At 34.9% G+C, this 576,716-nt stretch overlaps 1 long non-coding RNA gene across 2 annotated transcripts; it reads left to right on the forward strand.

Annotated features, from left to right (window-relative positions):
- The first annotated feature begins 129,268 nt into the window (after positions 1-129,268).
- LOC143693850 (uncharacterized) lies at positions 129,269-384,080 on the forward strand. Of its 2 annotated transcripts, XR_013181833.1 has the most exons (6): positions 129,269-129,839; positions 252,274-252,354; positions 331,927-332,000; positions 346,091-346,231; positions 382,924-382,986; positions 383,347-384,080. It is a non-coding gene; the product is annotated as an uncharacterized LOC143693850 (long non-coding RNA). The 2 variants fall into 2 exon arrangements; XR_013181834.1 differs by lacking the exon at positions 346,091-346,231.
- The last annotated feature ends 192,636 nt before the right edge of the window (positions 384,081-576,716 follow it).

Raw genomic sequence — 576,716 nt, forward strand, 5'->3', positions numbered from 1 at the left:
ATAATTGTGAAATCAGATCCAAGTGGGTAGAAGGTGATTTCTGCTAGGGCGATCTGTGACCACCCTTTACCTCAGCACTGACTGTCAGCTTTCTAACCTAACCAACTGGTTGGAGAGTTTATTTCCTGGTTTTTGGTGGCACGAGGCAGGGGCATGCTCCAGCTTTGGAATTCTTAAAAGCCAGGCTGGATAAGAGCAACCTGGTTGAATGGAAGGTGTCCCTGCCTGTGGCAGGGGGCTTGGGATTGGATGATCTTTAAGGTCCATTCCAACCCCTTAACATTCTGTGATTCTATGACCCAATTGCGGTTTTTGTTATGTGCTCTGCACAAAACATTGTGACCTTTTCTGCTTATAAATTTAAGATGCAACTAAATCCCCTAAATTAAATCCTCAGCATTAAAGAAATGCACAGATGTTCATTTTTGCTGTATCTGTAGTCTTAGTGAACATCCATGATTTTGTTCACTAAATGTCTGTGTCATTTTCTTGTGGAAGTGGAAACTGGAAGCTCAAAAAGACTAAGAACACGTTAGGTAGGCAACTTTCACTGGGACTTAATAGTATTTGGAAAAAAATACTGAACCTGAAAAGCCTGAAAGTGATACATCCAAGAGTGCATGTGAGAGGAAATGACAGACATGGAAAGTACTGGTTTAGAAATTATATTTGGCCTCTCAAACATACTCCCAGTAGGTCTAGGAACTGGTACCAGTATCTTAAATACACCATTCTCTAAAACTGATTTAAAATTTGACACAGACTGAGAAAAGCCTTGTATTTCAGTGTAGATTCAGTTGAAGAAAAGAAATGTGTATTCCTTTATGCTGGGATGAAAGATTGCTTATCTCATGTGACATTTTCAGGTTTGTAATTGCAAACATCTGTGCTTGCATCAAATGGAGTAAAAAAAAAAAAAATACAACCAGTGGTATTCTTTCATCCATTCTGTAGCACCACAGCAGTGTGAAGGATCAGCGTGAGATCTGTGATTATTTCTCACAGATACATGATCTGCCTGTAGAGTTGTGAAGGCTGTAACTCAACAGTGGTGTTTTTCCAGGTTTAGAGAGCCTTTAAAGGCTCTGTGGTTACCTCTGTGAAGATGGCACCTTCTATGAAACTGTGTGATTCTTCCAGCACTCAGCTTAACTGGCCACAGCCTGATTTTGAACAAACAAATTAGAAATACTTGGGATAAATAAAGCAAGCAGCCATAACTCAAATACATGCTGTGGGTACAGAGCTGAAGGTCTCTCAAGGAATGTGTAATAGGCTGTACATGATGGGAGCACATAGGATTGTGAACAGGAGAACAGGATGCTGAGGGTGGGACAGAAAGCAGAAAATCCTTCTGGTGAAGGATTTCATAATAATATGGCCTGATCTGACTGCAGCATTTGGCATGGCTGTTCTAGGAACTCTAGTTCAGTCCACATCAGCAAATCCATTATCACATCTGGCATCTCAGTAAAGAACATCAAAAAAGAAATTATGATGTCATATTTTCCTTCTTGATACATAAAGCGAGAGCCTTTTGGTTTAAATGCAGGGCATGAAAGAGGGAAGCTTGTATTAATCTGAGAATTTCAGTACCTAAAAAAAAAGAGGTTCTTACTCATTTGTGCTTGTCCTAAGGCATTATCAGGCAAGATTTTTTTTTTTTTTTTTGAGGGTGGGACACAAACTTGATGTTTGTAACTCATGTGCTTTTATAGAATAGAAAGTAGAAAGCAATTTGGCTAATAATATCAGAGTGCAAAAAGCCCCCAACTCCAACCCCTAAAAACCAAAAACCAGAATCAAACAAAAAACAAACAAAAACCCAGCCAATCACAACCAACAACAACACAAGCAAAAAAAACCCCAAAAACCCAAAACCTCACAAACAAAAGCAAAAAACAACAACCTCCCTGCCCCCCTGAAAAAAAGCCCCAAAACCAGAATAGTCTGTAGTGCAAAGGGTATATCAATTGTTAGGAATCCATTGGGTTTTTTAATGCCTAAGCCTCTGTTGGGATGGAAATAGGAGTTTACATTTATTTTACAGTGTAGGATAGGTTACTGGCTGAGATGAGAGCCAGGAACCTGAATGATACAGTTTTGGCTCTGAGTTCAGATACAGGATGACCTTGTGCCTATTACTTTGTCTCTCTGTCTTTATGACTCATAGTTTGAAAAGAAATGTCTTTTTTAACTTAACATTTTAGTGTAGAGGGTGCACTAATGTGTGCCCAGTTGCTACAGTCATTAGAGACAGATGAGTTTAGAGGCTTAAAGAGCAACATTTTCAAAAAGCCTCAGTGTCTGTTCTTTACTTTTTTAAAAGAAGATTTAGTAAAGCTCTAGGCTTTAGAAGTTCATTCATTTTTTAAAATGGAATTTGGGTTCCTAACTTCCAAAGGCATTTCTGAACCTTGAAGAAGATTTCTGAAGGGATAAGTTTTGTAATGGTATTTCTTTCCTGCCGAGTGCTTCTAGATCTGCATAAATCTTTGGCATCAGCAGAAGGATTTGGTCCCAAAGAGAAGAGCCTTCTACCAAAAATCTTCTCTTAGCTTGATAAAATAATATCTAGTTGAATAAGGAGTGACTTGAAAATCTTACTTAAGTCTGGAGATGAAAGTAATATTTTTGCTATTATAATAAGCATCAGGATCATTAGACTGATGAGGATTTTAATTTTATGGAAAACTGGGAAGTTACACAGAACTGAGGTGATTGAATATAGACAGCTGACAAATTCTCAGTTGGACAGAGCAGAGTTTGAGGAGTGCTCAGTGTTTCATTATAATGAACGATTAGTAAAGGAAAAAAAGTCCTTCTGGTTAAACCTTAAAAGATATAAATTTTAAAGTACCATCTCATAAGCCTTTTGATTTGATAGGTTTTATACAAATTAATTCAGTCCTCATGAACTAAGGTGATCTGAGTTCAGAGTTGTGTTTTTTCATCAATCAAAGCAACACTGAGGATGAGGTGCAAAAGGGAGACTTCACTCACTGTGCATGAATCCACTTATATTTGAGATGGAGGTTAGCCTTCAGCTGTGGTGTATTCTTGTGTCAGCTGGATGGCCTGTTGTCTGAGGTGATTCAACAGTTTTTCTAAAGTTACAGCAGTGTCTGAATTCATGTTCTTACTGGTGTAGATGATATCTGCCTTTGGTAACTCTGATAATATTTATCTCAGAAAGGGAAAAAAAACAAAACAAAACAGAAGAATTATCATTTCTACCACCTAGATAATCTCCTGGATATTTCCCTGCTGTCAGTTGCTGGGATGAGGCCAAAACTGTCATTCACTCTTCTGCAGAATACTTCAGAAATTTGAAGGTGAACATTGAAAAGCTAATTTCAAACTGGAAATTACCTAAATTTGTTATTAAGAGTAGAGATACCTGTACTCTGAGATCAAGAATGGTTCTTTGTCTGTGCAATGTCCTACATACAGCTATTACGTTTTATGGACTCCAGAGCAGAGGGCAAGAAGGGTGAGTAGATGTGGAGCTTTGGATATTTTTAAATGGTGTCAGGGAGAGTAAAGAGACACAGCATTGCTCTTCTCCTTAGCTCTAGTCTCAAGTAGGTGTCTTTTAATGGCCAAGGTTATTATAACCAGTGCTTTTCACCAAGATACCCATCTCTGAACTCTCAAGGCTTCATTACTTCTAGAATCCCCTCAGCTGGGGAATCTATATCTCCTAGCAGTCCTTCCTTCTAAAATTCAGTTCAGCATTGAATGATTTAGAAGATGTGTAGGGCACAGTGTCCATCACGGTGGAGTATTAGAGCATGGAAAAGGAAATAACTTATGTTTCACCAGAATTTGAGGAAGGTTTGGTTTCTAATGCTTAATAAAAAGTAGTATGGAAGGTGTAGCAACACTTCTAATTTCCATGCTCTGTCAAACAAAACCCCCCCATGCCAGTAAGTCTAGTCTTTGGAAAAACCCCTCAGCACATGAAAAAAGCTTTTTGCATGTGTTAGATCAATGTGCAAAATCTACCTTTCTGTTTTTAACCATGTAAGCAGAAAGCCAGGCAAAGATTACTTTCTAATACAGGTAAAAAAGAACCATGTGTGAAAGGACTGTGATGTTTCTATCAGCTCTATTGTTAATTGTTAAAAAAAGATTATTTCCTCATATATTTTCTGATTGCTTATGTCTTTTTTGTACTTCAATTTACAGCTACCACTTCCCTGTGTACATTTTAATGATTTGCTCTTCCAAATGATACTTATCAAATTAGCTTATTCCAGAAAAAGAATCTATCAGGTAGTCTTCCTCTATCAGCCTTATTCCTCGACTGACTTCCTTATGTATGAAAAGGCAAAAATTATCACTTTTGATTACTCTTAATAATTGATGACGAAAGTGCTTAATTACGAAATTAGGTGGCTTTTGCTCCTAGTGCCTTTTGATGTATTATTTTATTTCATTAACTCAGCTTTTGCTTCAAAAATTGAAATACCCATTTTTTAATTTTTGTATTGTCCCTTAGATAGAAAAATGGTATAAAAATTTTAGATTACTAGAGGAGATTTTGCTATCTGCAGTTTCAACTTTTTAAATCTGTATTCACATAAATATACTTGATATTAAAACCGAATTTTCAGTAAAAGGAATCTAATAGTCTTTTTTTTTTCATTATATTACTGGGAGAAGGTGTGAGCTGAGATTGCCCTCTTCATGAGGTGCTTGCAAGCTCCCTGTGAGAAAGGACTACTGGAATCTGATGTCCCTGGCACTGAAGTAGGGTGTCAAAGGCTGCTCCCTGCCAACTCTCTATTGCTTGGCAGGTCCTTGCCTTCCTCTCCCTGCTCATGGCTCTTGCAACTGAATACAAACTGGAAAGTCACAGGTTCTTTCTTTACAGATAGAATATTGCTGATAAACTTGCTGGTTTTCATATGTCCACCTAAATTTCCTAGTATGGTCTTAGTGTTAGAATATTATTGCAGTCTTTTTATTAAAGCTTAGTCTTACATCATTTGAAGGAGTGAATGCAAACACAACATTGAGCCTCTTTATTATAGTTTAGGTTTTGGAAAAGAAGTAAAAAGGAGTGAAATAACTATGTGGGAAAAATAGAGAATAAAATTGTGACTCCAGTAAGAAGTGAGAAGGTAATTTTAAAATGCTACAAAAGAAGATAAAGGAAAGAGAAGTAATTAGATTGAATTCTCCCCAATATAGATTTTTCTTCTCACTAGCATTAATGGAAATCTACTACAATTGGAATGGATGTTCTTATTTACAAGTGATTTTGAATGGCTATGTGATTAACAGACATTCTTTGCATCAGATTTGAGATGTGTGGGCCTCAGTAGAGGAAAAGCTGGTAATGCTATTTGTCCTTCCCATGTGAATAAATCAGGTACATAAAGCAAGGAAAGGGAGTACTAACTACCATTTTTATAAAGGAGAAATAAGTTCATGTTTTCTGTCTAATTTGTTTTAAATTACCTCTGAGCAGTCCACTGGGAAATAGAAAACAATGATGTTACTTAATGGCTGAATATTTATTAGTGAAGACAGTGTATGCTTATACAAATGTATTGCTGGAGATTACAAGCTTTGATTGAAGTCTGTGGAGATGCCATACTGTGAAACTAATATACTGATGATGAGGCCCAAAGGATCTCATCTCAGTTTGAATTTTGTTACAGGGATTTCTGTCAAACTTGAGCTTTTTAAAACAAAACCACATTAACTCTTTGTACTGTGAGCCTTTTATGGTGATTGTGTTATTTTCCTGGAATTCTTCTCTTTTGCATCTGTCTAGTTTTTCAGAAACTACCCTGTATGAACATGTTTAGCATTTGCTAGCCTCTTCTTAACCTTCTCTCACATTTATCATGATAGCCTGCCTGACTTTTCCAATTGAAGCAATTGCTGTGACTGATACAGTGACTTATGACATTTTTACTTGCACTGTTTTCTTTATTTTTTTCTTTCCTTGAATAGACACAGAAGGTTTAAGTTTCTGATGCTTGTGAAAAATTCTCTCTATTCCAATAACTAGTTGAACCCCAAAATCAGAACATCAAGGTTTATTAATCAAAACTTGGACAAATCTTAAATAGTTTGCTTAATAACAAAAAAATCCATTAAGAATAGATTTTTAAAGTGTGTGAGTGCAATGGATATGACTACAGATAGCTAACTAGAGTGTAGACATGCCTTGCTTTAATTTTTCTACATCTAAGCTATCCAGATGCTAAGCAGTGGTGTTTCTATTGTAGCATAGAGATAACAAGGCCTCCTAAATTATTACTAGCAGGTAATCTGAATTTTACAAATCTAGTTCAGAAATTTCTGATCTGTCCTATTGTCAAGCTAATAAAGAATCACTTGAACCTGAAGGTATGGAATTTCATAAGGAAAAATGCGACTGGGTAATGAGAGCTATGCATAGGACAAGAAAAATTAAAGATGTGTAGGTTTTTGTAGTTATGATGTTTGCCTTTTTTTGAGTACAAGTTTTTATGTTACTTTACAGATGTATCTTAACTAAATGTTAAGAGTGTGTGTTAGCTACCTATACTGCCAGGAGAAAGTATTGCCTTAATATTAACAGTATATGTAAGATCTGGTCATCTTTAAACTCATATTCAAGAAGTAAGTACTACTCTGCAGCAATATAGATCCAATTTGGCTGTCAGATGGTTCATAAGTGAAAGTATGTCTCCAAATTATAACATAATTTCCAATAGTTTTCTCTGAAATTGCTTTAGGTTTGATAGAGTTACTGCCAGAACAAAGTATATTTTCTCTGCATTAGTCTTTTGAAATAAGATTATATTTTTAATTTATTTCTAATAAGTAATACATACCGTGAATAATTGTTCTTTTTTATAGATGACTGCAAGAGCAGCTTGGATTTTATAATAATTCATGAGAAATTAATAATCACTCCTAATGAATAAACTTAGGGACAGTTTAATGACTATTCATCAGCAGTTCATGCACAACAAATCCAAATGTTTATCAAAGATGTTCATAAACATAGTGCACAAACAGCTTTAATGAACTGATAAAGAACATTAATGAACATTCATTATGAATTTCCCTTTCCTGGGAATGACATCCTCAGAGGAGATCTTAGCTTTTCAAATTACTTTCCTTTTAAATAAATGTGGATATTTAAAAAAATGCTAATACTTGAGATAGGAGTGAAAACAAAATACAGATTAATTTTTTTTTATTGAGACCAGGTATAAACTGTGTTTGCATCTAAAACCACCTGCTCTTGTCATGCTTCATATGAGACATCTTCAGAGACCTTTTTGCCAAATGTCTGCTGGATTTATAAAGAATTGTCATATCCTAGTTTGTGGATTGATGTCTTTGGTGTGGATTTCATGACTGACTGTTTTCCACAGAACTTTTAGCTGTTCCTAGAAAATTCTATGCATTAAATTCTGTCTTAAATGTTAGTGGAAAAAGATGTGTTTCTTCTTGCCTATCACAGAAGCAATGTTAAGTAGAACTTCAGTGCAGCAAATTAAGTCATAAGTTCAGGCGACTGTAAACTTCCTCAGTTAATGGTTCAGTTATGAGTATATCTTAAAAAAAAGGAAAGAAATATTTGAACTTAGGAGCTATATATTATTCCTCTTGATTATCATTTCACTGTTGAAAAATGACTACATGCGTGTTATATTTTATTCAAATCACATTCATAATCCAAAACAAAAAGCTTCTAAAGTATTTGTTACTTATCATGGTTCATTTTCATTGATGACACCATTAATCATATGTAGACTAATATTTTTTCACAATCATAAAATACAGTGATGGGTTCCATGGTATTTCTGGTAACTGACTGAATTCTCCCTAGTACAGTGATGAAGAGCTGGATGATTGACAGTGTAGCTATATGCTGGCTCCTTTTCACAGCAAGTTAAAATGCCATGTGCATCATAGCAACCACAATCCCATTGCAGAAACATTGGAGGTCAGCTGCATAAAATCACAGTTATCTGCAGAGGAGTTGGAAAACAAAACTATTCCTTCAAGTGGGATATGTTCTTTTATCTCTGATTCAGAGGTATTGGAATAAATTGCACTGAATTAGCTTTGCATACAGAGTAACTTAGCTCCTTCTGGTTTTGCTGCTACTAAGAACTCTACAGATACTCATACAACACATTGTGTTCAAAATCATGTTGGGGCAAAATGGAAACTTACATACATTATACCTAGAATTTATTATGTGTACAATCAAACTACTGAAGTGACTATTACTAGTCCACATATAATTATTGCAAAACTTAAAGTGGTGGAATGGAAAAGTCTAAGTAATGGCAATCCAGTTAAGTTGCATATAGACTTGTTGAGTCCTGGTGTTATGCTCATGGTGCTGCTGCCTTTCTGGGTCTGAAGGGCACAGATTTCAGTCTGGTATGTGTGACCATCTTGGTGGGAGTACTGTGTGCTTCAGGTCCTTTGATGGCCAGAATGTGGTGTTGGCTTTTTTGTTATTCCACTCCATTTGTGGTCACTTTTTTTGTTTAATAACTTATGCTTTGTTCTCTTTATTACACCTAGCACTTTGTCTAGCCATTTGAAATACTCTCAATTTTTCTTTGTTTTTTTATCACTTACTACTTTTCCACTTGATTCTTACACATCTTTGTAATTTTCTTTATAGATAAGGACTTTTCAAGCATTACAACTATTTTAAAAGTGGTTTGCATTTGTGTTAGAAAATATAAGCAACGAGGTATCTTTACCTAGTTCTTTACCAGATCCTTAAATAACTCTGACTTAGAGTGCAGTCGCCAGATTCTGGCTTGTTTGCCTCTTGATGAGATTTGATTTGTCCAGTAGTGCTTCTGCCAGGGTCTTGCACAAGAACTCTGTTAGGGAGCATAGCAGTGAGAAAAGCCTCTGGTACTGACATTCAATTAGGTATTTGATCCTAACTGGTATACTTTTGTGAATGAGGTTGACAGTGTGAAGATAAATCATATCCTTGAAAAATATTTTGCTTTTCAGGGGCCACAAAGGATTCTCAACTGAAATGTGATTTCTTGTGCATTTCAATCGATCGTGAGTTTTTAATGAAAACAGGATCGCTGAGAATGTGCAAATAGTCTATGATCAATTTGATGCCATAGTCTAGAATTCTTCAAAGACAGTGACTGTGTCCAAAAACTTCATAGGATTACAGGACAACTCAAAATGGAAGTCTTCTTAGGAGGGCTGATGCATGAGCAGGGCTGCCTATGAAGTCAGACTAGGTCATTTAGGGTTTAATCCATTTGGGTCATGGAAACCTCCAGTGCTGATTTTCTGGGCAGCCTTTTCCACTACTCAGTTTTGCATTGTAACCAGTCTCCAGTTAACAAAGTTTTTCCTTCTATCCAATCATGCTCTCTCTTGCTTAATTTTCCATGATCTCTCATCCTCTCAGCATGCATTTCTGTAAGGAGTCTGCTCTGTGTCCCTGTTAACCTCCTCCTAACTATTTAAATGTTCTTAATAAATTGATTTAAAGAGCTTTTACACCCATATTGATAGAGGATAAAATATTAAGTGAATTTCAGTGTAGAAATTAACAGTATAAGGATGTATATGGTGATGCTTTTTTTTAACTTCTCTTTTCTAGTTTCTATTTTTTTAACTTTTTTTACCAAACTGCATATAAATCTTTGGTCTTAGGTAGGTTTTCTATTTTTCTGCATGGAAAAAAAAGTTCTCCCCTGACAAGATCATTCTTACTTTTTTGTCAAGCTAAATTTAACATCTGTGGTTCCGGTTTTTTATCTGATGGACACACACTAGACAGACTGGCTTCTCAACAATACCATTATTTAAGAGAATGAAGTCTTTTATGTAGTGCATATTTTGAATTTGGACAGGTCAGATCAATAATATAGGAACTGTTCCCTCTTAATTTCACCTAGAAGGTCCTGACTGTCTACCACAAAGTGTCGCCGGCCATACATATTATTTTTTGTCTTTGGCACCGTGCCTGCAATCTTGCAATACAACATGTCAAGAAGAACTTTGCCCTGAATTGTGGAACAAATTAGAGGTAGACAGGCATTTAAAAATAGATTTGATTTGCTGTATTTTGCAAGCTTTCTGAGACAAAGTGATAAACCATAGCAGCTTGAAGTAATGTGATGAGAGCACTCTTATCACTCTGCATATGCTTAACAATGTTTCACTGTCATGCTGCCTTTAAAGAGTGTTTACAAAACAGAAAGAAACCCATAAGTTTGATACAGATTTGTAATACCAGAAATACTGAATCATGGATCTAAATAATCTCTGTGTATAAAAGCATTACATGTTGAATGAATTAATTGTATATTACCTGGAAATTTCCACAGGTTGCTCTTTTCCCCACTATTGCCTGTATAAAAAGTTTAAAAGATATGTATTAGACTGGGGTTTGTTGAACATTAAGGGGTTTTTTTACCTTTTTTTTCAGAAATAAACTAATTTAAAAAATAATTCTTTATTTAAACAGTGTTTATTGAACTTTCCATTTTCCATCTTGTAGTGTAAAATTTAAGTTTTGATGGAAAGTTTTGATAGCAAAACCCATTAGAAGGAAAATAGGATGTAATTTGATGAGAGAAAGGAAAACAACATTTAAAGCAGTCTTTTTATTCTCCAAGACCAAAGTGCTTAACATTGGACTTGTTTTAGGAACACTAACTATGTATGAGGCAGAGATAAAAAGACACAGTAAAATTACATAGAAAGAAATCTTGAGATGAATTAATTCAACAGACAAAACTTCATAGACACAATTCATACTTCAGCATAACCAATGCTAATAATTTATATTAAAAAGAAATCCCACCCAAAGTGGGTTCAAGTCTTCATTTTTGGATGGGGATTAGATATGAATAACACATCATAATTGAGTCTTTTCAAAAGAGCAACTCCATAAATTGAATAATTTATATTATTCAGAGCTGAAAAATATGCAATATAATATAATTGAAATTGTAGAAGTCCTTTACATTTCTCAGCATAGGAGTAAAGTTATTAATAGTGAGCTGGTAGCCACAGAAAGCTTTCTTTGAGATATGATGAAACAAAACCTTCAGGCAAAAATACAATAAAACACAATAAGCTCTTATCTGATCAAAACAGGATTGGCAGCCTTTATTTTTGGGGTGGGAAAAATATATGATAAGCACCGCTTAAGAATGAATCCACATGCAGCCTCCACAGAGCAGGACTGTGGGCTTTTGGATAATCTCACAGGGGGATTATTGTAAATCCCAGTAGGCTGAAAAAATTAGGCCTCCTCAAAAGTGTTGTGAGAAAAGAAAGAAAAGGTAAAGTAGTTCATCCCAAGGAGAAAGAAAGGAAAAATGGTTTCAACAAAAGCCTGCTGTTAGAGGATGTGTTTTAAAAATACCTTCTTTCAAAGTCTAAAAATATTAAAATTAAAATAGAAAAAAATAAAAATCAGATATATGCCTCTCTGGTTCAAAACAGCACATCCTAATGTTTTCAATTTATAGTTATTAATGAAAAAATAAATGTTGAAACAGTATCAATTATGTATAAATGTCCTAAGTTTCAAACATATTTGCATTTTGTGAGATTTTCTTCAGTTATTTTTCAGTTCAACTCAAATATACTTTGTCTTTATGAAATGTTTTTTGCAGTTAACTTGCCTTCATTATTTCTTAGACTGCTGATTATTTTTTTCCCCTTTTATCACACATTGAAAGCTCGAGTAAAGCACAGTACATGGGAATCTGGGTAAGCAGAAATAAACAGTGGTGGCAAAGGAAACTTTATTTCTTTCACGTTTTTCTTCCCAAATAAAACAGAGAAGTTCTAAGTGAATCTGTACTTAGGGAATACCATTGCACAGTTAATATTCTTCCCAACTTGGTGCTCTAGAGAGAAAATCTCAAGTGAGCCTGTAATGATGGCTGGATCTTTTATTCTATGGATTGCCTCACCCCATGAGTTCATTTTCTCTGTCAGAAATGTCCCTATAGCTACTATTGCAAAAGTCAGGGAGTGTCCTTTTGCTTTCTCTTAGAATTCAGACTGCCAGAATTTCTAGTTTAGAGCATGTTGTAACCTCTGATACATACAGAAATTCTCAGTTCATTTGGCTTGTTGACTGTTTCTTTGCCATATGCTGAAGCTTTAGCAGCAGTTGAAGAAAATTGGAATGTTCTTTGAGGAGATAGGAGAAGCTGGAATGAATGCCCTCAGAGTGATGACTGAGCAGTGCACTGGTTGTTGATCAGTTTCTAAAATAATTTAGCCCCTTGTTCTGTAACATCTTGTGTAAGCCTTTACCTTCATAGGACAGTTCAGAGATAGAAATCAATAGATTCCTTCCCTGATCACATCACTATATCTGTATGTTTTTAATCCTTCTTAATATATTTAAAGTATGCAAGATACAAGTTTAGAGCTGAAAATGGATGAGTACTAATAACTGTGAGGGATTACTATGTTGTGGTAAACTGAAAGGAGCACAGGCTGTGCTGGTAAGTCTGTTTGAAAGAAGGCTTTGTCTTGCATAGATAACACTCTAAGAATGGATCTTCAAATGTTTCTAATTAAGTTCTTTCTAAACTTGATAAAAATATCAAATTTTTTAATCACTGTTAGGTGTTTCTTTTTCATTGTGTGTTGCATAAATATAATCTCAGATTTCTTCAAATGCTTTTCACAGTACAATTTTGCTGTTTCCTACAAATAACTTGTGGCTAAAACTGCAAATGCCCCTTGTTTCATCTCAAGGTTATGTATTATCAGGTTGCTAGGGAAAAACAAAATGGAAAACAACAAAAGCACAATGGTATTGCTCTCAGAAAGCTGTCATTGATTCTCCTGGAACAAGCAATACCAATATACTTTTAAAATCAATGGTTTGGAATTTTTTTCCTTTTTAAAATCATTGAGAGGGGTTTTCTATGAGTTTGTAAGCTGGTTGGAGGAACTATTCACATATTCATCACATTCTTATCTGGTAATAATAGGCCCTGGAGAAGCAGTAAGCAAATCTAGGAATGCTTGATGTCAGTGCTCTTGAAATGAATCAGAACTTTGATCTAAACCCTGAGCCTTTAATATTGAATTAATATTAAAATGACATGCTGAAGGAAAGTTGTAGGATTTCTTCAGCCATCATACAATATGGCCAGTATTTAAAGATATGTATTAATGACACTATAAGCATTTAATATATCATTGAAGTCAAATTATAGGTGTGGACTTTCCTAAGACTTGTGCTTACCCTGCAGTACAGAATGCTTCCTGATCCTGAGGACTGGCTTCTGACTTCTCTTACCTGCAGTTCCTGATGTTGCTTGACTGGCTGGGAGCTTTCAGCAGTCAAGATGTTCTTTAGATCAAATCATCAAGCAATATTTCCTAATATAGTCTGTCTGCTTTTCATTCTGTTCACTAAGGAGGTGTGAACGTAATCCATTCTGTAATGATGTTTTTGAAGTCCTTCTTCTAGAGCTAGCTGTTTGGTCTGTATGAGATACACAAACATTAGCCAATATTGTTTTGATTTAGTAGTTCCCATGAGTTCACCACGTTGGTATGGATAAAATTTTTGTTTTGCGGTCTGTGGATGATATCCCCTTCCTCTTCCTCACAATTTTTTTCATCAGCCATGAAAAGCTTTGACTTACTAACCCCTGAAGAATTAGCCCCTGAAGAACATAGCCAGCCTGGCCCTTTCAGTCAGGAACAGGAGAAAACTGGGATGTTTCCATCCCCCCTACACTGGAGGAGAGCTCCAGTGGGATCAATTGCAGCGTGTGAGGAAGGGGGTTGTTCCACTTTAGATTCTGAAAAGTAGATCTCAATGTGAAAGTAATTTAGTTCTCTAAATCATTAGATGTCTTAAATAGAAGTAGCAATGTTTTCCAACATTTCTATTCAAATATCCCTTGATTCCTTTGCTCGGAAACCAGTTATAGGAATCAGTGTTTCCCTTTTTATAAATTGTATAATTTAATTTTTCTTCTCATAACTGACCCTAGTGACAAAGAGGTTAATTAATGTTAATTCTGATGAGGTTTCTTAGGTATAGATTCCAAAATGAAAGGAGTTGATGCCACCACATTATCTCATGTGGATCCCAGAAGAACTTATGAGATGAAGTCTGAGTTGCTACTGACCTCTGAGGTAAATACAAGGGTAGTAAAAATATTCACACAAAAATTGCAGCACTTTTACCAGTCGTCCTCTGCCTTCTTTTCTACTCTTTGTGGTATATGGGTTTAAATGAGGTGTTTCACCATCCTACTTTTCCTGCAGTTTCATGTCACTTTTGTGTTTTTGCTACTCAAGAAAGGGGCAAAAGTTTCTTTCTCACAAGTGAGCATATCAACCTACTTAGTTGAAGTTTTTTCTACAACAGCAGAAGGCTGTGGAATTTATGCACAGGACTTAGCAACAGCCCTGTTTCCTTAAGTTATTTTTACTACAACTGTACTTATTATTGCCTGGGTTTTTTACAGTGTATATAAAATAACTTACTTTTTGTCAAGTCATTGTCACTTCTAAAGTACCCAATGTAGTAAAATGTAAGTGCTGTATTTCTTGTGGATTTACAGAGTTTCAGCCTTTCTACCTTTGGTACAAGTCAACAAGGACTTCTTTCCTGGGATGTGGTTTTAAAAGAGTGGATTATTCTTTTGAAAAGCTTTGATCACTGCAGTCATATTGTTGAATCTTTTATCTTGCTGGTACATTGATTTTAGCCAAAGATTGCCTTTCATGAAACTCTGAACTTTAAAAACAGCCCAGTTTCAAGGAAAAATATTCTGCGAAACATCTGAAAGCTCAGGTTTGATCTTTTTATGTGCATATTACTTCTGACTTATTTTCTGTGGCACGGTTGTATAATGCTTGTGCTTCTAAAATGTGAATTATTCACTACCAGTATGGAAAAAATTGTGAGAATTTAAAAGTGCGTGTAAATAATAACAGAATTCTGACTTTGAGTTGTGAAAGCTTTTTTTTTGTTAATTATTTACCTGGGCAAACCCTCTATGTCTTGATGTTATAGATATTGAAACACATAATTCAAGGGGTGAATATGTCATATGTAATCTTAAATTGTTTTTCTTAATGTCTATTATTCTTTGGTATTCTCTAGAAGTTTCTCAACTGGACTACATAAAACACATTACATATTTTTAAAATGTGTTGAAAGAAACTCAAGGAAATATATGTTTGCCTGGAAAGTAGGACAAAGAAAGATTTGGAGTGTGTATTACAAGCATTATTACTATACTGCATAATTTCTAGTATAAGTGAGATATTAACTAAATAGACATAAGATGAGAAAACATATTTGAATTCTGTGGCTCCACTCTACTCTTGTGTGTGTTTCTGAGTTTGAAGTACTAAATTTCATGCCACTGCTACTGTCTAACTATTAGCTTTATTATGTAAATTTTAGCAGAGCATCAAATGGCAGGAGAAAACCTTCACATTAATTTTTCTCTCCAAACAAAATAAATCTGAACCAAGTTGTTCTGCAAAGGCACTGCAAGATTGCAACTGCAAGATGAGGTCTGAAAACCTGATCTGAACAGCCAGCCAGGAAAAAAAAAATCTGTGTTTAAGTAAGCAATGCTCTAAGTCAAGGTCAGTCTGTTCTCCCAGAGCACTCCAGTATTGACATTTATGTTCTCTCTAAAAGCTGTATCTCAGAAGTCTTCATTTTAGGAGATATTCCCAAATGGTAGCTGAATGTGATAAATATATAGAGCTTTCAGAAGCACTGGAGCTTTACAGCCTATACCAAAGCATGTACAAGTTAATGTCTAGATTTAATATTAATGTATAAATTCATATTCTTGACATTTTTCTTTTCTAAGAGTGTCTTAAATCTTTCATATTTACTAATTTCTAGAATTAAGGGAAAAGGATTCAATATTGCATTACATTTCAATTGTCTAAGGCTCCCTTAATAATGCTGGACATTAACCATTTGACCAGAGGGAGAAATAAAACTTTATGCCATATGTTAAGCTGTATCAGTTTCTTCATTAGAATTAATATATAGGAATTAAGATAAATTTTCCTTATCTTAATTAGATAAGAATCTGTGAAAAAATGCATGATTCCAAATATAGTTGAAAAATCAATTTCTTTCATTATCTTTCAGTAGTCTGTGGGACTAAAATTTGTGTAGAATTGAAAGGAGGATCATCTATCTTGTAATTGTAAAAAAAAAAAAACCCAAAAAAAACCCTAAATGCAGCCTAGGATTTTTTAGAAAATTGCAGCCAATTGTGTCCTTTTTTGGTAGAACTGTAAAAATCAGTTTTAATTCATTTATGAAGCCAGGAGTAGCCTTATTGTAGTGTTCCCACTCAAACAGCTCTTTAAAAAGTGGCTCTCACAATTACAAGATGCTCCTCACAGACAGAAGTATTGGTTGTTTTGTATGCTTGTTTTGTTATAATTTGGTCTTGCAGTCTCACACCCTGTGCAGTTAGTTTCAAAAGCCAGTGTATTGCTAAGCAGTACATGCTTCTCTAACACCTTCTTTATCTTTGAGCACATTTGTTTGCTTTCTGCATTTAGTGTCAGGCTCAATAAGCCTGTTTTTGTCAGGAGGTGTTCCGGTGTTTACTTATGTTTTTCTGAGACTTTTTGGTTTGTCTGTGTTCTTCACTCATTTTACATGCATATCTGCAGGTTTATTTTCTGTTAATTCTACTTGTAACAAATTCATTCATTTCTGCAAATATGAGGCAAATAGGTTAGTTTGTCAGATTATTTTTTTAGGCTGTCTAACAAAATAAAGCCATGAAAGTCTCTCTGTGAAAGCCCATGAAATCTCTGGCAAACTCACGTTCAATTATTTTCACGTCACAGGATTTTGCCTGTTTACTGTGCCAGCATTTAATTCCTTCTTAATTACAGAATCACAGAATACTCTGTGTTGGTATCATCCAGTCCCACTGTAAAGTGAATGGGCCATGCTGGGATCAAACCCTCCAGGTTGGTGCTACGAGCCCCATTCACTCACCAGCCGAGCGAAATATTGTTTAGCCCTACAGATAGCCACGTTTAGCTGAGGTGCACTAAATCTAGGAATCAAGCATACATTTCAAGCCAGTCTTGTGAGCACACTCAATGATATAAACAGTAAAGATATGAAAGATTTTCTATAGAAATTATTCTCACTTCTGTAGAACCATATCTTCAGATGGATGGGATAGCATTCCTGGAGATGCTATCATAGGTGCATGTTGTGTGATAGGAGCAGCAGCCATTCTGTATTGGGTTGTGTGCCCTAATCCACATTCAGTTTGCAGAGCCAAATTCCTGATTCCAGAGCTATATGATAGGTGACTCCTACAGAACTTATTTTTCTCTGCTTAGCCTGGGAAAATAGTGTATTCAGTAACCATCAGCCTAACTTGTCACACAATTAATCTTTCCCTACAATAATTCATTGTCAGTATGCAGATAAGCAAGAATGTTAAAAAAGAGTTTATAAGTGTTACAAAAATGTTGAAAGTAAAAAAAAAAAATCTTTACTGCAGATACTATTGAACTGTACTCAGATTCAAAATGCTGATGCCAGACTTGGAGAAAGATGTGAAGCAGCCAGGTGTAATGAAGTGGAGACAATGTTTAGCTGCTTTTTTGATGCCTATATTGGTTAGTAGTGAAACACAAGGATTCATTCTAGTCAGAATTTCTCACTCTAACTCTCTTAGCAGTGATTTCAAATATGTTAGATTTTGTTGTTTGACAACTCCTGAATGCTCAGTATTTCCATTGTTACTGCACAGAAATTTATGGGGCAGGGACAACATAAAAAGGCTATAGAACATTTTTATTATTGCTCAGCACAGTGCATGTGACTAAGAAAAGGCATGAGTGCTCTGCATTCTCACTACCCTCAGCCTAATTCATCCACACTGTGGCCTTTTCACCTTCATAAAATATTTGTAAGTCTTTTTATTGTGCACTCAAGATTTCTAGGCCATGTATTTTCAGGAAATCATATTTTAAGTCAGAATCCAGAAAGCACTGTCAGAACATAAACTTCCTATCCCCTAAAGCCACCCATTAGATTCTGCTGCTGCTAGGAGTCTGAAGCAGTTGGAAAGTGGACCCCTATGGACAAATGGGTGAGGCTAATATCCCCAGCTGCTAAGAAGCCAGCTCCTGAAGCAATGCTGCACTGATCTCCTGGTGATCATGGTGAATAGGGCACCCCCCTTTTACATCTGATTTGGGAATGCACCTGGCCTCTGTGGTGGTTCCCAAACAGTTGGATGGGGTGGAGGAGACCAGAGCCATGAGGTATGGAAGCTCATCCACATCTGTCCTGTTTCCACTCATCTATTTAACACTAATTGCAAACATGTTATTTTTCTTTCGACCTTAAGAACAGGGAGAGTTCTTCAAAGAACTCCTTTTCAAGGAGATATGTGGGAATTTTAGGTGTGAGTTCTTAAAAGGTTTTTGTAATTTTACTGACAACACACTCCTGGAACATCTTTGAAAATACAGATGTATTCACTTCATGCATAACTAGAAAATCAGTTTTTGAAAAAAAAAGGATGTTTTCGAGGAAAAATCTGGGCTCAAAAAGCTTTTCTCCTTAATTTTCTAAAATTGTTAAAGATTTTATGTTCAAAAAATAATTCTACAACAGCCAGTGGTGACCATACTGTTTATATTTAGGTTTTCTTGAAAGTTTTAAAACTCTTTGATGTGAAGGTTATCTTGTAATTGAATGTGTGTGCACACAAGTACTTGAAAGAAATTCTAACTCTGCCTACAAAAGAATTGCATTTTTAAGCATTTCTTGCATGAATGAGCTAGGACTGTGATGTTATTCAGAGTCACACTATTTAAACTCAGATACCAAATCAATGAAATCTCCATCACAATTCTAAGCAAATCTTGAATCCAGACAAGTAAAAAGACTGAAGTCTGGTAAGAAAATACCTGAGGTGGAAAATACCCCAAGTGCTGTTGAAATGTTAACAGTAAGGAAGATTTACAGATCATGAATTTGTTTGTCTTGACAAGCAACTGCTGCCAGTAAAAACAAGACAGAGAAGCAGTGCTTTGACTGACTGAAGCTGACCTCTGTCAGTTACTTTGTCAGAGAAAAAAAATCACAGGATGTCACTGTGATCATGAATAGGCTCATAAATACTCAAATCTCAGCCTCGTATTTTGAAATACTCAGATTTCAAACACATATGAATTAGTTTGGTAAAATTGAGTTGTGCTGATTTCTTGGCAAAGGAGTTGATTACTATATTATGCATAACCACTAGAGCAAATGTATGTGAATGTTTCTGGAGTTCCAGAAGGTTAAACGTTAAACTGTGATGGCAGCAGCTGGGGAGACAAGCCTGAATTTGTGCACAGTGTACAGTCCCAACTCTGTTCACAAATTTATGCCACTGTAGGGTGCAAGGCATCAGGTCTGCATACAGCTACGCTGTTGTCTGGCTGTGGGAGCACTTCCCCAGTCATCTGGTGCTTCAGCAGAGTTCATCAAAGCTGCTATTTCTATGTATGAGGAAAGGAGGAAAAGCAAGGCTGAAACCAGTGGGACGCCTGTCACTGAGTTTGTCTGCATCACATCATCCGTGTGAGCTCAGCGTGCCAAGAGTCCCAGGGAAGTGAGCCAGGAGGAGGCAGAGTCTTTTTACCTCTCCACAGAGGGTGCTGCTGCCTGCAGGTGTGGTTGAGCTGCTGAGGAGGGGATTAACCCTCACAGTGTGAGGATATATGGATCAGAATGGCAGCAGGTTGGGCTGTTGGATCAGGCATGCGGGGAGTGAATGCTTCTCTTTGCCAGACTACAAAAGAAAATATTGTTTGGAAGGTTACAATAATTTTACGGTGCTAAAAGCCTAAAAATGTAACTATTATTCACCACTAAAGAAACTCTGTTCAGAGTAAAGGTTGTCTTATTTTGAGAGAATTTTGTAACACACCAGTGAGGTGATTAATGTGTAGTTTTTGGCAGGATATGAAGGGCTTTGAGTTTTTACAATTTGCAAAGAAAATCTATGTGCTAAACCAGTTATGAAATACAAATCAACATTGATCGTCTTTAACATCACAGTATAACTTTTAGACTTTTTTTAAATATCACTGCAATACAAGTGATTCTTAATGGAATTTTTATTCTGAGAACTGCCTACTGACTTATATATATGTAGACATACATGTTCACAAAATCTCCCAACAGACTAAGGAACTACCTCCTTGCACTATGGGAAAAAGAAGATAGGTATAAGAAAATGCTGGTAGTAAAGAAGAGAGGTTTAAGAGGTGCAATTGTTAGGATCTTTACTGAATTTTTAACCATATGGCATAAGACTTTCCAAATAAATTTTAGTTTTCTATCAAGACTCCTAGAAAATTAGTATGGTGTCTGAAATAGAGGTCTAATTTGATTCCACAGTCAATTTTGCAGAGCTAAAAGTACAAACAAAAATCAAAGAAACAAAAGATCCCCAAGCTTGTTGTTTCTTTTGCTGCAAGTACCAAATAGAATAGCAAAAAAATTGCCTAATGGAAATGTTGAAATAGATTGTGACATTTCTGAAAATCAGAGCCAAACATTTAGATGTACATTTGCTATGTACATTTGTACATGTACAAACATGTACATTTGCTAGCTGTATGTGAACCATATACCTGCTAAACACTTACTAGATAAACATAGATAAATAGATACATTACTGTAAATGATAGAATGCACCATGGCATCTTTCTTTTCTGAAACAGGTTTCAACCCTTCCATTAGGAATCAATGCACACAAAACAAGGAGTTTTGTTAAACAGGTGTCACCTTTGAAAAGTAAGGATTAAGTTTTACAGAGATAAATTGCTATTTCTTCATCAGTTTCTGTGTTAATTCAGAAAGACTACTGTGGAGATCATAAGAAGCATGCTCAGGTGATGTATATTCTGGTTTCTGCCTTGATGAATGCAGTGTTGATTGCTTCCTAAAGATGCAGCAATTCATGTGTTACCACTTTCCAATATACAAAGGCACATAAACAGGAGCCAAGAAAAGTCTGGAGAAACCTTGAACCCTTTGATAAGGGCCATCTTTGCATTGAAATTACTTTTCATAAAAAACTGTTCATATCTATCTGCCTAGCTGTTATAAGCAATAAATCTCTTAAGAGCAAAGGTTGTTATAATTTTAATTTTATCAAATTAATAATATTTATTGTATTACATAATCTTATATGGTAAAGAACAACATAGAATAGCACATATCTGAGAGGTTACCCATCTATTCACATAAAAATATCACCAGCATATTTTTGCATGAGGGATAATGTCAGTGGAAGAAGTTGTTCCCTGGCAAGTCATCAGTAGACAAAGGATATCTTAATTGAATAATTGTAAATGGAAGAAATGTATATGGGAAAGACTGAGAGCAAATGCAGAAAGGGTGATAGGGGGAGCAGAGTTATCTCTGAGGATGAGAGGAACAGATGTATGGGTATATAGCTGCTCAAAATTCTAAAAAAATTACACACATATTCATAAGGAGAAACAAAATATGCACTTTCAGTCTGTATTTTTCTGCAGAATTTTCTTTTGTGTTTTTTTCCCCAGTCATAAAAGCTAAGAAAATGAAGAAGGTAAAAAAAAAATTGATATTTTAGATGTAAGCATTTCATTTCCATGAAAAATGCAGTAGATGTATCAATAAACATGCTGAAAGTTGTAAGGATTATAAAGAAAATTGTATAAGTAATCTGATTTTGAATGAAGTTTAAGATGTAGAGATCAATGTACCCTTGTATCATCAAAAATAATCAAAATAAGCTTACTGGAACTTGTAATATTTGACCTGTAAGGCTGATTTTCAGAAATAATAAGTTGAGTTTTTCCAGCTTCCATTGAATTTACCTGGCACTCGTTACAGAACTAAATTTGATAGAAGAATACGGATAGAAAGAGAGAAAAGACAGACAGAAAAACCATAAAAATTCTAGAATGGATCCCAAAGCTGAATAAACATGCGCTTTTTTAAAAACTTAAATATTATTATCTCACTTGATGTACCAGGTGAAGTTATTTTGCTCCTTCACATATCTCTTGGTAGCCTGTGATTCTAGTAGGAGGGAGAAGTAATGTAACAGATGAGAAGATGGGGAAGAAGTTTTTGTCAGAGACAGCTGGTTTCATAAAATAGAATCTGTGTGTCTGAACAGAAGATTAATTTTATGACTGACACGGACCTGAGGCTGTCTTGTCTGACATGACAGAAACTGTAGAAGGAGATGTGTGAAAAGCTAGGACTGAAATATCAGGCCATGTAAATGTCATAGTGGTTATGCATTACACATTCCATCATGGGAAATTAAAAGGTTAATGACGATCCATGTTTTCCAAAACAATACACTTTGCAATTTTTAAATGTTTTGTCAGCAAAAGGAAAACAATGTCTAGGGGAACATGGGAGAAAACAATAAACCCTTCTAACATCTGTTCTGGTTTTTACTCATGAAATAAGCTCAGGAAGATGCAACGGGTTTGAGAATGTTTGCTGGGTGTGCTCTGCTATGGCTCAACCTCAAGGGCACAATAAACTTATAACAAGTGCTTAGAAACAGATCAAAGATCCAATGAATTATTTTGAATTTTTAACCTCTGACCAAAACACCATATCCTGAATACTGTTGCTGCTAATTGGAGAGCTTAAAAGATAAGTAGCATACAGGGACAACCATTGCCATAGGAAAGTAAAACTGTATGATTAATTATGGCATATTCCCTTGTCTATTCAATATGTTTATGTAAAATATTTTTTAATTCTTTCAGCAATAATGTTAGAACTTTTCCCCTATTGAGTAATATTTGAATTCATGAATATGCAAATTTTAAAGGTGAGAATGTGCATAAATATCTATTGAGCTTATTGCTACCTACGTATAAAAATCAAGCACAAACTTCAATGAAAATTGTTCACTTACATTTTTCACAGTTTAGTAGCAAAAGTTAAATTTATTTTGAAATCTGGGTTCATTTTGAAGAGGTGAATACTTAAGCAACTCCATTTTCAATTTACACAATGGTCTATAACCCAATGATAATTCTTTAAAGTTCATTGAAAAGTCAATGTGTTCTTTTCAGTGTCTTGAATAATAAGATGGCTCTGGATCAAGTTGGCTGTCTGTTAATTGTTGATGATAAAATGATTTGTATAAATTGATACAAAATTGAATTATATGTATTCAATTTGATGACATTTTTTGTTATTTTCTCAGGTTTTGGTGACTAGTTACCAAAAGATGTGAAATACTTTCTAATGCTATAACAAACTTAAAAAACAGGGAAAAAAGTGCTACTGAATTTTAATTTCATGAACTGAAATTGAAATTCATATTGGTTCAGCACATTTCAACAACCAAATACAACTGAATAGTGAATAAATGCTTTCATTTGCATGTATAATGGTTTCCTTAAACAATAACAGAAGTGCTTCTTTATACATATGAAAATCCTAGGATATGAATTTGATTGAAGTAAATAAGGTTTTGTTATTTAAATTAATAGTCTTAAATCTTTTATCTTGTATACTGACAAGTCTGTGTCTCTGACCAGATTGCTCTTCTTTCTCTTGATTCAAGCATGTACTGTGTGAAGTGGAAACAGGAACTTGAAATTCACTCAAAATTTCAGGATGCGTTTATAAGCATTTACCTGGTAGTAAGAAAGTGTTATGATCTACAAAAATCTACTTTTTATGCTATTACTGGATTTAAAGAGAAAAATATAAAAGTAGAAGATGATTCCTTTTAAAGCTAATTGTAGTCTTTGTTGGTTTTTATTAAAAGAAAAGCCTCTTGATTGTCATACCTGGGTATATTATCTATAGCTTTAGATTCAGAAGAAATTTTGGTCATAAATTCTTTAGCATCAAAATATGACTTCAATGTCTAGATTTTTCTTTTCCTAATCTTTTGATCTTGCTTTTTTATAATAAATAGTGATGGACATTTATTCCTGTTGGTTTGGTCTTTCATAGCAAATATAAAAACTCCAGAATTTACAGTCCCATTGTGTAACAAAAAAGACTAATACTCAGAGAATGACCTTTATTAATTACCTATAATTTGTCAGTTGGCAGATTAAGGTTTGCTTTGTTGCTTTGTAATTTTTTTCTAAATGAAAAACTCCTGCTTAAGTAGCAATTAAAAGAATTACATATGGCATTTTCCTTTTTTTAGCATAAGGTCAAGAAAAAAAAAGTGATGCCATTTCATTAAAATGTAAATGTGTCAAGTGAAATTTAGCTAACTGAGTATTAATGATTTAATTAACAGGATGAAACCTTCCTAAAAGCAAAGAGAAGATTTATTAATACCAGTCTGAGCACAGGTAATAACTGATTTCAATGGAGAAATACTGTCTTCAGTAAGAAAGTCTTTTCATAAAATCACAAGCTTGAATATATAATGGCTTATCTTTAGTGAATATATTCATGAGAAAATAAAAGCTGAATAAAATTGAAAGAAAACTATCAGCTGTATCACAATTTCAGGTTAGGCAATTTAGATTTACTTCAATAGTTTTTCTAAATAAAGCTTTGATATGTTTCATGAAAGAAAAGTGCAATTTGCTATTAAATTGGTCTATTTACATAAGTTTTGAGAGGAAGAACCATTCTCAGTAAAAAAAGTAACTACTTGTACTCTATATAGCTCTGAACATTAATGATTATGTGCCAAATACATCTAGCAAATACATTTCTCTTCTGTAATTCCAATAGAGTTGCTGTTGCTGAATTCAGAGATTAATTTAGTTCTGTGTGCTTCAAGATCAATGACTAAAACTACATGAGATGCTAGTCCTCAAACACCAGTAATAAGCATATCAATTTAATATGCAGGCCCTCAAAATATTTGTCTTTTAATTCTGAAGTTACCCATGGCAGACCAGCAAAGATTTTAAACTTTGTTGGTAAAGTTTACTTGTGTGTTTCAAGACATCTCTATGACTGCTTAAGCATTCACAGTGCTTAATGGTCAGATTGTACAACAGCAGTTACCAATAGTTGTTGTTCAAATGTGTAAACATTGTTACTCCATTTCAGTTTTAGACATGTGCAATGGCTTTTAACAAAGTTTGGATCATTTTCTTAATTTCATCGCTTGAACCCGTTGACCAAGTGATGTCAGGATGGCTATGAAGGGGGTTGTGTGCAGACTGACTCAGTTGTATCCACTGCAGCCTTCCAGGTATCTGAATGAAAGCATAAAGCTGTAGTTAAAGCTTTTTGTAAAGCTTGTTTGCAGCCAGGAAGCTGCATGTCTAAAGCAACATTAGTGCAAAATATTAGAAGCAAACAGGGCATTTCTTGAGCATTTAAGTACAACTTGTCACTCATTTAGGCTTCAAAATCATGAGAGCTGTCTCTGTCATTAACACATCAGTTGTCTACTGGAATCTCTGGGTACTTTGGTACATCTTTCCTAGTATTGTGACACTGACTTCTGCTACTTTGTTCTATGCCACTATTTTCTTTCACTTGTTCTGGTCCACAGTTGAGTCCCTCTCATTTGCAGGTTTGATTTATTAGAATAGCAGACTTCACATAACATCCTAGAAAAAATAGAGTTGTGTTGATCTGGCATTGGACAGGAAGATGGATTACAAATGTCCTATTGAAGTTTGTTTAATGTCTACTCTAAAGGCATTCTTCTGAGAAACTAGCTTCCCGTGGCTTGGACAGGTACACTTGTAGCTGGGTTAAAAATTGACTGGATGGCAAGCCCCAGAAAGGGTGGTGGATGTAGTTACATCCAGAAGGGAACCAGTCACTAGTGGTATGCCCCAGGGCAGAGTGTTAGGGACAGTCCTGTCAAATATCTTCACTATCTGATTGTGAGCACCCTCATTGATTTCAGATGACAACATCTTGGGTGGTGGGAGTGTTAATCTACTGCAAGGCTCTGCAGAGAGACCTGGACAGGCTTGATTGATGCCAGGACAATTGCATGGGGTTCAAAATGACAAAGTTCTGAGTCCTGCACTTGGGTCACAACAACCCCAGGCAGTGCTACAGGCTGGAGAAGAGTGGTTGGAAAGCTGCCTGGTGGAAAAGGACCTGGAGGTGCTGGTAGACAGACGGCTGAACATGAGCCCGCTTATGCCCAGATGGACAAGAAGACCAATGGCATCCTGGCCTGTGTCAGAAATACTGTGGCCAGCAGGAGCAGGGCAGTGATTGTCCCCCTGAACCCGGCGCTGGTGAGGCCACACCTCAAATCCTGTGTCCAGTTCTCGGCCCCTCATTTCAGGAAGGACATTGAGGGGCTGGGGCGTGTCCAGAGAAGGGCAACGGAGCTGTGGAAGGGTCTGGAGTAAAAGTCTTTTGGGGAGCAGCTGAGGGAGCTGGGGGTGTTCAGGCTGAGAAAGGAAAGATGGGGGGAGCCTTATTGCTCTCTGCCATTGCTTGAAAGGAGGTTTTGGAGAACCAGGGGTTGGTCTTTTCTGTCACTTAACAGGTAACAGAATGAGAGGGAGCACTCCATTGTGCCGTGGGAGGTTTACATCAGAGACAGGGTTTTGTGGTGACAATGGCAGTGCTAGGCTAGGGGCTGGAGTCAATGATTTTAGAGGTCTTTTTGCAACCTTAATGATTCTGTGGTACTCTGTATATATTCTATGTAATTAGAACTGCCATGCTGGATTAGACCTCAGGAAAGATGTAGGTGAAGTAGTACCATGGGACTTGCATCAACAAGAGAGGGTATGGGAGTTAAAATTATTGCTTGCTTGAAAAACCTGAGTATTTCCTCTTACAATATAGAACATCATGTTAAACATTATCTATAATGCATTCTGGGCATTTAATTTATCTTGTTGAATAGTAAAGGCTGTTTAAAATTGAGGAGTCATATTATGCAATTTTGGAGTCCATTAATAAAATAAAATGGAAATAAACAGTTGCAGGACCAGTGGATTAGCAAGGTGCCAAGTAAAGCTATGGATGAAGAATTTTCATTGGAAATACGGAGATATGTGTGGCCTATGGTGGTTTGAGGTTAGGCAGCCACTGAGTGGCAATTCAAAGGACATTGAGCAGTGAGGTGTGAGAGAAGACTGACAGGGAGCCTTCTGAAGTACTTCTTGAGTTACTTCAGCAATATTAATATCTTGAAAGCTGCTCTATTTAGATGAATCAAAAATTCTGCGGTATAGGAAAAAACACATTTTGTGCACTAGATCTCTGTTTCTCTTTCATAATTTTGAAGGATGATCATTGCTAGAGCATTAGTAAAAAAGTAAATTATTTACAGTGACAGTGAAGAAGTCTGTTCCTAGTCAGTTCTGTGAAAATAAAATTAAGCCAGACCAGTGTTCAAACACAGAATATTTTCTTGACTCTTGAGAGTTATATTCAGACACAAAACCACTCAGAAAACACTTTAAAAAAAATAATCTTCCAATGGTACACATGTCCATAAACAAATTATTCTGTCATATTAACTGCTGCACACCTACATTAGTCTAAAATAAGAGTATGTTTTCAGGTATTGTATGGCTAATCCTTATGAAGTAGCAGGATTGTTGGCTCATGGCTATTGCTAGATTCTAGTAATATATGTTGATAAATGTTGGTTTTCTTCCAGTGATGATGTTTTAATAGTAGCCACTGAAGTTATGTAAACTTCTGAGTCTTCTTTAATCAGCACTGAATAGAAAGATAATTTTTAAATTAACGTTAAAGCTTCATTGCATTTATGCTAGGTCACCAAAAATTGCCCTAGTCACGGAGTTTCTAAAGACTGCTCATTTCTAACATTACTGTATTTTAGAAGAGTATTATTCTAATTGTTCATCTCTCAATATGCAGAGATTATTATTTAATACATTTCAGTCAAATTGCGGAAAGAGCAAAACTCATTGACACTTCTGAGACTGCTATTCACCAATGTCTTTATTATAACAGTTTCTCAAATGTAATTGCTTTGAAATTCATTTTCTAATCCTACAGTTTCAATTGTTGGCCAAAGATTGAATTAGGAACAAGAGCCTAGATACTCAGAGGATTCTCTAAGGACTTGGACTTAGGTATTGCTGTTGTGTTAGCAACTACACAGTAATTGTGCCTTTGACCTTAGTTTAATTGCAAAAGATGGTCTGTAATAAGAATTTGTATGAAATGTAAATAAATGTCAGTTGGTGTACTAACAGGCTAATTTATTCATTAGAATAACAATAGCAAAACAAAAGTAGTATTCATAAATAAAAGCCAAGCATATGTTGAGGGTGAGAAAGCACTGTAGCTGTGTGGTTCCTCCAGTAAATATTTTGGCATGCAAAGTTACAACTCTGTCTGAGGAAATGCAAATGAATAAGGGGAAAAACAAACTGGAATGCTGCTACTGGGCTGTTGGTATCAAAGTTTCTCAGTGATCAGGCTGGGGACCAATTTAAATCAAATTTTTTTAAACTGGCGCAGAAGTGAAGTTCTGAAAATTTCAGTGAGCAAAACTGGAGGACACAGAAGATAAAAGAGTCAAAATAGCCATATAGTCAGAAGTGAATACTTTTGAGGATGATGATTTGCTCTTTTATAAGAAGACCTCCTTAAGGATTTTCTTTATAATAATATTTCACTGTTCCCTTCTACTGAGTTGAAGGGAAAGTGAAAGTAGTTTTAACTTTTGAATGAGTAAACCAATTTTCCATCACTTTCCATCACTTTCCATCATTGTAACTTCTGTTACGATGTGAATATAACTTCCCAGTTTTCTCTAGTTTTATCTCCAGCCATCTTTCCTCAACCTCACCACATAGTATCATAACTGAGAAATCCACTGAGAGGTTCTAAAGTGGGAAGATTTGCTGAGGGGTCTCCTTTATGCTCAGGTGTGTCCCTGGGTAAGTCAGCCTAAGTGCTCTCTGCTCCAGCAGGACCCCTCAGTGAAGGTTCCCCCAACAGGATGCTGACAGAGTGTCAGATACAAGGGTCTCAGCTTTCCTGGGGTGCTGACAGACAAATTAGAAAGTAAGGGTTGAGGAAATCTCCCTTTCCGTGTGACAGAGGACTTTGTAGATACTTGCTATGCTGTTCAAGAACATAGAAAACTAGAGGATGATACCGTCCTATGCTTTTCAGAAACTTATGAATATAAGAAGTATGGGTCCGATGTGATTAAGTTATTACTGATAAAGAAATCCAGACCAAAAAAATCTGCTATTAAAACTAAAGAAGGAATAAAAAAGGGAATTCTGTGGAATGGGAATAGCCCATAATTCATAAAAGAGAGTGAATTTGGTCTTAGTGTGTTTAGAGCTATGAAAAGAGCAAATGAATAGCTAGAAATTTAGGGGACTTAACACTAAACATAATTTTCTGGTGTGTAATTTGTGCATACTTTGTTTTCGAGCAAACTAAATTGAAATCAAGACAGCTAATCTCAATTGCCATAAATTCTGCTGCTATTTTCTGCTATGCAAAATTAATGAACAAAATAACTAAATAAGGAGGCACTCTAAATGAACTAAGCAGCACAATTATACCAAGACACTTAAAGTGAAATCATGCAAATCCATCCTGGAAATATTTGCAAAGTGTGTAAAATATGTGTGAAAATGAAGGCATATGGCTATTTCTCACCAAGTACTCCTGCTCACAATATGTAAACAGTCATGAAAATGTGTAGCAGCCAACATGATATGTTGTAACAGATTTTGTTCAAAAATGCATAGAAAGGAAGCAGGAACTAAATTTTCAATAAGGCAGAGCTGAGAAATCAAGGTACGTGGATTAAATATCTGAGCAGGTAAATATTCACGACATTGGTACATTCATATAGTCCAATAGATCTCTTGAAAAATTTCATCAAGACCTGTTCCTAGACATCTACATGCATGAACACTCTTGGGTTTTTCCAAATGTACTGTTCACTCACTGCAGAAAGACTCTTCAAATTTTAAGAAGCACAAAAGTTATACAGAATGAATAATAAGGTTAAGATTTTTTTTTTCCTAATCTGCTCTGCATACATGCTCACTGAAACACAATATCAGATATTTAGGGTTTAATTTTTTGTAGTAAAACACACACCAAAATTACTCAGCTTTACTTGGTTGGTGTGTGGGTGGTTTTGTTTGGGGTGGTATTTTGTGTTTTTTGAGTTTTGGCTATTTTTTCTGCTTCTATGGGAAAAAACTAATCTTTTTTTTTTTTTTTCAGATTGTCCTAACAAAAATAAAGCAGAATCCAGAAATGAAAATAGTAACTTCATTGAACATAGATGTGAGGGAGGAAAATGAATGAATTTTTTGTTTGTAAAAAAAAGTATTGTTTCGGTGTGAGAGAAACTGTGAGACGAGAGGCTAAATGCCTAGGGGAGAGTATTCTGGGGGCTTGTGGTCGATGGCAAGTTGAATCAGCAGTGCCCTGGCAGCCAGGAGGGACAACCCTGTCCTGAGGGGCATCAGGCACAGCATGGCCAGCCAGGCAAGGGAGGGGATTGTCCAGCTCTGCTCTGGGTGGGAGCAGCCTCACCTCCAGTGCTGGGGGCAGTTTTGGGTGCCACAGTATAAGAAGGATTTAAAGCAATTGGAGAGCATCCAAAAGAGGTCATGAGGATAAGTGAAGGATCTAGAGGGGAAGCTGTATGAGGAATGACTGAGTTCATTTTCAGCCTGGAGAAAGGAAGACTGAGGGGAGAAATAGCAGTCTACAACTTCCTCACAAAGGCAAGAGGAGGGGCAGGTACTGATCTCCTGTTTCTAGTGACCAGTGACAGGACCCAAGGGACCAGCACAAATCATGGAACTGATTAAACCTAAATGAGCATCTGGGAAAATTCCTAATCACCTTTACTTTGCCTCAGTTTGCCCCTCTGTTATTGTCTCATTTAAAAGAATTGCAGGTAAGGCTTTGTTGAATTCCAAGCTTCATCATCTGACTTTATCAAGCCTTATATGAATATTACTCAAAAGAAAATATAGTTACTAAAAAAAAGGAAAATTAGAAACATATAATTTATCTGCTTAAGCTGGTTAATATTCTCACAAATTGGCTGGACAAATATTGAATCAGTAAACAGGAACCAACACAGGTTTCGGTGAAATAGCATTATTCCTTATTGTCTATAGAAATAACTAAGACATGTAGATATCCAAAATCTAGCAGTCACAAAGAAGAATGAAAAGTGGCAAATACAGGCCCCTGTTTAACTGTTTCTGTCACACATAATGAATGCTATATAAAAATCCATTTAACAACAATGTCACTGAGCCCTGTTGTACAGATCCTTCCATGACTGATAATGTTTCACAACTGCATAAAGATCCAGAGACGAAAGCAAATTTGGAGCAGTCTAATCACATAAAGAGTTTTGCAGTCTATTCTGATTCATTTCCCAGAGTGTTGCTTCTTATGCTGTCTATTTCTGTTTAAAACGCTTATATCCTTAATACATATTTGCAATACCTAAGAAGTTATCTTGTCCATTCAAACTCCACACATACTAATTTCCTCAAGACTCTTGAACACTTTATAGTGCTAATTATGTCTATTACTGCCATTTACTTTGAAATTATATGAGGGCTCCCTTCTGAAACAGAAATCCCCAATTTTGCTTAGTAATGAAGAAAGTTCTATTTCAGTAAGGCTTTCTGATCTAATAGCTCTGATTTCATTTAGAAATAATAGATTTACTTGTACAAAGAATGGTGACACATATGTTTAATGCAGATAACTGCTTATCAAATTTGTTCTAATTAGACATTTTTGTATTATAGGATTAATGTAGACACTTTGGGGACACTGCACAAGAAGCATGTGTAATTCACAAGTAAGATGATTTTTTAAAAGCAATTTTGCTTTTTTTTTCATGCTGTTTCTCCAATGTATGCAGGGTCAAATATAGTGCTAAAAATCATCAATGTCACTAGAATAAAGCTGGGAAACCTTTGATTCTAATGAAGTTTGAACCAGATACATTGCATATGTCTGTGTCTTTGTGCATCTATGGATTTGTTCATCTTTTTATGAATCCAAATTCAATCACCTTTTTTTTACAAAGAGCTAATTTACGTAATTGTGCACCATAGTTTCTATTGTGAAGCAGCTTGAAAAAAAAATGAATTACTAGAAAAACAAGCCTCTTATTCTATCAGTCTGAGAACTAGACAGAATGGCTTTTTTTACTTGATGAAGATATAGCACACTTTATTTACAGTTGTGTCCTCATACCAAAGGCATGGCTAAAGATGAAAGTTCCAGTCTACTGATCAGGTTGAAACATTTAAATCCTGAGGACAATCTGCACATAAACCATTATAAGTATATTTTAGTTTTGTTTTGAGTTTATTTTTGTCAGAGAAAGCTAATTCCTTTTGGTGAGATAAACATGAGACAAGCAGTCTTGTGTTATATGATGCCATGAAGCTGGTATATTTAAGATCTTTCTTTGCTCTACAATGAACTATAAAGATATGAACCCCATATAAGGCCTAATAATAATCTACATCAGGATCACTGTAAAGAAGAAAAGGTGGAGGGCAGACTTGATCTTTCAAGACTGCTAAAATTACAAGAACGAGGAAGGGTCACTGGTTTTTCAAGCACATTTTGGATAAAACTGGAAAGCTTTATGAAGAATTGAGGAATTTTATGAGAAAAAAAATCATTAACTGCTTGCTTCTAAGGAGATGAAAAGAACAGGAATTGAGTGGAAGGAATCCAATTCTAAAAGTCACATCACTGTAAAACAGAGATTTAGGAAAGATGGACAGATGAGTTCAGAATGTATTATATGCCTTCTATTTGTTTTAGGTCAGGGGCTAGAGTTCAAGATAAAAAGCTATGACATTATTTTATATGTACATACACCAATTTGAAAGCAAATCTAAAGAAGAAGATAATAAGCCGGAAGAATAATATTGAGAAATTTTTTGTGGGAAACCCAAAACATCATGGTGTTACACTGATAAGAAAGGGAGAAAAACATGAGAAATCTGATCAGTTAGTTTTTCTGAGGATATCAGAAACACTTATTTTCTTGAAGAATAAAAATTATAGTGGAAGGTAAATTTTAAGGGAAATCAAAGAAAGCAATTAGTGATTTTTGCAAGTTACCTAAGCTCCATAGCTCTTGGAGATATGGCAGGATATTTGATATACTAAAGAAGTCTTCCTGACCTATGTTGCATGTTAGCATTCACAGCCTGAGCCATTTGCTCAGACACTGTTAGGTACATTGATATCTCAAATCAGTCCAGTCCCCAGCTGAGGGCTGTTCTGGTCCCACCCCAGCCAGCCACTGAGTACCACACAGATGCTCACTCACTTTGCAGGGAAGGAAAGCAGCTGCTGGTTTGGCTCCAGGATGGAATGTCAAATCCAGTATGACTGCCGGATTGTGAGGCATTTTAACATGCTTGGTTTATACCATGTGAAGTCTTAGGGAAGTCAAGGTGACTCTTTGTGAGATAAGTGCTGCTAGTGATGAATAAGGTCATCGCAGTAAACTGATTATCTACATGTCACTTTAAAAATAATTCACTTATTAGTAGAAAATAACAAAATCACACCAGCCTCAACAAATCTGACATTCGTGTTGAAGAAAATGACAGTAATTGGATACCAGCTTTTGCTGCAAAGAAGGCATTACTTTAATATTAATTCTATTTTTGCAGATATTAAAAATTGAAACAGTTGATTTTACTGACAGCAGCTAAATCAGAAATGGAAAAATACATTAGCATAACAGGAATATTCTTCAGTCTAATAAAAATCTAAAATAATATGACGTGGAGAAAAAATACAAAAGTTCCTAAATAAAGTGATAAATGAACCATATACAAGAAAATAACTACATCTAAGAAAATAACTTGATGACAGAGAAGTATTAATGATATTAATTAAAAAGTACTGGAGGTATTATGTCAAACAGCTTAGATCTTACCTAGCAATTGGAAACCTGACAGGACTTATGAAGTGCATTTTTCTATTAATAGCAGTCTGTAGAAGTATAGGGAAAAAATGCAGAGAATGCACATTTCAGATCCACTTAATGACATCCATCACATCCCTGTAGGGGTACTAGAAAAAGGTGTTTAAGTTGTGTACCAATCTCATTTTGCTGATAACACTTTTCATCAGAAAAGATGAAACAAATGTGACTTTCAGAATTTAATCGTGAAGGACAAGGACATTGGATAACAGTAACCACTTTAAATGTCTCAGGAACTTGCACTGTAAATGTGCATGTTATCAACTTGAAGGCAGAGCAACATACTTCAAGGCAAACTACCCAGATTATTTTAGTTCTTGAAGGAGGAAGGACACAGAGTACTTTAAATGCATTATTCAGGTTACAAAAGAAAGGTGTATTCTCAGCATCACATAAATATGAAACAGTCTGAGGTAAAAAGAATCTTGTAACCAGAGGCCATTAGATCACTTTAGATGGATAAATAACTCCCAATAGCAAAGCAAATATGCAAAATTTCATCAAAGCTACAGCATTGCATTGGTAGTAGGCATGAAAGAAACATTTTCTATACAGAATGATGATTTATTGACAACTAATACTGAACAAAAGAAATTATTTTAAAAATACATTTGAAATTACTGAATATTGTTTTGCAGTTGAAAGATACAAGTGGATTTGCAAGAATGCTGACTAACGTGAGAGAATAATTACAAAGATCTTACTAAGAAAATCAAAAATTAGTCAGAGTCAGAAAACCTGATTGTAAAAATTATACTGATACACAGAATAACAATAATGTCTTAATACTGCTGGAGCACATTTTGTAATGTGACAATACATGAGAAGGGTCAAAAAACACATTTGCCTTTCTAGTCTTGCAGCTAAGTGGAAAAAGAAAAAAGACTGATAGCTTTACTCTATTGGGGAAAAAAAATCCTTGAATACATAATTATATTGAAGGTTATTTCAATTATTTCAAGTATTTCCTTATTAGGCACACACTTTTTCCTATACAGCTATGAAGTCTGGGATGGCTATGAAAGGAGTCATAGGCAAAGTGTTTATACATATTAAATTCACATACAGCCATGTCACTATCAGCATGATTCTTGCACATGTTTCCTTTACTCAGGCATGTTTTTGCAGACATGTATTCACCTCCTTGGTCAACAAAGAAGGAGAGGGACTTTTTTACAAGAGCATGCAGTGACAGGAATTGGGGGAATGAATTCAAACTAAAAGAGAGAGATATTAGCAGGAACTGACTTGCTGTGGAGTGGTGAGGCACTGGAACAGGTTGCCCAAAGTTGTGGATGCCCCATCCCAAAAAGTGCTCAAGACTGGGCTACAGAAAGGTGTCCCTGTTCATGGCAGGGGGGGTTGGAACTAGATGGTATTTCAGGTTCCTCCTAAGCCAAGTCACTCTATGATTCTATGATCCTATTATCTTCTCCCGACATTGAGACTGTAAAGCAAACAATTAGCTCTAGATTGCAGAACAAATTTACATATTCATTTCATTCTCCATCTGATCTTTTAGAGAAAGAGTTTTGATGTTTTGTTTATAGTTAATTCATTTGTAGCCATTGTTATTTCTTTCCATTTCATGACACCATTATACTGGTGTCATGAAATGGAAAGAAATAACAATGGCTACAAATGTTAGCCATTAAACTATTAAAACAATGGCTACAAATGTTAGCCATTAAACATTAAACTATGTTAGCCATTAAACATTAAACTCTATGTTTCTCAAAAGAGACATGTATCTTTGCCACTTTGGGGCTAATGCAAACTTGACTAGTTCACACAAAACTTTCTGACATCTTTCCTCAAGCTTGAACATTTTTGTCTTCATTGCCACCGCTACTGAAGATATTGAATACACTAAAAAAAACCATCATACTATTCAAAATTAAATGTTGAAATGACAGAATGAATGTGTAAAAAACATTAAATTACTTAGATAAATATGTCTCATTGATTTTCAATATGAAAGTATTAATTCCAGTATATACCTTTAATTCCCTTAGAATATCAGACCACACTCATTCTTTCTATGAAGACAGAAAACTTGGTCTCTCAAATGCACGACTAGAGAGCAATATTTTAGTTCAGAGGATTGAGCTTTTATCTATAACATTGCAGTATTTTTATTTCCCAGAGTAGCTTACATATAGATTTATAAAAGAATTTCCATTGAATAGTAGTTCTCATTCTTCCATCTGTAATAGAGGCCAGAACTGACAGGTATTTAGGAAAAGAACAGAAAGAGAAGTACAAAAGTATTTTTACCTAGCGTGTTCTCTCAACTTCTAGCACTTTATCTGGACAATCATTATGCAATTTGCAAAGAATACCTGATAGAAAGAGTAAAGAATATGAAGCCAGGCTCTTCTCAGTGCTACCTGATGACATGACATGAAGCTCTGGGTACAAATTTGAAGAGTGGAAATTCTGGCAGGAAATACAGCGAGGGTAGTTGAACACTGGAATTAACTGCAAAGAGATGTGGATTCTCTGTCCTTAGAGTTGCTGAAAATCTAAACCCTAAAACCTAACTGGACACATTCCTGAGCAAGCTGTTCTAGCTAATCCTGTTTTAAGCAGGGTGTTTTTCCAGATGACCTCCAGGGGTGCCTTCCAATCTCAGCAAATCTCTGATTCTGTGATTCACTTAGACAGGGGTGAGAATATTTATGATATCCGTGAAAAATGCCACACTTCAGAACTGCATATGGTTTTAAGTGCACTTGGAAAGCAAAGCCTGTGCTACTTCTTGGATTTAAGCCCAGGAGTAATAGAAGTCTAACCTACACCTCTAAATAGGCTCCTCAGGCAGAAATGTACTTGCTAGTGTATCAGTGACATTAGCAAAGAGAATACAGTTTATAAAATAAAAAAAATAGCAGTTGGAAATTGATATATAATAGTGCCTCACTGAAATCATTATTTTTGTTCTCTCACTTGAGTTTAAATGTAAAAACCCCCAGTGCTCTGCTAAAATTACAACTGATTTCCTTTACACTCACCTGTAGAAAAATAGTATCAAGGTAAAACTGCCTTTCTGTGAAAATCTGGTAAAGGAAATCTGTTCAAAATAAAAAAACCAACAAGTTATAAGTAGATACAATGGACTTGTAAGATAAAAATTTCAAAGTATATGGAAATCTAAATAGCTGAAGAAAGGCTAATGATGCATAAACTCCTTATTAGACACTTCAGGTGGCCGATCTGAGTCAGAGTTTTCCTACTTCTGTTGTTTTTTCCTGGTCTTTACTGACTGTAATAGTAATGGGGAAATTTAATTAAGAACTGTTATATCATGTATATCTTTCATGTAGAAACTACTGGAGTTTAAAATTCTCCTTTTAACAAGGGAGGGATCTACAGAACAGAAGGGCTGGTAACTGGGGGTGAACCCGAGGTTTCAACTCTCCCTCCTGTTGAAGATCTTCCATATAGCACTCAAATGCTCAAACTATTTACTGAAGTTGCCTTCCTTTGATTTCCTTTGGCAGGAACCCTAAAATAGCTCTTGCCTTGAGGCCACTCCAAAAAAGTAATAGATGCATAAATAGGCTATTAGTTGTCCCTTAAAAAGAAAAAAAAAAAAAAAAAAATCAGTGTTTAAATATCAACATATTATGGAAATCTTGAAAAAAAGTAGAAATCAGAAGGCACATGAAAATGCCATTCAGGAACAACCGTATCTGATTTTTCTTATTATTTTCTTGTTATTTACTGTAAAGATTGTCAAAATAATGTCTTATTTTATAGAATATTTCAAACCTAGGATTTGATTTTTATATACAGGATGAGAGATGGACTTTTTGTCCTAGGCTTCACAGAGAGAGAAGAGAGGTTTTGTTTCTCTTTTAAAGAGCAATTAAGTGATTTGCTGTTGGATTACTTTTTTGATCATGTACAAATAGGATTCAGATTATTTGACTTTTTGTTCTGTTCTTAATACACTCTTATTTCCTTCTGAACTTTTTCTCAGGATGCCTAGAGGCATATTTACAGGTAAGTAAGTGAAAAGCAAAAAATATTTCAGGTTTTTAAACACAACTTTATGACACTCTTCAAGAATCATAACAACATTAGTGATTCTAATTTAGAAAGCATTTCAGAAAACTATAAGTATTAAGAAACTGTTCTTAATTAATAAGTGCATTTTTAACACAATAGGCACCATAATTACCTGTCAGTAGAAAATCAAGAAACTTTTATAATAGTGTAGATAAAAAGGTGAAATTGTGCATTTAGTCTTATTCATGGACCAACAATTAAAAGAAATGTCATAAACAAAATTTTTAAAAAGATTTTGACTTAAACACCTTGGCAACTCCAAGCAGAATAATGATCAATTATATCTCTAGGATTTACGTAGTGCAATTAAAAGATTCTCAGAATTATCTTTAAATGATATATTTGTTTGGTGTACCTTGTGTGAAAAAATAGAAAACGAATTGCATTGAGCTAACAGAATTATTCCATATTGAATTATTTTTTTTCTTAAAAGACAATTGAAAATGAGGCTAGTCATCCCTCTGAGCAGTTTTAAAACACTGTGGCATCTGAAATAAGTTAGTGAACTTCACTAGAGAAATGGTAAGAAATAAAAGGTGCTGAGTTTTGGTAAGAAAATGACATGCTGGTTGCTATCAAAATCAAATATCAAAGAAATAGTCTTGTCAGAATTATCACAAGAACAGGACAAGGACTACTGAAGATAACAGCACACAGGGATTAAAGGCGAAAAATGCAGATCTTGAAGGACTTGCAATCAGTTTAAAACAATTCAGTTATAGAAGTATTACACTAAAGGGTACTAAAAGTAACATTTATCCTCTTTATCCTTGAAAACAAGAAAATTGTTTGAATAGGACAGTTATCATATGTAGGCATGTAGAAAACATTGTAATTAGTAATGGAAGTTTGTTGTATTATCAATTTACCTAGTTTTTGTGTATTAGCTAGTACATTTGATGGTACAGGATAAAGGAAAGAAAACAGAACGCAGTAACCAGACCCAGAATTTTGCTTTATCAGGACATTTAACAAGAGATTTGATTCAACAGGGTATTTTCTTTCTTAGGAAAGCAACAATTTTCAGGCTCAAATTCCAGAATCAAAAAATTTTGATTGTAATCATGGTAAATTAGAAGAAATTTCAGCAGATAATGGCCATTTCCTTTAATATCCTTTTTATCTGGAGAAAGAATGTATATATACACATTCTTACTCAATCCAGAAATTATCAATTTGTAATCAACCAAAACTCAGGTTTATCTAAAAGATGGAAAACAGTCAAACTTTCCTAAGGGAAAGTTTTTCTCAACATCTCTTCAGAAGTGTTTGAGGGCATTCTAATTATTGGTTCATGTCACTTGCTCATTACAAACGAGACTGTGAACTTTATGGATATTAGGAAGATTGAAGCATAATTCTTACTTCCCTCTTCAATAGGGCTGAAAATAGAACTACCCTAGACCCAGAGAACAGCAGAGCAACTTTATGGTGGCTTGTGGGAATAACACATCTTAGGATGCCTTTTAAATTTTTTAAATACTTTTTAAATTATGAAAAGCTTTACACCTTCAATATATAAGAGCAAGTTTTTGAAATCTGGCCTGGAGACAAGTTTGAGATAATAAAAAAATAAAATGCATAAGTTTTTCTTCTGAGATTCTCTTTAGGTTTGGGTGACATGTAGTGTGAATCTAATGTCAGTTATCCTTTTGGTAAAATTCTGATTGCATGTTAAGATAATGCATCAGGAAACATATCTGTCAAGGCATAGTCTACAAATCATTTGACAATAATTCCAGCTAGTGGCACTGGCTAGTTTTTCTCAAATCCATTTTAATTTTGTTAGCAAAATCAAATTTTTGAAAGCTGAAATGTTGCATTTAAAGATCTTAAAGACCAATGACCTTTTACGCCAAAAGTCTTTTCAGGTGGTCTGTGTGAGAGCCAGGTCTGTGTGCTGGAGCAAGGATGGGAAAAGAATACATTTAAAATAATTGCCAAATAAACATGTATCAACTAATTTTTAATTTTTTTATTTTTTTAGAAAAGTGGTGTCCTTTCCAAGGAAAACAATGACAAGGGAATAAAACATCTGGTGGGAAGGAAAGTTCCTCCTTTACAAGTTAAAATCTGAAACGTCATGGCTCTTTTCATTAACAGTAGAGGAAATGTCCTATACATCAGAGAAATCTGTGTTGCACTAGTATAAAGAAGTTAGCTAACAATTTTTTTATTAGTGTATGTGAAAAAAAAATCCATATATTATTTGACCTTAAATACTTGATCTGTCAGGGAGAAAAAAAAAACTTTCATATAGAATTAAATAAATAATGACTTAACCAAATAGTGAGTGTGGGAAAAAATGTTGTTTGGTGTTGTGATGCAAATAATTATATCCCATACAATGTCACAAATCCATTTGTGGTTATAATCTAATTTTATATATCCAGTTGTTTTTCTTCTTTCTATCACCTTTATCACCAAATTAGAACCAAGATATTCTTGATGACAACCAGGCAACCAAGGACTGTGATTTGGAGAGACTTCTTTATAATGCAGAGGCCACTGAAGACATCCTGGGTAACATGTGATGTTCCCGTGCATTATTTCTTTTTCTCCCTTCTTGTGACCTGCAGCAAGAAGGAAGGATGAAAGAGTAAGGAAAAAAAAATTAACCAAACACCTCCCACCTGGAAGATGAAATACAGGAAGAAATTATGTCATATGCAATGTTAAAAAAGCTCCACAGATTTAAAATCAGCTTTTATGTCCCTGCAGATTTTCTTAAACATCTCTACTCAGCTGCATTCCCAGATGATAGAATCATAGAGTATCCTGAATTGGAAAGGGCCCATGAGAATCATTGAGTCCGACTTCTGGCCCTGGTGAGGTGGGCATCATATACCAACTACATCAGGAAGCAAAAATCCTTCTAGAGTTTGTATTTCACAAAGTTGTTTTTCAAATTAAAATTTAGTATTGATTGCATAATGGAGAATTCGTACATTACACTGACTACTATTTGAGAGTTACAAAGATAGTAGCAGTGTAATTCCACTTGCAAGAATCCTTTCTTCAGGGATTGCTGAAACTCTACTGAATTCAGGCTTTTCAAGAGAGAATGTGGCTTTTCAACAGAGCATGTCATATGTCCTACATTTCAGTTAGATTGTTTTCTACCAGAAGAGCAACCTTTAAAGTTGCACAGTGCTAACCAAAAAAGGATATATACTCTTGACAGAAGCTTGTCATAAAATGCACTAGAATCCCAAAACAAAAAACCAGCTTGTGTTCCACTTGACATCTGCAGTTTAATGCAAAGATGAAATCGGATATTTCTGGTGATTGCCAGTATGGTGTATACAATTGTATACAACACTTACCTCCCTAATTGAGGTCAAGTGGTGTCTGCTTTGCAGGAGAAATGTTTTGTAAGAACCCATGGAGTGTAAGTACTACATGTTGTTTCTAATTTTACTAGAATTATTCTCGGTTTTGTATCCGTCACTTTCTAGCCCTGTTAGCCTGTCTTCATCAGGTACATTTTTGCACAGTATTCTGCCCTTTGTGCTCTGAGGTTGCAAAAGTTTTGACTAAGGCTGTGTCACCTCATTACCTATTTCAGATTTTTTTAAGTTTCAAACTGTTTGCAAGACAACTCATTCTACTGTATCTCTGAAACTGTTTCATACAACACCGGATTTTGCACCAAGTCTGACATTATTCTGTATGCATCAGACCTGCAGAATATGTGCAGATCCATTGGGAATAGGCATCACCTAAAGCAACCTCTTCTCACAGAGATAAATGAGTGCTTTACATTTGGAAAATCTTGGACTTGGAAAACCCTTTGCATTGAATTCACCTCTTACACAAAATATAACTCTGATAAAATCCTAAAGATCTGGATTCTACTTTTTTTTTTTTTTACACTAGAACAATCAAGCTGCAGCACATCTGTATTCTTGACAGACAGTTACTGTCAAATCACCTGCAAAACTAAGAGAGTTCATTAAAGAAAACACATTTTTCACAAAGATGTTTTTGGCTCCAGTGAAAATACAAAACAAAGACTGCAGAATAAAGTGACATAGGAAAATAAATTCTTGAGGAATAGGCTCAGACAAGTGAGAAACACAGAGCTGGAGGAAAAAAAAAAAGAGTTCCTCCAGTAAACATTCTAAAGCAGTGAAATTAGTCAAGAGAGTTCGTCAAGCACAAATCATATGGCAGAGCTAATAAGAGGAAAAGCTAAAAAACCCCAGCTCCAAAACCAGCTCTCAGGTACTTTGCATATGTGGCAATAATACAGAAATTACTAGAAAATTGTTCTTAGTATCCATTTGCTTTGAGAATGTAAACCAGATTTTACTTCAAAAGCAATTTCATAATAATGACTTTTCACATGGAAGAGATAAAGCAAAATTAGAGATGAAATTCAACACTGAAAATATTTCTTTGGTTTTATTCCAGCTGACATCTTTGTTTCCTGGATATCTACTTTTCTTTTATTTATTTATTTTTTTCACTCTAGCAGACCTTTACACTATTTGGCTTACATTTTAAGACCAAAGCTACTGTACCTTTCATTCCCTGATTGATATTTGCAAGCCAGCAGGTGCTAATGGTGCAGAAAACTACATACAAACTTGAGAGAACATTGTTGAATCACAGCATGAAGCCCAAGATAATATGGATATATACACTCTAGTTTTTCTGACACAGACTTTGAACTGTCATAGGTTTGGATAACAGTTGGTCAAATATTTCATTTCAAGGAAATTATTTTTTTGTGTGTGTGTGCCAAAAGAAAATATGATGTTAATCCAGTGAGACTTGGGCCCCACGCTGCTTCAAATAAGATTAAAGGGATTGCCCACCAGGGTGAAGTTCTATTAAGTTTATAAATATTCATTGCTATATTGAAAAGTTTAAAGCAGACTGAATTTCAGTTAATTGCTCACAGAAAGTAATCTTCTTATTTAAAAGAATACTGTTAATTAGATTTTCAAGGAAAAAAGACTGGGAACCCAAGATTTTTGTACAAAGAGAGGGCTTTAGGCAGCTGAGTTTTACGAAACACAGAAGTGATCAGATCTGTTGCAAGGGTAAAATTAGTTACTAGTTTGGTATGAAGATATTTAGGTATTTTCCAGTTACAAGATAGTATCAATATTTTTTAAAAGGATTCTTTGCAAATGAATTTACTCAGCCAATCAGAAGTTCCCGGGTGTTAGTTCAAAAGATATTGAATCCCTGGCCATATCACACAAAAGTAAATTAGTTAAAAGACTTGAGCTATGCCATGCAAAAACACAGACTAGAGGTGTCAGAGTAGAAAAATTATCTGTATCAGAGGGCCTACAATAAAAAAAAAGCAAACTAAAACAAAAGAAAGCACACCTCTGCCCTCCAAAAAAACCACATCTCCAGTATCAGTAGACAGCACAGCTCATACCAGTACTGTAATGAAGATGGTGGCCACAAAATGTTGTCAGTACTGAAAGAATTACTTGGTGAGTGTGTGAACAATGTTAACAAAACAGCATTTTCCTTATAATGTCTTGCAATGTGCACTACTTTATCTGTATTTCCAGGAACAGCATTAACAAGGCATGTTGCAATTCAGCAAAACACAGGAAAACACCAGTGGTAAGAAAAAGTACTCACATAGTTTCTTTGCCAAGAATTGTGTATGTTCATGGAGCTCAAGGTTAGAAGCTACAATTTGTCTCCTAGTCAGTTTGTCACAGGCTGCAATAATTGAACAGTTGTCTATACAGAAAAAAGAAAAAGAAAAAGAAAGGCTGAATTTGACTAGAGGCTCTACATGGGGAAATAAGTGGGAAATTAACTAAGAGAGGCCATAAGTTGTCTCAGTAACTCTCCAGAAGAGCACTCTTTTGCTGCTGTGAAATGGATTTTATTATGGTTTGGAAACATATTAAGATACAATACATTAAAGTTTTCTTTAGTACAACATTTTCTTTGCCAAACAGGCACTGTAAGAATGGCAACAATGAAGTAAATAAATTCCTTCTTCTCATTAATTTCCACTTGTAGACAGTTTCAAAATAACACCTAGTGAAAATTTGTCACACAGGCTATGCTAGTAGAGAGAATCCACTTTGATGATTTACACCAGAGGTTAATCATCCTTTTAAAAAGGATGTTTCTTTTCACACTTAGGATATATACAACCTTGGCTTTCAGTCCTTAGTTCTTTTTTTTTCTCTTCTTTTTAACTATTTAAATAAGGGGGCTTTTTGTAGTCTATTATGAATATAATGAATGAAAAGAATTTTTAAAGTCAGTGGAAAAAGCTCTCATTAAGTTGAGAGGATTTGAAACTGCTCCAGAAAATCTGAGAAAGTTTTCTTACTTTTTTTCATTCCTTCATGAAGTTTGTTTTCCAGTCTGCTGAATAATGAGTATTTCGTTCAACATTGAGGGAAAAGGCACAAAATAAAACTGATTTGTTCTGAGGGGTAATGCATAACTACTTCTAGGTTGTTGTTAAAGTAGGAGTGAGCCCAGGAGATGAATCTGTAATTACGTGGATCCAGTTGTTTTGATATTTCTCACAGCTAACACAGTTCTAGATCTTAAGTAGGACAGATGATTGCCTCAATATGAAGCTGTGGTTTAACCCCAAGCAGCTGCCAAGCCCCACACAGCTGCTCACTCACTCCTCCACTAGCACAATCAGCAAGAGAATCAAAAGGGTAAAAGCAAGAAAACTCATGGGTTGAGACAAAGACAGTTTAACAGAGAGAGTAAAAGTCATAAAAGCAAAGCAAAACAAGGAATGGAATGGAGATCTACTAAGTTTTGCATAGTTCTGAAAGTGTTGTTTCCTAAATTAAGTTCCCTGAGAGTCTGACTTTAGAAGAGCAAACAAGTCAATTCTCCAGAAAAACAATATGAAAACATTATATAATCCCAGTAACTGATTTTTCCCTAACAATTATGTAAGTATCTAAATTGCAATGAGATATGTCCTTGTTCTTTGAACTTTGGTTTAGATGAGTAGTTATAAAACAATAATTTTAAAGTTTCTTAGCCAGAAAAACAAACCCTAAATCAGAAAGGTGGAAGAAAAAAAAAACCCTTCAATACTTTGTTGAGATAGCTGCTCTTGTAAAACCAAAGACTGTATATGCATATTTCTAAGTTTTTCTTTTAAAATGCAAAAAAAGCCTTCTCCTTTCCAGCATCATGGATTATACATAAAAAAACACCCTTAATAGGCTGCCATCTTGGTCCTTTTTCAGTCTCGCCTGTATCTAGAAAATAATTGTGCTGATTCTGCGGTCATAAAATAATTATAAATTATGACTCAAAAAGACAGCTTTAAACTTTGATCTATGGCACATAGGATGTTTTCTAAAAATGCAATTGTTGACCTTAAGTTGTAGTAAAATGCCTATCTAACAATTTTTAGCTGTGTATAGGTAACAGGAAATCATGGTATAAATCTGACATTAATATGTCTCATGGAATTTTCTGTGGAAATCTATATATGGTTCTATAGAGCACAAGAAAAATATTTCTATGTGTATTTCCATTAGCTTTTTGTGCTGTTAGATAATCTCACAGGCTTCAATGCCTGTTCATGAAGATATCTGTGAATGCTTGTGATATTTGCAAACAAACATTGATAACAATTAAAAATAATTTTTAAAAATGATACATTTTAAAATTAAAGTTTCATTTTAGAATATTTTTCTTTTTCCACAGCTGTTTCTTTTTTTTTTTCATAAATATTGGAGTTTTTTCAAATGAGGCCCTTTCTGCTTTTTTTTTTTTTGTAGATACACTTTCCTAGCAAATAGAATTGATCAGAAAAACTTCAGACACCTACACTTTAAAGAAGTATTTCAAACTGTTTTGATTTCTTACTTCTCAATTTATTTTGCATGCTAGTTTGGGATCACACTGATAATGTTCTTGAAGTCAATGCTGAATAATTAAAATTTCTTTTTCAAATAAATAATTGTTTTTTTCCAGCTTAATGTGGGATTTCAAACCTATTGCAACTGAAGCTTGATTGATGCACATGTAATCACAAGTCTTTTTGCCATAACCTTCTTACATCTGAAATCAACTTTTACAAAAATCATCTATTTATATGGTAATATTATCCTGTGGCACACAAACCCCAACCCCTTTTATTTAATCTTCATAATTATGTATCATTTAAAGGAAAAGCTCGCAGTTGGCTTGAAGGTTGAGAGACAGGCTTATGAGTCTGAAATATAACCTTTTTCCCCCTCTGATACATAACTGGGTTGATAATATTTCTCATTCATAACAAAGCTTTGAAAAAATATAAATAGTTGCTAATACAATAGCACAAATCTTTTCAAATGGAATCAAAAGAGATGGATTGGGATGTTCTTTCCAACTAGCGCTGCTGGTATAAATGTCTGTGAAGGAATGACCATGCTAACCCCTGGGTACAGATGTGTTAAACAACCATTAACTGCAGAGATACATTAAATCTTTAATAAACAATAAAAATTGCACATTAACAGTTTTAGGTTGTGGGAAATTTAAAATTAATTATTTAGGAACATTAGCATATTTTTTTAGGTATATATAGCAGTCTTACCTTAAGAAAGAGAAGCTCTTCATGACCTTTCAGCAAATTTTAGACAAACTAACCAACTGTGTCCTTTAAACAGTTTTTTTTTTTCTGATTAAATACTGCAGAATTGTCTCAAACACATTAGTATTAGAGTACTTACTCCTGCCTTACTAAGTTTAGGTTGTGTAATATTTCTGTCTTATATATAAAGTGGAAAAAAATGGTAAACTGATCTTGAAGTTGTATGTGCGCCAATCACTTATCTTAGAGTTGGAAGCAAAAAAGCAGTGTTTTTCTGCCTCTTTTGAATTGACACAGTAACTTTGACTTAAAGTGGATTACTATTCACTTGTCAGAAAGAAAAAACACATACCTGGATACTGACAAAACAACAGACTATTTTTGGGCCAAATTTCTGACATTAATTTCTTTCAAATGTTAACAATGAGAAATAAGTGGCACATCACAATGAAGCTAAATGTACTGCCAATTTATTTTTAATTAAAGGTTATAGAAACGGAATATAATTTTCTCTGCAAGGAGAAATTGAGTGGAATTACTACAGGCTTTGAAGAGAAGTGGTGTCTGAAGTAAGACTTAACTGCAGTACATTCTGTGTCTTTCAGGTAAGGACATTATGTAAGAGGAAAAGAACACCGTCTGTTAGCAGCCAGAAACAATTTCTGACTGTAGATGTCACAAAAACTGGAAAAGTAAGTGAACATGTCCTGAAGGAGTATCATGTCTCTCAAACAAATAACAAAATGAGACATTTGCACTTTGCTGAAGTACTAAGTGTTGAGAACTTCTTTTGGAGTCATTGAGAGATATAGCTCTCAGAATTCCTGAAAATAAGACTGACTAAAGATTTAATTAAAATTATGCTAGATTATCATATACAAATCACAATTTTATTTAATCCTGAATCTTTTGTGTATTACTTGGCACATCTTGTTCTTGAATTGTTATTTAAATTTTTTATTATACAATGACAAGGGACCATATCAATAATCTATAAAATTCAATAAAAAAAAGTCTGAAATAGGAGGTAAACATTGAAACAGCATTTATTAAACATAGTGAGGAACTCACCTAAATCCTCAGTTTAAAAGGCAAGGAATAGTCTGCTTCAAAAAAAAAAAAAAGAAAATAGTCTATGTTTCCAATACATACTTACTTTCTTTTTTTTTTAATTTCTTTTATTTTTTAAGTTGTACACAACTGCGTTGAACAGGGTCATCTAAATGTGGAACATTTGTCATTAAAAAATATTTAAAATTAAATAAAGTATGAAACAAAGTCTTTTGACATCTGATGTATTAAAAATAAATTCAACTTTTACTTCTCCACATGTATAATCAAAAAATTCAGGGAAGGATATTTAAGTTTAATAACCTAAAACCACTTTCATTCAGCAAGGTTTAGAACTTGACATGAAAATACTTAGAAAAGTGGGAAATGACACAATTTGGTTATATTTTGGATAAAATAATAAAATTACATAGAACACCTTTTTCCCACCTGCAACAGAGAGGAAAAGAAAATGTGTAGTTGCAGCTCCAGATAGTTCAACATACTGAACAGGAAACAGCAGCAATATTGTGAAACTAAAATTGGTGAAGTTTATAAAACATCCAGTACAGGCTGACCACCATCTTTTTGATTAGTTCTACTTTAAGGTATCTTGAGACCTTTATTTCTGCCTATTTCTACATGCGTAAAAAATGCAAAATCCCAAGGTCAGAATATAATATTGCATCAATATATCAAATTAAAATATGATAGAATTTTAGCAGTGCTGCCCAAAGAATATACAATGAATACGATTTTTATGGTGTTTTCCATGAATTAGGAAGGAAAAATTTCCCTCTTTAAAATGTCCAGTGCTCATTAACATTTTACCTGGATTATAAAAGTGCTGCATGATATTCAGATGTTAAAACGTTTAACATATTCCTCCATGATCTTATATTCAGTATGATAAAATGATGGAGGGAGAAAAGAGCATCTATTGAGCAGCATTTATAATTGAACATGGTTTCTTATAAATTATGGTCAACAGTAAAAAGAAACCTTATTATAAATGTTCAAGAAAATATGAGGGAAATGCATTATATATGTAAAGGAATGTAAAGACATGTAGAGAACAACAGATTTAGATTTTTCTGGAGATCTGCAGGTGAACTTAGGTTTTTTAATTTGGAAATTCATCATTTCAACAGATAGGTCCTAAGTTTTTTAGGACATGAGAAAAGAAATATTCTGGTGTTTTGAAAACTTTTTTTTCCTTTGTTTGACCTGAGAATAAAATCTTAGGGGCCTTACACAGTAAGAGGAAAGAAAAAACACACAACTTAAGATATCAAAGCAAAACCTATTTTGGTGGACCAAAACCATGCTCATCCATTCATTCATGTCATTGCATTTCGATGACTTCACATTTTCACACCATTTTTTAGGCCATGATTATGGATTTTTCAAAACTTCTTTAACAATATTTTAGTTTTATTTCACAGGAATGTAAGAACCACCACATGGACTGATGTCTTGAAAGAAAAGATTATTCTTTTACTTGTGATGGCATTATAGAAAGTGGATTGATGTTTAAAAAATTAAACAAAACATGGTGGGTATATTCCTTTAACCTGAAGCCAAATTATACACTCAGTGTTGATGTCATATCAGTGATTCATGTTTTATACGACTCATGATTCAAAAGTGAAATTGTGCTTTTACATTCTTATTTTGAACTGTGCAATTCATGAATTAGTAATTTTTTTCTTTAGGGTGAGGAGAATACGAGACAATAACTCTGGATTTTCTAGCAGAAAATAATGAAAAATATTCCTATGACTGGGAGTCATAAAAGCAAAGAAGACATTTCTGAACTCTTTTCAGTAACATTATTCATGCAGAGTAAAAGACATTATGCTGCGGTATAAAGTTCTGCTTTACAGCCAGGACAGGTTTCTAAAATATAATTTTGCTTCTTCATTTAGAAGAAATAAAACTTACCAAAGATCAATCTAAGTCTATTTTATCAAACTCAAATGCTCAAATCATTATGATTTCTAGCTTAGTGACAAAAACATTTTATTCCAGCTGCCAGAATGGATTTTCAATCCCTACCAATCCTCTTCAGTACAGTGAGGCAAAGAAAGATGATTTTATTTAGCTGAAATCCTTGGGCTCCCTTTAAAGTACTAGAAAAGTATTAGCTGTAGTATTCACCAATAAAAAGTTAGAGAGGAGAAATTAGAAAGAAGATTCTGCTCATGCAGGTAAAGAAATTAGGGGAAAAAATAATTAAAAAAAAAAGAAAAAAGGCAAGCTTAAATCACCTCTATCAAGATAAAAATAGATTGCTTATGAAAGAAACAGTCAAAAAAATCTTTTGTGTAGGCTTTTCAGAACAACAACACCTCCCTCATTGCTCAAGATTATGTTTGGTAAATCTGATAGTGAAAAATTGAATTCTTCTATAATAAAAAGGCCGGGTATTTTTATCAAATGATCATAAAAACTGGTATCAACTTCTGTCTCTCTACCAGTCTTGCTATAATTTGCAGAAAGACAGTAGCTTTTGACAGTAGATTACAGCATTCACCCTTGCTTAACACATCCCAGCAAGGGTGGTATGAAAGCCATCATGCTCAGGATGAATAGCTGCAGAGAATGCCGGCCAAGAAAAACCTGCTCCATGTTCTTAATGTACCAAAATGACAAGAAATTCTGAGGTAACTCGACATATTCTATTAGTGTCATGTTGGGATACTATTGATAGATATACAGAGAGATACTTTCTTTAGGCTTTTTGTACTGCAGTAAATTCTCTGAAGCTTTTCCAATTTTATCTCCACTAATGTAATGTATGCCATTAAAACTAAAAAAAAACAACCAACCAAAAATAAAAAACAAAACAAGGGAAAAAAGGTGATGGATGGTTCTGCTTTAATTGCCAAAATTCCTGGAACAGACTAATTTTCAATGTCAAGTCTTTAAAATGGGGCTCAGGGAGACTGATTTTACCTACTTTCCAAGTATTTTAATAATTTCATTAATATTTTAATGACATTTTATGAGCAAATGTATACGTATGTGTCAATAATACATTTTAAATGATAAACCAGGACTTTATGGTAAATTTTGCTAATTTTGAAAAATACTGAAGGAGGTCACAATGTTTCAAGTTAACTATATGTGTGATTCCAGAGCTGTGAACTCTGCCATGTAATATAAATATTCAACCAATCACTCCAAAATATGTAATGTTAAATTTATTAAGTGAACACACACTTGCAAGGTTTTAGCTATCAGTCTAATTATTTAATATTTCTGATAGCAGCTGACAGCTATAAATATTAATTCTCAATTATCTTGTTTACATGATGTGAGGATCTGGGCTCAAGTAAGCAAAATGTTTTAGATGGTTTTTTTTTTTTAGATGTGGTTTTCAGGTACAATGTTTTTTCTAATGGACTTCTGGTATTTAAAACTCTTTGGAGTATTCCTCTGCTAAGTGCAACACTGGCCTTAGAAGGTCAGAAAGTGGGTGAATTTGTAAAATTGTATGACTTCCCTCAAGCTGGTATTTTGTAGATATACAAAATAAGTGACAGTGGGCAAGGAAGAAAAGGAATATATTAAGCAATGTTTTCAAAAAATAATGTTAAGCAGGTTTTTCCCACCTTATCTTTCCTTTGTTCTCTGTTAGCTATTTCGATTTCATATGGTTTAAATAGCTTCTAAGTATTGGTTTGTTAAAAGTTATATTAAATAATCTTTTACCATAACCACCATATATAGAGTTAATGTGATCAATTTTGCATTACTGCAAATGTTTCCCCATTGATATGATATATGATATTACCTTACATTATGTCAATTTCAAATATTTATTATATTTTACTACACATCACCACCCACTGTTAGAATTCTAGTAGCACTTAGAGTAAAACTCCCTAAAAAAGGACAATCACACAAAACTACTACCCTACTTTACCCTACTTTATTTTACCAGAAATTGTAACACCACCTGTTGCTTTCAGACAAAGTTTGAGCCTCTCCCAGTAACCATGTGCACTGATGAATGAACAGTATTTTAAATTGATGTGACACTGCTAAACTAGCAGGCATTTCTGTGGCCAAAGACCCCCAGCCCTTGGGGAGAGTCCAACATCTTTACGAGAATACTTAACCAGTGAGCCAAGAACTTGGTGTTCTAGACAAACAACACTTCAGATAGATTATATGTTAATATGTTAATTACATTAGCCAGATGGGAAAAAAACCACAGATCTCTATCTCTGTGGCTGTTGCACAATAAGAGTGTTATAGCAATGTGCCCATCCACAGAGGATGGAAAATCATTTTGTGGAAATAGTCATTGTACTTCTTTTCAGTTATAGCTGCAGTGAGAAAGTTTAGTGGAGGTGCTGTTTGTGATTCCTTTTTGCAATTTTGTGCAAATGTAAATTTTGTTCAGTGCAAACTGTGACATAGCAGTGATGTTTTCTGTATTTGATATTTGATTTATTTATTTGATATTGGTTTTAGAAAACCTGAAATCTTAGCTAGATTTCTCTGAAAATTTCCTTAATCCTTGAGCTTGTTCTTTTGGTGCCATGAAATGTAGCATTCAGTCAAATGGAAATTGTGTGATACTTAGTCTACCTCACTAGAAAATAAATATTCCAAATTTAGGGGCATTTTCATTCTTTCTAAAAATGATAGAAAATGCAGAACATATGCAACATTTGCCCAAATTCAAGAATCACTATACAAATAGATATGAGGACTTCATTTTGGTTTGTGTCAGATGAGGCTTTTGTTTAGATAGAATCAAAGTCCATATATACAACTAGACTTTACATTGAATAAAAATATGTAGATATAAGAACTGAACAAACTTGAAGTAACATTTCTAAAATAATGCAGTAGACAAGAATAATTTCAATTTGTTTATCAGTAGGAATTACTTTAGATTGTGTGGTCTGATTTTAAAAAATTGACTCACAGAGAAGTATCAGGTATTGACGAGGAAAATGTAAAAATGCATATGAAAAATGATTTATTCAACAAAAAAATTTTAAAAAATGAAAAGGCAAACTAATTTAGGAATTCAAAAAATATGAAACAATATTTATGCAAAGAACTCTTTTTGAGTGTTCATCAAAAATCTACCATAGAAAAAAAATATTAAAACATTTGGGCCTACAGGATGAGAAAGACTGAAAGAAATAATCTAAAACTTAGGCACCATGTAAATATCAAATCTTCAATTAAAAAACCAAACAAACTCTTGGTCTGTGGCAACTCTGCAATATCAACAATTAAATTTAAAAAACACATTAAATTAAAAGACACGCATAAATTCCATTGCCTTGAACTAGGTGCAGGAATAAAACTCCACATGAAGAAGGAAGGAAAACAAGGAACTGAATGAAAACAAAACAGATTGTGCTGTTGATTCTGTGAAACATTTGATGTTAATATTGTGCACCAGAGCATGTTCTAGAATAATAGACATATTTATTTTACCTTAGTCACAGGGGCAAATACCCAATTTTATGGAGTAAAGTTTACTTAAAATCTACAAGTATTCATAACATGGAAGACTTTTGTGACCTTTTTTTTGGACATGGCTAACAGAGATTTTCACTATTTAAAAACAATTTTTTATTCCAGTTTGAGAATATGAAAATAATCTTTTATGCATAAGTATGGATGATTTTTTTAGTAGTCTAGAATATTCTATGAAGATATTACCCAAATATCACCTGTCTGGTAATAGGAGTAAATATTCTTCTTAACATATTATGCAAATTTTCCATTTCATTGATTTTATAATTTTCAAAAATGCACACTGTTCAGTGTTGGAGATAAGATGCTAAAGCACTTCACTCTAATGACTACCTTTCTTTTGTAACTTGACATGTAAAAAAAAAAGTTGGCTTTAAAAATGTAATCTCTCTTAGCATTCTTGCTTTTAATTAAAAAAAAAAAACAAACAACAACTCCAACAAAATCTGTCATTGAATGGATTGGTTGTTTAGGGACATTTATTTTTCCTGGTATCTGGTTTTCTTCTGGTAGGGAAGGAAATAAGAGATCTGACTCAATAACTTGATGGATGTAATGAAAACACAACATCTACAAGTGATTAAATGAAATCTTATTTCATGTAAGTAACAAAGGATTAGAAAGCCGATTTCTCTTTTATAAAAGGTTATGTTAAAGGTTATTCTATTTCTTCAAAAGTCATTCTGAATTCTGCTTGATTTACTCTTAGGACTCTGTGCTGCACATGATCTTAACCTTAAGATTTCCATTACTTTCCACATTCTTGTGTAGCAAGTTCTCCATAAACAAAGGTAAGATTCCCCTCATTTATTGTGGTATAATTCTGGGAAAAAATGTTGAAATCAGTGTAATTGCTTTGTAAACCAAGCTTTTACACAGAATATGAGAATAATTAAAATTAATTTGCATCTAGACAATGTTTCGTAATACTTCATATGTTTGTATCTGCTTTGTTGTCTAAATCAATTTTGCTGGCATTTCATCTCAGGCATCTAATTATTTATTTTTAGACCATGGTCTTCATTGTAGAATGTGACATGAGCATGTGCCTTCCCCAAAGATGACAATTTAAAGAATATTCTATCCTTTTTTATGTCCCAAACTTGAAGAAGCTGCAGTTTCCTGTAACTGATCTAATTGGATTGTACTTATTGGATCAATAAGGCTTGAAGGGTTCACATATTAAACTTGTGCTTTTATGGTAAATCTTCTGTTTGTCTTCAGTTAAGGGCAACTACTGCTCTTAAAGCTCACAACACCACGATCTTGTGGAAAAACAACATTTGTAAACAGGGATACTAAACAATGGTAGTACTACAGCAGCAACTGCTACAGCAGCAACTGCAAAATGTCTGAATTTTGTGCACCCCTTTTGATCTAATAGTATCATGTAATTAATGTATAGAGCTGTACATACAGCTCTACATATTAAATGCCACATATGCAGGGAACCTGTGATATGCTGATCTCAGAGGAAAACCATTATGTGACAAAAAGGTGTGTGTAAATAAATATAGATGACACAGAGTATGCTGGGTAAATACATAGTTTGAAAACTGATACTTCAGGGACTGAAGCAATCTATTAAAGAGTTTAATCAACAAAGGGATTATTTCATTAATTTCATTGTCTCTTACTCTTTTTCTAATTCCTTCCCTCCAATTTTTCTTCACTCTTTTGCTCTTTCTTATGTATAAGCATTAACTTGGTCTTAAAAAGATACTTTGAGAAACTGAATTTATTTTCATTTAATTTAACCAAAGAAAGCTAGTTTTGTTGTTTTGAAATCAATATGTAATGCCTTTAGAGAGATATTTGCATTCCAGGTTGAAAATAAAGTGGTGGACTTTTTTGCATTATCAGTCCTTTTTTTCTCATGGTGCTGAAGACTGACTCCAGAGAACCTGCTAATTTTTATTGTTTAGCTCTTTCACCACACTCAAAGATCTCCAATGATACTTATTGCTTCAAATGTGCACAACACCTTTGCACAGATGAAATAAGTTTGCAGGCAATAAGAACAAATTTACTGTAGCAGTGAAATTTCCCTGAAATTACTCTGAAACTATATTGTCATTTTTTTAAATAGACAGTATCTTTCTTATGAGAAAGGCCAATAGACAAAAAAAAACCTGTTGGTAAACATATTGACAGTTTCTTAATTTATTTTTGAAGAAAATAAAATTATAGGGAAAAGGTATAACAAAATGCTACAAACAATGTATACAGAATATGTGAGGATGAAAATATAACTTAGGTTACTATAAATAACCTATTACAAAATTTATGTATTGAAAAGAATTCATTGTGTCAGAAATTTTGTCAGGAAACTTGCATATTTAAGGACAATAATCCTGTTTGCTGATTTGTTTATTTATTTATAAGCCATTTCAATGTGAAATGCACTGCTGGACAAAGAATCTTAATGCACAGTGGATATAACACCAGGCTTTTACACAGCATTATTTGCATACTTTATTTCCATTCTTTTTATGAACAGCATGCTGTTGCATTTGTATGGAAGTGTAAGTTCATACATATTTAAACCAAATTCTCTTGGCAGGATAATATAGAAGTGTCATTAATCTTATAAATTTCAGCAAGCAAATGACTTGTTTCTTACCTAACAATAACCATTAACATGGCATCAGCACGAAATGTGTTTTACCTTGAATACTGCTGTAAAGTTATCATCTCAATCTTCTGAACTGGTACAGAACCATGAAGATTGATGGAGAGAAATACTAGAAAAAAATTAAGAGGACAGTACAAGTAGCATTCTGAGTGAACACTGCTCCTGTTCTGCTCAAATAATGTGTTTGAACTCATGAATTCACTTAAATACTGACTCTCCTAGGCAGGCATTTTGTAAGTGGCCAGAAGACAAATGACCAAGGTATTGTTTGAGCAACGTCTTTTGAAAACCCTTATTTCAATCTAGATAATAAGCACAAATTTAAGATAGCTCAATTAAAAAGAAAATGCTCTCGACTTAAGACTTCAATGCCTCCATTGTTACTTACCCCCATCATCACTTAGGTGTGGTGGATCATACAGTCCAGTACTTCTCTGTCTGACTAGACAACACGTTAGCACGTGAAATTGGGTGAGTGACTTATCAGCAGTGAACACATCTACTAATCTGGACTGATTCCAGTGCATCTCATCTTTGTGGGTCGCTTTCTCTTGGTGGTACTGGAAAGGGTTTAGAAAACAGTCACTCTGTCCTGCAGAAGTATTCAGAGGAAGTCTTCTCTGTAAGGCAGAAATTCTTCAGGAGCTGTTTTTGTGAATAGGCTGTTAATGAGATACTGCTAGAAAATAGTTTTTTGTATACAATCTTCTTTGCTAGGTAAACAAGAGTTCTATTTCAGCTACCTCAAGGGAGCAGCACCATCAGCTGTGAATGAATTATACAAAAGTATAAAACTAAATTTTTAAGATTTAACACTCAAGAGCAGATTTTTAGAAGAATCTCAAAGTAAGTATAACCACTTGTGTAGCTAAGGCTTCTAAATTCCAGGATCACGTTTATTCTCAGCATCCTGTTACAGTGTGGATTTTCCTGCTCCTAGTTTATGTGTTGTGCATCAGTTTTGCCACATAGCTAAATTTGCCTGTGGCTTCCAGAAAGCCTTAGACAGCTTCAGGTTTGTGAATGCAACATCATGCCTAGATGCTAATTCCAGCATCCACAAAATAATGCTTTGGAGGCTCTCAATACCATTACTGGATATAGCTACTTGTATGTGAGGCCAGAGACCAGTGCTGGCTTTTTTGGACTTGTAGTTCAGTATGTCTTCATTTTCCTTATGACATTAATAATTCCTTTCTTTTTTCCCTAATGGCAACTTAAATCTGAACAAACTTATTGAAGACAGGTTGTGTTCCACTATCTCCCTCTAAACTAATTTTTTTTTCATGACCTTTTATCTTTCTTCCCTTACTCTTTAAAAGTCTTTAGTTAATCTGAAACGTTAGAACTGAATTGGATAGCTTCCATTCCTTTTAACAGGATGTTCAATGTAAGCACACAGAGACACACTTCTGTCCACTTATGACTGCTTTGTAAATTTATAAGGATGTTTATAAGTGTTTTGGAAACATTCTACTCCAATGCTCTCGAAGATACTGTAGTTCTATGTGGTACTATGGGCACAGGTTAAATGAACTAAGAATCTCTTTTCTCTCATCTCTGACTCATAAGATTGAAAGAAAGAAATGGAAACTGTAAAGCTTCTGAAAGATTAGGCGGGGGGGAAAGAAAAGAATCAATATACTTCATAAAGTTCCACACTGCCTTGTGGAAATCACTGTTGACATTGCTGGAGATCTTCCTCTGTCCCTGGCCTGCTATATCACTCGCACAATTTGTCCTTTTCAGTGTTTTACCAAATCTAAAGGTATACCAGGTTTTGGTTAAAATGCAGAGTTCTTCTACTCTTGCTATTTATATATCCTCTTTATATAGTAAACTTATCCTATTTACATAAATATACTGGTTTTGATGTTACCTCAAAAGTTTAGATGTATTGAAGGGCATTTCTGTCTTAAAGCCACATCTTGGAACTTCTTAAATTACTTCTAGTGATTTAACTGTGAGTTGATGCCTAACATTCCAATGAATCTTATAAATCTGGTTGGTTATGGCCAGCCAGCGTTAATTTGGAACTACTGTACTGTTACAAAAGGTATTAGAATCTGCTAAAACAGTAAGCTCAGGAGAGTTACTTGTTCTCATAAAATAGTACTTTACTTTTGCATACAAATTGAATTGTGTTTTGTTTTAAAAGTAGAGACAACTTACTTACCCTGAGGATATGTTTTATTATCATGTGAAATATGGAATGCTATTCTGCTTCTGGACATAAAAGCAATTTTCCTCTGAATCCCTCTAGAAACTACAGCATCAGCTTACCTAGTTATCTAACATCTGTGAGAACTGTCTTTCAATAAGTGTTCTTCAGTGTTATTAATTTGTACAAGACTGTACAAATGAAATATTTAATAAAAAAGATGATTTTTTTATTTCTTCTAAAGTTAAATAAGACTAAATTTTAGTTTTTATGAGCAGATCTTACCACACCGTATTTACATTTATAAATCTTGTGGTGGGTTTGCCCTGGGCAAAACTACAGGGGAGAGATAGGAAGAACAGGAAACAAGCTTATGGGTCAAAGTAAGAGAGGGAAATTGCTTATCAATTACCATTATCAGCAAGACAGCCTTTACTAGGGAAAAATTAACTGATTGCCAGTCAAAATAAAAATGTAATTATTAGCTCAGGTAGAGGGAAATAAAAGAGGAAACACTAAAGCAACACCATTAGTGCCCTTTTTTCCCAGGCTTAACCTCACTCCCAGCTCCTCTGCCTGCATGCTCCATCCTCATCCTGTCCCTGCAGCATCACTGGGAGAGGGAGCTGCAGCCAGTCCCTCTTAGCTCATCTCCAGCACTACTTTTTCCTCACACATTTTCCTTGATCCAATATGAATGCTTCAGAGGCTTCAGGGAACACTTTCTCTGGTGCCATGGACCTCCTCCTCCTTCTCCTTGTAATGTTGGTTTCCCCTCTGTTTCTGCTCTTTCTTAAACACACTTTCCTAGAGGCAGCACCACCTTGGTTGAGGGGCTCAGCCATGCCCTGTTGTCCCCCCAGTATCTGGATGGAGCTGGCCATGTGCAGCATGGGGCAGCCCTGGCTTCTCCTCACAGAGGCTGCCCCACTGCCCCCACTCTAAGGACTGGGGCACCTGCACTCTAATTTAAAAATAAAATTGTTAACAGTAGAAGCTGTACTGAAATACAAATGTCTTTCACCATAATGCTTTCCAGCCTTTAAGCTTCTTTTTTCCTAAATGTTTGCTGTCTTCTGTGAAAAGTCCTTCAGACACTTGAAAGGATCCCCAAAAAATCTTTTCTGATCTCCCAAGTTTCTATCAGTTTCAAAGTCCATGCGGACTGTAACCAATCGTCAGAGCTCATTGCCTAATGGTGTTAATGGTAATTCATTTCTTCTTTTAATTAAACACAGATGTAGATCTAAAATTTAAGAAAAATAGGAAAAGCTGTATTCCCATGCCAAGCTCATAATTTCCTTTTTCTTCCACACTGCAGGGTCATTGACAGTACCCCAGAGTCTTCCACAGATGCACATTAATTACCCGTTCTCTAATTACTAGGGTATCGGGATAACTGTTCAACCGTTCATTAAACTTTCTTCTTTCAAAGCTCCAGAGACATGTGCAAGAAGCTCACGACTTGGCAATTTTAATTGAACCCTATTAACTCATAAAATGGTACAAAACCCTCTAGTTATCAATAAAGAATCCTTTTTCATTTTGTCCACTAAGCCCACAACATACAAATGTTCATTTTTGGTGCAATCTATTTGGACATCTAGCAATACAGCTGTTCACAGTGTTAATTATTGGGAATACATCAACAGGATTAGGGAAGAGTCCAGGCTGTTAAATTACCAGTAGAATTCCCCATTGAAGACATGCATGGAGGCAGTTAGCTAAATAAGCAAATCTAAATAGGATGATTATCTAAAAAGTTAGAATATTAAGAAGAGGAGGCCTGTGCAAATTAATAGAGATGCTAACAAGTAAAAAACACATTAAACTGTTCTGTGATATGTATAATTCCAGGATATAAAGTGAAATTTGACTATCTTAGGACATTTTTCTCCATCATTCATTATTTGACTGAAGGAAGGGTTAGGACATGAATGAATCAGTCACAAAAAATGATATCTTGCTTTTGAATGTCAGTATTTTCCTTGTGTTTGATTTTTAAGGTTTATTTGTTTTAAAAATGTCACAGGAACCAGCTTGTGGTTTTAAGACACCTGTGAGATGTCATGATGACTCTCATTTGCTCTGACTTTGATTTCACATTGCAGCTTCAAAGTGTATCTTTTCTTCTACTGCATTGGTATAGGAACAATTTCTATACCTTAATACAGTTAGCATTACTTGATAAATATGAGATCATTTTCTGTGGTTTTCCAGGAGTCAGAATCCACTGGTGGATTCTTGGTATTCCTTAGCAAATTCCATCTTTAAGTAATCATGTCTTTTCAAAGCCCTTCTCAATATATTCAGCAGGATTAATTATCTACCTAAGCAACTTTTCAGAACAGTAGCAATTAAGATGTGGTGTTATTATTACAGATATATCTAACAGCCCACAAAAATTTCCAGTTACTCCTATTTGCAGTGTTATCTATACTGGAATAGTCAATGAATATTTTCTTGTACTTGGCTGACCTATTAGTATATTTTTAAAGTTCTATACAATTCTGCACAAAGAAAATTTAGGATAAGTACTCTTGATTCACACAATAAAGGTAAATATTTTGAAATACATGTATGTCTTTGAAGTAAAATAAACTGTTGAATACTTGTCATTAAGATAGTTACCATATCTTTGTCAGATTAGTGTAAGTGGTTGGCTAGAACTTACTTTTGTAATAAGTGTAATGCTGAGCCATATATAAACTACTCTTTACAACAGGTATAAGGCCAGTTTGTCATAAATGAAGAGTTTTTGCAGAGCTTTAAAAATGAGCTCTATATAGAAATCCTTATCAAATATGTGAATTACCATTTTAAACATATGTAGAAAATATAAAGGGAGGTTCTTCTCCTCGCAGTGTATTTCTGGATACTGGACCACCATGTTGTATCAAATGAGGTCCAGCTGAATGGTTGCTTTGTGCTAATCAATAAACAGATTAACTCCATACAGATGATTCTGCTTAAATAAGCATGTGATGCTTACTGCAATTAATCAGAAAAAAAGAGAAGACAACATTTGTTGATTGATCCTGTCTAAATTCATCCAGAAGAACCTCAGCTATCTTTTGCACTTTGAAGCAGTAAAAGAAATATGCCAGGAAATTGCTCAATCTTCTCTCTAGTGTGTAACATTGACTGTTTCTTGATTCAGTTTTTTTTAATTCCTTTTTCCCTGATCAGTTAAATGAGGATTACACTTGATTACAGATTACACTTATGTGTAATCATGCTGCCTTTATTAAACATTTCCCTGATTTGGTTATTTGAGTACTAAGATAACTACAAATCTTTCCAATCAGAATGAATTTCTGTCACCCCTCATGGTAAGCAAGAGTAAAAAATCAGGAAATTAATTACACATAATTAATGCCTTAAGTGGGATGTTGGATCACTGAGAGAACAAAACCAGGGGAAAAAATCTTATAAACAGTCTCAGTGTGCTGAGATAACAAAAAATAGCAAATAAAATTACATGTATTGCCAGGAACAGATACAAAAATGGTGAATAAATCCATTAGAGCATGGTGCTCATAACACCAAGGTTTTAGGTTGATCCCCATATGGGCTATTCACTTAAGAGCTGGATCTGATGATCCTTTTGGGTCCCTTCCAACTCAGAATATTCTGTGATTTACTCTCCAGACTCCAGGCACTATTCAAGAGTCTCCGTGGAAGATTACTGCATAGCCAGCAGAGGTGTAGGACAGATTTGTGTTCTGTGCTGTCTTTTGGGCAAGGCTTAATCCACCCAAGGCCTTGACAGTGCCAGCTGCTTGCTCACCCCACGTCCCTGCAGCACCTCCGGAGCAGGGCTGGTCCTGTCCACGTCTCCCCACAGGTTCTGCTTGCCAGGGTGGCCCTGAGGCACAGTTCTCATCAAAGAATGCATCCCCTGCAGGGGAAATATGGAATCTATGTTCCATGAGAGACAATGTAAAATAAATGTTAAGTTTCTCCACTGGTAATTTGAAGTAAAAAAATAAAATAAGTTTTATAACCTGCTGTCCAGAACCTCATTTCTTTGTTTAGTCTACCTATGTTATAGGCAGTGCCTTAATTTTGTTTTAATAGGGGTGCCACTGAGCACAGCAAATTTGAAAGATGTTTTATCCTAAAATTAGGAGGGAATCGAGAGAATGCAAGGAGAAAGCAAAGAACTTATTTAATATCTTATATTTCCAATTAATGATGCAGAGGACTATGTCATACCATGATACTTTTTTTGATGTTAAAATAATTTTAATGGGATATTTAGATGAGCTATTCTTTATTATTCTTATTCAATTATATCTGTATATATCACTACATATTAACATCCTGGTCAAGGACTTCATTTACATTTAATTAGTTTCTCTGTAAAATGATTTCTGCTTTTGAAATTATGCATTTGTACATTACAGAACAATCAAATTATCAGCCTCACTGCCAAAGATCAGTTTGGAACTCTGAGAAGTGTGATGAAGTATGTTTTCCATCATTAAAATTACCTGCAAATTCTTCAGCATTGTCAAAATGCCTATGGCTGTTATTTAATTTGTTTATCACTGACAGGAGTAAATGGAATTGTGCAATAAAATGGAATTTTCAGAAAGTTTATCTTTCCATGAATGGAGTGCTCACTGGAAATCAAAGAAATCATCAGAATAAATGGGTCTATATTTTATAGGTCCTTGCTTCCTTAAAATGTGTAGTCTTAAGATAGGCATGAAAATTTTACATGGTCTCTAATTAAACCTGAAGGATTCAAACATCAGTGGAATTTACAATTAGTGCACTGGCACGTGAAACAGAATATTATGACAAATGAAGATCTAAGCTTAATTCTGTTTCCTGATTCTTTATTCTCATGAAAACAGTCTTGAAGATGGCAATCTGAGAATGACACAGTAAAATAAGCAAGTGGTTCCCTCACATGAGGGAACACAAATACCTAAGCAAAGCTCAGTGAAATTCCACAATTACTATTTTCACACACCTAATTCTATCCAAAGTGCTAAGAAGTAGTTTTTAACTGTTAAAAATATTACCATAGTGTCCTCTTCTGTCTGTGGGACAATTCTAGAAGTTCTCTGTTCTACACACTTCTGTGATTTTTTTAGAGAGCTAGAATGCAAAAAGGTGATATTCAAAATCTGTTGTCAATACAGCTGTATAAGGTTAAGTACATCTTCCTACCCAAGGGAACAATTAATGTTGCTTTTAATAGGCATATTCTGAGTTTCTGCAATCCAAGTGCAAAACATGAACAGTTAATAACTAGCAAGTTTATACTGATTGTAGAATGAAGTAAACGCAAATCTCACATTTCCTTGGGAAAGAAAAATGTTAAAAGAGAAAAACACTTGCCACTGTTGTTTCTTGGAATATTAGCATTAATAGGGCAAACCACTATATTAAGCCTGAGATATTACTATGACAGCAACTTATATCATTTATAGTTACTCATGTTTGTGGCCTAGAAATGTGTTATGTTTGTGTTCCTATTTGATTAAAAAAAAAAACAGAAAAAAGAAAGAAAATCACTAAGCTTTAGTCCTGTTTTGCGCTTGTATAGTAGGAGAGTGGGAGAGTGTGAATGTTGTGAATTGACCCTGAGCAGCAGTTAAGTCACTTGCTGAGTCCCCACTTTACTCCCACTAGAAGCAAAGAGAACAGGAAAAACAAAAATGTCAAATCTGTGGGTTCAGGTAAATACAACTTAATAGGTGGGGGAGAGAGGAGAAACACAAGTAATGCAAAGACAGTCACATGCCGCCTCCTGCAATCAGACCAATGCTCAGCTCATCTCCAGACAGCAGTGACCTTGAAAGCCAAAAAGTCCTCACCTTTTTCCCCTGCCCCCAGTTTTTAATGTTGAGCATGATGTTACATGGAATATCCTTTTAACTAGCTGGAGTCATCTGTGCCAGCTGTGTTGCCTCCCAGTTTCTTGTTCTCGCTCAGTATTCTAGCTGCAAGTCAGGGAGGGTGGGGAAAAGAGAAAGCATGATGCTGGTGCAGCCACTGTTCAGCCACAGTGTTATCAGCTGTGGGTTAACCACAAATCCAAAATACAACACCTTTTGGACAGCTATGAAGTGGTACCCACCCAAATCCCTTATAATGATTTCGGTGTTTTAAATCAGCTGCTGCTGTCAACAAATGTGAAGTCTGAAAAATAAACCTTAATAAACACAAGCTACTCTTCTGAAGATTTTTCTTGGGCTGGTCCAACTGTTTTACAAACAATAATAAAGTAATACAGGCTGAGGATCTTTACAATGCATGTTCCAACTTCCAGAGAAGAATTCCAATTTTAACAGAAAGAATTCCAGAAAGAATTCCAATTTTAACAGAAAATTGTCATTTTACCAAAACAAAAACAAAACCCAAAAAAAACACCACAAAAAATCCAAAGCAACCAACCAACCAAACAAAATTATCCAGTCTGTCCTGGCATTAGGACCTCTTGAAAGTAACACCTCAGTGGAAATACCTGGCCTTCCTTCCACTGTTCTTTGGTTATTCCAGTAGAGAATGATATATAACTGTGCAAGCTCAGTCAAAAAGAAGTATCAAGCTTGTAAAATTCAGTGTATTTTTGGAAAGAAGGTACATTTCAGGATCTTTTTCTAATAGTCAGTTATGTACTAAATAGAATTTCCTATTAGCAGAAATAAAATGAGTGGTTTTGTTTTCAAGTCAGTATTTTAATTGTTTGCATTAAATCAGGCTAGAAGGTGTTTAAACAGCCTCTGTCAAAAGTTCTTTTAAGCAATAGTTTTGAGCCAGGTGGCTGTCGACCACAGTAAAATAAAAATGCCAAATATAAGAACAAAGTTTATTTTGAAATAAATGTCACAGTTTGGTGAAGAGAGTTTACACTTGTGTGAACTTCATGAGAGTTGAATTAGTTGCTAGCAGTTTGTAGGTGGGGGAAGGAAATGTGCAAAATTTTGTTTTTCTGCATTTCTGTATTTCTGCTAAACTGACACCTCAGTGGGGACCGAATGTCTTTGTCTCATTTAAAAACAAAAGCTTAACTCTGAAGACAGCTCCTGGCTCCATTGAGATCAGAGGTTTGGGAGTCAGGAGATCAGTAAATGCCCACAAACCTTAGACTGCTGATAGGAGAACGTGCCTCAGATTATTTTATCTTCTGTGAAGAAATTATTTATTCTTAGGATATCTGTACCAATAACCAAGCACTAACAAATAAAGGGATGCTGGAATTCTTCTCTTGTATTTAGGATTTCTATCAGAGTAGCTGAACTGAATGGAAGGTATGAGGAAGAAAATAACTGATTTTACAAGATTTTTCTTTCATTTGATGGACACTGTTGGTCATACATATAGGTCATTTATGTCTTGGGACAGGTAGCATGGCCCTATTTTTTTATTTTCTTTGCCTTGTTGGTGGTTGGCCAGATATTTGGAATAGGATTAATTTTCTGTAACATTTTGCTCCTCAATGTCAATTTTGCCATCAAAATGGAAGAAAAATACTTATTTTGTTTAAAATTTATAGATTTTAATGCAAGAAGGTAATCTATTTAATGCCCTGAATTTCTGGGGAAATAACAAAACCAAACCAAACCAAACCAAACCAAAAAACCCAATAAAAACAAAATAGAACAGGATTTTGTCCATAATCTCGGGTAGCAAGTTTCAAACTTCTGTTTGAGTTTTATATGTCTTTCAGAAATATATTTGGACTTAATTTGAAGGCTTTTGAGTGATGGAAAATAGACATATCACTTACTAGAAGGTTTCTCATGGATAATTATCTTTACTATAAAAAATCATGCCTTATTTATGCTGAAAATTTATCCAATTTCAGCTGCAGTCACTGGATATTGTTATGCCTTTGTTTAGTAGATTAAAAACCCTTGCCTTTGAAAAGTTAAGTAAATAGAGCTTTTTGAATCTCAAACTGCAGACTTCGAAACAGCCTTATGAGGTTTGTCTGAACATTTTCCAATTCTTTTTAAAACTTTTTGGAGTGTTAGGCAGTCTAATAATCTTTCCAGTGTTGCATTCAGAAGAAATATTATCTTCATGTTTCTCATATACATGCATACTGCAAAATATGTCTTCTGATGGGATTTGTTTGGATCTCTGTTAATTTTCATGTGCTTATGTTTAGAGTGTGGGTTTGAGTGTTAAGATGCAGTTTTTCAACAACAGTTTGAATTTGAATTACAATAAACCGAGGCACTAATAAGAAAGTCAAAGTTAACTTGGGCAACCTAAGCAAATTCTGGTTAATTAAATATCTGCAAACCTCTTAGCTCTAGTTTTCTTCTCATCTAGGTCAGGGTCATCATAGTTTCTAAGAGCAGAGAGCTGTGGATTTTTCCACATGAAATGCATATTTTTTCTTCTAGTGGAGACAGATCTTCTAGAATTTATTTCAATCAGTAATGGCACAGTAATTATGTACATTTCCATATATACATTAGCTGCACTAGTCTGCAGGGTGAAGGGGTGGGCAGAAGGTGGAAAATAGTCTTCCAATAGTTCATTTGGTCCCTCAAATAAAGGTAGAACAACCTATTTGCAGAGGGAAAATAACATTTTCCCTGCCCTGAATGTTAACAACATAGGAAAATCTCTCTCCTTTGTAATATAACATTGAGTTTAACAGATGGTTGTCTCTGCCTGCTTCCTGTTTCTCATTTGAATCCTCAACAGCCAGCAGATGAGGCAGCTTGCTGGGCCAGTGGCTGTATCTTCTAGGTCAGCCAAATGAGGTGTGTTCTCATTCTTAGCTATTTTCTGGTTTGGTTTTTGTTTGTTTGATTGTTTGGTTTTGGTGGGTTTTTGTTTTGTTTTCGATTTGTTGTTTTGTTTTCGGTTTTGGTTTTTTAATTATTATTTGCTTGCAATCAAGTAATTTTCTTCACCTACTTTCAATGATTTATATTTCTTTAATATGATGCCTCCATACCAGCCAAATAACTTATAAACATGGTACAGCCAAGTGCAAAGAGAAGTGAATTGAAGCTGCAGTGCATACTTTTGGGAACTGGGAAATAGCATAGAAAAGACAGATGTAGGCAGATGGCCAGCCAGTTTGCTGTCCAGGAGAGTGCTGCACAATTCCAGCTGGGAGTTTCTGCTTCGAGCAGATAGGACCCAGCACATGGAGTATGAATGTTCATTTTCATTTTAAAGAATATCCTTCAGCTGAGGGTTGCATGGGATTGAATAGCCTTTTTACAATTTCTTTGCTGGGTGGAGAAGGGTTAGCAATTACAAAATCAAATGTGACTTCTTGAATGTGATATTTTGTCAATGGAATTTTAGCAAAGCTATTGCTGCTTTTACTTTTGAGAAAGAAAATGAGAAAAAAATGATGTGCTGTATTTTCTGCAAGTAATCTGATGTTGATCAACGCATTTCTCCTGATTGTGTTTTCTCCTTTTTAATTTAATGTAGAAATGCATCGGCAGAGGGGGTTGCATTTAAAAAAAAAAAATGTTTATGGCTTTTAACAAAAATTGCAGCCAAATCACAAGTTTTTTTAAGAGAGTTACTGAATTTACCAGGTCTGTGGTTTAAACTGTCTTTATAGATGAGACATTTTTAAATAATAAAGCGTTTGTTTTTTAAAACACTCCCTTTTCACTTGCCATTATGAATATTTTTTCCATGAATTCATAGGGTTTCTTACCAATTCATAAGAAAATCTATAACATTGTCCCTCAAATGGTTCTTGTTCCACCTCTCTATTGCTTTTAATGTAAACAAAGACTGGTTGACCAAATACAGCTAAGACAGGATAACTTCACTGGAGTATGGCCACAGATTGCCATATATTTGGCCACTCCAGCCTGCCACATATTTGGTGAAAAGATGCAACTAAATACGGAGAGGCAAGTGAAAACTGTATTTGCATTTCTTAAAGATTCTCTAACTGTAACAAATCACTGGCAAAAATGGTCATTGCCTCTTTGGAGGTAATCCATCAGCCAAACCATGGGTAGCACACACCAGCTGCAATCCGGAGTGTCAGACTGCAGTCAGTGCTCCTGCTCCTTGGAGACTGGACTTTTCTAACAGGGGTAAGCAGGATGGCTTGTTTACACCTGTGGCAGAAGAGTGTCCAGAGCACAGTGACTCACCTACAGCACATTTAGCAAGCCAGCCTTTCAGCTGCTCTGAGGACTGGAAGCAGTCCTCAGATGATATTCGTTCCCTTGCTGGAGGACCTAACATAAAGCAGATTGTTATAGAGAACCCAGCCTGCTTCATTCAGTGAAGTACATAACTAATCAGTGATTAAAGAGCTATATAGCATACCTCTTTCCTTGTTTTGAAGTGTGATGTGATGCAGCTATGAGCCATTTTACTGGTAGAAATCTGAAACTGGTTGAATGATAAACAAAAAATAATGTACAAAGTGACCATACAGAAAGTTGCTCATTTTTTTCAATAAATTCAAAAAATAGGAATCATTCTATTTTTATTCAGAATCTAAGAGATGGCAGGTGGCTTTCAGGTAATTTACTGCCTGTTGTTTCTCCAGGAACATCTGTTAAAATTATAGCCACATTCAGTGCAATACTTAGCCTGAAAGCAATTAGAATTTCTGGCTTTAATGTGTGGCTTGCTAAACTCTATTTTGTCATTCAGGCTCATGCTGCAGTTCTCTATGGTTTTAAGTTCTGGAAGCAGTATTTCTTTGTGCTAGGCAGTGCATTTATTATGCTGGACTTCTGTTTACTCAACACTTCTACAGTTTTAGAGACCAAAGCATAAGAGAAAAAATCAGCTCACTGCTGAAATTGGAATGTTACGTGAGAAATCAGGATTCCTTGGGTGGCTCATCCTCTGTTGTTTTAGAAAGAATTTGAATGGAGGAAAGCATTAATCTTTTAGCTACACAGTCAAGGTGGCAATGTGGGTATTGCAAAAAGAGAGAAAGAAAAACTTTTTGTGGGAACTAAAGTGTGATGCTTTCCAGCAGCCTGAGAGACAGTCACAGACTGGTCTGTGTAAACCTCCATTGTAAATGACAATGGAGGTTCTGGGGCACATGCTGGTGGGGCTGTGTAAGATGCTGGAGCAGCACTATGGGAGCATTAAAGTAGACTGTCTATGACCTGGGGAATATGTAAGGGTTTGACATTCCCTCCTCACACCACAGAATATGATTTCCTTATGACAGCTGGAGATCAATAGAAGCAGGAATCAAAGGCACACTTAGACTCATCAGTTCCCTTTGGGGAACATTTGGGCTCAGAGGTGTGTGCAAGCATGAATTATGAGGACCATAACTCTTCCTTTTCTGATATCAGTGATGATATATCAGAAGTCAGCTTACAGCTGAATTAATTTCTGTCTATGTGACTATCAGTTTGTGGCCCACATGATTACAAAGCAGATGGCAAATGTCCAATGAGCCCTGGGGTTGATATGGGCTTTTCTGCTTTATTTTTTCATGATTCAGTATGGTATTTTGGGTAGAATGCATATTGGGACTGGATAATGGCAAAGCAGCTGTGTTTTTGTACTTTGAATTTGAGAGAGAGCCATGATCATCAAGAGGTAATGCTCATTTTGTTGGAAAAAAGTCAGAACAAATATATACACCTGGATTTCAGAAAGATTGTTGACCCTTCAGTAGGTGAAGGACCTCCTGGACCTTGTTAGAATAGGCTTGGCAGCATTCACTATAAAATGTTGCCCAGTTTTGTCATGAACTATGGGTCTACTTGGTATGAGAGTACTAGTGGGAAAAACCTCTGAAAGATTGAGCCTAAGATGGTGGGCACTGGCTTGCTGTTACATGTCTTCACATTTAGAAGTTCAGAGTAGTGTTGGTATTTGTTGTTTCACAAAGAAGGAAGTCCATTCACAGATATTCTTACAGCATTTTTGGGGTTATTAGGAGGTAAGCTGGCTCAGCTTTCAGTAGAAGATATATCAGAACCAAAAGGGTAGATATCCCTTTGCTATCAGTTTACAGAGAGCTGTCTCGGTCAACTAAAATTAATGACATATATAAAAACTAATGATTGAAGTAACCTAAACTCTAGGCAGGTCCAAGCACTTCTTAAGTACTAATGTCTCAGGACAAAGGATCTAATATTTTTTTAATGTTCAACATATTTCTATTAATGCAATTATTAATTTTTACTTGTGAGAAATTAATCCGTCAGTGTTTCTTGGCACAGTTGTTCCAAAGAGATTAGGTTTCTTTGCTGGATCAAGAAGTACCAATGGGTTGATGAAGATTGAAGTTTTGTGAGTGCTTCCCGAGTGAGAAAATTTTAATAATTGTTAAAACATCCTGCACTGACTGTTTTTTGTAGTAGTGACTCAGTCTGAAGGTGACAAGCTTGATCTGAAACCATGCAGCTGCATGGTAGGAAAATGCATTATCTTTTAATGTCTCTGGAAAAACACAGATTAGCCCCCAGAGGAAATGCACATGTGAAACAGTGGGATGGTACTGGCATGGTGCTGTGCAAATCCATGCTCAAGAACCAGACATTGTGGACCGGCCATTTAAGTAGAGGAGCTGAAGATCCATTAATCTGTACTACTTGTTCTGAAAGGAATGTAAGGTGTAAAAATGTTAATATGCTTATTGTTGAGATCAGTGACAAAATTTTTCTGTTAATTTGATATTCTACACATGTCAAACACATACATAAAATTTTGTGGTACACATTATTCAGAGAATAAGACCTTCCCTCCCTTTTAGTAGAACATAAAAGGAGGCCCTATTTTTCTTGTTAGAAATATTTTCCTTATGATAGATTAATCTGAACACAACAAAGATGGACATCAATTTTAAAGCATGCTTATAGATTTGTTGTGTTAGGATCTGCATAAATAAATAATAGGAATCCTCTATCTCTGAACTACAAATTTCAAATGACTGCAGAAAATCACATTTGTTTCTGATAATGTGTAAGTTTATAAATTAGTTAATATATAAATAAACCAGTTATTATGTCTAATAAAATATATAAAATACATTGCCAATACTGCTTTTGCATACTTTGACAAGAAATGATGTTGTGACTTTAGCCATTCAGCTGAAGAAATGAGCAAGTCCTTGGTGTTTTTGCTCTAATTCTCATTCAAGGAAGACCATTAATGATTTTCTTTTATCTTTTTTTTTTCTTTCCTTACTCTCCCCCTCCCAAAGATTTGATTAATCATTTAAGTTACATGTTTCTACTTGGCAACCTCTGAATTCAAAGGTTCTAACTCAGCAATATGTCAAAAGGAGTGACACTGCAAAAGCTGGACTAAGCTTTGACATGACACTAAATGAGGAACTTTATCTCTTGAGACATCGGGGTGGATTAGATTAAATGAACTTTCAGACGAACTTTAGAGCTATGAGCATAACCCACACAATCCATAAATATTGAATATATCTGCAAATGTACACTGTCTAGCACTACTGTGTGGTTTCAATTTTATATTAATTCTCTTTAAGAACTGCCCCATGTCCTTATAAACATGCACAAATTAAATGAAACAGCAAAGAAGTAAAACAGAAGGGCTTTCACAAAATGTGGGGAAATTCTAAAGGTAGCTTCAAGTTATGTATTCTGCAAAGTCCACTAGGGATTTTGAAAATTAGTCCTACCAAAAAATACCAGTGTTTTCTCTTTTCTAAAACAGTGTATTACAATACACCATAGAAGGTAAAGTACCACACAGAACCACTGTAGGATGTATCATAAAGACTTCTGACATCAATAACTATTAATGACTTTTGCTTTCAGATTGCTGATGAATTTTTGATCTTTCGCATATCTTGGACATTTTGCTAATCTTATACAAAATCATTATCGATGATAAACATTATTTTGGCAGGAGGTATATTGCACTGTATTTTGTGAAGCTAAAAGCAAGTAATTGCATTGTTGTGAAAGCAGACTATTTCCAGGGTCCAGGTTATATGCAAATAATTTTTAAAGTTAAATTTGCAGGTAAAATTGTCAAATGATTTTTAGAATAATCGATTTAGTACTATCCCAGAGAGGCTATTTTTGTAGAATCCCATATGTTATTTCCAGTTGATAGATCTGATATCTATGTTGTGATTTTAACAGCAAAAGCTGTCCCTGAGTTTTGTTAAATTAAAATATTTGAAAGGCAAAGAAAAAAGAAACAGTCTTTCAGCAAATTATTTTTTTATGACTAAGAACATTTTAGAGACAGATGAATATTGTCACTAACAGAACATTTTTTTATGATCTTAATTTCATTGGATATTTATATAGATGAGAACTTGATGACTGACAAATGGAATTGTAAGCTTCTTCCTGAGACACATAGTCCGTTGAACTTTCTTTGGGAAGAAGAGATGCATGTTTCCTTTCAAATAAAATAATAAATCTGTGTTTATTTTGGAGTTGTAAACTGCATTATACACCTTTTTAGGGGTAGGTGATAGTCTCAGTGGGATTGCTTAATGAAAAGGATATTTTTTTAATATGTGTAAGAGTCATGTATTCCAATATTCACCATTTTGTTCGTTTTCTGATTGAGCAAAGTAATTCTTGTGAGATTCCAAAATGTTTTGAAAGTCTGCTTGACTTATGAGTGTAAATTGTGATATTTTGGAGGATCCAATTCTCTTGCCATTTTTACCCAATTACTTCTGTTTGCATAGCCACCTCTTCCTTTCTTTAATGAAAAAAACCACCATGCAATTGTTCTTTCCTAAGTAATTGAAAGGTCAGCAATCAATATTTTATTACAAATATGATAAACTGTCAGTAACTCATGCCAGCTCAGGCATCTGCCAGGAAGAGCAGCAGTTTCTGCCATACAGCAGGAGCAGTATCTGCTTAGCTCTGTTGGTTTCATTCTGTACCAGCCTTTGAGGCATCTTTCTTATGGCCATAAAGGTTTTAAAATTTGTTTTTATATAGCCTAGTCTTTCTCTTGGGGGAGTCTAAAGCAGCCTTCAATGACATCCAATTATAGACAGATCATATAAAGGAAGTATTCATCTAAATATAACCTGATCTTGCTCTTGGGTAGTCTAAGGCAATCCTCAACCACATCCAATTATAGATGTATCATATGAAGAAAGTACTTATTTAAATATAGCTGACAGGTCCATAGATGACTAGGAAATGGTCATCTAATCTTACTCCTGAGATAGCATAGGCCATAGGATTTCATCATTGACCCTCCAGTCTGCAGAAAAAATGCCTTCTAGGAAGCACTCCAGACTTGATTTATAGGAATCAAAAATCTGTTACTCCCTTCAGGCATGTTGGAAAACAGTTTAATTTTCTCTGTAATTTGCCTGTACGATATTTTAATTTGCTCACATTTATCAACTTTATATGAAACATATGCCTTCTGGGATAATATTTCTGGTGGATTTTTTTTATAAGTAAGACATTACAATTGAAACAAAATTATTGTATGCTGTGATGGTTTCTTAAAATAAGCTGCAATATGCCCTGCATGGTAAACAGCAGAATGTTTTCTTTGTATCCTAGCTTCCTAGATATGCAAAGCACATACAATTTAATAGTCTAATTAACTCATAAGGTGCTGTCATATATTCACTGATGGAGGAATATTAGCAGTGGTATTTTAAGTTTTCAGGGTTTTCTTTACAACATGCTAGTAACAGCCTCTTTTTCAAGTTCTCTAATATTTATATTTTCTTTGTAGAAAATCTCTGATCTGTTGTAAGTTTGTGGAAAATAAATTATCATTGTTTGCTAGAAGTTCCAAAGACTGAGAGAAGCCATGTGTTAGAGAGCAGGACAGCATAGGTCATTACAGAAATTTTGGTTCTGGCCATACAATACTGATGACAGTCCTCTACATTTTTCATAATTCAGATTTATTGCCTTAACTTTATTTTTCTGTTTAAGACTGTAATTGCAGACTTAGGCTACAGAGTGATTGCATGTATTTGTTAAGATGGCAGTGAACATGAGAAATGCTAATTTTTTAGAGGGTGTGCTTTGCTCAACTGTGGAGGGATAGAATGTAAGAAAATTAAGATAGTGCAGGAGGTAATCTCACACCTGAGGAGCTGCAGCTGTACTAATCACCAAAGATTAGGAACAGGCCTGCCCTTAATAGGCCACAGCTGTGTCCAATAAGAAGAGGAGTGCTACAAAAGAGTGGGTTAGCTGGGTAAGAAAGGAGTTGGGAGTTGCCTGTGCTCTGAAGAAGGAGTGAGTGCTATGGAGAGCTGCCTATGAGAAATCACCGAGAAGGTGTGGGACTTTTGCAATAAGGTGACAACACTCAACTTAATATTTGGCCAAGATTAAGGGTTTTTTGGTTCATTTGTTTTTGTTTCTGTCATAGAAATGGAAAAGAAAACATTTTGGACACTGTAGGAAAACTTAGGGAAGTTGGTTTTGATTTTTCTCCATATAAAATTTCAGTATATAATTTAGAATTATCAAGGTGTTTTCAATTTGCTTCTTAAAACAGTGAAAACCTGATATGGGAAAGGATAGGACAGGTCTCATGAGTTTCAAACTATTATGAAACTGAATTGGGAGCAATTTTAAACTCCCTTGGTAATCTTTCATACAGCCATAAGTATATCTTAAAGGATGCTTTCTATAATAAATCTCATAATATAGGTCTTATGCCTGTCTTAATATTATAACATCTGTGAGCAAAATATATGTGAGCTTGTAAAGGGATTCACATAAGAGACTGTCTTCAGAAATGAAGTCTGTAGTATGCAAATGTAATGCTTATAGCTGCAGTATTTGATACAAAGATTATGGGAACTCAAGACTGAACAAACCAAATAATTGTCCTGATGCTCATACCACTGGTTGGCATAGGACTCAAGGGATGTTTAATGGATGACATTAGAAGCTATTAAAAAAAAACAAATAATTTTTATTCTTATTAAATCTTTAATTCACTAGTCATGAACTTGTTTTACCTCAGGTTTACTTTCTCCAACTATAGAACTTCTAGTTTGAGGATTAGGTGGGCAATTTTTTTTTTTTTTAAAGTAACATTTTGAAAGTATAAAGAGGAAAATACAAAGATATCTTGAAAAAAATTAAGCATATTAGAATCACCAGTCAATTTTATTACATAGCTTTACATATAGGTATTGTAGATAATGTAAGTACTGCTGCTTCAAACCCATTCTTTCAGCTCAAGAATATAGCTTCATAAATTATGAAGTTGCTGCTTTGGATTTATGCTACTTTAAAAAAATGCTAAAATTTGGACACATGTGAAATGAAGCCATTTTTGTTAAACAGCAATCAATCCTTGCCCCATCATCATTTGTTTTCCTAGGTGTTTAGAACCACTCAGACACTGCCATAATGCAGTGTGCCACCCTAGAAACAGCTGCCTAGTTAGAACAGTGTCTGAAGAGCACAGCTTTATAGCATATTTTGATTTTTTCCCTTCACAATTTTAGTTGAGTAACTTTTCCACCCCTTCAGTATATAGCTAGATGATAAATTATATTGAACTATTTAACCAGACATCATTGCATCTGAAACTTGTATTACCTGGAAAAGAGTAGCTATTAGTGGTTGTTTTTAAATGCTAGAGTTAAGATAGCATGTTTCAAATAAATTCCAGCATATTCTTAGAGCTATATGCTCCAAGACAATGAAGGGCATAAGTTTAAAACTAAAAGCTCGAGATTTAGTGAAAGTTATTAGGATGCACAGAACTGAGCAGCTGTGTTCTTACACTGCCTGATTTATGGTGGCAGTGAGCATGGATAATAAAGTAGGGTACTTTTACATTAAAATTGGAATAGCAAGTAATGATACACAATACTTTTCACAAACAAAAATGAAAATCAACAAGCAGCAAAAGCTTATCATGTCATCAGCCAGCAAGTGAGAAGCTGTGAGTTTGGACAGGCTTATCAGGTATTTGGGTGGGGAAGCCAGAGGGTGCAGTACCTGTGAGATGAGCACATACAGAATCCATCTCTTTGCTTGTGAGCCTCAAGCTAGACCAGCCAGTGAGGATTAAAGGGCCTGGGAACTGTTCAGGAGTGCTGGACAGAGAGCAGGGTCATGCTGGTATTCGAGGGATCCACTGAAGTGCACGTGAGTGTGAGCGTCAGTGGATTCCTCAAATACCAGCATGACTGGGATTTGAGTGTGCTGGTGTGTGCTGCCAGCTCTGAGCAGCAGACTCTGCTGGTGAGGAGGGAGGGCACTTAGTGCCTGTGCTCATCTCCTGCTTGAAGGTGATGCTCAAGGCAGCCCCTGGTGTGTAGCAGCCTGTGTGGCTGTGCTGGTCTCCTCTGAATGTCTGAGCTTGGGATACACACTCAGCATCACTACTGTTGGACTTGCAAAGGAGAAAGGAGCAGCTGCATCTGTTGACCAGGGTGAAGGACTGTGGCTTTCTGGGCTGGACTCCAGAGGCTGGTGGAACAAGTGTCTTATATAAATAACAACTCAAAGCTTCTGGAGGCAATGGCCATTTCTCAAATCCCTTAACAAAATGTAATCAGAATACTTATCACCAGCTTCCAAGTTTCCCTCAAACTTTTTTTCCTTCACAAAAAGCAATTAAATTGATGAAAAAGCACATTAATCCCTAAAGATGTTAATCATTATATTTTTATACTATCATACAGACATAAATATAATCTCTAAAAAGCTGTTAAAAAGGAAGCGGTTTTGATAAAAACAAAAATAGTAACTACAGAACACACCAGAAGGATCCCAGAATAATTAGTATTGTGGTGAATAAAAATCAAGGTCAAGTTTATCTGAAGCAATCAGAATTAATATTAATTAAAGATAAAATTTAATTCTATCTATCAGGGCTTTAGCTTTCCTAACACAATCCCTGGCTGCTTAGACAATTTCTTGGTATTCCATAGAGGTGGGGTTGGAATTAGATGATCTCTGAGATCCCTTCCAAACCATTCTGTTTTTCTGTGACTCCTTCCTATCCTACCTCTCCTTGCTTCCATACTCTCTGGGCTTCCTCTCTGTGTTTCATTTGGTGTAGGGGCTGCTTGTTTAATAGCTGAAATAATCTTGTGATGCTTTTCTCTTATAAAGACACCATAATCTACTAAATAATTGCCAGTTCCTACTGTACATATAAAGTAAAAAGATGGGGTGCTTTATCCAAATGTAAAATTGCACAACTGGTGTACTAGCTATGCAATGCTCAAGGTTCACATCATGTTCCATTGAAGATTGGAAGACTGCAGGTATTCTATTTTTCCTTCTTGGAAAAAGAAAATTATATCATAGGCAAAGAAATTATATCATGGGAATCTACTTTAGTAAACAATCAGTAATAATTTTCAAGCATTCTTTTATTTATGCTGCATAGATTGAATGCTTATTTTGCTATTCAGTCTACTTGGCTCTGTGCTAAATAAAAAGCAAAATTCTTTGGTAAGAGAAGATAATTCACATTGTATTAGCTATTAGTCATGATTTTAGGAAGCTACTATGAAGGATGCAAGAAAATTTATATTACAGAAATTTGTAATATTTATTTTCACTAGCTTTCATGTTTGACATACCATGCTCTAGCTTTCATAATTGTCAGTAGCATTCTTTTCATATAATAAAAATCACAGAATTGCCTTTCTTTGGTGCACTTACTACTTTATGTGATTGTGTAGTCAGGTATTTATTGTGGATATCACTGTTCCTCTATGCCTTGAATAAGTGAATCTCAGAATGGCTGATGTTGGAAGGAATCTCTGGATCCTCTGCTGAATCTGGGCCACCCTGAGCTGGTTGTCCAGGATCACGTCCATCCTCTGTCACTTGCTCTGGGTGACCCCACCTTGGCAGGAACTTTGGACTGTATGATCTCCAGAGGCTCCTTCCAACCCTAACTATTCTGTTATTCCGTGATTTATAAATCTTAAATTTGGTAACTAATAGCTTGCTAGCCATTACCTTCATAATGGCCACTGTGTTATAAATTTTAGCAGGTACACCTCTGATCAAAACCTGCTCAGAGAATGTAATTATTGTCATGGAGAGAGAAGATGTGGCAAAAATTAATATTGAAGTTCTTTTTTCTAAACCATTCTAAGCTGATTTAGATACCCTGGTGTGAAGAAGTCAAGTAGTCTCTAAAGTCCAATATTCCAGCTATGAACTGACTGATGTGAAAAGCTTGATGGTTGCATGTAAGAATATCTGAAGTATTTATTTAGCAATGCAAATATCTAGGGTAAAATAGCCCTATTAAGGCCCTCTCCTGAGCCATAGGAGCTAAAAGCTATTGTGTGTCCTCTTATTCTTTTCTCTTCCAAGATTAAAAAAGGAAAAGTTCCTGGTCTCCATCTGAGATTTTTTTCATCTCCTTAATCATCATAGTTATCTTGCTGCACCCTATATCTGGTATATATATGTATATATTATATATCTGTGGTATATTTTTCCACAGACTGACAATTTTCTATCAGCTACTGCAAGGAAGCAGATTTTTAGTTGCATCTACATACCTCAGCAAAAAGGAAAAAACAATAATTATGGAAGCTATCTACCATACAAGGTCAATTTTTACTGATGCTTCTATTTAGAATAATCAACTCTGACTCTATATAATAAAATGGGGGTTAGTGAGCATCCAGAAATGAAGCACAACTATCATGTAAATTGTTTAGGACCTCATCCTGCATAAGTGTCATAAAAATTTATTGTTCATTGAAGTTAATAGGTACTGAGGTCATTCAGTGACACTTTGAAGCATGAGGGCCTTATTTCAAATTAATCTTTATTTTTGTTTTAACTTCAATATTACAGCACTTCAAAAAAAGCCCTAGTAACCATAACAACTACAATTTGCCACATATCAACAATTTTATTTCTGTAAGCATTTTAACAGCCTTGGCTTTTCAGTGGTTGAGCACATCTGATTTAATGCTCACTTCACATTCACCTGTGTAGCAAGAATAAGAACTAGTTTTCAACTGATATCCTAGATATACAACTCTCAAATTCTTTGCTGGAATTTCAGTAGTGACAATTATTGCTAAAATGTTCAAAAGACACTTAGAAGGAGAATTTAAGAAAGTCAAGCAAAAAGAACAAAATCTGGTAACACTATCAGTAATGATATAGGTTGATTTCATTAAAATCCAAGTTTTCATTAATATACAAGAGTAACTTAAAACTCTAGCTAGATGGAATACTCTTTCAGTAATGAAAATGTGTTTGAAACAACTTTATTTTTCTTAAATTTAAAAGAAGCTAATTTTAAAAAGTCAAAGTACATACAGAGGGGAAAAACCAAACATGCGCATTAAAATTAAGGACTAAAAACAATTAAGGGACAAGGACAAAATATTTGCAAATGCTACAGAAGCTGTTTACAGACATGTTGTAAAATAGCTTTGAATAAATTATAGATAGAAATGTAATCAATGATTAAAGTAGTTTTTTATGTATATGTGGATGTTTACAGCATAGTGTATTTAGTACACATAAACATAATCTAGATTTAGTAAATATTTTATTGCATAAATAGCATAGATATTATGCATCTACTCTGAATTATGATGAAAGTAAAAATAAATGAGTGAACAAATATTAGTATTATAGAGCATAGTGAAAAACTATTAGCTATAAGAATGTAACTTAAAAATCAAGTGATGTTTGAATCCTGCTATTTATTACACACAAGGCTATAATAAAGAAGGGAGAAAAGTTAATTCAACTTTTGAAAATGCACCAAAACCAGAAATTATTGCAGAGATTTTAAGAAGCTAGATACTAATTTAGTTTGAAAAAGCCATTTAAAATCTAGAAGTATATCATGAGTATATGTCCTTAGAGGTGCTCAAAAAATAGGATTCAGTTTCACCTTATCCTTCAGCTCTATGACTAATAAAAACAAATTATACCTATGTTGCACTTATTTTTTTCAAAACTAGGAAAATTTTTAAAATTTGCAGATTTTGACATTATAGCTTATAATGGTAAGAACTATTGAGGTGGGGAGAGAATGGAAATAAAATAATAGATAGAAAATAGAAAGAATACCTGAGCAAAAAATTGAAGTCTTCCTAAACTGATTACTTACCTTTGTGAGAATCAACTTCATAGTTCATAAATAAATTCTGTAAAAAAGAAAAATGGAAAATATTTTTCTCTTTTTAAGATATGTTTTTATCTTCTAGTATTGACCAAAGGACTTCAGTACAAGAGATAATTTGTAAACCAGAATAACAGCTTTTTAAGTACTTAAATGAAAAGTGACCTTAGAGTCATGATATACTTGACTTCCCTGAAAAGGAAGACAGAATACAGTGCCAATTGTCTTCTGGTTTAATGTATTTAATGGCTGATAGAATAAAGAGAATTTAAATGGATAGCAGCATTTGATTTTTTTTTACCAATTAATTGACTAGAATAATTACCACTCAGCTTTCTTATGTGGTATCTTCTTTATATATTCTTTAATCACACGGTTATATTCAGCTGACTATGATTTCCTAAAAAGCAGCTCATAATATTAAAGTTCAGTTAATTAGAGAGAGAAGGTAATCAATCTTTCTAAGCTCAGCCTAAGGATATTCTTTGATTTTAAAGGATTGACTTCTTATCTGAATTTGACAATTGGATTATTGAAATTTATATTGACTTTTGTCAAACTGTTTAAATGTGTAGCTTATAATTTAACTTCTAGTTTCACCACCTTGTTAAAGCCAATTTTCTAAGATGATAAAATAAACCCATTGCACGTTCTAACAATAATGAGCCCTGGCTTAGTGACAGGAAAGATGAAAGAATACTTAACTTCCTTCTGTGCTCAACTGAGTGTGTAATTCCTGAAGCCTCCTGCCTCAGAAGTTTTGCCTCTTCTTTGGTGTTCCTACCTTCTACCTCATTAGTGAAAACTTGACCTCTTATAATCTCTCACCATGGTTGTTTCCACCATCTCCTATTGCTGAATCAATTTGCAGATCTTAAAGCTCTAAGAAAATAAGAATGATTGTGGCACAGGAGGACCCCTAGGTAGGGTAGAGGCTAGAAAATAAGAGATCAGTGATATGTAATTTGAAACTGATTAGCTGCAAAGGACAGATATAGCAGTGGATTGGGAATTCTTTTCCTAAGCCTCCCACGGCACTTTCACAGCAGTCTCATGCTGATCGTGTCCCCAGCCCCTCTGGACCAGTGTTGACCAGCACCGTGGACTCCTAAACAGGACATTTACTCCAACTGCTCAGTATGCCTAAATCCTGGCTAGTGGCCTGGACTGCTACACAGAGTTCTTTCACCCCTGGCCCAGCTTTCTGCAGCATCTTGGACACGGCCAGAGGGCAGGTTTTTTAGCCATATATTATTTTCTAAAGTTGACAGCTGGCAGAAGCTAGCAATGTCTTGGCTGCTTGCATGACACCAGGCTAGTAGCACTGGCATTCTTTGTATTGGAGATCAGTGAGTGATTTTTTTTAATGATTTCTAACATGTTGTTTTCCCATTCCAAATGTGACACACAAGTGAGTTGTTAGCAAAAGTTACATAGCAAAATTAATCTGTAATTTATTTTCTAGCTCATACTGGATTAGTTTAATGAGTCAGAACTGGTCAAATATATTGGAGGTCACACATACCTGGCTGGGGCTTTACTTTGTAATGTGCAACTGCACCACCTGATGATGACAAATAATTAAAAATCTGGAGTTTTCCTGTTGTACCATCCTATATGGATTCTATATCATGCATCTGAGCTGCTTATATGCCAGCAGCTCTGGGAAAACCATCTCTGGGGTAGAGATTTAGTGACATGAATGGAAGTAGTCTTATGGGTTTCGAATATCATCTGCTATTTCAAGTTTGTGATGCAAATGTTGAGAGTCTCATTATTGAAGGGCAAAGACATGACTACACATGTGGGAGGCTAAAATGATGCTTCTGTCCTCCACTGAGAGCACTGTACTCTTATCTATCATTCATTTCTGTGAACCTCACCACTGCTCACAGGCATGTGCATTCGTATTCTACAGAGTGCAGAGTCCATAAAAATAGAAGAAAAAGATCTTGTAGTGAATAAGTGATATCTTTTTTGAAAACCAGAATTTTCTTGTTTGCTGAGGAATTTACATATTCCTGCATATTTTCCATAAATTTGGTGGGGATTTTTTCCTGCAGATGTATTTAGCTCTGGTTAAGTAAACTGCCACAGTATTTAATCAGAGAACTTTGCTAGAAATGAAAAAAAAAATACCAATTTATCTAAAGAAAAGTAAGCTGATGAGGGTACTATACTATGATATGATTAAATAGAATTTTAGTTCAGTTGTTTGACTGTCATACCAGTTGAGCTTTCCTGCCTTTGCTTTTCACATATCTTAGGATTCTAGTGTTTGTTGCATCTGTCAGTCAGCCAATTAGATTCACATTGAGAGAAAACATTGTGAGGGAAGAAAGTGTCATTCTAATGAGCTCCTATTATTGTTTACATTCTTGTGCAATAACTGAAATTTCAGTTATCAGAACCTGACAGCAGAAGGAAAGAATTCTTGCCAGGAAAAACTTAAGGTGAGACATTCTTTCTGAGATCCTGGGATTTATATTAATAGACTGGATTTAAAATGTCCTTTATGTTCATCCATAATTGCCAAATTTCTGTTATTTGTATAGACATTTTAAATTAATGTAGTCAAATCAGTATGTCTCCATCAAGGTGGATCTTTAAAAGTAAATTATGTGAACATTTTAAGAATGAGAATTATTGTTTTAGTCTGGATCTGTTGCCATCTCATTGTGAAGCTCCCATACCTACTCATGGGCAGCTCCCTGCAGCACTGACTCCTCCTTCTCAGCACAGCCAACAAACTCCACCTCTCTCCTCACCCAGCTAACCCACTCTTTTGTAGCACTCACCTTCTTACTGGACCCAGCTGTGGCCTATTAAGGGCAGGCCTGTTCCTAATCTTTGGTTAATTAGTACAGCTGCAACTCCTCAGGTGTGAGACTACCTTCTGCACTACATTCTTACATTCCATCCCTCCACATAGATCCACTATTTTTTTGGGTTTATGTGGCCATATGTTCTTAGCAGGGATGGCTTCTGTAAGAAGCTGCCAGAAGCTTCCTCCATATTTGTTAGAGCCAATCCCTGACAGCTCCAAAGAGGGATGTGCCACTGGCCAAGGATGGGCCAATTAGAAATTGTGGTAATGATGTGATAACATATTTAGGAAGAAGTAAAAGGGTATTGTGCAGATATTATTGTGGCCAGGGAAGAAAGGAGTTAGAACATGTGAGGGGAACAACTGTGCAAACACCCTGGTCAGTGCAGAAGGAAGGGCAGGAGGTGTTCCAGGCACTGGAGCTGAGATTCCCCTGCAGCCCCTGGTGCAGACCATGGTGAGGAAGTTCTGCCCCTGCAACCTGTAGGGGACCACAGGAATGCTGAGATCCACCTGCAGCCCTTGGAGGAGCACCCCACTGGAGCAGGGGGATGCCTGAGAGGAGGCTGTGACCCTGTGGGAGGCCTGTCTGGAGCAGGGTCCTGGCAGGGATCTGCAGACCCATGGAGAGAGGAGCCCATGCTGGAGCAGGTTTGCTGGTAGGACTTGTGAGCCCTTGGGGGCCCATGCAACAAAAGCCTGTTCTTGAAAGGCTGCACCCACGGCAAAGTGACCAACATTGCAGCAGTTAGTGGAGAACTGTTACCCATGGGATGGTCTCACACTGGAGAAGTCCATGGAGGACTGTCACTTGTGGGAGGGAGCAAGTGAAGGACTCCTCTCCCTGAGCAGAGGGAGAAACATGGAATGAACTGACCATAATTCCCATTCTCTGTCTCCCTGTGCTGCTGAGAGGAAGGAGCCAGAGCTGGGAAGGAGGGAGGTTAAGGGAATGTGGTTTTAAGGTCTTATTTTACTTCTCATTATCCTGCTCTGATTTTATTATCAATAAATTTGAATAATATCTCTAAATCTAGCCTGTTTTAATTTAAATATTTATTACTTTAAATAAATATCTTTAAATATTTAAACAAAGTAATAAATATTTTTTAAATGAAAAAGAAAAATTATTGACTTTTAAAAATCATTGTTGTGGGTACAAATTAGAAATCAATTCTTGTATATGAAGAACAGTGTGGCCAGCAAGACCACACTTGTGGAAAAGTGATTCTTTCTGTGTAGTGTGACACTGGTGAGGCCACACCTCACAATCTGTCCAGTTCTGGGCCCCTCAGTTCAGGAAGAGCATAGAGGGGATGGGGCAAGTCCAGAGAAGGGCAGGAGAAGAGGTGAAGCATCTGGATCACAAGTTCTGTCCGAAGCAGCTGAGGGAGCTGGGGGTGTTTAGCCTGGAGGAAAGGAGGCTTGGGGGTGACCCTGTCACTCTCTACACCCCCTGAAGGGAGGGTGTAGCCAGGTGGATGTGGCACTCAGGGCCATGGTCTGGTTGATAAGGTGGTGTTCCTTAATAAACCCAGCTAAGGTCACAGGCTGGGCTCAATGATCTCAGAGGTGCTTTCCAACCTAATTGTTTCTGTGATTCTGTTATATTCTAAAAACTATGCTGTTGGCTGACAAGCTGGACATTAGACCAGCTTTAGACAGAAGAAACTGCTAGTGCTTTTATTAAAAACCATGTTTCTATGACGAGAACTTCAGCAATTCATGTCTCTTCTGAAAATCAGTCTCTGACAGAGCCCTGGGCAGAAATATTTTCTTGACCTGTTTAAACTTTGAAGATTTCAATTTTTTTTTTTGCTTTTGCACTGAAGCAAACCCAAACATATTCAAAGTATAAAGTAATAAGGTTTTGAAAAGGAGGAAGATAAAAAAAAAATCTAATGCCATCTGATGGAAGCATGCCTTACCTGATGTTCTTGTTCTTTGAACTGTCACAAATAATGTGAAAATGCTCTTAGCAACAGCAGAAGGCTCTTCCTGGATAGGTGTCTCTATTGGAGAGACATTCATGTAAACACTTTGATTTTTATGTGGTAGCCTCAGAATCTCTTTTCCAAATTCACAGTGAAATGTCATGAACAGAAGACAGCTGGCTGTTGGAAAATGGTCTCCTGTAACAGAAAAGCTGCACTGTTCAAATGAGCAGTCTTTTTCTACATTTTGGTGCTTGCTAACAGAAAGCTCTATAGCCTACACTTGTGTTTGCATATATTTATCAATCAAACCATTTGTACATTTCCTATTAAAAAAAGTTATTCCATAAAGCAGGAAAAAAAGTATTGTCCATACAAGCTTATTGTTACAAGCAGCTTTCTTTCCATTAAAAATGGCATTTTTTTTCCTTTTTAAAGCAGTCTAAACTTTAAAACAAAGGAATATAGTGTTCACAAATGCAAATGTTTTCGTGTTACAAGAATATTTATTTTCATAACAATTCATAGAGTTTCAAACTTCTGTGCATAACTTTATCTCAAATAATTTAAGAGTAATACTCACCTCATTGCAATTACACAGATTCCAAGAAGACTACAGTTCTAGACAGTGAAAGGAATTATATGGTGATGGTGATGTACTCTAACTAATCCATATATATGCAGCCTCAATCAGAAAAAAAAAATAGTTTTTGTAAAGTATATAAAATTAGGGGATTTTTTTTTTTTTTAATCTAGAACAGAGATCCACCTGTAGCCTCTGGGGAGGACCGCATGGTGGAAGAGGTAGATGTCCAAAGGAGGCTGTGACCTTGTGGAAAGCCCTCACTGGAATAGACTCCTGGCAGGAGCTGTGTCCCCATGGTGGACCCACAGCAGAGCAGCCTGTTCCTGAAGGACTGCACCTCCTGGAGAGACCCACACTGGAGCAGCTCATGGGCAGCTGCAGCCTGTGGCAAGGACTCATGTTAGGGGAGTTCATGGAGGATGGTCTCCTGTAGAAGCTACTCCATGATGCAGCAGAGGAAGAGTGTGAAGAGTCCTCCCTCTGAGGAGCAAGGAGCAGAAGAAACAGCAGGTGATGAACTGAATGCAACTATTTGATCCCCTGCACCACTGATGGGAGAAGGTAGAGAAAATCAGGAGTGAAGTTAAACCCAGGAGAAAGGGAGGAGCAAGGGGAATTTTAAGGATGAGTTTTTATTTCTCATTATCCTAATCTGATATGATTGGTTATAAATTAATTTTCCTCAAGCCAAGTCAGCTTTGCCTGTGATGCTAACTGATGAGTGCCTTTTCCTTTTCTCAACCCATGAGCCTTTTGTAATATTTCCTCTCCCAGCTGAGGAGGGCAGTGATAGAATGGCTTTGGTGGGCACCTGGCATCCAGCCAGGGTGGACCCACCCCAACAGACCATAAATGACAGTTTGTTTGCCACATGACCTTGATAAATGCAGCATGACAGCAGATTAGCCTTCCAGACACATAAAGTATTGTTTAAAATAACTTACAGTATCAGTGAGGAAAATCTCCATGAAGAGTTTCCCTAAATGTCAACATTTAAATTTAATATCTAGTTTAACAGCAATTCTATGTTTAAATGAGCCAGTTATCACATCACAAAGTATTTCAATTAACTTATCCATAAGAAAGTGCTGAAAGGGATGCATTTTTTTAAATAAATGAAGATTTATATGAGTCTATGAATTTATATTTTCCCCCTGACTATTACAACAGCAATAAAATCCTCAAGTTTACTGAATGTTTGTGAAATACACAATACTTGTATCAGATATGCTGTTCTTTGCTTTGTTGGGTTTATTAATAATATTTTCATCTATATAAAGGCACAGAGTAAAAATGTTACACATCTGAAAACAGGCAAAAGCTTTTTAAATGCATCTGTGAAGAAGTATGTGTGAGCAATATAAAGAATTCAATCAATAGAGAACAGAAGAGAAGCAGGAAAAGAAAATTAAAATTAGCGATGAAGAAGCTAGCCTGGGAGCAGGGAGCACAGTTCAAGTTGGCTTCACTGCACTTTAGAAGCAGAGAAAGCAGAGAATCAATAAGGCCATTGCTTAAAACCGAAGATGAAATTACTTGTGTAAATGTGCTTTATTATTCTGAATCTCTGTTATGTGGTTCCAAGACTTTTCTGCTGTTCACTTCTGCATTGCTTATTTTTTTTCTTCTAGAACTCATCAGTCTTGTTTTGTTGTCTTTTTTCTTTTTTTTTTTTTTTCCCTTTCTGGAAAGGGAATGTCTTCTAGAGTGTAAGTCTACTTGTCTACACATGTATTTATATGATTTTACAAAAATATAAAATACAATAGCAAAGCATGGAAAAAAATAATAGTCTGTGTTATAGTTCCATGTATAAGGATCAAAAAACCAAAGATAACTTTAAGACAGGATACAATCCAGGTGTTGACATGAGTTAAATTGGAGGCATCCATAATTCATGTAGTCTCAAGAGTATGATTTGAACTTTCACACTCTGTAAGAGACTTCCTGAACTTAGAGGGCAGCAGTATGGGCTGATGTTCTCTGTTCTTGGTAATGTTTCATATTAGATGGATTGTGCCTCTTACAGGTGTGTAAACTGACAAAAGTCAGCAGCAGCCCCCAGTTCAGTCTATCTCACCCAAGAAGCTGTGAAACCTTGAACTGAATGCTAACTCACAGAAAAAGCCATCAAGTGCCAATCATACCATCATCATGGCACTGAAGAGAATGAGAGCACCTCTGTAAGATGTATTTTGACTGAAGAGAATCTGCTAAGAGGTCAAGAAAGCTACTTTTGAGGTGCTGGGACACTTGAATTATGTATTGTATTTTTTTTTTTCTTGGACTGGAACAAAATATAAAATTTTGTGTTTGATAATGGCTTGTTCTAAGAGCACAGAAAAGAGAACTGAAGGAATCATAGAAAAGCCACATCTTTCTATGGTTCTAAATCTTATTTTTATTTAGAGAAAGGTCTTTGGATTTCCTTATAGACTCAAGGATATAGGAAAGGGTGGCAAGGTGGTAATGAAACAAATCCTACAGATCAAAATGAGAAAAAGTCTACTGTTCAGAGCAAAGTCCCAACAGTCTAGAAAATCATAAGGTCATCTTTGTTTTAAAGGCAATTGAAGTTAATTGAAAGATTGTGTCCCACTAACAGCAAATGTGGTCAATTGATGTGGTTCTCTGAGAGACAGCAGGAATTTAAAAAGGAACATCTTCTATACCAGAAGCTCTTTCCACATTTTCAGGTAAGAGGCTCTCTTTAATTTGTTGCTGACTGGGTGATTGTTCATGTTAATGATGTGTTGTCTGGAAACTCCATTTCAAGTTACTACATCAAGAAGGTTGATTTGAATTATGTCTGATAGTAAAAAATTACTAGCACAGGCTAATGCTAGACATTAATATTTTCAAATTATCCTCTAAGGAAATACCTTTTAAAAGATTGGAGACCAGGCCAAACTTAGTGAACTCAGTGCTGTAATATGCTGTTGCCATTAGTGAACAAATCTGTAGAAGCACTGGAAGGGAAGGGGGCCTTTTACAGCCATAGAAACATTCAGAATTAATATGATTATTCTGCTTTTTTTGCTTACACATGCATATTATCTTTCCCTAGAGTGAATGAGCCAGATTCATTTGTTATATTACTGCTTTCTAAAGTGATTGACAATACTTTTCAAATTCTGTCTCAGGCTTCAAGGACAGACTTTATTCAGACTGATGATAGAGAGAAAGAAGAGAGAGGTCTCCTTTTTCTCTGGATCCATTTTTTAATGTATCAGTCAACCTGCCTTGTCTATCAACAAGTTACATAGTGGAACAGATTTAATCTTTAGTAGATAACTAAGAGTTGATAATCTTGGAAGAATATTAGTATTTTGAATTTAGGAATGACAGATCTTTGAGGATTACATTCACCTAGTGATACTGGACAGAAACTACATGTGCTTTTCCAAGTCCGGTTTTAGTTTTCCTTCAAATATTATTTTTTCCCTTAAAACCATATTATAGTTGCTTTAACTTACATACATGAGGAAATAAGAGAATAAGGAAAACATGAGGGAGTTAAATTCAGTTCATTGTAGTAGACTGAACTTTCCTAGATTTTATGGTTAAAATTAGAATGGTATTTTGTGGTTATTATGTTTCTATTATACAAAAGCTGATTTTCAAAATGGGATTTTTGTGTAATAAATGAGTGTTTGAATTAAAAGATTGCTAAAAATTCTTGTACATTAGATTTAGTGACTCAACTGTGGAAGCAGAATGTCTGAGGTACTAAAGCTCAAGAGCAAATGTAAATAAGAGGACCCTTAACCTAACTAGTCAACTTGTCAGAAAAGTGGCTGCAGTGCAGAGTCTTTTAACAGTGGATTGTTGCCCTTGAAAGTGTTTCTGAAGTATTAAAGCATGTATATGAGCAACCACGGGAATTACTGAAGCAGAGGATGAAAAACAGTAAACAGTGGAGGCTTTTTTTTAAAGTTTTATTCTTTTCCCTGTAAGTCCATGGGGTAAATTTGAAGTTCTTTTTCAACAAGAAGAATTCCTTGCAAAAACAGAGAGAAAAGTATTTTCTCTGCTTCAAAAGGTTTTGTAATGTTTTCCCAAGTTAACACTCAAAAGTGCTTCTTCTGAGGCTTGAGTGAAATTTTAAAACTGGGAAGCCTGAGCATCTGCCCCTTGTTCAAGAATTTGGAATTTAACCCAATTGACTAAAGGCACTGTAACTCACTTCTTTGGTATAAATAGATCCCAACAGCTCAAGAGTTGACTAATCAACTTAATGATTAGTCTAGTTACTCCAGAAATTCCACTAGCTTTTAATCAAAGGTGATATTCAAACTGTGTTTAATGTCCTAATATGCATATTAAAATTAGTAAATCACTTTTAAATACATAGTTCATACATATAACACAGCAGAAAGCAAATAGAAATTAAACTGTTACAGTAAAGCAAATTTGCCAAGTGTCAGCTGTCATAAAATTTGTGAAACAGACATCACAGGATATATTATACTTTATGCATCAGAAATATAAAACAGAGCATGAGTACTTTGTTTTACATCGTTAAGAACAATTTTACCAGGCAGTGATCAGGATGTTCATTTGTCTGGAAATGTTTATTAACTGAATCCAAAAATTACAGTTCTATTTTACCAGTGATAAAATTATGATTCTGCTCTCATTCGTTCCATCTTAAAAGCAGTACTGGTAAGAAATCAGGTCTCAGAGCAGTTTTGTTCTCTTTTTTGATCTTTGTTATAACAAGGAAAAGGTTTATGACACTGCCCAGTCTGCAGGAAATTACTTTATGTGCTGATTAGACCTTTGTAAAAGACATTGTCATGCATAGGGAAACTCACCTGAAATAGGTGGGCATCTCCAATGATCAACCAAGACAAAATTTTAAAAAGCTGAAAAATATCCTGGACAAGGGAAGTGTATTAGGATAACAACTACAGAATTGAAGCCAAAATTAAAGAGATCTATGGAATCAGTACAATTTATTTCAGAAATATTTTAAATGTGTTAAATGTAATAAAAGTGAGCAAGCATACAAATCAGAAAAAGGCTTCTTGAGTTACCACATATTTTTGAGGCACATATAAACTAAATTATCATAACTGAAATTTAGGAAAATTTGAATCTCACATCAGTTGTCAATTTGTCTGATGAATGCGTTTCATCAAACTCGGGGAAAGTTTCAGCTGCTGTGTGTGGTTATGTAAAATGACAATATTAAGATAAAAAAAAATATGAACTGTCTTGCAGGACACTGAGACTGTAGGAATAGGAAAATATATTACCAAAAATATTAACTGATGATTAAAGCCAACAATAAAATGCAGCTAAACATGGACCACCTAAAATTAGGAATTGCCACATGAGGAAAAGAGAATTTTTAAGAAAAGTTTAAATGTAAAATGTGGAAAATACAAAGAACTGAAACAGTGTGACTTATTTTCAAAAAAAAAAAAAAAAAAAGAAAAACAATGCTGATTTAAGAAAAATAATCCCATTCAACACAGGTGTCAAGAACACTTTTTTTTCATTCAGAGAATGATAAATGTGTGAAACAGGCTGTCAGACATAGTTGCTCAGGCAAAAAACACAGGGGTCACATGAGAAAAATGAGATGCCTTCCACAGGGGCTGGAAGTACTAAGAAAGGATGAACTTTAACAGGCTGGAGAACCTCTTTCATTCTCTGATGAGATGTTATCCTCTCAGTTGTTTCTTTTGAAATCATTTAATTGAAAATGTTGTTCTGGTTGCAGCTTGGTAATATTGTCCCAAATCTGCATTCTGACAATATATTTTGAAGACTGAATGTCAGGGTATTGTTAAGCAATGTGATCTTTTTGGCTTTATTCCTTGAATTATTCAGGTGAATTAAGTGTAATGTGTGAGGATGTCAGGACAGTCCATGTAATGGTTTAGTGTCATTTAAATGGTACAGTCTGTGATCTCTTCTGTCTTTTTGGTGCAGAATAGTGAGGGTTTTAGCTGAACTATGTGATGTTAAGCTCTGGTGATATTTTACAAAATGTTATCCTTTAGACAGTGTTTTTTTTAACTGCAAGGACTTAATGACCTTACAATCACTACTAATTCCAGGGTGGTTTTAAAACTTTACAGGGGGAAAAAAATCTAGATTATAATCATCTTCATATGTTTTAATAGCATTTAATATTTTTCATGTGACACCAAAGTAGGGCAGAGTTGTACCAGTGTATACTCTTGAGGACAGGGCTGTCACTTAGTGACCTAGATGGTATTTAGGAGTGGATCACCATTAACCTTCTGAAATTCACCTAAAACACATGCAAAGTTTTTCTTATGTTCCCCTGCAACAACATAAGATGGAGTCTGGCTGGCAGGGAAGAGTAGCTCTGCTGGGACCTGGGGAGGGCAGCAGCTGGGAAGCCAAACAGGAGGCAGCAGTGTGTCCTGGCAACAGGGCAGCCTGAGAAAAACCAGGTGTGTACTAACCCATACTCCTGTTGTCAGCTCTGTGAGAGCACATTTAGTATCCTGCATCCATTTGGTTTAGTATCCCGATCCAGTTTGGGCTCTCCAATAAAGGGAAGACACATATTATCCAGAGTAAATTTGACACAACCCCAAAGCTGATCAGGGACAAGATGCTGTGAGAGGGGCTGAAGGGCCTGGGCTTGTTAGGCTTGAAGAAGAGAAGGATTTTAGGAGGTATAACAGGCTCTGTACCTACCAGCAGGTCACCAAGAAGGCAGAGTCATGCCCACCATGGAGGGAGGGTAAGAGTCAACAGCCACAAACAGACACAAGAGGGTCAACCCCATGGACTCCAGCTTAGGATATTGTTAATACCTCTGCTTTAGAACCTCTGTGAAAAACACTCTGCCTTCAGAAACCTATTGTCTTTCACATTACCTCTCAGACTTGTATCTAAATAATATTGATTGTAATTTTACCCAAGTCACTTCCACAAGGAGGCCCTTTATATCTTAGGAGGCCCAGATATCTTAGTATCTGAAATTCTTTGTATATTGGTTTCTCCTTCATTTCTTGCTTCTTCAGGTCTTTGGTTAAAATTCTAGCATCTCTGGAATGGGACCTCCTATAGGGAATATTTTGATTTAATTCATAATTTCACTAGCAATATTTAAGTCAAGATTTATTTCTTTAAGCAATAAAAAAGTGTCACATAACAGTAAATAACAAGAAGGGATTTAATGCCAATTAAGAAATGTTTTTGTAGTGCTGTGTTGAAACTCCAGCTACTTACAGAGGGCATACAGTCTCCCTCATACACCTGTGATAAGCTGTTGAACTTTTATACATTTTTATATATTTCTTTCAATCGAGTGTCTTTTACTACAGCCCTGATACAGTATTTTTTGAGAAATAACATTTTATTTTCTTCTCTCCTTTTTTCATAAATACCATGCAGTTTCTCAGCTGAGCAGTTAAAGGTCACATTTTCATCTTCTGTAATAAAAACATAAGAGAAAAACAAGCTAGAAATCCCTGCATAAAACCTTCAGTTCATTTGAAGTATTTAGAAGAATGTTCTTTCAAATCTGGGAGTTAAATTTACAGTTTGTAATCCTAAAATTCAAATAACACTATTTAAAATCCTAAACAATTTCTGTGTAAGATAGATCTGGGTCTGAAGGGAGAACTGAATATATTCCAAAAAAATTAAACTGCCTCTTTATGAGCTAGGACTTGTACTAAGAAACAGATTGCTGCATCATGAATAACAGCTTATAAGCTTGAAAAATATTTCTGTATGTGTGCAGAAATAACAGTTTAGAGATCATTGCTCCATAGTCCATATGCTAATTCAGATATGTTCATTGCAAGTGAAATTCCTTACATGTAAAAATTATGTTTAACCTCACTGTACCACAGAAACACAGTTCCTTTGATGTATTAAATGGTCAGACAGAGTTATAAAATGGAAGTGCTGATAGAATTCTGGCTATATATATACACTATTATGTGAAAGACAGGAGAGAACTGAAAGTTTCACTAAAACTTCAATAACAAATTAATTTTCATCTGTACTAAGCCTAGAATTATTCAATTAGTGGATGTACTGATATTTTCACTAGGCCTTCAAAATAAAGGCAGTCCTTTGAAGCTGCATAATGCAAATTAAATATGAACGCAAAATGATACGGGATTATCTACAAAGTTTCTTCTCACTGTTGTCATATATCACTAATGTTGTCAACTGCCGTGCTGGGGCAGTGAGCCAAGCCGCAGGTGATCTGAGTCAGTTTTATGACTTTTCAGGATCTCATTCCTAAAAAAGCTATCATTTCAATCTAAGCATAAATCAGTAATAGTAGAGTAAAACCACAAAGATACAAAATACATGGAGGAGAAAAAGCCACAAACCATCTGAAACAGGCCCACACTGAAGAAAATACGTGTAGCTCTTAAGATGAAGTGAACCTTTTGAGCTGAGCTCCAGGTGGTAGCATGGAATTGACCTTAGTGATCTTGCCTCCCAGTAAACTGAAATATTTCTTGATTAAATTACAGGTCATGATAGCTGGTAGTAGTTATCCTGAGGTAAGAAGAAGAGCTTTCTTAACAGAAGGAAAGAGAAGGGTGAAAGTGCAGGAAACATTGCTATGCCTGAAAAAATTAATATTATTAAGGAAGGACTTAAGAGCAGCTTGTACAACAGTCAGATGCTGAAAATAACTGTAATTTGCATTGAGCTATTCATAGAATCATGGAATGATCTGGATGGGAAGGGACCTTAAATATTACCTTGTTCCAGCCCTTCCACCATGTCAATGACATTTTTCACTATATTAGGTTGCTCGGGGCCCAGTCCAATTTGTCGTTGAACACTTCCAGGGGTATGGCATCCATAACTTCTCTGGGCACTGTTATAGAGTCCTGACACAAAAAGACAGTGTATAGTAGTATTTCTGAGTTTCAGCACAAGGAGTGGAGTTTGGGCAGTGATCAAAAGAAAATAAAATACATAGCACAATATGATACATAAGCCTCAGGCCTGGACGTGGCTTATTAATGGAGAATTTGATCCTATTTCATCAGTCACATCATAATAAACTTCAGAATGAATTAGAAAAAAAGGGTCACTATTTAATGTGAAGTGCATTAACTTGACCTTTTCCCTCTCTTGGCTTTAAAAACTTAATTTTAAAGAAAGTATTCATAATTTCACTTCACTCATATCTTAGAGGTTAATTAAATAGTTTGAAATTCAGCATATTGTTGTGCTTTTCCTTAAGTATGTCTGAATGTCACCATTAACATAATGCATGGTTGTGAGCATGTGAATTTGAGCAGTGAATTTTTGCGCTCCTACTCCATCAGGCAAAACCATGTAAATATTTTGGTACTGATGAGCAAAAGTAATTAGCTCTAAAGATGCAAAGGGTAGACAATGAGACAGTTTTTTCTTGACTCTGCAGACACAGATTAAATGGCATCAAATCAGCAGTGGCAGTTACTATTAGCCTGCAGCTATAGCAACACCTTTTCCCCCAGCAGGAACAGTTGTAGAGCAAGGAGTGTTAGCAGTAGCCACAGGGGTATACCTGGAGAGAATATTAAAAATGTCTGTATGCAGCACTGTCATATCATGGAGAGTGCTGAAATGTAGAATCATTTCTCCAGCACAAAAAAAAAAAAAAAAAAAAATCTATTAAAATTAATTCTGAAATACCTCTGGGATAAATTTGGTGTTGAAGAATTCTGCAAGATGTGCAAATACTTTCAGCTTTGATAAGGGAATTTATTAAAAGCCAGGAAAAGGGGGTAGCTAGAAAATTGAAACTGCCACAAATTTCTACAGTAGTCCAGGACAGTGTGAAAAGATATTTACATTATCCTTTTTGTAAACATGCTCTAATTTTAATTAGGAAACCTCATAGCAATTACCAGATTTCAGGTGCAGTTTTATGGACATCTAACTGTTTAACAGCTAATTGACTATCCAGTGCAATCTTCTAGTAATCTAAATTTAGGGTTGTGTACATTCTCAGTCCTCTAAAATCCAGCTCAAGCCTTCTCTGTGCATTCAAGAGAAATCTTAATTTTAAGAAAACACAATTTTTTTCACTGGCATGTACATCAGAGAAACGACTATACATACTGTAGAGTTATTTACAGAACCAGCAAGGTCCATTCAACTACTTGGGTTTGCAGGCCATTTGGAGAGAAGAATACAAAGTAGGAAGTACATTATATTTGTCATGGTCTGTGCAATGCTTAGTCTCAGAGGCCTAATGTGCAACTGAAAAAGACTGAATTTAGATAATTATCTTCAGTTTCTTTATTAGCCCAAGTCATGCTATGCAAATTCAGATATTTCCACATAGTAAATATTTTTGGGTTAGGATAATCTCTTTCTCATATCTCAGTTATAAAAATAGCTACAGCATTTTGTTCTACTGATGTGTCCCTTTTTAAGTACTTACTGTGATATTTATTTTCAAAGTATCTTCATGTTAAAACTTCTGATAGTTGGGTGCTACGATAAAAATACTGTTACATTTGAAAACATGATCTGTCATAGAAACATTCAGGTTGAAAAATATCTTTTAGATAATCGAGTCCAACACAGCATTACCTAGCTCGCCACTAAACAATGTCCCCAAGCACCATATCTACATGTCTTTAAATATCTCCAGAGTGGTGACTCATCCCCCTTCTCCAAGGCAGCCTGTTCTAATGCCTAAGAACCCTTGTGTTGAAGAAATTTTTCCTAATGTCCAATTTAAACTTCCTCTGGTGCAACTTGATGCCATTTCCTCTTGTTCTCTTGCTTATTACTTGGGAGAAGAGGCTGAGCCCCACCTCACTACCAGCTCCTTCCAGGCAGCTGTAGGCAGCAAACACCCTCATGCTTTCACATCTTACCAGTGACAGTACAGTGTTTACAGAGAGTGATGAGGTCCTCCCTTGGGCCTCCTTTCCTTGAGAATAACCAGATCCAGTTCACTCAGACACTGCTCGTGAGACTTGCAAATATACAGGTATACAGCAAATCATTGTTTTTCATTGACCTAAATAATAAAAACTTCAATATGGACTAAAAAGTCCCTCAAATATTTTAATTGTAAACACAAGTAGAAGTGTTATTCATTTATGTGAATATAACTACTATGCAGTTTAAAAATATTTTTAAGTTTTTACAGATATAAAAATTTTCCATGTTTTTATATGAAGAATTACAATACACCTCTGTGAAATTACTCTAAGTAAAGATTGGATCACGTCCTTTCATTAATGAAACAGGGCTAAAAGTGACATGGGAGAAGTTCAAGTAACTGATTATTTTTTAAAATGTGACGAAGTATTTAAGTTTAGGTGTCAGAAAAAGAGATTGTTTTTCCAAAACACAGATTGTACTTGCTCTAAAAACAGATTCAATAACACGTTTAATGTTAGCCATACAGAATAGAGATACCCAAATTCATTAGTCATATTTGCAATCCATGGCTGTTATTCATAGATTTGTTAAGCCACAAACAACAATTTCACTTTAATTATTCTTTTTATCTAATCCGTTACATTCTCAAGTCCTCAATCTCTTTTTATTTGCAGTGTTTATGAAGTGCTTTGAAGTAATTTAAAGTTATTCCTTTGGATGAAAGGGACCGCATTATTAAAATCTTTCTAAAGTTACTGAGACATCAAACATCCCATTTCAGTTATCCCCATCTCCTTGTCTGGCTATGCATACAGAGAAGTAACATAATTTGCTACATGTAGTTATCTCAGCCTTTTCCAAATCACTGCCAAATCTGAGATTTCAGACCACTATTTAGAACTGTGGACTCTGAACTGTTCTGATTTGAAATCAACCCTGTATCCTCTTATAGTAGATACAGTTATTGTAATTTTAGGAATATGATTAAAGGTGTCTCACCAAACCCTCTGTAGTTCTATAATCCATACTGAAATTCACTGAACTTCATCAGAGCACTGTGGAAGAAAAGCTTAATGACATGTGAACACCTTTAAAAAGGATTATTTTTTTTTATCACCAAGTAGGTGATAAACCTTTATTTATTTCAGTTCTCAGCTCCACAAATAAATTCTCCTGAATGAAGCTGTGATTATGAGAACTCTTCACTGAGGACATATTTTAAATACTGCTTTCCCTTTCCAATGAGGATCATACTACTTTGTAACTTCACATAAAAACTGTTTGTAAACCTTGCCTGAAGAATAAACTAAGAAGGTATTCGATACAGGGAAAAGACAGTTGCTAAGAAGGTGAAATTAGTCTAATTCAGTTCATCATTTCCTGCATGTAAACATGGTAAGTAGAGGTACAGAATTGCAGCCTTAAAGCTTGACCTCTTCAGGTTTACATGCATTGTATAGGAGAGAGATATGAAAATCTGTTTCTGCTTCTAAGAAAAGCATAACTGCTATAGAACCCAGAAGACTACTGTTCACACTGATCATATTATTTAGACTGAGTCACTAAAGCCTTGCTTAATTGTTAAACAAGTAAGGATTAAGGATTAAAAGTTGATCAGAGTTTCAAATATTTAGATTTCCTCTAATGCAACAAATTGTTTTCAGTTATAACAACTAAAAAAAGAGCACCAGAGGTTTGCTCATGTGCAGTCAACAGCAACAAGACTATTTGATTGTAATTCTGAGATCAAGTTATACTGACATAATCATTTTGATTCAAATCAGAGCAAGTCTTTTACTGATCCCCTAGAAGTACTTGGGAGCAAAAAAACCCCAATATATTTCACATATTAGGGAATTATGGCCCTTCTCAAACATTTTGAACCAATGAGAACTGTACTCCAGTATCTTCCTCTTATTAGCTATTAACAGTTTGATAGACTATCATAGTTATTGAATTCATTTATGGATTGTAATAAAAAGAGGTAAACAGATGTGCAACATATTCCCCATTTAAATACCTTTCTGATTCAGCAGATGAAATCTTATAGAACAGGTAAGTATTTTGGTGTGTAAACTAGTACCTTCCTACTGAAAGACCCAGAGTGATTCAAAGCAACACAAACACACATCAACTAATAGTTTCTCTCTTAATATCAGGGCGTTCGAATGTTTCTGTTGGCTTTTCCTGAAGGTTCCTTTATGTTGATTTTAATGAGTAGAAAATAGAAAAATACATTGGAAATTTGCTTGAAATAAATTACAGTCAAAGTTCCTCAAAAACAGAAATGAGTGTGATAATCACAGACAAACTTATAAACCTGAACTGTCAACTCATTATCCTTCTGTTCCAAGGGAACCACAGAGGAGACTGTTTGTCACTGTGCTCGTGTCTTGCCAATGATTTAGTGACTGCAATAATTTAGGAATGAGAACACAGAAGTCTTTCATAATAAGCTAAACAATTTGTTTCAGTCTTGAAGTACTGTCAGGAAATAATATTAAACTAACACAAATGAACTTGCAAAAAATCTTACTGGATAGATTATTCCAACCGTGTCTGTCCTTCTTAGGATCTTCATAGCAGAATCATGAAAATATGGGGAACAAGAAAGCGCTAATGAATTGAGGGGCCAGCAGGGAATATAATTGGGATAGTAGAAGATTGCATATTTTAGTTAAGATTTTAAAATTAGTTAGAAGCTAAGCTAAGCTAGTGATACAGCTAGCAAGAATCACATACCTTAGTTAAAGACTAATAAAGATATTAGGAAAAGTACCGCTAGGAGTGAAAGGGATAGATGTAGCAAATGTGAAGGAGCAGAGACCATAGAAATACCCTGCCTTAAGAATAATCAAACAGTTAGGAGAGGTTTGGACCATGACCAGCAGGTCAAAAAGTCCTGCCAACTGGCCATGGGTGAAGAGTTCACTGTGAGGAAGACAGCTTTCTTCCTCCCATATGCCCACTTCCTTATTTCAAAATCCCACTGACCCAATTAAGGGAGTACAGTTGCTCAGCTGTAATGGATAATCAGCTTATTATAATACAAAGTGGGTAGGTAATGATTATGTATTATGTGTCCTTAGAAACTGCTTGGATATGTAAAACCTTTGCTGCATAAATAGAGAGCGAGTCTGCGAGTCCTTGCACATGTATTTGGAAATGATTCCACATGTGTCCAGTGCTGCAATAAATACCCTTCTTTTGAACTTTAATAGTTGAAAAGTTGTCCGTGCTTCACTAGAAGTTGGTATAGTTTCTCTAGGTAAGTTTTCAACATTACAAACAGTGCATGACTGATTGTACAATACTGTTGTGATACTTGATTTTGGAGGCTAAAACCCCACTTGAATTTTTCTTTTCAAATTGTGTAAATGTGAAACATATACACATATAATTATGCATAAGGTTTTTAATGTGTTTGCAAAATTCAGGCAGGGGTGCTTGAGACTGCTATTGAAGAATGGCAAAGATACTTATTTCCTGGTGAACATACTTCTTTACATAAAGGGTAGCAGAGCACTGGAACAGGCTACTCAGGGAGGTCATGATGTTTCCCTCTCTGGCAACATTCAAAACACACATTCCTGCATAACTGGCTCTGGGTGACCCTTCCTTGGCAGGATGATCTTTGAACTTGATGATCTCCAGAGGTCCATCCCAAACCGAAGGATGCTGTTATTCTGTGATAGATAGCATCTGAGAGGAAGACAACAGCTGACTTTCCATATGAATTTTTTAGTAGAGTGAAAGATCAGTTTTCACTATGGTTCGCGTGTGTAAGAACCCTGAGCAGATCCCTTAGGAGGTTTGGCCAGTGGGGCTGAGGATCAGTGTGGCCTTAAGCAGTCCCACAGAACTGGTGGCTGTGGGGAGAGGCTCCTGGGAGTGCTGTGGAGAGGCAAGGCCAGGGCTGACCCCTGCTCATGAGAGCTGTTTTCTGCCACAGCACCTGGTCCTTGGTGAAGCCACGGTCCCTCTGCACAGCCACTGCTCCTGGTCTAAGCCCAGACCTGCAGGGGCTGATGTCCTGGCCTGGTCTCAGCCTGGCTCCATGCACGGCAGCCTTGCTCAACTGTCCCCAAGGATGTGTTGAGCCTGTTTCCTGTCAACTTTCCTCACCTGCAGGCTGGTGCTCTGGCACAGCTTTGGCCCACCCCCAGGGAAGTGTCATATGCTCGGGACTGGCACTGCCTGCAGTTTTATCCTGGTAATGGATATATCTGTCAGTCTAATTTATGACCATGAAGTGATAATTATATGACATTTATGACAACTGTACACTTTCAACAAGTGATTATAGATAGAGAGTAATGAAGTTTAAGAAATGTCATACATCCGAAAGAGCTACTTATGCCGTTTTCCTCCATAAAACTTGAAATGCAATACACTCCTTCTGATGTCTATACCTTCTCATCAGTGTTCCTGCTCCTTTGCCAATCACTGAAATTGCTTACAAAGAGTACCTATTTGTTATTAAAGATAATTTTATTATCACTTACATGCATGCATATCCACACTCCTGCTTTGATTAGTGGGACAGATGCTGTTGTCTGAAGGTGAATATTTGGCTTGTATGACCTGTACTATGAGTTTAATTTGAAAGTGGAATTAGGTTGAAATGACCAGATGTCCTGGTTTAGCTGACACAGCTGGGAAAATCAGGGAGTGAGTCCTCCTGGAACACTTTTTTGGGCACATGAAGGAGAAGAAAATGATTTAGAAGAGTCAGCATGGATTTACCAAGGGCAAATCATGCCTGACCAGCATGATTGCTTTCTGTAATTAAATGATGGATTTGTGGATGACAGAAGAGCAGTGGATATCATTTGTATCGACTCTAACAAGGCTTTCAACAGCATGTCCCACAGTATATTTTCATAAAAGCCACACATTATGTTGCAAGTGGGTATGCAGCATTAAAAATTTGTCTGAACAGTCATCCTCGGAGGGCAGTGGCTAATAGGTTATAATCAATCTGGAGGCATGTAAAAAGATGAGTACTGCAGGGGCTATCCTGGGACTTGTCCTGGTTGCCATCTTCACAAGTAACACCTCCTGGAGGAGGTGAATGGTGTGTGTTATGCTCAAGATTGCAGATTACATAAAAGTGCATGTGTGTGGCTGGTGTCGGGGGGACATGAGCTGGTTGAGCTGTTGACATGCTTGAGAGCAAAATTGTCATTCAGAGAGACCTAGGCATTGGATACAGTCTGTGTCCTGGGAGGTTTTAAAGATTGGACTCTATCAAGCCATGAGAAATCTGGTCTGATTTCATGCTCCTGCTCTGAGCAGGAGGCTTGTCTTTAGAAGTCCTGGGGTCCCTTCTATCTGGATTATTTTGTGATGCTTTGATCCAGCATAAATATCATTCCCTATATTCTAGCAAAAATCTTTTGGTCACTCATCCCTTGTTTTTACCTAGCACTGAAGTCTTTTCCCTCATATATGCAAAAAGCAGGCTCTTTGGAAGTTAGCCATTCATGGCACAGCACAGAGAAACTCAGCTTCTGAACGCTGTAGGGACCTCTTTTCCATGCTACACAATTTTGGGAAATTGCCTTTAGCATTGATAACTGCATTGGATCAAGTAATCTAAAGCAGTGGGAATGTCTTAATGTCATCTACCACTAAAGCAGGCTCCCTGAGTCACCATAAACTAGGGCTGCTTTTGACAGTGAATTCAGTATTTGGAAGGAAACACAAAAACTATGTATGAAACATGGAAAAGGCAAAATATAGAGATATAGAAGGAAAGGTGTTTACAGTAGTGAGTGATGAGAAGCTGTTGTTTGTAAAAATATAAAACAGTATAAAATACCCAACTAGGTCAGACCAGTTATCCATGTAGCTTGTCATTCTGACTCAAAGAGTTCCTAGAAGACATACTGTTTTGGATGAGCACGAGAGCCTGGATAATTTCTGTAGCCTACTTGCCTATTCATGTCTTGTCCTTTTAGTATACATTTATGGATTTTGGTGCAGAAATTTCCTTCTATCTGAACTTGCTGATATTCTCTCTCTCTATAATCTCCTGTAGCAGAACTGTCCAGAACTTTGCTGTTGATGGTGCTGTGTCAAATATCCTGTTATTTTTTAAGAGCTATTCTAGTAACCTTCAGTGCCTCGGCCTATTGTAATGAGGGATATGAAAAGAGCAACTCAGAATTCAGGTTAACAATATATTCATGTTGTAATATTAGTGTCTTTAAAATACTTAAGTTAATGATAATTTTTAACAGTAAGACTGGAATATTTTCAGGTGGGAAAAGCTGAATAAGGATACTTTGGTAAAGAGAAAAACTGAAAAAAGAAAAGTCTGCATCCTCTGAATACTAAAAGATTCTTAAATTCCTATCTTAATACTTCTCCATTATCACCCACAAGCTTATGTATTAAAACACAAGAGGGAAAAATTAGAAAATATATTTTTGTCATAGCAGAAGAGTGCACAAGTGGCAATTTTCTAGTAACTTCAGAAACTAGATATATTTTATCCCTTTATTTTTTGCAAAAAAAAAAAAAAGAAACCCCTCTTTGCATTATTCTAACAAATCAGATCCTATTACAAGGAAGTTATTTTTTTTATGGCCATCAAGAAGAAGCAGTAGGAATTTTTCTTTAAAGTTAGAACTCTTGAAAAGTAGAAAAAATGTGAATGGGGTTTAGTATTATGTCTCAATTAGAACTAAAGTCTTGGGATTTTCAACAAAACACAAACCTCTATTGAAATAAAACAAATTTACCTACAAAAATACTAACAAGAGTGACAGTGAAAGAAAATTATGTAGCTTTGTTGCATTTCACTATTAAAAAAAACCCCTTGCTTATATAGTCCACAATGCTGTAGGCTTTTATAGTTATCTCAGATAATGACTCAAGAGTGCAGTAAGCCTTTTTGTCTCACCAAAATATCTACAATATCTGAGGATGTGCATATAGTAATTTTTAACAGATATTTTTAACAGATAGTGTGTAGCAAAGGTCATAGGTGAACAGGTGGTGAACCAAAGGTCTGGCTTGATTCTTAAATTCATACTGTATCTAGAAAATTGATCTGTCAGGGTCTGATTCTGTAAGACTACAGGCAGCTTTATAAGAATATTATGCACTCTATTTCCCATCAAATTCAGGATTAAGCTACTAAATCAAGAATTCTTTACTACACTTTTAATGTTACGTCCTATTTTTTTTTCCCTTCCATACTTATCACTGAATAAACTTTGGGGAAAATATGATCCACATGGATTGTATTCCACTGCTGATGGACCTTCTATCTGTTTCAGTTTTGTAGTGCACTTTTTTTCTCCCATGTCTTTCCCTTCTGTTGACATCTTTCTAACAAGCTAATAAACTCTATAATAATGTGCAAGACTTTGTGTCAGAAATATGGAAAATACATATGTTTATGTAACTCTTATTCTGTGTTTAACTGCTGTCCCATATGGAAAGTACAAAAAGGCTTTTGGGGTTAAAAAAAGATATTAGAATTCTAATTTGCCAGCAAGTCCATGGGCATTAAAAAGAATAATATTCTCAAAACATTATAATGGATCCATTGTCTTCCTAGAAATTTCCTGAATCTCAGCATATTCTCTAACATCTTGTGCATGAGAGACAAATGCTTTTGGAGATCTAGAATGCAACTGTGGGTAGAATCGGAAAGACACACTTCAGGGTGCCGCCACTCTTGGCTTGAAATGGAGAATTACATAAACATAACCTTCCCTAGAAGTTAATTTTATGTTAAACAATGACTTTCAAAATGAAAGAAAATCTCTTTCAGGAGAATTAGACGACATGCTGTTCTTCAGCAAAACAATGAGCCCAAGAAACTCTCCATTGTGTAATGCCTCCTTATTCAAAGGATGACACCCTATGTTTTGCTTAAAATTTCAGAATAAGGAGGTAAGAATTCATGTTTTCTACTTGTCTCCTGGATAGTCCTGATTACACCTTAAGGACATGTGACTCTATGACATATATGACATTGTGTCAGTAAATACACTATGTTAATGGATCCTTCTGAAAGTTGTGACAAAATCTTTCATTTCACTAAAATTAATTTTCAAAAGTGTAAAGATCTGTCACTGTCCCTGGGGTTCTTGTATTGCCTTCTCCTCTGTAAGCTTAGTGGATCTCCTAAGTACAGCAGTGCTGTACAGTATGTGATGGATGCTAGATAATTAAAACCTTATCTGTCTGGAAGCCAAGTGTGGTAAGCTGTAGTATTTATTGATACTGATTCAGGGACCTAGCAGTGTATGAGTTTGAATCTGTCTGCAGCAGCAGTAGTGCAAGAGTTATTGATAGAATGGTTTTATTCATCTTACAGCTATTCTGGGCCTGGGAGTCATTTATTGACATAATTTCTCCTGGTATTACAATGTCAAATAAAAAGAGATAAGAAGCATTCTTATCATTACAGGTTTATATAAGAATATCTTATATATTCTTTTTAACGGTGAGTAAAACTTAGTGCCTGCTGCTGCCTCTGACAAAGTAAGTCCAATGGTACATGTTACAAAAGAATTGAACACCTTATACAAAGGTGCTTGTCATTTAGAGACTTGATTGTATTGGAATTCCTAAGCTTCCAAAAGCAGCAAGAAGGAAAATCAGTAGTTGCTTTGTAGAGGAGCATAAAACACTGTGAATTTTGTTTGAAACTGAGAAATGTCCTATCGATTGATACAGGGCAGAAATGTTTGTTAACTTGCTACAATCCTAGATGAAAAAGCTCTAGAAATGTCATGAGGTAGACAGGCAATATATATATTCATGCATATACAGTCACATACCCAAAAACCAGATAAAAGAAGTAATGGGAATAACATTCCCCATTTATTTTGCCAGTTATTTTCCCAACACTATATTCTTTTAAATAATTCCTCCTCTTCCTGCTGTTTTTCTAGACATACTTTTATTTTCTGATCTTCTGAGTTAGATGTAAGATTATATGGATTGCAAACTAACATTTTGGGGCAAAATCTTAAAAAAATAAAAGAAGAATCTAATTTTTATCTCAGAATAACTGCTTGCCAGTTAACGTTTTGACATATCTATCTATTTTTTAAGATGAAAAATATATATATGTGTATAAAAGTCTGGCGTTAGCACACTGCTGAAATGTATTTAGGCTTCACAGGGTATCTCCATCTTTTTTCTCATTTTTATTGGTCACATTTTTAAAATTTCATTTATAGCTATTATTATTACAGACCTGAACAAGGAATTGCATATATTTCTGGTCTTTTATTAGAGGTACATTTTTGTGTTTGCATACTTGTTTTTTTCATTTCATGCCCTTGCTTACTTTTAAATTGCATATATTTGGTCCAGCCTATAGTAGTGAAAGTTAGGTGCATTTCACTAACATTTATATTTGCTGCATCAACTTAACCTTCATATTAGTACGTGATCCTTGTAACTAAATGTATCATAAAGCTTTAAGCATGTGATCATGTTTCAGCATTTGTCTTTGAAGACAGTAATAGGGTTATTGAGCAACAAAATGATAATCAGGAGTTTTAGAGGTCGCTTATTATAAACTGTATAAATATTTCATAAATTCCCCACTGTTTACAGATAGCAAGAGTTTAAAAATAAATTGCAAATGTTCAGTATATAATGCAGCTGATCTAGTTGTTAATGCTTGTTGGGTTTTGCTTTTTTTTTAAAGCTATCTATATGTTTATGTAACTTCTAACCTCTAGGTGTATATAGCTTCATAACCTGGTCCATCAGAATAAGTCATGATAAAATTTCCAAGGATTATTGCGCGCAAGTTCATCTACACTGTCAAAATGAGTTATTTTTAAAATAAAAAACATGCCACATCCTAAATATCCTTAAATCAGTAAGAAAATCTTCTTGCAGTTTTTTTCTGGGTTTTAGGTATGCATATTTAGATATATAATGGATGTAGAGTTATATAATTTTCAAAAAGAATGCCTGTTTTGGAATTTAGCAGTCTCAACATTGGCATGAGGCCTGAGTTTTTGGTACAGTAACTGGATATATACTGAATAGCTCATACATTTTCTAGGACCTTTTACAACCTCATATCCAGATGTTGGCCTCATCCCAACTGCATATAAGAGTAGAACATTGATGTCCACAATTCTCCCCCTTAATTTAAAGATAACTTTTGTTGCATAAAGAGTTGTGTTGTTTCATAATCAAGCTGTACTAAAACACCAGAGACTACAGCTGCTGTTGAGTACAAATTTAACTTGTGCCACCTCAGATGCACAGTTGTAGTGCAATGGGATAAATCAACACAAAGAAATCCTTCCTAAATTAGATGATCACTCCATTAATTAGGAGTTCTGTAGGGTCTTTATTGCCTGCTTTGAAGCCATATAGTAAAGTAAGAGCTAAATCGCTATTTCCCTGGTTCCTTGAATTTGCCATCCGGATTTGCACTGCAGAGAGACTGAAAGCAAATTGTTTCAGTACATTAGTGACTGCAATAATTTAGGAATGAGAGCACAGAAGTCTTTCATAATAAGCTAAACAATTTGTTTCAGTCTTGAAGTACTGGCAGGAAATAATATTAAACTAACACAAATGAACTTGCAAAAATCTTACTAGATAGCTTATTCCAACCTTGTCTTCCCTTCTTAGCAAAAGTTGAAGTCTGAAAGTAAAAGGGCAAAAAACCATAATAACAACAGAAATCCAAACCATACTATCTACATTTTCAATTCAATGGTATTGTGGAGCACACTGGGACCTGACTGCAAGATGTTCTTCCTAATTTCAGAATAATATAAAGTTCACTCTTCTGAGAAGGAAGAAACATTAATTAAATATTGTATATAAGGAAGAAATTCTATACTATGAAAGTGTTAAGGCACTGGATCAATTGCCCAGAGAAGCCCATCCCTGGAAGTGTTCAAAGGCCAGGTTGGACAGGGCTTTGAGCAACCTGTTCTAGGGAAGATGTTCCTGCCCACGGCAGGGCATTAGAACTAGATAAGGTTTAAGGTCACTTCCAACCCAAACATCTATTATTCTGTGATAATGCTGTCCAAGTAATTCTAATTTTAACAGTTTTCTAAGCAACTGCTGTTTTGCTATGATAAATCTCTTCTTCAGCTCCTAATGAAAATTACACAGCTATGTGTGGCAGAAGAGATACTACTAGTCAGTCCAGTGCCCATGTGCTCAGAGAAGTTGTTTATTTCACTAAGACATATGCTATTATTAAATACTGTCATAGAAATAACTATAGTCTCATCAACAGATATCAGTTTTTATGTTAATTATTTTTCTTTATCCCAAGCCCTTGAAAAACATTGTAGCTTCTAGTCCTGAAATGAAAACAGAGTATTTCCAATTTGTAGAATTGCAATGCACAATTAGATTACAATTCTTTTCAGTGGGCAGTTTTGTAAAAGAATTATTACATTCACTGATATGTCTTAAGGAGCAAAAATATTCCTAGTTATATAGAGATTGTAATGACAAGTTATTATTTCTTTCTGTATATATTGCTAGATATTTAGGAAAATTAGCAGTAAAGGTCAACAGACTAGAGATGCATTGTAGATTTTTTATTTGAGTTATTTGCCTGAGTCTGTTCAGCTGCACATTGTTCAGTAACTGGCCATTTTGAGTCAAATTACCTACCTAAATGAGCTGAGCAAATGCTGGCTCAATTTAGTTACATACTATGAAATTTGTACTTTGAGTTATTCATTTTAGTGAATAGTTTGCTGAAGACTAACATTCAAATAGCATTTACCATTATCTTGTTAATAGGCCTTACTGCTCTAAATCTACTAAGAATGCAAATAAATGATAATTCTGCACTCATTAAGGAAATCTCCTGTGACTTACTTTGGTTAAATGCTCCAACAGGCATGTTTAGCACTTCTTTGGGGTTGGTAAAGTTCCAAAAATCTGTAAATTAAAGTTCTGTGGAGTGCTATAAAATATGCATAATGAAACCCTGGATGTAAATTAAGAAGATTTATATTTTGGGATTCTGCTTACGTTATTCAGTCTGAATGCTTCACAGGTTTTTATGAAGCAAATAAACTGTTCTTTTTCTTGAAATTCATTTTGAATGGTCACCATGGATTCATTGTTACAATACTAAATTCAGACATTAAAGACTGAATTGCTCTTTTTAATCTATATATCATACTGAAGTGTTATTGCACAATACTTTTGAAGTCTAGGTGCTCCATCTATGGTAGCAGTGCATTGAATTTTCATGTAGACATAAGTAGTTAAAATAGAGATGGAAACAATGTTTGTGAATGTTCTTTTACTTTAGGCTTATGTGCTCATTTGAGTCACACTTACGAATCCCATTATTCATAGCCAATGAACATTAACTGAAGAAAAGTTTATTTCCAAAGATCTTTAAATATTATTTATGAAAATAAGTACAAATTTTAATATAAACTAAAATGCCATGTGGGTTTTCTGTGTGGTTTTCAGCAGGAATGAAGCTAAAGTGTTGAGGTTTTGTGCAACTGCCACCCAGAACTGTACATCTGTCAAAGAAATCACATCAGGGCTTTGGGTAATCTTTAGCCTGAAAAAGAGAAAAAGCGTGAAGAAAGAGACCCTGAGGTACAGCTATTTTCTAGACAGCTTGCTGCTGTGGAATTATTTTGTTCAGGAAAAAACTGTCTTCCAATGTAGAGGATCATATTTTGTATTTTAACAAATTGCTTCATTGATGGTTCTGTTCTAGATGAGTTAAACTAAGTGGTGGTGAGGGTATTTCAGATTTGCTCTGAAACAGAATTGTTTTGATACAACAAAATCAACCACAGAATTTGAGAAAACATATGTATTAAATTATATGTATATATAACCCTGCATGATAAGGCAGCCAAGATATTTTATGATAACATAACTAAATGTTTAGCTTGACATCTTATTCCAGATAAAAATTACTATTGTATTAGAATGCTAAATATATTGCTTAGCTAGAAATATTTCCCCATTGTTCTTTTAAATTCTTTAACAGATGTCAATGTTGGCATTTTACTGAAACCAAAAAATCGTGACAGTATTTATGATTCATAATTGGAGAATCATCTATCCCCTGTAAAAGACTGCCTCATTCTCTCATAGGCATTCTGGACATAAGATGGAGTTTTCTTTCATTATCCATTTATTTTAATTTCTGGTTATGTTTTGTGGTTTTGACCACCACTAGTATAAATCTGCCAACCAATGGAGTCCCACAAACTCCCCTTCCTCTGGGTACTTTCCTGCTGCTAGCTAATATTTTGAATATTTTTTAGTAAGCACTAGCTAATTACCATGGACTGTTCTTTGGTTCATCATTTGGCAAGCAAAGGACATTTACATCACCTGTGTTGTTTTGTTTGATATTTTCTATCTTTACTGTCTTTCTTTTTTGGTGACCTTACACTGCTTGAGAGCCTGAGGTAGCTTCTTGACTCAAGAGATACACATACAACAAAACAGAAGATATTTAGCAATTAATTGATTATGAAGGGCTCCTAAATTACCTGGTTGCCTAAGGGAATACTGTATTCCCCCAGAACAGTCACAAGCTGCTGTGCTTTGAAGATTTGCAGGAAGAGAATGATATGGGAGATTTTGATTAAGGGACCAAGGGTAGATATTGCTTGAGTAATGGGATTTGTGCCACTCTATTATGTTCAAAATTCAAAACTCAAGATTACATATGACTTTTGTCATTATCCTTTTAATGAAAACTACAGTATGTGGCTGTGAACACAAATCCTGCTAAGTAAACTCAGGAGAATTAGTTCACTCTACACTGGGATTCCAATTACTGTGGAAAAAATCTGAACAAGAAGGAACTGAGCCACCAAAACACCACAGAATTTTACTGTAAGGACATAATCAGGTACTTTTTTATTTCATTGGTGGATTCCTTCATTCTTCTGTCTACATTATGTGAGAATAAGAATGAGCAATACAAATTTCTGTAGCAACACTGCCTTTCACCCAAGTATCTCAATGGATTTTGAAAGCAATGATTGATGTCTCACAATTACTAAGGTACTGGAACAAAGCACAGGTGCCCTGCCTGCCTTAGAAATTAATTACAGCCAATACAAAATTTAAGAATAGTGATAAGAAGTAAGACTTGGTTTCAAGAATATATGTTTAGTAGGGAGGTAGCTAGTAATTGTACTTTAAATTTGAGTACTATTCTAAGGTTAATCAGCTCCCTGAGAACTGCTTCACTGTTTTTGCAATGACTGGTGACCCTGGTTTCCCAGCTGCTGGACAAAGATAATTAAGAACATTTAAGAGACACTTGGAGTGAAATTTAAAAATACTTTTTTTTCCTCCTCTTTTAACCAGCTACCTCACCAAAGCAAACTATTATTCATGAAATTAATTCATAAGAATATAGAACTTTGTTGTTTTGAAATGTATTGGATTTTTAGAAGTGGTGTAAATGATGACATGTAGACCATTAATAGTATTATTAATTACTGCATAATATTAAGTACTGAATAATATCTTAGCATCTTGTAAAATCTATTTCTTTATAGTATAGATGATTGCATTATTCCCATTAAGAAGGATTTGTATTCAACATCGAATATCCAATAGGACTATTTTACTGGCATAGTATAAGAGTTGAAGTATTTTGGGGGCTGAGCAGTGCAAGAGAAAATATTTTATGCTGTATCTTAAAGATTTTAAAACCCTTAGTTTTTTTGGATTTTTTTTTTTTTGCAGTGGCATGAGTTTCTGGATGTGCTTTCCCATACTGAATCAGAAAGAAAATATTCTGGTCATGCCATATATGCCATGAAATGATATGAATTTTTTACTTCGTTTTAATTATTTATAACTTAATATTTATGTTGGTTCATTATTCACAGGTGCTTATCCTTCTAACAAAAGCAAAAGATAGTTCTTACTGACTTAACAGTGATAGTAATTGCAGAGATTCCCATGCTCACCATTGCTATGACTGAAATTCTCTGTGCAACTTATTCACGTGCTTCACTGCCCTCTGACTAAGGAATTTCTTCCTCACATCTAACCTAAAGCTCTCCTCTTTTAGTTAAAATCTGTTCCTGCTTTATCCCAACACTGTCTGTCAGTTTAAAAAGCACTATTATTATAAGTCCCCTTTAAGTACTGAAAGGGTGATGGCTGTCATCAAAATGGTAATGACAGTCGTAATAATCTCAATAAACTTTTCTGCACACAGATCAAACTCAGAGCACTTCCAAAATAAATAGCTGATTAGGGTGACAGCCTTTAGAGAAGAGCAAGATCTACTTTTAAAGTGCTTGTCATGATGGGATTAGTCTATAAAGCTTGAAAGACCTCCGTTTTTACAGAAAGTGATACGACTTCAGCAGTAATAATCTCAATTCTTCTCCACAATCCTGCTCAACCACTTTCCATTTATGCAAGTGTGAGGGGGAATCTTCCAGAGAAATAGGGTAAATAAGATTATAATTCAAGATTTTCCCTCACGCTGAATTTTTCCAATCATTCTGTCTTACTAGTGGAAGGCAAGGAACCAGAACCAGAGATTCATTCCAGCTGCTTTCATGGCTCCACATTTCCTTATTTTCTGATGTTTCTATACTTTTTGCTCTAAGATAAATATCAAACTTTTCCAATTAAGCACGAACTTGACAAGTATATTGAAGAATGTGTTAGTTTTTAAAGCATATCAAATTGCATTTGTGGGAAAGGAAAATCCAACCCAGGATGTACTGTCCAAGTCTGAAATTAGGTTACAAGCATGCACAACTCTTCTAATGACTTCAAAAATAGGTGCTGTTCTGATATGATTGCTGCATTATATCAGCTGCTTGCTTTTGATCAGCATGAGCTGATAAAAAAAACCAGTGCTACAGTATGGCAGGGGCAAAGGCTACTCTCCAATGGCTTTTAAGAACATAGCTTGCAAATCTGCTAGTAAAATGCTATTGATTGATAGAGTCAGCATTATGTCATCTGGCAGGCACACTATTTAAAGAATGAAGTCATTAGCAGTCTGCTGAAGGATATATATCCTTCACATTTGTTATTAACAGCCGCAAAAAGTGTAATTCTTACACTGTCAATAAAAGAGTAACACATACAGCATTTGCACACACATATATGCCAGCTGTTGTGTACAACCCATTCACAAATGTTCTTGACAGTACAAGCCTGTACTTCATGACTTTTCTTTAATCAATACATAAATACACAAATATAATCCCAGTTGGCATCATGATAATTTTTTTATTTTACTATGTTCCTTTGCTATTAATGAAATAATAAAAGTGGAATTTTGAAGCATTAAAAAAGCCATATACAGTAACTGCTTCAAAATTATGAGATAGATTCTTGTATAGGAGATCAGGGCATTTAAATCACAAAGTAATTCAGGCATTTTTATCAAAAAATAAAACCTACGATAGCATCCAGGATTACGTACTGATCTGTCAGTAGGTAAATTTGAAACTTTATTCTGTGAAATCAGGAGAGGTTAAATGTTTCAGGCTGGAGTGAAGGAGAAAATAGAGGGATAAATTTCATTCTTCATGTTATGCTTAAAACGTTGTTTGTATCCTGAATACCCAGAGACTGAATAAAAAAGTTAATAGATCTTTTCATGCAACTCCTCAGGTTGTTACCATGTCTGCCTAGTGAAGCAGGACTTGGCATTGTAAGCAAGCAAGCACGGTCTCCAGGGGAACCTGAGAGCTGTAAAAATTTTGACAATAGATGAAACTAGTTCTTTTAATGTCAAGAAACACTATTGCTTTGTTTTGTTTCTCTTTTAAATGAACAACATAGTGGTCCTGATCTAATAATCTGATACCATTTTTTAGACTCAGTTTAGATACTTTTTTTTTTCTCCTGTCTGGACATACAGACAGGAAAATTCCAGCACTCCTAGAATTCAATAATTCATTATTTGGAAACTACACCTGTCACTAAAAAAGGAAGTTCACTCCATGAGTACATATATGAATCATATTCAGATACTTCCACTATCATTAGAGAGAACTCAATCAATAGACATTGTGTGGCTGTTTTCTGGTTGTTCTTCATTAGTTTGTGCTGAGTTAAACATGGATTTACATTTTTAACTATATCAAGTTATCTCACTCTGCATTTTACACAAATAACAGTGAAAACAGGCTGACAGACATAAATGGACCAAAACATGTAGTTTGCACAGGGAGTAACTTTATTTTCTGGCTGACTTGTATCAGAAGAATGTTTTGTACATGTTCTATGGCTTGTATAAAATGCACAAAGTAATGAGGCTCATAATTACCATGCTATTGTCATTTCAAAGCATTGAAATGCAAAAATTAGCATTATCATTAGTTCCACAAGTTTTTTCCACATAATGAAAACAATTAATCAGTATAAACTGAATGTTTCAACTGACTAGCAAGGAATGAATTCATAGACTCCTTGGAAGTAGTATTTGCACGTTTTTTTTTACCTTCTCCATTATGCATGTATGAAGTTATTAGATGTCTGTTCTGGTGTCCAGGCATAGAAAATGAAGGGAAAATAGAGCTTATTCAAACTATTTGCTTACCTAAGGCAGGATCAAATATATCTTCATCAGTCCAGATTAGAAAAAAAATTATAAGTTTTTTTAGGATTGATTTACATAGCTCTGGAAAATCATAGCTTCTCTGAGATTATGTGTTTTTATTTTGCTTTTGTTAAACCTATTTGACTCTCCATGGGCTTGGAAGCAGTTTATTCACTTATTCTTGAAAGTTCATCATGTTATTTCCTCATTCTTCAGCCTAAGCTTAGCAGGCATCAATCTTTTATCAATGCTGATGTCTTTCTAAGCCTCCCATCACTGATGTTTCTGTCCCCTGATTACCTCCAGTTTATACACAAAATTCAATGCAGCTCTCTACATAAGGTTTATTAATGTGAGAGAAAAAAATTACTTCTTATGTTGCAAACAGCATGAGTTGTCCCTCCTGTGCAATGTGACATTTAAACTTCTGCTCAGTTTGTATGTATGAAATTCCCAGGTTGCCTCTGAACTATTGCTGCCTGCCTGGTTACTCCCGACTCTATGTCACATTTATTTTTCTGAGGCATGGTGTGTCATACAGGAGTTCTGCAGTGTTTCCTTACTTGCCACTCCACTGTCTTGTCTGTCTTGGACTCTTTATTCTAGTCCTTTTTTCTAGTGGTCCCCAGGGCTTCATTTCATGTGCCACTTTCATAAATGTTCCCTTTTTTCTATCATGCACAAAAGTAATAGTAAAAAAAAATCATTCTCTTGCAAAACAACTCTTGATAGAGCCCTTCATTCTGACAGGGAACCACTTATAACAACTTTCCAAGTACAATTTTTCTGCTGGTTTACACCCCTTTTATCTGCATCGTGCTTTTCTAGCTTGTTTATCAGAATGTCACATCAAAAGACCTGGGAAAGGGAAGTTATGACATCTGCTGCTTTTCCTCTCTTTTTAGGGTCTCCTAACATGTCAGACAGGGTGATTAAAATGGTTGACAGTATGTATTCATGATAGATCCATGATGGCTTCTCATCTCTTTCTGTTTCTCCATGTAGTTAGAGGAGTTTATTCTAGTTTTATTATTGCAGTCAAGAAGTCTACAAATATAAACACTTGGTTCTTACATTTTAAAGAAGAGAAGTATGTTTCCACATTTGTTTTCTGAAATTTCAAATATCATTAAAATTTCTCCAAATGCTAAAGGCCCCCACTTTATACTAGCTGTAAGACTGAGTACCTTACCTACTTAACTGCCCCCTAAACTACTGCTGTCTTCTTCTTGCCTATTCTTACTGCTTGGTGTAGGGGAATAGAATATAAGTAAATAAAGGTAGTATAGAATGTAATTTTATCCCCTAAAGAGTTGCAGCTGGGTTAATTATTAAGGATTAGGAGCAGGCCTGTTTTTAACAGGCCACACCTGTAGCCAATAAGAAGAGTGTTATAAAAGAGTGGATTGGTTGGTTACTGCCAGGACAAAGAAGAGTCAGTGCCTAGAGGAGCTGCCTACAAGAAACATCAAGGAGGTACAAAACTCTAGCAATATGGATTCTTTGCAATGTAAAGATAATAGAGCTCTTGCACTACAATGACAACAGCTTGGTATTATTTTTTTTTTAATTTATGGGTGACATATTTACAAATAAAAGTATAGCTGTAGTATGCACAGACAGTTGTATCAAAGTTGTTTTTTCTCAGCTTTCATGTACTTTATTTCAGCTTTTCTATTGTTACAAACCAGTTTAACATAGAAGACCAAAGGAAGCTATACCTCTGTGAATAAAATGGATCAGAATCCAGAAAAGTTCTGAAAATACACCCAAAAAACATGATTGAAACCAAATGAAGTTGGATGTTGGTGCCAAAAGATTGTTATATTTCATTTAATAGTTTAAGAGGCAAAGAGAAAGAAAGAGGAAAATAAGCGTGTGTGGGGGTAGGGGGACAGAGAGAGAGTGCCAGGATTAGGTAGAAGCAGATCACCCATCTGAGGGTCCTAATGCCATCTGGTTCCTCCCCTCCATCTGGCCTGTTGGTGAGGGTCCCCCTGCCACTGCCCCACATCAGAAAGTACAGACTGCAGTGGCTTAATACACATTTTGGGCCAGGTGGGAAAGTCCAGGTGCTTCCTGATGGGGGCAGGTTTGACACTGTCCCTTGCAACACTGTGAATCTGTTGCATTGTGGTCTGGTGCAGGGTCTGGGGACCCCTTTGGGGGGCCTTTGATGGGCCGTGTCACCCCCTCTGCTGTGGATGAGCTGCTCTAGGGTGAAGGGACCCTCAGCTGGGCTCTGCACAGCAGAGGATGGGAGCTCACCAGAGGCATTTTCACCACACACCCAAAACCTCTCCCCCCACCCTGTGGTGAGGGTCTGTCTGAGCCTGGCAGCTGAAAGCCCTGGGGCTGTGGTCTCCATCCTGAAGGTGCTGAGCTTGATCCCTCTGTGAGTGAATTTTGTCCCCTAGCCCAGACCTGAGGCACTATCTCATCTCCATCGAGGACACTTCAGAACCTCAGTCAGAAGGACTATTCAGGGCATGGTGGTCTTCTCTGCAGCTTTTGTAATAGTTTTGCTATAATAGGCAAAGGTCCTTCATGAAGATGTTTAAGCCTTACATTATAACATTTCAGTCTCTAACACCTATTTATAGTCTCTTCTTCAAATCAGTGTGATTTACAAAGAGTAATAAACTATTTGTGTTTATAGAATAAGGTTATGAAAGCATTTAGTCAAGTAAAAATTGCATGGAATATTACAATTTTCTTGAACTGTAGTGATTGTTTGCTCAAGAGTTAGGACTGGTTTAAGATTTATGTCATCCACCTATTCATTGGGTGACTGATGCATTTGTCTCAAGCTATAAATTTTCTATTAGATATGAGCTGTTTATTGTTTGCCAGGTAGTTTGATTTCTTTTTGAACAAGTTATAGTCTCTAGAGAAAAAGCAGTTATGAATTGAAGGTGAGACATTCTCTAATCCAGTCTTTTCATATGCAACAAACAAATATTGAATTCAATTCACAATTTTAAATAAGTAAAAATGTTTTCTGAGAGACTCATATAAAAACAGAAACCACATAGTCATATTACTAGATCACATTATCAAACTGTATCCTGAATTTATATTAAGTAAAGTCTTTAAAGACTACAGTATTATAGGGACGTAGTCTGGTGTCATGTTAGGGGCAACGTGATTTTAAAAATTGCTTTGAGGTAAAATTTTGCTATTGTGTGTGAGTCTGAGAAGGTGAGAGCTATGAGTTCTTTATATATTTAGAAGTATGGGAAATTAATTGCTGTCTTGGAGCTGTAAGAATAAATGATATTTCATCTAAAAATATAAAATAAGGAATCATTTCATCAGAAGTTAAAATACTCATCTGAGTATTGACCAAAAGAGATTCAAGAGGTCTTTTAATCCCTGATTGTGGGAGAATTGTTTGAACCCTGGTTACAGAGGCAAATGTTGATGTTTATTGAATGCTAACCTAAGATTTATCTATTTTAGAAATATCTATCACTTACAAATGCATTTTTAAACACTTCAGCAGCAGCAGTCTCTCTGGGATATTTCAGTACTAAGGCTTAATCTCAAGTATGGTATGTTCATCTAAGGTATGATCTGAGTGAAGTGGAGAGACCTATGTTCACATTCACAGATTCAAATGGTAAATTACACCTCAAGAATAATAAACAAGGATTTCCTCTCCCCCCCTCACTCTAATTCATGACTTTATTTTCCTTCAGAGCAGCTACTATGCCATACACACAGGCTTCACTGGAGTGCTGTCAGGTGGGTTAGATGTACCTGAAACTGCTGATTTAAAGCATGAAACAGGTTCAGGATCATATGGAGTTCCAGAGTTTTTCAGTCAATGCAGTTTATTAGCAGCTCATGCTGCAATAATACTTGAATTTATTGTACATTTCAGGCAGGAGTTAATTTAATCCCATGCACATTGCTGACCAGATCTGACAGTCTATTCAGAAGTGTGAATCAGTCCATAGCACTGAAAGATGACAAAGAGATTCACAGAAATACATCACTTCTAAGTCTTCTACTAATGTGTTCTATTTTCCTGTGAATTCATATCTAAGTAAAGGTAACAAAAGATTTTTTTTCTCCCTAAACTGTTCTAGAGTGCTGTTTAGCTAAGGCCTGCCAACTTTCTTACTCTAGTGATTTTGCACTGCACCTTTATTTAGTTAGTCAATACAAATGTATCCTTTAGACCTTAATCCTAGAGACATTAATTCAGCTGCATTTGGTAGTGACAAGCAGTGATAATGAAACCACATATAATGGCTGTAAATTAGGTATATGGAGAATATAAGTGCTATGAAAAGAAATTTAATAATAATGTAATTGACAGCACAAGGGATGTCTAATTCTTTAAAAACTGTTTTATTAAACCTGCAAACAACAAGAAATATTCAAATTGCCATATGATTGTCTGTAAACTATATATTTCTGTCCTATCTAAATATATATTTAGAATTACAGTGTCTTATATGTTGGAAATGGTCTTCACAGTTCATGTGAAGTAGTCCAAAGGGGTTGGACTGCAAAGCAGTTAGAGAAGGCTCATGGCTTTGAATTTATTTTACCTATCAAGTTAACCCACTGGCAGTTTACTTATTCCTCTTGTTTTGCACCTAGCTTAGACCTTGTGGGTAGGTTTGAAAGGAAAAGGAAGTATGAGAATTTCAATGGAGAAAATTTCTGGAAACTAGGCATTTTTTTTTTACATTTTGTGTCTTAAGAGGTGTTTTCTCTAATTTTGTAGTTGGGATACCTGCACACTCCCCCCTTGTCTTTCCCTGACCTGTTCCTGAATGTCTCATTAACTGATTGCTTGTCATGAAATCTAAAATAAACTGCTTCAGCCCTGGTTTGATTAAAAACACAGGGTTAAGCATCTTTTCCTGTGACAGGTGGCAATCAGTGCTTTTTTGTGTGCTTGTGCAGATACCTGTGTACAATTGCTGCAAAGGCAGAGGGGGTGTCAGGAGCATGTGGTGGTGATGGTGGCCACAAGGTGTGTGACTTTTGTTGGGGGATGCTCTGGTAAAGTTTTAGTTTAATGACATCCAGTGGAATATGCCTCACCCCAAAGTGGCAGGCCCCTGAATACGATTGCTATTATCAGTTTCATTGCTCTTTGGCACTGTAGACAGTGCCAGCAAACAAACAAGTATGCAGTTTGCATGGCAGATGAAAACTGTGGAATTTAAGGTCCTGAGAGGAGTGAGCAAGAGAATACCAGAATTACGTCTCTGGAATTCAGAAGAGCACATTTCAGCCTGTTCTGGGACCTATGTGGCATCTCCCGTGGGAAACTGTCCTGGACTTGAAAGGGGTCCAGGGGAACTGGCTCATCTTCAAGCATACCTCTTCAGGGCATGAGAATTGTCCCTTCCTGACAAAGAGGCAAGGCAGAAAGCAAGTGTGGATGAACATGGAGTTCCTGATTGAGCTCAGGCATGAAAAGGAGATATACAGATAGTGGCAGCAGAAACAGTCTTCATGGAATGGATACACAGACATTGGCAACTCATGGCAAAATGAAATAACTAAGGTCAAAGCTCAGCTGGATTTGATCATCCTGGGGGCCTTTTCCAACCTAAATGATACTATGCTCTTTCTATGATTCTATATTCTTTCTGGGCCTGGAGGTGAGACTGACTGGCTTGTAGTTCCCCAGGTCTTCTCTGCTTCTATTTTTAAAAATGGGCATTATAGTGCCCCTTTTCCACTCAGTGGGTACCTCACTGGACTCTTCAAGTATGATGAGTGGCTTAGCCACTTCATCTGCCTGTTCCATCAGGACCTGTGGCTGCACGTCTCATCAGGTCCCAGGTACGTATTCACCTTCAGGTTGCTTAAATTGTCTCAAGCCTGTACTGCTCCTATGGTGGGAGGTTCTTCATTTTCCTTGTCCCTGCCTTTTTCTTCTGAGACTTGGGAAGTGTGGCTGGAACACCGTGCTGAGAAGATTGACGTGAAAATGCTCTTGAGTACTTCAGCCTTTTCCATGTCCTAGCAACCAGGTCTCCCATTTTCTTTTGGAGAGGTCCCACATTTTCCCTAGTCTTCCTTTTTATCACTGAGGTATCAATAGAAGCTTTTTCTTATTGTCTTTGACATCCCTAGTCAGATTTAATTCTACCAGGGCTTTAGCTTTCCTGATCCTGGCTGCTCAGACAAGTTGTATGTGTGTTGGGAGTGTGCTCTTGCAGCCAAAGAGACCAAATTCATCCTGGGCTGTATTGGCAAGAGTGTAGTCAGCAGGACCAAGGACATGCTTGCTCTCATACTTGCAAGACCTTATCTGGAGTACTGCATTGTTTTTGGGCTCCCTGATGCAAGAAGAATATTTACGTTTTGGACTAAATCCAGGAACAGTCACCAAGATGGCTGAGGGCTGGAGCACAGGGTGTATGGTGCAAGTTGGGGAACTGGAGTTGTTCAGTATTGATGAAAGAAGGCTCATAGTAGACTTTGTTGCTGTCTATTGATATTTCACTGGAGGATCTAGAGGAGCTGGAGCCAGATTCTTCCCAGAGGCGTACAGTGATAGGACAAAAGCAATGGATTTAAGTGGGAATGTAGGAATTTCTAATTAACTTCTAGGATATAGTTGGTTGGAGAATGGTGTAAACAACACCAAGGTCACAGGTTTGATATTCATATGGGCCAGTCACTGCAGTGCTGAGATTGATGAATCTTGTGGGTGCCTTCCAACTCAGAATATTCTGTGATATTTATCTTTTTTATTATAGTGATGATCAGATGCTGTAAAATTTGTATGATGTGTCCAGATTTGCCTGGCAATGTCTGTGAGTAACCTGGTCTGCTGCAGACTTGCTTTGATCAGAGAATTGGCACAGTTAACTTCTGGATCAGATTTCAGTCTTAAATTGTTCTATCATTCTCTGAAACCTGTACACTGGGTTCGAGAGGGAAGACTTAGGAATGGCAATACAAACAAATAAGCAAAGAAACACTAGATGAAGGCATAGAGTGATGAATTCTTTTTCTTTCAGCTGCAATTTTTTCAAAATATTTATTGCAGAAATTTTTGAAACAAAAATCTGAAGTCTGAGGTCTTATCTGGGGTAAATGGGACAAATTTCAATTTTTTAACTTTTCAAATTTTTCAACTTTTGCAAATTTCTTTGTTTTTTCTTAGCTCTATTTGAATGAATAATCTTAGTATTCTCCAGTTCTCTTTTCTTGCCTTTGTTTGTTCTTTCTTTAAAAATCCTTGTTATTTTAATACATAAAAATTTAGAACATCTGCAGAAAAAAATCAAGAATGGTTACAATGCTATTGATTATCTATGGTTAACACTGTACTTTATTTAGCAAAGAATAAAATTACTCAATAATGGGTCATTCATAAGTTCCAGGCTAATTGATCTTTCATCTGGTGAGATTGCCTTAAACAATAATTAGTTCTAGCTGTACTTTGGATATCTGAGTGGAAACATTGAACCATATATCTTACATTATCACAGACCCTGGTAATGTTGAAAAAACCAAACAACAAAACCAAACATCAAAATGAAACAAACTTTAGCTATTCTATGGCACAAAAAAAAAATAACAAGAAAGAAATGAGAATTCTTAATGCTACATGGTACTAGAAGAGACCAGTGAAGCCAAAAAGTTTATTTTAAAACATAAAAGTTTCTATCCTGAAAACCAAGGCAGTTTCACAAGTATAAATTCACTCTCCATTGATGAGCATTAGAGTCACACTTTATTTGAGATTCTAAATCCATGTCACTATTCTAAAATGCATTTGTGAAGAAAATTTCATTTTCATGTAGTGAAGGAGCTTTACGGTTTGCTTTTAAGTGGCTTTGATTAACCTCAACAAGAGCTTAAAATACTTCAGAGTTAGAACTTTTCAAGAAGATGTAAGATTTCCATAAATGAATCAAAGGAGAAAAGAATCAGGAAACCATAGCAGCTATGAGATGATTGTATAAATTAACTACAATAATTAATAGAATTGTCTGTTACAAAATTCTAACAAAATTACAATCATAAACTTTAAAAATTTTCTAAATAAAAATGGTCCATTATAAAAACATGTTTACATATAACTATATAAGTACATACATATGTGTGTGTATGTGTATAAATGCTTTTTAGTGTATATAATTTCTGAACTTTTGATGTGACTTCAAAAAGTTAAAATCTAGTAAAGGAATTAATGAAGGCGCACTGATGAACATTAAGTTCATTGAATGTCAAATTGTGTTATTTCCCAAATGTTAAAATAGTACTTAATAGCCTTTGATGCAGCAAAATAAAATAGATGTTTTCTTTGATATGCATGTGCAGAACAAAGATGGCTTTGAAGTCTGTTTTTGTGTACGCCTTTAGCAGCAAAAAACTGACATATGATTGTAAACTTCGGTTATTTGAAAGTATGAAAGCACATGAGACTTAAAAGGAAAAGTAGGACAATTTTCTTGACAGAAAAGTAACGCTACCTTTAGTGTCAGTGATGCTAATTGACTGCACTTGAACTTTCCCAAGGCATTAGGTGATCAGTTTGTTTAAACTAAAGGGATAGTATTGTGGATAGACTTTATAAACCATAAATGATGTAGAGAAATCATAAAATGCAGTTGGAAAAGTGAATGATTTAAAGTGACTTTTCATTCATTTTGTGTACAGCTACTGTTTGACGGTAGATTTTTGAGAACACAAGCCTCCACCAGATAATAAAATGTAGGTATGTCCCTCTGCACATTCTGAAGAGGGATGCAGAATCTGATATGTTGCCTTGTCTTGATTAGATTCTTATGAAGTCTGTAAACAGCTATTTGAAAGGATATTTGTCCTGCACAAAGACTAAACTAAACCAAATCTCCGTACCGCTTTGTAATATTCAGATACAACCCAAAACCTTTCTGTTCTTTACTTCTGCACCTGTACTTCAGATTTGGTAATAAAATACATTTTTGTTTCAAATGCCCTTGGCAAGAGTTCCTGTCTGCCAGCCAAATAGCTCTTCAGATTCTGTGCCTCTCTAAATTTGCTGTAAATCAACAATTTCACAACTGCTTCATATCTACCTTTTGATGACTGACAAATATATGAAATTTTTCATTTTTCTTATGTCTCTATATCCAGTCTAAAATTAGGTTTCTTTGCAGGACATTTGCCATTCTTGTTCTCCTGTTCAGAGGCATTAATGATATGCTTATCTTCTTGTTCTCAACCAAGTCACTCTATGGTAGAACTAAATGAATAGAATATCTAAAATGCAGGCTGCACTAACCTGAAGATTTTATCTTATTTCCTCCAAGTATTAGAAAAATCTGATTACTTTTTCTGTCTCCTAGAATCTTCCCCAGTACTTTAAGGTCTGCTAGGGAGCTGGTGGTTCACAGATATCCTCAGTCTGTAGTAGTGTCTCAGGCTGCTTCTGAGATGTCTTTGGCAGGAGAGCTGGTGAACACCTGACAAAGGTTTCAGACTCACTCCCTTCTGCCATTGTTCTTTTTTCTCTCTGCCCTTTCCTCACTTTCCATAACCTCCCGCCACTCCTGCTGTCTCTGCCCTATAAACAAAGCCCTTTCCCATAGGCTCAAAGTAGCCTCATCCAATCTAACAGATGTGGAAATTCTTCTCAGTTGTAGTTTCCAATGATGTCATCCAGGGTCTGGGACTTGAGTATTCAGTAACTGTCTTGAAAGAGGTTTCCTACAGCAGTTCCAGTTTAGAATCAATGGAGAAAGAAAAATATTCTAGGTCTCTTCACAAGTATCTGCTTCAGGAATACTTTCCTAGGCTTCTGAGTAATCTGTCAGGACCAAAATACACATTAGCATGTGGAATGCCTAGAGTATATCTGTTGGTTTTGAATGCTGAAGCAGGAAGGGAATGCAGAAAATAAAGGGGAAAAAAAAAAAAAAAAGATGCCATAGACATATTCTGTAGTCATTAATATTTAATAGCTTTCATTTCTTATAAAAGGATGATGTCAATGTAAAGCTAGCTCCTGTAACAAATGGAAATGGGGAATAAATGAAAGAAGCATTATCAGCTAGATGTCCTGACCTGTGTAGTGTATGTGGAGGTAGTAGTAGATTGTTGTTTTTAGGTATCTAGGTCTACCCAGGACTCCCTAAGGTACCCTAGACATTTGTACATATTACTTTGAAAGTATTTGATTATTTACATCTGGAAGACTCAGAAAGACATTAATTACTCTTCCAGCCGTGGTGTAACCCCTTTCTGAAACTGTTTTTAATTAGTCTGGATTACTGAGGATTTGAATTTTCCTGTTGGAGGAAAGAAGGATACAATTACACTTAAATGAAAGAGTAGAAGGCTGAATCAAGTCCAGAAAATGTTCATGATGTGACATTTGAAGTATATTTGCCATTGAATGAGAACTTGTCCAAGAAAATGAAATTTACATATGCTACAAGGAAGGAAACAAATCAAGGTTTCTGGTCATAGTTCCTATCCTAGTAAAAATATCTCTGTAATAAAAACATGTTGGCAGGAGACCCAGGTTTACATTTCATTTCAAACTCCTAGAAAATTACTTTGACTTAAAGTAAAAGACCTGAATGAGATGAAAAGTTAAATAAGAAGATTATGTTCTTGAATTCTCAATGGAAGCTATTGTCCTACATAATTTATAACAAGTTTTTCTTTGATCTTTTATGTTTACAGAGAGTATTACTAGTGAATAAAAATTTTGAAGCGAAAATATCCCCATTAATTCTACAATTTATACTTAAAGTAATTATTTGAATTTAGTTTATTATGAGTGAGTGCATGTTGTAGTGACAAACCAGTCATTAAAAACTAAATCTACATGTACTTACAAAATCTGCCTACAGGGTTTCCATCTCAGTATCTGGATCATATTCTCTAGTTATGACAAACTTGCAGCTAACTGAAGACTAGTCACTATTATAAGCTAACAAATTACCTGATTCTTTCTCTGTCTGCTGTTTAGGTTTCCATTTATCTTGCATTCTTGGGAACTCTGACCTAATGGACTTACACATTTGTTGACTTTTTTTAAAATTCCCAGAGCAGTATTCCAGAAGAATGATGAAGCTAGCAGTTGAAAATATTTAGATGTATAATATAACTGAAAGAAAAAATATCTTGAAATAACTAAATACTTACACAGAGACTTGGTATATTGTCAAGAAAATTAATAAAGTCATTTCACTCCATCACTAAGAAGCACAGACTGGTAAATTTTACAAAGTAGTTTTTCTTACAGGCACATCTGGAATTTCTCATTTCTCATAGATCAGAGAAAAATCACTGTATCAGATTACTTAATTTACATCAGAATGATAACATAAAGCTAAAAGAAAACTTCGCATGTATAAAAGAGTAGAATCTTTAAAAAATGGGGTGTGGTTTATCTGTGCCTTTATTTCAAAGAAAAAAGCAACCAATATGAATGACCCTGTGTGTTTTCTATTTAGTACAGACTTTTGGTGATTCCTTTAGATATCTGGCATGGATTTTGTCACGCAGGAGGTGTTTAATTTTAGAGGTGCCATTAAATGAACTGGAACTAAAGGAAAACTTGAGATAATTTCCCTTTTCTTCCTGGGTACAGCAGAGTGCTCCAAGCCTAGCTGTGCTTAGAGGATTATATATTTATTGACATCTCCATCAGTTACAGACTCAATCTAGCTCATGACACTGGAGGCCATAGAGAGTTCAGCTTCCTTTGTTACTGAAGCATATGGTTGGTCACATTGTTCTTTGGAAATTTATGAAGCCAAAAATTCTTACAAAGCATAAATATTTAATTTGAAAATTAGTTTCTGCCCCTAATCTTTCAACCTTTTATGCATGAGAACACAGTCCTTCTGAATGGATTTTAGAGATTAAACCATTGGAGATCAGAGTTTGTAGTTGCACAATTATTTGCACAACCTTGCAGAAGATGGAAAATGCAACAAAATGGGAAATTAGGAAAATATTTCAGACTCCGCCTGAAAAGCTGCTTTAATTTCTATTTAAAATTTCAACATGGCATTCAATTTTTCAAAAAGCATTGGATTTCCCTTTCTAGCAAAAACAATATGCTAGTAAAACTGGAGAGAAGAATATTGGTATTGTCTGTGAAGTATTTTCTCCATATCAATAACTATTTAGTGTCTCTTGTTCTATGCTGCATATATATTTTTCTGTGTGACTTGATGGAAAGGGCTGACAATCAGGTTGTAATTTGGAATTTGCGTCCTACAAAATCCCACAATGTTCAAAAAAGATGGTTTCTAATTGGTTCAGATGTTGCTGTTATTTTGTTGATCAAAACCATTGGGATCTGATGATTTCTATCTTGCTGTTTTATTCTTAAAAACCGAATTTCTTGTTCAGGTCCCTTGAGCTTACTTTATTTTATGGCAAAACTGGCTTTCAGAAGAATTGGGTCTATTTTCTTCCCTTTCTCAAAAATTTCTGGTGTATTGTCACATACAATGATATCATCAATATATCTTCACACTGTTCCAGCGCAGCCTGGATCAGTCCATTGTTGCTGGTAGGGCTGTGTTTCCACCCCTGGACAGTCAGTTCCAGGTCTTGTGGATTTTCTTCCAAATGGAAGCAAACAGTGTCCTGCTGCTGCCCAAGGAACAGAGAAAACTGCGTTAGGGATATCATTTGTGGCTTGCTGCTTGGCTTCCTGTGACTGCAGCTTGTATTTCAGTTCCAGCATGTCCAAAACAGCAGTGCTTGGGGGTGGTGTGACTTAATCCAGACCACAGTAGTCTACCATTAGTCTCCACTCTCTGCTGGGCTTTTGCACTGCTCATATGGGACTGATAAAAGGTGAGCGAGTCTTGCTGATGGCTCCTTAGATCTCCAGTTCAGGAGTCATCACATGGATGAGAATCAGGGAATCTTGGCATGCTATTGCTGTCAGAGCACGATTGTGGCAGTGATTGGCAATCATTCTTCAACCTCCAGCATGCCCACAACAGAAGGGTCCTTTGGGAGGGCTGATACTGGCATGGATTGGTCCTTTGGTTCAGCTGCAGTGCCTCTCACTGGGGTTTGCATAGCCACAATGCCTATCACTGAGGTTGGAATAAGCTGCTTCCTGTCACCAGGGCTGCAATAGCCACATGTTGTTTTGTCATTGTGTTCAGAGACCTTCCCTTCCCCTTGAGGTTACTTAACAGAACAGGACTCAGTAGTCCTGGGCCAGGCCTCAGCACATTGCAGTGATTTGTGTCTCTGGATTTGCAAGCAGACAGTATATATTTTTCCAATATATATATTTAAGTAGTTTTTCAGATTCTGCACTTATTCAAGGGAAATTCCAAAAGGCTGGAACTGACCACTGCTCTTGTCCATGCTACCTCATACACCCTGCCACTCATAGCTGTCCAGGCTCAGGGTAGATCTCTGGATGTTATTCTTATAAAGTTGTTTACACCTTAAACAATATCAGCAGCACATTCAAGAGCCATAGAAATAGGAACACCCATCAATATTCAAAATCCCATCAATATTCAAAATTCTCAGTAACTATTTTAATTTTGGAGAAGGAAAAGATGGACAAGTTATCTCCCCGGTAGATCAGCTCTCTGAGGAGAAAAGGTAAAAGGTGTAATTATTAATAGTTCCCAATAGATGGCTCCTGAAGTACAGAGTTGATGGCTGTACTGACTACAAATACCAGATTAGTGTCACGACCAACAGTTTTATCATATCATAAGTCAGTGTTACAAAGTACAACAACATGATAACCTAAACCCAGCTCCCCCCAGAGATGATAAACAATACAACAGGGAACACATACTACAAATGTGTTACATGACACAACTAAGACCACGTGCAAAAGCTCTGAGAGCAAATAAATCAACATTGTTACCAGAGACTATGAAGCTAATATAATGAATGCATAGAAGAACTTTGTTTTAATACACTCTAGTCAGCTCTGTTGTTATCTCAAACCTTCAAACCCGATGCTGGGTTGCAAAAAGGACATAATTTAATGTGACAGACAGTTAACACCACACAGAGACTTGCTCACTACTCTCTGCCTCATATAGATAGGAGAGAGAGTTGTGGGAAAAAAATGGAAAATTCATGGTTTGACATGCAGACAAATTAATAAGACAAAAACTGAAGAGAAAATAATAATAATAATGTAGAATTCAAGTACACAAAAAAGATTATGCACAATGGAATTTCTCCCCACCCACCAACAGATGCCCAGCCATTTCTGGAGCAGCAGCTCCCAGCCAGTTTCCCTCCTTGTTTAAATACTGAGTGTGACACCATATGGTTAAGAATGCCCCTTTAGCCACTTTGGTGCAGCTGTCCCAACTGTGTCTGCTCCCTGCTTCTTGTGCCCTCCAGCCAACTTACTGGTAAGATGGTGGGAGACACTGAGAAGTCTTTGACTTAGTGTACACAGTGCTTAGCAAAAATTGAAACATTACTGTGTTATCAGCATTATTCTCAAGCTAAATCCAAATATATTACTGTAGCAGCTAGTAGGAAGAAAATCAACTTTATTCCAGCTGAAACCCAGACACAGTACAACAGAGCTAAACTCAGTAAACAGTACCAAAATAGAACTGTTTAACTCCAGCAGATTTAGATCACACCAACACGGTGATGTGTGACTTCTCCATATCTCCTGAAAGTATGTGAGATGAGGTCCAATTCAGCACAGTCAGATTCCCAGTTCTGCAGTCCCATCACAAGCTGGAGTCCATGCAGAGATTCCCTGGAGACTGCTCTGTTTTGAGCTGACACAGTAGAGTCCCAAAGGTGTCTATTAAATGACAAGATTTGTGCTTCAGGCTACAGACCCTGGAAATACTTTTAACGTATCAAAATTTGAGTTAATTATGTCAGCATTCATTAAACTTGCTTAAAAAGTATTCTAGCATAATTTGAATATTTTCTAACACGGCTGGCTACACAGATTTGTTTTATTTATTCAGCTGAATATACTTTAACTCAAGCATTTTTTTTTGTTTTTACTAAAAGTGTTTTATTATCCAATTCACAGCTGTAACATGGTGCTCAGTATCTAATGTCTCTTTTGTTTGTAGAGTCATAAATGTAATGAGTGCTTACCTACGCTGTGACAGTAATGCAAAAATGAAGTATTTTTGTGGTTTTGCTCTAGAAACTCCAGAAAGGGAAAGAAGCAATAATAACAGAATAGGAACAGGGCTGCCTATTTTAAATGCCTGGCAGTTGTCTAGCAATAGTCCCCACAGTATGTGTGAGAGATTTAGCATTATGCAGCTGACAGAACTTTGGTCCTGTTTTCACTCTGGTAATGTGTTCAGGGAGAAGAAATTACTCAATTAAGTAGTTATTTCAGATTTACGTTAGATACAAAGTACACGGGATAAAAATTAGGAAGCAGAAACATTTATTTTAAATATATATATAAATGTCATGTAAATTTAAGGAATTAGCAGACATCCAAGCTTACCTCCCACTCTGTTCACTGCAGCAGCTTATATATGAGTCAACTACATATAATTTCAGAAGTCCTTTATCTCAGTATTTCTTTAAGGATCTCTGAGATTGCAAGCTAAAAGAAGACCATAGATTGATTGAATCTTTATCTCTCAGCATAAGTATCTTAGCAGGAACCAAAAAAACAAGACCAGAAGTGAGATGTGTAAGAACTGAAAGATCAAAATTTACTGAGGTAAAAGGAGCTAGCACTTGCAAAGTCAGATTGTGTAAGTAATCATTTTCACAGAGTGAATCAGATTTGGAGACAGTCTGACCTCTCATAGTTAGGGATCCTGAGACATTTGCAAGACTCCATCTCTGCTAAACTTTACTTCCAGGAAGGTTGAACATTTCAGACTTTGCCTGAAGAACAGCTCAGGACAGCAGAGTGTTTGGGTGGGTAGAACTTCATTGACACCACAGCATCACGAAGAGTAGCTTAAAGAAAGCACAAATGTGACCTCTCTGAGAACACTAGATTTAAAAAGGACTTTTATTACCTTTCTTCTCCAAAAGAAGAATCAGCCAATCAATGAACCAGAAACTGTGCATCTGATTGAAATTCTGTGTTGAGTCTCTTCAATAATTCCTTCGAACAATGAAAAGCAGCTTAGAGCTGGTGAGTGGAAAAACAATCCTTTGATGTCAGTTGTTTCTCCTGGATAGATAAGCTTGACTTTTCTAAGGGAAAGGAGAGTAAAGGTAAATTCAGGTTTAAAAGTAAGTGGAGACTGGGGCACATTGCTAGCTTTTCTAATGATCTGTGATGTAAATAAAATCAGTATTTCAACATAGTTATGGTATTGCTCTATTAATAGATAACTCTCTTCCTAGATAGTTTGAAATCCAGATATTTATTTGATTAAAATTACACCTTTAATTTTAATCAATCTGCTCTGAAATACTGTAAATAGTACATTTATTGTTAATTTATTGTTATAATTATGTTTTTTGAAAGTATTCTATTTTTTCTGTCACAAAGTTACCCTTGCAGATAATTTTGCTTGAACTGTCAGAGAGTGTAGCTAATAACAGCCAGTCCAGGTTCCAGAATTACATTTGGGTATTATGATAATTCATTAACAAAATTTATAAATATGCAGAAGTAGAAACCTACAGGAAATAATTAAAAAAATTTCCATCACTTTCAATTTATTTTAAAAGCAGCTTTTTATTTTTGCTCTTATTAGGATGCTTATCCTAAAAGAACTTAGTGGCTTTGAAAACGTGTATATTAATTTTGAACATTTTAATTTTCCATTACTGTGTTTGAAGTTTTTGTTTAGATTACTAATTACTGTAGAATTAAAACAAACTATCATTTCTGAGTGAAATAAAATAATTAGGGCTGACTCAGCCTGTTCTTCCTTTGCCATTATACCACAAACCAAAGTAACATCTCAAAATTATTTTTCAAATAATTCAGCTAGCCCACAAAATAATATGTCATCTTACTTTCATTTCAGTATTATAGGTTGATTTTTTTCCTTGAAATAATGCCAGATAATAATTATACAGTAACATAATATCCTGTGTCTAGCCCCATTAAAAGGAAGGAAAAAATTACTGTGTATACTTTTTAAAACAATACTCTCTAAATAACAAATTTTAAGCCTTGTAATAGAAGATGTAGAAAACTGGGTTAGTTTCTTAATGTATTTTCAACAATTTATTGATAGGATGATGGAGGCTCTTCTAGATATGCACGTGTTCTACCCTCCCTTTACTCCTACTCATCAGATATCCAAAGCCTCATAAAATGGGTGAGAGGTCTAGCTGTATGCAGTGATTGCATGTGTCTTGATCTGGGTTTTTGTGTTGGTTTTTTGTAATGTGTGACTTTCTCTGTCCCATTTGCCATTCAGTAGTGATTAACTCTGATTTTATATTTCAGTTGGTCATACAATAGCACTATATGAATCATATAATAATGTAATAGTGAACTTTTTTCAAATTTCTTCAAATAAAAGAAAAGAAGCGGGATGTTTTTTGTCCAGTGGTATGATTTCTCCTTGAAAAACAAACTAATAGTGATGAACCTAAGAGAGTATTTTGCATATCCAAATTTATGGTTCAGCATTCATTTTCAGCAGTGACAGCTTCAAAATATGTTTCAGTTCTGAACTCTTCATAGCAAAAATTAAAGCAAAATCCTCATTTTTAATTGCAGCAATTAACAGTTAAAATGTGAACAAAGTCCAAACTTTCTTAACATTAGCATTTCTAATTATCTTATGTCCCATTTTTACTGAGAGTATGTAGCAATTTAATTGCTTCATAATAACTTGTGATCTATATTTGCAGAATGATTTTTCTTTACATCTTTGCTTTACTTACATAATTTTGCATAATGAAGGTTAGGGTTCATGTTCTTCTGTAGTTTTTTTCTTTTTTTTTTTCCTTATAATATGAAGGGCTGAGTTAGGTAATTTCAGCTGATTCATGCATTATTCTTTTTAGTCATGTATTATGATTTTGTATTAGACCTGGCTGAGGTGGAGTTAATTGTCCCCCAGAGAAGGCCCCATAGCACTGTGCTCTGCATTGCTAGCTGGAAAAGTCTGGTGTCATACCAGTGTTTTGGCTACTGCTGAGCAGCTCTAGCACAGCACTGGTGCCCCCTCCCCAAAATTCCACCCCTGAACCAATAGACTGGGCCTGGGCAAAGTTTTGTGAAGGGCACAACCAGGACACTTGGCCCAACATGATCAGACAGGTGTGACGTAACAGATGTTGTCAGATCAGATATAAAAACTACGAAAAGGAGAAGGAAATAAATGGGCATTTGTTATTTACAACATTTGCCTTCCAGAGAAGCCACTATAGTGCTAAAGCTCTGCTTCCTGGGAAGTGGCTGGAAATATCTTGCTGACGGAAAGCAGAGAATAAATCTTTGTTTCACAGGCGTGTCTGAACTCGACCTTCTCTGTTGCTTTAGTAAAATATCTTTATCTTGACCTATGAGGGCTTTTCTTCATCTTCTGTTCTTCACCCTAGTCCAGCTGAAGAGGGCAGTGATAGAGTGGCTTGGTGAGCAACTGGCACTCAGCCAAGGTCATCTCACCACAGATCTACATATGGGTTTATTAAACTTGCAGCAAGTCAGTTAATAGTAATTTGAGTGAAAAAACCAAAACCAGGATAAAATAATGTAGAATCTATACAGTTTCAGTTGGTTGGTTTTCATGAGCAAATATATATTCACATTTTAAAATGTGGATCTTTGAATTCTTAATGCCCGTCAAAGCAAACGCTAAGTGGAAGATGCATATGTTTAAAACTACAGTTTTACACTGAAGGCTAAAATCTTTGCAAAGTTTAATAAAACAAGTATATTTTAAAATGCTGCTTTTGAATTTATCTTAATTCTTTTCTCAGAGTAAATGATAGTTTTCTTTTGTATATAGAATACTCTGTGGAGTATAAAAAAAAAGTCTTCTACAGAAAAAAGATTATAATAGGCAGTCAAAAATGTGAGAAACTCTAAAAGAAAAACTAAGGTTTCTGTGTCCAAATGGCAAATGAAACATTATATGAGGTAAAATATGATGCTATTCTAACTCAGGGATGTTTACATATTTTTAGATTATTAGCTTCTGAAAAAGACCATTTTTTTTCATACAGTTTGAAATGCATAAAAATTTCAAAGCTGTAAGTATAAAACTTTTTCCACCCAATCCATTCTCAGGCAAATTTTACTATGTAGATTACATTTAGTCTGATCACAGCCAAATCAGACATTGTCCAATATTTTTTGATAGATTTCCATGACAACAGTAGAATATTTCAACTCCAACCACTTATCTGTATTTCTTAACTGTACCTTGATATTTGGAGGGAGGAAAAGTGGAGGAAAGACAGAAACATGTAGAAAACCTTCTTGCTTGTTTCTGAAGTTTCACTGGCATTCTCCCATGCAGAGAACAAAACAAAGGCAAAAAACTATGTCACAAAGGCAAAAAAATTCCTTGAAAGATTTCCCCAGTGTTATACAGCATGAGAAGAGCATATGGCTAATTCTTTTGGTGGTCACTTTAAGATCTCTACTGATTCCCTAGGTGTGTTTCTTTTGTTTTGCTTTCCTAATTACTTTTTATTTGTTTGTGAGGTATTTTTAATTAATTTTTAAGTTATGATGTGGAGTATGGAATCTCATATGTAAACAGAAATGCTGAGCATAATTTTCCTCTGGGAAGATTACATTGGTCACACACTATATGTGCCAAAACTACGACTTCTAATGAAATTTGTATGTGTTCCACTGGGAACTAAACATTGATTGCACTGGAACTGCTTATATTTTTGTCTTGGATTATTAAAGCATCTATTCTAAAAATTTTCATAGGAATTAGGTAGAAAAATTGTCTTAAATATAACAAGTACTGAGGAAAGTTCTGCTAGAGAAATTTGTAGGCTTCATAATATAACTGGATATTAAATTAGTCTGTTAAGTAATGCATAAAAGAAGCCATATAAAGACATAATTGGAAACAGATGGGCATCACAGGTCTCATGGAAGCCTATGTGATTCAGTCTGTTTGCTCTTCAGAGGGATGGGCAGAAGACTTCTAAAATGCAAAAGGCATGGTCATGGTCACATCAGAACAATCATGTTCTTTCATTAATAAGTCCTGCCTCAAAACAGGGCTTGTTGGCTTGAGCAAATACGCATTTTGGAACTTTCCAGTTCTGAGTTTCTTGAATTTTAATCATCCAGCACATCCTATGTAGCTGTAAATAGACACACAGGCCTATCTGCAGTTACTTATCCTAAATATCTGGAATATTGTGTCCACTTCTGGGCTACCTGGTACAAGAGAGACTCAGAGCTACTGCTGAGAGTCCAGCAACAGCCCACTAAGATGATGAGGGGATTGGAGCATCCTCCATATGAGGGAATACTGAGAGAGCTGGGGCTGTTCTGCTTGGAGAAGAAAAAGCTCAGGGAGACCTGTGTCTATGGATACCAGGATCTTTTCAGTCATACACAGTCACAGGACCAGAGGCAAAGGGCACAAGCTCATACACAGGAGAGGCTCTATGAACATCAGGAATCATTGTGAAAGTGACTGAGTGTTGCCACAGCTTGTCCAGGGAATTTTTGGATTTTGCAACCTTGAATATATTCAAAAAATGTCAGTAGATGGTCCTGTGTAGCCAGATGTAGGTGAGTGTACTTGAGCAGTGTGGTGGACCCAATGACCTCTAAAGCGTGTGTGCCTTTCCTTAGGTTAGCTGAATCAGCAGTGATTCAGTCCAACATCCAGCTCTGGCCCCTCCAGTCTTATTTGCACTGATACCTTAAACAGCATAGGGAATAGAGCTCTCCAGCTCTATTAATTCTCCTACAATTCATAATGTGATCATCCTAAATGCATGTTAACAAGATTTTAATATAACAGCATTTGATGAAATATATCAAACTAATCTAACTGTAATAAATAGACCATAAAATGTGTGAGGTAGATATTGTTGAAGTATAAAAATCAATACAGTTATTTACTTCTCATCTGCTTCAGGAAGTTATTCTTAGACAGTACTTAGCTGCCATTGAAAGCTTTTTCCATCCTCCTTTGAAGCATCTGCTAGGAGACATCTATAGACCCTGTTATATTAGCCATCTGGATAGTCCTCTGCAATTATAGAAAATTTCATACAGATATTGCAGGAATTGTTGTTTTGTGAGGTCCTCCTCAATTAGATGTTCCCCAACGAGAGAGCTAGCTTGGATAAATACTTGCAATTTTCTGTTTAATCTGTTTTTTTCCTCATGGCTAAACTTCACTCATGTTTGGTAATATCCCATTATATTGCTTGCAAAGGAACAGAGTAAGTTACATGTTACTTAAAATCCTAGCATGTATCCAGATTCAGTCACCTAAATTGTCACCTAAAACAGACCTGCCTCTCTAAAAAGAATTTGAAGATGATGCCTATGGTTTAGCAGTTTTGTAGTTGCATGGCTCAGCCATTTTATTCTGGTTGGATGAGCAGCTTAGAGTTATACTGTTTGTGTGTTTTGTTTAGTTAGGTTTTCTTTTGTATTGTTATTCATTCACATTTCTTCAGTGATGTAGGACTTCTTGATTTGAAGTCAGTCTAAGAGGAAAAAATATTCTTCTGTAATCCCCTGTGCTTAGAGAAAATGTTTATAGTGAAATAGTAATGTGTAGTTAAATTCATATGAGACTTTACATCACACATTTCAGAATGTTAAAAATGACATAGAGCAACTGCTGTAATTTCCTCAAGTGTACCATTACCATAAATCTGACAAAGATATTTTACTTTGCTGCTGTGTGATATTTTATCTGATTAAGCATGTTGATAATTCTTACATGCCATTAATAGAACAGCTGATATTTTGCAAAAACCCTTCTGAGTCAATGTAAATATAGATTGTCTGCGAAATGATGCAATAAGTTCAGACTCATGAAAGACAAAAAAACTTCTCTTCTTAATTTTCTTTTTCTATTTATTTTCCCCCCTTCAATAATATGAAGAATTCTAACAACTGAGTGTGGACCAAAGTTTTAACATCACTTGTATATAGACCTCTAACATGCATGGACATGAAGTTATGACAGTGTATATATCTAAGATGCACTATTACAGCCTCAGCCAACTGTGTTTGTTGATTCTGGTTTGAATGAGTTCTATCTCCCCAAAAGCACCCTTCTTCCCCCAATAATACTGACTAGCTTTGTGGAAAATGGAAGTAAATAATCTATATAAATACTTAAACCCAGAAAAAAATATATCATTGCAATAAATATGTTGTCAACAAGTATCACTATTAACAAAGAGCAAAATGCAGACAAGAAGTTCTAACAATTTCTAACTCTAATCAGTCTCTTTAAGTTGTAAATTTTCCTGTATCTGATTTGGATCATAAAAAGGAAAGATGTTCTCTTTTTATGTTTCTATATTGAAAAATACAGACTATGGCTTTCTCTGTAAAGTATTTTACAATTTAAAGGACTGAAAATGTAGTATGTGACATTAGCTATTTTAATTAGAAAGTTAAATAATGTGCATTTTTGAGACTGCTGTAAAAATTAAAACTGTTATCCTCATTTTATGGAGTAAAAATGGATATTTAAAGCATAGAACTGCAGTATAGAAACTCATCTGGGCAGAGTTGGGGACAGAAGAGAAGAAAAGCAGCTCTTCAAGCATAATGTCATGTGCTAACAGTACTGAAGTACTTTAGGGAGTTCATGGAAAGCCTTGTTTCATTGTGCTTAGGAGACTTGTTTCACTGTGCATTTTTTTCTGGACTGATAATTCTTAGGAAAGGACAATAAAATGCAAAAAACTTATAAGTCAGTCATTTTAGGGATCCTCTTATGTTTGTCACTTCCACATATCATCTTGTTGAGATCTGTGACTTGGGTTTAGGAAATAATATTAATGCTCCTATATGCATTTGACCTACTGCTCTTTGAGTGACTGAAATGAATCATATTCTGAGGGTCTTGGAGAGATGTGGTAAATATTAGCCTTGCAGGAGATAGAAGCATTGTGTGTGGGAGATGCTGGCCTTTCGTAGAAGCTGTAAATCCATAGTGCAGATGATGAGATACAAGTAAAGATAAAAATGTACTTTTAACTGTATTGTTCCTGCTTTTTCAAAAGTAGAATGAAGAATGGCATATAAAGAAATGAAGATGAGAGAAGTGAACTCCTCCCCTAGAAGTCAATGATACCTTGTTATTTAAGCCATGCTTAAGAGAATGAGGTAAATACTCTGTGACACATTGTAGAAGCAGCACTATTAAAGCAGTTGTTTTTTATTAGGAGAACAGATTCCAAGGCAATGACCTGTACCTATTAGTCAGAGCCGGAAAACAGCAGTGTGACTATGACAGATTCAAGAAGAATTTCATTCTATTTTTCACTAGGATGAAACTGAGAAGTCTTCAGATTAACTAGAAGAAATATTTGCTTATTAATTTAAACAGTAGAATAAACTAAGTACTAGCATGGAGTTACAAAACTTTTTAAAGCGAGGGATTGAAACAGGGATTGAATACCTTATATTCCATATGAGTAATCTCACCATGCATTTGAAGCTTATGTTTTTCCCTGTTGTGCTTTCTTTCTGTTTTGACAAGTAGTTCAACCCATGTCAAGATGTTTTAGTTTTTGTACTTTAGATTTTGTATTGTAAAAAGTTTTCAATTTTTTTAGGTCAACTTCTGAGAAAGGTAGTGGAAACCTTGCATTTTATGTAGACAAGGTTTTGTTCTAGTTAATTACCTAACATAGAGCTATCTACAATCTTACTAGAAGCATGAATGTAACAGTAATGAAAACCAAAACTGGACTTAGCTAATAGCAGCCATGGTAGCACAATCATAGAATATCCTGACTTGGAAGACACCCACAAGGGTCACTGATTCCAGCTCCTGGACCAGCACAGGATGACCTCAAGACTCACACCATGTACCTGAGAGCATCGTCCAAAAGCTTCTTGAACTCTGTCAGGGTTGGAGCTGTGACCACTTCCCTGGGGAGCCTGTTCCAGTCCCCAAACTCTGGGTGAAGAACCTTTCTCTTATATCCAACCTAAACTTCCCTGACATAACTGCAGGCCACTCCCTCAGGTCCTGTCACTGGTCAACAGAGAGAGGAGACCAGTTTCCCCCCACCCTCTTCCCCTCGTGAGGAAGTTGTAGACTGCAGTGCTGTTTCCCCTTAGTCTCCTCTTCTCCAAGCTGAAGAGACTGAGTCATCTCAGGCACCTCTTGGATGACTTCTCCTCTGGACCCTTAACCACCTTTGCAGCCCTCCTTTGGATGCTGTCTAATAGCTCTATATTCTCCTTATACTGTGGCACCCAAAACTGCACACAGTATTCACGGTGAGGCTGTACCAGAGCAGAGCAGGGCAATCCCCTCCCTTGCCCAGCTGGCCACGCTGTGCCTGATGCCCCCCAGGACAGAGCTGGGCCTTTTGGCTGCCAGGGCACTGCTGCCTCATGTTCAGCTTTGCATTGACCAGGACACATGTCAAGTTCTCTCTACAGGGCCTCACTGCCTTCAAGTCGGTCAACAGCTCCTCCCAATTTGATGCTGTCAGCGAGTTTATTTAGTATACCTTCTTGGCCTGCATTCAAATAGTTTATGAAGATCTTGAAGCAGAGTGGCTCTAAAATGGAGCTCTGTGGAGCATACACTCCTATTTATGGTTTCTACCACTTAGAACAGTCTGAAATATGCTTTTTCATTTAAGTTTTTCCTGAATACTATTTTGCTACCTAAACTAGTATTTTCAATATATTTAGTGCTGAATACATTCTTGTTAAGAAGCTTCTGCAGTCTGGCAAGTAGTATGATAAAATACCAGCTTTGAACCTCGTTCAGACAAACAAAGAACTAAAAAAAGCAGAAAAGATTAGAACATCTAGAAGCAAAATTGATATACCAAATCAATATATCTGATGTGCTTCGTGATACTGATGCAGAAAGGAAGATCACACAGCTGTGGAATTTTCTTAAAAAGCTTACAACTTAGCTGATATATACAATAGCTGTTCTCATGAAGTGCAGATACTGTAGAAAACAAATGGAAACATTTCTATTGTGCAGACAATGAATTGAGGGAATTGCTGAAACCAATTCTCAAAGCATTTGAACTAATTGTTTTGTAATGAAACAATTTAATTTTAAGGTAGAAATTATCTTCAGCTTAGTCTGACTAGGTAGGAGTAGTGTATTCCTATTTCTTAAAATAAGCTTTTCAAAGTATGTCTTCAGGATATAAATATCCCAGCTTAAAATGTTTCAGAATTCTGAAAATCCCTCTGCATTTGAATTTCCCTGTATGTTTGTTACATGGTTCTGAGAAATTAGTGTAATGATGATACCTTGACTTCACTGTACAATCATTCATATTCCATGGAGCAGGCCAAGGGGAAAATACTGGACTGCCTACTTTATTTTTCTCTTCACTGAACACACATTAATGATAAAACCTCCTAAAATCATGATCTTTTTTTGTTTAGTTGATGGCCAGTGTAGAAGCCTATTCTTGGCATGCCTGTGAAACTGTAACAGGCGTTAGGTGAAGCAAGTACTGTTATGTCACCTAGAGGAGAACACCACTTTATTCTCAGTCCTTTCAACTTAGCTGGAAAGATAACTGTTTTCATTAATTGGTTTCTAAAAAAAACTTCCATGAAATAGAATGAATCCCATATGTAGTGCTATGGATATTTCTGTGCTGATCTAGGAAGCAGATTTTCTAAAAGCAATATGTTAGTACAGCCTATCAGGTCTGTGCATGGCCAGCTCCGTTTACCTTTCCTAAATCTTTCCACATTCATTACTTCTCTTCATGTTGGAGACACATTCTCTTGGCTTTCCTTTCTGTAATATAAATGGAGAAAAGCATGTACATTCAAAAAAGATGCAGAAGCCTATCAAAAAGAAAACAATCCAGTGCACACAATTCTTCCCTCAGGGACAGGCTGAGAGGGAGAAGGAATTGCACATGACAGCTGTTAGGGTTTGGTTTTGTCTAATGTAGTGCAGACAGACGCTGGAAAGGGTGGCATCGAAATCCCAAACAAAATGAAACCTATCACTGAGCTATCAGGAATTTGTATGGAAATGCATGTTGCTGTGGTTGTATTCTGCCTGTAGATAAAAGCTAGCATCTAAGACCTGCCATCTTCTTTAATTGACACAAAATGCTCTATATAATTTTTTTTTTTTTTAAGTCTTGCTTATATGGCATATAATGGCTAGGAGAAAATCCAAAGGAAATATTAGTCTATATTCTTCACATCTACTCCTGCAGCATTTTACAACATGCAAGTTATTAAATTTAAAACATAAGTATCTTGAATCTTTGGTAATATTTGAATTCCACTTTATTTTCAATAATGAAATATTAAGAAATACAATTAAATTTAAGCAGCACTGATGCAAATAATTTTAAGGAATTTATCACTCAAAGTTTTGAGGGAGTCCATGGCTTCTTTTGCATGTGTTCTTCCTCCTTCGCTTTTTTAAAGTCTTCTAAAACCAAGGCATGAGGTTTGTGAGAGAAAAGAGCAGAACTTGGTCTAGATGGAAGGCAGAACAAGATCTTAGGCCAGCTGTCATCCCAACTAAAAAGACATTATAACTATTCCTGGGTGTTATTTTCATATTAATTAATTCAGGCCCCCCACCAAGTAATGAGAGACTCCCTTCCGTTAATCCCTGAAGATATTTACAAATGCAGTCTTTTGTAGAAGAAATGAGAAACTTTCTTTTCTTCTCCTCCCATCTCTTCCTTCCCTCCTGTCTTCCTCTCCCTGGAATATTTTGGCTGGTTTGCCAGCCAGAAGTAGTCAGGAACCTGCTGACTTCTGGCTTCTCTTGGACAAGTGATACAGCTTCCATTAAACACACTAGTTCCCACAGTCGAGCCAGAGAAACAGATGGAAAAAGTGTAAAATAAAGCTGTGTAAGCTCTAGTGAGGCAAAAAAATTATACTTTTTAAAGTTTTGTTAGCTTTCTACAAAAATGGCACCCTAGGGAAAGTTCTGTCACTGAATTTTATAGGCCAGGTGTTCATCTGAACAAAAGCAAAAAGAAAGAGATGGGCTTTTTCTAAAAAAAGAGCAGGGAGTTTGCTGCTTTCTCAATTATGTGAATGCTTTCACAAAAGAAGTCAACAGGGGTCCCAAAGTGCAACTTTAAAACCATCTTAAAAAGCTCCTTTAAAGTAAGTATTTAAATACTGTAAAGGTTTATTTCCAGTTTCCATTTCCCCTATATTTTTTCTGTTTTAGAATGATAGTTTTACTTGCTTCTGAAGTGCTGAAAATTACTTATAAGAAGCTTTGCAAATGACAATGGGGCATTTTTTTCCTCCCTTCACTTCAGTATTCAAGATGTGTTTTAAAGAAAGATTTCAAAGTGAAAATGAGCATGTATGAAAATTCAGTTACTTACAATGATTTTAAGATTTTTTTTTCCCTTATTTTATATTTTGACCTAGTTTTGACCAATGCTTAAATGTTTAGTTCTGACTGATTGATAACAAAAGTGTGTATCACTGAGACTCTTGAAACAGTCCTTGTAAGTTAATTTTATTTATGTTTTTTTGGGTGTTCAGTGTTCCTTCTGGTATGAATAGTAGGAGAAAGCTTATATAGAAAAGAATTATTATTGAGAGAACTATTAAGGGAAAACATGGGATGGGAACAGGCTCCATAATTTTGTCATTCTTCTTTATCCATAGTGAGAACTTCTATGAAAAATACTGGAAAATAATTTTTCTTGCAAATCTTTTATATTGATTGTGTTGTTTTGTTTTTATTGCTTTAAAACTAGTTGACTAATAAGTCCTTCTGTTTTGAGTTGGAAAAATAAAATACAACATCTTTTTTTATATGGTAACTCAAAAAAAAAAAAAAAATCTCTGAAGACTCTTATCTGTCCTGAGAGCTTTTTGTCTAATGTTGTTCATGTAGAAATTTCTGAGGCCATATGGACACAGTAGGTTACAGAGAATCCTTTTCAGTTTTTATCTATGTCTAACATATTGCTACGCACAATTGTAACTTGAAAGACAAGACAGTTCATTTAAGGTTTTTAAAAGTTAAAAAATATCAATAGATTTCTAATAGCAAGTTTTAAAAATATCTGGACTTAGATTAAATTATATAAGTAACAATTACGAGGTTTTTGACTCAAATGTTGACACAAAATATGATAAAGTCATATTTTCTTGAATATGAATTAAAGAAAATCATATTACATCCCTAATAAACCCCTTGTATTTTCAAACTCTGGTGTATTTGCAAACTTGATGTGCAGATTCTATATGAATATTTTTAAATCCCTTTGCTTACACTCACAAAACATGAGACAGTTATTCAACTGAAGGTCTTTAAGTAACCAGCCTGGAATGTAGGTGTAGATTTCTCCTTGCAAAGAGAAATATATTCGAATAAAGTCTATAACATGCCATACTACTCCAATGAAGGCTGCCTGATGCTATATGCTTCACAAGTTAGTCTGATATTTAATGAGGGAAGTAAGCAAGTTGCAATTACGCCCTGAAAATCTGGGAAATAGATCCTGGGAAGATGGTATTCTTTTGATGTGGTGATCTGCTTTAAGCTCCTGCTTTAAATACAAAGAATATCTTTCACAGCTACCATCAGTGTTGTGTCAGCATTTGCAAATAATGAGACATAAGCAATAGAGAACATAGTAAATGAGGTTTTTATTAATAAAAAACCAAACATAAATGGGACTTAAGATTCCACATTATAAATTTGGGCAGGTGTTCAAATAGAGCCTGGAGTCACATGAGCCCTATACCTTGGGAAGATTTGGCTCATTAAATTGCCTCCACCATGTCTATCTTCTTGAGCTAAAATATTACAATAATGCCACTTGACTACTTTCTGCATAACTTTTTACTCAGAATTTGAGGATTTGAGTAACTGCAAGGGGAGACAAGGGAAGACTGAATTATGCCATCTAGACTTCTGTAAGGCTTTTGACATGTTCTCACACAGCAGCGTTATCTCCACATTGGAAAGAAATGGTTTGGAAAGGTGAACTATTCTGTGGATAAGGAATTGACCAAAGAGTTCTTCAGCCAATTCCTAAACCCAAAACCAGTAACATATTGAGAGTCAATGAGCCAGAGACTTGTGGTCCATGGCTTTATGTCTAGGTGGCCCTCAGGATTCTGTCTTGAGACTGATATTTTTATCAATGACACAGACAGTGAGACCAAGCACACCCTCAGCCAGTTTTCAAATGACACAAAGCTGAGCAGTGCAGTTGACAAGACAGAAGGATGGATGCATCTGGGGGGACCTGGACAAACTTGAGAAGTAAGCCTGTGAGCCTAACCAAGTTCAGCAAGTGTGAGGTGCTACACCTGGGTAGGGGCAATCCCAGACATGAGTACATAGTTGGAAAAGAAGTCATTGAGAGCAGCCCTGCTGCTGGACATAAGCTAAGAATGTGGGCTAGCAGCCTGACAGCCAGCCTCATCCTGGGCTACATCCAGAGTGGCATGGCCAGCAGGAGGAGGGAGATGATTCTGCCCCTCGTGAGACCCCACCTGGACAATACTGTGTCCAGCTCTGGGTCCCCAGACATAGGAAGGACGTGGACCTGTCGAGGCATGTCCAGAGGAGGAGCACAGAAAGGATCAGAGGCTGGAGCAGCTCAGGGCTGGAGTAGCTCTCCTACAAAGTCAGGCTAAGAAAGCTGGGATTGTTCAGCCTGGAGAACAGAAGGCTGCAGGGAGACTTGTTGGGGCCTTCCAGTACCTAAAAGGGGCCTTACAAGAAAGCTGGAGAGGGTCTTTTTACACAGGTGGATGATGCAATTACACAGTTGTACTTCCTTTTGGCAGGAACCATTCCTTTCAGATGTGTTGTATGAACTGCTTGTTTCTGGTTTGGTTTTTATATTATACAAAAATATTATTAATTAAACTCAGGACATACTTTTTTTTTCTCATTAGTTTACTCTCTTTCCTCTGTCACAAAGACAGACACTTAGATTTCTTACCAAGGGTTACATTCTACTGTTACTTTCCAAATATGCATGCAAAAATGTCTATTATAATATATTTGACTCCTATTTTTAGTAAATGATCATTTAAAGTTTGATATCTCAGAATGTATGTTCACAACAGCTAAAGCATTTGGTAAATGGGAAGTTCTGGTTCCATTATACATTGATAACAATACTCAGACTTCAGGGGGGTAAAATTAATGTGAATTTCTTGAAAGGATTTTGTATGATATTTTAAAGTTTCCAAATGTCTATGAGACATCTGAAATGATATATTTGTCTACACAGAGAAAAACCTGACAAACATTGTGGATTTATTTATAGATACTTATTTAAAATTTTGATCGTAAATAAGAAATTTCAAATTAGGAAATAAAAGAAATGTATTTTTTATGTCTCTTACTATTAAGAATTACTAGTATTTCTGTCTGAAACTATAGCTAGCTCCTAAAATGCCTTCACTGTTGGACTATTTTTAGTGGAGATACAAATTATATCACTGTATTTTGAATCACTAGACAGTGCCGCTGTTACTGGAATGACACACTCTATATAAAAAGACAGTCAAATTTCTAAACTGTTCCAGGATACTCATGATTTACATTTAAAGAGCTGTGGAGAAATAAAAATTAAAAAAAAAACCCAAATCAGTAACATATCGTATGTCAAATTGGGTTTGGACACAGTCTGAAGCAATTAGGATTACTTCAGTTAATAAAAAGAACACTCATGAAGACTGATATGGTATAAGGGTATTAATTTGAAGTGGAGATTATAACTTTATTTTGACATATGCTGAATATTAGCCAGACATATCACAGAAAAAGAAATTCTGGGATGACAGCATGCAGTCTGACTGAGCATCTGCCTGAAGCATTCTGCAGTGAATTCCAGATTTAAACATCTGTCTAAGAAAGAGGTAAGGTGGATTTATTATTAAGTCACTAGATGGGTATTTGCAGCTCTTTATTACTTATTAGTTCTGCTAATAAAGAGCTAAAGAGGAAATAAAGAAATGGTGAAGAGCAGGAAAAAGTTTGTTTTCAAGGGCTTATCACTTTATGTTTATTCTATTTTTTCCAGGACGGCAGTAGCCATGCTGTACCTATAAAAGCTCATGCCAAACACAACTCTGCCCTTTTCAAATCTTTTTAAACTCCTGCCCAGAAAACCAGAGAAGTAAGAAATACACAGCCACCCAAATATGTCATCAAGTGACTTACCAAGTGAGGATTTTCCATAATGCAGACTATATGCAATGATGTTCAATAGGGGACCACTGAACAGCTTAAAAATACATGGAGATGTCATATGTCCAGCAAATGACTGAACAAGCCTCTCCTCTAGGCAAAGACCTGGTTCTGCATTGGATATACAGATTTAACAGAGTATGTGCGTGTTCTGCAGGCTGTTAGGGCACTGATCCTTTGCTAGGATGAATTTAGCTGTACTGATTTAGACTGACTGAGAACTGGACTGTATTTATAAACATACATACACTCACAAACACTAACATTAGTTACAATTGCAATAGAGAAATAAATGTAGAATAGGGAAAAGAGATAAATGGCATGGTTAGGTATTTATAGCATGGAAAAGAGGAAGCTTTTGGCACTTAGTTTGTAGAATGTGGTGCCTAAAAATACAGCCAACCAAAAAGAAAAGAAAAAAATAGGGTCAGGGAATAGGGACAAAATCAATTGAAATTCATTTTACTAGAAGCTACTTAAGTGAGAATTCTTGTATACATACAGGTTTTCCTCAGTTAAAACTTTGTATTTTCTTGATATTTCTTATTTCAAAAGGTTCAGTCATGTAGGTATATGAAATGATTAATTCTTTCAGAAGTGCACTGCTGGAATGAACCCTTGAAAACACAGTGCTAGGCATGTAATCGGTCTTCTTGAAAATTTCTGTAGGGAGACATTATTGAGAAGTGGTTTCTATGGATTAATTTATGAGAGGTAAAATAACAACATGGGATGAATTATTTCGTTACTACTGATCTGCTTTTTTTTCTTTTCAGACTGTTTTTCTTTTTTTTTCTCTTTTGCCATAGAGAAGAAAGTGGTAAAAATACATATCAAAATACCTTTATATGTACCTTTTACTTTGTTTATATTCCCATACAACATGGAGGAAGATTAAAATACTAAAGAGTAAGCAAAAAAACCCTGAAAATCAGTATGTTCTCTAGAAATTACTTCATTTAAGTTGACCCTCTTACAGACCTTTCATAAACATTTTTTGTCTTTCATCTGCCCAGCCACGGCTGAATAACATCCTAATAACTTCAGTGAGTTATTTCAGAGACATATTTTTTCTGACACATGCTGCCTCAGGCTTCTCCTGAAAACATCATTCTTGAGATTTTGGCAATCACTTAGTGTCCATCATTCTTTGCCATTCTTCCAGTCTTTCTCTTTGCATTTTGACTCCTTCCTAGGCATCTGTTCTCATTGTCTCCTCTTAAATTTGTCTCCATTTGGAAAAATGCATCGAGTTTGCAATAATCAGTCCATTTCCAGCTCACTGCTATCTTTTGTTTAGAACAGTCTCACAGTTTGCAAAATGCAAGAAATAATTTGCGATTCATTCATGTAGTATTTGTCAACTTTTCTTTTTAGAACACTTCTCTGATAGATCTTTTCCTCAAGGCAAATGTAAACCCCATGTGTTCAAGATTAGAGAAAAGCAATGTAATAACAAATTGGAAGAATAATTTGCAGATGGCATGTATTAATTAAAGAAGGCTATACTGGATATAAACAATCCTTCACACACAAGATCTTCAGAACTGAGCTGTTAAAAATGTTCCCCAGAAAGGGGCAAAGCTTGGCTGTTAAAATCATAACTGACAGAATACAGCCTATAGTATGGTTTATTTAAATGCAGTACTCAGACATGTGAGTGAAAAATTGGTAATATTTCTTCTTACAGGAGAATGAAAAGTCTCAAAAAGACAGAGAGTAACGTTATCACTGCAAGTATTCAGAAACCACATTTCTGTTCTTACAGCAGGAATCACAGCTTTGTGTACTTCAACAACAGCCTGTCAATGTATTTGTCAGTATGTAGGAGCAGTTACAACCTACACTCACGATTATCTGTATTCTCAGGAACAATGTGATATACAAGGGAGGAAAGGCTGAATAGCTGGGTGTTTTTTTTATTTAGAGTAATCAACTGAAAGATCTAAACTACACCTCTGTGTTAATGGTTCATTTACTCTCAGGAATTCATTTGTGCAGCACTTCAAACAAACTGTGCTTGAACATTAAAGACTGGTGGAACAGATCAGTTACTCTTTTAGTTAGTCTTTGCTGTCTTTGTCCAGGAAGAAAAAATAATTCACTTTGACAGGGTGAAAAGGTGGACTTGTATTTTTCTTTCACTCAGATGGAAAAACAGAGTCTCCAAAAAGCCCATACTCTTGCCTGGCATAAGATTTGGTTCTTTTCTTGTCAAATTGTAAAGTGTTTTTCCTCCCTGTTTATTTATGTCTGCTTTTTCTCTTGTTCTGAATAGTGGATACTATGCAAGCCTTTTATACAACCCCGACCTTTGTTCAAAGAGCAAATAAATAATCCAGCCTTCTAGATGTTGGAGTGGAAATGGAAGGACAATGCATTTAAAAGACAGCTCTAACTATGCTGTGGTTCCGTGACATGTCCATGTTACTGAGATTAGAAATTGTACCTGAATAAAAAAGAAGTGCTGCTGAATTTAGCTCTCTCTCTCTAGTTTTCTAAATAGAGCTCTAACACAAGTACTAAAGATCTCCCATCTCATAAAATCAGGAGAGTTAGGTACCTTCAAATAATATTAGAAAAACTCTTCACTGTCAATATGAACTGCATACATCTAGTCAATACTTGCTTGGTTCTGAAGTGCACTCTGAAGTCTTTCATCTGACTTACGACTCCAGGCAGACATTTCTTTTCATTTGATATAAAGAATCCACTTCTGCAGATACCTGTGAACAATATTCCATTTTCTTAAATGTACTTTTTATATAAAATGTTCCACTGGCTATAGAATTACACAAAAAGTAGAAGCATTATGTTGTTTTTAATAACTTTTAGGATAGTGCCAACCTAGTCTTTAGCTTACTTTGTGCTATTGCACAGCTTTGAAAGGTAAGATAAAGGAAGAAGTGAGATTCTTTTAAGCTGTACTTATATTTCCATCTTACATTAAACAGTCATTTAATAAATTCTTCTTTCTAAAACGGAGAAATTTCACCTAGTCCTATTTAACTAGTCTTTCCCTTCTTTGTTACCCCTCCCCTCATGCTATAATTTCTTCTAGCAGATTCATTTTTGCCCAATTTTCTATTACCTTATCTAATCACAAAGTGAGTGAGTTAATATCAGAAATATCTGCTTGTAATGAAAGCTAATGGAAGCAATTGTGTGGTTTCACAAGATTTATTTATTTCCATGGGAATTGTTTTAACATCTATGAAGGAGAGGAAGCTTTATCTCTCTGGACTTTTAGATTTTTAGTCTTTTGAGAAATTTTAAATATTTTCTTGAGAAAAATCAACCCTGAAATAAATGACCAAAATAATTAAATATGAATGGAAGGAGCAAGGAAGAACTCGTTGTGCAAAGTTGTATTAATGAGTAGCCATTCATAATCTTAGGTTCAGTGTGATTAAAGCATTAAGGCTTACTTAAAAGGCAACTACCTCAGGTAACTTATAGAATTTATAGAATAGAATCAAAAATATTTCCTTTACAGTAACTTCACTTCATTTTATTTTTTTTTCCTCCACACAAATAAAAAAGGGTAGCCTTTCATAAAATTAATTCATTGTTATGATATTGAAAATATTTTATGAAGAAAAAATTGGCTATAGAGAAAGTGAAATTACTGGAGTATTTTACAACCAATTACAAAACAGAGATCATTTCAGGAGCAGACCTAGTATAATCTCACACCCTAAATCACCAGGATAGTTCTCAAAAGGCCCTGAAGAAATACTTAAAGGACTTCAGTATAGCAGCAACTAAAATGAAAAAAAATTAACAAAAAATGATGTCAACAGCATAGTATTTCCATTTTTCTGACTTATTTAGAGTCAGCACTTTTTAGATAAGCAGGCTTTTAACTCAGCTGAAGATTTTGGCTGGCTGTGTACATACTCTCAAAAATCAGCAAGGTAATTGTAGTTTTGGTTTGGTTAGTTAAACTTCAGCCTGAACAATGCTTGCATGTATCTTGACCATACTCATCAGAACTTAAAGTTACATCTTAAGAAGCTATGTCAGAGAAAACTCTGTTTTTAACTACAGAATAATTTGTGGGAAGGATGTGAAGTATATAGAGTGGGAAGTGCTGACGTTCTGGCTAAGAAGAATACATATTCCCCATCCTTGCTTCCACAAAAAATTGTCTCAGCATCCTGGGAGGATCTTAGAGAAGTAGTTAGCCTCATGGAAAATTTTCTATTCTCTCTTACTCTAATAATCTGTTAATTTCTGTAACACTATCTTCAAATAAGAAGCAACAGCAGACTTTATTCCCTGGCAGGAAGTAATTTCCTTACTTCCCACACAGAGCCTGAGGGTATTTCTGGCTAGGTACTCTCAGAATACTCTATTTTATTAATTAAATACACAAACTATGATGTAGTGGTTTGACCTTGGCTGGACACCAGAGACCCATCAGGCCTTTCTATCACTTCCCAACCCAGCAGCATAGAGGAGAGAGAATAAGATGATCAACAAATAGTAGATTGAGAGAAGGAACTTTATTGAAGAAAAGAACAAAAAAAACTCACCCCAAACAACACCCAAACTTGTGCACACATAAGCAAAAGGCCATCTCAGACAGAACTAATACATACAATATATTCTTTTTATGTCTTTTTACATAGGCTTTATTGTTAACATTATTTCTTGTTTGGTTTGGATTACGTAGGGAAAGAAAATGCATAATTTTAGGTAATTTTTAAAAACAAACATACTTTTTTACAAATGTATGAATATGAGTGTGTGTATGCACAGAAAACATAAATAATAATAATAAACTATTTCATATGTTATCTTTCATTTCCATTTTTTTGGGGATCTTTGTAGTCATTAAATTAGGTAGAGGAAATTAAATTCCATTCTATACTGTATTTTTAATTTCTTGCTTATTTTTTTTAGGAGAACCTAATTTATTCTGGTTTCCCAATTGACAGATATTCCAAGAAGCTATAGAATAAATGGTTCTTCAAATTTTAAGGAAAACTGGACAAACTCTGATCTCACATCATTAAAAATTACCCTTAAATGAATTGACTAGTGCAATTTTTATGTGCCATCTACTTTAAAATGCCACAAAACTACTTTCACACAAATGGAGCTACCTAGTAATTAATTTATAAATACTATTGAGGAAGTATAAAAGTAAAAGAAATCCAATTTAATGTTTTTATTTTCCCTTCTCCAGTTCTAATCTGTGTTCATGGTTTTTGAATTCAGTGGGGATGTATTTAGGCCTCAACTCTGCAACATTTAAAAACAATTTATATTTATTTAAATTATATTTTGCTCATAGGACTGCTACCTAATAGCTGATTTACTTTTTTACAGTGTTTGACTTGTGATTCAACACTTATAATTAATAATTCAAATAAAACTTTTCTTGAAATCAGTAGATTGCAGAAGTAAAAATACTTCTGAGCTCTGGAGTCAGCGCCATGTTTCATCTGGGAATTTGAGATAGGTGTTCATAGTTGGAGATCAGAAAAGGCTTTGAGACAGAAGGTACCAAATATTATTGGAAGTATTCATCAGGAACAGCTATACATGGTGGAAAAGTTGTGCTGAGAAGGAAGAAAAAAATTTTCACTTTTGACAGGCCATTACAATTATACATTTATATAAGTGTTTTATAAATAGACATTGTTTGTGCTATTTATTCCAGGACAGTTACCTATACTGAATGCATGCTTCACAAATGATCCGTGACGATCAGACCTCATGTAGTTTGGGAAGAAAATAAGTTTAAAAAACTCTTTAGAGGCAAGTGACTTCCTTTTTGTTGAATGCTCTTCTTTAATTTCAATTTTTTTTGCATGCTACCTAAAAATATATTTATATACTGATGTGTGTGTGTGTTTGTGTATATATCTAGATAGATAGATAGATATGAGTGTGTGTTATATTAATTTCAAAAAATGGAAATATTTATGTGTGTATTGCAGGTTTATTGTTCCAAAAACATGCAGTCTGGAAATGATCAGTATACATATATCTCTGTGGGCAGATCTGTATCCCGAAGGGGTGTAATATTTTTGAAGAGTGAAAAGCTGACTCAGACCAGTATTGGTGGTGGGTGGGTCTCTTACATTCTCAGCTTGATTTGAAAATTGGAATCCTGCTCAAGGAGATGTGCTGTTCCAGATAGTTGCCTGACATGTTGTCTTCTCTTTAGAGAACTAACAGCACTTAACTGATTTGCACAAGGCTATATACTGGTAAATTAGCGTCAACCTCAGAATATCAATTTTTAAACCTTTCTTAGCTTGTAAGTATAAAGATAAATGGCTACACAGTTGTCAGACTTCATGTATTTAGTTTTAATTCAACTATTTTCTTCTTTATTACTCTTCCAATGGTTGAATTCACTCTCTGCTAACCTTCCATTTCCTTGTAACTAACTTTATATTTCTAACAGTTTATTTAGCACCAGTGTGAGACTCTTGATTTATACCAGGTATATTTATCTTTTCCAAGACACAACAAATCCAGGCTTCTGCTATATTTTACATAAACTTCTTTACAGCTCTATATATTGCATAAATCTAAACTTTTCAGTGAAACTTTAATAATGCAAGCCATTATGCAAGCCATTACAGATACTTTGTCTGAAGATAATTACTATCTGCCTTTTAGCTTTATATTGTATGTAAATAGTGTAGCAACAGAATACATACCTATCAAATGGGATTTTATCTTTTGCTCATTTTCAGTACTGACTTGCTTCATGGAATATTGCAAGGTGTTGTCAAAACAATTGACCTGGGAAATATGCTCCTTCATAAGAATGTGATCTTTATGAGTATAATTCAATTGCAGAATGATGTTAGTGCCTGATACTAAAGCACTGATGCTTTCCGATATTTCAAGTAACATTTAAAGCAAAAAAGAAAAGGTTCAGTGAAACCCGACTTCCCAGAACTGTTGTCAGTTTGATGTGTTTCTTTGTAGAGAAAGCCTGAGTTTATACACTATTGTTTCTGTAAGACATCAACTGTGTCAATGTAAACATGGAAGTAAACTGATATAGGTGTCTTTTTCTTAAAATTCAGAATGGAAGAGGAAGACAGGAGACACATTTTCTTACCTTGTCTGTGACGATCTTGTCTGTGCACTGATCACAGTCCACTGGAGGTCTAGGTGTAAGCATTTTAAGGAAAAAGGGTCTATTGCTACTTGGCAGCTGCAATAATTACAACTTGGGGCATAATTGCAAGACCCAGTAACTACAGAGAATGAATTAGGAACAGAGCAATCCAGAAAAGTCCTTAGCTATGAACATGATTTAGTGTTATTTTAACTTTTACCTTTTCTCTTTGGAGTCCATGGGGAAGATGTCCCCTCCACTCCCCGATTATAATAATCTTAAGAACAGGGAGTATACAAGTGATTCACAATGCAATTGCTCACCAACTGGTGACCAATGTCCAGGCAGCTCCCAAGCAGTGGCTCCCATCTAGCTTTCCCCCTAGATTACATTCTGGGCATGATCCCTGTGGTATGGAATATCCCTTTGGCCAGTTTCTGTTTGTGTGACCTCTCAACTTCTTGTCCCCTCAGACTGCATGCTGGTAGGACCGTGTGAGAAACTGGGAAGACCTTGACTTAGTGTAAACACTGCTTAGCAACAACAAAATCATCAGTGTTGTCCTGGTGTGGTTTCATCTGTGCCATGAAGAAAGGTGGAATTTTACCCTGATATCTTAGATAAATACCTTGAATGTACCTGAGGTTGGGTGTATTAGCACTGTAATATTTGTCACTTGATAGTGATACAGAAGACTGAGCAAGAGCTGTCCTCCTCTTTGTAGTGATAAGATTTCTCCTGGCATATTTAGAACTCTAATACTTACAGTCCCAGACCCTTGCATCAGAAGTCATTGAATGCTGGATTTCTCAGCTTGCAAAATGGTTCTGCTTGTTATCAAGTGACCTTAAGGTTTTCTTCACTAGTTTAAATTGAATAATATGAAGCCTGGATTCAAACGTGTCTACGGCAGCCATGAGGAGAGAAAATTGTAACTTCTTCAAGATTAAAAGTTCAAACTGTGATGGCTGTACCTTTTAACTCCATAACTGGCTTTTACCCTGATCTCTGTAATCCTGTTAGCTTCATCATGTTGAAGAGATCATGACATTTTCCAAAGCACCTGGGGGAAGCATTACCTTCCAGTTCATTGGCTAAGCTTTTCTCTGGGACAGCAGTGTCACCCAGCTGTGTCTAGTCTTTTTATGCTTCACAGAGTGGCTAAGGTTGGAAGGAGCCACTGGAGGTCAACTAGTCTGGCTGCTTAAGTAGTTGCAATTAAGGTTATAGTGATCTTTACTACTTTGTAGTAGTACATTAATATTTTTAGCTATTTCAAATAAAACCCAAAAACCAACCCCAAACCAGGTAGGATTAAAAGCAAGTGCAGAGAAGATAAGAAGATGAGGATTAACCATGTCTTTTGAAATAAACTTTATATAGGAAAACTGTAGAAGGGCTTATAATAAAGAGAATTGGTGTTCTAATAAAATTCATTTTTTTCCCTTTGTGATTTGTAACATACTCAAATTCTGTCTTGTTAGTTACTAATCTTAAAAATACCAGTCCTAACTAGGAATTTGGCTAAATTATACTTCTTTTAGGCACTTGCAGCATGCAATCTTGGACTAACTAGACAATTTGTATGTCTTTTTCACAAATACAAACGAGGTTATGTTTTCCTTGGTGAGATTTTGGATAGGTACATTGCAATAAGTGGCGTTCACACCACATGCAAAATAAGTAACCCTTCTGGAAAGTGGTAATTTCTTGCATGAGAAGAATAAGAATTCACTGAGATTTTTTGAGACTGAAGGAAAGAGAAAGAAATAAAATGAAGTGTGACAGAGACAAAGAGGAAAAAAATGCAAATCTGTAAGCTACATCCCACTTAACCAGATTGGTATGCCCACATTTCTTTGGAAAATGAAACTTTGGTAGGTAAATCGTCTAGTTTGGACAACCTGTAAAATAGAAACAAGTGCTAGCTAACATAGCCTCTTCTAGATTTATGGGAAGCTTACATAAACTGACTAGTATCATGCTTTAAAATTTAGGATGTGTTTCCTGGGTTAAGGTATACATATGATTTTAAAATATAGCATGAAGCTAGGCTTAGGTGAGGCAAAATTGTTCAGCTTTGCAAAAGAAACTTAGTCTGAAACAAAGAAAAAACTGTTACGACCTGCATGATGTTAGAAAAGGGAGTTTTTCTATTTCCTTCTTTCTCTGTTTGAAAAATAATAAATTTAGGATGAATTATGAACATAGTGTCAAAAACATGAAGCCATCTCTACCCCGAGAGAAAATAGTAGCAACTTTAAGTAAAAGCAACTGTTTTCTCATTATATTTATTCATAGAACAGTGAATTTTGACAGGAGATCAGGACCTCTAGGCACTATTGCTATTTTAATTTATTTAATACAGTGAAGGAATTAATCTTAAATAGGGAGTGTTTTGACACACAGCTGAATTGATGCCTCTGTGTTAATCTTTAACGGGGCTTTAATCATTACTTTTAGTTGCAATTTATGCCATTAACTTCACTTAAGCTGATTACCCATTAACTATTTCAATGGTGTGCTAAGCACTTAAAAAAAATTATATTTGAATGCTCTTTGTGATCAGCAGGATCAGGGCAGTGATCATGCCCACATGTGGTTGAGGCCACACTGCAATTTTCAGCACTGCCTGACAAAAAAGTCATTGAAGTGCTGGAACAAGTCTAGAGAATTGTAACACAGCTGGTGAAGGATCTGGAGCACAAGTCTGATGAGGAGTGGCTGAGGGAGCTGTGGATGTTTAGCCTTGGGAAAAGAAGGCTCAGGGCAGATCTTATTGTTCCTTAAAACCACCTGAAAGGAGATTGTAGTGAATTGTGGGTTGGTCTCTTCTCCCCAGTAAAAAGCAATGGGACAAGAGGAAGTGACCTCAGGTTGTACTAGGGGAGGTTTAGACTGAATATTAGTGAAAATTTCTTCACCAGAAGTGTTGTCAAACATTGGACCATGCTGCCTAGGGGAGTGGTTGAGCCACCACCTTGGAGATATTTCGAATACCTTTAGATGTGGCACTTTGGTACATGGTTTAGAGATAGACCTGGCAGTTTATGTTAATGTTTGGACTTAGTGATCTTAAAGGTATTTTCCAATCTAAATTATTCTGTCCTATGATTCCACATATTTCTCACTGTTTTACATTAGCTGGAATACTTTGGATACCTGCATAATGACTGTAAATAATAGGTAAAGAAAGGAAATAACATAGAAGGGTGTTATAAATTCATTGATTTATCATAGGCTAGGCACAGTTTTTGGAACAGTTTTCAGATTCTATGTCTTGTAGAGAATATCACCTGGTTTGTGATGTTATTAAAATTTCACAAGACTGTCTCTTCAGAACAAGAAAGAAAAAAAGGAAATGTCCTTAGTTGAGAGAAGGACCTAATCATCAGTCATACACTGTGGGGTTTTTGAGCAATGCAGCAGATTATTTTGAACTGTTTAATTGTATATAATTCTCTATTTAGGAATATTTGAGCAATTAAGAATATGCTGTATTTGGAATTAGGAAAATTCAATGCATAAATATTTACCTACCTAAGTTCTTGTTGGGCAAAGAAACATAATAATCATAACTTTTTACTGTCTTAGTTACTTGTCTTACTGTCTTAGTTTCCTGACAGATAATAAAAGTAAAACTATTGATCTGTACATGTCTTGTATATATGACTTTGACTTTCCAGTGTAAAACACTTTAACATATTTTTGCTCTTAAATAAAAAATGTTGCATTGAAAGCTACTATTAGCTATAATCAGTGAGTACATTTAAAATGACAAATGGATTGCCGCACTCTAATAGCTTGTCATCTGTTTTTGAAATTCTGTTTCTTTGAGAACAATAAAAAACTTAGTCTCCATGTAACATGTGCATTTTCTTTATTATTCCCCCTCCCAATCCCTAAAAATAGGTTAGGTATCAGTATTATTCTGGAAAATTTCTAGCATAAAAACAGATATGAATTAGAAATGTTGGGCAGGTAAGGTAAGTCATTTGAGTCAGAAAGTGCTGGACAGAAGGAAGAAGTCACAAAATGGGACTAAGAGAAAAATATGAAAGATGTATTTGTCTGGGATCATTAGTTGAGTGAAATAGCCAAGGGGTATAGTGGATGACCCCGAAGACTCAGGTAATAGAAATGGGATGAAATTCAATAGCACAGCATGAAAGGTCATGCACTAGGGGCTAATAACAAGCATTTTTGCAATAAGGTAGGAGCTGATCAGCTGAGGTGCAGTAGTCAATCACAGGATGGCTATAGGTCTCCAATGCGGTGCAATCCAAGGATATGTTAGCTAATATATTTCTAGAAGAGAAAAAGAAATCCACAAACCAGTGTAGAAACCTTATTGTAATATTAACAATTGCTTTGATCATCTTGTTTTCAAAATACATATATTTATCTGTTAATAGGTGCAGAAAGGTCTTACTGAAATGTCTCATCTTTTAACCCTAAAAATAAATTCTGAGAGGAGGTATGATTCATTCCATGTAATCACTTTAGGAAGATGAGTATATGGAAGGTATAATATATATATTTATAATATATGTAGGAAGGTAAATATCAGTACTAGCCATTAAGTCAGTGTGGTTTGCTGGGATATGAACAGATGCATATTAACTATCTCTGGGTCAGACTGTGTGTCAATTTAAAGGCCAAAAGCAATCAGAGCTGTGATGCTCTGGTTTGGCCTGCAAAGCGAAGAAGTCACAAAAACAAATAACCTAGGTAAAGTGAATCTTTATGAATTTTAGATTTTTTGGGATCCAGGTATCTGTAAGATGTAGTGCTGTGATGGAAGTAAATTTTTTAGCTATGTCTGTGGGGTTGAGGTTTTTATTCCTAATTTCTGTATGGAAAATTCCATTAACCAAGGATTTGGCCCCAACCTCTCTATGCTCTTCACTGACCAAGAATATGGACAATCAATATTTTCATATTCATACACAGACAGTATGTGTCTATGATGGATTAAAAAACTTCACAGAAAAAAGGAGAAGCTGAAAAAATATATTTAAAGAGGAATGTTTCAGAGAAGAGTTTTGGCATATAAATAGACTTTGAACAAATTGAAGATTAATCTTTTCAGATGCTCTAGTGAGTGAAGGAAAAATGGGGAGAAAAAAAGCTGTTCTGGAGCTAAATATACTGGTCAAGATAAATAAATGAGTTAGGGTTGAAGAATAGTTTTTCAGAGAAGCATAGATGTTCAAAGACAGATGCAGGAGTTTATTTCTGACTTGGTAATTATCAATGACAAGATTATTATTTCCATGAATCCACTGGAAGAGGAGTACATACTTGCTACTTATTTGTATGTAATACAGAGAGTAGCAGGCTCATTAACTTTGACTTTGGTCAGCAGAGCAAAAGGATATGATGGAGGAAATTAGGTTTCCTGGTGGTGAAAGGCTCTGACACCTGCCATGGCTCTTTTCCTGACTTGCAATTGCCTCCGCAATTTGCTACTCTAGCTGAACGCTCCCCCAAACTCTGGGCACATGGTAATTCACATGTGAGTACTTAATTAATTGGCTCATTTAATCAGTGTATGAGCAGAAAAGACCTTATGCTAGCAGTATTTCTCCCCAGGAGAGCTTGCCCATTTGAGAGGCATGGTCTCCATGTCCCCTGATAGCAATTAACAACTACTGAATTGCTCCACTGAATAATCATGAAATACGTCTGTCTCGGATCATTTTGTGTAGTCTAATAGTGCTTAAATTTAGTATCTTGCCAAACTGGGGCCCATTAGAATCAACAGTGATTTCATGTGCTTTTTGAACTAATTTAAATGAATGCCTTATCAAGAGATGAAACTACTTCATGCTTGATGTTTACATATTGATAGTTTTTTGAATATTTTTGCATCTATTTGGGAAAAATTGAAATTGAAAAATTTATATTGAGGGCCTTTGAATTAAAAGCCTTCTCTAAATAATCAAAATAAATAACAGTAAATACCAGTGTAAATTTGTGCTTCAGTTTAATAACTAAAAGTTAAAACTAAATATCATATTTGTGTACATAATTTTGATACCAACATTCAATATAATAATAATATATAATATATACTAAATATATATAATAATATACTCAATATAATATTTCTACCAAATGTAATTTTTTAAAAAATTCTCTTCAGGAAAATAAGGTGAACAAAGAAACATTAGTCTTGTGTGTTTTTGTTTATTATCTTGTTCAGAAAATAAAACTTTGCCAAGGTGTTGTTTGAAAGAGACACACATCACTTGACACCTTTGAGTGAAGCTTCTGACCAGTAAGGGTCATTCTTAAAAGCAGGATCTCAACATCTGAAAAAAATCATAATGGTAGTTGTGAATGAAAGCAGTATTTCTTTAAATACACTGCTTTTTGAGTCTGTAAAGAGCCCTGACCTCTAAAGCTTCAGGTTCTTCCTGTAAAAGAGGTATTTCCTCCACTAACTCTTGACATGCAGAAAAGCAGTCTTTGAAGGCAGAGATCATTTAAGCCTGCATGCTTCTTCTAAAAACAATTAAATCCAACTCCAAGCTGTTTGAGGCTTTCTTTTTGGGTTTCTAGGCTATGAATAATTCTTACAAGATGAGCTGGGACTACAAGTCTATTTGGAAAGGTCATCAGCCCCTGTCAGAAATTTTGGAGAGAACATTCTCAGGGGTCTCTCAGATTGTGTGTCCAGGGCTGGATATGTTTTTTCTTAAATATTCAAATTAAATGGACATTTCAGTTAAATAATGAAAGTTAATCATATGTCAAGAAAAATGACATAGATAACATTGTAGTATCATTGCAGTAATGTGAAAGTGTCATTGACTTTCATCTTTCGATTGGCAGACTAGATTTCCCTCTCTCTACTCATCTTAAAGTATTTTGAATGCCCTGATCATATGTGGTTACATCCAATTCACATCAATGTAAATCAAGCATATTAAGAAGTACTTTAAAGCAACACTGACTTTAAAACAGCAAAACAGAAGAAAAGGTTCCCATTTTTGATACTAAAGGACAGTTCTTACTATAAAGTTTCTATATTCTTAATTTCTATGTAGCCACTCATATTTTGAAGAAAGAGGATTATTGATCAGAGAATGTATTTAACAAAAATAAAGCAATAAAAGAGTGTTAAAAAGAAGCCTTCTTTTTCAAATGGCTTCTATCACAATTTTAGCTCTAATGTAATTTTTCCTTTCACTTCAATCAATTCTTATTTATTTCTTTATTGTCCCATTTGGTATGCTTTCGCATTATTCCCTAGATAATCTGCATTAAGTTTTTTGTTTTGGGTTTTTTGGTTTTTTTGGTGGTTTTTTTTGCATAACTTTAGTATAACTACTAGTTCTGTCTTCCAGGGAGTGTGTATCAGCCCTTCTCAAAGATTTCAAAATTACCTCCTCTTCTTTCTTTTCAAATATTGTACATAGAAGCATAGAATGGTTTGGGTTGGAAGGGATTTTAAGGATCATCTAGTGTTGTCCTGTTTTGTCCCCCTCCCTCACCCCACCATGTACAGGGACATCTTTCACTAGACTAGGTTGCTCAGAGACCCATCCAAAGTGGCCTTAAACTTCCTGGGATGGGGCATCCATAACTTTTTTTGCAACCTCTTCTAGTGCCTCACTACCCTCAGAGTAAATAATTTCTTTCTCATATCTGATCTAAACCTACCTTCTTCCAGATTAAAGCCGCTCCTCCTTATCCTATTACTATAATGATCTTGTAAAAGTCCCTCTCTGTCTTTCTTGTAGGCCCCTTTAGGGTACTGGAAGGCTGCTAAAAGGTCTCCCTGGAGCCTTCTCTTCTCCAGGCTGATCAATCCCAGCTCTCCCAGCCTGTCTTCAGGGGAGAGGTGCTCCAGACCTCTTATCTCCGTGGTCCTCCTCTGGACTTGTGTCAATGAGTCCACATCCTCCTTATGTTGGGTGCCCCTGAACTAGACACAGCACTCCAGGTGGAGTCTGATGAGAGCGAAGCAGAGGGGCAGAATCACCTCCCTCAATCTGCTGGTTACACTTTTGGATGAGAGCGAAGCAGAGGGGCAGAATCACCTCCCTCAATCTGCTGGTTACACTTTTGATGCAGCCCAGAATATGATTGGCTTTCTGGGATGCAAGTGCACATTGCCTCCTTATTTCCAGCCTTTCATCCATCAGCACCCCCAAGTACTTCTCATCAGGGCTGCTTTCAATCCATTTTCCACCTAGCCTGTATTTGTGGTTAGAATAACTCTGACTCAGGTGCAGTTTCTTACAGCTAGTTGAAATTCATGAGCTTTGCATAGGCTCACCTCCCAAGCCTGTCAGGGTCCATCTGGACAGCATCACTTCCTTCCAGAATATAGACTTCACCACATATTTTGGTGTGTTTGGCAAACTTCTGAGGGTGCATTCTATCTTATTGTCTATGGCATTGGCAGACGTTAAAGACTGCCAGACCCAATACCAAACCCAGAGGTTCACTGGTGTATACTTGGGCATCAAGCCATTGATCACAGCCCTTTGATGCAATGATCCAAGTCATTCCTTTCCCATTAAGTAGTCCGACTGTTAGATCCACATCTCTCCAGTTTAGAGACAAGGTTGTTGTATGGGACAGTGTTGAATTCTTTGCACAAGTCCAAGTAGATGATATCAGTCGCTCTTCCATTATCCACCAGTGCTGTAATCCCATCACAGAAGGCCACTGGAGTTTTCAGGCATGATTTACCCTTAGTGAAGCCCTGCTGGCTGTCATAAATCACCTGCTTATTTTCCATGTGCCCTAGCATAGTTTCCAGGACAATCTGCTCCATGATATTTTCAGGTATTAAGATAAGACTGACTGGCCTGTAGTTCCCTGAGTCTTTCCTTTTTACCTTTTTAAAAATGATTTTTAAAATTATGTGTCCTCTTTTCCAGTCAATGGGAACTTCACTGGACTGCCATGACTTCTCAAATACGATGGATAGTGGCTTATCCACTTCCTTCACCAGTTCTGTCAGGACATGCAGATGTGTCTTATCAGGTCCCATATAGTTGCTAACCTTCAGATTCCTTAAATTGTCTCAAACCTGTACTGCTCCTACAGTAGGAGCCTCTTCAATCTCCCAGTCCCCACATTTACCTTCTACAACTCAGGAAATATGGCTGAAACATTTGCTAGTGGAGACTGAGACAAAAAAAAAAAAACCCAAACCATTGATTATTTTCAGCTTTCTTTGTGTCCTCTGTTACCAGGTCTCACATTTCCTTCCAGAGAGCACCCACATTTTTTCTGATCTTCCTTGTATCACTGATGAACCTATAGAAGCTTTTGTTGTTATCCTTGGTGTCCTTGGCCAGATTTACTTCTGTCAGGGCTTTAGCTTTCCTAACCTGATCCCTGGCTGCTTGGACAATTTCTCTGTTTCCCTTCCAGGCTACCTTTCCTTTTTTTTTAGATCCACTGTAAGCTTCTTTTGTGTTTTATTATTACATTTAGCATGAACTCTTACAGAAATTGCGCTGTAAATGGTTTCTTTTTACTATTTTCATGGGACAGTAAATATGCCTTTAAAAGGTTATGGTTTTTTTCCCTCTGTTCTTCAAAAAAATCAGCTCCACAATACTTTAATCTAAAAATTTTTCTGAGGATTAGTTCTCTTAAGAAACTTAATACCCAAAACCAAATCCTTGTCAAATGACATAAATTTGAGCACATCTGCACATATGCCTGCCCTACTCATACCACAGGCTTCCACTTTATGTACCTATTTAAGAAACAGTCACAGGAAAAAGTGACAGAAGGAGTCACTTTTGTATATATATATATATCTGAAGTTAATTCTAGAAAAAGTCAACTAATCACTGGAAGATTAAAAAAAAAGGAAAAATCTAGCATGTTATTTCATTAATATTTTTAACTTTTAAAAAATATTCAAGAATGTTAGTTACACTTGGGCAACTGCAAATGCCCTTCAGAACAACAAAGTCAGTATTAGACAAAGAAAAGATATTTCCAGAAATACTTGATTCAAATTATGGTAGGTTTTAAGTTTTTCAATATCTAACCATATCTCAATCTCGAGAAAACTTACACTAATATGTCCTGGATAGACTGTAATCCATCATCAGCAGAGAGATGTGCTCATGTCTTCTCTCCAGTCAAGGAATAAGGTAAGATGCTCACATCCAATTTTCTTGTTTATATAGTGCAAACATGTAGCAGTATAAAGAGAGAGGAGTCATCGGCTCTCTATATCACATTAAAATTGCAACATCAATGAAAAAGAGAGATTTAAAAAAATTAACCAAATGTTTCAAGAGAAGAATGATGTTAAAGCACTGCTATGTTACATTTAAAATTTGATATAGAAATTCCTGCTATATTCAATGTTTTGTGACAATTTCAACATCTAGATAGAAGTTACACAAACAGTAAGACCTGGTGAAGCAGAGTGGGAACTTGTATATAGCTGGGTTTGTAATGGTTTTATGAAATTATTTCTGCCTATTATGTTGATAATTCAAATTTATGCTAGTTAAACTGCTGAAAACTACAATACTTTACAAAAATCTAATTTTTTCAAGAAAGATGAAAGAGATTTTGGCCATTTTTTTAAAAGTCTGAAACTGCTGAACTAAAGATTAATTAATTTTTCTGTAAAATAATGCAAGGATAACTTCAGCAGAAATGAAATAATTTTAATCTTTGTACTATCTCATGTTTATGCAGTCAGAATACAGTAAGAGTATGTATATTTTTTGCAAATTCACAGATAGTGAAAAGTAGCTGTGCTCATGTCTCTTTGAATAGAAATTAGAACATGTATTATAATAAATAATAGCAAACAGAAATCTACCCTTAGCTATGGGTTGTGCAAGGTTATTTTAGCATATAGTGCCCCCGAGAGTTCTCGATTGTTGCCAAAAAATTCTTCATGTTCAAATTAATTAATGGGTACCACATTTAACAGAAGACAACAGCCAGATTTGAGGAGAGAACTATGCCATCAGCCTAATTTAATATGAGGCCAGGATTAAAGCAAAATCAAGAAAATTTAGATTAAGAAAATGGTTTTTATTTTTTTAAAATATTTGGTATGGCTGCACTAATAGAGTCCTAAAGACACTTTGAAGATTTTAATATCCCATTTACATTTTCAGCCATATATTTTAAACTGATTTGTCTGTCTTTGAAAGTGATTAATGCATGGAGCCTAGACACACTGACTAAATAAAAAAAAACATCCCCCTTAGGAACTCTTCACGGAAAACATTGTCCTAGTTACTAAAATAATAATTATAGTGAAAGTTTCTGGAGATAAAATTATATCAAAATATGCCTCTGAGCTTAAAACTTATTTAGTCAAGCTAAAATTTAGCTTGACCCAAAATTTATTGAACCAAGCTATGTGTTTACAGAGGTCTTTGAAGAAAAAATAGCTTGATAATAAATCTGAGAATCGATATAGGAATACATTCCATACAGGAAAGGCCTTTTACATGATTTTTTTTTTCTTAAACATTTTTTTTACATACATATTCTATCTACAGTGATATTTTATTCTGATCTGAAGCACACTTACGAGATAAGAAGAAATGATAATATTTCCCAGAGCTGCATTCTTTTTAATTAAATTTGCATTCCACCTATCTGTGATAGATAAGTAGGCCCTTGACAGGAGATTAAACTTAAATGATTCCCCTTACCCAACATTTAGTTATTTTTGTACATGAATTTATGAGTTTTTTGGGCAATAACTTTAGATTTAAAAAATGACAAACATACATACCTGTGTGCATGTGTACACAGATCTGATAAACAGAAAAAGTGCAGTTTGCACTAAATTGTCCATGTTTGAATCTGAAGTTTATTTCTAACTGCTTGAGGGCATTTTGCCCCTCTTGTATTTTAAATACTGAATATCTGTTTAGTCTGGACCTTTAAAATTATTATTGTCATCCAAGCTCCTACTTCTTTATATTGGGTTATATGTTTTTAGTTCCCTCACTCCAAATTTCATTGATTGTTTATAAAAGTATTGCATTAAAATAGTACTAATTATTACATTAAAATCAGTTTTAGGCACAATATGGTTTAATTTTTCCTAGTAATTGTCCACATATTTTAGAGTGAAACTATGTTTGCTAACTAGCATGTTAGCAAACTTCTTAGCTGATACACTCTGGGTAGGAATCATAACTGAAACTGCATTTCTGAAAATCTATACTGAAATTTCCATTGAATTTTGTTATCATTTCCCAAACAGGATTTTAGAATGTTATGGCTTAGAAGTTGTGGCTAGAACTATAATGCCTACCTAATGGATCATGAAAATTAAAAAAATGTAGATAGCTTCATTAATTCAGTGCTTTACAGTGGCAATTCCAGAAGTATGCTGTACCATATGGCTGAAAAAGAAAGAAATTAAATGACAGCTGTTAATCCATTCAGTTAAGAACTTGACAGAGAAGACTTTGTTTTGTCTTCAGCATGTATCTTTGTCTCTAATATTTTTTTAACTTAGATACAGCGTATATATCATTGTAGATGAGAGCAAAGTAAAGCTGATGTGTGCATTTTATTACATGGTTGGTTAATAATTTGCTACTGGTTGATACAATGATCTGAACCTTTCTTGGACCTCCCCCATTCCCTTCTTACAACTTTTCTCTCTAGCTCTTACAATCCAGCGTTAGAGATCCCACATGAATTCATTTCATTCACTAAAAAGGGGTCTTACAGCAGCTTTGTGCTGTAAATATAAAGAAGAAATATAGAGCTTAGCTCAGTTCAGCTACATAAAATATTTCTTGTCCTTCCCTGATAAGCTTTTTTTCCCATTCTTTGCGCAATTACAATATTGGTGGAAGTCTTGCCTCCCCAAACCTGTATGGGAAAAAAAAGGTCATTTTTTTTCATTTCTCAATGTATTGCCTTTATTCTACTGAGCAGTCCCATTAGCTTTATAAAGAAGATAAAATGGAAGAGCTGTATGATGAATTGCAGCTTCTACCTTCCTTTATACTACCTTCCTGTAGTACAAGTATGCTTGTAATACATGCATTTTTTAAAGCCATGTGCCATTCTCATGCATGTACTGTATGTTTGACTAATATAAAATATTTGCCAGACAGAGGAAGCCTCTTCTGACAGTTTGCTTACACTCTCACCTCATTATTTTCACAGCATCACACTTTAATAGTTTATTTCCAAGTTTGGGTGTGGGCGAAGGGGGAAGAAAAAGAAAAGTAAAACATAAAAATTCAAAGGAGACAATTTTCCACCTTTTTATTCTCTTCCAAAAAAGGATCAAAACCAATTTAATTCTGTAATTTCCGGAGTTCTCATCAGATAATGAATTTAGGAGTTGTGTGGATTATCAGCTTTTTCTATATAAAAAGAACTATATTGTCTGGTCCATGGCATGTTTCAATATTAATTTTGCTTTCAGTCTCACCGAAATAATTTTGTGTTCTACCTGCCCCTGCAGCTCCTTATTCAACACTAAGTTTGACTAAAACAAATGACAGAGTGGTTTGAAGTTTCCACCATGGGGAATTCTTGGCTCCACAGACATTTGCTCTGAAGGATTTACTCCTGTAAAAGGCCTGTTTCTGCATTACTTTGATGGTGAATAGTAAGCAAAGAAGCAAAAATCTTTTTTTTCAGGACTAACAGGTCAATACTGCATGTACATATTGGAAAATACATTTGAAAAAATAGAATTACTGTCTGTTCAGACATCATTACTATCAGTGTGTCTTCTACTAGTTAGTGAATGAAAAATAGTCTTGAGATCTTACAGAAAGTGCAAATGTTTTCCGTTGGTTTTTTATGTCTTTAATATAAAAAGAATTTTGGTTCCGCTCTTAGGCAACATATGGTTCATAATCCAGGGGAATCTTAATTTTTTTGGAGCTGTAATTATTTTTCTGGTGTTTAGATATGATATCAGACTTCATCAGTACTACTCATCAGTACTACTCATTCTCTTTGAATGCATCATGAATATCATGATTCCTCTCCATCAAGAGAAAGAGCAGGTGAAATAACTGTCCTTTTTCTATTTTCTTGTTCACTTAATGTGATAGAAGTTTTGATGCTTTGACATAAATATCCTCAGGGCTACAAAGGCTTAATTTCTCCAGACTCTTTATTCTTCAGGAATTCTAAATTAAACTACAGATTTTCCTCATTTGTTTTGTTGCTTGGAGAATCAAAGCACATGGATCTGACATCAAAAACAACACTACGTCATCCTAAGATGAGCTCAGTTGTTTAGAGCATGCTTCTCATAATGCCACTGTGGGTTCAAACCCTGTATGGGCCATTTACTTCAGAGCTGGACTCAGTGATCCTTGTGGGTCCCTTCCAACCCAGAATATTCTGTGAATCTGTGAAATTAGGACCCATCTGGGCTACTAAACTTGGGAGTTTGGAATTACATTATATGAGAAAAAGCTGTAACCTAACTCCCCAAATAGAATTCTGGAATCAACTTCGATGGGATAACTTATGATACATGGCAAAAGTTTCCATTAGTTAGTGCAGTATCCATGTGTTGGCGTGGCGTGTGTTGGCATAGAGACAACAAATCAAGACTGAAGAAATTTGTTTCTGGATAATTATGATTGCCCTTTGCCCTGAAGATATTTTCAACAGAATAAGAAAACTGGATGGGTCTGATGTTTTATGGATGTGTTTGGGAGAAATGCATGAGACATTTTACCTATACTACCTGAAATTGGCTTCAGACTTTGTTCCAGTGTGAGACAGTTCTAATTATGGATATTGAAAGAGACTTGCTGAGAGGGGCCAATCTGATTTTTCTTTATGCCTCAACATGTGTAACACAAGCTGAGAAATGGCAGCAGGGGCTGTGCCCATGCTGGGAGCGCTGTCCCCTGCTCGGAAATGGCACCCGGCCCGCCCTGGGACTGCACAGACTCTGCACAGCTGGCGACGCGCACGCTCCGCCCGCCAAGCTGCCGCCAACAGTGCGCCCGCGGTACCGTGGCGTCCTGACACTCTGTTTCACTCTCCCTTTCACTCTTCTCTCCTCTTTGCTCCCTTTTCTATCCCCCCCTTTGGTAGGAACACTTATCTTGTTTTGTCAATAAAGAGTTCTCAGATAAAATATTGCTGTGTTTGTGCTTTATTTTTGTCCAAGATATCTATCGAAAACAATCTTCCCCGACTCACCTTTTATAGGAGGACATGACACCTGCTCAAGAATATTTGGTGTAAAGATATTTGTTTTCTTATGTATGGCTGGCAGATTGCTAATTTGAAAGAGATTCTATATTTCTGGTACAGATAAAATAATTCTATAATGTTGACTGCATTTTGAAAAGTAGTAGTACTAAATTTCTCTTAAATCAAATTTGAAGCCTGATCAGCTTTGGTTAATATTTTTGATTGCACAAAAGTTTGACTATTTATAAAGTTCTTGGTATGGCACTGAGCACTGCCTTCTTGGTAACACATGTGCCATGCAACTGAATGATGTTCAGCTGTTTCTAAAGTAGCTGAGTCCATGGGAACTCCTTGATGACACTGACATTACAGATCAGAAAGTTGTCATGCTGTTGGACACAGGGTAACAAGACTGTAATAACTGTTTCCAAGGCCTTATTTTGCATTTATACTGCAAATTTGTGCATTTTTACTGCCCTTTCCATTTGGAGGTACCAATGACCATTTTGTATTGCATAGTTTTTAGTAGCCTATGTTTAACATAGTATATTTATCTCTGACTTTTTCAGCTGAATTCTTACAGTGAATTTTTTTTTTTTAAGGAAGCTGGAACTTCTATTGGTCTGCTGCATTTTCTTAGGTTGTTTATTGTGTATTATGTAAAATATGATCTTTCAAACTGTTGTAAATACACCCACCGTCTGTGAACTTCATCGTAGAACACTTAGCAATTTTCAAGCAATAGGTAAACTATTTTTTTCTTATTTTGTGGTACTAAAGCCAATTTAAGTTTGAGTATTTTTATTAGCTGAAATGATGGTGCTTTTTCACTGCCTGTTCACATGGGAAATACCAACCAAACTGGAAATAGTCAACTACAAGTGCAACAGCCTGTGAAGTTGCACAAGGGATTTATTTTTACTTATGAGAAGATTCTGTGCTATAGTTTGTTGTGCCACTGGTACCATGCATCTGCTATTTTCATGGCTTTTCCACCTTTTACTTTTCAGTAAAAGACATCTAGGGAAGTTTTAGAACATATTAAAGATGATATATTCACTCAATATATCCAAGGACATAGTGGGACCAATATGTAGTGTTCATTTTATTATTCAAAGTTAACTTTTACTGTCTGCATACTGTGATTCTTCAAGTTGGCTGCTTGAAGTGTTGTTTAAAGGGTTTTCTACAGAATAAAGCTACTTCAATATAATCCCTTTTAGAGCTGAGCCATTACAGGTTTTTTTTTGTTCTCAAATAATCTCTTTGTGTCTTGAGTGACTTCTGGGTGTCAATTTATTTTCTATTTACTCTTTCAGTGGTCCTGAACAGCATATTTTCTATGGTATCTGGAGGAATATTCTTATTAAAAAGTTGTTCATTTCCAAACAGTCTAGATATTTATTTCCTCAAACACAGTATTTTTATCAAGATACTTGTTCAAGAGCATTTTCAGTAGCATCAATAAAGCTCGGAAAACTGGTTTTAAGCACCAATGGAGCTCATAAAACTCATGAGTTAATAAGCTTATTTAGTGATTATTATTGGTTATTTCAAAGTCTGAGTACCGTATTTTGGTGAGTAACTACTGAATCAGCTAATAGTTGCCAACTAACATTTGACAACTGTTTTGACATCTCTGGCAGTAACTGAATAATTGTGCATGAAATGTCGTGAATAAAATTAGTATTAACCTGTATACCAATTTCCGAGATCTTCCTTATCTCGTTTGTTTTGGTTCAATATATTGAATGGTAGGGGAAAATCCTATTATTTCAAGCAGCAAGTAAAACTTAAAGCAGAAAACTATTAAACAGCTTTCAGACAAGCAAGTAGACTTAGAAGGTTTTGAGAAGAAAATATAATCCACTTAATATGAGTTGGGAAAGACCTTTATACATAGATGAACATATATATCAGGAAAAAATAAACTAAAATACACCAAAAGTAAAAGGACAACTTTATTCTCCCCATATCTGTATACTAAGTGAAGAGAAATTAATTTATTGTAATAATGATGAAATTAGTCGTATTTATTGGTACCAGTCACAAAAATAATATTAACTCTGCTGTACCTTTGTTGCTCTTATGTGTTGCCTACTTATACATGCCTTCCCTTTATTGCTACATGTGGATATTTACATGGGTATGAAAGCAGTAATCCTAGTTCTCTGATTTACTCTTGGTGTCGGTAGGGTGTCCTGTATTGGTGTTGTAAGGAGTCAACAGCTTGAAGAAACTGGAGCTGACAAAGACATTCCTCATTCGCCATCTGAATGGACTTTGGTTTAAGAAAATAGGGAGATTTATGCAGAACTGTGTGTGTGTCTGTTTCCCCAACCCTCCAATGCAGATATGCTTTATGCCTCCTGAATGCCTGTGTTTTGTTTTCAGTGAGACATGTGAAACTGTTAGGTGGAGAAGGCTTAGTCATGGGATTCCTGGCTGGAAAGGACCCCTGGTATGCTCAAATTTTCTCATGGGCAAAAGAGGAAGATGGAAATACTCATTACAAGATGATAAAATTACTTTATATTCCATTTGTTCAGCACTTCTCTGTTCTGTTGTTTTTAAATATGGTTTTAATTGAATGCTTAAAGTTGCATTCCAAAAGTGACCAAGCATTGCTATTTTACAAAATACTCTCTAGGATGAAGAAGACATACCAGTTATTTTTTAAAGGAAAATAAACCAGTGATTTATTAACTTGATTTTTCTGAGGAATATTTTTTCATGTCAACCTTCTTACAGTCACAAAAATGTGTGCATGTACAGCATGAATACTATTGTGTCAACAGTAGTATTCAATAATGAAATGCTCACAAACCACTACTGTATCACCTAGATTAAAAGTATTATAAGAAAGATGAGGGTCATTTTTTAGCAAGGCCTATGCAATGTCCCATTGTATAGGCCTTACTAAAAAGTGTGACTAGTGACTAGTCACACAAAGAATTAAGTGACCTGATGTTGCAACAGTGTCTGGAAAGCTCACGACTCAATAGGATGATATTTTTTCTATTTCTGTTGGCAATGCTATGAAAAGTAAGGCCACAGTTTTACCTTCCCAAGATTGTGCCTTAGATGCCTACTGTGACTGTTCCCTGATTTTCAAAGGTGTATTTAATTTAACATTTCCTGATTTCTTCAGTGGCACTGCAAATGAAGTGTGGAGAGAACATCAGAAATAGTTATCTATAATTGCAGAGCAATTACATGAGGTGACATTTCTTACAGCATGCAACATATGTGAAATTTCTTTAGGCATCCTATAACATTATTTTCTTTTCTTTTCTTTTTTTTTTGTAGATTCAATATGAACTGTGATATTATTAATGTTTTCTCTTATTAAAAGTTATTAAAAGGACAAAGCAGTAATCTTACTCTATATCTCAAATTTACTTTGATAATGTAATTTTACATTAGAGGGATTGCAGAGTTGCATAATGCCTAACTAGCTCATAGACTATGATTCTTGTCACCTTTCTTAAAGAGAAAGTCAATTCTTAACAGATTTTTTTCCAGGCTTCTAATTAAAATGTAAAGTAATTTCTATTACTAGAAGAATATAGACTAGGAAATTGGAAAATTGCAGCTGAGGGAAGGTGTCTGGAGATAATGCTACAAAAAGAATGCTCTATGCTGCTGTTATTTTTGATGTGTGAGACAAAGATTTTTTTCCCATTCTTAAAGAGTTTCTTTTTTTTTCCAGACCAGGATGGGGTTGTTGATTTAATCCTGCAAGAAAACTTCAGTTATGAAATTCTATGACTGCATTTTAAGATAATCAAATTAAAAAGGCATTAGGTGCTGTTAAAGTGAATGTGAAGTTGCCAGGACTCTTGTGATGATTTATTATTTTCTTTGAAATAGAGTGGAGGCTGTGTCGATAGACTTACACTTGTGGTGTGACTTTTCATAGCAAGAGTGTGCATTTGTCTTTTAAATGATACAACAGGTTACTGCTCCTATTTTCACAGTAAAATTACAGATTTTTTTATGAGAATCCCAGGAGTTGGGGACGACTGAAGAAATGAAGCTCACTATTTCTGATAATATTAATTACCTTTAGTCATGATTATTCACTGTGCTAATCTTTGAGGAAGTAATAAAATAAATAGTCTTCCTCTGTTATTTAAAAAATGTGAAGCTGCTGTTAGTTATTAAACAGCAGTTAAAGAGATGTTAGAATATTTTGACAGTGGAGCAGCAAGGGGAAACAAATTAGAAAATAATCACGAGTCTGAATGAGCAGCAAAAGTTGTTGTGCCTGTCATGAGTGGCCGGTGATGCTTAAAGAAGTTGCATGGTTTGTCTGTGTTTAGAAAAAAGTACCTGCACAGAGAACAGAAAATTGGAGAAAGGTCTTTGCAAGAAATCCTCCAAATACAGATTTTAAGGAAAATGGGGCACAACTTACCGGTCTTGTTTCTCTTTACTCTGACCTTTTTTTTTCCTCAAGTTTGAAAAGGATTTAAAACTTCTCAAAACAAGGGGATTGAGCAAGTCTATTTTCTTTCCTGCTGACCTCTAAAGTCTCTGTTATACTACCAGTGTGATAATATCCAAGCATGGTGGCACAGTGAAAGTTACTAGATGTATTTTTGACAACATAATTTTTCTGGATTAATCATTCCTGTTCACATGACAGGAATCTCCACCCACTCAAATGGTGACCTGAGCTAATTTAACATAGGTGATGTTAAATATCTATGAAATATTCACGGGTCTAGAGGATAGGAGGTCAAAGGGACAGAGAAAACCAAATAAGCAGCTGCTACAATTAAAGTAGAGGTATCAGGTGCCCCACACAGTGACCAGTCTTTTTGCACCTATAACAGGTTCCCACCTGATAGCAGGATAGCATCAGGGTGAGATCATGAAGGAACAGTTCTGCATGACAGTAGTAAATAAACAGTTTTACTATACTTTCTTATGGTAAAAAATATAACAATATAATAATATAATAATATATAATAATAATATAATTTACATAAAGGTAAATATTCCTGGCCATTGTATTGGTTTTTTTGTTTTTCCTAACTGATTTGTGTTAGTTTGGAGGAATGCTGCACTGAGTAGTCACAGTGTGCTGTGTTTGGAGCTCTTCTGTCTTTCTCTCCCCTCTGTTCTGTTCTTTGTTATGCCTGTGCATATAGAAGCCTTATGATATGTTGAGGCAGAAAATTCTCTGCCTCATCCCCTCCTAATCCCTCATTACTGGATCTGAAATAAATCACACTTTGTTTAATCACCAGATGGAGACAGCCTGTGCATCAGCTCTCCTGTGCAGTTCAAAATTTGTTCTTTATGGAAAAGTCAAATCAGATACCATCTGATAGGTAATTTTTTTTATTAAACCTAGGATTAAGAAAAAAAAAAAGGTGATTTTGTAAATCACTTACACTACATTTTCAGTTGTCAGAAAAGAACATGGATTCTTTCCCCTTAGTCTGATGCTTTTTTTGTTTGAACTTTTCTTCCAAAGCAGATTATATTTAAAAGAAACTTTAAATCTTTTTCTAAGTAAAAAATCATCTTTTGGATAACAGAGGAAAAAAAAACCATGAAAAAGTATCCATCTGTCTATCAAAAAGAACATTTATTCCAATTATGTAATTCTGTCCTCTCCAGAACTCTCAGTCTCTGATGAGCAGATATGAAAATTCCATCAAAATTTGAAATGAACTTTTGAACCTGCAGTGCTGAAAATTAATAAAACAGCTCTGTCCTCTCTGGCTGATACAATAAATGATATAATGCCAGTAAGAAAAGATTGTTTTGCAGAGTCATTTTGAGTTAGAAGGATTACACTGCACCACCAAACACACTGTAGTTAGGGTGATCCTATTAAGAAGTGGAAGTATGAATGGAGACATTTGTTAAACCAGTATACACACAGGAAGATGAAATAGTGCAATATTGCTTTCACAGGGTAGGCTTATTTTGTTTTTAATCATGCTGCTACATTCCTAGGCTAGATTCAGTCTTTTTTCTAATATGATAATTAGAATTCTGTTCCCCTCTAATAATTTAATATTGTTTCTGTGTAAAATTTCATATGTATAATATTTTATAAAGTGTATAATCTTGTGAGTAATTATTTGCTAAGTCTACCAAGTTTTAGCTGAAAGTAACTAAAAGTTTGGGTTTTTTTCTCTATAAGGGTATGAGGGTATGTGACCTATATTTTTTTCCATAGAGTTTGCTCAGCTGGAAAGTTTTGTTGATGAATTTTATTCTGCATTTTTCCACGCCAGTTCCAGATTAAAAGAAGATGGAAAGCAAGCATCTTTCTCAGCCTTCTAAAATGTGTCCAAATGTCAAACATTCTTTTTGAGTTCTAGGAAATCCGTGTAATAAAGACATTTGTAAGATCTTATAGAACAAGAAAATTATCACTAAAATTAACAGTTCTCAGGGTCTTATCCTTTTGTCTCCAGCTGACTGCAGACATTCTCATGCATCTCTCCCCCTTTAGTTTAGATATTTGTTTGTTTTTTAGAAAAAGTTGCACTTCAGTATTCATGAAAATCTTGCTTAGAGGAGGGGTCAGTCAGAAAGTGGCAGTGTTACAGAAACTCAATATGTATTTTTGAACTCTCTGATCAATATTAGAAAATTGGGGTAATTTTCAAATATCTCCCATAAATATTCATTTATAAGAAATTGATGGACCATGGATTTTGTTATTCTGGAAACTTGTTCTAGTTATACATATCCGAGATGCTATGATAGCTGCCGTAGATAAAGAACAGGAAAATACAATAAGTACAGACATTTTTTTAATTTTTCTTATGCTGTTGAATCGATGAAAATTCCTTATTGGTTCAGTAAGTGTCAAAAAAAAAAAAAAAAAGAAAAATATCTCCTGTTATGGAAACTGTTGCTGAAGCACATTGTTAACTTCATTATCTTCACATATTCACTTTCTCAAGCTTTGTACTTCATTAAGTGTCAAATGGGGCATCCAGGTGGATTGAATTTTAACATTTTCTTTCTTGATATTTTAGTTCTATTAAGGAAAATGAAAGGTTTTGCTTTTCATTTTAGCTAATGCACCTTTATTATGCTGAAGTAATGTGTCAGTCTTTCACTGTTAATTCAACTATCTTTTTATGTAAATTGAAAAAAGGAATATATGTTAGGCTACCTCTTATTCAAACCAGAGTTTGGTATAAATGAGAATTGATCCCAAACTTTAAAAGAGTGAATGCAAAATCTGCTTGTTAAACTACATATGAGTGATTTAAAAGATACTCAGTATTTTATTACGAATTTCAAACCAAGTTATTTGTGTCACAGTGATGCACTTTCTTGACAAATTTTATTCCTTGACATGCTTTTAAAATAAATTAAATCTTTCTAGGGTAGTAAAATCAATTTTTACCTCTGTGATAATGAATTCAGATAATTATGCCACTATATACATTGATAACCCTGGAAAGAAAGTATAATATGTAAACTGCATGCTATGTTTCTACGCTGGTATATAAAAGGCCATGAAGACAACACTGTTTAATTATTAAAGTATAAGAGTTTAATTCAGATATAGAGCTGTGCAAGTAAATCACTACCAATGTGTACTCTGATTGAAAATAACTTGTGTTATCTATAATCCTATCCCATGTCTACTGTGTCATGGGTCATTTGATGGAGTACTGCTGTTCTGTGTAAAATACTGAGAAATAATACTCAGGTAAAACACTTGAGTTTTGTCATCCCTCCTTTAGGGAAGAGATTTAATATCATATGGCAAACTTCTACTTGCATTGTTCAGAAATTCTCATAACCTTTAAAGTAAAGGAAAAAAAAAAGCCTGCACCTTAGAAAGCCATTTTAAATATAAAATAATTACAGAGTTGCATGTGCCATTTGTAATTTGCATTGGAAGGACAAAAAGAGAGGCTAAATTCAACAGATGGATATATGTGTTACAAATTCTAGTTCACAAATGTGTACCATTTTTAAAAATTACGTGGGGTAAGATAAGAATTTCACTCTAAATAATGGTGAAATTAGAATTTCACTCTAAATTTCACTCTAATAATCCAGAAAACCTACATGACTGACTCTAACTGTAGTTAATAGAAGATTCACATCAGAAACCATGGCTGGGTATTTTTCCCACCAATTCTAGTGTCCTTCATGAACAGAGACTTCCTGCCCCCTTCTTATTCAGGTTCTGCTTCTATGTAAAGTAGAAGAAAAGTGATAGGGAGATAAAAAGAAAAAAAAAAAAAAAGGAAAAGTATGTGTAATACTGGGGTTTACTTATTTCAGTATTCATCTGAAGGTGGGTGTTTAACTGAAGTCCTGAGTTTCTGACATTATTTTTAACAGCAATGCAATATAAAATCTATACGAGATATTTAATCAGGATGAAAGTCCTCCAAATAATTCAGATTTTGTCTATAGTTTAGGGGGAAAAAAATGGTGCCGTTTCCAAGATCTCTTCCCATGAGGAAGTTTTAAATTCTTTTCTTTTGTGTGTGTGTGTGTGTGAAGAGACACTGCAGGTTTTCTGATTTGCCTTCTAACGTGCTCCCTGGGTCACTGGCATTTGTGTCTTTAGTCCTGAATGTATCATTCAACAAGCCTGTACTTAGAACTTCACAGATGGGGTGAGTTCTTAGAGGCTGAACTTGTACTACTTCATAATAGATGAATCAATAAGATCTTTAACAAAATGTGTCCCCATGGAAAGCACACTGAATAATGCAATAGGGAAAATTCAGGTCCATGTATCTTTCATTCTGTCTGGTACTTGTTTGCTAGCAATACAAAACCAACTGGAATCAGACACTCTCTAAAAAATCATTCTCCACCAAAACAACTTGAAACTTTTCAAAAGGTTGGATTTTTCAACACCATCGATTTCTGTGCCTGGATATACTTTAAATGGGAATTAAAGATTATAATTTACAGACATGAAATTCTGGAAAACAAAAAGACAAAAGAAGTCAAAAGACAAGAATTTGAGGGTAATATTTCCTTTCTATATATGTGCAGCAGGTGTCATGGTCCTAAATTTTTACAGGATCACAGGAAAATCTGAATTGGAAGGGACTCACATGGAATCCAACTCTTAAGTGAATAGCCCATATGAGGAAAAAACAATCTTTGGTGTTTTCAGCACCATGTTCCAGCAGGGTAATCTCAGGGACCGTAGTGGCCTTTCAGGTAATATGTGCCTATTATGACTTGGCAGAAATATTACAATATTACTCTGTTGCTCATCAACTGTTTTTCAGCATAAGGACAGAGCAAGCTTGTTTTATTAGAACAGAACAAACATATTCCATCAATCAAGTGCATATTGCTTGCAGGGATTTTGTATCAAGTGAAATCATACCCAAGCCAAAATCTATGTTGCAATTCATCACATTTGCTTAAATTCTGATGACTAATAACTTATTGCCATAGTCACTTTCTGTACAGTAACAACCTTAATGGAATTCTGGAATGATTCATTTGTTACAGGAAATAAAAATATATTCAGAGCATCAGATGGTATAGGTCAACATTGCAAAATACTCTGTCTAAAAGATGTATTGATTTGCAAGGTTATTATTACAGTTCATCTGAATTGTTTTACTGCTGGAGACCATGAACTTTCCTGTGTGGTGAAAATTATAGATGTTGTCCACTGTTTTAATCTTTAAAGTCCATCAGCAAAATCTATTCCACCATAGTTTATAAAGGGCTAGGTACAGATGAAGAGAATAGCATCATCAGTATCTCTGGTCCTCTTAAGTCTTCCAGGAAATGTTTTGTAATACATATACATATTTGATAAATTTGATTACCTTTCATTTCCTATTAAGGATGTAGTTTTGTTTAGGTGTCTGTGTTTTTGAGAGGATCAGTATTTTAATTTCCACATTCTTAAGTCACCAGATGTTTCCAAAATATTCTAGGTCCCATTTGAAAGATAATAGAAGAGGGACTTAAAAATAAATTCCCCATAAATTTGTCCAACTGGGTTCCTCAGCTACATTTGAAAAATAAAATTTCACATCTAAATCATGTGGTGACCTTGAGATTTAGACAGCTCATCCCTGAGCAGTTGTAGTGTCTTTTCATTCATGTATTAATACACTGTTATAAGATTATGGAAGTTCATTCTTTAAATTTCTGCTTAACAGAAAGAGTTGAACTTCATTGTTCTGTACATGTTTGTTAATTTGTAAAAGGTTGTCAGTCCTGCAAATTCTCACTTGGATTTCTCTACCCAGTAGGAAATGAAAAGGTAGTGCAATCAATATTCTAAGCTCCATTTTCTTTCCTTCTTTTCCTTGAAGTACACTTCAGTCTTCTTACCTATAATGAGCAGTAACTGTGCCAAAGCTCCTTAGAGGTGCCACTCACATTTTAAGAGTTTTTAGTTTTGGCATTAGTTTTATAATGTTTTTTTTTTCTTTTAGTGACTGAAAGACCAAACCCAAACCTAACGAGTTGCATTTTTACTTGCCTTTAAGCTTAGGGAAAAACTAGGCCTTTATTACACCCTTCCTCCTTTTAAAGTTTCATGTTAAAAAAAAAGGATATTCTAACTTTGCATTCCGATGGCTGAATTGCCAAGTTTACGACTAGGAAGATGTAATGCATCTGATATTTTTATTTTCAGTTAGTTTCTGTAGATTGCAAGGTAGGGCAGCTGAAGAATACCACTGGCATAAAACATTTACAGCCCTAACAGGATCACCTGGGTTCCTAATGTGACAATATGGAGAGTAATTTAAGTCAAATTCTGTGAAACTGTGACTAGAACTATATGGTTTCCAACAGGCTGTTAGAACTTGCAACAGTGAGTATATACATGGCACTCCATTATAATGGGATGCTGGTTGTTAGTAACATAAATTAAAGCATATTTGACATCCAAATTGGAAGCAGAGAGTGATAATGAGAAGACAAATAAACTATTGATAAATTGTGAATTGAATAATTGCTAACCTTTCTGGCCATCTTACTAATGATTAATCAGTTAGCTCTAAATTTCTGACTTTTTAAGCCTGGGGAAATCAAGTTGGATATTCAGTATGGTGGAATTATTTAATGATTTTGTCAGTTCTCTCTCTGATTTAACAATTGTGTCAGCAGAGATGGCCTATTCCAGTGAGGTGGTTGAGAGAACTCTGATAATTTGAAAAATTTACTAATATGTTCTCTTTGTTGTTTCTCAATTATATTTGAGGTGTCAGATAACCTAACACTAAATTAACCATAAAAAGAAATCAATGAACAGAAAAAACAACAAGAAACCTGTTCTGTGCTTGAAACTAAAAGGGATGTGCACAGACACACACAGGACGGTGACACAGACAAGGAGCTGCCTTCAACACCACCTGCTTGCAGGACTGACACGAACACTTGCACAGACAACTCCTCCCTCTGGTAGAGGCTGAATCGCAGTACTGACAGCACAAACTCAACACACTCTTGATTTACACAGACCTGCACATTAGTGGGTCCCTGGAGTACTGACATGGCCCCTTCTGTCCAGCCCACCCTCGATCAGATCACAGCCTACACCTCTGACCTGTCTCCAGCTGCTGATCCCACATCCATTCACACTGGGCCTGGCAGCACCTGGTGCCTGCAGCACTCACAGACACACACACACACACACACACACACACACACACAGAGCATGGGGGATTGCACAGAGAGAGTTGAGAAGAGATTTTACATGAAGACAGAAGAGGCTGTGGTGAGGAGGTGCCGGGCTCACTGAGACAAGCACACTGACCATCTGTTTTACAGCCAACTAACCTCTTTCACACTTCTGTGTCTATTCCAACTTTCTTCCTCCCTGTTCCCCTTCCAGTGCACATGCCATCATCTGTTTGTATAGCTCCAAGACCCCTGGCAAGATCCTGGACCCTCATGCTTATCAGTTTGCATGCTTATCAGCAGCAAGCTCCTCATTTTCCTGCAGTTCCTTGGTAGCTCATCAATTTGTGTGACTTGACCACATTTGTTTTGGATCATTGTCTCATTTATGTTTGTCCGTCAGGTTTGTGTCACCATATATTTTGTTTATGGCTTTTCTCTTTTCATTGGTATCCATTTGGCAATGCCCTAGATCAGGTAGTAGAGAAATAATAATGATCTCTCTGTACTTTCATCAATTAGTTTGACTTGACCAGGTTTGGTTCTCCTTATCGCTTGCCTTATCATTTGTCCATGAGGTTTCTGTCTCTGTGTTTACGGCTCCCCTCTTTTCTAATCACACCTTATTCCCTTTCATTGTAAATCACAGACTATTACTCTTCCTTTTAAAGTTGACCAGCAAAGCACTGAAAGTTTATACTTTTTTTCCTGTCTACTTCAAGCACTCAGTGTAATTTGGTGTCATTCCTGAAATGGTTTGTTTCAGTTGATCGAGTAATTCCCATCTACTGATCAATCATTGGATACAGAAAAATGCTCTTCCAAATCACTTGATGAATCTGGACTGAAGGCTTCAATTTATTTGCATTTCTCATTTTCTCAAAACCTTGATGCTGTTTCCTGTAATGCAGTTTTCTGCAGAACTGCAAAACGTTTCATGTGGTTAGACGTAGCCCTAACTCCAGGTCAGTCTTAACACCTTTTTGCATGGATGCATTCTGCCTAAAAGAAACCTTGAAAAGGGTAGTGGTTTGTTAAAGAGGAGAGGGAGATTGAAGGAAATCAAGCATATTTCATTTTCTGTGTACAAAAAAAATTAATGCCAGGAAATTTCAACAAGAACATATTGTCTCATATAATGTTTTTTCTACCTTTGATAGGAGTCTCAGTCTAAAACTAACTATGTAGCCTAATTGCAAACATAAATATGTACACATGCTTAAGGAGGATTGCAAGAATACATTTGTCTTTATAAAATTTATAGAGTATAGACTAGCTTTAGAACATTATTATCCTTCTAACAACGAGGTCATACAGATAGAACATTATTAATGTATAAAACTGAGAAATATGTCAAAAGAGTTATTGGAAAATATTTACTGAAATGTAATATTTCACTCATCTATTTCAGCAGCACGCCTTTCTTGTTTTTTATGCTTGATTTAACTGCTCAATACTGAATTATAACAACATGAACATTCATTATCTATTTGTCATCTGTTGATGGTGACTAAATCTTGCCCTGCATCTACCAAAATTTGCCTTTCATTTTTCTTGAGCACCAATCATGAAATGGAAATTTGCCCTGAAAGCCATATGTCTTCAATCACAATTACTGACCACTACTTGGATATCACCTAGCAACTGTAAATGCTCAGCATAAGTTTTCAGACCAGAGAAATCTTAGAAAGATTTCAAATATTGAATGCCTGAAGGAGTAATAATTTTCCTGCAGGTATTTTTGTGACAGGAAGTAGCAGCACTACCTGAAACACATGTGCAAAAGTATCAAAATCTTTTGCTTTTGGTGTCAGACAGTTAGAAATGCTCCCTGTATTAGGTGAGAATACTATATGTAAAATTCTATCAAATCCAAATGAAATATATGATTCAAGTGTGGTGAGCTCTATAACTTTATATTCCTATAACAAATCTTTTATCCTGTGTATTTGCAGGGAATTAAAAATTTTCTAACTTAATATCTGTGAGCTGAGCGTGATCAGAATCTTAAACAAATATTTATTTGCTTCTGTTCTTCAAAAATAGAATATAATTATGTCTCCAAATGCTGCAAGTTTCCATCCTGTTTGTTTTTCATCCTGCAGTGTTAATAACATTCTGCTGATCAAATTCACGTACAATCATTTTGAAAGCCTCTGATGTTTTTGCCTTTGTTTTTTAGTAACCAGATTATAAATGCTTATCTTTTAAATACATGAGGGATGAATCTCTCAAATGCAAAAATATTCATTATAGAAATAAACCACAGATATCCTTTCTAGACATGTTGTTTCTTTTGAATCTCCATGGAGTTTGGCAACTTTCTACACAGAACATGGATACTTTGTATTTTGTTGTATTTTTTGTTGAAAGCACTGAAAGAGGTTAAGACAAAAGGATGGATAGGGTAAAATTCCCCTCAATTTATTTGTTAGCATTATAACACCACATATCCTCTTCAAGTTTGTATTTTGGCTTGGATGTTTTTAGCCACATACTTTGTTACCCAAACATGCCTATACCAAGAGATTCTTGTTTATTTTTAGTAAATGTAAAAGTAATTTAAAATTATTCTTTTAAATTTAACATCCATGAAAAAACTGGATAGGTGGTAGTGAGGGATTGGTAACAGGGCATATTATTTTCATGGAAATCAGTTCATCCTATTATGTTAGGCTTATCAATCACATCTTTTAAGCAATTTTGGAGGTTCAAATGTGCCACTGCAATGTGTCAGATATTTAGAAGTCATCATTATAACTTAGATCCTGCCTTTTTATCTCTACTCTCTACTTTTAAAGGTTCAGAAATAATTTGAAAAACCCGACAGTTTGCATGATAATTTTGATGCCAGTCTTTTAACAAATCAGTAGTGTTGCTCATTGGTATCCATCCTAGAACTGCTCCAGGAAGCTTATCTCAGAGCTGAGCAAGATTAATAACAATGCTAATATATGGACTTTAACCAAAAAGAATAAATTTTTAGTGTATAAACTTAAATTTATCTTGTCTTAAATCTGAAGGAGTTTTACTTGATCCATTAATTAGATATGTTATTTATTCAAATTTATATTTTAAAATATATATTTTATATAAATTGCAAACATGTTATGTTTTTTCACTGAAATGCAAATAAACTCATCAGTCACAAATTTTCCTTACACATTACTGATCTTTGAATCCTAGCTCTCTTCAGGATAATGACAAATCTTCACTCTGCTTAAAATTTTTCAGGTTTGATAATTTTCTGTGCTCTTCTTGTCATATTCTTTTTTGGTCCTCTGCATTACTCAAACTGAACTTCATACTCCCTGGAAGCAATTGGAACATTCTAAAGGCTGAGAGCTAAAGGGAGTGGAAATCTTTCTAGCATGATCCTTTTTCATTGTGGCTGTACTTAGCAATTACTTATACAGCTTTACTTTGACTTCAACTGAGTAGCATCTATTTTGACCTATTCTAGTTTTACTACCAGTAGTACTTTACATGTCTGAACACAGCAATATTCTTCACATACTGAAGCATATATAGTTGTCAAGGTATGCAGGCAGGTGGGCAAACTGGACATTCCCTAGCACAAGGTACAGAGCAAAGTAAATATATCTTCAAAGAAGCACTCTTGTGTATCAATGAATTTTAAGGTCAGGGTAGGAACAAATGCACAAACCTTTTGCTGTGTTTTAAAAGGCACAAAGTGATGGGTGTGCTGTATTTTATTTGTAGAGAGAAAGAGTGTAATTTGAAACAGGAAAAAATTATTTGATTAAATTGGGCTAAGATTGATATTATAATGAATGAGCCATAGAGATAACATGGTAAATGAAAACAAGAGCCTCAAGAAGATAAGATTTCATCAATAAGCCATTAGGGTTGCTGAACAGTCTATAATAGCAATTAATAATCCTTCTTAAGCAATTAAGAATGTACTTGGGAGAAAAATCACTGACATCTAAACAGTATCCAAAAGCTTTTACCTGTTCTCTGGAATGATATCACTTTTTTTTTTCCCTGAGGCATTGAGTGTGGCTGTTTCAAAGAACGATGAAACTCATAAAGCTAAGCTTGTAAAAGAAAACTTTATTTTTGTTCAAGTTGCAAAATCTTCTTTCTAAAGCCCATGACAAAAAAAAAAAGAAAAAGGAAGCTCTTCGAAGGTATTAATTGATTCAAGTTATTGAACTAAAGCCTGTGAGCTGCTTAAGCACAGAAGTCTCTGATTGACTATTTTCTTTCTTTTCCACTGCCAAAGAACATGAAGGAGAATAGCAGTGATGATAATACATTTGGTATTCTTTTACATATATTAAGATACAATATGTACCACAGCAGTAAAAAAAAATTGAATTTGAAATATCACCTTCAAGGGAGAGTGCTCAGAGCACAGTGGGAAAAGCACCAGAGTTCACATGATTCCTTTCCCTCAGGGGCTCTTCTTAGGAGAAATTAACTTGTAAAAGATGTCTGTTATTTTTTCAAGATCCTTGAAAATTCTGAATCACCAGAAGAAATAAAATGAAAAAAAAAAACAAAACAAAACCAAACCAAGAAAAGCAAAAAAAAAAAAAAAACAACCACCAAAAAACACTAAACAAACAAAAAAAAAGAGGAAAAATCAGAGGGCTGTCTTATGTATCATTATAAATAATGTAATAAATTTATAAAACCCAGTTCTTGCAATATAGTTGATTTGCTCGTAGTAATGGGGTTACAACAGACTATGGCACAGGCTTGAAAGGTGATATGTGATTGTTGACCTGACTTTCTAGCAAGGTTTCCATTTCAATATTTTCTTAGGTGATTCCTGAGAATTCCTAATTCTCAGCAAGGGATTATTTCTACTTCTTGTTAATCCTCTGTTTTGGGAAGTGGAAAGCTGAGGCATGAGGAAATTGGTATCACTTGTTCCTGTGACCAGAGAATGCATCATAAAAATTATTTTTGGAGAAATAGAACATCAGCACTACTTTGGGGGATTTCATGAGAAATTGAGCTTTAAGAAAAAAATCAGATGCAGCTCCTTCTCATAAAACGATTATTTTAATTTTTTTACAGGATGGACTAGGTATCCAAATAGGACTGATATTTGCAAGTGAAAAGTAGTGTTCCCTTTGAAGCTGGCAATTTGGTCTGCTAGCATGGAATTAACTAGACATTTTTAATCTTATTTCTCAAATATGTTCAAATCTCTTTCCTCACTACGGAAGAAGAGGACATGTACCATACTCAGAATTCATTATGACTGGAAGAAAACCAGTTTTGTACTTGGCAACACCTTCTTGTTTCCAGCCTTTTGTTGTTGTAACAATAAAACTCAAAGAGGAAGTAATTTGCAGTTGAATGGTTTATAAATCACTTCAGCTAAACTAACTTTTATTAAAGTCAGGGTATTGGAATCCCTCTCAAAATGTAGACAACCAACCAAATAACTGCTTCTCCCAGAGAATAGAGAAAAACCCAACATAAAACCAATAAAATAATAAAGGGTATAATAAGGTTTCTTAATATTCCCGATTGCCAGTTTACTATCATGTTTTCCTGGATATTAATCTGGAAGGAATCATTTGGTATGTCTGGGTTTCCCTGTAAACACAACCCTGAACTTTAAAGCCCTTTAAATTAATTGTTTGTTATATTACGAAATCTTCGCACTAAGATTATATTTATGGGATCTCATCCAGAACTTTAGAAACAGAAAAAAATGTCCAATTACTTCAATTCATGTTATATTGGATCAAGCCCAGTTTTCATCAGACTGGTGTAAAAGATTAGATTAGATTAGATTAGATTAGATTAGAGCAGATTAGATTGGATTGGATTGGATTAGATGGATGAGTTTGTAGAAGATCAGTTTTATTAGAATCATGGGTTTGCAAGCTTAGGCTATATAAAGCTGCTTCAGGAAATCAAGGAAAAAAGTGATAACACTTTACAGCTAATTAGTTGAAATAGCTGCCTACTGTTGATGGCTTCTCACATTCCCATTATGGACCATCCCCTTCACTAATTCAGAAGGTAAATTCTTGTTAAATATATGCTATTTTCGCACAACAGGGAACCTGCAAGAAGTTCACAATTTCTGAGGGTTTTTTCATATTTTTATTAATGTAAGCATCTGGAGGTTATATTTCTTTTAAGTAGATTTATATATAAGAAAACATATTATGTAATCAATATTTAGAAAATAATACATTTTTAGGCATACTGATATATATATTTCTATAAATAATACATTTTTTACATCTGAATCTTTCAAACAAGAGTAATATTCCAGATAAATCAAAACTTTTGGCAGATAATTAGCTTTGAGGGCATCCAATCATTCTTCATTTCTATTGACGTAGTAGATCTGGAGAACACAAGCAGTGTGTTAGTTAGTGGTGCTCTTCAGCACAGCAAATCACTGCTATAGCACTCTCCACACTTTGTAAGTCCTCTTTATGTCATTAAAACAGCTCTTGAAATAGGCACCACTTAACTTCTAGTGCTTGTTAGCTTGTTTTTATTATCTAGATTAAAGCTAAATGTTTTATTAGATGTGGATTGTATGCAGAGTAGATCAAATACAGGTAAGAACTATGTACTGGGATTAACTGAGCAATAAAACACCGTTGCAAGGTCATAATTTTTTGTATTTTTTTCCTTCAGTTTTTGCTGTTGATGTTTTTTTTTTTTTTTTATTTCCAGTTGTAAATAGCATTAGCAGAGATTTTAAGGGTTGAATAGACACACTGTGTAGCTTTCAGAAGTGAAAACAAAATGCGAATTTTTTTTAGTGACTCATTAAAAGGGTCAGTGCTTATTAATTTCTGCTAAATGACTGCTTAGCATGGAGGTGGAAACCCAGTCACCTTAGTTACTGAGGTAGACTGCAGTTTCATTCACAGATTTTCAATTTGATTGTATGTGGGCAAAGGGAGAAAATGGCTGTATGTGACTTTTCAGCTGGCTTGGCAATAATACAGCCAGAGGTAGTAAAAAAAAGAAGCAAAGGCAAGGCTAGGGAAAGCTTCAGTTCCTGTACTTAATTATTAAAAAAAGCTGCCTAATTGTAAGCTTTATCTCTGACAGTTGTCAGATGTCTTCCAGCAAGTGAAGATCAAAAGGAATAATTAGTATGTAGTCTCTTTGTCCCCCTGGCTAACAGAATTTTTTTAATCTGCCATAATGTGCATTGATGAGGTCCTTAATGGAAGTCAGTGATTTTCTCAGGTGAAAGTTTCCTTTCGTTTTATCTAATTCTGTCTAGTTCTGGTTTTTAGACAAGTGGAAGAGTAAGAAAAACTTGCTTTTGTGTAGTTTTTAGCATAATTTCTTCAGCAAATTGACAAAAGGCTCCTACTGTGAGAAAAATGTTTCAGCATAGTTCTGTTGCTTTCATGTAGAACAAAGATGTCCCTGCAAATGTAATTTTGAGCTTTGAAACTACCAATAATGTGTGAATCTCTTATTCCTTTCCTGGTTTATTCCTAATTAAAACCTTAATTGGCTCCCAGCATTGAATATCTTGGACTCAATTCTTATCTGAAGTATGCAAATATACAAGTTAATTCTGTTTCTAGGTAAGGCAGTTAATACTTTAAATACCTCTACCTTTTAAAACTGGGAAAGTGAGAGGAGACACTCCTCCCTTGAGGACTTGAAAATTAATGGGGGGAGGATGAAATTTCTCTAGTGGACACAGAAGGGTGAATTCCTCAAGTTTGCCTTTACACTTTCATTCAGATGACCTCGCTTAAACAGTCAGTGTGGTAGGACAGTCATGGGTGACTAAAAGAGATTACAGCTCATCTCTGTCCTTGAGAGGAGTCAGTAACATCCAGTAAGAGCTTATGTCTTCATCACAGAAGTCTGGGGGACAGCTAGGCTTATTCAGATACCTGGTCACTCTTGCCTGCAGCAGCATTATTTCACCTGAAACCTCAGCTTTCACCTATTCTTCCCTCTGCTCTGCATGGCCTTTTATCTCTTCTCTCCTGACCCACTCCTAAAATTCACTTGTGTGTCTTCCTTTGTCCCTCTGAAATTGCTCTTTTTGAAAAAGCATACCTTTAATGACATGCTGGTAAGAGAACCCCATCAATGACTTTAAATTCTATTTCTGTTAGCAAATAAGGATATACAAGTGAACAGCATATAGTATTTAGTAATAAAAGTGGTTATGAAAATATAAATTCAGAACTACTGAAACCAGTAGAACTGTCCATGCATGATGCTCATGCTGAACTTTATAATTTTGAAAGGCATAGCAAAAGGAATGGAAATCATTCAATACAGTTTAGTGCCAGACTGTTTCAGGTCACAGCAAATATGTAGACTTAGTCTATAACATATTATGCTGTTACACCAAAGACAGCCAAAGAGTATGGAAGTTAAGCTGGCCTGACAGATATTGGTGGGTGCTCAAATCAGAACCATCAAAAAACATTAGAGTAACAGAAAAATTGGAAATGCTAGAGCATCACCCAGACCCTGTCATGGGTGGAGTGGGAGCTTCAGACAAATTTAGGCAAAGTTTATTAGAGAAGCCCTGCTGCTGAGCACAAGATGCAAAAAGAACCCCTGTACTTTTTAAGTTCCTTTTCAGAGAGAAGTCTGGTTGTGGCTGTACCCAGTCTTAGCCCCAGACTTTGTCATTGCTTTCAATAACTTTGTCCCATACAATTAATAATGACAAAACAGATATATTTATATAAAATTGAATTATTTATTATGACAAGTGATTAGATAAAAATCGTAATCAGAATTATTTACTACACAGTAAAAAACTAACACTACTAGTAGTGTATAGTATAGGATAGTGCACTGTATCAAAACAATTATATTAATTAGAAGGGATAACAAAAAGGAAACAATTATTAGATATCATTAATAGATATTGATGTAACTCACCATATCAATACTCGTAGTGTTGGAAATAACTTAAAAATTTTTTTGGCTTTTAAGTAATAGTAACCATGGGTTTGTTTGCCTTTGCCAAGGTGGGGGAGAATTGAGCTTTTTCTTCAAAAGACTGTTCACCAACGGTTTGAGTTTCACTGGGTGAGGCCTCACAGGTCTCACCCAACAAAAAGAAGATTCCTAGACTCTAGAAGTTTAACATCTGTACATTGGCAAGTAACCAGAAAATACAGAGGAGATAGACGATAGACATTTCACTCCTAGTCTGGTTAGAGATACCCAGCCTGTGAAAAGATTGATAAGAGAACCAAAGCTTGAGGACCAAACTAGCATTTATTGAAGGTGAAGGGATAATAATCAGCAGGAGATTAAATACTAGGAATTTATGAATGGATTTTTTTTTTAATGTATAAATATGTAAAAAAGCTGGTAAAAACCCATATGTGATTTCTACTGCACATCCTCGCAATGATTTCCATTGCACATCCTGGCCAGAATAAAGAAATTCTATAACACTTAAAAGATGGTATTAGAAAGTTTCTTTTATCTCCACAGTTTCATTGGCAGTGGGCAGATCCTTTACTCAACCTGAAGTAGCATTCTTGTGAGCTGCCCCCTCCCCAGGAGAGAAATCTCCACACACTCCACGGAAGAATATGCTAGAAGAACCTAATCATATGAGAGTGGACTGAACTTTTATACTATAAAGTGATTCAAAGTCAGTCAAATTACCCCAGTGTCAGGATGTTAATTTGGAGTTAGTGAGCAGACTGGTTTTACTACAATTCAATACCAAACACAGCACATGATGCCCCCTGTCACTCTCCTACTGACAGCCTCGCAAAAAGGGCTCTGTCCAAGTTCTCTGACCACAGTCCAGGGCAGAGCATCCTGCTACATAGTGACTTTAGATAATGAGATGTATCTTCTTCTCATGCTTCTATTTCCCTCTGAATATATTCTAATTCTTGAGATCCTAGATCAATTTTGTGTTTTAAGTTTTTCTCAAGTCTCAGATTCCTGAAACAGAAAGCTGAATGATTGATAACAGATAGAAAAGTGTTGTATATATTTATTAAATCTGTGAAAATATGACTTGAATATATCTTAATAGCTTAAAACACAGAAAGCATATAGAAGTAATGATATTGTACACATCAATACCTCATAAGTCCAAATTGAATCTCTGCATTTATTTAGACACATGTTGTTCATGTATGAGCATACATGCATGCGAATACATGTCTTTTAAAACAAAATATGTGTTTGATTTTCCAATATTTGTAGTTGAAACTACATTCAAGGCATGTTCTTCTATCTGCTATAAATATACTTTAAATAATTTCATACAAAAGGCCCAACAGAAAGGCAATAAATTAAAATCTTTCATTTATAGTGTGTGAGTGACTATGAGAGCTAAGCAATGTGGAAGGCAGAGCAGAAAATGTAATTATGTTCTGATATGTCATGGTATAACATTATTTTTTTATCAAAGCCTAAATTAAGAAAGTCAGAACTTAAGAAATCTAATAAGATTTTTAAAACCTGGATCAACCTTTCAACTGTTTACAGTTGATCACTTTATATTTACAGAAATATACATTTAAATGTGTATTATATAATTACAGTAATCAGTGAGAAAAGGGTGCTTTTTAAAAGATAAACATAAAGATGTAGAGAAAAGATAGAACAAAACAATGCAAAAAGAAAGATATAAATTAACATTATTCCTTTTCCATAATTCTAGAAGTGCAAAACTGTTAAGATTTAAATGGTGAAAGCTACTGAAAAGAAAAGGGGCTTGATATGAAAGGTACTTTGTGCTTCCCCAATTACTTCAGCATGAACTTTGGGTACAGGCAGGGAATGCTCACAAAAGTGAGGGCCTGGAAACTCAGAGCTGGAAGCAGGAACCCAGACACAGGTAGGTAATTTATCTAAGGGGCAACCTGAGATAAACAAGGAGTTTGGCTGTTTTAGAGATTCATGGTCTGATGATTTTGCTTTGAGGTCTGACACAGTTTCCCTGGTAAGTTTGTCTGAAGTACACATATTTTATTGTCCCTTTTGGCTCTACAAAACTCTAAAGAACCTAACCACACACCTTATTTTTCCTTATCTTAAGTCTTAGCATTTTTAATCTTTATCTGATTTTTTTTCTTTAAGTTATATTTCAATGACAACAATTGAACAATTGTGTTCAGTTACTATTCTGGATCCTATTTATTTTCACCCAACTTTCCATTATTCAATTTATTTCTCTTACATTATGATTCATCAAATTCCACAGAAAAACAAAATACCATTTTTTCTTTCTTTTTTTTCCATTTCTTTCAGATCTGTTGAAATGTAAAATGGTTGGTTTATTCAAGTGATTTTACATTATTCATGACCAGAGAAATTTTCTGGAAAATGTCTATTATTTTTTTGCTTTCAAAAGTAATCAGTGGCACATATCATGAGTAGCTTTGCTGTGTCAATCAATTCATAATTTAAAACTTGTCAATTTTTCATTTGCTTTCCTCTTCTAGGGAAAGTGGCCAAAATCCTTCTCATAAGTCTCCATTCATGTTTCATACTATTTTGCCAAATGTGTTTTATTTGGGCAGCCAAGGCAAATTTTTTCTTGGGAACTAATAAGATTTTTCTTATTATCAAGCCACTTTCTTTCCTGGGATGCATCCAAAATTCAGTGTGTGCCTTTTCATACCCTTAATATTTGCATTTAAAATGACCATATGCTAAGTGCATATAGTCCAACAGAAGTAATCAAGAACAGTATGAAAAGTAGGTTTTGTACAGCAGAGAAACAATAGTAATGCTTTCAATAATATAGTTTTAATTTTTCCAGACACCTGCAGTTTATTGTGGCACTACTGAAAGTGCATAAATTGTACTCCATTGGTAGTAGCTTTATTGTACAATCTTTTCATCTGGACAGCTGATTTGAATGGATTACAAGTAGTTGAAATGCACTCTATTTCCCTAGAGAATGCTTCCTAATATTTCATCTGTGAAGACATTGATTTCTCTACCTAGCTCATAACTGATCTTTATATGTTGAAAGAAGCTGTACTAGTCATCTATTTATTTGGTTGTATATTTATTTATTCATTTAAAAGGCAAAGCAATCACTTTAGTGAAATACCTAGGTTCATGATCACCTGTGGCAAAAAACTGTGAGTTGGTGGGGCTGTGTTCCCTTTCACTCAGCTGAACTTGGCACAGTTTCTGGAATATGGTAAACCTGCAGAACAGAGCAGAGAATAGAAGTTTAAGGAAATTGCACTGAAACTAAAAGCTGTCTGGTGTATACAGTTCTACAGACAAATAGTGTCAGCATCTCAAAGGTGTGGTGGAGATTTAGGTGATCCTCATTTCATAAACTGGAGGGTTTTTTGTAGCCTTGTCATAGGCATATCCATAGATAAAAAAATCCTAATTCTTGATGAGATTAATAGAATACACACTATTAGATAAATAAATTACAGGGACAGATAAATAGAAGGTTTTGGGGATTTCAGTGACAATCAAATATGTCTCTTAACATCAGTGTCAAGTGGGCTAGTGATTAATGACATCATAGTTCTGTAGTCTAAATGGGCATAAATTTCTTCTACTGCAGGTCTTTTTGTTCCCTCCCTGCATTTCACTGATAACATCTCCCTTGTGCTGACACAGGTCTTCATTCAGGCATGTACTACTCTGGGAACAGCTTTGGGTTAAAGCTCTTTTGAAGAGATTATTTCTCAATGTGTGTTATTATGCTATTCCAGTTCATCGTGCAGCTTTGCAAACACCAGGCAGTGGCACTCAGAGGAAGAGATTCACAGTGGTAGGAAAAAGCAGCTCAGAGTAGGGGCAGCAAAGGGTAAGGCCTCTCCTGGTGTTACAAATTCTAGCTTATTCGTGCTCTAGGAGCTTGTTACAACAGCATTGTTAGCCATAAAAGTTTTATTCTTTGCTGTGTTATTCCATGATCTAGTCAGACTTGAAGGTACTTTTTATTCTATCTGAATAAATCCTTTCTCTCAATTAGAAGCAGCTCTTATACTACAACCCATCCAGGATATTGCCTGAACAGATATTTGAAAATATTGTCATTCTCCTTCTAAAAACTCCCTTGATATCTAAGGATACTTTCTCCTTTACTTCTCTGTTAAATTATTGTTTTCATGTCTTGACAGATGGATATAACATATATTTTTCCTATTATTTTCCTTAATAACACACAATGCAGAAATATAAACTAGTTCTATAAATATGTATATATATATATACACACACACATATATATATGCAATTCTGTGTCGACATGTAGCTTAAATAATTTATTTTTTAATTAGTTTGTATTCTTTTTCAAAAGTAGTTCATGGATATTTTAACCACTGAGGAATAGGACAGTGAATGACACTGGTTATTGTGCCTTTAAATATTATGTAATTCTTTCATTGGCTAAAGAAATAAATTTTGAACATTTTTGGTAATGCCTCACTTCTCAAAATGACTAAGCAGAGTGTTTGACAAAACTAAATGGGGAATTAAGATGGGGAAAAAAAGAAAGTGGAGAGAGTACTAGAAATTTCCAATTACTATTCTCAATACAAACTTTTTGAAAAAATTGCATATACTCCCTTGAAAATAATTTAAAATTTCCGAGTAGCTCTAAAATCTACCTGTTTAATTTCTTAAACAGAAGTGTGTAATTAAATGCAATAAAATATTTCAAGACACTGAGGCCACAATTATACATAACTGAGAAGATAAGTTCCTTGTGAGGATATTCTAAGGCCTGTGATCAGCTGCACATATGAGGTGTCAGTGAAGGATCCCAATTCTTTCCTCTGTGTATTTTATATTTTGTGTACTTTAAAAAAGAGTGCTGTAGCACCAGCTTAGGATTTGATTTCCTTTAATGGCTTGTTTGCAGCATAGCCCTGCATTTAACCAAGTAGTTTAACTACAGGCAACTGAGAAACCCCTCTAAATAAAAGTGCAAAGGACTCCAAGACAAAAGAGAAAGTTAATTCCTTCTGGAGCTGTAAGTGGTTTAGCGTAAGACTTTAAAGGTTACTCTTAGCAGATCTCTTTTGCAACTAAATTCCTCTGTGCATATACATGCCCATTTACTTATTGGCAGTCACTGTTTTTCTCCTGGTACTGTGGCTCTACCACTATAGATTTTTATGGGAAATCTGCTTTGTTTTCTGTTTCCATGTTTCTTGCTACCCTGACTCTTTTTCATCACTGAAAACTAGACTGCTGCCTTTGTCTTGCTGGATCTGCTCCTGGTTATTTTCTGGTTCTGTCAAGCCACATTCCCTCAAACATCTGGGTATCTCTACCTCTTATATTCCATGCTTTACATATCTTTCCAATAATTGGATAATAATGTTTTGGGTAATGTTTTTGATAGCACATATCAAAAGGTTTTCTCTTCAACTAAGGTTTAGTTAGAGATAAGTTCAGTGAAAATTAAAGAAATCTGGTTCATCTAGGCATGCTTTTATCCTGATTAAGAGCAAGCAAAAAATAATCACAATCTTCTATGAAGACAAAAATTATTTGGAGATATCTAGTTTTATCTTATTAGTTTTTGTGTATCTAAAATAATGTAATGATAGGAATGACAATATTAAAGATAATTCAGTTCAAATGAACTTTTTTATTTAATCCAACATTTCATCCTTACCTCCCTCCCTCCCCCAGACAGATTAACTGGACAGATTGCTTGGATTTCCCATGGTTTATAATTAATACAAGTGATTGTGGTGGGTCCTCTTCCTGTAGACAGAAAGTGTTCTTCATTCTACTACAGGGTGCATGCACAAAGACTGCCATTCTTTGAGGAGTATTATTCAGAAGTTGCTGAAGGTGAAAGAATAAGGTGATAGGATTTGCTGATAAGTGAAATGTAACTTTGCATTAATATTGTTTGGGTTTAGCAAGACACTTTAAATTAACATTGAGGTTTATTTGAGTTAGCAGTGCTTTTGAAGTAAAGCTACTGGTGTTCAATAAATTCCCCTTGCACAGAGGAAAACTTATTTTACTATGAAGGTAAAATTCAGTCATTCACAAGAACAATGTGGTCAAACATTCAATTTTCTTAGTAAAAACTTTCTAATCTTAGAAAATTAATTTCCCTCCCATGGTTTCTAAGGTGATACTATAAAAAGGGTTTATTATTTAATTAATAAAGTAACTGATGACAATGACTAGGACATATGGAGCCACTGTAACAAAAGTTTTATTGTTTCCAAGAGTCTTCTGGTCTAATTAGTGATCTTTTATTATAAATAAACCAAGATCTGAAGGAGCATTTGCTTTCTTAGACACTGTGTACCTACTATAAATCCTTAGAGAGAGAAAAAAAAAAAAAAACAATTAATGCCTTTTTTTGATCCTGTGACTTCTAGGGTTTGAAAATGTGAAAGGATTCCAGGAAGAAAATAAAGAGCCATGGATTTGAAAACAGGGAACTAACTGAAAAATCACACTGAAAGAAATAGTTTGCAACCTTCCCAGAGATGGAACACATTTCATATTGCTTTCATGCTTAGGGACAGGGAATCAATTTCACTGTTTGAGGAATGCCCTTTCCAGTTCCCTCTTGGGATGCTATTATATCCATGGTGTGCTCTGGCTAGCTGCTATGTAGGAAATGGAACCATGACACTGTTACACTTCTGTGAAAGGGAAGTAAGGGATATATGCCCAAGGAGCACAGGTTACAGAGCTGCCATGCTGGATTAGGGGTGCTTTCAATGCATCATGTGGAAAAAGAGAGAGGCAGAGGGGGCAAGGATGGGACAGGATGGCACTGGATGGGATGGCCAGCCAGCCACTCTTTCACTTCTATTCTGAAACACACAGTAGAGGTCAGAACTTCACTCAGACAGTTTCCTTCAGAGTACATATATTTCAGCCTGAGTATATCAAAGCTGAAGAATGGTTTTGGTCTTAACTAAATTTATACAAGGGACTTGTAGTAGACCAGGATTCTTATTTCAGAAACAAAACAATTAATGAAATATACTATAGAGACATCTGAGCAAGAAACTCCAGCTAGGTTTATCAGCAGAAGAGAGCACCCTTTGTTTTCAATACTGATGTCTAAATGAAGCACAGCCAGACCATGTTATCATGTCAGGTAGCTTAACCATCAGGAAGAGTTCAGCAATTAGTGTTCCTGGGCTTACAGGGCTAGGTGTTACTCAGGATCTCAGTTAGCAGAAGTTTATTCAGCTTGATAGACTCTGTAGTGTGCTCTGTGACACCCTGGCTCTCAGAAATACATGTGAAGTCAGCTTTGGTCTGTCTGTGTTGGATAAGTCTATAGTCCTGCAAGGAGGAGTGACAGAAAGGTGGGAAAAGCATGCAATGTTTGAGTGTTCACTTGACTCTGCATTGAATTATCTGAGACAAAGCATTTCTCCCTGAATGCATACCTGACCTATTCCAAATTTCAGTTAAAGTGTCTTAAGGAGCCAAGGTTTTAAGATTTTGCTGAGCTAAGTTATGACTGTTCCAATTCTCTTTCAAGATTGTGTCACTTTACATTTCTGGAAATGAAAGCTCTAGCTTATGTTCTCCTTGGGTGAAATATCTTGGGTAAGAGACACTAAATCATCAGGAGGGAAAGGAAACTATAGATCACTATGTCCCCCTCATTCAACTTCCCCATAACTGTTCCTTGTAGCACATGTTTTCTGTAGCTATACTTCTTATAGAAGTACTCATCACTGTAATAATTTTGCACCTGATGGAAAGAAATGCTTCTGAAAATAAATACATCAGTAAGGTATCACCCTGAACATTTGTATTTTACCACATTCAGGAAAGTTCATCACAATCTTAGTGGTGTGAAAGACCTGCTTCTCCATGAGCAAATGCTCTTATAAATTAGAGAATTGCCAAAAATATTGAGACATAATAATTAATTTTAAGGTGAAATTCAGCATATATTAAAGATATCTGCAAAAAATCTCAAGTTTCCAAACCATATGGCTGTTGACTGATTGGACTCTCCCCAGAGAATCTTTACCCCTTCACAGAACAGTTCCTCATATTATCTTTTGAGGAAAGCTGACTATTGAAGCCTACCCTGAGTTCAGGGATTTGAAATTTAATATAAATTTCTCTATTTACAAATTAAATTGCCTCCAGCAGAGAGAACAGAATTTCAGCAGTTAGACTGCTACCATGCCCACTTGCAGCAGGAAGTTCAGGCAGCCCTAGAACTTGGAAAGACAAATTAAAAAATGTAAACAAAAATCTGGACTTAGAACAACAATGCTGTAACAGGGAAAAGCCATTTGGGATTAATATAATTTAGCTGCTGGAAGTAATTTTAAGAACCTTTAAAGATTTAGTGTAATACTGGAAAGCAGAAGAATTCTAAATAATTTATTTTGACTTTTAGTTTGTCAGATCAAATACATTGTTCAGAAGTGTTGGGTTTAAGACAGTGTTTGGATGCTATTCATTATCTCATTTGAGTATTACACTGTTGCAGGACTGTTGAGTGGACCTTACAAGAACAGTCAGGTGTTATTGAGACAAATTAGACTATATTTTCTTTACAAAGAATTTATTCATGCTGAGTAGCATTTTGTGTGTTTTGCAAACAATTCATATCTCAGTCTCATATACTGATGCCATGCACATGATGTGATCTGCTATCATGAATCTTGAGCTTATAGCAATCATAACTTTAGGTCAAGATATTGCTACAAAATTTGCAGCAAGACAAAAAATGGAAGCTGTTAAAAAATGTCCTAATTGGTGTGTTCTTAAAAAAAACCCAACTAACCAAAAACTATCACAAACAAACAGCACCTCCCTTCCTCCCTATCATATGGGTTTCTTAAACTTAGGGCCTTTGGATGAGATCTGAGTGTATTGATCAAAGTAAAAATTCATTATTTTTCTTCATGGTTTTTTTCTAATTTTATTCTAATACCTGAACTTAGAGTAAAAAGAAGCATGTTAGAAATCAAATGCATATGAAGACCAATATGCTGTGTAGCAATAGATGTAGAGAGAAGCCCCCAGTGTAAGAGTAAAACAAGCACACAGATTTTATTGGTGTGCATTCTTAGTGAGAAAAATATGTAGTTCCAGTGGTTCCTGAGCTTGAGGTAGTTTCTTGTTTAGGATGGATGATTCTTCCATGTATTTATCAAATCTTCCACTTTTCTAAATGAATGTCTGAGGAATGTTCATCCTATGGACAGGCAGAGGATGTGGTATTGATTTTTTTTATAAGATTTGTACTTCACGTTCTTGGAAATAGTAATTTATTTTACATATTATACATATGCCTGACAAAATCCAGTCTTCCCCCATTTTCTATTTTGTGTTCTGCTTTTAAACTTTCCCCTATCCTTCTCTCTTTGAGGTCTGTATCTGGAGGCATTCTGACCCTTGGCTAACTAAATGTTAAAATCAATTAAAAAAATATTAATGAATTGCATTGATTAACCTGCCTCTTTTTTTCCTATTGTGGCAGACTTAGGATGTAATTCTTGATTGTCTGATTGAGACATTTCATACCTAAATTAATATTTGCAGTGACAGATGCACAAACAAATATCATAATTCATCAAAGGCGCCAAAGACCAGCTTCCAGCTTCTGTAACTGAAATATGATGCTGTACTTTCCTTGATTGTGTCATGCCTTGTTAGCATATAATTTAATGGAAATGGAATAATAAACTGGAATACTTAATTCTGGAGAGGATCTTTTTCTTTTCTCCTTTCCTTTAAATTCTCTAGTGGCAGGTTCCTATATCTATTCTATGAAATAGCAATTTTTGATAACACCAAAAAGCTTAAAGTGATTGGAAGGGTTTATTTGGAATTCATAAGACTGGTAAAATGCCATATTGAGGCACTGACATTTTGGGGTAAGATTAAACAAACTACATAATTCTTCTATGTCAAGTCTATCTAAATGAGAGATAATGCTATTTTACTTAGAGACCTATCCCCTGAGTTTTAATAAGTTGGATCAGGTAGATATGAGAGAACAGATAGTAGAAAAACAAACAAAAGTATAAACATTTGCTTCAATTGTGACAAAAAAAACCCCATGGAAAACAGCATGTTACAAGGTATGTCAAATTGCCTGTGGTGTGGAATCTTGTTCTTCAGGAGTACTGGAACTAATTCTTCCCTCATACCAATTCTACATTGTCCGGTGGTGTGGCAGACTGTGATAAGAGAGTGTTCCACATTTAGAAAATAAGGATAGCAGCTGAGCTAAGGATGTTGCTGGAGACTTATCTTATATATTTTGACTTTTAAGGGTTTAAGTCAGACCCCCCAACTTTATTTAAATGTATTTTATATTGAATTATAGTTATCATCCTACTTACCTCCTATCTGCTAAGCTGCTTAGAGAATAAACAGTGTGTAGTGCCTAAGCATATGCACTGAAAATAAACTGTCAAAGAGCCATTACAGGATTATTCTTTTGTTGTAGCTGTCATTGGGAGAGCTGCTCCTCATACACTTGCTAAATTATATGACTTTTTTTTTAATATACTCCTTGTTTTGTATGCCACAGCATCCCTGCTCACCTGTTTTATGTAACGCTACCGAAATGAAACGGGGGAGCTTTATTGTGCAGCATTCATTGCTGCCTGCCAGATGGCTAAGTGACTTCTGCTTCAGGAGTCTCAAAATTTTCATGCCCTGACAACTGGATTTACAAATTGTGTGATGTGGGTATCTTGAAATGAGAGGCAAGCAGCTATTAAAAAAGGATCTGCTACCTGCCTGTTCTTGTTGGCTTTATGTCTCTGCTGTGATCCTTCAGTGCTTCACTCAATGCTAATCTGATCGAAACCTCCTATATGTTATCTCAACCCTACAGGAATCTCTCCTGGTTTTACTTGCTGAATGTGATCTCTGTGTAAGAGCAGATATTTCATTTTATTTTATATCACCTTATCCTTCAAGCTTCTTTTCAAAAGTCAAATTTTATTTCCTTCACGATTCCTTTGGAGATGTTTCATCAGAAATTATCAACAAGAACTTTAACAAATCAATAATTTATATGTTATACAAGTTATTTCACAAGTACATCTATACTTGTTATTTATATTGGACTGTTTTCCTTAAAAATGGTGATATTTTTGTAATGAATAAATTAATACTGGGTAATGTTTCACAAGAGAGATACATGAACTATCTGAAATTAATGGAGAAGGAGGAAACATTAGAAAGAGGTATAGAAGGCCATTAGCTAAAACCTTCTGTGTGCCCTGTGTAAAGTCACATATTTGGAGTATAAGAATCATAAAGAAATTAATATCAAATGCTACATGTATCAACCAATGAAATAGAAAAAGGTTATAAGTAGCAAGATTTCTGAAAAAATATAGGGTTTATTTGCCTTTTTAAATGGTAAGTGGGGTTGTTAATTTTATGGCTTCAACAATACTAATAAAGTGGCACTTCAGGTCAAGGTTTATGGCTGGAGTCTTGTCATATAGAGTATGGGGAGTTGCTTTGTTTGCCACTGTTTTTCTTTGCCTTTCATTGACCTGATATAGTGTTGTATTATTTGGGTTAGGGTATTTTGCAGGGAATTTTTTTCTCATCAAACTTGGTCATAGCAATGCCTTAGACCTCTTATGTGTCAGAATTTACTGCCTATTCTGTAGGAGGCACTGTGTTGCTAGGTCACTGTATGGGAGAACCCTGAGTTAGCCTGAACAAACTTGTTAAAGCATATTTCTGAGAGAAAAGAAGGGAACAAACCACAGTCATCAAACCAAAAATATCAGAATATCTCTCCAAGGATATTTTAATCTCTTTCATGTAATGATACTGTTGCAGGAGTGGCTGTTTTCATGTAATGTGAGCTACTACCAGACATAATAAATTTACAGGGGTTGATACTAATGATATACTAGATGGTTGGAAAAGAACACTTCAATCACTGTTGGCAGTAGGCTTACATGATAACAGTCCTCAGCAGTTCCCCAGCTGGTACTTTCTGCTATGTCAATATCTATTTTTCTCCTTCATTCCTGTAACTGGAGAGCTCTTTGCTAGTTTCAGATATCCCTGTCTGGATAAATTTTCTTTAAATCTTCTAGCTCTTTAAGTGGGTGAAGGCACACATCTTGCATTAACCTGAAGTTTATTTTACTGGTATTGTTTTTTTGTTTATTTCAGGCTCAGCTATCATGATTTATATTTATATTACAATATAAATCATACTCCAAGGCATATTCCAATATTTTAGCTTTCAGAAAAGAAGTGACATGAGAATAAGGGGCAGCCCCTTTCCAGGTTCTCTAACTGTTTCTCAGAGAAGAATCCTTTGGGGTATGCCCAAATATTCCTTGGGGAAGATTCAGGCAAACATTTCAATGATAATAGTGAATCTCTTTCTAAAAACGGCGGTATTGGGAAAATACATTATTTTGTCTTTTTCTAATTTAAGCATGGGTAGGTTATTGTTGAAGATCTGCATAACTTTCTTGCTTTAAGGGAGGGCTTGAAATCCTTCAAAGGAGCAATCAGGGCTGTGCTTTTCCAGATGTGGTCAAACCCTCAGTTTAAACATCTTGCACAGAGGGTTTATTTGACAGCAGAACTTGGGTGCATTGCTCATTCCCTACTGCAGGAATGAATCCTGTGGCAAGGCAGGAGTACTTGCCCTGTGACTCCAGCACCTGAGTGCTACAGGTCAGATATAAATCACAAAAGAAACCTCATGTCTTCAATGAACTCTTTGCTGGTACCTGTATGCCCTGCTCATAAGAAGGCTCTGGTTGAGATTTTAGGAAGAATAACTGGAGATTGGCTAAAGAGGCAACCTGAGGAACAGTGTTGAGGATGGAGACCAAAAGGTCAAGGTTTGGGGCTGGGGAAACTGGAAATTTGCTGTGCTAGAGACAAAGAGAAGTTCGGGAAGGGGACTGAGAACCACCCTGGAGGTAGGGAGGAGGGGGAAGCTGACTTGAGAGATGTCAGGAAGGTTACATCAGACAGGTAGTGTGGACTAGGAGAGAGAATGAGAGAGACAGGCAAGGTGAAAAGAAGGTGAGAGATCACACAGGTAAAGGCAGGAACTAGAATCATGGTAAGAATTTGGGAATTACAAAGAAGGATCAAGAGGAATACAAAATAGAACCAGAGTGGAAGGTCTGCCAAAATAAATAGATTTGGGAAAATAATATTTGGCATGGGAATATCTTTCTAATATCTAATATTTAATAATAATATATTCTAAATTTTTAATGATCCATTTTTAGGGAATTATTTATTAACAGAAAAAGCTGTCTGTGGTTCATCTCTGACAACAGAATTTTATCTTACTGACCTGCACTGAGTCAGGCCACATCTGCCTTGTGGTATAATTTGAAGTTGTGATACTAATAGGAAGTTTTGGAAATCAAATGTGTGGTTTCTAGTTTTGAATCTAATACTTTTCTTACTTATCCCCTAGTGATCTCATTCTTTTAAAATCTTGTTCCCTCTCTATCCTTCAGAGTATTCTTTCCTTATAATTGCTGTATTTGCCTAGAGGTATGTAACTGTGCCCAACCTCCTACAGCTGAAATTCTTGCTGTGAAAATGTTTTATTTTTCCCCTGAAAACTGTCTATTTTCATGAGTTTTGCAACATTGCTTAAAAGTAAAATTGGACAGTAATCCTTCAGAGTGCTTAGATAAGCCCCTCAGGGAATGATAATGATATTGGCCATTTTCTAAATAGCTGAAACAGAGCTTCTGTTTGGAGGAACCATTAAAGAGATGAGTAATCACTGGTGACAGATCTTCACAATGGTATTTTAACAACTAATTAGGATTGTTGTCACAGTTAGTGGCATTTCTTCTTGGTAAAGCAGCATGCAAAGTAGCCCTTCTATTACCAAGTAGCGTGGCTGACAGCCCAGAAGCAGGTGATGGGTATGAGGTCAGTGTGCAGCTGCCCAGAATAGTGAAGAAATGATTAAATGTCTGCAACCTCAGAGACAGAGATGTTCTCCAACTAATTCTTGTGAGACTCTGACATGTCATCTGGTGTCAATGTGAGGAATCTTTCTAGACATAATCCCTTATCTAGGAAAAGGAAATGGCTTACTAACAAAAAAAGTTATTAAAGCAAAACCTTCACATTGTCCAGAATCTATGCTCTATATATGTAATCTTGGGCGGTGAAATAAATTATCATATTTTACAGACTAATAGTCTGTTTGGTAATTACTGAATAAAAACTATAGAGAGGAAGAATTGGAAAATTCAAGATTTTATCTGACTCCAAATATTTTCCCCATTTCAGTGACAATTGTAAATTCTGTTTTCATTAATTCAGCAGTTAATTAAGAGACCAACCTTCCGATATTCCTACTTAGTCTATTGATTTTAAGGTGTTATATTTGGAAAAGGCTGAGATAATAAAACCACAACAAGAAGTATATTAGTTGTATGAATCATGGTGTTTGGAGACAACCCATTTATTTATGAACATATTTTCACAGTTTTTCAAGCACAAGAAAGAAGAAAATGTGTTAATATAATCCCTTGAGATGGGAAAACAGGAAGTTTCTACTATCACCTTTACTGAATCACAGATTATTCTGAGTCAGTGGCTGATTACTTTGAATAAACCAGGCCAAAGCCAGCTTATTTCCTGTGGCAGAAGTTTTTTATTATAATTTCTTTTACATCACTGTGGAGATAAAAAAACCCCATTTTACTAGTTTTGAAATAGGTAAAACTAGAGTCCCCATGCATATCTGTATTGCCATCCAAATTTCTTGGAATTGATTAAAAACACTGAGAATCTGCACATACAGAGTTTTCTATAAGGAACAATTTCTAGGATTTAGGTTTTAATTTGTACTCCTAATAATTGATACAAAGGAAAAAAATACAATCTTCACAAAATAGTGTATAAAACTATGTACTTTATATTCTTCAAAATTAAATTTGATCCAAGTAGACATCTTTGTCTGTAGAAAAATACAGATGCCATGACTATTTTTAAAACTTAAAAAGAGACAAACAGCCAAGACTTTATGTATTTTTGAAGGAAGTTTAAAGCAAATGTTGAGCTTTTTCTTTTAGCTTCAATCTTTCTTGAGTTTGGCTTCAAATACATTTCAGATTTGCTTCTTTTTTTGTTTGTTTATTATTTCTTCGTGAGAAGAAATTAGGCACAGTTGGTGCTTTCACAAAATCAAAATATTTTCATTGAATAAAATCTTCTAATCAGCTGATCTGTAAAGCTATATGAATGATGTATTTTAACATATCATTCTTTCAAAGACAATAAAAAAAGATATTTAACATAACATATTCAAAGACAATAAAAAAGACATGTGGCTGGAATGGTAAAATGTCTACAAAATTTCCTTTGAAATTCTCACCCTTCTCTCCTGTAGTATTTATTTTTGGTTTATACTGTATAAAGTGACATCATATTATTTATATCCTGAAGTAAGAATTTTATTTTTATTGGCATTGCCATTTTATCTGGGACGCTTTCATTCCCTGTTCCTTTTTTGTAATTACATAGCAGTTTTCTTTCCAGTCATGACTATGTTGAACTGTAACATTACAAATTTGGGGTATTTTTAACAGAGACAGCTTAAATTATTTCAGACCCTGTTCTGCTTCTGAATTGCATTTTGTATTTCCTCCCATGTTGTTGTACAGTGACAACTGTTTGTGAAACCATGTAATAATCTCAATTACTGGAGACACTGAAAAGTAGAAATTAATCTAAAATAATGTGTCCTTTTTTTCTGCATAAATCACTTCAATGGACCTAGTTCACATAATTAACCATACAACAGAATGTGTTGGAGCAACTGATAAACAATGCATAAAGCCAAAGCCTACAGAAAAGACACAATTCCCTTCAGCGGGTTTTTCCACTTTGGAAAATGTATAATGTAGCTGCATCCAAAATTGAATGTTTCAAGTTGGTAACATAGATACATCTGAAAGAATAGGTAATCTCAGTTTCTTTCTGCCACATCTGACCCTGCCCTGCTCTATTATGAAAATCCAGACCAACAAGGAGGACATTAGTCCCCAACAAGAAGACTCATTCATTCCCCTACAGTATAAGGAAGTAAAAAATTTGTAAAAAAGAAAAAAAAATAGGAGGTACTGGGTTCTTCGGAGCAAATTTATAACTGAATTACAATGGAAAGTAATGTACAAAAAGGCCCAATTTCTGCCACTTCAAAGTTACTGAAATCATATGAGGAAATAAATAATGGGTCATAAATGTGTAATGTTAGACATGTTACATTTGCCTAAGGCTTTGCAGAACTGAAGTTAATAGAGAAAATTCAAATTCTTGTCTATAATTGAGAAAATTCAAATTCTTGTTTAATAATTTGGTGACACTTTATTAAGTTAAACGGAATTCTTACCAACTTTTGCTTTATAGTGTTGATTTTATTTTGAAGGAAACAGTAAAGGAAGAAATATTGTTATAAAACTGCTTGAATTTTTGATAAAACAATGTTCAATGGAAAATTCCAGGTATTCAAGTAAAAGCATTTTTTTGGAAAGAGGTTAGTTGTTCAAATTTCTGATGTAGACAAAGAGATTTTTAGATTTTCAGAGAATCCCAGAGATTCCAGAGCTTTGAGGCTTCTTGGCTTTGGTAATTGATAATCAGAAATTGAAATGAAGAGCTTGTGAGAACTGTTAACTGCAGCCTCGGTCAGAATATTTAGACCTCACCTCAACTGGGAGTTGGATGCCTAGAAGGCTGTGGTAGGTTGTAACCATATGTTTTTATCTATTTTCTTACTACTTACTTCAGTTAAAACAATATTATCTTCTCATGCTTTCTTTCTCAACTACATCTTCTACTTCATCCCTATTTTGTGTAATGATGCTATCTCCTTGCTAATTCAGTCTTTTCAGTTAATTCGTATATTAATTCATTTTGTATGATTGCCAAATGTACACATATTAGAAATATGGGTACTTCAAATAAAATTCACATTTTTCATTTCCCTTGATAACTAATGCACTTACAAAATTGCACTCTTATTATCTTCTATAGAAATTCTATCAGTATGCTCCTGAAACATGTAACATGGCACATAGATCATACAGGTTTTCCTGGACAGCATTGAGTGTGTGGAGAAAATAATAGAAGAAAATAATAAAATTTTCTTAACAAAATAAGTTTTTTAAAATAAAATTTTCTTAATAAAAGAAAAGAATTCCACACATGGTTTCTCATAATCTTTGATAATTAGTATTCCACTCCAGATTTCTGTAGCAAGATATAAGCTATTGAAAAGCTTTTTACAGCCTAAAGAAAACCTCTCAGAAAGCAAGCCTGCTGTGTGTTCTTCAGCTATTATAATGATGTCTTAAGGATGTCCTGTTTCACCCACTCTGGAATTTTGATTTTGAAACATGATTGTCTCTAGTGACATACAGCTAAGTTTCTAATTTTTAGAAATTTAAGGCAACATGTAATAAAAGTTGGGTACCTTTATGGAAGTCAAAGTTTCTTTGCACTCAAAACCAAATACAACTTCTATTTTGGTTCCTTTGTCACCTTATTCTTGGAAGTATCTAGGCTTCATAATCTGTCAGGACAGTTGGGAAAATAATAGTGCTGACAAATATCAAAATGTGGGAGAAGAAAAGTTATTTTTCAGAAAGATAATGACTGTAAAATGAGAGGAGGCAAGTTGGAACTGGTTTAACTGGGCACCTGGGAGACTGACTGAAAAGATAAGGAGGAAAGTTTAAAAGGTCTGCTTAGGAGAGAGGACATGACCTGGAAGCTGGGTAGAAAAAGAAAAATTGCGCAAACTGTTTTGATATGTGAACTAAAAGAAAACTCTCCTCTTGAAACACCCTTAGAGGAAGTGAATCACCCCAATTAGATTAATAGCTACAAGGGGTTGATTATTAACTTGTTCAGAAATTGAGGAAAGAACAGGAGAAAACAGCAGAATAGGAATAGACATTAAATAATGCAGCTGTACATTAAATTATGGAAGTCACTCTGATCATAAAAAAAAGGCCTCAGCAAAATCTGCGGGTGTAAGATTTTCACATCAAGATGAATATGTGCTCTTTAATGTATTAGCAGGTGTTTTAAGAAGCCTGTATAAACCATTATGCATGGAGAACCCTTTTTATGATTGTTTGGAGAGCTCTAGTCTGATCTAATGAAATAACCCTAATTACGTATCCATATGCTCAATCTCATTTATAAACAGTGAAGAGAAAATAAAAGATATTTTGCTGCTGATACTGCTATTGTTGTTATAGCCTGCTGCTGTGGGTATCACTGAGGCAGTTAGCTCCCTTCTTTCCTTCTGTGCTACAGTATGTTAATTCCTGGAATGCTCTCTGTTCTGATGCACACTTGGTAAACCAAATAGCCTTCTTACAGCTCTTGCTTATGAAAACATATTTCTAAAGATGTGTGACTGCAATAAAAGCACGCCTGCCTTTTAAGAGTTCCACACACTTGCCAACTGACAATTTTCTTGAAAATAATCCCTTAAAAACACAAGTCAGATATACAGAAATAAACAAAAACCGTAGGTGCCTATATGGAAATCAGCTGTAACTCTGTAGAGAAATAGATGGGTTAAAATAGCAACAAACCTCAAAAAGAAAAAGAAATTAAACACCCAATTAAAAAAAAAACCAAACCAAAACAAAATCACCTCCCCTTCAAAAAAGCACCCAAGCAACAACCTCAAACAAAAAAAATTTCTAGTCATTTGCCTGAATTAGTCACATGAAATTGGGTGGTAGTTTTGATTTGTTGGTAGTTTTGATTTGTTTGGAAAACACCTCAACCTTACAGACTTTGATCTTAAACCTAGACTTTCTTTGAGCCAAAAGTACTGGAGCATAAAAATGAGCATAAAAATAATGCTTCTGAAGGGTTGGGTTTTTGGTTTTTGTTTGGTTTTTTTTTTTTTGCTTTTTAAATGGTGTGGCCATGGAAACACTGAGTCTGTTCTTGCATGCTTTTCTTTTCTGTTTTGCAGGTTTCCAAGTGCATTATCTGCATTGCCTTTGGTGAGCTGATTCCTGATAGGAATGATTTTGTTCAGATGTGATGTTTGGAGGTCATCTAGTCCAATCTCCATCTCAGGTTTAAGCAGATCAGGTTACTCAGTCTGGTTTGATCCAATCCTGAACACCTCTAAAGACAGAGATTACACAGCTTCTCCTGGCAATGTTTTCCAATATTTGAACATCCTTATGCTACAAGAAAAATTCTTTTCAGATGCCAAACTGTGTTCCTTGATTCCTGGTCTGTTGCTATAGAAGAGTCTGATGCTCTGGGAAGGGTCTGATTGTCTCCACTGTAATCCTGGTCAAGTATTTGTACTCAGCAATAAAGTCTTTTATTCTCCTTGTTGAGCTGATAATTTCCCTCATTGTCTTCCAATGCACACACTGCTACAGTGCTTGACCGTTAGGTGTCAATCCTTCTGATTCTTTCCTGCATGTTAAAATCTTTCTTTTACTGGAGAGCTCACAATTGGACAGGCTGCTACAGCTGCATTGTCACAAGGGCTGGATGGAGAGGAAACATCCCTTTTCCTGGGATGTTGCGGTGTGATGTAATAGCCTGTCCATCCCGGTTCTTTCCCCAGGTGTGCCAATAACCTCCCCCTTCCCCTCCCCTTGCCCCCTGTGGAGTGCTGTCCATCAATCATTCCAGCAAGGGCACCGTGTGATTGGCAAAGTTCAAAAGATGCCTCTCAGCCCTGGGGGCATTGGGCCATCCGGGTGTCGTTTGTCCCCTGAGACTTCCCCCCCTTACCTGGTTGGTGGGATCCCTACCCCTTCCCTCCCCCTCTCCCTGGGGTTCAAAGACACAGCAACCACGCGGTTCCCTTGTTCTGCTGGAGCTGCTGCTGCATTCAGGGGCCTGTGTGCCAGGAATAAAGCTCTGGATTGAAACCCTCCAGCAGAACCCGACTCCTTTTTCCTTCACCTTGCCTTAAAGCCTTTCCACCAGAGGTAAACCTGAGCTCCTGCATGCCTGGACTTGTCCCATGCACCCAGCTGCAGCATCCAGCCAGCCAGAGGTGTCTCTGAGGTGAAACCACCACAGCTGCCGCCTCTGGTCAAGCAGCAAGGCCCAGACAAGCCCAGGCACGTTCCACCAGGCAATATTGGTATTCAATTCCAATACTGGACGGGCTGGCTATGCTCTTGGTTGGATTTCTCTGGTGCAAGAGCACACCTTTGACTCAGCTTCAGCTTGTTGTCAAGCCAGATCCCTATGTGCTTGTCTGAAGATGCTTCCTGTACAGTCAGTCCACAGGTTGTACTTTTGGAAGGGGTAATCTCACCCAGATGCAGGATACTGGATTTCCTTTCATTGAACTCTGTGAGGGGTATGTCTATTTCTTCTCTCTGTCAAAGTTCCTGCGAAAAACAGCCCTGAGGTACAGCACATTGACTGCCTCACTCAATTTGGTGGTGTCTGCAAACTTTAAGGCTAGTTTGATACTAAACTGTGAGAGAATATGCAGTACCATAGCATAGAGAGTAATAGAGTTCCTCAGAATGAAATTGTCCTTGGTAAACCTGTATTGGCTGTGCTCATTCACCCTCTTGATAAATATAAAAATGTAATCTTTCTCACTGATTTCCTGTCCTTGGTAACTCAGGGCTAACATATGCAAAATGAATGAAAGAAATGGTGAGAAGGAGCAGTCCATGTTTCAGTGTATGTATCTATAAGAAAGTGAGCTATATGGAAAGGGAAATCCTTCCTGCTGCACAGGGAGAGAATGGGAGAAGAGACAAAGAGGTATTTTGCACAAAAAATGTCTGTATCTCTCTTTTCTCAGACATTTGTGGGTATCAAACTCTTCTTTTGTCCTGAACTGTTAAAGGAGAGTTTGATGCCCCATCTTAATGAAAATCTGGAAATTACTCTCTAGGATAGATGAAGCAAAACAGTATGTGAGCCCCTTTTCTTAACTTGGGTTTCTAAACAAGGAGCCTGTTGGGTATTTCATGTTTACCTAGTGATTTCATGAACATATGAATGAGCACTTTGATTCAAACTGGGGAAAGCACACATACATACTCTTATCACAGAATTGCATAGAGCAGTCCATAAGTGTCACTGTCAGAGAATATAATTGTTTCTAAGAGGAGGAAAGCAGTGTCATTTTCCTGCTTCATCTTTGTAGGCTGAGCCACATAAGCACTATAGAAATAGAGATTGTCTATTAAAAAGTGGTCTAAAACCACCTCTAATTAGTTTAAGAATAATAAGGCAGTGAGGGAGAGAAACAAATACCATTTACATTAATTGATGTCTCACTTATACCCACAGAAGAAGCAGCATCCCATTCTACAGAAATCACACAAACAAAGAGAATAATGTTAGGAACACTGATTTACATAAAGAAAGATGTCTTTCATTGAATCCTTCCTTTAGATCCAGAGAACTAAAGAGAAATGTACTATATATTTAGTAAACATCAAATGTTATCTTGTGGAACAGGGGTAGAATTCTTGGTCAAAGACTTGAACACAGTTTAGGTGGTTCACAAGGCTTGTGTGGAGCCCTGTTGCAGGTTGGTATCTGATTTGTTAAATATCAAGCCATTCTGTTGCTTCAGCACAAGTACTAAATAGGACTCTGTCATTCTGTGGTGTGGCAGAAGTGCAACAGGCTTAATCTAATAACCATTTGAAATTCCTAGCCATGGTTAACCTTTAAATATTTCTCTGAGCCAGTAATGGATTTCAGTTCCTAATGTCAAACAAAGTTTTGACCTGCAACAAAGTTTTAACTTTTGAAAATGTAATTTGAACTTCTTGTAATCGTAAGTTTTTAAGATTGGAAAAATACGACAGAAATGTCCCAAATATCTGAAGGAATTAACACAAGATACTCACTTTGCACTTGGTCTTTTTTGCATATTGAAATTGTGTCAGACATTGAAGTGGTCTAAAATCCTTAATATACAGTATCAATCTTGTTCAAAGTTAATTCTTGGATTTCTCTGAACAAGTATAAAAAAGAAAAAGGGACTGTGAATTGAAGCTAAACAAAATGAGTCCTGTCCTTTCCTCACCCTCAAACAACACTCAATACCTTTATAATTTTTTTAAAATCTTGGTTTCATGGAATCACAGGCTCACAGAATATCCTAAATAACCAAAACCCAAAATTGCAAATAGTTCCTATGAATTTCTAACCTACTTGGATCAAGAGTCTAAGCAGTGAACTAGGATTCCTTTGGGTCAAGAAGCTTCAACTGAAGTCAGTACATTGAAAGAGCAGGAAGATGTGTAAACAAGAACAAGTCATTCCAGCTCCCTTTTTCCTCAATAGAAATAATAATTTTAAAGGCAAATTACTCTAAACCACAATAAAATATCTTATTCACAATCATTGAATTGTGAGTGAATTGTAAATCTATGGTTTTATTTATCTCCATTAACTTTAGGAAAAAATGTCCTTCCATTAACATTACTGTTTCATTGGTATTCTTTGCAATGATCTAGTAAAAAATAAGTGTAGGGAGAATTGTTTCTTGATAATTTAATGCTGTTCTTTATTTTTCTTTATTTTTTATCCTTTTTGAGCACTCATCAGATTTGTTTACCAATTAATCTTACACAATATACTAGCAAAACTGGCATGTGGGCTCCTAAATCAAACAAACTCAGAGTTAAGCTTTGTATGTGAGTAATTAGTGCTTTCCTGAGCTGTTTCTATGCACTTCTTTTCAACCTTCAAATCAGGTGACAGCTAAAGAGGTTCCTCCATGAGTATTCATCCTTACTACCCTTATCCACAGTGTAAGTAGCACTGTGTTCTAATGAAGCACATTATTTTTTGGTCAGGTTTTTAACACAGTAGTAAGAATTTGCAATTTTTGAAAAGCTCAAACTCTTCACTAACACTGTCAGCTTTTTAAAGGCTAGTCATGGCAGTTATTTATAATAAACTTGTGAACAAAATATTTTAGAAAATGTATTCATCTGATGATTTAATACTTGTTCATTAACTGCACTCTTTTAGGAATAGAAGAATTGCATGTGTTAAATGATGTGGAGATCCAGGAAAATAAAAGCTTAGGCCATAGATTTTACCACAATATCCCTATATTGTGGGGATATCATGAAAATAGTATAACCTGGATGTTAAATATGAATGAAAAATCTGAGCAGAAAGTGATGGACTGATTATAGATTTAAGATATTACTGCATTACACATTAATCAGAGCATGAGGGACCAGAGAGAGATTTGGAGGTGAAAACATTGGGATTCTTTTTTTTTCTTTATTTTTTTTTTTTTTTACATATTAAAATTAAATTTATAACTAGTCAGCCATGAAATCAAAAACTCAGAGAGATAAGCCAATATCTCCCTGAAGGCCTTAAAAGAGCAAAGGTAATTTACTGAGACTGTAAAAAATGTTCATTTCTTGAGGGAGAGTCAGGAAGAACTTAGAACTCTTCTATATACATATTTTTACAACATTTTGTGCTGCTAACATTATTCAGTTATTATATGAACAAAAGTTGCATAGAGCAAAAAATTGCTACAAACTTTTCCCCCACACTGTGGTTATATTGCAGGAAGCTGGGATAAAAGGGAGAAATCTTTTAGTAGTGTGCAATTTTTTTTCATTTTTAGCTTCACATATCCAAGTGTTTTACCCTTCCTGAGAACATTATTATAGTTATAGTAACAAATGAATATTTTTGGGATGTTACAGGGGTGTCACAAGAAAAATTCATTTTTATTCTTTGATATCAATAGTTATATATTTGTCAGTCAATAATCCAAGGCCATGGTGCTCAGTACAGCGCAGGCAGAAATGCTTTCCCTCTGAGAAGTGAAGCCAGCAGGGTGCTACAGGATCACACCCAAATCATGAATGAATGTGCATGAAATCTGGTAGCTCTTCTCTGTTGAGACCAAAACTTTGTCCTTCCATTACCACCTGCAAGTCTGTAAGACATGGGCATCACGAGAAAGCCAGAAGCCTCCATAGTAACTTGTAAGAACGCCAAGTAAGGCAACTAAGAACACGAGGTGGCAGCTAATGACATTTTCCACATCCCTCGGTCATTTCCAGACCCATATAATGTGTCAGGAAGCCACTATAAAGTGAATGAAAAAAAACAAAGTTTGAAAATAAAAAATAAACAAGAACAACAAATAAAACAACACTAAAGAAAACCCAAACAACCCCAGAAGGAAACATGAGACCTTTGTTTACAGTATATTTTTCTCTTGGAAAATGAAACTTTAAAAGCAAATGTTGTCAGGTTCTTCTGGAAGATGAAAAACATGTTACAAGTTTGATTTTGATCATGTACAAGGCCACTCAAGAATGTCTTAAACTGACATGAAAAGAAATGCTTCTATTTTCTTCCTTGTTTTTCTACCAGATGAAAAGAATGCTGTATTGTACTGGATGTCTTGGTGAGAAACTGAGGTCTAGTTATACCAGACGAACAAGCAACGCCTGGTGTGAAGTTTCAATCCTGCTCTTTAATTCTATTTTATCACTTTTCCTGAAAATTTAAATATTTTAGTGTCCAGAGTTTTAAAAATACTGAAGCCTTTTCAGTGTCTAGATATCCACTGTGGATAAGTAAATTTAGTGAAAGCATGTTCCCAAAAGGCTGTGATGAAATTTCATGCTGAGTAAGTAAGTAAAGAGTTAGTAAATTTGATGCTGAATGCATATCTTGGTGTACATCACAGGCAGGAACAGGGAGAGGACATTTGGAAGGAAAATAAGATCCTCATTTCTACAGCAAATAAAATCCCTCATACATCTTTATCTCTAGCAAGGGAATGTTATCTGGCTGAACACTTCTCATTTCCTACTATGACTTTAAATGAAAGCAGCATCCTTTGTAGATTCTTATTTGAGTCAGTCAGTATTGTTTGCTCCTGGGGAATATGTGTGACAAGGCACAGCTGAGAGGCCAAGAAAAACACATTTTCATTCTACAGGTTTTACTGTCTTGGTTTCCATGTGCTTGAGAGAACATTAAAATCTTGGACAATGATTGAGTGCTGTATGAGATACTTTTTGAGCTAGAAACATTTTAGATCCAGATACTCATTGTTTCATGGACATGTTTTTAGACCTATTCTTACAACTAAGCTAATATTACAGAAATAAATTACATTAATTTCCAGTTAATTAAATAGAATAATTCATTCTCTTCAGAAGTAAAAAAATAAAATCATAACATAGATACACAGAAAAATATTCAGATGCCAAATTGAATAAAAAACCAGAACAAAATGGGAGATCTGTTGGCAGCATGTACCTGATAAGTGGCTGCCTTTCAGAAACTGCTTTGACAAAAAGAAAATACTTTGAGCCCGAGGAGATACAGAACTGCAATAGAGAAGTATAACCTCTGGGCAAATTTAATTGATTATGACTAGATGATGCACTGCTGAATGTCCCAGTTCAGCAAATCTTTTAAACTTTGCTGGGAATATTTGTTTATTTATCCTGTTTGATGCAGTAAACATCCATTAGACATTAAAAGAGTACACCAATATGCCACTGATCCTCTGGTCCTTGATAAGGTGCCAGCCACTCAGTATCTCCATTTGCATAAACAGCTGGAGTTTTTCTGGACATATTCCTATCATGTAGCTGGATGCCTTCCTGAAGGTCTGCACTTCATCATATCTCCAGTGAGCTAGCTTGTTTGTGATAGATCTGAAAACTTCACAGAGAGAAAAGGATATTTATTTAGTCACATTTAATTTAAGCAGACTTCAATATAAATTTAATAGGGAGCATGGTTTGGAACATGCAGAATAAGCTGTTCTCTGCACTTTTATCAGTTTACTAGCAGACATGGGAAATCTCTTGGTTACAGTAATCTCTTCTTTTCCTTAACAGATTGATTGTATGCATGAGTGGTTTAATCTGTTCTCCCTGGTGAAAAAAGCCCATAAAAATAGTATATTTCCTAATTCAGCAAAATTTCATGGTAATAAAATCACAAAGTTGTAAAATGAATGGCATTCTGTATGAAAAGGATTTGCATACAACAAGACATTTCTTACCACAGAAGAAATTACAAAAGTGTAAAAGTAATTTTTTTTTAAATTTTATGTTGCACTGTATATTCAACGGGAAAAGTTTCTGTTTTTATTCCTTTATTTCTAATAAGAACCTGTAGTACAGATTTATGCTTTGCAAATTTAAATCTACTCTGGTACATACTATTCAAAGGTGTTTTTTGATAGTCTATGATGATCCACTAGAGTCAATATTATGTGATCTCAAATCGAAAAAAACATTAAAATATTTTAAAATTAATTTTCCCAACTTTATTAAGGCTGTCACATTGTACAAGCTTAACAAGTGAATAGCCTCTCTCTTTTATTCAGATTACAGTAAAAATATAAAAAATGAAAAGAAATATAAGTAAACCAGTAGTGGTAGCCTTCATTTCAGTAAAATAAAAGAAGAACCTGGGGGTAGTGGTGGGTGAGAGGCTGGACATGACCCAGCCATGAGCACTCCCAGCCCAGAGAGCCAAAGGTGTCCTGGGCTGCATCCAGAGCCCCGTGGGCAGCAGGGGAGGGAGGGGATTCTGCCCCTCTGCTCTGCTCTGGTGAGACCCCACCTGCAGGGCTGCAGCCAGCTCTGGGGTTCCAGCACAGGAAGGACATGGACCTGTTAGAGGAGGGCCACCAAGTTGATTAGAGGGATGGAGCACCTCTCCTATGAGGAAAGGCTGAGAGAATTGGGGTTATTCAGCCTGGAAAAGAGAAGGCTTTGAGGTCATCTAATTGCAGCCTTCCAGTACCTGAAGGGAGACCACAGGAAAAATAAAAGGCAACTTTTTACTAGGGCATGTTAAAAAGGGGGAAAGGACAAGGGAGAATGGCTTTAAACTGAAGACTGTAGGTCTAGATTGGATATTAGAAAAAAAATAATTATTGTCAAGGTGGTGAGGCACTTGAATAGGTTGCCCAGAGAAGCTGTGGATGTCCCATCCCTGGAAGTGTCCTAGGCCAGGTTGCATGGAGCTTTGAGCAACCTGCTCTAGTGAAAAGTGTCCCTGTCCATGGCAGGAGGTTGGAGCTAGATGATCTTTTAAGTTCCAGGCCATTCTATGAATCTAAAATTTTATGAATTCTCTTTTTTTGGGGAAAAAAGCAAAGGATAGTTTTGGAATATTTCAGAAGCTAGAAAACTGTATTCTGAATAAATAAATTTTGGAGCAAGTATTAAACCTTCAGAAGGGCAGAGTAAAGAGGAAACATTAATAGATCTATGATGGATGATATCTAAATACACTGATATTCAAGATAATATGCATTAAAAGTAGGATTATGAAACATTTAAAAACAAACTACATTATAAATTACTTTATTGGAAAACAGATTTATTATTGCTAGGGGTAGTATCAGTTTACAATAATTTATTTGGGTTTTTTTATTTCATTCAATATGGAGGTCATATGATGGGGGGAAAGACTAGAGAAATCATGCTGAAAAAATAAATTACAGAGTTTTTGGTAGAAAAAGTCACTCCCAACCTTCTTCCACCCAAACTTTCCTGATTGGAGACTAGCATATGTTTAGAGCTGTGCATGATCCTGGAAGAAATAGAAGATTTAGTCACTACTTTTTGGAGTTTGTCATACACTTTTTTGTCTAACAGACAGTAAAGCACAACAGACAGTCCAATTTTCAAAATGCTGAAATGGAAAACTGGCTTCTGTATTTCAACAAAAAATCCCTATCTCATTCTTAGCTATACAATGAAGTAATTAGCTGTTCTCTATTCAATTACACATTAAGAAAAAAAAAGCAGAAACACAGGCAGAAAGAACTAAATCCTTTGAAGATTATTTTCACTGCTAACTAATTTTCTTTTGTAGTGTAAAACCCAAACATCTGAGAAGTGAAATTTAAGGACCCAGTTCCAAAATCCACAGGCATGTATCTAATTAAAATCACAGAAAATCACCAACATTTGTCCTTAATGAAATGAAATGGAAGCAGAGAAAAACAAATCCAGTAAAAAATGATTGCTGACATGGCACAAATGGCTGCTAGTTTTTAAGGGGGTTAGCTATTTTAACAAGCAATCTCTTCTGAAGGACTGTAAAGTGTTTCAGAATAGAGCTGCTAGTTTTAATTTGATTTCTTTTCACTGCAGTTTTAGTTAGCTATCTTAGACATCTATAAGAAGAAGCGGCATATTGACAAAAATATTGACTTGACTACAAGATCAAAGAAGGAAGATTAAAGCAGGATATGGCAGAATGTGGTAGGAAAAATAATTAGATTCTTATTTTTGCAAATATTAATTTATAATACTTCAAAAATAGTCCATCCTGAAGTTTAGTCCAAGTTTTTCCCTATTTAATTTCTGTTCATCATCTACTTACGTGCTTTATAGGATATTTAACAATGCCTTATAGTAGTTTTTATCAAACAGTCTCTTCTGACATTTCTTTCTTACTTGCTTCTTCAAGTAACACAAATTTCATGGTCAAAACAACCATTTAGAAGCTTTTTTTTCTGATATCGGTCTTTCATTTTTCCCTGAATATTAAGAAACCCCCTGAAAGCAATGATTATTTGCTTAGTATTTTGGACAACATTAGAACCTCTGTCTTTTTTTGGTAGCACATCAGAGTTGTGAAACTCTCCCGTTTTCTGAGCCACCATCAGCCAGTCTAATCCTTGTTGGCATGAGACATGCTTGTGTTGCTCACAACCCTCTGCAGCAGCTCTCTGTCAAACTCATTCCCCTTGCTGACCTTCTGGAGCTTTCAGACAGTGGAAGAAACCTTACAGTTAAACTGGGCAAAAGAACACACACTATATATGAAGCTAAGAATTTGTTATTAATCCAATGGAGCAGTTTAAGGCTCTAATTTGTTTGATTAATGCAGAAAAGATCCATTATAAGAGTTACTAATAATAAAATGAAAGCCCAGCCACACTTTTCTCCTTTTTTACCTTCTAGGCTTTTCTCTGACTTTATCCTCACCTTCTCAAATGTACTTCTGGATCCCACAGCTGACAGATTCAGTTTTCCTCAAGAAGAAGGGGGTGTGTGTCTGCAATAACTTGTGACAACAGCTCGAGAGGTCCTCACTGGGAGGCTGATGTTCTTCATAGCACGGGTTTCTGCCTCCTCAGTTCTGAGTCTTCTTGGGATTGCTTATGATTTTCTGTCACAATTTGTTTCCTTCTCTTGGGTGTTCATCTCAAGTCTCAAAGTTGCACTGGGCCTCCCCAGCCTCAGCTAACAGCAAAAACAATTTCTGCCTTTGCCAGGGCCCTGTTTGCTGGGCAGACTTGGCCATGATTTTCATTCACAGAGCTTCAGCAGAAGCTGGTGAGACAGTGGTCACTTGGCCACCAACCTGCTGCTCAGGGAAACTGAAAAAAACTCAAGCCAAGAAAAACCCAGGGATCCTGTACTGTCATGTTAATGCAACATCTCTGGCATTTTAATAATAATGGCAAAAAAATATAGTTACTATACTGTAGTGAGAAATCCACAGAAAATTACCTGCTGCTTTTTGCTTTCTCAACCTTTTTTATGGTAACCTCTACAGCTTTTATTGGATTTCAGCACCTCAAGAGATCTCATGCAGCCTAAATCTTTCCTTCTTTGTTTTATTCTCTCCTTGATCATTAGTCCTGAATTCTCTGTACTCTGAGTGTAGTCAGGTTAGACATAAGTTATCCATCATAAGACATCTAAACTCATTCTACTTAATCATTAACCCCAAAGTCCATATGATGCTTAAGTTGTACATATTAATTTTACTATCTTCTGTAAGCTTAATAATTTGGTTATTTATGTTTTAAATTTTATTTATAATCCATACTGGATTTCAGAAGCAGCTGCATATATTTAGTTTGTGCCATTAAGATAGCTGTTTATTTTGGCAATCTGGCTCGTTCATAGAGAGCAGAAAAAAAAGATTTCTTGAGCACATAAAATGAAATGAAGCTTTGAAATAGTGTGATTCTCAAAAGAATTTTTGTATTTCTCAGAGCATTTGTGGAATCATCTCCATTTACTGGTCCTTGTAGACAACTACCTGATTTGGTAAATATTACTCCACAGTTGCCTTGCAGTGTGTAGCATTATTTTTAATTTAGGTGGTAATTTAAGCTTTTAACTGCTATTGTCAAGTTTTTTTTTAAGGATGCCTAACCTAAATAAAATCACACTAGAAAGACTTTGCCATTTTGAAATCAGCATGTGCCTCAATTCTTTTTAGAATATCAGCATATGAAATCTGGGCCAATCTATTCCTTTGTTTCTTAGTCTGAATTATCTTTCCTGCATTAATTCTGATGGAAGTTTTCAATGTTCTTTCCCCCTTTCTGTCATGTACTGTTCTGTACTTTCCCAAGGCAGTCAATCATTCTAGTGCTAGTGTGTAATTTACTTTGTGAAACAGACATTTTGCCATTAATATATGGGAAATTTCTTTCAACTCTCATTCTACATAGTCACTTCCCTCTGGTGATCATTTGTACATTTCTGTGTTTACTTGATGACTTCTGTCTGAGACAGGCTTTACTGGTTGGCTGAACTTCAGGTGACACTGCAGTAGCAAACAGAGTTTTATTATGTGACTCAAGCTTACTGAATTCATCTGTTATTACAGTCACATTTTCATGGAAAACAAAATACCTCTGAAAATTATGCTTCTTCTCAGTCTCTTTCCAAGATCCTAAAGATCCTAAGTTAATATTGGTGGAGTCCATTTTAAGCTCAAAACATATAGAAAAATATTTAGTTATAAATATCAACACCAGTGTGTCCTGTCAGCCAAAATGACCAACAGTATTCTGGGGTGGTACAAGCTCAGCATCATCAGCTTGGTCCTCCCCATTGGATTTGCCTTTGCCTATCTTAAAATGATTGCATATTTTATTGTAGACAAAATATCTTCTTCTAACACTTTCCATCGAGTTTGGAATGGTCATATATTTAACACTACAGATATAGCTGATAACTGACACAGAGGAAGATGAAAAGTTTCAAGATTATCATTGCTAAGAGGATTTCCTAACAACTGTTTCCTTCTCTGTCTTTAGGCTATGGTATGTAAAGGTCTTTAAAAATGGATTTAAAATTAATAGATAAGTAAATATTTTGAATTTTCAAAATTCAACAAAGAAAATAGACTAAAATAGATTCTTTTTTTGGTATTGTTGAGAAGTAACAGTACAGGCTCTCAGCGTCTCAATTATTTCTCTCATATTTGTCTTACAAGATTAGAAATTAGTTTCTTCATAGCTGAGGAAGGAACTAGGCCTGCCTTCAGCTTGCTTTTCAGCAGATACATTAACATCCATGATGCTTCTCTCCATAAGAGCTAGTTCTGCAGTGAATTAGACATACACTCTGATTTGTCTTACCCTCTTACCTCTTCTAGCAATATAATAGTTGCAACAGAGTGAAAGGTTGATTGTGGAGTATCTGGTGTGTTTTTTCCATAAGTGACCATAATGCGTACAAAATTCAAGGAATTGGGGAATTACAGGGGAGAATAAATCAGATTTCATGCACATTCTTTTCTCTGGCAAGGACATATGTTATTCAATTTTTTTTCAGAGAAAAAAAAGAGAAGTATATTAAAAAAAATAAAGATATAAACTTGGCACTGTACTTTGAGAACAAGAATGGGGTGTTAGGGATCCTGCCAAGTTTATATTGATCTGAAAATCCTCTGTGTGAGCAGCATGGCATAGTGACCAAGCAGTATTTAATATAGCAGGGGAGCACATGATTGGACAAAAATGCACTTAAAACAGCACTGGGACATTTTGTGTGTGAACCTCCAGGGAAGTCTCTCTTGTGGAATTTGATGCTTTACAGCGACATCCAATGCTCTTACTAAGCCATCGAGAGAAGCTCAGGGGCTGGCATGGCTAAAGTGTTCCTCAGGCTTGGGTTGGTATCTCTGCTGGCCAAGCTGGTGCCATAACAGGTTCTTTCAGGCTAGCAGGAGTATCCACTCCTTTGGGGACTTACATTCAAGTGCAGTGTTTCATGTACCTTTTATGTTTAATACAATCATCATTCTCTTTTCCTATAAATAGTACTCTACAGTAAATTTACAGCAGCAATTTACATTACCTTGTTGCTCAAAGTTATTTTCCTTTTTGATTGTTTGGTTGTTTATTTTTTTCTTTTTCGCTGTTTAACAACTTCAGCTGTATTTTTGTTTATCTTGATTTACAAGGCATCAATCTCTGCTTCTTCAAAAATTTTTTCTCATTTACCAAAATGCTCAGAATTTTAACCATCTAAAAATTAAGCATGCAAAAGAAATAGTTAGATTTATCTTGTTATTCACAGAGAAAGAAAATAAACAAATAACTTTGTTTTAGAGGCATTGTTATGTATTAAAAAGAATTGACCATATAAGGTATTTTGTCTCAGTTGATGAGGTGTGACCTAAGCATCAAAATCCAGAAGTTTAATTTTTGGATGCCTGTAATGATGAGATAGTATCCGCCTCCCCCTAATTTAGAGTACAAAATATTCTGAATCTTGTTTTCTCCTTGGCTGCAATTAGATTCACTCCTTGGCATATTTATTACACTCCTGAGCCTAGAACTGCCCAGAATTCAAATATCCTTTCTAGGAGTCTTCCTCTGAAAGAAATTGATTTCTTTATTCTTCCTTTTTTATTTATTGTGGATGAATTTCACAGTTTTTCCAAAAGCAAAGCATATTTATTGAGATTTTGATAAAGTATGACCCGAGCCATTCTATTCTTACTGTGCCTTCACAGAACCCTGGCAACAACAGAGGGTAGACCAAAGTGTGAAAATGTTTTCTTTAATAACAAAAAATGTACATCATCTAAAAGTGATTTCTCTAATTTTCCTTGTAGTCCTGACTGTAATTCTCTTCTCTATACAGTGCTAGATTATATTACTTGAAAAGAGGCCTGGTAAGCTTTGCTTAGCATTGCTTAAAATTATTATTCTGCTAAAATTAGTCACTACTGCTGCTTTTTGTTTTAATGAATCATGTCCATTCCTTGTATCCACCCAGGTGGCACACTCTGTGACTTTGCCACTTCAGCTTAATGAGGACAGTGAACCCCAACGTGCATTACCATAAAGGGTGAACTGAAATGCTGGAGATGTCTAATCTCTATAGGTATCTGTCATTTCATTTTACACTCTCTGGATGATGGACATTTGCAGAAGAGTGAATTGCCTTTAAAGTTTCAAATCAAATCAGGACATTTGCTCAGCCTCCACTGTATCCCTCTTGTACCCCACATAGTCTCTGAGGATTAAAGAGCTGGTACTTGTCACCTTTATCAGTTAAATCAAGAAGGAAGTACATATACTGTTCCAATTGATCATTAAAAGATTTGAATCTCACTTGCCTTTGGAAGACTCCTGATCTATATAAAGAATGAATCGTTTACTGTTGGAATCTGCAAAGACAACAGAATACATCTCTTTCTATTCTTCCCTTTGAAACTTATTACTGTGTTCTAGAAATATTTTAAAATTTTGAATTTTTTTCCCTGTTAACGACACTATCTAGCATGTATGTGTCCTGACTGGATGAATACAAAGCAGACTTAAACAACAAGCTTAGTTTTTGTCTTACAGTTAAGTTAGTAAATTAATTTTTCTTTCATGAGTTAAATTTTAATAATTTGTAATAATCATTCATTCATGCACATTCACTTCCCAAAATTCAAATAGCAGGAAAAATGTTGTATTTTTCTTTCTTGTTTGGTTTAAAAACTTGACCTGTTTAGCTTATTCATGAAACAGTAAAATAGTTCTAGTTTATAACTATTTTAAGAACACTTACTTTGATTTTTGGCTCAGAAGTCTGAACTGAAGTGATGGTTAGATATTGACATTAATTACATTAAACATAAAATGAGATTCACATTTTGTTTGGGAAATAGAGTATTTCTGATATCTTGGTGTCTTTGTAATTAAAATGGATTTTCTATTTAAAAGAAATGCCAGCCTTTATTTAAACTGGTAACTAGGGCCATCCCAAGTTATTTGGTGTATATCCAGGATTTGACACCTAAAAGTGTGTTAAAATTGTCTTTGTAATCTGACTTTGTGAGATATGATTTCACCATTGCTAAGGAAAAAAAAAGTTCTGTAAGAAAGTTAAGGGAAAATTCTCCCCACTGGAGCTTATTAAGAAATTTTTCCATTTTTAAAAATAAATTGATTTTGAGCTGTAAAATACTAAGAAACCTTTCATCTTCTGAAAGAAACACTTTTGTGGTAGATTCCATGCTTACATTTTTAAGTATGTTGCAAGGAAACTTCCTGCAAACAGGTAAAATGTAATCAATGTCTTGTCTTTCACATAGTCACATTGTTCATCAAATATAACTTATCTTTAGGAATGCTTTGCTGACAGATATCCATATTCTGCAGATAAAGTCAGAAAATTGTGTAGAAAATCTTGGCATATGTGGACTGACCACAGAATTTCTGTGCTGCCCTTCCTGTGTGCCTGTTGTGCTTACCTGTGTTTGTGTAATAGCTGATGACATTCACATGCAAAATTTTACATTTGTTCAATTATGTGTGACTTTTTAATTATCTGTGCAAGAGTTCAATCAGAGTAACCACCTGTATTTAAAAAAAAAGAAGAATAAAAATGTTGCTGTCTTTTGCTAATTCAAGGCCTTAGCAGTATATAAACAACTTGATCTTGAGTAATATAATTTAAATTGACATATATATAGTAAGAGGCAGAGAAAGCTGTGATAAAAGACTGTGCAGAGCTTTGCTTGCACTTGATGTTCTATAAGTAGGGACTTAAGATGAGGGCTTTTTAAATTAAAGACAAAAAAGATATAGTGCTTATTTGGGTGTCTGGGTAGTCTTATAAAGGTTACATGAGAAATACATTAATGGACTGAAGTTTATAGCTGTGTGTATAACTGTCAAATCTCTGTGTAAATTACCTTTCTCTTCTGCTGGCCAGAATGCAAAAATCCAATATACTGTTAATAAAAATGGAAAGGTCATATGTAAATACCACAGATCTTGAAAATGAATCAGAATCAAATGAATCATAGTTTGCACACAAATATTTCATATTCTGTTTCATGGTGCCTAAAGTGGGATGGGACTTATGATGTGTGTTTTTATCAAAGTATGGTGAGAAAATATTTTGTGAAAAAGAGATTTGCTTTAAATCGAAAAACAAGTGTTTGATGACTAATTGGCATTTGTTTCTCTGGCTTAGAAATAATTTTTCTACTCTATTAAGAGCACCAAATAAAAAAGACTGATTTAATTATTCTAGTAATTTACCAAGAGTGTTTAAAATGCAATATATATTCTGTGTTTTGAGTCCACTTGAGCACACACTTGTTTGTGTATTTTTATTTACACTGAAATGTATTGGTAGAATATTTTATAAAATAAAAGATGGAGGATTTTGCAAGAAGGCTAATTTAATGCTCAGAAGACCGAATTTTACAGTGCCAGCTTTAATGAAGACAGCATTGCCTGTATTTTCACAGAATCAAAGAATAGTTTGGGATGGAAGGGATATCAAAGAACATCCAGTTCCACCTACTGTGCTGGGGGCAGGAATGCTTTCTGCTAAACCAGGTTCTCAAAGCTCCATCCAGCTCGGCCTTGTACACACCCAGGAACAGGGAATTCACAGTTTTTATGGGAAACCTCTTCTAGTGCATGACAACCCTTTTTCTAATATCCAATTTAAACCAGAAATTCAGTTTGAAGCCATTCCCCCTTGTCCTATCACTGCATTCCCTTGGGAAAAGCCTCTCTCCAACTTTCTTTTAGGTCCTCTTTAGGTACTAGAAGGCTGCTGGAAGGTCTCCCCAGAACATTCTGTTCTCCATGGTGAATTATCCCAACTCTCTCAGCCTGTCTTCATTAGAAAGGTTCTCCAGCACTTTGACCATCTTCATGGTCCTCATCTGAACTCACTCCAGCAGGCCCATATTTTTCACTAAATTTGTCCTGATTTTGTTCCTGAAAAAAATGTACTGTAATCTTTAAAACCTGAGATTCTACAGCTACTGGAGTGATATGCACTTATTTAATTTAAATTAAATAGAATATATTTTAAAAAAGGTATTTTAAACATATTTGTCTATGTTGTGGTTGGTGCACTTCAATCCTGAGTTTTCCTTTTTGTTTACTTCTTTTTTTCCATTAAATATGTAATGTAAATGTACTGAATACTTTCATAGTACTGCTTCCCTATTTAAGAATTTATTGTTCTTCTTCTGGACTGTTTAACAATACTACTGAGGGATGTCAGCCTTAGTCCTTGTAACTAGAAGAGATTTTTGTTAAGGATGCAATTTTCTCTTAGAATGATCTTCAGGCAGTGGATTAGGAATGAAATGACCTGTAAGATGTGTGCTTTGTAATCAACACATGAATAAAAAGCCCCACTGCTTACTGCAAAACAACATCTTGATATCAAAGATGCTCTAAAATTAGAGTGATTACACACTTATTTTTCTAAACAGAAAGATAAATAATGGCTTTAATCAAGAATAACCTTCAAAAATAAATCAGGAAGGACACAGGAGATTTAGCCACAGGGTTACAGAGCCCATTAACAAACAACTTCTCTGTAGCTTGTTATGTAATGATTTTTTGTCATTTTATTTAATGAATCATAATTTTATGTGCAAAGGTCATCAGAGCCTTTGGACTCCTAGGGTACTCCCTTCTTATATAAAAACAATTTTTTTTTGTTTATTTTTAAGAAAGTTTTCCTTTTTTCCTCAAAAATTATAACTTCTGACTTAGAGAAGATTTATAAAAAATGTGCCAGCAGACCAAAAGCCTAGATCAGACTCATCCAGTATTGATTTGTTTGGGAAATATACTATCATTTCCCATTGCTTATCTGAAGGAAAAAGGGTGTAGAATAGAATACAACTTCACTATTTACTTGTGCTCATTCTTTTAGAAGACCAGATGAAATCTTAGCCTATTATCAAAAACTTCTGAATGGAAGTGACCCCTGAGTTTTGTGAGGCTGGACATACCTCCCATTATAGACCTCCATTTATGAACACCTCCTCCTATGAGTTCCACTGGCAGTGCAAAGCTATTCTCACTATTAACAAGGAAGCATAAAATCCACTGTAGAAAAGCCTTTGCAGGCTGCCAGAAACTGAGGTGTGACCACGTAGCACTGCACTATATGATGCAGAAATATAAGATTGGCTTCATCTTGAAATGTATTAATACCCCAATGCAATTTTTCTAATTCTGTTGCAAGTATGAAGAGTCCTAGTTTTTGCTGAATCCAAGGAAAATGTTATAATATTCCCATTTTTTTATCTTAGGAAAGCCTGATGATACTGAATCCATATGAAGACCTGGGAGTAGCTTAGAAATCATAAAAAGGTTAAAGGAAAGTACTCAACATATCAGCTCCACTCCTTTAGACATAACAAACTAATTCACTGGTTATGTAAACAAAAAAAAAACCTAGAAGAAAATCATAACTTCCCCATTAGCAGAACACAAAATGATACCCATATGTACAAAAAAATTATATTTCTTTTGCAAAATTAAGAAATTTGTTTTTTGTATATTTAAAGACAGAGTGGAAGATTCGTATCTATAAAAATCACTGAAAAGCAACCTAAAGTAGCTGCATTTTCACCAATTAAAGAAACCTTACAAAAAGCATTACTTCAAAAATTTGCATACTTTTATATGCAGTTGGTGGTGCCTGTGTTTTATTCAGTAAGGAAGATCTGTATACTGGAATACCTGAAGAGAATCAAATTAACATGAATTCAAATTTTCTTAAACTAAAAAAGTACATGATAAAGAGTTTTAAGGATAATTTAAAAAGTTATTCCAGCTCTTTTCTGCACAAGGCTTTTTAGAGTCTTGAGCTGAGTGACTTTTAAAAGCACAGGAAGGGGATTGATCATGTAATCTTCAGAACAACTGAGCTGTCATTTTTTTTTCTTCTCTGTGCATTCTTTTCTCTATGTGCTGAATCTTAAGGAAGAGAAAAAAGTACGTCTTCTAATCTTAGTAGAAATAATTGGGTTAAACACCTCTTCTTTTTTTTTAGGTAACTCACAGCATTTTTGAAATTTTATGCCTGGAAGAACCATGGGATTATTAAGTGTAAACTTGAAAGTGTTTTCAATTAACATTTCAGTGCTGCAGACTTTTAAGAACTATGCAAAAATGTTTAAAAAGTCCACCTATAGAACTGTATGTTCAAGATGGATAATTAATAATTGCATAGAGACCAGTGAACACTATACCTTAGAATATTCAGGCTGGGATTGATTGTGAGGTATCTAAATACTTGCCGAAGTTAGAAGAAATGGTCTTTTAATTGTTTTAAAGATTTTGATGATGCTATCAGTAATTTTCACAGACATGCAATTTGTCTTTTTCTATTGTAAACCCATTATCTTCAGAATAATCTTCAACCTCACTGCATTCAGCACAGACTCCTACTCTATTTAGTTGGAGAAACAAAATATCTGTATTGCATATGCTACAGATTTTTATTCACCTATCAGTGTTATTTGAAATCCTGAATGATGTAAATTGATCACTGTTTTACCAATCAGAAATAATTTTTTTCAGAAAATACTGATAAAAATAAGCTAAGGAAAGATACCTTGGGAATGTATGAGAATATTTTTTAATAATGAAAATACCTCATAGATATTAGTTAATTTAGATTTGAATCTTTCTATATCTAAAAAAATATTTGACATTTACCAATTTCTTTTCCTTTGACTTTTCATGTTTTCCATTTCTTTGATTTTGCTCTCTAGGCAAGCTGGTTAAAGAATTCTGAAAAGCAAAATAAAATAAAATAAATTTTAAAAAAGAGGAAAAAAGAAGAAGAACCTCAAGACTTTGATTTTGTTCTTTTTTTTCCTACTCAGTCTTCTCACGTATCAACTTTAAATAACATTTAAACCACTGGCTCCATAATTTTCTAATGATTTGAAAGGCAGATATTTAGTAGGTACTGAGCAAATGTAAAGCTCTCCAAATTCCTCAATCAGATCTTGTGCACTGTACTATCTGTAAACTAAAGTGGCTCAGTGGACACCCTTTACCAGAAGATTTTCTTGGAATATCAGACATCTCATTGAAAGAGCTTCCAGTATTTGGTGAGAATATTCTTCTGGAACAGACATGCATTGCATGGAAAGATGAGAGAGCTGATGCATAGCTTCTGGACAATATCCCACCACTTTGCCATGAACGTTATTTCTTTGCAAATTCTTCAAGTTTGTGGGCTTGTTTTCTTTTTCCTTTTAGCTTTTCTTTCATCTTAGAAGATCTTAGGAAATTTGGTTTAATTTCATCTTTTTTCATCTGCAGAGCTACAGTGCTGATCTAAGTAATAATGCCTTCTCAGCTGTGGTGTTGCAGCTACTGAGGCTGACCATATATAAAATAGTATTTTGATAGGATTTTGATAGTATTATAAAATGTTAAGGATACAGTTGTTACTATGAATAGAAAAAAAAAACCCACATGACCATCACTTTCTCTTGTAAGTCTCGTAAGCCAAAGCAGCTGGGCTGCAGTGTCCATGTTTTGCTCCAATGTCCTTATTTTTTTCCTTCAAATGAAGCAATATTTCCAGACATTTCAAGTCCTAGAGCAAATTTCACAGAACTGTTTGAACTCTACCATTCTCTGAGGTCTCGGGGCTGCAGAATTCTGCTCACTGCTTCTGGAAGCTGATGTTGATGACAGCTGATCTTAAGTCACAAAACTTGTGGATAGCATAAGTGTTAAAATGTAAATTAGATTTCTTTGTTAAAGTGAAAATAGAAATCTGGTATCAGAGGTAACAAGCTAAGACCTTGCAGATAATAATTTCTGTTACTAAACAGAGAAATTGTTGATATTGTTGAAGGAGATTGATAAGCTTCTCCTGCTGCATTTGAAAGGTTCATGTATTCTACAAAATAAAATTGAGGATGTCAGGCCCTTGGCATCAATCATTTTGCTCTTCTCTTTCTTCTCTTCCCATTGTACTAAATGCTAGAGTAATCATATCATTAAGTAGGCAAACCACTGAGCAGGATGAGCAAAAATTTAACAAACTTTTATAACCGAGAGAAGAATTTAAAGAAACTACTTGGAAGCCATAGCATCAGATGATAACTATTGACTCCACTGCTGCTATTGCTATCAGTTAAAAAGCAAAAATTACCTTAATGCTTTTCTTAACACCTTAATATAAAAAAAAACCAGAAGGGAAAGACAGTAATCAAGAGAGAGAATTTTATCATGACCATGATTTATTCTTTTCATTTTCCTTTTGTGTGATTTGTATTGGTTTTTGCTGCAGAGTTTCATATTCACCATGACTATAAAGAATTGTCTATCTGAAAGGTAGAAGCCCATTTATTTTACCAAAGTCAGTCATCTGACCAAAACTGTGTCATTGAGATTGTGCTTTCCTAGAAATTCCCTAAACTCCTCTACAAATCATGTATGACCCACATTCCTCGCTGCATCCCCTTGCTAGAATTGAGATTATAGAAGCCACTGAAGCAACAGTACAACACTTAGAGCCCTACCAGAGGGTTAGCAAGATTCAGCTCATTTACAGTGCATGTGGAATACCACTGGGTTCTTTTCTTTTCTATTTCTTTTGTTCCTTTCAACATATTTCTTTAAAAGCATGCTTACTTAAACTAATAACTGTGATTTGAGTCCTCATTATAGTCTAAAACCTTTATATTCATAAAAGCTTTTCCTCTGGCAAGCTTTCATAAAAGTTTAGTGCAGCACTTGTGCTCTACAACAAATCTTCACATAACAAAAGGGAATTTCACTCTTTACCCCAAGCAAACTTGTTATTGTGTTGCTTGGAGATGCTTATGGTGACACTGACCACTGTGTGGCAGGTGTTCCATGATGCTGAATAATAAGATTCCTATGGGAAACTGTATATTCTCTTAATGTTGATACCTTTCTGCCAGCTTCAGCTTTTGAATGATAAAAGATGCAATTAAGTCTTTTGAGATTTGCATAAAATAGCTTGCCTGGTTACTGTTAACCCTAAATAATTCTTGGGATGTTATGGAATAAATCTGATTTTTTTTTCTCAGTAAGAATTTTTCTTTTTTTTCAAGCCTGATATTCTTCATAACAAAAGGAAGAAACCAACTAAATTTTTTCAAGAAAGCTACAATTTCCAAGGATGCCTCAAATACTGGCCAAAAGTGGTAAGATAATGAAAATTCCAGATGACAGGTTCTCTATTTCTCTCCTAAATTATTGGCTTACTGTTGGTTTTATATTTGAACCAAACCAAATTTTATTTAACCATTTAGTTAGATACTGAATGTTCCCAATAGTTTTTATTTTAATATCTAATTGACTTTAAGGAGATCTCATTTTGCCTGTTAATATCCTTCTTATTTTGAAGTTATACAAATTTCTTAAAAAATTTGGAATTTATAAAATTTATAAAATCTTGGAAATTGTGCCAGTGGGTGACTTAAAAAAAAAACTGGTAAAATTATTTTAAGGGCATAATTTTATTCAACTGCATGGAAAACCTGAAACATTTAGCAGATTACCAAAGGCTGAATTAGCTTTAAACCACACAGTTTATTTCCATGGGCCATATCATTTAGAGCTATACTTTTTATGTGAATTGAAGATTTCACTGAATTTAGGAAGAGTTTAAGCCAAGAACATTTGAAAATTTTTGAGCTTATGTGAAAAAGAAGAAAGCAGCCGCTCTACACCTGAGGAGGAGGAAGGAAAGTGTAAAGGGGGAAAATCAGCACAATTATTTCTTTATGGCTAAGTGATCAAATACTGACTGCATTGAAGTCTGCAGGCACTTGGATCTCTGGTGAGAGACATGGGGGAGGAATGTTTCCTACATTGTTTTCTACATTTGTAGTGTTGGCTTGTGGCATGCCTTGTTTCTGGATTACCAGCTGTGGAGCTGCCACCTGGCAGCTTTCATGAATGGAATCAATATAATAGGTGTTACCTCATGTTTCAATATCTTGCTCTGTTAAAGCTTCACTACTGTGAAGAAGATCAGGATAGCATTTGAATACCATTTTTCATTATAAAAACAAACAAACTAATGAGTGAAGAACTCATCAGCCCAAACTGATGAGTTTGAATCAGATCAGAAGGTAGGAATCAAAGCTCTAAACCAACCAGAAATGTTATCATAAAAAAGATGAGCACTGTCATGCTGATTATGTTGTTGCCATGTCAATTAACCCAGAATGTTTCAGTTTCCATTGCAAACAGTGGCACCATTTCTACAGGCAAATTGGGGGATTGCCTTGGGTCACACTAATTTTTCTAGAGAAAGCTACTTAAAAAAATTTGTAGCTTTATAAAAATTCTGAATATGTCACAAATAAAGTTTACTGTTCTAAATGGAAAATATTTTTATTTTGTGTCTTGGTGTATTTGTGTATGCAGGTATATACACAAGCATACTTCTACATAAACTTTCTAGAAATTTACTCCTTATAGTGAAATTTCTACTGTTTCTTGTCATGTTTTCCAACATAATACAGCAAAACACAAACACAATATTGTTTCTTATATCAAATCTCAGAAATCTCAGACTTAAAAGCACTATGCAGAAATGGAGGTAAATGTGGGTACCTTTGCTGTAGTGTTCCTTCAGATCAGCTGTGATTTTTCATTTCTTTGTAATTTATAATTATAAAGAATAATTATATATTTATATATAGCTGATATAATTAGCTGATAAATCCAACTACATAGTTACCTCTCTTCCTAAAACCTGAAAACAAGTCTTTTTTTATTCCATAAAAGCTAGAAGAAAGAAATAGAAACATAACATCAAATATTTTTTACTTACCTAAGTGTCTGGTGGATATTCCATAAATGGAAATTCCATCGCATGAGTTTGGCAAGAAATTGATTTGACAGTATATTTAAGTAGTATGAAGTTTTATTATTGCATAGCATGGTAGTCTATATTGTTATACCAGTAGGAGAATATATGTTATAATGTCATCATTCATCACTTTATATATTTTAGAATTAATTACAGAATTGTAGAAGGGTTTGGTTTGGAAGGAACCTTACAGACCTTATCTCAACTCCTCTGCCTTTGCAAGAGTCATTATCTGGCCTTATCCGGAAAATTCTGATGCAAGAATAATAAGCTTACAGAAAAGAGTAAAGATTTCAGCACAGTTTAATGTTAGTTTATCTTTTTGAGGACAAACAGTATTATGGGTGTAATTGTCAAGTTAAATTGTAATTGCAAATTCTTTTGTCATCATTGCTGTATGTGTTTATATTCCTGTTTGTTACAAAGCATCTTATGATGCTATTCAGTTGAGATATTGCTTATAGAAAACTTTCTCATGATACAGAAGATGATGAATGTTTATTAGAAAGGCAATAAATTGTTTCTTAATAACTGATAACTCTGGCCCTGAGTTTCTTGTGGTACAGTGGTCACCTCTTTCATTGTCTGTGATTCCATTTTATCCATCTGGAGATCAAAACCACAAGAACATATGAAAAAGCAATATAAGAAACACTAAGAAGTAAATGGGACTGTGTTTTCCTTTCTTTAATTACCAAAGAATTTTAAAAATAGCCTCATGTAAAAGGACTTCCATTCAGTTTACATTTGTAATCCAAGTGTGAACATAAGCACAAGAACCCTTGCTCAGTCAAGATCTAAACCACAGTGTTCCACTTACTCACTGCTTTTTAAAATGTCATCCACCCTTAAATTACTTTTCAGTTTTTCATAGGTGAAATATGGACAGTACATAGACATTTGCTAAGAGATCTGCCAGGGGACAGTTAGCAATTCTTGTGATACTTTTTTATCTCTTCCATGTGAAGGTGCAATATAAAAGATCACGACCTGTACTGTTTCTTCTATTCATAATGAAAACCATAATTTATAAGGTGCTGTCAAGCAAGTCTAAGTGTGAATGCTCAATTTTTAATTCTCATTTTGAGACAGATATGATTATGTTAACTCAGAAGTGGGTTTGCTCCAAAGAACAAAAAAAAAAAACTGTGCAGAATACCTTTTGTTCAAAGAGACGAGTCTGTAGGTGGAGACATTCAACCAGATTTCAATTTAAAGCATTTGTACTCATGTATGAGATTCAGTGTTTTGACAGGTGATCATCCTGCCCTGCTCTATACTGGTGTAGCTTCCTGTGTACACTCTTGGGCACCACAATGTGCAGTGAGTTGACCTTGCCTGGATGACTCTCTATCATGACAAAGATGGATAGGGGAGAGAAAATATAACAAAGGGTTCATGAGCAGAGATAAGGCCAGAGAAAGATCACTCATCAAATACTGTCCTGAGTAAAAACATCTCAAATTAGAGACTTTAGTTTATTACTAGCAAAATCAAATCAGAATAAGGAGAAGTAAAATAAGACCTTAAAACCAATCTTACCTCCACTCCTCCCTCCTTCCCAGCTCTACCTCCTCCTCCAGCAGCACAGGGAGACAGGGAATGGGGATTGTGGTCAGTTCATTGCATGTTTCTTCCACTGCTTAGGGAGAGGAGTCCTTCCCCTGCTCCATCATGGAGGCCTTCCCACAGGAGACAGTTCCCCATGAACTTCCCCATTGTGATTCTATCCCATGGGCAACAGTTTTCCAGGAACTGCTGTAAGATGGGTCACTATTCCTGTGTCCTTCAGGCACAGCCTGCTCCAGTGTGGGTCCCCCATGGAGTCACAGGTGCAGGTACTACCAGGAGACCTGCTCTGGTGTAGGCTCCTGTCTCCATGGTTCTGTAGGTCCCTGCCGGGAGCCTGCTCCAGCCTGGGTTTTCCGTAGGATCACAGCCTCCTCTCAGGCATCCACCTGCTCCCATGTGGGTCTCCTCCACAAGCTGCAGGTGAACCTCTGTGTTGTCCTCCATAGGCTGCCGGGGCACAGGTGCCTCACCTCACCTCACCAGGTGTCTTCACCATGGACTGCAGGGGAATCTCAGATCCAGTGCCTGGAGCACCTCCCTTCTTCACTGACCTGGGTGTCTGCAGAGATGTTCCTCTCACATGTTCTCACTCTGTTCTTCTCTGACCACAATTACGTCTGCCTAATAACTTTCTTTTTTTTTTTTTTCCTTCTTCTTAAATAAGTTATCACAGAATTGTTACCACAATTTCAAATCAGCCAAGCCTTAGGCTAGTGTTGGCTCTGCTGGACATGGGGGAAGTTCATGCAGCTTTGCAGAGAAGCCATCCCTGTAGTCCCCTGCTACTAAAACCTGGCCACAGAAACCTAAAATATTAAAAGACATTAAGCTATTCAAGACCATCCAAAGGAAGTCAGCAAAGATGTTGAAGGATCTTGAGGGGAAGCCGTATGAGGAGCATCTGAGGTCACTTGTCTCATTCAGCCCTGAGTTGTTGTATGTGGATCAATTGAAAACTCAGAAGTTTTCTTTGCTAAATTTGTCAGATTTTGTTCAATTCTAAGACACAGAAACAACCGCAGCTCTCTTTAAAGGGCAAAAGGATTTTTTTTTTCTTGTTATAATTTTTTAAAATACATTAAGAAAACAGATTTCTTTAGGATTAGAAGAAATTTAGAATTAGACTATCAATCTCCATTGATAGTCTAATTGAAGAGTCCATTGACTCATTGAAGTCCTGTGTAATGAGTACAATTCTTTAATTCCTGGTGAGTTAACACTGAGTAGATCAAAGCTTAAAAAAACTTCAGAAGGTGAGATTTATTAAAAACAAAGTCCCTGATTAAATGTGTTGTGTTGTTTATAAAATTTTCTATTTTGCCAGCCCTAGAAACTGGAGTCATATCTATTCCAAATAAAAGGTTCTCTGTAAGTAACAGCATGGTAGCTGTCCTGTAGTTCTGCAGTAGCTTAAGAGACAGGATGGATGAATGATGGGGAGCATCTAGGAATAAAAAATGTGTCTGAAGTTGGAAATGTGTAGGAAAAATGCTTATCAGATAGAAACCATCTGCAGACTAAGATCTGAAAAGAAATTCAGATTGCAGAGCAGTTCAGTTCAGTTGCCTGACTTTGTTCATGTAGTTCTACTGGGAGTGCAGAGGCCAGGTTTAGCCTCTTGCTTGTGACTTAAGTAGTCCATGTGGTTCTCATCCCAATTCTGTGTCCAAGTGTAGTGGAATAAAAGGGCAAACTTGAATTCATGATCTAAGAAGATTCCTCTGTACCTACTAGTATGCTAGTGCTAATGGCTGAATAGTTTTTACTGGAGCAGTAAGACAGATCACTCAATTTCAAATGCATCAGTATATTATGTAGGCTATAGGAATGGAATGTGAAGGATTAAACTTTTTTTTTTTTTTTTTTTGTGTAGCTAATGCATTATTTTTCATTGGCAAACTCCCCAAAGAAGGAGAAGAAGAAGAAGCAATGCTCAGTCTTCTAATAACAGCCTTCAGCATCTGCTTTTATTTCTTGTTTTTTCTATTATCAGCATATTTATGGTAGTGATGTTTGCAGACTGAAAGCTTTTGAAAAAAACAGTGAGAGGTGGTTACATTTTCAGAAGATTCGAAACCTAAAGTGTTCTTTATATTAAAATGATTAACAAAAATAAAGAAAAAATTTCAACAGCTTTTCTCTCCATGGAGAGTACAGCACAAAAAACCCTGTGTGTAGGTAAAATGAAAGTAGTAGTAGTAATGCAAATGGTAGTTTCCACAGCTAAGTATGCTCATCATCTGGTTTTGCATACCATCCAGGCAGAAAACTGGCAGAAAACAGGCAGAAAACCCACAAAACATTGGAATCTATTATATCTTTACCTTCAGTGCATTTCACCTCATCCTTTACAATTAATTCCCTTCCCCCTTCCCTTTCCTGTAATTGTAGTGGTTTATAATCAAAATGGAACACCTTGATCTCGTGGCAGGGTGGAAGTCCTTTACTAATAAGTCTTGTGTGATATGGTTCAATTTTGCCACAGAAACAGATGTATAAAAATATCGTTTCTTCCATTGACATAGTAGATTGAAGCAAAACAGCCTGATGCAATACTGGGAAAAATGTAGCAGACTTAATTTTCTTATCCCTTCCAAAGCACTGAATTTTATTACTTGGGTGATTTTCTTCCTGCAACAAGGAGATTTTGTACCATTTCAGTGAATTTATACAAGAAAAACATTTGGGCCAAAACTAGAGAACATTGTCCTACTTAACCACAGGCACTTTGCAGAAGGAAAATGGAAGTCATTATTTAAAAAAAAAAGCTTCCTATTATTGTGAGACAGCAAGTGATTAGTGAATTGCATGAGTAATATGGATGCTGTAACCACCTACGCATTCATATCTTACTGAGAAACGTCAAAAGATGCAGCAAAAAATTATTCCAAGTCAATTTCCTTCCAGTTCCCAGTGTCCTACCCAGTCATAGTAGCTGACAAAGTTCTACTTGCCAAAAGCTAATGATAGCTGGTATTGTGTTGGACCAAAAGAGCCACCATCATTTTAGCTAAGGTTATAATGACTCTTCTTGCCATAACAGTTCACAGTTGGCAGAAGACCTACAGCAACTGGATCTTCCTAACAAGATATTCTCATGTATTTCTCAGCTCCATATTCCCTACTTTACAGGTTTTTCTTTACTTGGATGTCTTGCTTTCAAGTTAAGCATTTTTGCAGTTGACCTTTGTTTTAGCAATTTATAGCTGTCCTGGGTATGCATCCCAACTCTCAGATTGAAGTGCTATTGGGAGAGATATGAAGAAAAGTCTTCTATCAATCTTTCTGTAAAAAAAATTAAAAGAAAATAAAAACATTTTAAAAAAGTCCTCTGCTTAAGTACTGTGTGAGGATGGTGAAACAAAGATGGTGGGCATGATTGGCATATTTTCACTTATTTTTTATTTAATTCCTGGTTAGGATTTGGATCAGTATCTCCGACAAGAAAACTCTTGGCAGTGTGCACTGTTACTCTGCAGCAACTATTGCACTTAATTTTAGTTAAAAATGGAAATTATTTAGATGGAATACACGCTGTAATATCAAATTCAGGTCAATAGATCATGTCTGATGTTACCAACAATTATTCAAGAACCTTAAAACACCAAAGCTTTTTAGTTACTGACCACCTGGTATTTTTAAAGCCCAGAGGGAATTTTACTTTAACATCCAAATGGCTTTTTTAAACACATTTCTCACATTTTCCACTAGCTTTTTGTTCAGATGTTGAAGCAGCAAATACAAGATTGTTGTCACTTTGACAAGTGTATTACATTCTCAGATACACATGAATTCCTACAGCAGAGGTGAACAGGCAAGCAGTTATTCTGTGACAACAGTACCGATAAAAGGGGGTGAACAAAATGTCTCTGTCTGGATTTTTGCCTGTGTACTGTATATATGCTACTGATTTGTAGCAGGGTATGCAAGGAGCCTGTTAGGCTGTCCTTACTACCCTAAGTGTGTATTTTATTTTCTTTTTTCCTATTTTTTTACAATTGTTTTTTCTTGTTTCTGTACATAGAAACAGGACTCCTCTCTTAATTCACACATCAAGACAGACAATATTTGTTCTGGTTTTTTATAAATGCTCTCTGTTATTGTACTAATACTTAGTTTTCCAACAAGAAATCAGGATTTCTCTTTCTATATGTAAATCATTATTTACTTTCATAACATGCAGCTGAACAATATGAAACAAAATATTTAAGTAACCTTAAAGTCAGTGCAAATAACTGACCCTTTGGAAAATGGTCTGGAGTTGTTTTCCTGTACAGCAGTTATAGAAATATCAAGGTTAAGAGTTTATCCCTCACTCTTAACATTGTATTTTCACTTCACTGTTACTCCATTGAGTTACTGGATAAAGGTGAAGCTTGAGGAGTGACAAGGAAGGTGACTCTTACAGGAGAAATTGATGTTAGGGTAGAGCTCTCTTCAGTCAGATTAATGGCTTGAATCAATGGATTTGAGATGTCCTTCTGTACCCAGAAATTCCTGCAGTTTCTGGTGTCCTTTTATCTCCATGTTTTGCTGCAAAATTAAAACGTATTTTGAGATAACTTTTTTGGAGTTTGAAGACCAAATAAAGGACATAGATGCCAAACCAGCTGCTGCTTCAGCAAAACAGCTGAAAAAAAATCAATCCCCAATGTGTAATTATTTAAAATAAATAAAACTAGATGTTATCATTGCTGTTGTGACTTTAAAGATTTATTGTGCAAGCAGAGTCCAGCAACGTTTTTTCACTGTATCCTCTCTATTTTGACAACATTTGGTAAGATAGAAAAGAATCAAATTCCTTGCTTTAAAATACATACTGGCAATAATTTACTGGTATGAAAACATTGTGAAATATATTGCAAAATATTTTTCCAAAATATCCAGTGACATGAAAATACACAAAGATAATTCACTGGCTGTGACAAAGGGTTAATAAATTCTAATGCCCTAACATAAGATTTCTTCACAATCCAAGTATGGAAAGCAGAAATTGCCTTTCTTAATTTCCCACAGCTTTAAGAGTAAAAAAAAAAAAAAATTGAATATTTTTAAGAGAGAAAGATGTTCACTGGCAGAAAAATAAAATGATAGTTTGAAAGAACCACAGTATGTGTTAGGATAAATGGTCTCATGCTTGAAAACATTGATGCATTAATTAGAACATCTAATTAAAAACTACCATTGAAAAAGACTAAATCATGTAAGAGAATCTGAATCATATAAATTGTTCTTCATGAAAAATAAACCTACAAATTTTAGTTTCAGAAATACAAATTATATAGTCAGAGACAGTCTTCTAATTTAGATTTCCAGATTAATAAGAGAATTCACATATTAGTATGTGACTCATTCTCTTTGTTAATTGTCAAGTTGAACTCAAAATGTAAAAAATTTAATTCCTGGCTCTCACTGTAGAAAGGAGACTTACTGCAAAGACATTTTCATTTTATTTCAAGCAAAGTACTGGTTTCTTCAAAGATATTATAACCGTAAGGGAGAAGAAATGAAAACAAACAATATGATCAAACAGACTAGATCTCAAAAAGGCACTTTCAAATATGTGTGTCCTGGTGGAATCTATACCCTTGATACAGGAAGACAAGCAAAACTTTTAAGAATGGGATTCACCGAAGCAATTCCCTCATTATCAAAAGCTGCCTTAAGTTGTAAGCAGGAAAATCCTTCCTCTAGCTTCTGACAACATTCCTCCTCTTGCAGCCCAGAATATCCTTCACCTTCTTTATTTGCAGGGACACATTGCTGGCTCGTGTTAAACTTTGTGTCTCCCAGGGTCCCCCAAGCTATTTTGCCAAGCTACTTTCTAGCTCCTTGGTCCCCAGGGTGTACCATGATGCTACTTGCACACAGGTGAAGGAATGTGCCCCTCCCTTTGCTGAACTTCAAAAGGTTTCTGTCAGCCCATTTCTCCAGCCTGACAAGGCAGCATGACCCTCTGGTGTATCAGCCACTCATCCCAGTTTTGTGTCATCCCCAAATCTGCTGATAGTGTGCACTACCCCATTATTCAGATCATTAATGGAGATGTGGAACAGGACTTGACCCGGTGCTAATCTCTAGGATACATTGCTAGACACTCATCTCCAAGCAGAATTCATGCCTCTGATAGGTTGTTTGATGGTTATGATCCCAGATTCTAATCTGGGTTGCGGACCCAGAGACTTTCTCTTAAAACCCAGGTGTTGAAGAAAATCTACTCCTCTCTAGTGCAGAGGTAAAATTTGGATTCAGTTTTTTATTTTCCTGCATTTTTTAAACCTCTTTAGATTTTCATAAGGATACTTACTTAGGCCATAGACTTCTATGGTCCACAACCTTAAGGCCTGTGATTAATCAAGTTTGCAAGCACTGATTAAATGCTGATTTAAATGGGAGAAAAAAGTGGAGGTATATATGTTAAGGCAGATAACTGAGGAAAAACATCATGAGGACTTTGACATCAAGTTGCCAAAACTCTAAAATATAAACAGCTGAAATAAAGGTAACTGGAACTGATGAGAAAGAAAAAGCTAAATAAAAAAAAGCTTAATAAAAAAGGACCACAAAATGGCATGTTCTATAAAGACAGCTATTATTCTGAACTCACTTTCTGGAAGAGAGGAATAGCACATAAATGTGTATAAGATGAGAAATCAAATGAAAAATACATATTGATAAACTGTACCAAAAATTATAGATTTTGACAGATTGGAGTTACTGTGAGAATGACTGACTGGAATAAGAATTACTGAACACATAAATAGGATTTTGTATATGTGTCAGTCTCAGATTTTCTGCTATTTTTATTTTATTCCACTGTGTAGAATGTCTTGAATGACCAAAATTATCTGAAGCAATTTAAAGACCTATTTAGGAAGCAGTTTACAAGGTGGAGTGAAATTTATGTTGAGGAAACTTGAAAGGCTTTGGAGGTTTGATTTAGATAAGCATACAAAGTGTGAATATTTATTTGAACCTATTTAACTTCTTGTAGCTTGTTTTTATTCTGTATCCAAATGACTCTTTCAAAGCTATATTGGATGAATATTTGTAATAAGAAAGAATATATTAACAGCTTTTAAAGTGTTTGAACTTGAGCTGGAAGGAAATGTTTTCCTTTTTGCCAGTGAAGTATTACTCTATATCTGTGAAATACTGATATGTCAGAGAATCACAGAATCCCAGAATAAACTTAATTGGAAAGGATCCACAAGGATCATCAAGTCCAGCTCCTGCACAGCACCATCCCCAAGGGTCACACCATGTGCCTGAGAGAGTTATCCAGAAGCTTCTTGAACACTCAGGCTTGGTGCTGTGGCTCCTTCCCTGGGGAGCCTGTTCCAGTACCCAAACACCCTCTGGGTGGGAGCCTATTCCAGTACCCAAACACCCTCTGGGTGGGAACCTTTCCCTAATACCCAACCTATATCTCCGCTGACACAACTTCAGGCTGCACCCTCGGGTCCTGTCACTGGTCACCCCAAAGGGGAGATCAGTGTCTGCCTCCTCTTCCCCTCACAAGGAAGTTGTAGACTGCAGTGCTGTTTCCTCTCAGTCTCCTCTTCTCCAGTCTGAACAGACCAAGTGACCTCAGCCACTCCTCATACAGTTTCCCCTCAAGGCCCTTCACCACCTTTGGTGCTCTCCTTTGGCCACTCTAACAGCTCTGTGACCTTACACTGTGGTGCCCAAAACTGCCCCCAGCACTGGAGGTGAGGCTGTCCCAGTGCAGAGCAGAGCAGGGCAATCCCCTCCCTTGCCTGGCTGGCTATGCTGTGCCTGATGCCCCCCAGGACAGGGTTGTCCTCCTGGCTGCCAGGGCACTGCTGGCTCATGTTCAACTTGCCAGTGACCAGGACCCCCAGGTCCCTTTCTGTTGTTCTTCTATTATTTCTAGAGTCCCATATTGTTGTTATTAGATTTCCAAAGTCCATACCTCTTGGGTGTATTCTCATGGCTGCAGATCTTCACAGACTCCTTCTGCTGCATGCTGTTCTCTCTCAGGTCAGGGCTCCTCCAAGGCTCTCCCCGACTGGCTTACCCGCCCTCTTTTATCCCGGTCATCTTCATCAGTTACAGCTGCAGCCCAATTAAGGACATCGCAGCTGCAGCCCATCAAGGGCAACCGGGACTTCTGGGGCAAAGCCTCTATAAAGATATTCAAATACATTTCCTCTACTATACCTTTCCATGTCACTACTTTCCAGCATCTCATCCCCCAGTCTGTACATACATACCCAGGTGCATCCACCATCCCAGGTGCAGAATTCAGCATTTTTCCTTGCTGAAATTCAGAGATTTTTGGGGATCCAGCTGGAACAGCAGATCCCACACAGTTTCAGGGTCAGCTGGGAGTTGATCATTCTCACAGTCATGGTCCTGCAATTCAGGGTACTGAGACCCCTTTGGTCTGTCATTTGTGTTGCAGGCAGGGGTAAAGAATGCATTAATCACCTCTGCCTTGTCCACATCTGTGTTTGTGAGGTGATCATTCTCATCCTGTAAGTACCTCAGGCCTGAGGTACTTTTTACGCTGCTTGTTGCCATTAATATACTTGAAAAAACTCCTTTTTATTTAAGTCTGCCAGAATTCTGGCCAACTTCAACTCCAGCTGAGCTTTGGATGCATGAATTTTCTCCCTACAGTTGCAAGCAGCATCTCTGTACTATTCCTGTGTCACCTAACCTTGCTTGCATTGGGCATACACCTTCCTCTTTTACTTTATTTCCAAGAGAGGATCTCTCTACAGCCAGAGGAGCCTTCTGCCTCATCTGCTTGACTTGTGACATTTGGGAGCTGCCTGGTTCTGTGCCCCTAGAATGCAATGTTTAAAAAGTGACCAGCACTGATGGATCTCAGCATCTGAAAAAAACATGTTCCCTGGGGACTTTACCAGTTCCTTGACCATGAGGAGAAGTCTGATCTCCTCATTTCCAGAGTTGAGGTTTTGCTTGCACTTTTTCTCCTGTCAACATGGATTTTTAACTTGCCTTCTTTGAGATCACTGTGGCCAAAATGTCTGGCAATCACAAAATCCTCTCTGTTGACAAGAAGCAGGTCAAGAAGGACATCTTTCTGAGTTGGCTCCCTTAGGACATGTTCCATAAAGTTGTTATTCATGTTTTTAGGAATCTTCTGGCCTGGTTTGTGCCAGCTGTGTGATGCTCCTTGTTAATTTCTGCCAAGTTGAGGTCCCTCAGTAGGACAAGGACAACTGGCTTGGAAGCTTCCCTTAGCTCCTCAAATAAGATAGATATTCATCGGTGTCATTGTACTGGGTAAGAGGTCTACAGCTGATTCCCATGATGTCATTCACATTATTTGTTTGCCCTTCATTCTTATCCAGAGGCTCTCTGTGCCATTGCCAACTGTGTCATAAAGATAGGAAAAAAATTTAGAAAACTGAACAGAGAGAAATAGCATACCATCACATACTGAAAAGGGGAGGAGAATTACCCAGGGTATAAATAGTGTGGGCTCAAAGTCACTGTCGTATTTTTTATGGGCTATGAATGTTGCTAATTTACCATGGAATTAATCCACAATAAAAAGGTATATCTCTCAAAACTAAACTTTGAACAAAAATACACATGAAAAGTAATATTGAAAAAGTTTTAAGAGGAATTCTTGCAGGTATTCACAGATAGGAACGTGTCCTGAGGATTAAATCAACACCAGTGTATAGAATTAACTGAAGATAAGGCTATTTATGTTTGCTATATTCAACATCAGTTGTGGAAAAAGGTTTAGAAACTATTTTAAGAGATCAAGTGAGACAATACTTTGAAGGACTCAGGTTGATTAGGAGAAGAAAATATGGGTTTAAGAAAAAAAGAAATTTATGCATTTGTGATTTTTTTTTCCCTTCTAAAGAAAACCACTGTTGCTTCTGAGTTGAAGAGAGAAAACTGAAACTTCGCCATTTGAGATATTTACAAGATTTGCAATATTTGCAAGATTTACATTACAGGTGTAAAAGTTTTATATTAATAAATAACTGAAAAAATAGAATTATTCATTGGCTAAAGGATAATTAAGAAAGCTTTCTACTAAGAAAGTGTGAGAGCTTCCCTAAAATCTTTTGCCCATGCAGACATTTTAGTGTATTAAAGGACTCTGAGACTAGCTCAGCCTCAGCAGGACCAAAGAGAAGCACAAGGATAGACATGAGCTGTTGAGGTTAGGGAATGAGACCTCTCATCTCATTTCATCATTTCTAGAGTGAGTAGACAGAGATTTACTTGAATCTGTTACCAGCAAATTGTATTGACTCCTTTAAACTTCCTTACTTTTGAGAATTTTCAGTAGGTTTTAGCTTGTGTTTGATATTCAGCAGTCACCCTTCAAGCTCAGTGATTGAGGAGATGTCATGTTGTATTATTTCTGTTTCCTGAGTAGATGAGCAAGTGAGGAATGTTTGTGTGGTCTGCTCAGTCGTGCTGCTACAACTGTTGGACCAAATGAACATAAATTGACTTTGTGCCTAAAAGATTTTGGCTTTCTCACTTCCTTGCAAAAAGTAAAGGACAGTTACCACATGAAATCTTGTATTGTTTAGATGTGTTAGACCATGTTGTGGAAGTTCACGAATTATAAAGTTGAACTTCAGTTGTCAAATTAGCAAAGTTTAAGAACAGGGTTTGTGTTCTATTTTCCTTATTTTTCTAATTATGTCTGATGCTTAAAAATCCACCATCCTTCTTTTGTAAATTCCCTGTCATAGGGAACAAGGGAACAAAAAAAGGAACAGAGCAGCAGAGCACCAAGGCAAACACAAAACTCTGAACCTGTAGAGACAGAAGTTGTATATAAGTTCTGCTATGTACTGAAATAATAGTCCACAGCAGGGGAGAAATGAAACATTCAGGCTACAACCTTCCAAGAGTGTCTTAATCTAATGCTGGAATAACATGATTGTTAGTGAATGCAGCTTTATTCCTTGTTCATTTGTCATCTTATTAAGTTCAATGCATATCTAGGTCATGTATCATCTGGTTTTGTTCATAAAATGGAACTTAAAAACAGTTATTGACTCTCTAGATAGTGTTCACACCAGCAGACATTAACAATTGTATCCTTTAACTTAAAATGTCCATCTTGCACCAATACATAATTGGAAGAATACACATTAGAATGGAATGATTTCTTTTCCAAACAGAGAAAAATACCCAATCACTGATGATACAAAATGGTGAAGGTATTGAGATAGAAAACCCACAGCCTTGTTTCTCTTGTGAATTATGAACAGCAGAGACATAAATCAGCATATGTTTTATCTAGAGAGAGTTCTTACTGTAGGGCTATTAGCTATCCAAGCCTCTATTTACTTCTAACACTACATAGTTTGCAAATACCACTGGCTTGTGTGATTTTCATCTTTTTCCCCATTAATGAACAATATTTTCAGCTTTCAGAAGCAAGGATTTTTTTTAATGAAAGAAAAAGGTTGCCTTGCCAGTCCTAAGCATACTAACACCATATCATTACAGCAATTATTAGTTTAAGAAAATAGAGCTCCAGGAGGGACAAGTTTAATACATTGATTTATTAATGTTTATAGTTTAATACATTAATTAATTAAGTTTAATACATTTTTAAAAATTTTCTGTATTACTGTATCAGTATTAATTTGCAAAAAACTGATAGCAAAACTTGCTGTTCTCCCACATTTCACAAGAGCAGTTGGGGAATAGAGTCTGCAGCCAATATGCTTTAATCTATGTGGAAGTAAAAATGGCTTTTGTGTCTGTCTAACACAGAAACATTATAGGCTTGGCTTTTTTTCTTCTGAAGGATTTTCATTAGGAGTTCAGAATAATAGGTCAATGTTCAAAATATCCCACAACTGCCATGCATTTTTCAAAGATCTGGCTTAGGATTGAAATTGTGTAATAGTAGTGTAATCATAAGCTCACTTCAATCTTTCAGGGTCATCTTTGCTGTTTGCCAGGTCATTTGCAGAACTCATAGGCATGAGTGGTTAATGTAAATCAGAATATAATTTCATAATGAAAGGAAAATTCAAGAAAATTAGGAGTTTTACATGAAGACAATTTTTTGGCAAGTGGTTTTGATTATATATTTTCAATTTGGAGGGGTTTTTTATAATTAGCATTAGAGATTATTTATTATTTCTCCAATAAAAGAATTAGCAATGAATCCTACTTTTTAATTTTTTTCCCCTCTTACATAACTACTTTCTTTAAATTTTAGAAAAATATATATTCTCTAGTTTTAAATTTGTATTTCTTTTAAGATTGAACAGAATTAAACAGCCAAGATATTCAGTAAAATAAAAAAACCCCAGATAGCTGGGTGTCACTTCTGTGTTACTGGTATGAGAAACATTTGCATCTGTAGATCTCTTCTGATCAATTTGCATGTTAAATAAAAGAAAGGATTGATAGCTACACAGATATTCTACAGATGGATGTTTGAAATTCAATAATTATGCATTTTATTTTGGTTTTCCTTTTTGCTTCTTGTTTCCATTGTTTTGGCTTTGTTATTTTTTGTAATCATGAGAATCCATAGCATTGTTGTTAAAGACACTGATAGATTTTAATTTATTTTAAATTCCATACAATATTGAAAAGGAGACGGAGAGATGGGCAACAGCTATTGACAAGACATATTACAGTGTAGTTTACTCCAAAACCAAGCAGGTAGTATAGGAAAAACATGATGAAAAAAGCTAGACAAGTTGAGTATACCTATAAGCTATAAGAAATTAACTTTTCCTGATACATCAGTTCCCTAAGAGTGATTGCAGGATGCAAAGACTTCTTGGTGTGTTGGCTTTTATGGTTTAGTTTAAGAAGTTAAACAATTTGTAGAATTGGTATAAATTTTTTTTTTTAAATTTCCATTTGATATTCATAAGATACCATTCAAAAAAGCTGTATGAATGAATACTAAGTCAAGAATTTTGCTGTTAATACTTAAATAATGACTACAATGCAAGTATTTTTGTAATTATGAAAGCTTCATTTTGTAGAGAAGTATCTGAAATGTCCCCTTAAAAGCTCATTTCAAAAGTAGTTTCTGTTTGGAAAGTAGAAATGTGAACCAGGAAGAATGATTGTCTAATAATTGTAATCATAATTAACTCTAGTTCTCAGTTTAAATATATTGAATATAATAAATAAATTCAGTTACATAGCCAAAAAGTCATCTTACTTTTAGCATTATGTAAAAATTGCCACATTGAACATTGTCCTTAAAATTACAGTTCAGCCACATTGATTTGTTCATATAATTAAGAAACAGATAAAAGCAAAAGATGCAATTCTAAATGCAGAAAATAATTTCCCAGGATTATATGACTGTCTTGCACCAGTTCACTGTTGTGCTGGGCTTATGTGGCCTGATTTTGATTACAGAGGGAAGCTGCCAAAAGCTTCCCCCATGTCCAGCAGAGCCAAAGCCAGACAGCTCCTGCACGGATGTGCTGCTGGCCGGGGCTGAGCCAATCAGAAATGGTCACAGCACCTCTGTGATAAAGGAGAAAAAAGTTATTGCACAGGACTCAGTGCAGTCAGAGAAGAGCCGGGTGAGAATATGTGAGAGGAACAACTCTGCAGACACCAAGGTCAGGGCAGAAGGAGGGGAGGAGATGCTCCAGAAGGCAGAGGTCAGGGCAGAAGGAGGGGAGGAGATGCTCCAGACGCTGGAGCTGAGATCCACGTGCAGCCCACAGAGCAGACCCATGCCAGAGCAGGGGGATGCCTGAGGGGAGGCTGTGAACCCCTGGGATGCCTGTGCTGGAGCAGGGTCCTGGCAGGGACATGCAGACCCATGGAGAGAGGAGCCCATGCTGGAGCAGGTTTGCTGGCAGGACCCATGACCCTGTGAGGGACCCACTACAGCTGTTTCTTTATTTTACAAAAAAGCTGAAAATTATTATCTCTTTGTTTAAATAAACTCTGTGGGGAGGACTGTGTGTTTTTAAAAGCTGAAGTTATTCTAATGACTAGACCATATTCCCCATGTAATTTAACTTCCATTTTATTGGAACTTTAGGAAGCTATGTAGAAAAGCAGAATATGTGTAGTTCTATTTCTATCTTTCCATCAGTTTGCACATTTAGAGGACTAGATGCTACAGCCACCAAACTGAGGCTTGCTCCCAGCACTCCAGAGCAACTCACATATGAAAGTTATTGTGGGCTGACTGCAGATGGGAAGGTCACAGTCTAGTGTTACTTTGAAGGTGTTTTTTGAAGCTGAGGATCGAGTGGCAAGCCTGCTCATATTCCATTGTGCTTACACTGGGCAAGGGCATCGCAGAGTTTTGAAAACCCCAGAAAACCCAGCTACCTACTCTGTTGAATGTTTTCCCATTACAGAAACTGTTGAAAAAAGATTCAGGTGCACAAGATGGGTGTCAGGTATATGCCAGGAACAGAAAATATCAGAATTGAGGCCGAAGTTGAGAGGGTCCTCTGAAAGAGGAAGTAGTACAAAAGTGGTGTTGAATTTTCATCTACAACAGCAAATATACACAAGAAGTAGTACAAAAATGGTGCTGAATTTTCATCTACAACAGCAAATATACACCAAGAGAGCCTGTGTGTAGTGTGCCCCTGTCCATAATACTTCATGATCAGAAAGTCTCAGAAATAACTGAAAGCCGCCAGTGTAAGAATTCTGTGATGTATCGCAAAAAATATCATGCTTTTCTATTTTATTATTTGGAAAATGAAGAAAGAGGTTTTGTGAAAATTTTGTGCCTCTGGAAGCAGGGAAGACACAAGTTCCTTCACTCTCATTTTACTCTTCTTGAAGATTTTTTACTACATCTTAAGAAAGTGATGTAGTAATTCCTAATGTCACAACTGGCAGGAATCCTTTTGTTCCTATCTACTATAGCCTGCACTCCTCCACAACTGAGAAATTTAGAAAACTGATATTTGCAAGTGTAAAGAGTGTGGAATCTCCTGGGAGAGATGAAAGTTGTGTTCTATTAGATCCTGATGATGAATCATTACAAGTAGCAGAAAAAAATTATTCACTCCATTAAATTTTCACACACACTGTGTTTTTAATTTAATAAAAAACTATGTAAGGACATATAAAAATATGTTTATTATTTTGGAAGAGAATGAAAACTACTCTTTCAGAAACGAGTTTTGCTAGTTTTATAACATTAGTCATATTTCACTAGGTTTCTAGAATTTTAGGTGCCATACCTTAAATTACTAACAATGAACCCTGCAGAGGATACTTGTGTTTATGGTGCTATTTACTCTAATCTCTGTGGCAAACGAAACACTGACATAAAAACAGCCACGTTTCCATTTTTCATCAAATGTGTTGTTGATATTTAGATTAGGTGGGCACACTTCACATTTAGAAATGATCAGTTGGGTAATTTTAATGGCAAATACATCTCTGTGTGGTCTGCCATTTTCCAGGCAGAGCATTTGTCCCTGTCAGCACTGCTGTGAATTTCAGTACATCAGCTAGACAAAACTGAGCTCAGTCTTTTACCTGCCCTGGGAAATAACCAACACATTTCTGATTTTCTCTTAAAATGCATCTGACTAGGATGCAGTGCATCTTAAATTAACAAGGATTCATCAAAGAATAGTTGTTACCACTCTGACCCCATGACTCTTCCACTCTGTACACCGGTCACATTCCTTTGAAGCCAGCTGTGCCACAAAGAATCTGTGTGTCTGTGTGTGTGACAGGGCAAGTCTGCTCTTCTGACAGCTGTGGAAGGACACATGCATCAGAACTTTATTGACATGAAGCTGTTCAGAAGAATTTCTTGCCATGCTTTCATCTTACATAACAGATACATAATTTTGTTGTTTTGGATTCTTTTGTACAAAATTTGTTGATATATTCTTCTTTAATTGAATTTCCCTTTGTACAAAAAAAGAAGATAGATGAGTTATGCTTTGAAATACATTCTCACAGATATACAAAACCACTTTTAATAATTCACATCAATGCATATTCCATGTATCCTCTGTATCAGGCCTAGGCATAAATCTAGCCCATATTGACACCAGGCTGCAGCTAAAGCCTTGCCTTTTCCATTGGGTTTCTTGTGAACAGCTGAATGCTGTGAGTGGTGTGAACTACTGTCAGCATGAGGAGTTCCATGCAGGGAAAGAGAAAAAATGTAGAGAAAGATTATAACATAAAATTTCTGATGAAGTTGAGTTGTTAGGTGCAAGCATGGATCCTTGCTGTGTAACTGTTATGGATCATTGCTCCTAAGAGCAGCAGAAAAAGTCTTAGTTTGTAGGGCCTCTTTGTCCCTCATTAGCAGAGTTCAGAGGTTAGGAGCTAGAAAAACCCTGAGATTCATTCTAGTTCTAACTGAATTTGAGTTCAGTTTGTTCAAAAATAAGAGTAAATTCTGTCCATGGACATGGATACTGGAAAGGGAGCAAGAGGGTGAAAGGATGTCTGTATCATTATTTTGATACTGAAGTACTTGAACTTCCACCTGTTGGTTTTGCTTCTGCATAATATAACAAGGTTTCTTTTTGTCCTTCATCACAAATCATAATATTTTCTTTCCTGGCCTATGGGTTGCAGAAAAATAACAGAAAAAGAGCAATGCATCATTTGGGTCCTGCAGTGCTACAGAGCAGCATCAATTCTTGATTTATCACCTTTCATTAGATTGGAATTAAAAAAAAAAATACAAATAGCTATGAGAAAATGGGATAAGACAAATGAAGGTGTGGGGAGTTGTAGTTTTTCCCTACATTCTTGGCTTCAGATATTTAGTATTCTGCCCATAGTTCCAGTCTTTTATCCTGCCTGCCTCCTGTTTCTTGTTTTTCTGGCATTCAGCCTTACTTTGGCTGAGCTGATAAGAGGCAGCTGGCACAAAGGCTTATTTGCATCTTTCTCCAGCTTTGCAGTGACTCAGTGTGGTAGGTAACAGCTATGGAGGTGGAAAAACTTGGGATAAACTAAGATTCTAGAGGAAATGCAGAGGAGAGAATAAGTAATTAGATGGAAAGCAAAGTCAGCATGGGCTACAGAGATCAGTGTTTCTGAAAATACACTGTGGGGACAATAACACTCTTCAGACCTTCAGAGAAAGAGACTGATTCTCTGCAAAAATGTTCCAAAGAATGGTAGAGTAGATGTGGTGAAGGATAAGGGATTCATCTGGGAAAGAATTCTTAGGTTGGGGTTTTTTTTAGATTTTTTTAATCCTAATTAATAATCATAAAAGCAACAATACAATGATGGTCTTATTTTTCAGTTTATATTTGTATTTATTATAGAAGTAGTAAACATATTGAATAAATTTGGTAAATATATCTATGTTCAGTAGAGGAAAAATAAATTCTTGACATACATAGCAATTTGCAGGATTTTATAATCTGCAGTCTAAAATATATTTTTGTTTTCGTTTCTGGTTTTGTTGGCTTTTAAATGAAGAAAGATATTTTAATGTGCCTACATTAATGATTTGTCTCTTTCTGTCTATGGTTTGCCCCTCACTCTATAAGTAAAGGTGTGCATAAATGTTATTTAAACTCTTAAAAGTGTGGAATGTCCTAAAGAGCAGGAATTATTACAAAAGTAAATGTTTCAATAATGAAAAAAATGCACCCACATTTCTTACATTTCTCATATGATTTCTTCCTGAATTACTTATCAGAAGACATGAATACCAAGAGCCTGGAAAGTTTGTTTCTAGTCATGATTTCACTTATCAAATCACTGCATAAGTTAGAAACATATTTGATTCCCAGCTGATTGCTAGTGCCCTTAGTTTTGACTGGGGATGCTTGAGAAATATTTAAGCAGAAGCAGAAATTGATCCCTTAAGATGACTAAGAATAAGCCTTATCTTATGGTGTGTTGAAATTGTATGAGAACATAAAAACGCTTCTCTAGATCAGATCAAAAGGTCTACCCAGTTCAGTGACAATAAGATAATGCTTAGGGAAGGCACACAAATCTGACCAATACCTGATGTTCATTTTTCTTATGCTCCTTCACAGCCATTGGATTAATGATCCCAGCTGGTCTCTTCATCATCTAGTTTTACAAGCCTACTTCTGGGGTTTTTTTCAATCCCTTTTCAAAGCAGCCAATTCCATCTACCTCCACAATCTCCCCTAGAAAGAGATTCCAGAAAATTTCTGCCCCCTGTGCAAAGAAATATGTTCTTTCACCTGTTTTAAGGGATCTCCTGGTAGTCTCAATGGATGTTCTCTAATTATAGGGTCAGATAATTAGCTGACTAACTCTTCCATGTTCATCTTACCCATTTCATTAATTAATTTGAAACCATGATCTCACCTCATTCTTCTTCTCCACAAACAGAGGGGTGCATAGTTGTTTTCATTTCTCTGTTTGAGGAGGTGAGAAGCCCTTCATCACATCAGTTGCCCTCTTTGTGCTTATTCTGTCACCAGAAAAGCCTTTCTGAGATACAGAGAACAGCAGCACAGGTGCCACTACAAAACCTGCACAATTTAAAGCTTTTCAGAGAAAGGTACTGATGTTTCTTCCTCTCTCAGGAGAGGAAAAGAAAGATAGGAAAAAATTATATTTAATAGTCACTGTACTTAAAGCTAAAATTTGACAGTACTAAATGAGATTTGAGGAAGAGAACATAATAGAGCAGAAATAATTTTTAGTTTGTCATAAAACCTGTACAAAGTGTGATTATGTAGTTATTCTGATTGCACATAAGAATAGTTTTCCATGGATAAGCAATATATGATTGCTCATATGAGAACTAAAGCTGCAGATTTTGTGCTTGATCTGAACACCCCCTCCTTCTGCGTTTATGATAACTGCCAGTTATTTTGTCACAGAAAATTTTGGGATCAGACAGTACCACAATGACAGAAAGTGTATCTTGTACTTCACTACAGAGTAATAAGAGTCAGAGTATAAATTGTCAGGATATCAAGAAAGGGTTTTGGAGTTCAGAAAGACTGTTCTCCTCAGAGACAGAGATGAGTGTTTCTGAGGCTCCAATATCTTCAAGTGGTAAGAGTCGGGAAAGGCTCGTACAACTCTCACAGTAATAGATGCTGTTATGGAACTGTCATTAGAAAATCGTTGACATTCTGGCCTTCCCCTAAGAGTGTCTGATAATTTTAACGAGATCCTAAATAAGTTCTGGCATGAATAAAAATAACAGGGGTTCACATTACCACATGTGATTCTATTTCTGCAGTCAGTGGCTGAAAAAGTGAATTACACAAATAATTATGTATGCTATTATTTTGTCAAAAAAGAGGAAAAATCCAAACACTACCCCTCCTCTCCCCTCAAAAACACCAAATCCTTAACCTGACTAGAAAATACACAAAAAACCCCAGCTTTTCTGAAGTATTTGACTTCCTGTGATCCATGACTGGAAGAAGGAAGCAAAAATTGGGTTTCTGAGGAATTTCAGAAGGCTTTGCTTTTATTGTTTCCTTGTACAAGTATGACATTTTAAAATTATTTATAAAAATATCCTTCTTGTATGTAACATCTTCCCTGAATTTTCTTATTTATCAGAAAATCTTATGGATTGGACTACTCTTTCTTCATGACTGAAATTTTCATCAAGACTTCTGCATTGTTGCAATTCTCCCATGACACATTACTATGTTCTTTGCAGCACAGCATTTAACATGTGAGTGCTGAGACTCTTGTTAGGTGAGGATGATATTTGGTCTTGTTATGTGTCAGGAACCATTTTTTTCAGTTTGCTGAGTGCATTTTAACTGTTTTATTTCTGAGGCACAAATCTTTTGTCTTAGGTAATCTACTGTCTTTTGTGCTTAGATGGATTTTCTTGGGTTTTTACGTAAACTTCATATGGTAATTTGCTGACACTTTTTGCACAGCCTGAGACAGAATGTTGTCACTTATTGTTTTAATGTTCTTTTCATCTTCATCTGTAGTAATAGGACAAGTTTTGATTTTCTCCTGTACTGAAAAAAATATGACATAGTACCCTTCTTTATTTTTTTTCTGTAGCTCTTGCAGAGGAGGCAATTATAAATCACACAGGAGGCTGATAGACAAGGAATGAATTGTTCCACCTCACACAAGTCTAAGGTAAACCACTTTCAGAGCTATGCAAATAGTTTTGATTTGATGTTCCACTCTTGAAATCATGGGTTAGGTTTATGTGCTTGGTAGAAAGAAATTCTCTTCCAAAGTGAAGTGGACAGGGAAAATAAAGAGCTGCTCTTGAGACATGATATCCTTCATGTAAAGCTGTTCACAGCAATAGAAGAATAATGCTTTTTCTTGGAGATTTGTAGCACAGTAAAAGGTGGGTACACCAGAGATGGAATGCACCTGATTGTTCAGTGAGTAGATTCTTGGTACAAAATATCTCTGGGTATAAGTACTACTAAAAGACATAGAGGGCTCACACTCATACTTCATGTGCACTGACAAATTAGTGGCACAACTGCTACTACTAAAAATTATTACAGATCTGGAAATAAATCATATCTTTGCAGTAGAGATATGGGAAAAGAAGATCTGAATGCCTGTTCCTGCCCTTTTTTTTTTTCAGTTTCCTTTAAATATACATTTTCCACAATTTTAACTTCTATTTAGTGACCTATAACCTCATCTGTTTTCAAGGGCACTTCAATTTAAGAGCAGCAGTAACAGCAACAGGAATAGCAGAAGTGGCAGCAGCAGGGATTCTAACTGTGTAGCTATGAGAAGTATTTCAGTAATGAAAGGGAAAATTTTGGCTCCCTGCCTCTGCTGTAATTGAAAATCTAGGATAGTGCCTTTTTCATTTAACTTTATTGCTTGAGTTCAAATTGTTGTATAGAAGGGAAAGCCACACTAGAATAATGTCTCTACTAGAGCTTTCCTGTACATTCACGAGTTTGAAACCTAGCATTAAAGTTAAAAGGAAGAGCAATTAGACATATTCAATTATTTAGGAGGGAAAAAAACTATAATTATAAATTTCAGTAATGAAAAAGGATTGCTTACCAAATATTTACTTACTAGTTGTTATTTCCATGTCATCACCAGTGAGCTGGGGAAAAAACAGCATGGTAAAACAATTGTCCAGGTAATTTATGCTGAATTAAAATAGAAAAAAATTTTCACTATTAATTTCAGTTACTTGTAAATTAATGGTGTTCCACCATTAAATTAAAGGTGTTCCACCCACTGACAAAGCATAACCTTAAATCTGCAAGTGTTGAAGTATTTTCACATTCTAATGTCTCAATTGCCAACGAAGATATGTAGTACATTACACAGTACTCTGATAACAACTATTCTTATATGTTTTATAGGTTTTTCACATTTTATATGGTTATGCATTTTATATATTTTTCAAACCTTTTTTTTTCTGCTGATCTGATATCTAAGTCTCTACAACAGCATACATGTGAAGAAAAATACAATGGGATTAACCATTCTAGATACATCTGAAATATTAGGTTCATAATTTCCAGATTTTTGCATCACTGTGGGGAAGAAAAAAGGGAATTTGAAAATAGGTAATAATTTTGGATTTGAGAACTATGTTTATTGTCTTATAAGAAACTGTAGACCCACAATGCTCAGTCTTCCTTCCATCTTGACATGGCATCAGTTGGCTTCTGTTTTCAGAGTAAAACTCATGAAGATATTCTGCAGTGATAAACCTATTAAGTCTACTTTCTTCCTAACAATACTTATATTATTGTATTTCAAGTAAAATTAAAGGAGCTACTATGGATTTACCTCCTTTAAAATTAGAGCAAAATTTTTCTTTGTATTTAATTCATGGGTGTGGAGGAGGAGTACTCAATATTTTACAGCAAAATTCAAAGTAAGAAATGCAGGGAAAGAATCTTCAAGTACATGAAATAAGAAAAAAGCTATAAACAATCATATTCATCCTCTCTTGCTTTCATGAAAAGTGGCCGTCCCCTGTCTGTTTTTCATTTGTATATTTTTGTTATATTTTGTTTGTATATTTTATTAGCTGCTCAGGAGTATTAAACTATTTTTAATAGGTGGATATTTCTAGCATGTATAAAGGATGGAGACTCATTTAGACTTTCCATTCTATATCAGTTAAAAGTTTTTTGAGTCAATACATGTCTAATTCATGTTGTGTGAGAGTTAGGCATCTTATGCTAGTGTTAAAGAACTGCCATGGAAACATAGAAGCAAAGACAAAAGAGGAGAACAAACTGAATATCTGTGATGTCATGTGATGGAGAACACCTCTGACCAAGCTGAGATTGTGGGGATTTCATTGCTGCGTAGTCATTATATTAACCAAAACTAGAGGTGAATTTGGTTTGGCTACAAAGAGAACAGGGGAGTTGGCATTATCAACTAATAACTGTGTGAGTTCAAACTGATCCACATAATGTGAGTCCTTGGACAAATTGTTTATTTATATTTAACATTTTGGTTATCCACTACATACCCTGTAATAAAACATTTTATATTCTAATGAGCTATTTTGTCTCTGTTCACAACTTTGTGCAAATAGTTCCAGTTAAATAATCCAATTCTACTCAGATTACACTTTGATGTGCATGTGAAAGCATTTCCATGTCATTATTTAGCATCAAAGACAATGGTACCTGTCTCAGAGCAACTGCTTCTTAACCTTACTCAGCAGTGGACACGGAATTTCAAATTATTGGACAAATACACACAGTTCACCCCAAGTCAAATCTCTTTCCTAATCATCCTAAAGATTCAGTAATAATCCGCAAAAAAAAAAAGTCTGTAGTTGCATTTTTTATATACTTGCTCAGCTCTGTTATGATAAGGAAGTTGGTAAAGAATGGCATCAAAATTAACCTTACTAAAGAACTAGAGCTCTGTTGCCACAGATCATAAAAATGGGGTGAGACTTCTGACACATCTTGTCATTTCTACCCTAAATCTCCTAGAAACCTAGTTAATTGAAATTCATGAGGAATTTTACTGCCTATGGCATTGGGGTTGGAACTAGATTAACTTCAAGGTCCTGTCCAACCCAAGCCATTCTGTGATTCTATGATCTTATGATAATTTTTTCAAGTTCCTTCTAGGCAGATCAAATTAAATAATTTCCATTGCCATTAGAAGGTAACATCTTGCCTCTACTGTGCTGCACAGTAAAGAATATTCCCTGCAGTGTCCTTAAAGAGAGATATGAGATAGAAAATCTGAATTTTACTTGCTTTATTTGCTGTTTTGGCTCCAGCACAGTATATACATGTGAGGAAGATTTTTTTTCTCTTCATTATATTTTTTCAGGTAAGACTTAGAGGCTCTAAGTGTTTTGTCCAATTGAATGACTATTAGGAAAGTATAAAATGGAAATTGTTTAAATTTGTTTGAAAAAAGATTCAGCTTTCCTGGATATCCTCAATTTCCATTAAATCTGAAAAAAACAGAAAATTATGACTGTATAATTAAAAAAGGGGACCTGAGACATGGTTTAATTTCAGGAGAATAAAAATATTCTCAGTTCTGAAAAGCAGGCAGAAATGAGCAAATAATAGAATCATATCCTGAGTATTCATTAAAAATTGGAACTGTTGGGAAACCTTAGCTTTCCTTCCACAGCGGGATGCTAAATCTCTGTTGATAAGGGAAACAAGGTGAAAATTAAAATCAATAATGGAATTATAGCACTCATGCTATTATATAGGAAGAAATTTTGCAATATAGAAATGTAAGCTTTGTATGTGTACTGAACACAGCATTTGCATATCAGATTTGCTGAGGAGTTTGATGTTAGGCTATCTGTAAGGTACATGAGGTTTGCCCCACCACCACCCCTAACAGGCAAACAGAAACTATTTTGCTGCTATCATAAGTGTCATAGGTATTTTTAACTGCAGAGAATGCATATTCTGTGTTCTTGATAATATTCCGGGAATGTTGTAGGAAGGTTCTATTAAAAAAAGCGATGAAATTCTACTCAACGCAGACTGAAATTAGAAGAAAATATTCTTGATATAAAGGTGGAAAATTTTCTAGGACAAACTGAGAGTGGAATTGTATTTGGAATTATGATTGTGTGCACACTGCACACTGCACACTGGGACGAAGCAAGATTGGACATATTCATGCACTATACAAAGAATGGATTTATTCCAAGATGTGGGCTGAATTTCAGATAGGTTAGTCTTTTAAAGGAATGATCTTCTCTTTCCTATTCCATCACTTCAACTTCTGGACATGTAGTTGCAGTCTTGGTGAGAGCAGCACAGTTGAAATGCACATAATAATAGGTATATTTCCTTTATTCAGCAAGATATAGAGGTCAAAAATGTTGTTTATGCTGGATGGATGCTTACAAACTTAAGCTTTTCCTAATAGAACAGTTTTGACAGCTGAGATTGGTTCAGCTTCATGACATTCAGAAATCCATCAGTACATGTCATATTGTTCACAGCAGGATACTTTATGATTACATACTGTAAATTACTCTGCAAACACATAGGTTTAAAATAATCCTAAAATATTAGGAATGAGGAAACAGAAATCCAATTAAAGAATATTGTGACCATAAAATGCAACAATATTATATCTAGGGTAAAAAAGACTGTAAAAAAATAATTAAATTATGCCTCTGCGAATGATTTTATTTGTTCAAGTGAAAATCAGTCTTACAAACAAACATTAGCATTATTTCATCAAGAACCTCACATATAGCATGAATATAATCATGAATATAATTAAAATTTTATTTCAAGAGAAGTACGTTATCAGAGGCTTTTGTCTCTTCTGATATAATCAAGATGAACCTTAGGGATACTCTACTTTGACTTTGTAAGGCTTATGTCTTCAGCTATGTGCAGTGTGTGATGGAATTATTGTACAGTGTTTGTCAGTAAGGTATAGTAGTCTTAGGAATGGCTAATTCTGCCAAGTATTCTCTGAGGTGATTAATTGTTACTCCTTATTTCAGTAAGTGACTAATTTATGATGCCAGAGACTTACTGCCTGATGATTAGCATGTGACAAAGTGATTCCAAATTGTATGAAGTTACTTGAACTTCAGCAAGGCTGGAGTAATTACAGTGTTATATGAGTGGAATTTCAATGGAAACAGTATGGATAGACCCAGGCAAATGTAGAGTGCTCTTTTTTTTCCTTTGTATAAGTTGTTGGTGCTGTACCTGAGTGTATCTGCAAAGAAATACTGATGAATTCAATATAGAGATTTAATTTATTTATTTTGTTTAAATTCAATAGATACTTTGGAAGAAAGGATAATACATTACTTATCAGCTTTCTAAAAGTACATACTACGAGGAAAAATTATCTGTTAATTTAGTAAAACATGTGGTTAAAAAGTGGAAGGAAAACCTATATCCAACAGTTGCTACTCAAGTCTCTTGAAATGGAGACTGGAACAGAATGTAAGTGTCAGATATAAAGAGAAATTTTCTTGTCTCAGCCACATGTTCAGCTTAAAAAACAATGAAAGAGCTTCTACTAAGCAATAGTTTTACTTATTTACTTACATTTATAAAGTCTTTCAGCTGATGCCCAGTAGATAAACTTGATCATATACCCACTTTTATGTTTTACAGTCCTGTCTTGTTCTTTGACTCAGGACTTGAGAAAAATAGATAGCATGCAACCATTTTTTGACTATCTCAGTTCATTCAAGTCACATTTCCAATTGGTTTGTTTTTGTTTGTTTGTTTGTTTTTTTCTATAGCAATAAAGGACAGATTTTTTTATTTAATGGGTGAACAAATTTAAAAACATGCATTGGAGAACACACATTACCTAAACTATTTTTCATTCTTTCACCTACAGCAGACAGTGCTGTGAAGAGACAAAACAGAATTTAAGATCTTGAGCTAAATACTGCAAGATTTGGGACAGGATCAGAAGACCCAGAAAAAGCTTCTGTTTTTATGGAAATCAAAGTTGGGGTAAAAAGAATTCTTCTGGAAATGTGGTCCTTTCATTACTCTTTTAAGATAAACAGAAAAGACATGCATCCAAAAAAATGAATTGATCTTCAACATATATCCTTTGAAGTTATTGTGATGAACTAGTAATAGAGTTCCTTACAGAGAATCTACTTTTGATCAGCAGTAGTATATGTCAGGGATTTTTCCTCAAAAATTGGTTCCACCATAGAACACCTGTCCAGAACCTTCTATGAATATATCCAGTTTCTCTGTACCAAAGCTAAATCAACAACCTCCACACAAATTTGGAGCTAATACTAAAGTGTACTGCTGAAGTAATGTTTCTGATAGTGAACTTTTAATGACTCAAGAGACTTCTTTACTAAACTTTGTAATGAATCAACCAACTTTACATAAGGATCAGATTAGGGATATTCATACTGGCCAAAGTTTAAACAAACCTCTATGTTTTTAGTATTTTTAGTTTACATCTTAAATGATGTGTAAGATCATCAGAATTTCTGGTTTGACTTCCCTCTATTTGACTACACAGGACTTGAGTTTCCTTAGATGTATTTGCAGTCATCTCATACATAAAAAGTAGAGAAGCATACGAACTTAGAAGTCAAAAATCATAAGATTTCCTGCTTAATACAAAACAATTTGCACACAGATATTTCCATGGACCATTCTAATGCAAGCATATTATCACCTATCAGGACATTACAATTGCTTCTAGTAATGTTTTAAATTTAGTAAACTTCATGCCGGCATCCTAAAACCTCAGGCTAACAATCTAATGTTTCTCTTTACAACCAGAAAGTGTTGAAAGTGTTTTACTTCATGTTTTGTAACTCAAACACTGGTTTTTAGGTTACATTAATAATGGTTATGTAAAAAGGGCTATTTTTGTTTGCTTTCTTTGTAGGACTATAAGTAGAATCTCCTTAGTATAGGAGGCTGTTTTTTTTCCCTGGTAACAATCAATGCAAATACATATGGGAAAATTCTTCTAAAATCACTGTAGATAAGGGAGGATAATGTTTCATGAAGACATGACTATTAGCAGGTACAAAGCTTTGATGAAGAACAGCAAGTGAGAATATTAAACTACTGGGAAGAACTGATTCAATCTTATCAGGACATTTTTTTGCTTCTTTAATTTGAATTGATACCTTGTTTTGCCAAGAGACTAAATTTCATTTACTTAATTTTCTTTATAGGTTTTTCTTTCTGTTTTGTTTTGGGGTTTTTTTTTTTTTTTTTTTTTTTTTTGGAGGGGGGAGGTTTATGCTCCTTTCAGGAAATTAACTGAAGAAAGGGAAAAATTTAGGAATAAAGACTAGAGGAAAACAGAGAGAAGACTAAATATAGAACATTGTGTAATGTTGTGTGGTAGCGTCCAAATGTGCATAAATTGGTGTCTACATGATTACTTGCATCTTCACAACTGTAAAAGGGGAAAATGATCTACTTGAAATTCAGCTGTTAAATAACTTTAACCCACCAGTACTAAAAAGCCACAACATGAGCAGTTGTAGTCCTGCCATGCACCTAACTCCAGCAGAGATAGGGGGATAGGATATAATATAAAAAACACTTTAGATCCTAAAAAGAAATCACGTATTTTTGGAAAGAAATCTATAATTTATTCATTGATGTGGATAGATACTGATGTCCCATAAGGTATTTTTCTGGCCTTTTTCCTAGGTTTACCTTTTCCAGTCTGTTTCCTAGTGCACAATTAATGCATTGCAATAGCTGGAGCTGCACTGAATGTTTGAGTCAGGGCCCAAAGGAGGAGTTTCAGCTGCCATTATCTTCACATGTAACATGTTAGCTGACCTAATGACAGTCTAAAGATCTTACCCCAAATATCAATATTTCTCTTTCACAAACACAATATTGGCTGCTTGGATTTAATGGGGCAGTGATGAACAACAAAACAAAAAATTAAGAAAATGTGATTCTGGCTTTAAGTCTCTTTATTCAACTGTGTCTTCACAAGAATATGTCTAAAAAAGTAAGATGAAGTCAAAAGCTCACATAATAATCACATTTAACACATACATGATTGTCATAGTTCTGAATTATTATTTAAATTTTCACACAAATTCTTTTTACCTTTTAGACTTCTATTATTAATATTCTGTGTAACTGCCTAGAGGGAAAAATTCATATATATATATAGCGAGAAAAAAATTAAATCTTTCACAAGCCATTTTGTTCATTTCTGAGAGGGGATAGGTGTTTTGACCTTAGAACAAATTGAAATTACTAAACTTTACCTTCAGCATCCTCTGAGGACTCAGATGTTTCAGCACCATGAAATGAAGCTGCCAGGAATTCAGATTTATGGAACTTCTTCTAATGTATAGAGTGAATAAGCTAATATGTTAGCATGTTATATTTATAAAATTGATCTCAATGTCCTTGTTTTTAAAACAAAGGAAAAAGCTAAAAAGTAGCAAAATTAGCTAGTTTGTTTGTTTGATTATTTTGATATAGCAGTCAGTAAAAAAATCTGCGTATTCCAAACAAATTAGGTTTGAACATAGACCTGAAATTTGTTTTCCTTGCAGTAGCAGCATACAATACTCTGCAAGAGAAGACTAAATAAAGAAAAATTTACTCCAGTGGGGAGGTTCTGTTGACACAGATAAAGAGAGAAGGGCATTTTAACTCATGATGGCAGCTGCCAAAGGGGAGGCAACCCTGATATGGTAACCCTGCTGGCTTCCTCCATGCTGATCAGAGAATAGTGTGTCTGCTTGGGACACCCTGGCTGTACTGAGGTCTAGGGCTTGCCCTTCACAAAACAAGGTCCTTAGCAGGTGAGTGCTTTAGAGGCAAAGCCATTAGCTCAGCTTCTGCCAAGTCCTTGGAGAAACCTAACTCCAACTCAAAATCTGAGAGTACAGGTGCTCTGCAGAGGTGCATTCTATAACAACAATACCACCACAGTTCTTCTGCTGAATAGATGTCCTTCAATTTAGGGCGAATCATAAAAATCTCTGTTAATACATAGATTATAATGTAGAATGATCCAGCATATCCATAACACTAAATGTGGTCATTAATTGTATTCTTTGCATTTCTTTTTGCTTAGCAAATGTCATTTGAACTTTATTACAAGTGCATATATGTACACATACACAGTGTAATAAATCTGTACCAAGCTCTGCTATATTACTGAATCATACAATGTTTAAGCAAAAACTATTGAAAGTAAAAAAGGGTAATAAAGATATGGCTTTCATATCATGCTAAAGCAGATTTCATTGTTGACAACAGTGTTCATGCACAGCAAAATCTGAAATTTCCCATTCTCCTAAAATAACACAGACCTACAAGGCAAAGGAGCAGCAGAAGACATTTTCTCCACACAGTACCAGGGCTTACAAAGGCAATACTGACAGAAACGTGCTCCCTGAAATAATGTGAAATTTGAATTAGCATGGGGCTTTATGGATGATTTCTCAGATCTTGATCCATGCTGGGGAAAGTGGGAAAAAGCAGAGGCATCACAATTCGAATTGTGGAAAAGATTTTATATTCCTGTTGAAAATAAATAGGTACAAATTAGGTAGATTTTAGTGGACACTGACTTTCCTACCATATGTCCAGTACAACAAGTGTAATTACCTGCTGACTTTAGGCATGCAACTAGAAACACTAAATTGTAGTGGAGTTTGAGAACTGATAGGCATCAGCACAAGTTTCAGTCAGTGAGCCTCAGATCTTGCTAAAGCCAATCCCAGCAAGGGGTTTTAAAACTGCCTGTGGCATTTTCAAATCAATCTATCAGTCTGTAGGAAGCAGTGTAAAGAATGCACAGCCAGCACAATACCTGTTCCAAGCAGTGACAACCCTGCAAGTGCATTCTGAGCAAGCCACAAGCACTTCAAAAGTCCTGAGAGGAAAGAATCACAATAAATGAGTCTCTGTTCCCAAGAGGTTGAAACATCATTACAAGGGTCAGGAAAAAGCAGTGCCACTTGAACAAGGAATAATATATTATAAAATTAGGTGCATGGAAAAAATGCTTTTGCATGCAGATCGCCCTAGCTTATTACAACATTCATCTTTCTAATAACATTTCTTCTTTTTTTTCATGGAATCTAAAGCCTATTTTCTTCACTGTTGCAATTTTTTTCTCATATTTATTCAGAGAAAAATTGCAACGTTTCAGGCCAAACTTAAATTAATCCTATAAGGCTTGACCCATCAATGAAAAAGTTCTCTTCTGTGCAGAGCAAAGAAACCTGGTGCAGGTGAACAGCAGCTAGCTGCTATTGAGGTTATTATAGTGTGCTCTGGAAGAACATGGTAAGACAGGCTTTAGAGTAGGATTTTAATGACAGTACTAAAACAACCAGCTCACATTGGGAATGGTGCTTTCCCGTGAAGTAATATCTGTAGGTGAACTCAAAAATGGGCTCTCATTTCTGGAAGATTGGTATGGATTGGTATGATGTTCAATTGGTAGTGAAACAAACAGGTAGTGAAAAGACAAGACTTGCACAAAAGATTCTCTGAATGTCAGTGGTTGAAAATAGCCATATTTGCCATATTTCTCTGTATACTTGCATTTCCTGGAGTCTGTTGGCAGAGACACAGTTTGCTTCTGTTCCATGAGTGGTCATTTTATTGACTGTTTCCAGTGCATTTGGAAATCTTATCTTCCAATCATCAAGTACACAAACAGCCAATCCAAAAGCAGCATTTTTTCCCCTTAGGTAAAACCCAAGAAAAATTGAGAATATTTGTTTTGAAAGTCTTTTTGGAATGGTGTTTAACTCAAGGCCAGCTCCTACCTAGGTGTACAGTGATTAGCACAATGATAAATAGAATTTTAAACTTAAAAGCTTCTTCTAATAAGGAAAACACAACAATAAAGAAGGTGTATTTCCTTACACTAGCTCTATATTAAATATTCACAACTAAAATAGCATTTTATGAGTCCTTGTTAGTCATGCTCATCAGAATTGTGGTTAATGAGATCTAAATCAATTCTTACTTCTCATTTTCCATGATTGGCTTGAGTTTATACTGGCAATTATCAAGCTACAGAATATTTTTGTTTTATTTACTGCTCTAGATTATTTGCTGGCATAAGTGTTAAGGCAAATAATTAAGCTAGACTAAAGGTAAGAAGAACTACGTAGATGGAAGTGGAAGAATGTAAATTCATCTCTCCAACCTGATCATTCCTGAAAATTTTATTTGAAGAAATATCAGAAAATAACAGTGAATGGGTTATCACTAAAACTGCTAAGGGAAAAAAAAAAAAGACTGGCACTTAATTCCACCTGTTATCTGGTGTAAAACCCACATAGCATTAGGAAAAGAATGGACTAATATACCAGAAAATAGGAAAGCATATTTATTTTTTCCCATTACGTGTATATATATATATATATACACACACACATATATATGCCTATGTTACTATTTAATTCTTTCATATAACCTTTTGTTTCTGCATGTATCAAGGGAGTGTTGAGGATGCTTGGATTCCTGCTTGCATGCAAATCTATTTATCTGTTTGCATTTCACAGAAAGTCTCTTTGCTGAAAGGCTTACAATGTTGTTTAGCTTAGATTCCTTTGCAGATTATATACACCTCACATTCTTGGTAAACTTGGTTATATTATGCTACATTGTATTACCTGTGAGGTAAAACTTTTAGATAAACCCAACACATTTGGATTTGTAGGGGTTTCCTTTGTTTTTGGGGTTGTTGCCTTGGTTTGGTTTTTATTATTTCAGTGTTTCCTTTTTAGTCCCATACAGTTTATCTTCTTTTCCATATTGATTTTTACTACTGAGATTCTTGTAGTCCAGAGTGCTAGAGCTTCATATAATTTTATTGTTAGAAATCATGTTTTGTATGGTCATGTGTTCAGTATATGGCTTCAGACAAATTCCCATGAGATTACTGGAATATGAGATCTAACCTAAATCAAAAGTAATAATGAACAAGTACTTTCTTAAATATAGACTTGAAATTTCTCCTAGTTTTTGCAATCTGCAATGTGTTGTCACCACGTCCAGTTCTATTATTACCCTCTGTTCCAAAAGTAAATTGCATGTAATGCTGTTACATGAATATAGTTGTAGTGACAACCCAGAATGATTTTTTTTACCAGAGCAGCTTATATAAGGTAAAAATTAGAGGTAAGTTAAAGAAGGAAAGAAGAGGTATTGAAATATAAAGCTTTTGTCAATTCTTTTTGTAATTTTTTCCATAATCCCTTGTTCTACAAACTACATAATTTTGAAGAACATAGTAGTTATTTTCATAAAATCTAAAACAATAGAAGCAAAAGAAAAATATTTTTTTACTTAGATGCTGTCAATGTCCCCTCTAAGAGTTCAATAACAAGTAACAGCTAAGCTCTGGTGCTTTACCATGGTTAATTACAATAATATTTTTCTACTGGTACATTTTATTTTTGATCTTTTATTAGGATAAACTGTTTTTGAGGGATAACAAATTTTTTTCATTTCACTTATGTTTACTAAAAATTACTGCTTGTCTAGAAATTTGCATTACAATAATCTCTACTCAGGTGTATAAAACATGCATATTATTAAAAAATTCATTTAGTGTGGTTGAAGGATTCAAGTTTGGGGAAACAAAGAGGAAAAAAGTGTTTAAGAGAATAAAAGTATACTAGGAAAAAGGATAGTTGATAAAAATTCTTTCAAAATAATTTAAACTCAAAGAAGCATGTAGATTAGGATTATGACACAAATTATAGTCTCTTTCTCCCTCTGTGAAATGAAATGACAAAAACAAAACTGAAAAACAGGGTGATGATGTCAAAATCAGGTCAGGTTAGCAACTATAAGCCAATCTAAGAAATCCACAGTTTATAAGGAAAAAAATCAACACTCTCAGAATGTTATTGTAGGTACATTTTGTTCTGTACATAATTCTATTAAAAATGAAGAAAGGAAAATCTAGGAAATTTACAAATTTGCAGTATTTAACATGCAGAAGATGATGAAGATTGCTGAACTGTTATGGCATCGTGTCCAGACTAAACTAAACCCTATTACTAAAATAAGCTGTTCAATATAGCTACATCTCCTGCAATCATTTTCAAGTGGACTTCTGGGCATCACCCACTGTTCCCTGCTGTGGTGACTTGATTGTGGTAAGCAGTGAAAAAGCATCACTTCGTGCATGATCAAGTTCTGACTTTGTGAAAAATCATACCATGACAGTTCCAGAGCCTTGGGCACCTTGGGCCTGTGTACCAGAGTGAATTATTCTCAAGAGCTACACTCCAAAACAGATATTTCAATGCTTTTAAAAGCATTGAAAAGCACTGGATATCATGCATTAAACACATTATGTTTGTCATGTGTTTAATGCAGGAGTGGAACAGTGCACATCTGTACACAGCCAAGTGTGCGCAAGGAAATTTACTCCACACAGCAAGAGCCATTCCAGGACTGGGCCTGACTCTGGCTGCACTAAATTCAGTAATTTGCAAAACTGGACTGGATGGTACAGCACTGGGGTGAAAAAAGACCAGTGCTCTCGAGCAAACCATCATTCCTACATTGCCTCAGAGATCTGTTTAGGAATGGTCAGAGCAAAAAAATACAGCACAATAGCAGTTAGCACTTACCGGTATGTTGTTCTTTATCCTTTCCAAGCACTTTACAAGCCTTGACTAATTAATTAATATGTATCACTCATGATTAGACAACATTGCAAGAACTCAGTATATGATTCTCTAATGGCTGTTACTAAGAGGTCCCTTTGGGAAGCACTCAAAAAGGTTAATGATTAATGTTGCACAAGTCATTAATTCAGCCTTTCTAGACAAGTTGCTCTGGTATATGCTTAAATTATCCCACATACTCACAATTTTATACGGATTTATGTCTTTGAAACATGGGGTTTATATACTAGAAAAGCATGGGGTTGGTTTCCTAGAAAAATTTCTAGAGACAGATGTATTTAAATATAATTTTCCCTTATTGTTTTGTAGAAATTTATATGCGGTCTACATTGTCCAGCCTGTAAGAAAACAAGCAAAACAAAAAGCAGTAATATAAGGGTGTTGTACAGTGTGCTTTGTATGATGCTTTTCAGAAATATGCAGCATGAATCAGAAATGAGAAAATATTCAATTGCAATGTTGTTGCTTTTTGGCAGCTTTCTGAAATGCTTTTTAGAAACTTGCTTCTTTCAATTAATGATAAAATCACACGTTACTTGGTTACAGCTGTCCAAATCCAGGAAATATTGAGTTTCAGCCCTTTGGTGAGTTACAACAGGAAGCCTTAAAATCTCTACTTTTAAGACTTTAACAGGAAAAGAACCCCAAACCTCTTTTCTGGACTTCTGTCTGGGATTAGGTTAATAAAGCCCTTTTACATGCCATTTAGCGATGGTGTGCTGAAACTGACAGCTGGGGCATGACAGCATCTTGTTTAACAATGTTTTGCCAGTATTTGGGCAGGTTTATAAGAAAGGCTGGCATATTTTGTCAGTAGTGTTTATATTTAAGCTTCTTGTCATATAAATAAAAGGGCAAAATGTGTAAAACACACACATGTAAATGACTGCTGCTCCTATTGGAAGAATTTCCTTTTTTGAATTTTCACTGAACAAAAAAACCCCAAAAACATATCCGTTGAGTTATGTGTACTTCCTTTTATCTTAATCATGCTAAGGGTCACGTTTAACTAGAGTCTGAATCTGTGCCTTCCTTCATCCAAGCCAATATTTTTCATATTTTCCTTCCAGTGCCTCAGTTTCCCTGCTTCAGGAATGAGTTGGTTTCTCCAGAACTGAACCAAAGTGAGAACTGCAATAGGCAGCATAAATGATTAGGTGCAGAAGGAGCCAAGCAGAGTTGACTTTTTAATGCCATGTTATATTCAGCTGGACTAAATCCTTCTGGAGGAGAATTTTCTCTTGTGTACATTGGCCTTTATTTGGAAAAAGTTTGTTTATAATATTTTGTCTTGCTAGAAAGTTTTCCTCTAAAAAAATTAAAAATTGGCATGCATAAAAAAAATCCTGAGTGATTGAACCTAAAAAGCATTTAGAAGCACTTTATTTTATGTTTTAAGAAAAATAAAAACAAATATTTTTTTACAGGTGATACTAAAGATAGAGAATCAAAACCTATAACTAAATTTGTGAAGCTAAGCCTGTAAACAAGAATATCACAATCTTCTCAGGGATGCAGACTTCACTTTCAGATTACATTTACACAGCACAAGCATAGTCAAAAGCTAATGTTATATCCTTCTTCACTGGCAACAGCTATATTCACACATCCTGTCTAAACATTCTATTTTAATTTAAGACTTGCGCATAAAAATTGAAGAAATAATGTTTGTCTTTTGTCATGAGATTAAAAAAAATCTATATGCTCACTTGGCATTTATAGCAGGTTTTCTGTTTATTTTTAGATTGAGGAATTTCAATTTGTTTTATTTTTATTTTTAATTTACACAAAGCCCTAACAAAATATCAAAAAAAAAATTAGATTAAACTGTGTTCCGACTGCATTTTGCAATGATGTTAAGGTAATTGTATTTAACTGCATTGCATTTGCACCAAGCTTTAAAAAAATTAGGAATTTAATATCTTTAAGATATTAATAAAGATATTTAATATCTTTGCCAAACACTTCACTCTTTATTTTCCAAGTATATGAATTCTAGAATAGATTGGGTGAGTTTTGCAGGTGAAATTTGTAAATATTTGAAAACACCTCTTAGCATGTGGTCTTCAGCAATTATTTAGGATTTCAAGATTGTACAGTAAAAAGAGATACCATAAATAATTGATATTTTATAATATCATCGGTGTTTTCCTATAGCTTTAATCTGGACTAATTTTAGTATTTTATTTGATATTAATTCAGATAAGAAAGAAAGTGAACATTTGGTACAAATTTGGTTTGGAGTGTATCTTTTGGGTTTTTTAATGTTTGGGTGGGTTTTTTTTAATTTTGTTTTGTTTGGTTTGTTAGTGGGAGTTTTTGTGGGTTTTTTAGTTTTTTTGTTGTTGTTTATGTGTTTGTTTTTCTCTCAAGGAAGTAGAATCCAGTGAGTTCTTTAATAGAGTTATTTTGAAATTGTTATGAAAAGTAAGGAGTATTTTTTCCTTTTCTCCTTCTTTTTCTCTCTTTTCCCTTTGCCTTTCTCTTGATGCCTTGAGAAGGCTGACCTAGAACAGAGGCTGGACAGAGTTAAAGAATAAAGTAGGTATTTATTAAAAGGCCTCAATGGATCCACTTGGGCAGTATAAGAGCCCAGCCAGGGCTACACCCAAGATGAACCCAAAATGGTCACAAAAATGGATGACCAGTCATGGGGTCTCACACTTTTATAAGTTTTGGTCCATTTCCATATTTAGATTAATTTTACAATTACACCTTCAGTTTATGAAGTCCCATCCTTGTTTTTCTCTCTTCAGTTCACCGTTTATGCTTTTGGGCCTGAAACTTGGATTGGCTGTCCTTGGTCCCCAGATAGAAAACGAATGTTTTGTCTCCCTACTCTGTGAAGAGAGCTTACCAACACTTCATATGAAGCTCAGAACTACGCATTAAAGCAGCACAGAATCTGAAAAAATATAGAAGCTAACACTTGAGGCATCATTCTTTCCTTTTTTTTTTTTCTTTATCCCTTTTTTTCCCTTTTCCTTTGGCCTTTTCATTTTCTATAAGGGAAAAAGAAGTAGTAGAGGGACTAAAATTATCCAATATTTAATTTGCTAAAAGCAATTAAAATAAAATAAAATTAAAACAAATCTAGAGACTACATTTGACTCCCTGAAAGGACTCTTGCTTGGTACTGGCCTTGCCATTCTTTTACTGCACTTGCTTGTGCAGGAGGTGTCTTCTTGTACTGTGATATTATGATAGGTATTCCTTTCCCCCAAATTCTTTGTTTGGAGAGTACCTAGATGATGGCTAACTCAGTCTGCATTCTGCCAGTAGGAGTGACAAATACTAAATTTTGGAAACAGACACTATTTCACCATGATAGTCTGTGACATTGAAGGATTAAGAGATTATTTCATCTATACAACCCATCATTTGGTCAGAAACTGGAAAAATAAAAAAGATCTATTCATTAACTCGTGGTATTTTTTTGTAGTACCATTCATCATAATGTTCCAATTAGCTATTAATGTACATGTCACACATGTTATTATAAGATTTGCACTGTAACTCATCATTGATTAACTGAGTGATCATTTTAAAGTGCTAGAGGAATTACACGAAGTAGCTGTCATCTGCTTTCACCTATGTTTAATTTATGCTCATTACAGTTGTCAAGGATACATTTTTTGCTGCATTTGCAAATGTTATGATGCTCTGTTATTTAATAAATCTGAATAAATATTTTGACAGTGAAAGATTCAAATGAAGAAAAATACAACTCATGCACAAGTAATGTAATATGTTGTTTGCAAGGAAAACATTCCTACTTTCCTGTGTAAGTTTTAAAAAATAAAAATAAAAATTAAGATTAAAAATAAAAATACCTCTCCCTTCACATCTATTGCTGCAGTGCTTGGAGGTATTTAATACTGCAGTTAAAACTCAATTTAAGAAATACCCAACAAAAAAAAAAAAATTAAAAAATCCAAGCAACCACTGACAATATTGATGTGAAAAGACAGTTAATCATGTTTCATTTACAGAAAATACCCTCATATCCCCAAAAAAGACTTTGGAACACTGATTCATAAAAAAAAATTACTAAATGTACATTTCCGTCAGATGCCAGCTGGACTGAGAGTCATTGTGGTACACAGAGCAGAACATAATTTACTTTAAATTTACTACATTTAGAGGACTCGAATAATATATTGTCAAATGATACTCAGAGATTTCCATTCCTGTTTATGCTGCTACCTGGGCAGTATTGCTTTGAAAGAAGTGTTTGAGGATGTTCCACAAGGGCACCTTGGGCACCCAGGACATTACACATCAGAGGGTACGCAGAGGGATAGAGGGATAACAAAGAAACTCACATGAGTATGTTACAATAAAGGTTAAAGAGACTTTTAGTTTATTTCAGAGCAAAAATACTGCTCAAACTTATTAAAAACAAACACTAATGAACAATAGGAATTAATGTCTCTGATGCAGATTTGAATACTAGAAACATGTCCAAAAAGAGGGGTTTTTGTAGTAAATATTGAGGCATGACTGAATCTGTCTTTAACATATAAAGACAGAGTGTTTGGGGTGAAAAATAAAGGTCTTAACTTTCACACTGATGATTTTATTTTCTCTCTTTTTCTTTTCTTATAATATGATCCTTAACTGGGATCTTGATATTCATGAAAATTGAGAGTTCATGACTAGGGTGTAATGACATGAAACTAGCATCCAGATACTAGGCAGAAGATGATCTAGGTTGTTAGTAAATTATGAGTCTTGCAAATAATTCTATTATTCCTTTGTAGTGAATTAAACCACTTAATTTATTCTTCTGCACATGAAAGAGTCTGGCCCATCCACTAATTGTATTGCTTCCTCTCATTTTTGATGAGCATATTTTCATAATGTTTTGTAATTTGAATTCTTCTTACTTTCTCCCTGATACATTGGAATTCCATCCATCAAGAAGAGAGGAATTTTGATTTTCCTTTGTGATGTGGAATCTGTGTTGTCCCAGGAACAGTTTTAGCTTCAAGGAAATAAATACATTACAAGTTCAGTTTCCCTAACTGCCACTTAAGACTGTTACTTGGTTTCAGCTGTAGAAACAGGTGTAATCCTACCATCATCAGAAATTAACATTTTTAATATTTTGGAAATAGAGAAAAAATTATGCTTTTTTAAAATTATATATTCATCTGACAGATAATAATTTATTAGGTGGCATCACTAGTGGAAAAGCTAGCGTGAACCTCATAATCTATTAGGAAATGCAACTTGTGGAATTCTCAGAAGATAAAAAGTTCTTTTAAAAGGCTCATTTCATTATTTAGACAAGGACAGACATTGCATTATGTATGACATTTTGTTCATGAAAGAAGAAAGAAATAGGCTCCAAAGTTTCTGGGGAAAAGCCTAACCTGTATCAAAGTGATTAAAATAAATGGGAAAAAAGTAACTGGATAATGTGCATTTAAGCCAATCTTCTAGAAAAATGTTTTATGATTAGTTAATTCTACTTTTGGGGGCTGGATGGCGACTTAGCTGCATTAAGTCTGATTACTTTGGAATGCTCTTTCAGATAGTTTAAATGGAAAAGAAAAAACATGAATGGCTGTAAAAATAACTTACTGCATTTGGACACAAGCTGGTGTTGAATTATTTAAAAAGGAAATCTATGACAAATATTAAATGAGAAAAAATTATCCAGTTTAATGTATACCAGAAAATGAGAGAGATCTTTTATGAATTATTTTATTAGGAAAGCTTAAGAATTGACAATCTAAAAGTACTATATGCAATGTAAGATTGAATTGAAATAATATTTCTTTAAGTATGTTAGTATTACACTGATTTTAGATGGCATGAACTTAATATAAGGCTACTTTCTCAATTAATTTATATATTACAGATACTTAACTGACTTTAGAAAGAAATGAAAACTGTTGTATGGTTATGATTAGAAAAATAACAAGTCTAGAACTATGGAAATAAGGGTTATTGAACATCTGCAGTTATAATTACTCAGTGAATATTAATATTGCCATAAATTCACTGAAGTATCTAAAAGTATAAAATTAAACAGATTACATTTTAAAAATTTTGCATCATAGAGTCCTGCAGAAAAAGTAAACATTACTCTAGGAATTGCCTAGAGGGCAACTCCCTATGTAATACATGTACATGAGCTTTGAATAAAAAGATGCCTTGCTCTGGACCCAGTAAATGATAAAATAAATACTGAGGTCACCAAGAGCCATAAAACTCCCAACTTCCATCTTGTTAAGACTAAGGACAGAGGATTGAAAGGAAGTTCAAAGGCTGGGCAGAGTTGTGGCAATGTGTATTATATCATTATATAATTAGAGCACTCACATATTAATTTTAATATGAACACACATATGATGTTCTCAAAGTTTTTCTTGAAAAATGTAAGCAAAGGAGGAAGATCTCTACTAACTAATTTAGCAAATCATTTAACTCTTTTGTGTAACAGTTTTAACGCTATTGAACTTTACTTGCAATTCTAATGGGAAGTTCAGTGTTTGAAAATTCCTGCTATGCAGGAAGTAGTGATTTGAAATATTTGCTAACATGTAGGATGTTTACGCATCTGACATACTTGGTTCTCAATACTTGCATTCAGCTATCTGATTTTTTTTATCAAACCCCTCCCTCCTCTTCCTCAGTGTAGTACTGTGCCAGTACCAGTTTTGTGGAACATTTCCAGAGTTGTAACAAAATAAGACTTTTTTTGTAAGTAGTGATGAATTTTTTGTAGAAGATGAGAATTGTCCCTGATATATGCTGGAAAATTGTTAATACAAACATGTAGGGAACTACATTATAACTAACACATAGGCAGCTGGCTGTAAGTATTATTATGATACTTTCTAAAGGAAATTATTGAGATATTGCAATTTGCATAAAAAAATGCCCTACAGTGTGTAAAATTGAATTCACAGGTATTCAGGAGCACACTAGATAGTATCATTCCTTTCCAGTCACATGAGATTCTCTTAGTGTACAAATACAATAATTTAATTTAATAATTATAGGCCAAATCTTGGCAGGAGAGTCACTATGATAAACTATAGACTTTGCAAGCCATTAAATATAACCCTCCTTTCCACTGAAAATTAGTTTATCTGGTTTTGGTTTTTTGCTCCAGACTCTGTATGGACTATTTTTATCAATATAAAATATGCCTTGAATACCATGTTTGCCCAAACATTTATTCCCCAATATGACATAGATGTTTTGAAACACTCTTGACAAGCACAAAAACTATCATTCAAACAACTGCTAGTGCCTCATGTCTTAGGTGAATTTTTCAGGTTATCAGACACTGTATAAGTGTCTAAGAAAAATGATTGCAGAATATACCATTCCTACTATAAAGAAATATTGGTAACTTCTCAGTGAAGCTGAAGAAAATGTAAGTGACTCAGGTGAGAAATAAGCAGACACACCACTACAGGCTGAGGCATAACTGTGCAAAGCAGCTTTGCAGAGATACTGTGGAAGAAAAGTTAATAATGAGCCAGCAGGGTATCCTTGTGGCAAAGGTGGCCTACAGTGCCATGGAATGCATCAGGCAGAGAGATGCCAGCAACACTTGTGAGAAACACCTGGAGTGCTGTGTCCATGTGTGGGTTTCTGGGATGACAGAGATGTGGAATGAGGTCAGCAAAGGGCCACAAAACTGAGGGAGATTGGATTCTTTATCGTAGAAAGAAAAGCTGAGAGAGCGGGAGAAGACAGAGCAGGTCTCCAGGACATTCCAGTATTTTAATAGACATTAATGAATATGATTTCTCTTAAGCAGTATAAATGGATGCTTAGTCTTTTCAAAGTAGGTGTTTTTCTGTAAATCTGATTTTTACAAAAACCTCTGTGTAAACCTGCACAAAATTTTGGAAATTGAATCAGGACATTTTTGATTGCAGCAATGTTGCTCCTTTCTAACTCTCTTAATACAAAAAAGTTGGTTTGATTGGATGTTCTTTAAAGGACAACTAGGGCCCTGAAATTAATGGCAGCAGCAACAAAACCAACAGGTTTTCCATGTAGATGTCTGCAGGCAGAGGAGAAAATCTTGGCAAGGATCATATTCAAGTAGTGCTGCTGTCAGGGATTGCCCCTGAAAGTAATTTTTTTTCTCATTTCCAGTTGTTTTTTTGTCAGTTGCTGGCAAGTATCAGTGCCAGGAAGAACACTGTGAGAGAAAATGAAGTACTCTGACAAAATTAGAGATGGAAAAGTGCCAACATATGTCTGCTTATTGAGGATTGAGGGAACTACTGTGTTGGCACATAACAACGTAGCATTACACTGAAAACATTTACAAAGAGAAAAAGCCAAGATAGAAAAAAATATTCTATAGGCAGTCCGCCAGTTCTTTTAATATGATTTAATTTGCTAATTGAGAAAAATGCTGGTGCAATTTACTCAGCTTGCACATGCTACTGTGTCTTACCATCCCCGTAGAAAAAGAACTCTCTATTTGAACCATGTGAGTGCTATTAACTTGAAAAAAACCTTTGCTTTCTCATTTGGATACAAAGTTTCAATATCTAATGATGAACATTCAAGATGTGTTACTTATTTAGCTGCATTTTATTGATTTTTTGCCCGAGGCTATTTCCTCTCATCTTGGCTTTCAATTTACTAGGTGACATCCAGGCATTTTGAAATCAGTGAGGACTTAATGTATCATATGCTTCCAAGTTCAGCAAAGGAAACTCCTCCTGTATTCACATATGCTTGGAACAACTGGCTGCAGAGAGTGTCTTCAGGAAAAAAAAGGGCTCAGGTGTTCTAGTTGGGAATGAGTTTAATTGTGAGGCAGCAGTGCACCATTGTTGTGATGGAACTTCACCAGGTTTTGGACTGCAGTGGTGACAATTTGCAACAAAGAAAATTCCAGGTAGTAATGAAGAAAAAGTCTTCATCTTGAAAATTACTCAGCCCTGGAACGGGTACCATGAAGAGGCTGTGGTATGTTCATCCTTAGTGATTTCCCAAACTTGACTCCTCTTGTGTCGGCTGTCTGTCTCTGCCCCAAGACGTGTGGGATGGTTCTGAGGCAGCCTGTGCTCCAAAGAATGAGTCTGGACTCTTCGCTTTTCAGTCTTCAAGCTGTTTATTATTTCTTATCTACAAAATTTTCTTTCTGCACAGCCGAGGTCTGCACAGCAAGGCAGCCACAAGCACTCTGACTGCCCCTGAGGTGGCGGCGTCTTTATATACTACAAACTGCATATATCATATTTACTTTTAATTCCCAATACCTATCACCTATGTTAGACAGTGCACTTCTACTCTAAACCAATCCCCAAGTGCCAACATCACAGCAGAAAATGGAGAACAAGAAGAAGAAAGAAGAAGGATGAGACACGCCCTGATTCCTCCATCTTGTCTCCATAACCCCTATACCAAAAAACCCCAAAATCTATATTTCCACCCTGTAATACATCATTCTTGCATGATTCAAACCTGTGTGGCTCTCATGTCCTCATACACAGGTGGCAATTCGCTGGAAGGATCAAAGTCAAGCCACCAGGTGTTCCGGGCAACATGCCAGGGTCTCCAAGCCCCCCGAGAGGGTTTTTGGCAATTCTGGACATCCAGAGGGATGTGCTGAGTTCCCACAGACTCCTAAAAGCCCTGAGTCACCTGCTTTAACAAGATTAGGGTTGATCTGGAGAGAGGGTTGCATTAGAAGATTTCTTGCATAAAAATCTGTATTTTATCATAGTTGTATATAAAATTGTGCACTACAGATAATTTTATTATCTTTCTCTAATGTGGAAATCTACTGCCATGTTTTATTTTATTTTAGTTCTAATATTAATTTTATTACTGATTATTTTGATTATATCAGCCTTTTTTTTTTAATAATGTTCTGTTGTAAATTTATTTGCTTATTCAAAGGTTCTTTTTTCTTTACTGAATATATTCTGAAAGTTTGAATCAGACAGTTTAAGAAAGGCATTTTGTAAAAGGCCTTTTCCACTATCTTTGTCACCAGGTCCCTTGTCCTGCTGAGCTCTTAAACTTTTTTCTCATCATGATTCCCTAAAGAAATCTTTCATGTTACCCTTCACCTTCTTTGCCTCCATTAGGCAATGTCTTCGTGTCCCTTCCATACAGCCTGCCCCTGTGTCCAACCACTACGGACTTTTCATGTCTCACTTCTACCAAGAGCTCCACGTTAACCATGCACAGCTTCTGCCTTGCCTGCTTGATATTTTGTCCTTTGAATGGACCATTCTTGTTCTCTAGAAAGCTACACTTAAATGGCAACAAACAAATAATCTGGGCCCAGGTTATAAACCACTATTTGCTTTCTTTTTTTATGTAGTGATTACCCACATTTTCTAAAATTTGTTAGGCATTTTAATTACTAATCTACCAATATAAATGTTGAGTTTTATTATGTTATAATTAATTTATCTAATTTTTCTTAGAGACTTCAGAATCTTCGGCTAAGTACTTTGAATACAGATAAATTAAGGCATTTATAAGTCCTGTGCACTAAATGTTAATAAAGCAGAAGGCATGATTGCCTTCAGAATCATAAGTAAATATAAAATAATTCATGGGGAAACCTCACAAATTTATTTGCCCCAGCTTACTGCTTCTAAACATAGAAAATGAAACTGGTAGATGCTTGTCATGCTTGTTTTTAATAGTATTCAGTCACTCATATTCCAGTGCTTCCCCTGCCCTACAGCTCATTTCATTTTACTAAAATTTTTAATAGAATTGCTAGTTTTTAATAGTATTCAGTCAGTCATATTACAGTGTTTCCCCTGCCATACAGCTAATTTTTCTTAAATTTTAGCTAATCCTTTTTTGTTTTATACCTCACAGACATGGAATGCATTCATTTTTGTGACAACAATTAGCATATAGCATTGTTATTGCATATCTCCAAGTTTGCTCCTTTCTAAATAAATTAAACTCAGTTCAGTTTTTTTTTTCTGAAGATGTTTTTCGTTTTTGTTTTTTCTGGATTACTTCTCACTATTACTACTCTCTTCTTCTTCATTTACTACCTAAAGAAGGAGTCATTCTCTTCAGGTACTGAGGCTAGAATTAAAAAATGTTTTGTTCCTGAGGATATCACCATAACTGAGTGTGACCAGAGAGGCTGTGCAGGCCAGGTATAGAATTGGTATTTTAGTCAAAACAGGAGTGATTATTCAGTGCTAGACAGAAAGTCTATTTGGACTGAGCTAATCAGTTGTGTTTCGAAACATGCTTAAATCCTAATGTCTCCCAGGGAGTTTACAATGACTATAGTAGAGAAAAAAATAGTAAGATGAGCATGATATTCTGCCTAGTGGAATATTAATACAAGGTGACATATTATGGGACCATAAAAAAAAAAAAAGAAAAAAAAAAGGATCTCATTATTACATTTATTACATTCAGTATGGTGTTTCCTCCCTGTATGGGAAAAAGTTTTAGAATTGCATAGAGCTTCTTGGAAAGGCTTTATTTGGACTCAAACATATGATTCTGCTGTTATGGTAAATAAACTTAGGACATGAGTGCAAGGAAGAGCTGCTGAAATAATAAAAGTACTGGTCATATTATATTGCAATATTTGAGAGTCTCTGAAAAAGATTCTATCAATTGTAAACTCTGGGAAAGTTAAAATATCTTCCAAATTAAAGGTTGTTTGTTATACAGTTATAAGTAACAAATGAGGCTATGTTGATTATTAATTTATTTATTGGTAAAACAAAATTCATAGCCATTTGAGCAGAAAGAGTCTGGAGCAGAGTCTTATAAAGGAAGAATAATGAAGACTGACAAATGTCTTTACTTCTAATATTGAGATTAATAAACTTATGGAAATGGGGGGGGGGGGGGGGTTGGTGTCTCAGTAGCTGGGGCTATGCTCAGTGATTCATATAATCACTCTTATTTTGTGCAGGAGTAGCTCCATGATAGCCTCCCTGCCTTTCTCTTCATAGTCTCAGGGAAGAATTGAACATTGTCAGGCTTTTATTCCTGACACCTCGAATTCCATGAATTCCTTGTGTGTATAGGAAGAGCAACTGAAAGGCCAGAGAAGCAGAGGACAGGACTGTTTTCCTGTGCCAGGGAATGCTTCTGATCCCACTATATGTAATAGTATAAACATACCCCATATTTCTTAATTTCTGATATATAATCATTTTTTAAAGACTAGTGTTCTCATGCTACTTATATGTATAACAGCAGTAATGTGATATATTTAATTATTATTATTTGGGAGGAGGAAGACATGTGCTTGAACATCTAGAGAAGAGAGGTAATTTAGGACTGCTTAGCATACTGAGGAGGGGATAGTCAAGTATTCATTTGGTCAATGGTCCAGCCAGAGTGCCATGAACCAGTTTTAAGTTCAACTGAGGACTGAAACCGAGTTAGAATTTTGCACCCTATAGACAAGATGTAAAACATTGCCTTACTGAATTTTATTGAGAATTTTTATTTTATAAAATCTCAGAGCTTGATCCATTTAGTGACATTTCACACAATTTATTCTATAGGCTTTTGTATCTGTGATCATGTTTTAACTAGGGAACAGTAGTCAGCAGCACTGATTTTATCATGCAATTTTCTCCCCTTCTGTTGCCCTACCACAAAGTACAAAAACTCTAAGGAACATGGTCTGGTGTAGAATGGGTTCTCTTATCTTCCTCTGTATGTGCTGTCAGTATTTTTTTGTGTTATAATAAATTTATCCAGATTTTATCATGTGAGGTTGGCTGTCTCAGTTTTTGAAATTAACTTTAGGAATTGTAATGCTCGGTGCCATGTTGAATGCATTCAAATTTATATGCTTTATGCAAACAAATTTAGGATTTTTTAATATTTTATTATTCATTCTAGCTATGAAGCTATATCTATATGCTTATACTATTCTCTTTGTCATATTGTTATGCACAACAGCATTAAGCATTCATATGCTTTTAGGTGTACCAGGAGCTATCTCATTAAACTAATAATTAGACATTGGGGATAAATTCCTGTCTCCATGGCCTGAAGCTCCAAATTTTTATTTAAAATTATAGCAGAGATGGTTTACAGGCATCCGCTCCTTTTGTAAGTGAGAGAAGATTTGCTATAATGTACATTTTGGAGAAAAACCTAGAGTACAAAGTGATTTCTCTCACTCACTCACTGCAGCTTTTGGCAGTTGAAGATGCTGTAAATGAAAGGAAAAAGAGATAGAGAGTATTTATGCAGACATAAGAAACTGATATAAGTAGAAAAACAAATTTGATTGGCATGCTGCACAGCATGTAAAAGCATGAATACAATACGTTGCAGTTGCATGAAAAGAAAAAAGGTATTACTTTTTGCTTGCAATGATGCCTGGAGCAGGACAAGTAATAACTAATATAGCTATCATAAATACAATGGTATTTTAACATGCAAATACCAAACAATGAAAATCTAGTGTTTTTCAGTTTAATAATGTAGAACTTATTTTTTATATTTTTATTTTTTCATGTTATTGTCTTGTGCCATATAGCAATTATTTCATTATTAGATTATTTGATTCTTTGTTTTGTAATTTAACTTAGAATCACAGTAGTTATAGACCATGTTCTCATTTTTTTGTGTAATTGCACAAATACTTGTAAGTACAACAAATAAACATATACGTAGTCTTACAGGTACTTTCATGCATGCACATATTTTAGTAAGCCACAGCAATCAGGTGAAGTCCCAGGTGACTGGAAAAAAGGAAAATTTTGCCCTCATCTTTAAAAAGGCAGAAAGGAAGACTCTAGGAACTACCAACTTGTCCACCTCACCTCTGTGCCTGGGAAGATCATGGAACAGTTCCTCCCAGTAGCTGTGCTTAAAGCACATGGAGAACAGGGAGGTGATTCAACACAGCCAGCATGCTGCACAAGTTCCTGCCTGAACATCCCAGCAGCCTTCTATGTCAGACTGACTTCAACATTGGGAAGGGGAAGGACTACAGATGTCATTTATCTTCTCTAAAGATAAATGTAAAGAGTTCTGTAAAGCCTTTGACATGGTCCCCTACAACATCCTTATCTCTAAATGGAGAGAGATGGAATTGATAAGTGGACTGGTAGATGGATAGCAAACTTGCCAAATCAGTGGCAAGTGCTGTCCCTCAGGGGACTAATTTTATTTAATAACTTCATTAATGACAGAGACAAAGGGATCAATGGAACCCTCATCAAATTTGCAGATGACACCAAGCTGAGTGGTACAGCTGACACCTGAAAGACGGGATGCTATCCAGAGGGACTTGGACAAGCTCAAGAAGTGGGCCTGTAGAAATGTCCTCAGTTTAACTAAACCAAGTGTGAGGTGCAGCACCTGGGTCAGGACAACCCCTGGTATCAGTATAGACAAGGGGAGGAACAGATCCAGATCCTGCTGAGAAGGACTCAAGGTGCTGATGGGTGAGACAGGGCCCAGCCATGTGCACTCACAGCCCAGAGAGCCAACAAACGTGTCCTGGGCTGCATCCAGAGCAGGGCAGGGGCCAGGGAGGAGATTCTGCCCCTCTGCTCTGCTCTGATGAGACCCCACCAACCTGGAACCCTGCGTCCAGTTCTGGGTTCTCAGCAGAGGAAGGACATGGACCTGTTGGAGTGAGTCCAGAAGAGGAACACCAAGAAGATTAGAGAGATGGAATGCTTCTTCTATGAGGAAAGGCTGAGAGAATTTGGATTATTCAGCCTGGAGAAGAGAAAGCTCTGAGGTGACCTTATTGAAGCCTTCCAATTCCTTTAGAAGTCTTACAACAAACCTGAAGAAAGACTTTTTTCAAAAGCTTGTAGAGACAGGACAAGGGTAATTGGATTCAATCTAAAAGGGGGTAGATTTAGATGAGATAATAAGAAAAAATGCTTTACTGTGAGGATCGTGAGACACTGGAATACATTGCTCAGAGGAGTTGTGGATGACCCATTCCTGAAAGTGTTTAAGGACAGTTTGGATGGATCTCTGAGAAACCTGGTCTAGTGAAAGTGGATAAGGTCCCTCCCAACCCAGGCTATTCTATGATTCTACGACTCAATGATTCTCTATGCGTGTCTTAGATGTGAATACAGATGTGAACAGTATCTAGTGCACAGGTGTCTTCCACTATTTATAGTAATGATTAAAAGAATATGATCTGTATATCTGTCTGAGGATGTTTGTGAGCAAAGAGGAAATACACCTAATATACTGGAGTCCAGAAGTTCCCAAGTCTTACATAAAATCAAAGTATTCCACATGATCTTTCTTATCTCTTGCTATGGGGCTGCAGCTGTGTACATCAAGACACACCAAATTTGTGCCACAAATTTTACTTCTGAGGATTTACACTAAGTACATATCTGATTTTTTTCCCAATAATAATTCAAAACAACTAACACAAATTAAAAACTTAATTATTAGATGGGGTCACTTACAGTTTTGCATGTAATCTGTTGTAGAAGCAATACTGAGAATCCATGACAATTAAACACATTGACCAACACTGAAACAAGCTGTGTGACAGAGTGGTACCCAAACAGAGTTACACAGTGACTGGATTAATCAATGTCTCGAGCCAATGCCTCTGTGTGTGTGTGTGTGGCTTGGGGTGGGTCAGGCCTTGCTTCCTGGTGAGAAAAAGCCCCATGAGACAATCCCATGTAGGATCCTGCCAGCTCCCCTGGAGTTCCTATCTCATGCACAGTGGAACCCTAGGGGTTGGTAGCTGTATGTGGGTTTTTTTCTAAATTTCTCCTTTTCCCCTCTTTCTTTCTTTTCCTTCTAATCCTCTTTCGTGGAATATTTTTGGGTAACTCATAGGTTTAAAGGTTTCTAGGTTAAATGGGCTAAGATTATGCTATGTTAATGCAAAATTAATGCTAAGTAATGCTATAATAAGTGTTTGGTATTGAATTTGGTGTTGTATTTACTGCTTTGACAAAGTTCTTTAATTTCCTATATTTTTGCCTGTAAACTTTTGTGTGATTTTTACCTCTTACTTCTGGGTCAGATTGCTTCTTGCACCAGCTAGAGTAAAGGAACATCAGTTTAACTCCTGAATTTAAGTATTCCAGGGTGTTATAAATACTCATCTTGATTGTCATGACAAGCAGACATACCACTACCATGGTTTGAATTCTCAGATAAAATGTATTACATGAGCTGAGAATTTTAGCAACTTTTTTCAAGTGAGGAAAATTGCTGGAGAAAAGTAATGTTGAGCATCTTTTTCTCACTATTTGCTCTTTTTATTGTGCTTTTGTCTTTCTGTAAAAAGATAGAATTAATCTTGGGCATCTACAATTTTACATGGCATTTAGAAAATACACTGCTAATTTTCCATCTATTAATTAGTGGATTGTACTTACAGAAACAGTCATAAAATAAATCCATTACTGAACAAACTATATAAGAACATTGGGGCCTAGGGCACTGCCTTTTGGATATCTTTAGAATATAGCCTTATCGTTGATAATATACCATATTAATATTAGAAGCTCTTCCCCCTGATACTCAAATTTAAATTTTCCTGGATTGGATCATTTATAAATAATGTAGATACACTCTGTAAGTCTCTTCACAGTCCATACCTCTTTTTCAGTGGATATACAGATCTCTGATTTGTTTTTGAGCTCCTTGAGGCTCCTGTTAGCCTATGTCTTTAGCCTGTATTGTGTTTTTAACATACAAAAATTTATCATGTTATGTGGGTGAGAAATACCTGTCATTCATCTTACCAAAAGAGCTAGCAAACTTCTTTCTCACCTCCATAAACTGTACTCTTTCCAAAACTTTTGTTGTTTCCTTGCTGGATAACTTCTTCATCCAGTGTGCTACCCACTCAAATACACAATCACTCAAATCCAGCATATTAATTTTACATTGGCATATTTCAACTCATGAACTCTGTCACAGAGAAAAGTGGCATTGTTCGCTTCACTAAATTCAGATTTTGTGAATGGATATGCTTACAAAAATGTGTAAAAGGGACTTTGCAGTCTATTATGTTATTCAATTACCAATTGGCATCTTAATTTTTTGTTTTCAACGGAGAAGGATGATTCTGTCAAAAATGGCAAGACTCCCTACACTTCAGCAGTTTTCCTGGAAGTTCCTTCATACGCAGCCAATTTAACAACCCTAATTTTTCTCTGATTTTGACACTTTTCAGTGCCTATGGACTATATTTTTGTCTAGCTCTATACTGAGTCTGAAGATGTTTTATGGAGAAAACAGTCTTTGCATCATTCCTTTGGAACAAATCTGAACTGGAAAACCATGAAGTTAAACTATGCTCATACTATACTATTTTTCTTGACAAGTTGCTGAAATAACTGATTTCTAGCAGATGAAGTTTGAGCTCAGATATCTATGAAACTGAAAGGACAAAATTCAGGTTTATATTTATTTTCTTAATGATTCTCCCATATTAATGAGGATTATGTTCATATAAAATATTTTTAGTGTCAAAGATACATAATATTTACTGTAAAATATGCATACTTTTACAAGAAAAGCAATACAGTCGCCAAGAATATTTTTTTCATCTGATGTAAAAATCAACTTTGGGCTAATAGCATTTTATTTGGAAATGCACTGTCTTCTAAACAAAACCACATAGTGTTTGTAAAGATAATAGGTTGGCTTTCAATTTATTACAAAATAATGCATTTCATTTTCCTACAGTTAAAAGTTAACACTATTTTAAAAAGTTATTGGTCATGCAATTTCAAATTGTGTTTACATTCTGGTTAGACACAACCTGATGCAAATCAAATAAAAGGGTATGATTTCTTCTTACACTTATATTTATTTAGTACATAATGCCTTTCTCTTCCTTTATTTTTAGCATCTAAATCCCAAATTTAAAATATTTTGAAAAAAAAAAGGAGCAATAAATGGTAAAAAAAGACTTCCAAAATGTTGAATTTTGCAAACCTTTTATTCTCTGTGGAATATGCAATAAAATTTTGAAGCACATTTTAAAATCAATATTTTACACTCACTTTAAGGCACTTACATCTGGAAAATACTGATGTGATTTATGGGTCAAGTGAAGATTATTTAGGTCACTTGAGGTCTGGTGATAAAATGTCAGAGTTCTTTTCATGGTCTCTACTGCTAACTCCTTTTAATAACTACAAAGAGACCTAAATCTTTCAGTTTTATTTCTTCTAATGTACAGTACTACCAATTTAATTTCTAGTTTTATGGAATGATGGATAGTTCCAGCAAACAAACAAAAAATATCAGTATTTACTGACATCTAAATGTGTTACAATTTGTTTTCTCAGGCTTGAGTGGAACAGTCATGAATGCAAAAGAAAAGGACAGAATATAAAATGTGCTAACAAAAGGACAAGTTATGAGCAAGTTTAATATCAGAGATTCTCAGCTCACTTCTTGTAGGCATACATGTCTCTTTTTCTCATCTGTCCAAGAAGGTCAGCTGAGGAGATGCAAGTTCTTGGATAGCACATGAGGAATAAAAGAAAAAATGCACAGAAGATTATTATTAATGTGGCTGTAATGGATTATATAAATTTGGAATCTTTCATATATTGCTCTCTCATAATTTGATGTAGAATTTAGTCTTTTTTTTTTTTTTTTAATTCAGTGCAGGCTATATAGAACTGCAACAATTTTCCAGGTCAAGAAACTTTTCATCACTCTACCAACATCCTTTCATGGATCTGTTCAGTTTAATATCCTTGCAGTTATTCAACTTCAAGTAGGGTTTTCTTTCCTTCACTAAGTGATGTGGAGTGGCTCAGTCATTATTCCCCAAGGTCAGAGTTTGCATTTTACACTGATTTTATACACTTTGCCTTGTGCTTCGAATTTTTCCTTGTTTGCCTTTTCTGATGTGACACGTATACCTTCCCTCAACAGTTTTGTCTGATACTAATTCTGTGCAATACACTTCACTAATCTATTATCTATCACAGCAGTGTGAAATAGTTTATATGGGCATAGAAATTTTTGTAATTTGAAAAAATATCTTTCTGTAAATTTCAGTGTTACCTTTTTAATAACCATACAACTCCTAGCTTAATTTTCTAATTCTAAGAAGCGAATTTCCATTATTAAAATACTTGTACATACATAAATATTAAATAATAAAATATTGGTGATAAGAAAAATGCAATAATGCTCAGAGTAAGCAAATGTTTTATAACATGAGCTCTTAAAAAAAAAAGTTATCCTATATAATCTTACTTTATATAGAAATTGCTGAACTCTCAGACTCATAAAGAAAAAGTAAAAATTCCAAGGTTAGTTCTGGAATCCTAAAATACATTCTGAGTATTATTTATACAAGATCATGAAAATGTTTTGACAGGAAACTATGGAAAAACAACCTTTTCAGAAACATATTAAAATTACAGACGTTTAAAGTTACTCTATTTATGACTTCTAAGAAATAAAATGTTGTTATTTGCCTTTTTTTTAATTTTTTCTTTGTTTACTTGTTGGTTTTGGTTTTTAGTGTAGCACTTTTTGCAGTTCAACTAGATTATCCTTTGCATGTAATTTTTTTACTCCTTTACATGTAATTAATTTTACATGTAATTAATTTTGATTATCCTTTACATGTAATTAATTTTACAAAACACGGAGACAACTAGGTCAGGCATTTGCATTAAGGCATTGAGGTGCAATACCCAAATTAGGAAGTATTCTGGGCTCCCTCTATTGTCACTGCAGAGTTGCACTCTTCCAAATCCACATTCTGATCTTGCAAGGATTTTATCATCCTTCAATCTGTGGACCTTTGAAATTCTTTCCAAAGTTAGCACATCCACTTATTTTTGTGATAAAATAATTTTATCCACAGAAGGCAAATATTTGGGAAGTTAAGTTTCATGCACTAAAATCTCATTAAGAAATAGTTTGGGCAAAATGTTTGAATGTATTTTGTGGGGGAAGAAAAAAAGGCACTCCAGGGGTTTTCTTGGGTGATCTGTCTTGGCTCCTATTAGGATGTATACAATTTTCCAATCTGAATGAATTTGAGAGGTTAATAACATTAAATGAGTGTGTGTCTGGAAGGAAGAGAAGAGCAATTGTAGGGTAAAAAAGTAGGGATTTTTTCCTTTTTTTTAATTTTTTTATCACAGACTGGTGAATCATTTGCCTCTTTTTTTTGCATTCTGAAGCAGCAGCAATTTTTGTGGTCCTAACTTTTTATGAGTTAGCCAGCGGTTGCATGTCTGGAGGCTCATTTCTTTGCTATTGCCAACATGTGAACCAAAATAACTGAAAAGGTGCTAAAAAACAACCAGAAATATGCTGTGTGTTCATCTTTAGCAAGAGAAAAGGAAACTCAGAATCAGAGAATGCTCAGAGGGTAGAGTCTGATTCTTCTTCTACTATGAGAGATGTATGGCTAAATTCTTCACTCCATAATAGTTTGCAGAATTTTGGTCTTTTCCAGGCACAAAAACAATTTGAATTTTGTGAACAATTAGAACTGTGGTCCTAATCTGTAGATCCTTTGCTGAATGTTCACTGAAAGTGATCTAATTTAGGTGGACATTTTAGTTCCAAGAAAGTCTATCACTTTTGTTCACCTGTGAAACATTAGTTGGCTCTGGCACAACTCCTGTGCTTTTATCTCTGCGCTGCAGCAGTAAAGTGGATTTCTGTGCATGCAGGCTTTGCTCCAGCACTGGTGTAAGGCCATAGAGGAGGAGACTCTGCACCAGAGCCACAAAACTTGGAAATGCTCCAAATTTTACCAGCTGAGATACAGCCTGAGGTGTATGGTTGCGTGCAGCTGTCTATTTTCACTTTCTAGCAGCATGAGGAAGGAAGAAATTAAATACAAATTAAAGAAAAAAAAAAAAAGCAGAAATTAACATAAATATGTTGCGTAAAAGACAAAAGCATATATCTCTGTAGAAAAGCAAAACCATTGAAATACCTCCCACAATAATTTCAATTTTACTTTGACTGACTCTCATGAGGTGCCAATAGCAAAACAAAAGGGAAATGAGATTTGTGCCATTACCAGTTGAAAAGGACAAATATACAGCACAAATGGACTGTTGATGAGAGTTTCAAGACTTCTGTTCTTCTCCTTTAACTGCTGAAGCCATGGGTTCCAGAGATCTTTGTCTTTTGTATTGGTTTGTGTTGTTTATGAACCATCAATCCTTACGGTTTCAGCAAAACTGCATTAGTTTAGGTTCAGCCATTCTATTTTATTCTTCATACTTTGTCGCTATGAAACCACAAATTTTTAATGAAACTTCTATGCCATTGTTTAAGACCGAAGAAAGAAAGCCAGCCTTTGTTTATTAGGGATGTGGATGAAGTATTTCATATTTCAGATGACCATATACACTGTCAATAAACCTGCAGTTTCACATACCTATTCTTAGTCAAGTGGGCAGTGGTTTCCAGGGAGTTTAGCTGTCCTATATACTGAAATAATAAACTCAGTCAGAAAAAGAATATAAAATTCATAAACCATATTAGACAAAGAACAGTCTAGGAAATGGAGTTTCACCTATAAATTTCTTGACTGTAAGTGGTGAAACAGGAGAATCATAAATAATACAGGATTTTATGTTTTGCATTGTGTGAGTTTTATAGAGTTCAAATGGAACATAATAAGGAAACAGCAAAGCTCTCCCTGGGTACTTGATAAGTTGTGGGTTCAATTTTCCTCATTGATGCCAAGTGAGCTTTTTTCCCCCACTGCAATATTCATGTAAACAGCAGGGATGCATTTAATTTCAAAAAAGCTATATATAACAGCTAATTATAAATGACAAGAATTGATTGATGTATACCTGATCAAGCATAAATTTTGTTTTAAAGGATAACCCTCTGTGGTCCAAATACTAGGTTTTGAGAAACCCTTTTTGCCTTGAAATTGCATGGGTTTGTTTTTTTTTTTTTACTTTAGGTGGTAAGTCTTCAAAAGCACATTGGATAGAGCCTGAGATTATACAGAAAGACAATTAAGAAAGTACTTAGTAAGAAAATAGGACAAACTGCAGTGATGAGGAACAGAGCTTACTGACCAGCTCCATTTTACAAGTGACCAGTCCCTTCCATACCCCTTTCTGTCTATCCTTTCTTTGTTCCTACTTGGTGACCTTGCCCTGCACATTCCTCCATCAGCTCACCCCAGTGACCTTCTGTAATAACCTGGACCCTAAGAGTTTATATCTTAATCACCTGTAAGCTCCTGGTGTCCCTGCAGTTTCCTGGTAGCCCATCACTTTGTGTCCCTGATGAGGTTTGTTTCTAGGTATTGTCTTAGCTTCTCTCTTAGCTCTGTGCCTCGGTGTATTTTGTTTATTACTTTCCCCTTCTTGTCATGCCATTTTGACAAGGTCCTTGATTGCATAATCTTACAGAAATAAATTATATGCCCTCATCAATTAGTGATTGAGTAGTTTGGGTTCTCCTTCCTGTTTCCTTTACCACGTGTTGATCATGTTTGTGCTTTGGTTTTTTTTGGTTTTGACTTCTCTCTTTTCTCTTCCCCTTTAGCATTAAAAAAGTCCTCGAGCAGATACAGTAGGGAAGGAGGAAACAGACACTTTCTCCTTCCACGTACCCTTACACCTCGTCTCAAAAATTTCTTTTCAGTTGGCCCAATGCCATCCCTTTAACAGAGCAGTGGTCATGTGTATAATCACGTAGAATCACAAAATGTCTGTGGCTGAAAGGGACCTCTGGAGATAATCTAGTCCTACTCCCTGCTGAAAAAGGTTTAAGTAGGGCAAGCTGAGAACGCTTACCAGGCAACGTGATCCAGTGCCCAGCCACCCTCAAGCTGTTTCTTCCACCTGTCCTGATACTTAAATGGAATTTCTTCCAATTCTGTATTTCTTCTTGATCTCTTACTGGGCATCTCCGAGTCTCCTTTGTTTTCTTGACCTCTGTGTCATCAGGTAATTATACATATTCATAAGATCCCTATGAATTCCTCTATATTAAACACTTTCATCCACTTTCCATCACAGATGCTCCAGTCTCTTAAAAACCTTTGTGGCCCACAATGGTGTCCTCCTGTCATTTCACTAAAAATAGTGATATTCTATGTCCAAATAATGATTTTTTTTACACCATCAGAGCAATGATAGACTAAAGCAGAGGGGTAGGAGGTAGAAACTTCAAAAAAGTAGAAGCTTGGGAAATTTTAACTTTAACCTGCAGATCAGTAAACATACAGCCAAGTACTGGTGCTGAAGTCCAAAGCTGAGCTTCACCCTGCTTGGAAGAAAAATCCAAGTGCTCCAGAGTTCAGTCTGAAAACTCCCCCCAGGGGAGATTAGTTAGGGGCCACAGCAGCTGTGGCTGCCCCTGGGGGCCCTGGCAGCTGGACTCACCACACAAGTGAAGCATGTAGGGTAAATAGCTGGGCTTTTTAAGACTTCTGAGAAATTGCATTGTGATGCTCAGAAAAGTTGTCATTTTCACAGGCTTTTTGCATTCTCTGGGATTGCACAGTCCAGTGTGGGGCCTTCCAAATGTTATATAGCATATTGCCCATATGGCCAAACATATAGACCAAGAATGGATCAGTAGAGAATCCAGGACTGCCAGTGAGGGCTGTTGATATCTCAGATACAACAGGGCTGGAAGCTGTAACTGTCAAATTCTGGAGTATCCAGCTCAGATTTTTTTCTGCCAGTACGGCTAAGAGAGTCAGTAGACTTTGTTATCATAAATTGTCATTCAAACATTAAAATCATGCTGAAAATCATGTCTCCATTCTTCCTTATAGAGCTAGTAGTGGTGGTATTTTAAGGATTTTAACCTTCAGATTCTCTAAAAATTTAGCTAGCAAAAATAAACACATTGCTAATAACTAAATTTCTTGGATAAATGAAAAAATAAAATAATGCGTGAATATAAGCCTAGTCCTCACACACAGCCATCAGGTGTATTTACCTACATTTTCCTTTATTTTGATTAAGAAATGACTTTCCACCAACCTCAACAAAGCAGGACACAATTACCTCTGAAAAGCATGTGGAAATAAATTGAGTAAATAATTACTTATTATTTGAAGAATGCAAACAAATAGTAAAATTAGTTATATGTAATATTCAAAAAAACAGACATATCTCATTACACATTTGATAAAAAATAGGTATTGTCCTTTCTTCTGCCCACAATTTAAACTACTCTAGATGAGTAAATAGACTTCAAAATGAGTGCATTTCTAAGAAAATGAAATGGCTATGAAAATGTCAAAATTAAGCACTTATTTTTTTAATTACTTTCAAGTATTTCTACAACACACATTTTTTACCCCACAATACCATTGTCTGATTGACATTTTTGTTAATCTGTGGGGTTTTTTTTCTTTTTGTTTGTTTGCTTGTTTTGGCGGTTTTGTATGTTTTGATGGGGATTTTTTGGGTTTTGGGTTTTGTATGTTTTGGTGGGGATTTTTTGGGTTTTGGGGTGTTTCTTTTTCTGTGGAAAACAGTCCTCTGGACAAATTTTTGCTTTTTTTTCTCTTGTGGTGTGGGGTATTATGTGTTAGATATGTTGAAGCACACTGTAATTATCAATCTATTTCTGACCTTTACACTCATTCCCTCTTCTGTAATGTGTGTTCATTAGCAATAATACTCTAGGTCTTTTGGCTAGCTAGTTAATGTGATTTTTCTTCATTAGGAATTGGAAGAATTTCTTCCTTCTCTCCAGATGGGGATTATGTAAAGTACAAACTCTACACCTGTGCTCCTTTGTGTACATATAAAAGTTATACAAAGTCTAAATCTTTGTAGGCCTCCAGGTAAATATATTTATTTTTTAAATAAAGGAATAGCAATATGAATTGTGAAACAGACTAGGGAAATTTTTGTATATCAAGTTTAGAGGTACTGTCAGCTTTAAAGTATCATCTCATGATTTATAAGAACACTTTAATTGAAATACAGATTTGTAGTAGAAGAAAAGTTCCTTGTATGATTTCTCCCTGAAGTGTGCACTGTTTAAATTGTATTATTTAGGCAATCTGGATTTGAAACTGAGAGAAATTATTGGCATTTTTAATTCAGAGGATTTGTAGCATCTTTTATCATATACAGGTGATCCTCAGAGAAGTTGATCATGTTTTAGATTATAGGTTTGTTTTTGACAGACCTCTAAATGAATAGGGAAGAACTACCAGAGTAATCACAAAATAAGAGCATGTATGTACAAACAGGAACAGATCTATATTAGCTTTGCCTACTATTAAAACTTGTGGAAAATCAGCCAATTTAGGCACACAGGAAACAACATTAAACCTCACCTTTTACAAAAAAAATCCTACCCCTATGGTTAATTTTTTCCTATTCCATTAAGTTGTTTAAACTCAGGATTCAATAGTAGAAAATTTTACTTTCAATATCATTTAATGAGTCAGATTTCTTAGACTGACAATCACAATAATGATAGGAAATGGGGTTTTCCTACGTAATGTACATGGAGTTTTCCTACCATGTTTTCCTACATAATGTTAGCGTACAAATTTTTGTTGATAAGTTTATAATTTATAGTCTTATGTCATGGACAAAGGATATTTCTGTTTTATGACCGGTTTCTCAAATTTCTCAGAACTGTTAAGTGTCATTCTTTCTTTTAGCCTGCCTTTCTCTTTTTCAATTGATATTTTGCTGAACTTTTCCCCAGAAGATAGTTTTTTTTATCATAAAAGTCAATGATAAATTCCAAGTCTGGAGCAGTGACATGTTTAAGGGTGTTTTGTTACCAAATGTGTCCTCAGAAGAGTTAAGAAAACTTTGGATGTTTATGGTTTTAAAGTGTAAGTGAAACTGGAAATTCCTATTGTAATTCAAACCAAAATTAGATCAGTTTTAAGAATTCCAGCCTTGAACAGAAAACAGATGGAACAATCTTGAAATCAAATAAAAAAGCCTCTAAAAATTAAATGCTTTTGTTGCTATTATCAAATGTTACTTGATTGTGGAGTTAGCTGTTTTCTGCTTTTTTGAATGAACATTTAATTACTTACCTGGTATGGGCAGTAAGTGTTCTGAGAATGAGGTAGAAAAGGAGACTATTCATTCTGAAGCAAATGGCTTTCAGTAGAAAAGAATTGCTGTCTAAATTCTGCTTTGTCTCAAGTATTATTGTTACCTAGTGGGAGCATTTTAAAGTGATATGAAATTCTCTATTTGTGTGAAGGCAGGATTTCTATATTACTTAGAAGAAGAAGAATAAAAAAAGGTCTCTCTTTGAATGGATGTATTTAATGAAATACATTTAATTTGAAAACAGATGCAAGATGCAAAACATGAATCCTGAAAAAAATAGGAGTATCACAAAAAGGCTTCCTGAAACCAAGATTTTATTCCCTCTTTTAGTTGATCAGACTTTTTAAATAAAACACAAAATGATTCTAAAAATTTTGTTTCTAGAGGAAAAAATCTATGCTGTCTTTTTTTTCCCAAATAAACTCTTAGCAGTGCAATAAATACAGAGAGAAAGTAAAAATATATTTTTGGTGTTTTGTTAGTCATCAGATGAAAACATTTCGTGAAACAGCAGGTTAGTGGTCTTTACTGCCTCTCAGAAGAGATCATCTTCTTTCAGGTTGTTCCTTCCTGGAGAAAAATTGTCTTGACACCTGGTAAGACCATCTGTCCTTTTAGCTCTCTTTCCTCTGTGCTCTTAAAATGTCTTTGGATGTCAGTTTGTGGAATGTGGAATATTACTTTAAAAATAGTAAAAATATAATAGCTCATATGTCCACAGTCATATGTAGCCTAGCAACCACAGTAAATGCAGTACTGCATTAAGCTAACAACAGAGGCCACAAAGCTTAGTAGACCTTTTTAAAACTTTGGCCTGTCTGGAGTTGTGTTTAATCTTATTTACCAGTTACAAAAATTACCTAAGGCCCAGACTTATTGACTGTTATTCAGTCAATAATTTTGATTTATTTGACTTGTTTTACCTGTTGCATCTTGGTTGCATAATGCTTATTACTGTAAAGATTTTTTTTAAACTCTTAGATATTATTAAAAATTGCTTCTTATGTTCAGAATGAACTATCTATGACCCTTGAGTGTAAGGCAGTGTAGTGTAATATTCTCTATGATGTGGCTGCTGTAGACTCAAAGTACAGGCACAAGATGATACTGGAATTGTAAAGAGCTGACCAGTGGTCACTTACTGATGTAATCTTGGGAAATGCAGTTTTAGCTGTAGCAAGAAACCCAACCAAAATGTGTAAAACACATGATACAGCAAATTTGCATGGAACAAGTGAAGAAAGTACAAGTAATTTCTTTGTGATTACATGCTGCAAGTGGACCTAAGAGTGAGGAAAAAGAAACCATGAGCACTGCAGTCCTCCTGGAAAAGGATATGGTGAACTGAATACCTTTTCTACACTTGCACAGAGAAAACCCATTTACCTGAGTACCCAGAAGGTGGAAAGTTCAGCATAACACAAGAAAGGTGTGTAATTTGCAAAGTTTGAGAGGAGATATGCCTATATTATCCAATAAATGTTCTGCTTGGTCACTGATTACCTGTTGTCAAATAAATGAGAGGTCTGTGACCTACCACCTCAGTGCTTTAGGAAGAGTTTTTTCATTTACACCTTAACTTCAAATTCCACAGTTTTATGACTTAGTTAAGTTCCCAGATGTGGTCTGAAAGAGTATCCTAATTAGGAGCTACTTTAGAAAATTAATAGAATGTTCATTATCTAGTCCATTATGGGAAGGTCAGAGAACACCAAACAATTCTCTGTACAACTGTGTTGTCATTTAATGCTAAATTCAGATCTTGACTATACCATTGAAACACAAGTAAAGAAAACTACACAGCAGTAGATCTAATTTTATATGCTTCACAAAGTATTAAATGAATTAGAATGTTTCAAATATGGAGGAAATACTTAATTTTACTTTCTCAGCAGCTTCCACATAATATTTCAAAGATTTATTCCAACATAAAATTCAGAACAGAAACCTATTTTCATGATAATCAAAGATGGCTTAAATAATTTGATATTTTCCTGGTTTATGTACTGCAACATGGAGTATTTTATGACCTAGGAGTGACATGTCCTTTATAAGTGTGCTCCCTACAAGGACAAAAACAAATTAAAATTTGCTCAAAGAATTTGTATTGCATATAGGAAAAAAAAAAAAAGAAAGAAAAAGAGAACCATGCCACATTCCAAATAGAAATGAATGTAGAACAACATGGAATAAATCTCTTCAGTCCACAGATCAACAATGATAAATATCCTGCCTTGAAACAATAAACATGTCTTTCTTAGAAATGTCCTTTCTAAAGCTAAATTGTGTTATTGAAGGCAACTAAATGTTTCTCTTTCCTGTCATTTTAAGACCTACAAATCTTACATCTAAGCTCTTAGAAATTAGAGGGTGACAAGTGGGAGATTTGTTTATACTTTTATGCTGTCCTGAGAGACTGAAGATTGACAAATTTTTGTCTCTCCTACTTTTTAAAGCCTGCTCTAAATATGTGCAATAGAATTTGAATAGAATATGTGAAATAGCCACTAAAACTACTATTAAGACTATGTGTGGCAGTGCACAGAAGGTTGAAAAGCCTTTCTAATGTACTCAGACAAGAAAAGAGGCACATAGTTTGAGAAAGTATGTATTAGCAAAGCTCATAAATACTTCAAAAAAGTTTTTCAATGTAACTTTTTTATCATGTTTATTGGAAATGTTTGTCCTAAAGCATAAAATCATTTTATTCTGTCTCTTCTGTAACCACAGTTATTCAGTGATAAGAGCAAATTAGCTGTGTAGGCGTGTCTGCTGTACTCTGACAGTAACTTCTGTGAAGATCAGAAATACCACAGCCTTGTCATTGCAGATATTCCTCTGTAAAAAAAAAAAATATCCTAAATAACTATCAAGAGGGAGCATGATTTTAACTCTATTTCCACTAAAGCCTTATCTATTCACTCCAGCACAACACAGACTTCAAAACAACAGGTAATTTGTTGAATTACAGTACATGCTGTCTCTCTGTTCTGTGAGAATCCATTAAGCTCAATTAGTACTTCGGTTTCCATAGAGCCTTTAATAACCCTTTTTTCCAAGTATTTTACAAAGATTAATACTGTACATTTTCCTGACACTTACAGATCACTGTTTTGTCATTTTTATACTTCTATATAATTAGTAACATTCGAAAATTTAAGTTCTGAATTATCCTCAGGCAAATAACTTAGCATATTCATTTAGGATGCTTAATAACATAGAAAAGCTCTGGTCAAATGACTTCTTTCTCCTACCAAGACTGAAGGTTGGAGTAGGAACATCTGGCTAAAATTCCATCAACTAGCTGAGAGGATGGTGAGAACAAGTAGGTAATTAAATATATTCATTCAATTAATTTTCCTTTTCATATGCATACCTGAGTACCTGGGGATATTTTGATGGGTTTGTAGTGTGGATTTTTTATTGTTGTTGGGATTTTTTGTTTATTTTTTGTTTGGGTTGTTTCTTTGTTTGTAAGGGCAGGCATGGTACTATAATGATTTAATATTTTGTGAGAGCTTTACTTGATTGTCACACCTGACAAATGCAATGAGAAACATGCTTCACTTTCAGTAGCAGTAAAAATATGTATTTGTGCACTGCTCTCAGTAAATATTCTCTTTCCAAATTTATGTAGATAAGAATTAAAAGACTACTGAAAGGACATTTTGTGTATGCAAAATCTCCACATTTCTTTCAAAGTTGATTCTACTACACCTTTCTGATACTGCCAGTGAATTTGTATTTTACATGAAAGGTAAAATATTTTATTGCAAAACTCAGATTAAAAAAATTAAATCACACTGTATATTAGAAATCTTAGATAACATAGAAACAAATACAGAAGGATAAAGTTTTTAGACAATAATCTCATAGAATTGTGTGGTTTATCACATATTTTGTTGGAATTTTGAACACATTCTGATGAATTCACAAAACCAAAATGTAACACATCAATTTTCCATTTGATGATTGGCAGGCACATGATCATAATTTATATATAGACTATTTTGTGATATATTAACAGATGTGAAGAACATTCATGTGTCTTGACCCTGCTCATTTGCTTAGGGATGACAAACTACCCAGCTGCAGAATATCCTTGCCTAAAATGGTGGATAATGACACTTCACTCCTGTGTATGGTGTGCAGAATTACTTCTGCTGCTCTGAAAGGAGCAAAACAGCTTGTATATTCCTTTAAAATTAGAAGCTTTCTTTCTGTTAAAAACAAAAATACAAACAGGAAACAAAAAAACAATCAACCAAATCCAACCAAACAAACAAAACCCCAAAACCAACCAAACAAGCAAGCAAACAAATAAAACCCCAAACCACCAAAAGCCTCCCAACTTTATGTGTGGAATGGTACCCACATGAAATTCAGTAACTTTACTAAAATCAGCTATGCTGGTTGTCTCATATTTAGTAGATTTTATCTTAAAAACAGTAAAGAGATAACTGATTTTGTAACTTGATGGTGCTGGTCTTCTCTCTGTTCTGATTTTACAGTTACTATATCCAGATATGCATATTATACTAACTTCTTTACTTTCTGTAACTGGCAAAACTTTTACGAATAAAACTCACATGGGAATTTCAAGACCGGTCAGTATTGCTCAAACTCTTTGCTGGTGTAATGGTAGAATAATTATCGACTCCAAGAGGAACACAGTTTGATTACAATGCATTTTTCAGCCCTTTTCTCCCAGATAAATCCTGTATCCTTCTAGGTAGCTTTTTGTGTAAAGAGTGAGACTTTAAGCTCTGTACCTTAAATTTAAACACATCTGCCATCTGACTGACTCGTCTAAAAATCTACTACAATAAAAGAGCCTTCTGATTCATAATTTAAGGAAGTCTTTAGAGGAAACTATTACATTTGTCTCTAAATTATAAGTGATAAGAAAGAGATAGTTATTTTAGATTGCCTCTGGCAAAGAAAAATGCAATATAAAAGCACTACAAAGGAATACGTGTAAAAAGCTAAAATAATGTAGCCATTACATTACTATTTAATTTTTCATGAAACTTCTGCAGGTACTGAAAAAAAATAAGTGAAGTCTTTCAAGCAAGTCCATCAAATTGTAAATGATGACAAAGAGCATTGAAAAACCTATGGGGGAAAAAGAAAAAACACACATCTTTGCACAACTGTGGCCAAAAAAAATGTTTAAAACATAGTAGCTGCATCAAAAAGTTTCTTTTCTAATGCCTTGCAATTTCTGTAATGAGTCTCTTCTAATAGTGTAAGACTTTTTTTTTTTTAATTTTCTATGTATTTATATTACCTATTAAGGTAAAATTTAGAAAAGCACTGGACTGTGGGGTTGATATCTTGCTTTAACGACCACTCAGTCTTCAGTTTGAATGAATAGGAGGTTATCTTGAAACATGCCTTAGAATTAATTTCTGGTTTTAATGAAGACAAATGGTTATAAATTTTAAGTGAAATTTTGGTATTTATAGATGAAGTTTTTAGAAGAAGAGAAAGATGAAGGACATGCACCATCTAAACATTTTTCATATATCATTGTGGAATGAACTGGTATTCAAAAAGTCAATGACAATTTAAAAGTTACTTAAAAATTGCTTTTTAAGTATTTATTAGTGTTTTGATCTGTATCTGATAAGGGCAATGTCTGTAGTCTCCAGATAAATAGATATCAATGAAGCAGGGAATTCCCAGGGATATATAAAGAAATGCATTGTGGTAAAAGATTGAAGAATTCAGTAAGTCTTGAGTCTAAAATGACAGAAGCAAGATATAGTCAGCCACTTCAAAAAAAAAACATAACCCATCTTTTTTTTTCTCCTTTTTTGACCGTTTTTCTTAAATTGTAGTTGGCTATGTCTTCTTTCTTCTGTTATTTGTAAAGCCTCTCAACTTCAGATGGAATCTAAAATTTTAATTTATTTTAAGTAAGTTTAATGAACTAACAAATTGTGGGTAAACCCATGATGATCTAAGTAGTTTGGAGTCCTGTTTTATTGCTTTTTCTAATCTGTTTAAAGCCCTGTTTGGTGGCAAGAGACTTACTCCTCACTCTCAAAATAAGGATTAAGAGCATTATTTTCACCATCTGCATTTGCTTCAGTTAAAGATTTGTGCTTTATTGAGTAGTTTGAAAATATTTGTTGCCCTAAAGAGTGAAGAATCTTAGCATCTGCCTTAGAATTGGTCTTAGCATTTGTCTAGACATTTACAGTCTAAATTGATATTTTACGCTGCTTCTGGAATTATCACTTTTATGTCTGTGTTTGGACACTGATGCCTTTCTAAGGGGCTGCTTATTGGGGTTTATTTGGATGTTAGTTTTGATGAACTGGAAAACCTTTCCAACAAACTATTTGCATTTAAAGTCTGAGTCACTTTAAAAAACTGTGAAGGACTAGAATACAGTCATGCAAATTATTCACTTTGCAATAAGTTGACATCCACTGTAATTAGTGTTCAACCTTTGTTCAGTTGCCCTAGCTTTTCCTGCCCCACTTCTGCCCAAAGAAAACTGAAATAAGGTAAAAATGCTGCCACTGAGACATGTAGCAGATTTCAAATCATAGAAAAGGAGGACCAACAGTGTTAAGAGTAGATGGCTTGCAGATGGCACCAAGATTGCAGAGGATATAGGGCACCCTCTTAAAGCTAAAGCAGAAGGAGGGATCATGGAAATGGTCTTCTGCAGGGAATTGCTACAAAACCAAAGATTGCATCCCTTGTTCTTCTGTTACTCCAGTTTTATCTCTCTAAAACTGGAGTTTTAGAGAAAACTCTGTAAAACTCCTCTGTGTTTTTCCAAAAGTACTCTGTTTACAGGGAGACCATCTCACATTAAAATGAAACTAGCCCCTTAAGGGCTGTTTACAGATAAAAGGGGGAAAAGTTCTGTATCTTTATTCATAATACAAATTACTTTCATGTGAATTCTTTGTTTAGAGTATTTTTGTGTCATCATTTACAAAAACATGTATAGTTGTGCATCTAATATTGTATAAATGAATAAATTTCTAACAACCACAAGAGTACTGTTTTGAATTACTCAAATTCTGTCTCAGCCAAATGTTTGTTTCTATGTATCATGAAATGCTTTGAATGTATGAGTTTATTCAGTCTAGAAACTAAAGTGTCAAAAACCAATGTGAAGAGATAATACTTTAAATAAATCAGCTTTCTTTCAGCTACTTTTTATCTGCTTCCTATTTGTACACAACAGCTCCTATCCAAAGACTTAACAGAACTTTAACTTCTATAGTAGTTTTCAGTATCCATCTGTAATTATTTCTGCTCAGAAGATTAAATAGCTTCACAAATTGCTGTCATTTTTCTACATATGCACATGTACAGCTGCTAGAGCTACTAGTCCTTAAAAAAAGCAGTGCCTAAAAATAAAACCTGAAAAAGAATTCATAAACTTAAAAAAATAAAAAGAATTAATAAACTTAAAAGAAATTTACATTAGATAAAATCTTTTTATGTTATCATATAATTTTTAAATAGTTTAATATTTAGACCTTTACTATTTAAAACTTTAAAAACACATTCAATAGTGTCACCTACTGAACTTAATTGCAAGATAAATTATTTTAAGTAGAATATCATATTTTTATTACAGAATTTACATTTCATCTTTGCTATCCACTAAACAAGGGAATTTGATTTTCAAGGGTAACAATGTTAAATGTATATGCAGAACTGCTTACTACAGATTACCTTGCCAACACACATACATTTCTGCTGGTAAAATTAGGATGTTGTGTACAGCAAAAAGACAAGTCTAGGAAATATGACTGGAAATATTGAATTTTGTTGACTGCTACTGTATCATTTTGTAAACATCAGGAAATCTTCAATTTCCAGAAAGTATAAGACTTATACTTGGATTTAACAAGAAATATCCTATAATGTTTTACATAAAATAACTGGTGGCCTTTTTTTTTTTCTTTTTCCTGCTAAGGAAAAATAATTAAAACATTAAGAGACTAATACATCTCACTAGGAGACAAGTTTTCTTTTGAAGATTGTTTGGAACAATTAAATCTTATAGTTTCAAAAATGTTATAGTTTTGAAACTTTTTGAATGCACAGGTTCATGCTACATTTCAAGCAGAAATACACTCCCTCAGAAGAAGTATCCAAAACCTCTATTTTTTTTTTTTTTTAAATCTGCTTCTACTCTTTGTGTTCATAGTAACCATGACCTCAAAGCAGACTCTGCACAAGGTCCCAGACCTACCAGGGCTTCTAAACCAGCCTTGACCACTATAATTTGCATGGGTTTTTGCAGTTGCCAGCCCTCTTGACAAATCAGGCATTGAAGACTTACCACAAGTTTCTTCATAAGGAATGAAGAACATTGTCAGACACAGGCAGCAAAACTGACATTTATTAAAATCAATGTTTTCTTCTGTGTGACTTGTTAAGTTAAGTGGGATGACACCATTTGTTGAATGTTGGACATAATTCCTCCTTCATCATACTCCTCCCATTACTGGCTGCACCAGCACCTGAAGCACAATCTGACCTTCTCCCTGTCTAATATGAAAACAAACAGTTCTGCACTGACTCCTTATTCTCATTTGGGATGGTTGGCAGCAGGACCACAAGTTCTCAGTAATTCAAGATTTCCCAGCTGTTCAAGTAGTACTTCCCTTATGGCTTCTTTCAAAATTTTCCAGAGGACCTCAGATAGCTTCATGTTTTCACATAAAGTTTATTGGCCATTGGTGGTCAGAGTTATCACTGTTATCTACCTAGAAGGTATCACTGCAACCCAGCCTTTGTGCTTTTACTCCAGCTTTGCTCATTGTAGATATCATCAAGACTATCATCAGAGGAAAACAAATAAAATTGAAGACACACATTAACTACACAAGTATGTGTCTTTATAGTCTAGTATGGATTGTTTGTCCTAAGTGTCTTAATAGTCTAGTGTGGATTCTTTATCCTAAATATCAATTTCTGGTCACTTAGTAATGAAAAAATATTTATTAGTCCATCTCACAATGGATCTTGAAGAGATGCCAAAGTTTGCAATCTAGCTGAAAATAATTCACCAATGTTTGAGTAGCTGAGCTTTCATTTCCCCAGTGGAAGCCTCCAGGAGCAAAAAAACCCCCACAGATTTGGTTTGGTTTTTTTTTTTTTCCTTTTCCATTACTTTTTCACATGAATTAAGAAAATAACATTTGAAAATGTAAATTGGAAATTACTGATAGGTTTTGTCTAATGCTACTTAAATATTAGAAATCCACAGCTTTCTGTAACAAAAGGTGACATTTTAAGCAGTTGTTTTGGTGAATTTGCTCTAGAAAAATCAAAATTAAAAAAAAATTCCAACAGCAATCAATGACTCAAAATAATTAAATGCACAGGGGAATAGACAGCAGGGTCTTGGCAATGTTATTCTCCTATTGTTTGTTCTGCCAAACAAATTCAGGCCTGAGGGGTTTTGGATTTGTATCAAATATTTGGAAACAATCCTGTCCATTTCCTCGCTGCATCTGATTTTCTGCATGTTACCAAATAGGGCGTAACATCTGAGAATTCATCTCGCACAGTGAGATTTTTTTGGCCTTGAAAATTAGAAATGGTGAAAACATGAATGACTTAGTTTTTTCTGAAAACAATATTGCAAGAAGAAAGAAGAATATTTATGTATATGTGGCAAAAAAAAAAAAAGTAAATGTTTAGTGTAAGTAATCAGTTTTTGGAAAAAGTCTGGAGACCTTGCTACTTAAATGCAGAACTGATAATATGCATTTTTGTACAGAAACTCACACACAGGTCATATTCACAAAAATGATGTTACCAAATAGATGTGTTGAGCTGTCTCCCCTAAGAGGTGTAGTCCTGAAATACTAGAATTCCACTTTTATCTGCTACTCTCTCAATATTTAAGTGCTGTACAATAAAACAAATAAAGAGAAAAATTGAGGCTAGTACAGGATTTGTCAGTCTTCTGGCTAAACAAGTTGACTTGTCTAGGAGATGCTGTTGTCTATTTTAATCTATCATTTGGGTTTTAAGTAATGCAAAGGCACTGAACAAATGAGGAAGACAATAATTCATATTCATTTTATAAAACTAAATCAAGCATTAATTGAAGTGAGAACAAAATTAAAATGTTGAAGAATAATTTCTTACTTCTGTTCTTTCCTATATGAAATGGATAAAACCTTATCCAAATATACCCTTCCATACTTATATATGAATTTTATATAAATATAATCCCAAATATATCTGTCCAGATAAAAATATGGAAACTTGTCCAAATGTAATAGCTGGCTTTCAATAATTATACTCAGTTAAAGACAATTCAAAGCTATACAATTTCTGAGTCATTAAGTTATTTAAAAATTGTCATGGAGCAAGGTAATCAGTATCATGGAGCATGAGAACAAAAGAGGAATAAAAATTTCATTTGTTAAAAGCAAATAAAGAAAATTAAATCTTTTCTTGTGTGAATAGCAGTATTGTTTGGTAACCTGCAGATGTAAATAGCTTTCCATCTCTGTGAAGATAGAAAGATAAAGAATAACTGATGTTGGATGAAATAAAGATTTTCAATTAAAGGAAGGGCTTCACACATTAAAGTGTATTCTTGAAGAGCAGGATGTGAAATATCAAATGATTGCAGCAGAGATGAGGGTTTTTGACATATTATGTGTCTCAGCTATTGGTGCCGGGGATGATTATAAACTCAGTGTTAGACAGAAAGACAACAAGACTTGCAAAAGATTTTTGTTGCTAATAGGTAGGGTTTTTTAATAATTAAAGCATATAATATATATGCTATATAATAATAAAGCATAAAAATAATGTTTTTAAAGATTTTTTTAATATTTGAGCTCAGCTTTTTACTTGTCATATTAAGTTGCACTCACAAAGAACGGCTTGTAAGACAATGAAACAAATGAAAAGTTAGAAAAGTATAAGGTTTAACCACTTACACAGTTCCACCACACAACTAAAATCTAGTTGTGCTTCCTAAAACTATTACTGTTCAATACTTTCTGCAACAATGAGGAGTTTTGGAAGCAATCCATCAGTTGAGCTTGAGGGATATCCAGTTTGAGGGATACCTAGGTGTTTGTTTCTACCTCTGCTGAAATGAGGCCTTTGTGATCTCTTCAACATAGGTAAAATGAAATAGAAGTAAATGAAGAACCATGCATCTCATAGAATAGGTTTTTGGTCAGGATATTCAGAGTTCACATCCAATAGCTTCTTCATGGTAAATTATAAATGTTTAATGATTATTGTATATCCCTATACATATACATATACATATACATCATATGCATATACATATACACATATATATACATATAAGTATACATGAAGACATTCAAGGCTATCGTAACACAGATAACTTAGAAGCTGTATAAATTCTGTCCACTTGTTTTCAAGACTTTTACTTTCACCCTTCCCTTCTGAAAGAAAGAGAAAAAAAATCTTGAAACAGCACTCTCTCCTATAAAGCTTGGGCAGAGTTAGAAACCACTGTATGAGTTTAAGCGATCTAAGAAACTGTAGCATAGATTCACTTCATCTCAGAGCTGTTAGCTTTTGATTTAAGGTTGCTTTATCTTGCCAGAAGTGTAAAACACAAATGAATAATGGTGAATGGTCTATGATGTCATACAGAACTAATGGCCATTCAGCTGAAACATTTAATTAATATTGCACATAAACAATTTTACCTGTCACTGTAGGTCTGACCTTGCAGTTTTCAGGTATGGGAAGATAAGTTAAGAAATAGGAATACACAATCCAGAAGTAAGGATATTTGTATCCTTGACATGTGACAGGACAGCAATAAAGGTAATTGAAATATATGATGCATTTGGCATTGATGCAGATACCTAATTTTGATAGTGTAGGAGAATGACCAATGTGACATTTTACTCATTTTCTTCAGCTGGAGCTTGTACAATTTCTCAAGAGTAAATGACCTTACAGTCTTAGATAATATAGTCTTGACCCTGACAATCATGAAGGCTCAGAGTGTGAATACGCAGTCAGCAAAACAGCCTTACTAAAATTTAGCTACATTTTACTGTGGGGCAAAATCAATTAAAAGTTTCAATGATAATGTCTGATGGCCTTGACACCCTCAATGTTCCCTCAGCTGCTTCTCAGTTTCTGTTCCATCTGCTTCTAGCATTTTCTGTGTTTCTTGAACATATTTTCACTGAGATGCCGCCAGCTTGTCCGAGGGGCTCAGCTGTGCCCTGTGGTGTGTCCTGTGGAGCCAGCTGGAGCCATTTGTGTGTGGCACAGGGCAGCCCCGGTCCCTCCTCACAGTGGATAGTTAAACACACAACTGAAGGTCTATCTGCATTTATTTCTACCCACTGTCACATCCAATAAACAATCTCAGAGTACACCTACCTTATTAAGCCTTAAGGAAAGAAAGGACTGGAAAAATGGGGTGAAAATTCCTCCTATAGATATCATTCACCCATGAGAAACACTAATGTTGAACAGATGACTCATGAAATTAATTTATACCTATTAACTAAAACCACAGAAACTTTTACTTTCTGTAACTCAGGAGAGTACCTTAACTGAAATCTTATGTCATATTACAGGTCAGCTGATTTCAACCTGACTTACTGAAGGCAACATTTTAATAAAAACTCTTTGTTCCAATATTCTATTTCACTGTCTAATTCCACTAAGTAGACTTGCTGTTACATGTTTCTATTCAGTGTGCTGTCATAAGTCTAGGACTTTGGTGTCTTTGGATAATTTAAAAATCTAATGTAAATTAAATGAGCATCTTAAAAATTAACATAGCAAACATAGACTAGAAAGAATGCAATGCCAGTACATTACTTTTTGGCTTAGCAATAACTTAAATTACTATTTTTTCTTTAAGAAGGATTTTTATTGTAAAACATTATTTCCATGTGCTCCTTTTAAATACTGTTCTGAAAAAAAAGGCCAACTAACAGTCAAATAATTAATTTGGTTATGTAGTTGAAAATAAAAAGTGTACAACTTGCTCCCCAAAATTCACATTTGCTATGTATTACAGTCAAATATATATTTTGTATTTTTTTCATTGTTTATCAGAATAACTCCAAACATAAGGTGAGATCACTAGCAAAGACCAGCAGCCACTGTTACTGTCTGTCAGAGTATGGCCTCTAGAATTATGGAGTACACAATACCCAACTACTTTTTTTAACTCCAGATCTTTAGCATCCATAATGAACCAGTCTGCCTTTCTGGTGGCTTTGTTTTAGTAAAGAGGTTAATTTTACTGCAATCCTTAAATGACAATGGTTACATCTGTAAAAATGGTTAATTCAACTAGCAAGTAAAACTGTAAAAATTATCACTTCAGCTAGCAGGTATTTTTACTGACTGCAATGTTTTCCTCTAACACATTCCCAATATTTGGGCAAGGATTTGTGTGGTGGGTTGACCCTGGCTGGATGCCAGGCATCCATCAATGCTATTCTGTTACTTCCCTCCTCAGCTGGTCAGAGGAGAGAAAGTATAATGAAAGGCCCACAGGTCCAGATAAAGACTGGGAGAGATTGGTTCACCAGCTACCATCTATCTAGACTATTTTTAAATTCATGCCCTGTTTTGGAAATAATGAAATCACTTTAAAGCAAGCTAGATATATTTTCGGGTACTGTGTGTTTCTCTTAACCTGTAACATGGATATTATGTATATTAAGATAACTTTTGCAATAAAAAATAATGGCCCCCAGTAATGAATTTTTGTAACAGAAGCAATCTTATAAGTGGGAAGAACATTATATGAAATAATATTTTTCCATTTTGTAACTGCAGCAATATGAGTATCTTCACTGTGAAAAAATGAGGTATAAGATTAATATTATTTATAATATCTACAGAAGACATTACTATTTTGTATTATATTTCTTTTGGGAATTATGCTTTCTGATACAAATTTTCATTCCTTAATAAGTTGCTTTATAATGATACTGAAACCAATATAAGTCATTTTAAAAACTCAAAGAAGTTCCTTAATCCAAGCAATGGACTTTGTGTTCATGCATAAAAAATTGCTCCATAATAAAACAACATAATAAATAAATGAAGTGAAGTAAACTGTAAAACAAGTTCCTGGCCATTCGAGTGAAACTCTTTGTCAAGTTAAACTGACTAAACATAAATCAGATCCTGGGCTTATCAAATGGCTCATCCTTACGCTGTCTTATTGGCAAGAAACAGCTGAAAGTCACTGTGTATAATTATGTGTTGTATCAAGACTTCTCTGGTCCACTGTTCTTTCTGGACTCAGTAAGGGTTTCTGTTTCTTCCTACATTGTGCAATTGGTTTGTTTTAATTTCATTACTGAATATAAACCACCAAACTAATGTGTGGTAATGCTGTACTGAATCCATATGCATTCTAAGGTGGTTTAATGTGCCCAAAGAACCAGCTTAAGAATCAGTAGAAACAACATATTTTGAGATCTGTTTTGCTGTAGAAGTATTTAGTGCCCAAGAATAAGCCCTATCTACCTTTGGATATGTTATCCAGTTCATAATATTCTCTCTCTCATCAATTAACTAAATAATGTCATTTGATGAATGCAAGGGTGGTTCAGATATCCACTTAAAGCTGACAGATAGAACACAAGCAACTTTATCAGGTAAAATACGCTGGTAGCAATTGCTGCCAATGTAAAACTAGTAGCTAGTAACTTACATTTGGGCAATCCAACCCAACCCAAAATGCAATTGTAACTTCAGACTTAATTGAAGGGCAAGAATTGGAAACATAGGTAGAGAAGACAATGGAGAGGAAGAACAGAAAGGAACAGAAACATTTGACTTCTAAACCTTTTCTCTCCCTATTTAGAGCACGTATTTATGTCCCTGTACCAATATGATATACCTGATATTTCTTTGGTAATAAAATTTTCCCAGTGAATTATTAATTAGAATAATGGCTGAAAAACAAATGTCTATGATCTTGCAACACTACTCAGTAAGGTACACAAAAGCTTGATCATGTTCTTTCTCATATTTTTAAAGAATTATGTATTTATTCTTTTGAAAATGAAATTAGTTTCAAGAAGAGTGAGAAGAGATAGGTGATAGAAGTAGAAGGCAGATGCTCAGAATGTCACAGCACTGAATTGCTCTAATTACCTTGCAACTACTTTAGCCAGATGCCTAGGAGCCTTAATGCCAAATATTAACAGAAAAAAAAAACAGGTATCTCACGGATATTTAGGGGTTTTAAAATAATGATTTAATTGTTTAGCATTTTAACATGTAGGTATGCAATTGACAAAGTTCATGTCATTACTTACAACTTACCAGACTCAAATCAAAGAATTTTCTGATGTCATATTAAAAATATTACCCTGCAAATGAGAAAGTAAAATCAGCATAGAATTTCAGACACATTTTTCTTCTTCTGTTTTACAAAACACTTGTTATCGACTGTCTTGTTAAATGTCCTGAGCCATTGAAATATGAGATGCTCTTCTTAGTGTGCCACCTCTGACATCATTATAATTTCCATCTCATTTTATCTACAGTAATATCTTTTCTCAGTCCTGTTTTGAATGTCATTTTATATTCCCAGTTAAGTAATATTTTCCTCTTACTCTTCCTATTTTCTACTGTATCATGTACTTGCACATTCCCTTTTTTCTCTGACTCCCTTAATAAATACCTTAGGTTTCTTTTCTTGCATTTTTTTTTGGAACAGCAAGCCTGCTAGGGCAGTGGAAGAAAACTTCAGAGCTGTAATTTTTGTAATGTCTGTTTGCTTGAGCTTGCTGCAGCACAAACAGTTTAATTGTACCAGATAAATCACTTGAAAAAGGCCACTCTATTTCTTAAATTTTATATCAGTTAAGTTGTCCCCTTTGGTGTTTTAATTTAATGAAAGAAGTTAATTGATGCAGAAATAGTTTGGCAGCACTTTTATTTGAAGAGTCTGAGACAGACTGAATGATGATTTCTCTCTGAGTCTATCATGAAGTTGATTATAAACCCATATCTGCTGAGAGAGAATACAGTCATCACTTTCTTCTAGTGTTCATTATTTTGGTTTGTGTCTTCATTATTTCAGTTTGTGTCCTCTTGAGGCCTTCCCAGAAGTGCAAGTCTCTAAATTACAGTCCCAGTCTTGACAATGTGATGCATGCTAACAGAAACTTCTGCTGACACAGTGGCACACTTAAGTCAACAGTGTTCTGTAACAGTTTGGAGATATTTCTTGGTGAACTGCTTTATGGTATTAACAGCCAAAGTCAGAAGAAATGTTTACATTTATTTCAGGAAAAAATAGGTTTACAACATGACATACATTTATATCATAAGTCCTCTACTGGTCTTTGTCTGCCTGTGGATATATCATTCCAGGAGCTGGACTTGGCTCCTCCTTGTGCATCCCTTCCAGTTCAGGATATTCTATGATACCCCACTTCATCTTTTTCTTGGAATGACATGATCACTCACCTTTTTCATCTGCTTTTCTTTAGGAATCCTGTAGTTCTCATCCAGCTCTTTGCATAGGTCTGTAACTATAATGCAGTTGAATCTGCTCTTCAGTTTGTCTGACACTCTTAAATTATGGATTATGGGAAAATGAACAAATACCAGTACAGTTAGAAGTCTCCCACTACTCTGTCAGAACTGAAAAAAAGGTCACTATTGTCCTGTAGTAGGGAAACCACATTACCAATACCACATTGTATTAGGATGTTCTAGCTCATTGAATCTAAACTTATTGTATGCTCAAGTAAATTAAGTCTATTGCATAATTATGGAGAATAATTCTTATACTGCATATATAAAAAAGACTAAGTAAAGCCTCTTCTTCCTTCTACACATTATAATTTTATATTCATTCCTTTTTCATGCCTACTTAAAATATTATTTGAAAAATAACAGATTTGCTAATGCCTAACTTGGTTCTTTCCCCTTAATAGTAGCTTTTGGGGATTTTTTTTTAGCAGTAAAATTGTTTAAGATCTCTTGTACACTGAGGCCATCTGTATGGCTGGTAGTCGACAGGGACATTTCTTTGGCAGTACTATATTAATTATATAGAAAAAATGAAATGTGGAATATATACTTTGGAATGCAGACTGATAGCAGAAGAAACATACTCATTTACAAGCATTGTTTATCATTGTAATTCCCTCAGTGCTGTACATAATAGGTCACATGTTCAACAATAGTTCCCATTTAATAGGTTTTTCAAGGTAAAGAAAATGCTAAACATGAAGATCTCAAAAATGCAGAAATAACATGTTGATAATTTCTATAATAACATGTACTAAATAAATAACATGTACTAATTTCAGAAGTGATCAATGGCAGGTCTCCTGGAGGACTGCAGCCATCCTGTGAAGGACAGGAACACATTCAAGAAGGAAAGAGGATGCAACATCAAAATGAGAGAGAAAGAAAGTGGTACAAGGAAGTCTATGCCTCCTTCTCAGTGCTCTAAATTAACATCTCCTTTTGAAGGAAAGGAAAAGATCCGCTGAGATCTTCAGGCATTTAGATAAAAGACTTCTGTACCTTCCAAGAAACTCTATATTTGTTCAGAGAATAGCCAAAGTTCTCTTTCTAAAAAGGCATTGATTTTAGCACTTCTAATTTCCTTATATTTTTTTAATATTAAAATTAATATTGTACATGAAGTAATATAAAATATAATAAATATTGTTTTTTTAATGTAGCCTTTACTGCAAATCATCTGTGATGAAGTATTCAGTAGATGAGAGATCATTCTGACATTCTAGAAATGCTTTTACTGAAATCCTTTTGCTCTTCACAGAAGGAATTAAGGGGGTTCTGATTACTGACAAATTACAAGAATATAATTCTGTAGACCAGTACTTGGAGAACTTTCATATAAAGAAATAGTCCCAGTCCAAAAGTTGGTAAAAGAACTCTCTCTCTGCTTTATTTGTTATTAAGAAGTGGTACCGTTCAAGAGTTTGCTTTTCGCACTTGGCAACAAAGAATCCATGTTTTTTCTTTACAGTTCTCACTGGAAGCCAAAGACTTCCCTTAGGTGTTCCTGAACAAAGTTCAGTAATGTTTACTTGGGAGCAGAGGAAATTATAACTTCACAACAGAACTATTTTAGAGTAAATCCCACATATATTAATATTTTCCTAAAAATTATGATCATTTACATTATGAAACTATGGGTACTAATAATTTTATATTTGTATCACAAACAGAAGATTTTCATGCTTTTTTGTAACTTACAAGTATGTGCAAGAAATTTTTCTTTTGTCTGGTTTTGGATTTCATTTGGGATTTTAGCTGCAGTTTGCTACTGTGCGTAATGTGAGTTCATCGGTCTATGAAAAGAGACACACTGAGGAAACTGCTGCCTCAAAATAAATTTCCTTATTAGTCACACACTGTGCAAGCTAGTGTAGTGCTCAGAACACTGCAGTAAAGTAAATGCTACAAACTGGAGCATATTTATCTTTCAAATGCAAACACAGTTTTAGTATCTCATTGTGCATTTAGAAATGTAATTTCATAATTTGTCCACGAGGAAATAAACATACAAAGAGGGAAAAATAATTTAAAAAGCAGTAGCCACATGTTAGGACAGCTGAAACCTTGACTTAAATTTACAAATGCCTTGGAAACCATTTGAACAGTTCCTTGTGCAAAAGACTGAAAAGAATGAAAACATAAAAATTACTCCTCAGTAAATTTTCTGTGGCACTAAAGGTTTTCCCTGTCTTTGGGCCATTAGGATGTAGGAACAGATGATAGTATGACCTTCTTTCACTGATGTTGATAGACACATTTTTCTAAAATACAAGAATATTAATGTCTTTTAAAAAGAAATTGTCATAATTTCAAGAAGATGGCCTTATCATAAGTAGTTGCAACTCATTTTAGTAAATGAGCTATGTGGATTACTTGGACAAGAAATATGTTTTGAATTCATGTGTCAAATATAGTGAAGTTTCAGTAGCTTGAAAATATGTTGGAAAGAAATAAATATTGCTTACCACTGATAATGGCTGTCTGAAGTAGTTCATAAGAAATTTAAAGCAATTTGTTTTATGAATTATGTGTTATTTAGCAGTCTAAGTACTTCAAGATTATCTGCTTTATCAGAATTAATTACCCATATTGCAATAGGACAAAGTAAGTAGTACTTACAGATGTAATTAAAAATTAAAAATTTAAAACAAGTAAACATTCCCTTAAGAAGGTACATTCTTAAGGCAATTTACAACCTATTACTATATAGATTACTGGTTAACAAAGGAGTTATCAAACTGAGGTCAAAGTTAAAATGACTTAAATAATAAGTTTGAAGTTCAAGTAAAATTAATAGCTAATTTGATCTATTTAGAAACTTTTGTTATTGTAGGGCAGTGTAATTAAAGTATGCAAATATCATTGTTGGCATATAAGATCAGAAAAACACAGGAAAATTACTCAAGCTGGCAACAATTGCATATTACCTTGGATTCAGAAGACTTTTCCCCTAGTAGTATTAGGTCAAATATTTACCGCTAAAGTCTTATTGCTCTGCCCCTTTTCAGTAATTTTTCAACCTTCTTCCACAAAACCACATATCCTTTCTGTGAGCTTAATCAACCTTAAAGTTAAACCATGCATCTAAGAACATTGTCCAAATGCTTCTTGAATTCTGACAAGCTTGTGGCCTTGACCACTTCCCTGGGGAGTTTTCCAGTGCTTGACCATCCTCTCAGTGAAGAACTTTCTAAATTCTAAACTAAACTTCCTCTGACACATCTTTAAGCTATTCCCTCCCATCCTATCACTGGACAGCAGAGAGAAGTGATCAGCACGGCCCTCTTGGTCTACCTCATGAGGAAATTGTAGACAGCAATGAGTTCACCCCTAAGTTTCCCCTTGCCTAAGCTGAACAAACCTCATATCCTCAGCCACTTCTCATAAGTCACTCCTGCCTGTCCTTCCACAATCTTTGTTTTCATTCTTTGTACACATATTTAGGAGTGACAGGAAAGAGCATCCTTGGCAGAGATTTTTGGTTCCAATTTTTCAAAGTGAAAGGAAAAGAAATTCCCCAAGTTTCCTGCATACCATTTCTACCTGCATACAGGTAATGGATCTTTTTAATTTGCACAGGAAGAAATGGTATGCAGGGATAACAGACTTTCATGATCCAGTAGTTGCTATAGGCACTTCTAGTTTATTATTGAGAAGTGAGAGAAATTGAGGCTGCTGGTAACTTCTGCTTAATGCCACCAGTGCACACCGGAGCCCAACAAACCTAAAGAAACAATTTTGCAGAGAAGGACCTTGAGATACTGGTGGACAAACTGACCATGAGCCAGAAAAGTTCTCTCATGGAAAGAAAGCAACAGCAGGATGGGCTGTGTTAGGCAGTGTTGGCAGCAGACAGGGGACCTGCCTGTCTGCTCAGCACAGATGATACCATATCTTGAGTGCTCTACATTCAGACTTTAGTCTGAAGACTATCAGAAATGTCCTCAATAAATTAACAGCAAATAAATCTTTGTTGGGAAGGATCATGAGAACAGTCTGTGCACTGTCACCATTACCCTCCTTATGTTATGTAGTGTCCAAATAGCCTCTTCACCAAAGTTGTGTAAATGATGGGAACACCTGCTTCAGGCAATTTACAAAATGATATAAGGAAAAATTACTACAGGATACAAGCTCATTACTCTTACCCAGCATATATTACTCATCATAATTAGAGAAAAAAACCCATAACTAACCCAATTCCACTTCTTGTGAAGCTCAGACTAGACTCTGACTTTATACCTTTTATTTCTATGATTAGGTATTAAAGAAATTTAAAGAGTATTTTCTTTCCTTAACAGATCACAGAAATAAGCACTAATGTATATTTAAAAATATGTTTAAATGTATATTTAATCTTTAGTTAGTAAACTATCATAGAAAAGAAACTAAAATAAACATGTTTTTATGTATGCAGTTCTGGGGTTTTTTCCTGTTGTTTTGTTGTAGTAGTCCATGTAGCTAAAAAGGATTGAGTTCCTTCTAATTCCTCATGCTTAGGAATTCTATATTAAGACCATTACTTTTCTTTTGTCCTGCTTGTTATTCTTTGAACTTAGGCCTCCTCAGGCTCTTCAATATTTTCTATTGACTCTTCTCACTTTAATTTAATTTCTTTTTTTTTTTTCTGAGACTTTGCAGAAATGGAAAGTATATACGCTGTATTGAATTATATTTCTTACTTGACCATTAATTATTAAAAGATGAGAAAAAGTAACTTGAAATAGATTCAAACTTTAGATCTGTGATTTTCTTTGAATCCCATTAAAAATGAGTATTCTTTTTGAAGTAGGGTTGCATGCAGGACGTGAATAAAATCAATAGCAAACAGCAGATTTAGTCATAATGTAATATGAAAAATGGGAATACTTGTAGTGGTATACAAGCTCTGAAAGTGAAATAAAATGAGGTGAGGAAGGGGCATGATGTTGCTTAAAAACCCACTTAGAGTTTATACATGAATCCTGTAATTTCTTCACAGAAGATCTATACTTCAGCCAAATTTTGATTGTCATAGGGTCAATAAAGAAAATAGTTTCATTTTGGTATCTCTTTGCAATGACATGTGATTAAGACTCATAAAGATAAAATTTATAACTCTCGTAAAGTTTTGTTATGAAAGAATAAAACCAAAGAAATCCCTGTTTAGAATGAAAATTTTCTTTTTTCATGATCATTCAGTAAATAATAGTCCAATTATACTGTCACACAAATGAAATAATTTACTTACATCTCTCCTAGTAGGTTTGTGGTGTCATTATTCATACAGGAAGACATTTTAAACATGATGAAAAATTATGCACAATTTTTAGTAAAATACAAAATTTGGCTAGTTTAGGGACTAAAATAATTGTAATAACAGATCATTTTTTAATTAGATAGGCAAACATAAATTACTCTTATTCTTCTTTTATTTGAAACACTGGGACTCTGACCATGAACTGATGCTTTAACACTTTTGAAAATACTCTCGAAGGAACAAAGCAGGAAGCCTACATAAGCCATGGGGAAATGATTAGTGATGTACTACTCCACCTAGACATTCACAACTCTCTGGGGTTGGATGGACTCGACCCAACAGAACTGAGGGAGCTGGCAGAAAAGATGTGGGGGGCAGGTGTTTAACGATTTGGTTTTGTTTCTCTTTACCCTATACTGATTTGATAGGTAAGAAATTTGATTTCCCTAAGGCTAGTCTCTTTTGCCCATGACAACATTTGATGAGTGATTTCTCCCTGTCCCTAACTCAACCCACATGCTCTTTGTTCCATTTTCTCTCCCCTTGCCCAGTTGAGGGCGTTGATGGAGCAGCTTTGGCAGGCACCTGGTATGCGACCGGGGTCAACCCACCACAGCCTCCAACAGACAGATCTGTCCTGCCAGCCCCAGGCAGATGTTTCAGCTAAAAAAGGACATCTAAAATGTTTCTTATGCTTGGGAAAAACAATCACTCTCCAGACTATTCCAGTACTGACATTTATCTGTGGCTGAATTTGAACTCTAAGCAGAAGATTATTCTTGGGGAAAGAAGAAAGCATATTAACAATTGACATACACGTTACCATTGCTCACATAGATTCATGTTTAAAGGATATTGACATATCCCCTACTCAGAGAAAGGTCTGTGCCATAATTAAGGGAGAAAGAACCATAGGAAGTCATTTATGCCCTTGAAAAATCTTACTTAGCTGACACCTAACTTCAAAGTGTAGAACATATTTGAAAAATATTCCAAGAACCAAATGCCCTACTCACTGGAAAATAAAATTCTTTCTATTTAATTTCAGGAATCTGTTCTTTTTAAAAGTGTGAACATCCTGTGAGACCATATCTCTCTGCTCATATAACTCTGTCTGGTTAGAACTTCTAGGCAATTAGGTACAAAAGGCTTTTTAGAGGACTGTAGGTGTTTATTAATAGTTCATAGACACCAGTTATTGTGGCTTATCTTTTGTATTGCAGATATTGAAGAATAATATATGGTTCATAGACTGTCAGTTAATTATATGTCAATAAAAGGTCAATAAACTGCTTTACTCCTGATTTGGTTTAAAGTACATTAAGTAAGCATTTTTTTCCTGCAACAGTATCTAACTCATAGAGTACATACGTATGTCTAGCCCAAACCTAGCCGAAATGAGAATTGGAAATCACTCAGGTTATTTTTTTAATTTATCTGGTAAGATTTTTGCAAACTCCATTATTCAGGAAGATACCTAAGTGTTGATTGCATCAGTACTAAAACTTAATATCTGCATGCTTCTAAACTTTGAACACGAACTAACTTTTTTTTTTTTCTGAGTGTCCTATCCAGTGGTATAATTCATTTAAACATTTATGATTTTGTCACTCAGAAATAGATAAAAAAGAGTTTGAAAATTATAAGTATTTATTGGAAAATGTCTATTTGGATTGTACTTCTTCACATAGTTTCCTAAAGTTTAACCCGGTTTTGGCTAAATTTTTTTATGTCTGATTTTATGAATTACATGACTGTGCTACTGTAAGATGTAAACCAACTTTTGAAAAACTATGTTGTATAACAAGGCAAATTTTGAATCCAAAGAGGTTACTAAATTTTATGAGAGTCCATTGTTTGTCCTAACTTGCTTCTTAATTTTTCTCCTTGAAGAAAGAGAATGCTTTTATATTTGACATGCCGTAAAAATTATATCTCACATTTTTAAAATTCTTTAACCTCTAAACCAATGTAATGAAATTAATTTGTATCATATATTACATGAGAAAATAATACTACATTTGTATAATAATTAAATCTGGCATTATTCCAGGGTTAAAGTTCTTTATGTAGTTCTAACACACAAAACTTCAGCATCTTTGTGAAGTCTAATATAATCACGTAATGTAAATATAATGTATCATTTGTTTTTTAAAAAATTTTTTTTTCATTCAGCATAATATTTTTGATGATTTTAAAGCCTTAATATTGTTTTTTAAAGTTTTACTTATATCTTACAAATAAAAAACAACATTAAACAAACATAAATACTGTCAGATCACATCAAAATCCAAATCAGCAAAAGATCCAAAGTAAATGGGGAAATGTTAGGTGTGGTTTTGGATAGGAGACAGACTTTTCATTCATAAGTTATTTTGAATTTGATCCAAGTTTTGCATATGCTTCTCTAGTTTAAACAAGGTTTTATCCCTTTGGATGCCTTACATTTTTCTGTCTTCTCTCAACTTGTGCTGCTATTTTTAATACACTTAACAAGAACAAAATGGGATATGAAAAATTCTGTTTTCAGTCTTTTTGTTGTGTGTCACTTCACACACTGTGCCACTAAGCAGGCTTCTTCTGTCTCAGAAATTATCTGTTAGATATAAGACTATATGTTAGAAGATCTTTTGTTGTTATGGTTTGATAACACTTAGAAGACATTGCAAAAACTTTACCTATTATCCTGCCTTCCTTGCAGTTTGTGACATGTCTTGGTATTGATTAGAGGTGTGTAGGACAATCAAGGCTAAAGTAAGGATAACAATGTCTAATAATTCACTGAGGTAGGCTATATGTAAGCAGCAGGGATCAAGACCATTTACAGCCAGGAAACCATATCAGCAATACTATATAAGACTGAGACTGCTCACATACTGATATCAGAGTATCAGAAACACCAAATTTAGGAGTACAGACTCTTATGCCTTAATACTACTAATGTTTCAGGTTTTAATTTTTTTTTTTTGTCCTAAGGTTGCCTATGTGTCTGTAAGAATGCATATGGCATGCATGTTGGTGTGAATATGTAGGTATCTGTTATGTCAGAGAACATATGCTATAGTCAAGGCACTCAATGAACCCCTGTGAGGTGCTATCTTTTCCTGTACAAACTCCCTTTCATTCATTCCATTCTTCTAAATGGGAGCAAATGCCTTTTATGACACTGTTCTATACTGGCCCCCATCCTAACAGTTCCTTTAAGTGTTCTCCTAGACCATAACTACAGATATGTGAGAAATCACACCATGGTTCATTGTACTAGTGGCTGAACATTGACTTAATTCTCTCCTTCTCTGCTGGGGAAAAAATATTTTAAAAAATACACATTACAGCATATAGTATTCTATTTTGTAAATTTCGTGTAATCATTAATTTCAATTGTGACATTTCCCTACCAATGTAAGTGTGGTAGACCCTTTTCATATTCGTCAGTGATCACTAAACTCAACAGTAACTTAAACTTTGGAAATGCTTTATATAGCTTTCATCATTTTTGCTTTTGAAAACTTAGTGGTTCATATTAATATGTTCACTACAGTTTTTTCAAAACCCAATATTTAAAATTGTTCCACCTGTTTTTATTTATGAAATGCATTATACTGCAGAAATGAAAAGAGCAATGTGGAAATATTTCTGTGAAAATGTAGATCATCACGGTTACAATATGTTTTACAGTAGGCACACTGCAACATGAAAGCATTCAGCTGATCTGCTTGAATATGTTTTTAACAGCCCACTCTTTAGGAACATTTTGACAAATCTTTCTAGCTAAGACTTTATTCTCATTACCACAGCTAGTATGTACTGCAAGGAAGTCTCCTTCTCAGAATGGTCACAGCTCAAAACAAGCACAGGAAACTGGGAACAGAGTACTCAGAATGGAGACTTGAATCAGGCTCTATATGCATCTTCTAAACTGAGCTCTGCCATTTGATTATCTTTCAGTTTCCAAGTTATACTCTATCCTATGAAACTCTTCACACAATTAAGAATAAATTATTTTCAGTTCGGAATATTATCCATGATCTCCCCTGATCATTGCAAAACAAATCAATTTTATGACTCAAAATCCCTGTCAATCTCTGTTTGTTGAGAATAAAGATAACAATTATTCATCAGTATAAATTATGACTATACCTTTGTTCACTTTAATTCACTCTAATTTCTTCTAGTATATGACACCTTTTTCTGAGAATGGTATTTTCTTCAGTTCATTTTTAATTTGTACGTTGCCTTTGATTTCTCACATTAAAATACTAAATGTCTCTGACATAGCTTTACAAAACTGAAAATCAGCTCATGTAAACTAAATACACCCTTTCAACATATGTACACACATCCTCACTGCAGGGTCAATGTATTTGAAATAGTCAGGATGTTTGCATCCTCCAAACACACATTCAAATAAGGTGGACACACTGTTAGGGTATTTTCAAATCAAAGAATACTTTTCAATTTATTAGGAATGAGTGTAACTAGCTGGGAGAGAATGTGAATATGTGGGGATTGCCTTCTAGCTGTCTTCCAGCTGATGTTCTCAAGTGAAATTGCTAGTAAAATACTTGTGTCTGAATATTTACAAATCTCAGATTATCTTTTAGATCAAATAACTTTATTCCTTGTATGAAAAAAAGTTATCTAAGAAAATTAGTATACCATGAAATACAATTTGAAATATGTAGATTTAAAGAATAATCACCTTCTAATTTATAGAAGTTGACTGATATCTTATTTTAGACTTAATTTGGATAATTCTACAAAAATGAAATCCAAATATAAAATTTAAACTGGCAGTAAGAAGTGTGGTTATATAATACAAATTTTAAAAGACTGAATTGAAGAATTCAAATTCACTATCATTCTTGGTTTCAGGCAAAAATTCTAGATATCGTATATGAGCTCATTATTTTAAATTAATCATATATAACTGATGATGAAAACAAGTAGATGTCTTCAGATGATAAATCACAATGCTTTGCACTTTTTTACAAGGGAAATAAATTCTGATTCAACAATTAGCAAGCAGATTTATGAATTTAAAATGAGTGAATTTCACATGATACATTTTCAACAAATTATAACCAAAGACCTAAAAATCTATCTTGAAGTGGAACAGTTTTGCTCATATCTTGATTGTTTATACAAGCTCAGCAAATTCAACTAGCTTTGTATCTGAAAAATCATGTTTATGTATTCATGTGAGCATTTACTATACCCAGTTCCCAAAGGAGTAATTAATATCTCAACTTAGATCATGTTTGGCAGATGAAATCCTGTTTTTCACATAGCATCTTAAGCTATTACTTTGTGCAGGTGTTAGAGGAGCAAAAGGTTCATCAGTTTCAATGTCTGGCACATGTGAGTGATGCCCAGGGGACTTTAAAGACACGTTGAAGAGGCCTGCTCTCCCTCACTGGTTACACACTTCCATGCTGTTAATGGTCTCATTAGGCATACTACACAAAATGTGTGACTTATTAATTGCGGCCTCTCTTACGTGCAATTGTCTACACACATTTGTTACTCTTTGAAACATCAAATAATTTTAGAACCATGGAGTCATTAGTGTTGCAGTATCACTATATTGTCACCAGAGAAACTGCTCTAGTTTAAGTCTTGATATTTTTAATTATACATTCTGAATTATATCACAAATGCGCTATGTAGCATCTAGTTTAAAAATTCTTATTTGAAAGAATAGAACAATTTGTTTATTTTCTAGTACGTTTAAGAGATGAGAGTGAATTTACAAAAAATATCTTTGTAGCAAATATATTTTTTTGGTCACAGAAGTTTAGGCTAACAACAGGTTAAATGTTCCCTGATGTTTCAGTATTCCTTGGTAAGATGAAAAAAGCTATATTCTAAATTCTTGAGTAATATCCAGAGTAAAATTCAGAGAAAAAATGCACATCTACTGTCATTTGTTGATCTTTTCAACATGTCCATCTATTCAGGTAAGTACATTTTTAATGTTTTTGTGTTTTTAATTAGTGCTGTTACCAAACAGGACGAGATTAATTTTTAGTATTTTTACAATCGTCTTTAAACAAAGGGTAAGAGAATTTTCTGCCACAAACAAAAGGTTTGAGAAAAATGATAAGAAACTTACAACTGAAATTTTAAGGGGTTTGTATCTGAAATTTTAAAATAGTTTTAGCTGCCACTGTGTGTTCCAGATAAATAAGCATTTATATAAGTAAAGATACATATAAAATCGGTTTATGTTTGTGAAAAGAAAGAAAAAGAAATCTAATTGTATTTCAAGAACAGGTGCATGTAAAACAGAATTTTTTTTTTCATGTCATTTAAATACTTGGTACAAATGTGTCAAACACTTTTATAGAGTGGGAAGATCATAATTTAAGCTGTCAAAGGGTGAAATTATTTTGAGAGGTTTCATCAGCAGGAGGTTGGAAACAGTTTAATGTAAGAGTGCCTGCAATTAATAGAGTTATATCTAGCCAGAGGGTCGATTTATTGTGTTACTGTTGTCTTTCTTTCTCTTTTCCCCCCAACTCCACCCCTGCTTTTGACAATTCCCTTCATGAATTCTATGTGTCCTCAATAACATAAATCACTATGAAGAGTTTACAGCAGTCTTAGGTATTCCTTCCTATTTTCCTTCCAGGTATTACTGAATTAACGCTTTCAGGTCAAATAGGTTTAATTTAATCTCAAGAGTGTGCATTTGGCAGCAAATCAAGACCATTTATGTTGTATTTCTAATGTTTTAAATTATTTCAAAATTGTTTTTGCATATGAACATTGAGAATTTGTCTCTCAAACAAACCCATTTTCCTGTAAGTGGTGTCTACACAATTTTGTATAGACAAGAAGATTTTTTTGCACTGCACAGGTAATAGGTTTTTTATCAAAATAATCAAACCCAGAGAGACAAAGAAAGCGTCTCAATGGAGTTTTCATTAAGAGATTGTGCCAGTTAAAATTCTTGTATGAGAGATTTTTTTATTATAAATTAGGCTCCCCACATCTCTCCAGCATATTAGTGTCCTTCCTATTACTTATGAAGTACAGCTTCATTAGGATAATGAATCCAGGTGAGTAGCTCTGGAAGAATAAGTATCTGAACATTTCAATTTCTGAAAGACATGCTTTAAGCCATTGCTCATTCCACTCTATTCTTGCATCTCCTAGAAAAAGTTCCTTTAACATGGCACCACTGATTTAGATTCCAGGTGTTGAAAACAGGAGTACTGACAGCAAATGTCTGAGTACTGCTGAATTTCCTGCACACTTCACCCCCTCTCATCTCATGTCTAGAGCACAGCCCAGAATTTTCCTCCTGAGAAGATCCATTCTATTTTCAATCAACACACACAGTGTGATGTAGAATTGTCAGCTTTCAGCCACAACGCAAGGAATGGATCTATCCTACACACCATGCCTACTGGACCTGTTGGTTTTTCTTTTTTGTTCTTTGTTGGAGTACAGCAATGCATCCTGCACAGAGTGCAATCCTGAAGTAGGAACTAGACACTAAACTCAATATTTCAGCATTTTCTGCTTTTCTGCTATGGGCTTAATTGAGGAACTCACCCAGTCCTCCTGCTGTTAGAAAGAACCTTAGCATGCTTATATTACTTTTTGTCTTATGCCTTTTATAATTCATAATAAATAAAAGTATTTAAAACTCTGGCCAATGCTTTTATTTATCACTTGATTATATTAATTATGGTTGTTATTATTAAGATCTGTGAGAGATCTTGGAAAGAATGGACTGTGTAACTAGGGAAAATAGATTAAGATCAGAGACAAAAATAATGGCTTGACTATTAAGACCTAAATTTTTTTATGGCTTCACCTTGCAGTAAAATGACTTGATATCTTTCTGTGATGCATTTAAACAGGGTTTCTTTTTGAGTGACAGTGTAGTTAGCCGATCCTTTTGCTCCCTTGCATGAATAAGACCAGAACTTCAGAAACTCAGGATGGAGCTCATTTCTCCATAGACCTCAACCACCAGCAGCTGGGTTGAGCAACTAGAAATGAGAAACTGCCAATGAGATAACAATGACAGCAGCAACAACTAATAATGCCCCAGGAAATTATATGAAATTCATGCCACCTAAAAAGATCTACCAAAATTATGTGTTTCAAAATCGTTTTCAGATGGAGACAATTCAGAAACAAATTAGAAGAAAGAAAAGAATAAAAAGAGAAAAGTTGGTTGAATGAAATGCTGAGAAGGCCTTTAAAAAAGAAGAAAAAAAATTTAATGTTGAAAAAAATATAAAAACCAGCTATAGCCATCATACAATTTTAGGAATGCATTCATTTAATGAGTCAGAAGATGTTAGTGTGTTTTTCTAGTCAAAAAACTTTTTGTTTTCCAAATAAAAAAAAGAATTGGGTCAAGTCTGATTATTACTGGAAAAGTAAAACCTTGGTGGGAAGTGAGATGGTTTTGTTTCTCAAGTCTTTAGTGGAACTTTTTTACCATTTTACTAGAAAGCCCAGGTAATTTCATACTGCAGGGCCTTTTTGCTTATGTTTCTTTACTCTGACAGACAGCAACAAGGAATTAAACATCTTTTCAAAGTAGGTGAGGGGCAGATAAATGAAAATACATTTATATCCACAATATATGAATGAAGTATGACAAGCAATATTATCCTATATTTTGTTTGGTTGGTTCTTCTTGGGTTTGGGTAACATTTTGTAGGGATAGAAAAAACCAGGTGTTTGTTTTTTTGTTTTTTTTTTTTTTATTCAGTGCCAGATAGTGGTGTAGATGGAGAAAATCCCAAGCAGATCGAAAGCACTGCTAAAAATATCTTACAAGGCCAATCTATTGAATATAATTATAACCATAATTTTCTTCTATGTACTATATTCTATCTACTACATAGTGTGTTCTATGTTTTATGGCATCTCTCTGTACCCCAGATCCTCAGATAAGTTTGATTCTCAAATGGTTTGTCATCAGCACTGAGAGTGTTTTGGGGTTTCTGTTTCTCCCCTTTTCCTGTAGTCTCTAATGCAGAAGATTTAATTTTCTATTTTGTGTGGAAAAAACACCATAGTTTTGAAAGTTTCACTATTCATAAATAGATAATGAAATTTCAAGTGTTTTGGTTTTTTTACTGCCATACTCTCCAACAAGTTACAACAACCTTCTTGCAGTTTCCATCAAAAAACTCAGTCTCAGTATTTCACACTCGGCATGTAAATGTAAACTCTCATTTATAAGGATTATAAATTAAAAATTCCTCCCATTAATGCTGTAGTCATTATTATTGTATCAGTGATTAGAAAACCACAAATCCTCTTATGATACTGTTAGAAACAGCATATGATAATATTTACATAAACAATTATTAGATCCATAAATCAAGATTTTTTATTATTTCAAATATGACTAATTCTTCTTGAATTATTGTATTTAGAATCCTGTGTCACTTAGTAGAGAAGGTTTTTGGCTTAATATTTACAAAAGCAATATAAATTATATTTAGTCACACGTGCCAATGGTATTTTTAGACACCCGTTATTTAATTTAAAAAATATGCAATAATAACCTTTTATAACACTTTATGAAGACAAAGAATAGGTTATTTTAAAAATATATACATTTTCAGTTTTAAAAAACTGTATTTAAAACTTAAGATGTTACATTTTTAGTAGCCTTTTGATCAAGAATAATACTTAAGTGATTAATGAATTACAGACCATTGTATAAGAAATGGAACTTAAGTCTCTGAAAGATGTATAGAACTCACCATAATACTAGTCTAGATTTTTAATTTTTCATTTATTGTGTCTGCAAATTTATTGTTAATTGAATGATGATTTTTCAGTTTATCTATTAAATTACTTTTTTTTTGTTGTAGCTTTAGTTCATATTGGTAACATTAATACTTTTGAAGTAGGAAAATAATTATTTTGAAAGCAAGAGAAATATTTTTCATAAGCATCATCTTTTGATAGAAATACTTGTGTTTCTATATATTTCTGAAGAAAACTTATATTGTAAACTACTGTTTTCTTCAAAAATTGTGGCTGTCATAAACAAACTTTGCACTATTTAGCAGTTCTTAGTGAAAATCAAAATTTGCCCAATTTGCTCTATCATTCTGGATTATATAATACCATCAAAATACTGTAAACTGCTATTTGAATGCTGCCTGTATCAGCTGCCAATTTTTGTTTAAGCTTCCCTGCCTCATAACAGCATCCAACAGCAAGGGGAGCTCTAAGACAAGTTGGAGTAAACTGAGAAACTTTTGAGAGAAGATTAGAAATCCTGACAGGAAAAGATAGAGTTTGGAAAAAGATTTGGAATGGGGGAGGGACATAGCTGTTATTCACCATAAGTGAGGCAGCCAGAGGTGTTTACAAAGTACATGAGAGAGATTAAAAAAGTGTGGGAGATTATAAGAAGCAGCCAAGTGACTAAATAGAAATGATCCAAGCACTTTGAAAAAAATCAAACTCGCATCTCAAGCAAGATGTGCCAAATAACTAAGAAAACCACTAGATATGATATAGTGGGTAGAGAGTGTTTGAAATAAATAGTAAATCACGTGTAGATTGATCTATCCAGGATATAATAGCGCCCATGAATTACAAATATCATCTACCTTCAAGTAAGAGGAGAAAAAGGCTATATGAAGGGATGTTATACTGACTCCCAGTGAAAGGCATGAAAATTGTACTGACTAATTTTGTCTACAAAGAAATATTCTCTCATGAACATGCTAAACTAGTTCTTTTTTTCTGGCATTCTTTTTATTAAGTTCAAGATGGTAACTTCTGACCCAAATCAGAAATAGTCTGTGATCCAGCAAGCACCATATTTGTAATAGCCTATTAATTTCCATTGACATCAAGGTTCTAAATGAAAGATTTTAGGAATGGTTCCTGTTACTTAAATTTGTATCTAGCATTTAGATAAATGAATTGTAGAGCACTGTGAAATATTGATGGTACAAAATTATTTGACCTGTGCTGATTTTGAGTTTATTTTGCACAACCAGCTTTTTTTGCCCATCTGGCTTTATTTCTAGCCACCATAACCCATATTGTGGGATGCAGCAAGGATGTCTTTCCTGATCAAAGACTGCTTTGCTCACAAAGAGCACATACTTTGGCATATGTGAAATGCATAAGTAGAGACATTTGTCATCTAACTGTAATGGTAGACAAGATTTGTTATTCCAGTATATGATATATGCAACAGGCAATATTTGTTAAGGCAGGAAGGAAAGGGATAGACAAATGAGAAGCAGAAAGGAATCTATAGCTCTATCCCACCTCAGTACTTGGATCATCAATTAATCCTGAAGATGTACATTTATGTTGTGGCCTTCTTGCTGCTAGCTTGTAACAGATGAAACTGCTGAATTTGATGCAGCCTAAGCATCCTGAACTGAAAATCCAAGAGCTGCTTTCATAAAGTGAATTTTTTAGCCCAAATGTAGATTATTAGAATACTTACCAATCTTGCACATGAGCTAAAAAATATAATGATAGATGTACTAAAATTAGTTGAGTATACTACTATGTTAATGTCCAAACTTGTCCTTCCTATAGCAATTGTGCTATTTACATTGAACTCTTTTTTTTTCCCTTTGGTCTAAGAAAGGGATTCTTTTTGATTTATACCTAAAAATTGCAGAAATTTTATTTTCTTTTCCTTTCTTGGCTATGGATACTCAAGCTTGCCAGAGTGAGAAAGCAAATTTGGTTAGAAAGTAAAGTCGCAAGTAAGGAACAACAGGAAAAAATAAACAAATAATAATCAAAATTAATTTGTCTCATTTTCAAGTCAATTTATCTAGGAAGCCCAGCATTCTCTGGAAAATATTATGTAGAGTGCTATTCAAAGAAAAAGGACCATGCTGTCACAAGGCAGGAATGACTCCACAGCAAAGATAAGAATTAAACTGTGGGAATTATTAAATAGAAATGACTAGCACTAATCTTACAGCACAGAAGTGTGAGTGGTGAGCAGGACAGAAGGATTCAATGAGCTGATTTTTTTTTTTCCCACATGAAACATGTTATAGGGAAATGTATATTCAAATTTATATAGGAAAGTAAGCCACTTTCCTACAGTTTAACAGGAATAGAACATTTTGGGCTAATACTTCTAGTTATAAGAAGTTTCTTAGCTACTGGCAGTATCTGATAGATGCTGTGGATTGTAACATAAGGAAAATGCTTAGGATGAGTTTATCTGAAAATTCATCACATGTTTAGAAGGTATATACCGAAAAAATTAATTAGATCCATTCAAATTTTTACCACCTGGTAATTTGCCTGTGAATCCCAGTTCAGAATGATCAAATACATCTGTTATGTAGCCATCAGTTCAACAGTAGTCCTAGCTAGGGGATGATGTCCCAGTCACAATGTACTGGCTTGATACAATAAAATAATAAGATATAAAAATAATCTCTAGGAAATGCACAATATTCTTAGTGTTCTGAGGTGTCAATTGATAAAGATCTTACCATCTACTCTTCAGGTCTGACTTACCACAGAATTAGTTTGGCCTTCATGAAGCTGTGGTGATTTTATCAAAAATTTTCTCTTAGACTGAAGTTGCTTGTTTTGATTGTGTTCTTAGATTTTTTGTGGGTTTGGGGTTTGTTTTGTGGGGATGTGTGGTTTTGTTATCTTTTTATTATCTATCTTGAGAATAGAGAAAAAATCATGAACATTTAAAGGTGATATTTCAATTCAACTAGATTTTGGAATACATTAGGATTTATTTTATCTTCTCCTCCTTTCCTGATCATAAGAAATATTCTTATAGATAGTAGCAGTAGCAAATGTAATTCACCAACTTAATAAGGAACTCTCATCACTCTGGTCTGTTTATTTAACATGTTTCCAAAAATCAAAAGACTGAACACTCTTATTTCATTGAATTCCAGCAATATGATGATTTCATAAATATTTTGATTTTTTTAATTTGCATTTATGTCATTTAGCATGTAATTCTATGTCAGAAGGAATGCACAGATAACAGAATGGTATTTGGACAATTTTTTTATGTAACAAACAGAGAAAGTCAAAAATAATCTTTCAGTCATTGTTAGGTGTCTAATCTGACACTTAAAAATAAACATAGATACATTGACAGTAACACTGTGGCCTGTCCTTCATTGAGGCAGTTAAAGGCTATCAAAATGTTGATAAATATTTTAGTTATGAAAAAGAAACTGAATGTGATAATGAGTGAATTTAATCAAAAATAAGGAAGTTGAAGAGGAATATAGCTGCCTATGAACTGGGTTATGAGCCTGAACCATGTCTGATTTTGAAATTCAATGTAAAGGTGAGGGGAAAAAAATGAATAGGCACTTTCAATTTTCATTTGAGCATTTTAAGCTTTATTCAAGCCTTTTATTTCCACAGTGTGTTAGTACCCTAATTTTACTGGCAAATTAAAATGTCCAGGTATTTTTTCTCACAACCTGATTGTTATTCTCAACCAAGAGAGAATGATTGGTTATAAATTTCTATTTGCTTTTAGATATACTTTTTACAGGAGCATGTAGTAGTGTTCATAGGACAAGGGCTAATGGCTTTAAACAGGAAGAATAAATTTAGATGTGATATTAGGAAGAAATTCTTTACTGTGAGGGTGGTGAAACATTTAAACAGGTTGCTCAGAGAAGCCATGGATGTCCCATCCCCGGATGTGTTCCAAGTCAGGTTGAATGGATTTCTGAGCAACCTGGTGCAGTAAAAGATGTTCCTGCCCATGACAGGGGGCTTTGAGCTAGAGGGTCTGTAGTCTTGCTTCCAATCCAAACCATTCTGTGGTGATTCAATACTATAAACTATTTGGAAAAATAAAATATTTTAAGAGATAAGGCATGAAAAAAATTTTTTACAGATCTGCCTTTAATAAATTTTATCATTCCTACTCTCAATTTCTACAGTGAAGAATTTGTTCTTTGCCTCAGAGTCTTTTACTGACATAAAATCCCATTTTATGTGAAAGAACTGTGTTAAAAACATATATCTTGAAGTTATTTCCTCATATATTTCTGTAAGTAGGAGGGGGTTGGGTGGGGTTTTTTTGGTGGCTTTTTTTTAAAATTTATTTAAAGCACAATGCATTTTATATTCAAAACAGGATTCATTTAAGACCTGATGAAAATATATTTTTTGTCTTTTTTGCCCCATATAAGGAAGTAAGTAATCTCTGGTTTCAGTAACTATAAAGCAAGAGAAACTACTGCAATCTAGATAACCATAACTGAATCCTAACTTTGCTTTGCTGATCTTGGAAAATGCTACCTTGGGCCTCTCTTCTTTCCTGTGAGAGGCTCTTCTATGGGAATCCTGTTTCTTTTAAATGTTTTTAGGATTCTTCTACCTTCTCCTACAATATACCTTTCCAGTTAGCTCAAGTGATGGATTTAGACTCTTGCCCTCCTATAAATTTTTTGCTTGCTAACTTATGTCTAGAGAGACATCTCTGGCCAAACCACTTCCCATCTCTGGCCAAACCACTTCCCATGGCTTCCAGCTTAGACTCGCTGACTTTGACTCTGCTGACTCTGAGCACTCCTTGGAGACTAAACCAGTAGGCTCATTTAACATTCCTGTTACATGTAACTTATGTCAAAAGGTTGGTACTACCAGTCATAATAACAGGGAAACTTAAGACTAATTTTTCCTCAGTCATAGGTTCTGTTAAGGAAATGGTTACTAGATTTGAAAACAGAAATAAATGCAAACAGCACAGCCTGTGTAGGCAAGTAGCTGACAGAAAATATAGAAAACTGGGATGCGAATATATGTTATGTATCTAGGCAGAGCCTTCCTGCAGAAGAATTATTTCTTGGAGCAGTATTCCAGAAAGCAGTTTTCTTCTGTGATGAAGCTGTTGTCAGTCTCTGAAGACGTTCCTAGCCTTGCACAGAGATTTGCCTCCTTTTGGCCACTGCACAACAACTTGCAAAGCCACATAGTAATATTCCATGACATGTAAATACTACCTCTTTCCACTCTCAATGCAGAGTTATTTTTAAACTGAATCAGTGCCTTAATTTTATTGCTAGAGTAGATTTCCAAAAAGATGTTCTACACAGGGGGCAGTGAAGCTAGAGGTGTAAGTAGAATGAAATGGGAATGAAAAGGCTGAGAGCTTTTAAAGAGGGCAACTCATGAAAAACAACATAATGATAAATCAAAATTATGAAATTTCTCATTTTTATCATTTTTACTCCCTGGAGGCTATGGAATGCAAGTGTACTTCTGTATCTTTCCCTCTGCTTTCCTCTGCAAAGCTGGAATACAGTGTCTAGTTCTGGGTTTCCTAATACAGGAAAGATGTATATACTGGAGCAAGTCCAGGACAGGACCACAAATATGATTAAGGATCTGAAGTATTTTTGATAAAGGGAAAGGCTGGAAGAGGAGAAAATACTCAGTTAAAAAAGAGTGGTCTCAGGGAGAATTCTATCAATGTGTTCAATCCATTGGAGTAAGAGATTTTTTACTACAACAGTAAGCAAATTTAACCATTGTTTTATGCAAGAGAAGTAAACCTAAGTACTTTTCTTTATGTGTTTCCTACCTGCAGTAGTAAATGAACTGTGGTGAATTTGGTTTCAGTTTCTAGTAATTTTGATTTTTATTTTTGAATGTTACATATTTATGAAAGTTCCATAATTTTACCCCAAATTTCAACAGTTTAGTATGTAGCAATGCTAGCTTTTTCAGTGTTGTGATTGAGAATTAAAATAATTTTATGCATTTGCTACCTGTATGCCAAATTCAAGTGTCTCATGAGGGAATAGTAAATCAATGTGTTTTATCCAGTGGGATGTGTAACCAAACAAGGACATGCAGCTCTGTTATAGTTAAGTGGCTAATAATCTGAATTACTACTGTCTGTTTATTGCAATAATATTGACCTCATATAGTCTGACTGTGTCCCTAATTCTGAGATGATTAAAAAAAGAAATTATTAGTGTGAAGAAACATGTTTACTTTAATAATGGAATTCACTTCAGATACATTTGTATTAAACATTTTGCACCTGAATCTAAGCCTTGTTAGCATAAATTTCATAAAGTGCTCTTCTGCTTTCGTGCCAAAGAGAAGCAGAACATATTTCAGATATAGCAGTAGGTTTGTACTGGCAATTCATGATAGATCATAAAAATGCTGAAAATAAGCAAGTCTGCAATCAACAACTGGGAAAAGAATGTAACATTGATGAAAAAATTGTGACCAATGATAAGATTTTTATATACAAGTTCAGGCTTCCACATCACAAAAGATCAAGAAACATTAAAGAAACTTAGGGCTTAACATCAGTGGAACAAAAACAATCAAAAGAATTACTTAGCAAGCTTATACTAGTGGTTGTTTTTGTCTGTTTGTTTCATAATAGCTGTGGTTTTTTTCTCCAGTCTCCTGAAAATTAATAGCAAGTTGTTTTCTAAGATACAGTTACTGACTGTGTGGGCAGTTAACTGAATCTGGCAGTGCTTTGTAGCACTTTCCAGTCATTTGTCGGTGTTGGAATTTTTTTTTTTGTTTTATCTTTTTCTGTATGCATTTCCTTTCCATTTTCCTAAAATTTGTGTTATGAATAAAACTTCACAGGCATTTGAAGAAAACTTCTAGAATTCAAACAAAGGCAGCGGGAGACCTGTGTTAATGAGCAAGAAGTTCCTGACTGAACTCAGATGTATGAAGTAAGATGCAAGATTCCAAAGCAGGGGCAGGTGACTCAGAAGTCTAAAAATATTGTCCTGTCCTGTAGGGACAGGGCTAATAAAGCCAAGACTAATCTGAAGTTAAACCTTGTGAAAAAAAAAAACAAAAAAAGGATTCTACAAGTTTCAAACATCCAATTTTATTAAAATATTGGAAAGATGGGAGAAAAAAAGACCATGACAACAATATTATTCTGGGGGCCTAACTGTACCACTTCTTTCAGGGCCTAATTGTACCACTTCTTTCCTTCCCTTTTTTCTAATTGCCTTAAACAATTTGCCTCTACTACTTTGTTCCTGAATTATTTCCTACGCTTGCCAAGCCTGCTGAGAGTCTCAGAAGAATTGAGTCAGGTTTTCAAAAGACTTTTGAAAGTAAAGAAGAAATATTGTCCTACAAGATAAGCTCAGCGAGGATATAATTTTTTTGGAAGGATATCATCTAGAGATGTACCAGACTGAGAAATTATCATGTATATGACTATTGTGCATACATTGAGAAAAAAATAGTAAGTTCAAATTAGTAAGATCTGATAATTTGAGAAGCACAAAGTTTTCTTTGCAGTTTTGATAAACTCGGTTTTTACTGAATGTTCTTACAAAGAAAAGATCCATAGAAAAACTTGAAATAAGGTAAACAGGTAGCCCAAAATTAAGAGGAATATTTTGGTTTTTTATTGATAGGATGATAGGCTAATTTGTTATAAGGGCTCTGGAGTCATCTAATCTAACCTCCTCCTCAGACTGGGTTTATCTGAAGCAGGTGCTCAGGACCCTGTCTAGGTGAGTTCTAAGCACCTCCAGAAATTGAGATCCTGAAACCTCACCAAATTTTTCTGAGTAACCTGATCTAGGGTTTGTCACCATCAGGAAGAAAAAGTTTCATCACATTTTTTTGAGTAGCCTGATCTAGGGTTTGTCACCATCAGGAAGAAAAAGTTTCATCACAGAACTTCTTCTGGTGCCCATTGACCTTTTGTATTATCTTCATTTCCTTGCTTATAAATGCTGGGAAATCCAGAGAGGTTCTAGTAACAGAAGAGGAAAATTGGTCTGATCTGGAGCCTGTAAGTGTGCACTTGTGTAAGCAGAGGAGAGAGCAGCAAGAAAGAGGAGAAGAGAGTGGTGTCAGTAAAGAAAAAATGGTCGAATTTAGCAGGATTCAAATATACTCAGAACTTATCATGGCTCATTCCCCTGGTAACCCTACAAAATCTGACTACACTTTTGAATAATCACTGTATTCCTTCTGGAAACAAGACTGTGATTTTTTAGGACCTCAAGAGAGAACTGGGTGTTTCTCTTTGTCCTGTTGCTATTAATTATATTGTAAGAAGCAACTTCATTGTAGTCAATGCACCAAGAATGCACCTCTGTAACGTTTGCTCAGTCATATATGCTTCTTCCTATAAGTCAGTACATTAAAGTAAAGAATAAGATGTAGAAATGTCCTTTTTTTCAGAGATGCCACTTCAGGAGCAGGCAGTAAAACATATTTAGTGGCATTCCTCAACAGCAATTTGTTGTATAAGAAAACTGGCATTGATTTTTCTGACAAATATGCCTCTCTCTCTCTCTCTCCAGTGTTCCATAAAAATCGGCACCACTAGCAAAAGGATTGAAGATGCAAAGCAGAGCATACACAAGTGTAAAATAAGGTTAGCTCTTCAGTATCTATTCCCTTCTCATTAAGGTATGGAACCGTTTACTTCCTGTGAAAGGTGATAGAATCTGGGGTTTTAATGGAAAATGTGTACTGTGTTAATTTGGAATCTCCATTGTTAAAAGAAATTGTTGCTGGTTTTATTTATTTATTATTTTCAGCATGAGCTTTTTTTTTTTTTCTGACATGTAAATTTTTGAGAAATGGTAAATACAAAGCCTAAAGAGAACAGTATGTTAGCAACATTTGCATAACTGTTAAGACTCCAAATTTTAACAACAAATTTTTAACAGACAAAAATTTTTACTTTTTTTTTATTGCAAAATAGTAGTATTTTTGTAAAGAAACTACAATAAGAAATATATTTGTGCTCCAAATTGATTTTTTTTTTCCTAGCCATAAATATTTTTAACCTGTTCAGTAAGGTATTAAACTGCATTTACCTTGCACCATATACTTTCAAATATTTCAATTCTGTTTTTCCATCCTCTGCTGACTTATGTTTCCTGGTGAAAAATACTCATAAGGACATGTTTTCCAGTTGATAAATGTGAGCTATACATCTAGTCATAAATATCTATATATAAAAATATATTTTAGCCCTGGAATGGGAAATGAAAAAAGAATCTAGGGTTTAAACTGCAACCAACAAGATTCTGTCTTACCCTCATTTACCCTTGAAAGAGTAATATTGAAAATTATTTAATAAATTTTGAGCACTTCAACAAATGAGAATTAATTTTTTTGTAATACTGAAATATTTGATAATGAAAATTTTTCACAATAGAATTTTTACACATTTTTCATGCTACTTCCATAATTACAGTATTTTTTTAGTCCTGATTTTAAAAGTATCATCAATTTATATCAATACAAATGATAAAAATATCTTCAGAATTTTCATGTACTGTAGGGTAGTTGTGTGAAAGTTTTTGTCATTTGCACATACTTGAGTATGTTGGAATAGCAAGGCACAAAGGTAATTTTACTTTCATTTCCTATCCATATGGACAGTGAATTTTAGAGCAACTGAACAAAATTTCACAGCAGTACTTGGAGAAGAATGCCATTTTTTTCCATAACAGTTTATAGACTGTGATTTTGGATGCAGTACATTCCTACCTGTAGACCTCAAGCTATTGCCAATTAAATTAAGTTTAAGAACCTGCAACCAACAGAACGTGGAATTTTAATTTTTTTTAGTTTTCTTGAACAAATGTTCATAGAATCATAGCACAGGATGGTTTGGGTTTTAAAGTGACTTTAAAGATCATGTAGTCCTAACCCCACCTGCCATGGTCAGGCACACTGGAACAGGTTTTCCAGCAGATGCAAATGCTGAAAGCAATTGCACAGGCAAAGAAATGTGTGAAATAAATTGGCAGGAAGCAAACCCCTTAGAACATGCTTAGTCCTTCCATAATAAAGACCTGTAGGCAGAAATCCTGCTCCCACAGCAGTAAGTGACATAGTATAAACTGGATTTAACTTTTCCATACATCAAAGTTAGGATCTCATGATTAAAGAAGATGAAAACAAGCCCAAACTGGTTTTGTATGAGTGCTTAGCAAAATAAAATTCTATTAAATCCTGTAGTTTCCATTTCTTTCTTTTCCATAAGGTTCTTATTCTTTCTTAGTTATGTAATGACAGAGGTGCTACAGGCACTCTCAGCAGGTCCTCTCAAAGGTGTCTGGAACTCCTAATGTCTTTGCACACCAACCACCCCTGCAGATCACCCCTGCTCTCAACAGCTTCTCACATAAACCAAATATGCACATGCATCCAGGACTCAGTTCACTGGGGAAAGTATAGAATTGTCCAAGTCTTCCCAATTACTGCCATTCAAACCTCTCGCTTGCACACAAATACCACACACCCTGGCCTCACCAGCTGTTGGCTCCAAGATTGCAGCCCATGTGAGCCATTACTTCTTCTCTAGTTTCCTGCAGTTAGACCTTGCATAGCTCACACATAGCACCAAGATTACAAAGGAAAAATAGTTAAGAAAAGGATTTGATAATACTTCAGTTATCAGCATAAGGCTTGGTGCTGGCTCATATCTGCTCACATGAAGAGAATTGCTTTATGTCTTTGTGTTTTCATATCCTTCTCCCTGCTCAGCCCACCCCAATTCGAGCCCTTCCTCATCTTTGGTCCTTTCACCAAACATCTCATAATAAATTTTGTGATTGGCTGTCACATAAGAAGTTTGTTACAGTCCTTCAAGACTCCTTAACTACCTCTTAATATTGTGATAATCACGTTTGTATTCTCATCAAGTACTAAGTCATGTTGGCCCTTCCAAGGCTGTGTCTGGGTAATGATTTGTTTTGTGTCCCATCAGTCAGTGGCTGAAGAATTTAGGTTTTTGTTATTGCTGCATTATCACCTGCTTCTTAATTTCAGTGTCTCTAATTTCTCTGTTTCTTTGCTTTTTGTAATTTTTTTTAATACAAAATAGTCCTTTAATAGGTAAAATAATGTTTAGAATGTTCCACATACCCTTACAAAAAAGTAAAATATAAAAACATAAAAATGGGAAAAATAACTTTAAAAATAATAAAATTAAAATAATAGGACAAGTAGCTTAGCACCTGCTAAATTTTATTAATAAAAACTAATTCATGATGAGCAACTAAACCTAACAGTCACTTAAAATTATTCACCACATACCTCATCTGAATAGTTCCCATCATTTTTGTGAGTATTAGGAATGAGAAGTTTTGAGATACATAGCTTATGTTGAAATAGGGAACAGAAATACAAAAAACCAAGAACAGCTCAACCTAATAGAACTAAATAATATAAGTACAAAAAGCAGATAAGAAGCAATATGTTGAAAAGAGAATAATTCTGCCCCCTATCAACATTGCAGAATGATGAATATATCTTTTTGATGTTTGTCCTCAATTCACAATCTTCAGACCTGAGACAGCTAAGACTAGCACCCATGTAATACCATTAAAATTTCATGGGTACCTAAACATAAGAAATCCCTTGTGAAAGTCTCTAGATATGAGGAAGACAAAGAAGGAGCATGGAATTTAAATAGCTTAATGAATATCTGAAAAAAAAATTGTGACTGTAAATACTATGGCAGTCCATTGCTGACTTGGCATGACAAACAATACAGGATTTAACTGTAGGTCATTGAAAGGTATTTTCAATGACCTACAGTTTTTTACAGAACGTGCATTTTTACAGAACATGTATTTTGTAATGGGATATTGTCCTAATTTTGGCCAGGACAGAGTTAATTTTCTTGTGGTGAATGGGAGGGTGTGGAGCTGGAGATGGTGGGTGCACCTAAGTTGTTATTCTACACCACTCATGCCATCTCCAGGGGGTGAAAATAAGGGATTCTCACTCCCAAGAAGGAAGGGAGTGCAGGAAGCCTGGAGTGCTCTTTGTCTTGGAAAGCCATGTGGCACTGGTCAGACTCTGTGAGCATTTTGCCCTCTTCTATACACTGTTGTGATTAGGACTGCTGCTGTTGCTGTCCATTTTCTTGTCTCATTGCTGTTTCCAGTATTTTAGTTATATTTATATGAAGCTGATTTAATATTAATTCATAAACTGAAAACTGGCCTATGTCACGTACTGAAACAAATGTCATATCTCTATAAAATAATACCATCTTTTTTAAGAATCTTTCTAGAATGAGATGTGCTCTTATAGATCAGATGTAATGGAAAAGGAGCTAATTCAGCTTCTACAACTGGGAGACAAGTTTTACTCTCTGTAGAATATTGTCACTGAAGGACAAAGGTAGAGGTACAAGGCAGATATACTCCCCACATTGTACCTTTCCAGGTTCTTACAGTCTTTGTCTTAATACTTCTTCAACAGAGATTATTGCATTCTTTTTGAATAGCCCTTGATGGACTTTTTTATTAATAAGTGTCTAATTCAACTGAGGCCCGTTAGGTCTGTGACATCCAATGGCAATTAATTCTGGAGTTGAATAAGAAAAAAAATAAATGTTGTTTCTTTTAGACTGCTACTGAATGAAAACTGGAGTGCAAGGAGCACCTTTTTAATTTTCAAAGAAATAAAATTGTGTCAGATTCCATAATTATGTATGTGTCCTCATTCAGCCCTTTCCTTTTATTATTCAGGTGAATGCTCCCAGATTTTTATCAACATTCTCTTCCAGCATCCATTCTTTATCATTTCTAGCTTCCATTCTTTATCATTTCTAGCTTCTTTTGTTGAACCATGTCTTTCTTTTGGTGACCAGAATTGCATGTAATGTGATTATGAATCCACACATTTTACTTAGGTTTCTTATTCTACATTCTATTCCATTCTTGAGGCTTTCTGACATTCTCTTTGCCCTAGAGGCTCCTTAAGCAGAAAGAAATTTGTTTGACATAACTCACAGAGAATGGTGGTTCTGTATTTCAAATGCTTTTCTCTGAAATGCAATGTCTTCTTTTTGGGTATATGAAATGAAGGAAAACAAGTATTTTAGTGGTTTCAGTATAGTTGCATATATATACGTATATAGATATATATAGGTATGCAAAAGATGTATGTGCATATATAGCACAAACCCACTAGATATCACAGTACAAAAATCCTGAAAGAAAGAATTTATGCTTCTGGACCTTTGACAGTGTAATGAAAAGGAAGCACTTTGGCTAAATCATAATTTCCAAAACTTTAAATTCTTCTATTAAACTCTATTTACAAAATATTAAATATTAGCAATTGATAATAATTTTGATATGGTTTTTAGATACTCTATTTCTGTTTAGTGAGTGAAATAATGTATCATTTTAGGCAGAAACTTCCACCTGTGAGACAAAGGTGGTTGTCTGTTTCCATTTAGAGTTACTGTTGAAGGATATCTCCTGCTAAAGCACAGTTGTAGCTGCTGATTTTGTGTTGAAATGCTTTAAAGTTAATCCTTTGACACAGGACAAAAAATTAATTCCTCAGTATCTAGGTCATCTCCATAATCTTTTATCAGTAGTATAATTATTTTTATGCTTATATAACACATGTTAAGGGAACCAAGCTTAAATAGCAATTTCTGAGATCTATATTGTAATGTAAAATTGATTTCATCACTGAAGACTCCATTAAGAATTGCGGTTGGGTTTTTTAACAGCATGAACCCCTTCCTCTTGTTAGATAATATATTTTTGAGGACTTTTTCTACCCAAGGGTATAAACTTTAAGCATTAAATTGCATGTATACCATCTGAAATTATTCTTCTCTGATGTATTAAGATTGCAGTTCTAGTCTCCTAAATCATAATCAAGTAACTTATGTAACATAATTATGTAACTTGTCATATCCTGCAAAGTTCCTGATCCACTACACTATAGCTTTGTCTAAATAATTATTAAAAATGTTAGAAATTATGATTGTACCATTAGCTTTTTTATCTTTCTAACAAACATAAAATTCATGTCGTTTGGACAGACATATCATATTTAATTTTTTCCTAGAATGCATGGATTAACCAAAATCTAAGGCATCTCTACATTAATTCCTATGAAATTTTGTCTGAAGATTTTGGAAAACCCAAACGGCAAGTAGAAAATTCTGAAATGTGAGTGTCTGTGATTAAAAATGTTAGCTAGTTGACATGGATGATATCTCTTCTGAAGCTGTTTCTGAGGAATTGGTGTTATAAGATACACAACTTTCAAAGAGATTTCCTACTGATTCTTTGTCTTCTATTCTCTCTTCCCATACAGCTATGTAAAGTCACAGTTTCAGGAATAGGGAAAAGTTGCCTTCATTCATTGCATGAGTTAATATGGACGTGTTTGAGTTTTCAAAACTTTTTAGGCTGAATTTGAGAACAAAAGTGGAGTGAAGAGAATAAAATATGATAAAATTGCATATACCATTCTTAAGAGATTGGTATTTGGATCAGTGCTTTTTTAATATCTTTGCTGGTGACTTGGACAGTGGCATTGACTGTGTCCTTGGCAAATTTTCCAACACCAAACTGTGTGGAGGGAAGGGATGTCATCCACAGGGACCTTGATGGGACCTGAGACGTGGCCCTGTATAAACCTCATGAACGTCAAAGAGTCCAAATGCAGAGTCCTGCACGGGAGTCAGGGAGTTACAAATAGAGTCTCAGGGGAGGATGGATTGAGAGTGGCCCTGAAAGAAGGAGCTCAGGGTATTGGTATTTGTGGATGTTGGCATCTCTACGTGATCTGACAACGTGCACTTGCAACCCAGAAAACCAGCCATGTCCTGGGCTGCACTAACGGAAGAGCAAATGGAGGGAGGTGATCCTGCCCCTCTACTCAACTCTTGTCAGACACCAGCTGAAGTGTGACCCCAGACACTGTGCTCAGCTCTGGGGTCCTCAGCACAGGTGGGACATCAACATGTTAGGGTGAGTCCAGAGGAGGGCTACAAATAGGATCAGAGGGCTGGAGCAGCTCTTATGTGAAACAAGCTGAGCTGGTTGGGAGTGTTCAGCCTGCAGAAAAGAACCTTGAGGGAGATCTCATGTCAGTGTTCCAGCACCTATAGACCTACAAGAAGGCTGGAGAGGGACTTGTCACAAGGATATATAGTGATAGGAGAAGGGGGAATGGCTTTAAACCAACATAGAGTAGGTTTAGATTAGATATTAGGAATAAAGTCTTCACTGGTGACACAATAGAATAGGTCACCCAGAGAAGTTGTGGAAGCCCCATCCCTGGAAGTGTTCAAGGCCAGGCTGGATAGGGCTTTTAGCAACATGGTCAGTGACTTTAGCCCTGGCAGGGGGATCAGAACCAGATGACCTTTAAAGTCCTTTCCAAACTCTGAGAGTCCCAGAATGAAGGAATACATAAAGATTCTAAATTATTGGACATTATAGATTAATTTCATGAGCAAACATCTTAAAATACTTTTAAATTAATTTCAAGTTTCAGTTTTCCCCTCATGTTGATCCACCAGTGGTAATTTTATAATTTTGTATACAAAAAACAGAAGTTAAAGAAGTTAGAAAATCATTCAAAACATGACATAGTTAAAAGTGACTACTAAAAATGAGTTCTGACTTTTGATGGGGAAACAGGACATGTAGTCAGTTTTTATTTTTTTCTACAGCACAACTACTTAAAATTGATCCTAGGCATCTTCCATCTTTTTTGGTTTTTGACCTTCAGTTCAGATACTCTGAAGATAAAATAGAAGTACTATAATGGCAAAGTCAGACCATTTAGTTTGTTTGTTGTCTTTTTAAGTTGCTATCTTATAAGGCAATTAAAATACAAAATCACAGCAAGCCTGAAACAATTTCAGTCAAGTCAAAAGAAAATATAAAAAAATATGCATTTCTTAGTATTTGGTCATGTGAATAATAGACATCTACTCCATCTAAGATGACTGATGTGGGTTTTCCAAACTATATCATTATAGTAATTTTATTTTCCACAAATTATGATGTCGTCATCTCCTATATTTCTTGGTCATTTTTAAAAACAAAAGAAAAAGTAGTGATCTTATTTTTTCTTAGCATTTGTTCTTAATTTTATTTTTGTAATCAGGACTTGTCTTGTTTTCTCCAGACATCTGTCTTGCTCATTCTTCTGAATCATTTTACCTGAATCAGTCAGCTATTCACCTGCTCAATCTTACACATATTACTGCATTTTCCTGTTCCCTTTTTATACAACAACACATTTCCTTTTTCTCCTTTGGGACTATGGAAATTTTAAATATATTTATGCTCAACTGTTACAAAAGGTTGTAACACTAACAATAGCTACTGGTTACATGTTATTGTAATGTTACAATGATTATATTAACTGTGTGTTTAAGTCAAACCCATGATAATATTTTTTATTGTGCTTCTGTTCTTTCAGAGCAATAAGCCTTTGCTATGGCAGCAATCACCTGCTTCATGATTTTGGACAAAACACTTCATATTTGTCTCTTTTTGCCATATCGGTTTCTATGTATAATTCCCAGGCACATTACAATTTATGTCAAATTTCTGGAGCAGACTGTCAGTCAGAAATTGCTTGTAGAGTGTCTGTTGAAGTCATGCAATCCAAACATTCCTTATACTTCTGATGCTAGTATTTATATAGTTAATGTATTTAGCCTCAAAAAAATCTATTGATTCAGCTTTATGTACTTGGGTATTTAATTTTGTTTAATGTTTTCAAAATATTTTAATCCCCTTCATATTGTCCTTTCTTTGGTAATTGAGAACCCATTTCTACTACCAAATGAGAGGCTCAATTTTATTTCAGTCAAGTATGAAGGACAGAACATGGAAACTTCATGCTTTGCTTATTATTTGGGCTGTTTCATACTTAGCCTCATAACAGTCTTTGATCTTCCTAGTGTAATATCCTTGCACTATCTAGGGGATGTGATGAAACAGAATCACCTAATTTAAAATAAGTGGCTCCCAATGCACAGGTAATTGGGCCTAAATAATTTCAGACCCACTTACACCTTGCAGCTACATCTATCAAAATGACTTGGGAGAGCTGCATAGAGTACTGAATAAAACTAAACTCTCCTAGTGCACTGGTTAACACTACTACCAGAAAAAGAAGATTGTTAGAATGTATTAGTTATGTCTCATCATAGATCATAAAAATGCAGGTTTATGAATTAAGTAGCACATAAAATATAGCCCCTTTAAAAAGAAGAAAAGAAGTGAAGTCTGAGCATCAGTAAGTAAAAAGTGTGCATCTCAGAAAGGAAGAAGTGTACTTACTTCTAGTTCACCTAATCTGATCTTTCTCACTGCATAAAATAAAATAAACCAAAATAACTTTTTAGATCTGTATTTTACTTTTTATCTAGTTCAAATTTTTTTGCCTTTTGAGTGCTGACACATTCATGTGAGTCAGCAGATATTTGTGCAAGTTCATCTTTTTGCTCCATCTTTCTTGTATATATAACATTCTTCACCTGACGTATTATGTTAGCTTTTGCCCTTTCTATCACCTTCTGCCTATCTCTGTATTGCAGACCCCTAATTACCTCCTTGCCTATCATGCTGTCCTAATTCCTTACACCTTACTTCTCCATCTTCTTTCTTAAGTGCACTCTTCTGTCCTGCGGTTTTGCCTTCATTTGAATATTTGTGTTATTCATTTTTTCCTCACCCTGAGTTTAGGATTGAAAATAGGCTGAAAAATTTTCAAGGATACAGCCAGTGGAAGTTCTTGCTAAAATTAATCCTTCTACAAAATCACAATATTTCTGAAGTTTTTCTACTGCACTTAAAATATTGTTAGCTTTGAGGGCATAAAAGAAAGAAAACTGTAAAGCAAATTGCAACAAAAAACAGACTGTCCAGCAGGATTCACTTCCCTAGAGGATTATACTATCAATGCAGCACAATCAGCTTTTTAAACGGGTTATAAAAAAATCAACTGCATTTGCTTTCTGTGCATGACACACTAGGTTACCTATACAAAAGTAAAGAAAATGATACAGTTCAAGTCCTGAAAACCCCTTTAGATACACTAAATAAACATTTTTCTTAGACTTGAAGGGAATCTATAGTTCTGCTGTTCATATCATTAAGCTTTTGGTAGTACCATTAAGATGGTTTTAATTGTTTCACACTTTATCATCATAAATTACCTCAGTGATTCCAAAGTTAAATATGAGTGTAATTAGATCTACCTTTGAAGAAAGAAGTTCATGGAAATTACATGTTGAAACACTAAGCTTAGATTTCTGAGAAGGATCTTAATAGACTGTATGTAAAGGTTGAAAAGAACAGCATATCAACATAAAACAAGACTTTGATAAACTGCTTTGCTGCAATAGAGGTCATGAGATGACCATATGTTATTAACTGTGATATTCAGTCAAGGGCAATTTACTTAGGTGGAGACTCAAGTAACAAAAGATACTCAGCTAATTTGTTTCTGTAGTGGAAGAAAGGAGGGGAATATTATCTGCTATAATATCAAATTTTACTTAAAAGCCAACTGTTTTTTACTGTGTTCCAATGATCTAGCCAATACTAACAGTTGCTAGCATATGAACAACAAAGCTAATGGTTTTGCAAAGTGGACATTAAGTTTTTATTGGAAGGGAAAATCAACTTTTCATTTGGTGAAAGTGGCATGATTTCATGTACAGGATAAAGGACTGGCCTTGAGTAAAGCTAGTAAATTAATATTTCTCTTGCTTTGCAAAATTTATCATGACAGTATTCAAACACAGTAGCTAAACCTTTTGGAAAATAACCATAAAAAATCTGTTCAGAATACCTGACTGACAGGAATTGTTTCTTGTAGAACACTGCCTCTGTGAAGAAGGCTCAGGAGAGGTACAAACATTTGTGGTCTGATGTGCCTTTCAAATACTAAAAATAGATTTGTCCATAATTGTAGAGTCTTTTGTTATTCCTATGAATTAAAGCATGTGCTGCTTTAATCTAATAATATGCAAACTGTATCATAACTGTGTTATATGACAAACTTACTGATAAAATCTAATACAAGTGTTCATAACATCAACATGATACATCCTTGCTAAAATTTTTTCCTTGGCTAGAAAGTGCTTCTCTGTGGCAATTACTGCCTCAGGGAATGTGTATAGCAGTTGTATTCATCGATTAAAAGACAAATCTTACTCATTGAAATACAAATCAGGTCTTTTTTATCTATCAAAGACACTTAATATAATAAAATTTCTTCAGGGCACATATGTACTTCGTGTACTTCTAAACTCTTCAGCAATCTAATAAACTGATCCTCCACAATTTTTTCAGGACTGCAATAATTCTTTTCAGACTGTGTTCAAAACTAGAAAGATCTTCACATGTATATTTAATGAAGAAATAAAAAAAAGGGCTTAGAAAAGAGCATATATTTAATTCCTTTTTATTCCTTTTATTTTATTTCTTTTTTATGAATAAGGGTAATTACAGTTTAGTCTACTTCCTCTTTCTGCTCTGTCTATCCCTCTCTATATGAATCTGGAATGCCTCATTAAAAGGGCTATAGGACAAAAACTTACATGCTGAAAAGTCTTAAAAAATATGTACATCTAAACTTAGTGCTGTTTTTAATTCAGATGCTGGAATTGCAACATCTTGGCACCTTTCTTCCTATTAGTTGTTAGCATCTGAAATTTTGCACATTGTTTTCTTTAAATTCCTGTATCAAAGACCTATTTTGTTATTATATTAAAAGTAGTATTTTTTGCAATTATAGAAGAATCTGTTATTTCTCAAGACAGTTTTAAAATTACAGACAAATGTATTCAGATCTTGACTTTAAATTTGAGGACTCTCTTTGTAGATTTCAAAATGCCTCATCAATTTGAAAGGACAGTAAAAGTGTGGTCTGAGATTAATTTCTGTATTTTGGGCATCATACATGCTGTTGACCCTATTAACTAAAATTTCCGTTAAATTATTCATTATATTTGTTGAAAATGTAAGACTTCCACCAAACTCATGCATACTTGCAACATTATTGAAGTACCCAATGTTGTTAGACCAGAGCTTCTGTGTTGAAGGGTCTGTGATAAACAGATTGCTATGGTTTGATGTCTCTCTTTATGTAGAAAAATCAAAATATTTTTCTATAAATTTGGATCAGTGTGCGCTAATTAAATCTGAGGTGTCATTTAACACTACAATGAAAAACTGTAAACTTTATAAATGATTGATATACTGAAAACCAATGCAGGAAACCCCCAAAACAAAATAATATAATTATTGGAGTAAACAGCTATTTAAAATGCCCAAATTGTATTAAGCTGAGAAAATACACTAATAATTTAGTGGCTTTGACCAATGAAAATCACGTTTTTCATTATTGTAATATTGATTATGATAACAAGAGTATTTTCAGTGTATTTTGACATAATTTTAACATTTTTTGTAAACTAAAACACTGAAAATCAAGTGTAGGTTACATTTAGATGACATGCTTAAGTTTCTATCACTGTGTGACAGAATACAAAGTTATGGAGATTCACTTGCTATTTAGGATACTTTGATGTATTTCTGTGGTAAATAATATGTTTACTTTCTTCTGACACTGACTTGAATTGACAAACAATTTCTGGAAATTTATAGAATGCGAATTCAAGTCCAGAGCTTTACTCAGAAATTGATCCTTTAAGACACATACCTTTATTCAGCTTCATGAAATTTTGCTGTTTCCTATTCTTCAGATAATTCCTTTTTTGTCCCTAATGTAATTTTCAATGAATGTTATATATACAGAGTTATTCATATGAAAATAAATTGTCAAATCCTTTTATGGAAATTAATACTAGAAATAGTAATAAACTAAGCCTTAATGATAGAAAAGTAGAGTAATTGCAAGAAAAATAACAAAGCAAAAGGGGATAATGGCATGGAAGGAGAAATACTGGTTAGGAAATACCTATCATTTAGCTGATAAAGTGAGCAAACAGGAACTTGTGATTACCTGAAGAAAGAAAACATGGTGAGAAATGTAGAACTTTCTAATAATGAAGCATTCAAGCATGCTTAATGATTTTCAGCATCTGTTCACAAACACTGTTCACTTTACTACACTGTTATCTGTTCATGCAAGAGATGGATTCTTGTTTTAGACATACATCCTGCTGCCTTTGTTACCCTAGGGAAGAGAGAGGCTGAACCCAGCAGAAAAATCCATCTGTAAATGCATATTCTAGTGATCCATTAGTAATGAACCTGCTCTATTCAATAATTTTAACCAGAGCAATCAATGTCTGAAACATTTTTCCTTTAATCATGACATATCTCATGGAGAAGCCTGAGGGTATTCTGTTGTCTGAATTTAGGCCAAAGTTCTAAGCTAGGTTTTGTTTTGCCAGTGTCCATTAAAGATTTAATTCATTAATGACCTAGACATTTCAATATAATTGTTAACAAGAGTTTCAACCACAGGAATTGAGTTTTCTGATTTTACAGCGGTCTATAAAAATACAGTCCAAACACTACATAATTTTTACCCATATACAATTAATACTGACAGTATTCACCAGAGTTGCTAATTGAGACATTTATTTTACACTTTCTATTCAAATCTAAATGTTCTGTTTTGTAAAGTTGTGTCTTATCTTTCCAGAGAGTGTGCCAGTTCCTTAAGGATGTGTGTTTCTAACCATTCTAAGCCTTTTTTTGAGTTAACGTGCCAATACAAGGTGCCCTTACCCTTTTAAGAGATGTGTTAACAAAGACACTGTTTCACTATTCAATCTACATCTTTAATTTCTAAGCAGAATTAAAAATAATAATAATTTACAGTTCAGGAAAACACTTGCTGAGGTACTAAATTATGTCTTCCTTGTTTCTATTGCTCTTTCTTGACCATCATCAAACTCATGCTACTGTTCAGCCCCAGGTGTTTCATCATTTGTAACAGTAGGTTGTAAACCCTTCAGGCTGGTTCCCTTGACATCTTCTCATGCAGGAACTTCTAAAGCACTCACCATTGCCCTAGATCTGCTTCTGTTGGTAGTGAAAGCTTCACCGACTTCAGAGTTTCAATGTTAGGTCAGATACTTCTGAAATATCCCAGTGAACACTGACTTGGCATGGACCTGACAGAGTTTTTGGTACAGGTAAACCATGAATAACAGTGATAAATAAATAGTGACTTGTAAATTTATAGCTCATTCTTCTGCATATATGAAAGGGCAAGACATTCTCATATGCCTTACCCTTACTTTTAACAACAACAGGCCATCGGTTTGTTGATTTGTGCCACCTGAAACAGTATTTGTTACATCTTATAAACAGAAGACCTTGGCATACATGATACATGAAACACACATAATTCAGCAGCCAGATGTTGTCATTATATTGCAAAGGTTTCACATTGTTGTCTCCTTAGTGTGAGATTTTCATACCTTCTTGATGTTTCTCATAGGCATCTCCTTTAAGCACTGACTCTTCCTTCTTCTCACAGCAGCAAACTGACTCTAGTCCTCCTCAATGAGCCAATCCACTCTTTTATAACACTCTTCTTATTGGCTACAGCTGTGGCCTGTTAAAGTCAGGCCTGCTCCTAATCTTTAATAATTAACCCAGCTGCAACTCTTTAGGGAGTAAGATTACTTTCTATGCTACCTTTATTTACTTATATTCTATCCCCCTACAGCCAGGCACCTGTGACCATCTCCACAGGCCAAGGGCACGAGTCTGACATGGTCCTCAAGATAGAACGGCAGGCACTCATCTGAGAGCAAAGGCTGCAGCTCTAGCTGGAGAATCCACACCACCTACCCTAGTGTTGGCTAAGGTATTCATCATATCTAAGTAGTTGTGGCAGTCCAGTGAATTTTTCACTGACTGGAAAGGGGAAAAATAAAAATAACCCCCAGTTTTAAAAAGGGAAAAAAGTGGACCCTGGGAACTTTGGGCCAATCAGTCTCACCTCTGTATCTGAAAAGATCATGGCCAGATCCTCCTGGAAACTATGGTAATGTACATGAAAAATAAGGACTGGTGACAGCCAGCAAGGATTCACTATGGGTAAATCATGCCTCATTAAATCATGGCCTACAACAGGGTACAGCACTGGTACATAAGGGAAGAGCAACTGATATTATCTACCTGGACTTTTGTGAAGCATTTGACATTGCTCTGCATGATATCCTTGTCCCTAATTTGGAGAGGAAGAGCTGTGACAAGTGGCATTCCTCAGGGATCAGTATTGGGTCTGCAGCTCTCTAACATCTTTGTCAGTTCCCTGGATGATGGGATTGAGTGCATCATTAGCAAGTTGGCTGGTAACACCAAGTTGTGTGGTCAGCTCCACACACTGGACGGAAGGGGTGCTATGCAGAAGGCCCTTGACAGGTGGGCCTGTGTAAATCTCATCAATTCTAACAAGGACAAGGGTAAAGACATGTGCCTAGGCCAGGGCACTCCTAAGCACAGAATGGATTGAAATCTGCCCTCTGGAGAATGACTTGGGGGTTTTGGATGAGAACCTTGATATGACTCAGTAATGCATTCTTGCAGCCCAGAAAGCCACTGTCTCTGCAGCTGCATCAAAAGAAGCATGGCCAGAAAATCAACAGAGGGCTTCCTCCTCTCCCTCTTCTCTCCTCTCTTCTCGACTTGGAGTACTGAGTCCAGCTCTGGGACACCTAAGATGGATGTGAAGTCAGTCCAGAGGAGGACCAGAAATATGATCAGAGCACCTCCCTGTGAAGTCAGGCTGCGAGACTTGGGGTTGTTCAGCCTGCAGAAGAGAAAACTTGAGACAGAGATATAATAGCAACTTTTCAGTACATAAGGGAGGACTACAAGAAAGCTTGAGAGGAGCTTTTCAAAAGGGCATGTTGTGATAGGACAAGGGGTTTAGTTTAAACATGAGGAAAAAGTTCTTTATTCTGAGGATGGGGATGCACTGGAACAGGCTGCCCATGAAATTACGAATGCCTGGAAGTATTCAAGGCCAGACGGGATAGTCTTTGAGGAACCTGTCCCAGTGGGAGGTTCCCTGCCCATGGCAGTGCATTGAAACTAGATGATCTTGAAAGTATTTTCCAACCTCAGCCATTCATTTTTTCCATGTGTGCCATAGTGCCTCACACACTAGAAAAAAATTGACTCTTACAATATTGTCACCATGATTTTAAATACTTGTAATGCCAATATAATTTTGCAGCAGTATTATTAGAAGAGTACTGTGGTTCTGGAAACAGCACCTACCACTCAGTGCTGTTGTGTCTGCTGTGTCTTTGGTTTCCATCTAGCTTTTCCCCCCACCTCTGCTAGTTCAGTCCTTTGAAGCACACCTTTGGGGACCAGAGATGACTATTTTTCACTTTGAATAATAATAAACAAGTATAAACTGAGGGGTGGTGTAAATAGATGAAGTATTTATTACCAGCCTAAATTGATGAGGCTTATGTCAACAATTACTAGCTTGCAAAAAGTGATGCTTTTTAATCAGCCGTGGGAATTGATCAAAAATGCTTACAATACTAATGACTACTTAAAATGATAATACTTACATTATCATTGTCTGCATATTTTTGATACATTCTAATTGATAATTAAACTTATTTTTTGTGTTATGACAAACTTCATTAATAAATAAAAATAAATAAGATAAATAAAAATTCCTTTTACCCTATGTTCTGTATTGGTTACTTCTGTTGTGAGAGAAATCTTGTTTTTTATTTTCAATATTATTTTATAGTTATTTAAAAGCATTTGGACATGACCACAAAAGTTATAAAATTTATGGTCAAATGAAAAGAAAAGTTTAAAAAACATACAATTAAATTCTTGGAAATAACAGCATTTTTGATGCTTGTCTATTTTTAATTTCATCATTAAATTAACATCATGATACAGTTTTTAAATCACATGACCAAAAGATTCTTTCTACATGGACAAAACCAAATTTGTAGCAAATCCCAGGAGAAAATGTTAATATAGGGTAAATAAGGCCGTGAAATCATCTCATGGATGTAAAATAATCCACTGAACAGGATAATTTATTAGCACTTATGACACAATTCTTCTGCAATGCTTAGCATATCATATATGGCAATAATTTCATAGCTTGCCATTAAATGTGGATCCTTCTCTTTTTAAAAACTGAACTGGTTTTGTAGAATTTGTGACTTGATTTGTAGAATCATTGAGTACTTACAACTTCCTCTTGCTGGGAGGTAAGAGCTTATTTCACAGTAGTGTCATAAAGATAAATCAAGTGATGGTTGCAAAACACTAAGGTATTGGAAGAATACCATAGGAAATCCATAATGAAATTAATAGCTCTCCAAAAAGCTCGAGATTTTGAAGACATGCAATCAAAGCCCAAGATTATACACTGAAAGGAAGAATAAACCAAAAAAAACCTCCCAGACCATATTCAGAGCATTAAGGCAGCTATCTTTAAGAGATATAATGAATGAAACAAAAACTGAATCAAAACATATATTTTGAGGTATATTGCAGAAGAGTTAAATAAAATAAAATCAGAAATAATTGTTATTCCTTAGTGTTAGTAAAATCTTTTCTTTCAATTTTTTTTGGATGCTTCAAGTCTGAGTAACTCTTTTGTATCACACACAGGGATAAAGGAATATTTATGAGAAAATGTTTGAGGCAGAGCTGTGGCACCAATTTTATCTTTATGTATATAGTTTGAAAGAAACAATAGGTGCTGCTCTGTTTTGTTTTGATCTCTCAGTTCAGACTCTCAGGAACATCAGACATGCATGTTCTTATTTGTGGCCATCAGTACTTAAGAGTGAAAATAGCTAATAAGCATGGAACTTAACTTTTAGCCTTGCTAAGACTAGAGCTTACAACACATGCAACAAGAATTTCACTTAGCTAGAGTACTTTTAGATTAAAGCATGAGGAACTTGCAACATTTGGGCATTTCCAGGTTTAAGAATTGCTGAGAATGCACTTTAAAGGTCTCAGTCTTACATTTGTGTTATTATATTTAATTTTTTTTTTTTACATGTGTGTTTCTCAAAATACATCTAACTATTCTCTAGTATGCAATTATATATATAGTCGAATTCATAGTGTAGGTGGCCCAAAGACAAACATTAAGGTAGTGGCTGCTGGAATAATAGAAATATTAATGATCCTGAAATGTTCTGCTGGAGGAAGTTATCTCTTAATATTCAGAGGATCAAACCCAATTATGTGAAGAAATTTTTGTGTGATAATTTGTTGTAAATCAGTTGCCAAGTTTCAGCACTCAAGATGTAACCAAACATTAATATAACAACCAAAATGTCGATTAATGAAAATCAGCTGAAACCAATCTAGTTTTACATTCTTCTGTACATATTTGAATGTCAATGTTGATTTTAGAAGTGGTCTGAAACAGTTTATTCATTGTTTTTTGTTTTTTTCTGCCAATATTACCTGTGAAAAATTGTAAAATTAATAAAAGAAATTACTCTGAATTTCAAGGATAAAATAAAACAAGAAATATTAGATTAAAAGTGACTGATAAAGATAAATCTGTCTTACCTCACACAGCAAAATTAGTATAAAGAAAATTAGTATAAAGCTTATCCATGTAACAAAGATGGAAGAATTCGATTCTGTTTCCTGATACTACAAGCAATTTAAAAAATTAACTTGGTTTACATTTGATATTTCTCATTGTAGTCACAGATCTGGTAGAGCTTCTAGGCTTTTTTAATGTACTACAATATAGGAACAACGCTGTCAGTAGAACATTGTATCCTAATTTATCTAAACCAATCTGCTGTTGGTATCTAACTTTAAAATATAGTACTACACATTACAACACGGTTTATCATTCTCTGAATGTTAATCAATTGTTATTACTGCCCTTGGGCTTTTGAAAGATTGCTTTAATTACTAAGTCATTTCATTCCAAACTTACGCGCCTGGATCAAAACAAACATAAGTAGGAAACAGGGTATATACATTTTTGTTTGGTTTTATTTTTTTTTTCAGGGTCAGACTGCTGTAAATTCTGCAGCCTATCGATATGAACACAGAAAGTATTTAGGTGAGTAGAGATAAATGGTGGCTGTCTTCTGAGTTAACTGTAGGTCTTGTTTTCTAGATATGGGCTGTCACATTCAGTATGATTGAGAAAAGTACTGTAGTTTTTAAGAGAAAAAATGCTTTGCATAGTTATTTCACATGGGGAACCCAAGGAAAAAAGACCATACTACAGCAAAGGATGTGGTGTAAAGCGCATGAAAACTGTTAGTGCACAGCTGTACGTGTATCCTTCATCACCCTTTCAAAGGGATGAACGTGGCTGGAAGTGTTGACAACTCTCTCCTGGACGAGTGTGCCTGTGGGCGCCTCCCTGCAGCATGGCAGCTGTAGGGACACCCCAGCAAAGCAGCGGGATGGGGCCAGGCTCTGGCCAACCTCTACAGCCAGCAGGTCTGGAGGGCAGCCCCACGCCATGCCCTGGGCACCTCCCTGGGGATGGGATGGGCATGGGCTGGGCTGAGGCTAGGCTGCTCCTGGGTGGGGTCCTTGTGGGCAGGTCAGGGCAGTGGGGGCGTGGGGACCAGCCCTGCTGCGGTGTCACTGCGTCAGGGGCTCCTGGGCCTGGGCCCTGGCCAGAGCCATGGTGGCAGCTTGGCCAGGACACATGGGTGTCCACAAAGCCCTGCCCGGATAAAAGTGATCTTGCAGAAGGTTAACCTAATGAAAGGTAAACGTAATGAAACATGGTAATTCCTCATTAGTGTCACCCTGTTCTTCTAAGTTCTTCTAAGCCTTCTGATGTTTACATTCTTGTAAGGAACTTTCTCACACAGTTTTATGTAAATAATTATTGTTTTACATTTTTCTCTGAAGGAGGAGAAATTTGTTGGGCTGTTGTCTTGTCCAGTGTCATTGGAAAGGTAGCACTTTCATCCTCCAACCCACTGTCACTTTTGAAAATCTGTAAATGTTGGAGTCAAAAATTAGACTTCCCTTCTTTTTACCTTGGAGGTTCCGAGGTGCATGTCATTTTATTTCGTGTCCTATAGCAACACATTAGCAAAGAACCAGGACACAATGCAGCACATCTGTAAAGAAACTATGTTCTTCTCAACACATAGTTCATTGCAAAGATTATATTGTATTTTGTTCTTTCTATGTCTTTTCTAATCTGACAATATGGTTTTTTAGGAGTCTTTAAATCAATAAAATTTATTTAATTCACTTAAAATTTCTGAGGCTTTGTAATATTTTTGTTTATTTATAACAAAGTTAGGTCCTCATAGAACATAGCTGCTTCTCTAAAACAATGATCAAGTAGTCAAGCTGAAGACAGATCACTCTTGTTGTGACTTTCTTTCATTTTCCAGTCCTTTCATTTTCCAGTCCTTATATTTATTTTTCTAGGTGTTTTCTAGTTTTTCTATTATTATAGGGTAAAAATCTCTTGCATGATCAAACATCTTGAGTTTGAAAGGTCTGATTAGATGATTATACCTCATGACAAATGCATTTTGCCACATAATCAAATTAAAGCAATTATCATTGTTTAATGAGATGTAAAAACTGCTGAAGATATATTTCCTACCCATGTGCTAAGACATGAATTTGAGGCTGAGGGAGCAGAGGTGCAGGTCTAACATCTTTTCACAGAAGTTTATGTAACCCAAACCAAAAAGGAATCATCCTATAGATCAGAGGTGGGAGGTTGTGTTGTAGTAAAAATGTAAGATGTTTAAGATATCACAACATTTGCTGATTTCAGTAGAAGTGTACCAATGTGGTTATTGTGCCAATTACCACATATTAAAATAAATTTAGAGAAATTCAAGAATAGGATAATAAATATCTCTCTAGTATGAATTTATTTGTTATGATAGTCTGAATATTTTATGAACTATAAAATATTTTTTCACAATTAATGGTATTTTGGAAATTAGATACTTCAGATGAGCACTTTATATTGCGTTTTGCCACTCACTCTTGTCAGATAAAAAAAAAATCAGTATTACACATACTCTATAGAAGTAAAAGAATGAATTTTGTTATCAGATATATTGTCTATAATGCCTGGCAAAATTTTAGAATCTGAGTATCTATCAAACTTGCCCTATTCTGAATTCTACTGTATCTAGAAAAAGCACATAGTAATTGAAGTTCTAATTGTGGATATTCCAACTTTAAATTAAATAGTTTGGATTACTTATACTGTATTACTTTTATTTGGGCATAGAATACCACATTTAGCTATTGGGGAAAAAAACATATTATTAAGATTTCTCTAAAATATTATATTTCTACAGTTCTAGCAAAAAGTACTGAAAGTGTATTTAACTATTTTTTAAATTTAATAAACAGCAAATACATAGCATTTTGTATATTTTCACAGTTATTCAGCTGTAGTTCAGAATTTTTCAACTGTGAAAGATAACAGGGAAAAAAAGCGCAATAAATAGAATTTCTGACTATTAATAAGCAAGACCCTTTCATTATATGTAAATAAAATATAGTGCCTTACTTATCTCAGAACAACATCTATACTGTAGCAAAGCTACTTGTTTGACACATATTTTTGTTCCTTAGTCACAGGTAATAGTGTGTCACTCAGCACACAGGCCCAATGAAGAAATTGAGAAGAAACCTTTTTTCCTCCTTGGGCTTTGAATCGAACCTTATATTCATATCTTGTCTAATTTTTTTCCATCTTCCTACTCTCTGGATGATTGACTGAGAGTATCTTCATATATTTCCAGATATTCTGTGGAATAGAATAACTTATTTTTAAAAATCACAATTTGCTGTAAAAACCACTTAACGTACACATTTATGATCCAGTGTGCAAGGTTTATTTTTAATGTATTTTAGAACATATTTTCAGAAAGTTCCTTAGGGTCATGATTTTTTTTCCATTTTTGAGAGTCAAATGGTAACACTAAGCTTTACTTCTGACATAACCTGTACAATCACATCACATACAGATGACAATAATAGGATGTCTAGGAAACAAACAACTTTTTATACATATGTTTACAGGGATGGAAATGTATTATGAAGTAAGCCTTTGTTACACTTGAGTTATTTCTTGATTGTCAGCAGTTAAATATATTTCAACTGGCAATTTAAATATGAAACCTGAGACTTCCAACTGAATTATACATCTCTTTACAGTTTCTCTTTATCTGTTTCTTTTCTGGGCTTTTTTAGAGTAATTGAAGGGCAAACTGAGAGGAGATAATACAATTTCTGATCCCTTCCATGTTTATCAGTATAACAGTGGAAATATGTACAAGATCTATAAACTTTGTACAGTTTTAATTGATTTTTTCCTATTTTGAGAGGGTCATGTTTTGCTTATTTCCATTTGTTTCAAAGCACTAATTTCCAACATTCCTATATTCATTAAGATACTTTATCTTGAATCTGAATTGATCAACTAATTAAAAGTTCAACTAAAAAAGAAGACTAACAGATCAGTTGATGAAAACTGAAGGATGCAGTATATCCTGACATCTCTGCTTTACTCTTCTTCTGAATGGAGCTGTACAGGATGGAATAGGAATGCTGATCTTGCAAGAAAATTCCCCTCTGAAATATTTTTGCAGCTTATACACAAATCTAATGTGAGTACTCTACCAATCCCAGCTGTGTAGTAGAAATTGAAGTGAGTGAGCATGGGAGGTCAAGGTTAAAGAGCTAACCTACTGTAATGACAAGAATATCATGGAAAATCAGAAGACAGAAATCTCTTTGGGCAATGAACATGAGGAAGTTTTCAATCCTTTAATCATTTATTTATTCATGTATTTGAGTCTGGACTGGTTTTTAATTTATTTTTATTATCCTTTTACTTAATGTTAGTGCTGATATTTTTGAAGTAAAAAGGTTCTTCTCATCCCCTCTCCAGACAATTAACAAATGTCTTAATAAGTTCATGCTATGGAGACTAAAAACTGTGTCTATGTTCATTATATTAAGTACTTTACTACTAAGCATTCATTTAAGCATTAGTAAACAGTTTCTTTTGAAATATTTTTTAATTTAGGAGTAAAAATAATGATTATTCTATGCACCTTAAAATTCTTTCAAAACATAATAACTGGGCAATTTATGAATTACAAAAGACTTGTATACACTTGACAGATCAGAGTTACATATTAGATTACAGATCAAGTGTGTAGTCTGATAAATTCTAAATTAAAAACCAAAATAGAGAAAAAAATGCACAAAAGCTACAGAAGTTGTAGTGCTGCAAGATAAGTATTAAAGAATGTTGGACTGTTGAGGGGTTTTTTTCTGTAATTCTAAACCAAAATTCTCAGCCAGTCTCAGACTGGGATTTCCATTTGCATTAGTGCAGGAAAAAAATGTTTAATGCTAGCTGGTCAGGAAAGGGCAGGGAAACCAAGCTCTACCATGTGTTGTGCATTCCATGGTAAGCTAAAGGCCTGAAGGAAGTCTATCCTTCTAAATGACAATTTGGTCTTTTTCTCAGCTGCTGGTGAAGTGCCACATGTACTGCTCATTACACAAAGAAGATTTTATTGCTGTAACAGGGCACATTGAATTCAATGTTCACTGAGGACATCATGCAGTTCACAAGAGTGAGTCACACAAACTTTAGTCATTCTAGCCTTTTTTTGAGCAAACTGGATAAAAGGAAGAAAAAAGTCTTCAGATATATGCTAGATCTTAGACTTATGTAAAGGGGAAGTCAGGAAAAAAAGCAAACAAAAACCCATCCTCTTAGAAAGGAACTTGGAACTGAAAGAAATACAGTCAAATTCATGTATTAATGAGAAGAGAACATTCGGTTTCTTGTCACTCAAGTTTTCTAGCTGAGTATCATTTCTTATTGTATCAACTGCTATGAACTGAAAATGTGCTGGGAAAGTAGTGAACTCACTGGGATCCTTCTTTTGAGCTGCACTTACAGTACTGACTGATGACAGATACTGGTTCAGCACCATGAGAAATTTTCATTTTGAAGGACTAGCAAACTCAGGGAAATTCAATTTATACGGGAGTCTTCTGGTCAGGTTTAATTCATGTGTGTCTGACAGGCTGTGTCTGCACATTATTGTGATACCTCAGGCATTTTCTAAATACTTCTGGGACTTTTAGAAGAGGAAGGTAGGTAATCATGCCGAAAAGAAATATTAAGCAATTGCTCATCAGGCAGTATAACCTTCAGAATGTGATGAAAAGCATTCCTTCTGGTTTGTTCTTGCATGTTCTCTTTTTATTTAAACCTGTGATAAAAGGACAAAATGCAATCCAATAAATGCTCTCTAATTAAGTGCAAATATTTTTTCCCAGTAAGAGTCAGGCATCACTGAACTTTTTAATATTAAATAATGCTTCAATTAAATATTATGCTCTCAAATGTAAAAGAATAAATAACATGAAAAAATTTAAGTTCTCTGACACTCTGAGGTAAAAAATCCAGGATGACAGGATAGTTTCATTGATATCAGTAACTCTACATCAGTGTAAAAAACACAGAGGAGTACTCAGTAATGAGTGCAGTAACAAAGCAAGTGCAAAAATGCAGAAATGATATCTTAGTGTCCTTATTCTTTTCTTTCAGTTGCTAAATGAGCTCCATTAAAAAAGACAATGCCTTCCTCTCTGGTTCTACCCGTACATTGAGAAAGTGGAATATAAGTTCTCTGCTATATAACCTCTTTAGTTTGTCAGTATCCAATTACAAACATAAGATTGAGTAGTATTTCTTTTATTAATTTTTTACATTAGTCAATCAAATGCTTAAATCAATAAAGAGAAAGCCTGACAATTAGTCCTATAATTTATAATAATATCTCCTTTCTCTTTACTTTGTCTAACCCTATGTTTACAAATCTTTTTACTGACTCCGTATGTGCTTAAGCAGTAAATTCTATCAAAGCATATTTTATCTCAGGCCTATTGCAAATCTGTGGTTGCTACTTAGTCACTTAGGTAGCACAAACTGATTAGGAAACACGCGGTCCATCATTATATTGGTTTCATGTATATAAGGCACAGTTTATTTTAAGTACTGGTACATGGAAACAAGTCCTTAGATAACCCACATTCTTGATAAATCATTTGGATTTTTATTATATACTGACTGAAGGAGAGTGCAGATGTCAATCCTATCTTCCCAGCAGCAAGCCTGATTTAATTCTCCACAGTTCTTTCTATGCTTCCCCAAAGTTTTCTTAATGAAAAAGAGAAATCTGAACACTACAGAGATAATTCTGATAATTTTGTCATGGGTGTGACATACTCAGTGATTAGAATGGCAATCCAAAATCACAACTTATGAGATTCCAATTCTATAGAAAGAAAACATCCTGCTAGTACTGTGACTTTCAGCCTTTCCACATATCAGAGGATGTAGGGTTTTGTCTCTCCAGAGTCAAAGGTTGGTAGGATATGAATTACAAGTTGTCATCTAGAGCTGGCAAAAGAAAACAGGTTTCAAAATAAAATTATTTCCAAGAACAACAACAAAACAAAAAAAAGCCAACAAAACAAGAAACAAACAAAAAAAACCCAAAAAACCAAAAAAACAAGCAACAACCAGCCAAACAAAAATCTACGGCCCCACCCACAGAACCTGAGAAAAACAAGTTTGTGAAATTTTTAGCCTAAGTAGGAGGTGGACAAATAAGAGATGAATGTTTACTTTAAAATATAAGACAGCTTTTTTGCAGGAGGTAGATGATGAATATTTAAGAAAGCAGCCTGTGCTATGATGTGTACTTTAAATAGGTACTTTATTGTAGCTGTTATACTAGTTAATAACTATTAAAAATATAATAATAAACAAGGAAAGTTCTGTGACAAGGTTTAACTGCATTTATAGTTAATAAATATATCTTTAAAAGGACACTGACAGAAATTCTGATATAAGGAATGTGCTGCTCTACCCCCTACTTCTTTCCCCCAGGATGTCTTAAGAATAAATTTCTTCACTGAAGGAGGCTGAGAAGAAAGAATCAGAAAAGTGTAAAACATGCTCATTGCTCCTAGCAATATTCATAAAATCATGCAAAAAAACATAGGGGGCACACTCCTGAAACTGCTAATAAATGTAAAGAGATAAAAGCTGTGATTCATTTTAAAATAGTGCGATGCACATGTTCTCTATAGTCAATGCACTTTCTTAGATAAGAGATGCATCACTACTATAATGCAATATTAGTATCCAGTATACGACGTTTCATCATTTCTACATTGTAAAAATGGTAATATCATGGATGATAATTCTTTGGTTTCCCTATTAAGCCTTAGCAATGACACTATTTCTTTTGATTTTCTGCTCCAAATCTGTGTGTAGGGTGACTACTTAAATGAACTGCTCACATACTTTCTATGGAGGAAACCTAGAGTGCTGCAACATATGGCTCAGATATAATGGAATTTAGTTCATTAATCTGTCCTGAATGACCATCACAACAGAAAAAGCTTAAGTCAAGAACTAAATGAACTGAATGGACATTTGAATGGAGATAGACATTAGACTAACAGAATACTATCTGTGTATGTGTCAAAGGACAGAAAAGGGGTTTGCTGTGGCTGATAAAAATATATTGAATAATTTAAGGACTGAGAATGATGTAAATTACATGGAAAAAGGCATAGAGATTGTAATGAATTTGGCTGGGAGAAAGTTAATTTTCTTCATAGCAGTCTTTATATTTAGCATTCTTCATATTTAGATTGGCAATTTAGTATTTTAGGTTGGTGAGCAAAATTGTTGATAGCACACCAGTTGTACTTATTCTTGAATAGTGCTTGCACAATGTAAAGACAGTATCTGTTTCTTTCCCTGCCTCTGTCAGCAAATTTGCTAGGGGAGAACAAGAAACTGCAAATTGTAGTAAACAGTGTCCCGGTCCATGGCAGCAGGGTTGGAACTAGGTGATCTCTAAGGTCCCTTCCAAACACCTCTCTGTGATTTCATGATTACAGAGAGATACAGCCAGAGCACCTCAAGCCAGCTGGCCAAAGGGACATTTCATACTTTGTGATGTCATGGTGAGCAACAAAACTGGGGCTGGGTTATCTCCAAAGTAACCACTGCCCAAGGACTGGCTGGCCATTGTTCTGCAGGTGGCAATGACTGCTTTTGCACCACTTGAGTTTGAGAGTTTCTTTTTTTTTGCTTGTTTGGGGTGGGTTGTTTTATTTGGGTTTTTTTTCCCCATAATTTATTAGACTGCCTTTATCTCAACCCAGAGATTTGGGTTGTTTCCCCCTGTTTTTGCATTTCCAATTGTTTCCCTCCTCCAGCTGGGTGGGGTCTTATCTGCCACCTTGGGCCAACACACTATATACAGGAAATTGAAGTATAAATACAATTAAAAATGGTAAGAGCCCTTTTGTTTCCACCCCTTTTCCTGGTGCTGTTCTTCCACTTATTGTGCTCTTCTGTGTTCTGTGATGGCTGTGTGAAGATGGTGGGGACAGGGGTGTATTGTAGCAAGTTGTCAGTGTCTGCAGCCACCTCTTGGAGAAATACCATTCTCATGTTAATAGTTTTTTTTCCCCTCCAAGAAAAACATTTACACATTTGATAACAGTTTTACAACTCTGATCTTTCTTCATTAGTCTGCAGCTCCACATTACTTCAAATTCATGATATATGTGCTTTTTTAATGTCTTTTAGATAGTTTTGCTCAGATCTGTACTTCTTTAATTGACTGTGGATGAGCTGATTATAGCCCTTAGGTCTTTTGTGCCAGACCAAAATCCCATCCCTTACCCCATAGCTGCACTCTTCTACAGTGTGTTCTTTGTCTACACTTCTGAAAGCACCTGCTATTCAATTAAACTATTAATTCTCTATGTTGTCATATTAAGGTTATAAATATCTAATTCTGGATAGAATAGTTCCTAGTTGTTACTAATGTCTATTTAAAACTTGTATCACATACAGATAATTAAAAGTAAAATAAAATACTCACGGACTGCTGGTCTCTTAGAGAAGATGCTGACAGAGCTAAACCAAGCAAAAACAAAGCTACAGGAAAGTTGAGAAAATTTCTGACAGAGCAAATCTGAAAAACAGCAGTTGTGACACCTTTGACTTCAGTACAAGGCTCACAACCCATCATTGGCAATATAGGGCTACATGTTAAAATTAGCTCAAAGAGAAAGAAAATCAGAGTTAATATTTCTGACATAAAATTATACACTTAAGGTGAGAGGGAAAGGAATGGTATTGGTAAAATTTGCTTTTCAGTAGAAGTGAAATGTTTCAGGATTAGTGTCAAGTACCTGAATGCAGAGTAGCAAGTGCCTGCTTCCATTTCTTACTGCAGGCTAGATTCCAGTATTCATGGTTTATTTCTTTATATAGAACTGTATTCACAGCAAGTATTCAAAAATATTCAAGGAGAATTTTCTATTGATTTTATCTGAATATATAGCTGCCTTTAATTGCAGCTTATTCAGGTAGTGGTGAAAATATCACTATTTTCATGTAGCTAAATACATGCCTAACTAAAAACCTTCAACAAGTTATGGTCAGAGTTTTATTGCATGTAATCAAGATAGTGTTGCTATTACTAGAGTCAAATTGGAAAAGTTCAATTTGACAAAAGTGGGACAACCAGTGGGTGTCACAAAGACGTGCAAGTGACTGTGGATGGATTTTTGTGAAACAATAATACTCATTTTGTGACCCAAAGAAAGTCAGACTGGTTGTCTCTGAAGACAGCAATATGGAGTAAGCTGAATCAGACACTAATAACAGAATTTTATAAAGTCTTATTTGTTCTTTTGACTGTTGCTATTGAATCCAGAAAGACTGAACTGGAGTAAAATCCAAAACTAAATTAATCTCATTAATTTTTAAAATACTCAGCAATTTCTAAAGTACATAATATAACCAACAATTTAGATTCCTAATTTAGGCTCACAGATATCAAAATCTTAGCTTGACTGTGGACAAGAATCATTTTATAATGGATTGTTATGAGATGCAATCTGCCGGTTCAATTTTAAATTTTTTTGCCTTTTTTATCCTTTTTTACTTCAAAAGAGAATAGAATATATCATAACTTCAGATGAAAATAATTGAGTATAATATAAAAATAATACACTGATTCTTCTGTAAGAAATTTAGCTTTTTGTTTGGTACTTCAAACTTGGTGGATGTGTTTGGTATGTAAAAGAAGTGAAGGTATGTGAAGTATAAGGGAAAATATATGGAATGATAAGTGAGCAGAAGAATGAGAGAAAAGAAAAGCTGCTTGAGGAGTAGTGGCAATACAAAGATCAAGAAGCTAATTAATCAAGGAAGGATTAAAAATAAGATTGCTTCATTTATTCCTTTGGGAAACAGAAGAGTTGTTAATTCATATTTTCTTTAGACAATTTACTTCCTCTCCAGCATGAGAGGAAGTAAATCACCCAGTGGTCACAGAAAGTGCTCTCTGGGCTGCAGATTCCCTCTTCCACCACAAAAGTATCCTCCTGATTGAGTAAATCCCTTTTGCTGACACATGACCACTGGTGCTTTTGTGCCAGTGATCCATGAACTTCAGTGCACAATTGCACTGTCTTGTCGACAGGAGGAAAAGACTGAATCATGGCAGCACAAAAATGCTCCAAGGAAACAAGGGACACAGAGAGCTCCCAAGTAATTCAATGTGTCATACTCTGTTTTCAGGCCAAAGTAAATCTGGTAAAGGCCAAATGGACAAACTAGACTTATAGTTCAGACTTTAATTCAATTTGAATAACTCAATATGAATAATGTTATTTAACACCATGCTTGAAATCAGTTATGCTGTATGATGTGGTTTATTCTTTAGAGTACAACACCAGAACATCAGCAAGTTTGATTCTTTTTTGTTTAAACTGTTTAAAATCATCTCTTAAGTCAATGATATTTCCCAAAAATAGGAAGCTGGAATAATTTAGATGAAGGTAATTAGAATAGTAATGTTATCTTTATATTTTTATAGGTAAAAGAAAGTGGAAGAAAATGGTAAATGCCATATGCATTAGTTGTAAATATCAAGAACACTGATCTGGATTGATCTGCTGTTTGTATTCTCATGCAAATCTTGCCATTCATGGTTAATCTTTAGAAAACACAGATAAAATAGGAGAATTCAGTAGCTTCCAGAAATTTGACAGAGACTGACAACACAACTGTATTCCAAATGCTTCTGAAAAAGCTTTGACAACTTAAAAGAAAACAACAGCCAGACAAAAACCCATTAACTGAGATATTAGATGTTGTACTGGGTGGGGGGAAAGAAGTGTACCTGTCTCCTACATGTCTCATAACTAAATATATAACTTCAAAAACACAGGGTACACATGGCACTACCAGTTTACTATGGCAATCAGGAAGTATAAAAGCAACTGTATTTCCTATAAAAAAATATGAAGTTTCTAAAATTCACCACTATGCTTTTGTAACTGCCACTAGCTCAACAAAAATTGCATCCATTTGAATAGCTAAGAATGTGATTGCTAATATTAGTTTCTGTATATTCCATTATAAAGAATATTTTGGTTTTCTCAACCATTAGCTATGTTAAAAGTACAAATAGTCATATATGTAAGTTTTAGTTTTATATATATTAAAAACCATTTTCATTCACAGAGCTTTGAAAATAATTTTAATAATCATGTTTAAAGTACAAAAATAATCCTCTGGAATATTAAAGAGATAAATTAAAATTAAATACTGCATAAAATTTGTTTTTATTAATTTCCTTGCTATTTTGTCACATGCTGCTGTTGTTGAAACATGTGGAGGGATAGAATGTAAGAAAATAAAGATAATGCAGAAGGTAGTCTCATACCTGAGGAGTTGCAGCTGTACTAATTACCAAAGATTAGGAACAGGCCTGCCCTTAATAGGCCACAGCTGTGTCCAATAGGAAGAGGAGCGCCACAAAAGAGTGGGTTAGCTGGGTGAGGAGAGAGTTGGAGTTTGTTGGTTGTGATGTGGAGGAGGAGTCAGTGCTGCAGGGAGCTGCCCGTGAGAAAGCACTGGGAAGGTATGGAACCTTTGCAATAAGATGATAACAGAAACAAACAAGAAAACAGAATCTGTTTGAGGTTGTTAGACTAAGATGTTGATGCTTTTATGACATTTCCAGCAAAATTTTAGATTTTTTTTATTATTATTATGTTCATATGAGCATATTCTCTTACTCTTCTACCAGAATCCCCAACTCTGTGTGACTCTTGTTATATGACCCCAAAGAGGTTTAGATAATCCACGTGCAGTGTGTAGTTCAATAACAAATTTACTTATGAAAAATACTTGATGTTGCATGAGATTTATTAATTAGTAGAGTAATGCAAAATATATTGCATAGCAGAATAAGAATGTAAGTTATGTCTAACAGAATACATATTAATTGCAACAAATGTTTCAATGCCATTGTCATTCTCAAAATCAGTATCTATGTGCTCACCACCACCGTGCTGAGCATCCCCAGCCCCCAGAATGGACTGCATGAGTTGTGTATTCCAGCTGAAGCTGATTACTCCCTTCAAAATACTTTTGAATTTCTCTAGTTTCCATAAACTATGTCAGGCTGAGGCCCATATTCGCTTCTCCCCCTCCCCACCCCCATGCTTGGCTAGATAATTAGGGGCCCACTTGCACTGTTTTAATGAGCTCAGTGGTAAACCTTTACACTACTTGATCCATTCCAGAGCCCTGTGCCTGAAATACAATCAGCTTCTACAACAGCTGTGGGCAGTCACAGCCTGCATTACTCCCAGAGCTTAATAGGCTCATCTCCCTTACTGTTCTCTGAGCGTTCTTTCATTGTAGGGATTTATTGGTCAGTAACACCTTCCTTCTCCAAATTTTTTGATGTCAGGAACTAAAATTTTTGTTAAAAGGGCAAGGTTAAAGAAATTCTCTTTGTACCTGAAGGAAAAAGTGAGGAGATTTGAAGTTAACTCAGCATGATAGATAAGGAAAAAATGTAAAACTTCTTAGTACAGCTATTATTGGCAACTCATTCTTATTAGCATATATATTTTGAATATTATAAATAGTATTTATATTTTTGTTTTCTATTCCAATATTAGTACTGGAATTTCAAGTGCACCTTGAATTTACAACTCTTAGCTGTCTTGATATCAGTCTGTATGTATTTTGATTGAAGAGCCCCTCTTGCATAGCCAGCATTATCAGTGGCAGCACTGTTGGCAGGATATAATGTCAAGCGTTGCTTTCACATCCAAGCCAATTTGAACTGTTAAAGCTAAAAAGAATTTTTGTATAATGAAATCTGTTCTTCTGAGAAGCAAGATACATGCAGTATTAGTGAACTCTGTTTCTTGAGATTATACACCCCACTATTTACCCAAGTAAATTTCTGAGATGTGAAATTATAAATATTTCCATAAAATTGACTATAAATTTATTTTTCCTAGCAAGGGATATTATGAATATTTCCATTTTGAAAATATTTAGAAGACACTGAGATACTTTGATTTGTCAGAATTTGTTGCATATTTCTCTATCTCACAGGTAAGTTGTCTTTGAAATATTTCACTCTGCTTTCCTTTTCTAACCATGCAGCTAACATCCACTGTGTACTCTGCTATCACTGTGTTGTTTACATTTTCAGTAATTTCAATTTCTATTTAAATGCCTGTAACATAGATACAGTGTGTGGAAGCATAACTTCCCATTTCATTTATGTGCTTGGCTCATAAATGCATAAACAAACAAAGGGAGGAAAAAAAACCTGACAGAAAACCCCTGACTATTTTGTTATCCTGTTTTGTGGGTTCTTTATCTTGTGAGCTATTATGAGTCTTCTTTAGATTTATTTTTTCATGGTAAAGTGAGAGCTACATTCACCATTCTTTTTCTAAATAATGTCTAAAACATTCTACCCAAAAAGGCTAACTAAGAATTGCATATAAAAAGAGAATAGCAAAAGTAAAGCATGCAGAGGCTATGGTATGGCATAAATATAAAACCTTGAAAAATATATGGATACTGAAACATGGGAAGTTCCATCTGAGGATCAGGAAATAGTTTTTTAATGCACTGGCACGTGTTGGCTGTAGAGGCTGCAGAATATTACAGAGGTTGTACAGCATGTAGATTGCTGGAAAATACTCAAAATTCATTTTGACATGGTCCTGGGCAAAATATTACAACTGATCCTCCTGAGTAGAGTGACTAGACTAGGTGACCACCGCATGTCCCTTCCAACACCAACCTTTACTTTTTCAAGTTTCCTTTCAGATATAATTTGTAGCAGGAGAGGGAAGGCAATGAATTTAACATTGCTAGCAAAGCTCTAATGAATGTCGTAGAAAAGATTACAACAATCTATTAAATTGATGTGGAAGTAAAATTGATTTTATAAACAGTGATAAGCAGTGAGCTAACTTAGAATATTTTTTTCTCTATCTTACATCTTTATCCAGAACTCAGCCTTGTCATGTTGTCTGTTGTATTCCACTGGGACAGATTTTATGGTGTTTCAGTTACACTCTACAGAAAACATTTAAATCCATTTCTTTAGCCTCAGCTTTATACTGTGATGTGCAGTCCCTTTCTCAGTTCTTTGCTGAGGCTTTTATTTATAGAGAGGAATGAAGAGCTAAAGATTGCCATAATGCCAGAAGGAATTTTCAAAGTCTGGATCTGTACCTCCAAAACTGTATATGAGTCATTCAGTGGATACAGTGACTGTGTTGAGTCCCTCTGACATGAGGAAAAAAAACATAACTTGTGGTACATTTTTGTCTAGACCACTAGTTAATTTGTTGTTGAAACAAAAATCTATTATGCTTTCAATTATCTAATTGTGTTTAATTGTTGCTCTGGAGTTCTTTGAGAGTTTTACACTGCAAGTGGATAGAAGCTTGTAAGACATGTGAGTATTAAAATCCTTCATTTGCCAAGAATACCTGGAGTTATAGTAGTAAATATTTATTTGTGGCAGGCAGAGCTAGATTTACCTATAAAGAAAAACATGTGATAATTATTTGTATAAAAATATTCTGGCCTGTCATGCCAGGTTTTTCTAAAGTAATTGAGAGGTTACATTCTTTGTCACATTATTCAGGATTGTGTCACTAAGAGAAGGCAACTATAACTTTTTCCAATAGAATTGGAATTTTAGGATCTTTTTAGAAGTTCTTAAAATGTTTTAAAAAGAGAATGAAATTATTTGGAAACTGTAAATGAAATTTATAGATAAGTTTTATTAGCATCAAAATGAATATAAACTCTACCACATTTGATCTTAAGTAAAGAAATCATATATGGAATCTAACAAACTCTTTGTATGGACCTTGAAGAAAACTCAGATCATTATGACTCAAATATATAGCCATGTCTGTGAGCAAAGAGCAGTTCATTCAGACCCTTCCAGTGTTCCAATTTTTTCAAGGGTTCTGAGGAAGCCTAATCAATTTACTGCTACTGAAATAAAACAGTTGTTCAGCAAATCACATCAGTCTTGCCTTAGGCCAGTAATAAAGACAAATAACTTCTCCAACCAAAACATCAAGACATCTTTAAAAGTTGGGTAGATGGTCCAACATGAATTTGGCCAGAAGACTAGACTTAATAATCTATATTTCAGTATTCTAGCATCTTAAAAGAGGTTCCTTGTTACATTTGAAAAGTATCACCGCCAGCAAGAGTTTGTCATATCAGTAGAAATTTTGTAAAAAATAACCTGGCTGAAAAAGAGAGGAAAAAATAGAGGCAGCTCTCTCCTTAAACATGAAAGACATGTAAATGATAATAAATAACAGTTCATACTGTATTTGAGAGTGTCACAGAAATAGGAATCAGAGTGGATACCATTTCTGTAATAACAGATTCTAAAGCACTTTTTCAACATTTTTTTTAGTTAATACACTAGAATAACTATGAAAATGATGCACCACCTTACATCACTGTCTCATTCAACAAGACAATAGATTACCATCTGTTTTTTTTCTTTCCCATATATAAGCCCATATTTTCCTGCCTAAACTCAGATACTGTCTCTTTCAGATGATCTGACATAATTATTTAAAGAAAACACTTATTAACTTTTCTTTATTGTCAATTTTCATGATTACTCTTTTTACTTAAGTCTTGAAGAAGAACCAGTCAGCCTGGAAGCATATATTTTTAAAGTCTAAAAGAAAATGTACTCATTGTTTTGGAATGAAAAAAAAAACAACCCCACATCAGAATTAAAAAAAGAAATGGGAAAAACACAAAAAAACCCCACAACAAAACAAACCCCAAACAAACAAAATCCAAAACCCATAAGCTCAAAAAAACACCAAAACCAGAAACAATAATTCATAATATAGTTGGAATTTATTAAGTTAAAATCCCACCACATCAGATTAGAATTGGATAATTGGATATGCTAGACAGCCGCCTGTGTAAAAATGGAGAAAAGAAAAAACTTGTCTATGCTAGAGAGGAAAAAAAGAGCTAACACCCACACTTCCCTATGTGAGAAAAGAAATAAGAAGTTGAGTCAATTACCTACATTTTATAATGTATAGTTAGAGAATGCTGGTAAATAATGTTAACTAAAAAGCTTAATTTTCAATGGAATAATCAAGATAATTAAAAAGAAAAATCAAAAAGCAAGCCTAACAACTCAAATGCATATATTATTTACCAGGAATTAGTGTTTTATCACCATTCTCTAATAGTGGTAAAAGTAGGATCATATGTTTTAGATGCAGAAAAACCCCAAGAGCAGATATTGAAAAAAAAATTGGAGTGAAATCCCAATTGATTTGGATACAGTGTACTGGCTCTAGGACCAATGCATATCTCTGAGAGAAATAAATGCTGATTAAAAATATGGGGAACAGAGCCAAGGCAAAATTATCACAAAATAATTAACATAGGATTAAAGTAGAGGAAGCTAAAGAACGTGCTGCAGTAGAACATGTAACATACAACTTTTCTCCCAGTGCTCTTCATGAGATCCATCACAATTTATTTCTGTGCCTTGGGAAGAGCAAGTAAAGAATTTTTATGGATTTGTTCCTGGAGTGTTATTTTTCAATATATGCTGCCTTACTTCTGAAATAAATAAGAGTCAGAAAGAAATTTTAAGAACAGACTCTCATTCAATGCTGTATGCTTCATAAAGACAATCACAAACAGTGAAAAAAATTGCAAACCAACATAATAGAGGGTACAAATAAAATTGAGGCAAATTCACACACACAAAGCTTTATTAGTGATGTTTGTAGCTGATGGAAAACTCCAACTTCAAAATTACTTTAGGAAAACAGTTTTTAAAATTATGGGGATAGTGGGAGAAATGGGAAGAATCTCATGTATACCTTTTTTATGTATTAATAGCAGTTATCCTTTATGTTACCTATACTAGGTCTTCAAGTTACAAACTGAAACATATGAGAGTACGTGGGCAATCAATTTTTATTATGGATTTAGACAATAATATCTATAAGACAAGAGTGAGTAATCAGAAGAAGAAGAGTGTTTTAAACAATAATGATATTAACTTCCTACAAGGAACCTGATCTAACAGACATAACTATCCTTCAGAGTCTGACACTGTAAGATTGTGAGGATAGCAGCACCTGAGGCCCTGGGTAAAGACACTGTCAGAGCAGCTTCAAGATGCCTGATGAAAGATAGCAAGAGTCTAAGTGAGCAGCAGGCTACAGAGAGAGAAAGATCCTCAGTATAACAAAAGCTAAAGCAAATGCAACACTGCAATATAGTGTTATTAGGACAGAAAGTTTCCTAAATTAGTCCCTAAATTTGATGATCCTGCCTGTGTTTTTTATTGTTTAGCTATCTCAGTGGGTTGGTTGCTCCACATTAAGAGTAAATCCTGGTAAAATTCTGCACTCCTGAGAACTGCTTCAGATTTTGCAAAATAAGCAGTAAGTAGTTTCTTGTGTCTTTGATACACTGGAGTAATTCTCCATTAACAGTGTCAGCCTATTCTGCATGCAGACTACCTCTGGTGCATTATCAGCAAGCAAACTTATTTTGAGCATGTTAGAATTGCTGGGTATTTGACAGAAGAAAATGTGGGTGGAAACAGGAGATTCATGACTTTCATTAACTCACACTTTAATAATGGTTAAAAAATAGTCAATGAATATTAAGTAGCTAACTTCTTTTTCCTTTAAAGGATGTTTGTAGTATTTAGAAACATGTATGATAAAAGCTGTGTGGCAGTCTGTTTAGAACATACAGAAAAGTTAAACATGGAATTTGCCAGGGAACATTATAATTGCAGTTGAGAAACTTTTTCAGTCATTGGATCTTCAGAGTCATAGCATGAACTGTTGTCTTGAGTTTACATACATTATTATTCTAATGCCATGTAATGATCACATGATATCAGAGAGTCTACGAGGTTTTGGAAGTTAACATTAGAATTATTTCAAAATAATAAAAATATGACATTAATAAGAACAGCAGCTACACAGACAAACAGCAATTTTGCTTTAATTGCTTACAAAACATTGCAGAGTCCTAGCAGAAGGGTATTAAGGAGTTACAGAGCCAAAAAACTTAAAAGGTTAGGAGAAGCTATGAATAAAATAATCATAACTTAATAAGACCTGTTTATGTATACACCTTACAGTTTTATCTATGACCCAATTTTTATACTATGGATTGCCTGATCCACCAAGTTTACAAAACACATAATTCTGAGAATAAATCCCAGTTGTCCAAGGAAAATATTTCATACTGGATTTGACAGCCTGAGAGAGGCAAGGCAACTAGAGCTCCTTGCCCCCATATCCAGCCTGAAGTGAGGCTGAAAATATGTTCCCAGTGGACACAGACAAACAGAGAACATTTGGATATGCATTTGGATATGAAGGGCTGTCCACACAGATCCCAGAGACGCACAGGGAGCATTCACATGAACACAGACAGCATCAACAGGCTCATCCTGCTACCCTTTCAGATTGAGCCAGGACAGAGTTCAGTAGGGGAAATAAATATATCTATGAAATATGTTTATCTCTGCAGCAGCTGGGTTCAGACACCCAGTGTCTGTGCCTGGATCCCAGCATCCCCAGTTGCTGGCATCTGAATTTACAAGTGCCCAAGGTCACAGTGCTGCTCCATTTGTTGGTACAGATCATTTCACTCACACAGAGATGTCCAGGAGTTCCTTGGTCCCACAGCCAACCTGCTGTGCTCTCTGCCTTAGACACACACACATCCAGAGCAAGTCCTTGGTCCCAGGACACTTCACCTACTGTCTGGATTGGCCTCATTTGCATCCCAACAGTCACTTCAATTTCTGTACCAGAGATTCACATATGCAGAATTATAGAACTTCTTGAGTTAGATGGGACTCACAAGGATCATCACAGTCCGACTCCTGACTCTGCAAAGATCCCCTTGAGAATCACACCTTGTGTCTGCAGGTATTGACCAAAAGAATCTTGTACTTGGGCAGGATTGGAGTTGTAACAGCTTCCCTGGGGCGCCTGTTCCAGTGCCCAAGCACCTGGTGTCCAATATCCAACCTAAAACTCCCCAGATGCAGCTTGAGGCTGTACCCTCAGGTCCTGTCATTGGTTACCACAGAGAAAAACTGCCCCTCCTCTCATGAGGAAGAGCTTCATTGTAGACTTCATTGGGGTCTACCCATGGTCTCTTCTGCTCCAGGCTGAACAAACCAAGTGACCTCAGCTGCTCCTCATACAGCTTTCCCTCTAAACTTTTCACCATCTTCATGGCCCTTCTTTGAATGCTTTTGTATTGTGGTGCCCAAAACAAATGTGTCAGGTGAGGCTGCCTTGGTGCAGAGCAGGACAGTTCCCTCCCTTGCCCAGCTGGTGATGCTGTGCCTGATGCACCCCAGAACATGATTTGCCCTCCTGAATGCTGGGACACTGCTGACTCATATTCCAGTTGCCATCAACCAGGATTCCCCTGAATACTTTTCCATGATGCTGTGCTCCAGCCTTCCATTACATTCAGGGTTGCTCTGTCCCAGGTGCTGAAACCAGCTCTTGCCCTTGTCAAACTTCATACATGCACAGAGTAAAGAGATTCTTACCAGAACATAATTGACAATGGAGTTTAGGTAATGATAGGACAGACCACAGTGATTCTGGTACAGGGCATGGCCAAATAAGCCTATTGATCAGCCCCTGCTTACATGAGAATGGACAATTTTTTTTTTCTGTTGTCCTTCTAATTCCCTCATTTATTCCTCCCCAAATCAGAAAATCCTTTCCCACCTTTAATTTCTGTTCTAAATACCCCATGAAAAATTCTGTAGTATCCCAAAATGTTTTTCCTGTGCATCCCATAGCATTTCCTCCATTTTTAGGCAGCAAATAACCTTAATCTAAAAGGTGATCAGGAGAGCCAATTCCATGTCTCAAGAATGGGACTGATGACAGGGCCTAGACAGTGTGTGCCATCCTTAATCTTTACTTTGACTTCCTGTCTGTCCCTGTACTCCTGTGTTCCCTGGTGTTGCAGAGATGGGCCCTTTGGTGGGCTGATGGCTCTTCTGGGATGTGATGGGAGCTGCTAACAGGGTATGATTTCCCTGATCTAACCCAGAGCCTACAGTTGTCTCTTTGTGCTCCCTTTAACCACATATCCTAAACCTGGACATATTTTTCATAAACAAAAATATGTCCAGGTGACATATTTTTGCTCTCTGCAGGACTCCTGGTTCAATTGTTCTAAACATTGGAAAGCGTTACGTAAACGAGGCAGAGGAGCTGCAGGAGAAGGCAGCTGAGAAATGCCCAGGGAAATTATCTACTTTCAGGTCTCTGCTCAGCTTTCCTGTGCAAGTCTGGATCAGTCACTTAAATCACATTATCACAGGTGGACAATGATTATGTATTCTTCATTTTCTGGGTGACTGACTTTATTCCCTATGGTCTGATTTGCAAAACAACTGGGTACTCATAACTGCAGCATAAGCTAGTTAGAGTTGTGCTTTGAATTCATAAACTGTAATATACAATTATATTCTCTAAAAATCAGGTCCAGGTTATGTGAAATTGGGCACATACAATTAGTGACTCTTTTTGACCTTATTATCTCAATGTCTTTGTTCTCAACCTATGTTTTATTAAATAGGACATAAATAATAATGACATCCTTCCTCATATAATGCTTCTACAAAAATCAGTTTGTGCTGGGGAAGCTACCAGTTATTGTTACTGTTAAGTCTTCTATATTATTGATACAAAACCAAAATATTTTGTGATTGAATAAAATACTGTAGGAGCTTAGGAGCCTTCTTCACCTATCTTTTCTTATCCTTCATTTTCTAATAGAACAGATATTACTTATGCTACCTCATTTAAGGGATTCTCCTTTCTAAAAGATCTCAGGAAATTGTATTCCTCCCCATAACATCCTGACCTTGTCCCTAAAGCTGTTTGGGTATATGGCCTGTCACACATATTGCCAGTTCTGCTTTACTGAGGCTCTTTGCAAAGAAGATGTTTACATATGATTTTAAATATATTTTTGACCCAAGTCAGACGAATGTCTATGTGTAATAGTGTTGCTACATCTCACATTAACAAATTTTGTTGCAATGAATACCATGCAGAAGTTGGTGAACAAAAGTTTTATACTCAGAGAAGGTTTAAAATATTGTAGAAACATAGCGATAGAGGAAACAATTATAAACTCTATGAGCACCATGGATTCCATGTAGTAGAAAAGTATTTACAATGTGGTGCTAATATAATACTGAAGACAGTTTCAATGCATCTGCATAACACAATGAGATTAATCCCACAATATTTTTTCTTTTGGTTATTCAGCTTTGCAAACTTAGTAACTTTAAAGTTTTTCTTCTGTTTAATAAATAAAGGTGCATAAGATTCTTATTAAGACTCACAATTGAATATATTTTAATCTGCTGTTGAAAAGCTGTCAGCTTTCAGAAAAAGAGATAAATGCTAAGAAAATTGTCTATACTAGGTTAAAACTGATTTAACTATGTGAATGAGCAAATATTCAGTTGATTTTTATGTTTTTGCGTTATGATAACAATGAAAATTAATGAGTCATATAATTACAAGAAAAGTGAGGATAGAGGGAAAAATGATAAAATTGAAAGTGTTTTCACAATTTTATTTAAGCAGACATTCTTTTGCATAAAATCTGTATAGAATGAGATTCTGTTATTTTCCTGAAACTCTATTACAAAATAACTTAGGACAGATTGAAAGCACTTGCTATGATTAGTATTGAAAGATGGAAATATTTTTGGAAGCCAGTTTTTAAACTTAGAAAATTATTTTATTTGCATCCTGATCCTCGTTTTTTTTCCTCAAACATATCCAAGAATACCCATACTTTCTTTAATTCATATTGTGCTTCCCAGGAATAAGAAAAAAACTCAAGCTTTGGTCAGCTATAATCTTCCAGAAATATCAGCAAAAGTATTTGTTCATATAATAGGAAAAAACAAATTAAAATATTAATTAAATACATATCTAATATGCAATAAATGACATTTTTCAAGTACTGTATAATTCTGATGATGTCATAAAATGTACAGCGCAGGGTCATCCCTTAGCAGTGTAGGAATAAGTAAGAAGACACAAAGTGATATCTCTTGGTCTTATAATATTTTGACAATGCAGGGTAGGGTTCAAGGAGTGTTTGCAACTCATTTTTGCTGTCAATTTCTATATATTTAGGAGGTATTTTTGGTACATGTATGATGTAATATTTGGAAGCTAGTAAATACTGAAAAATCCTGTAGAAAACATTATCTCTTTTGGAGTGCTAGTCAGTGCTCTGTGATAAATTTATGAAAAATCTTTCCTTAGGCATGGAAATTCCTCTTCAACTTAATTTCATGCATGATTCATTCATAACAAAGAGCTATGTTCAACCTCCCAAAGCATCCCTATATTGTCTCCCATAATTCTTGCTTTACTCTGTCCAGCTCTGTTAGTCCCATCCCAGTTCTCTTTTAGAAATTGTTTATCGATTAGGTTGAGTAAGTCCTACTTCTTTCAGCAAAACCTTCTATTCCATGGCTTTGCCATTTAATTTATACACTCTTGATAAATAAATAGTTATATAATTTTATGAAACAGAGTTTACATTGTTTGTTGTGCCTGAAATAGTATGAGCGAAACTGCATTAATTCATAAAAGAAACATCTAAATTGTCACATTTACTTAGTTAAGTCATGTTGTCAAGGAAACAGGGGTGACCTTCTCTAAAGAGAAAAAGTATTTTATGTTTATGAGGATTTCAGTAGTTCATCTGTATTTTTTTAATTAAAAGAGACTAATTTTAATCTCTACAGCATGCAGTAATACAGATTAAACTTCCATAGTCAATTTGCATCAGATATAAGAAATAAATTTTTAATGATTTGCAGCTCATTTGATAGTGGTTGGTTTATATTTGATTACAAGAAGCAAAAATTTTTTGTCATCAACTTTGCAAAGCTTTTCTGCCCACAAACACCCATAATGCTTGAATTTCACTTTTTCTACTTCACAGAATTCCAATATTCCTTTAAAGAATGTTTGTAAAGAGATTTTCAGTGTGCCCTGAATCTTATGAGCCATCCTTGTAGCCAGTGAACTTGGAAGCCTTGCTTGTGACTGAAAATTACATACTACTTAATGAGTGATGTGAGCTGGTTGTGCAACACATCAAGTTTATGCAACAGCCACAAAATTCTATGCAAATTAAATATTTTCATATTTCTGAAATTTTCAGAAAACAGACCTTTTTCCCTTTTATCTGAGTTTTAAAAAAGATGCAAAACCAAAGATGCAAAGACTAGGTGTCATGGTCAAGGACTATCATGTCGCTTGTGTAGATGTTCATCAGACTGCAAGGTGGATATTTTTGTTTAATCTTGTGGTAATAATCTTCCCTACTTTGACCTAAATTACTCTAGTATAAGAACTAATAGTGCTGAAACTTGCTTTGAATTTAGCCCTACATGTTTGCTACAGTAGAAGTTGTGCTGTCACAGAGCTGGCTGGAAAAACTACTGAATGCCTCAGACATCTCTTCAGTCTCACATGTCAATTGCAGTTACAATCAGGAGAAATGTCTAACACTTAGCTCAATGAATACAGTTAACTCCCAGCTTTTTATCTGGCCCCCTCTGTAGACCATCTCAAATTTTAAAGTTTGCCTATGCAGGAAAAAGCCCAGAAAAAGAAACAAGAGCTGAACTGTTAAGAGGACAAATCAAAACTCTTTGATTCAATACGGCTCTCAAGAAGGCCAGTGCATTAAAGGAAAGCTTTGGTTACTATATTGTTAGCATTAGTAACTGATGTGCAGAACAGGTTTTTTGATGACAAAAGTGCCAAATGAAAATAAATAGTGGAAGTAGATTTAGATTAACCTAAGAGTGAAAACTTCAGAATATTTTTTCTCTGTCCTAAGGATACACTTAAATATTTTGATATTTTATATCTATGTTTTGACAGCATTTTGGGACAAAAATAGTGTGATATTTCTTTTCATGTTTTCTTTTCCTTTGGAAAAAACGGATGTATAAATTCTCTGTTTAAAATTAAAAAATGGAAATAGAAGAAATTTAAAGAAAGGAAATGGATATCAGCTCCTTCCTAAGTTACCTTAAAGGCCAGAAATAGCGCAAAGCATCAAGCATTCCATTCATTTCAGTATGAACTCTCTTAGGTTTCATAGCTTGGGAACCTTAAACTCATACTTTGGACACAAACTTTATGTGACATCAGTGTCCTGATGGAGAGAAAGTTCAGCTCCATTAGTGGTCATCCCATAGCTCTGTGAAACTGCTGGCTAATAGCAGAAAATTGGCTGTTGAATTCATTTGACCATTATGAATTTTCTCCTGAGTAATGGATGGGTAGAAGTCATAAAAAATCTACTCCAGTTATGAAAAGAAAATTAGTTCAGTCCCAGTAATTTACTTTCTGGAAGGGAACATTTCTCAGCTTCTCTTCATGGTATTGAACAGCACCCAAATAATCTACACAGTGTGAACACTGGATAGAGTTAAGATTGAAGAGCATGACAAACTATGGATGAATAGGCATCATGAGATATCAGGTTGATCTGACATAATATGAGAGATTCATTATTTTCATGGTTATAGAATCATTAAGGTTGGAAAAGACCTCCAAGATCATCAAGTTCAACCTGAGACTCTTCTCATACTAATAACTTTACCCTGACTACTGTTCTGGGTTAGATTGCTTTTCCAATGCACTTTTGTTGCATGTAGCTAGCTACCTGTGGAACCAGGTGTATGACAATGAGTGCCTGTTCATACACGTTCATTCATATATGCTCACATATGTGGAAATACTACAAGTGTCTGAACATCTCTGCTTGTTAGAATATCATTATTACTGGTTTTCTAGACAAAGTATAAAGAAACTGTCTGTTACTTTAATCAGTGTTGCTCAGCCTCTTGCTGTTCATTTTTCTATTCCTTTTTCCTTTACCTTCACCCATCTTATTTTCCTTTCCCTGTGTACCTATCCAGACATATGTCTTACCCCATACATTTTGCCTTCTCCAAACATTTATCTCATGTTTTATTCTTCTTATATCTCATTATATCTCATTTTTTGTCATGCTACCTGACTGTCAGACCTACCTGTGTGTTTATTAGATACTGATAGAAATTAATGCCTTCATTAAGACTGCGTTTCTTTGTTTCTACTAAACAGTTTCAAGTAATGTCATACAAAAGCAATGTGACAAGATTTATTTTGGTTAAAACTTGGCAACAAGTACTGTTTGCCTTTGAAAATTATGTTTTATATTTCTGTTTTCATCATTCTGAACCTTCAGTTCAGATGGACACTTCAAATTGATTGGTTTTGAACAATAACAAAAAGAAAATATATATACTAATGATTCATAGTTCAGTAAACTGGCCTTAGAAAGATTGTTTCAGGGTGACCTCTGATTTTTCACACTCAATTAGCTACCAAACAGAAAATGTAATGAAAAAACTTACAGGAATTGTGACTTTTTAGCCCATTATTTTTCTCTCTGCCATCACAAGATCATTATTATTTGCAAAATGTGTATCAGGAAGCAGGTTGCTGCTTTTTGATCATAAACATTTTTAATGTATTTGATACATTTCTCTCTTCAGCATCTTTAGCTGAAAACAGTTATTTTTATTGCTTTACTATAAAATAATATTTTTCCTAAACAAATCTCTAGTTAATAAGAAGAGAATACCAGTTTTAACTGAGTAATTATACTAAATAGAACAAGGAATTTTTACACTAATGATAGTTCATTCATAAGAAAGACTTATCTCAGCAATTATACATGTTAGATTAATAGAAATTGCTTTTGTCAGAGACTTGCTTATGTATTTAAATAGCATATTTTTCTTAAGCTCCTTCCTTAATTGTGCAGCTACTGTGGACTCTTAGAAATATAGCCTTAATGTTTTACTTCATTAACTTTTATAGAGCTGAAGACACTAACTTTGAGGATTATCTCCTATGTATTTTTGTCTCAGAAAGTGCACTTAAAACTGCAATAAACAGGCAACTAAAATTTGTCCAAATTTGGAAAGGTTTGTAATTATCAGTACAAACATATCCGTATCAATGGGATGTACTTTATTTAAATAATTTAACCTCTATATCCCCGTATTTTATTTTATTATTAAAAGAAACTTCAACAGAGGCTTAAAGGAAACTGTCATTTTATCAATGTTTGACTAGAGTTACTAATTTTTATTTCAATCAACATTGTAATTTCTAATAGTATTTGCATTAGGTTAGCATAGTAGAAGTACTTTTGGTGAAAGAAAGTTTACTTTTCATCTCAATGTGCTGACTGTTAGGGAATAAATTAAAAAATCAGTCACTATCTATTGATTTTGTCTGATATTTGTATGGCAGGCTGAAAAGTCTTCTGTGTAGTTTGCATGATATATTCCAATTTAACATCAGTCTAGCAATGTAAGGAAAACAAACATTAAAAATTCAGCTTTTTATAAAATGTGACTCAGGAATTATATACATATGCATAACAATGCAGGAAGATGAAAATATTGGGCAACATTGATGAATATATTGAGGAACTTGTTAGAGGATTTAGGTAATGATAAATATCAATAAATAATAAGAATTTCAAAAAAATCATTAAATGCCTGTCTTTCAGAGAACAAGTAATGGAGAAAAATACAATTGCAGTCTTTTTTCATGTTAGAGTCATACTGAAAAAAGGACAAGATGATAGCAGAAAAAATAATTCAATTCTTTCTATTGATGTGTACTGTGGAAAACCTAAGATATATTCCTGCATCAAAACCTTCATAAGACTGGTCTCATGATAAAGCTTTAGAACAGTTTGATACAGTGAGAAATAATAGGATGCTAGAAATCAGATACAGAGCTTCTGAATGAGTTCTTGTGTTTAATATGTTGTCTCAATCAGCCTCCTCACCAGAAACAAGAAAAGTGACAACAGTGGTAAAAGAAACAAAAGAAGACAAAGAAAAGGACAACAAAAGAAAAAGGAACATGTAAGAAAGTCAGAGATAAGTATAGTACCTCAAAGATCTCTTGCAGTTTTTAAAGGAGTCAATGAATTGATATAGGTATCGAGGTATCAATTTCTTCTTCAAAGACTTTGGTTAATTTCTTTAAGTTGTTACAGGGTAAGAAGAAAGATAGCCTTATAATTTAAAAATGTCAGTGAAATACAGTAAGGGAAGGGTAACCATATGGATCGGTTTTCACAATGGCTGAGGGTCACCAATGGAGCCTCTTACAAATTAGTCATGGAATTACAATTGCTGTAGAAATTGCTGTAGAAATTCATAAGCTATCTACAATGGGTGTGAATAGTGAACTTTTCTTTGCTACCAATATAAAGTATTTGGGGCTCTACAAAAATAAAATGAACAGAGGCGAATTGGAGCAAATCTCACAGAGGAGTAATTGCTCAGTGAAGCAGTAGGTGAAATTCAGTGTTCTGAAGTAAAGTGGGGGGAAAAAAGCCAGTCCTTGCTATGTGCATACAGTAGCTGGCATGAAATTAGGTATTTTTTCTCAAGCATAATATTATTAGATCATTGCAGATAGATCATTGAAATCCTCAAAGTCCAGGTGCATTCAAACAGAAGTAGAATTTAGGGGAAAAAAATAGTAGTAAAAATTTAAAAAACAAAAAAGCCAGGAAAACTACAAGAGGTTTAAATGTACTAAGACCAAAACAGTCTCATAATGAGGTGACTGAGGTAAGTCCAGGGGTGAGGGTGACACTGAGCTATGCAGGGGGCTCCCTGGGCTTAGGGTCACCTGAGCAGCACGTGCCTGGAGCTGGAAGCCCTCAAGAGCTGATCAGGAAAGCAGTGGGTGCAGCTGGGATCGGCATGGGAGGTACAAACTGCTCCAGGGAGCGTGCTGAGCAGGGCAGGAATGCTGTGCGTGGAGAGCCGTGTGGCTCAGCAGTTCATGTGTGGAGGGAGTGCAGTCTGCAAGGGGGTCCCCAGCTCAGGTGGATGCTGAGTGCTCTTGGACTCTGCCCTAATGGTGGGCGCTGGCCTCAGACCCTAAACCAGTGACTCCTGACACAGTCCCTGTGTGTTGCTTTCACCCAGATGCAACTGCTTTGGAAGGAGACTTGAGCAGAGGTGGTAGCTTGCAGTGGAAGCTCATGCCCTTGCTGGAGCAGGCTCCTGGCCAGACCTGTGCCTTATGGGAAGAGGAGCCCACACTGGATCAGGTTTGCTGGCAGGACCCCCTATGACCCCATGGGGGACCCACACTGGGGCACTGAAGGACTGCACCCCATGGAAGAGACCCACGTGGCAGCAGCTCATAAACTGCAGCCTATGGGAAGGATTCAAATTGTAAAAATTAATGGAAGACTGTCTCATGTGGGAGGGCCCTGGGCCTGGAACATGGAAAGGAACCCTCCCCCTGAGAAGGAAGAAGTGGCAGAAACAATGTGTGATGGTCTGATTGTAACCCCATTACCCATCCCTGGACACCCCTGAGGGGAAGGATGTAGAGAATCAGGAATAAATTTAAGCTGGGGAGAAGAGGAGTGGGAGAATGATATTATTAAGATTTAGATTTACTTCTCATTATCATACTCTGATATTGGCAACAAATGCAAGGAATTTCCCTGTCTTGGGGCCTCTCACTGGTCAGAGTGACCCTGAGAAATGTTAGAAAGTCTTTTCCCAGCCTGGTGCTCGAAGAAGGAGTCAGAGCTCTTCAGTTCTTGGCCTCAAGGTTGTTTCTTGTTCCTTATTTTTAAAATATTTTCTCCTGTCCAGCTGAGGTCCGTTCAGCAGGACAGTCCAGGCACTCTGCCTGCCCCTGGGAAGTGTTACCTTTTTATACTAAAAATTACGTATACACTATTTACAATTACTTTCCAATACCTATCATCTATGTTAGACAGTGAGCTTCTACTCTAAACCAATCTAAAAGTGCCAACATCATCCAGAAGTTGGAGGCTAGGAAGAAGAAGGAGAAAGGCTGGTCACGCCCCAATTCGTCCACCTTGCCCCCTGAACCCCCATTCTAAAAACCCCAAAATCTACTTTTTCACCCCGTGAAAAATTCAGTATCATTAAACTGTCGTGGCTTGCAGATCTTCATCTAAGGTTGGTAACTTGCTCCATGGGTCATAATCAAAACCACAGGCATCTTGGGCTCTGTGACAGGGTCTCTGAGTCCCCTGGCAGGGGTCTTGGTCCTCCAGGACAGCCAGGGGAATTTCCTGGGTTCTCACATTTCCACGTGTTTTACCCACGGTGATAATTTTTGAGTGTCTCTTCCTCTCCTTATCTCAACCCATGAGAGTTTCATTATATTTTCTCACTCCTGTCCAGTTGATGAGGGGAGTTATAGAGTGGCTTAATTGGAAATCTGGCACCCAGCCAACATCAAACCACAACACAGACAAAAATGTTGTTTGTCTAATATGGAAAACTGAATTCACTGTGGTAGTTTCCAATTTAAAAATTTCCATATACAACCTCTTTCTGCAGTTTTCAGGTTAATGCCAAGATCCTTCAACTTCTAATATGAAAAAATCAGTTTTAAAAAATAAGAAGCCCTTTTGTTTGGGGATTTTTTTTTTTTTTGGTGGGTGAGGGGAATAGAGGAATATTTTTGAGATCTTTTTAAAACTTGCCTTATAGAGGAAACCTCTATATAACTTTGTGTGGTTTGGGGTTTTTTTCTTCAGGGAGTCAGGGAGAGGTGGTAGCTTCCCAAGCATGCCCAGCTAATTTATGCATACCTGAGGCAGAAAAGTACATTTTGGACTCTCTTACAAATCAGAATTATTTTCCTTCATGTAATGGATTACATTATTTATCATGAACAGATAACAGCTGAGATCTGTAGTATTTGTGGACTCAGACCACATAATTATACATGCTGCAGGTTGCTGTTCTGTGTCACAAATGTCTTTGCAGTCTGCACTCAGTTTTGAGGCTTAACATAATGGATTCCATATATTTCTTTCCTTTTCAGAAGAAATGCAAAGAAAAACATGCCAGTGATAAATGTGTCAGACCTGAATACAATTTTTTCAGTAGTTTCTCACCATATGTAAAGCTGTTCTCAGTCTTTTCCAGTTTTGGACTACCACGGTCACCAACACTTCAGTTGTTGTCCCTCCCACATATAATTGCATATGGTTCATACATCTCACTGTAGTTCATGCCCAATCCATGGGAAAATAAAAAAAAAAAATGGTTTCATTTCAGAACTGCTATAATTCCCAAATTTTGCCAATCTGTCCAATTTTGCATTGATATAATTACCTACTCAAAATGGTAACCAATTGCATCAGTTGCATTTCTCAGTCTCTGATGCTGGTCTTTTTATGAGATGTTTAGGAAAAGGCATCTTTTTTATTTCTTCATTTTATCATTTATTATAATCCTCAGATTCTGTTGTAGGTCTTAGAACAGTAGTTCACCACAATAAGAGCTATCTGCAGTGCGTATCTAAAATTCACATATATGAGGCATAAAGTAGCTTTTAAGACTAATAGGTAACCAGAACAATTGTGTACAATGGGTTATCCACTAACTCTTTAGGGTTTAGAAAATGTCTAAGAATGTCAGCAAAGACAGATGCTCACTTTTAAAATAAACACTAGTTACTTTAGTGTGTTACTCTGAAAAAACAATTTTAACCTAGTCAGAAGAACTTTAAGTATTGTGGGATATCCACCATATTAGATGAACTATGGCAGCTGGTCTTTCATTACTTGGATGTTCTTAGGGAAGAAATTGTCAAAGGTTTTTTAGAAAAGCTTGTCAAGATATACAGTGTAAGGAAATTAAAATTAGGATTAATTTATTACAGAAAATTATTATTTAATAAAATAATAAAATAATTAATAAAATAATTTACGCTTATGATATTATATCCATAACAGACAAAACACTGGTTTATAGTTTTTCCAACACTAGAGTGATAAGTCCTACTTTTATTCCTAAAGTAAAGCATATCTATTTTTATCCTGTTTGTGACTCAGCTAGATCTCACTGAAGATCAAAATGATCTATAAGTGCATCAAGAAGTTGTTGCAGATGACCTTTTATAGGTATTGAAGTCCTGTATTTTGTTTTAATTCTATGAAGTCTGGATCTATAGAATGGGGATTATACACATATAGCCTTTGGTGTGGTTGAAAGAATGTGCAAGAATGTGCAAGAAACCCACCAGGTGTGGTATTCAATTGCTCAATCTATTATCCTATTGAGTCTAAATGTTTTTGGTAGAAGGTAGCAGAAAAATGACGCAATTTAGCTGAAAAGAAGTCCAAAAATTCTTAAAATTATTATAAAGTTTGTTTATTTTTGTCAGCTATCCCATCACTAGTTTATTTTCTTTCAAGTTAATGAAAAGAAACTTTTCTCCATACACACAGAACACACACATGTGAAATAGCTAAAAAACTAAAACATATTCCTCCTATATGAAAAAAACCCACAAATCATAAGAGGCAAATAAGTTTTATATATGCAAACTTTCATTGTATAAATTCAAAACTATAATACAAAAAACCAGTATTGCTTTTTATCTGCCTATTTCTGGTACCTCTAAATGAGAAATTTCTTCAGCTTATTTTTCTGGACATGATGGTCACTGACAGATCAGCTGGGTAATAAGATTTTTGGGATTCAGAAAACACAGTTAATAGAATCTATATTCCTAGACTGTATAAAATAACAAAGTGTGTTATATTCTCCAATAGCATTTGAAGGTAAAGGCATCTTGAGCCATAATGTCAGCAGCAGTACCATCCTGTCATTTTAACAGGATATGAGCTCAATAACTTATTGTCATGTACTATAATTTGAAGACCTATTAAAATTTGTTTCATGGTTGAATGCCCTAGAAAATACACAAAAGTAAACTGGAGGAATGATTGTTATCACAGGAAAGGAATAAATTGGTTAATGTTTAAATATTTCCACATTTCAAAATACACATTTATTAAGATTTACTGGTCTCCAAAGTCTACTATATTATTTTCTATTACCAATTTTTTTTCCTTTTCTTCCCTTCTTTTAGGTTGAAATAATGGAGAAGAATGGTAGAAGGGAAGAGATCTCTTTGATCTATATTTAAGATTAGGTGGGTGTGGATGAATGGAAGATTGGTTGCTAGTGGTCAAACTGGACACAAATATCTGTTCACCTTTCAAGTGTGAACAAGATAGAAATACTGCTCTTAGCCCTCTATGTGGTCTTTATGTTTTGTTGTTATTTCATATCATCATTAAACTGAATGATCTTCCACTGTGATATATTCTGAACTGAGAAAAGATAATTACAATTTTATTACAATGTACTGTGGTATCACTTTTACAGATGGATGAAATGAATTTGGATGTGTGTGCAAAAAAAGTCAAAATTAAGGGTTAATATAATGTGAAACCTGCTCATATCCTTGTTTTGACCCTCTGTACTAAGGATGCTTCTTTTTGTTCTAAAGGAAAGAATTCAGCAGATAAAAAGTGGACACAAAGGGGCACTTTTTCAAGAGTAACAGGGAGAGCAGCACTGAAGTATGAAAACGGAGAAAAAAACCAAAAAAAAACAAAGCCAGAAGGTATAATCTGATCTGAAGCCTGTGACTAGCTTAATAAACTTACTGAATTGCTTAATAAAATCTCAAGCATAGGAAAGGACTGCATAAACTGATAATGCATTAGGAAGAAGTGTGTAGCAGAGTAAGATGTTTTATCTCCATTTTAATTGTTCAAATATTTGCATGTGTACATATAAAAGTTGTTAACTGGGCTGGGACTTTTAGAATTTAAACCAGACATGTTTTTATCAAGTTTTTTAGCAGCTTATGCCTCTCAATATCTTGACTGTCCTGTCAGATCATCAAGCCTGAGACAAGCATATACAGCTATACATTTTTACCAACTTAAAAAAGAGGAATCAAATGAATAAATGGATGAATAAATAAATAAATATCAGAAGGACTTTGAAGCCTCTTTCGTTTTCTTCCAAATATATTTTTGACCTAATACAGTACAGAAGATGTGTTTCCAGAGGGCATTTAGCGAAGTTCCTTGGCAGTAGAAAAGACCTCTCACGCTCCAGTGTTCTCCATTTTGGAAAACAGTTAATGTACTGCTTCTATTTGTGCTTCGTTTTCGTTTATTTCTTGACACCAGGGTAATATACTGAGTGTGCATTCCCCTTCTCCTGTTTTTCTGCCATTTGTAAAAGGCCAACTATTGTAAGTAGCTATAACAGATGTTATTTGAGTTGCATTGGGCATTGCTAATGAAAACTGCTGCATTACAATGTTTTTGTCATTTCTGGCAGACCACATTGAACAAAAGCTGCTTTTAAACAACTAATCAAATTACCTTATATTTTTTTCCCTCAAATTTGTATAATGAGTTCCCATTAACAGCTTTTTTTTGTTTTGTTTGGTTTCGGTTTTTGTTTTAGATTTTGGTGTTGGTTGGTTGTTTTTTTTTTTTGTTTTGTTTTGTTTGTTTTTGGGTTTTTTTGGGGTTTTTTACCGAAGTAAACAAGGGCTTTACTAACATTAAGATTTATTCTACATTTTATTTCATGAGTTGTATTTAACTCCCAGCCTTTTAACAGAAAATATTCTTTCTAGCAAGTTTCTAAATCCATTTTTCTGAAACAGTTCCGATTTGTTAGTTCTATTTGTTGATGCAAATAAGCTGCTGAGTAGTTAATTGTGTTACTTTTTCTACAGATGGATTATATGTCCATTATATTATGTGTGTATTGTATCTGTGGCTCACAAAGCCTAGCCTCTACTGAGTCATTATTTTGGTGCAGATACAGTATTAATCAAATTTGTTATTATCTTGCCATGCATGCAACTGATGCAGTGTGTCAAAGCTGGAAAACTGTGCCCAGAACTTCCAGCATTGTCAGTTGGATAATACTTCTGATGGCTCCAGCCCTTACCTGGTGAATAAGTTATACCACTAAAAAGTTAATATAAAACATACTACAACAAATACACTTATGAATATGCAGCTTAAACAAAGATTTTTTAATCCTAAAAGCTGGGAAGTTTGGAATGAGGCTAAAATAGAGCAGGATTTATTATGCAAAGAACTTGCTAAAAAAAAAAGTCAATTCTTTTAAGAAGTGCTGAGCTGAGTGTAAGGGACAAGCTTTGGGGCATAAAGCCATTTAATCTATTGTGACAAAGCAGGAAAAGAACTTCTTAAGCAACAAAAGGCCAGGCCACAGGTTTGGCATTTCAGGATAAGAAGCTAAGGATAACATTTCCCACTACAGAACTTTGCCCTTTTTATTCATAAGAGCTCTTTTTTTTTTGTTTCACTGACAGTAAAGTTCAGTGCAAGCCAAGGGGGAGACGTTGCTACTTTTCAGGTGCTAATATAGTCACACAATTGTATTTATGATTAGAAATCTGTCAAATATTTGTTTCAGTATAATACTTTTCTAAGCTTAGTTAAGACTAATTTAGTTTCTTGTTACTACCTAAATTAATGCTTTTGGGCCAGTGAGGATCTCTTACGTTGCTTAAAAATTGCTAGAGAATTTCTCTTCTTCTTTTATGTGCATGCATTCAACACTGCATTAGCAACATGCTTCTTTCTTTAATACTTAATCCATTTAGACAATGCTATAGAAAAATGTAAAGTTTCTCAAAATCTTGTTTCGAGGGAAATAGAATTTATACCCTTACAGTCTTATAGATATGGAAATAACCTTGCAGTCTTATGGAAAGGTGACTTGATTGAAGTGTAAACTGCTTGCAGATTCCTATGGAGTTTTACAATTTGTCTAACAACAACCACAGAAAAAAAGAACAGCAAAAACTCCTTGCTACAACCTGTGTTCTTTCCAGTATCATTCACACCAAGAAAAAATCTTTATGTTTTTAAAAACACTTGAGCATTCAGTCTCTCACTGTCTAACATCTTTGTTGACTCACTTGTTGTATTTTCAGACTTCATGTCTACATTTCTTTCCTTCATGTTTGCCTAGCAGGCATATGCCCACACCCCCACCTCTCCCACGAGGAGCTAGCTTGTGCCTGGTGTATTCCAGCAGTTGTGTTAGCTTTGGGAATAGCTTTGATGGAAATAGCTGTGTTAAACAGGACTTCTTTTACTACACAAAACTCTTATTCTATCACAATATGTTTAGAAAATCTGTCATTTGAAAACCATTTCACTTGCATTTGATTATACACATTAGCTTTGAGTAAAAATGGACCTCCTGTTTTTCTATTAATGTCATGCATGATGATAGTAAGAAAGAGGCAACCTCGTGAGTTCAAATAGAGACTCTTCAGGCTAAAATACACAGCTCAGTAATACAAATCATTGAGTTAAATATAGTGCAGACAGGTGGGTATCTATACATCTAAGGTCTGAAGAGTTAATAGAAGAATAGTAAAAGTTTAAAGGCAGCATCATTATGCAAGTTGGTCCAGGGTGAATTTAATCTAAAACTTTTTTAAGACAGGAGTTATTGACCTGATTCTTCAATACCCCATAGGCTCTTCTCTAAAGCTTCGGTTCTGTATTACCTTTTGAAGTTGTTGAAGGATAGGTGAGCAATTTGCACTACCAACAGCCTAATTAGGAAGAATGATGTCCCTTGGGACAAGAAAACCTTCTTCATATTCAATCATCCAGTCCAAAAATATACAGGGTGGGGTAATGAGTCTTAAAAATGCCAATTTAGTGAGTTTCTAATCACAGATACTTCATCAGCTGACAAAATAAAAGCCTCAGTAGGTATAGCACTTCAAAATCTTGGACAATTTACATGTAATTTCAAGAATCAGCAGGGATACACAGCTGGATAAAAATAAAAAGCTTGCTGTAATTGAAAATTGCCTTGCAGCTTGTTTGTGATTAAAATGAAGTTTGGTTCCTTGAAATCTTGCTTAGCAATTAAATCTGTTTTACTTAGGCAATGAAATATTGTCTATTGTCCTTGAATGATTAAACCAGTACAGGCATGCTTTAATATTTCATGCTAATTGAACATGTATGCATACAGAAAATTTCAAAAGCCCATGTTAAACAACTTGATTCTTATTTGAACATATCCAAGAAATTAACTCTCTCACTAGAAAAGGTTGTGATCATCTATATTATTTGTAAAGAATCTCAGTGACAGACTTGTGTTTTGCATGAAACACAAAAAAAAAATCTGCACTCTTTACATTTGGAATAGTTCTCTCCAAAAGCCAGGTGATAACTTTACCTACAACATGACTGAGTTTAAAGTTTGACTTAAATTTAGAGTTAACCTATAATAAGAGTTCTTGTTTATTTTGACTTTCAATTTTTGTGTCTTTGTTTGTTGCGTTGAATAGATCAAGAAATGTGAGAACTGATTCTCTTACAATAAAACAGCCTGCAAGAGACTTCAAGTTTTTTATTTGCTTGTTTGTTTTGTTTTCTTAAATGATTTTATTAGTTTTTGAGTTAAAATAATACTAAGAAACAGTTGCAAATGAAAAGTGAGATCTTACAATTCTTCAAGCCATTTTCAACATAAGGGTCATCTATTTTCATTATTTTTGTTTACCTTCAGGTGTAATGAGTCACTAGGTTTATGTAGGAGAGATAAAACTTGAATTAATAAGGTGAAAAATTAAATAATAGTTACAATTATTGAATCAGAAAGAAAACATTTGTAGCATTAGAAAAACAAAACCCCACAAAAGCCACAGGGAAATTAATAATGTATCTTCTAATCCTCAGCAGACAAATCACCTTCTTTATGCATATCCTATCCTAAAATATGCACTAGACATAATCATAACCCAACCCTCATTTTATTATTCTTCTTATGTATTTCTTCAGTATATTCAGTATATTCTTTGCATTTATTTCTATTCAGTATATTCTATGCATTTCTTCAGTATATACTTTCATATTTAGGTCTTAGGTAATGCTAGAGTTTTAATAAGGCATATATTCAGAAGTTAGAAATAATATTGAACTGATTTAAAGTATTTAAATCTGTAATTGAATTAGTAGATAAAAACTTGGGGTTTTTCAACCTTTTGTTTGAATCCATATCGAGGATGTATTTAGCTCCAGATAACTGACAGATCTTTCTAATACTTCTTCAGAGTAAATGAACCAAAAGATCAATCCATAAAGGAGAGATTCCTACACTGGCTGAACTTATAAAAATTACCTGAGAGGACAAGGCAGTATTTGTAGCTTAAAGGCAGTAAATTTTCACTCCAAATTTGGAATTAGGAAAAAAAAAGTCAAATAAGTGTGGAAAGATTATTAAAAACAACCTGATTGAAATGCACTCTAAGAGGTGCTGAAACATTGCTTGACAGACTCAAGTAAAAATCAAGAATGCTAAAGGAGACTAAATTAGGAAACAGAAATCACTTCATTGACCAAAACTGGGATGAAAAAAATATTTAAAGAATTATCCAAAAAGGATGATACAAAAAAAGAAAAACATGGAGGAGCTTTTAAAAAGCAAAAGAGTACATACACATCCAAAAAATAATTGGGGAAAAAAGGTTCACTAGCTGAAAAACAAAGCATTCATTGCCACCATATTAAAAACAAACAAACAAGCAAAACCAAACTAAATGATAAAAAAAAAACTCAAAAAAAAAAACCAAAAAAAGAAAACCAAACCCCCTCAAAAAAACCCACCAAAACACCCTAAAAACCCCACAAAATCTAAATCATAGTTTTGATCTAGAATTCTCTTTTCTGGGAAATTTGAGAAAAAAATTCTGCAATCTTAAATCTAATGAGTAATACTGAAAATAAAGATTTGAGGATTTGTATGTACTCATAGCACCAATCAAATGTGAAAATTGAAGAGTGAACATGTTCATTAATACTTATTTTCTTTATAACCATTCATTCTTCAATTTAAAGAAATTGTCCTTCACTAATCAGCTTTTGGTATGATTAACAAATGTAACCAGTGGTTCTAGGAATCACACAAAGCCAAAAAAAGATAAAGTCTAAAGAGTACATTAGATCTAGAAAATAATTCAGGCTATTGAGGGACTCTCAGCTGGTATTTGGATACATGATGAGGCATGTTTACCTTATCTGCATTTACTGTATGTAAAATGTAATGTTTCATATTTTTCTCCATTTCTTTTATATACATGTTTGTTTTGTTTTTTTTTTTTCATAACAAAAGTATGAAGCCATGTTCCTAGATGTACCAGAGAGACAACGCTCCAGGAAATAACTCTTTGGGGTTTTTTATTATATAACGGGCTGAGGCTAAATCTAATCCTTTGGTGAGAGGTAACACATTATTGTGGCTGTATTGGAGCAGGGATTCTCAACTTTTGATATAATGGTTCAGATCTTCAAAATATGCTTAAAATATTATGTAATTCTGAAAGGGCTTCAGTAGCTTTATGTAGAATATATTCTCCTTGGTATTTTTAACACTGATTGTCCTTTTAATTTTCAACGGTTTTTTGCTCTGCTCATGTCCACAAGCTATTCCCACAACCAATAAAAGTATGCAATATTATATCTTGAAAATTACTAATTATACATGTAATTTTACAGTTCATATATAGTACTCACCCAGTTTTTAAATTACTGTATTTGTTCAGATCTGAAGGGAAGGTTGAATATTAACAGGTTTTTTTTCCTTCTGTAAGGTACTGAAAAGAAAGCTACTGTGTTTATATGCATTTGTGAGAATGGGTGGGAAAAAAGGCATAGCATGGGAGGAAATTGCGTACAGAAGACCCAACATTCATAGGATAAGTGAGCCATGACTAGAATCTCATAGATAGCATGAGGTCCTGACTTATTTGAAGGTGAGGAGACTTGTATTTGACTTCCCAAATTATCTGGTACCTGGAGAGAATGAGAAGCATTCTGAATGAGCTGTAAAATAGGACATGGTAGTTTTCAAATAGCATATTGGAGGTCCAGACACGCTGTTTGTAAGGAAATGCTAATCATGGATCACAATAACACACCACAGGATGAACTTTTCTGGCTCAGCTGTTGCAGTCATTTGTTTTAGTATTGTAACTCTCTCTGTCTAGGTGTAACACGTGAGGATGGATTCCACCATCCAGGTATTAGAATGCTCCTTGTTTCATCCTCAGAAAGATATGATCTGGTAGCTATGGCAAAGTGGAAGGTGAGGGAGATCTATGAGAAGGGGAACAGCCTTCTTTGCATCAGGAATGATAAACAAAGAAAAAAAAACTTTCTCAAAGACTCTGCAGTGGCAAGAGTCTAGGACCACAGATGTGAAGTTTGGTATGGTCACTGTTGAACTGGAAAGGAGAGGACATGAACTGCCTGATGCATGGAAACTAGAAGCTTGGATTATGTGGCAGTAGAAGCAAGGCTTCATCTCCCCCTAAAACTGTTTAAACCCATGGTCTTGACAAGGAAGCACAAACAATAAATTCAGACATGAGGATTCTGGGCGAGACTTCAAGGTATGATGAGTCCATAGAAGAGGAAGTGAAAGGTGCTAGTGATTGCTGACTACCTCTTGCCCAGGACAAAAGCATTAATTTACCAAATATGTCTAGCACTGCTTGAAGCAGCAAGGTATCTCCATCAGGACATGTGGCAATGCATAAGCCACTGTTTCCTGTGCTTCTGACTGCTCTACCCTGCTTCTCAACCACAGCACAAACACTGCAGCCAGAGAAACTCCCAACATGGCCATAGTTGTGTCAGGACTGTGGGTGAGAGTAGGGGTACAGAGGGCCCAGTAATGTTTTCATCAGCCCTTCTGATTAAGGTAAAACAAAAGGCAGAAGTATCCAAGTGCTTGACTATGCATCTAATTTCACAACTAACTTTAATTTTTCCATTATGGTACCTTGTTTAGAATGAAAATCCTAATCACGATTGTAGGATGTGCTATTGATGATGATGTCATGATTTCATGATTGCAATCATGATGTCCTGATATTCATGACTGATGTTATGAAGACTTGGAGGGACACACAAGTATTTGGAGCAGGGATATTTGAATAGGTGTTCTGGTTCAACCCACCCCAGAACTAAATCCCATATGGCCACTCACTCACATACCTCTTGTAGGACTGCAGAGAGAATAAAGACAGTAAAAAGGAATAAACTTGTGGTTTGTGATAAAGTCAGTTTAATAGGTAAATAGTTAAAAGCCATGTGTGCAAGCAAAGCAAAACAAGAAATTTAGTCACTACTTCACATTGTCAGGAAGATGCTCAGCTACTTTCAGGAAAACAGTGCTCTGTCATATGTGAAAGGGAATTTTGGAAGACAAATACCATCCCTGCAAATGTCCCCCATTTCCTCCTTCTCTCCCCCAGTTTTATAGGCTGAGCACAAGCCCATACTGTATGGGATATCCCTTGGGTCAACTCTCCTGGCTTTGTCCCCTTCCAACTCCTTGCACACCTCTCGTGTCCTCCCTGGTGTGCTGAAGTGGGGTGTAGAGCAGAAAAACCTTGACTCTGTGTTAGTACAGATCAGCAATAACAAAAACATCCCTGTATTATCAGCACTGTTTTCTGCACAACCCCCAAAACACAGCCTCATACTACCTACTGATGATTCAAGATGAGAAAAAAAAGAACTTTTAGAAGGAATGGGGTGAGTAGGAAAGAAAATGTAGTATGAAAACTGCTCAAACACTGAGTAACAAAATCAGAAAGGTCAAAGTTCTAGCTAAAACTGGCAAAGATAATAAGAATAATAATTTCGCTTTGAACTCTTTTCAGGTTAAAAATAATCACAGTAACCTGCACTGGTATTTCAGTTTGTTAATCATGTATTACTCTCACTATGCCAGGTTCCTATACATCTTATAGGGTGACTAAATTTTTACTGTGTGGTAAAGTATTGCAACATTACATTTCTAGGTAGATTATTGAACACAAGAAGACAAGCAGGAGAAGAAAGCAGGGTTATGGCAACAATTATGTAGTCTTACTTATTTCCTGTAAGGAATTAATGAATCTGCCCATAAGCATATCCTATAGGATATTGAGCACAACTAATCTTAAGAATAAATGATCCCATGGACTATTTTCCTACTTTTTCTCAGTATCTATTAAGCTAAGCTGAAAGAAAGGGCTCAGCATTGAGAATAGTTGCTATTATGCCTGAGTGATTGTCTGGCATTATTAAAAAATGTGAGTTTTAACCCATCTGCAGTGCATTTTATGACTTTATTAGGCATTCAGCAAATTTTCAGTACCAGTTTTGAGCTAAAAATGTCACAAGGCAGGTTAAGGCTGAAGATTTAAGTTAGTTGAAAAATAGAAGTTTCTGAAAAACAAATCTGCTTGTAACAGACTCAAGAAAATTATTCTCAATTTGTAAAATGGAGTACCTGGCTACTGTAAGAGATAGAGCATTTCTCCTTTTAATGCTAGTACACTCCCCAGAAATGCAAACCCTGATTATTCCTGATTTAGTTAATGAGCTTTATTTCTTGTCTGGTCTCATTAGGGAGCTATCAACTCTGATGTAAAACAGTTCTCACAGCATTTTCTTTGGCTCCACTTTGCATAAATAACAAGTAGATATCTGTTGGGTTCACTTTTAAGATGCTACTAAGGTAGTTTGCTCAAAAGGCAAATTAAGAATAAAACTCTCCCCACAATAGCATGGCTGACTACAAGTCATCCAAGATACTGTGAACTAAAGTACCACTATATAAACTAAACCAGAAAAAGGGATAATATGTTCTTTCCCAAAGTGAGTTTTCTGCCTTTTAGGGAAAATTGTTTTGTTCTTGTGGAATTAAAATTTCTTGGAGACTGAAAAGGTGATTACAAACTTTTCAGATGTTTATCAGTAATCTTCAGTGATAGTTCAAAAATTAGGCTTATGTATATTAACAAGTAGTTCCAAGTGACCAGTAATTGTTAATACTAGAGAGGAAAATAAAGACTGGGGATGTTTTTCAAAACACTCATTTGCCTAGAGAAATATTTCTGTCTGTCTTACCTTCAAGTAATTTGAGTTATACTGGGGACAGACACAGACTTGAGTAGAGCTTTTCAAGTAATATGTTGAAGTCTAAATAGGTTTGAGCTGTGAACATGTAGTAATAGCATAAGAGGACCTAAGGAAAAAAGTCAAATGAGAGAAATGGTGTTGTTTTTAAAAGATTGACTTCTAGAATGGGGATATGTTTTCTGAATAAAATGGTAAAACATAGCAAAGTCAACATCCTTGTTATTTGCAACATTATATGTGGTAAATGTAAAATGGATAGCATAAAAGGCAGATGTCCAGAGGGAGCAGTCTACAGTGTTTTAACATGACTGGATAAAAATAAACTTTTGTATGAATGATTATAAGGATATTTTCATTAACCTTCTGTAACTTTTTACAGATATCCTGTTTCTAGTTCTAGTAATTTAGTGTCATAAATGGATAGAATTCAATCACAAGAGAACTGATAAAATTACATTTAAAACACAACAATACAACCACACACTTTCTTTTAATTCTTAAAAAATGAGTGGGGCCATTTTAAATTCTTTTTCCTGCAAATAATTTCCCAGCTAATTACAGGTCTTTTGATATTCCCTTTGAAGTGGAAGCAACTCCAGGTACAACACTGCATTCATGAAGAACTTGAGTTTGCTCTGAAACTATTAATAAATCCTAGATATTATTCCAGTGTATTGCAGTGTTTTCTATGTGATTACATTATTTTGAAATATCAGAAAATATGCAGTCACCCTTTCAGGCACTTCTGGATTTTTCTAATTCCTGGATTCACACATGACACAAAGGATGCCTCACAGGTGGCGTGACCCATTGCTTCCTCATTACACTTAGAAGAAACCTATGTGACATTCTGCTTTTCCTTTGCATAAGAGAGATTTAGATACACTCCTTAGCTTTCAAGAATGCATTATTTAATATTCTCTTTATGCTGATTAGTGTAGTTGTTTTAAATCAGGTCAACCAGATGTTTGTTCTGGCCTTCAGCTGGAATAACCTGCTTAACATAAATCAGTAAAAGTCATAAAGCAAGTTATTACTGTTAATTTATATTTGTGTATTTTATCCAGAGAAGATCAGGCCTTTATTTTTTTGCTGCATAATCTTTGATCATAGCTTTTTAGAAAGTAATCCAAGACTGATGATGTACTGCATTCATTCCATTAAGTGGAAAGATGTTTTGTGTACAACTTCTAAGTATAATATTCTATTATATTATTTTCTAATTTAATCTTAGTTCAGATTTTATTTCTATTTAAGCAAAATGAGAATTGTGTTTTTCCCTCAAAATCTAGAAACTCCTGATGTGTAACTCTGCTACATTTCCTGCTGTATAAATATACTTGAGACAATATGGGTTTGTTGCTACATTTACTTAATTAGATAATAATGAAATTAATTTTCTTGGAATAAATGCTATCTATTAATTGAATGTTAATTTTTCACAAGCAAATATTGAAGTTTAAAGCCAATTCAGGGTTATCCAGGGAGTTGACTTGCACGTACATAATTATTTAAAATATTATGAATCAAATTTTTTTACATTCCTTTGTAAGTTTGCTGATGAATAGTCACTACCCAGATACTACTGTTAGATCATGAGAGATATTTCTACAGAACCTGAGTAAGTCACATAAAAAGTGAAACATGGTATCCATCCTGATGGCTCATGTGTATGCTGCTATCTATTGAATTTCCCCAAGAGGTCTGATAAGTGCTGTGTCACACCCAGAAAATGGGGTGGCAAAGAGAGTAATCTGTCTTTGCTTTTAAATAGCATAATTTTGTTTTTTCTGGTTTTGTGAGTTTGTTTTGTTTTGTTTGGGTTTTTTTGTTTGGGTTTTTTTTTTTTTGTTGTCATTGCTGTTGTTGTTTTATTTAGTTTTGTTGGTGAACTATAGTTCAGTATCTTAATTTGCATTAATTTTCTCTTAGGAAATTCTTCAATAAGTCCACATTAAAAACACAGTCAGAATGAGTAATTGAAATGAACAGTTAAATAAGGAAATTATTCTTAGTTTATGTAAATGATACTTTCTAGAACAGCTTAGGAGCATGGATAGAAGAAGGGCTAACATGGACTCTTTAGAAAACAATATTTCCTTTTTATTTGTTTTAAATTTAATTTATTTTTTGTGCTTTCTAATCCATTTTTTATTATTGATTATGTTTTATTCTAATATTTTTCTTTCTGTGCTTGAATGAAATCTTTCACATTTCCATTACTAGGAAGGCAACAAAGAATGGGAAATATCCAGGAGTCCTCAAAAGCAGACAGAAAGATAGATGTGCATTCTAGATGTGTCTGTGTCCATCTGACAAATTTGTCCTGCTCAGATACTCTAGTTAGATTCATAGTTAGTAATTTATATCAGATTTAAAATATTGGGCAATCATAAGAAACCATTTTCTCATGGTAATCATTGATGTGCTTCAGATTCCTGCTTTGAATTAGAAGAACATTTGTTTTGAAGGCAAATTCTTCAGCCACAATGTACAGGCTCTTCTGGGACTTCATATTCTCTTCTAAACAGAAAGTCTTAGGTAGACTTTGGAAGATACATTTTCATTTCAGTGAAAAGTAGTGTAATCACCTGATATTCAAATATTTGCCAAACGATGCTAAATTGCTCAAGACCAGTATGATTTGGGGTCTTTTACTGGAGAAGATCTAAATTTCCAAAGCATCAGCAAAATATGATAATTTAATGGGAGGCTACACCTTTATCTCATCTACAGGATAGATCAATCAGTCCCCTTTGCAATCATAACATTCTGGGGAGAGACTGAGGTAAAGATTACTAGTGGTCTTTTTTTTTTCAATCCTCCTGAAAGAATTCTAAACTAATAATAGCTTACCATAGGGTAAAATGCCTAGCTATTTATATTTTTTTCCAAATAATCCTAATACCTTCATAGGTTGAAATTATTTATATTCATAAAATTTGAAAACAGGGTTTAGGAAAGACTTTATTTCTTGAACTGACCTGAATTTCAGCCCAATTTATTTAATAGTAAATCTGAAAAGCTTTCTAAACTATGCCACAAAGGCATAAGCAATATTCTACTTTCTCAAAGTTATACTGGGCATTCAAACCTGATTATGGCATATTTTGCAGCTGTATGATCTGGAAGTTCCATGACAGCTGTCATACTTGACATTCACAGCTACTACAAAGCTGCAGAATTCTGAATCCAAAAATTATGCCCAGGTAAAGTTGTCTGAAATCTATTTATAAACATTTTTAAAAGATTTAGTGTAGATACCAATTGCATTTCCTAATGCAAATATTCAGAATATAACTAAATATTGCTCTAAAGATTTAGTTTAATGCAGTTAGCTCAATTAAAAAAAAAAGAAAATAATATTTATTTTGTTATATTCAAACACAGTGACAAAATTACTTGGATTTTTTTTCCACAGTTCAATCCACTATAAATTATCCTATTGATTCCTATATTTCTTCAATATCAGAATGTCAGAGAAGTACAGCAAGACTGAATGGTAATTCATATTGGTTACAAGTGTGGATAGAATTAAAGTCACATAGCTATAAATATCTCTCTGGGATTTTTCCTTTGCTGTAAATAGTGTCTCAAACTAGAACTTCAGAGAAGCCAGAGACTGTTATCAAAATGAAAGTAAATTAGTAGTGGAGAGCTCATGTATTGTAAGGATTCAATAAATAGAAAGACACTTGTTACACCTGTGGTGATTTCAGCTGTTAAATTGAAATTATTATTTCAATTGATAAAGGTGAAATAAATATTAAATTTAAATAATCATTAATAATAATTATTTTATAAGTCAATAAATACCAAGTTTCCAAAGCAATACTTGGATATACAATGATTTCAGTTTTAATTTTTTGTTGCATGCTTTCAAAAAATATTTATAAGTTAATTTTATGATTAATTTATTAGCATATGGGATATGGTAGCCCTTTTTAAAGTATATAGTATGATGCATATTTAAACTCCCTTTTAGATTTCTTTCCCCTACCTGACATTTATGGAGAAAGTATAATTCCAGCTCTTCATTTTCCTTTGAGAAACAAACAGACTGCTTTTGTGAGTTTTAAATAAGTTTTGATAATGGGGCTTAGTAAATATTTGCAACATTTTAGATGAACTATCCTAAAAGGCATACAATTAACAAATTAAAGAGACATTGCAATTCTGCTGTAATGATTACCAGGAATTGCATATTAATACTATGCAATCAATATTAATAGGGATTAATAAAAACCAAACAAACACCACTTTTTTTTAATAAACTTAATTTGGATTTCAAAATGATTGGATTTTATCAAAACAGATGAGTAGATATTTTCCTGTAAATTCTTCTGTAAATTCTCTACAATTCATTTAAACTCATAGGTGATGAATGAAGACTTATGAAGATTAATCTTATTAGAGTTTTATAAAATATTAATAATTTATTAATAATCATTGCATCATGGGAACATGAATAAAGGAAATTAATTTACTTCATGAGATAGGAACCAATGTTCACATTACTACTGTAAAATACAGGGTGTGGAATATGGCATGAAATGCTAGTTAATTTGCATTAACTTGGTGGAATTGTTCTCCATAATTGTATTAAATAAATGGAGATAGGATACTGTTTGTGTCTGCATGTGTATGTTTGTATTTACACACGCATTTCTGAGACAGAATCATGAAAAATATTAAGAGCTCCTGACTGCTGTGATTTTTCATAAGGATGCATTTTTAGATACATTTGTTATATGTAAATATGTATTTATATACATATATACATATATACATATAACTGCAGTTTCTTTTTAGAATTTTAGTTAGCTTTTATGCTGAGAATTATAAAACAAAATGAGAAAGGCATGTCTCATTTTTACTTCTCCTTACACCAAGAAAACACTGTAGAACAATAAAAGATAACATCTCACAACATGCCCTTTTAAACAGAATTGCAGGAAAACTCATAACATTTCATTTGCTGTTGTCAAAAGTCAGCAAGAACCACTCCAGAAGTTTACAAAATAAAGGTCTTAAAATTAAGAGAGCACTTGTCTGCATTTTTTTGCTGAAGAGAATTGTATAATTGATAGAAAGAACTGTTCCTATTATAAATTCATAATGACATTTTTAGATAGTGGATATGAGGTCTCATTATTCCCATACTAATTGGCATCAATCTAATCTCACTTCTAATAGAATGGAATTAAAATAAATTTCATCAAAGTCCTGTAAGTCATTTGGGTTTCAGTTCCTCTGGATTTTTTTCTTTCATCACAGAATCAGTCTTCAGCCTCTCTGTAGTTTTCTGATGTCACACAGAGAAACATGATCTTAGAAGGAACCTCAGGAGGACTCTACTCCTGCCCCTTGCTCACAGAAGGTCACTTGTGAGATCAGACCAGATGGCCCAGGGTTTTGTTCAATCAGCTCTCAAAAAGTCTCAAGGATGGAGACTGAACCACCTTTCTGAAGCCACCTGTTCTAGTTCCTGACTGTCTTCATGAGGAAAATGCTTCTCCTATGTAGAGGGAAGATGTCTATTGTTGAAACTTATGATCATTATATCTTGTCTTCCTGCCATGCACCACCGTGATGGGATTTCTCCATTTTGCCTTCTGCAAGGTTTGTTAGTGTCAGGTTCCCTCAAATTCAGCTCTTCTCAAGGCTGAACCAGCTGCAATCTACCAGCAGTGTAGTGGTTTCCTGCTGAAACCAGGTAACCTGATACTCCAGGTAACCAGTATCTTTATTGAGTAAGGGTCACAAAACTGACAGCCTAATGACCCATGAGGAGAGGGGAATAATCATTCCTCTGTACCTCCTGACCATGCTAGTCCAGCCCTGGCCGCTCTTGGCATTTTGCTTCCAGGCCATGCTGCTGGCTCATGCCCAACCTGCTATCGAGCAGCATCCCCTTAGAGCCTGCTCTGCCAAGGTGCCCCCCAGGTGGTGAGGTCCCAGACCATGTCACACCCAGAGGATGAACTGGCATTTGTTCCTCATGAACTTCATGAGGTTTCTGGCAGTCCATCTCTTCCCTATTTTGTCCAGGTCCCTCTGGTTTGCAGCTGCAGCAGAAAGTATTGACTGTTCTGTGTCACTGGATGCCATCTGCAAACTCACTGAAAGTGAATGCTGTTACATACCCAGCTAATGCTCTTTGTTTAACAGCCATTCAGAGAAAAAAGCTTGCTCTTGTTAAGAATTCAGGTGAAGATTGTAATTATTGCCGTTTCATGTGCCTGTTTATGGGGAATTTATATTTTGATCAGACTGGGCAATGTTCTTCTGATTATTTTTCTTGGAGAGCGCTGCAGCAAAACTGGCTGTATACTAATAATTTTGTTATAAAATTCAATATGTTTGTATATTTGACAGAAGAGTCTTCTAAACATTAATTAGAAAACTATGTAGCAATATTATCTCTGATGAAAAGATGTCTTTTTACCCTGATGAGTCAATATTTAGGTTCATAGATCAAATTTTTAATCATCTATTTCAGCACTTGAGTGGCACAAGTAATTGTGTTGGAGTTAAGTCTGTATCTCTTTTTCTCTATCTCTGTATCATCTGTATCTATATCTATATTTATCTAGATCAGTGATTTAGATGACAGTGAGATGAAAATGTTTAGAAGACTGGTAACACGGTTTTTGCTTTAAAGTGGCACTTATTAATTCCATTCATGAATGACACACTTTGTGATAATATTTGATTTTTATGCAGCATGAATCACTATCACTACAAACAGAAAGCTGTCCATTCTTAAAAAAAAATTAAAAAATAGTAATTTAGCTGTGAACACTGTTGACATATGGTTAGTATTGATGTCTGTAGTCCTTGATAATATTCAGTATGGAGGTCAAGGTGATCAGATTTGACAGCTCCTTTGCCAGAATGATTGGAGCAGAAACAGAGTTGTCTTCTTTCTTCTCCATTGCATCATGTTTGATATTCTCATTATGCTTTCCCCCCTCTTGGAAGGGGGGTCTCTGCTGTTCATGATACTTCTTCTCTTGGTTTGAGTTCACTTGAATTTCAACAATTTGAAATAAGATATTTTATGTCAGGTAAGAATCTCTTAAGTTTTATTTAGGTGAATTAAATTATAAGTATAGATATTTGTATGGCACACCTGTACTTTGTTATTTGGTCTGAATATATAATTCACAGCCCGTAAAAAGGAAAGTGCATACAAAAAAGGGGAGAAATATTTTTTAACATTGTGGTTCGGCACAGGTCACTGTGCTTTTCACTATGGATTCATGCCATTATTGAGCTTCTTTTCTTTCTTGTCATATTTGTGCTTGCTAAGTTTACAAAAGCTGTATGACACTGATGTATTCCTCCAGTGGTACTGACAAGTACATGTTTTTCTCAACGACTCAAAAGTTAAAACATCTCACACTGCTGCATCCAGATGTGATATGGTGTCATTGATTTACACTTAAGGCTGTGAGGAGGGTTTAGTAATCTGATTTCTGCTATATTTTTTCTTACCAGCTGGTATAATAATGCCAGAATCAAAGGTAATTTAAATGGAAAATTTTCAAAATTTAGACGTAGGCATATATTCCTTCAGTATCCAGAATAATTCACAAAGTTTTTAGTAGGCTTTTCACAGACAAAACCACATATTTAAAGTTCTGAAACAAAGAACTTTTTTCCCTTTCTTGTCATGCTTATGGATATTTTCTACAATCTAAATGCAGGAAAGTGTGCTACAAAGCCAACCATTCTCATCTTTGTTATGTCTTCCAGGTAGATAAGTCAAAACCAGGAATTTAAAAAGGGAAGCTCTTGTATTCACTACCCTCAAGTCTATTCAGTTTGTGTATAACATCTTTTCCTTTTTCTTGACTTAAATTTTGGTCCATCATGTGTCTTTACATATGCAGATCAATTTTAATCTGATATAGCATAAAATTTTCTTGTTCTCAAGATAATAATTAATTGGATTATTTTAAGATTAAGAATTATATTTCTGTCAATGTAGAGGTAGATTAAGTTTCACCAATTTATTAATGATCCTGAAATTAATAGAAACAGAAATGTAAATAACCTTGGTGAATGTATACAAAACATATTCAGATGTATGAAAAATACACATAGTTAAGGGCTTTGAAGGTAAAAAATAAAAGCGATAAATTTCTTAAATCATTTTGAAAGTTTTGTTCTGAAACTTTTTCAGAGGCATGAGGTACTCTTTCATTCCAGTTTAGGCATAAATTAAAATATAGCGGTTTTCTTTCAAGTATAATTTTAAGCATTTCAATACACATTCCCTAATTGTGAAGCACCTTGACTAAAAATTCCATTGAAATCAGCACAAGTAGACAGAAAGGTGAAGAACAACAGAAATTTAATTCTTGATATTTAAAAATTTACTTCCTTCCTGCTGGTATCTCTTGTATTTCAGGACAATAGTCCTGATGAGATAGTTTTTAAATATGGGATAAAATATTAGAACACTTACAGAGTAGCATTTCTTCTAAACATTTTCCATAATAAATCTATATAAGCTTTTTCTGCATTTATAAGAATATTAATGTCTAATTCATAAAAAAAGACTGTATATAGTGACTTTTCATATGATATTATCTAGAGTGAGAGAGGTCAGATTTTTTAACATTGTGCAAATACTGATTTAAAACAAGCCTTCAGTGCACAAGTGTTGCTTATTGGCTTGTGCTCTTAATTAGATGAAACCAGAAAACTCTAAGCAACCAAAGCACAGCCACTCATAACTTTATTCATTAGTGGTTGTCAGGTAATTCCTAACTCAGCCCATGAGGCTTTATCAGTGTTAATCTACTATTCCTACTATTCAACTTGCAATATATTGAGAAATTCTAATGTGTGTTAATTAACCTCTTGAGTATTGCAAATTCCAAGTAACCAAATAAATTCACCCACTGTATCTACCAGAAGTTTACTGTCTGTCTACCTTTCAGTGTGGTATTTCTTTTTTTTTTACTATTTAATGGATTTAGAATTGCTGAAATATTAGAACTTTGATGATATTTTGATATTCAGTAAAAATGAGATTGCTGGGTTTATCTCAGATAACTCATGCAGAATTATTCCAAACTCAAGAACTAAAAATTAATGATTCCAATTGGAATATGAGTATGTTGTCAAAAAATAATTTTCCACAATATTTTTCATAAGCTGCCTGCTTAAAAATAAAACTTAACATGAGATGCAGACAAGATTGATTTCAGATTGTATTTTACAGGATCCAGAAGTTTAGTGATAGAACTAGATTCACATGAATACAAAAGGATTTATGTGTTTGTATTTTGTGGAGGGGGAAATAATTGCACAGTTAGTACCTCCTGAACACAAGGTAGGATATAATGACTGAAATCACCTTTGAATTAAGCTCTAGGAGACCAAAGAAATGCATAGATCAGAATTAAAATGAGGTGCCTGACAGATAATTAAAACATGGATTACAATTCCTCTGTACATATAGAAAAAAAAATTTAACTTAAACTGAAGACATAGATAAGAACTAGACTGTGCTTCACAAAAACCTGTAATTAAAATAATTGTATAAAAACCCCATAAAATTTCTTTTTCCTTGCATTCTTACACAATAGCTTTTCAATATCACAACTTGATTAGAAACATTTTATATCATAGGAGTAGAGATGACTCCTTTATTAAAATTTTAAGATCTTGAATCGAGACCCCCAAGATAATATATGTATACAGATAAAGTACTGAAGTATTTGAGAGTTTGTGTTATCCACATAATTACAGGACTGCTGCTTTTAATGTCAATAATGAAAATGAATGGAAATGTATGTTTTAAAAAAATTCTTTGATAAAATTTCTTAGTGGAAAATTTGAGCCACGTTCCAGTGTTTCAATCAAAAGATACTTCTTAAAACAAGTAATAATTTATCTTATGATACTGTAAAAATACCGAAACAAGAATTAGTTTAACTGCTGTGCACTAACAAAATGTTGCAGCACTTTACCAAGTTCAGAAAATATCACCAAAGAGATTTGTTCTACTAACAGGTGCAGTATTAATGGATAGTTTGAATGTCAAATCATCTGTCATTCAGAATCTCTTTTATACTACTGGGTACCTTTGCAATTTTTCAAATTGATCAAGAGTTGCCATTTGCAACATTGATTAAGTTCCTAGGTACCAGAATCATTCCTATTTAACCTTTTCCTCCAGGAATAAATTTGCCTGAAGGCAATATTAAATGAATTTGTATTTTCTTAGACAACCCATATTATTCTCTATTCATATAAATCTTATGATTCATTATTTCACTGGTGTTTGGAGTTTTAGATTGTAGTAATCAGTGTTTCTATTCTCATTAGAACTTTTTTGCATAATTAAAAAAAAGAGAAAAAAAGCTGCTGAGCCCATGTAAGTATATCCCTTGATAATAAGATACTACTGTTGAGAATGTTAAAACTCTAGACTATAGGGAAGTGCTGCATTAAAAAAATCTGTAGAGAAATAAGCAAGAATTGGTGACAACTGAATTATTGTCTTTCATTTTTATTTATATATATATATTTCTTTGTGTTTGTAGTACAATCACGTCTATCTACTGATGATATAAATTTTTTATGAGGTGCAAGATATATAACCAGCTTTTTTTGAAGGCAGTATCTTTGCTATTGACAGACTTGTGACATTCCCTGGCATGACATCTGCTACCTTTCTTCAGCAGTGTATTGAAACAGATAGAAATATCAGAGTGCTCTGGTTACAACCAAAATGGCAGGAAAGAGAATATTATTGTTATTTGAAGAAATTATATTTAATCCTGTCACAAAATGTCTGTATTGAAATATTATTCCACAGTTGCTAATTATACCCTGGTTTTTATTGTTAAAGTTTCTTGTTGCATACACTGTACTTACCACCCACAATGTTTCTTCTTCTTCACAGATCTGAACATAAACTTTTCCTTACGTCAGTGGTACAGTTTTTATGGCCTCCACCAAAAAATCATAAAGTGATGCCAACACAGCCTTTTTTGTATTATACTTTTAGTTCTTTTCTAAACCATCAGTTTAGCTACACTGTTCATTACTCAGTAATGATAGAAAGAAAGGTATCAACTTCCTGGAAAAAGAATAAATAATAGACTTGTATTCCAATTGACTTACTAAGAAGATTCTTATTCTCTTTCTTTGTCTTCCTAGTCAGAAGGAAGGAATATAGATAAATGTTTTCTCTGAAGATTGTAGTATTTTGGTCAGATTTCTCAAGAACAGGTTTAATTCTTGCCTGAAAACATGATGAAGAATCTTCAAAGTCCATAAAAATTTTTCACATTGATTTGATACAGGACTTGTGCATAGGAAAATTTACACTAGAGATATTCTCTCTTGTTGGGGTTTGTGTGTGCATATATTTGCTTTTTCTCCCTTTTTTCCCAGTAAAAACATAATTACCTGATGACAACATTATTTGGTTTTGGTGCGTTTTCATGCAAGGTATTTATGTTACTAGGAGTTTAATTTCATCACACCAACTTCTGTTGTGGAAAATCCTCACTCTTTCCCTCATTTCCCTTATTTTCTTCATTAAATTGCTGATAAATGAAGTTAGTTTATAAGAAACAGCAAATTAAGAAGAAAATAGCAATATCATAGTTATTTTAATAAAGACATAGCATCTCTTTTTATAGTAGAAAAAAGGAACAAAATATATAATTTTTTTAACTTGTTTTTCATACTCTATGATTTCTGGATCAGTTTATATCTTTTAAAATTCTCTGCATTTGATGTAAACAAAGTAATACGAATGTAATTATTGCAAGAAATTGGCTCACATGATCTCAATAACTCTTTCCTTTTCAACCTTTTCTTTCCTTTTCAAATAATTCAGCTTCCCAGTAACTGTAAAACTATAAATACATTGCTATAACTGTCTTTACTGGACCATTAATCACACAGCCATGTTTCTTTCTCTTCAAGATGAATCAGTTTAACTGAAATTTATTGTATCTTTATTTCCCTTCCTTTCTTTTGCCAATTACTGTATATTGTCTTGCCATGCCTGAACTGAAAAAAACAATGTTAAATAAATGCAAAAATAAGACTAATAATATCACTCTAATCTCAAATGGAAAAGGAATGTACATAGATGTTACACTGGAGGCACTGTTACATTCACAGATTACAAAGTTGCAATAAAAGGCTGCAAGTTAAGAATGCAATTAAGAAATCCCGAGTTCTGTTTCAGACAATTTCATGTTAGTAAATATATTTGACAATTTAGTTTGCATGATATATAAATATAAGCAATACACAATATCATAAAAAAGTCTAAATACTAATAGCAACTTTGCACGTAAGGAAATATTTCTGATTATAAAAATGAGGTGGTTTTTCTAATGACTGTTCTCACCTAAGGGACATAGCATTAGGAAGAAAGGTAACAAAGGGCCATTTACTACAGCTTTAGGCTACAACCAAATGATCCCTTTTTCAAAGCATTCTAGCTTCTTCCTGAAAACCAGCAATATTTCCAGATATGCCTTCAGAGGCTGGTAACCTTTAAAGAATCAAAATGCAAAAATTTAGTTTAGTTTACTTTAGTTTTAGTTTAGGTAATTTTCCATTATATCCTAAATATATGCACTTTCACTTTATGCTCACTTTTCTTCCCACCCCTCAGTTTATGTCCCTCTCTAGAGGAATGAATCCTACAGTAAACACATCCTTGTTACAGTGTGTGTGCTTTCATTTAATCTTCAGACTTCTAGCTCTTGTTACTATTCTTTGTGTCAAAGCTTGTTCAGATGATGTTTTTCTTTTTTTCATGTGTACTATTGGTGTCATGTGGAGCTATCCTTAGTCACAGTTTTACAAATCCACTGAACATTCTGAGCTGGAAGGGACCCACAGGGATCATGCATTCCAATCAGCTAACAAGATTCTTCTTGCTGAAAAGTGAGCCAATAATTTGTTTAGTTTAGAGTCTACGTCTTTGTTGCTGTCGAGGTGGTCACGATATAAAGCAGAGACTATAATCAGTTTCAGTTGGCAACACTTTATTATTGAATATGGCTGATTTTTATACACTTTCCAATTGTTTATCTTTCTTCTATCTTTACTATTGGCTACAATAAATCAACATAATACTATTGGTGAGAAGTTATGGTGACTTAATTAACTTTCTAAAAATGCTTCATCTAGCTGCAAAGTTCTTCTGTCCCTCCTCTCTCAGTCTCTTTAGTTACAGCCTTAGAGAGAGCTCCTTATCAGTTTCTTCTTACTTCTCAACTTCTTCTCGCTCCTTTAACTAACAAGCCCGCTGTTAGCCCTTTCCACACGTCTTGATTATCTTGAAATTATGCCTTTTATATCTCATTCTTATTTTTGTCTCTGTCCACTTCCTTCCCCCATCTTCAGACCTAAAAAATATGGTGCAGCTTTTGTTGCTGGTTAGTCTATTTCCTGGTTGTTTTTTTTCTTTTTGTTAGTTCTCTTCTGATTCCCAAAATACTTCATAATTGTGGCCATTTCTCTATTTTTTTCTGTGGATTTTTTCCTCCTAGATTAATTTGTCCTCATTTTATTTTGGCACAAATTTCAGAAGATCTTTTTGCTTTTGTCTTTTTCTTTTCTTCAGATACTATTTAATTCCTTAACAGTGCTTTTCATTTTGCATGTTTGCCATTTGGAAAATAAAATCCTATTTTCAGCAGACCATAACAGTTTGGATTATAGACTTACCTCACTTTGCTGCACCTGTTCCCTTGCATTTAGCTTACATTTATTGTAATAGACTCTCTTTTGTTGGCCAAATAGCTGTTAAAATTCAAAAATAAGAGAATTTCAGAATCTCTGACACTATTTTAGTGAACCTGTATTTAATTAAGCATAAATTCCACTGTTGGAGCCAGGGAGGGAATCATGAACAGTGATGGGTGATGCCTGAGGACACTAAAGGAGCTGCAAAGCTGCATCATTAGCAACCTGTATCTACAACCCTAACTACACTCTCATAATATGCAAAATATGCACACAGTGGTATTCCAAGCTGCATGTGTCCTCACAGTAGAATAAAATGTTCATATATTTTGCAACACTGGCATACACTAATTTCCTGAAAACAAAGAACTGTGAAAACCAATATAATGTTTGTTTTCTGAATCTCAAGTGTATGAAGAATTGAGTTTTAATCATCCTAAAAGGTTCAGGTGCATTGACTTCTTTAGGTGCTGTAGGGTTTAATGCCCCAAAACATGCATTGTTTATCTAGCTTTTATTCTATTGAAATGCCTTCTCTCTGGGATTGATATACAAAGGTCTAACACATGACAGGCATAACTTTTTTATTACATTATAGATCGTGGGTTTGATATAGCTGACAGGCTCCCTAATTTTTTTTTTTTGCTACTGCTGTTTTAATTAAATCAAGGCTCTTGTTTTCTTATACCATTATTAGATGTAGTCATTTTAACTTGAAGCAGTTAATATGTTTCTGCTTCAAATTTACTGTTTTCTCTACCTAGATTTTGTCCAGACAGTATTTCCTGACCTTTTCCTAATCTGAAATCTAAACCTTAAACTCTCTTCAAGGATTTGATAACATGGCTCTGCTATTGTGCTGAGCTATTGTGCTAATACAGCCTAGAAAGCAGAGATCAAACTTGGCAATTTTATTTACGATATCTACCCAGATGCACCCAAAATATGGTTGACTAAATGAGACAAAAAGAAATATCTGAGGAGATAAAAATCAGAGAAAGAGTTGTTAATTTTCTTTGTGCTTTATGTATTCTAATAAAGTCAGGGGTAATTGCTATTAGATTGTAGGACTAATACACCAAGACGCAAAACAAGCCCTTTGCCACACTCTACCATATGCGTTTTAAAATTCAATAAAAACATTATGTAGTTCCCTTATCTTTATGCCCAAGTAATTTCTCAGTTAGTTGTCACAGAGTAAACATCTGCTCAAATCTCCTTGGCACAAACCCCCACTTGTTATTCTGCCAGTTGATTCCTGATGTGTGGTTTGAGTCCACATTGTATCACTCTTAGGAATCATTTTGCTGGCATAGCTTCACAGATGCACAGTATTTAATGTTGTGGAGATTTGTTGGTTTTTTATTAATAGATATTTCACCAAGACATAGAATAATAGAGTTCTCCAAGTTTCACCAGGTGTGACATATATATTTTAATCCTTACATAACACTTTTTTTCAGAGATCTTTGTATTATCAGACTATTATTTTTAAGATTAATTAAATTGTATTTCCTATTCTATCTTTATAGCTGTTTTCTGGGATTTATAATATTGCAGTTGAGAAAATATTTGTATTTTGTTCCAAATATTTCTCACCTTGTAAGCTTCTACTTTTCAGACTTTGTTTTACTGATCTTTTCTACAGAAATATCTACATAAGTATGTTTCTTGCTGCAATTCTCTATTTAGAGAATCACAGAATCAATTAGGTTGGAAAAAGACCTCTGAGAACAGCCTATGGCCAAACGCCACTATGTCAACTAGACCATGGCACTAAGTGCTCTGCCCAGTCTTTCCTTAAACACCTCCAGGGATTGTGATTCCACCAGCTCCCTGGAAAGTCCATTCCAATGTCTAATCACCCTGTCTGTGATGAATTTCTTCCTAATATCCAACTTAAACCTCCCTTGGTGCAGCTTAAGACTATATTCTGCCTTCCTGTAACTTGTTACCGGTGAGAAAAGACAAACCCCCACTTGGCCACATCCTCCTTTTCCTTTCAGGTATTTGTAGAGAGTGGAAGGCCTCCCCTGAGCCTCCTTTCCTCCAGGCTAAGGAACCCCAGCTCCCTCAGCTGCTGCTCATAGGACATGTGCTCCAGATGCTTCACCAGTTCTGTTGCCCTTCTCTGTATCCACTCCAGCCCCTCAATGTCCTTCCTGATGAGGGGCTCAGAACTGGACACAGGATTTGAGATGTGGCATCAGCAGTGTTGAGTACAGGTGAAGAATCACTTCCCTGCTCCTGCTGGCCACACTATTTCTGGCACAGTCCAGGATGCCATTAGCCTTCTTGGCCACCTGGGTACACACTGGATCACATTCAGCCAGCTGTCAGCCAGCACCTCCAGGTCCTTTTCTGCTGGGCCACTTTCCAGCTATTCTTGCTCCAGCCTATATTCACTCATAATGTTAAATTCATAGTGTTAAAAAATTACTAAGTTGAAGAATCAGATGTTTCCCTTAAAGACACAGAAAAATTAGTTCCTTTAATGTGTTTTATCTATGTTTTGTAAAAAAAAAGTCTGCTTAGTTAAAAGGAAATATAACAACACACTGCATGCAAAAACTATTCTTAGGAAAAAATCAATCAATTTTGGCTCTCTATATATGTGCAATACACATGTAAATTTCAGTCTACTGAACATAACAGGCATTTCAACACCCATGGACACAATTAATGTGCACCTGGACATATGTACCTGTTGTTCTTCTATTTCTCTAGAGTTAAAGCCCATACCGCTTCAGTGTATTCTCATGGCTAGCGATCTTCACTGACTCCTTCTGCTACATGCTGTTCTCTCACAGGTCAAGGCTCCTCCAAGGCTCTCCCTGACTGGCTTACCCGCCCTCTTTTATCCCAGTCATCTTCATTGGTTACAGCTGCAGCCCAGTTAAGGACATCACAGCTGCAGCCCATCAAGGGCAACTGGGACCTCTGGGGCAAAGCCTCTATACAGATATTTAAATACATTTCCTCTACTATATGTACCTAATGTATAAGATCTTGTTTTCCTTCCTTAAGATGTTTTAAGAAGTTTCCTGCTGAAACCCATAAGGATATTAAAAACTAGCTTTTTCCCTTCTTATTAGGACCCCCTCACTTCAGATTCATAGCCTCTCACGAACCAAAGTGAACAGATTTTGAAATAGGGACACAATAGCACTCCAAAGAGCTTCAGTGTTAGAGAAATAGAATTTTCAAAGTAAATATACTGACTGTGATAGAATTTGAACTATGATTCCAGGTATCTGCTTTCCTCACCAGACCAATTAGCTTATGTCATTCAAAGAATTGGAGTCAACAGGCTCTTCAGAGGCAACATGTGTCACTGCACAATAGAGACCGCATTTATCCTGTTGAAATTGGATAAATTACTAAAGTACTGGTTTTTATGTGTGCAAAGAATTTATGAAATTTATCTTCCCCAGTTAAAAAGACTTAGGGTACTATTAAGACTTCTAAATTTCACCATCTCAGATAAGAATGGTGGTTTGGGGCAATAACTCATTTATATTCCTGAGATCACACTTTTATAATAATAATTCCACTATCAGTTACTTAACTGATAAAAAAATCTGAACACAAAAACATGTATAACTATAGTTTTAGGATTCTGATCATTATGGTACAGGTACTTTGGGCTTGGATTACCTTATGTATTTGAGCACAACTGTGTTCACAAAAATTTGAATGTGAGATGCATCGCTGACTGAGTCAAGAACTTAACAGTTTTGAATCATTACAACTGACACAATGGAAACTAATTGTTTCATAGCTCAACAGATATACACAGGCATAATTATAAATAGGAGAATGTTAAATGAGATGAAGCTCCCTACATTATTACTAATGATCACTTCTAAAAGAAGGAAATCCTTCATTAAATGCATCTTTGCTCTTGAAATTAAGTTCATTCTGATACCATTTCAAATGATGACAGCGGAGGTGAAAGCTTTAAGTAGTCATTTTATCTTATTGTGCAAATTAATGAATGTCTCCTGATTTAGTTCAGATTTTTAGTTTCTCATCATGCAAAAAAAGGAAGAAAACTATCTGCAATAATTGCACAGAGTATATTATTTACCTTGTTAGCCTGAAAAATCGTCAGGGAGAATGTGTTTCCAAACCACGATGTCTGATGCCTGATTCAGAACCACTCACTCTGGAGGAAGTCTTAAAATACAAATTTTCTGAGTACTAAAATTTTACATATTACAGTAATATGGGGTGGAAGTGGTCCTATCAAGAGGACTGTGGACATGGAGATGCATGCAGGCACTTATTCTCACAAGCAGAATATCTTTATAACTATAGACATTTCATGTAGAGTTTGTTTCTGGAAATAATGTTGACATGTTGTAGGCCCCTTTAAATGTTATTTCTACTACTGACTTCTGTGGTGGAAACACCACTTCTCAAAGTATGAGTAATACCAAGTATGGGATTATGCAGAATCAAACAGACTAATTTATTAACTCATTCTGCTTTTAGAATCATCAGGTTTTGTAATTGAGGTTTCTGTTCTAAAATCAATGAGCTGTAATCTCACAATTTCAGTTGCAACATCACCTAGACACAAAGGCACATTGCCTGATTTTAAAATGTCAGTATGCTTAAATGTCAAAACCTTATACACCTGAAAGTAAATTTTTTCATCTCTCAAAGGGTCTCCATTTTTTATGCTTGTCAAAGGAGAATCTGAAAACAAAATAAATTGGGTCTGGTTTAATGATCATTTTCTCTTCTCTGTTATGGAATCATTGGTGAGTATTTCCTAATGGTGGACATTATTGAAATGGTTTAACTGGGTTTAAAAAGTTGCTCAGGCTCTTTTAAAGCTTTCCAGAATAAGAATTTTTATATACAATCTTGATCTTGTAGTTTCTGTTTTGTCAGGTTGCCATTTTTGTTATCTCCAGGGGTATACCATAGCAATTTATTATATTGTGCAAACACCCTGAAATAATGTGTGTGTATATATTTGATTTGGTTTTGCAAATCTAGAAGTGCTATCTGAGACTACCAATGCTTTTAGAAACAGGAAGAAATTTTGCCAGTCTTTTTACCTCACCTTACACTTAATTCATTCTAACATCAGTACGCCAAACAAGATTTTATGCCTAGCTGCATCATTTAAATTGAATAGTAAATCAAACAGATTATTTATACATTATAGTTATGAAGCTAAATTGTTCATTACCAATCAACTACAAATGCAAGGTAAATTTTCATTGATTTTTTTGTTGCTGATGATTTTGTTTCAGTTAGTAACTTGTGTGTTCTTGTGTAAACAGTATTATATTGCATTTTATTCTTGTTATTCTTTTAATCTAAAAACAAGCTTAGAAGTTATTATGTGTCAAAAAAAACCAAGCAAATAAAACCCCCTAGAAAGTCAGGAGACAATTCTGACTAGCTGCAGAACTCAGAGCAATGTTATCCATGTAGACCCTTCTGATAAATTAAGTACATAGTTTTCAGATTTAATGCTTATTGAACTATTCAAATATATTCACAATACTAAGTGTAGACAGTTCTGAGTCTGACATTACAGGAAGATTTATGAATCACGTCTTTTTAAACTGGTTTTGGGTGTTTTACAACCTTCAGGAACCCTAAACAATAGGACTGTACTGGCACCTTGGATTGTCACCATGATGTGCTTATTAGATCAGCTGAGGTAGAGCTAAATTCTTTGGATGCACTAATTATTTCTGTATGTAGGAATTAAGAGATTTAGGACCTTCAGCTATTTTTCTCTTCTTTCTGTGCAAGTATTTTCAGACTGTGTTATAGATACTTAAAAGACAGCATAGTACTTTTTTATTGATCTATTTAAAGAAAAAAAAGTGAGTTGAATTCTTGGAGGTCTATTTAGAAGAGATTGGATGGATTTTTAAGCAGATGATACTGGAGGGTCAATAAAGAAATGCAGAAGTCTTAAGGGTTTTATGCAGCAAGCGTAAGAAACAGATTCCAGGGAAAAAAATCAACAGTAATCATTGCTATTCTGTAGTGTTTAAAATTTCTGGATTTGAATTCCAAGCATATATTATTTAACTTTATTCTTTGTGGTACACAGTTTAATCAAAGCATGCTGACTATGAGAAACATAAATGGAACTATTCACAGTATTCACAATTTATCAATGTTTTTAAATATGACATTTCTATTTGCTGTTTTCTCTGCTACATATAAAACATTTTCCAATAGTGAATGATTTGTGAAAAAAAGTCTCTATCATGGCTTTGGAAACATTCTTTTCAAGTTCTTTTCAGACAAAAACCCTATGACAAGCACTTGCAACAGCATATATTAAGGACATGTTTGAATATCCTATCCTTTGCTCATAGAACACTGCTTCAGGCAGGATAAAGACTTTCTGCAGCTGCAGTTAGAACATTTTATAGTACAACAGATATGCATGCCTGAGATTATGTAGATCTCAAAGCAGCCTCATAAGGTTACCAGCAATGCCAACTTCTCAGAAACTTTGTATATACAGAAAGCATACATTGAGTATATTTATTAGGCATCCCTAACAGAAGCTAAGGATAAATATACTCAATGTATGCTTCTTTTAAAAGGTGTTTAGATGAATCTCAGATAAAAGATAGTTAAATGTGACATCATTTGAAGAATTTAATTTTTAAAGTCCAGATATTAATAGTGACAGATTTTTTTTAATTTGGCTGGAGCACAACAGGAAAGGTATGTTATGAAACAAGTTATGAAACAAGTAATATTTCTTTTAAAAGAAAGGAGTCCATGTAGTACTTGGGGAAGATATTGAAAAGTTCTTTTAACTTTAGCACAATAGTGTTTGATCCTTATGTATGTGATTACTGCTTAGTTTTATACCATAAAGTGCTTAGTACAAATGCCAGAGATTAATGTAATTTTGTGTTAACTCCCTACATCTGTTGCAGCAAATACTTACCTGGTTACCTATATCAGTGTACAAGCAGATATATTAGTAAAAGCAGATATATGTACAAGCATATATATTAGTTTTAAGAAAAAAAATTTTGTGCCAGACCAAAGATGATAAGTATTTAATAACCTAGCGATGTATTTGGGATATTCTCAGGGAGAAAAGATTCATGAGAAGATCCAGTACCATAAAAGCAAAATTTCAGGAACAGGAAAGTTCCCCAAGTTATAACCAGAGACCCTCAAAGGCCTCTACTCATATCCAAAAAAATCTACAGAAATCATTAGCATGCATATATATATATATATATATATATATATATGTTCTGTAAATGTAATGAATATGTATTATGCAGATAACCTGGTTTGTTAGGCTGCTGGGTGTACATATTAGGTGGAGCAATTCCCCCTGCACCCAGTGCTGCAATAAACTAATGTCAACTTTCTAACCTAATGAACTACTTGGAGAGTTTATTTCCTGGTTTTCAGCCACAGGTACATGAAAAGACTTTTTTCAGGAGTCAATAAATGGTCCCTAGACTTTGTCAGCTGTGACTAGAAAGAGAAAGATGTCTTGTAGAGCAATTTCAAAGCAATCATAGGACTGTTTTGATGAACTGTTGTTCTACAAGTCGTATTATCATAATGCAGTATGTGATTTATTCTTAAAAAGAAACTTGAAATATAGTTATGATTTTATTTTGCTTTCATTGGGAAGGGAAGTTCTGCAGAGGGGGTGGAAAGCAAAGGAGAGACATGGTGCAGGGTTCTTTCTGAATCCTGATAAGGAAGTTCCAACAACAAATGGTGTCATTAAATAGCTGTTCTAAAAAGATACAATAAAAGGAGGAACATAGATAGCAAGTAAATATTTCTTCAGATGGTGGGAGTCTCCCTTTTGTGCCCCTCTGGATGCACCCTAAATAGGGCATAGGATTCTACTATTGAGAGACAATGCAGGAAGAGATTGTGCTACTCCTTTACTGAGATAACATCACTGCTGTGTGTTGCCTACTTCTCCTGCAGCACTCAATTTGTTTCTCATTTCAGGAGTCTTTGCTCCACTCCAACTCTTTGTGTAAATTTCTCTGTATTCTTGTATTATCTATTATTTTTGTTTGTTGGCCATGAATTTTGCCTGTAAAACTGATATTTAAAGCTAAGAAACATATTATTTTATTGTATATTCAGATTTTAATGACGCAGCTACACTGATAAAGATCCTTGAGTGACTACACCAATTAATTTGGAGAATTTGGAGAGGATAACCTTCAGGTTATTTACAGATTTAACTACATCTGCTTAGAAGTTCACTTTTTGTTCAACAGGTTTCAGGTTTTACAACCTCAAAATCTCTGTGCTGTCTTTGAGTTTTATATTCAATTTCCATGGCTGTCTTTCAAAACTCAGAAGTAAGCCATGTGACAGCTGTATTTTTAAGTGATATTTAAGAGGTTTTTTTTCAGTCTCCTAAGAATTAAAATTATTGGATGTGAATTCTCAAAGAAAGATTAATTACTTAATCTTTCTTCTAATTCTTATTCCCTCTCAAAACTGCACAATTTCTGTTAAATTTCTTTTACAACTTGTTGGCAGTAAGTGGATTTTCACTATGTCTTAATTTTTTTAATATAATTTTCCATTGATAAATAGTCTTCCAAAGACTCATTATGGAAGTAACCAGCATCATTGGGCTGTAATGTGATATTTCCTTTTTCAGTCATTGCTATTGCTCCTGTTTGGTTTAGAAAGAAGAATGCACTGTCAGACATACTGAATCTTCCCACAAACCAGAATTCCTCTTTACATTATTTAGAGAATGTTGTGATTCAGATATTGAAATGATCAAGTAACCTTTTATTAATTATTTTATTAATTGTGTCCAAACAAACTTGGGGAAAACATATTATTTAGTTCTACAGCTTCAATATCCAAAGAGGAAAAAAAAGAAGACTTTATAAAGGTGAATTAATTTTCTTTAGTTTGTCTCAAAAAAAAAGCATATTAAAGCATATTTATTGTAGTTTGTCATAAAAAAAGCAAAAGCTAAACTTTGATATTTGAAAGTACCCAGGAAATCAAAAATTAAGACACTGATTTCTCAAAAGCTGCTCAATAAATGTTCCCTTCATTTATATCTGGCTACATTTTCAAGGACTTGTTTTGAAGACTAAAGATCAAATGCAACTCTTATAGATAAAAAGCTTCAAAAATTCTCTGAATTTCACTTCAGTAGCTTTCATGTTTCCATGTTTGTTTTTCCTTTGGCATAAATGTCTATGGCAATTATAATATTTAGAGATATTTACTGCTACAGAAACAAAAAATGAACACCAAATTTCAGGTGTTAATACATTCAAATGTAAGGATTTTCATAATGTCATAATATCTTCCAGGTTTCAAAACCTCAACAGAAGAACCTTTTGCAGAATGTTTGTTTTCTTATATTTTCATTTCTACATAATAATGAAGGAAAAATAATGAAATCCATCCTGAAATAATTTATACAGTATTGCTTAGCAGATAACTGCTGTCTTATTTATGTCTCTTACTGTCTGCACTTATGCTCTGTTTTATGTCTCCTAATTACAGCAGAGGTGCACAAAACATTCCAGTGGTGAGTTGTGCCATTATATACTTTATAATTATATTGTATAATAAAATATGTATTTATTACTATGCCTCATACACAATATTTTAAAATAATAATTACTTTAATATTAACTTAAATATTTTAAAATATTGTGCTATTTTTAAATAATGCATTTCTTATTCAAAAGATCATATTAGAAATATAGATCAATGTCTTGGCAAGGACTTAAATGACTGACAGACTTCAAATTCTACTGACTAGGGTGGATGAATTTGACTCAGTAGAAACTATTACACAACAATCAAAGTAGAAAAATATGTATTTGAATATGTGGGGCCTTTTATGACACTAAGGACATAAAAGACCCTGAACCTCATATTCAGTCCACAGAAAGATAATCCTTTCCTCTTTCTTTACAGGAAGAAGGCAGTTCCTGAACTCAATATTTGGAAATATCATGATGCAAACATATTTGACAACTAGTTTTTAGAGTTGCATGGCCAGGGAAAGATGATCTAAGAATGGCAGAGAAATTTATGAAGCTTATTTCCTATCATACAGAAACAACAAGAATTTTGATTTCCCATTCATCTCAAAGCTACATACAACACTATGAGCTGCTTCAGGGTGGTTTGGTAGGTCCCAGGAGGGTATGTATAAAAAAGGTAGGTAGAAAGCAATCTTTGAGGCTGAGCATGAAAGTGAAAAAGAGGATAGAAAAGATCTTGAATGTGCCAAACATTGGGTAGAACAACATGCGTGTTTTAGGTGTTTTTAGGTTTTTTTTCCCAGTCTTGTTTAAGAAGGGGGCATTTAGGCATTTTCAGGGGCAGGATACTGCTGATGTAATGTGATTTTTGGCCTAGGACATTATTGCCATTGTTATAGTCTCAGACTGTTAGGGCCTTTCCATTGCCAGTGCTTAAGGTTTTATTCCCAGTGCAACAAACTCCGAATCTCACAGTGCAAGCCATAGAAACTCAAAATCCTCTCCCTTTATTATCGTATAAATCTGCAGTGATTATGGAAGGGAAGAACAGTAAATACAGATTTCATAGTCTACTATGTCTTTCTTAAATCATATAATAAAAACCTTGATAAAAAAGCTAAATTAAGACTGTAAATGTGGCAGTTCAAAATATTTTGAAAAGATGGAAAGATAAGAATATAAAAATCATTTTATAAGCTTACGGTCTTGATCCTTCTTTTCATTTTACTCAGTGCTGATAATCTGCAGACTTGAACAGAAGCAGGATCAAACCTCTCAAGAGCAGTGGCATTTTGATGTATTACACTAATACATCACCCTATGCAGCTCCTTGATGATGTATTGCCCTAGTGCTTTATCAAAGTGTCACTGCCCTGATGAAGGCATAGCACCTTCTAGCAAAGCCCTGGATGAGAAGTTGTGTTGGAGAAGAGGTTATGTTCTGTTATATGCTATGTTATACTAAGGTATGTTTCATGCTGGTATAAAAAAAGAGAGATGAGGTTCCAGGGTTAAGTGGCAGAGGTGGATACGCCCATCAGTCAGACAAAATTCACACAAATAAATTTCAATTGGACTTTGGGCTGCTAAAGTAATGCTATTTGAAAATTTTTGTCCTTTACTTTTTTTCAATATCTTGATTTTTGATTTTGATAAAAAACCCTAAAATATGAAAAACTTTTAAGAATATTTTCCTGTAAAAATGGTGTCTAATGAATGGACAATCTTTATATTTGGCTAAATTACCTATCTCAAACCATCATCAAGACACTTATTGACTGGGAAGACTGGGGAAACTGATTGCACAAAATAGTTTGATAAAATTATTGAACCCTCATCTCCACTCTCAAGATAGTGAGAATGTTCTCAAATTGTTTTTTTAAATAAAAGTCTAAAGAAGTTTAGAAGTAAGATAAACCACAAAGATCACAAAACCATTCAGTATATCTCTAAGCATATTTCCATTGCAATGGAGGTACCAAATAAATATCTAAATAATCGCATTATGTAATAAAAAAAAAAAGCACAATTTGCTAAAGTGGAAATAACATATTTGATGAGAGATGCATTATAAATGTCTTATAGCATCCCTATTGTTACAATTCAGAATACGAAAGTAGAAAGATGCCTAACAATGAACAGGTTTTTTTCAAAGTTTCAGTCCATCTGGATGATCATGTAGGACCTGATTCTGCTATCATGATGCACACTGATTTTTGCTTTATTGAGCACTATAAATCATTCACATGAAAGTAATCCTATTAATGACTTCAGAAAGAGTACACTCAAGTTGAAAAAAAGTTGAAAACTAGGTGATACTTTGCCTCAATTTGGATTAGGTGTTTGTGATCTCTCTTTTCTTTAGCATCATAAAAATCACCTTCTGGGACAAAGAGAAATTTTCACTCTTTGTATTTAGGACACCTCAACTATACTTCCTTACATATTACAAATGTGTTTGGGTCTCTGTATTCAAACTACTTTTCCTGAGATTTAATGTTCCCTAAAGGAAGCAAGATATAAACTGGATAAACTGTTACTTGACAGACTTGATTAAATCTTTTCTAAGAATACAGCTTAAAGATCTGTACCCAAGGATCTTGCCCATCATTCAGCAATGGCAGGGGAAATACAAGTACAAGAAGAGCATGATGTATTCTTCTATTTGTGAAGATTTTCCTTCTGATTTTCTTGAAAAAAGAGTGGATTACGTGAAAAAGTATCTGTTATCCTAAAAAACTACTAGTAGGCTTGGATTTGTTTAACTATTCACACATTACTAGGAAAAAAAGTCTAAAATGAAATAAGTAAAAATTATTTATTATGTGTAGGTTGCAGTTAGACTACCTTTTTTCTTCATTTGTAGAATTTTGCTAAGAATTCTGTTCTAATGACATTGTTCAGAGTAGAGTTTGGACATTATCTTCTATTGTGTATGTTGATGAACAATGGATTTAGACTAATTTTCTCAGACTTCATAGAACTACTTAATCATATTCTTTTCTTTTAATATCTATTGTCTTAATTTTTAGCACTTGTTGCTCATTTTTTTAAGAAGAGATGTGGAAAGCCAAGAATGAGACTAGTAAGAGTACAGGGTAACACTCTGATGTTGAATAAGATCATTAATTTTACTGTGCATCCCACATGTTCATGGAAATATGATGTGTTGAACATTCCTAACTTTCTTTGAAATAGAAGAACTTTAGAGAACTAATAATTTTCTTGCAACAAAATACAAAACATATGATCTGTCAAAATAGCAAATTGGGTATCTGTGGGTGGACACATCACACGGTTCCTTTTATGTTTCATTACCTCAACACTACATTTATAAACAGGTGAAAACTATGAAAATATAAATAAATGATCACAAAGATAAATAAATTTATGATGGGCTCTGTCAAGTTCAAATATGAGCTACCATAGTGCACATTGCCATTTCATATTTACAAAAATCGATTTGGTCTTCTACTGACACATACCAAATAAATACCATTATGTTCCATAATTTGAAGAATTTATTAGTTTTTACTTTTTATTTGTAACAAACAATACTTCAAAACACTGATATATTTTATAGGTATAGTTAACTTTTCCTCCTTTTGCCGTAGATATTAGTTTTTATTGGCCATTATTTGATAGCAAGGTTCAGTAATAGCCTGAAAGACCGTCCCATATTAACATAGCTACAAAAGCTAGTTTACTTAGTATGGCACAATAATAGGTTAGATTGTAGTATGTGTAAACTGTATTGCATGTGGTAATAAAAACTGATCTCAATTTTCAATTTTTTAAAATTAGAGTACCTGTATAGGAGACATAAAGATCTCAGTTGTCTCAAACACTACTAAGACCCACTAGGGGACTTTGCCCACTGCAACAAACTGTGTAGAGAAGAAACTGCTCATGTGTGACTGCCAAACCCCTTGAATATGCCTCTGGATTCCTGGAATTTGGACTGTAAATTAAGCCACCAGATGGGAACTTGAGATATGATAAAGGTGGTACCATTGTCCAAATATGTAAGGCCTAAGGAGAGGTAAGCAAGACTAGGGGAGAAAAATGTACCACCGCAAACAATCCACAAGGAAAGCCATCTCAGCACCTGTGCTGATAATCAGCTCTGACTGGGTCTGCCAGGGGGTCACCATAACTCACAGACTCAGAAGAAGAGAAATACTAGAATGGGAGTACAAATATATAGATAGTGAAAAGTTTTGAATGACTTTGGGACCCTCACCACTGAGGAGCCCAGGATAAAGAGGACCAAAGGGACGTCATCTGGATCCACGGGTGGGGATATCTTTCTGCTTTACCTGTCTCTCTCTCACTGTGTCCCTCTTCCTCCTCCTCTTTTTCCTATCTCTTTCTACATGTCTCTCTACCTCACATTTACTGTTAAATAAAATCTGCACTATGGACTTTGGCATACGGTCTTGTTTGCACCTCAGTTTGGGCAGAGGCATCTCTCAAGAACTAGATCTTAACAACTGGATAACAGGAAAAGTGAGTCAACTGCTTTTCTTGCCCTTTTCCCAAACTTCTTTTCTCTGGCTCTTTCATTCTCTGAGTGGAAAGAAGCTCCCCACTGTTACATAATGTTATATATTCTATTCTACCACAGGCCTTTCATTGCCACTGCACAGAAAATACAATTGCATCTTATACTTCCTCTCCTTGTCTGTATCTCTTGTCTTCTGACTATAACCTGAGAAGAAAATAACACAAGACACAGTATCTTTCTTCTAATAAATGTCTTTCAACTTACTATGCATTTTTCATTTTAAATGTCATTTCCACAGTAATATTTTTTCTTGGTGAAATTTCTTTTTAAAATTTAAATATAATAAGATAAAATAAAAATCATATTAAACTTAATAATATGGAAAAAACCATTTTTTTCTGAAAACCTATGAGTTAAATATGACAAATAAAGTGTCATGTTTCTGAAAAGATTTTGTTGAGTTAGGCTGTTGAGAAATAACTTCATTAAAGAAGGTTATTTTGACACTGAAACCAACATAATAATATAAATCAGATTCTGCAGGAATTGTTTTTCACTTGATGGGCTTAGATTCCTGTTTGTATCAAGAAGCCTGTGTCCAGACTGACCAGTGGTGAGGGGCAGTCCACAGTAAGTTTGGTCATGATTATCAATGCATTTGTGAACTTAGACCTGACATTTCCCAAGTATGCCTTATAAGAAGCAATACTTTAAAAGTTTGCTTTTATGACAATCTCCTGCTAATGCTCAGTCATCTGCAAAAAAACAAGCCATTGCTTTCAGCTATCCAAGGGTGAGATCTGATTTGCAAAGTTATCTTGGTAAAGACAAAATTACTTCCTGTAAATATTTTCTCTACACCTGTAAACTATAATGGATTGACAGTGACCTTCCCTTCCCCACTGAGATTGTGGCTGTTTGCATATTTCCTCCAGTCTACTTTTCACTTGAAAAAAGTATTTGAGAGAGAAAGTCAATATTTTGGGCTGTCTCTGTCAAGGTATGAGATGTAAGGTTGTTTTTTTATATATACATATATAAAATAACTTGTATTTTTTGTACCCAAGGTGTCCAACAAGAATGGTTATAGACATTTATATTTGTGTGTGTATAGATCTCCTTTCTTATTAGGGTGTGTAAGGTAATATCAGAACAACAATCATCACTGCAAGTTATTCTAAAATGTCTTTTTATTTATTGTACATTCAGACAAACCATAAACAGTCATACCTATAACGTGAATAGTACGGGTGATAGTGCTTTCACAAATTTATTTCTATGTGACATAGGATGAAATATTTTGGAAAAGTCTAATTTAATGCCCCCAAATATGTTAATAGCTCAGGATAATTTTTCAATTCACTAGAAGATGTAGCCACTAATAAAGCTATTCATAATCAGAAGATTTTATTTTTAGGGTTTGAAACCCTGATTTCTTTGCCTTACTTTTCTATTGTGCTCATTTCTTCCTACTTAGTAGCACTGGCAAAACTTCAGATGTAAATTTATTCCGTTTTGCATGTAGTTCTTCTACATAATATGAATCATGCAGCACAAATGTTTTACATAACATGATACACTTATTTATCAACATATTATTTAACAGTTAAAATCATCATTTAAAAATGTCAGACATTCTTCACAAAAATTTTGAACTATATGTGTCTAGACATATTTAGAAGGCATATAAATTTCAAATAAATTTGGAAAAAGATCTTCAGATATTAAAAAAAAAAAAGAAAAATACCATTAGAAATCTTTTTTCAACCTGATCTGACACCTCCTCTTTTTTTGTTCCTGAGTGTCTACATTCAGCTCTTATCACTACTGAGCTGCTCTAGAATCATATTTTCTGGTTACTCGAAGCCCTCTGTCAAGCCCAGGTGCTGAGAAAACGTCTGTAATAGGACATGCCTTTATTATATCTTGATCATTTTGAAGATAAATTTGACTTTTGTTTTCTGGAAATTTCTTGAAGTCATCTGTGTAATCCTTCAGAATCCACTCAAGACACTGAAGAGCACAGGGATCACTGCAGGCACAAAGTCTGCATGGTCACCCTCACAGATTCATACCATACTCGTTACTACAAGAGAGAATCCATTACTGTTCCTTAACAAATGAAGTTCCTAAAGATAAAAGAAATGGGATAGCAAAATGGCTAATTGGTAAAATGGTTGCTTTCATCCTCCAGATGGAGATTTGGTTCCAGTATAGAGAGGATTAAGTGAAACGGAGACTCAGGTTTCTTTCCCCGTATATTCTGTACCCGAGAAAATGAAGAGTTTTAAAGGAAGAGGGAATCATGATTTACATTTCACAGCTACAGTTTTAAATGCCAACATATAACATTCAAGTATAGCATTTAGCTCTCAAAACAATATGCTTTTATCAGCTTTTGCCACTTTCTCCTTACTTCCCCCATTAGATCTTTCCAAAGCCTCCATATGTTTACATGCTGGTAGAGTTTCTGCCTTCTGTAATAAGGGTCCTTTTCTGATACAGACCTTGACCAGAAAAACACAATCTTTTTGCATATTTTTATCAACAAATACCAATTTTTTTCTGGATTTACTGATTTTAGAGCCAATTTCAAGCTTGCCATACTAAAAGAAGGGCAACCACATGTATTGTCTGACCATCTGCCTGTATACATATCCTGGCCATTTATTTTAGAATGTTTTACTAGCTGTTGTTAAAAGATATTTTGCAAGTTCATTGTTGAATGTAGATGGACAAAAATCCCAGGCAAACCCATCCAAATTCCTTAAGAAAGAACAAGTGGATAATTAACACAACAAAACACAAAAGAAAATAGTGGGAAATGAGAAAACATATATTAGTATATGCAAAATAGACAAACAGCTACTAAATTAATGAAGTGAAATATAATCTAAGAGCATGTCTTGTCTCATAATACTTTATCTTTTATGGCTCCAAACATACAACTTACAACATTCCCATGGCAACCATTTATGATATTACAAAAGATTTATAAACTTTTGTAAAAAGATTATAACTTTTGTATTAAGGTTTACAACTTAAGGGGAAATAAGCCATGCATGAAGATTAACTAGAAAGAGAAATAATACTTTCACACAAATATGCTTCTTACACGAACAAAAATATGAAAGAAAATTAAAAATATAGACAGCACTGTTCTGAATTTTATGCTTTCCTAGGCATTCTTTTTATTTTGACTCACAAATTCCTGGGTTTTAGAATTTACAGTGCACCTTTGAATTACAAAGAGGTAACTGTCTGTTGTAACAGTGAGTATGAAATTGTTGTTTCTATATGGAAAATATAAGCTCCAACATTTGCTACTAAACAAAATGGCTAATTCAATGGAATCTGCTGCTTTGCATCTCTAACTGAGAAACATATACCATTCTAGCAATGTCAAATAATTTGCTAAAGAATCTAAACAAAACATAAACTTACAGCCTTTTTTTTTGCTGATGTCTGGTACCCTGAAATTTTATTTTCTATTGCCTTCTCTCAAACTTTGTCCCTTCACTGAAAAGACTGAACATAAAATATTTTTAATGATTCCTTATCATTATTCCTTATATACATATTTCAGTGTATATACAGAGTATCGAAAGTTTTAAATATGAGAAACTTCAGAGAAATAATATTATAATGGAAATTATTATTCAAATTAATTTCTATATGAAATTATGTTTAAAATATGAACATGACTGTATCATTTTACCTTGGGTGGAGTTTAGAAATGTCTCTCTCAAAATCTGCTAAGTTATTCTAACTACATGCTTATGATGAACTTCCCAGACTTGCCATTCTATGGACTAGAAAAAAATTTTAAGCAAAGTTTATAATTTCATAGCTTAGTGACATTGATTTTTTTAATTCCCGTTGAATTTTAAGTGGGAAAAATGAAAATGACGACTGTGTTTGAATTTTCTTTATTATTAGTATTCATAATGTTTAAGTTGATTAGAAACCTGTTATTTTCCTGAAAATATCAGTAATTCTTATCAAGACCATTTTGCCTTTCTTAAAATCAGTCTTTGTGGGCCTAATTATTTCATAGAACAGAATAATCAGATTACCAAACCCAAAAACCTAGACATCAAGAAGCTGTGAAACCAATAGGTTCTTGAATTCCTACATTGTATGTGTTATTTTTCCTGTTCCAGTCCTTGTGTTAACTTTGAAAGGGAATTGATAGTTTGTGTGACTGCGGTTTCCATTTTTCTAGTACTCTTACTACTCTTTTCCTATACTACTATAATTTAGACATTCAGGGCATATTCAGATTAATATATTTACAGCACAAAATATATCAGTGTCCTTCCATGGAAATATGTATTCCATTATGACATTAATGTGTTAAGTCCTCCTTAAAAGTAGTGGAATACAGTTTCCAAAAATCACTAAGATATTATCACTTGCATTTCTTCTGATATTCTCTCCACTTAATCAGGTCAGAAATAAGCAATAGCTATTCAAAATTTTCAACAAGTCTTGAGAAGTCCTATAAAAAAAGAGAAAAAATATTATAATTTCATATCATATGTTAATGTCATATCAAAATGCCCATGAAGTGAACCTAACTCTCATGCTAAGCTTTGACATTTAAAATGGATCTAGATAGTACTTAGGGTTTTTGTAAACTGATTTTCTTTAGAGCAGAGGAATTGTAATTACCCCTTAAGTAAACTAAAAGTAATTTTATGCAATTTAGATGTATTCAACTGTGTAGCTACATTTTGATTAAACTTATTGTTGGCCTATGTATAATCACATGTTGTTTTTTTTTTCTTCTCTATCTCTTTATATTTAAGGATCAGTGGCATTATTTTTATTAGCTTACATTTTAGACACCCATCACCAGTTAACATTCTATTTCCCTAGATTTTATTTACAAGTCTATGACTCAGAGGGGAAAAACACAAAGAAATCCTCCTAATTCTATGAAACATCACTACATTACAATAAAGTAATGAAAGGCTATTATGTTTCAGATTGGTCTGTATATTCAAGTTCCTGAAAGAAATGGGTTGCTGAATTGATTATAATTTGTGTGGAATGGACTGTATATGCATGTTAAGCAATTTTCTACAAAATTACACAGAATTGGAACATCACCATAGCAATATTCTATTGTATGCAATTTTAACTAAATATTATAATCTTAAATAGAAACTTTTTTGATATGTGTCGTGCTCTTTAATATTCAGTTTTACTGGAAGGAATTTTCAGAAAGTGTGTGAATGCTTATGCAAAATAAATTTTGTAGAATTTGCTAGGAATACCAAAAAAGTCCAAGAACGTTCAAGTGAGTGTTTAGTGAAAACACTTAATGCTAATGTGTTTAAGGGCAGTAGTAGAGGAGATGAGGTGAATTTATTCTCTTCCAGTACCTTTTCTCCTGGTCTCTATGGAACCCCAGCAGTGCTTTATACAGATGCACTCAGCCGTTCATGGCCAGCTGCAGGATCTTAGCCACTCATTTCAAGTAAGAATTATGAAAAGGTTCATTCAGCTTCCTTGATCCTGAATAGTGAAGACTTCTTAAAGTTAGTATTTTTGCTTCTTTCCATTTAAAAACATTCCTAAATAGGAGCTGTTCCATTATCCCAAAATAGAAAGTCAACAATACTTCAGCTCACTCCAAACCATCTGTTTACACTCATTTCTATCTCAAACTTCTCAGCCATTTGCATTTTGCCCAAGCTGTCAGTTCTTCCTTTGCCAACATTAAATAACATCCCACAGTTGTGGTAGTTCTTTTCAGTCCTAGTGCTAGAATAAATTTTCATCAACAGAGGGAACATCTTAAGATAGATGTATGTACATCTGAAAATTATGTAAAAAGCAAGTAGTACAGAAATGCTATGTTGTTTAATACACTGTTTTTAAAATTTGTTTCATTAACCATATACAAGTTATATAATGCAAATACAGACATTCCTTTAGTATAATTTTACCATCTAAATAATGCTATTTGTATTCTCCACACAATGTGAATTTATCATTTCACCTCAATTTGTTAGAAAAAGAGCCCTATTACCATTATGAGCTAGATAGGACTAAGATCATTAGCATTTAAAATCAGATTAAAATCTCTTATCTTTCCTGGTTTAATTTTTTTAAGTAGTCTCCCTGTTTCTCATGGGGATGTGCTAAATAAATTAAAAAAAAAAGAAAAAAAACCACAATGGAAACCCTGTCATCAAAAGATATCATATTCTTTTTTTAATATATTTTCAAAGACATCTCCTACCTTTTGACTTCAGACACACTGACTTATTTTGTATTACATTTCAGTGTAATTAATGTACCCTTATGCATAATGTGCATAAGGGTGAAAAGAGGTCTTATATGAAGAAACAAGAAAGATAAATGATCCAATATAAATGAAAAATACTTTGCTAGTCACTTAGCAGCAATAGGTCTCCTCAAGATTGTTTAAAAAACCCCTGATTTTTGACCAGATTTTGTTGTAGTTCTTGAAACCGGGGGATTATAATATCAGGTCTTGATGATGATTAATACATGAAGTTGTGCCCAGAAATATTTGTCTTAAAAACTAATTTCAAAAATTTACAAACTTGAAAGGATTTATAATGTTATCAATTTTTTCCCATTCATGTTCCATCTACCATCTGTTGTCTACAGAAGTTGAAAGATTACAGAATTAAGTTGACACATTTGGCTGTATTCATTTAAAATCCAAATCACTAAGAAATGAGAGGATTCTTTATTCCTTCCTTTTTCAAAGCATGATCTAAAAAAAGCACCAAACCCTTCTTCATAACAAGTTCTGAATTGTTGGCTGAAGTAAGTAAAGTCATTTCTTATGTAGATAACAGACTGAGACAGCCGCAATGCAGTTTCTTAACACTGCCTTACTAGTGTGTGTTTGATCTCACAAGTACCTCTTTTGGGAAAAGAGCTCACTCCATTTCTATTAATGATAAATTTTGCCATTCTAAAGGATTTCCTAAAATAGATGTTTCTTACTGTGGTGGTGGTTTAAGGAAAACAAGACTGAAAACAGATGTATCAGCATACATCTAGAATAACTTCGTTGGTTTCAGTGCTGTGATTTCATGCAACAAGAATAAAATACATGGTTTAAAGACATATTTTATGGAAACATTGTAAGGGCATGTGAGCCAGAAATGTAAAATGATTATAAAAGAGTTTAGCAAAGGGATAAAAAAGTGAGGAAAGAGAGTATAAAAATCAACAAATACTCAAAAGAATGAGAGGCAGGGAAAAATCATCAATCATAATTTGCTTTTGACTCATGCAGAAATCAGTAAAAAATTCCCCTGCACATCCAGTCATGAGCTGCAAACTGTTGTTAGAAACAGTCTAGTGGTCTAAGGAGGCAATATAAAGATTCTTTGTTATTAGCCTGTACTAGCAGTCTGCAGCATTTCCTCAGGATTAGATACCTAAAAGTTTTAAAGATTATATGTTTAAGTATGAAAAAACTTCAGCATATTTAGCTCCACTTTCCACTTTTCCCATATTCCAAGAAATAGTAATCTGGGTGAACATTATACCTTTTATTCCAGTAGTGATCTGATTATGATTAATGAAAATTTTATTTCTACTTGCTTGAAAACCAAAGAGAAAATTATTTTTGCAGGTAGTGTTCTGGTTTGTAGCTTTGCAAAACAACTGTCTACTGCAGGTTCAGTTCTATAGTCTCTTATCTATACATATTATTTTTTAATGAAAGAAACAAAATACAGAGCTGTTTTTTTGCTACAAATACCTTTCTCTGTTTAAATCTTAGGAACTAGAAATCAGTCTTGAATTTCATGCTAAAAAATCTGTCTTCTCAAACATTTAATGTTAAAAAAATCTCACCTATGTTTAGATAATATAATTAATATGAAATTATCCTATCTGAAATGCTTAATACAGGCAACACAGAGCATCTGAACCTTTCAATTATAATTTCCAAAGTTCTTAATTTTTTAGAGTCATGTAGGTCAGTGGTCTGAACACAGAATTTTATAGTGCACACACAATTAATCAGTTCATTAAATATGGAAAGTGACTGTGGAAGCTAAAATGCAGGTCACCTGTCCATTAAAAAAAAACATTTTTGCCCTTGAGTTGCTGGTGCAGCAGCTCTTCCTACATTTGTGTCTATCATTCATGTACAGAAAGTTTAGTACCAGGGCCAATATAGCAGTCAATATGTGTGTGCGTATATACATAAAATTGATTCAGGAAGACCTATTTTAATTTTGTTTTTAAATATTTGAATTACTCAAGTAATGGTTGGCTTGACTAAATTGATACTTTTTGAGAGAAATCAGCTCAACAGAGTTCAAAGCAAATATCCATAGTATTTTGATTTGCAGTTTATCAGGCTGATAAAATGTGAGGGCTTATAACCTTCACATTATATACCTATACCCTCTGTACCCTCTGTCTTACTCTTAATTTACTAGATTTTGAGGAATCTAGTAATGGTCCCAAAAATGGGGACTTAGTCCTTTTCTTTATTAAGACTCTACCTCACAGGGAAAGAAAAGTGAAAGAAAAAACCCCTTGTCTTTAATAAGGCCTAGGTAAATGGACAACAGGGTTAAGATATAGCAAAGGATATATATCTTGTTTGAACAACAAACAAGATAGGAAACCCATAACCAGTAACCACAGAATGATATTTTTCCATTTCCTTCATTTAATTCAGTGAAGTAAAAGCAGCAAGCAAAATCTGTACTCAAATCCACATGGTATTTCTAATTTGTCGAGCCACAGTACAAGGCAGCCTTATGTTAAGATCCAACTATTAGAGAGACGTCTCTGCCCAAAATAAGGTGCAAATGGGACCATACGCTGAAGTCAACAGTGCAGATTTTAGTTATAAATGTCAGGTAGAGAGCGAGAAAGAAATAGGAAAAGGAGAAGGGGAGCAGAGAGAGAGAAAAAGAAATAGGAAGGGAAGCACAGAGAAAGAGAGATAGACAGATGAAGTAGAAAGATACCACTCCTGTGGATCCAGCTGCACCCTGTTGGTCTTCCTCTGGTCCTTTCAGTGGTGAGGGGTGGTGAGGGTCCCATGAAACACAGAGTTCAATGGGTGATCAGATATGATCATATGATCAGATGTGGGAATGCCCAAGCACCCTCCTGTGCAGGGATGGGGGAAGTTCTACAGACTCTGGATCTGTTGTAGCACTTGTGGATCACATGCAGTCCTCTGGTGGAAGGCCTCAGAAAGGAGTCTGGGGGGTGCTTTGGAGGTCTTTGATAGTTTATGACTCCTCAGACATGACAGATGCCTGTCATGTGAATGTCCTGTGGGAATGACCTTCTCGGGAGAGGGGCCTGGTTTTACACCTGAGCCAGTTTGTGTAAGGGAGGGCTCTCTGCAGGGTGTGTCCTTTATCTGACTTGTAGCCTCTAGTGCTGGGTGTTCACCCCCTCTGGTTTCGCCATCACCCCCCAAAAACTCTCCTTCCCCTCTGTTGTGGGGAAGTGTGTGCAAACCTGGCCTTGGCAAATGAGCCTGTGGGCTATAACCTCCCCCAATGGAAGGAGCTGATTTTCAGGACAGCTGCTGGGTTTGGCTTTCTTTATGCATGCACTCCTCTCCCTCATCCTTGTTTACTTCACTTTAGACCTGAGATAATTAGTCAACAAGAAAGACAGAAACCTGTTGGAGTGAGTCCAGAGGAAGGCCATCCTTGAGGATGATGAGAGGGCTGTAGTGCCTCTCCTAAGAAAACAAGCTGAGAGGATTGGGGTTGTTCTGCCTGGAGAACAGAAGGCTCTGAGGAGACCTCACTGTGATCTTCCAGTGCTTAAAGGGGGCTTATAAAAAGAGGGAGGCTGATTTTTACACACTTAGTAATTAGGCACTGGAAGAGGTTGTCCAGAATGTTTGTGGAGTCCTCATCCGGGAAGTGTTTAAAACCAGATTGAGACTGGATGCGGCCATGAGCAACCTGATCTAACCAGTGGCACCCTTCCCTATGGAAGGCAGGTTGGAATTGGACAGTCTTAGAGTCCTTTCCAATCCAAACCTTTCCATGATAATCTGATTTGCATGTGCACATATTTTAAATATATCTATAGAAATCTTATGTCTAATCTATACATATTTTTAGTAGTAATATTTATTCTAAAAATATTTTTGTATCATAGAATATTCAGACTGATTTGCATATGGATATCGGAAGCTAACCCCACATAAGATTAGAAATGAGACCATAAAATAATAATTTTTAATAAGGCTAGTGAAAGACATAATCCAAAGCTGTGACTCATACTGTGAATGCTCCAGAAGATTCATGGCATGTTAAAAGTTTTCAAGTGGGTCTTAATTTGTTTTCTGTTGCTTCTAACCTTATTCAGTGAAAGATCTGGCAGGTTTTCAAAACTGTTAAATCTTTTATCTCAACTTCATATTTTGTATATCTAAGCAGGCATTTTTGAGAGGAAGCGCTGGTTTTACAACTTTGTTGTCAGACTATGTTGCATCTGCCATCTAATCATTAAAATGTTTTTCAAAAAGACTAAAGATAGTTCATCAAATAAGAAAAGAAAATACTAATTTCCATTAGAGGCAGCTGAAGGAAGAAGGACATCATTATTGCAAACACTTTAGTGAATTTTTCCTTGTTTCATTTTCTACCAGCTGTGATGTCAATGAATATCTAGTCCTGCAAAATTTCACACACATGAGTAGTTCTCATTGCTTTTAAATTAATTACTGTCATGATAAAACTATCAGCAAGAGACAGGCTATTTGGGATGGAATCTATACCTGGTGTTTAATTTCTTCCAGGAAATGTAGCCTCCAGGGGGCTATGTGAAATGGAGCTTAAACCTCTTTGTGACTCTAAAAGTTAGCAGAATATTTTGTGTTTATTTTGAACTTCTTAAATATTATAATTATGTTCTTGTTTGTTTCTGTTCCTTCTTAGTCCTAAATGAATTTTGCATCTGTGATATTTCAGATTTTCTTCCCAAAACAAGAGATAAATTGCATAAAATGGTAAGGAAAAAAGACTAACAGCTGAAAAATATTCTTCAGCAATGTTATGAAATTGATAAGTGGGTAGGAGTAGACTTGAGTGTCAAATATTTAGGAAGTGAACAACTCTTATCCTATTTTCTCCTTGTACATATGAAGTTAATTTATCTTAGTAACATAAAAACAATTTTCTGCAGGTTTTCTATACCAGCTCAGGCTGTCTGCATACCTAAAAGTGCCAGTGGGTTGGGTTTTTCTAAAGAAAACTTCTGACACTGTCTTTTCAGTTATGAGGTAGGAAACAATTTAGAAAACAAGCTGTTAAAGATTTTTTTTTTTGCAAAGTTCACATCATCCAAATTCCAGATACATAAACAAATGATTTCTAGTGTGCTTGATTTCAGTACAGTTCTGCGGTTTTACAGCAAAGACTTTTAGAGTTTGGTACTCCTGTATTCTTCTTACTTAGGAAATAACATCTTTTCTTTCTCTGTAGTAGTCTGAACAACATGCTGTACTTTTGTGAACTGATGGATCTATTTTTCAATCTGTGAATCTGATTCTTTATAAATCCCTCAAAATTAAAAATACGTGCAGTCATGTAACTGCTTATGTCTTTGAAAAGGATTTATTTTTTTCATACTATTAAAAGAAGGAGATGAAACTCAAGAAAGTGAATAACGGCCTCTGATCTGATGTCAGTTTTCTCAGAACAATTCCAGATTGGTTATGCTCAGCAGGAGAAAAAGTGCAAGTGAATAATGTTTATTTCACTCTGAACTGTAAAAAGGATTTAGGACTGCAAAACTGAATGTTCTACTGCTGATAAAATTAAAAAAATATGTAGGGGGAAATTCTTTAAGATTCACTTATGTTGCACCAGGCAGCTCAGAGAACATCAGTCCTGATGGACAAGGGCAACCATTATGTACATCACTGGGGTCAGTGAGGAAAGCTAAAACTGAATTATTAGTGTCCTGGTTAAAAGAAGAGTGGTGATTAAAATCTGAAACCCCTGTTTACAGAGATTTTTTCAATGTAGGGGAATTTAATTGGGAAAAAATATAGTCTAGATTCTTTAAGGTTTCTCTGTGACTTTTAATAATGGCATGCATACTATCAGTCCATGGTTATTATAATCATCCCATGAACTCCAAAAATACAGAAAGCTGTGAGTCTGGTAGATGCTACCCTGGAAAGTAAGAACATAAATAGGAACATAGCATTGACAATGTGAAGATTTTTTATGTGTTTGGAAAGTTACTGCAGGAGCAGAGTCAAAGAGACCTGACTCAACCTGAAGCAGATATTTCTGTGTTCCTTTTGACATGACAACCTGAGAAAGAAAGGTATGTTTAAATAATAAAACACATAGAAATGAAAAAGAAATCAAATACTGTTTTTATAAAGGGTATCTAAATATGGACAGTGGCTACCTGCTCTGTGTCTCAATATCCCTCATAAAAAATAATTTTATTTTAATCTTTAAAAAATTATTTTTAAAAGTGAGCTCGGATATTTAATGCAATATATAGATTCAAGGAAAACAAAATGTATGGCAAAGCACTGATAAAACCTTTGTTGAGCTGAAAGGAGCTATGAATTTTGAAGGGGCTGGAGAGAACGCATTCATTATTTTATTTTCTGAGATGAACTAGTATAGAATCTCAAAAGATGAGGTCAAACATTTCTTCTTTGACACTGATCTTTCCCCTTCATCTCCATAGATCACTTTAGCTATGTATGTCTTAAGAATTTTCAAAACTGTAACGATTTGCTTTGCTAACAAAAACACAAGAAACAAGACAGTTTTTGTTTGCCACATCTCTGTGTAGAAGTGAACAAGGATCTATTTGATATAATTTACATCTTTATAAGAATCTCCACCTTGAGATAATTATTTGAAAATTAGATAATTTCCAACTTTGTTAGACCCAGACATTCCTAAATCTTATACAGAATATTATTTATTTTTATGAAACAAAAACATTATGACATTTATAATATTTTGTATTAAAAAAGGAAAAAATATAAAAATATAGTTTTAAATATGATATGTTATATGATATTATAAAAATATAGTTTTAAATATGAGATACATAATTTAGTTCAGGTGCATTCTGTCATTTAGAAGTTACATAGAGTAACGAATAGGAACAGCAAAACAATACAACTGCAAAGAACTATTTTTAATCAGTTCCCTTTATATCTACAACTTACAGTGTAAAAGTCTTCCCTCATACTATTTTTTTATTTGTTTGTGATTTGTTTCAGATGTTAAATGACATAATAATTATAATATTCTTCTCTTTCTCAAAGAGACTTTGAATGTTTTCTTGGACACATCTGCTCCATTACAGACTTTGGAAGACTGGTGTGTTAAGTGGATCATTTTTTCTACATGAATGCTGTAGAATATGTATCAAAGTTTTTTGACAACATGACTATATGAGATTTCTTTCTTCCTGAAGAAATAATAGAAAGGAAAGAAGAAAAAGTTCAACTTTAAATTATGTAGCTTTCCATATGCCATTCAGCAGGACTTATGAAGCTAAATAAAGGATCTAGCTGAAATGAAAAGGGACATAAAAAGTACAGATTAATTTTGAGATGAGGACATTTCAAAATCAAGTGTTTAGTGATTATCATTGTTATACATACATTATTAAAATCCAGTGGGAAAACAAGTGTGCCCTTCCCTTCCCTTCCCTTCCCTTCCCTTCCCTTCCCTTCCCTTCCCTTCCCTTCCCTTCCCTTCCCTTCCCTTCCCTTCCCTTCCCTTCCCTTCCCTTCCCTTCCCTTCCCTTCCCTTCCCTTCCCTTCCCTTCCCTTCCCTTCCCTTCCCTTCCCTTCCCTTCCCTTCCCTCCTCTCTTCCAGCCTTTGGAAGGGTGGTATTTGCAGTGTGTCATTTTTTTCTATGTGATTATTGTAGGAAGTAAATTTCCTGCAGAAATAAAGACAACACACTAGTAAATAAACATCTGTCAGAAAGGGAATTTACATTCACATCTTGCATATATGGAAATACTTTATTTTTTGACATACCTGTGGGTACCTGAGAGTCCTCCACAGATCCTAAGTAACAAAATATGCAGAAGTATTTTCAAGATTAGGATCCAAAGGCTAATTCTCCAAAGTAAATATATTTTGAATTGGAAAAGTACTGAGAGAAAGACTGATAATTTTCAGTTAAAGAAAGAAGCAATGAGGTTTTCAGAGAGCAGAAGTGTTATAGTCCCAGTTCTTATACATGCAAAAATAGCACTGCATTTTTTCACAGGCTGGTGTCTGCAAAGTTGAAAGTTGGAAAGGTCACAGAGAAACACTTTTCTAAAAAGCTATGTCTCCTTTCTTAACAGGATATCAGGCTGTCAGTATGCCACTTTACTTCTAATGTCTACACCACAGTATCCCTGGATTTTTTTCAGTAGCTTGTAATTACTAAGGTAAAAAATCCCAGTGTAGTTGCTGTACCTTTTTCTAATGCATTTGGCAACATTCAGAATACTTTCTTCAGGGTCTGAAATCGCATCATTGTTATTTGTGATTTCAAACTAATTTCCCTTTGGACTCCTGAACCCTTTTTGTTCACAAACACATTTCTTCCACCTCTCAATTCCTTCTTCTGTGAAAGCTCTCTTCTCTCTTCTTGAAAATAATGTGATTCCTTGTGACTGCTAAACATCTGCAGAGGCAAATCAGCTGCCACAATGCTTCCACAAGGAGAAAGCTAAAAATCCCCTAAACCCCAGAAACTGTCTTGCTTGAATGCACCTACTACCTATATCTTGATTCTGTTTCTTTCTCTCCCTCCTTGAATTCTCCTTGAAAAAACTGCCTGAGAACTTACCTTGATTTTGATGAAGTAGTCTGCAACAAGGGATTTGCTAATCTGTTCTTTTACAGTTTTCTCACTCTTGTCATTAGTTAATATAGCCCTGCCAGGTCTAGAGCAAGTTTTTTACTTTTGTTCTGAATAACTTACAACTGCTCTCAAATTCAGTTCCTCTCTTTCATTTTCTGCAAAAGAAGCAGAATATTAAACCAAGGTGAGTACTGTGCCATAATTAATATGCAGGTGGCATTCACAGGAAGCCGCCAAGCTGGAACATATAAGACTTGATACAGTACATTTTTTCCATTAAGTTATGTAATTGTAATAACTATCAATTAAGCAGCAGAACTAATTTCCTTTAAAGATACTACACTTTATTTCCTTTCCTAGGAGTAGAATGTATTATCAAAGCCCAACAGCTTCTGCTCAAGAGAAAATCAAGTAGGTTTCAAAGCCAGGAAGTGTCACTGTAATCAAAACTAGAAAGATGTAAATGGACTTTCCAATACTGGTATTCTCATAAAACTAACAACCAGGGAGAGCAAACAAGCAGCAGATATCATGCAGGCTTAACTATGTGAGTTGAGGTCAAATTTCTCTTGGAAGCATTTTTGGCATCTGTTTTTCATGAACTTGAAATGCATGACACTTTTGTGCAACACAGTTACAAAAGATCCTTTGAGTTGGCTATCTTAGTAAAGCAGAATGGAAAACCATACATTCTGGACAGTTTAAAAAATTGGGTTTTTATTCTAGAAACTAATAATCTGGGGGGGGGGGAGAGAAGAAATTTGTCTGTTTTTTTCTTTTTTTTTTTCTTTTCAATTAGGTTTGAAAGCCCTTACAACAATATAATACTTAGTATTTTTCAACATTTTGTCAGAACCATTCTGGAGCCTCAAAAGAATAAACCTGTATAGTCATAGTCCTAACTGCCTAATCTCATGTTCAGTCTTTGAAATTTACTTTGCATAAATTAAATTACTAATTTTAATAACTATATATCTCTTGTTTTATTTCATCTAATCAGGTAAACTAGTGCTACAGTAGGGGAAAGAAAAATATCACTAGGCATGAATCCACTTATCATAAAGTAGATATTTCAAGTAAATTGTAAGGATCACTGCCTAAAATTGTAGGTCCACTTATTGCATCATTTACAGATCCTTCTGCTCAGGGTTATGTACTTCAATTGAGATTATTTAAATTTCAAATATTTAAGCAAAACAAATATTAATTTTTGGGAAAATTTGTTGGACTAATGATAGTGTTCAACATTTGTATATGCCTTTTTTTATCTAGATTAATCCAATTTTAATAAAAATGTTATACAGTAAAAATATATATTGCTAACATATAATAAACTAATAAACATATGTAATGTTTATTCATACTCTAATAAACATTTATGAGACAGTGATCACAGGTTTTTTAGTTCATTTTAATGATAAGAATAACATGATAAGGAGTGTATCTTAAAAATGGATATTTTTTTATCATAATGTTATTAGGACATGAAGTACAATTTTTTTACAAAACACTATGCTCTTGTTAGATCTTATTACATTCCACCTTGGTAGAAGAAAAATTCCCTAAAACCACATTTCCATTTAATTAGAAGATTAGGCAACTAGATACTATTGAAGGGAATCCAAGTTACAAATATATTAAAAATGCAATCATATTCTGATATATAACACATTGAAGTCAAATTATTTCTGAACATATTATGAAGTCTATTGAAAAACCCCCTAAACATATATACCAGGTAATTTATTTTTTATACTCTGAATGCAAGAGCCCTAAATTAATTCAATTAACTTGTTTGTAGTTAATATCTTTAAATGTAGCATCCAGAGAGAGATAAAAAGTGTTTTCAAGAGGTAAGAAGACCTTTCCTTTATACAGCATTTGGAATTAGATTATTATTTATTTAATCTATATGAGTACAAACTGTCCACATGTGGAAGATCAAAAGCCTGAGGACATATTTTGTACACTTCCTTTTTACATGGTAATGCCTGTGTTCATTTTTCCCATCACTTTATGTAGTATGAAATAAAAAAAGAACAAACCAACCTGCCCCTCTAGTCTGCATTTGTAGAGGCTTGTGCTTACATCCAAAGTGACAGAATGTTGCAAGAAGAATTATGTTGAACAGCTTCAGTTTTTTGCCACTTTTATTGTCTATCACCACAGCAGAATTTGGCAGTGTGCCCAAGAGGGTAAGGACAACACTACCAGTATAACATTATCACAAAACTGAGCTGTCGGTCTGTACAGCCAGGAGTTTCCTTTACATTACTGTCACATGTGGGGATTTTGTTTATTTTATTGTCTGTTGTTGGGTTTTGATGTGTTATTTATAAAGAAAATTCTTCAGTATCTACTCCTTGAACATTGAATCACTCACTCTGGGAGGCGAAAAACCAAGGGCAAGAGAAGTGAAGGGCACGGGGAAAGAGATCAAGTCTGCCATTCATAGGGATCCAACTAATTGCTTTTACAGGTTATGGTGATGTTAAAAAGACAAAATGAGTCTGGGAACCTTTTAGGTCCCTGAGATAAAATAGGTAAAATTTTAATCTGCTTGTACCAAAATGATCACAGGGTAATTTGGGTGAAAGGGACCTCAGCAGGTCTCTAGTCCAACCTGCTGCTCTAAGAAGGGTCAGGTTTGAGGACAGACCATCTTATCCAGAGTTTCATCCAGATATGTCTCAAAAACCTTTAGGAAAATTATAGCATATATGACAATCCAGAAAGAAAAGGGTATTCAAAAATTACTAATCTAACTCCTACCTTTAAAATACAATATTTTTAAATGGAACCCTATTGAAAAGGAACATGCAATATTGCATTAATATTCTGCCATTTACAAGGCTAACTTTTCTAAAATTTTTTTGCAAGTGCATATTTTGGCAAGGATTTTAGTGTCTTCAGTATTTGATGTTACAGCAACTCTATTAGGCAGTATTATTTCTTTGATCATTTTTACCTCAGAGGATCTCAGCTGTGTCTTATAATCAGGGAACATGATTCTTTTCAACATGTTATTTTCCACAATAGCAGTTTTGGTTCAATATTTATATATTATCAGGTGGATCTATGCATAATTTGGCTCTGTGGGGCTTTGGGGGCTTTTTATGCTTTTAAGCTTCAGAGACAAAAGCACAGAAGTGTATTTTCAGGGAGGGTTGCTGGTTTACTTTTAGTAACGCCATAAATGTGATTTCTTTCCTTTGGTCAGAAATATAGGCATGCAAAAATACTTACTCCACTGGACAGACATCTTCTGAGTGTATTGAATCTTGCCATTATAGTGATCATGATTAGGATGATTGCCTTTGTTTGGTAGGAAAAATAAAACCAGATTTAGATATGAAAGAAATAAAGATCACATTAAAAATGAAAAAAAACTCATCTTATTAAAAAGTTTTAAGAAAATTGTTTCCTATGCTTATTTTTATGAATACATCTTTATTTCACTCAGCTCTGTACTTTTTAAACATAAACAATGATTTATTATTAAAAAGTATAGTTTAATTTTTTATATGTATGGAACTGAAGTGTAACAAGAAGCAGATTCTTAATAAGATCAATATTTTAGCAGAATAATATATGCTTGTAGTCTGTTTGCACCAGGAAAATATTCTTTCTGACATACATAATTCTGACATTAAGGAAGGAATGAACACTACAGATTTCATAAGTACTGAAAAACAAGAATGTCTTGTGTATAATAGTTCCTTAATGTTTTGCTGCTGTTCAGAGTTTTTCTTTTCATATTTTAAGTACTTTCCCATGATCAACCTGATCTCCTTTTCATTTTTTCTGCAATGTAGAGATATACAAAGAAAACAATCTTACTAGACATCAGAATTATGACAGAATTTTTAGAATTTAGAATTTTTAGAACTCTGATTTATAAATCATGCCAGTTCTGAGGGTTAGACTTTGTTAAAAAAAAAAAAAAGGTAAAAGTGTGGTTTTGTTTGCTTACTTTGCTTTAGTTTCTTTGTTTATTTTAATAAGAAAAATAAAAGTTTGCTATAGGGTACTGAAATATAATAAAACAGTAGAAATAGGATAAATTATTCAAAAGTTATGCTCATTAAGTAGTATTCCCAATAGAAATTCTGTATGGAACCTAGTACATTAAAAACCAAAAACCAAAACCAACCAAACACAAAAAAAAAGTGTTTCACCTTGAGAAAATAATCAAGGTCAAGTCAATGATGCAAACCTGAATATGTTATGGTGTTCACTGTAACTAAAATTGAAATCAAAACAGCAAGGGAGCTCTCTCAATTGAATTCAGTGTGTGTTCACATAGACAGCATGGGTAGACACCACGATGAAGTGAATAATCACAAAGTTCCTGTTACTGATTTAGGTTGCAAATCACTCTAGGGCTGAAAGATGTTGTTATGCTCTTTGTTCTGTTCCCTTTTCTTAGGGAGAGGGATGAAAGGAAACGCAGAGCCGGTGTCCTATCTGCATTTCCTAACTGTAAAAGCATATGGATGACTAGAATTTTACAGACTTTGAGAGTAGTCTTTGAAATCTGGAAGGCCTTTATTACAAAACTTTAGACACACAAAACACCTGCATAAAATGGCTGGGTTGTTTGTGTTTGTTATTCTGGGAAAAGCATTGAGTTAACAAAGAACGGCCAAGTGTTGCTTGGCATCTGGATGCAGTGGCAGATTTCTACTCTGCTAAACCAAGCTACTTCAGGAGAAATAGAAGAATATCCCATTTGCCATGCTTTCTTGAGAACAGAACTGCTGCAGTCTTATATACAGTCTAAACATCAGAAATTCTACTGACAATGTTACCAGCTCTACATTTCAAAAGAAAGTTCAGCCATGACGGAGCTGCTTCCTTCAACTCACAACAAGATTTCATAAAAATCAGGAAGAGACACATATGGGAAGAGACAAATAAACAGGCAGAATGTATGAACTTGAAGGTGAAATGGTTTTAATAGGAGGAAGACACAGAAAAGTTCTCTTTTGAAAGTGTATATATCCATATATTTCTTTTTTTTCTTCTTCATGCCCGTCACACTTATGTTGTACTGCATTGGAGAGTAGGGGGTTGACAGAATAGAGAAAAGGGATGGATTTTGGTAATGTGTCTGCCAGAATACATCAAAACATCATTTTCTGCAACAGACTTTAGATGAAGAAAGTAAAACTAAAACTGAATTTTACTCCCTGTCACAATAGACTCCTTTGACACAGAATATTTTTCTTCTTTTGTATGTTTTCCAATCAATTCAGTTCTTATGTTTCTTTAGTATTGCTTATATTCAAAGTCAGAAGTTCCCTAAGTCACCAGAAAAATAAGTTGCTCTCTCTCTTTTGTAAGCCCCCTTTAAGTACCGGGAAGCCACAACAAGGTCTCTCTGAAGTCTTCTCCAGGCTGAACAACCCAAGTTCTCTCTGCCTGTATTCATAGGAGAGCTGCTCCAGCCCTCTGATCATTTTTGTGGTTCTCCTCTGGACCTACTCTAACAGGTCTATGTCCTGCCTTGAGGACCCCAGATCTGGGTTCAGTATTCCAGGTGGGATCTCATGACAGCAGAGCAGAGGGACAGAATCACCACCCTTGACCTGCTGGCCACCCCTCTCTTGGTGCAACCCAGGATGCTGTTCCCCATCTGGGCTGCAAGCACACACTGTTGGCTCACATCCAACTCTTCATTTACAAGAACCCTCAAGTCCTTTTCCACAGGGCTGCTCTCAATTAGTTCTTTCAGTATTTGATAATTTCTGGGGTTGCCCCAGCTGAGGTGCAGCACCTTGCACTTGTATTTGTTGAACTTCATGAGATTCTCATGGACTCACTTCTCAAGTTTGTTCAGGTCCCCCTGGATGACATCTCTTCCTTCTGCTGTATCTTCTGCACTGCTCAGCTTGTGTCATCTGCAAACTTGCTGAGGGCACTTGGTATCAATGTCTATGTCATTGATAAAGACATTAAAGAGCACTGGTCCCAGGACAGTGTTCAGAGGAACACTTGTTACTGGCCTCCATCGAGTCATGGAGCCATTGACCACAACTCCCTGGCTGCATTCAGCCAGACAACTCCTTATTCAATAATTAATAATAAAATCCATGTCTTTCCAATTTGGAGATAAGGAAGCCACCAAAGCACAGGCATACATATATTATTTTCCAAATTATTCTCAATTTTTTTTTTAAATAAAAACAGTAATCCACTCTTGGAGCAAGTATTCTGTCATAAAATGTTTAGGCAGGGATTAAAAGCAATCTTGATTAATTCTTATCAGTAACTAAATTGATAACAAAGGGGTAGGCATATAATCTGTCTGACGTTAAGTGTTGTACATGGAATTTCATCCAGAGAACAGTTGCAAAATAATTCAGATTATTCAGAGACTGGTGAAGGACAGTAAAAGAATATGGAACAATAGCATTTCAGATTAAAAATTATTGCTCAATATTATAATTGAAGAATGTGGGTTTTATGCTCTTAAAAGGACTGAATCAGAATATTCTTCTATCTCTATAATATTCATTTGTTACATAATCACAAACAATGCCCTAAAAACATAAGATTCATCAAAGCATAAGTCATCAACCTCTGTGATGCTTTGACAAGGGGAGATCATTTTCTAGCCAAAAAAGTATAGATAGCCTTAAGAACTGGAAGAATCATAGAACAAGCAAGATCATAGCCTGAACTCTTTTTTTCAGAAGTGTGTTTTGTCTTTGAAATATTGACGTTTGAAAAGCTATGCTAAAAAATCTCCAACAACCCACAAAATCAATCCAACTAAAACCCACTAGAAAACCCCAAATCATCACCACAAAACAAAAAAAAAGCAAGCAAAACAAAACCCTCATACAGAAAAAAACCCCAAAAACCAAAAAAAATCCCCAAAACCCCCCAAACTGAACCCTTGTAAATATATTCTTGGTAAAGTACAACAAGGTAAATATTCACTGCAAACTTCAGAGAGCACTGGAAGGGGCTTCTCCTCCTGAGAAGGTGAGTTAGGAGCTGAGGGCAGCAACAAGACTGGCAGAGGCAGCCTCAGACTCACTGGCAAGCTGTGTAGCCACAGAACCCAAGCAAGAAGGGCTCGTCTGTTGTAGGAATTCTGGTTTATCAAAGAGCTCACGCCGCCAGACAAGCCCACAGTGATGAGGGAGGTCTGAGATCAAGATATCAGGCTCCAGATCGGAAAGGTAAATGGCACAAGACAGGACTGAAATGTGGCTCAAGCAGAATCTATCAAGGAGCATCACCTCAAATTAACATCGCGCAAGTGTGCAGATGAAGATTTTAAACAAATTCAGCTCATGTATGGACACTTTTGTACGTGAAATTTGACTAAAGCAAATATATTTAAAGAGATATGTGGGGAAATCTCACACATATCAGATGATGGAAATATGCAGCAGTAAATACTACAAATTATTTCAAATGCCTAACTTCTCCCATCAGGAGGACAAATGAAATGCATTGTGATACAATTTATCTGTTACACTGAATAGGCAACAAATAATTGACAGGTAAGCAAACCTTCCTGTAAAAAGTTTAAGGATGAGCTATAATTTGCTAAAATATACCTATAGATGAATAACTTTGTATAAATAAAAATAAAAATAAGATTAGATAAATTATTATTTGCTAACGAAAATGGGTAATACTTCTAAAATTTTTTAATAAGGAATTCTTTACCTAGCTGCTACAAAATATTTCAGAAAAAAATGTGGTATTTTTTTCCACAGGTTTTGTTCTACTGATCTCAGTTCCTAGCAAAGCTTTTCAATTTCTTGATGCCTTAAGCAGTACTTTGCAGAGGCATACTAGTGGCAGAAAAATAAGAGATTTTCTCTGCACATGTACATTGGATAGAGCAAGTATTTTCTACATGTAATATCTGCTTTGCCAGAGATGAGAAGGGAGATTGTTTTAACAATTAAACATGTGATTTCTAGTCTCCAAAGTAGGATTATAGATGTTTGAATAATATTCTATCAGTGATGAAATTAAGCAACACCATTTTAAAACCATCACTTTATTTGCCAGAAGCTCATTCATTGGCAGGGGACATTTCACTTAGTTTTCTTACATATAGATCATATAAAAACATCATTGGGAGTTGGAAGTGTACCATTGCAGCAACAAAATATAACCCTGTTCTGAGCTGCATCAGCAAGAGTACAGTAAGTAGATCAGAGGATGTTACCATTCCTACTCTACTCTACAGTCATTAAATTACATATCAAATGTATTAGGCTTTTTTATCTTGTATATTGTATCAGGCTTTGGTTCTCCCATTTTAAGCAAAAAGTTGACGAGCTTGGGTGGGTTTTTGAAATGGTTGCAGATAACTGGAGAGCATGCTGTATGAAAAAAGGTTGAAGGCATTTTGCTTGTTAAACCTACACAGGAGAACACTACGGGAATCTAATCACAGTCTTCCAACACTTAAAGTCCAGCTGACTGTAGAGGTTGTGTTTATAAATACCTCCCCCATTCCTGCTATTCTATTTCTCAGAAGATAGAGACATACCAACTAAACATGCTACTATCAAGATTGGCTCCTTGCAATTCATGCTGTCTTTAAATACAGTTTTGCTTTATCCTCACAGCTTCTAAAGGACACGTAGCTCAGTTTTCTATTTCTCACTTCTAATACATGGATGATCATTCTCAGTAATGAAAAACCCACTTAAATTCAACATTTCTTTGAATTTTTATGTCAGTTCTAATAAAAATTTCCTTGTTGATGTTTTGGATCCAAAAAGTCCTACAGTCTTAGCATATGAAGAATTTCAATGCATGTGAGCATAATCTAGGGCAATAGTTCTTCAGAAAAAAACCCATAAAGTCTATTATATATATATATATACATATATATGTGTGTGTGTATATATATGTGTTAAGAGAATCTATGAGGCTACACTTGAATTACCTTTGGAACACTGACAGTTAATATTTTTCATTTAGAAAAAATTACATATTTTAGTATAAAAGAAGAATATTTTTTACTCTATTTTTTCTGTTGAATATTTACAGCATCAACCAACATGGATTTTAGACATGCAAATTCAAATGCAAAAAAGAAATTACAAGAATAATAGAACAGAAATACTGCTGGAATATTTTAAATAGCTTCTAAATTGTTCATTTAAAATACATTTTGTTTCAATATGAAACAGTTCATTTCCCCTGAAGAAAGAGTGACTTTTTTTCAGAAATTAATGTTCAGCCAACATTATGTCTTTTATAACCTTTCGAAAATGTGAGTATGCTGATTAATTCACAAGACATAGATCTTGAACTACCCTTCTAAACATCAAGAGCTTTCATTGAAGGCCAACCCGCAGCAGCTTATTCCAAAGAGACAAGCTTTGACTTTCAGATTTTCATGAGGTCTTTCAGTCTTTATTTATGCTTATGCTGTATTTAGTTTATCCCATCTGCTTTCAATTATTGTGACTGCATGTGTTTTAGTTTGGGGGTTCTTATTTCATTTTGGTGTGGTTCTCTGTTTTTATTAGGCCTGTCCTTTCTGATGAAGAAGAACTGATTCCCCTGGAATTAAACATCTTCCAAGGCAGAGCAGGAAAACTAAATACATAATTATTTACAGCATGTAAATATGGATCATATCTAAGGTCTTTGTGTCTATACAGTAAGATAAACTCTAGATGTAGCAAAGGTTACTAGAAAGGTTACAGTGCAAAAGAACTAACTAAATTTCCAACATCTGTTTAAGACTCGGTTTAGGACAATAAAATAGTTGTCAATTATTTTTTATAAGTAACATCTAGGTAAATAAACTTCATAGTCTGTTGATGTTTTCTTCCTGCACGATAGTCATATTAGCAAAGTTAATTTTTGCCTTTATACTGTCATTAAAGAACCTATCAACTCACTGAAGATAGTTACAAATGAAATACTTTTATGGAGAAAAGGCTAATATTACATGAAACAAAATGCTAAGAAGGTAAAAAATGTAGGAAGTTATCTGTTTAATAATGTACTTTGCTACTCTGGGATCCCATATTGTCTGTTTACTCAAGCAGGTGGATTTGCTGAAGAAGTGCTGATGATGCAATGTGCTGACCCACATTTCTGTTCCCAATGGAGTGCACCAGCTGGTAGAGTTTATGCTTATAGTTTAAACAAAGCTAACATTTTTCCCTTTCCATTGTGTCTTGCTGAAGGAATAGGAAACAATATAAATGTTGTCAAGTTGTCTTATAGGAAAAGGTCTATGCTTACAGTTATTTATGGGTTGGCGTTTTTTCTTTCTTATTATGTATTATTTCTTGTGAGAATATAAAATAAAAATTTAGATCTGCGAAACATTGCTGATATACTTATGAAAGTGCTTACCTTATCCTTAGATGATAAACACAAACCTTGAGATTATTAATCATTTATAATTGACATTATTCTTTGAACCTTACTCTACAAAGGAAAAGAAACTATTGCTCACTTTTTGATTGTTTTCTGTGGTTTCATTTCCACAGATGTCTAAAATGGCACAAAAACAGTATTAAGATATCTAAAGTTTAACCTCAAAATTAGCATTGTACATCTTGATGGCTATCTCCTCTGAGGCTTTTGAAAATATTACAGAAAAAAAAACAGGGCTAATGAACTGTAAAGGTTAACTTCTGTCATATTTGAGATGCTTTATGTGGTTGTGATGTTTGTTTAATTAACAATAGAACTTTGACTTCTCAGATATCTGTTAAAAAACCCCAAAAATGTCTCTGTAAGAAGCAAGGTTGTTGAAATGAGACACTTTAATTTCAATGTGAGTCAAATATTCAAACATGTGAAAATGTTCTCAACATCCAGGAATATTTTGGCCTATGATTTTTCATTTAAAATTAAAATATTGTCTCTAAGTTCCTAATTACAGAACCTTTTTAGGTTATTTTTTTTAGGTTATGCTTGTGGCTCAAGCATAGTCTTTTGCTTTACCGAACTATATCAGCTAAATTCTTTTGTATTATACCAGAAACTGATCATGACTGATCCTTGTGTGTAGAGTTAATGCCCATAAACAATTTTTGCATACATTTATACAGTTATAGGGAAATCAATATATGAATTAGAAGACATAATATTTAATGAGGGATATAATTACTTTATGTAGATGTAGTGGATGTGTCTCAGGTATAGATAGCTGTGGAGTAGTTTTGTTGTAAAATTGCATGAGGGCTTAATTGCATGTGTTGTGAAGGTTCTGGAACCTGCACTCATGTCTGCAAGACTTGCAATCAGATCATTGACTACTGATAAACGTGGTTAATGAGAACACAGATGTGTCCTTGATGAAAATTGTATTTGATGTTGATCAAATAACACTAGGAGAAAGAAAATGGTTAATGTGAGTGAATGGTGATGCACAGAGCTCAGTATATGTGGAGCCATGACTTAATCTTTGATTCTGAAAGTCAGGTTATCTGTTGGCTAGTTTTCAGGACCATGGTGACACAATATTTCTTGATTGCAATAAAACTTGAATGCTCATTGTGAACAATGCTTTTGCAAATTGTGGAGTTTTAATGCAATTTCTACTGTTTTTTCCAGGCAACTCCATAATGTCAAAAATTCCTTTGAAAAAACAAAACAAAACAGTATTTGAGTTTTCCAAATGGGTCAGAGCTTTTGATTTTTTTTTCTTCTTATATTTTCTCTTTTTTCATTCACTAGCTTGCTTCATTCTAAGAAGCATATAATCCTGGAAATATTCTAAGAAATATTAGTCTTTAGAAAAAGCATTTTGATATGAAATTCTCCATGTGGAAGAAGCAATTTAAATTTTGCTAGATAAAATGCCTTTATTTGTCATTTTGCACTGACATATTCAAATGAAAATGTGTACTCTTCTGTTTAATCCTTGAGATAATGTGTATTTTATTGTGCTTAGGAACCATGACAACACAAAGAGATGTTTTGTATTTAAACCAGATACCGGAGTAACATAAGAATATGAGTGCTTGTATAACTTTAGATGGAATAGGACTGAGTCACTGTAATTGTGTTTTAGAATTTATGAAAATTTATTTTTCTTTGTATCTGTAATGGCAACATCTATTCTGGCATAGGCAAACTCACTTGTGGTAAAACCTGTACATAAATCAGGCATTGTAAAAGGTCACATATTGAGCTCCTTAGTCATCAGGTATTTGGTTAAGTAATAATAACAATACTTCATTCATTCTTACCTATGCTTATGACACCAAGCTGAGTCATGCAGTTGACACACCTGAAGGATGGATGCCATCCAGAGGGACCTGGACAAGCTCAAGAAGTGGACACATGGGAATCTCATGTAGTGCAACAAGGTGAAGTGCAAGGCGCTGCACCTGGGGTGGGGAGTTGAACAGATTGTGAGCAGCCCTGCCAAGAAGGATTTGGAGATACTGGTGTAGGAAAAGCTGGACATGAATTGGCAATGTGCACTTGCAGTATGGAAAGCCAACCACATCATGGGCTGCAGAAAGAGGTTGAGAGAGATGATTCTGCTCCTTTGCCCAGATCCCATGCACAGGACTGTGTCCAGATGTGGTGTCCTCAGCACAAAAATAATACAAACTGTTGGAGAGGCCAGAGTGCCACAAAAATTATGAGTGATGAAGCACTCCTTCTTCAAGGAGAGGTTCAGCAATCTAGGATTTTTCCGCCTGGAGAAATCTACAGGGAGAATGTACTTAGAGATGGCTTAAAAGAAACATGGGAACAAACTTTTTAATAGGGCTTGCAAAAATAGAACAAGCAGTTGAGGTTTTAAATTAAATAGTCAACTCACACTAAGTATGAGAAAAAAGTTTTATGATGAGGGTGGTAAGACACAGGAACAGGCTGCTTAGAGAGGTTGCAGATGTCCTATACCTGGAAACTTTCAAGGTCAGATTGAACTGGGCTTAGAGCACGCTGATCCAGTTGGAGATGTCTGTGATCATTGCAGGAGAATTAGACTATATGATCTCAAAGTTTCCTTTCAACCCAGACAACTTATGATTCTATGGTTGCACTATTTATCAATCTGATATCAGAGTAGAAAGATGTCATGTGAATTGAAAAAGGAAAAAGCAATTCCTTAATATATATATATATATTCATTCTTCTTATGTTTTTTTCTTTTTATTTAGGGAATGCTATGCTTTTAATTTGTTCAGTACTTGGAAATGAAATTTCTTGAAATTTTCACATGCATATCTCGGTGTTCTATCATTTTTTCTTTTTTTTCCTTTTTTTTCCCCTCTGGAAAAGAAACCAAGAGAACTTTTCCTAGATTAATTATAAAAAGTTAATTCAGTCTTCTTCCTATGCTTTTTTAATATTAGTGTTCCCAGGTAAAATTACACTGTACTATTTCAAAGGAAAGCATTTTTTATATGTCAGTGCATGCCAAGCATGTATAAATGGTACTTTCAGGGATTTTTTATACTTCTTTTCAATTGTTGTACCATTCTGTCATTACAATTCCTCTGAAAGGAAGGGAAAAATGCATTTTTCCTCCTGAGACAGAATTTTAATTACTGATACCATGAGTTTGAAATAAGAAATAGATTAATTGGTTTAAAATTCACAGAGCATCTAGAAAACAATGCCCATTACTGCTTTTTTATGGGTAAAATGTCTTTTTATTAAATATGGAAAAAATATATGGTTTCCCTTGTCCAGCTTCAGTGTGCTTAACCGAGATCTCATTAACCTGCAAGATGTTTTCTAATTCAGTCACAGATGCAGTCATGAGTAGTCGGCTGGAAATGAGGTAATTGGGGTGTGACAGAACTCTTAGTTTGTATCCATAATTCATTCTTCATAATAGAAGAAAATGTGAAGGTGCCCTATCAAAGAAAGTTTTTATTATAAGTTTAGATTTATAAAAGGTGATAATCGCTTTTCTGGTTTTGATATGAATGCACCATTTTACAGTACGAAGAGCAAAGCTCAGATTTCATCAATACAAGGATCCAGGGAAATGCAGACTGGTGAGCCTCACTTGATCCCTCAGAAGGTCATGGATCGAATCCTAATTTCCAGGCACGTGAAGGACAAGAAAATCTTCAGGAGTAATCAACATGAGTTCATAAAGCAAATCAAGCTATCATCAAGCTATGCTTGACCAACTTGGGAGCTTGATCATATCAAGCTGGCCCAGGAGTGTTGATCTGCTTGACAGTAGGAAGGATCTGCAGAGAGATCTGCACAGGCTGGATCAGCGGCCTGAGGCTAATTCTGTGAGGTCCAAAAAAGCAAGGTGCTGTATCCTCCCCTTGAGTCACAACAACCCCATGCAGTTCTACATGGGGAAGAGTGGCTGGAAAGCTGCCCAGAAGAAAATGAGCCTGGGCTGCTAGTGGACATCTGGCTGAATGTGAGGCAGAGTGTGCCCAGGAGACCAAGGCCAATGGCATCCTGGCCTGTGTCAACAACAGTGTGGCCAGCAGGGCCAGGGCAGTGACTGTCCCCCTGTACTCGGCACTGGTGAGGCTGCACCTCAAATCCTACATCCAGCGTGGGCTTCCCACTACAAGAGACATTGAGAGAATGAAGCAAGTCTAGAGAAGGGCAGTGGAGCTGGGGAAGGGTCTGGAGCACAGATTTTATGAGTGTCTGAGGGAGCTGGGGTTGTTTAGCCTGGAGAAAAGGAGGCTCAGGGGAGACCTTATCACTCTCTGCAACTGAGAGGATGTGGTAGAGAGGTAAGCATTTATATCTTCTATGTGACAAGTGAGAGGATGAAATGACCTTGAGTTGCACCAAGGAGAAGTTTAGATTACAGATTAAGAAAACTTTGTCACTGAAAATGTGGTCAGTCATTGAAACAGGCAATCTAGGGGAGTGGTTGAAACACCATCCCTGGAAGTCTTCAAAATATGCACAGGTGTTCCACTCAGGGACATAGCCTGTAGGCTGGACTTGATTACCTTGATGGTCTTTTCCCACCTAAATGATTCTATGAGGAAATGCCCTGACTTGTAGAGAGCACTAGATTCTCACTACCCAGATTTAGGGAATGTCTTTGACACTGACTTCCATAACATCTTCATAGAAAAGCAGCGGAAATAAGGGCTGGATATGCAGTCAGTGAAATGCATTGAAAACTGGATACTAATAATTTTTGAAAGAATGTAGAATGAAAATGCTACATTTTTTGAAGGAGTGCAGAATTTCTTACAGAATTGCAAACATTTGGAGGTGCTTAACCTGAATATTTATTCAGAAAGGAACACAGTGGAATTGGAAAAGTTCTTTTTCTTTGCCCTTCAATATTGGATGCTCCCCAGTATATTGCCCAGATAGACTTGAAAAGATTCAAGGATGTACTTCTTTATTTTGAAAAAGGGGCATTTTGCTGAAAAATATGGATTATTGTCTCAGGAGTTAATTTTGTTTTGTGTGACTCTATCCTTTCATCTCTGGATTGTTACATTGTAAGAATTCTAAAGCCATAATTAAGACTATTCCTTTCTTTCATGTGCTATATTTCTACATGGAAGAAGTTTATTTTTTTTTTTTCACCACCAAGAAAAGATCTTCAAACATCTATTGCAGCTTCAGTTTCCTTCTTTTATACAAGCGGAGAAAATGTTATCAAGTCACTATATACATATACCTTGTATCAGTCTATAACACATCACTGACAGGCCCGTCTTCATTTTCCATAATGTCTATGTTGTGAAAAACACATTAAAAATATTCACAGCTCTCAGTATATAATAATTAATAATACTGGAGAGAACTCACTTAAAATTCCCAAAGAAATAAATATACAAAGTACTGTACCATAGTAAGGGTGTTCTTAGGTGTAACTTTAGAAGTGCTATCTTTCTTTCTGCCTAATAAACAAGGCTCCTTAGCAGGAGAGCTGAGTGGCAGAACTGATAACAGCAAGAGCACAAGAGACTGTGGAAGAATTTCAAATAAAATAATTACCTTTACTAACTCTGCAAGAGTTTCAGTAAATGCTGAAGAGGAGAAAATTGCAGGTGCTGACTTCAGAGAGTTGTAAAAAAATCTCTGTAGAAAATATCCTAAACTATACATTTTAAGTTTCTGATTGTTTTTCTCCTATATTGCCTCCTGCTGCTGGAAGCCACCTGGTCTCTGTTACATCTCCTGTTCAGCATATTCAAAGTTTGCTAGAACTGCTTCAGGGTTGAATATTTTAGAATAATGTTAATATAGCAGATTTTGACATTCTATTGTTCAAATGGCGACAATATTTTTTTTCTAATTATTTTTTTGCTGGGTTGAAATTCAAACTCCCTTCAGAGCAAAGGATGCTGAACTCTAGACTAAGAGAACTTAGCAAGAATTTATTTTTTTTCCCTAGTTGCATCAAGCAGGGGAATAGATGACTTTTGTATTTAAATAAGCAGTCACATGAAAGAAAGAGCAACATCTGGCCAAACACCTACAAAAATGGTATTCATGAAATACTATCATCCTAAAAAGCTGATACACTATAATGATAACTGCTTAAATTTTAAGAGCTTCATTTCTCAGAGGTGCTCTTACAGAGAGCAGCTGAAGAGTACAAGTCTCAGAAGTGCTGAACACATCTCAGTAAGATATCCCATTCTCTATTCAAGATCAAAATACATTTTAGACTGGCTGTAACCTGCATACTCACTTAGAAGTCTGTCTTCAGAGATCTGTTTTAAAATCTTTGCTAGAGAAATGAATTTACTGCACAATGCAAAATATTTGAGAAACATATATTCAAGATGACTGATTTTAATAAAGAGTTATCAATTCTTTATAAATCAATCAGTGTTTTAAATTCATCCTAATATTTTAGTCAATAATTCTCAATGGTTTCTCCCTTCATCCCCCACCCACCCTAGAAATTTAAAGAGAAATGAAATGTATATGGAATGTGGATATTAAAAATCTTCAGAAGTAATTCACTATAAAGAAAAATTCCTAAATATGGATTTCATGTAGATAGATCAACAGACTCAAATGATTTTCAAGATATACTCTTTTTGTCTTTGGAAACACTAGGAATGTAGGTAGGAACACTATGTATATTCTTCAAGCTTCAGAAATATTGGGAGAAATAAAAGGGAGAGGATGTAGCTGCTGACCCAGTGTGTAATGGAATAAGACTGGTTTTACTATCAAAGCTGCTTAGATGCTTTACAGATCCTTAGTAACAAAGGTTTAGTTGGTCAAGGCTTTCTGGCTATTTATGATTTTTTTGTTATATAAACAGTTAATTTTAAAGTTTAATACATAGTCCAATGCAATTGTAAATTTATTTTGAAACCCTTTACAAATTACAATAATGGATTAGAGTACCACACAAGGATACTGCAAAATTTAAGTATCACCATTCTCTAATCTATCATGCAGATCTCTAACAGAGTTAATAATGGTATGAAGCATAATTGCTGCAGCTTGCACAATAAGAATACATTGCTATTTGTCTGAAAGGAGATAAAGCTAAGGGAAGGAATTGCAATGTTCTGTTATTGAACTATATGTTTGAAATTCATGGAATTGCTGAATGCATGTGGAATTATTTCTAAATTTTGTTATAGCTATGCTTAAAATTTTGGCTGAGATGTTCTCTATAATTTTAAATTTCAGATCTCTTAATAGAAGTAAAATAAAATAATCTGAACAAAATATTAATTATTTCCATAAAAAATTGATAAGATATTTTGGGAATTTCATTGATTGCATTACCACATTTCATCGAGAGGAGTATCATATCTTCAGCTTTGAAGTAACACAGTAATGGTATACACAGTCTTTATGATAGAACTTAAACTGGCAAAATCACCCCTTTCATAATAGTGAAAAAAAGTGAAAGAAACTCCTAATTCATGAAGTTGAACATTTTTGCTGTCACAAGAGACATACATGCCATTTGTTCTTGATTAAAAAGTCAGTTAATTTAAGAATATATATGCTTCTGAACTGTATTCTTCAATAAGTGCCTAAAAAGGCAATCCAGACAAGAATTCCTGAGACATTTAATCATTAGGGGTCATTCAAGAGAAGTATTTGTTGATTCATTTAAATGTAGAGTGTACTCCTGCAAATAAAGAGATCTGTATGTGAATTACTTTGTACAGCTGATTAGTCTCATATAAGCCAACTGAGATATTTAAGTGCAAAAGTGCTTGTAGGATCCTGAGCTGTCTGTTAGGCCTGTTATCAATACACTTCTACATATGCAACGCACCCAATAAACTATTTCATGTGCCACATGACACCATTAAAACCAATAAGTATCAAAAATAAGCCTGTTTTTTATCACAATTGCATGTTCCATCACCAATTTTTGCAATTTTTTTAAGACTGACCCCTTAACTCCAACAACTTAACCATGGGATTCTTAAATGCAGATAAGAACCAGAAAGCTGACAGATTAAAAACATATATTTTCCTTGGGAAAAATCTCACTCCTGACTTTTATTTTAATAATTTACAGTGAAAAAAATTATTGTAACACAGCTGGAAGTACACCAGCGAGTGATGGTTGCCATCAGTAGCAAATACCCACTGGCTTTGACCACACCTGACACTGCAGTGGCTGGGCTTGCCCTGGCCTGAGCTGGTTTTAGCTTGTTTGAGCAAAAGGCTGGCAGAAAATGACCACGGAGCCACTTACTTCAGGTGAAGCTCTCTGGAGGACTTAAAAAAATATTAGTAAGGAAGTTTTATAATGTAAAGATCTTGCAACTCTTATGAATAGAGAACTAAAAGTTTTGCCACAGTTTGATAGGAAAATTGCACAGGTTTAATAACAAACCTTCAAGTATTTCACTTATAATCTGTTAAATTTTCATAGTTAAGAACAAGCAGTAGGTGTATAGATGGTACAGATGCTGAAATGCATAACTAGGACAGATGGGAATAGGATCAGATGATAAACAGTATCTTTCAGCCCTATTTATATATTCATTAATATTACTGAAATTACCTTTTTACTTCCCTTTTTCGACTATGAATGTAGACATCCATGGATTACAAGTCTTAATTGCATCTGTTGCTGACTTGAACAGTGACAGACAGTGAATGATTTCCATGGATGCTGAATAAAGCATTCTATGATAAATATTAAACAGATGGTCTTCATAAAAAAAAATGCTATTTTTTTTTTTTTACATTCCGTTGGATTTCTCAAAAAGGGCAGACTGCTTAACTGAAAGAGGAGGTACAATATGCATAATACAGCAAATAATTTCATATGGAAATTGCTATCTTGGTCCTGTGATGGTAGTTTGACAAATATTGTTCCCAGTAATGTTGATTCTGATAGTATAAGGTAGTTGTTTCATCATTACTGCTGAGGCTTTGTTCTTCATTGGCTCATCTTCAGGAGTACAAGGTTCTTCAGTTGATCAAATCTAAAACCAAAAAAAGTTTCTCAAACTGGTTGTGTGATGCTGCATAGAAAAATTTTAATTTATTACAGTGTTATATAAGTTAGGATTAAACTAATGGAAATCAGTATTTTAGGGTATTTTAATATATACTTTAAAAAAATTTACTGAAATATCTTTATATATTTTCTGCTTCCTACATAGCACCAGAAAGAAGAAATACTTGTTTTTCATTGCTGTGAAATCAAAGGAAGAGAAAATATACGGGGGAGACAAGTATTTTCCTTTAACTTTTCTTGACAAAATATATATATATATTTATATATATATAAACAATATATATATATATATATATATATATATATATATATATATATATATATATATATATATAATTCAATATATATATATATTATTCTATTATTCTATTCCTGTTTGGAAACAATCCTAGACGTCTCCTCTGCTGACTTGATAGAGCAGCTAGTAGTGTCTTCCCCTGTAAAATATAAAAGATCCATGAAATATATGGACTGTTTGACACAAATCAATGTACTTATTCCTTAAATAGCAGTGGAGTTTAGTTAAAAAATTTAAAATAAAGTAAATACAATAATAATTATATTTAACATCTACCAAGGTTCAGTGTACAATTTCTAAGACTTCCTTCTTCTACTTAAGAACCATTCTAGTTAATGAACACTTGTCATCTTATGAAATAAATTCTTGGGTCATGACAACCTGAGCTAAGCAGAAAAGTTCTTTAGTAGAGAGCTGAATAATGCCAATGAACTGAAACACCGACAATTGTCTTAATTTAGAATGTCAGTGAATGAAGTAATGTAAATAGTCTCTATTACTGAAAATTGGTCCAATATTTGTAAATTTTTACTAAAAAGGCTGTTTTATCTAAGGTAGATCATGCCTTTGTCCCCTTCCTTTTTCTGTAGCTATAGGATTTATCATCTGCAAGAAATTTAAATGTTGTTTTCAAATCTGGATGTGTGAAGGTCATAAAAAGTAGATGACCCTGTCCATAAAACTGCAACATTTCTATCCACTCATCTCTACATTCTGGGTCTTACCACCTTCTTAATTTGAAATATGTGACTCACTGAGGTGCATGGAAAATTTCATTCATGGAAATTTTCCCTTACATTTGTGACAGCATGGTCAGAGAAATATTAGATATGGGTCTATCTCCTCCAAGTTAAATTTCTAAACTGCTAAAGACAGTGGAAGTTTCTCTTCTTATCTTTATTAGGTGTGTACCTAAAAGGCAAAATACCTGTGAAAAACAGGACTAACAACACTGGCCTATCACCCTCCAATTGCACTTAAGAAAATAAGGGATTTCACAGGAGATGATATGTGGTATGAGGATTTCTCAGAACCTGGAGAGATAGTTTTTAGTGCAAGTCTGAAGAGAGGAAACCAACAGACAATGATCCATGAATCTCAGAAATATTCAATTTTCTGTGAATGATAAGAAGTGTTATTCAGCTTCCCTTTTAATTTGTTGCAAATACCTTAGAGAAAGACTTCCCAAAGATACATACATGAAGACCTCATGAGGACTCTGGTGTGCAAACCAATCTGATGATGAAGGTGGATAGTTCTTTTAAAATCACCTTGATATTAAAAGTCTAGTTTATACCTCCTGTATTATCCTTCTTTTTCCTTTTTAGGCCAGCTAAAAATGATGATGAGTAAACTGTATAGGATAATTTGTGTTTATTAAAACTGAGTAAAATATTTAGTAAATATTTAGATAAAACTGACAATTTTAATTAAATATTTAGATACTGGCTTCAATATATTGTTTTGTGGCACAAGATGGTGGTCATGAATCTTTTTAAAAGGAGATGATTATGATCAACTCCATTTCACATAAGGTATTTTCTGAAAATTTAATCATCGGCTTTGGAAGTGAGTTAATGGGTCCTTTTCCTTTCTATCGAGCATATTGTATTTAAAATTTCCTTTGCATATACAGAATTGAGAAGTCTGATTAAATATGCATGCAACAGAAGCTAGAAATAAAGAATTCAAAGGACAACCATGGGGAGATTTGATTGGGCTGAGCACTTCACAAGCATTTCTGTAGGGTACTGTAGGTACTCTTTCAGATTAGAAAACTTTGTGACTAGGATATAATGACTTTCTATTCCCTGTGAAACTCTCTCTCTTTTTGTCTTAGTCACTTTTCTCTTATATGACTAATGATATCATTCAAATGAAAGCCATGAATCTTTCACTCAGTAAGTTACAAAAAAGAACAGCACTTCAAGCTTTGAAATACTAACAGACTAAAGGAAAAGAAGGCATAAGAAAAAGAATGTGACCACTTTTCTCTCTTCGGTGACCAAATAACCACCTCAAAGTTAGTTATTCTAGCTATCTCAAAGGCTTGCTTCAAAGAAGTCTTTTTGAAGCTTGAGAATTTTGTGACTGAGAACAGAATAGATATGTGAAGCCTACAGTCAGGATGAGCAAAGATCAGAAAATAGCTGTCTGGATAGAAGTCTTCTATCAAAAGATGTATAGTTCTTACCTGGTTTATTTCAGAATCTTTTCTTTTTCAGGTATGAATATAAATAATGCATTTGGAAACCTAGGTGTTTAGCAAATATTTTGCTTGAGAAGTGCATCCACCCACCGTAAACATAACAGAAATAGCAGTCTCATTCCCAAAAACTTACCAAGACAGCTCTGATCCAGAATAATGTTTCATGGGCTAGGTCTCCTTTTTCTCTATTTCATCATATCTGTACCTATATTTCAGGGATCTAGTAATATTTATGTCCCAACTCTTTGAAACCATTGAATTTCAAGTTATGAGTTTCTTACCCAGAAAATTCAGAAAATGAGTCTGAGAGAGTCTATGCTGCAAGTCACAGGATAGAATGTTGATGCTATTCTGTCCAAAGAATAGTATTATAATAAATTATTTGAAGTATAAAATATTAAAATAAAGTAATAATGTGGTGCTCAGTAGTTTAAATACTGTAATCAAATACTTATGTAGAAAAAAGAACCATAGAATCATGGCCCCATTTGGATTGGAAGGGACATTCAAAGACCACCTACACCCACCCTCCTACCTTTGACATTGCCATCATCCACTATATTAAGCTCCTCAAAGCCCCACCTAACTGATCTTGAACCTTGATCACTTCCAGGAATGGCGAATCCACAACATCTCTGGGAAACCTGTTCCAGTGCTCCCCCACATTCATAAATAATTTCTTTCTAACATTCACTCTAAACCTACCCTCTTTCATTTTAAAACTGTTATTCCTTATATTGTCACTAGAAGCCTTAGTAAAAAACGTCTCATCTTTCTTATAAACCTCCTTTATATATTGAAAAAGCTGCTGTAAGGTCTCCTGAGAGCCTTCTCTTCTCCAGGCTGAAAAGCACCAAATGTTTCAGCCTTTTTCACAGGAGAGATAATTTTTGTGGCCCACTTCTGGACTCACTCCAATAGCTCAATGTCCTTTTTATGCTGGGGGGCCCAGAGCTGGATGCAGGACTCTTTGTGGGGTCTCATAAGGGCAGAGTAGAGGGGAGAATGACCTCCATCAACCTGCCAGTCATGGAAGGGTAGTCTTTTCCCCATGTCCTGAAGAAAATTATTTTACCTTCCGTGTTAAGGCCATAAACCTTGTTATATTTTTAGGAATGAAAATATATATATGTGTATATATATATAATGTTTGCATGTTTAAGAATGGTATGCAGCCTGGACTTCACAGCATGGTCATGTGGAGATTTGATTTCTGTTCCCACCTTCAAAGGATGCCACAGTGTGAATGAAAATAGTCCCATGTTTTAATTTCCATCTGATATCTGAAGTATCTGATAGTCTCCTGCACTAACAATATGAAAGATTATATTCTGGAGTGAATGAACTGTTGCTTTGTTTCACCTTGATAATCTTAAAGTGACAAATTTTTCATCGTCAAATTGTAAATATCTCTTCATTAAATATTTGCAGCATTTTCAAGCTAAACAGACTAACAAATCATCAGCCTGGAGGCTTTCTCTGTGTCATATTACTTCACCCACTGAATACTAAAGATTTTTTAAATCTTGAAGGTATTTTTTCATTTCACCTGTAGAATGCAACATTTGTGACATTTTAAAGATTTAATTAAAGAATACTTCTCATAGTAGAATTCCACAGGAAGTGCTGGGTGACAAAACCCCAGTGTTGTGAAATTAATTGTACCACTAATGTATAGCTGAAACAAGTCAAAAGCTTGAACCCAATGAAACAACTCATTAATCTTCAACCAGCTGTACTGTGCTAGGTGAATCATTTCTGTATTCACATCAAGTTATCTTAAAAAGAAAAAAATCCGAAAAGCTAAGATATTGTTTTTAATCAGGAAAAATTATTTTTCAGGACAGAATATATTGCATAGGCATGTTTATCACTTGAATTTTTTTTTCTGAATTAATTGTTAAGGCTCTTTAACTTAGTTTTAAAAATACATTGTTTACATTTAAAATGATAGAAAGCCTTTCTTTTCTTCCTTTCTTTCTTCAAAACCTATATTTTTAAGAAAGAAAATTTTACAAAAGGAATAAGGTAGAAGGGTTTTCTGGTGGGCATAGTGATAAGAATTTTAAAAGATTGTGTATTTTGATACCATGTTTTCTTCATGGATTATATGATTTGTACAGTGTTTCTTGAAGAATGTCAAATACGTTTATTGGCCCGTGCTTTAAAGCACAGAGATTATGGCATATTTAGAATATAGGCCTGCTTTTCCTAGTTTCATAAAAACAAGTAGCTTTCCATACATGGGCACACAGACTGAAGCTCTGTGAGGGGAGCTGGAATCTGACAGTGATGGGAGCTGAATCTGTAAGGCAGAAGGGAAGTAGGAAAGCTGAGGGAGATTTTACCTAAATCTCAGGAATGTCTCAGGTTTCTTCTAGGTTTCTTCCATTCACTTGACATGCAAGCAAACACTTCCCTTTAGACTTTAATATAGTAAGACTTGTTTCCAATAATAAATTAAACTTCAAAGATTATAACATGAGAAACTCACAGATCATAGAAGGGGAAAATTGATTGGCCAAAACTGACCTGGGACTAAACTTGTAACACAGAACCAGAAGAAACTATCAAACTTCATAGACAGTGAAGTAGAATATTTAGGAGAAGGATGTGAAAGATAGGGCATGGTGGAATGCTGCATTACTAGGTATTGATGACTAATGCTGAATGTAAAATCAGTAAAACAAAGGTCAGTGGTCAGAGAGAAGCAGCTGTTTATTCACAACTGGGGGAAGGGAACTTGTAAGGTAAAGCAAACCATATAACTGAAGCTGCTCAGTGCTTCCTCTCAAGCAATTCTGCTTCTGATCAGGAAGATAGCAGCTTTGAGCAGGAAGATAAATGTGTGGCTGATCTGATCATTGATGTAGCTGACTTTACTTTGTGACCAGGAGAAAGCCAAGATGTTTTCCCTGCCACCAGTGGGAGATCATTCAACAGAGACAAATAAGATAATTTGAGACCCTAAGAGAATGCAGACGATTCCATCAAATAAAAATACATTTCTATTATGCATAATGCAATGCTAATTGCCAAACTTTTTTTCTTTAATGGATCTATTATTTTTTTTTTTCAGTTGCTAAATTAAATTACTCTCTGTCTATTGCAAGGAATGTACTTTCTCTTATGTGTTTCTTCCAAATATAAGAATTTGAACTGGATCACAATGATAGTGGTGAATCAGTCAAGCCATTGCAGAGCAGGATTAGCTGTCAATAGATAATTTCACTGTAGAATTCATCTTGACTTAGCAAAAGTGAATGACAAATTTCTTTCCTTCTATGTTTCTCTAATGAGGAGTTATTGAATTGCTTAAAAAGGGACCTGATTGGTGTTTCATATTTGAACTATGATTTTTAAAATATATAATGACTGCAAATTCACTACTGGCCTTTGAAACCAGGATAAATAAAAGAATATAAGAAAAAATTCACTATAATGGCTATAGAGGATTGACCCTTGCTGGATACCAGGTGGCCACAAGAGCTGCTCTACCACTCCCCTCCTCAACTGAATAGGGGAGAGAAAATATAAGGAGAGACAGGGCAGGGAGAGATCATTTGTCACTTACTGTCACAGGCAAAAGAGACTTGACTTGAGGAGAGTAATAGAATTTATTACCAATCAAATCACAGAAGTGTATAGAGAAAATAAAACCAAATCTTAAGTTCTGTCTACCCCTCCTCTCCTCACAGGTTCAGTACTACTAATTTCTTGTGCTCCTTCTCCAGAGCAGTGCAATGGCACTTGGAAAAGGGCTTGTATTCTGTTCTTCACCCATTGCTTCTGCCACTTCCTCCTCAGGGGTAGGACTACTCATACTCTTCCCCTGCTCCAGTGTGGGGTTCCTCTCATGGGAGACTTCTTCTGAGAGTTCTCCTGTGTGGGTCCTTCACAAGGGTTGCAGTTCTTCACAAACTGCTCCACCATGGGCTTTTCTCTCCATGGGGTCACAGCTACTGCCAGGAGCCTGCTCCAGCAGGGCCTTCCCTTGGAATGACAGAATCCTTTGGGCATCCACTTGCTCTTGTGTGGGATCCTCCAAGGGCTGCAGGTGGATCTCAGCATGCCCGTGTTCCTCCATGGGCTGCAGGGGCACAGCTGCCTCACCATGGTTTGCACCAGAGGCTGCAGGGGAATCTCAGCTCCAGTGCCTGGAGCAGCTCCTGCCCTTCCTTCTGCACTGACCTGGGTGTCTGCAGAGTTCCTCTGACATAATCTCACTCCTTGAGTGAGATTATCCTTGTTGTTGCAATTGTGCAGGAGCTTTTTGCTCTCCTTGTTAAATCTGTTATCCCAGAAGCACTACCATTATTACTGATGGACTCAGCCTTGATCAGTGGCAGGTCAGTCTTGGATCCAGCTGGCACTGGCTCTGTCAGACATGTGGGAAGCTTCCCAGAGAAGTCATCCCTTGTGGCCCTGCATGACTAAACCTTGTCACTCAAACACAATGGCCCACTCTCAGTATATTGAAAATATTTTCCATGTGTGAAAGTGAACACTCTTTACTTAAGAGGTGCCAGGTATAGAATATATAGCTCTATGAACTGGCAAAAGCATGCATCCCAAAATTCTCCAAACCCTCTTGTGAGAGTAGCAAAAAGAAATCTTGACAGACTGATGTAAAGCTCTGAGAATAACTGAAAGAAGAGTTGTGAGTATTCAGTCCTGAAAAGGCATTGCTGAGAGACACAGCTATCTATATTTACAAGTGTTTCATTTCACCAAAAACATCCTGTAATCTTGATATTAAAGATACCCCAGTGCTTATTCACATGAATTGCAGGCTGGGAACTGATGCCATGTCATCTTGTCATGCCAGCTCTGCATTTGTTCCTCACACTTCTGTCATCCATTAAAAGCTGAATAGAAAATGTTTCACAAGTAACAATGCAGTTCACAATTATGTTATTTGTTAAAATACTTGTAACTCTGAAAAAGAGCAAGTCCCATGTTTTATAGATAAATTAGGTTTTTTAACAGATACATTAGGTATTTTATCAATACTTTTCTGAGCATAGTGCTGAATTCTGATCAACTGGAAAATTATTAAGTCCAGTAAGTACAAGGATAAGTTCAACATTTACTTACAGATTTTAAATCTCATGTGTTTTGTTTTTTAAAATTATTTTAAATATTTTCTATTTTATTTTGTTTATTTTTAATTATTTTTGGCTGGAAAGTTACTGAAAAAATGAAAGAAATTATCTGAAATTATTTATTTAGCTCTATCTTCTGTTTGTTGTGATATCTTTCTGTGAGAAATATGGGTCTAATTCAGAATCTTTAGCAATTTGATGTCTGTTCTTCCCTTCCACGTCATTTTACTTTGTGACCTAAAGACACAGTATTTACACAGCATATAATCACAAAAATAATACAATTAATTGTTTATAGGCATTATTTTTCAAATGGGAATTTCTATTTATTGTAATATGCAACATTTACCGAGTAATTTTGTAGATACAAAAATGATGCAATGTGTGATTTGGTGTGTCATTTCAGAACAGCTCTTGTACTAGGATCAGCTTCAGAAACCAGTGGTGATTAAAAGTATAAATTCTGTCAGCCATTTGTAGAAACATGCCTGTGTTGGGTTTTGAGCTTATATGACAGAGGATGAGGTAAAAATAAAATAATTGCTTTTAGTGGTTTGAGGGTTAGGTGACATGCAGGAAAAACACTAGTTCAGAATGTTCATTTTCCTTCAGTCCATTCTTGTTTCCATTTCATTCTGAGGAATGTACTGCTCAACTGCAGATCAGCATCACTTCTATGCTTCTAGCACTAATAATTTAAAACCTTACATCTCTGATATTGGTTCCCTGCTAAGCCTCTACCCTTTCAATTATAATATTGACTTTTCTTTATAGTTTCTTGCAATACTTCTTGTTATGTTATTGGTATGAATGCTCATTCCTAAAAAGGTCAAAGGAACACTGCAATGTACTTCTCAGCCTTTGTACGGAGGATTGCAAGCTTGTGAAAAGGGACTTTTTTCTTTCTTTTTCTCTTGAAAATAACAAAAATTCCTAACCTAATTTTATCAAGTGTATTGAAAAGGTGTATTTCTGTGTATTTGCCAAGTAAACATGCTCTCCATAGGTCAGTTATCTGCAAGATACATCATAATACCTGCAGCTTGCAGAAGATGGCCATCAGTGATGTGCACGAGCTTAAGAAAGGTCTTTCCAAACTATTGCAATTATGATTATATTGAGATGTTTTTTCCCTCTGGGGAAAAAAAAAATCTTGTTCTTGCTAACATTTGAGATAAATTAACTTGGTTAATGTGTGTTTCTCTAGCACTTCCTCTGTCTTCTTTACTTTCCCAGAAGTAAATGCTAGCTCCTTGCCCTTGTGGACCAAAGTTTAATGGATAGCATGTCAAAATGGAAGTAGCAGGTGGTGTACCAGTAAGCATTTCTGCAATACTATTGAGAAACAGAAATGTGAAATAATTACACTAAAACCAATATTTTATTTAATGTTTTCAGGCATCAGCAGGAATTTATTACCTATCAAGCAGACCTAATTTCAGGCACAGCTGAATACCAACCAGAAAGAAAGTGGCCTTCAAGTTTCTCTTCAATTTTGCTACACATGTTTTGAAGATATCAAGGGACCCAGGTTAATCTGCATTTGCACAGAACCAGCTGTTACTGTCTGCATCATTACATTTCAATGTGTATTCCAAAAGCAAAACTATTTTTTTCTTTCAACTTCAAGTTCTTTCTTTGTCTTCTTATAGGCCTTGTTGATGTTTTCTTGCTTCATCATCCACTTCTAAAGTACCATTTCTTATTTTTATCCTGTGTGATTTCATTTTTGACCACATTCACAAGCATGTATGGACCAGCAAATTTCTGGACTGGGTTAGGCTGTAGCTTTTCAGTTTGTCTTGCTTACAGCAGGGCAATATGCTTCTCTCAACAGCACAGTGTCTCACGGCATGACATCTCCACTGCTGCAGGAAAAACACTAACTTCACCCAGGACTGGAGTGGGGACTCCCCTTTCTTTCCTCCTTTGTCAATATGTTTTGAAGCAAGGGTGCAAAAGAGGTATTTCTTTAATTCGAGAAAAAAAAAAAGACTAATACTTGGATACAATTATTTTACTTACCCTGTTTTTGTGTCTAACACTTCACTGTCTGAACATTACAAACCTGTTATTCATTACTATTTGTTTTTTTTTTCTGTACAGAGGATGCACATAAGATATTATTTAGTTAACATGATTGTCTATCTCAACTTGTACAGCTATAAAGATTATAAAATGTTCCACACACCTATCAATAATTGACATAGGATAGCACTGATACTTTAATATTTATGCTATATATAATACTTCCAGCATTTCTGGCATTAGCTTTAAAGTTCTGTGTGAACATAAGAACAGAACTATTGGTGGGCTGATGACTTTAACATTTAAATAGTCCAAACTTTCAAAGGATCTTTTAAAATATTTCTGTTCTTTATTTTATGCATATTTAGTCTTTAAAACAAATAGGTTGATAAACCAGGGTACACAGCGCTGCCCTTTGAAAGGGGAGATGAATGAGACAGTGCAAGGGAGTGCAGCTATAGCATGATAATAGAAGAGGCAAAGGCCAGCATTGGATGGCACTGGGAATATAAACAGCAATCAGTTAAAGATAGGAAATGTGGACAAAATTATTTTGAGGGTAACAAAATGAACAAAGAGCTAGTACCTAACATGTAAAATATATGTGTTCAAAAAAAATAGAAAGTTAAACTGTAATATGGACTTGTAGACTTACATAGCAAAAGCAAGGTGTAAAGTTGTGTTAGAAAATACTCATAAGTAGTCCCAAGTGAATCCCAGACTAAGGAAAAGAAAATGCCACCATCAAAACCACATATATATGGTGAAGAATTTGGGATGCTGTCACTTTGATGTAATATCCTTATTCTTTCTTCTTGAGGAGTACTAGTATTGTGTATCTGAACTGTAAGTGTAATGTGAAAGAAAGACAATACACTAGGAAAATTTTGTGCAATAGTTACTAATTGCATTAATATTAATATTTAATTTGCCTTGATTGAATATTTTGGATTGTGATTGACATCACTGTGTCAAACTAGCTGTTATTAATGTCATGGTTTCTTTAGATTTTTAAGATTCAAGTTAACCTAAAGTTCTTGAATTCCTGCAAAAAATGTGCATCCCTTTTTCCCCCATTACAAAACATGAAATGTAACATGGCCAGCCTTCCAGCACAGCTTATAGAGACTCCACCACTTCCTGTATCTCAGAAGTTGACTGACTCGGTCAGGAATCATGGCTTTATTATGTGCTCAAAGCTGAGTAATGGGAACTTGTGAATTTTTTAACCACACAGGGTGTGCCATCTGTCATTTGTCGGGGAATGTGCATACAGCATGTACAAGGTTGGTTCATAGACCATGTGTTCTATCCCATCCTAAACATTGGGTTGATGTGATCTGGGGGTTGGTCTGGTGGTTGGTTTGTTTCTTGTCATTTACAGTCACTGGGAACCTTGGGAGCAATAAGAGTGTATCTAAGCATGGAGACTAGCAACAGATTTTGCACATCATAAGTGTATCTTCTCTGTGTCTAACAAGTTCTGGAAATGTAGCCTTGATTTTTCTGAGATCTGTATGACAGATTTTATCATGATAAATTGGAAAGACAGCATAAAGATTGCCGTATCAGCTAGTACTCTGCCAAGACAAACATTATTTGTTTACTTTCTGTCTGACTGTTATTGCCTACCACACAGTCTGCCTTTTTTATCACCTATTTAATGAACTGCAGAACTATCTTTCATTTGTGCTTGTTATTCATCTTGGCACAAAGTTTCTGAACGGGTGTGTTAATAGAATTAATGCACAGCAGTAAAAAAGAGTAGAATCCCAGAAACAGAATTAACAATCTAATTTACTTTCACCAAACAACTACTGAGTGAACACATATGCCACTGAAACAGATTAGCACAAGTGCAGCATCTAAAACATTAATGAACTGCGGTGGACGTGAGTGCCTGCTCTGGACACTGAAACCTGCACATGTGTGAATTGCAAGAAGCAGGTTATACAACATCTGCCATTAAAATTTGAGCTAGATTATTTAGCATATGTTTTAAATAATTAAATGATATGATTTTATACACAGCGTTCAAATGGTTTTGAAATGCAATTATTCACATAAAACATATGCTTCTGTTTTACCACACATGCTTCTGGTTAGAAGTCCATGAAGAAGCAGAACCTGACAGGCAAACACAGCACTCTGTAATTCGTACATTTTACATGAAACATATGGTCTGCAGTCAAGCACAGAAAGCATCATATAAGGTAAAAGCCAGTACAGCAAATTAAAAATCAGAATAGCACAGGAGAACTACTTTTGAGAACTGTTTTTTGAAAGCCATTGTATCTGTTTGCTTAATTTATTGAGACTATTCTTTATGACTTCCATGCTATGAGCATTGCTCTTCAGTAATAGCATTTTAATATCCTTCCAGAGACTAAGCAGCAAAGTGACTGTACTCTTGTATCTCTGAGGTGAATATATGAAAGTCAACATTACTTAACATATCTCTGTTCAGCAGAGACATGGTAAAAAGAAAGATTGAGTTAAGTCCTATTTCCTCAAAATCCATTCTTTTTTTTCATCTTTGCTGTTGTTGTTGTTCTTGTTTTAGACTTTACAGTGTGTACTAATTTAATTCAAGATTACCATTGGAATGTCTCAGAGCTGGAGAGGAACATCAGCTAACAGCATGCTGGGGCATCACTTTAATAGATTTGGTCAGTCAGATGAAAAACCTTCCATTATAACCATCTCCTAAATCTGATCTGTTATGTGAAAGATACTAAAGCTCTTGCCTTTCTTTGTCTGTGATAGAAAATGCATTATGTGTCTTCAAGAATTATACACAAAAGGAGTTAGATTCTGTTTGTAAAACAAGCATGCCTGCTGGGTTTAATCACCACAAGCAAAAATCCCTTTAAATCTGCTACTAACAGCACTTTGGCATCTTTTATTAGTGAGTCTATAAAAGCCTCTTTGATTTTTCAAAATACATTGGAGCTGTTTTCTTTATAAGTGGTGGTACAACAATATTCTAACTGACCTTCATCCTTGCTATTGCTTTTTTGCTCTGCATATTCTCTTCTAATATTTAAAAAAAAAAAAAAGAAATAAACTCAGGCAAAGAACTGAGATGATTAGTCATTTGCCTTTCATCTCTGGGGCTACAGTCAAATGTGCTTTCAACAGGAGTATCTTATTATCTTCAGATCAGATGTCTTTAGGTCTACAGTGTAATGGGTTTTGATGACCTTGGATTCTAGGCCAAAACAAAAAAAGAACAAACACTTTCTTGTTTCTATTTGAATACTAAAAATTTCATATTCTCCTAATTGATTAGAGGAAAAAACCTTCTGCTGATTCAAAGAGAACTGAGAGAAGAGTAGAAAGTGTGGAATTGTACCTGCCATCATTTTATATCACCTCCATTTAAGAAGCAAAATTTCATGTAATCATATATCAAATATACTTTCCGTTTAATTTTTGAATCCACTACAAGTCAGTTTTAGTTATACCTCTAGAAATAAGTAATAATATCCTTACACTAATTTCAACCAAACAAAGGATAATTAGACATTGAGTGTGGGTGGTATCCTCTCAGTTCATCAGTCTGCAGAATGGTTTTATATCACAATTTAAAATATCCAAGAGACATGCTCTATAACCAGTAGCACAATACAGTCATGTAGAGGTGATCTTTTACAGAAGTTATGAGTAGTGGCTGAGCTTGTCCTGATATGGAAAAATTACAAAAAATAAGCTGTAAATAAATTTTACTTCATTTAGATTTACATATAATAGCTTTTTTTTTTTCTCACAAGTGCATGCCCACTTGTCACAGAATCACAGGATATTTTGGTTGGAAGGGACATTCATGGTCATTGAGTTTCACTCCTTGCCATGAGCAGGGAAACCTTCCAGTAAACCAGGCTCCTCAGGGCTCCATCCAACCTGCCCTTGATAGATTTCACTTCATGATCTTTGAGAAGAATCTCACTCAATATATTAGAATCTCACTCAATATATTATATTAGCTTTCAGCCATTGTTTTCATGCTATGAATATTTTTGAGCTGAAACCTGGTGAAATGACCTCTTCAGAGACAGTAAGTGAGTAAGAGTGGTTTTAGTAGAGCTTCAGGGATTTAAGTAAAAGGTTAATTACCTCTCATTAGGGTCTTTACAACTGTGTGTATTAGTCTAATATATGTCATATCATTTAGATTCAAACAGCATTATTTCCTAAAACCCATCTATGAATAGCAGCTACTCTTAATTGTAAAGAACTGATCAATTGACTTCTGTTGCCTTATGTTAATTTTCAGTTCTGATGACAAAATCAATAGGAGGCCAAAAAAAAACCCCAAAACATCTGTCACCTGATATATAGATTAATCATTCAAACAGCTGAAGTCTAAAAACCTTATTTACTCCATTCAGTTACCTAATTATGGCAGGAATCCAGGAAAATCTAAAGACCTCCAGAACACAGAACCAATTATATTGGGTTTTAGTAAAGTTCCACCACCGTCCTAGACTGTAACAAGTCACAGAACAAAACTTTTAGCTGTTCATTATTCCAAAAACATAGACTGTACAGAACAGTCTTAACTATCCTAGAACTTTGGGATGTTTTACCTTTTTTTTTCCCTCACCTTACCAAAATGGCAACATCTGTAGCTGATGGCTTTTCCTGCAGTGCCCGTCTGCAGTGGTGTATCTCGAAAACTGTTACAGGAGGAGTTTGTGATCCACGTACTTGATTTCTATGCAGGTGCATGGTGACCATTTACCAACCAGCTCCCAAGGAAAAGGGGGAGTGGGGAGCTGTGGTCAGTTTGTGGCAGTTCATCCCTTCTGCTGCCTTGCTCCACGTGCAGTCCCTTCAGTGGGATGCAGTCCTTCAGCAGACACTCCTGTATGGGTCTCTCCCACAGGCCATAGTTCTCCCAGAACTGCTCCAGCATGGCACCTAGCAGAGGCTGCCCCACAACCCCTCCAACAAAACTTTCCCTCTTAAAACCTAGACACCCTTATTCTAAGTTTTCTCCTTATTCTTGAAGAGAATATCTGAGTACACCATATCTGAAAGCAAAAGCAGACATAAAATGCTATTAAAAGCTATTTTTTCTGTAGCACAGAAGCAATCCTCAGGCATTAATTTTTTAAAAAAATATATATAGTGCATTAGAGACTAATTCAGATACCTCTCCCTGAATTTATAAAGTCTGATAAACTGCAAAAATGTGGCATGTAAACTCCACTTCATTGGCACCTATACAGAGCAATGATTCTTACTTTACATTCTCATTAAAATTATTTTCCTGTGTGTTTTAGGATAAAAGTTTTTACTCCACTTATCCCAACTGAATGCTAAAAAATCAGATGTTGAAAGTGTCTTTAGAGAAAAGAAGTAAGTTGCTACCTAAAATTAAAAATATTTTGCTTGAAATAGAATCTTATTTAAACACACAGATTGCCATACATTGAATATACAACTTGCCTATAGGCAAATCAAGTAGAATTGCATGACAAGTAGTGGAAGGAACAAAGGCAATAAAAGCAATATGCTGTAAATAATTTCATAATGGACCAGGTCAAGTTTTAGTTATAAAAGCACCAGAGGATTCAGCTATATTCTTGATTCTTAAATATTAATCTTATATGCTGCTAATACAATATTAATAATCTATTTATTTAACAATAATTAAAAAAAGAGTAAAAAGATAAATGAGTAATAAAATCTTTTTATCAAAGAATATATATAGTTGCAGTGATGTTACACACACCTCATAATGTGAAATTCAAGATAATGAATTATAATAAGGACCTTGATAAAATATTCCGAGAAGCTGGAACCACCTGCAGCAGAAATTATACAAGGAGTAGCACTCCTTGCAGACATATTTTTGGCTAAGAACAAATAGTGATGTTACAGGAACCCAGAAGCTGAACCATTTCTTCCTAAGAGAGCTATTTCCCAATACTGGCACACAGTATAAGCATATGAAGGAACTGTCTTGGGTTAGCTTACAGAGGATTCACAAACAAAGCTTTCTTGAAATTACTAGACCTTTTTAGCCAATACTTTGTCAGTAAAGACAATATCCCCTAAAGACAGAATGTGGTGAAGAATCAATAAATGAACAATTGTATTTTGTTGATCTTAAAAGAAGAAAAACTGGATCCTTTTTCTCCTTTCTGGGTCTTGAAAAAGACAAAATTATCAGAGCTCATAAAATCCATGTATAATGAAGTCATCTGTAGATAAAGCCACTCTTTCATGTATCGTTTGACAAGTAAGTGAATTCAATTAGGATCAAAGATGCAACTAGCTGTCCATAAATTGTTAGTATTTATCAGCCTTGGCTTTATACTCTATTAATTAAAAAGCTAGAAGAGATGCGTATTTAATATGCTGTTCTGAATATCTTTCTGCTTCACTAGACAAATTCCTGTTTCTTTTTGAATTAAAGTCCCTTTTAAAAATAAGCAATCATAGATAAAAGGTTCCTTTGCTAAAGATGAACCATTTTTAAGGTGGTAAAGCGGTCCGAGTTTGATCTTAGAGTAAACACATCTTTCAGCTGAACTTACTGATTTCCTAGACACTGGATTTTTTTTTCTCACTTTTGACACAAATAAAAGAAAATTAGGATTTATTATAACTCTCCCTGCTACTTAATATAACCTTCACCTACTAGTTCATTAAAAAAAAAAATTAGTTGAATCTCAACTTCCAAATAGTTTCTATGGTTCTTATATTTATACTAAATTGAGGACATCAGATACAGCTCCAGTGGCAGTGTCCCTTGAACTGAAAAAATAAACAATTTTTTCTTAGTTACCAATTGCTCAACAAATATATTTTAGTGCAAGTATATATTTTAAATGTGCTTTTTTAATGTTTGATATTTTTTCTAGGTATTGTTATCAAACAGCAATGCATGGCTGTATATGAGACACATCCATTCAGAAAAAAAAAAAAATTGCATGTTATTTAAGTATTCCTAAATTTATTTAATATATAAGTTGATTTTGTGTCACACATTTTTACAGTCTATATAAAATTTTCAACAAGGCCTTTGGCCACCAAGCCTATTATATAATTAAAATACAATTATGAAACAAAAATGCCCTAGAAAATATATTCTAATTGGTTTTGCAATCAGGCAACTCCCTTTTAATACAATGTATTAGAGTATAATATTGTGTCAACAAGCATAATTTCAATGACATATATGTCATATATAAAGAAAAATAAAAATTTTAACTTATGATTAAAACCCAAATGAAGCTGTTGATAATTGTAACATAGAAAATGATGCTGAGCACCTAGTAACCTAATGCAGTATGATTGATATTCTGTAATGAGAGGTTAGCACAATGCCATTAATATGTCAGAGTAAAAGTAATTTCTAGGTAATTTGTCTTTGTGACTTCTGAAGTTTTACTTAGGTCTAGAAATCTTTTATCCTTTTTCCAGAGTCTGCAAAATTGGTCAGATTGTTCAAAATTTATTATATGTATGTAATTAGACCTGACAGTTGGGTTAGTTTCAAAATGGCATTCAATACAATGAAAGGCTTTTCTTATGAATTACCAAGAAATTCTGAGTGGATAATCTTACAAAAAGTTTTGTTTCAAATATGTTGAAAACCAAGTCAAGTATTTTAAAACTAGTCTATATTTTTCTTTCTCTTAGATTTTAAAAAAGTTTTACTTATATGATATCTTAAGAGGAAAAGAATCCAAATCAATTATTAATTTCCATTCAAAATTGTTGTTTTTTTTTCTGACATCAAAAATTTGTCTCTTTAGAGGAAATCAGAATCATTTTACAAATGTTATTTTGGGGAGACTAACTACATTCAATAGCATTTTTGATATTTTATTTTAAGTTATACTAAAATTTGATTTTTAATGAACAGATGTTAAGCATTCTTAACAATACAGATGTCTTGCATGCTAAGTTGACAAACACAAAACCCCCGAGCTGTTACCTTTGTAAAGTTATGTCTGTATTCTTAATTGGAATATAAATCTCTTCTCTTTTGGTTCATTTCACTGTTTTTATTATCTCATTTTTGGCTTTCCTTCACAATTTTTCCATGCAGAAAAGTAACACAGTAATAGATCAGTTGTATCTGGGATGAATTGGTATGGGAATTTTCATCCAATGTGATTATGGAAATACAGTTTTAAGATTTCAAGTGTTATCATAAGTGATTCCTCTTGACAGTAAGATTTTAGGAGTCATGCAAGTTCATACTTTCTCAGCCTAAATATAAATTTTTATTTCAGACAACATAAAGTAATACCATGAAAGAAATCTTGCCTGCTACTTGAAAACATTAAATGATGCCTTCAAGATTAAGTTTATATATTTCAAGTGTCAGGATTGTCACAATATGTCACATTACATTCCCTTATAACAAAAGTGTTCTCACACATGGTAGCACATGTTCATGGTCACTTTCTCTCTTACATTTGTGCATGCATTTCTATGTGTAGATTTTTGTGTGCCTGCACACACACACATAGATACAGAAATGCAAGAAAACAAAATCAAATTTCAGATTAAACATAAGACATGCAGGACCCATGTTCCTGACCAAACTTACCCATCAATATTTCAGCTAAGGTAAAATGTTTAATCCTGAGAAAGGTTCTCTTGGTGATAGATTACAGAGCAAGTTCAGACAGGTATCAAGGACAACATGAGAACAGGGTACCATGCCATTTGCCCTTGTTATTGTGAGACATGAAAACAAATCATTGCAACTAACAGTGTTTGCTTTAACAGACCTTCTATTGATATAAGTCATATCAATAAAAATATCCCCAAAATCTTCATCTATCTTTTACTGAGCTAGATAGTGAAGGAATTCCAGGAGTTAAGTACTGCTTTCTGTCTTGTTATGCTTTCTTTTCAGCTTCCCTTACTGCGCTCAGTAAGGAATTAATAATAGCATGAAGATGATCACTGAAGCAGGTAAAGTAGTTGAAAAGTAAATCACATGACACAAGAAATCTTAACACTTAGGACTAACTGAAAATAATAAAACATAGCTCATAATCCCAGTTCTGTTTTGCTTTGTTTTTTTCCTCCAGCACAGTAGTGCTTCTATTTTGATACAGTTCTGGCTGTCAGAAAGTGATCTGACTGGGATCAAAACTCAAAAGCATGGTGTACCAGCACTTCAGAGATCAGAGCCACTGTCAGTGGGATTTTGCTACCAGCTATTAGAGATAGCAAAATGGAGAGAAGCAAAGGAGTGAAAGCTGATCTTTCTCATGCTGAAATCAATAAGAGATTTGCCACTGACTTCAAAAGAAACAGTGTAAAATACACAACCAAGGAGAGAATGGTCAGAGGAGTATCTAGAAAGAGGAGGAATGTAAGGAACAAAGCATGAAATTTAGGGAGTGAGGAAAATTATTTGGGAAAAGGCAAAAATGCAACAGGTTAGAAATAGGGAGAAATTTTGATCTCAGAAAATTAGTTTTTTATTTCCCATCTTTATCCTAGAAGTGAGAGTGAACAGACAGTTCCTAAAGCAAATTAAACAAGTGAGTTTATGTGTACACACACATGCATGCATATATATCAATTATAGGAATATTTGTGTATTTACTCATGTTTTCATTAGATTTAAATTCCAGAGAAACAAAGACTGTCTGCATGCTGAGGTAAGGCTGCAACCACATTTAACCCAAAGAGAACTTGTGGAAGTTTTGAGAGGCCTTGGGCAATTTCACCAGTGCTGCCAGGCTGGAGGCTTTATGGCAGGTTTGTTTACTATTGTTCTTCTTGCAATCAGTCTGCCCTGTTTCCAAGCCCTACATACATGTCTTGCAGCATGAACTGTGGCATAACAGGGAAGACAAGTAAAAAAGAAAACAGCATCTGGCTCTGTTTTGGTAAAATAATTTCATCTGGTTGAAAGCTTATTTTAGGACTCTAATCTGAATTTGTTGTTCTGATTTCTCTATGTATTCAATGGAGAAGGAAAGTTTTCTCCAGCAACAGATTTGTAAATGTTTATTTTAGAATTGTGGCATTCTTTACTCTAGAATTTTTCCCCTCCTTGTGGGAGGATTCTTATTTTTCATTGATGAGCTACCAATCCTTAATGACTCATTTAGAACAAAAAATTGCTTTTAAGGTTACAGTCAGATAACTGACCCTTTCATAATACTTATCCATTCTAATTGTATACTAAAATTATGTATAATTATAGAAAGCCCAGTTAAAGGCCATACCACTTGAAATAAGACAATATTTCAAACCTGAGCAAATTCATTTATATTAATGATACATGGTTTAACATCCACACATTTAATTTTTGCACTTGGGATGAACAAACATAATATAATAAAAAATACACATATACATGAAATACTGAGGAATTTTTTAAATTAAGAAACAATTTATCCTGAATAAATAGATTACATTAGTAAATAAAAGTAAGATTAATAAATGTTTCTGATTTCATAAGTTTTGTGCATTACCTAAGTGACCTTAGGTAATGATTCAATAACGACAGTACTCCATTGAAAAAATACCCATATGGATGTGTGATTTTTTTTATGCGTGCATGCATTGTTTTAGTTCCTTTGTGCATTATTTATTATCTGAAAAGTAAGATAAGTTGGCTCTGAAAAAAATCATCATAAAGTGTCGACACACCAGGTAACAAATCAATGGTTCTTTAAATGACTTTGCTTTCTGGAGGAAAATATATTTCAGTTTGGGGCCCTAAATTCATTATGTCTCAGTGCATACTGAATGAAAAACACTATCTCTGTCATTAATGTGTTTATAAAAGGGTCTTGTCTTCAACACCAAAGTTCTTGCTTGCTATTTTATGTATTCTTTGATGTATTGTTTGACATTAAAAGCTAATGCACACATCAGTTTTCAAAGACTTTTAATTGATTTTAAAATGTAGGTAATTTTTTTAACAGGAGTTAGCTTATGTACATTATTAGCTTTGAAGAATTATTGCAATACCTCTGTGAGAAATTTAGATTCAATAAAAAATATATTTTTAAAAACTCTTCAAGCCTCATATTTTCAAAAAAATCAATTTTAATGATTTAGTTTTTCCATTGTTATGATCCACACCTAAAATTTTCAAGCCTTGATGAGTTTTTGAGTTTCTTTTATTTTTATTCGCTAAATATTTCTTCATAAAGGCAAAAACATAGACAAGACAATTTAACTAAGTTAAGCCATATAATACAAAAATAAGCAAACAAGACCAGGTCTATATTCAGCAGATTTTTAGAATACCACAAGCCTGTTTTATTGGTCCTCTTTAATGGTATGACAAAGAAGTATCATGAGAGAAGTTTATCATCTACAGAAATTTTATTTCCAAATATTATGTGTTAGCTTCATAGGAATACCAAAATCATAATGAAATATGAAACATTATAAAACTGGTAATAGATACAAATTTCTGGCTTTTTTTGTCATACATCAAGCTACCCTGCTTCACATTTTTTTTCTGTGTATCTCCCTAATCAAAATGGAAACAAGTGTAAAGTTTTTTGGGGCAATATTAAGGTAAGGAAAGCTCTTAAGACTGGATATTGTCTCTTCCATACAGGACATAGAGAAATAAACAGAGAAACTATGATTGTTCTGCTTCCCCAAGTCACTATAGGGCAGCACTGGTTCTGTTGAAGCTGGGTAGCTCCTTCCCAATTACCTTCTCACAGATGTTCTATGTTGGGGTAGTCATCTGACATTCATCAGTGCTAACTAAAATAATTTTGCACATCTACCTATCCTGTTCACACTCCTGAAACTTTTTTATGTTCAAGAAGCAGAATGTAGGCACGTTCTTCAGTGAATGATTAAGCAAAAAAGTAACCCAGAGCAGTTACTGCTCACAAAATTAATCAACTTATTTTGTGTAACTTAATGAGAGTTACTTGTATTTTGAGTTCAACTCAAAATCCAAATATTGATTAGCATGATCTTACGGTATTATTAGTTGGGCTTCCAGTTAGTAGGTAAAGAACTAAAATAAGTTTTTTATTACTCTAATTTTTAGGCTAGACTTTTTAGACTGTCAGTGCAATTAATTTTTGAATAGCAATATTTAGAATGTTCTTATACCACTTTTAGGTGGTCTCCATTTAATAACTAATTTTAATATCGCATGTAACAGAGTATATCATTGCAGAAGTTAATTTTGTGCTGACCTAAAGCTTCTCTGTCCTATGCCTCTAGATATACAGATATTTAAATATAGATATTTAGGGGTTTGTTAGATGTGATGTTGCCATAACTTTCCAGAAAAAACTTTCGATCCCTGTTTGCTTGAATTTTGACATAGTTGTATTTCTTTCCCCTCTCTGTGAATAAGGAAACAGAATTAAATGTTAGCATTAGTATTTTGATAATCTTGGATCTGGGATCTGCAAAGACTATTACTAAGCGGTCAAAGAAAGGGAAGGCCTTATTCTTAGATCAACATCAAAAGGGAAAATTATTGGCAGAGATTGACTTCTTTTTCCTTTCTCTGAAGACAATAATTTCTTATTAATTTTGAAGCTGTAAGAATTTCACCCTTGTCATCTTAAAAAGCTCTTTTTACAATTTCAGCTGTGTCCCTGGAGACTTCATCTTCAGTAAGGATTTTTCAGGATAGAGGACAGTATTTCTTTCATTTTCTGCTCCTGACAGCTACAGGTAATAATATCACTAGGTGAAGAGATGAGATCTTCTGCATTCAGAACACTTCCTAATAAAGCCAGGTAAGACGTGGGAGAAAAATGCATCACTCAAAGTTAAAGAAAAAAGTACTGAACCTCAAGTGACATCTGGAGCTAAGGAGGTGATTGCAGTTTCCAAGCAGGAAGAGTGTATAAAATCAGGAAAACCAGGGTAAAGGCCACTGATCCTAAAAACTAAAACAAGTACAGGAGAGCAGGACTTGAGTGGTCTGGTCAGAGTCCCTCTCTTATTTGAGGACTGTTTGGACAGATAATGCACATTTTAATAACTTTAATATTCTGCTAACTTAAATGAAAACATGGATAGTTACAAAAGGGATGAAAATTCAGTAGTAACTTGGCTTTCCCAGAGAACATAACAGGCATATTTTTCATGTTTGAATCACTGAAGAGGGTTATGCTATTTTTTTGCAGATTTTGTGGTAGTAAAGAGTGCAGATATTCACTTACCCTAATGGCATAGGAAACTGGGAAAAACCAAAACTTTCTTCAGCAGACCATCATAGCACCACAGCAGGCAAATACAGAGGAAGCAGGACTAAATGGGGCTGAAATTTGTTTGAAGTATCTCATTTAAACTACAGAATACAAGACTGCATGCATGTGGCTTGAACAATAGGTAGAGCTGCAACCCATTTGTAAGAGGTATTTTCATGAAGGATTGGTTAATTTACATGCAAGGGCTGTTCCCAGGGTACACAAACACATTGAACAAGAACTATGAGAGCAGCATCTAAAACCCAAACCAAACAAAATAATGTGATTCTTAGGGGAAAAAAAAAAAGAAAAAAGGTGGAAACTGCAACCAGAATACAGAAGCAAAGAAATCAAAATACTGAAGTGCAACTTAGAGAATGTGGGATTTCCAAACAAAATCCTGGTAACCATAGGGAAGTGGTAGGAACAAGACATGAGATAAAAATAAGGAAAAAAAAGAAAAATTCGAGGGAAAAAAGGCTATTTTATACAGCTTCACTAGAGGAATAATAAATTACTGATCTAGTGATGTCAGTAATAACATCAGTAATAATATAAGTTCCATTAATCTTACTTTTTTATATTGGATAAGAAAATATAGAGATATCATTTTTAGCAAAAGCAAAGTAATAGAAGGAGATGTATATACTTCACATACAGTGCAGGTGGAATAAAATATTCCCTGTGTAGAATTCCATGGTGGTTGGAAGGATGCAATTCCTGTTTAAAGGAGAACTATGAAGAAAATAGTGAACAAAAGCCTCTGAGCAGCGGGACAGTGCAAGGCTTGGATTGGATTGCACTGTGATACTGGACTGTCCACAGTGTGAAGGGAGCATGGAGTGTCTACTGATTTTACAGAACATAAGGATATTTTAGCGAGGTGTTTATCCAGAAGACAAGCTATGGTTACAAACACATCTCTGCTTACAGTTGTGGGCTGAATTCTATTAGCCCAAGTGGAAGATGGAGGAAGAAAGCCTGCAAAAAGATTGAACACATTAACAGCCTCTGAAAGTAGCACAGAATGAATGAAAAGCCAAATTGTGATAAGAAAGCCTTCCAATAAAGGAAATACCTTCTTTGATTGAAAAAACACCTAACAGGACACTGAAGGAAGTCACAGTCTATTAGAACTGACTGAAGACATGCTGACCAGTTTATTCAGTGAAGGGTGTTCACTGTGATAAATACAATGATTTTAGTTTTGTTTGGATAAATATCCTTTTCCTTCATAGCAGTAGTTTTCCACATTAAAGAGACAATTGGAGTCTGAGTGAAAAGATAAGAAAAAACTATTGAACTATTGAATTTCCATTTTTCTTTACAATGTGTGCTTTCAATGACTTTTTTGGTTTGGTTTTACAAATAATTCATGCATGCTCTGTTCTAAGAGAAATCACTGTAATTTTCACTTGAAATAAAGACTCATTTTACAAAAAATTGAATAGTGCCACTTTTTAGAATTACCTGGCACATCTAATTACAAGCCTGCTTTCTAGAAAAAAAACAATGTTCTCCTGACAAATACACTTTGTGTGGTAGAGTATTCCCCTTTGGTTGAGAAGCAGATGTATATACACTTAAGAAAACAGAGAACAACACAAATAGAAAGTATGAATCCATGTTACCCTCCTGGGAAGCTGACTGTCTGCTAAACAATTCAACATAGGGATAAATATGAAACTTAAACTGATGTCATATATAAATGCATGCAGAGCTACATGTTTTGATTCAATTCAGATATGAGTTCAGAGTTGAAAGTATATTGTTTTAATTGCATGATTTTTAAGGATACTTACAACTAAATCTGCACCTTCAAATTCTTGATGCCTTGAATTAGTTTCCAAGATAAGTATTCAAACTTTTAAACTAGTTTATCACTGCTACCCTCTACATTATTTTATATTACACTACATGTCATATTAAATAAACAATAATGTTATTAAGAAAAATTACATCTAATAAATATATACTATATATTAAATATATATGCACATAGTGCAGCATATTTAATATTATGGATGTATGTTCATTAAGAGTTGTTATTAGCATTTAAATGATGCAGTGATAACTATGGCGGAGACTCCTCTGCCATGAGGAGATTGATTCTCCATTCAGGTTTTGATTGATACTGTGCAATAAATGAGGCCAAATCACACAAAAGAGAAAATGATGCTTTAGATGAAAACCCACAGATCTCTTCTAAAAGGGCATATTGCATTTGTATCACTGTATTGGATGGAATTTATGGGATGGTGGGATGGAATTAACTTTCTTCTTAACAGCCTGAATGGTCCTGTACTACAGATTTATGAATAAAATTCTTCAGTGTTTTGATAACACACCAGTGTTTTGGCTATGACTGACAGTTCTTGCACAGTGTGAAGGGTTTCTCTTTTTTGCACTATGCCCCCACAACAAGACTGCTGGAGGGGGACAAGAAGTTTGGAAGTGACAAAACTGGGACACCTGACCCAAACTGTCTAAAAAAAAGAGGAAGGAAGGATATTAATGGTTATGGAATTTGTCTTCCTGAGGAAACATTATGTGTGCTGAGGCCCAATAATTAATCTCTTGTGTTCTTCCCAGAAAGCAACAAAACATCTACCTGGAAATGAAAAACAGTGAATAAATTCCTTATTTTGCTTCGCTTATGCACAGAACTTTTGATTCACCTATTAAACTTCCTTTATCTTGATCCACATCTTCTCTCCTTCATTCTACTTTCTTCTCATCGCATGGGAAAGGAGGGTGAACAAAGAGTTGTGTGGATGATTGGCTGCTAGCCAGGTTCAGCCCAGAGAAATCACACATGCTACACAATAAGCAAAAGAAGATTGATATTGATGCTTGTGTAACGTGAAAAAATATCCTTACAGTCAATACATGAATTGAAAAATCTGTCTGAAATGAGGACTGAATCAGAGATTTACAATCTAACAATGGAGTGCTTTCTCTTCACACACAGTTTCCAAACCCAAAAGTGTTAAAAACAGCAGTTGATCAAGTCAGTGCAAAGCCTACTGTTTGCCAAATGAATGATACAAAAACTGCAATGATTGGATCATCGTGTGAATATTTTGAATAATGTGGATAATAAGAGTGTCATTGATATCAGTGATTCAAGCAAGATTTTTGTAGAGACAGCAGTAAATGTTAAACAAAACTGAGTGTCAGCATAACTAAAATAAATAAATACCGCTTTTCTAAATTTTCAGTGATCATTAGAGCACTAGCTAAAGTGTTCAAAGAATGAATGCTTAGTGCTGAAAAGAGAGACACATAAAAAGAAGATAAGCAGAAAAAAATCTCAGACTTTACAGACTTATTATAGGGAAAAAAATATGTCAATTTCCTGAGGAAAAAAGGAACACAGTAAAGACACAGTTTTCAGAAGTAGCAAGGGAAATAAATTCTTCATGAGTTAAAAAAATTTTTATCACCTGGCTATATTATAATGAAAGGGAGAAAAACCAAAGTAGTAGAAAGTGTGGAAAAAAAAGAGCATAGGAAAACCTTGAAGTCCCCAGCTGCACATTCTCAGGAAATTTTTCTCTCTCAAAGTAGATGCTAAAGCAGGAACTTACTGAAGTATATGAAACTACAGTACTCAAGGCAGGAAGGAAGATACTGTGAATAAAGTTGGAAAAGAGTCTCTGGTTCATTCCAACAGGCAATAGAAAATAGAAAGGGAACATTCTTCCAATTCAGTAAGCAAACCAGAAAATATGACACATCCATAGGGACAGACATCTAAAACTTTTTGCTATGTTTTTAGGATAAGTAAGAATCCACAGATGTATGAGAAGATGAGGCCCATACCATGAAGAGTCTTTAAAGAAATCTTAATCACAATTACACCTCTGAGTGTTTTGGCCCTGCCTTTGCCTACACTAAACTTCCAGAATCCCAGTCAGTGCTGGCTTCAAGCCATAGTAATTATATCAGTATAGAATTATGTCTGACTGAATGAATGTTTATTGTTTTCACTAAACATTTTACAACCAGCTAATTTAGTGGACATAAATCTATGTAGTTTCAGGGAATTACAGGGTTTGATGTATAACCATTATCATCTGGCATATTAGTGGAAAGTAGTTCAAAATGTTTAAAATACGTTGTTACATTAGGCTGTTAAAGGAAGAGAAGCACTTTTAAGCCACACAGTTTGAATCGATTTTTCCTTTATTATGCAGGGACATTTAATATGTAATCCTGATCACATAAAGGCAAAATGAAAGGCTAACCTTGATTTTGGAAATTGCTGGGGCAGAAGATTTGCAAGGAGTATGATGTAGATTTCATTGTGTCTTTTCTTTGTACAAGATGTATATAAAGATTACTAGTCTCAGATCTTAAATGTTTTGGTGGTCTGAGACAAGTCAGTTCTATAAATTATTCTAATCTTTCCTACATTAAAATCCTCACAGGCTGGTTTAAGTTTTATGCTGGATTGTCACCATATAAATTTCCTGGACAAGTCAAACACATGTCATTTGCAATTACATTATATGATATAGGAATGAGGTAATATAAGCTTGCACTATTCAAGCAATGTTATGTGTAGCTCCTAATAAACTTAAGAAGATATTTTTATCTGGTAAAGCACAAAACTATAACAAATGGTGAAGTAATTCTTTTTTAATGAATAGCAGAGAAATGACAGTATGTATGTTGGTGAAAGAAAAATAATAGCAATAATAATGTTTATTAGTACTTTTCCTTCATCATACATTGCTATTCCTCTTGAGAAAAAATGGGGCGAATATATACTAAGTGTCCCTATTTCCAGAACTGATAAATAGAAAGACATTAATTCCCTGAACACCATGTTGTTGGAAACTGGAAAGATATTCTGAGTATTTGTTGCTAAATCTTCACTCGTGTTTCAATCTGATTTCTTCAGCATCTTAAAGAACTGCTCTAAGTACTTTTGTGTAACTCTGCCAGGATTTTTGACCTTTTACTGAAGCATACTTGCAAAAATATGGTAGAAGTCACAGAACTATGGCTTATAATTTAGGTTAGATGTTAGTGTAGACAGTCCTCCAAAGTTCTCTTGTGTTTCCTAAATTAATAACTGGGAGGAAAAAGCCTACAACAACAACAACAAAAGATGTAATTTGCCAAAGGTCACTATCAAAGCTAGGAGCAGAACATAATTTTCAGATTGCAAGGTAATCTTTAGTAATATCAACATAGCTCCTTCTATCACATGGTAATACTAACAAATTTGATGTCCTACATTAACACATACAAAACCCAAGCTGTAATAATATTTGCATGTACAAAACGTCTTCAGTAATCCATGAGAGTCCGTCTAATTAGACTCTAAATTACCATGAGAAGCTTCAAGTAATTATCAGTTTTGCTGTTTCTGGGGAAAACTCATCTGAGTTTCATCTGATGTTATGAAGTTGATTGCACTGTCTTCACTGGAATTAACACTAATAGACACCAGAGAGATTCACAGGTCGCAGGTTATGAAAATATTTAAGTACTTCCTTAATTTTAAGCAAATGAATAACCCTTTTGACTTTGCTACATCATACCTCTACAGAACTTGAGACTGTTGCCTTAATGTCTTCTTGCACTCTGCAATCAGAAAACTGGACTTTGTCACTGATGTTAAGAGATATTATAAGTGATGAGTCCAACTTGGCACTAGTTGGAAAGCATCCTGAGGGATATGGGTCAGGCAAAGGACAAAGTCAGGACCCAGAATTTTAAGAAAGCAAATCTTTATTTATTCAAAGAATTTGTTAATAGTGCCCTCAGGGACAAGGGTGCAGAACAGAGATAGCAAATCTTTAAGGAAACGTTTCATAGAGAACTAGAGCTCTAAAACCCCAGATGTAAGAAATAAGAGAAGGAAGACAAGAGACCAGCATGACTGAGTCAAGACCTGCTGGTCAGGAAGGAAATGCAGAGGCAGTGGAAGCAGGGCGAGGCAACCTGGAAAGAGTAGGGTAATGCATAAACTATTTTTTTACCTGTGCTGCTAAGCTAAAGAAAAGTTTGGATTGATTCCTCAGTTTTCATTATTTTTTTTGAATATAAATTCCTATGAAAGAGAAATTTGAAGATTAAAACAGAACTTAGGAACTAGAAGTACATAAGAGTTTGCATTTCCCACTAACAGGTTGTTTCTGTATCCATGCACATATAGGAATGAGCAGTATAGCTTTCTAAATTAGCAGGTCTTAGAAACATGATTTGATAAAATAAATAAATAATGCTTCCTCAAGCCAGAATATATTTTGCTTGCTATTCTTAGAAATTCGCCAACCATCTGTGGTCTAATATTTGTTGACCTCAATACATTATGGATGGCAATGCTAGATAAATATTTTTGTTAAGAAACCCATAAGAAAATGCCTTGGGATTTAGCTGCATGGCTCACAAATCTCTTTGCAGGCTGTTGTTTTTTTTATCTGTTGGTTTTTAATCTGCTTTTATTACACATTTATGCATATTTTAAAACCAGACACTAATACAAATAGGAAATTAAATATATAAGATGTTATCTTTGCTTTTTCCTACAGCTCTAAGATAATGTGTAGAGTCTGTTCCATTTTCTATCAGCCACTCAGTTCTTTTTTATAATGAAAAATTAATCCTGGTGAAATGTTAAGGAACTCACTTTGTTCTTATTGCTGCCATAATCCTTTTAAGAATATTGGGATAGATGAGATTTCTTATCATGAGACTTCATTGATAAAACCTGGGTTTTGCTCACCACAAGGTAGTTCAGTCAATTATTTATAGCCTTTTCTCATATACTTCCACCTGTCTCATGCCTCTGCAGAAGTTTATCTTGACTATTAGACAGAAAGAAGTCTTGAAGGAAATAATGAACTCTTGGCTTGTCTTTCAATTTTTCTTAACTCTATTATATGCAGACTGTGTTTTGCAGTGACATTGGAGTTTGGAACTTTTTGGGGTTTTCTTACTATATGCAAAAAACTAATTGTTGCACAATTTTTACTTCTTGCCTTCTTGTGAACTTCATAGATTTATCCCTACAGGCATTTATTCTGATTCAGTTTCATAAGATCCCTGGAAGCCCATTCCTCCAGCCTGTTGAGGTCCATCTGGCAACAGTCATTATCCCAATCATATTGACTCATTACTCTATTTGGAGTTATCTGTAAACTTGTTAATCAAGCACTTCATCACCTCCTTCAGATCATTAAAAAATATGCAGGTCCCACTATAGACTCCTGGAGTATTTGCCTTCCTACTGCTCCCAAGATAGACCGTGACATTTTAATCACTACATTTTGTGGCAAATCTTCCAACCTGTTCTGAACACCTTTTAGTCATTCTCTAATCTAGACCATGTAAGTCTAATTTTTATACAAGAGGAGCCAAGGTGACTGTTAAGACTGTTACATGAACAAGCTGGAATTAAATGTTTTGAATCAGTGACTTCTGTAGTGGATAGACCTTTGCTTGATACCAGGTGCCTACCAAATTGCTCTACCACTCCCCTTCCAAGCTGGACTGGAGGAAGAATATAAAATGGAAAACAACTCATAGGCTGAGATAAGGCAGTTTACTGAGACAAGAGAAAAAGTTTGTGCATGAATAAGCAAAGGAAAAAAAAAAAAGTTTAATCTCTACTTCCCATCATCAAGCAATGTTCAGCCACTTCCCAAGAAGCAGGGCTATGTAGTGGTTGGTCCAGAAGGCAAACAAATAATTGCAAATAATAAATGCTTGGTCTCCTCCCCACCATTTCCACCTGCTCTTAGCTTTTATATCTGAGCTGATGTCACATGGGATGGAATATCCCTTTGGTCAGTTCTGGTCACCTGTCCTGGCTGTGTCCCCTCCCAGGCTCTTGCCCACTCCCAGCCCTGTGATGGGGGGAATGCTGAGACAGCTCTGCTGCTGTGCCAGCCCTGCCCAGCAGCACCCAAACCACTGCTGTGCTAGCACCACCTTCCCAGCTGCCAGTGCCCAGCACAGCTCTGGGAGGGCTGTTGTGAGAAAATTAATGCCTGCTCAGCCAGGCTCAATGCAACTCCAAATGAGGTTCTCTCAGATTTTTTGTTTGGTTAGAGAAGAAGGAAGAATATAAAACTGGTAAATTGATATAATCCAATTACAAAATCTGTACAGTTAATACTGCACTAAAATCATAGTCTCCTTAACAATGTTACATGGACTTCCACAACATTAAAGTTAAGGTGAATTTATAAATCCAAAATTCTGGTTTTGGTAGGATTGATCTTTATGCATACTCTTGAAATAGGACTATTTCTTACATTGGATTATTCATTTCCCCAAGAGTCTTCAAGATACTTATCACTCTGGCCTCCATCCAACAAAGCACTTAATCACATAATTTCCTATTCATTTTAGTCTTATGTTTTGGAGGCTTGAATTTAGGCTTTAGTGCTTGTTTGGACTTGGGTCAAACTGTTCAGCAGCAAGAAGGAAGGATCCTGCTTTAAGTTATTCAGGAGAAAAAAACAGTAATATTTGGACATAAATTATAAAAGATGTTTTCTTTAGGAGACATGAAACAGGCAGATCAGTAAAGAAAATGTATTTCAACTGGTTCAGAGAAAAAAAAAAATTCAAATAATTTATCTCTTGTTCCTTGTAAAGATTGTATCTAAAGAAGAAATACTATCCCTTAGGCTTTATTTTTCCAGTTTCCTTTATATTACTTTATTAGCTCTTTCTTTCCCTGAGAAGGTTTTGTATCTCACTTTAAAAGACACAATATATGATAATGAAAATTCTGCTGCAGTTGTGCACAATTAAGTACAAGCTTGTAAAATTTAAAGTTGAAAATTTTATATATATAGTTGTATAACCCACACTGAGACAGAACACGTGAAGGAAGAAGATGAAACTGTATGATTGCACCTACAAGTACTTACCAAATTCACTAATTTGTATTTGTGAAATACATATATATTAATTCTCCTTACTTAGACACATTTGTGACAGATCTTTCTTATATGGAAAGATTTGTGGGAGAAAAAACAGACCACCAATTCCAAATGTCAACCTTGCACCACCACCATGTCCTTAAGTGCCACACCCAAAAGTTTTTTGGACACTTCCAGACATGAAGACAATACCACTTCTCTTGAAAGCCAGTTCCAGTGCTTGACAACAATTTACGCAGAGAAATTTTTCCTCCCATTTAATCTAAACTCAAGTACTCCCAGCACCAAGAAGTCCACATTTAAATCCTGATGCCAAGATAAACAAGTGAACAGATAATAAACATTAAAAGCTTGGCAGCAATAAATGTATGTTTAGCTTTTCTTTTGAGCTTCCTAATGATGGTGTCATTAGAAACACCTGCTTAGGCCTGCAGATAAGGAGCAGCTGTTTGACGAGACCTTCCTTAAGGGATATGTAAAGTAAGCACAAGAGCCTGTCTGGTGATTTGCTGAGCCTTAAAACAAAGCCGTCAGTAAGAGACTATGTTAATAAAAATGCAGTTCTTTAGCAGGACACACTACATTCAGAATCCTAACTTTCTACTTAACTAAAGAAGATAAATGTGATCAGACTTTGGTGACAAAAATACAAAAATCTGGTGTGTTGGTGATTAGTGCAAAGATACTGAAGAGACTATGACCAAGTAAGCTCCAAGCTTGATGTGCTATTCTGTCAAATGATGCCAAGTTCTGCAGAGAGTTCAAACATGCAGTCTTTCCAACTCTAAGGTTGTTTTACCAACCGTATTTATCAGGTCATTCAGAGTTTACTTTACCTGATTGCTTGTTATAGCACTGAAAAGGGCCTCCCACAGACAGTTTTTGGAAATGAGTTACATTTACTATGAACTGTGAGGTATGCACTTCCTAAAAAGTAATTATTGGGGAAGACAACATGATGGAAGTAGAATAGTTCAGAATGTAATAATTTATTTTATTAGAAGACAAAAAACATGATGTGTGAATTAAATAAGCCAGAGGTTTACATTTAAGTAGCAGTCATGTTGTTCTACAAGTGTTCCTTATTAGGAGTGTGTAGGTGTATATATACATAGATCTCTATATATAGTGGGGGGTGTGTATATATACAATGCTCTTTGAGGGAAAATTTTTTCTACATAAGGACTATTTTAAATAAACCACTAAACATATGCAATTTATTTATTGTCTTTAAAGAAAAGATTCGCCTCCATTAATGCAAAATTCTGTTAATATTGAAAATGGGAGTTAATACAGGAAGTAGGAACTTTCAATAAAAAATATTATATAAGTGCCATGAACAAAATACTAAGGAAAAATCCATGTCTGTGTTACCTCAAAGAAGATATATTATAGAAGAATAAGCCTCTGAATTTTCTAAACAGCTTATGTAGTGTGAAAAGAACACAATGTGCCGTACCACAGAATTTCATTATATCCTAAAAATTTCATTTATGTCTTAAATTAGAAATTATCAAATGCTATCAAGAAGTGAAAAAGTCAAGTTTCTTTCCTCATCTATCAATTTGAAAGGAACATCAGCCTCTGGATAATTGCTTTGGTTTTGTTTTCCCAGATGATGTGGTTTACTCTATTTTATGTCAAAGAAAGCTTAAGGACTTGTTCCTCATACACTAGAGTATTAAACACACAGAAATTTTTCCTACAGTTCAAAAAGGTTTTTCCCACCATTTTGTCATTTAATTCATTTCCCCCAGTCCTAAACAATTTAGATGTTTTAAATTAGTCTTTTCTAGTGGAAATAAATGTTTCCTAGATTGATCAGACCAACAAACTCTACTATATTTAAATCCCAGACCCGATCGTCCAAATGCCTATATAACTATTACTTGCATTCATCTTCCTGATGAATTTGACTTCAAAGGGATGAAACATGAAAGTAAAATTAATCAACTGCAGTAATATTTGCTGAATTGGGCCCTTAGAGAACATGTTATTCAGGCTAGAAATGCATAAAACACTAAAGAGACAATATTGTAAATAATTGTATTTCTTTATGTGATATATTTTGAGAAAATGTAAACACGAGTTCTCTCAATCTAGAGCATACTCTGAGGTAAAGTGCATTTTTTTGAAACTCTGTCCTCTTTGCACAGAATATTCAAATTATCAACATGCAACAGTCCTTTCTTCTCCCAGGGTTATTCAATTGTATGCATGAAGTGGTGATATTTCAAACATTATTGACAACTTACCTACTTCTAACACAACACCTGGATGGATAGAAGACAGCTAGACAATGAGATATGTAACTCATTTTGTAAATGTAGAAAATCTATTCAGATTTTTCCACAGCTTGAGCAAACACCTCCTGCTTTAGGGTAAACACCTCTCAGTTTAAGGAAAGATGAAATATCCTTCCTGTTCCATCTCCCTATGTCATTAATTGGCCCTTTGGTTTGTTTGCTGTTATAACAAGTTTTCATATTGGTACTGGAACAATGTTCTTTTAAAAAATTATATTTAATAAAGAGATTTATCCAAATTATTATTATTAGGGGTTTTTTGCCTCTGATAAATAGATTTACACCTCTGTCAGATGTAAATACTAAGAATTTCTTCTATCTTAATTTCTCCGTTTTTAACATCGTCAACTTTTTACTCTTAGCATGTCACATTTGCTTTGTTTTTTACTTTATTCTTTATTAAAATATATATATTATTGTCCTCTTAAGTATATATTTTATTGATTCATGTTATCTGAAAGGGTAGCGTGAGCTGCCCATCAGAGGGCACTAACAGAGCATCCAGCTTCTTATCTCACTCTGCACAGGATATAACGTCACCTGTGTGGCCATCCTGGTTTCAGATTCCCTTAAGTGTCTTATGCTTGAAGCTACAAATCAATCTTGTAAGCACTGAGGGTGTGCACAGATCCCTGAAGGTAGCTTTTCAGAGATACAGTCAATGCCTACTTCAGCAACTTGGATTTACAGTAAATTTAAGCCTAAAGGCAGCCAGTGCAGAAGTAAACAGAACAACATAAGCCAGTAACACACTAAAAAAATAACACTAAAATAATTTTGGCTTTTTTTTAGATAGCAATATATGTTAGAAAAAATGTTTTAGATTAGACACCTTATTTGATATTTGTACTTTTCTGAACATTCTTTTTGCTTTTCACATCTTTCATCTCTTAATCAAACATTCTCAGGTGAATTAAATTGAACTTCACTCATGCAACACTGGTGAATTTTTTTGAGATCTAAAATAATGTAAACTACATCAGAGTTATTCCATAAGGTACCATGATAATTGGAAGAGATGCTTGATATTATGTCTTCACCCAGCAACATTTATTTGAATTATGGATGCAATTTTAACTCCAAGTATTGTAAACCCCTGTTTTATATTTCATAGAGAAGATCGCATAAAATACAGTGCTTTAAAGCAATAAAAGAAATTTAATGAGAAGTACAACTTTCACATGTATAAAATACTTCACAAATGGGTTCATTTTATTAATATCTGAATTTTGTGCATTTCGTGGCTGGCAGTGCTGTTAGAACTCTGTATGTAATGAAAACTGTCTTTGATCCTGTTAAGAAATGATAGAAAAAAAATGAAAGAAAAAAAAATAAAATTTGAGTTTAACTATTAAATAAAACTCGAAGAAGAAAAAAAATTCTGACTTCTGAAACAATTTTAGGAAACCTTATTTTGAAATGAATATCCATTACTTGTGAGCATGTTTTTTGAAGCTCTGCAGTATAGTTTAATTTGGTTTTCAGAGATAATACATGTCATGTGAGCAATTGGTAAAAAAAAAACCAGAAGTTTGTAACAAACAGACCTAAGAAAACAAATATCAGAAAAGGCATAGGTTTTACAAACAAACCTGAATGATTTTTGTTTTGAAGTAGTAGTATGCTTTTTTGAGATTGCTACAAACTGGCTGATCATCCTCAAGGAAACTCGATCCATTAAGGGACAGTCATAAGAAAAAGATATTTATCTTGTGATCTTCCCTTTTGAAACTACAATAAGGAACATAGTGGCTGAATCTCTTCACTTGCCTAAAGACATGCACAACTTCATAGTTCATTGTTTTCAATCACCCTTTTTTCCTGCCTATAGTCTTGGATGTAAATGTGAAACTGCAGTTAAAATTGTTGTTCATATAAAAACTCCTAATAAGAAAAACTGAATCAATCATATCTTTCTAAAGTAAAATTTTCCATCCTTGTCTTTTCTCTTTATTTTTTTCTTGGAATGCATTGTTAAGATTATTAAAATGTGTATTGCCAATAAGTATTCACTACTGAAAAGACACTGGGGTTGATACCTTTTTAACATTCATGCATATGAAAAGATAGTATTTACTTGCTGCTCAAATTCACAGTTTTGCATATATATTAAGATGTTATACTGTCTCAAAGGACATTTTATTGTGAATGAGTGAAAAAGAATAAAGAAGAAATATGTAAAAAAAATTAAGCACATCTGATTTCTAGAGTATTTCCTACCTTAACCTTCAACTATAAGCAAGATTTTTGTGATAATTATCTGTATGAAGCAAAGGAAACATCTAACTACCTCCTTTGTATAATCATAAAATATTTCAAAGGTTTTACATTTTCCAGATTAAAATGTAGTCTTTTAATATGTACAAAATACTTTGGAAAACTGTGGGCAATGTTTCAGAAGCCTGAAAAAAAATATTGTCTTCTATCTCTGAATTCCTCTTCCTGTAAGGATTAAGCATAAAGAATATAGAGAAAAAAAACTGGTTCTCTACTTGTGATGTTAATAAAGCCATATGATACAAAAAAAGTTTCTCCATCACTTATGCACATGGTTGCACTTGATTGGCATGAAGCATCTCTTAAAGGCATCCATCTCTTTATGAATGGAGTAGTGATCCATCACAAATAGTTTTCTTTGCTTAAAAATTAGGAAGAGAATTACATATATTTATGCTGATGTGCTGGTTTTGGCTGCAGCACAGTTGATTTTCTTCACAGCAGCCAGTATAGGTCTGTGTGTTGGGTTTGTGCTGAAAACAGGGTTGATAATTTTCATTACTGCTGATCAGTGTTCTCACTTTTACCCTTCTGATTTTCTCCCCCCTCCCGCTGACAGGGAGTGAGCAAGTAGCTCTGGGCCTTAGTTGCCAGCTGGTGTTAAACCATGGCAGCTGGTTTTCTTCTGTCTCTGTTGAGATTATTCATGTCACCTGTTTTACACTCCTGAGTAGACATGATTGTCTATTTTTATTATGCAGTTCTGTGCAGGCATCCAGAGAAAAAAGTATTAGTAACTGAAGTAAAGCACATCAAATAAGATACATGTCATCTGACATCCAATGTTCTGTGTCTGGCGTAATCTAGTTGTCTATATTTTCTCCATAGCTAGCAGGCAAAACTAGTTAACATCATCTGGTCCTTCACAGGTAGTGCTTTTGAGCTTGGATTTGTTATCTTTAATCTGTTTCTTGTTACCAACAGACATAATTAAGCAATTAATTTTAGGCACTTAGCTGGAGTTATGTGAGATGGTTAATAACTAAACCAAATAAACAGAAAATTAAACCAAATAAACCAGAGGTCTATTAATTTTTTTCAAAATTTACAGATGAACTCCATTTCTATCTGCAATTGAATTTAAAGCTTAACATCTTAACAAGCAACCTTGTTGATGATCCTTCTGCATTTCAATATTTAAAATTGGTGTATTCTAATAATATAATTGGATATTTATATATTATTGCACCCATTAAAATCCTATCCAAATCATTGGCATTTGATTGCATTAAAACCAGAGGGGGAAAAAAACCACCTTTTTACTTACTATAATGTAAAAATCCTACTATTGTAATTTTGGATACTATTATGCCTGGCTTTGAATAAATCAATGAACTTTAATGCACTACATTACGGCTTAATCTGCAAACATCTGGAAACGAACTGGAACACATCATTAAATATCCAGGTTAGTTAGTGTCTTGTACCAGAGGACCTGCCTTAGTGAGTTAGTGAATTGCTTCATTTGCTCCAAACTCTTGTTTCTAGATCTGGCTAGTAGTCAGTGTTTCTTAACAAAAAGTTCTTGCTATTTGAAAAAAAATCTTTACTCTTATAGCAGGGAAATGTAGAGACTGATTTAGGCTCATCTCTCCTGCTATGGAGAAGCAATGAATAGTCTTGTAGCAGGCTAGCCAGTGTTAGAAGCAGATCAGGAAAAGTTTTCTAGAATCACAATTAAATCATAAAATGGGAGAACATAAAAACTTACAAATCCCTTATATTATTCACAATTAACATGCATTTTTGTAGTTCTGATGATTGAATCCTTTCTCAGCTCATCTTCACTTTATAACAAAAAAATATTCTTTTTTTAATGCAAAATGTACTGTCCAAATCTATTACTTTGAGTGACAGTATATTTTTTCCTCAGTGTTCCCTTTTCTCTCTTTTGGGTATGTTTCATCCCCTTTTTGGATCGTGAATTTCAGTGTCAGGAATACTTATGTGAATTACAAGAGGTAATCTGAGCTGTTAACCTCTTATTAGAATACAAAGTCTATATGCAGTGACACTCATAGGCCACTGTCTGAATTTTAAGCATTCATAGCCATTTATCTCATAATATAGTTCAGGCTTTCAATAAGTGTTTAAAAGAGTCAAAAATAAAAACTCTTGCGGAAGTTAAAAACAAAAAAAGAAGAAAGAAAACGTCTTTCAAAAGAATAATCTCTCTGTCTCCTTTAGACTTTTCTAGATTGAATAAACTGAGGGAATAATAGTTTGAAGACTAGCTTTCTTACACAGCCACTCAAGTAAAGAATATAAGCAGAAAAATACAGGGAAATTCACTAAGAGGGGTCTTTCAGAACCTCTAAATATGAACATAATGTAAATACATTTTCATAAACAAGAAGGTCTCTGTGTGGAAAGCCTGAAAGAAAGGCCTCAGTATTGATTTAGATTTTCTGCTGGTTTTTGGTCATAAAGCTGTCCTAGTTACAGGGACAGGAGGCAGAGTTTAGCATTATGTGGAGGTGCCCACGATTGTGTATTTTACACCTCTAGCTCATTGTCAGTGGAGTACATTTTTAGGGCAGCAGGGGAAGCAGAAAGGTGGTCATTCTCAGGCCCAGGGCTGGGGAGGGGAAGGGGCTGGCTGGCTCCCGCCACGGCTGCTGCTGTGGGCACGGAGCTTGCCCAGCACCCATCGCCCGGCAGAGTAGCTCCTGGTCCAAACCAGCCCTCCAGGTTTTGTTCTGCCCCCGATTTTGCATTCTTCCTTGGCTGGGAGAAGGAGGTTGAGCCGCAAAAAGAACCTCTCTGGTGCACTGTGCTTTCCTCTCATGAGCACCTCATGGCAGATGTCATGGGGGCAACCACAATTTTGGTTTTGTCCTGGATGAGGAGGGGGCATGTGATACCTTGCCTTTGTTGGTTAAGCCATTCTCTTTTTGTGAACTCATTATTTATTATTGTTGTGTTTATTACAAGCCTCTTTAGAAAATTGTGACTCCGACTTCGGTCTCCCTTGACATTTATTTCTCCACACTAGAAAAGGGGATGTCTTGAGCAGCCTTAATTTCCCCATTAAGTTTTTAAACCCAGGACAAAAACTAAATTAAAAAGTGTGAGTAATTCATTTACATTTGTCCTTCATAAGTTACTCAACTTCCCACAGTATTCTTTTTTCCTATTACTTTGTCACTGTAACCTCTCATATTATGTAAATCTTACCTTATCATTAATCGTTTGTGTCGCCTTTGCATGAATCTCATTAATCTCTGGTACATCTTTACTGAGATGAAGCAACCAAACTGAATATAAGGTCGTATGAGGACTTTCTAAAACATAGTATTTTTAATATATATTTGTATTTCTATTTATCTGATTTATTTTATCTTGCTTAAATAGATTTCTTTGGACTAGTTTGTTGATTTTTTTTTGTAAGAAAAATGATTCTTTTTCTGTTTCTTCTGAATGTGCTTGAGTAAAATAAAAAGTTCCCCTTCAAACAACCTTTACTGATAGCCAACAAAGTAGTTATTGATGTATGATACACTTCAACATCTGCAAGCCCAAACTATAAATAATGCATTATACTGAATAATAATTTTTGTGGTGTGATATCATTCAACACACCACTACATGGGGTATTGTACAACCACACACTGAGCTGTAATTTTAAGTTAGGCATTTTATTTTTCTGCAAGAATTTAGTAGTTCAGAAATTATATAGTCACAAAAATTAGATAACAGAATCAAACTGTTGAAAAAGTTTACGTTCTGTTTAAACATCTGACGTGATGGCAACAAAAAGTTCTTCATAACTGTAGGTTTTATGTTACTATGCAAATCAAAATAATCCAATTTTTTTTCTAGAATCAACATCTTAGATGAATTATTACAATAATTAATGCATTACAATTCATTGGTCTAAAACTTGTTTTTACACTGACCTCACTGACCCAATAATATTTGAGGCACTTGGAAAGAGAACCATCTGTTAATATCAAACTGATTTTTTTTAACAGTATTTTCCATTAAGTAGTACTGTAATACATATCTAAGATCCATGGTTCTTTTTATTCCACATAATCAAAGAATCATTTAAGTTGGAAAAGACCTTTGTGATCACTGAGTCCAATATTTTACCAATAAATAACTTGTCAACTAGACCATAACACTAAATGCCATGTCCACTTGTTTCTTGAATGCCTCCAAGCATGGTGATTCCACCACCTCCCTAGGCAGCCCATTCCAATGCCTAACAACTCTACATAAAGAAGTTCTTCCTGTTGTCCAACCTGAACCTTCCCTAGCTCTGCTTAAGGCTCTCTTGTCCTGTCACTAGTTACCTGGGAGAAAAAGCTGACAGCCACCTGTCCACAACTTCCTTTCAGGCAGTTTTAGAGTGATAGCATTTCCTTGAGCATCCTCAGGCTACGCAACCCCCGCTCCCCCAGCTGCTCCTCATCACTTACCCTCTAGATCCTTCCCCAGCTCCTTTGCCCTTGTCTGGACTCACCCTAGCCTCTCAACATCTTTCTTGCAGTGGGGGGCCCAGAACTGGACACAGGATTTGAGGTGTGGCCTCACCAGTGCCAGGTACAGGGGGACAATCACTGCCCTGCCCTATTTCTGACACAGGCCAGGATGCCATTGGCCTCCTTGGCCACCTGGGCACAGCTGGCTCGTGTTCAGCAATTGTTGACCAGCATTGCCCTTTCCTGCTGGGCAGTTTTCCAAGCACTGCTGCCCCAGCCTGCAGCACTGCAGGGGATTGCTGTGACTGAAGCACTGGGCCTTGGTGAGCCTTGTACAGTGGGCCCATCAGTCCAGCCTGAATACCTGTATGGACAAAATTGACACATAAACACGGTTTTTCTTCTTGACTTTTACCTTCATGGAAGAAGTTGCATCAACCCCTGTAGAGACCTTTTTGGATAATTGGTTAGCTGAGAAAGGACATTTCGATGTGATACCGATGGATAAGGATAGGGGAAACAAGCTGGGAACTGAGCAACCAGTGTCCAATCACTGACAAAGGTTACAGTGACCTTCTCTGAAACGGGAAGACGGGGGAGAAAATCGCTTGCCAGAAAATGTAGATATCTAGAGTAGAGAAGCTAGAAGAATGCAAACATAGAAGCAAAATAATTGTTAGAAGATAGAAGTAGGTGTGGTTGATCTAAGTGTGCTTTAACCAATAATGAGCTCAGCTTTTGCAATATGTATAAGCTTCATTAACACCAATATAAATATGGGTGAGCTTTCAATAAACTTCGGGATTTGCTATTCATCGCATATTGTGTGTCGCATTTCTCCCGCCGTTCACAACAAACCCCCTTTGTTTTCTATATTAATCTTACATTTTTTCCATTACTTAATTAACTTTTTTCCCCTTTGACAGTTGCTTTGCTTTCTTATTTTGTTACTACTGAGATCTGAGGTGTGAAATACAGATTTTAATTCCCTAAACAATTGTCAATAATATTAGCTTATGCAATACAGTGTTTCTCAATTTAAATTACTTCAAATTATTTCTCAGATATTTCAGAAATTATATGTGTTAATATAAAGTGAATGCCAAGAATAATGCATAATGAAATGTCAAGACTGCCTGTGCACAAGCATAGAACCATATTGATTTTTTCTGAATGCACATCTGTTTGTTTTTTTTTTTATTTTACCTTTTCCCATAGTTTTCTCTGCTAACAAACTAAAAAGGATTTTCTATGAAGATTATTTTGTAATCTTTTGCTCGGTATTGGACTCTGAGTTTTGTGTCCCTGATGATAATGAAGATATGAAAAGAGTTGTAGAACTAAGATGGTAAAACTAATATGACAAAGTGTATTCTAAAAGAGTCCCCTTTGCAGGTTGCGTTACCTGTAGGTAGGAAATTTTCCACCTCATGCAGTGTGGAAGTGGTTGTGTTAGCAATGTTAAGATTTTCAAATATAATTAAATTCAACAATTTAAAAATTACTTCTGGAAGTACTTTTAATGGAGGATAATGAAATAATTTCAAAAGTATTTCAAATTAGCTCTTGAGGGTTATAATCACAGCTCTTTTGATGAACCTTTACAGAAATCTAACTGATAATATGATAGTATTTGTGAATGAAAATCTGCCAGAATAAGCTAATGGCAATTCGATCAATCATTGGTTATCACAGTCACAAATAAATCCAGCATGCTTTGCACAGGTAGAATCCAAAATGAAATTTACTGAAGAAAATGGCAAATATTTCTGTTCTTGCTTTTTACCATGTTCACAAATTCTATCATGTTCATTGAAGCTGAAATATTCAGTGAGCAGGAACTAGAGTTGATCACTGAGATGAGAAACACAAAATATTTCCCCCACTGGGTTGCACAAAGAGGGCCTCAGATATCAAGACAGAAGTCAAATGGATCCATCAAATGATTCTGTGTTGTTGAATCCCAAGATCAAATGGGACCTTTTTATATGCTTGATTAAACTCAATTCTAATTTGGATATAACTTGCTCTTAACTGTATGACCTCATCACAGGAAAGAAAGGCAAAGACAATCATCATGTATATTTGTTTAGGGTGAGCTTGCTTTCTTTAAGCTGTGTCATAAACAATAATAGGAAATTTCCACCAGAACTGTGAAGGAATGTGGAGACCTGGGCAATTAAACTTTCCAAACTCCTCTGGTCCTTCATGTCTACTTATATCCTCACTTGACCAGTTTCTTTCTCGCATAGTTTACAACTTCTACTTTAAGAAGTTTAAATGAGCAGAGATTTTGGGTTTTTTTTAGAGTAATACTTTTTTGTGTTTGAATCACATTCTTCCTCAAATTAATGCAACCTGAAGCAGAGCATACTTAAATATGCTCTGTACTTTTTTCTCTGATATGCTTTTTTATCTTCTGGAAGTCTATGATTTTGACTTTTTAAATGCCAGAAATTCTTAAAAGTGTAAAGTATAATATAAGTTTATGCCCATGAAAAGCATGTTTTGAAAACAGAAGTTTATGGACTTTTCCTCCAAAAATCAAGAAAACCTGATAGCTACAGAAATTTTGCCTCCATGTACAGCAGAAAACATGGAAAGTATGGAAAAGGCAGAAAAAATCTGACTCATTATGTCATGAGCAAATATTTTGACAGTTTACTGGATGAAGAGAAAGTGAGGAAAAAATTAATTGCAAATTATACATGGTTTCTATTTATTTAAATTTGCAGTTGATGGTTTAAATTGCAAAGGGGAAATGAATATAATAATGAATGTTTTTCATAAGACTATTGTTTATCTGCTTAATTAAAGACTTCACAGTGCAAAGACAGTCTGTTTTCATATGTTGGAATGGAAAATCAGGGGAAATGGGAACAAGACATTAAAAGAATGTATTCTAACTACTTTAAATTGGTAAATTAATCCCTGAGAATAGAAGAGCTCTTATATTCTGAAGTATTTTGAAGGAGAGGAGATTGAGAACAGTGTTGGCCAAATATAAGAATACAATTGTGACTCTCAAAAGTATTCTGCTAAGCCTGATGTGCAATCCAAAGAACCACAAGAATTACAATGTTTCTAGTGCCTTTTTAAGAACTCCTAATATTATAAAAGAAATATTAGAAAGCTCCCTCCAAAAAAAAAAAAAAAAGCATATATAATGAAGGTGAAAAATCAAGCTACTGCTGCTATTCAGTCAGGATGAAAAATATTAGGCACTTTTACTAGCTGGGCATAAAGTATTCCTGTAGCAATTTCTAAATCTTCTGAGTCACTGGATGGATCTTCAAGTATGTCTGAGGAATGTTAAAATAATGATATGATCTCTTCCCTTATATTCTGCATCAGCTGTGAATTGTCTGTATGGAGAATGAAAGTGACTTCATCAACTGGAAACAGATCCATTAGAACACTGGTCCATGCTGGTACAGTATACCAAAGCTAGAGGAGGAAGGAAACCCTAACACTTTATTGCTGCAATTTTTTAAACGCTGAACTGGGTACATAGTATCTCATTTCCCTTATTTTCTTACATCAGGATGGACTATATATACCCATGCCATTTACCTCCCCAGTAAGAACTGGGGAAGTTCACATGAAAGTGAAAATAGATATGTCTCATGTCAGTTTATTGTTATTCTTGTATGTTTTCCTTTTGAAATTAATAATTTTCATTTGCCTTTTATAATTACAGTAAAAAACAAGACCAAATGTAAAAATCACACTTCTCTGCCATGCCTGGTCACTCGATGCTCACTTCAGATAGCTGGACATTAATCTGTCTTAGCACATGCCATGCATACTCCTTTTCTCTCTGGGAATTGTGCAGATGACTGACAGCAACAACCAGAGGGGGATGAATATATTGGGATACATGGATCCAACACTACAATACAACACTTGTAAATATTAACAACAGAATAACTCATTTATTACCTGTTGGGCCTTGGTGTTTTTTGGCTTTTTTTATTCTTGTTCTTAATTTGATTGTCATACTGGTATTTCATATAAGCAGCCACACTTGAGAAAACTTGCACTTTATTTTAAGCACTGCTGTTTAACTCATGCCCTGTAGAGATGTCATGGGTAGCAGATGAGTGTAACATTCCATATTAATTTCATAACAATGAACTTTATAATATATATTTATATATTTATATATTTATTTATTTATTTATACACACTATATACTGATTTATGGAGAGCTTTAACTCTTATCTGTGAAGAGACTTCCAATTGGACTTCAACCATTATTTTTTTTGTTGTGATCCAAAGGGAAAATTCTTTTACCAAGGCTAAAATACTGATTACCATAATTTTTGTGTCACAGCAGTGAGCTTCCAAACAGTCCACAGATAAATGTAAGGATTTAATGGTAAATGATATAAATTACTTAGAAATTTTTCAGATAAGTAAAACAGAATTCATAATAATAATTCATAAGAAATATGCTTTACAATTTACTGCATAGGATGAGAATTCATCTGTCTCCAAGTCTGAATGTTTAGACTGGCACCATGCAGCATAAGTTCAAAGAGCTCTAAACACTCCCAGACATCTAAAACTCCTTTCCCAAACTTTTAAATATCTTAAAAATTAAAGTGGATTCTTTTTAAAACAGACAGCTGAAACCAAGAACATTATACTTGCCAACCTGAAACAAGATCTTTATTCTTGCTCTACTGTTAAATTTTCTACTAAAAAAAAAATCATTTTTCTCATGATCACTAACAAGTGATGTTACCTTTATTAGGTTTGGTTTTCTCAAACTAAAATGAATAAATGGACTAACCTCCATTGTATCTTGCTATTATTCTTATATCAATTGGGGTTTTTTTTTTAATTTTTTAAGAAATATTACACATTTAAAAATAGAATAGAAGAACATATATGGATGGAACCACTAGAGTTAAGTCTAGTGTTATTAAATATTAAAATCACAAATATTAAAATCACAAACAGAACATAGTCACTAGCTACTAAGAGATCTCATTTTCACACTAAGATTTTGCTTCCCTCTTTCCTCGATGTACACATTTCAAAATACAATGGTGCATATCACTTTCTTACTCAGCTTGATGGTGCATTTAATTATATGTGCAAGATGAATATGATTATTATCATTAAAATATTTTTTTAAAAGAGACTGCTTAGGAAGGGAGGGTGTCAAGAGGATGGAGCCAGGCTCTTCTCAGTCATGCCAAGCAAGCACACAAGAGACAGCAAGCCGAAGCTGATGCACCACCTGATGATTAACAAGAACTTCACTGTGCAGGTGACCAAGCACTGGAACAGGTTGACCAGGGAGGTTGTGGAGTCTCCCCCACATATATCAATACATTCTTGATATATTCAAGAACCATCTGGACAGAATCTTGTGCTATGTGCTCTGGGATGACCCTGCTTGAGCAGGGACCCTGGACCAGATGACCCAGGGACTTGAGCCAGGAGCCTGGGACCCAGTTATTAGAGACTGTGGGACTCTTAACAACTTGACCCATTTGGTGACTCTGTGATTTTGAGAATTTTTATTTATTTAAGGTGAAGTAAGATTCTTACCAAACTGATGTGCAGACTTGCCAAGACGTAAAGTTGCAGTTGATAAACTTTTCCATATTTAAATTGCTAAGTAAGGACTGAAGAGAAACTTGTAGGTAGTAGATTGTATAAAACGCTTATATATTCTATTCTTAAGCTATTTCTAGTATGAAAAAAAAAAAGACTGCCGTGCCTAGAAACAGCTGAAATACATTTTCTGTCACAGGTGTAGGGCTGGAGGAAGGCTGGGGGAGAAGTGGTATTTTTTAAGAGATTTTTTTTAGTATTTTGACAGTGAGTAGTCCATTGGAATATCCTGCTAGTCAAAAGCAATTCATTTTGACAAAAATGTTGATAGAGAGAGATGGTTTTGCTTCCTTCTATTATAATTTTTATGTTTGATAAATACAGTTGACCTCACTCAATTGGACTATTCACAATGGAAATTACCTTTACTTATAATATTTATATTACTTTTTATCGTTTTAATGCGCATTTGTGTATGCTAATTTTCAGGAAAATAATTATTTAAATATTTTCTTCATTATAAATGTACATAAATGTAGAATTTTCCTCAGGACAAATTCTGATCCATTCTGCCTACTCTGCAGATATGTATGCAGAGGTCTGAGTGACAATAATTGGAGAGGAGACTTTGCATCACAAGGGCCTTTAGACCTGGGTTTCGACAGCAGCAGAGGCCAGGATATCTGTTTCCCTAGACAACTGTAGCTTTCTTCAAATTTAGATGCTTGTATGTAGGTGCTGAAAGCATCAACAGTGTAATGTCGGCGTATGGAATAAGACAACATTCTCATTGGACCATGGTCTTTTGTCCAGCCTGACAGAGAATATGTCAGATCTTTTAACCCTCACAGCCTAATTTCCTTTGTACTACATTGGACTTGTGACTGGCAGCAATGGGATGTTTCCCAAATCTTTTAAGGTCAAGTTTGGGATATATATATATATACACACAGACATATGCATGCATATGTATGTGTGTAGAGGCAGCAATCATAACTTTTTTCTTATTTTACTCTTTCATCACAGTCATCTAATGAATTTTAGGTAATATGCTTGTTTTCTTCTCCATTTCATATCTATTAAATACAAAGAAATACTGCTGTAAAATATAATAAATATAATAATTTATCATATAATTAATCAAATTAAATAAAATTTTGAAAAATTAAAAATTCACAGAGGAATTGTACTTCATATAATATGGCTTTCTCTTGCCTGGAGAAAAGGAGAATCAGAAGTGACCTTATCACTTGCCACAACTACCTGAAAGGAGGTTGTAACAAGGTGGGGGTCATCTTCTTCTTCCAGGCAACCAGCGACAGGACAAGAGAATACAGCTGCAGCTGTGCCAGAGGAGGTTCAGGTTGGACATCAGGAAGAATTTTTTCATGGAAAGTTTTGTTAAATATTGGAATGAACAGCCCAGGACCATTCCTGGAGGTGTTCAAATAATGACTGGACGTAGCACTTAGTCCCATGAAATAATTGACAAGGGGGTGATCAGACAAAGATTGGACTTGAAGATCTTAGAAGTCTTTTCCAACCTATGTGATTCTGTGATTATGTGAAAATTTAAAATCTTAAATGCTGCATTGCCAAATCACTTTGATAGTTCTGAATAGTACATACAAGGTGATTAGTGCTCACTGGAGAGGAAATCATAGCAAGTTGCTTGTGAGAATACTATGATTTAATTTAACTTCATGACTCTTAGTCATATGGTTCTAAATTAATTTTTAGGCTTTAGTTTAGTTATTACTTGCTTAGAAATTAAATGCTTGCAGATGCTTAAGTAGGGTCTGTTACATTGCATAGCTTGAAATATACAACACATTGAGCTGGGATAATTAGGGAGCTATAGCTCTTTTAACCTCTTTTGAATTCTCACCCTTTACAGCTTGATTAAGAAAATGTTTCTTTCAAATATATTTCATAAGTTAATAGATGGAGGCATAGTGGATTTGCTCAACATACAGTTTCCTTTTGAGAAGTGACTGTCTGCTAATTTCTTACCATGTAGTCCAGCTCTCTGTGCATAAGATGTTAATATACCTGCACTATTGCCCTCTACTTGATTTAATCAAAATAATTTTGTTTGTCTTCTTCAAACCAAAAGCTACTGTTGGTTTCTGGTAGTGATGTGTATTTTGATAGGCAAATGGTAAAGAAAAAAAAGTGCTCCAAGTATTTTACAAGCTAAAATTACTAATTAACATTAGCTAGTATTGTATTCTTCATGGAATTAAAGGAAATGGACTGTTCCTTACCAGTGACAATATTTAAGTAAGATGTGTTTTTCTTTTGCCAGCAAACAAAGGAAGTCTGGTAGATTTAGTAGTCTGGTAGAGCTCAGATTTGTCTTTTCTCCAGCAGTTGAAGAGAGTGCTGATGTACATACCTTAGCCAGCTTTTAATCAAATCCATGTATAATCTACAAGTTCCTCACTATGAGGAGTATAGAGGTTTTATCATTTGGCTATTTCCAGATTCTGCCATTTGTGGCACCACAATTTGCCATCTTCTTCTTCTCTGTCCAAATAATGCTTTTCTTCTCAGTGACATTTGCAGATGTACAAAATTATACTAAAATTCCTCAAAATTGTTACAAGGTATTTATGTAAAAAATCATCATAATTATGACATCATTAAACAGAGTTAGAATTGCAGCAACTAGTCTTCAATGCTTATCTTTTGTCAAGCAAGAATCCTGCAAAATCCTTAGCACATGTACTATGCTGCATGCAAATAATGACACATTTATCCAGAATACTTCCCTAGAAACCTCAAAGCTGATCTGCAAAGAGGAACTTTTCTTTGAAGTTTAATAGCTATATATATTTATAAATCAACTTTTTACGTCTCATAAAGAAATTACTGGAGACAATTACAAAACAAACATAACTGGGACCCACACTTTTAGGTACTTATGATTGTGAGAGACTGAAATGTTAAAGGTTAATGACTCAAAAGTTTGGCCATTTGCAAAAGCAGTGAGAGATTGCTGAGGCCAGGTTTTCACCCCAGAACCTAAAGGGAGCGGGAGGGTTTTTGGGTTTGTGGGGATGAGACCTCTGATCTGTGTAAGAACAGGTGCAGGGGGTGAGCATCCACCACTGGACAATGACCACACCAAACCAATTTTTGTTTAGATAAAGCAGTTTAGCCCTGCAACCGATTGTGTTCTTGATAACCTGGGACTGAGTGATGAATAAGCCTGAAAGTATTCATCCCTTCTGATAAGTCATAACTGTCTCAACTATACTGGTGTGAGAAACAGCTGTCATGTGTTAGAAGGTGTTATAAACCAGCTGTAATGTCTTAGAAGGTGTTATAAACCATCAAAGACCCCTGAAGCATCCCCATACTCATTATCTTGGGCCTTCCACCAGAGAACTGCACATGTGCTGCATAAGACAATTTAAAACTCCCCCACAGGTGAGGTACTTGGATGTTCCCACCTGAAATCATTGAACTTTTTTCAGGAGTTTCCCTCAACCCTGATGGATCAAGACTGCAACCATCACTTTGACCAATAGACATCAAAATTTAAACAAGTTCCATTGCTGGATCTATGGGTGATGACATCTGTCCTCTTCACTATCTACTCTTATCCTTTCTTTTTTTTCCTTATTTATTTTCTTAATTGATATTTTTATACTTATATATTGTTAAATTTCTATAGAGAATAGCTAAAATAGCTGTATGCCTCCTTTCCAAATTGCAACCGAGTTGTTCTAAAATAAACCTGCCATAAATACACTGGTCATTCAGTGTTGTTTCACTCTAAGCTGCCACAGGGGATCTATTATCAATAACCTCAGTTACCCCTTCTTCAGGGGCAGGTTGTGACAAGGATAGATAAAAGTACACAGTGGATCTGTACCCAAAGGACTATTTTTAAAATTCTTTTTTGTAGAGAGCCTTGTTTTTTTATCTCTTTGCAAATGTACAAAATTTTATTTTCCAGGGAAAACGGTGCTTTTGATTGTTTTTATGATTCAGTCAGTGATTTTCAGTCATAGGTTTGCTGTTTGGGAAGAAGGGTGGCAGATTCACTGGTATCATAACTGCAAACTGTTGTCTCTCTTTGGTACTTGATTGTTAAATTGCCTTTGGAAAGAAAGTAGTTTGTTGATAGCAGATGTATACATGCCTGCCCTTGAATTCTTAAAGCTCCACCTACCCACAACAAAAAACCCCAAATCTTTGTGCATTTCTTTGTCATATTTGAGAAAGAACAAAAGCTCTTAATTGCATATCCTCTTGGAAGCATCAAGACTAAAATGTTGTGTGGCGTTGTTGTGCTTCTCATTTGTAAATAAATTAATTTTCAGATCGAAAAAAATAGAAAATGTCAGAATGCAAAAATTAATCTTGAACAGTAGATGGAAAAAATTAAGGAACTGAAAGCAGCTGAAACTACAAATGCATATATCTTTAAATTTATTAAAAAGAATAAAAAAGTAATAAAAAATAGAAAAATTTCTTTTCTAACATTCACTCCAGAGATTTATAAACTCATGCATATTATATGATAATACAGATTTTATGCAAATGTTTTCTCTGCAATCTGAACAATAACAATGAATATTTTCTGGGCCAGTGTGAAATACCTGATGCTTGTGTAAGCACTTGCTCTATTCAGTTTTCTTTCTGACTCATAAGATTGGATCTGGTTTCTGTTACAGCTTAATTTGCATAATTCACCTCAAATCCCTGGTAACAAATATTTCTGCAAGCAACACAGTATGCAGTGTGTGGTATGAATTTTAGTGAATTGAAATTCAGGCACTATTTTCTTCCATAATAAGATCACAACTAAAAGGTCTTAATTTCCCAAGGAAAACAAATCGTCAGGGAAATATTTGCATTTTACAGTTTATGTAAACTCCTTTATGCCCCAGAGAAAACAGAGTACTCTTCTTCTCCATGAATCTTTAAAATTTCAACATATAACCCTGTAATTTGAGGAAGAATAGATCATTGCCAATAATGATTCATAAGTGTTTGTATCATTCAGCATCACAGCTCATCAAAATTTATTTCCCAATTTTGCATGGAGTTGAACCTCATTCGCAGTCCTATATTTTCATGCTCAAAAATTGTGTTTATCCTGTGTTTTTCATTAATATTATGAAGGGGAAAAATATGTACATCACTTTACACTATAGAAGACTTGCATAAGAAAGAATAGGATTGATGGAAATGTAGTACATAATTTTTATAATCTGACCAAACTATAGAAAAAACTTAGAAAGGAAAGCAATGCATCTGTGTCCAAAAAAAAGAAAGAGTAAACAACAGCAGTAAATGCTTACTGCTAAAGTTACTTGCTGTATTTATTAGGAAAAGCTATGTGTTTCTCTATTTTCTCTTTTTTTCTTCAGGTCGGGTAGTAACTTGATATATGTACTACATGAAAGCTTCTTCAAAAAAGATGTAGTAAGATCATACTAAACACACACAATAAGGAGGAGAAAAAAAAAGGCAAAGTTTAATGAATTACATGATTGCTGTAACACCTATTTCTATTTCTGTGAGTAATCTATTGGTTTGAAACAGGTTAAAACTTCTGCCTCACTTTAAAAAATACAAAGTTTTTAAAGATAAAAAATATCTCATATTGTTTTTAAGTTATTAGCAACTGCATTAATGCCTAGTATTTCACAAACAACATTTTAAAGTGAATAAAGAATCAAACACCATCTACACATTTCCTCTTGAAGAACTTGCTATACATACAGTAGTATTTCTCTCTACCCTTAAATTCTTTTTGTTTAGCTTTGTAAGCTGAGGCAGGAGAAATTATTGCAACAATAATTTCAACAAAGAGTTTTGTTTTCATTTTTTTATAATCATAACTTTAACCATTTAGATTGTATGTCTCTTGAGGATAAAGAGTTTGTTTTTTCCTCCAGAGAAGTCAAACTGCTGTTCTCCAGAAAAATCTGTTGTTTTGACAGTGTTAAAAATAGCTATGAAGCCAAGCTATTGGCAGATGTCTACATGGCAGTCTATATTAGCACCAGCTATGAGAGCAGAGAAGTATTTGGCATTTGTATCCCCGATTGATGTTCACAAGCATCCAAGTATTGGGTGACTTCTGAAGTGTACAGCAACAATTAAAATTTCGTTGAATCTGAGTCACCCAGGTGGTAACAAATATTTTCAGGGTACTGTTCCTCTAGGAGAAGAGCCTGTCTTATTGGGCACAAGAAAGTCTTAAGTAGTCTGATGTTAATGAACCAACCTTTGATAGTTTCTGAAATGGAAACTATCATTTCAACTATCTATACAAGAGAAGGGAGTACAGGTGGTAAAAGGCAAGAGAAACAAAGCTAAGGGATAACTTAAATGATGGAGAAAAATTAGAGATAAGATAAAAAATAATCCAATACCACTACAAAGATAAATAGATTTTGCCAGCAAGTGTGCTGTGCAGCGTTTCAAAAGCTCTGCATCCTGATGACATAAATAGGACACTTACCTAAAGCATGAGGTGGCTTCTTGGGGGTTACCTACCCATAGAAACACGGATTCAGAAAATATGGTTTATACCTATCATTGATCTTGGCACAAAGTCAAGATAAATAAAGGGTGCACGATGAAATCCCTCCATGTAATAGCTCCAGACAAATTGATACCTTCAGTCCATTCAACATGAAAAGATCAGTTGTGACTAAAAAGAAAGTAATTTCATAGGAAATATTCAGCTAGGCCCACTCAGAATCTGTTCTTTTGCTGTCAACAGATATTCACAGAGCCCTCTCAGAAGAAATTAATGTCATCTTTCACCCATATTTTAGCCTAGCTTTTTGGAGTTATTTTTGCTATGTAAATAAATTATATAGTGTTTAAAACTTGTCAACACAACAAACCCATTGTTTTTACTAGATTATAATTTGCACATGTTGTCTAACAGAGCTGACATGCTTTCCTGGGATCTGAAGGAATCACTTTGAGGTTTATCTAACTTGGAACACTTGTTCTCAATTCTGTCAGTACAAAAATAAACCAACATCAAAATAGCTGTCATGTTTTTTGCTCAAATTATGTAAGTCAACTGACAATTGCTGAAGCCATCATTTACATCAACAGCTATGAAATGCTACTGTAGTAAGTGGTTAGAAACCACTGGTATTGTTAAACATTAAGAATCCATTAGGCAGCTATTATGGAGATGTTGAAATAATTCCCTAAAGTTAATACTAATATTCTGTTGCTATCTAAACAACTATTTCAAGTATTTTACAAAACTAATTTGGTATCTTAGTTACAGCATCATTTACAGCTGTATGTTGGATTTGGATTTAAATCCCAATTCATACTTTCTTTTGCTAGATGGAAAACTTTTGGAGTGTTTGCAAGTGGCTTTCCCACTTGTTTTGGCCAGGAAGCAACCAAGAAAGATGACAGTCAGCTTGTTTTCTCTGTGGCAGCTGCTGTTAAAATCTTCAGCTCAGTACTTGTATCATGAGGAAAAGCAGGCAACAACCTAACAGGAAAAATAGGAAGAGTTTAGTAATGAAGGATTTTGATAAATAAACTGCATTAAAAGCTTTTTATTTGCTGAATCTTTCTGAAGAACTGATTTTTCATAAAAAGAAAACGTCATTCATCTGTTAGATTAAGGCCTCAGCTCAGCAAAAGAATCCAATTTCAAGCTGTGGCCCTTAGCTTAGCAGGGAAGGTCGTGATATGGGGGTTAAGGCAGTAGAAAGAAAATAAAAGCAGAGCAAATATCCTATAAAATCTAAAATACTGTAAGATACTGGATGAAACAAAAACAAGAAAAGGAAGTGAAAATTTTCATGCCCACATTTTAATACAGGGAGAAAATCAAAACATAAACATTATTTCCTATTTGAAAAAAGTATTGTTAATTATTTCTCTTGAGTGAATTTTGTGTGAAAATTGTCAATAAAACAAAAATGTGTAAAGAAAAGGACTATAACATTGATTAGAACCCTTGCTACTACTTATTTATATTGGTATAGAGCAGAAGATTAAACTGGAACAAACACTTCATTTCTTCTCCCTTTACAAAATGATTATTTTTCTTCTTTGCCTCTCAGGTTTATCTCAAAATCTTTGAGCCTTCACAAATTAGTGTAAGAGTCTGCACATGAAGCTATGTGTTGCACGAGTAAAAAGCACAATGGAGAATGAAATGGTGCAGCAGATCTGCAAACAGGTTTTCCATGTATGAGATCCCTGTGGAATATCTGGTTGTAGCTACAGAAAAATACAATTACATGACCCACCTCACAACACTCTTTTTGCCACTGCTTAATCAGAAGTAACAAAATTCAAATTTTCTTACTCTTTGTTGTACAATTGATGTGAATAATTTAAGATCTAGATTTTGTTGTCACTTTCCAATTATGTCTTTCACAGATACTAGAGATTGCTTTTCATTTCCATTTCTCAATATTATATAGTCTTACTGGGATGGAGCATTTTTGTCCCAAAGCAATTAAAAATACAAATTAAGATAGAAAGTTTTGTATTTTGAAAAAAAGATGCAGTATTTTATTTCTTTAAATTATTTTAATGACAGTAAATTTACAGAGAACATGTTAAAAGAAGTCAAAGTAATTTTCATATCAGAGAAAAATATTACAGACAAAGGGTTTTTCTGGTACTTATAAACTTAACATACTTAACACCAACAGGTCAAATAAAATAAAAGCATGATTCTTTATCCAAAGATACTTATTCCAGTCCACTTACAAATTACCACAATTTGATCTAGCTTTCAGTGAAATCAAAGACAGCATGAGCATGTATTAGAATGGGTTGTGGATTTTTTTTTTTTTTTATTTTGCTATTCATTCCACAGTATATTTTTTTTAATTTTAAGGTGGCATGATAGAAATTTAAACTGAAAAGGACAGATTAAAAAAAAAAAAAAAACCTTTCTTTTTGGATACAGTGTTAAAAGTGTTAAAAAGCTTACGCCATTTCCTTTCTTTTCCTTTCCTTTCCTTTGAGCTTTCCAGTAACTTTTCCCAGGATTCTTTCCAAAAAATTGCAATGTTTTTTATCTAATCTTTAGAGTTTGACTTTGTTCCTGAGTGACCAAATATGTTTTGGTCATGATTAGGTCTATTTTATAAAGTAACAGGAAGGTTCATAATAGAGCTGTTTGCAGAAATACATCTAATATATCTGTATCCCTAAGATAGATGTCTCTAAATATATCTAATATATCTAGACTATCTAATGCATATTTGCACTGCTAACACAACATAATTATTTAGGAATCTAAAACCAAGTATCTAACTTGTTTGGGTTTTTTAAAATATCAATAGAATTCTTTAGAGCAACCCTGTAACGGACTGAAATATAAGACACTATTGGAACAAATATTTTATTTCAGTTTTTAGTCACAGAATCCCAAGATGGAGTACAGTTTTATATTGGAGTACAATTTATTATTCAGGCCCTTTCTGAGCCTTCAGAGAAATCTTGTCATGTATTATAAGGTGTCACATCTTGTCATGTCTGTAAGACATAATACTTCATCCAAAGTACATTTGGTTCTATAATGCTTGTGGAAACATTGCTTTATATAACATGGCGTCTTAGCAATTAGGGTATAGAATTTATCCATTTTAAATTATTTTTCATTATCTACTGAGAGAATCCTTTCACTTTCTTTTCTTATGTTTTAAATTTTTTAAAATTTTTTAACCCATTATTTTTACTTTATCATTATGAACTACAGAAACAGATTCTGAAGTTTCTACCTGGCTCGGGAAATACAATTCTATCAGAAGTTTGATGGATCTTGTTACTGCTCAAGGACACTCATCTAGAAGAGAAAAAGTGTTGGCCAAAAGATAATGTAAAACCAGTCCAGGGAAGGCATAGAATAGGATTAAAATAGAGATTGAAGGGAAAAGATGATATGAATTTGAAAAATTACTACCTAAATGACAATAATATAGTACCCCATTAGGTATACTATTAATTGTTAAAGAAAATGCTTGACTGAAATACAGTTCTAAGCTAAATAAACTGACGGTGTTATGGGTTAATGAACTGTCATAAAACCACATTTCAATAATTCATTCAAACTTTACAGACTCCAGAAATTTCTATTAGCTGGGATTGCCGACTAGGCATGTCTCCTATCTGGTAAACAACTGCTTTAAAATTGATTTCTTGCAGCTTTTACCAAAGAAACCAAAATACTCTGCTCTTCCTTTTTTTTCTTTTTTTCCCTAACTGTAATAATGGAGGACAAACTCCACCATATCAGTCTCCAATTTGTTCTCTGTAATGACAGAGATTGTTTTGAATAAATGTTTCTTTCCCGTAAAAAGCAAACCAAAATACTGCTAAGAAAGAATCTCCATTTTCAAATTCAGAGTAGCTCAAAATGCATTTGCCTGCTGAACAGCTCCTATCCTCAAACTTGAACTCCCTTTTGAACAGCAATACTTTCTAGCATGACCCATTTTGCCACCGACATGTCACTTAGCCTCTTTGAAATGACAGTTCCTATATGCCCTTCGCACTGCACTTATTGCAAAGCTCTTTTATTTTTTTCAGAGCCCCCATCATTGTTTTGATTCCTTTTTATCACTACTGGCCATCCCTGTCAAAGCTTCCTAGGCCTAAAAGTAATCTTAGGAGGACTGGCAGAAGTAAGGTTGAAGTGTCATACAATTTTGTGCATTTTAAAGTACTTGGTCATTCTCTTGGGATGCATGATTACCTAAAACTCTTCATGCAAATAAAGACTGAATACACAGAGGATCTGGCATTCTCAAATTTCCTGGTAAGCCATTTTTACAGAGAACATAGAGAAATGGACAAAGAGGCAGAAAAAATATTTTCTAGAATTTTAATTCTGTTGAGGATATTTCTACTGTGACGTAATAGATAAAACATTCAAATATTGAATAGATTGGATATGGGTATGCATACAAATACTTTCCTTTTACATACTTAAAGATTTTTAACTGTCTCGATATGAGTGTTAGAATACATATAGTATGAGTGTTAGAATACATATAGTATCAGGAGGATCTTTGTACTCCAAAACTTCCTAGCCTGAAGCAAAAGTTTCAGAGAACACCTGATACTGTATTCATCCAAGGAGCTCAAGCCCATTTTCATAATATAAGAAGTTAAAATAGCAATCCTTAGTAGGAACAAAACCAGTTCAAAGTGCAGGGTGTTCACAGTTCATGAGTGTAAATGGACCTTAAAGATCATCCAGTTCCAATCAACCTGCCATAGAAAGGGACACCTCTTACTAGCCCAGATTGCTCAAAGCCCTGTCCAACCCTGACCTCGGGCACTTGCAATGATTTTACTGCTATTCCCCCTACTACACACACACATACACACCAAAGCAAAAGAATTGTTCCACTCAGAAAGACATTAAGAACTTGATCAATTTCAAGTATATGTATAATTCAAGATTGGATGCTTGTCCAAATGTGTGAATAAATACAAACTGTATTCTTTAAAAGGAAATGCTCTTTAAATGTAAAGAACTCAGGTCAATGAAACAAGCCAGAGAACTCTAGTGCATCTAAGTATTTATTCTGATTTGGATATGAAACATTAGACTTACTAGGAAATACCACTTAAAGTGGTTAATATTTTGTTAAAATATATTACATCTTTCCAGTAAAATGTTATGAAATAGTTGGATACTGTGTCTAACTTTTAATGAGACAACAGGTCTTTCATCTTACTGCCAGTAAAAGATGCAGACTTGTGAGTAGCATTTTTCATTTTTAACTTTTTTCTCTCCTTACAATTACTCATAGATTTCTTACCTTCTGCTGCCATCATGTTAGAACAAAGATGTGAGGAAAAAAAAAAAAAATTGAATGTGACATCTCTTCATCTGTTTGGAACTAATATTGCCTTCACAGCAAACAGTTGTTTTGGTACATGCTGGATACTGATGTAAAATAACAGTGGATGAAAACATATGGAATAGTTACCTAATTTGTGTGTGCATTTCCTGACATAATTGGGTCATTCCTGCAAGTTTTGCAGAATAAATTAATTCAGAGGGAAACAGTCAGATTATTTTAAAAGAATATTTGCTCTATAAACCAGAAAATAAAAATAGAATGTTTTGTTTCTTTGAATAAAATTGTCACAGTTGAATGATACTTTAGTCTTTTTATTACTGCCATTTTATTAACTTTCTCTATTCTAGAAATATAGTCAGTTCTCAGTAGAAAGAAGTACAACATATTCCATAAAAAAAACTAGCCAAAACCCCCTATCCTGCTCCTGAATATGAAATATTAAGGATTAGGAGTGTAAATCTTCACCTAGGCAAGGAGACCACCAGCATTTCTGTTGCTGTGCTGCCTCACAGGGTTTCTCTGGCCCCTCCATAGAAGCTGTCCCTTTAACAACTGAAGTCTGCTTGTTGTGCTCTCCTCACCAGCTCTACAGAGGTGTCCATCTCAGCAGATATCTAATAACCAATCTGCCTTAATCAGCAGTCCAAAAAATATAACTGCTCACCTATTGGAAAAGAAACACTGAAGGTTGTTCCCTCTCAAGCACTGCTTACAAAGACCTGTATCCACGAGGTGGGAACAGTTGCACAAACACTGCCATGCTGATGACACTATCCAGGACATGTGAACATGTGAACCTAGACAAAAGGCTCATGCACAGTATCACTATGTCCACTGGTTCTTAATACCATCAGAATTCAGGTGGCTGCGAATAACTAGAAGACTTTAGGAGACTGTAAAAACTTTGGTTTGCATTAAGAAATGTAATGCTCTGCTCTGAAGCCAAGGAGGGTAATGTTAAACTTTCCCCAAAGGGAGGTCACATTTTCCAGATAACATAGGCATATATTAAGTATATGTTCTTAAAGGTGAAACCAACATTTTAGCAAATATAAAATTGTTCTGTACTCCACATTTATGCAAGTTAAAGCATTTGTAAAATGAAGAGACAAAAGACACAGGTTTCTTTATTGCTAAACTTATGAAATTAATTTGCAGTTCTAGCTAGCAAACAAAAAGGTAAAAAAAAAGATTATTTTCTGTTTAATTTATTTTTCATTTTATTTGTTAAACATGATAAATCTCGCAATAAATACATTACAAATAGGGTAAGGATATTATTAGTAACTACCAGAGAGTTGAAAGCAATAGCCCAGTCTAAAAACCTGAGTTCATTGTCTAAAGGAAAAAAATTAAATAGCTTTGAATACCTTGAAATGTCAAAATGAAGCTAAAGAAATGTTGATTACTGTCTTTGCTATTTATGACCAAATAAATAGTGAATGCATAAAGACACCTTAGGAAATCCATTAAGACACCTTATTTTCTGATGTTATCAGTGTTCTAAGTCTTTCTGCATTTTTCTGCATTTTTTCTGCATTTCTGCATTTTTTCTGAAGTGAGCTAATAGTTTAACTTGTGTCACTTAGTTTGGGATTTCATAACCATGTTGTTATAAAATGATGGCAGATAATGCTCAGGGCTGAGGAAAAAGAGTCATCATTCTAGTCTTTGCAAATAAATATATGTATGTGTGTGTATATACATATATATACGCATATAGCAGGGGATACTAAACTGTAATGGAAGTGTTCAGAAGACAAATTATGGCCAGTTTTAAATTTTTAAAACTGACTTCAGTAAATTATTTTATTATTAACACTTTTCATGCTAGCGGTTGTCATATACATTTTTAATTATTGTCTCTATGTGGTCAAAACTATTAATCTCAACAGCCATATTTGAGTACAAACTCAAATGTACTCAATTATTACTATTCTTATAATGCCCTCAGCCCACTTAACCATACACAAACCCTTGGGTCACAAATAAATCATCCTGAACATCAGTCATTTTGTATGAAAGTGCTACTTTCTGCAGCTGTCCAGCCAGAGAGATGTGTCCCAGCTAGCTCACCAGCACAGCTAGCAGAACAGGGGGCACTTAACCCGATAGCTGCGCTTCGGGTCAGCATCTCAGGCAATTGCCCTGTGTTATAGCAGGGGACATCGTCACGTTCAGGACGAGGCCAAAGAATGGCTGCAGACAACAGGAAAAGAAGAGGTCTCTCTCCGGTCGGTGCAAATCCAGATTTATTGAGAGCCCTTGGGAAGCCAGCAACTGAAGAGAGCGGGGGGGAGGGATTACATGAGGTTATAAAGGGTGTGGGCAGTAGGGGTGGAACCAGTACAGGAGCAAATGGGAATCTAGAGGGGAGCAGGGCACATAAGACTGACATACAGAAAACACCAATGAAAACAACTTAAAGGAGGGGCCCCAGCCCCTGAACCAATCACTCCAAGCCCTCAGCTGAAGTTTCTGGAAAGAAAGGTGGTAGCAGGGAGTGACTTAGTTAGGGCACTGGGGCAAAGGATACATCCAATCCCTAGGGAAACCATGCAAGGGTTGACATGGCAACTGGGGTGACAGGCAGTAACTGGGAGGAGAGGGAGAGCGGGGGCAGAACCATTTTAACATAGAGAGGGAACGGAACAAACCAATGCAATACAACAACTTTCCAATGTTTGAATCAATTTTTCTCCCCATTAAGAAAGAATTTTCTGAAATGTTTGAGAATAAGTGTCTAGTTACTGATATTTTCTGAGGGAGGAAGAAAATTAAGAGTATTCATAATATTTTACTGTGCGATAAAGATCTTTTTATCTCTACAGGCATGTCAGACCAAAAGAAAAAAGATAAATAAACATAGAGGGAAAACAAGAAACCCTGAAAAAAATCGAAACAACCTACCTGAGATAGGAGTAGTTTAGTACCTATTACTTGTATGTTTGACTGGAATAAGATTCCAGACATTGTGGTAACTAGGTTGTAAAATAGGAAGCAGAAATTTTTTCACTATAGCTTCTTTCCTACATGAGAAAATTCCTGAGCTCTTCATTAAAGGTAGCACTGAACACTTCATTAATAATAACACATTGCATGTTATTTAAGAAAAGGTTTTGTCACTTACTGTAGTGGGTAAAAGGCTTTTGTGGTTCAAGTGAGAGTGCTGAGGTACCTCCCTTGGAGGGCAGTTTTAGGACTGTGGATCATGCACGGTCCTCTGGTAGAAGGCCCCAGAAATGAGTCTCGGGGTGCTCAGTGGTCACTGGTGGGTGGTATCTTTGTGTGACCAGTGATAGCTGAGCCAGGCAGCTGCGCTCTTTAAAAACTAACAGACAGTGACCATGGACATGAATGTGAAAGTTGCAGAATAGCAATTTCCATCCTAGGTATTTATCAAACAACACATCATTCAACACAGAATTATAAAGACACTTGTTTTCTATATTGAGAAGATCAGGATATACAGATAAGAGAAATTTCATTACTGCATTTTTTAACACAGTGTGCACAGACTAAAGCCGTTGTGAATATGTTCGATTATTTCAGAATTGGAATATGCTTCTTCATGAGTTCATCTATGGATTTTTTGAATCTCTAATGCTTTCTAGACCCTTCTGATGAGTGTGTGTATATGAAGAAAGAAATAAATAAATATGTGAAGAGCTGTCTTACCATGACTACACTTCACCTAAATACTTGCAAGTTTTATTTCTTCAGTCTGGATAAAAAAAATTTTAAATGACAAAAAAACGTCCAAAGCTGAAATGAGTAATAATCTAAATAACATATACAGGTTCCTTGTGACACAAACGGAGAAATAAAGAATTGAAACATGAAGGACACCAGACATTTTGTAAGTATATTCAAGGAATTATTGTCTCTAGGGTTGGAAGATATCAGCAAACTGTATAAGTGAAGTACCTCAGTGGCTATTTGAACATTTTATTTCATATATGATGGGAAGAGTTATGATATATTGAAAGTGTTGAATTCAGAAGGGAAGTTAAAATTAGCCCTAGGCTATGCCTAGAGCTTGTAATATCATAGACCCACCTTTGGAGCAACCACAAAGTTTCTAGACCTCAGGACTGTGAAGAAAGTTTTCTAAGTGTTAAGTGACTGCAATACAACATTATAGTGGGTCAGCTGCAGACTGAGAGCCTGAGGCTGGGTTTATATTACAAAGTTTTGCTGACAGAGCTAGATCAGCCTGCGCTACAACAGCAACAACAAAGAAAACAGCAGAAACCCTCTGTGACACCTGTAGGCTGGCAAGTCCTCCATGTAACTCTGTCCACAAAAAAGAATTTATGGCTGCCCAGAGCAATGCATTGCAAGGCATGTAAGAAGGTGGAAGTGATATAGCTTAATGGCAGGAATGTAGTGATGATTGTTAGATTGTAAACACGTAGAAAAATCTAGTTTGATGTGGACAAAGGGTAACCTGCCCCCCTGGGACCCACTTAAGTTTCACTGCCCATAGAGTTTGCAAAGTTCACTCTGAAAACAGGTTCTAATTGGGAAGTGCAGTTTTTCCCAGCTGCTGTAGTTGCCAGTCCAGACACCTGCCCAAAGCAGCCTTTCCAAAGCAGAGCCTCTGCCTTCAGCAAATGCTGCAAGGCCAAAGAGGGATTCTGCTCAGGTGCCCTGACCTTCTAAAGGGACAGGCACCTCCCAGCTGCCCCGCGATGCCAGTTCTGATCCGCTGACAAGTGTTGAAGAGACAGTAACCATTCTGGGGCACAGATAGGTATGGAAAGCAATAACATTTTGGGTTACCCAGGACACCCTGAGAGCTGGTTTGCCCCTACAATAACACATATTTCTAAAATGAATTTTGCTAAAACCATCTCAGAGTTGACTAAAGCGATTATCCAAATGAAAACGCTCAAATTTGTATTTCCCAATATTTGATAAATTTGGAGATAATTATAGGCAAACTCCACATGTTTATTTTTTATGAAACTTTATGTATTTTTCAGTACACCCTGAGCTTAACTACACACTTCATTTTAGCTACTTTACAGTAATTGAGCTATAAGCTAAGAAAAGAGTCCCTTATGGTGTGATTTCTTCCATATAGAAAATATTAAAATACATCTCTTACCAATATTAAAATACATTCTATTAAACTTGAATTTTAACAACAATAGGAATAAACAACAGATAAGAAAAAAAGAGGGAGATAAAAATTTTAAATTACCTTCATATCTTACTCGATTGCTAAGTTAAACTATCATTTGCTATTATCATATAAACTATATGAAATAAAATCCATAGGCATAATGAAGGAAGTTAAGAAATGAATATGACTGATGCTTCCTATAGTTTAGAAATTATAGACTTTTTGAAAAACAATTGTGACTTCAAGGGTTTGGGTTTGGGGTGAGTAGGGCAAGGGCATGAAATTCTGTGGAGAAATCACAAGTTTCATTAGATCTTTTAAAATTATTCTTTCCCTATACAGTTGCAGTGACCCTAATCAGAATATCATTGATCATGAGGAGTTAGTGACCCACACAGTGGTGAATCTGGGTAGGCACAAGCCTGTGCCCTGTACACGTATGTCTGGGCCATCAAACATGTAACTCCGTCCTTCAAGATAAGCTCAGATAGCAAATCCTGGTGGAGAAGCCCATAGCTGTTCCCATTGGGTACCAGTGATTGTGTCACCTGTGTACCTATTTTACATCAAAGCAGCATTTTGAAATGTGGAAACTTTTACTTGACAGTAAAAATTGATAAAATTGTTTTCTACTAAGAAATTCCTAGAAGGGGTTCTAAGTACCAAAATGCTGGTGAACCTTTCTGTGGAGGGGATCAGCACAGCCTTGCTCTGATCAGATGTGCCTTGCCACTTGATGCTGTTCACTTCAGGGCTCCCAGAACATGAAGCAACAGAGGGTTGTCTATGCTATTTCTCCTTTTCATTCCATTGTTGATTGTCATACAAGTTATTGATATCTTTTGGAATCTACAATCTATCAATTTTACTCACAACAGACTCTAGCTATAGTGCATTACAATAATCATAGAGAATTAATTCACCTACAACATACTGTTCTGCAACCAAAACAAATGAGAAATGCGGTTAGTATATTTTACTAAGTACAAATAAGATGTAGCATAAAAAATATAGCCTTAAAATTGAGTTTACACTTTTGATAAATCTTGTGATAAGTGATTTAAAGCACATTGATAGTGATTGTCATCATTCTTACTTTCTCAATAATTGAAGGTGGGTGGAAGAGAAAACCCAATTCTTGGTTTAGCAGCTATGGGAAAATCTCCTATCCTCAAAAATATGTTTTCTGGTCATACTCACTTTCTGAAGAACTCCATCTCAGTATCACTTTGAGGCACTTAAAATGGTATTTTTCTTACTGTCTTCTAGTTTCCAGTCAGAAGATATTTTTTAGCCTTATTTTTCATGATATAAGAAGCATGAAAATTTGTCTCAGATACAGCTTCGTTTTCAAGCAGCTCATCACGTAAACTTGCTTGTCAGATAAGCATTTTAGTTTTAATCTGCACATACCAAAATTCCAAACATCAATTATATCTGTAGCTGGTAAAAAAAAAAAAAAAAACACAAATAAAACCTTAATTCAAATAAAAATTAGCAAATATTTATAAGTGGGAAAGATGATTATTAATTACCATCAGTTGAACTTTGAAAGTTGTGTCTTGAGTGAAAACAGTCAAAATCAGGCAAGGTTATTCAGTGTAAGTTCAATAACTGAGATATCCAGAAAAGGCAAAATGAAAATGAAACATGACACCCTTCATCCCCATTAGTTAGCATGGATATTTTCTTCTCTATCTCTAGTGAGTAGATTGGCAAAAATATAAACTGTAATAAACTTTATGACACTTGCCTAGGAAGCTTTAAAAATCCCACACTGCACTAATGCATTTCACTTGTCAAATTGTCACTACTTCTCTTTGGAAAATGAGTAAGAAACTCAGCAAAGCTCATGCCCTGTTTGAGGAGAAGCATTATTGTTTCATTTCAGTTTCCTTATCTGCAACAGTATACAAACAGCTATCTGAAGCCCTGAATATCTGTAATGCAATAATAAAACGTTCAAACATGTACAAAATTAAAGGCAAAAGTCAATCTAAGATCTCATGAAATATCAATAAGACAATATAGTCAGAATATTTCAAAATTTGCTAATTGTATTTCCTAAAACTTTTCCTAAATATTGCTATTTTCCACAAGTGACAATGGACAACTTGTTCTATTTTGCAGTTCCAGGCCCGACAACTTAGAATTTATTGGAGTTGTACTCTGCTGATACTACTTCTCTTGATCCTTTGTTCATTCACGTATAATAGATTTAAGTATAAACCCACCTCTGCCTGCAAAGCTAAAAAAAATTTTCACCCTGGAAGACATGCCAGCATACTTGGTCAGATTGAGTGAGTGGGTCTGCCTTTTACCTACACATCATGTACTTATATTAGTAATTGGCACAGATGACAGTGTAAATGTTACTACTGTAATATAAAGGTCCCTGCAAGGAATGGAAGATAGGAGGAATAATAATAACAGTAATATTAGTAATTTAAAAATTGAATATATCTATATGTAAAATCATAAAATAATTAAATTGAAAAACAAAATGTCACTCTTAGTTCTTTGTAATGTGATATCAGGGCAATGAAATGTTTACAGAGATTTAGCCTACCTGCTTTCTACTCTCCTTTTATTTTGAAAATGCAACATGAGATATAAGGCAACAAAATAGAGAACAGCTCTGATTTGCAGAGATGTCAGACAGACTTTCTGAAAGAAAGCATAAAAGTGAAGTTGATGCCTACAAGGGAAACTAGAGAGGGGGAAGAAAACAAGACTTAATGTTTAAAAAAAAAAAAAAAAAGACAGTAGAAATGTCATTTTTGTCTGGATTAAAATGAATGATGAAGATTTAGAATTGTTTTTAGAGAAATTGAGATTAGCTACAGCTCAGAGCATAACAGTAAAGCATTAAATATTCTATTGTTTGATTTTTTGGGAAAAAATGCCTAAATATACCTCTGGTCAGAGTTATAGATATGATACTTGTTCAGGGAATGGAGGAGATCTAGAAAAGAGAGAGTTTTTTTATCTACTTTGTAATGAATTTTGTTGAATTATCTACCAATTTAAGAATGCTGTAAGTAAAGATGGGCAATGCATAGCACATTTATATGAATATTTATGCATCTATATGAACGTGCACTTCTGTTCACTGATAAATTATTTACTCAATAAATTAGATGGATACCTGTAATCTACATAACTAATAACGGTCTAATTTCAGGGTTTATGGATAAAAGTACAATGACTGAGGGGAAATCCAGAATTATTTCTCTAATTGTTTTCTGAGCATGGTCCTCTTTTTTTCTTAATGGCTACTCTACTATATTGAGACTAATTAATCAAGAACATCATGTACATATCACAACAGACACTAAGACACATTTTACTCACAGCAACAACAGTGGCCCCAAGAACAATAGGCATTTTTTATTAGTGTATTCTGTAAACCATGCCAAACCCAAAAAATTCTGATAAAAGACTTTTCTGGGAGAGGAGAAAATAATACATATATGATTTTTAATTTTAAGAAGGCTTTAACAGTGTGTTTAAATACAGCCCAGGTGAAATCACTCCACATTTTCAGTCATTTTCAGTAATTTTCAATTAAAAAAATCAAAAGAGCAGAAGTTATATGAAATCAAAGGGATCATAAAATGAGACACCTTTGCAAGTCTAGTCACATTTTATGATTGGTCAATAGTAGCATCATATATGAGACACAGGAGGTAAATCAACTGTTACGTACTCTAGTGTTGATTAAAAAAAAAGGTTGAGGTTTTTCTCCAATAATACTTTCTCAAAAAATGAAGAAATTAGAGAGTAAAATTCCTGAAAAAAATTTAGAAAATAAGATGCATATTGAAAAGGTAAGGAAGACGACCTAGGGAAAGAAAGAGTATGGTGAAATATTTTGAAAATGTAGAGCTAATGTAAAGAAAGTAATCAATCATTTGTCATACCCACTGTGTGGGTAGTGAGGAAATTGTTTTGTTTTCAAACCCATAAAATTCATGTTAGAAATGCCACCTATAAGGAATGTTTAGTGATCTAGGGAGGCTGGGAAATTCCCCTTGTGAGATATTTTACAAAGCATGCCAAACATCTACCATTGACTTCTTTATATAAAGTACCAAAAGAGTTCCCACAAGACACTTCCCATCAGAAAATATATAAACATTAAGATCTTTTTTTATGTTCCTGTAGTTGTAGCTTGTTTCCCATCAAGGAGAATGGGTATTTATCACTTCCATATCCTTTGGCAGTGAGAAGAATTTCTTGGAAATATGTAATGAAAATGTATTGGCTTCATGCTGATCTCTTGTTTTCAGTGGAAGTTGCCTACCCAATTAATTATTTTGTAAAATATGTTCTTCCCCTTGAGTGTACTTGAAAACAAAATGATTATACAGTCATTCATATAGGAAGATTTTAGAAGAGTCAGTTCCTATATATAAAGTCTGGTGACAAAGCCTTGAAAAGAAATTCCAGGCAGATAAACAGTCACAAACCCCCAAAAGTCAGAAATGGCAAAGCCATGTGTCACTTTGCCATCTCCATGTTGAGACTTCAAACGATTTTGATGTCAAATAAAGTTAAAAAGTTATAAAATTTCACCAAAATTCTCTAGAAACTGTAGGCTAGTTTTGAAACCCTACAGCAATGGCCAGAGCAATGAAGTAGTGAAGTGTCCCCAGGACTGGAATGTTAAGTGAAGAAACCTTGTGAACAACTAATTGTTTGAAGAGGTTCAAGCAGAAGCTGTATTAGGGTATAAGGTTAAATAATAACTTGGTGATAGCTAAGAAGATGAAAATATAACCCAGAGTAACCTCAGATGATTATACCACAAAACCACAAATCCAGAAGAATTTGTATATACATGTATGCTAATATAATGAACTGGACCTAGATCAGCACATGCACACTAGGAATTTTGTCATGGGTATGGTCAAGTATGAGTGACCAATCACCTCTGCTATTATGATTCTTTCCTTGTTACCTTTTTGTGTAAAAGAATGTTTGTTTCCTAGGAGGTGGGCAAGCTATATTAGATGCCTGGCATCCTGTTCTGTAATAAAATAAAATAATTTTTTCTTGGTGAGTTGATCAGCTCTTGCAAGCCAGGTGAAAGAATCCTACTTTAGGAGTAACAAGTTGAAAACAGATCATAAATTTGTCCGTAGCACCTCCCATTTTGCTAATACCTGTCAGGCTCTAGCCTCTTGTGCCTTTATTTTTATGCCTTAGAGTATAGCCCCTTGGCTGCAGAAGGTGCATCATTACCCTGCTGACTTCAGGGAAGACTTTGTCAAGTGCCAGTCACCTCTGTGTGTGGGATGAAGGGATGAGAGTGAGTAAAGGACTCTATCCTGGAAGCTGGAGTAGGTCTGCAGCCTTGGCAGATTAATATACAAGAGATATGGACTGGGGAGCCTGGCATTCAAGGGTAGCTGCTGGGCAGATGAGCTACTGGGGTGTCTGAGACCAGCTACTGGTGGGATATATATATATATAAATATATATATATATATATACACATACACAGAGTTTTTTTTTAAGACTTAAATCCTGTATCATAAAGCAGAGATTCACAAACTCCCTAGACATTTTAGATAAACCAACAGAGCAGGAAAACATTCTACACCACAGAATTATCTAAACTTGAAAATTTTTATTATCAAATTCTGTGTATCATTGTAGAGAAATGCGTTAATTTCTAAACTACTTACTATGCCATCGCTTTTTTCTTGAAATTGAAAGACTATGATGTTTATCAACATGCAATGGTGTTTGTTCATTATGTTGATTTTTATTACAGGATCCCACAATTTGAAACAATTATGAAAGAAACAACAGAAACAGATTTTTGATTGTTCATTGTTTGTGGCATCTGTAGGAAATATGTCGGCTTGACATCAACTGTTAACAAGCTTTATTTAAAATTTAGGGGAAAACAGTTGTAAATTATAAACATTGTCTATAATAGAGCTTTGTAGTTTACATAATTATATTCTGTGAAAGAAGGGAGGCAAGCTTGGTCTGACTTCATTTTTCCATTAGAAAAGATTCCACTGTCTTCATCCCATGATACCAGCTGCACTGCGCTTTGTATGAGATCACTGTGCTTAATTTCAATAGCCTGCAGAAAGAGTTTGTTTTTTAAGTCCTGTCTTTTGCAGATGTGCCAAGGGAAAGATAATTTTGGTTTCTCTAATCATATGCAGAAAGCTAGCCCTGTTCTTAAGCTTTACTTTCCATGGTGCTTCCAGAATAGCCCATACAGAAATCATAGTTTCAAGTTGAAGTACATTTTAAATCAGTCTGTTTCCCAAAAGAATTCTCCTAAAGTACTTAGAATTTGTACTAAATATGAATATTTTTTTTACTCATGGGTATACTAAATGCTATTTGAAAAGAATGTGTGTGTGAAGATTTTGCAAATATAAGACCAACATTTAAAGTAATGTATTAAAGGGTGATGATAGGAACATAAAATTTGACGCAACAAAGCTTTTAGATACAACACCCCTTGCACCTTCATCAAGAACTTTCATTGGGGCAGTGAATGCAGGTTTATGGTGAATACAACAGAAAAAATTATTCTTTTTCAGGATAAATTTTCATCTTGCTGTTCTAACTTAAGCTAAATGCTCGTGAAAAAGTCTATGAATTTGAAAACTTTTAACTCCCTTTAATTATCTGAAGGCATAGTGTATGTATTTCCTTCTACACAAATCCTTAAAAATAAGCCCATAGTTTTATTTCATGTTTCCACTAGGCAAGGGATAGTACTTAAAGTAATGTCTCTTGGAACTGGATTTCTGTCTTGTGAATGTTAAAGAAGATTTTAAAATTCTGTCCTGGCAATACAGATGCTCAATTAAATAACTTTTTGCTCACAAACTTTACTCATTTTAACTGAAAATCAACTTTGGATGAGTTATTTCCTAAACTTTGGGGAATATTGGCAATGTTAATTAATTAACTAAATTGCCCAATTGTCAAATCATTTAAGATATTTAAAATTATCAGATCTCATTTGAATAAATTAATAATCAATAACAATGTTAAATGTACTAGGATAAAATAATCTCTGTGATTTTTTTCTGTATGGAAAATATTTATTACTGTTTTTATTAACAACAATCAAACTTTTAGTGCATATACATGTGCTTGGAAACATTTTGAAATTATCTGGTTCAGATAAGGAAAACAGATTAAATTTAAGAAAGGGAGAGCAATGGAACAGCCAGTCAATTTTATTGTGTGGATCAGAAAGCAAGACAGACCTGCACCTAGTGACAAAAAACTCCTAAGAATTCACAAATATGAATAGCAGCAGTAAATGCAGCTATATGTAAAATACACTAGAATCTTAAAATTATTATGTGAAAATACTATATTAGCTTGTGCAACATCAATAACAAAGTAAGCTCTCTAATCTTTAAATATTATTTGTGCCTTGAAATGAAGGAGCAGAGAAATAATGAGACCATTTTTTAATGTTAATCCTTTCTTAGAAGATTAGAAAGTAAAACTAGCCAAGCAGATCCTAACTATTTCTGAGAGCAAGCCTTTAATCACATTATAATATAGCTGAACACAGCTTGGTCGGGTGCTTATTTAATTATAATTAAATGCTTGCAACACATGTGTCAGTGACAATATCCCTTTTCCTAGACATCAACACTAGGATATATGTCTAATGATGATTCCACACTGAAGCTGTTGGGAAGTGTCTTGAACATAGTCTCCAACAGATTATATCTGAGAAAAGAGATTGCAAAGAAAAAAAAGTTCAAAACAACCCTAGTACTGTATTACCAGTGATTGGGAAAACTCCTGGAGTAACAGCCTGAGACACTACAGACTTTATTGGTACATAGACCTATCATTGAGAAAATTCCTCTAAATTGAAGTGTTCTATGCATTTTAGATTATTACTCAAAAGTCCAAAGCCCTAGTCCAGTTTAGGTAGAATAGCTATTCTGCTCTAAATCCTATAGAGATGCCACATTTACTGTTAAACTTCCCACCATCCTCTGATATAGCTCCTTTCATTTTTATTCAGAAAAAATATTGAAATATCTTAGTTTAATCCAAGTTTTAAATATATTTGAAGTTCTGCATATGATTCTCTTCCAGATTCAGTAATAACCTAGAGATGTTTTTATAAATAATTTTACTTCTCCCTGAGAACTAAACTGTTGTTGTGTCACAAGATCTTTGATTTCCATGGGTTTGATGGTGACATAAATAAAGTCAGTGAAACAGCAGAGAAATGACACAAAATCTGGCAGATCAGACAAATATATGTGTAAGTAGACTATATCTATCAGCTGTAATCCATATACAGAGCTATTAGAATCAACTGTCTATTCACCATCACTCAATGCACCTAAGACATGCCAAACTGTCTAATGGTGTAGACAGCTCTTTCACAAAAGTCTGTGCAGAACTTCCTGCAGCCTAGCAGATGTGTCAAAGGCCTACTCTGAAGGGTGACATCTGGTAGTCACTGATCTACAACTGTTCAACACATACCATTGAATTCTGGATAGCCCCTAATTACCATGTGACTGACACTGTAAATACTATGTGGGCCTTCTGCAGATAAGGAAGGGGAAAGTTCTATTCCAAGGAAGGCAAAGTTTCTTTTCGTATTTCTGAATTGCCTCACTACAGCATCATTCAAACCTACTTAGAACAGTATAAACTGTTCTAAGGTAGGTAGTCTGCAATCTTTACATCTGTTACATCACATATGTAAGCTCCCAGAAGGCTTTAATTTTCTCTAAAGTTGTCTGCACAACAATAGGCTCTTTGGTGCCTCTTGGGAAGGAATCTTCAGTTAGAGAGCTACTAACATACTGTTGTGGTGACAGGAGTTGTAAAGTAGGTGGTTGTCAGACCAGCTTTATATAGCTGGTCTTTCTTGGTTCTAGCCTGATGCTAACTCTCATTCTGCAACCCCAAGGCATCTTATCTGTTACGCAGTGGCATTTCAAGAGGAGGGGAAGGATTCCTCCTCCTATGAGCAGAGACAAGAGTTCAGTCTCCTTTGTCTCATAAGCTGTTGAGTCTGTCACCTCAGGTTTAGATGCAAGCTTACCATCCCTTTGAAAAGTCAGGGTTCTCACTAGCTTCTGACATTTGTGGATTTGACAGGTAGATCACTTGGTGGACAAGGAAATGGCAGGATGGTCGCACTCAAAAGAGTTGCAGTCTGTGGCTTGATATCTAGGAGGATGTCAGTGACACATGGTGTTCCTCAGAAGTCTGACTGGGACAAGAATTACTTAAATTTTTGTCAGGGACATGGACAGTGGGATTCAGTGCACTCCTCAGCAGGTCTATGGATGACACCAACCTGTGTGGTGAGGTTGCTACTCTGACGGAAGGGAGGGAAGTGATACCATCCAGAGGTACCTTGACAGGCTAGATAGGTAGGCTCAAGCAAACATCATGAAGTTAGCAAGGCCAAGTAGTGCAAGATCCTGCACCTGGGTTAGAACATGCTCAAGCACAAGTACAGGTGGGCAATGAGTGCATTGAGAGCAGTCCTGCAGAGGACTTGAGGATATTAGTGGCTAAAAAATTGTATATAGGCTGACAATAAGTGCTTGCAGCTCAGAAGGCCAACTGTTTCCTGAGCTGCTTCAAAAGAAGCATGGCCAGCAGGTCAAGGGAGGTGATTTTCCCCTCTACTCCCTTCTCATGATGCCACGTGGAATACTTGATCCAGCTCTGAGGTCCATAACATAAGAAGAATATGAACATGTTGGAACAAATCCAGAAGAAAGCCACTAGCTTGGTAGAAGACTGATCTCCTATCAAACCTCTGATAAGAGAGTACCTCTCTTATCAAACCTCTAGGTTTTGTTCAGCCTGAAGATAGGGTCTGGGGATGCTCTCTAGAACCTTCCAGTACCTAAAGGGAGCCTAGAAGAAAGCTGGAGAGGGATCTTTCACAAGGGCATGTTGAGATGAGAAAAGGGTGATGGCCTTAAACTGAAAGAGGGGAGGTTTTGATAGGATATTAAGAAGAAATTCTTCACAGTGAGGATGTTGAGGCACTGAAATAAGTAGTCCAGAGAAGCTGTGGATGTCTCCTACCTTGAAATTTCCTAAGCCTAAGTCTCAGGGAACAACTTCAGTTCTGCATGTCCTGGCTCTCAGGAGGGTCTTCAACCACACTGCTGTGGTTACAAACCAAGGAGGTAGATCTTCAGTGTTGAATATTCAATACCAATTTTTTATGGAATTGTGAGCATGGTGGTGTTGGGGGCCAGGGAGGTGCCAGTTTTGACGGGGAATACCAAGACACAGGAACTTTTTTTGGTTTGCCCCATTTGCAGAAGGGGAGTGGTGGTATGCCCTTTAAAAACAGGGAGCAGAAACACAGGGAGCTATTTTTGCTCTTCCTGGCTGCAAGACCCCAAAAAGCTTTCTTGATGAGACTATTAGAAGGACTTGTGGTGTTTGGTATACTCTGAGTTAGAACGAAATATTCTCAAGAGGTCAAAACAATATCTCGCTTTTTCTCCAAGGGGAGCATGTGCAGTTACCTGGGAACAGAAACCATCCTTTTGTTTGTGCCTTTTTTGTTTGTGCCTTTTTGGTTAAACAATGCCCTCTTTTTTACAATTTTCCCTTTATTGCTGTGTTTATTGCTATCTTCATTAGTAAATTGCCATTCTGATATTTTTTACTTCTTGTAGTTTGTTTTTCTTTTTTTTCCCCTACACAATTATGGAGGAAGGAGGGGGGCGTTTAAGCAGACTTAACCTCTTCCCCACTGAGGTTTTTATTCCTTTAAAGCCACTACACACACAGTATCTTCTGGAGAGAAAACTCAGCCAAATGTAAGGCCAGGAAGTTCCTGAAGTGCCCTGATGATAAATTTTTCCTCCAGCCACTCCATTTTGCATTTTCTTCAAACTTGATGAGAATGCCTCCTGCTGCAATATCCAGGTCACTGCTGAAGAGCTGAGCAGTATCGGACCCAGTACTCACTCTTGGGATATACCACTATTTACTTGTCTCCAACTGAACTTTATGAAACTGTTCACAACACTGGAGGTGCTGTCAAAGAGTTAATTTTCCATTCATGTCACTGTCCACTAACCTGAGCAGTATTTTCTCAGTATAGCCAAAATTCATATTTATAAAAAGAGAAATAGAGTACTGGCATGGTTATATTCACTCTTTTCTTCTGAAGCAGTTACAGAATTTGGATTTCATATTTAGAAGAGCTTTCTCTTCTCTTTTTCTTGACTAAAGAATTCTCTTCAGTAAGTGTTTTCTCTCAGAAAGTTCTAGTTTTGGAGTCAATCCATAAAGAATTGTCAATGATTTGATTTGACAATCCCACACATGAGAAAAAAAAGGACCCATATCATCTACACAAGTCTGAAAATAATAACCTTGGATATTATTCTGTACTTATAAATCAAGAGCTATAGTATAACCTTGTAGCAAGCATGAATAATGATTTAGCCTTTTTTTTCTACCCCATGTTTATAGAAGTGCAGTCTCTTGTCCCTTGGTTTGTTGTTTAGTTAAAGGACAAAGACAAGTAACCAAAGACATAAAGCTATTATACATTGATCTCATAGGAGAAGAAAGAGCTTCCTAAAAGTCTGTAGCATTTTTGGGTGTATATTTAAAACAAAAAATAGACTTTATTCTTTGACACTTTTCAGCTAGCTACATTTTCACACATTTCAAGACATCACTTTTTACATTTTCAGGTTTTATTCTAATGAGTGTTAGATAAATGATTAACCTGTGTTTGAAAAAAAAAAGAAAAAAGGGTTTACTTGGGGTAAATTATAGTCTAGAGCATTTTCAAAGGGTTGTCTGAATCCTCATTCTGCAGATCTATTATGACAGACTGATGTCAGTACCTCACATTTGGCTCAGAGGTACATGTAAGCAAAAAAAGCAAACCAATCTGGCTTCAGACTGACTGTTTCAATCACCAGCTGGCTAAGAATACTAAACTATACATTTCTCAGGGAAAGATTATAGGGTAGAAAGCCCTAATCCCCATACCACCTCCAGATTCTCATGAATTAATGCATTAGTTCATAAATAAATTACATACTCAAACCTCTGCCTAAACTATGTTCAGTCATTTCCTTGCATCCCTGTGGGTAGCTGAGTGTTCACTCAGATTTCTTTAATTACTAGTTGACATCAGAAGGAACATTGAACTTTCTCTCTTGCCTCCCCCATATGTATACTACACACTGATATATTGTAAGTAAAACCAAAAGAATGGATGGATGGTAATGAATGAGCTACATTTTTACTATTTCCTGAAATAACACTTATTAATTATTGAGATGTGAATGTTAAAGATTCATTTTCTTCTGGCAAATAGATAATGATACTTAGGATATTACAAGCTTTAAATGGTATGTTTCTATTTTTCTCTAATTTTTTAGGGGTCAGTAGTGCAATATTTTCTGCCATTTTTTGTACTTTACACTATCTGCTAATTAAGGACAAATCTGTCAGTATCCAGTTACTCAGTTCTCTGGAAGAGTTAATAGAATAGGCAGCCTATGATATCAGTAGGCACCATTTCATTCACTGAATGTCATAGAAAAGAGTAACAAGACTAATTCTTTGTATCCATTTGTGTTGTCAAAGGCTGGAAGAGATTTGATGATTTAAACAACAGTTTTACTGTGGCTCTCAGACTGAGAAAGAAATTTCAGGTTCTGTGGAAAAGTAGAATTTCATGTATTTTCCTTTTATTGACATCTACTACATGACTTAGGCACCGCTACATGGTTGATGTTTTTTCGAGGCATCAAATTCTTACGTATTTACCAGGTAGCCCAAGCAAGAAAGTTAACTAAATAAAGGCTCTTTTCTTTTTCCAAGAAAGCTCAAGAACTGCTTCTGGTTTATTGGGGGTTTTATTAGTAGAATAAATTAATAGAAAAACACAACTGAGGACTTCATATAATGTCTGCAAAAATCTCTCATTTTTAATCACAAATAACTATATTCTTTTGGATGAATGTGAAGAAAGTAGGTCAGTGGAAACTTAAAGAGATGGGAGTGTTTTTCAGAAAGAAAAGCAAAATAGGTGACATTAACACCTGCATTCAGGCTTTCAATCTAGAAAATTAAGACAATCTGAGGACTGGATCACCTCTCCTATGAAGACGGGCAGAGAAAATTGGGGTTGCTCAAGGTGAAGAAGAGAAGGCTCTGTGGAGACCTTACAGCAGCCTTCCAGTACTAGCTAGAGGGGGCTTTAGGAATGAGGCCCAGAGCCATAAGATATGCCATGATATACATGGCAAAGGGATTTCCATGGGCATGGTGGCCTGTTGCTTGGTTTCAGACAGAGGCCAGATGGCCATTATCACTGCAATCAGCCAGCTGGAGGATGGAGCGATGCTAAGGTGTCACAGTTCTGTTCTGTACTTGCACAAGACCCACAGTCTTTATAATCCCTCTCTTTATAACTCTCAGTCTCTCTCATTCACAAATAAAGTGGCTGACCCACTACCATTTATGGCAGCAGTAACAGATTATTTGACTACAGTTTCACCTCCACTTCTCCAAAAAGTATAAATTGGCCTTTGAAATCCTCTATGGCAAAGGATGAGGATATGAGCACCTTGCAAACAAATTGACATGCTTGTTGTTCTCTCCTCCCCAAACCAAGGACAACCGTTTGGCAATATCTGAGTCTCTGACTGCACTGTAGCATACCGGGGAACACTTGTACCTAGCACTGTGTACAACTGACTGCACCCATGGTGGAGTGGTTGCAACTTGATGATCTCTAAGATTAACCCTTCCAACCCAAACCATTCTATGATTTTATGATCTAGAGGTCCTAGACAAGAACTGTTGTTCTTCGTAGTTCTTCACCCAAAGGCTCCGAGCAGCAAAGAGGCAGTTAATAAGAATCTGAACTTCTATTACTAGGATGATGCAGGTGAAGATATGTAGAGACATTTTGTACTGATATCTACTCAAAAAATCTCCCTGTATTCCTCCAAGCTTACCTGCCATTCCTTCCATAGACTTACTTTTTCAGCTTGAGTTCATCCAGGAAGAGCATATTCATCTATGCAGACTTGGCATTTCTGCCTATAGTAGAGGAAATGTACTTAAATATGTGTATAGAGGCTTTGCCCCAGAGGTCCCATTTGCCCTCAATGGGCTGCAGCTGCGATGTCCTTAATTGGGCTGCAGCTGTAACCAATGAAGATGACTGGGATAAAAGGGGGTGGGATAGCCAGTCAGGGAGAGCCTTGGAGGAGCCCTGACCTGAGAGAGAACAGCAGAAGGAGTCAGTGAAGATCTGCAGTCATGAGAATACATCAAAGAGGTATGGACTTTAGAAAAATACTAGAAGAACAACATTTACCTGACTTCCTCTTTGCTGGTATGCATCACTCCTGAGAGCAGAGGAGGCAATCTTTGAATATCAGCCTGCTTTCTTGGGCCTCCCTTCCAGGGCTGTCCTATGGCACTCTACCAAGCAGGTCCCTGTAGAGGCCAAACTCTGCTCTCCTGAAACCCAGGATAGCAACCTTGCTGTGTCCTCTCCTTGCTGCCCTAAAGATCTTGAACTCTGTCATTCCATGCTCACTTCAGCCAAGGCTGCCCTTAGGTAATGGCCTTCAAACAATTTTTCACATTTGCATGGCAGATGAACGTCAATCTCTGTGACATTCACAAAAAAACCCCCAAAAATAGTGGTAAAATACCAAGTGCCATGTTTTCTAGAAATTTCTTCATTAAAATTCTACAGAGACAGTGTAAATAATGATTCAATTTTTAGATAATAAGTCACAAATTCAGTCTGATATTGTGCTAAACAGAGATCCTCATTTGTTATATGCGATCTCTGATAAAGATCCTGCAGATAAAATTTAAGCCCTAAGCTTATCCACCTTTTGCCAGTAGTGATGTAGCAACATTAGTAGTAAATAAAAAAAACCAAGCTTTTTTGAAAGCTGCCTTGTCAGACCATGACTCAATATGTAAACATATGCACAACTCTATCTTATATAGCCTTTTATCAGACCTCAACTAATACTGCAGCATAGGTAGTCTGACAGATATTAGCTGATTAACTAAAAGTTTTGCAAAATTAATTCCAAATTAATTATTTTAATTTATATTTTAATACATGAACATTAAAAATAACATTATTAGAACTTATATTTTTAGTTATTTAGTTATTTAAAGGTAGGATTGATGTGCTGTGATTAAAATAATGACTAAATATTCTTTCCTAACATCACTGAAGTTTAAGCTTCACATAGGTTCAAGTTACATACTGTGTATGATAATGGACACTGATTAGCAATTGTATTGATTTCCATTTTATTATTCCAGCCTTACTGTCATGTAAATGGAATTACAGACAGACCCACAATTTATGATGTTTAAATCTAGTTTATATCACGAGAATTCTTATTTTTCAGAAAGAATATTTGTGCATTCCAAATCCTTGAACCATGGGAATTGTACTTTTATTTCCTTTAATTTTCCAATTAAATAAATTAAATCAAATTCTTAGTCCCCATGGGAATACACTTGTTAGCTATAGAACTGCATATTTTTTCTTGTCTCTTAGGAGGTAGAAATTTTGAGCTATCTTCATTAATATTCACAAAATCCAGTGGCTTCCTAGATCCATATCATACAAAAAGTCTAAGGAAGGTCAAACAGATAGGTGAAGCAGAGAAAATTAATTTCTTGTGAAGAAAGGGAAAAAGAAACACTGCTTCTGCATCCTGTCTTCAAAGTCATATCTAGAAAATACTTCATTTTGCATTGAACAAGTGGGCTCACAAGTCATTTCATAAAGCAATAATGAAGTATTGATGTTTATTGTTAAATAGCCAGGAAAATAAACTTCATATATGTTTTACATTTTCCTAGAGTATTTTATTAGATTTCATACAGAAAATGATAATTAATCTGTGGAACAGTTTTATAGAATTTAAAAAGATAGAAACATAAAGTAGAACTAGCACAAAAATAGTAACATATACGACTTATTGATATGGCCAGCATATAAATAATGAACTGTGTTAGGCTGATCTTGGCTGGCTGCCATATGCTCACCCACCCTACTCCTCAACAGAAAATATAAGATAGAAAGGCTCATGGGTAATGATAAAGATAGGGAAATCACTTACAAATTACTCTTACAGGAAGCCAGAATTAACACAGGGAAAATTAATTTGATTTATTGGCAATAAAAATTAAATTTGGATGGTGTGGAAAAAATACAGAAACTTGACACCTTCACCCACCACTCCCTTTTCCCCAGTCTCAATTTCAATTCTTCATTTTCAACTCCTCTGGGAGTGAGTCAGTTGATAACAGCAGCTCTCTGGCATGACTCCTTCTGTCATGCCTGCTCTAGCATGGGTCATTCCCATGGACTGCAGTCCTTCAGGATAGATTTGCTCAAGTGTGAGCATGGGCAGCAGTTTATCAGGGAATATCTGCCTTCTCTCATCCTCCACAATATTAGTTTCACCATGCTGCTGTCCACCATAGGATGGAAAACACTCTCTCTGAGTGGATGAACATAATTTCATGTTTACGTTGTAAGTCGTTTGTTTGATAGAGTTAGATATCTAGTCCGAGATTACTTTTATAGTCAATGGCATCTCCAACAGTAACTACTGAACTGCTGCTATTCTAGATGTAGGGGTCAGATAGGAAGGTTTTAGCAGAATGCTACACCTGACCACAGAGAACTGGAGCTGTTAGAGAAGGCAGCTGTATTTCTCACCTACAAACATAACTTGTACGTAGCTAAAGTCAGCTAAATTGTAGCAAAAAAAGTTAATAAATAATTGCATTAGAATAAACAGGAATATGTTCACTGTGTTTTATGGACTGTATCACATACTAACATGAACTACATGTTATAAGGGTTTTTTGAAACTATTTATTAAGTGCTACCTTATTACTTATCGATATTTTGCAGTCTGCTTTGAAACTTGATAGATTATTAGTGAATAATATTATATACTCATGATAAACAAAACCCAGAATAGTTAGAAAGCTCACGTTAATTTTTACTGTAAAGTACAAATAATGTCAATTCATGCTGGAAAGGATGTACCTTAGACAATTTCCTCATCATTACTACCTCAAAAATGCTTTATTATAATACATTCAACAAAGCTTACATCTAGTTTAAATAGTTTTTTTTGTTTGGTTCTCTCAAGTGGATAATAATGTCATCTGCCATTATTGCATTTGTAATTCATTATCATTATGTACAGTGTGTACAGAATTTTTAAGTAAGGAATTGAAAAATACAACTGCTATAGAATGATAGGTTTTAAACTTTGCACATAACACCAAATAAGCACATAACTATGCAAATATAATAAAATAATTTTTGTTGGTATTTTGCTTTCTTACAATTGTAATGACTTAATCATAACATAAGAAATCAAAATTCTATGCTGACAAATATATTCATCAATAAAACATTAAGATCTATACATGAATAAATTATGCTGAAATATTTTTTCTTTTGAAACACAATTTATAACAGAGATAACTGTGTATTGATTATGAAAAGACTCCTCCTCTGCTATTATTTAATTATATTAAAGTAAATATTAAAAATCTTGGTAAGGTCAATGGTATTAGAGACTGTTTTGTTAGAGAAAAACTATTAGATATAATTCTTGTAGTGCCTTACATAAATACTTACCCTTAAATGTAGCAACTTTCCTGTGGCAAGAATCTCTCCACAATCCTTATGTTGTGCCATTTGACCACTGAGAAAAGCTTCTTATTTGTTATAGCTGAAAGCATTTTAAATGGACAGAAAATGTGTTGGTCAGAACTCCTTGGAGGAGGAATCCAGCCATATCTTGAGCTTACAGTTGTCTGCAGCAAAGTGCCTATAAGCTACCGTGAAAACTCTAAATTGCTAATCTTCAAAAAGCTAAAGCCCTTAGCTCCAATCATTTCACCTAGTTAGTGAAATTTTATAAAGTAAAAATTTTATTTATTATCTATTTTCTCTCTGTTACTCTTTCACTTTTTTTTAAGTGATTGAGTGATGAGTTTTCATGCAAACATCTCTGTCAAAACAATAGATTAGAGATGGCACATCCCCTCAACCATAGGTTGATAACCTTAGGACAGGCAGATGTTTGGATGTTTTCTAATGGGACTTATGCTCTCAGTAAATACATATGATGTTCATGCATGGTTTTGATTTCCACACACTTAGTCAGCTGTTAAAATGACACCTTACCTGTTAACAAGCTAGTAATTTTGTTCTCAATATATATGGAAATCAAGTAAAGATAGCAGGAGGTGGAACACCTCAATAAAGATGAAAAATGGCTGCTTCCACTAAAAGTGTCTCCATTTAAACTATATTCTGTCATATTCATCTATAAATCTCTAAACCCCTTAAAAATAGTAATTGAATAAAGCAACTATCTCTGTAGTCTTTGTTTTATTAAAAAAAATTTTATCATATCCCTTATTTGGTATATGTTCTGGGTTTTTGAACAGCATTCAGAATTTATAAGTCTTCAGTCAATATCAATAGCTTCCTTATGTGCATTGCTGTCTTAACAGAATTTGTGCATTTGACACCAAATAAGTATTATGTTTAGAATACTGTTTGTATTTTGATTTAAGAAAATCTTACCTATATTTTCATATCAAATTTCAAATCACATTATTCTGTAGAATTTTTAATAATTAAGAAAGGAAAAAAAATCAGTAATTACTTAAGACTTTAAACCTTTTTTCACCACTTGCTGACAAGACAGTGATTTCTCTTGTGAGATCCATATTTCACCATGTTAAAATCCAGTCATGATTTAGAGAGTTGACTACTGACATTCTTAAAAGCTAAATATGGAAATGTAAACCTAAAAAAAATGTGGAGGGTTTAAAATGTAATAGTCTATGTATCTGGGTATCCACATAGGGTTATTTTATAATCTGGAAATTTTCAAACTTGATTAGATAAGCCCATAAGTGATATGCTTTTCTTGGAAGTTATTCCTAAAAGGCATCCAGAGGCCCCTTTCTGACTTTAATTTTTCTATGAAGAACAATTGTGATAAGATTATGTTAGAATAACCTTGATAACCTTAAGTTTACTTTTCTGTTGTTATTGCTACTGGTTGTGTTTGAATATTTTTTAATATGTGGGAGATACACCCCTTAATAATTATATTACACTAATTGTTAAAGATTAGCACTTCACCTTGGAACTTGTTTGTTCAGGGTGTCAGAATCAACAAAATATGTGTACTTTGGACACCTTTAGCTTTCAAAGAGCTCAAAACATTAAAGTGCAAGTAAGTACTAAATTACACAGAACTTCACTTTTTTTCAGTATACTGAACATTTAATGAGCAAAACATGTAATTAAATTCACCTTGTAGAAGCATATTAAGAGAAGAATTTATGAGCATTACTATGTAGGGAAAGATAAATTATCTTCTGCTTAGAAGGAAGGGGACTGGCTGGATAAAAATTGTCCAATTGTAATTGTGTGGAAACAGTAAGAGGGAAAGACTGAAAAACATATATGTAAAGGCATAAGAAGGTTCAAAATAAAGAAAGAGTATAAACACAATTTTGGAATTAATACCTGTGCTACACATCAGTAGCTGAGATCCGCTTTCAGATTTATATTTTACTTCATTTATTGAAAACAAATAGAGGCATTTAATATACCTCCTGTATTTCTGAAATCTACTCATCCTTGGTCTCAAATATAGTTTTTAAAAATATACTATTATGAAGAGAACTCGCTAATCATGGTACCAACCTGAATATTTTGTGAGGTGATGATAGTGAACTTCTTTTGGATTAAAAAATCCTCACTAGATATGTATGAAATAAGAAGTTCAGAGATGTTAAAAGGTTAAAGGACAGGAATATACCTTTGCCTAAAGGTTTTATTTAATGGTTTGTCTTAACCAACTGTGTGTTTGGTGCAAGAACACTGATATGTAAGCAGATGATGAAATTATAGATTATTAAATTACTAAAATATTTCTATCCATTAACACATATGTGCATCTAGCATATATAATTTAATATTATTTGATAAATTTCCCCAGTAATTTTCATTCTTCACAGATTGTGAGAATTGTATTTTTAACACTGAGCTAAAAAAACAGCATAAAAAAATCCATTTGGTAACTTGTGTTTCTCAGCTATATAAATCTCAGAGATTTTTGATGTCTTTAACATGAAAAAAAATAAAGTATTTTGCATTCTGAATATAATGTATTATACTAAAAAAAATATGTCACTACTAGCTCATTTCTCATCCTGCAAACCTTTTGTCTTTTGTTATTTTGACAACAGTCTGGACCTAGAAAATATTTTATTGAAAAGTAGTACAATTGTCACAATGATTTATTTTGCATTTAATTTTTTTTGAGTCAGTAATAACCCTAACAAAATGCTTTTGAATATATTTTTCACCTGTATTTCAATGTAAAGGATGTTTTTAAACTATATATTTTGACTTGTATTTGTTATATATGTATAACATCACATTGCCTTTCAAAGTCATGTGATACTGTCTCTTCTCCCAGATTAAGAACTTTCATATTAACTGACTGTTATTGAATAAAATATTACTCGTTCCAAAGACTAGAAATTCTTGCAAATTCTTAACAGTGTTATTTAGAAATAGCTTTCAATAGTTTCTAATGGAGAACATGAACAGTAAAATATTTTCAAACATAGAGAATGTAGAGTTATCTTGTAGAATAGATCACCTCCTTTTTTATTTTTCCATCCTCAGATCTTTCACATCTCCACATCATTTTCTTTTAGGACTGGTTTAGAAATATATTTATCCAAAGATAATAAATATGAGATGGCTCTATATGATTCAATTTTTCGATAATGTTTTATTAGTTTATTTTCAAGTCTTTATTATTACTATTAGTCCTTTTTATTAAATATTATTATAGTAAAAATATTGAATTATACTTTAAAATTATTATTTCTAGAATTGTAAAATCAGCAACCAGAAACAATCATACAGCATATTCACATCAGTATTCATTATTTTTGTGTCTTTTTCTCTCTTATTTGCTATGCACACAGCCTTTTCTGGCACAGATCACTCTTTCCCCATGTCAGTTCTATATACAAAATAATGGAGTGTGAATCCCTACCTGGACTTCTAGGCAAGAGTTCAATTATGATTAATTTCAATGCCAATATCAACTCATTAATACAATTATGGTTACAATTATTATTTTTATTTCTATTGTTTTTTAAAATATTGACTTTTGGTAAGTATTGAACACAATGGAAATCAAGCTAAATAGAAGCCACTAAAAAGAACAGGCATTTCAATGAAATGCAATCAACCTGTTATTACTGCTATTAATGACAAGCAACATCAGCAAAGCCAACACTGAAATAGCAAACATACTTGACTTTCTCTGTGTGAAATATTTGGGTTTGGACCAAATTATTTCTAATTTAGCTAATTTTTTAGAAATTTTCAAGTCCATAGTTCTTGCAATTCAAAAATAACAACCACTGTACAGTATTTCCACATTGATTAAAACCTGAAGAAGACAGATAATAATTTTTGGCACTTTTTGTTGTGATTAAATAAACACATTTTCTACCTGTGAGTCCATTGGGTTAAAGCAGAGCAGGAAACAGAAATGGTTCCTCATACAGGGAGAATAAAACCTCTTCTATTTAAGATATTTAAAATAGATGAAAAAGAATCAATACAAAACTTAAAACCATATGATCTGTTTTCATTTTCTTAATGAGACAAAATATCATAGACTTTTACATATAAATCATTAACAACTGAGACCTTAATTCATAGTAGAATAAACTAAATCAAATTACAGTAAAATTAGTACAACATATTTCCCTCAAATTATTTTCAGATAACAGTTTTGTGCAACCTGACAACTGTAGTTGAAAGATGAAAATAAAATTACTATTAGAGTTACACTTTATCTAGGAAAAAAATCTGTTTATAAATCTAATGTCTTCATTAGACATTAGGGAAATATAAACCAAAACTAAGCCAAGTTCAACAATAGAAGTACCCTTTAAAATGTGCATACTTCAGTGTCAGAGAAAAAGTCAACATATTAAATATTTACAGGGAACATTATGGAAAACAAAGCAATTTTATGAAAGCTACATGACAGACATCTACAGCTAAGAAGTTTAATTTATATAGCATTTGCCTTTTGTGAATTGAAAAGGCTATTGATTTGAACATTTTATTATTTTTTAATTATAAAGGAAACCCATCTGATGCATTAATTTATCTGTAACTGGAAGTATTTTCCTTGCTGATTTAATCCTGCAAAAAGTGAATTCCTGAGAGTGATAATAATGATGTATATCTTTTGTCTTTAAGATGTTGATTATTGCTCTCCTGCTTTCTTTCCTGTCTCATCTCTTTCCATATTGCTTGCAAGGAATTTATCCTACTGCTCTAGATGTGTCAGGCTAATGTTGGGAGAGGGTCAAAGTCCATTACTTTCTATTAAATTGAGATAATTGCCCTGTTGTCCTGTACTAAACTATAATGAGTGTCCTGTCTCCTCCAATACTGGGAACCAAAGCTCCAGCCTGATAATCTAAGAAAAAGCACATTGTGCCTAAGCTTTACACACAGTCTTTCTCCACCTGTGTCCCTGTCTTGTGAGAGTTGATAGAATCTGAAAGAGCAGTTTTGTGGCTTCAGTCTACTTTGCAAATTGAAGTTATGGCAGGTAAAATAAATGTTGGTCCTGCTGAGGAGAGTGAAGAGAAAAAGAGCAGAAGAAAGGACTCAGGAATGTAGGCCAAACAGATTGGGCCAAAAGTACAATGAATAAATGCCCAAAAGGCACTTTAGCTGGTTTTAAAGGAAACTGGTTAAATAATATCAGGAAATTTATGCAGAACTATGGAGCCATTGGACTATAGGAATTGTTTATCTAGAGAGGACGTTTACCTATCTTCAAAAAACCAGCCTAGAGAAGAACTGCGTATGGATATTCTTATCAGTTATAGGAAAGTCAGAGAAGAGTAATTATTAATTTGAGGGAAGAAGGACTAAGCTCTTTTCAAGGTTATTGCTTATCTCTGTGGCAAGCTGAACTGTTATTTTCCAAAGACTGTGACAGCCTTCTCTGGATCTAAGAAAACTTGTAACTAGACAGCTGCTCAGAGATCCTCCTTTTCCAGCCCTTTTTCTTTTTTATTTTCTTTTTCTTTTTTTTTTTTTGAGATACACTCTCTCTTTAAAAAGACCCATTAATACTAATACTGTTATCACTAGCTCAGTTAGCTGGAGCATGATGCTAATAGCACCAAGAGAGTGGGTTGGATCCCTCTATGGCCCATTCACTCAAGAGATGGACTCAAGGATAGTTGCAGGTCCTTTCCAACTCCATGATTCTGTGATCATCACTCAAGAAGCCACAATACAGGACTAGTTCAGCTCAGGTTTTCTTCTGTTAGCATTGTTCTGAATGTGAGCTCATTACCCAGTGTGCAGTGTCAATTCACACACCAAGGTGAGGCATTTCTATTTTTTTAATCTAGTTTGCACAAAGCAGGGAGTATTTGGTAACCCACAAAAGGCTGGCTCCCTGATCATCCAAAATTTATACTATTTATACATTTTAACAAACAAAAGCATCAGCATTTATTGGTTACAGAGTATATAGTGAGTCAGTAGTCACGCTCTCCCACACCAATTACTTTTTCACCAGGTACTGCTCAGTTCTGCTGACTTCATTCCTGGTGGCTATTGTCCAAACAGCCCATTCATCTTGGGATTGCCTTCCCTATTCCTTAAAAGACTAACCAAGTATGAAACATTCACAATGCAATTGCTTAATCATAACTGTCCAGCTACAGCTACTGATTAACAACTGAAAAAAAATTGAAAAGTTTGATTCAGCTCTTGAGGAACTCAAATTTTGAGAGGTTCAATATAAGTGTGATGGGTAAGAGCCATGATACTACGTGTAAATTACTGTGCTTCCTAAAGCTAGAAATCAGTCAGAATCAGCCAACGGTCAGTAAGTCTTGAGCTAATGAGTAGATATTATAAAAGAAAGATATTATAAAAGAAGGTAGCCAAACCTAGACATGGAAAAAATAGTAATTTTGTAGAAAAGGTGTCTGACCCATAACCTACTAAGCAACAATACAGTCCCTCACAATTAGTATTGAATTTGTCATCCAGTATAACAGAAAAATTCTGAGTAGCATTTAAGTGTATATTTAACATTAAATTTTCCCTTGATTACAAATTGACTTAAATAAATGGTTAATGTTTTCTTGCATGGTTTCCCTGGGCCTACAAACCAAATTGTCCAGGATATTTTAGGAAATCCAGTATGTTAGAATGCATTAAAATAGCACGTAACATTTTCCCACACCTTTGCAGAAGAATATCCTCTGAATAGGGCTCCTGATATAAATCAGTATATCTTTTACTAGTGCACCAATATTTATTTCATATTTACATGAAAAATTGAGTGAATTAATTGGAGAGAATTATCATAGCTGTTTGTTTGATTATGTGCCATCAGTAAAAAACCTAGAAAAAACAATGTATGTACTATAGGCCTGATTGTATTATGGCTGATAAGCTTTTTTATTAGGGGTTTTTTCAAACTTAGGATGAAATCACTACATCAATTTTAACATAAGGTGCACACTTATTTCATGCTCAATGAAAGCATATTATACACATACAGGAAATACCTATAAAACCCCTTCTACTATAAAATAAAAAATCTTATAAAGCTTCTATTTTGCTGTATTTTAACCATATAAATTAGATACAAAAAATAAAACCAATATTTTTATTTCCTCTTTTTTTTTTTGTAAATTTCTCAAACCTTTTCAATACATGAAGAGAAGAGTTGTGATTCTTCTTTCCAATTTCTATTTTAAAGCAATACCTATGAAAATGACTGATGAATCTACCAGAAGAACTTCTGAGCTTTTTGTTCCTGTCTATTTCAGTGATCAGCCTGATTGCAAAGGGTAAGCAAATAAATGTTGCCATGCATTTTGAAACCCAAAGACCTCTTCAAATCACAGAAGAGCTAATCAATGAAAACATTTTAGAGGCTTTATGAGTTTCCCTCTTAAAAAACTTAAATTTTCACCCACTATTCTTATTTAAGAAATTTTGAGGGGAGAGAGGTAGGGAATCAAACTGCATTTTAAAAGTTGTTTGCATCATAATAACAGTTTCTCAACAGTAATCTCATATTCTCTCATTGCCTTCTAATTACTACTTAGCAAGCAGATTAAGTTCCATTGTGTTCCAAAGTAGCTTCAACTTGCTGTATTGCTTATCAGTATAACCAGCTGTTCAGTGGTAGATTTGGTGATGACGGCATTTTTAATTGCTTTTTTCGTTTGGCTAAGTAAGTTCAGATGGTCACTAATTAGTTCTGTCATGCTGAGGTAGTTTTGTTATGAACAATGCAATCAGTGTTTCATTGAAAAGACAATTTTCCTGAGATCAACACTGCTTAATTATCCCTAGGAATCTGTCCTCAGTTTCTTTTTTTGTTATCACTGTCAAGAGTAAGGTGATATGAATTAAACTGAACTGCCACTTAAAAGAAAGCTTCTACTAGTGCACATAATGATTTCACATTTTCTTCTGCTCAAAAGCAATCAACTGAAACAGTCATAAGGACTTATTCTTTATTAAGGTCTATGCCTTGCTTTAGGGCAGCCCAAGTTATTTCAAAATTATAAGGCATTGAAGCAGTTTATGATATTCACACTTGTGTCTGTGTATCTCTTACATAAAGCATCATGAGATGACAGGCTTTTTCTTAGGTATTTTCATCTCATTTTATTTAAGAAAATAATCTCCCTGAAATACCAGAAGAAAGTCCTAATGGCTCTTTTCTTCAAGATGAATAAAAAGAAATAAAAAATCAACTAATGCTGTTGAAAAATCATGAATATTGATTATTTTTTCAATGTTGTTTTTATTAAAAATGTAGTGTTGATTTTTTTTTAATTATGTAGGAGTGAGTTTTTATTTTATAGTACAAAACTCAGTTGGAGACTAAAGGATCACTGGAACTCCTAACAGAAGTTTTACTTGCAGATTTTGAAATACCTGTTTTTTTTCCCCTATTCTTTATTAGAGATCCTCTTTCAGAGATATCTTATTATGCCTTATGGTTGTGAATGCAAATGGTTACTGATTGAATTGTTACTGAAGATTTACTTGTAATGCATCATTTCTGCAGCCAAGGTACATAAAAATTTTTGTAAACTGCTCTGAAACACCAAGGAAGTACCTAAAATTGACTGTATAGAGTGCAGCATTTGTGTAGCAGGAATTTTAAAAATTATTTTAATTCCTTAGCAGTTTGTGTAACTTTAAGATGGAACAGCGTCTCTTGACATTCTCACAAAGCTGTATCTCTTCCAGCTTTATGTTTATAAGTATGTGGAAATGCTCTATGGTATTTTGATAAGACAATTTATGTGTTTGGGCTAACAACTCTTTCTGTTGACTGTGGGATCAAATCCCTAGAGAATACTTGATGAAAGATGTGAAAAAAAAATTGAGCTAAAAATTGCATCCTGCAGGAAATAGGTTGTAAGGAAGGCTGAGAAAAATGTACTGTCATTATTTGCTTGGGGAATATTCAGCTGCATTTAGTAATTTTGCATTCAATATGTCATGGAAACTCCATAAGCAAAATTTCCATCTGAAGAGTCAGATGTGGAGGTAGCATGGTAATAATTATGCAGCACTGAAGAATGACTACACCAGTAGCAAACAAAAATGGGTTTATACTTGCTCATGGAGAAAAAAATGGAAAAATCCAGTTGTACAGGTAGTGACTCTATCCATTCCAAAGCATTATTCTAATATTAGTCGCTGAATCATAATTTCTTGCTTTCCATCAACTCCTATTTATAGCTCAAGAATACTGAAATACAATTTATTAAGTATATAATACATTTATGCTTGTGAAAGTAATCAAAAAACCTCTTAACATTTGTTCAATGTAAATATTTGATTACTCAACATTTGTCTGATTGTACAATAATTGTTCCCTGTAGACAAAAATGATGGAAGTGTAAATCAGGAGTACCAATATCAAACAGATAGCAGGAATAGAAAGATATTAAAGGTACCTGAACACAGTTTTTATCAAAATATTCTTTATATATATTACATATGTATAACATATTTACCTATATGGAAAAAAATTGAGAAAGTGAGTTTCACATAAATTATTTATGAATTCAGATTATGAAATAAGTGAACTTTAAGTGACACAACTACTTCAGAATTACTAAGCTTTTACTTTGAGAAGAATGCTAAAACTTGGAACATATCTTTGAGTACTATAAGATTGTGATGCTTTGTCTTTGTAAAGATATATAAGTTGTAAAATAAACTTCTTCTAAATAAGGTTAAATTTTCAGTCTACATTAACCCTAATCAGTATGCAGCTTCTTTGTGGTCCTGAAGTTGCTATACAATGAGAGAAATGTGATTTTTCTAAAATAATAAACCACGGGATCATAGTATGTTAAGGGGTTGGATGGGACCTTAAAGATCATCTAGGTCAAATGCCCTCTGCCATAGGCAGGGACATCTGCCACTAGATCAGGTTGCTCAATGTGTTATGCAACTTTCCTTGAGCACTGCCAGGGTTGGGGTGTCCACAGCCTCCCTGGGCAATTTGTTCCAGTGCTTAACCACCCGCATAGTGAAGAATTTCTTCTGGATATCTGACTTAAATTTCCCATCTTTCAGTTTGCCTGCATTACTTCTTGTCCTATCACTATAGTTCCTGAAAAATACTCCCTCCCCAGCTTCTCTGCAGGCCCCTTCAGATGCTGGGAGGCTGCTGTGAGATCTCCATGCAACCTGCAGCTCTACAGGCTGAAGAGCCCCAACTTCCTCAGCCTGCCTTCCTAGGGGAGGTGCTCCAGCCCCCTTATCATCTTCAGGCCCTTCTCTGAACTTGCTTCAAGAGTTCCATGTCTTGACATGGAACCAGACCTTATTTTTTCTTTAGAAAAAGAAAATGGATATATAAACTAACAATAGGAATCTTATATTCCTAAAAAACAGTTAAAGAAAATATCGTAGGTTTGTTTTTTAGGGAATTTTCTCCCATCCAAAGGGAAAACACTGTGAGTGGAGGGGTTGTCTGGGAGATGGATAGGGGTGTGAGAAACGATACTCGCTTTTAAAAAATTTAAAGTGTTTATTAAAACTTTGTCAAAATACAACAGAAGACTGAGCAAGGGAAAATACAGCATCGCAAGCAAAGGATTCAATCACCAGGTACTTGTCAGCAAAATGGATGTTCCGCCTTTTATAATTCTAGCTCCTCCCAAAGTCTTGTCAATCAACTCCTTCTCCACTGTCAGTGGTGGAGATCACTTTCTTATATCTTGATTGGAGGTCAGGCATTGCCATAGTAACAAGCCAACTCTCCAAAATGCCCCAACTACTAAGGCTATCCCATGATAACAATGCAAGAGGGAGGGGAAACGTAACTATAAATCTGCAAAACTTCATTTAACATATACTTAATATTCACCCCTTAATTGTGAGAGTCAACCATCTCATTACTCATCTATAACAGGGACAGTTAAAAAAAAGTATATAGCCAAGCACTCTTCAGGGTGCTGGGGGAAACTGGAATTTGGGAGTCATGCCTGGGAGATAGGGGAGCAGTTTGGGAGTTGTGATGTAGATAACGTGAGAGGCCCTTGGGAGCAGACTCCAGGACTCTTGCCTGGGGGTGGGGGACTGGTTGCCAGTCCCTTTTTTGGTTTGTCCCTTTTTTTTCGTGGAGGAGAGCGGTCATGTGTGTTACAGAGGGCATTTGGTTGCTCAGGGATGTTGCTACACTTCAGCTCCCCACTCTGGGTATTCCCGTTGTCTCCACTGCTCCTGCTTTCTGTTCTGGGGATATTGCTACAGTTTAGCTTGCCGCCAGAATGTTACTGAGACCAGCTGCTGGCTCTTCTGCCTGTGAGTTTGGCAAACACCAGCCACCTCCTGTCCTCGCCCGAGCTCCCACCAGCACCTCTGGAGGCTTTCCGAGCCCAAGGAAATGGGGGAACCAGGGGTGGTTCCCCCCTGAGGCTGAGGGGGAACCATTGCAGCCCCTCTGCCTCACCGGGAGCCACCGCAGCCTCTCTGCCCCACACAAGCCAACAGCAGCCCTTGCAGGCTGTGATCCTAACCACACCAACGGGAAATTGCTTGATGGGCAAAAAAAGGATGTTACTGGGTCTTCTGTTTGGTGGTTTGTTTTGAGTTTTTTGTTTTTTTTGTTGTTTCTGTTGTTTTGCTGTCTTTATATATATATATTTATATTCTAGTAAAGAACTCTTATTCCTTTTCCCATATCTTTGCCTGCTAGCCCTGTAATTTCAAAGTTATAATCATTTGGAGGGAGGGGTCATCTTTTCCATTCCAGGAAGGTTGTCACCTTCCTTGGCAGATACCTGTCTTTTAAACCATGACAGATAACAATATCAGCCTTTTATCCAGAACCAGTGACATTGGAAAGTTTTTTAGAGAGTTGGTTTTCTCAGAATGCAATCTCAATCACTTTACACCTAATTCATGGAACTGCTCAGAGCTGGGCAGGAGTAAATATTGAGAGATGCTATTTTTACACTAAAACTTAAGTAGGGTTAAAATATTACCTCACATATTGTTCTGCAATTATCTATACCTTGTAATTAATTTAATTGACATTTCCTTTCAATGTGCTTGCTTTTGTCATCTGGCATTTTCACAGAAAATCCGATGCACACTTCAGGGCACATATATCACATGTACCATTCCCAATGGGTACTTTGAATGTGGCTGTTTGTCTTGGAGTAAAACAAAGTTTAGTTACTTTGCTATGAACCAGGTAGTTCTGCTTGGACTCAGAATCACTAAACATTTCCTCTCAATAACACATGCCTTGCCTGAATTCTGTACTAATTCTATAGTAAGGAGTATAGAGCAACACATTGGTCACTTACTCTTCAAAGCATGAAGAAAATAATTTTCCCTTTTAGAACATGGTAGGTTTTTTAAAAACCCTCTTCATGACAAAAACATTGGGAAATATGCTCAGAATCATAGCACCAAAGATTAAGTTTTCTTCTTTCCTTAAGGATACCAAAGGGATACATTAGTCCTTAGTCTCCAAATACCTCGGTGCAAGGGGTATGATAGTAATAAATTGTTCTTTCTCTCATTGAGATCTTCTTGGAAGGGGTTTTATGCTTGATGGCATGCTTTCTACCTTTTTTTTTCTTGTCCGTTATCTGTAACTCCATATTAACTTTGATTTTATAATTTCTATCTTAGTTTATATATGTTTGACCATATTAATTTGCTTTCTGTGTAAACAACAATTCTTTTTTGTCCTGTTCCATATCTCCATGTCTTCAACTGCACACTGGGGAGGGTTCTTGAGCCATGGAGTCTCTGGTGTGTGCTTGAGCCTCATGTCTTACTAACTCATGCCTGTAATCCAGCACACTTCGTTCTCTGCCATCACTCCTTAACGTTTCTATTGTCATACCAGGGGTGATCACTGTACTTGCCTGAATAAGGTCATGTACTGTGTCATTACTCTGTAGTCAAAGTCATCTTATTCTACACCTAACAACTACTTGTTGCTATTAATTTTATATTAAAAAAGATAGTTTTACCATATTAAAGCAAGTAAAAGAAATTAGCCATAATCACCTGGTCATTAGGCAAATTGTCATTACAGATAAACCAAGTGAAAACATAGCTCCAGCCAGGTCACAACAAGTTCAAATTGAGTAAATCTGTCTCAATCCTGAGACTTTGCAAAATCCCCACAAAGCCTGGGGCTTCATACTATCTGTGGCAGAACTGTATTACTGGGCCACAGGGCTATATTATGGGATGTAAAAGGCACGGGGTCAATGGCAGTCTTCTATAATCACATGAATTTGTGTCATTGTAGAGAAAGTAATCCAAGATGCACTGTGACAGTAGAAATAGGATTCTTAGCTACTTATAGCAAGAAAAATATCTTCGGGGTAATTAAATCTTTGTCCTATCCCAGAATTATTTCTGCTGTTTTTTTTTTCTTATAGGATGAATAGTTACACCATCTAGGGGAGAAGATATGGGATTGAAGATCGTTGCTATAACTGAAATTGGATTATTGTTGTTGTAGGAACTGAATGGTAACAGTCACCCCAGAGGCTTGTTCTGTGTTTACTTCTGTAAACAGGAAATCAGCAAATTTTGACACCTTAAACACAAACTCATTTGTTACACTTTCTATAATTATTATTTTCTGAACTCAGATCAAGGTGCTCTGGACAGACACTGTGTTGCTTTCACATCTTGGTGTTTATTTCAAACACACTGTGGGGCAGCCAGGGGCTTTCCCAGGATTGGGTGTGTTGAGGGACACCAGGGCCATGGGGCTGGGCTGGGGCTGCTCCAGGGCCATGGGGCAGCACCCCCATGAAAATACACTCTCCCTGGTTTCTGCTGTGAGATGTGACCAGGAATAAGCAAAGCAGGCCCCCACTTAGAAATAAGGAAAGAAAACTTTATTAACTACACTACAACTATATGTAAAAAGGAACACACAGGAAAAATTAAAACCTTACAAATACATTTCCTCATCCCTCCACCAAATTTCCAATACGTCTATCCCCCAGATTTCAACTCTTGGTCCAGCACCACCCTTCAGACAATCAACTCTCAGTTCATCAAGAGGTGAGGAGTCCTTCTTGTGCCATAGGCTTCCCCTGGAAACACAGCTGAAGCCTCGTGTGTTTCTGTGTCACTCGTGGCACCGCCCGGAGTACATCTGCCATCGTGACCTCTTCCTTTTCATGTCCAGTGCTCTCACCACTGAACACGGACCAGAGCTGCTTCTAGGGTCGTCTTTTAAGGATGCTTGGTCCTGATCCAAAAAGAGCACAGTCTCACTTTTGGGATACCTGCACCCCCAAATTTCACTCCCTGGGGCCGAGGGGTACCAACACTGAACCCTCTTGGCTCTGAGGCCATTGCCTCCCCCTGGATGCAGTCTCTGTGTCACAGGAAACAGGGTTCTGTTCATGGCTATAACAAGAAGAGTCCAGCTAAAACCACTCCATCATCTCTTCCCACCTGAGATTCTTCTCTCCCAACACCTTTCACTTGCCCAGACCTTCATCACACTTTCCCATTTCCTTCTTCATCTTCCACTCTATTTCTCTTCTAGGAAAGGTTAATGTTCTGTAAAGTTTTCATTGTCCAAAAAGGGGTTAAAAATTCAGGCTCTGCCCGCCCGGAGACTCCCACAAGCGGCCGGACACCTTCTGTCTTCTGTGTTTAAAAAACTCTAACCAAACATGCAGACTCAAGAGACACCCATGAGGCAAGTTGATGACTTTTTACAAAGCCCTTTCTCCTTCCTTCCATGAAGACTGCAGGTCCCAGAGGGACTTTGGAAGGAAGAGCAAAATGCTAGAAGGAAGTGACCTATACCAAAAAATGTTGTATACTAGTTTTAACCCTATTATAAAAGCTATTTTCTTTATTAATCAGGTAGTTTGAGCAATGCCATTAATATTGTAAATTGGTTAATTAAAGGTGGGGGTTTGTGTCTTTTAATTTGACTGCAAAATATTAGTTAATCTAAAAATAAATTCTTGGCTTAAGAAAAATTCAAGAGGAAAATCCACAAAAAAAAAAATCTAAGTTTTTCATTTCAGATGGTACAGTTCCCAGAATCTGTTGCAAATAATCTTTCTATGACACAAACAGCAACAAACGGTCAATACACACAGAGAAAGAAAAACCAGCTTTGCGAAACTGAACTTCCATGAAGACAAATATTATATAGTGCATCTATAAAGAGAAACAGGGAAGGAAGAAGCCTTGCTCATCAGGGTGTGTATCATCAGTCTCAGCTAAGACAAAGAAGATCCTAGATCTTCAGGGCTGCACTAAAGATAATTCCTTTATTTGGTCCATTTTGTGATATTCAGTGCTTTAAAAATAACGAACAAGCTTCAAGTTATATTTTTAGATAAGTTGCACTACTAGTAGTGGTATTTCCTAGAAAATACTTGAGTCTGAACAACTGAACATCTTTTGCAAATTACTTATAATCAATTTATATCAGTACCAGTAATATTGAAAGATTGCAGAAGGTTTTGTGGGATGATTGAAAAACACAAAATATGGGTGCAAATTCATCTGGTTTTTGATACACTCATGCATGTTTAATAAAGTATCTTGCAATAAGAGCAAAATCAGGACTTGGGCACATAAACACATTCTTGTCAGGGGATCTGTGGCAGCTTGTATATATGCTTTTCCTGTGTGCTAACTTCTGTGTAAATAAAAAGTAGTTTGAAATACTATATTCTTCTGCCTTTGAAAGTAAGCTAGTTTGCTTATTGATAAATAAGTATCAATATAGTTCCATGGAAAGTTATCATTCAGTGGATGAACACATGGTAACTTCTAATACATGCCAAATTTCTATTTTATGTTGTTTAGATAGTAGTAAGTAAGAATACAGGCCATACTTGGAAGATAATTTTGTATTTTGGCAAAACTGGACATTCCTTATATGTAATGAATAGGTTAATGAGTTAATGAACATAAAACTACAGGTGTTTACTGCAAGCTTAGGGAAACCAATAAAAAAATTTCAATAGACAAATGGCATTATTTACACTGGCTAGTTAGGTTCTATGGCACTTTCTACTGTTATTCAATCAACAGTCAAAGAGCAGAGTGTTGAGAATGATAACAAACTGCAAGAAAGGTCTTTCACTAGGAACCACAATGACCTCATTTGTTTCACTTAAGTAATTTTTGTCCAGAACACAGCTATCCACTTACATGTTGATGTGGACAAACAGGAATTCTACACAGAAGATAGCACCTGGCAGGTAAAAGTATGACTTGGAAGTTGAAGAAATTCTGACTGCACAAGATATTTGTCATGTGAGGAGCCGGCAAATGTACTTGATTATCCCTTTAATCCTGAAAGATTCTGTGATTCTATGATATATTGCTAGGATTATTTTCCCTACAAAATCTCAAATTTTGAATGAAAATTAGGAAATTTAAATTACTTAACTTCTAAGTAACTTCTTATTTTTGCAGGAGGTCAAAGTAGATCATCACAGTGATGCTTCTTGGCCCTATAATTTACAAATATATAAGGAATAAATATTAATAAGTGTAATATTAAAATCATGCTTCAAGAGCTTTAGTGCTCTTACAAATCATAAAAAATTCATAAGTATAGCTATGAAAAGAGCTGTTAGTGTCTGAAAATAGCCATTAGCTTCTGAAGCATGTGGAAACCCCAGACTGGTGCTTCTTAAAGCATGTAAATTCTTGGTCTTAGATTTGTGTTCCCTATCCCAGATGAATGAAGAACAGAATTGTTTAAATGTTTGTCTTTCACACTTTCCAATATTTAGCTGCTTTAACATTCAGTTAGAACAATGGAAAAAGATACAGTACATAAAACAGAGTTTGTAAGTGAAATTTACTGTAGAGAGATTTGCAGAAAAATGCGCTGAGCAGAGAGGTAATTTACTTGTCCTAACCTCTAAATTTCATATTTTGTGTTTGAAAGTGTTCTTCATATTAGTGAGCAGTGGTGATGTGCTATTATATCCTACATTTGATGTTGGTATGACATCAAATATCAATGATGATACTTTAAATATTTTTGAAGTGTACCACAATACCTACATAAAAAATTCCAGACCCCTTGTACTTTTTCTGACATTTGGGTTAACACTATTCTGCTAATAGGTCTACACTGGCATTTTAACATAATCATTTCAAACCAAATTAAGTCATGGATGAGTGATTATTTTTCAAGGAAAGTGAATTCAAGAGAGCATAGGAAGTATACTTATTTATTATGCATGGTCTAATTCTCAAAGACATACACATTTGAGAATTTGGAACCTACAAACAGACTATAAACGTGCTATGAATTGTTACTGTATATACTAGCAACAGAAATGAACATTTACGGTCCAGAAAACATGTATTTAATGTACCTGTTGTCAACGATAATTGCTGCCTAAGGAAATATGAAATACATTGAGAAATAGCTGATATGTAGGAGCTTAACTTTGTGGCATAATACATTTTACAACACAGTGATAAAGTTAGTAGTAAATAGTAAAGTTCCTTAGTAGTAGTATAGGGAAAATGTTTTATAATTGTATATTCATTCTTACCTTGCCATAGCACCTGATGCCATTGATAGTCTGCTCATATTTGCTTTTTAGACTGTAATATAAATTTTATCTTAGGTACAAAATAGAAACATTACTAATAGGATTGTTGTGGGTTGACCTTTTCTGGCCTTCAGGTGTCAAGTAAGATGTCTTCCCACCCACCTCATCAGCAGGACGGGGGAAGAAAATAAGATGAAAAACTTTGAGATAAAGGCATTTTAATGAAGAGAAACAAAGACTGCACCCAGAGGCAAATTATACCAAAAAATATTTATTCTGTACTTCTCAGCAAGTAATGTCCAGCTACTTCCTGGGAGTAAGATCTCAGTATGCATAGCAGTTACAATCTTCATGCTGTGCAAACACTGCTAAGCCATAGTCAAGACATTGGTGTGTACCATCTGAGCTACAAAATACCCCTCTATAAGGACTTCTTATAAATATAAATATAGGACATCATTTACAAAAGCAAATTAAATATAATCCTCCATTTTCAAACTTTTAAATCAATTTAATATTATAATCACTGGGTATCTAGTATTAAAAATCTAACAAATTAAAAATCTAATCTAATATTGACTATTGTAGAAGATTATCTTACTTTGGAGAAAGAACCATTAAATATTATTTTTCACTTTCATTACTATTTGTAAATTGAAACACTGTTTTGCATAGCTGCTAAGTCACAACTACAATAAAAACAGATCTTTTATCATCTTAAGTGGTGCCATTCCAGTGACTGACTATAGTCCTCCTCCAACATTCTTCTAATTATCTATCTGCATCATCATTTATTTTGAGTAGTTCTCTTGGCAGGTAAACTCTGTTTGAAAATCACTGCTTGTGGAAATAAATCAGCAAAGACAGCAAGATATAGACCCCCTCATTACCATGATATTGATTTCAAGTGAACATTTGTCTTGTTAGTGTTCTTTTAATTGGAATTAGCATCATTACGATCCTGATCAATTACTGTATTGTAATTTCAAATTCTGTGCTCTCCATCTGCCCAATTAACGTGGAAGTGTGTTTTGTTTTGTTTTTCTAATCTTAGACGCTAAGTTGAAGCAGATGCTTAGTTTCTAGAAATTAATCCATCAAACATTTTCAGTTTGTGTTATTTCAAATATTAAAATCAGTTCTATTTTTTCTGCAATCACATTTTTTCATGGCTTGATATTTACTAGGAATACTTGAAAATAATTTTTAGATATGAGCAATGCCAAGATTTCTATAGTATATAATTTATTGTTTTTATTTAGTTGTAAGTCATGGATGGTCACTCTAAGCATGACACAGGATTCTGGAACACTAAAAAAGACAATTGAGAAACAGAATAGGAGGTGTTGTTGAGAATCTTAGTTGGTGCTTTCACCATTTGAGAAATCATGCATTCAACTGATCCTCAGGAAACAGCTGACTCTTTAGAGTTCTAAGTCACACTGCATACAGTTTTTGAGTTTAAGGATGTTTTCCATACAGTGAGAAATATCTATTGTTAAACACTACACATTTCAAATTATAGGGCTATAGTCGGTTCATGACATCCTGACATATTTTCAAGATTGATTTTCCTGCTTTCCTTCACTTACTTTTCACTTGTTTCATCAGTACATATTAAATGCTGATTAAAATATTTGATGCATTCATTCAGATAAGTGTAACTTTCAGATGAAATTACATTCCCAAAATGATTTTTTTTTTCCTGAGGGTCTGAAACCCTTTTTTTTTTTTTTTTTTGGATCTCAAAGTGCATCCATTACAAAAAGGGCAGGTTACGATGGACGTAATTAATGCCTTCCAAGAAAAACTAAAAAAAACTATGGAGAGAGTTTTTATCAACAGAAACAGAGTGGCTTTCAGCTCAAGAAGAAGAAAAAACAGCATCTGGTTGAGGAAAATGTTGGCATCTTTGTTGGAATTCCTGAAAATTCATAGTGATTTTAGTCAAGCAAAATCTCTTGGCAGAGTTTTTGGCCATCTTTTAAAGATGGCCTTTTTAAAGCCAATGCTGTATTTAGTAGACAGAACAAAGAGTCACTTTCTGTACTTTCACAATTGCTATTGATTGTTATGATCTGCCCCTGAAGGCCAGGGTAACTCAGGGTCTTGTTTATAGATCCCTTGGGGCAGATTAGAGTGAAGTAACACTGAATCATTTGTGTTTATGAAAACATATACATATATATGTATGTAGGGTTTCTGTTCGAACAATTTGGTTACAGTGGAAAGGAGGTATTGATCATTATTAATATTAATATGTAATAGTAATATAAGACCGTGAAAATAACACTTAAGAAAATGTATAAGGAAAAGAAAGAGAAAGAATGAAGAAGAGTAGAAAGAAATCACTACATGTGGATCCCACAATGAGACTTGATTGTTGCAATTTAGATGTCCATTGGTTGAAATGATGACCACAGTCTTGATCGGCTGGGGGTGGATGAAGCCCAGGGAACACAGAGTTCAGTGGCTTGATGTAGGTTGAGATTCACATGGGAACACCCAGGTACTTCCCCTGGAGGGGGTTTTACACTGTCTGTTGCAACACTGTGGACTGTGCTGGTGGAAGGCCCCAGAAGTAAGTTTTGTGGACACTTTGGGTGTCTTTGGTGGTTTATGACACCTTCTAAGACATGACAGCTGTCTCTCATGTCAGTGTAATTGAGCCAATTAAACCCTATCAGAAGGGATGAGTAATGTGAATGTTCCCATACCTTCCCCCCAGGGGGAAGTTTTACAAGTGAGCCAATTGTGTAAGGGAGGACTATGGCATGGGAAGAACTATCCCACCTCACATCATTACCTACCTCTTTCCTTTGGCTCAAACTCCAGCTTGTTGCTAAATAAGCCTTGATTTGTTGTGGTCATCCTCAGGTACCCATGCCCTCTGCACCTGAGCTGTTACTTCACACATCTTTGGCAAAACTCATGCTCATTGTTTGAGTCATTTACCATTAACTTTACAGCCTCTCAAGGATTCCAGTCAGAATATTTTTTCTAGTCATTCAATATATATCAAGACAAGGAATTTTAGTCCTACAAACCTACGATGGAAACTCCATCTATCCTAGCAAAGTTTGGTGTCATAATTAAAAAAAACTAGAAACATGGTATCTGGTTTTATTTCTAAGGGAAATGGGAGAAAAGTTGTTTTATATTTACGTTGAGAATCCATTTCCTCTAAAGTACTGGCTTCATTTTATGTGTTGCAGATCCACAAAACATTCTAAGACACTGATTGAATAGTCTGCTAATTGGCTAAATAGGTTGAAAATGTTTAAAATAAACTAAATATGTATCTGAAAATGCATAGAATCAGAACATGTCTGAAAATACCTCTATCTCGGGGCAAAGCATTAAATAATATTGTGAATAATACTGACCTTAAATACTCTCACAATACCTGCATTTCCCATCCTCCACCAAGTCTATCCTAATTCCATTGTGTACACTGTTTGGTTTTAGTTACTAATACTGGATGAGAAACTAGAGGTTATTGAGCAAACATTTTTACAAATGTGCCATCTTCGCATGTTGCCATATTTTCTCCATATATTTTTTAACTTTGCTTTATCTTTTACTACTCTAATCTCTTACAATTAAGAACTATACTTCACCTAAACTTTTGAAAATCCTAACCCTAATCTGGCAGTAAGGGCATTTATGAAATTTTAAATAATAGTTTCAGAGGATTTTTAAAAATTTAAGTAAAGTTTTATAAAGATAAGAATAAAATATATCTGGAAAAATAGTATTTTATGCACCAGTTAAATCACTTCCCCTCAAATGCACAAGAAGGTGCTTTACAAAATAAATATATACACAGAATAATATAAATATACCAGAAACATTGCTGGTTTTCAACTTAAAGAACTATATTTAAGACTATTCAATCAGAAATGTCAATCAAATAACATTTTAGCAAATGTGAAAATACAGAAATTTTCTTTTATGTTTGAGAAACTGGAGTTGATTTTCAAGGCTTTCAATTGTTTTTAAAACATTGTGTCAAAATATTTTAATTTCATTAGTCATAAAGATATTGTGTTCAAGAATCAGCAGTGAGGATTATTTTCAAAAAATAACACATATGTTTCAAACGTTAAATGCAATAATTGTTTTATTTAATAATTTTCAAACATTAAGTTCAGTAATTTGTTTTCCTTTTTTAAAAAATCCCCTTCGTCTGTTGATATTTTAAATCAAATTTTAGCATATTTAAAATATTTTGTTCCCTCTATGGTTTAAAAATTAATATATATGAAGCATGCACATAGATGTATATAATATATAATCAAATAGATTTAATTTAATTAGCTTTAATAAATAAATATATATATATATATATGTATTTAGAACAAAATCCAAAAATACAATGAAAACTTAGATGTATATGTATATAGTCTGAATTTTATGAAGTTAAGGAGCTGAAGTTTCATGCAAACGATTAAATTGTTACTAAGGAAACAATTTTGCACACCAGTGTCTGTTTTGAAAGTTGCAGTTTTCAATTAGCAATTTTTTTCTTACCCTTATCTTATTCCATCACAACTCCATCACTTCTTACACAGGATTTGCCAGAGTGCAAAACAAGCAATGAGATGGTTTTGTATTTTTTATATAGCACACAGTTTGACTAGTAGAGACACAAAGGGATCCATATGAGCTGCTTAACATAAAATGACTTTTCTTTATTTTCTGAGATATTTTTTCACTTTTTTAGTTTATAAGTTGAAGCACAGTCATTAAAAAATAAAATATTTTAGGATTCACAGAACCACATTTGAAGCTGTCCTTTCAAATTTTGCACTGACTTTTGGAAGAGATTTTGTAACCTGTATTTATTCCATGAACATTTTTTCTCTATCAGCTAGACATCAAAGCATTTGAACTGATGCTAAAAAACAAGTTTTTTCTTCCCTCTTCACTTCTCTTCTCAATCTGTCATTTGCATTTTGAGTCTACTTCAGATATCCTAGTTTTGGCAAATATAGCCTCAGAATTAATGAAACTGACAAAAGTAGTGTACATAATGTGAAATTTCATGTCCCCTTGAATTCATTTTTTGTGAAAGTTAAAGCATTTTTCAAATATGGATCTTGAAGTGGAAATTTCGGGCAAATTTCTTAACACAACAAAAATAACACATCTAAACCACATTTGACTTCAAGAAGAAAATCTTTATTAATACTGTCCTAGAATTTTTCATGACATAATTAAAGTTCTAGAATGTTGAAGGCTAAATAAGTCTCACTGGTATTTGAGGATGTGCATATTTTTATTTCTTGGTATTTACTAATGGTTCTCTTAAAGAAGCATACAAAAGAAAAAGAAATAGCTCTAGCAATCCTAAATTGTGCTAAAAAGCACAAATTAATCAATATGGAAACACATGTGGAGCTTTTGTAAATTGGTAAAGTTGTATGTTGCAAAGATGAACAGAAAGTATATATACATCATTATGAAACAAATTCAAACTATATTTTCTCTTGTCAATTATGCCAAATCTCTGAAAGCAGATAAATATACATGCAATGGGGCATGCTTGGCTTTTCTTTTTTTATTCCTTTTTTCGTCTGTGCATGCAGGTATCAAAAATGACTGCCACTCCTTGTCATGGTGAAGCTGGTATTTATGTTTGCAACTTTCATGGAAAGGTGTATGGTTTCTTAATGTGTCTTACCATTATTTGTGTAACAATTCTAATTGGCTCAAGAATCAAGTTTGGAGCCTTAAGATATCCTATATTTGGCATTACACAGATCTGGAAATATTTTTAACCCTTAAATGAAGTCTGGAATATGTTTTTGGGGATATAGCTACACCCATACAGACAAGGAATGTCCACTGAGGTTTAAAAGAATTGTTTTGGAGAATCTAAAGTATTAACTGTACCAAATAAGCCATATAGTCTTTTAAAGTGACAATAAATCACCCATTCTGAGTAAAATGGGTTTATTTTATTTAATCACTTAAAAACCCCCAGAATGTAAAAAACAAACAAAACCATTCTGGATTGAAAGACACTTAATCAAATACTCAGATTTCCTGATAAGAAGTGAAGTGCTTTTTTGAACAGAAGTGTTAAGAAGGTCTACTCCTAGTGCAGAGGAGCAGCGAGCAGTGCTCACAATTTAATCAGTTTCCACTAAGAAGCAAAAATCTTCTATGGTTTGAATCTCTGCTTTTGATATTGTTTGCATAAAAAGCCTGCAAAGTAATTTGTAGTTTCGCATCTTTTTGTTGTTAAGATCTCCTTACTTCTTTCCTTTTCTCCCTAGTATACACAGTAAAATATCATCACAATTTCCTTTACCGTCCCTCGGTTATTGCCAGAGCAAATATCCTGGGTGGGGGGGGGGGGGCAATCTCACAACATTCTTATTTACTAGGTCAATACAGACAATTATTTTGTCTATATTGTAATAATAATATCTCCTTCCCTTGTGTCTAAAGGGAAGGAGATATTATTTTCACTGCAGTGTATTGGCAAGGTCAAGCCAGTTTGGCATTTTACTTCTGTCATGGTCTGCTAGTGCAGTCTATGAATTCTCCTGATCTGGCCAGGTAGTGCCTTATACTACAAAAGTTCTGTTCAAGAGGATGATCAGGGAAGGATTACTACAAGCAAATCATCATATTACTGCCCAGGAGCCACAATCTAAAGAGCTGGGTTGATAAAGAGGAGTTAACTGAGTCACCTAGGAAATTAAATCGCTCATTAAAGGCTGCAATGAGCTTTAGAAGCAGATTTTCTTCAGTCAGATCTCCATTGCTAGTATGGCCCACTCTAGTCACAGAACTGGTACTTTATTCCTAATTGAGAAGCAATTAAAAAGATAGATAGGAAGAATTATCTTATTTCTTGATATTCAGCAGGCAAAAAACCAGTATTAATTCTGCATTAATGTTATGGATGAAGGGCACAGAAGAATGTAATCTAAAAAGAAAATTACTAATAATATGAAAGAAAATCATTAAGTAGATTTCATAGGTTTCTGTGAAAAAATTATAAGATGGTAACTTGATCTCATTTTTGTCACACAAGATAGACAAATTTAGGCAGATATTTGTGTTAAAAATACAAACTGGGCAACAGGACTTCCTTCAGAGGTAAAGGATAAGATAATGACATTCTCCCTAACATTTTATTTAGTAGAAATAAAAATGGCACATTATTTTACACCACTTACATTTTTAACTTAATACTAATTAATTGTTTTTTTGCAACAAAAATTTGCCCCAAAAGCATGAGATGATGTAAGTACAGAATGCATTTATTATTTCCACATAACAGATATGCTCATTTGTCTTATTCAAACTCAAGCCCAATACTCTACATACCATTTGGAATATGTCATTCTTTTTTTTAATTGGTTGATGTTGGTATTTATTCAAAGTCAGTTTAGGAATAAGCATAGTTTGTGCCTGGAAATGCTTAAAGTGCTGAGGGTTTTTAGGGATTTTTTTCTTTTCTGTTTTCTAGTGAAATTAAAAGTGCTAGACTGTTTAAAAACTGTCCATGTCCATAAATGTTTAGCATCCCTACTAGTGCAGAAACCTCTCTATAAAAGGCTTTTCATCCACTTTTTTAATTTTCAAATATTTATTTTCTTTTTAGGAGATAGCTATAACCACAAAAACAGGGCTTGAAAAGCATCTGTTGAATCCACTTATCAGGCAAACATCAGGCTTAAGGATATATATGGCAATGTAAATTTGTTTATTTATTTGGTTTAAGAAAAGAGAATTTTAGAATAGATCATGATTATATATTATTTTAGTTATGTAGCACTTCAAAAATAAATTTTATGAGACTAAGATATCAAATGAGCACAGACTGTGATTCTGTAAGATTTAAATTATATGCAGTAATGGGAATAATCTGTATATGTTCTTATATTATATATTACCTGAGAAATTATTTTGTTAGGGAAATAGCCCAAAACATTAAATGGATTTGAAAGTATTTGAATGTTTTTAGATTTAGAAAAAATTGCATTTTTTGGTATTTCAAATGTATTCCAATTATGCATTATATTTGAGAAAGGACCAAAAATCTGAACAGTGGTCATTATTTTATCCCTATTCATGGAACAACAGTGTTGGTTTTGCCAGAACTTCCAATAAGTCATGACTTATTTTATTCCTGAAAAAATTTTAAATCATAGAATATTTCCAGTTGGAAAAGACCTCCAAGGTCATCAAACTGAACAGCTAATGTAGCACCATCATGTTCACCACTGAATCATGTCTCCAAGTGCCACATCCACAAGCTTTTTGAACACTTCCAGAGTTGCTGTTTCCCTAGGCACCTCGTTCCAAATAATACGTCAAAAAATGTTTCTCCCTTGTTTCATAACATAACATTGATTTAAATATTCCAAATTAGTAAAAAGATAAAGTAGCAAAAAAGATATTAAAATAGTTTCAAATCCACATTAGTTGTTAACAATACCTTAGTTCATTATTATACTTCAAAGTTATAATAAACTGTTTTGTAAAATTAGTTACCAAAGATTTCAAAATTATACCTACCCTGAAGACTCCCGAGTGGAGTACTTTGGGTGAACAGATTAACAGGGCTCTCATATGTGTTGCTGTACAAAATCAAGCCAGAGGGATCTAAATTTAGTAAGAAAATAGGACCAGCATTTGCTGAATTTACTTAAATTATTGGAGAGATATATGTCAATGCCAATGACTGTCGAATAACACCTATTGAATTATGAAGGTGATTTTTTTGTCATTGAATGTCTGCTAAGATAATTGAAAGTGTTTAAATTTAGCTATCTTAATAGGATTTTGAGTCAATATATAATTTTCAGTAGTAATAAGATTTGGGTGTCCGGTGTTGATTAAAGCAAAACCAAAGCTACAAATATTTTTTGTATCCACAATTTTTAGTTATTAATTTAGGTTATTTGTATAATGACTTGCTCTAAATTATCTCTAGTGTTTCTTTCAGGTTTTTTTTTTTTAATTGTGCTAGTCCAAGTTACAAATATGTAACTATATGTGCTTGGGGTATCATTTTGTTTTTTAACGTCACAGAAATTTAAAAATAACTAGTACATGAACTAGAAGCTAGTGCATAATTAATTTTTGTTGGTGGGTTGTTGCAGTTTTTATCACAAACTACTAAAAACTTGATGGCAGAAGACAGAGAAGGGAAAAATATAAAACTCATTTTTTCTGAGTTGCTTCAGAAGAATAAATTTGTCTAATTTTCATTGTCTAGTTTGTGGTCTACTCATACTAATAATTTTTTTATACTCATACTTTATAATTTTTTTCATAATTTTTCACATTTCTGTCATTTCTGGGAAGGTTATGTTGGTGAAGGTTAAGGAACTGGGACCCTGTTTTCTCTTTAACACTTTTTCCCTGACATAATGAACATCTTTTCTCCACTTTTGCTATAGTCAGCACTGACTGGGATCTAATAAAGCAAGGTCTTTAACAGCTCAAAATTGTCCCTGACATTGTCTTGTCAGTTGTATTAGACCTTGAATGGTACAGACTGTGAAAATCTTTCAAAGACATTTTGACAGAGTGGCAGAATGTTTATAAAGCTAGCAAAATTTTATATCACTTTAAGATACATAAACTATAATGAAAACTACTTGCCAGACTATGGGATCATATGTTCTACAATATTTATTTCCAAGGTTAATGCTTGTTGACTTTGCAGTATAATGTGCATTGACAGTGAGGATTCATTGCCATACAAAAGCTTAAAGATCCTCTCATAGCAGTTTTAGATCAGCAGCTTTTTGTATGCTTTTTCTATCCTTTCTGACCAATAAAGTGTGTTCTTATATTCATGAGCACAGCATTTGTCAGCTAAGTTCTGTAAAGCCTAAGGATGTGTATAAATTTAAATGCACTGACATGAGAAGAGGCTTTTTTAATGTGCCACAGCAAAAGTATATAAAATATATTTTTAGACTCCTTATGTATGCATTGTTTGTGCAAGAACACAATTAAAATTAAGAATTTACCAAACTTTCAACAGAAAATATTATGTCAAGAATCGTGGGAGGAAAGGCAGATTTTCCAAACTTATTGCTAAAATTTCAAATTAATATCAGTTTGAAACAACCATGAAAAAGTTACTCATGTTTCAAAAACATCATATAAGTTTCTGTAAATTAAGCACTGAATTCAATAATATCAAGTCAATTTGCATCAGTGGATGTTCATGATTTTAATTTTTTTACTTTATGTAAATGTTGGTTTGAACATTTGTCAGAGAGAGAAATCCACTCAGATTTTATTCTGCAGTAAGAATTTCTTCTGCTCTTGAAAACACTGCCTATCATACAGGACAAAAGAAAAGCAGTTTCTGACTTTAATTTTCATTTCTTCTGAAAAGGAAAGATGAAAAATATGTATCTTGGTTTGCTTTGCATTTTTGCAGGAATATTATATGAAGAAGGGAAATATGCAGTTATCAATAATAAAACTGAAATAGTTTGTTTGAAGGAAACCAAAAGTGACAGTGTCTAATAAAAACAAACATGTCAATCATGTCCATCATCATCATCATCATCATCATCATCATCATCATCATCACTATGAAATTTGGGAAAGAAAATATTTCTGATCCTTCATTCTAGAAGGCTGCATAAACTTTTGTGCAGGTAAATTATGCCCTAACTTAGTTAAAATAATATTTTCAAAGGGGGACATTTTCTTAGAAGTCTAAACAAAACTATAAAATACTTAGAAATTGTCTGGCCTATTAAGGTATGAGTTCAAAGATTATAGTCATATAGAAAATATGATGCTATTTTGTGTCCAGTGGTATGATACTTTTTTATTCCTTGTTACTAAATATATTGAAAATATCATGAAACCCAGCATCACAACCAGACTCCCATAGAAGGACATGCTGGGAATTTTAACATTTTTTTGCAATATTTACATGTACCTGGAATCTAAAAGAGCAGAATTACTTATCCATTTATTAAAGGCCACCATTATTCCCATTAATTCGATTTAACATGGGAATTTACCTCATGGGAGTTTTACCGACAAAATTATTGGTAAATTGCATTAAGTATCCCTTAGATTTCCTTTCTGTTGCCTAAAAATTAACCTTTCACTTATATACGAGAGAACATACTTTTAAAAAAGAAACATTATATATTAAAAAAAAAAGTTTAAAAATATATTTTTCTTCCTCAGTCATGAAGTAATTTTGTTAATTTTAGGGATTTTACCTAGTTAAAAGCAGGATTAAGAATGGTATATTCCAATAGTTGCATTTCTATAACCTCAGGACAGACAACCATCTGGTACTTCCTGGCTAAACTTGTGTCCTTCACAAACACAGTTTGTGATTATAGATGGTCTCTTAGATATTTGTACTCATGTCCATCTGTTCATATGGCATCATGCCTACATGCAAGTCAGCCTTTTCACTAATTCACTGGTGCCGGACATCGGCGAGTTTAGATTGGCCATCTGGATAACATTGCAGTTGCCATATTTTTTAGCTGCACATAGCTGCCGCAGCGTCATCAGTTTCATGATGGACTGACATACTGCTGGACATTACAGAGTGATGAAATTACACCTTTGTATCAGTCAATTAATACTCATGAAATTGTCAAAAGCAGTAATAAATCCCTCTAAAGCAGGGTAATCTGGTGATCAAAAAAAATTCACTTGCTCCTATAATCCACTCAACACCATGAGAAGTTATTACTAGCTGGAATCAAGTGTAGGCCAAATGAGAAGTATTTTGAAAGAATGTTTGTACTTGGTCTGGCTGGGATGAAGTTATGAAGTTGTTTCTTCACTGGAGTCCAGACAGTCCCCAAATGCACCCTTTGCATTTGCTGCTCAGTGTCAGTACCCACCATTGTTTTGGTTACTACTGTGCCTGCAGAGCAGCAACATTTTCTGTCTATCTCTCCCTTCCTCCCCCAAAGTGAGTGTGCTGGGTAAGAGCTTGGGAGGGAGCACAGCTGGGACAGATGAGCTGAACTGGCTCGAGGGGTATGTATGAACAACCATCATGGTCAGCAATAAAAAATCAGGGAAAGGAGAAAGAGGTGTTTGCTGTTATGGTGGTTGTGACTGTTATGTCCTGCTTCCTAGGACATGAGATTACTTCCTGCCTAAGAGTGAATTAATTTCTTATCTTGTTTGCTTGCACGTGTAGCTTTTGCTTTTCTTATTAAACTCCCTATCTCGATTCATCAGTGTTTTCACCTTCCTTCTCTCTTTTCTTTCCATCCACTGGGAGAGGGGAATGAGTGAAAATCAGGGTGGTTTTCTGGCTGCTGGCTGGGGTCAACCTAGCACAATTCTGAAATAGCATTTACAAGGAGAAAGTTACTTTGGAAAATATAAAGACTATTAAAGTCCACAGATGTCAGTAGACCATGACTGATTCAGGAAAGTTAACACGTCCAATAAAACACTGAGTTTTTTTCAGAAAACAACTGAACTTTCACTTGCAAGGATTCTTCTGAAAATGTGGACCTTTGGTTTTCAGCAGCAGAACAGAAATAACTAATATGAAATATGAAAACTGCCAATGCAGAATTTGTGTAGTTCTTTAATTACTGGAATGAAGAATAGATATATTTATGTCTTCAAGCACAAGTGACTGACATTTTTTATTCTTGGAGTTCTGATTGAATACATATAGATACAAATCTACTCTTTCTTCTTCTATCCAATGCATTTTTTCCTATTATTTTGTGATAAGCTGAGAGACGACGTATATGCATGATCCAAAAGAGACTTTTTAAATGAGAAAAAATAGTTATAATTAATTATCAATAATGAAACAAGAAAATATAAAAAAATCAAGCTTAGGAGTGAGCTGGATAAGTCAAGAAGTCCTGGAAAAGAAAAGAAAAAAGAAAAGAAAAGAAAAGAAAAGAAAAAGGAAAATCAAAAGCATTAAAACAAATGGTCATTGTAAGTGCAATGAAATCTCTGTACTCTGAATTTTAATATAACATATTTACAATACAGATCTACATAGCAAGGTCATTTTTTAATGTATTTTTCTTTTAGTAGGAATAATTAACTTCATCTTATGTTTCTTAAGTTTTTGCAGAAAGGTTCAGAAGAGTAAAGAAAAATGGATTAATTTTTTTTCTCTATATGCAATCATGATAACCAAACCAACTAAAGTTTTCCGTCATTGCTTCTAGTGATAGGATAAGTGAAACAATTGTGTGATCATCTCAAATGCTAAGCTCAAACATGACAATATTAAGGAAAAAAAACCACACATGAATGTCCAACCAAGTCTCAAGCTCATTATGCACAGTGAAATAGCATAACATATATGAAAAATCCTGAAAAATAAAGCTGTATCATTTGTAAGACACATAATGTACCTTGAAATATCAATTTATTCGGAGATCTACATCTACCTTTCACTTATAAATATGTATATTAAATGTATGGCATTAATACCCATTTGTGTTATATTTTTGACTCTGATAGTGCAGCCAGTGCACTCAGTCAGTGCAGCCTTCATAAGGAATATCTGGATGAATTTTGGTGCTCTTGCAGTATTACTCCATGCTTGCAGCATCTACTGCACATTTTCTCCTGGAAAAGCCTCTTCGGGTTTAGGAACTGTTTAAACATTTGTGACATTTATGACCTTCATCCATTTGTAGCAAAATTCTGAAGTGTCACATTTTACTACAAATGGATGAAGGAAATTTTTACTAATGTGGCATTCATTGCAAATGTTTAAGTGGAATTACCGAAACTATACCAGAAAGGAGTTTAAAAGACGTGTGAAAGAAAATAAGAAAGGAAGGAAGACATTATAATTTTCTGCTACTCTGTGAATCGTTTTTACAAGCAACTGCTGAAATTTTTCCCATGTTTTAATTAGTTAACTCCAAATATATGATTCTAAAAACAATGTTTTGTGACAGAGAAACATCTGAATTTATGTAGTGAATGAGTTGTAAGTAAGAGAGATTGTGATTGGTATTAAAAAAAAATTTGCAGTGTAAAAAACATTTGGAAAATGGATTTTTAGAGTAAGGGTTAATAGATATTAGCTTGCATTAAAATATCATAAGTCATAAAAGTTTTTGTCATGTTCTGAATAAAAAGGTATATCCAACCTGAAGCATGCTTAATATTATTAAGAATAGAGCATGTTAAAGCAGTAATAAACCTCCACTAAAAACATGCATCAAAAATATCTGTCTATTCAAGTATTCAGAGGACTCCATTAACCTTCAAAGTTGCAGATACCTTCAGGTGTCTATAAATTAATTTATTTTGCAGGCAAAGATGAAAAATGGAAACATATCCAAGGTTCTACTGTATGGAAATTGCAAAGTGTTGTCAAGTTATTATTTCAGTGACAGGTGATTTTTTTTTGGCAGAAAATACTTTCTTCCACGAGAATTCTGCAAGTATATAAATGATTGTCAAAATTTGCTTGGTGTCCAAGATGATGGGTCAGCAAATAGACTTTCTAGCTACAGAAGGAATTAAACATGGGTTCATTAAATGATGGGAATGGAAGGCCAGAAGTACATGATGAAATGGTGCTACAGGAGAAAAAACACATAACTGAAGGCTGCAAGGGGATTTTGACATGACTGCTTAGAGGGTATGTGTTGCAAGACTTGCCTGGATTGTCTGTACACTAACGGACAGAATTTGATAGCAAACAGCAAGTGTAAGTGCAGGGCCATGACTTTGTCAGAAAAACAAAAATTTGGTGAGATAATACACAATGGACACATTGTCATAGGTAATTAAATGTGATTAAAGGATAATCAGCAGGACAATTCTAATTTAAAGTTTTCTGTAGATGATGAAATAGGCTGAAGGTCTTATCTGCACAGTCCTAGAATGTAACAGAGGTCACAGCCATTTATAATCAAATTATCACAGCAGATTTGCAAAGTTTGGGTGGAACAGTGATGTGTTGTGTTCGCAAAAAATCTGCTGTGTAAAACACTGCTTTGAATCATTTCATGTTATTTTTCATGCATTCAGTTCTTGGCCACATTTTCCCTAGTACTGGGATATCTGTTAAAAATTATTATCTAAAATGTTCATATTGATACATTAAGAAATAAAACTTTGGTCTAAGAGAAGACTGATGGAAAAATGCAAATGTGACTAGCAATAAAAGGCTATTATTCTTGAATTCGACTAAAAATGGTAATTTTACAAAAAAAGTTTAATTATTTACAAGCATTTAAATATAGATATTAGCTTACATTTTTTATATTTCTATGAAATTATGCACCCTTTTAAAAATGATGGAATTCTAAAGGATAAATGTCCCAGAAAGGAGAATTTAAAATAAATTCTGCTTTTTATACCAAAGCAACTTCATTGATTTCAATATATTTTATATCTGCAAAACATAAAAGAGTGTTTTCCTACATTTTTCTTGAATTATAAAAGGTAATTTAAAGCTGATAATGAAAATTCTCATGTTCTCTTTCTTTTCTCTTCCCTTCCAAAATTTCTTTCTGAAGCATAAATTATTTCATCATTTTACGGAAGGTAAGCTTTTGCTCACAAAAATCTGTGCTTTAAACACAATAGTAATTTCCATAAGTATTCTCCTTTGAGGTTCTTGTACATTTCAATTTTGGTGTATTACATAGCAAAGATAGAGTTGCAAATACGGTACTTAGCTGCAACTGGATACTATTCTTAGCCTTTTGTGCATATAAAACTTTCTCAGACTCAGTGACATTAATACAGAAGTTGTATTTATGTTGAAGTTGAAGATCATAGTTTTTGCTTTCCTGTAATCCTTTTCTTTCTCAACATGTTTGAATGGTAAGGGCAAACCTGAGAAAAGATACATGTGTGTATGAAGGTACTGTGCAGTTAATCCAAGTGAAGGAAGAAATTAATATTTTCTAAGTAATAGCCGTTTCTAGAAAGTGATTTATTCAGGCTAACCTTCCTTCCAATCAGGGGAATTTCAAGCTAAATCAGTTTAGTTTAGAATTATGGATGAGTTATTAAATACCCATACAACTAAAACTGAGGGACATGAATGAAAGTCAAAGAAGGTACAAAAGGCAGATGTAGTATTTTTCTGCCCAGATACAGGCAAAGGGCCTGATATGAACAAAGCAGATACAAAAAGTTGGGGAGAGCACAGTTAGGGAGTTAAATATTGTTCTGTCTTCATCATAATTTCAATCCATATTTCACCAAAGTGTGTATTTCCTCAAGATAAAATTTAGTACAGTGAGGTAAGTAGAAACTCTCTTGGTAGGGCATAAATTAATTCATTATGTTTGATTTCCTTTAAGTATTTAAACAGCTTGATTGCTTGCCTGAAATGATTTTGTATTTAATGAAAAAATCCAAGTTCGTTGTTTTGTTTTCCACAGTACTGCAGCAAAGTCAGTGGACAGCTTTCCACTGATGTCAATAGTCCTTGCAAGCAATATCAATGACCTGATCATCCAGGCTATTTCACACATGAAAGCATATTGCCTTCAAGGGAAGTTCTGCATGTAGAAATATTTGAGAATTGAGTTTGAAATTGAAAAATTACTTCAGAATTCCAGCATATATATTTTAATATAATCACAGAATAAATTGAGTTGGAAATCACCCACAAGGATCATCAAGTACGGCTCCTGCTCCTGCACAGCACCATTTCAGAGTCACACCATGTGCCTGAGAACATTGTCCAAACACTTCTTGAACTCTGTCACACTCGGTGCTGTGACCACTTCCACAGGGAGCCTGTTCCCTCTGGGTGAAGAACCTTTTTCTAATATCCAACCTAAGCTTAGGTGTTGAAAAGAGACATTAGGTGTGTTTAAGAATTAATGAACATGTTTATTATGAAAGGATAGTATGTAAACTGCTAATATTAAAACACTTCACCAAAAATGGAAATGATTCATTTTCAGTTGAAGTAAAGCAGGAGTGTACTGTTAGAAATTTCAACCTTCTTTTTATCGACCCAGAACATAATTTTTTAAATTTTTCCTTTGTTTTGTTCACTCTTTATGTGTCATACCTTTTTGTATCACATCATTTGACTGGATTAAGTATTCAAAGATATAATAATCAAAATTCTTCATTGATTTTTTCACTTAGTTTTTACATAAAGCTACACTTCAGATGCTGCAGGTGATTTACAAGATTCCCTGTGTTATGTCCTGCCTAAAGTCATTGCAGGAGATGCTTGTCCTTACAACATAAACAAAGGGAGATAATAAAAGCAAGAGCACGAGGAATTAAGTTCAGTGACCGAGGTCACTGAAGAGCTTGCCTGGGACAATAAAAGAAGCTAGATTTCCTGTTACCCAGCCTGATGTTTTATCATTGAATCACAATTGAATCACAATTGTTTATTACAGGTTTTTTTAATAGATTCTTGAAATATGATAAAAATAATTTTGTTTGCAAGAGCAGAATCCTCACCTTCTCACAACATCAATGTGAAGACTATTTTAGATCCTCTGCACCCTGACATTTCCTTGAAAATGCATAAATCTTTGGGAAAAGTCTCCCTAATACAGTTATATAGCTGTCAAACCTTTCCCTTCTAGAGAAAGATCTCCTTTCTTTAAACTTTGGCTGTTCTTGGAGCATTTTAGGATGATGTCAATGTCCCAGCTGAGTATATAACGTCTTTCTTTGATGATTTAAAGCCGACTAATCATTGAATTAACCATTCTGGGGCACCGCATGGATAATGTCTTTTTAGGACTCAATCTTGCAAATCTGAGTAGAGTACCCAGTATATAGTACAGCAAAGTACAGCAAAGTACAGCAAAGCACATATTCATTTAAGTAGTCATATTATCTTATATATTTTTATAATTTGAATTTGAAGTCTGGTGCAACCACAACTGGAAGCATCCTAAAAATAGTTTTTTAATGTTTAGATCACAGTTTCTGATCTTCACCGTGCTTTATTTTGAAAACCAAAGTTTCTAGGAGACAATCTAAACCTCTGAAGTAGATATATTTGGAAATCTTTTGAGGTTTCTCAGTTTTTAATTTTTAATTTTCATTCTGTTTTTAGATTTATGTTCAGAAGTTCATTCCCTTTTAATAGCACAATTATCATTGCTAATTGTGAAAGAAGAAAACACACCTTACTCCAGTCCTTTCAATGTTTCAAACACTGGATGAAGCATCAGAGTAACTGGGGCAGGAACACTAATCCCTATTAAAATGTGTCTGCATTTGATTTTCATTTTAGATATTCACGTGCATATCCGGTGATTGATCCAAAAACACCAAAACAAATTTAAAAAAATTTTAAAAGGTTGTTTTTCATAGATACTAATATCTAGATGTGACTATTAATGACTGAAAATGGTTTGCAAGTCTGGGTTATGAAGGTCTCTACTATTTATTTGTTTATAGATATATGCTTGTGGAGAGTGAAAACTCATGGAAAAATGTTAATTGAAATCAATAAAGAAAGAAAATAACAAGCTGGAAAAGATGGCAAACAAGAAAATTTAGAAACATTGATAAAGTGTCAACACCAATCAGCATCAAGATTAAGTCTTCACAAAGTTACAGTGTCCTTGTTTTGGTTGATTTACGTTAACTCCATTTGGGATTAACGTAAAAACATTTTGGCTCAATTGACTTAAATTGACTCAAAGACAAACACTGAATGAAGTTTTAATCTGATCTCCATAAAAAGCTGTAGCATCATTTGAGCAAAAAAGAAAGTTTTCAGAATTTTAATGCATTATTTGAGGGATTTTAGAAATATGATTCTAATTCATAGTATTTTTAAATAGTAGTCAAGAACCTCCTTTTTCAAGTTCTTTAAATAATGTCCTTATCCTTCAATTAGTGCGCATTAAAATAAAATAAATTAAAAAAAACCAAGAGAAATCAAATGTATACCTAGCAGTCCTTACAATTTTCTGACTAAGTTACTAAAGTTTCATGGAACCTTTGATAATGCATATTTTCCTCACTGACTTTTTGGTCATTCTTTCAAGAATGAAGATAATTGTCCACTAGAATACAAAATCATTTTCCCAGGAGACATCCCAGTTAATCCCTTGTTCCAGGCCTGTCAGCTATTTATAGCCGGTAATATTTAAAATTTTTTAATCATTTCTTTGTGGCATGAATGCAGATGACTCTGGAAAAATGCATCACAGCCCTCAAGTCTAGCTTTGACTTTATAGACTTTTTGGAAAAATAGCATGTACATTAAGCTGCTTGAAACTGTTTACTTACCTTGAAGATATAAAGATGAAGGATTCAGCTAAACTTGGCTAAAGTTGATTCTGTGAGCTCCAGGGATACTAAAGATTTCAAGCTACTTGCTCACACTGTTAAGCCATCACCCTCCAGGAAAGGTTAAATATTCTATTATTGAAGTATCTGTCTGACTACTCACTTCTTTTAAAATTCAGTTTTATACCTGAAGAAAAAGCTTTCTGCTAATCATTATAAGTATCCCAGTCTTTTTCAATTCTCCTCAGTTCAACTAATTGAGAATGTCCCCTTATTTTACAGTTTTTGTCAGAAACTAAAATGAGAGTAAAGAAAAAGGCAGGTAACCTTGATCTCTCATACATTTATGGCATGAATTTTGATTACACAATACTATCTCTCTATTTCTCTGTATATAAATATATATATATATATATATACACAGAGAGAGAGAGAGAGAGAGAGATTTATTTTTAAAAAAAGAAAAAAAAACAGCACAGGAGGCTTGGAGAGGTTAGTGCAGGCTGAATATGATTTAAAAATATCAAAAAAAGGGATAAGACAGGGAATATTACTCAAAATAGATATGTGGTAATAGAGAAGAAGCTCAGTATTTCTACTGCACACCACCTATTCAATAATTTCAGATTTCATGAGCTTCATGAACACTTCTGAAGTTCACCACTTCAAAAATATATTTTCCTGTCTTCTATATCTTTTAAATGCTGTAGTTCTAAGGAGATTCAAGTCCCAAACCATAGATTGTTAGCAACACTAATAAATTAGCACATCCAATTCTATTTGGAAAATAAAAGCTCTTTGCTCACCTGCAGTCAGGGAAAAAAGATTGATGAAGAGTGGTATCTATGCTTCCACACAAGTGTAAATAGAATTCAGACATTTTTCCCTTGCTGTAGTGTAATGTTCTCAGTTTGACCAGAGTGCCATTCTCAGCCTGTCATCTAAAGAGCAGCTGATTTAATTATACTCTTTGAATGTAAGTTCAGAATTGAAAACAAAGTCCATTAGCTAAGTTTGATCTAGATACATATGCCATTTTCCATGTCTTTGAAAACAGTTTGTGCAGATATTGTTTCCTTCTCTGTTTATTTGAGACTCTGAAGTGCTGGTCTCTCTTGTTAAGGGTTAATTAAACAGACCATGTGGGAAATGACTGAACTAGAGATCCATTAAAACTGTTAATTGGGTAGCAGATAATTGTTCACAGTTACGACTGTGTTTTGACATCAAATTTTCAACATTTTACAGTAGGTGAAATTACTACCCCCTGCCTCATGGGACTTGTTATTTATGGTATTCTTCTGTGGTTGAAAAAAACCTGGTGGCAGAAAGAAAACAACTTTGCATTCAGAGTGTGAATTTATATTGATTTTTTTTTTTTCTTAATGTGGGACAAGGATAAGTTTACACAACCTGGGAAAATACTTAAGGAACTTAAAATTATCTTAGTGGGATTTTTCCTGTTCTCAGATTATAGAAGAAAGAGAGGGTTGGGCAAAATATAGAAGGCAACAAATGGTTGCAAAACAAAACTACCTATGTTTTCCCCCTCATGTATTTATTCTGACAACATTGATTTTGCCAAATACTGAGCTCCAAGTGAGTAGACAGAAGACATATCTTTAGGAATCAGTCTAGGGTTTAAAAATGAAAACAACAAAAGAAACCTCACATCAAAAATAAAAACAAAGGAAACTTACTCATAGATGAAGAGACAATTGAATATTAAGGGGAAAGATAATGATAAACACAAATAAGAAAGATATTTCATACAGTGAATTGGGGATGTGAGATTAGATGTTTCTATCCTAGTTTGAGAAATAAAATGGAGAATTAGAAATTATGATTCAAGATATAAAGAGACTTCACATAAAATACTAATAACAGTAACTACAGTTGGACCAGAGGTGTTGAAGGCTCAATTCTTTAGGAAGAAGAGAAATGAGTAGAAAAGTAATGTACATTAAAGAAGTGTCTCAATGTTAAAGAAAAAAAAGGTAACAATAATACAATAAAAACTATGTGAAACACCTATTATGTGACAGTAAAAACTTAAAATTTCCATGATGGAAAATCTGCTCTAGATCTCCAGTATTGACTATAAACAATAATATCTATGAGAGAAAGAAGCAAAAATAAAAATAAGTGAAAATGTATGAAAATTGAAAATGATTATGAGAATGATTAACATGATTCCTTTTGAAAGGGGTAGAACACAGCAAATTAAGCTTCAAAAATTGTTTTGCTTTCTAAAATTAAAGGAGATATGGACTTTTAGGGTATGTTATATATTTATAATAATTTCTTATCTGTCAAATTATTTAAATTCTTTTTTTTTGTCTTAATCCTTTCAAAATATATGTATTTCAACATAAACCGAGGAGGACAAACTGTCCTTTGGTGTAACTAAAGTTGTGTTTCTGAAGTTTGGTGATAAATCTTCCTATACTTTTCATCAGTCATAGACATCTGAAATAACTATGACATTGCTATACCTTAGAGTAAATTGCTATAGATAAGAAATAAAATAAAAAGGCTTACATTTCTGGATGGCTGGTAGTCTCTTACATAGGTTAAAAATTATTTGTCATTTCCTTGTGATTTGAAAAATTTGGGTTCATAACTCAGATGGCCTCTCTTAATCTCACGTTCTATATCAAAAAAGGTGTTCTGCTAAAACACACAATTCACACTTCTCAAAGCAATATACTATGAAAATGTTTCATTTTGATAGTATTCTATAAGTTACATTAAAAATTCCTGAATTTAAGTCATCTGAATAGCTATAGGAAATTAATATAAGAAAGAAGAGCCAGTGCCTTAATTCAGGTGTTATTTCATGTAGTTTTGAAATTGTTTTTTTAAAATTATTTCACAGAGAGAGCAGGAAAAGTTCCTGTCTCACATGAAGCAGGAAGAGCAAATGCTGCAAAGTAATTGCTCATGCAATATCAAAATGTAGCTAACATTCAAGGGTGAATCTTATGAAAATGCAGAACAATTTTATTTTAGAACTTAAAAAGAGTGCCAGGCATGCATAAACCATGATTCTTATGAAGTATTTAAATATTAAAAAGTCAAAATCCTTCATTTGACAGTGTCTGACCTTTAAGCTTATCTGCTTTTAAAATACATCTTACCTATCTACCAAAACTTTAATCACCTTCTCATTTCAGATATTGAAAGAAAGATTCCATTTAAATCAAGCAAAGGTCATTCTTCTTTGAAATATAGATTACTTACCTGCAGTTTTTAAAAATGTGAAGACTGGAGAACAAACTCAGGAGAAACAGCTTTCTCTCCACGCTGAGATAGTACTGAGTCAGCAGTGGAAAGGATTAAACATAATTATGTGTAACTCCCAGAGACCATAAGGCCCAGACAAGAAATAAATTCAATTCAGTTTCAAAATTTATGAACTTCATATAGTTACAAAATAAAGAAATGAGATGTTGTGTTATCTACTCTTTTTCAACTACTGAAGCAGTGGTTAGGTTAGAATGGCACCAGAAGCATCAGGAGATAAAACCAAATGGGTAATCTGTCTGAGACAATTGAGATTAATAACCTTTTTTTAGAAAAGGTCTTAGTTTCAGAGTCACAGAATCAATTAAGTTGGAAAAAATCTTAGAGACCATCAAGTCCAACCTGTGACCCAACACCACCTTGTCAAGCAGACCATGGCACTAAGGGCTTCATCCAGTCTTTCCTTAAACTCTAGGTACAGTGACTCCACCACCTCCCTGGGAAGCCCATTCCAATATCTAATCAACTTTTCTGTGAAGAATTTCTTCCTAATGTCCAACCTAAACGTCCCCTTGTGCAGTTTATGACTGTGTCCTCATCCTGTTACTAACTGCCTGGGAGATGCATCTGATGCCCACATGACTACAACCTCCTTTCAGGCAGTTGTAGAGAGTGATAAAGTAACTCCTGAGCTTAAGAGGAGATCTTCTCCAGGCTTAACAGCCCTAGCACCTCAGCCACTTCTCATAGGATATATGCTCCAGAGTCTTCAGCAGTGTTTTTGCCCTTCTCTGGACCTGCTCCAGTGCCTCAGAGTCCTTTCTGAGTCGAGGTGCCCAGAACAGGATG

The sequence above is a fragment of the Agelaius phoeniceus genome, chromosome 4 (assembly GCF_051311805.1).
Source record: "Agelaius phoeniceus isolate bAgePho1 chromosome 4, bAgePho1.hap1, whole genome shotgun sequence".
Lineage (NCBI taxonomy): Eukaryota > Metazoa > Chordata > Aves > Passeriformes > Icteridae > Agelaius > Agelaius phoeniceus.